We start from the raw sequence: 547,845 nt of genomic DNA on the forward strand, positions 1-547,845 counted from the left end.
ACCCCTATGTTTTTTTCTAAGAGTTTTATAAGTTTTGTTCTTATATTTAGGTCTTTGATCCATTTTGAGTTAGTTTATTATATAACATAAGGTAAGGGTCCAATTTCATTCTTTTGCATATGGCTATCCTGTTCTTAGCACTGTTTGTTTTTTTAAATTTGAAGATCTCATTGACTTTGTTAAGAGATTCATGAATCAGGCAGCCTCCCATTTAGCAAGTAGAGGGGAATTCCTCATCACTATTTGTTGAAAAAACTATTTTTCCCCCCTGCCACTGTCTTGGTACCTTTATTTAAAATCAGCTAATCACAGATGTATGGGTTTATTTCTAGACTCTCGGCTTTATTTTGTTAATCTCTACATCTATTCTTGTGCCAGTACCACAGTCATGATTACTGTCGCTTTGGATTAAGTTTTGAAATCAAGGATTCTAAATCCTCCTACTTCGTTCTTTTTATTCAGAATAATTTTGGCTATTTTGAGGTCCTTAAACTTTCAAATGAATTTTAGAATCAAGTTGTTAATTTCTTCAAAGAAGTCAGCTAAGATTTGAATAGGGATTGTGTTGAATCCCATAGATCAGTTTGTGGAATATGGCCGTCTTAACAATGTTAAGACTTCTAACCCATGACACGGAATGTTTTTCCATTTATTTGATACCCTTTATTTATTTTTAACAATGTTTCATAGTTCTCAGAGTACAAGTTAAGTTTTGCATTTCTTTTATTAAATTTATTTAAAAATTTTTAATATTTTTTCATGTATTTCTATTCATACATTTTATTAAATTCTTTTTAGTTATTGTGAATTAAATTATTTTTTTAATTGTATTTTCAAATTGTTCATTGCAAGTGAACTAAAATAGAATTGACTTTTGTGTATTTCATTATATTGTATCCTGAAACCTTTGTATCCTGAACTCATTTATTAGTTTTAATAGTTTTGTTTGTGTGTGTAGTTTACTTAGGATTTCCTACACTTAAGTGTACATTACCTGTGGATAGAGATAGCTTTACTTCTTCTTTTCTAATCTATATTTCTTTAGTTCTTTTTCTTGCCTAATTACCCTAGCTAGAATCTCTAGTACAAATGTGTTTGTTTTTTTTTTAAGATTTTATTTATTTATTCATGAAATACAGAGGAGAGAGGCAGAGACACAGCCAGAGGGAGAAGCAGGCTCCATGCAGAGAGCCCAACGTGGGTCTCTATCCCGGGACTCCAGGATCACATAGTGGGCTGAAGGCAGGTGCCAAACTGCTGAGCCACCCAAGGATCCCCTCTAGTACAAATGTTGAACAGAAATGCCAAGAGTAGTTTTTGTTTTGTTTTGTTCCTGATCTAAAGCATCCAGTCTTACACCCTCAAGTATAATGTTAGCTATGAGATTTTTTGTTGTTGTTGATGTCTCTAGGTTGTTGAATGTTTTTAACATGGAAAAGTGTAGGATTGTGCTAAATGCTTTTCTCCATCTATTGAGATGACTATGTGATTTTGATTTTTTTTCTATTGATAGGATGTTCTACATTAATTCATTTTCAGGTGTTAAACTGACCTTTTATCCCTGGAATAAATCTCACTTGGTTATGATGTATAATTCTTTTGATACATTGCTGGATACACTATATACTTTTAAATAGATTTTATCCACCGAGTGAGTAAAAAAGTCCATTTGGCAATTTGCTGTCTCAAAGGATAGATGCTTTATACATATTTGTAGCCAAATTAAATGTGTTTTGTAATTGGGTCTTGAGTCAAGCAAGTAACTCATGTGTCATGTCTGATATCTTGAACACATTCATTAGAATTCCATATAGATAGCATCAAACTCCAGTAGGCTGGAAAAGCCAACTCAAAAAGTTAGAAGGGGAGCAAAGTAAGCATTGCCATTATTGGAGAGAAAATTTTCCTTCTACCCTTCTAGGTTCTTTGATTAGCCCTTATGTTGATTATCAAATTAACATAAACAGATAACAGTAGAAAGACAAATTTAATTATGTTCATACAGGCATCCCATAAGAAGAATATAAGATCCAAGGATAAACCAGACAATTGAGGCTTATATGCTATCTTGAGCTAAGAAATCGGATAGGGACTTCAAAGGGGAGGAGGGTGATTCACAGGACCATATGAAGAGCAGATGTTTGGTAATTAGATGTTTGTCCTGACATACAGATAGGTCATTTAGATTAAAAAAAAAAAAAAGTTATCTCTTGGTAATAGCTCTCTTTCTGGGCCAGGCCCCCTATCTAGATTCTTTTAAGCAGTTTAAGAGAGAATTAGAAGTTTGTCTTGAGTCTGCTGGGTCTTGATTCCTTCCAGCTCAAAACAGTCCACAAGCCAAAGTGGCACATTTTGAGAAAACTTATTCTAAACCCCTTTGTCATGTTCAGAAAACACAGCCCGTTTAATGTGAACTGGATTGATGAAAGGGAGACAGAAAAACATGAAACAAATGTTAAGGAAGTACACAATAGACGCCCTTCCCCGAGTTCCCATGTTGTCTCTACAGGCCTTAGGCATAACACTTATCATACCTCACTGCTAATTTACTTGCCAGTCTCTATCATCAGGATGTCTGATTATCAAAAATGCTTGGCATACAGAAAGGGTGCAATAATTGCTTGTTGAACAAATGAATAATAAGTTGGCTAATCCATTTGGTGGGCAAAAGTTAGAGGCAGCATAGCTCTGACCAAGTAAAGCAAAGCAGCTCTCAGAGAAAGAGGCAAAGATTTTCACAAAATATATTTTTATGGATAGTAGCTCCTGTGATCAAATAATAGATTTTGATGTGTTTGGCTTTAGCAGAAGTGTGACTTACCCCTTCTGTCAAATTTCGTAGCACAAACAATGCCAAAGTCCAAAGTGCTATGCTCACCTGCTTTTCCCCTTTCATTTCTAGAAAAAAAAACATTAATGAACTCCCATCTCCCCCTCAAAAAGCAGTTTTTCCAAGATTAAAACATATACATGCAGATCAAGGTTAAAGAAAGGATGTTAATACCTTCAATTAGTTAACTAGATTTTCCTAATTCTAAGACAACTTCAATTATAGCAGATTTCCCAGAATTAAAAAAATCTAGGTAAATATAAAAATTGATTGCACATTGGATCCTAATTTTGAGAACATTAAAATATGCATCTTAAAAACCAAGAAATATAGTCTGTTTTTACTTTTCAGTTCATGGCATCCCATTAGAAAATCAAAGCAATTAAAATGTGTTTAATATATATTTTTCGCTATGTCATATATAGATGACAATGAGGTACTTTAATGATAATACTGATGACCATAGTACTCTTTAAATCTCACTTGGATACTTCCCCAACAGGGCTTAACTTGTGGGTAAATAGATGTCTGATTATATCTATGCAAACTCATACCATTTATTCTTGTCCTTCAGATAATAAGAGCTTCTCAGCTCTGGGTGGTTTCAAAGGAAAGCCTTTGGTCTTTTAAACACAACAACCAGCAGACAGAAATTAGAACAACAGCATTGACATTCCTGGGGGAAAGTCTCAGGAAAAAATAGCATATGGCTTCCATGTGGTTTTTCCTGGCTAGAGTTCTTGGTTCTCGGTTCTTGTGGTTTCACAGTTGATGATTTCTCTTATTTAGGAAAATCAGTAGATGGGGAAAATGTTTATCTTGTAAGTATATTGCTCAGTTTAGGGAACAGACTCCCTCCGGCCTGGCAATACTAGGTAAGATATTTTCAATTCATCCAATGACTTAATAGCTTAAAACGTAAGGTAGGAGACCCTGTGGGTTTAAGGTATCTGAAAGTCCAGTGAAATTTTCAGAAGTCTCCACTCTTATCCCCACACATTGGATGCAAGTGATGTTCTAGTTAATCTTCTTTAAGATCTTATTCACTTAATGGAAATGCTTAGCTGCATAATTGCTTTGAGCCTATTGCTATTCGAAATGGAAAATATAATAATCTAATGGTATTGTCTCTATAAGCGAATGAGAATTTCAGGAGTGGCTGTTGGTGCCACCCATGTGATCCAGAGAGGTTAATGCAGTTAAAGTTATTTCACAGTCCATTAAGGAGCTTACGGTGACCTCACGACCTTTGCGCCAACAACACGGAATCCATTATCATCACAATGGAGGAGCTGTGGGTTCGGCTGACTTGACAATGGGCCCGGGAAATCCCAAGTTAGTACTTAGTTTAAAAAAATGCACTTTTCTTTCTGCTTCTTGGGTATGGCTATTAATATGCCCTCCTATAATTTGTAACATTAACATTGCTGAAGGTACAGAAAAGGACATTGAAATGAAGATGTCAAAACTGCTGACTTAGTTCAGTGCATGATAATATTGGCTATGCATTGAAGTAGTAGATATCTAACAGGAAAATCAAGATGAAGAAAGTCAAGGAACTCCGTTAAATTAATGATAAATTATCACAGGTTGTGAAATTCACTTAGGCAAATAATAGCGTTTCTCTACTTTCAATGTTACGTTATGCAATTTAATATATGATTTAAAGAGAAACAAATGCTTTAACTTATGAATGAGAATGTCATGAGTATAATTAATTAAAACTACATTAAAATGTTTTCTCCATCAAAGTCCACATTTCGGAGACATGGGACTCACCGCATATTCTCAGGAACATCTCACTATAACAAATAATGCCATGCGATGGACATCAAACGTTTATCTTTCTTCTATATGCAATTTGGAAAAGACATCCCTGTCACTCACATTTAAAAACAGATGTAAGGCATGGGGTTAAAAAATAAAGATTTTTATCAAAATACTGGTTAATATGAAAGTGTTAATTAACATTTGTGTCCTCTAAAATGAGCTTGACTGCACAACAGTCTCCTTTGGAGAAATAATAAGCATGGAATTTAAAATTAGATTTTGCAGTACTTTGTATTAATACAAAAGAAATGCTAGATCAAATAATCCCCATGCCCAAAAAAATTAAACAAGATTGTTTATAGATATAAAGGTTAAATTGTAAACATAGGCTATAAAAGCATCATTTTTATTCCCAGAACTCAGAGGAAGCATTTTAAAATAATTTAAGGAAAGCATTGAAAGGTATTTAAAGAATCCTGCAGTACATTTCAAAGATAGTTATTGCAGATGGTAGTTAACATATCTTACCTCATTTAAACACAATAAGGTTTCAGCACTTATTACAGCTCCAAATGCCTGTAATATAATCACACTAAAACGAAAGCCGAACTCTCGAGTTAATTTTCAGGAACACATCATCATGATGTCTTTTTATGGTTTGCTATCTGAGAAAATAATTGAAAAAAAAAAAAAAAGTATCACCTACCTCTGATGATTCAAAAGAAAATAACATGATCAAACAGTATTTCCTAAACATAGCTCTACTTGAAACCTATCTTATTTAATTATTAAAAGAACATGTTAAATTTAGTGTTTGAAACTGGCGTTAAAAATCTGCTTCGGAATATTCAGAACTAGAAGAAAAGTATCTGACAGTAATAGGTTTATGTCAACTTTGAATAAATGTAACTCAAAAATAATGCCATAGTAAGTATTTAATCATTGATTATTAAAGAAGTTTTACAGAAGCTGCTGTCACTAGGCATTAAAGCTACAGGGATGCTATTCTTACAAAAGGATTTAACAGTATTCAGCCTTTGAGTTTTTATGTTATTTTTTAAATTCGTGAATATCAAAACCAAATAGGACCTTGTTTTAAAAAGTCATTGAATTTAATTCTGTAACTCATTATATAATTTACAAAGCAAAAATGGCTAGATAATACACTTTAATCATCTGCTCTAATTTAATAACCGGAAATGTTTTGCAAGATGTTTGCAGTCATTGGAAGATGCAGTTTTACTCATGAAGTTCTAAGAGCTATGTTTTTATTTATTTATTTTTTCCTCAGCAAATATTTGTTTCAATGATTAATTTCATTTTCATGGTAATACATCTCCTGGTAAGCATGTTATTCCTTAAATGAGCCAGGACTCCAGACAAGAAGAGCACAGGATGAAAAATGGGCAAATAGAAAAGCAATCGCAATAAATGGATTAAGAGGAGTATATATTTTAAAGCGAAGAGATAATACAAAGCAATCGCAGGTCAGAATTTTACATGAACAAACCACGTCGAATTTCGACACAGTCCTAAGATAGGATATGTGATTCCCCACAGTTTGCAAAGTACAGTATTAGACAATCACTTTAGATACCTTAAGACATACAATGTACCTGACCAAAAATTGATGTAGTCATCAGAGTTAACTTTCTCATAGTGTTATTGATTATTATTATTAGTAGTAGTAGTAGTATTATTAAATGGTCTCGGCAGAAATTGAAGAAGCACTGCTGTTCTCTTGAACTTTTCTTAGAGTAATACAGGTTCTGATGCTTCTTTTCCCAGCTTTGTTTGAAAGGAGGCCCCTCCATCAGGAAATCTGTCCCCCTTGGAGGGAAGAATTAATCCTGGAAAAGAAGAAGGGAAAAAAAAAAATCTCAAAACTCTGTCAAAATAGAACACAAGGCTCTGGGGGCAGGGATGTGAGGCAGGAGCTTATTTGCTATGGAAAGATGCCTCTATTTGACTCGAGAGGAAGTTATCGCTCAGAGAGGCTGGCATAGAGCGTGAACGTGTAAATGCTGCTCCAAAGTGAGTCTCAGACTTCAAGAGCCAAAAATAAACCGGTTCTTGGCTGAAAGACATAAGTGCAATTGTGAAATTGATACTCCTCCTTGGCCGGGTCCCAGACAATATGTTGCCTTTCGGGGGCTGATCAGCGTGATTGATGTGACCTGTGAAATCCAGGGGGGCGCTCCCCCTTCATCAGACCCTCCAGAGAAGCAGCTGCGACTAACAAGTGCTTCAAGCATCCTCCGTCCAGGTCCCCCTAGAAACCTGACAGCCCAGAAGGAGAAAAAGGTGGCGAAACAGCCACCAAGCAAACTCCACCCTGGAAAAGGACAGAAAAGAGAGAAAAAGACGAGCTATGGATTGGGACATAAGATGGCAGCAACTGAACAGTGTATTGCCTTTCAAAGAGAAATTCAGACTTCACTTTGAATGTCAAAACAAACTTGCTGAAGGCAGGCTGCTAAGTTGGTTCTTTTTTTTTTCTTTTCCCCTAAAAATAGGGACTTTTCTGTTTCTCTCTAATGGGGATGATCCATGGCTCAGAGACTGCATCCCTGTTTTTCCATCTTCCTCTCCAGTTTCCATGTTTGCATCCTCTATCAGAGAGTTGTGATCATCTGCCCCCCAAATAACATGTGAAGATAAAGTCAGAGGGAGAAAAATGATTTAAATTCTTCCAGGGAGCCAACATTAAGCTCGCACACTCCCTGTGGGTGTCGGGGTGGTGGATTCTAATGCCAGCCCCCTGATTCCTAATCATTAGCTTAGTTAGCACTTGTCCTGACTCTTCTCCACTGCTACCAGGGAAGGAAGAGGGCTACTGCCTTGGAGGTTTTGCATTTCCTAAGGCAAATGTTTCTAAACCTGTGACAGATTGGCACTGCTCCTTTTTTTTTTTTTTTTTCTACAGCCATCATAATGACTCAGATTGATTTTAGCTTAAAAGATCAACACCGGGGTATAATTCACTTTTTCAGGGTTTCTTTTAATGTGGAAAGTCTTCCAAATTGGTTAACCTTACCACACACTCTCCTGCATTGTTGTCCTATTTGCACATAATATCCTGGTGCCAGATTGTCAGCTAATTATGTCACAAGCAATCAGCTAACAAAGCATAGCCATTCTCGCCTAGAGAATGAGCCTTGTTTCAAAGCTACTCCAAGGGAAAGAAAAGAAAAAAGATAAACCTCTTTCATTAAGAAATCTGGAGTGAGGGTTTTATTTAACTCTACTCGTTTCAGCACTGCTGTTGTAGGGATGTTGTATGGCGAGTTATTTCTCAATTTTTTTTTTTATTTATTTATTTATAATAGTCACAGAGAGAGAGAGAGAGAGGCAGAGACACAGGCAGAGGGAGAAGCGGGCTCCATGCACCAGCAGCCCGACGTGGGATTCGATCCGGGGTCTCCAGAGAGAGAGAGAGAGAGGCAGAGACACAGGCAGAGGGAGAAGCGGGCTCCATGCACCAGCAGCCCGACGTGGGATTCGATCCGGGGTCTCCAGGATCGCGCCCTGGGCCAAAGGCAGGCGCCAAACCGCTGCGCCACCCAGGGATCCCTGGCGAGTTATTTCTTAAGCAGCTGCAAGTGCCCTGGAGCCTCATGGAGCCTGTGATGCATCTCTACATACCTGGGAAGACATACGAGTATTTGGGAAACCTCTGTGATGTCAGTCCGCAAAATGAAAACTAGTAAGTTATCTTCCTCCGAAAGACCTGCTTTTGGCTTAGTCTCGTTGAATGATACCTCAGTTTTCTTCTGTAAAGATTAAATCTGGAGCAAGACTACAGCGACTTTTTTTTTTTAAATATTTATTTATTTATGATAGTCACAGAGAGAGAGAGAGGCAGAGACACAGGCGGAGGGAGAAGCAGGCTCCATGCACCGGGAGCCTGATATGGGATTCGATCCCGGGTCTCCAGGATCGCGCCCTGGGCCAAAGGCAGGCGCCAAACCGCTGCGCCACCCAGGGATCCCAACAGCGACTTTTTAATTCTCTATTTTATTGGAGATGAGACTTAGCAAAGACAAACAAACCAAGAGAAACCCTGTGACCACAGACGGTAGGAGCCTTTGGGATAGGAGAAGCATGGAGTTGTTTCCATCTGGAAACATCTGGATGTTGTCAGTGGTAGGTGCCTACCGGAGAGCCCTATGGGGTATTGGCACTCAAGAGAGACTAGTTTCCCCTTTCCTGTAGGCAAACTAAAATTAGCTCTCAGTTTTGGAGCACATGCACATTTGGTGGTAGAGAGCTAGCTAAGTGCTATGGCAATAAAGAGCCTGCTTGGATAAAAAAAAATGTGCTAAGAATAAATGAGTTACATTGGTTACCCTTCCTTTCATTCATCTATTAAGGCTTTCATGTTATTTATCACCTACTTAATATAATAATCATGATTTAATGATGACTATATCTTAAAATCCTACTGAGGAGCAAGAGCTAATACACAAGAAAAAGCTGCATGGAACATTACAACACACGATTAAGTGATACATTTTATGGCATAAATAATAAATGCAACAGGAATGCAGAAAATAGAAAACTTTGCTAATAGTCTCAGAGTTTGGGTTGTTTCTCCGAGTTGTGAAGGCAGGAAGAGCTTCTGGCTTCTTGGTTACTAGCAAACAGGAAAACAGTCTCGTAATGCTGATTATACTGACATTAGCTCTAACAATGAACATTTAAAATTCCAAATCCTGAAAAATTAGGATTAGGATCAAAACTAAAGTCTTAAATGGCTTGATCCCAGGGACTGAAGGTATTTTTCCTGCTCCTCCAATGGTGCCACTTATTAGAGGGTCTCCCCTTAAGCTATTCTCATGGATTTCTTTAATTATATGGACTTGGATAGAAATATTTGCAAGGTGAGTCCTTTAAAAACGGCAAACTGCTAAGAGTATTAGTGAGATCTCCATTGGAGAGAGAGAGAGAGAGAGAGAGAGAGAGAGAGAGAGAGATGTGTTTGGAGCATGCACAATGCTTTTTCAGTAAGATATTCTGGATTTTCTGGATTCTTGGATAAGCCAAGTGTAACCACAACACACACCTTTATCCAAAGAGTTGTTAATTTATAATAGATGCTTCTGGGAAAATAAAATATAGCTTAAGAAATGAGTAGATATGCAGGAATCTTGCAGAAAAGGATGTGAATTTCCTGTTTCACAAATTGGGTCTAATTTGGCTCTGTGGCATCTTTGAACTATCATATCTTGAAGGCGCAAATAGAAGAAACCAAAAACTAATTCGCTGACCCATGTAATACACTGACAATTATCAGAACTCAGTGTCAAGGGCTCTAACTGAATGGGATAACTAAAATTATAGATAATTCTTAGGAGAGTCACAGAAGCATAAAGGGGGTATTAAAATTAGACACATGGCAAAAACTTTAGAAATTTGGGTTTTCCAGCTTGGCGACATGAAAGCCAAGAAATTATTTGAGATTCATATTCTAGTATGTAAAAAGTTCTAAGAGGTTACAGATCAGGTTGTGATCATCAATATGATCAGGTTGTTCCAGTTTCCACCAAGATGGGAGAAAGAGGGGGCAAGCCAAAAGTGAATGGACACAATTACAAGTTAGAAATCCCAAAGACAGCTGGGTCAGGGAAAGATACTGAAATTTGTGCCTAGAAAAGGTCTGAAATTATTTTCTCCTGAAGATCTTGGAAAATAAAGTCAAAGGAAGAAATGACTAAAATGTCCCTTTCTGGGGGCACCTGGGTGGCTCAGTGGTTGAGCGTCTCCCTTTGGCGTGATCTGGGAGTCCTGGGATCTAGTCCCACATCCGGCTCCCCACAGGGAGCTTGCTTCTCCCTCTGCCTGTGTCTCTGCCTCTCTCTGTGTCTCTCATGAATAAATAAGTTAATACTTAAAATAAAAATAAAAATGTCCCTTTCTGGCTTTGAAAATAAGAATATTATGAAGTCAGTCTACATCCTTCCAGTGAAAGAACTTTTCCAGTTATCAACTGGAAAACGACAATTTGATTTTGTTAATTGAATAGTGAGTTCAGTTTAACATTTTCTGTTTATAAATTGCACCCTCTGTGATACATTTTCCTCAGAGCCCCCCACACCTGTCCCACCAATTAAAATACTTGACAGAGTCACAAAGACACTAGACAGGCTTCTTTGGCTTTTTAGGTCTGGGGTGGGGACAGAGGAGCCTTGGGCAGGTCATCGTCTTCATGAAGCTCTTAGGTTTGATATCTGGTAGGAAATTTAGAATTCGGAAGACATTAAAGTGGTGTAATTATTCCTATGTCAGCATCACTTTGGGGATTTTCTAGGCATTATAAAATTTTGTTCTTGCATTTGTTCTCTTTTGATAACAGAAAGGAGAGAAGCAAAGATTATCTAAAGTAGTGGTTTGTAACTGTATCCAGTTGGAGGCTGGAAACCTTTAATTAAAAAAAATTATCAAAGTTGTACAGTTTGCATATGGTAGCCTTTATCTTAGTGTCTCTTCATTTCGAAGTACTTGGATGTGGATCCAAGTACTCCAATCATGTGGAGAACAACACATGATTGCACATATACAATGCATACACTTTGAAATCAATTTTTTAGACTTTTAGTAATCACAGTATTTATACACACATGTTGAACAAGCGTTTACGTCTTCACCTTGGAGGCAATGGTTGGTGCTAATGGACTGGTGGAAACTCCCTGGGGTCCCACAAGGACTCCCTGTCCTTGGGTTAGGAATCCCTTCTAAAGAAAGTAACAATTGTCCTGTTAGGCATCTTTCCTTCCAGAATGCAACATCATCGTGAATGGATAAGGAAATCTGTTTTTAGGGTGAGCTCAAATTTGAAATACCTGTGATCAGAGATGACTCGGAGCACAGAGAAAATATGCTATAAACATTGACAAATGTCATTGTTGCTTAACTTCAATCCATGTTAACCATTTAGGGAACATGGATTTCTTTAGCCACTAAAGTTAGAGATGAAAGAAACCAGCCTCTGAAGTCACCTAATTTATGTTTTTTCATGACGTCTTTTTAAAAAAGAGCACCTTCTACATCAACATTTAAAACGTCTTCCTTCCTTCCTCCCCTGTCAGGCAGGTCTATTAGGATGTGAGTAAATTTAATAAACACACAACTGTACTAAGTATGCATCACCTGATTTGCATGTCTGTGCAGGTACAAGTGCAGTCACTGTGGGCAAACTGCCGTCTGCTCTGGGTTTGTGTGGATCTGTGAGTGAGGCCCTCGGAAAAGGCGTCTCTAGCAAAACTGCAAACTTAGGGCTGGAAGGGAGTTTCGGGAGCCATCCGGGCCATCCTCAGCCACACTACCTTTAGACCATCCCAGAGGGAAGCGTTAGTCTGCTGGTGAAAAATCACTAGACAAGATTAAACCTCTAAAGAGAGTTAGAAATGAATGACACGTGGATGGGGCGGGGGGGGGGGTATTCTCTTTCTGATAGGAGGGACCTGCACCACGATTTCATTCTGGAATACTCATTATCTTAAAAACTAGTTTGAAAGCCCTTTTGCAGCAGAATAAAATATCCAAATCAGTTAGCTGCTGTTTTTTCCTTTCAACTGCAATAAATATTTGCATTACATATATCATGCAAGCTAGGATACCAAACAGGACCTCAATATTAGAAAGAGTCAGCAGGCCTGGGGGTTGTACGTGATGTGGATCCTCTACATTATTTGCACTAGACCCACTGAGATCATATCAGCTTTGGGAAAAAAAAAGGGGGGGTGGCAACATCCTCTCAAAGTCAAATGTATAATTGAATTCTAAACTTTCTCTATTTCCATAGCTTGTGATAAGGTGAAATCTAACCAGAGAACTTTGTTTTCTTCATGTAAATGAATCGATGAATCACAACATGGGGAATTTTTGTGTCCTTCTGTTTTTTTTTTCAACCTATTTAGCTTCTTGTATAAGAAAAAGAAAATCCTAGCACTGGATCTGAGTCTGTGGGTGACGCCAGGAGCTATCTTCAAGCCTACGAGCAGTTTTGCAACGTCACTATACCGTAAAAGATTTAAGATAAACATTTCTAATGTGAATCAGTTCAGTAAACCACATATGTAAATACATTTGCAATGATCGTACATTAATAGGAATGTTCACAGTCCCGTTAATGTGCACTCATCGGAAATGCTTTCTCAGTGAATATCCCATTTAATAGAGTCTCAATAGAGCCACGCTCTGAAAGATTTTGCATTCTGATGTGAGGGGAGATCCTTCAGTGGGTGCTACACACGCTGTCTGAGGCACAGTAGCTGAACGTGGCATATGTTGCCAAATTTCTATTTGTCCTTCACATGAAGTCCATATTGACTGCTTCAAAAACTCTTTGTATGAGCTATTATTTTCAAATTGTTTCCCAACTTATACTGCAATTGAAATTTGGACAGCTTTTCAATTGCTCTCACATTCCAATTGATTACCAATAGAGTTTTTCAGAATTAAGAATATCAGTCTATTCTCTTCCCGGCATCGTGTTGACTCTGTGTGGCTTTCATTTAAATATTGTAGGACAGGGTGTGCCTGACTCTGTGTTAAGATAACGTACAAGGCGATCAATTAGATTTATTATCTCTTCTGTTGACTTGATGGTATGTATCACTGTGGAAAAAAAAAAAAAAAGCCAACAACCCCCAGACACAATGTTGCCCTGGCTTCAAGGTCTCCCAGGATTAGTAGTATCTGAGCTTAGTTTCTGCTGCATCAGACAGGTCTCAAGGTTTGCCATGTACACATTAGGATGAGGCAGTTGTAATGATCAAGTGACTAACATGTTTTCTGAATAAATGCATTCTAACACTGTTAGGTTATCAGATCAAATCAATAAATATTTATTGAGTGATTACTATGTATAAGGCACTATGCCAGGCCTTGGAGAATGGGACAGGGAGTGCATCTTGAGCCTCATCTTAAATTCTCAAACTCTCAAATGTGAAATCAATAGGAAAGAGGGAAAGAATCATTGGAGTCGTCCAAGGTGCTTTAAAAATCATTCTGTACCATGGTCAGTGGTCCTAGGATGGTTAATAGCAGCCACCATTTTCAGATAGGACGCTTCAAGGAGGGCTAGGTTAAATTTCTCTTCTCAAGGTCACACAGCAATAGGGATGCAAACTCCCAAATGCAACTGTAAACAATCATCTCCTGACTTTGTGTTAAACTCCCCTGGAACAGTCCTTGGTGTTGGGGGCTGGGAGGAAGCTTTACTTTGGCTTGGCCGAGATCATTAATTGGCATTTAGGACAAAATTAATTCACATGAATTTGCTGGCATTTATTTATTTTTTTAAAGATTTATTTATTTATTCATGACAGACACACACAGAGAGAGAGGCAGAGACACAGGCAGAGGGAGAAGCAGGCTCCATGCAGGGAGCCCGACGTGGGACTCGATCCTGGGTCTCCAGGATCACACCCTGGGCCCAAGGCAGCACTAAACTACTGGGCCACCGGGGCTGCCCTTTGCTGGTATTTAAATGAGCATAATACAACTGGGCTTCTATCAATACAGGATGCAAATGAGTCTAACCTCTCTGCTTTTTTATGACCAAACAGAAACAACATATTTCTATTTTTGATGACAAATGTTCCTCAACATTTTCTTGTGAAGATTTTCAAATATACAGAAAAATTGAAAGTATTTTACAGTGAACATTACCAAATGATAAAACTAAAGCAATCTAGTAGTGAGTTTGATGTTTTTTGTTCAAGGGGAAACAATCTCTAAATTGGGGGAGTGCAGTGGAACACTCTTCTCTGGGGACTTTGGGCAAGAGTGAGTGAGTTTTACAGACTGTTAGATGAGGCAATGCAGAAACAGGGCATGGTTGGCTAGGAAATTGGAGATTTCCTTATAAGGCCAGTGGGTCCTATTTTGTAGGGTAAGTTAAGCTAGCTAAAGCTAAGTGGAGGATTGCGATTGGCATATGTTAGGTTTCCATGACAAGCATTTCCTTTAAGCTTGGGCTGATTTAGGATTAGATTTGCTATGTGAGCCAGGCCATGGGGGTGGTCTCCCCTGGGTCGGTGCCTGTATATGAATCAACTTTATCAGCACCTGTACACTGATATGGCTACCACCTCCATATTATCATTTGTGTTTACTTTCCTTGCTTCGTGATATATCTGTATCTGTTCTCCTGTTCATCTGTCAATCCATTTTATTTATGAAGTGTAAAGTAAATTGCAAGTATAACCTTTTGGAAACTATTTTCACGATAGGGTGGAGAGGCTCGTAATAATAGCATGGGAAGAAGTAACTATAATTGGAATTCAAACAAATTTGTTCAAGATTCTTCAAAGTATTGACTAGCTCTCTATTGGTGTGGTTCTGCATTTATTAGTTGATCTGGCCCGGCAATAAGCACATGGCATGGAAAGGCAGACACAGTAACTCCATTTTATAAATTAGAAAACTGGCTTAGAGATAAAATGTCAGCTCAAAGTCACACAGGAGAGGGTATATCCAAGAACAAAAGACTTCTAGCTCCTGGCCCGGTGCTCTTCCTACTAGACCATGCCATCCATCCTCTTGTCAAGAACTTCAGGATATCTAGTGCTTAAAATATAAATACTTAAATAGCTGGGTATATGCCACAGCCTCCTATAATTTACAATTAACACCCATAATCTTTTTCCATTTGGTCTTTTTGTTAAACATGTCTCCAGACCTTTTGCTTAGAAGGAGCTTTAGGGCTAGGAAGTGTGACATGTGAGCTTCCCTGGTACTGGTGTCTTAGCCCTCCATGGCCAAATGCTTCTAGATATCCAATAACATCCTACAAGCCCTATTTGTGGTTTTCCAATGAAAATTTTACACGGAAAAAACGTGTTTATAATCCCATACATTCATCTTCACTTAACTCCATTTTGCCAATCCTATTTTTGAAACGGTTTTGTGTTTATATCAGAAAAATAACAATTCTTCTCATGAAAAACTTGAACAAAACACAGATGTTCAAAGAGCTTACTTTGGAATCCCACCTGCGGAAGAAAACTTTTCCATTTTGCAGTTTGATTTGTAATCTCTCAGTCTGAGATGATACTGCTTTGCAACTTGATTTTTTCACTTAATAGTGTATCTATTCTGTGGTTTGTAAAGGCTTCAGAGTCTCCCATTCATGATTTAGGGGTGGAAATATTTTTCCCTCCTTCCTTTCTAGGTTCTCTGGCTGGTTTAATGATTAAATTGACATAAGATAGATAAATGGGGAAAAACTGCGTACAGATGGGAGTCCCAGAGACCCGCGACCCAAAGACACGTCGATTGTAGCTTATATGGCATCCTGAGCTAAAGACAAGGGTCTTTAGGCTTCAAAGAGAAGGAAGACAACTCACAGGAAGAGGTGAAGAGCAGATATCTGGGAAACAAATGTTTGTCATGCCATGCAGGTAAGTCTTTCTGATATGAAACTTATCTTTCATTTTAGCTTGCTTGTCTTGAAATTATCCATATCCCCCAAATGGCGTCTTTGGGGTAACATATTTTGATTCTGCTCAATTATATCATGACCTACTTACTTTCTTATGATGGATATTTAGTCTGTTTTTTTCTATTATTATAAGCAATGCCACGTAGATGTTCTTGTCCTTACATTTTGGCTCTTACATGCTGTGTTTACAGAGGACAGATCCCTAAAAGTGTGTAGTGGAAGGAGTGAGGAAGACTAACAAAAAGCTCAAAATGGAGTCACTTGTGGTTAGACCCATGTCACCAAACTGAGGCTCCATTTAAGTTCTGGCTCTCCCAGAAATGGAATCCTCAACTGATTAATCAGGAATTATTTGACTTGCAGATTATCGGTAGGTAATCTGCCGAATAAACCTCTGCCATCACCTTTAAGGAAAGTAATCTTGTGATAACCTGTTTTTGTTTTGTTTTGTTTTGTTTTGCCTACTACCACTTCCTTGTTCCCGCTTCTTTCTGCCTGTAAAATCTCTTGCTTTATTTATTTATTTATTTATTTATTTATTTATTTATTTATTTATTTTTATTATTATTATTTTTTTAATCTCTTGCTTCAAATAGCTCTTTGGAGCTCCTTTCTCTCTGCTGGTTTGGATGCTGCTCTATTCATAAATCGCTGAATAAAGCTAATACAATCTTTAAAATATACCCAGTTGAATTTTGTTTTATAACAGGGAGATGGGGTGACTGAGGGAAGGGAGGAACCAAGGGAGATCAGGCAGGAACAGCCTTGCAAGTCAGTATGCTTCAGACAGGGTAAGTCAAATACACATATTAAAAACCTGTTTGGTCTTATTTTTATTCAAATAATTGAAATTTAAGGGGCACCTGGGTGGCTCACTCCGTTAAGTGTCTGCTTCGGCTCAGGTCATGATCTCAGGGTCTGGGGATCAAGCTGTGTATTAGGCTTCCTGCTCAGCAGGGAGTCTCCTTCTCCCTCTTTGTCTGTGTGCTCTCTCTCTCTCTCTCTCAAATAAATAAATAAAATATTTTAAAAAATAATTGAAATTCAAAAGATAGATAATTTTTGTCTCTTACTAAAGATGAAAAAATAGGGCAGCCTGGGTGGCTCAGTGGTTTAGCTCTGCCTTCAGCCCAGGCAGGATCATGGAGACCTGGGATTGAGTCCCATGTCAGGCTCCAGTCCCACATCGGACTCCCAGGATGGAGCCTGCTTCTCCCTCTGCCTGTGTCTCTGCCTCTCTCTTTCTCTCTCTCTCTCTCTTTCTCTGTGTCTCTCATGAATAAATAAATAAAATCTTAAAAAAAGAAAAAGAAAAAAAAAAAACAGTATCTACAATTAATAATGATGAGGGGGAAATAACCATTCTTATAGAGTTGTTTATCTTTCTAGAGGGCAATTGGGCAATATCTAGCAAAAAAATTCATGTATACAAATTTCAGACATTTCTCTTTTAGAAGTCAGTCCCATTACAGAAATTAGAGGCCAACCTAACCCCCTTTTCTACCTAACTCTGGTGTTTTTCTAATCCACACCTCCTAACTGACCTCTCAGCTTTCACCCTTACTTCCCTGCAATCTACACATTACATATTAGGTGGACTGATCTCTTAAAAACAAGTATCAGATCATATCATCCCCCTGCGTCTCACTTTCCAATGATTTTGCACAGCCTAACAAGCCCTGACTATAATTTAAAAAAATATTTTATTTTTATTTATTCACAAGAAACACAGAGACATAAGCAAAGGGAGAAGCAGGCTCTCTGCAAGGACCTAATGTGGGACTCAATCCTGGACCCAGGATCACATCCTGAGCTGAAGGTAGACACTCAACCTCTGAGCCACCCAGGCGCCCCACCCTGACTATAGCCGGCAGCTCACCTTCTTCCTTCCATTCTCCCTCGCCATATTGGCTTTCTTTATCCACCTCCATGCTCTCTCGCAATCCAGAATCTTCCTTTTCTCTCCTCCTAGAAGTTTCCTTCAGCATTTTCAGGCTGACTCCATCTTGTTATTCAAGTCTCAGCTTATTTATTCATTTATTTTCTGATGTACATATTGTCCATTTTATCCTTTGATATAAATGCTTCGTTCAGTGTAGTGAGAAGCCATTGGCTCAATAAATGTTAGCCAGTTGAAACCATAAACGTTAACTTTGCTCTTTGCTATTGAATTAGTTATTGTGTGTGTGTGTGGGGGGTGTTCTCTATATAATCACCAGGGTATGTGTCCTTTTGTCACATGTGTTGAAAACATTTTTAATTAAAAAAAAAAATTATTTATTTATTTATTTATTTATTTATTCATTTATTTATTTATTTAACAGAGAGAAAGAGAGCACAAGCAGGAGGAGCAGCAGGCAGAGGGAGAGGTAGACGCAGACTCCCCACTGAGCAGGGAGCACTACGTGGGGCTTGATCCCAGAACCTTGAGATCGTGACCTGAGCTGAAGGCAGATGCTTAACCTACTGAGCCCGGAAAATGTTCTTTTAAATTGTGGCTTCCTTTTCCACTTCTTTTATGGCCATTTTTTTCCCACACGGAAGTTTTAAATTTCTACATAATCAATCTCTCAGTTATTTATATCGTAGTCCCTTTCATTGATATGATAAGAAAGGCTTTCCCTGGGGCACCTGGGTGGCTCAGTTGGTTAAGTATCTAACTCTGGATCTCAGCTCAGGTCTTGACTTCAGGGTCATGAGTTCAAGCCCCACACATTGGGCTCCATACTGGGTCTGGAGGCTACATAAAAAAATAAAGAAAAAAGAAAAGCTTTCCATAACTGAGATTGTGAATTAGAAAAAAAAAAATCCTATTTTTTTTTTGCATTCCTATGGTTGAAGTGTTTACATCCCATTGTGAATGTTTTTTATATAGTATGAAAAAGAAAATTAAATTTATTTTTTCCCTTATGTCTATTAATTGATTTGATATTATCTTCTGAATAATCCATCCTCTACTCACTGATTTATAATGATTCATTTCTCATATAGGACATTCCCATAGACTCTGAGGCTTTATCTAGTTTAATTAATCTATTCTTACATAGTTCCAGAAACACTTATTCACTATAGCTTAAGCTATATTTTTATGTTTGATTGGATGACTACTTTCTTCTTATTCTTTTTTTAATTTAATTTTTTTAATTGGAGTTCAATTTGCCAAAATACAGCATATCATCCAGTGATTATCCTGTCAAGTGCTTCCCTCAGTGCCCGTCACCCAGCCCCCAACGCCCGCCCCCCCCCCCCCCCCCCCCCGCCCACGTCCCTTTCCACAACCCCTAGTTCATTCCCCAGAGTTAGGGGTCTCTCATGTTCTGTCTCCCTCACTGATATTTCCCACTCATTTTCTCTCCTTTCCCCTTTATTCCCTTTCACTATTTTTTATATTCCCCAAATGAATGAGAACATATAATGTTTGTCCTTCTCTGATTTGCTTTCTTTACTCAGCATAATACCCTCCAGTTCCATCCACGTCGAAGCAAATGGTGGGTATTTGTCGTTTCTAATGGCTAAGGAATATTCCATTGTATACATAGACCACAGCTTCTTTATCCATTCATCTTTTGATGGACACCGAGGCTCCTCCCACAGTTTGGCTATTGTGGACATTGCTACTAGAAACATCGGGGTGCAGGTGTCCCGGTATTTCATTGCATCTGTATCTTTGGGGTAAATCCCCAACAGTGCAATTGCTGGGTCGTAGGGCAGGTCTATTTTTAACTCTTTGAGGAACTTCCACTCAGTTTTCCAGAGTGGCTGCACCAGTTCACATTCCCACCAACAGTGCAAGAGGGTTCCCCTTTCTCCACATCCTCTCCAGCATTTGTTTCCTGTCTTGTTAATTTTCACCATTCTCACTGGTGTGACATGGTATCTCATTGTGGTTCTGGTTTGTATTTCCAAATCTTCTAGGGTATTTATCTATCTATATTTTTCTAGTTATACTTTTTTAAAAATTAAATTTGTTAATTTCCAAAAGAAAAAAAAACAACCTCATTGGGATTTTGGGAGGGAAGTGTATAAAATCTATATATTAATATGAAGAGAAATGGCATCTTGAGAAAATTGAGCCTCTCAATCCTGGAAACAAAAGCTGTCTCTGCATTTATTCCTATCCAATATTCTTCAATAAAATTGCATGATTTTCATTTCATTCAAGGTAAAAGTTCCTCAGCCTTTTATAAGTTGTGTTCCCCACCCAACCCTCCCCAGTGAACTCTGATTCCATTTCCTACAACCTTTCTCTCACCCATTCTATTTCAGCCCTCCTGGCCTTCTTGATGGTCTAGGGTCATGCCACACTCATCTTGGGGCCTCTTGCTTGTTATACCCTTTACACAGAAAGCTGTTACATTTCTAGGTAAGCCTCATGGCTCACTTCTCACCTTTTTTTGGTCTTTACTCAAATGTTTCTTGGTCTTTATTCAAATGTTACCAAAAAATATAGTGTCTTCCCACTTCTTTCCACATTTCCCATCCTCCTAATCTCATTAAAATTTCTCTGTAGTACTTATCTCTACCTCACATATTATATATCAGTTTGCCCATTAGTTTATTGACTTTCATCCCCAAGTAGAATGAATGGTCCAGGATGGCAGCATTATGTTCACTGTTCTGTTGCCAGAACCTATAATAACGCCTAGCACTTAGTATATTTGTATTGAATGTCAAATGAATTATATTCTTAATATAGCTGATAAATCTTGCTCATTTGATATTAATTTCTAGTATTTTAATTATTTTATTACTTTTTTCTGAGCCCAACATGGGGCTCAAACCCACGACCCAAAGGTTAAGAATACCCTGTTTTACCCACTAAGCTAGCCAGTTCCCCCTTTTATTCCATTGTTCTGTTAATACTTTTCTTTTTAATTTTGAGAGAGAGAGAGAGAGTAAGCAGGGGGAGGGGCAGAGAGAGAATCTTAAGAAGGCTCCATGCCTAGTGTAAAGCCCCATGTAGGGCTCAATTTCACAACTCCAAGATCATGACCCAAGAAGAAATCCAGAGTTAGATGTTCAGCCCACTGAGCAATCCAGGAGCCTCACTGTTATGTTTTTTGACTGGTCATTTGTGATTATAAAGAAAGGCTTAGTTTTTATAACTGTTTCTTATATCCAAATTTTATTCATCTTAATAGATTTTCAGCTGATTCTCTTGAAGTCTTATTAGATAGTAATATATCACTATCAAATAATGGCATTGCTTGTTATCCTTGCCCATATTTGTATATTGTATATCTTTCTCTGGCCTTATCACATCCTGAACACACAGAATAATGTGGAACACTAATGGAGATAGTATGTGGAATCAAGTCAACTTCAGCTAAGTTTAGAAACAAATGCTTCCCCACATTTCAGTGGCCTCCAAAAGCAAAGGCTTGTTTCTCCCTCATCTATCATTATCGGTCAACCCTACTTCTCTTCCATTTTGTCTTGCCTTTTCAGCCTAGGTTGTAGTTGTACTGCCTACCTGTGGTCTCATGGGAGATGGAAAGAACAGTGTAGCAGAACCATGAGATGCTCTCAAAGCTTCTGTTTAGGGATGTCCCCATTACTTTTGCTCACAGTAAATTGTTCAAAGCAAATTACATGGCAACTGCTACTATCAGTGAGATGGGAATATGTCATTCTTCTCTGAGAATGGCACTGGAAGTCACATGGCTAGTCTTGCCATTGAAGGAGTACTGTCTATAGTCCACCTGTAAAGAGAAGAGAAGATTTAGAACATTAATACAATCTCCAACATAAGCATTATTTTTTGTCCCTTACTATAATAGGAATGGGTCTAGTGAGTTCCTCTTACTTAAAAAGGTACACTCTAGGCTTCCCTGGGTGGCGCAGCGGTTTGGCGCCTGCCTTTGGCCCAGGGCGCGATCCTGGAGATCCGGGATCGAATCCCACGTTGGGCTCCCGGTGCTGCTTCTCCCTCTGCCTGTGTCTCTGCCTTTCTCTCACTGTGTGCCTATCATAAATTTAAAAAAAAACTACACTCTATGACATAATTCCTTATCGTGTTATGTCTTTATTATATGTCTATTCTCAAATTTACTAAGCCTTTGTATTAGGTCCGGCTGCAAGTTATCAGATGACTTTTGGCATATTTATGTACGATTATACCTTTAATAAATTAGTTATGCCTAAGAGGGCACTTATCTTGATGGGCACCAAGCAATGTATAGAATTGTTGAGTGATTATATTGTACACCTGAAAGGAATATAATGCTGTATGTTAATTATACTTCAATTTTAAAAATACACAACAAATTTGTTATGAACTAAATTAATGGACTGTTTGCTATTGACTCATCTTTGCATTCCTGAAGTAAACCTGCCTATTTAGGTAACTAAGTTGCTGATAGGTGGTTTTATATTCATATATTTATATTCAACACATATTTGTTGAATGGCTGCTTTGTATGAGGCATTATACACTGGGAACTAAAAAGATAACTGAATGAAGATCCACAGTGCCTGCTTTCCTAGAGTTTGCAGTCTGGTGGGGAACTACATTTTAAAGCTAATTATTTAATTACAATTGAAATAGAGCATAAAGTGCTAAAAGAAAATATACTTGGGAGGCCTGACAGCCTAAAGCAATCTTCTCTGTAGAAGTAATATTTAAATCAAAGAGCAAATATGCATAGGAGTTAACTAGGCAGAAATGATAGGGCATAATTAAGGAACTAGAACATTCCAAAGAGGTAGAGCAGCCACTGTGGGAAATAGTACAGATCTTCCTCAAAAAATTAAAAATAGAATTACCACATGATCCACAAATTCCACTTCTGGGTTTATAGCCAAAGGAAATAAAGTCACTACCTCAAAGGAGCATCTGCACTGCCTTGTTTATGACAGCATTTTATACAATAGCCAAGACATGAAAATTAACTTTGTCCATCAACAGATGAATGGATAAACAAAGTGTAGCTTATATGTCCAGTGGAATATTATTCAGGCCTAATAAAGAAAATCTACCATTTGTAACATGAATGAACCTTGCAGGCATTATGTTAAGTGAAATAAGTCAGATAAAGAAAGACTAATACTGCATGATCTCACATGTAAAAATCTAAAAAGAACAAACTCGTAGATACAGAGAACACAGACTAATGGTTGTATGGGTGGGGGATGGTGGGATGCGTGAAATGGGTGAAGTTGGTCAAAAGGTACCGACTTCCAGTTATAAGATTAAGGAATGGGTCTTGGAGGTGTAAGGTACAGCATGGTGACATTAGTTAATCAATCTGTACTGTATATTTTTTGAAAGTTAAGAGAGTAAATCCTAAAAGGTCTTCTCACAAGAAAACAAATCGTTACTTTGCGAGCTCACGGATGATAACCAAACTTAGGTAATCATTTTGCAATAATGTATATATGGATATAAAATCATTATATCATACACCTAAAACTAATGCAATGTTACATTTCAAGAAAACGAGAAAAAATTAAATTCATAAAATTTAAAAAATTTTAAAGGACTTTGGTTTTCATTTTCTCATTGGAAAGATCATACATGACAATGATGAAGGAAGATCAGATGGTTGATCAAGAAAGATGAAGAAGGCCTGGGACAAGCTTTGTAAACTGTAAGAGAGCAAGAAATATTTATGACTGAGACTAACTCATGGGCTTCGTTTTTGGTACAGTCTTGATCAGGTTTTGGTATCAGAATTATGTTGGGTACAAAAAAATAAATAAATTGAAAACTAGCTGCCTTTTTTCTGTGCTTGGGAATGAGGTAAGCAACACAGGGAATACTGTATTGTTGAAGATTTGACAACAATCAGTTGTAAAATGATCTGAGCTTTCTTTTTTGAAGTTAGCTACAAGTAGCATCATTTTCTTCTACAGTTATTTTTATCTCAAGTAATATTGGTTTTTGGACATTTTTTTGAAAATCATGCATTTCATTTCAGATTTATTATGTGAAACTGTATAGAGTAATTTCTCCATGTTACAACAATATTTTGAGAAATTTATTACACATTTCTCATATTTAATGTCATTTGTTATACTTGAGAATTTATTTGCTTTATATATATAAATAGATGTATGCATACATATATGAATATATGTATATTCTCTTTTTTCCTTGAAGGTGCTTGTTAGAGCTTTAACTTATTAGTTGTTTAAAAAATATTAGTTCTTATTTTTATATTAGTTCTTTTTATTACCGATCAATTTTACCGATTTTTTTTCATAATTATTTTGCCTTTTATTATTAGTTGCTTATTCCCACTTAATTTTAGTATATTTCATTGTGGTTTTTTCCAGGTAAATGAATGCTATTTAAATCATTATAATCTTTGTATTGAAATATTTAAAGCTAAGGATTCTCCTTAAAGTATCTTGGTCTCATCAATATACAGTATTCCTATTTTCACTGCTTTTTAGGTAAGCTATAAATTGAGTTGTAACTTCCTCCTATAAAAAATATCATTATTATTGTGCAGACATAGATAATAGTAGAGCAAGAGGATGGAGGCAAATTGAACAGGTGAGATCATTGCCATAGTCCAAGCCAGACAGGTAGCATTCAGGAAGACGGGGGAGACAGGGAAAGAACAATTTGGAGAGAGGCTCAGAAGGGTCACCAACTGTATCAAGTATTAATGACAACAAATTTTCATCCCTTGAAAGCAATCACCTTTTAGAACCTTTATTTGCTATGCTATAAAATATGGGCTGGCAAATCTAGTTGCCCATACAATATCCATTTTCCCTTATTTACGCTAACAGAATCCTGACTTTGTTTGGTATGCAATGTACCCAGAAAACACATTCCCATTTTCTCTTGCTGCTAAAAGTGGCCATGTCAAGCAGCTCTGACCAAAGAGATGTAAAGGAAAGTCTAGTGGGTATATCTAGGGAAGGTTGCGCTTTCTTAATTTAAGAGGAAAAACCTTTATGTCTTTTGGACATAAATGCCTTGGAAATAAATGTAATGTCTGGAGATGCAGCAGCCATCTTATCACCAGGAGGTCAGAAGTATAAAGGTGAATGGCTGTAACTTAAGGATGTCAGAGTAGAAAGACTGCCAAGTATCTGAACCTAAACAAATACCTACTAGCAGACTTCCTGTTATGTGAGATAATTAAGTTTCCATTTTTGCAACCCATGATTGGGGATTTATTTTACATGCTGCTGAATACTTTTTCAACAGATGTAATTTTTCTGCCAGTTTTATTAGTTTTCAATGAGCCCCCTCTATTTTATGAGACCTGCATTTGCCTGCTATGTTTTGCAACAACCCTCCATGTACCAGCACGCCTCCAAGATACAGCAGGTTCAGTTCCAGAACACTGCAATAAGGCAAATATCGAAAAAAATCAAGTCAAATGAATTTTTTGGTTTCCCAATGTATGTGTCATTTTTGCACTATGGTCTATTAAGTGCGCAATTTAACATCATCTCAAAAAACAATGTAATTAATGTAATTAAAAAATACTCTATTGATACAAAATGCTAATGGTCTTCTAGCCTTCACTGAGCTGCAATCACTGATCAGATTGCCATAACAAATACAGTGATAATGAAAAAGTTTCAAGTATTATGGAAATTGCCAAAATGTGACACAGAGACATGAAGTGAACAAATGATGCTGGAAAAATATTACTAAAAGATTTCCTTGATGCTGGGATTCCACAAACCTTAAATGTGTAAACAACACAAAATCTGAAAAGTGCAATAAAACAAAGTGCATCTATAAAGAATAAAACCCCTCCAAGTGTGTCAGATACTGCTCTATGTTCCACAGATGAGTGTGACATTCTCATAGCTTTTCTGAATGTTTTCTCTGCCTCCCAAGCCACATCTGTTTTACCAACTAAGTCCTGAGGTTCCTTTTCTTTTTCTTTATTTTTTTTTGAAGATTTTATTTATTTATTCATGAGAGACAGAGAGAGGCAGAGACATAGGCAGAGGGAGAATCAGGCTCCCTGCGGGTAGCCTGATGCAGGGCTTGATCCCAGGATCTTGGGATCATGACCTGAGCTGAAGGCAGACACCTAACCGACTGAGCCACCCGGGTCCCCCATGAAATTCCTTTTTTCTTTTGCTTTATTAATCACCGCATGCTTGGACCTGGATAATTGTTTCCCCACCAGTTCCCTCATTCCAGTCTTTCTGTTCTATAGGCTTCCCCATATTTCTGTCGCCCAAAGCTTTCCAATGCTATTGCGACTTGATGTTACTTGATTTCTCTGTATATGATGTAGCAAACATTACTCCAGACATGAGAAATAGGCAAATTCTTTAGCCTGGAAAACTCTGATCTCTCCAAAATCTTCCTAATCTCTTTCCACAGTCTTGATTTTCACACGAATGCTCATTCTAATCAAGCTGTTTTCCTCACCTAAATGTATCTATCAAATATACTTTTCTCTATATTAAACTCACTCTTATCCTCTTCTTTTCTTCTTTAAATCCTACTCATTTTCCAAGATTCAGCTCAAATCCCACCTCCTCTGTTAAAGCTTTCTTGTGCACCATGACCTGATCTCTTTCCTTTCTCTCAAATCCTAGTTCTTAGTATCCGTATTATTTTCATCTTCCATTACATCTGAGCACCTATAATGTGCCCCAGCTCCCTTATGCTAATCAACCATTCTCCAAACACACTTTATCTTTGCTCAGCCAGTTCTTGCAGCCTGACATGCCTTCTCCCCTCTTTCCCTACCAGCCATACTACTTATCATTCAAGACCCAGCTCAAAGCTTTCTTCCTTTTAGTCTTACTTTAAGAATCCCAGCTCTTGCTTTCTGCCCCTGGACGCCGCCGAGTAAGCATCGTTAAAGTCTCCCCTCCCGCCGCCGTCATGTCTAAGTCAGAGTCTCCCAAAGAGCCCGAGCAGCTGCGGCAGCTCTTCATCGGAGGTTTGAGCTTCGAAATGACCGATGAGAGTCTGAGGAGCCATTTTGAGCAATGGGGGACGCTTACGGACTGTGTGGTAATGAGAGACCCCAACACCAAGCGCTCCAGAGGCTTTGGGTTCCTCACGTAGGCCACCGTGGAGGAGGTGGATGCGGCCTTGAACGCTCGGCCACACAAGGTGGACAGAAGAGTCGTGGAACCAAAGAGGGCTGTCTCCCGAGAGGATTCTCAAAGACCCGGTGCCCACTTAAGTGTGAAAAAGATTTTTGTTGGTGGCATCAAAGAAGACCCTGAAGAACATCATCTAAGAGATTATTTTGAACAGTATGGGAAAATTGAAGTGATTGAGATCATGACTGACCGAGGCAGTGGCAAAAAGAGAGGTTTTGCTTTTGTGACCTTTGACGACCACGACTCTGTAGACAAGAGTGTCATTCAAAAATACCATCCTGTGAATGGCCTCAACTGTGAAGTAAGGAAAGCCCTATCAAAGCAAGAGATGGCTAGTGCTTCGTCCAGCCAAAGAGGTCGAAGTGGTTCTGGAAACTTTGGTGGTGGTCGTGGAGGTGGTTTTGGTGGGAATGACAACTTTGGTCGTGGAGGGAACTTCAGTGGCCGAGGTGGCTTCGGTGGCAGTCGAGGTGGTGGTGGATACGGTGGCAGTGGGGATGGCTATAACGGATTTGGTAACGACGGAAGCAACTTTGGAGGTGGCGGAAGCTATAACGATTTTGGCAATTACAACAATCAATCCTCAAATTTTGGACCCATGAAAGGAGGAAATTTTGGAGGCAGAAGCTCTGGCCCCTATGGTGGTGGAGGCCAATACTTTGCCAAACCACGAAACCAAGGTGGCTATGGCGGTTCCAGCAGCAGCAGCAGCTATGGCAGTGGCAGAAGGTTTTAATTACTGCCAGGAAACAAAGCTTAGCAGGAGAGGAGAGCCAGAGAAGTGACAGGGAAGCTACAGGTTACAACAGATTTGTGAACTCAGCCAAGCACAGTGGTGGCAGGGCCTAGCGGCTACAAAGAAGACATGTTTTAGACAATACTCATGTGTATGGGCAAAAAACTCGAGGACTGTATTTGTGACTAATTGTATAACAGGTTATTTTAGTTTCTGTTCTGTGGAAAGTGTAAAGCATTCCAACAAAGGGTTTTAATGTAGATTTTTTTTTTTGCACCCATGCTGTTGATTGCTAAATGTAATAGTCTGATCATGACGCTGAATAAATGTGTCTTTTTTTAAAAAAAAAAAAAAAAAAAAAAAAGAATCCCAGCTCTTCCCATGCAATTTTTCCATTCAACTACCTGTTTTGCTCTGTCTTATGTAAGTGCTATTTGTTTACATGATTTTTTTCCTTACAAAGACCCACAACTAGTAAGATGTAGTAGAGCAGATACCGTGTCCTCCGTTCATAATTCATCAAAGCACGGCTCTCTTTATAGAAGAAATTGTACCGACTGCCTCATCCAGACCTCCAGTTTATAAAGGAGGTAAGAGCCTTCAGACAGGTAGTAACTTGTTGAAAGTCACAGAGTTCAATTCCACATGAAAGCCCAATTCTGCATCAGTGCCCTGGATAAAACAATGAATGAGAGACAGTTCTATCCCATAAGAAACTAATAACATGGTGACGATGTGGCACATATTTAATTAACAAGTCACAGGTTGATTTTTTTTTGGAAAAAAATCTGAACAGTGTACTATATATTTTCTAAAGCTTCCAAAATATAACAGATTAGTTCTACTTGGAGAGACAAGGAGACTTTTTATTCTTATTTATTTATTTATGTATTTATTTATTTATTTATTTATTTAAAGGAGGGGAAATGTGGAACATTTTTTTTTTTTAATTAATGATCGTCACACACAGACAGAGAGAGAGAGAGAGAGAGACAGAGGGAGAAGCAGGCTCCATGCACCAGGAGCCCGACGTGGGATTCGATCCCGGGTCTCCAGGATCGCGCCCTGAGCCAAAGGCAGGCGCTAAACCACTGCGCCACCCAGGGATCCCAAGGGATACTTTTTAAATGTTAGCAAATAAACTGATTTCCTACTGGTTAAACTTTAAAAGAGATGACCCATAAAAAGGAGCCACCAAGTTCATCTGAATCAGATTATATTTGATTACATTATCGTAACTTTGCAAATTTCTCCACTGTTACATAAGCAAGTGGCACAAAATTAAACAGAGGAAGCAAATGCATTATATCTGTTTTAAATTAATGTGAATAGCATTTACCCATTCCTTGTTTGTTTTGAGAAATATGAAAATAATCCTCATCCTGCCTTGATACTCTTGTTTCAGTCCATCTACTCTTCATTTTACAAAGGAGACTATAATGGGAAATGAGAAAACATTTGCCTACGACCCCTTAATTGTTTGGTTCTGCTGGGTATTTTTTTTCTGGGATGGATTGGTGAGTTGTTAGTGCAGTGAAAATTATGATTAGGGAACATTTCTTTCTGGAGTCAGAATTTAGATAATGGGCTGTGTGTGTCACAATCACATTTTAGTTTAGTTTCCTGTCTTCACATTGCCTACTTAGAGACTCACTGTACCTACTTGCACAATTATTGATATAACTGTGGATAGAACTGTTTATCCTAAGTTTGTTATTGTTAGTAGAATAAAAAAATATTCTGATTTTCTTCCATAACTGTCACTGTAATTTTATACATCTCTGTTTAAGTACAAAGTATGGTCATTTACTAAAGGAAAAAGAATCATTGATAGACAAATTGAGCATTTCATGTGTTACTAATGACCAAATTCTGTTAGAGCTTAAAGAAGAGAGTTTGATACAGTTAAATATGACCTTGCATTTTCTGTCTGAGTGTGTTAAGTAGTGTTTTTCTGCACCAGCTTAAATATGGAACTACCCACAAGTTCTCTCCATTCACCAGGGTTCTAATTTTCATGGCTTCTGGGAGCCATTAAAATTGCTTATCACAATTTGGAAACAAGGCTATTATAAAAGACGAGAAACCTGATTTCTTTTACTCTAAACTTGGAGAACAAACTTTAAAAATATGCTGGATGCAGAAGAGGGGACAGATTTTATGTATTTATGTATTTATTATCTGAGAGAGAGAGAGAGCACAAGAGCAGGAGAGAGGGGCCGAGGGAGAGAATCTCAAGTAGACTCTGCACTGAGCAGGGAGCTAATGTGGGGCTCAGTCTCATGACTGAGATCATGACCTGACCCAAACTCAAGAGTGAGTGGCTCACCTGACTGAGCCACCCAGACACCCTGAGGGGACAGATTCTTTAAGTGCTCAGTAACTAATTTATGAGTCATCCTGGGTATTCATTCATTAAAACTTGAAATGAAACTGATTGATCAATAGTGACTGAAGTTGTTGATTTGAAAGCAAGAGTTCTCAGATCTGAAAACTCTGAACTGGGTTCAGATCAGTTCTGACCCTTGGTTAAAGGACTAGGGAATCATGCAAAGCCAATGCTAGAAATAGTTGTAAGAGGAAACCCACCGAGCTGTAACAGTACAGTAGCATAATTTTAGAATCAGTTTAAATGACAAATCAGAACAACTTGTCATGTTCTGAATTAAGCCACAAGTGAGCAAATGGAATCAGGGGGATAATGGAACTAGGATTTTATTTAATCATTTCAAATAAAGACTCGTTAGTTCCATTCTCTCTGTTCATTGTTTTGTTTTGACATTGGTTATCTTTGATTATCAGTGGATTGATGGTTTAAAATTGTACACAGATGACCCTTATTTGACCAACAGAGACCTGGCCAGCAAATGATCTATAGTTCCATTGCCTAGAGATCTCTGGCTGGACATTGTCCTTATACATGCAATTGACTGAAGAGCCAAAGGAACTGGAACCGCTTTCCACCTTACAGACCCAGGCACACACCAACCCAGAAGCTAGATTCTGGCCATATGTAAAGATTGAAACTTCAGCTTTCTATCCTTCTTGCCCTTTTTTACTTTGATACACAAAATACCTGCAATAATTTCTTTTGATATCTACGAGTGCTTATTGACTGTAATAAAGAGCCCCCTAGAGTGCTGAAGCCTGGATTCTTTTATTTAAGGATAAAGCAAACTTCTTTCTCTTTCCTAGGCATGTAAAGTAGGGTTAAACTGGCAAACGGGTTTAACATGTTAACCTGTCCTTGAGTAAATCTCTGATAACAAAGTTGTATTTTCTGTAGTTTTTTGTTTGTTTGTTTGACTCTCGGTGATCTCTCCTGCAATCTGTTTTGTCTGTAGCAGCTGACAGTGTCTCAGGGAACCTGACTTAGTTAGATTGATTGGAACCTCTAACTTAGCCATTTGCTTGCAGAAAGGCTACTTCCCCACCACCTCCTCCCTCCCTCTTTTTTCTTTCCACCCCCCCTAATGATGTTACATTTGTCCTGCAGATGATGTAGAGCACACTGCAGAGGATGAACGGCTGGGCCTGGATCGCTCCTTTCTTGGCAAGCGCTCACACTTCACACCAGCCCTCCTCGGCACCATTAATATTATATATAGATACCCTTGTCACAGATTTACATTCGGCGATCCGAAATCAGGACGGGAGGGTGAAGTGTGTGTGAGGAGGGGGTGGAGGAAAGCCAGCTGATTTATTGTGGGGAATGTTAGACAATAAAAAGGAGGTGATCAAATTTATATTAATGTCCTGACCTATATTCTTAAAACTGCTTTTTGCTCATTTCAGTGCTTAAGCATTTTGCTGCCCAAAGCTAGAGGGAAAAAGAAAGAGAGAAGAAAAAAAGAAGGAAGGAAAGAAAGAAGAAAGAAGAAAGAAAGAAAGAAAGAAAGAAAGAAAGAAAGAAAGAAAGAAAGAAGGAAGGAAGGAAGGAAGGAAGGAAGGAAGGAAGGAAGGAAGGAAGGAAGGAAAAAAGCTTTGGCACGATGTTGCCTTGTTATTTATTTATTCTCTTTATGTACTGGAAAATTGTTCAAGCTATCACCATGTGTGAGCTTCAGTAGAGAATATGGAAATAGATCATTTCTATAGATTGATAGGCTGCATGTATCTCCTTCCGCTGTGGAAGCAGACAGTAGATGTGGGTGTGTGAGACTTTGTATTTACCAGTCTGAACAGACAGGTAAGTTTTGTCTGTCCTGGCCTGATCTGGTTTATCCTAACCCAGAAAGACTTTATAGTAGACTAAAAGTGTATTACGTGTGGGTCCTAGTCTCAAGGTCAAAAGGAAGATTTACTGTCTAAGGTACAGAGATAACATTTGCATGATCCTCTAATTTTCAGGAATATTTTCTGAGATAGGTGACCATTTTTTTTTTCAAACAAAATTAGAAGCAATTTATATTTAGCTTCTTTTTATTTAAAATTTAGGTCATTAGCAAAGTACTAAAATTCTTCTCTGGGTTCTGTACATGTGTCTATAAATTTGTATTTTCATTCTGCCAAGTATTTGTCAATCCGTGAATGCAGAACTCTCATTTCCCGATTCAGTACCTACCACTCTGGGCTCTGACTGGAGGATGGCTTTAATTGCAGCTTCTGTGTTTTGTGAACAGCAAGGATTTCTGAATCCTTCAGGTTTTTATTTCTTATTTTTTAATTTAATTTTTTAAGATGTTAATTTATTTGACAGAGAGAGTGCATGAGAGACCACAAGCAGGGGGAGAGGTAGAGGGAGAAGGAGAAGCAGACTCCGTGGAGAGCAGGGAGCCCAATGCAGGATTCAATCCCAGCGCCGTGGGATCATGACCTGAGCCAAGGCAGATGCTTAACCTACTGAGCCACCTGGGTGCCCCAACTCCAGTTTTTGTTGTTCAGGATTCAGTAGTAAAACCAGTTGCCTACAGCAAAGAAAGTAGTGAGACTCCCTTTTTATTTTTTCAAGCTATTCTAAGAAATTTTATATGGCAGCTTTTTAAAGTAATTTTTGTATTTACCTCCTTTCCAAAAGGGCTACAGAATCAATATTGTCACAGCACAAATATGCATAGCAGAAGCATGTATTTGAGAATCATTGGTTGAGTTAAAAGGGGAGTATGAGGAGGTCAATACTAAGAGTTCTACCTATTTATAGCTCAAAATTATGTTTATTTTTGGAAAAGCTTGACGTTTGCTACATTGAATTCTGAAAAAAAATTTTTGTTGTAGTTTTAATCATTTGCATGTACTGAGGATCAACTGTGTGCAGACCACTGTGGTGGGTATTGGACTAAATGTTACCTTTGGAAGTTGGTTCTCCTCTTGATCTTGGCTTTTTGTGCTACATTATCTAAATGCTTCTGCATCTCTTCCCTCTTGCAAATCAAACAAAGCACAAATTGTAGGCATTCATGAAATCTATATTGAAAGTGCTATATCTGTGAGCCCTATTTTTGTACATGGGTATGATCAATTAAAATAGTAGATTACCACTAATCTTTCTAGAACTGGGATTATAATTTCACTATCCACAGCTGTCCAAAAATCTTCCTCATAGCCTGAGAGGTTCCTCTAAAGTTTGTGCCTCATCGTAATTATTTTACCCCTAAAAACTATGGGCCAGACCCATCTGTCCATAGTTTGATTTTTCCACAAAAATATGACTCTGTCCCATTATTTGAAAATGTGCTCTTGTGCTCTCTAACCTTTGCTAGTATGTTCTTCTTTTACAGAAGGGAGTGGTGCTCCACCAACACTCCCGAGACTCAAGTTGGTCTGGTATACCTGGGGCAGGTGGTGGCCACCATCAGGGAAATACCAGGTGGTTAAGGCAATTATATTCTTCTCAGTTTGCAATCAGCTTCCACAGACCTAAAAATGTTGAAGTCTTTTAGTTCGGCCCTTAGAGTCAACCAAGAGTCCTGGGTCCTCATGCTAGAGGGAACCGTATATCATAAACATGGAAACACAAGACCAGTTTTATTTTCCCAAGAAAGTTTTGAAGGATCTGTAACTGATTGAGCAAACAGGCATTCCAGATGAGGTACGCTCCTGAGAGTCTGGTACTACGTGCCCCAGGCTAGAGAGCAGATCCAAGAGCATGCAAGTGTGCGTGAAGGAGGAGAAGATCCAGCTCCTTCCCTGGCTCACGAGCTGAGTCTGCTTAAAGTTGGCTGCTCCAGTCTCCAAGGTGGCTGTCTCGGCAGATCAAGTTCTTGATTCTGCATTTGTTCCCTGCTTTGTGCCCAGGGGCTTGGTTTTGGGGCATTTAGAACTGCCTGAGGATCTTGAGAAAATTATAGGGAAGGGAACATATCCTTCATGACTTCCTGAGGAGCTTGACTTGGTCACTGTCCACTCTGGGTTTGGGCTGGTCCCTGTCCTGGTGCCCGGGTCTAGACCTTGCCCTAGCAGATCTGTGTTCGCACTCAAGCTAACAGCCAGCAGGATGGCTTTGCAGGAGCATCCCCTGGGAGTGCACCAGGGACCCCAGGGTGGGAAAATCCAGCTGGGGAAGGTGAACTGGGCCTCAGGGAGAGCTTGAGTTATAACTTTTAAATGTAAGACCTATGGGATATGAGCCTCCTTCTGTACTACTGTTCTGGGCCCCACAAATTTTAAAAGGTGGTGTTGGATGCCTTCTCTGCTTAGTGCCGATGCTGACTTTTCTGCCTTTGATGATAACTTTGCAATTTGACTCTGATTGTGATCTTGATTTCACTTTGCATTTGCATCCCTTCTCTTCTCCTCATGTATGACCTTCGTTTTTCAGACCCAAGGTCCTTTGCTTAATGGTTTAATATTGCTTATATTCTTCTCTTTGCCCTGGCCTAGGAATCACACCTAATGTACCCACTCAAAAAAGTTTAGCTGGAGGGACCTACCATCCCCTAACTGCAACTATCTTCACATTGATATTCTTTGCACTAAATGAGACAGAAAGGTGTATTAGGTGAGCATTCAGAAAGAAAAAAAAAAATAAAGAAGGAAAAGAAGAAAAAAAGGCATCACAACCAGGATGGTTTCTTCAACTATATGCTTTTGTTGTAACGGTTGGTGAGGTTAATAGCAGTTCATGAATCACTATTTGGGTCCCACAGTAGAACTTGGCTCGTGCCACCCTGACACTTACTTAGGAGTTGAGTGCTAAATGGCAGTGTAATATTAGGGGCACTATTCAATTTACATTAAGCTGTCCTCGTTTGGTGGCTGTTCAATGGGAGTTCCCTGAGCGATTATAAATGCAGGCAGCTAATGGTGCTGGCATCTTAGCCAACATTTTTGCTGTGGGAACAAAAGTTGCATCTACAAACTGTTCGCATAGACAGTAATCCACTTACCGTACAAAATCATTGCAAATTAAGTCAATAGGTTTCCAGACAAAATGAGTTAAGAGTCAGCATGGGGAACCACCACCACTTCCCCGTTTATCACTTTTTTTTCAATATGACAATCTCCTTCTTGAAGACTAGAGAGAAAATGTTAATCAAATTTCCTTAACTTTATATTTTAACAAACACTTGAACAAGTTTAACAACTCATAAAAGATGGTGGGAGCTTTGAGTCACAGACCGAGCTTTCTTTGAAACATCAAATTTCAAAGCACATGTTCGAGCTCATTGGAAGTGCAGCTTGCTAAGGAAACACAGACTGTGTCTCTTGCTGTTGCCCACCAAAAACAGACTTTTTCTAGAGCAATTGCTTTAGAACTAAAGGGAGAAGCTACTAGGTTAGGTTTTCTTCTGGGGGCGGGTGAGAGCTTATCTACAACTATTTATCAATTTTAGATGTGTGTTACCCATTTTCCACGTACCTAATATTCATTTAGGACAAGAGAATATGATTTTAGGAGAATACAGTGTTATAGACAGGTCATGAGTCCCTATTAACTCTGCTCCTAGAATTTCTAGATGTGTGAATTTGGGCATTCTCCCTACCTTCTCTAGATTATTAGTTTCCTCATTTCTAAATTAGAGATTCTAGACCTTTCTTCATAAGGATGATGAGGGGAATAAATGAATGAAATAATCTATGCAAGGTGACGACAGAGAACACAGAATGACAGTGAACTGAAAGTAGACAGGTATGAAGAAAGGCATTGAGTTTCAGGAGACTACAGATGTTCCTCTCCTTTCGTCTCTGCTACGTGAGACAGATTATAATCTATATCCCATTGCTGTGGCCTTTATCTTATTCAATTATGTTTATCAATAGGGCAACAGTTCGATATTATATGTAGCATCAAAACAGATCTTATGAACTTGCTGTCAGGAGTTTACCTTATGCTGAAACGAGTTAGTCTGGAGGAGTATTGCACATAAACGTTCTTTACAGACAAAAGGGAGGGCCTGGTCTGTGTTACTCACTCCTGAATGCTCAGCACACAGAACAGTGCCTGGCAAATGCTCAACAAATATTTGTTATGAGAATCAAAAAATGCATAGAGAACTTTGTGACTTGTAGTGAGGTTTAAAATGGCAGAACAAATTAGCAAAATTGGGATATTTCCATACTTGCATTATGTTCATCAGTTGGAACTGATGCTTTTTGGTATTTGTTAGAAAGTAACAGAAGGGTGGGTGCCTGAGTGGTGCAGTTGGTTAAACATCTGACTCTTGGTTTCAACTCAGGTCGTGATCTCAGGGTCTTGAGATTAAGTCTTGCATCAGGCTCTGCACTCATTGAGGAGTCTGCTTGAGATTCTCTCTCCCTCTCTGTCTTCCCCGCCCCGTTCATTCTCTCTCTCTTCCTCTCAAATAAATAAATAAATCTTTGAGAGGAAAAAATGAAAGTAACAGGAATACTTTATAACATATAAGTCATTCTAATGTGTAGATCTCACCTTTAAAATAGGAAAGAGGAAGAAAACCAACATTTCATAACAGGGTATGAATTCAGTTGTGCTTGGGATATGAAGTGATTATTGCTAATGCAATCAGAGATAAGTTAATTTCCTTCATGTTTTGTCCATAATTTTTATAAATGTCTTTTAATGTTTTATATTTTAATTTTGTTATGAAGTCAGTATATTCAGATTAGGGAATTAAACTGAATTAATTTCAATGCCCAAGATTCTTAATTGCCAATCACAGAAGTCTCCTCTTGCCCACTTTATAATTAGCCCTAATTATAGGTCTATAATATGTTTATTTAGTTATTCAAAGCATCTTGTACTTTGAAGTGCAAAACAATACAAGGAGCATTTAAACGTGCGACCAATAGGAAAAAAAACCCCACAAATATCGTGGTCACAAAATTACTCTTTGAATTAACTAGAACATAGTCTACCTACCTAAAGAAATGAATTTCTCAGGCTCCATGTACCTATTGATCTATCAATAAAGAAAGATAAGTGTTTAAGTCACAATATTATAATGTTGTATATACAAGAAAATTAGGAAATGATCCATCATCTTGCATTAGTGGCCATAACTACTTACTGAGCTATCATGAAATTGGAGAGCAACTTTCTCATGGTCTCTTTTTGGCATCCCAGAAGTTCATGGCCATGGTCAGGAAAAGAGAAAAGAATAATGAGAGGGATACCCATCAACTGACTGGCTCAGTTGATGGAGCATGCAACTCTTGATCTTATTTTTTTTTTTAATATTTTATTTATTTATTCATGAGAGAGACACACAGAGAGAGGCAAAGACACAGGCAGAGGGATAAGCAGGCCTCATGCAGGGAGCCTGAGGTAGCGCTCGATCCCGGGATCACACCCTGGGCCAAAGGCAGGTGCTAAACTGCTGAGCCACCCAGGGATCCCCGCAACTCTTGATCTTAGAGTTGTGAATTCAAACCCCATGTCCCATGTAGAGCTGACTTAAAAAAAAAAAAAAAAAGAACGCTGATAGATGGACAATGTGGGAAGGAGATAGAATAATTGATGGGATTCATAGGAGAGGGAAGGAGTCTTCACCGTATTACGAACATAGCTAAGTAGCTTATCTCAAACAACAAATAAAGGCATTTTATCCTCTAAAATGGAAAAAAAGAATGGAAGGAGACTTATAATGAGGGAGAGGGAAATTGGGATAATTATAAAGCAGCCTTATTCTCCTCACTCAGAAGTGTCAGTAAAGTTAATAATGTTTGTAGTAGTTTCTATGGAGCATGGATGAGGGGGTAGGAAATGGCACAAGCTGTTTACGGAGGAGTTGAAGAATTGTGAATTACTTTGTGGCTCCAGGTTCGGTGCATACAGTTAACTCCCCATGGACACAGCCCATGCAGCCATATACCTTACTTGTCTCTGTAATGGATCAGAATGAAAAGAGAAGAAAATGATGAGTTAGATAAATCCATGTTTAGGGACAGGACATATGTCCTAGCATCATAAGGCTGGACTAATCTAAAGGGCTAGTGATGAAAGGTTGAAATGGTGTCTAGCAGCCAAATGAGGGAAGAAAATAAAGGTAGAATGGGCTTGCTGAATCTGTGACTAAGGGAGGTTAAATGACTGGAGAACAAAGTTTATTCAATGGAAATATGGCAAGAAGCCTGGTAAAACAACCTGTTTTTGGCAAAAGAGATGAATTTCAGAATTTGTAATCCTGGAGGTTGGCAGCTCACATATGGTTGATCTAATTGTGGGAATGAAGATCTTACAGTTAATGCCCTTTCTCCACTGAAAGAAAAAGATGCCTGAGGGTGAGGGCTTGATGGTGGATGAGGTGGTGGTAGCTATTTTAGGCATCGATTTTTTTCGTTTTAGTTTATATCTTGCCATAAAGTGTATTTCTACAGAATAAATAGAACTACACTTATATTCGCCATTTATGCTAATGAATCACATACTATCATGTTACATGTTTTATGCAGATCATTTTTTTCCTTCTCTCATCCCAGGATAGTATGTTGGGATGTTGAGAATCATGTTGCACTGTGAGAGGGGCCCTGGTCTACCAACATGCTAACTATACCTCATCCAAGTAAAGTCATTGGGATGATTTTACTTTTAAAGAGTGGGATGATTCCACTCTTTTAAGTTCCTTGGGGCATCAGCTCTGTCACATTTATCTCTGTATTCCTGACACTTAACAGAGTCTCTGACACTTAGGAAATGTTTTATTAATATTTGATGAATAAAGGATCGAATGAATGAATGAACTAGTGAGAGCAAGAATAGAACAGAACAGAAAACTGTAAGTCAAATTTGGAAGAAGAGGGATGCCTGGGTGGCTCAGTGATTGAGCATTTGGAAGAAGAGGGATGCCTGGGTGGCTCAGTGATTGAGCAACCCCTTGGCTCAGGTTGTCATCCCGGGGTCCTGGGATCTAGTCCTGCATCGGGCTCTCCATGGGGAGCCTGCTTCAACCTCTGCCTACATCTCTGCCTCTCTCTGTGTGCCTCTCATGAATAAATAAATAAATCTTAAAAAAAAAGTTTAGAGGAAGAAATGAAGACAAAGTTCAGTGGACAACATGAGGATGGGAAATGGTGGTCTAATTAAATGGCATTAACTTCCCATGAGGGAGTGTTAGGGAATCATGGTTGTGGAGGGAGGGATAGGGAAAGAGAAGGGTTCAACCCCTTCCCATCAGCGCTGAGGAGGGGATGCAAACAGTAACTAGAAAAGGTGGTGAGGGAAGAGGTGTCATGAGGGAAAGCCGTAAACAGTATGGAGGTCCTTCAAGGAGAAATGATTCACAGTAACACTGTGCACCTATTAAAAGAATGTGACATTTTCCTTGGTGCTTGGCAAGGCATATATTTTAAAGTTTGCTTGAGTGTGGCTTTGATCTTTCAGGAAGTCTGAGGGAAGATTAACGCTTATTTACCAAATATTTCTTATAGAATTAATTTTTCAATCGTGTTCTTTATGTTGCTACAGTCTGCATAACATGATTTAAAATTCTGGTCTCATGTGGCTAGTTTCAAAGTACAGTTTTGATTAATCAGAGAATTGGTTTAATCATTTGTTGGAAGGAATAATAAATTACTGCAGCTGAAGACTCGACTCTGTCTCTCGAACTAGCTCTAGGTGGGCCTGCTTCTAAACATTTACCAGAGAGTACCGTGTTATCATGTTCAAACAGGACAATGATGTGTAAGCTCTGAAATGAAAAATCAAACAATGGCATGGAGACGAGAAGCAGGAAAACACGGGAATTACATTAGGTCGTTATTGTTTTGCCTGATGAAGGAAGAAGGAAATGCAAAGTTGTGGCAAAATGCCAGAGTCCTGGTTCATGTGTGGGCAAGACTCCATATAGGTTATGAGACTAAGATCTCATAAAGTTCAAACATGAGTTGTAGCAAGTTCATAAATCACTGGCCTGTGATTCTTCACACTCTGAGCTTTTTTCTTGTAAATACCCACTCTGCAAGACAGAGGCTGTTCTCCCATTCCGACCATATCCATAACGCGGTAGGTTATCAGGTGTTTATGGCAGTCTAATGCCAGCCACTATAAAAAAGAGTAGAGATGTGTCATATAGCATCAAACAAGTTAAATAGCAGAGCTGAAGTGTTACCTCATAAAATATTCATAAAGCCGGGTTCATTTGTTCCAACTAACGAAGCTGCCACATAAAACCCATCACAGTTGCTGACGTGCCTCTCAAATTCTGGGAATTCAGGAAGGAACTCAGAATTCCTGAGCAAGCGTGATAAGTAATTTTGATTTTTGAAGGGAGGTTTTGCCCAAATAAATTTCAACTGTCAGATCCTGGTGACTTGCAGCAAAAATGAATACCAAACTGATGTTATAGATCATAGACCTTTTTACAAAGAATTTTGTTTCCTGTGATGGGTCAAATTTGTAGAGAGGAAGGACAGGAAATCAATGCTTGGAGTACGAAATGCAATAAAAGTGGGCTTTGTCCTAAGCACGTTGTTTCCTTCCATTTTATCTGTGATCAATAGACTTTGTTTCTTTCTATTTCATCACTGAAACAATAGACCTTCCTCTCATTGCCCGTGTTCCCAGAAATGTCCTCCCCTGAAGTTGTCACCAACATTCCAGAAGAAGCTCTGGCTATGTCTTTCTAGTCTCACCGAGTATAGCCCAAGCCTGTGGTTCTGACCTAGGAAAGGGGGCAATCCCACCCCAGGGGTATTTTGGATGTCACATGATGGGGGTGCCATTGGTATTCAGTTAATCAGTTCCAAGAGTTTAGTTGTGGTGAAGTAACTGTCTGCATGTTTGATTTCCTGCATAAATCCTGGAAGGTATGGACCTTAGATTATTCACCTTTGCTCCTCTGCACCTAGCACAACAAATGTTTGTTGAATGAATGAGAAAGTGAGTAAGTGGGAAAAACGAGGGGTGTGTGTAATTATAGAAAGTGTTTGATGAAACGAATGGTGTTTTCTTCCTTAATTTACTCTATTTTGTTAAATAAAAGATTTAAGGGACAATTATGAATTTAAGATTTAGAGGAATCACAAACCTGTGAATGGATAAGGAATTATTTTGTTTTGTTTTGGAAAAAAAAATCCTTTCAGATTTATTTGCTTAGAGAACGATTGCATTTTTGACAGTTTTTGTGACTGATGAAAATGGCCAAGGAAATAATTGCTTTACAAAAACCAAAGGACTCCCTCTCTCTCTCTCCAACCCTCCCCCCCTTTTTTTTAAAGAAAATCTATTTTCTTAAATGATGAATATCAGGATTTGCTCCCATGACTGGAGACAGAAACATGTCCAGAATCTTGAAAACGACTTAAAAGAAAACCTTTCTGGAAGCCTCTTTCTCTCAGAGTGTTGTAATTTCCTTTAGAAACTCCAGCTGTTCCACAGCACGCAGTTAAATTAAGTGTAAGTGCTGTTAAATAGGAGGTAACCATTAGAATATTTAAAAAATATGACTAGCATCCAATGTTTTAATCAAATAATTTGCTAATCACTCAGTATGGTGTAGTCTCCTGACTAGTCCTTCCCTTAACTCAGTCCTCCCTGCTGCCTGAGACCTGGGCTCCTGCTCCTCCTGCTCCTCCTCCTCCTCCTCCTCCTTCCTTGGCAGCTGACTAGGCCCTTATCTCTCTTTGGAATGTTCCTCAGAGCCCATTAAGGAGCGCTTTAATCCAAGAGGATCTAGATGATCAAGAAAAATTAAGCTCCTAATAACAGCAAAATTGTAAGAAATTTGGACAAAATGACTCTCTGCATCACAGATTTTGTTTACTAGTGGGTAATTAATTCTCCACATATGTTGGGAACATCTGTCGCCGTGACCTGCCATCGGATCTGCGAAGCGACTGCTGTGCGGTGTCCCCACAGGTCATTAGCAGCGCTCTGAAAGGAAGTGCCTTCCCCCTGCCCTCAGCCCCGGCAACTTTCTCCTCAGCAGGGAGGCTCCCGTGTAGGGTCCTGGGAGGGAGGTGTCCCTCTGTCACCAGTGGGCATCTCTGGCCCACCTCCTGTTGTCCCCCCACACACACACACCCACACCAGGCCCAAAGCTAGAGGAAGGGCCACCACCTGGGGGTGGGGGGTGAGAAGCTGGAGGGCCCCTGACTGGAAGAAGCTTCTGGGCTGTCTCGCTCTGCTCCACTGAGGGGACCAGGGACCTCTTCAGGCCTCACTGAATGGGATCCAACAGAAATCTGGAGGTTTCTGACCTGTGACTGCCCAACACAATCAGTGAGCAACTGGCCTCAGGCTGTGGGATATCATTGCCAAGAGGCCTTGTCTTAACAGAAACCAAAGATGGCAAAGCAACTCTGGGAAGGGGCTTTGGCAGGTACCGTGAAATGCTGTTCCTTGGTTGGCACTTGGGCCCCTCAGAGCAAAGGGGAGGGAGACTTGTGGAAAGGAAAGATCATTCTCCCGTCACCCCGTGCTTCTGACAAGAGGCCGGTTCTCCTCCTGGCAGCGTTGGGGCCTCCAAGGAGCCTGGAGAACCAGAGATGAGAAACGACAGCTAGAGGGAAAGGCTTAGAGTGAGGGGGGCAGACGAGAAGGGACTCTGTTGACCAGTGGCTGTGGGGGTAGGGAATTTGCACACCCCGCGTGCTCCCTCAGCGTCCTGACACAATTGCTCATTTTCTCCTTGTCTGTGGCCCCAGGTACACTTGTTAAATACTGGAGATTCGCCTTCCTCATCTTAGTACGTCCAGCACCTTACTATGTCCCCTGCTCAAAACTGGGTGATAAATAAGTAGATGGAGGCCCTAGTGACTCCTCACTATGATCCCACCACATGGACATTATTATCTTGATTCTTCTAATAAGGAGACTGAGGCTCAGAATGCCCAAGCCGAGCCACTGTTTCAACCCAGTAGTGTCTGCTGTTGTTTCCATGCTTTTCTCCACCACAGCCTTGTCCCAGTAAGGCTGGCCCAGTAAGGTTCTCCAAGAGACGAGAAAACTTTGCAACTTCTAGTTCAATTATTGAGTTACCCTGATTTTTTATTTTATTTTATTTTTTTTAAGAAAAGCACGTACTAAGCCTTTAAAGCACAGATCTTCACTCCTCGGTTTCATTCCTGATCCTGCAGAAGTACTTAACCTCTTTTGAGCCAGTTTCCTCATCTTGTAAAATGAGGACACTAAGTTTCTGGTTGCTAGGATTGTTTTGCAGATCATATAAACGGGGCATGAGGAGCACTGAATTCAACGGTTCAATTAGAGGTGCAAGAGAAAAGCTCATTGCTTTCTGTGTTGCTTTTTCAAATCACGCTAAACACACATCTTACACAACTGGCATTTGTCACTTGTGTATAATTTTGGTTCTTGTTCATAACTAAGACCCCCTCCCCTTTTAGATACTAGAATTGCACTTCGTGCCTTTATAAATATGCAAGTAGTTCTTTCTAAGTGCTTAATAGCTGCCTTCTTTTTTTCACAGAATGCTCTCCAGGACGGCAGTGCCAATTTCATACACTCAAGTGCACATGGAATGTGGCTGAATTATGAAAGGTCTTATTAGGCTATTGAGTGAATCAGAAATAAGTAAATAACTGCTCAGTAAATTCTTAAACTGAATCATCAAACTCCCTCCTCAAATAGTTTCTTAGAGAGCAGCCTATGAAAGATCTGGCCAGTACCTGAGCCAACTTAGTTTCCTAGCCACATTTCAAGCTAAGTATCTGTTTCCAAATGGATACTTTCTGAGCAGGAACAGAATATGAACTTGGGGGGACAATTTTTGTCTACTTGTGTAGAAACTGGACAGGAGAAATTTTGCACAGTAGAAGAATAATGAGCTTTGGAAATATGGAAAGCAATGGGGTCCTCCACTCATATGGGGCCCCTCTGTTTCCTCTGTCTCACTTTTGATGGGCAAAGTCCAAAGATTCCATGGCTGTTCTTCGCTCCCCATGGTGAGTCTTGGATGAGGAGGGTAAGACAAATGGATTACGATGGCCAGTACGACGTACTGGGTAAGAACCACGTTCAGAAGAGGTTGTGGACGCATTGAAGCAGTTCTGTTAGTTAAGGGAGCATAAACAATACTTACAGGCTGAGAGGAGGGTTCCAGTAGAAAGGAATGATTGAACAGGAAGCAAAAAAGAGTGTAACTGAAGGGCGTCAACCCAAGACAAGGAAGGGCCAGCTTCACATGTGCTGTGATAAACACATCCAGAGCAAGACAATGTTTTTGTGACCAAAATATTAGGATAAGGGGCATTGTCAATTTATTCACCGAGGTTAGCATCTTGACTCTCCTCAAAATACATCTAGAATATAAGATTAAAGGGATTCTTACTTTTCATAATCCAGCCATTCTCCAGTGCTTATTTTATTCTAGTGTCTGTAATTAATATCCAAATGCCTTGATGGATGTATGAGGATTGTTTTAATTTAGTCTTTTGTAATCATTCAGCCCATTTTATTCTTCTAATTATGAAGGGCAGGATTAAGTGGAAAATCCTCTCCTTCTATCAGGATTAAACCGGAACTAAACAAAAACACAAGGACCACAGGATTCAGTAAGAGGAAGCTATTTTCTGCAAACTGGTGACTTTTGTAATGCGAGCCAAGCTGTGGCATGAGACAAGCAGTACTGGTGAATGCATCTGGGTCAAACAGGGGGAGGGCAGAGGCTTCCTAATAAAAGAATATTCTCTTTTTAATAAAACAAAAATAGGAAAAATGAGTGTTTCGCTTATGGGTATTCACTGGTGGGGGGTACTGAAAAGGAAGGAAGCTCCTCTGTCCCCTCACTCCAGAGCAGTCACCTTCTCCTCCTCCACATCCTGCTGGGGCCAAGCGTCAGTCTCTAACCAGCAAACCTTGTGGCACTCCAGTTTGTAGATGAGGGCAGAGCTTCATCTGCTGTGTAGACATGGAGTTCAAGGATGCTTAATGGTGAGAGATGGGAGAGGGGAAGATGGAGGGATTGAGAAGAGGAGCCTGGAAACAGCTCCTGGGAACCCAAGTCCTGACTACCAGAGCCTTGCTGAGTTCAGTAGGAAGTCCCCAACCTCTGCTTCATCCAGACTGAGCCCTATCCTAGCCATCTTCCATCAAGGAACTTTGGAAGAAGTCTCCAGTAAAAAGATGTGTTAGAGTAAAAGAACATGATTTTTATTAAAGCACACTTTTTTTTTCCAAATTAACCAAAACATAGGATTACGTCTACCTTTGTAGAAATGGTCTGCAAGTAGTTGTCAGATATTATTTTCATGTGAATAAATATTGGAGGTATGTCTCCTTAAAAAGAAAAAAAAAAGACCCAAGAGGAAACAATATGATAGACTGTATAGCGGTAGTGGTTCATGGTGAACTTGTCATGTCCCAACCTAATTTTCTAAACTTTTACACAAAAATCTGCTCCACTAATATTCTTGCCCATTCTAATTCACATTGATTCTTTTCTTCTAATTGCTCATCCTCAACTCTGCTGTTTGTCTCTTAGTCTTCATCCAATCAAAAATCCCTATTAGCTCTATTTCCAAACTATATCCAAAGTCTTACCACCACCTCTACACTACTTCTTTGGCTCAAGCACCAGGTGATCTCTGGCCAGGTGTTTGCAATAGCCTTCCAACTGATCAAGCTGCCAGCGCGCTCCCATTACAACAGTCTTTTATCAAACCGACAGACAGAGTTATCCTTTCAGTATGTGAATCAAAAGATGTCCTCTGTGAAAACTCCCCAGTAGCTCCCATTTCACCCATCATAAAGCTCGGGTCCTCCAATGGCCTCTAAGACCTGACCCCCGCAGGACACCTGCTACCTTTCTAGACGCGTCTCTGTGGTTCTCTCGATTGCTCACTTCACTCTGGCCGAAGGGACCCCTCACTCTTCCTTTGGCTCCTTCACTCAAATTCTGTCCAGGTGTAGACTTTAGCAAGCCTACTCTGACTGCCCTGTTTCATGTAACACACCACCCTTAGCCTGAAACCTGGCATTAGCAGTTCCCTTTATCCTGCTCCAAACTTCTTCCCAAGTCACTTAGACATGGAATAGGAGGGGCTACTTCAGAGGGTTGTGTGAGAATTAGAGGAATTAATACATGTAACATACTTGGAATTTACCCTGCATAGTATGTGCATTAAAAAATATTTGTAAAATGTATGTTTGGGTACACGATAGAATCAGTCTTTTTTTTTCTTTTTAAGATTTCTTTATTAGAAGAGAGAAAGAAAGAGAGACTTTAAGCAGGAGGGGCAGAGGGACAGGGAAAGAGAGAGAATCTCAAGCAGACTTCTCACTGAGTGAAGAGCCTGATTCAGGGCTCAGTCTCAAGACCCTGAGATCATGACCTGAGCCAAAACCAAGAGTCTGATTCAACCAACTGCACCTCCCAGGTGCCCTGAGAATCAGCCTTTTAAAAATAATTTTGTGGGTATTGTTTATGTTCTATGTGAAACACATTATTTAATCTTCACCTCAAGTGGTATGAGGTGGCCTCATTTAATGGATGAAGAAACCTAGACTCAGAGATACTGATGTAGCTGAGGTTACAGAGTTGGGATAAGTTAGGATAAGCCCACGGGACTCTAAAGCTGAGCCTCATGATAAGACGTGGACCCTTCTCCTCCACCATACCCACAGACACATTTTACCCTCCCAAAGAAACTTTATTCACCAAGGGGTGTTGCAGATGCTTCCATGTTCCTAGGGCCATCTCAGTGTTTACAATCACAAATGTGTCCTCACCTCTCTTCAAGATAATTCTCATTGTCTCCTCCCAGATCCTCTGCTGTCCCACTGTGAAATACTGGATGTACTTGGAGCTCCATCCTTGGACTCTTCCTCTTCTCACTCTAGTCTTCTCTCCAGACCCATTAATCCAATTGCATGATTTCCACTACCTGTGGCCAACAAGTGCGGTATTGATGTCTCCAGTCTACACTGCTTTCTTGAGACGGAGACCAACACACCCTCACCATTTAACCGCCTCCTCACAAATCCACAAATAGATCCCATTGGCTCCTCACAGGCATCATGGCCAAAATGGAGGTTATAATCTTTCCCTCTAAATTCACTCCTCTTTATCAATGTCATAGTAAATCACATAATTTTCTCTCCATCCCTGTAGGTCCCAGTAAGTGTGAACAATCCCTTTCACACATCAGAAAGCCAAAGGTTATTTCAATTCTTCTCTCTCCCTCATATTCAGCTACTCACCATGTCCAGTCCTAACTGACTCTCAAGTTTCTCTTTTTATTTCTATCCTCATGCTCACCATATTTGTTCAAGTCTTCATAATCTCACTCCCAGGTTCTTGCAGTGACTTCCTACATAATTTTTCTACTTGCCGAACTTATCCCACTTCCAATCCATCTTTTACACTTTAACCATGGTGATTGCAAATGTGATCATGCTACTTTTCTGCTTAAAACCCAAAGGCTTCCCATTGGCCTAGTAATAAAGTCGATGTGATGGCTTTTGTTGTTTCAAATCAGGAGTTTGAACTCAGTCTCCAGTCATCTAGGTGTTATTGTGAAAGGATTTTTCAGATGTAATTAAAGTTCCTAATAAATTAAATTTAAATCAACCAAAAGATTGTCCTGGGTGGGCCCAGCCTAATCAGATGATGCTCTTAAAAGCAAGTTTAAAGAGATTCCAAACAGCTCATCCCTGTGGGGTTCCAGCTACTCATGATCTTCTCTTCCTGACTGCTTGCTTTCTAGACCTTAAACTTACTCAGCCATTCCTCACAGTTGTGTAAGTAATCAAACAATGTGTGTGGTTATGTATGTGTATATGTACATATGTGTATGTGTACATACATGCAAGCATGCCTATATGTGCATACACACGCACACAGTTCTCCTCTGATTGAATCCTGACTGATACAATCCTTAAACTATCCTATCAGATATAGCACTATTAAGCCCTACTTCACTACTCAAATCATCTCTCCCTTCCTGTATCACTTAGCTGCAAACAACTGAAAATCAAAATAACATTAGCCTGAAGACAGGGCTTATTTTTTCCACAAGCAAAAAATCTGCACCAGTTGTCAAAGAAGTCCAAGTTTGAGAAAACTAGACCACAATGCTTCAGGGGCCCCTGCCATACTTTCTCATTTGCCTTTTTTTTTTTTTGTCTCATGCTTATCACCCCATTGCGGCAAAATGGTTGTTGTACCTGGGGCGTCAAGTCAATGTACCAGAGAGGCAGGAAAGAGAGGTTAACTGAAAACAAAACAAAACAAAACAAAACAGAACAAAGGGAAAAGGTTGGAAGGACAGAAAAAGCTTTCTCATTTCAAGGTTTTATTTTTTCATTAAGGAAGGGAAATCCTCAGGGATTTCTCTTCCTGTCTCTGCAGCTAGAACCATGCTGCATGGCAACCCCAGCTGGAAAGAGGCCTGAGAGAAGTTTTTAATGGTTATTTATATGGTAGAGGCAGGCAAGATGAAGAGGTTAGAGATTGTAGGTGGGTCGGCCAACTAATAGTATTTGCCAAATGTCCTCTCCCCTTTTTTCAGCTCGTTTTTCAATCTCAACATAAATATAATCTCAAGGAAGCCCTCTCTCAACCACTGGACCATTCTGAGTCTGCTAAAAACTCTTTTCTATTAAGATGCTTACCACACCAAAGCCAATCTTCCTTGGTAGACTATAGGCTGTCCAGCAGGGCTGAGACCCTATCTCTAATATCCTTCTTCTTCTTTTTTTTTTTTTTAACATTTTATTTATTTATTTGAGAGAGAAAGCACAAGTGGAATGAGGGGCAGAGGGAGAAGTAGATGCCCCACTGGACAGGGTGCCTGATACGGGGCTTGATCCCAGAACCCTAAGATCATGACCTGAGCCAAAGGCAGACGCTTAACCAACTGAGTCACCCAAGAGGCCCACTCAGGAATTCTTAAGAAGTCAGAATTCCTCATGCCCTCACACTAGACACATATTGGTGAGATTTCAGTCATATATATAGCTAGATGTATACAGCTATCATTTGATGCATTGAAATGCCTGAGAAATAATTTTGTTTGAATTTTTGCATAGATGCAAAAAATTCAGATGAATAGAACATAAGTTCCGTGAGAACAGGGGCTTTGTTGTTGGTGGTGGTAGTGGTGATGGTGGTGGTGGTGGTGGTGGTGGTGGTGCTGGTGGTACTGGTGGTGGTGGTGGTGGTGGTACTGTGTGTTACACAATGTAGAATCACTAGGCTATGGAATATCCCATTTTATGTCTCAAATTTGTATAGCCTATGTGACATTCTCCAGGGAGCCATGCTTCATTATGATTAGGCTATATTTTGGCTTGTTTACCACAAACAGTCCTAAATTGAGGACATCATGTACACAGCATTCCATATAAAAGGACTGTACTTCTAAAAAATATCATTTTTCTATTTAATCCAGAGTTTCAGCTACGAGTCTCTAGTGGCAAGAAGAATAGATGGGCTCATTTCCCTGGTTTCCCTAGGAGTGAGATCCTTGCCACTACTTTCTAGTAATTCAGAGATAAAGGGACCACAGTCACTCTATCATGTCCAAAAACAGAAGTTGAGCTCTGCCCGTATTTGTGTAGGTATGTAGTGCTGGTATTATTAGAATAAAATCATTTATGTTTTATAATATCTCCTTTAAAACTATTTAAGCTGGTTTCCATAGGAAACTATATAACTATCTTCACGCTGATGTCTTTATTGTTTTGGTTGTTTGAGGCTTATTTAACATCAGGTGTCTCAGGAAATATCCTGAAGTCTTTCCATATACATTATAGTTTGTAGCCTTCATTTTTGAAAGTAAATTTAGCTGGATATAAAATTCTTGGCTTACATATTTTGCTTTGAGTAACTTAAATATTATACTATTGTCCACTAGAATAAAGCTTTCATGTGGAGAGACTTAGTAACAAAACTATATCCATTTCCTCTTGGTCTTTTGTTTGCATGGAAAAAGTTTGCTTTTTTAATTAATTTAATGTTCAGTAATTTTATTACAATATCTCAGTGTTGGTCATTCTGGTTCCGTTTTCCTAAGTTTAGTGTCCCCTTTCAATATCCATATTAAGCCTTTCAAGAAAGTTTCCTTGAGATAATATTTCTAACATTGATCCTGTTCCATTGATATGGTTTTCTTCTTCTGGAATTCCTATGATATATATTTTGGAACAGCACTGTTTATGTTCCATAGCTATCACCCTCTTTTCAAATCATTTTGCTTAAAAAATATTTTTTGTAGAATTTTATTCTTTCTCATTTTCTATTTTTCTCAAGGTATTGTCTGTCGCATTTATTTGCTCTTGTATTCCTTCTAATCTTTATATTGAAATGATCATTTCTTTTATTTCTAAAATTTTCTGAGTTATCATCTTCCTTTCTGAACTAAATTCTCATTAGAAACCGAATAGGGGCCCCTGGTGGTTCAGACCAGCTCTTGGTTTCTGCTCAGGTCATGATCTCAGGGTCGTGAGATTGACCCTCTGTTGGGCTCTGTATTCAGTGAAAAGTTTACTTGGGACTCTCTCGCTCTTAAATAAATAAATAAATACATACATACATACATACATACATACATACATACATACATAAAATAAGATCTTTAAAATAAAAAGAAACCAAATGAGCCAGCACTTTGATTTGGGACTTCCAGGTCTCCAGAACAATGAGAAATAAGTGTGTGTCGGGTGGTACTTTGTTACAGTGGCCCAGGAGGACCAATATGGAGCTCTTGGTCCTTTTCACTCTCTTCTGTCTTCATTTGGCACTCTCCTGCAATCTCATAGCTTTCAGTACTATGTAAATGCTGATGCCTCCCAAATTTGCATCTAGTCCAGATATACCTTCAAATTCAAGGCTTGAGCATCCAGTGGCCTAATCAACAATCTTCTTTTGAATGTCTAACTTGAGTCTTTGGATCTCAAACTTCTGTTCTAAACTAAACCTTTGAGAGTTTCTCTTGCCCACAGACAAAATTTCCCATCTCAATTTATGGCAGTTTCATAATACTAGTACTCAGGCCAAACTCCTGAGATCATCATTGATTTCTTTCTTTGTTCATCCCATCTAACCTCTGAGAAAATCCTATTGGCTCTATCCTCAAAATGTATTTAGAATCTGACCACTTCTCACCGGCTCCGCCACTAAAATCCACTAAAATAAGATCCACCACTAAAATAAGATCAAGTTAACTTCTTGTTTCTGTCCATTACTGTCACAACCTCCTAACTGGTCCTACTTCCTCCATTGCTCCCCTACATATTAACCAGAGTAATTCTTTCAAAATTTAAGTCTGATCATATTCTTCGAAATAGAGTAAAATCCATAGTTCTTACTCAATGGTCTATAGGTCTTATATGATCCAGGCTTCCATGGTCTCTGACATTAACCCCTACTTCTGTCCTCTTTGCTCACTCTGTTCTAGCCACACTGGCCTTACTGCTGTTCCTCCATCATGCCAGGTATGCTCCCACCCTGGATATATTTCCTCTCCTGGAATGCTCTTTGCTCAGTTGTATGCTTAACTAATATCCTTATATCCTTTAAGCATTTGTCCAAATGTCACCCTGAAAAGCCTTCCTGCACATCATATTTAATACTTGTTGCACTAACCAGATCTGCTTAATCTATCTATATCTATCTATATCTATCTATATCTATATCTATATCTATCTATATCTATATCTTATACTTATTTTTTTATTGCCTGTATCTCCCTGCCATAATGTAAACTACATGAGAATAGGGATCTTTATCTATTTTGTTAAGTGACATATTCTAAATACATAAAACACACTAGCACATAGTAGGTACACAATAAAGATCTCTAAATAAAGGAATGAATTTTCTCCACTTGTTTTGTCCCTGCGTTGCCTTCTATTTTCTTGACTTTTTTTTCCTTTCTCTTCCTTATTCTGTTTTTTCACTTAGTGATCTCTAGGCTTCGTGCTCACTGTTTCTGATGTCTTCTCAAACTTGGACCTTTCCCCCCACTTCTCTTTACTTTCCATCATTTTGTCTCCTATGCATGCTTTCTTCTCTTAGGGAACTCTTTAGTAGGACATCTGATGAACTTATCATTCTTCCCTTAATTTCTTGGGGATTTTCTTCCAACAACCACAGACATAGATAGATATTTCATTATCTTTTGGAAACACACATATAATGTTGCTTTGGAACACCATGCAAGGAATTTATCTGTAACTGGGACTTGGTCTCTAAATTAATAACTTATCTCACATATTGTGCTTGTGGTCATTTACCATTAATGCTAAAAACATAGGTTATCACCTCTCTGTGCCTTAGTGGAAAGAACACTTGATATTTTTAAGACATGGGCTTTCCCAGAGGCTCTGCTGCTAATAAACCCTAGGATATTTAGCAAGTCATTGACTTGTTTTCATTCCTGCTTTCACTGCAAAATAAGGGCAGCATAGAGGAAAACAGTGAGCCATATACCACTCCCTATGTTGTAGCTGCTATACATTTTATCTTTATTACTCTTGATTTCTCTTTATTACACCACTGATACAGAAATGAGTTAACCCATTGAAGCCCCATATCCTGAGGAGATTGGGGTGCTCCCCACTTCATCTTCCATTATGCCACTTTGTGGAAGGTTTTAAAAATTCTGAACCATAAAGGGAATGTAGTGTAGTTGAGTGAAATTATGTTCCCCGCATTGGTTATGTTGAGACTTTAAAAAATTTCATACAAAATACAAAAATTTTTCCAAAAAAAATTTCTCCCCAACTTTTTGTCTTTGCCCCTGCTTTTTGAGCACTATGCCAAGCTTGTTTGTTTGAGGGGTTATTTAGACACTATGACGTGGGCATCACTCCAGAGAGACTTACAATGGGAAGTAACTTGATCAGAGCTGGTGGGGGTCTCTGGCCTTTCTAATACCAAAATCCAGGAGTCTGTACTACTGTATACCACCTGAGCAAGACATGAGGTAGCAGACATGACTGTGGAATGTACCTAGTCTTAACTATCTTCATTTGAATATTTATGAAAGTTGACAGCATCAATTACTTATCTTTTCACTCTTGGATTAGAGTTCACAGTTGGAAATAAGCAGGCATGATCAGCAATAACTACATATAGTATTTGATCAATTCTAAAATTTCTTTCATATCTCAACATCTCTGAAATCAAGGTATATCTTGTTAATAGCGTGTTATAGCTAATGAAATTCAATAATGTTTTGGGGTATTTCTTATGCATCAGACACCATTCTAATTGTTTTGTTTAGCACTCCCACTTTATAATACTCCCATGAACCCCACATGATAGTGATACTATTCACCTCATTTTGCAGGTGAATAAGCTGAGGCATTGAAAGGTGAAATAATATGCTCAAAGCCATGTATCTAATACATGGGAGAAATGAGACTTGAACCTTGAGGATTTGGCTCCAGAACTTATATTCTTAACCCCAAAAAGATTCACTGCCCCCCATTGCTCCTGGGAAGGGGGTACACTGGCTGATGCATGGCTAACAAGAGGTGAATTTTCAAAGGTTTAATGAAGGTTGACATGTGGGCATAATCCTTCCCTTGTTCTCATGTCTTCCTTTCAAGTTTCTAACACTTTTTGTTTGTTTGTTTTATTTTTCTCATCTAGGATGTTGGGTCAATTTCACTGTGTCAAACACTATGCGAAATAGGAAAAGAGAGGAGCAGATGTCAGAATGTAGTCCTGGAAAAGTTCTGACGTTTTGCTGCCTGAAGGCAACTTGGTAACTTAGCAGTTGATATCTGGGCTGTGCTACAAGTCTGACTTCTGGAATTCTTTCCCTTCCCATGTTTTTTGCTCCTGAATTCAGTAGAAATTTTGGCTCTAAATTCTGTGCTGAAGCCAAGGAAGAAGAACTGAATGAAAGAAGGAGAGAATTGTTTCAATCATCCAGCTATCCCTTCCAAACTCTGGTGAGAGTGAGAATTATTCGAAACAAAAACAAACCCCGAAGCCTATACAGATGTAGTTCTTATGATAAATCACTTTTTAATCAGTCATAATTTTGCATTAAGTGCTGAATAAATGCCCTTTGTTTCATACTTAAACTGTCAGTGACTAACATTGGGAGGGCAGACTAGTGCCTATCATTAGAGCAGAGAAAAATCAATACCATTTTTAATTAAAGGCAGGCACAGCCGAGCTTTGAGACAAGCAAATCTCCTTGTCGGTTCATCTCCCCTTTAAACTCTCTTAGAAGTTCAGTTCAGAAGTTAAGAGCCAGCCAAATGCAGGAACAGAGTGACACACATGCTTTGGGAGGGGGTGAGGAGCAGGGAGGGGAATGAGATGGGGTTGGGGGGATGCAAACTAACAAAGAAGACAGAGGGAGACATTAGGAAAAGCACACTTTTCATTCAGCCAGTCCCTAAGGGACCATCTTAAGGAATGATAATAGGTAGATACAGCCTTGTGCTACGGAAATGATCTTTCCACTTGCAGATGAAAAGATAACCTAAGGAGAGTCAAGCAGATATCCTTGCCAGTCATATTTTATTATGGTTTAGACGTCAGCACGTGGTATTGTTTAAATGCTTCTTTTCATATCTATTTTGCAACTTTGGATATTCTCCCTTTGTAGAGCAACAGTCCAGCAAGACAGGACTCACAGGTTGTATAGCCCAATGACAGAAGTGACATTCTATCACTTTTGCTGTATTCTGTTTGGTAGAAGCAAGTCCCCAAGGCCAGCCTACACTCAAGGGGAGGGGATCCCACAAGGTTGTGAATAAAAGGAGAGGGGTCATTGAGGACCCTCCTTGAAAGTTGCCTTCATAACAAGAGGCTTATTATCTCTTTGGACAAAGAATACAAATAAATTGGGGCAATATGAGAAACAGAAAAGGGAAACTTTCATCAAATCCCCAAATATGATATGGTCAATGGGTATAGGGTGAGTCAGGAAAGATAAACATAACACAGGAAGAATGTAATTAATGAAGATCGATGGCGCTTTCGTGAATGTACAAGGACAGAAAGACTCGTTTCCTTCTAGCCATGTCAGAATAATTATGAAAGGCCCTCAGGGGCTTCTAACCAGTTTTCAGAGTTTTTGCAGGCTGCCCATCCTTCTGGTTACTGCTGTTTTCTCCCTAGCATGAGAACTCCAGCTAAGTCTGGTTTTGTCTATTAAGATCTCCACCATTTTACATAATTAAAAAAAAATACATCTCAAACTGGCTCAAGAATAAAAAAGGATCCAGTAGTAGTTCACCTAAAGCAGAAGTCCAGAGATAAGTAAACCTCTGACTCAATGTGATTAAGAAACCAGCTCCATTTTCTGGTCATGACAACTACACCTTATTCTAAATCCTACTGGTTATTCTAAATCTTCACTGTATCTCACATGGGCTTATGAATCTTTTAATCAAATTGTTAATATAAACTGGAGTCTCATAAAAATATTTGTCCCAGGTCATGCACACTCTAGGGACACCCTGTATGTCAAACTGGCTAGCTAGGTAGATGTCATAGCATATGTATTATACAGAATTTCTGAAGTCTGATCACTCAAATCACGGAGGGTATGTAAGGTCAGAATACATATGAATAACCATGTATATATGTATTCGTGAAACAATTTGTCCTATAAGAAACAAAATTGTCATACTCTGTGCATGACTCATGCATGATCCAACCAAAGAGTTAAAAAAAAAAAAAGATTGTATTTATTTGAGAGACAGACGAACAGTATGAGTGGAGGAGGAGCAGAGAGACAAGCAGACTTCCTGTTGCAGGGCTCGATCCCAGGACCCTGAGATTATGATCCAAACTGAATAGACACTTAAACAACTGAGCCACCCAGGCCCCCTGAGAATTCTTTTCTTTAAAAAAAGATTTTATTTATTTATTATTTATTTATTTATTTATTTATTTATTTATTGAAAGAGCTTGAGTAAGGGGGGCAGGGAAGGGGAGGAGCAGAGCAGGAAAGAATCTCAAGTAGACTCAACTGAGCATGGAGCCTGAAGCCTGGCTTGACCTTATGACCATAAGATCATGACCTGAGCCAAAACTAAGAGTCAGACACTTCACTGACTGAGTTACCCAGGTGCTCCCCAACCAAATAATTCTTCATGATACTGTGCCGCTCATTGATGGCTCCCCGGTTTATAATCCCCATTACCTATAAAATCATCAAAACTTTTTGGTGGCCTCCATAGTCTTTCCAACGAGCTCTAATGGCCCATTCTTGCCATTAGAACCTCCACACTTTCGAAATCATAATACTCATTGTTTCTCATGTTATCCTTTTCCACACTTCCATGGCATTCTTTTCCTGAGTTCCCAATTTCCTACCCTATTCAAATCCTACACTCTTCCAAGACCTGGCTCAAGTTCATCTTTTTCTGTAAAACTTTGCTTTAAAAAGTTACAGTCATTTGAAGTAGATTTTCTGCTTATACTAGTTATTTGGAGATTAACTACACAAATGCTGCAATTTCTGTTTTGTCTTTAACTTTTTTTATGTTATGCTCTATTCTCTTTTGTATTGCCCTTAGCAGCTGTGCAAAATTGATTGTTAATATGTATCTATTGATTGATAGATGCATTCCATTGCATGGAATTCCAGAAAGGCCTTTGACCCAAGAGGTTATTAGATCAACTACAATTATCTTCAGAGAGTTGGGTGAAGGGGTTGGGGATAGAGTGTTTATGTGCATGTGAGAGACAAAAGAGGGTGAGAGAGAAATCCAGATGACCACTGGATAGTATTATATGCCAATTATTGGTTTGTGTGGAGTGTTTAATTAATAATTACACAGTGAAATGAGACCTACTTCTCAGCAAAAAACAGAAAACAAAACTTCCTAGCGGATTTCTTACAACCTTTCTTCTGCAATTATACAATCAACAATAAGGTAGTTTTAGATGATGTCAATAGTAACTATTCACTAATTTTTTTAAATATTAAAATTAGATTCTGTAAGTTCAGTTTGGCAATACTCTGATGGTTTGATTTTCTGATGAGCACCAACCCTACTTGAAAGGAATTTATTATAGAGGTCTCTGGAATATTTCCCACTTGATTGAAAGTTCTCTCAGAGCAGAGTCATGTTATTCACTTTTAAAAATAGACTTTATTTTTTTAGAATAGTTTTAGATTTACAGAAAAATTGAGGAGATCGTGCCAGAAAGTGCACATCTACCCAAACACACAGCTTCTCCCTTTATTAATATATTACATTAGAATGGCTGATTTGTCACAAATAATGGACTAATATTTACATTATTATTAACTGAAATCCACACTTGATACAGGTTTCCTTAGTTTTAACTAATGTTTTCTTTTTTCTCTTCCAGACTCCTTCCTAGAATACCGTATTTCATTTAGTCCTCATGTGTCCTTAGGTTCCTTTTGGCTGTGACAGTTTCTCAGAGTGTCTTTGTTTTTGCCTTTGTTTTGGTTGACCTTTGTTGACAGTTTTGAGGAGTACGGGCCAGGTATCTCACAGGATGCCCATCAACTGGAATTTGTCTGAAGTTTCTCTCATGGTTCAACAGGGGCTATGGATTTTTAGGAGGATGGTCACAGAGGTAAAGTGCCATTTCCATCACATTGTATCAAGGGTACATACTGTCAACATGACATCACTCTTAATGTTGACCTAGATCAACTAGCTGAGGGAGTGTTTGTCAGGTTTTTCCATCATGAAATTAGTCTCCTTTTCCCCTACTTTCCTTACTGTCCTCTTTGGAAGTCACTCTATGCAGCCTATACCTAAAAAAGTGGGGAGTTTATGCTCCACTTCCTTGAGGACAGAGTATCAGCATAAACTATTTGGAATTCTGCTACAGAGGATATTTGTCACTTCTCCCCCATTTATTAATTAATATCAATGTGGACTCATGGATATCTAGATATTTATTTTATACGCTGGGTTCCAACGGTGCTTTATTTTGTTCTTCAATTTGTGGCAATTCTGACTACTGGGATCTCTCTCAGTTGGCTCCTGTACCCCCTTGATACACCCATTATTTTGATATTGTCTGAGCATTTCCTTACTTTCAGGTGCATGTCATTCCCTTCTGTCCACCTCCAACTCTTAGTGCCTCGATTAACTATTTTGTTAAGTTGATGTAGTATGTACTGAATTATGGTGAAGCTCATTTTGCTGCCATACTTATCCACAGTTAAATTTGCCAAAGCAGCAATGCCTCTGGTTGCAGTTTCTCTCTTATAAGGATACACACCCACCTTCTTTTGACCAAAGTTTACATTTCCTTCTTGAACATTTCTCCCACTATATTTCAGTTATCGGCAAGAAATCTAGAGACATCTCAGCAATGGCTTTGTGTATTTACTTAAATTATTCTAAGGGCCTTCTGAAACCTAAAGAGTGGAAGAGCAAAATCCTCAAAGCCCAAATGGCTCAATAGCCAAGTTAGAGGTAGGAGCTTTGTTTCCTGGCTTCTCCCTTTAGGCCTCTCTGCTCCAGCTCCCATGGCCAACGTAAAACCAGACGCTGACCTGGGAGTTGGAAAAGCAAAGAACAAGGCCCAGCATGAGTGTGGGGAGATGTACTCCATTTATGTCTTGGGTCAACACAATTTCCTCCTGCCTCCTCCCCGCAGTTCTCTTCTGCCTCTGGTCTTGCTTCAGACAATGAATTTCCAGGGAGTATTTTGCCTTTTGATCTCCTCACTGATCTAATGCAATTGTCCACTGGCAGAAGCGCTGTGAGGTGCAGAATAAAGTAATGAAGCTAATTTGATTTGCACTCCACCCCCACCCTTAAGATCTACATGTCTTTATTGTATTAGGTTCCTAATGAGATTCTCTGTCTGCACTCTGGAGGACGGTGGCTGTGGGAGGGGATCATCTCAGGAGATTTTCCCCCATTTACATCCCATCTTTAATGGATATGGACCTGCCTGCCCTTGAGTCATAAGATGACCATATTTTCCTTCCTGGGCTCTCTTGGGCAGGAAGTGGGAAAGCTATAACCGCTACAGAAGAAGGCAGGCCCTCTTTCCAATTCCTGAGGCTGGGGGGCCGGGGTGGGGGTGATGTCGGTAAAAACCAATAGTAAGGGTTAGTGCTGGGCTGAGTACTTCATGGAAAGTGCTCTAACCAAATTCCCAGCCTCAAATCAGGTGTCAGAAAGAGCTTTGCTCCTGCGTGGGATTGCACTCTTTACTATTTTTGCCATCAGTATTATAAATGGTGAGCAACAGAAATACCATTTCAAAGGGCCTTCCCCAGGACACCAGATTTCCTGAACCATTCCTGTGGCACTTGAGGTGGTTCTGTGGAGTCCAGATTAAGGCCTGGCCAGAGTCTGGAGCCAGGAGGGAGACCGTCCCAGGACCATTGGAGGGAAGTGAAGTTTATATTGGAAGAAGTTTATATTGGAAGTTTATATTGGAGAACCACATCTGGAGAACATGAAGCCGTCACTTCCAAAACAGTGCTCCTTGACTCCCTCTACCCTCCCCCCACCCACAATGAGCTTTAAACCATTTCATAAATGAGACATTTAAACCACTTCATCAATGTCTGTTTAACTAGCTCCTCTCTACACCCTCCAGGATTCTAGCCCTGCCACTGACATCACCCTTTTCCTATTTTCCAGATCCCAAACACTTGATTGCCTTGTCTGAAATTGCAACGTACACCAGGAGTGTGTATGTAACGTGATGTAATTTTGCTTGGTTTAGCCCAAAAGCTGCTTTTGAGCCGGTTGGCAACCTTGCTGGAAACTCCGATATAATTAATGTAATGCACTTATTTCTACAGTACAGTGAATTATTTTAAGACAGAGCGTGAAGGTGGGAGGACAAACGCTGGTAATTCACAATTCACAAGTTTGGTGCTCAAACATAAAAGGCTTTGTGACTGTTTAGGAAAAAATGAAAAAAAAAAAAAAAGAAAGAAAGAGAAGGAGAGAAAGCCAAGTGCTACCCAAAGCATCATTTCATAAAAGCAAACATTGCTTGGTTTGTTTTAGGCCTCACTCAGATCCCTGAAATCATAGTAGGGAAGGAAAGGAGAGTGATTGGCATCATGACGACTTTTCTAGGGGGAAAAGGGTAGTTTATATCTAATCTAAGGTCTTTAAGAGGAATCTATCAGCTTTGGTTTGGCTCTCAGTGGACAGGTGTCTGTATCATAGAAGCACCATACATAATTCACCACCAGAGAGCCCCAGAACTTAGCAAGAAGGCTAAATTACCTGTCACTTCCAGAAAAGGTGTTCCCTTCAGGTCAAGGTTGAAGGCTCTGGTAAACCCGAGCGTGAGGAAGAGCACTTCAGTCCGTATTTAAATGTCAGCACTGCTCCTTACTCAGCTGTTGGAAGCACAGGCTGGCTATTTACCCTCACATTTGCCTACCACTTTTGCAGGGTCAATTAACACCCTCTCATTCTGAAATCAGATTGGAAAGACCGAGGGGAGGTCACTTGTTTTAATGATCAGAGACCACTCTGTTTATGTCAAATCAACAGATGCCAAGAATCTTCCACTCTTCGTGGAGGGTGTGGGCTAGGGGTCTTGTCAGAGGTGTGAGCCATCACAGCTTAGTCTGAATACAAAAACACCTCATTATTACCTGGGGATAGAACACGGAGCCTAGTCCCAGGCAGACTCTGACTTCGGAACACAGTTCATGAAAGGCAGGTGCCATCTGGCTGTCATTAAGCTGCTGATTGTGACTTTTCTCTTGATTGACTAGTGATGGATTGACAGGTGATGTGGAGCCTGTTGGAGCGCGTGGTGGGGAGATGGGGAGAGCTGTGTTTCACCTCTGTGGGTTTGGGGAACCTGTTTGAGGCTTCACGTGTGGATTTCCCTTCAGATTTATCACCTATATTTCAGGAACTTTGTTTCTGAAGCAGTGCGACACCAAACAAAAACAACATAAAACAAACCCACCACACAAATGGGGGGCCGGGGCAAGGGATGCTTATACCTTTTAGAAAATATTTTCTTGGCTTAATTCTGAGGGCAGTGGGAGAAGGCTAATTGTATGTTTTAGTATTTTTAACTCTTCTATTGCTTTCCAATTTCATCACATTATATTTCATTATATCACAGCTTCATTATATTAGAATTTGTAGTTTGAAGTAAAGAATTGAGTTTTATAAGTTCTTCATTTATAATAAAATGAAGAGGGTGGATGCTTGAGTTCTGAGATACAGAAGAATGTTTCCGTATGTTAAAATGCTTTTATCTAATGTGTTAATCAAAGTAATAAAATCAAAATTAAGGACCATTTCTGCAATGTCTGAGAAGTTTATTGCATTTGGTAATGCAGAGGTCTCGTGTTTGGTCACAAAGATTTGTAAAAGCAAGACGCACAACGCAGGGCAACTGGGTGTCAGAATTGTCAAACGTTGCTTGATAAACATTTGATTGGTTAATCCATTGAGAACTATTGGCTCCCAACTTGGAAAAACCTTGAGTGTTTGAATTCAGATGATCTTTTACCAGAGGAAGCTTTCTCAGGTATATCTCAGTAAAAGATAATGCTTTCAAATTATGTAAAAAAAAAAAAAGTATCATTTTGATTTGGAAAGCTCAGGAGAAGCAGAAATAAAAATCATTAATTCAATAAAGAACAATTTCCACGTTTTTCATTATTTTTTATTGAGGTAAAATCTGGATGTAACATTATATTAGTTTCAGGTGTCCAGAATGATTTAATATTTGTATACACTACAAAGCGATCACCCTAGGAAGTCTAGTTATTATTCATCACCAGACAATTGCCCCTCTTCACTCATTTCACCCACAGCTCAACCCCCTCCCCTTTGATAACCACCACTCTGTTCTCTGTATCTATGGGTTTCTGATTTTTTTTTTGATAGGTCCTGGTCATCCAGGGTGTGCCAAGACCTGACAGTGTCCCAAAGGGAGTGATTTTGATAGCATCTAGTTTCAGGCTGGTTGGAAGCAAGGTCATCAGGAAGCAACTTTTGGGGTGTGCAAATAGATACAGTCCTGTGGGACCACAGTTGTAGACGCTGTTCATTCCCAGACCAGGATATCTGGAGGTGTCCCCTGGGTGACAGTTGCAAAAATCAGGGGTTCAGACGGGTGTATATGCTCCTTTCCAGGAGGTATCAGCAAACTGTGGTGAGGCCAAGCGAAGGTTCACAGATGGTGACTCCTCGCCTGTGCTCCCTGAGAGCAGCTCTGTAGCTCCCACATGTGTGGTGAAGCTGAAGCCTGTCCCTCGGGTTGAAGCTGTAGGACAGGGAGGTGGGCCTTTCTCACAGGCAGAGGGGGGCGTCTTTCAGTGGGTGGTCTATGCAGTGTGCTGGCTATGGTAGCCTATCAATGTCCTTTTTCCCCCCTAGGACTGTACACCCAAACTCAACAAGTGGCAGTGTCTTAAGGTTAATTGAAACATGAACTTTCAATGAAACATGAACAAACTTAGTTTGTTATATTATAATCCAGTGGTCTGTCTTGCGCTTAAAAAAAAAAAAAACCCTGAAGTATAAATGACAATGTCATACTAGCTTTAGGTGTACAACAGTGATGTGACAATTCCATGCATTCCTCAGTACTCACGGAGATAAGTCACCACCTGTCACCATACACCGTTATCACAATATTATGGACTATATTCCCCATGCTGTACTTTTCATCTCTGCGACTTAATGTATTTTATAACCGGAAGTTTGTACCTCTTGATCCTCTTCACCTGTTTCACTCATTATCCCCACCCACCCACCTCCCTTTTGGGAACTGCCACCTTGTTCTTTGTTCTAAGCCTGGCTTTTGTTTGTTTTGCTTCTTAGATTCCATATGTAGGTGAGATCACATGGTATTTGTCTTTCTCTGCTGGACTATCTTTCTGATTGTTGTAGTGTCATGTCTACAAACCCAAGTCCCTCTGACCACCAAGGGCAGGCAACCAAAGGATATCCCCTGTGTGGACTGCACTCACCTGCCCACTTGAGCAAGGTTGTGTCCCTATCATGGCTTCTCTGCTAGCAAGGGAGAGAGAGAGTGCAAAAATGGTGCTCACCAGACCCTCCATCCCCGGAAAGTCCCAACTAGTCACCACTCCTCCAACAGATGCTTGAAAATTAGCAAATGAATTTCCTTCATGTATAATCTCATCACTTCTTGAACTGCTACCTCTGTACTGGGTCCTGGGACAAGTGAGTCTACATGCAACCCCCTCAAAAGGGGAATCTCAGATTCCTCACAGCCCTCAGGTCCCCTGAATGTAAGCCCAATTAGTTTCCAAAGCTTGGTATTTGGGAGGCCACATTGCTCTGGGACAGGTCTCAAGGGTTGAGTTGCTTGATGACACAAACCCCTCACTTCTTAGGGAGAGGCTCTGAATCTGTGACATCCTTCCCTATTATATGGGGGTGGGGGGTGGGGTTTTGATGAGACTGTTTCTGCTTCTCCTACAGTCTAGATATGGCTCTTTATCTCTCTTATAGAAGCTGCTATCTTTTTAATTTTTTTTTCCCAGTGAGAATTATTCTGTATTTAGCTGTGGATTTGGTGTGTCTGTGGGAGTAGTAAGTTCAGTGTCTCCACTGCCACCGCCTTGGACAGCCTTCTTCCATGTTTTTGATGGTAGAAATGTACATTCTTTTCAGAATATTATTTTGGAATAATATAAATAAAACTAATGAGTTTTTAAAACTAGCTTTGATAAGCATCTAATTTACAAAAATGAATTAAATAGGAAAAGTTCTTGTTAACTACTGAGAAGTATAAGCTAATTTTTCTGTTTTACATGTATTATTTGTGTAAATGTATCTTTATACATAGTTGCACACTGTGAATTTGGTTTATATGCATATTTCAGGCTCTCTCTGTAGTTTTACTTCTAAATAATTCCATACATAACCAAATGAAAATGATTTTAATTAAAAATTGTCTGAAATAAAAAATTCCTTCCATATATATATATATATATATATATATATATATATATATCATAGACACAGCAGATTCCTAAGGTGACCTCACAATAAAAGCCATTGCTGTGTAAATACCCTTCACACAGTTAATAGATGGTATATTATATGCATAGCAGGGATCATAACAAAGGGAAATTCTCGGGCAGCAGGATATGAAAGGAGAAGAAGCTTCCATTGCTATTATTTCAAGGCTGATTTCTCATTTTCCAGTTAAATGCTTCAAAAAGCTCACTCCATGCTTCTTCTTGAGATTTCCAAGGGGGTGGGGAGGATGTAGTGTATGGAAGCTTAGAAACTGTTTTCTGTTTTGCAAGAGTGCGAGCATTCGGACACAGCCATGGGGAAATTACTTGAATAGATCCCATGACTTTAAATACCATCTATGTACTGTCAACACTCAAATTTATATCTCCTCCTTGGATGTGGCCCCTGAACTCTAGACTCATATATCAAACTACCTATCAGATATCCCCACTCAGAAGTCCACATTTCAAATGTAACAAATTAAAAACTAAGCTTGTATTTTGACTCATAATTTTCTCTTCCAAACCTATTCTTTTTTTCCATTATAGTTAACAGAAATCCATCTTCCCAAATAATCAACCCAAAACCCTTGAGTCATCCTTGGCTTCTCTTTCTCTCACATTCTACATCCGTTCTGTGATGAAATCCCTTTACTTCCAGAAATATCTAGGTTACAACCAGTCTTCACCAGCTCGGCCACCACCGTCCTGGTCCAAACTACCCTCATCTCTTTGTGGATTGTACTTGTCTCCTGATTGGTTTCCCTCTTTGATTTTCCCCCCATCTGAACTATACACTCTACTTTCCCACAGCAGCCAGACTGATTCTTCTTAAATGGAAGTAAGATCATACTGCTTTGCTTGAAAGCCTCCACTAACACTTCTCACACAGGGTAAAGCCAAGCTCTCTTATTCGTGTGTAATGCTCACAGACCCATTGCCACTGCTCCTCTGACTTCATTTCCCACTGCTCTCCCTTCAGGCCCCCAGGTCGGCCATATCTCCTCTTGTTCTTGGATTGCACCAAGCTCACTTCTCCCTCAGGACTTTAGGGCCTTTTAGGGGTCTCTCCCAGATAGCACAGGACTCATTCTCTCATCTTCTTGAAGACTTTGCTCAAATGTTACCTTTTAGAAATGCCCTCCTCCCTATCGTCTTCTCTGTTTCAATTTTCTCTACAGCACTTTCCATGAACTAATAAAATTTAACTCTATTTTGCTTTCTGCTTCCCACCACTAGAACATGAGCTTCCTGAGTGCAAGGGTTTTCTTTGGTCACTGCTCTATCCCCAGGACTTACCAGTGCTTGGAATAGAGTAGTACTCAATAAATAATTATTAAATGAATAAATACAATTCCTTAAGCAAGGGTAAATTTGAGAACTGCTCATTTCTATGGTCTATAGACTCTTTTGAATATATTTTTTAAATTCATATATATTTTTAAGATTTTTTTATTTATTCATGACACACACACACACACACACACACACAGAGGCATAGAGACATAGGCAGAGGGAGAAGCAGGCTCCATGCAGGGAGTCTGATGTGGGACTCGATCCCAGGTCTCCAGGATCAGGCCCTGAGCTGAAGACAGCGCTAAACCGCAGAGCCACCCAGGCTGCCCAAAATTTTATATTTTAATGTACAAAAAGTGAACTTTAGTCTTTTTGGTGTGCAGTTTTATGCACTTGGCAAATGCATGTAGTGGTGTAGCCCCCACAACAAACAAAATATAGAATAATAACATCATTCCTAAAAAGAAAGAAAGACAGAAAGAAAGAAGAAAGAAAGAAAGAAAGAAAGAAAGAAAGAAAGAAAGAAAGAAAGAAAACCCATGCTTCAAATATTGTCCTCATCTTTAATGCCTGACAACCACTGATCTGTCCTTTATTCTACAGTTTTGTCTTTTCCAGAATGTTATACAGATGCAACCACCCTGCATGTGGTATTTTAGATCTGACTTCTTTCTCTTAGATAATGCATTTGAGTTTTACCCATGCCGTTGTGTTTATTAATTGCCTGTTCTGTTTTGTTGGGGATGTTTTATTTATAGTATTCTGTTATATGGATATAGTAGTTTGAATTTTATGTATTTCCAGGGGACTATGAATAAAGGGAATATCCAGCTATAAATCACAAAACCAAGTTTCTGAAATACATTGACTTTGTAGGGATTATAGAACTAAATTTAGTTGTTTGTTTTCAAACCAACTATGGGAAAAGACCTGAAGAATATACATCAAAAAATACTAATGGTGATATTGTCTTTGGGAGTAACTTCTTTTCTTTTTTTCTATTTTTACTTATCTACTTTTTCATAAAGTACACATATCATTTCTATAAGTAGAAAAACTTTATTCTGAAAAAGATGATGCATTGATTGAGCTGTTAAGATATCCAGGGGATATCATTTGAAGAAATGAAAATACACGTTATTTCCTTTTGATTTAAGTGGTATCAAAAAGACTTATCTACGCTTCTATTGAGGAATGAGAAAAAACGGGTTCAACAAAAAGTTCAGTTAACTCAAAGGAGGAAAATATATGCTAATTTTAAGATGATAATTTATTGTTTTTTAGTAACAATGTATACCTGCAGTCAAGAAGGCTGCTGCTTCTTTAAGGAGTGAGGGTCTCCAAACAGTTTATGAAGTAATAGATCATATATAAGTAGGTTGTTTGCTCTCGGTACAGATGCCATCATTACTAACTACTTTCAGGCTCTTTGAGAGCTAAATAATTCCGTAATGCATCATTGAACATTTAGTTGCTTCATAGCAGATGGTTTCAGGGGTCCATCTGCTCACAGCAATGTTTTCAACAAGCCCCCTTCACCTTCACCAAAAGGTTCGGAAACATTAGAATATTCATTCTCCACTACAGGTGTGTTTCTTGGCTCCCCTATATTGAGGAGAGGGACTACTGTGTCTTCTTTTTTCCAGAAAGAAGATACCGGCCTGTGTAAATCTAAGAAGACTTACTGTGAGTGTCAGGGGAACAAGCGAAAGGGTATCTTGATTTAAAGAACTTGTAAAGTCACTTAAGTTACTGCGTACGTGTATGCGTGTGTGTGTGTGTGTGCGTGTGTGAAAGAGAAGTGGTTGCTTTCCTGGGCTGACTATGTTGAAAATGAGATATTATGCAGTCAACCTGTTCTGTTACTCCCACCCCTAATACGTGCAGGAGCAGTGTCAGCTTCTTTAGGGTTTGTTGGGACAAAGAATGCATTCTCTCTGCCTTTGAGGCCATGGGCAAGTCCCTCAGGCAAGGTCAGAATGAACACATGAAATACATGAAGCAGCTCCAGCTAAAACCATATGGATAAGAGTAAATGGAATATCCTATCTGAATGCTGAGGAGATCCAGGGGCAAATGTTATGGGGACACAGCTAGTTTTATTCCAGAAATCCCCAATGCCCCATTACCTATGTGATCACTGAAATTTGCAGTCAGACTGCTGTGGAGACAGAATGGTGGCATGCAATGAATAAGACATGTGCAGCAGCTGCTCCCCAAATATGTAGAATTTTCTTTTCCAAGTTGGAAAATAATAAGGAAAGACAAAGTTGGTGATGAGGAAGCACAGAGCATTAAGTAGAGGACTTTCAAGAGACTACGAGAAACTACCAGTCAATTCCTTTGGACTGAGCCAATGGACACCCCCAGCCCCAATACACCCAACACGTGACTTCAACGCTGTGAACTATGTAAATATTTTTCAGGGGTTGTGTAATCAGAGTGATGTCACTTTGTCACCAATTTGTCAGCAAAGGGAACAGGGAAGAGCCGGCTATTTCAGAGAACCGTGTACATGGTGATTAGTGCTCCTCCCTGCAGCCACAGAGGAACATTCAGACAGGAGAGGACTCTGTTTTGTGTTCAAGTGGTTGTATTTTAATTTGTCTTTCTAAAAGGAACAAATGGATTCAGATCGGGATATTAAAGAAAATCACTGAAGCTTTCCGAGTCGTATTTCAGAGAGCTGCTTGAAGGCAATTTAATTATCTATTATCCACTTTATTTAAGACAGAAATATTAGCAAAAAGAATCTTTGGCTTACTGAGATGAATGGCACTTGCTCTGTGCAACTGTCACCGGTGATGGCTCTAGGCTTATATTACTCCATTCATTTTTAACAGGCATTTATTAAGTACCTACTCGGTGCCCAGAATTGGACAAGGTTTACAACAGAGACCCTCTTTCCGACCTTCAGGATCTTCCTAGTTTGTAAGCTAAAACTCTGTTGCTAAAAGGTTTGTGTCAAAGGTGAATGATTTATTACTAGCCATGAGTGTGAAGGAGTGGCCCGTGTTAGAAACCAGAGAGCACACGTTCCTGATATGCCATCAATGTCATCTTGATTATCCTGTCAAGAATATCCACTGACATTGACTTTACCATCACTCCTACTTTTGCTGCAAGAGCAGAAAAACTACAGATATGTTTTCTGCATCTGCGAAAGCTTTAGAATTCAGCTAATTTAATCCAGTGTTCTCTTTTAGGTATTAATTGAATGCTCAAGCATGCTTGGCACTACAGCTCTATGTGGAACCCAAATTAAGAAAAGGGCTTGTCCCATGCCCTCAGATAGTTTAAAATCTAACCAGGGAAAGATAGTAAACCTGAATCTGTAAGAAATTAAGTGTAGGAAGAATTCAGGTACATTGTTGAGGCCCAAGGGCGTTCTAGGCAGAGGAAAGGGGAACACAGAGGGGGGCAGATCAGAAAGGCAGGCATCTTCTTATGCCCTCCCGGGCCCTGTCCAACATGTGGCTTCTGTGCAGAAGAGAAGGGGAGACAAAGAGGCTTGGGTTCACTTTAAGGAACTTTGGATTGATTTTTTTAAAAGGTGGAAGTAGTTGTATGTCAACGTGTTTGGACAAAGGAACAGCCCGAGTGAACACACAGAGCTAGGAATAAAAAGGGTGGAAAGAAGGAATAGTTGGGGGTTACCTTGCTGAGGCAAAATGGTCATAGTTTGAAGTAGCAAGAGACGAGGGTAGGAAACCTGAGAGTAGTTGGTCGGAGGTCGGGTGCTGTGTCCAGGGAAGCTGAACTGTACTGGGCCCATAGGGTACACAACTCGACAGAGCACAGGTGAACACAGTACAGCAAACTGTCTGCTATAACCCAAAGTGGCTGAGACCTGGCTCTATTCAGGGAGCACCCAGCACCAGAGGTCCTGGTTCTGATGAGTGTTCGTTACACAGTCTGATAGCTTAAAAGAAGAGTCCCAACCAGTAAGGGTCTGACATTATACATCAGAAAATAGGCCTGGTTTCAGAAGATACACATATAATTTCAAACTCAGAAGGAGAAAAATCACTTATTAGAAAGCATTTTTAAGAAAAGAGTCATCAAAATGAACAGAGGATTCTCAGAGCCGAGAGGTCCTTGAATTTTTCAAATCAGAAAATTAATATACCAGCAGATTAATTTAATTCTCTCAAAAGGTTTGAATTTTGTAAAATAAGTTATGATTAGAAGAAGCATTACTTCCTGAGACTGGATTTAGATATGCTCAAACTTTTATCCAGTGAGTTTAAGGGATACGGTGAAATTGTGTGACCTCGGAAAACTGTATTTTAATTAACCTGAGGTTGTTCTATCCATCTACTTATCTACCTATTACCTATGGCTCTGCAGGTTGGCAGGTTTGAGGCATGACAGGAAACAATGAAGAAGCAGTAATTTCAATGTTTTTTTTGAAACAGCCTAGCCCTGTTTTCAAATGAAACCTTATTTGACCCCAGTATATGAAACCAGTAAAATAGGAGCTACTTTTACTGATGCAGAGTGGAGAGTAGAGCCCCCAAAGCCTTCCCTTCATTCTCAGCCCCCATATCTTTCCAGAAACTCTAGTGCCATCCAGTAAGCTTTCTGCTTGGCATCCAAGCTGACTGCCTGAAGTGCTCACCTTCAATCAATGTCTCGGATACCCGGAACAACACGGGGTAGATGATGGTCATATTTGGATATTGACCAACTTCTATTTTTCTACGTAATCATACTTGTATTTTCTCTTTATTCACCTCTGTAATAAATGATCATATCTTGCAGCATCTTTAATAACATTCTGTCATAGACCATCATGGGCATACGGCCTATTTCCATGGTACTCAAAAGGTATGTCAAAAGTGACTTAATCTTCAGTACTCTAAAATTAATATGTTTTTATGACATTTGTGTGTAATGACTCGGACTTTGTATCTTTAGGCTAATAAGAAACATAACAAAAATGATTTTTCTTTTAATTTTAAGTAGAGAGAGAAGCCATTTAATTAAAGGCCATTGTCTATAAATCTTAGTGCAAGTCTGTTTGTTCATTTCCTAGATCTGCTATAAGAAAATACCCACAAACTGGGTGGCATACACTACAGAAATTTTAACACAGTTCTGGAGGCTAGAAGTTTGAGGTCAAGGTGTCAGCAGGGTTGGTTTCCGAGGGCTGTGAGGAAGAATCGGTTCCTTGCCCTTCTCTTAGCTGCCACTGGTTTGCTGGAAGTCACTTTGGAGCTCCTTGGCTCGCTGAAGCATCCTCCTAATCTCTGCTTTCATCTTCACATGACATTTCCCTCTGTGCATGTGTGTCTGCGTGTTCAAGTTTTTCCCTATATAAGGTTACGGGTGATATAGGATTAGAACTCACCCTGTTGACCTCATCATAACTTGATTTCCTGTGCAATGACCCTCTTTCCAAATAAGGTCACATTCACAGATCCTGAGGGTGAAGACTTCAACATCTTTTGGGTGGATGTGATTCAGTCCCTAAGAACAAGTCCTATTTTACTGCTGTCCCGTATGTGGACCGCTGCATGTGTACCTTTATCTGACTATGCAAGGTCAAAGGCAGGTATGCAGAGTGACATCTGGTGTTACTTCCAAGTTCCTGATTCAACAACAAATAGAGATACACCTGTGTCGTTAAACAGGGAAGCGGCCTTTAGAAATATATTTAAGGAGAGTTACAATTGCCCAGAAAGCAAGCTAATATTAGTGATCCAGTAAAAGCAGACAAAATTATCATCTGGGACTTTTTTGATGTCCGCAGAGAATCCACTTGATCTCATGGGCCATTGGCACCTACAATTAAGGTATGGCACCAGGGTTATATATTCAAGGTCTCTATCTTTTTAAATGGAAAACTTAATTAATTGGTAATGCTAGGGGTTCAGAAACAGAAAACTGTTGAAGTTTCATCTTCCAAATGCCACAGAGAGGTTGATGCCCACTCCCGTTGGCAAAATTTGCATTCCTCTCTGGGTGCTTCCCTGTCTTGGATCTCTTGAATCCTGAGACATGGCTGGGTGTCAGACCCTGGGGGTACAGTGATGCAAAAGATAAAAGAAAGTCTCACACAAAGGACAGACAAGGTAAGTCAATGATTAAGACAAAGTGTTTGAGTTTCGTTATAGACTCACACTCTATACACCAAGGAATTATGGAATCATGGCTTATCCACTGGGTACTTATGAGCATGACATCATGCTAGGTACTCTGAGGTAATAGATAGAAGAATGACTTGTGCTAGATTCAAGACATGCATATGAACACATGAGGCAGCAATACCAGTGGATACGAAAGTCAAAAGGCCGGACTTCAAATCTTGACATCATCATTGAATAATCAGATCAACATGAGCAAGTTATTTAATATCCCTGAGACTCAGATCATTCTCATTTGTAAAATGGGTGTTGTCCTGCTTTCTGCGTATGACTGTGAGGATAACAGCCTACCTAAGTGCCTACCCAGGAGCTCACTAGATTCCAGGGAACGGAAAGTGTTTTAAATGTTTTTATTTTTATTTTTTTTTATTTATGATAGTCACACAGAGAGAGAGAGAGAGACAGGCAGAGACACAGGCAGAGGGAGAAGCAGGCTCCATGCACCGGTAGCCCGACGTGGGATTCGATCCCGGGTCTCCAGGATCGCGCCCTGGGCCAAAGGCAGGCGCCAAACCGCTGCGCCACCCAAGGATCCCCGGAAAGTGTTTTAGAATGCTTAACTGGGGCGATGAGACAAGTCCACATGGAGAGATCATGACCAGCAGGAGGAAGTGTGTGTTTGAATATATAATGAGTGATCTTACTTGCTATAGGGATCGGGGCAGGAAGATCACCACTAGGGCTTTGCTGATTAGTGGTGGCCACTAATGGTGGTCTGGAGAGCTGGCTAGTGAGAGAGAACATGAGGACAGCAGTGCTTCTTTATCTAAAACATTTAATTTGCAATGATGCCCCCCAACACTTACTAGGGTGGCTAAGAGCAAGTTATGAAACACTTGTAGAAATGAGTCTTAAAAGGGGCGCCTGGGTGGCACCATCGGTTAAGCATCTGCCTCAGGCTCAGGTCATGATGCAGGGGTCCTGGGATCGAGCCCCACATTGGGCTCCCTGCTCAGCGGAGAGCCTGCTTCTCCCTCTCCCTCTGACATTTCCCCTGCTTGTGCTCTCCTTCTCTCTCAAATAAAAAATAAATAAATAAATATTTTTAAAATGTTTTAAAAAAATGAGAAATGAGTCCTAAAAGATGAGGTTTTAAAATTCTTACCCAAAAGGCAGGCTATATATTACCATATAGAACTATAGTTATTTGTCACGAAATGAAGCAAAGAGGGACCCTTGGAACCAAATTGAACTTGGTGCCATGAAAAATTTACCTTTCAGCCAACCCAAAATACAAGCATGTGTGAATTAATCACGATTTCAAAACAATCTAGCTTTAGTTTTGATAAACATAAGGTTTCCTCAAACTCATGTCTCAATTAACAATGCAAATCTGTATTTCAAAAGTTATAAGACAAGTCATATGCAAATTACATTGCTATTTTATGTGATTCCAAACCAGGATCAAGTTTTCACCCTGCAATTTTACTAACCCCCAGTGAAGAGGTTCAGCTCCTCTCTTGTGCCTGGGATATGCCCATTGAAACACGGCACAAAACCTCCAGCAGCCTGAAAGGAAATGAGTCATTTGTTGTCCTGGTAAATCTGAGGACTACATGTGGATAGCTGCTGATCTGGTTCAAGATATTCCTGTTTCCAAAATATGAGCAAAGGGAATGTGAAGTAGCATGGGCATTTCTGTTACCACTGGTACCAGGGGTATCAGGGTATACTGGTTTAATCCACTTCTGTGGCCCTGTGTGTCTCATGGCTTTTGTGTGGCTCCCCATCCAAACACAAAGCCAAATCAATAGTTTCAAAAAATAGCCAGCTAATAAATAAACTTATTGAAGTGTCTCAGATAATTATCACACCTCTTTTTTGATTGTGGTGTTGGTAGGGGGAGTGGAGGTGATTTTTACAACATAGTTTGGTGATAACATAAGAAAAAGAAAATCGGGGATTGAAGATAACGGCCTTTTACCGGTTGTTGCAAACACCCATGTCTGTTAAAACCACCACTTCATCCTCTCTTACCAATGGAGGCACAGGCTATGAGGACTCGCTCTTAAAATCGGGCTCAGAGAACTCTTCTGTGGATACTTTTACTCAGGCTTTACATAAGGAGACCTAATTGCATTTATGCTTCGTTGATAATTTTGTAATTCTTTGGAAATAAATTGACTGCAAATTTGGAGGTTATTAGTGAAAAAGAAATATGCCCTCTAAATAAATTAAAAAAAAAATCACCACGAACAAATGGCTGACCTACATTCACAAAAATCACTAAATTACAGGGATTAGATCGGAAGCAATTTAAATATTTTGTTACAGTAGGAAATGGCAAAAAAAAAAAAAAAACAAAAAAAACATAGGAAATGGCATTTCTTCCCATGTTTAGTTCGTGCTACTACCGGCTCATTTTAGCTTTGGGCTGTCTTTACGGTCTAAAATTAGCAGCGGTTTGTTGCCTTAGAATAAGACACTAAAAGGATATGCACAGCTGAATTAAAACAACACTTTCTGCATTCAAAACAAAGTTGCAATCGGGCAGATGTGTACATCCCGAACCGTGGAAGCCCATTGCCTCCCAGACTCATGCTGACAGAGGTGACCGCTGCTTCTGGTTTGGGATCTTTTATTTGGGCAAGTAGAGTCACCTGGTTTCGACAATTAAGGTCCAGGTCACTCCCTAAGTTCTTTCAGAGGCCTGGTAAAATGAACCTAGCTGGGGACCCTGAAGTAGGATTGAATCTCACAAAACCTTCCCCCTTGTCCCTTGTCCCTGTTCCGTTTCATTTATAGGTAGTGAATGTCCAACAAGCTCTGACTGGTGCCGCTTCCCTTCTTAACATCCCCAGTCTCTAGACATTAGTTCAGATGGAATCAGAGTCATTTACTTTTCAGGCTGCAGTGCCCCTGGTGTCGGACCAGCTGGAGAGGGTGACACGGCTGAGGAGCCTGCTAATCTCAATGGCCCTTGGGTCTTTCCTCTAAAAGGCACAGCAAGCAAACATGCCAAGTGCTATATATAAGAAGGTGGGATGTCATTGCCGCGGAAAAGCACTCATGGTGGTGTGTGTCCACCACTGCGATTTTGAATCGCGTACAGCTTGGAAAAGCACCAGTGGCAAGAACATTTGCCACTCCGAATCACGGTCCCCCTCTGGACGGTGCTACGGGGGAGGGGCTAATAAAGATTTTAATTCTTCTCTGCAAATGCGTGCAGACAGAGGTCTAAGTTGGAACAATGCAAAGTGTATCATCTTAATTATTGTCTAACTGTACAGACAGGCAAGTTCAGGACCAGGAAAAAGTCACTTTGGGGATGACTGAGAAGCAGCTCTTTCTCCAAAAACCGGAATAAAAATGAATGGTTTCCTTTATGATAAATACAATCCTTGGATAGGCGAGGTAAATAGAAACCCTGTAACTGATACGACAAAGCCAAATGTGCTCTGAAAGAAATCTCTGAATGCCACTGATCTTCACAAGCGTCATCTCTCATTTTTTAAATGATTATTTCTGTGAAATTAGGCAATTTTCATTGCAAAAGGCATGAACAAGAATAGCTATGTTCTTAAATATTAACTGAGTAGCTGTTGTGGTAGTTATAATTATTCTACAAGGTATACCGAATCTTGTTCCAAATGTATCAAAAAACAGATGAATTCTGATGTCTTCACCAAATAAAGCATGCAAATATCTTAGTGAAGAACAGTGTCACTGTCTTTCTACAAGTCCCTTGTAATAAAATGGATTTTCATCTCCACAGCATCTATTGTACCAAAAAAGTATAAGTTGCTCTATTTTTGCCTCCCTTATATATTCATGAATTATCAAAACCAAATTATTTTAAAAGAGTTTAAAATAAAAATATCACGGTTCATAAGGATCATAACTGTAGAATAACCTCTCAAGGTAATATTTGCTTTATAAAGTATTTACTTTTTAATAATCTCATAAAAGTATTAACAAGAAAGAAATTGGGAAGATACTGATTGGTTCGTGTTTTTAATCATTCTAAGTTAAAAATGAAATTGTTTTCTTGGAAAATTAGATGATGAGACCCAGAATTTTTACTATCTTGACAAGAAATGCATATTAAAATTTATCTTTACTATAGCTAGTTGAAATTTCTTATTATTGTTTTACAATAAATTATTATTTGTACTAATTAAACATAATACTAGGACTGTATGAACAACCGCACAAAACCATTTCCTTTTTAACTGGCACTGACATAATTTTGATTTTAATAACATTTGAAAAATATTTTGTAATTGTTCTTCTTTGTACTCATGTATACAGAGTGGAACTTCTAAAGAGAAGACAACTAAACTCTTTTTTTTTTTTTTAAAGATTTATTTATTTATGATAGACATAGAGAGAGGCAGAGACACAGGAAGAGGGAGAAGCAGGCCCATGCCGGGAGCCCGATATGGGACTCGACCCCAGGACTCCAGGACTCCAGGACTCCAGGACCGTGCCCTGGGCCAAAGGCAGACGCCAAACCGCTGAGCCACCCAGGGATCCCCTAAACTCTTAAGCCACTTCAATGACTCAAAAAGACAAAGATCTCTTAAGGTTTCAAACACTAAAATGATTTGGAGATTCTTATACTCTTGAATAAGTGCATTTTAAAGTTTAGAATCTTTGAGGTAGTAAAAAAAAAAAATGATTTATTGCCAAGACACAAATTCTGGAAGCCAAATATGGGGGGCGGCAGAGGGAGCTGTTGAGAACTGAGGGAGCTCTGTTTTTATTTCTTTCTATTACTTGTGAAATGCTGTTCACCTTTGGTAGCCAACACTCCAGGTCTTAAATAGTTTGGCCCAACAGCATTTGAAACCCTATAACCTCAATTTTTCAATGGTGTGCTTCTCTGGCCTAGTTGGGCTGTGACATTATTTCCTCTGCCTTCCGAGTTAAGAAAATTACTTTTAGCAGGTCATAGCGAAGACAGGATTATTATATAATTGGAAGAAGCATGTTCCATTTTTCAGGAACCAGACAGTATTATCGGGGTGCGCGCGCCTGTGTTTTCCTTCTTCTCCCACCATTTATACAAGTGCCCTGTGTTCCTTTTGGATAAAGACAAGACTTCTCAGCACCCATTTCGCCTCCAATTTAATGAAGTTGTTAAAGTAGCAAGACTGACAGGTTAATTATCCTTTATAAAAGGGGGACAAATTGAACTGTGTCTTTCCATCATTTTTTGATATATCAAGAAGCTCCGAGGTGCCCAGATGCGGCTCTGGTGAATAGAACAGCTAATCCACTCTGCAATTCTTTGCTGACCCTGCTCTCCCCACCGGGGCCTCACTATATTGCAGTTGGTTTTGTTTCACATTCAACAGATTCCACTTTATTATAAATTCAGAAGGATTTTTTTCTTCTTCTCTCCATATGTTGGCTGACAGCTCCCCTGAAATAACTGATGGCTAAATTTAAACTCTGATGAAAATTAACCCAAGTGTTAAATGCAAACAGGAGCTGCTTGGAAGAGAAAAGAGTTATCATGGTAGATGCCAAACAGTGGAAAATGTGTGTAAATTAATGGAGCCTCGCTGGTGACAAGCCGTCAGGCAGTTTGATGGCTCTTGCTAGCGCTTTAGTCCCACTGAAGTTGGCCAGAGGGCAGCATGGACAAGTCCTGCTTTTCAAAAAGACCGCGGGAAGCTTGACAGTAACGCTAACTAGATCATCGAAAGTTCATGGTCAAATAAGAGATTTTTTTTTTTTCTGCAAAGCTTTGCACTAAACAGAGTTTGCAGACAGGAGAGCCATGAATGAGATATCAAATTGCAAGTGCAGCAAAATGATCTAAAGAGGAGAAGGCACCAGTGCGAAATGGTTTAAGAAAACAAACGGACAAATTTGCCACTGACTTCAGAGTTAAGGTGGAGAAATTGGTTAAAAATAATCAGCATTTGACTTGCACCATTTGCTACTTACAGAGCAATGCTTCACATACTCTAAGCATTGTTCCCAGAAACCCCATTTGTATTCCTCACCTTTTTGGATTAAAATATGTAATTTTCGTGCAGTTCACGGAAAGGGAAAGGAAATAGAATCAACCATAACTGTCTTGTACTGTGACGCATGTGTGGCATTCATAGCAGTCTGAGCAAAAAGTGCAGCCAGTGATCTACGTTTCTCCAGCAATCAGGCAGTATTTTGCTTCTCGAAATTTAGAATTAATTTAATTCTAATTCACGGTAATGATGTCCTATTACAGCTTAGTATTAGCAGGATATGACGGATAGGTCGCTGAATCACGGCGAGCGAAATCTGCTTTCAATCCTGTGACCTTGAACAAATGCATGGGCCTCAGTTTGCTCATTGGTAAAATGGGAGTAAATCCCACGTGGGTCCAGTGGGATTCTGAAGGTGAAAACTGACCTTTCATCAAATGAGCTAAAGGAAACTCCCATCAGGCCAAGCCAGCCTCCTGGACACCAGACAGGGATCCTGAGCACGAGACAGTAGAGAGAGCATGAGAGGGAGAGGTAGTGAAGAGTCTAGGCTCTCTTGCTGACAGGCTGCATGCCCTTGGTCCTCAGCAAACAGGGGTGTCCATCTCCCTTCTAGCTTGTCGGGTGCACCCGGTGCAATAACGCACATGAAACGCCTTCTTTGTCAATTGCTACCTTCTATCCAGCTGTGCGTGTTGCTCTTCCTCCCTTCACCTGTCTAAACCTGCCCATCAAATGAGGGTAGACCTGAGAGCCCGCCTCCCTGCCTTCCCAGTGCCCCCATCCTCTTTCATTGATGTCCTTGTCTTCAGTGGGGCTCAGCAGCCTGGGGACAGCAATAGAAGATTAAGAAGACTGAGGTTTCAAGGGGTCCACACATCAGAAAGACAATGAGATGGTACAAATTTGAGTCCCCCAAGCTGGTAGGTGACAAGGCATGTAGTTTTTCCTATCACTAAGTTCAGTTGGTATCTTGAGCCCTCTTGCTTTCTCATGGCTAGAAACTTCAGGGTAAACTCAAATTGGCTCACGTATCAGCCTTTTTTTTTATGCAAATAGAAGCAAGTTCTGTTCTTTTGTGTTTTTTTTTGGGGGGGGGGATCATCCTATCTCCTGCTCCTGGGGTTTTCGAAGTATCAGGGCAGCCCTCCAGGGGAGGGGGTAATCCGACCAACAGTTGGGGTCTCCAGTCCAATGTTGTACTACACGGACATGTCAGTCTTCCCAATCGCTTATCTTTTTTTTTTTTTCTTTTAAGACTGTAATGTTTAGAGCCGTCTCAGGTCACAGCAACAAGAAGGGGAAGGTACAGAGATTTCCCATAAACTCCCTGCATAGCCATAACAACATCCCCACCGGCGTGGCACATTTGTTCCAGCTGATGAACCAACGCTGGCATATCATAATCACCCCAAGTCCACAGTCTATAGTACAGTTCACCCTTGGTCTTGAACATTCTGCGGCTGTGGACACATATAGAATGATATTTCCCCATCATTATGATACTCTAAGGAGTATTTTCACTGCCCTAAAAATCCTCTGGGCTCCACCCCGTCATCTCCCTTGACCGTCTCTGGTTTTCTGCTGTGTTATCTCCACGTGGCTTCTCTTGAGAGATAACGGCTGATTTCCACCTGCTGGCCTAGGCGGTTTCCCCCTGTTCAGCTTCTCTTCACACCGGTTGCAAACGTCCGCGGGCATCCACAGCTGGTAAAACTAACGTTCTCAGCTCCCTCTAGGGCTGCTAGAGACACAAGGAATTTAACTGTTCTTTTTGCTAATCTGTGGCTCCGGGAGACTCCCTCTTGGGCACCTTCACCCCAGTAACCTATCAGCTGTTAGGATTTTGCCATAGACTATTCTGGTTGCAGAGCACCTATAAAAGGCTCACTCCCTCTCAAGGCTATAGATGGAAGCTGGGCATCTACCCTGTGCTCTCAGATCCCCGAATACCTGACACAATAGATTATCACCCCTACCTCGCTGAGGACACACCCACATTTCATTCCTCTCATTTCCCATCTTCCTTCTCTCTTCTCTCCAGTTGGAATGTTTCTTCCCTTGGGGGGGGGGGGTGGTCAGCAAGAAAAGACAGATTCTAATAAATCATCCCATATCTTTTCCAAGTCTTTCTCATCTGCTATCTGGATTCTTTGAACCAAAAAAGATGGGAGTGGGATGTTTTCATCCATGACATCTTCATCATGCCATGGTTGACTACCTGTCTAGCTGCTTAAATTCAGGAATTTGACAGATGAGCAGAACCACTATGGGCTGAAGTTTCTGTGCATGCCCGAGACAGGGGAGCAAGGCCATAGGTGAGATGAAGGAAACTAAGAACTTGGTTGGAGAGAGAAAAGGGAGTGAAGACAGATTGAGAGAAGATTGGGTCATCAAGATTTGGAGCTCTCCTTAAGAGTAACCAAGTAGACCAGTAGACCAAGCAGAGAGAAAGACAGCTGGAGGATTGAAAGTTTTGTCAAGGGAGTGGAAGATTTTAGCTAATATTCTAAGATGGAATTACCCTGAGTATTTAGGCGACAAAGGTTCCTGAAGATGAGGGAAGATAAGGTCCTGGGGTTGAGGAGGCCAATAAATATGGGTGGGAAAGTTAGAAACTTGGTAGTCCTCTAGCTTTGGAGTGGATCTGATTTATCTCTGAATTCCTATGGCACCAATTCACGCATAACTTTTAAAACTTGTTATTTCTTATGTAGTGTCATTTTATGTGAGTTAGAGTCTAGCTCCTTGGGGTCAGGAACTGGGCCTCTTCCTGTCCTCCAGAGAACAATATAAGATGCACACACGTACACATGTGTATATGTCTAATTTGTTGGGGAGTGGGGACCATGAATGCCACATTCCAAATTGCAACAGGCAACTCTGCATTTGGATAATCCACTGCTTCGAAATATCCATTTTTGTCCCATATAACAAATATGGATGTTTCCCTCCATACCACTATTCTGATTTTGCTTTCTAAAATGCCTCATCTCCCAATACAGCTAAAATGTACTCCTAGGACCGTTTTGGTTTAACCAAATCATAACCGGGCAAAGGAGTAGGTCGCTTGCAAATCACGTAGTGGGATTTTTGAACTTGAGAGAAGGATTTTGAATTAATGGGTTTATAGGTCCACTTCTCAGTTCAAATAAAATGAAAAAAAAATTGAGTTTATTAAAGAAAAAAACCCCACCACCAGTCATCCAGTGTTGTACTTGTCAGCAGATACTACGGAGAGGCTCTTTCTACAAAGCGAGTTCTCCCTAAAACTATTTTTATGTGTCCGAAAAGTTTGTCATCTTCTATGGTCCCCTGTGATCCCCACACACGTGCGCAGGACCTGATCGCTTACCACCCGCAGTGAGCGAGTTAGAAAGCGGTTCCTTTTTCACACGTGTGACTCGGGCTCGGGCGGCCTAGTACCTCGGCTGCTGTGAGAACGAGGGCGTCCCCTCCTGCAGCAGAGGCCCGGAGCCTCAGGTGGGAAGGGCTCCCCTCCCCCCTCCTCCCCTCCCCCCCTCCTCCCCTCCCCCCTCCCCCTCCTCCCCCCTCCCCCTCCTCCCCTCCCCCCTCCCTCCCGGGGCCCCGCCTCCCGGGGTAGGAGCCCCGCACCCCATGCCCCATGCCCCATGCACCGCGCGCTCCCGAGGCGGGCAGGGGGGGTGGGGGGTGGGGGTGCGGCGCGGGGGGCGGTGCAGCCCCAACGAGCTTCACGTTTTAGTATTATTTTCCATTTTTAAATTTTTCTGGCGAGCCTTGCGGCAGCGCGGCGCCGTCCGGCCAGGAGCCAGGGAAGCGCCGTCCCCGGCGGGAGCGACGCGAAGCCGCGGACACCCCCGGAGCGTCTGCGGCCTCCGAGCACCGTCGCGCGTCACAGCTGCGCTCCGGGGGCCTCTCGCCGGCCGCGGGGGGCGGGAGCTGGGGGGGCGCAGGGGAGCGGGGGGCGCGCGAGGTGGGGGGCGCTGGGGGGCGGGGAGCGCGCGAGGAGGGGGCACGTGGGGGGGAGGGGGGCCTGAGGGGCGGGGAGGTGGGGCAGGGGAGCGAGGGGGGCGGCGGGGGGGGAAGGGGAGCTGGCCTGCGGGACCCGGCGCGCGGGGGGGGGGGCGGTGGGGCGGGGAACGCGCAGGGCAGCGGGGGGCGCGCAAGGGGGGCGCAGGGGAGCGGCGGGTCTGCAGGTGGGGGCGCGCGGGGCGGGGCGCAGGGGAGCGGGGGGCGCGCGGGGGCGGCGGGGCTGCAGGTGGGGGCGCGCGGGGCGGGGCGCAGGGGAGCGGGGGGCGCGCGGGGGCGGCGGGACTGCAGGTGGGGGCGCTGGGGGAGGGTGCGGCGGGCTTACGGGGGGCGCGGAGGCGGCGGGGGCGGCGGGGGCGGGGGGTGCGCGCGGGGCCGGCGGGGCCGTTGGCTGCCTCCCCTCGCTCGCCCCGGGCCCGTGCCGCCCCCGCCCCCGCCCGAAGGGGCGCCCCCGGGGAGTGTGGCGGGCGGTGGCGGGCGGCCTTCTATTTTTAAAAGCCCCGGTTCTCTGGGGACTGCGGAACGGGAACCTTTTAAGGAGACTCGTGCGTCACCCACGCCTTTTCGTGGAGATGTTTCTCTTTGTTGTTTGCTCTTGAAGGAAGCGCCTCTCTTTGGCTCGGTCCTCAGGCTCGGCGCTCCCCTCCTTCCTTCCCGGGACCCTACAAATGTCCTTCGTGTGTTGGTTGCCTACAATAGAAATGTGTGGTCCTGTCTTCGTTGCAGGGGCTCGTGTCCCCCCCGTACCTTGAGGCCATCAAACGTAGGCCCCTAAGGGTGGGCTCTCCTGGGACCCCTGGGGGCTCGGAGGTTGAGCTCTGCCTTTGGCTCAGGTGGGGGTCCCGGGTCCCCGGGGTGCTGAGCTCCCCACGGGGAGCCTGCTTCTCCCTCTGCCTGTGTCTCTGCCTCTCTCTGTGTCTCCTGAATAAATGAATAAAATCTCTAAAAAAAAACAAAAACAAAAACAGAGTGAGCTCTCCTGTCTTCCGGGGGAGTCAGCCGCTGACAGGGGTCCCCACCCCCTTCTGAGGAGGCCTGGGAGTCAGTCTTGCGCTTTAGAGGCTCACCCGGGCCCCTAACCTTGGCTGGTGAAAGGGGCCTAACCTATGGTCCTAACCTACGGAGTGACGGAGTGATGGCAGATGCTGACCCCTTTTCTGCCTCAAGCCTGGGGGCATTTTCTGAGGACTCTGAATCATGTAAACATTCTTGTGCATTTCCTCTTGCACACTTACGTGCTCACACTGGTGCATGCATGCACACACACACACGCCATCCGAGGCTGCAAATAAGAAGAGATGGGACCCCTCTTATTTCCAACCAGTCCCACTATTGTTCTTAGAGGGTCCATCCCATTCAGAGAACTTAATAAAACTACAGAAATAAGCTGTGATGTGGTCACACAGTGGCATACTGTGCAACCACTTAAAAAGATGTTATTAGGTTTGTATTTATTCACATGAAAAAAAATGATATATTGGTAACTGATTAAAAGAAGTGTCAACCAGTGTGCACTCTGATTTATTTTTGTAGCAGAAACAGTTTTAGAAGGCCATATATATATTTACATTTGTGTAGCCAAAGAAATCTGGAAGGAGAGGCACCAAGATAGCAGCAGTGATCTCTCCGGGTGGTAGGAGGCAGTGAAGGCGGGTAACCTTGTGGCAGGAGCATTAAGTGGTTCATTTGCTGGTGACACATGTTTCTTCTCCTGGATTCAGGTTGGGCTGACTTTCCTCCTCACCTCAGCCGGGGAAGTGGACACAGGACCTTGGCATTACCAGAGCATCCAGACGATTTCAAAGTTAATACAAAAGACCCACAATGGGCTATTCAGAGACTTTTTCTGTATTTGGGGGAGACTTTTGGGAGAACAAGCTCTATTTCCACTGGGATTGCTTCCCCAGTGATGCCCTCATCTGAGGCCCCCCAGCAGCCACGTTGGCTCCATCAGGAAGGGAGCTGGTTAAGGATACAAAACAGGGCCCTGATGCAGAGGAGGTGGCCTCTGGATACTGTCCTACACAAAGCCAAGACTTAACACCTGATCTTTTCAGTTACACAAATTAAAATATTTCCTTTTTATGTAAGCCAGATTGATTTGAGTTCCATAGATGACTTGTTACATGTAATATATCACTTTATTTGCTGACTTTTTTGTGGTATGTGCTACGTGGAAAGCCAGTAATATATACGTACATAGCTAAGCTATTCAAAAGGGTGTATAAAATATTATTTACTGAAGGTTCTACTATGTACCAGGCAATGCATATAACTAACCCTCACAATAACGCTTTAAAGTGAATATTATTATCCCCATCCCGTAGATAAGGAAATGAAGACTGAGAAGTTACACAATCCAGCCAAAAAAAAAAAAAAAAAAAAAAAATTCAGCCAAGGTGCTAAGTAGTGGAACTCGCATGCAAGTTAAGATATACACGATTCTAAAGCCTTTAACTATTGTTCGTTATTGCATTCCATCAATCGAAAGGGAAAAAAAAAGCTTAAATCTCCTATTTCAAAGCAAACATTTTATTTTTGTGGCAGTCATAATACATGTGTACATCTATCTCTACCTACATAATATTTAAATGATTGAATGTGTGTGTTTGTGGTGTGTGTGTGTAGAGTGTGTGTGTGGTGTGTGGGTGCGTGTTTTTAGAAGTGCACTGATGACTTCTCCAAACCTTCCATGCTATGTTTCCGCAGAAAATTCCTGTCAATTTTATATCAACACGTGATATCCAGTGCCTTTCACTCCTATAAATATTCCATCCACTCTCTTTGGTTATTTGAATCCTGGCCCTACATTCCAATCGCCAAGGCTGTCCTCTTGTCCTGCAATGTTTATGTATTCCACCTCCTTTCCCCTCAATAGTGTCGCAGGACAACCAACTGTCTGGTCATTGCAGTTACCTGGTCATTTTTATAGTCTGCCCATGTATCCCATATGCGTGTGGTGCTCCGTGAGATCGTGTCTAGTTCAGTTTAGATAGTGCCCAGCGGGTGACAATGTGTCGCTGGTGCCCACTGGTGTTCCAAGCTTTACAGAACACTCCTCACACACACCCGGGGTCCTGTGATTCCCCTCACCAGCCATGCCACAGCATCTTCTTTACTTTAGAATGCCCCTTCTCCACTCATGGATCCAAATTATCCCTGTGTCTTTCAAATTCTGGCTCTCCTTGCATCATTCCCGAACATTCCCAAGCTGAGTGGAGCACTTTATCTGCTTAGGTCTTCCAGGATCGGCCCCTGCCTCCATTGTCCCAAGCCTCAAGGCCCACCTCTGTCCTCACTAGTTGCTCCCTCCTTGTGGCCTTCATCACAATCACACGAAAGGGCGCAGTATTCTGCGTAACACCGGTGTCCTTTGGACAGGTCCTCCCTGCTCTTGGGAAGAATGTTTTCCCCTTTCCTTGGTCTAAGACCTATTTTCCTTCAAGGTTGACTCAAGCATCATTCCACTGGGAAGCCACTCCTGGCTCCTGCCCTCTCTGCCCGGCCCCACAGCAGCTTGCAGGCTCTCCCTCATGGTGTCCGTGGAGGCCAAAGCACTCAGTTCTTCTCTGTCCCTCCTTAGACTGCGTGCCTGCTGAGGACCCCGATCATAGGTTCAGATCTTGAGCTTTCCTATTTGCATCTCTTGGGGTAGCACAGCGCCTCTCACGTCACTGAGTGCTAGCTTCCTTGCCGGCTTGCAGCACTGTGGGTCCAGCGTCAGCTCTGTGGGTGAGAATGCTATCCTGTTCATCATTGTACCCTATGCCTGGCATGGTCCCTGCACATCGTAGATTCCCAATAGATGTATGTTAAATGTGCTCTTAAAGGACAGATTTTCAAATAGAAGAATTTGTTTTATTTTTGAGTACACCTTTATTTTCTCCATTACTGTGAGCTTTTTTTTTTTTTAAGATTTTATTTATTTATTCATGACAGACACACACAGAGAGAGAGAGAGAGAGAGAGGCAGAGACACAGACAGAGGGAGAAGCAGACTCCATGCAGGGAGCCCGACGTGGGACTCGATCCCGAGCCTCCAGGATCACACCCTGGGCTGAAGGCTGTACTAAACCGCTGGGCCACTGGAGCTGCCCCATTACCGTGAGCTTTTTAAAAAGATTTTATTTATTTATTTGAGGGAGACAGAACAAGCAGGGGGAGCAGCAGAGGGAGAGGAGAAGCAGGCTCCCTGCTGAGCAGAGAGCCCGACATGGGGCTGGATCCTAGGACCCTGGGATCTGATCTGAGTTGAAGGCAGACACTTAACTGACTCAGCCACCCAGGTGCTCCTGTAAGCTTTTTTTTTTTTTTTTTTTTTAAAGATTTTACTTATTTGAGAGAGAGAGTGTGTGTGCATGAGAGTGGAGGTAGGGGGAGGAGAAGCAGAGGGAGAGAGAGAATCCCAAGCAGACGCCGAGCTGAGCACAGAGCTGGATGCAGGGCTCGATCCCACGACCCCGGGATCATGACCTGAGCCAAAATCTAGAGTCAAACGCTTCAACAACTGAGCCACCAGGTGCCCCACTGCAAATTTTTTGCAGAAGAGTGTGATTTCTGTGTCTGAAAAGTTTCGTAGACATGACAGTGCCTGGCACAATGTCATGTACCCAGTTGGTAGTCAACATACAATGACTGGAAAAAACGACCTGAGTTCAAGTCCTGGCTGTGCTGGTTTCTCAGGGTATGACTGCTGGTTGAGGAAGTCACGTGTGTGCAGTCTTCTGACCCCCATACAGTTCCACAAGAATGTGCCTTCTTGCCAGAGACAGGGTCCTCACAGCCTATGGTGGGCCTGTCTCCTTGGCAGTGGCTTTCCCCGCCCTGAACCGAACGCATGTTCTCTGTTCTGCTCAGGTCTGTGTGTCACAGGGTGTCTGGTCCACTCTACTGCTCCATCTGTTCTTCATGGGGAGGGAACCAGGTCCTTTGCCTGCGGCATGGGAAGGGTGCCCCATGCCAGCTGCGTGGGGAGACCCCAGGGCCATGGGGACCAACACTTCCCATTGGAGCTGATCTTGCTCTGCCTCTTTTCTGTGTGAATAAACTGTTCTTCTATCCGGTGCCTGTGTGAGTTGTGTCTTTCGGAAGGGACCCTGACACCTGAAAATCCTGCAGTGGGGTCATGTGTTGGGCCTGCTGCTCCTGGTGACAGGCATTGTTATGCTCTTTGCCATCTTCCATGCAGTGGACTCCTCCTTTGGAGGAGGTACCAGGTGTCACTTACTTGACAGGGGCCTTTGCTAAGTTGTGTGCATGTCCCTATCCTCAGTTACTTCATCTTTAAAATGGGAACATTATCCTTACTTCATGTATGATATTAATTATAAGAGTAGGGATCTCTGGGTGGCTCAGTGGTTTAGTGCCTGCCTTTGGCCCAGGGCCTGATCCTGGAGACCCGCGATCGAGTCCCACGTCGGGCTCCCTGCATGGAGCCTCCTTCTCCCTCTGCCTGTGTCTCTGCCTTTCTCTCTGTGTGACTATCATGAATAAATAAAACCTTTAAAAAATTATGAGTAATAATAATAGCTAACACTTTTAAATGTTTTATATGCTGCTATTCCATTTTGCAGATTAGAACACCAAGGCACAGAGAAGTTAGATGAGTTGCCAAGGTCATTAGCAAGGAGGTGAGATAAAGCATGGGCCTGGCATGTAGTTAATGCTCAGTGGTGCTCAATGCAGTGAGTTAGTGGCAGTTATTGGTGTCATTATGATTGTTGTTATTGTTACAATGGGCCTGGGAAAACAATAATACATCGATAGCCTCACTACTGCACACTCCTAACTGGAAGTCTGCATCGCTGTGGGCTGGACACAGAGTACAGCCTTACGGTGAGAGTGTGCAGGGGGCTCCAGGTTACAGGGGGGATGGTCGTGGTACCCCCTACAGGCCTGGGTAGGTGGGTAGATATAATTTAGCTGTAACTGTGCACCCCTAAGAGCTCCTCCATAGATCTCCACGAGGGCCCTCTGGGACTTTCTATCATGCAGGGGTTTCTAGCCCTGGGCCCTGTCAGTGACAGCAGAGAGCCCACCCTATGATGCCATCACTGGGACCCCGAGTGCTGACTTCTCGCGGCTCTTTCAGATGCTCCGTTGGGTGCAAGGAATGAGGAGAGTGGATCAGATCTTAGAATGTGTCATTTTTTAGGGCTGCCATAACACAGTGCTACAGACTGTGGCTCAGACAACAGACATCTACTGTCTCACAGCTCTGGGTGAGAGAAGTGTGACATCGCCGTGTCAGCAGGTGCTCCTTTGAAGCCACCAGGGAATGCTCTGGTGGCTCCCCAGCTGGTGGTAGCGCAATGCCATTTTTGACAGGACGTTTCCCTGTGCCACTTGTGTCTGTGTCTGAATTTCCTCGTTTCCTAAGGACATTTCTGAAGATGGCTGTCATATTGGGTTACGGGTCCCCTCTACTCCAGTGGGAACTCCTTTTAACCAATGACATCTGGGCAGCCCGGGTGGCTCAGCGGGTTAGCGCCACCTTCAGCCCAGGGCGTGATCCTGGAGTCCCGGGATCGAGTTCCGCATCGGGCTCCCTGCATGGAGCCTGCTTCTCCCTCTGCCTGTCTCTGCCTCTCTTTCTCTCTCTCTCTCTCTGTGTCTCTCATGAATAAATAAATTAAAAAATAAATAAGAAACAAATAAATGTTTAAAATAACCAATGACATCTGTAATGACCCTGCTTCCCAACAAGGCCATGTCCTGAGGTCCTGGGGGTTAGGAGTTCAACATGTGACTTGGGGACACAGTTCACGACAGCCTCAGATGGGGCAGGTGCAGAGCCACTGCTCAGCCCGGGTTCCAGGCCAGCCTGGAGCACAGCAGCAGCACAGTGGCTGGAGGCCTCCTGAGTGGCGGGCCCAGAGTGGGGGGGCCTCCTTCTGCAGGGCCTTGGGCATGAGGCTTGAGTCCCCCTAAGCCAACTGCTATCTTCTCCCCGTGGACAGCGGCACGAGAGAGAAAGCCCAGCAATGGGTAAAGGTCGGGACCCCCCAGGGAGGCAGTGGGGGGAAAAGAGAAGGAGTAAGTGACCCAGCTGCCGAGCATCCACTGAACGAGCTGGCCCTGCAGGCGGCCCCGTAAACCAGCGCTGGAAAAGTGAATGGAATGAGAACGAGGACCCGCTAACGTGTCGTTAGCTCGCTGGTACAATGCAGGGTGACATTTGCTTTAAAAATCATGTGGAAGCGGTTAGCAGATGCTAGTACGGCATCCACAGAGCTTCGCTGCAGCTGTTTGCCCTGCGAGGGGGGCACGTGGCCACTGAGCCGAGCTCAGGAGTGGGGTCCCAGGTGTGCCCCCCCAAGCAGCAGGCCTGGGGGGAGCCCCTGCAGCCCCCGGGCCCCTCCACCCCACCTCTCTGAGCCTCCCTGCCCCCTCACCCCCACCCTGCAAAGAGGAGATCATGATGATGCCATGCACCTGTAGGCCACAGCCCAAAAAGAGGTTGGGAAAGGGCAAAGAGTTTAAAGGTTAAAAAAAAAACAAAAAACAAAACAAAACAAAACAACAACAACAACAACAATAACAACAAAAACAGGTATATAAGCTAAGAGAATTGAAAATGAAAGCTCTGTTTTTTTTTTTTCCCATGCCTCATGACCCTGAGCCCAAACATCTGTTGTGTCTCAGTCTTCCCTTCCTCCTGAATATTATCAGATTTAATAGAGATCAAAACCTTTCATTTGTTCCATGGGGGATGATTTTGGAGACAGGGCAGTGTGTGTCCAGAGACATCAGGAAGGTGTGTGCTTTACATGGGCCAGAGGCGGATTGACAAATGGGGTAGCGTGTACATGGTTTCCACCCCAGACAGGATGGTGCTGGCCAGGCCAGGTCAGTTTCTCGAAGACCAGGGGCCATTGAAAGCATATTTGGTAGATGGGAAGAACCAAGGTCATTTTAGGCTTTTGCCACAGGGACCCTACTATTTGTGTCCTGTGGGTCAGGGATTGGGAACCGGGAAGGCCTATCTCACTTGGCTATTTATAGGGTGAGATACGATCATGCCAACCCAGTGCAGGACAAACTAACCAATATGATGGGAAGAGGAGGAAGTTTGCTGGGCCCTATGATGTGTGGCGGGAGGAGGAGACAGGAGAGGCTGGCTCAGGACGAGGGGCCTCAGGAACCCCAGCTGAGCCACTAAGGACCAGCACTGGGCCTTTTACATCTTAGAACACTTTTGCATTGTTCCCGGCCTTTAAAACAACCCGATTTTATGGAGGTACTGCCAGTACAAAGCAAGATAAACAAAGCAGGAGTGTTCTGAAATGTGAAGGGCCCCGTGCAATCCTAGGGAATGATGATGGGTCCCCAGCAAGCCCTGTCCAGGCTTCTGTCCTCCGTGGGATGATTCGAAGGCCGTGATTAAATCTATGCATCCAGCTCCTCCTCCCTTCCTCTCTCTCTCTCTCTTTCTCTCTCCCTCAACTTTCTCCAACCATGTTTAGCTGCATTCACTATTTCCAGGACTTCAGGTGCCCATCCTGGGGTAAATTGGACCACAGGAATCCCATATCTGTTCCTCAGACCAATATGTCATTTAAACTCCCCAGAAAGCCTGAGGGGCCTCTGAGATAGTTTCTGGTGGTGGAGACTGTGGGGTGCTCGAGGGTAGCCTCCCTCAACACAAAGCATCCCGTCAGTGAACCAAACGCTCAAGGACACCCCAATCCCAGACCCATCCCAGCTGGATCTGGCTGAGGGCCTCCCTCTCACATGCCCATCTTTTTCTCTTTTCTGTCTGATAGGGGAACATCTTTGAAATCCTGACCCCCTGCTCTGAGTTTGTTCTTTGTTTTCATTATTGTCTCCTCCCCTTGCTTCTTCCTTGGGTCCAGCTCTTGGTTGAAATCTTAGGAGAAAACAGAATGAGCAACAATGGGGTTTTCTGGCCCAGAATAGATGAAGACCTAAAGAAGTGTGAGTGTCCCGGTGTGGGTGGAACCTGCCTTCTGCTTTGCATCTTTGAGGAAAAGAGGCAGGAATGGAACAGGTCCTATTGCACCTGAGTGTCTACAGGTGGGGTGGGCCCGAGACCACAGGCGGGGTGGGCCCGAGACCGCACGTGGGCTTGCCCCGGCCTGGCCCAGCCCTGGTGCACTGGGCAGCTCTGCATCCTAGAAGGACCTGGAAGGCAGTAAGAAGGAGGGATGTAGCAGCCAGCTAAGGCCTCCTCGGTAGCAATCTGTATGGGCCGATGTTCCAGGGCTGAGGGGGCCGATGGGTATCTTAGCGGAGAGCAACTTGGACAGATGACACACAGACGTCCTGCCCCACCCCCACCCCCGGAACTTTGTAAGTCCCCGTGCATTGCAGGGAACTCTAGAGGGAGGCGGGATGCTGAATGCGATGGTTTCTATCTCTGGAGCAGGATAAGATCAGAAAGCAAAATCACCTTCAGTTATAGCAGGATCAAGTCGGACGTCTTGCACGCTTGGGTTTGCAGACAGAGACTCACTCGGGGGGAAGGAAATGAGTTCTCACACTCCCCCCCCCCTTTCTGTCTCGATGTTTATCTCCTTTAGGGGCACAACAGATGTTGAGTGCACAGACACGGGAGATGAGCCGTAGGCGGGCTGGGTGGGCCAGAGCCCCTCCGGCTGCCTCCAGGGCTCCCTTAGCCCCTAAGGAAGGGGCGCTGTTGAAGGCTCCTGGGCGCCCCGTGTGCCCCATCTACCTGCCCAGGCAGCTGACACCCCACCTTGCCCCAGCTCGCGGCCAGCCGGCCGGCCTCCCCCCGCCCCAGCCATCTGTTCCTGCGGCTCACGGCCTCTGCGCTCGCCCCGCCGGGCCCTGCGAGCAGGAGGGTGGGGGCGCCTCTGATGAGGTGGGCCTCGGCCCCTCCATCACTCTCTGCCTGAGGAAAGCACCAGCTGTCTGGCTTCATTTGCATTTTTCTCTCCCAAATAATGAAATTAGCCATGAGTTTCCTGAGGTGATGCAAGACACAAATTTAGGCTAGATGTGTCAGGGCGTGATGGAGAGGGAAGGAGAAGGTCAGGGAAGCATTGTGATAACAAATTTGCTGCACCGAAATGGAAGGAAAAAGTGATGACAAATTCTACCAGGGATGTGTTCTTTGGGCTCCGAGGAAAATGTACCTTTTGAGCTCAGAGGAAAGTTAGATGAAGCCTCTAAAAGGTAATGTCTCCCCCCACCCCCCACCCCTACCCCAGGGTATAGTCACGAACATTTGATGGGCAAACAGAAAAAGATGCCAGCTGAGAATGAGGCAATTCTCAATTACTGGACATTTCCATGGCCACGTACAGGATTGTCTTAGGATGATAACATTTGCAGAGGCGCCCAGGCCAGGAAGCCAGATCCTGCTGCCAAATACCAGGGAGGTGCAGAAACCCTCTCTCTCTTTTTTTTTTTTTTTACCTATACCATCATTTGAACCCTTCTGATGACAAAGTAGGCCTCATTTGTCATGAAGGTTTGGTTACTGCTCCTCTGAAAATTTCCTACGTTTGTCATCCCTGTTCCATAATTTAAATTAATTGGTTAAGATCCTGAGGCACATATACACAAAGTCGTGGTTATACATCCACGTGTAATCTGAGGGAAGTTCTCCTGTGAGGACCTTTTAAGACACTATCAGTAAGTTTTCAGAGTTCTTCAAATGACCCTGTTCAGAGGCAGAGGAAATTGGACCATATGAACTCCTCTGACAGGTAGAGAAAGGATGCAATACCTCACCCAGGTTAGATGCTGTTACTCCTTTCACGTGGAATGAAATTTCAATCTTTCCCCAAATCTAAAAGTCTCTACATCCGGCCCCTGATACCTTTCTAATGTCCTCCTCCACCATTTCTTATTTGTTCGTTCATTCATTCATTTTCATCCAACAGTTATTTTTGAGAGCCGTCTATGTTTTTGGGCACCATCCTAGGTACACAGGATGCATCGATGAACAAGATAAAGATTTCTACACTAACGGTGCTTACATTCCAGTGCACAGGGAGGGACCAGACAAGAGTCATTATGCACAATAAGAAATTCAATTTCATAGAATGTTAGAAGATGATGATTGCTATGGATGGAAGTGAGCAGAGTAAGCGAGAGAGGAAGTGTGGCTTGTATGTGTGTGTGGGGGGTGTTATCCAAAATATTTGAGGAGGCAACTTTTTAAAAAAATTTTTATTGAATCCAAGTTAGTTAACATATGGTGTATTATTAGCTTCAGAGGTAGAGTTTAGTGATCCATCAGTTGCATACAACACCCGGTGCTCATTCCATCAAGTGCCCATCACCCAGTGACTCCATCCCCCCACCCACCTCCCAACCGGCAACGGTCAGTTTGTTTCCTAGAGTTAACAGTCTCTTATGGCTTGCCTCCCTCTCTGTTTTCATCTTATTTTATTTTGCAAGAAGGCAACTTCTGAGCAAAGCCTAGAAGTAGCGAGCTGTGGGGACAGCAGAAGGAAGAGTGGTCCAGGCGAAGGAAGCAGCCAGTGCAAGAGGCCGGAAGCAGCACCGGGCCTGACATTAGTTAGAGGAGGTGGGTGGAGGCCAGTGAGGCCAGAGCAGACAGAGAAAGGGGAGACATAGGAGGAAATGAAAGCCAAGAGGCTGTGGGGGCCAGCGTCGTAGGGTGCGGCGTGCTGTGCACGTCGGGGCACGTGAGGACATTGAGGACATTACTCCAGCCTTGGCTTCCATCTACACATTGTTTCTCTGTGTCCTTCTCTCCTGTCCTGAGGTCACTGGTCATTGGATTTAGGGCCTCACCTGATGCTGCACGATCTCATCTCCACCCTTCACTATACACCTACAAAGACCCTACCTCCAAATAAGGTCACATCCTGAGGTTCTGGGTGGACACGAACTTAGGGGGGCACAATTCAACCTGCCACATACAGAACAACAGGGCTTCACACAGGATGGGTGAGAGGCATGAGAGAGAGAGAGCAAAGAGGTTTCCAGGTTTCAGCAGAAAGGACTAGAAGAGGAGAGTTGGCCTTTACTGGGAGGGAATGACTGTGGGAGGAGCCATGGAGGCTGCGCACAGAGTTTCACCTGGGTCACCTTGAGCTTGAGATGTGCTTAGACATCCAAGTAGAGGTGTCAGGTCGGCAAGTGGATGTGCAAGTCTTGATGTCATCACAGACTTACCATTTTTATGTGGAATAGCATGTTTTTAGATTCTTTATATTTTGGAAAACCAAAAGTAAGAGAGGTCTTGAGAATGCCCTATGAGTCAGGCCAGCCTCTGCCATTTTTACAAGCAGGCAAGGTTCCCTGAGAACCTCAGGTCCTTTGTCCCTGGCCACTTTCATTTTCTGCCATTCACTTGCAACTTCAGCCAAGTTATTCGCCTTAGACTTAGTGTTCTCATCCATAAAATGGGATGAAAATCATACCTACCCGAGAAGAGTGTTATAAGATTTATATTAGATACGATAATATATGTAAAGTGCTTGTGGGCAGCAAATAAAAGGGGATTACACTTTGGGACAGGAGGAAAATGTGGGCTTTTGCAGACCCCTATAACTATTACAGGGAAGTATCTGGACATTTTTCCTAGAACTCATCCTGTATCGTGCACCTGTCTTGATTTCCAAGCGGAAATAGAATAAATTGCTTGGGAAGACAGAGAGGAGACGAATACACAGGAGCCCTGCATAGGGGAGGTCCTAACAGACGGCATGCCCAAGTAAGGATATTTATGAAGAGGCCAATCACTAATCACAAATGTATGGTGGGTTTGGGGAAACCCTGGAGATACCGAGAATCAGGGGTTAGCTGTAGCACAACTGTCAGCACCTCTAGGCACAAAAGAATGAGGAGAGGAAGAGATTACTAGAAGGGTTGTATAGACTTGGCCTCTTTGAGAAGAGCAGTTCCTTTTATTGAGGCCACTCATGGGTGGTCAGGAAAATTCATACCATGGCCCCATTCTGCTCCTTCCCTCACTTTGTGCTGGGACACTGCGTTGAGATAAATCAACCAAATGCAGGAGGGCCCTGGAGCCCTGGCCGCAGTCCTTAGAGGTCAGAGTTGGGGGACAGGAAGCAGGGTGGACATGGGGCCACCAACACAGGCTCTGCTTGTCACCCTTAACCCAGCCTTCTGGGGCTCCCGAGTCCCCCATCTGCCCTTCAAGCCTGGGAATTGTCTGGTCTAGTCTTTGTGCTCCTGCAAAGTGTGACCTGGGCATTTCTTTCCGAGAATATTAACTTTCGAAAAGGAGAGGAAAGGACTGAGCATTTGTTCCTGTAGAAGCAGGTTGCCCCCACCCCAGCCCCGTCTGTCTCCAGACTGGTCTATGCTGCCGCTCACAGTGTGAAGGCCTCCTGGGGCAGTGCCAGCTTTGTTCTTTCACGTTACTTTTCTTGAAAGTTTTCCTTTTGATGGGTTTTACAAATCATTTCCCAAATGTGCACGTATCACCAACGGCTTGAGATGAGGGGGGTATGAACCGAAAAGTGGAAAGAGTCCCTCCTTCACGCCCCTCTGCTCCATGACCCCCCCCCCCCCTCACTCACACATACACTGAATCCTGGGTGGACTCTGCTTCTGTCATTTCTGGGTTGACTTTCATCATAATCTGCCCCCGTGCATCCTCAGAATCTGAGTGTCTTGATAGTTGTATTCACTTTATACTCTTGGTCTCTTCAAATGGGGACGGGGTGAGGAGCAAGGTATGGGTCTGAGTGAGAACACACTCAAGAAATAAAACATGGTGGGGCAAATAGAATCTGTCTCGCTGATACCAGGCTCTGGAACCTTCCTGTCTAACCCCAGGCTTCACTTCCATCACTTAAGGTTCTAAATAGTCTTTCTTCTTCTGGGCCTGTCTTCTGGCAGCCTCTATACCGCCACCAGACCAATCTCTCCGAAATGAAAATGTGACCATGTCATTTAAATCATGTGACCTGATTTAAATATTTTAATGGTCCCCCTCATTGCCATACAGCAGAATCCAAACTCTTTGGCCGAAGTCCCCTCACCCACCGCCCTCCTCAGGAAACACACTGACCCTTAACTCCCTCAACCAGTTAGAACTCTTCCTGATTCAAAACAGAAGCAAAACAAAAGTTGAAAATCCCTTGGCAGGTTTCTGGGAGAACGTGATTGAGGGCTCAAATAGTGGCACCAGGAATTAGTTTCTCCCCACCCATATTTCAGCTCCCATTTCTCTGGGCTGGCTGCTCTTGGAGCTGGGTTCTCCTGTCCTGATAGTAAGAAGGCAAATGGCCGCACCTGCCTCATGCTATTGCAACTTCAAGAGCAAGGAAAGAATAACAACCTCTGTCTCTTGGTATCCTGTGACACCTTATTGGTTCTGATGGGGCACATGCCCATCCCTGAGCCAATCACATGGTGACCAAGTGCTCTGATTTGTCTAGGACTTGAGTCCTATGCAATCTTGGAGCTGGTGGTGAAGCAGTTTCTCCAGAACCACGTAGATTGAGAGGAAAATGGTACAAATGGATCCCCACATGAAAATCAAGGGCTATGATTCCCAAAATGGTGAGTAAATGCAAGATGACAAAAAAGAAACCAAAGTCCACATTCCCACCTCTCTGTCTGCAACTCGTGCTTTGTCTTTCCTCACGACCTGTTAGCACTACAGCCAAACCACACTGCCTGTAGTGCTTCAAACAAACCTGCCTGTTTCATACTCATGAGTTCCATGTACCCTTCCATCCTCCTTAACTTCCTCCTGTCCATTCGTTCAACATCTTTCATGTTTTCAGAATTCACTTTTAAAACCCATCTCCACCATTTTTCCCAACTTGCTGTCCCTGATAGGACTTTCTCTTTTGAATAACCTATGACCCATTTCCCATTATGCATGTAAGTCGGCCACAATAGCAGTAGTACCTCATCATGTTAGGGTTATACAGGTCATTAAACTTCATCTAGACTCCAAGGGTTTTGAGTTCAGGAATCATAACCTCCTCATCTTTGTATTTCTTGCACCTAATCATGCCTGAAAATGATTAGTAGATGTTCATTGACAGTGAATAAACAGATTGAAGTATGGGATACATAGGAAGATGGCACCAACTCACTGTTTTAGGTATTCTTTAGAAGTAGAATCCCCAGGTTTAAGAAAAAGCACAGGTAGTAGTGGATGGTAACTTATTAGCAGAAATACTTCATTTATATAAAAAAAAATCATTCATCCATATGATGCCTTTATTCTCTCAATATCCTGAAGATATTGAATATATGGATCATACAGGATGTGTATTATATAGGATATCTGTAAGGAGCTGTCAATCATCTGGTAGTATCATAGAGGGAAAGTAAATATTTCACTGGTGTGGTACCTCAGCTAAATACAACGTTGAGACTAGTTCCACCATCACAATCTTTGTCATTATTATTATCAAAATTAAGCGTGTAAATATGCAACCTTGTTTGATCCTTTTAGGTGAAAACCACAGTATGATAGAGCCTTTCAGAATCTTCTTGAGTAGAGTCTTAATAACTAGCTTCAAAAGGTAACTTTCTTTCTAAAATAGTCCTCTTTTTCATCATCCTCTTAATTTCAATTATATGAAAAAGCAAGTACGTGAGTGCCCTTGGTTCAGTTCCTCAACCTCTCTGAGCCATGGTCTCCCCACTCCATCTGTAAAGTAGCGGTGATGATACTGACCTGTCTGGTTGGGAATGAGACATCTCTGTGGAGCAGTGGCAACAGCACCCAAGCGAAGGACAGTCTAGGTTTGGGTGACATCATGATTTAACAACTGAATCCTCCTGTCTGTAGGACACAGCAGCACAACTCAACAGTGAAAACCTGACCTTTAAAATTATAGCTTCTGGGCATATGAAGTCCCCTAAAGGAAATAACTTGGCAGATATTATTTAGATAAAAATATAAAATAAATGATATCGCAAAAATATGATACACTCAACAGCACCTGCTTGGGGGAATTCATGAGCCCAAATGCTGAACTAGGAATAGCACAGATTTGGGTGCTTCTGGACATTTCTAACATGCTAATTAGATTTCTGTTCAAAGTTGCAAATTTTTCCATGTGACAGCATGGGAAAATTTTGCTTTAGATCCAATGTTTTTCTTCTAATCATTTTGAAATAAGAATTAAAAATAATGTTACTGATAATGTTCTATTCGATTGTAACAAACTAATTGCTTCCAAGTTTCCTTCCTAGAACTCCCTTATTTAACTGGACTCGTCAAATCCTTTATCCAGCACAAGTGCTAGATGTCATCATCAAACATGTAGTTGCCCGGGATGCACCTGGGAGGACACAAATGCGTCCACCAGGGAGTGAGGCCCTTCCCTGGGCTTCTTTGCCTCTCTCTCCTCTGCTCCTGCCTCATTGTCATCACCGGAATAGACGATTTCTTCTTGACAGCTCTTCATGTCAGTCAAAAGTCTAGGTCAGACACTTATCAATTGACCCAGTGTTAAAGGTAGACACTCATTTCAGCATCTGTCAATAGCCTCTTTTGATCCATTTAGACCAGAGCCTGCATCCCTGTAGTGATTTATACTGACGCGTGCATGGACTTTTAAAGACAGGGAAACATTTCTAGAACTCTAGAAGTCAGCTGGCACGAGGATTGCAGCTCTGTTCTTTGCTTTCAAACAAAGAACCCCGGAGAGAAGATTATACCTGGGGAATAATAATACCTAAGACCTTCAAATATCCTGACTATAGCTTGGACCCTGAAGCTGGGCACTCTCCAGGACCTGAGGATGGAAGCCCAGCGTTGATTCTTCAAATCCCCTGGAACCTGTGTTCTCACCCTCATCAGACCGGGAAGTTTTTCCACCAAGTTAGCTGAGTTAATTCCTGAGCCACCACACAGTGGAGCCGCATTTCTGGGGCGGGGGGGGGGGGCAGAGGCCTGAACTAGCCTATATACTCCCCTTGGATAAGTGCCCCAAAATACAGGTCATGGGACCAGTGCTCAGTGTCCCTCTGGACTCGTCTATCCTGATCTTCCCTTGATTTGGCAAAACACCAGGGGAGCCTTCCTGCTTGAGCTCAGGTGTCTTTTCCCCTCGCCACCCCCCTGGTTCCTAACAGGGATAATGCACATTTCACTTGCCCAGGTGTTTGTCACAAAGCTGCCAATCCCTCCCTACTTATGAGACAGGAAAAGAAATGTGAACATGTAAGAAATTCAGAGGGGCCGAGAAAATTTTCCTGACACGCTCCTGCTGTGACACCCCGGCAGTTGAAGAAGGCCTGTCATTGGGCTGTCAACCTTTAACCTGCCCCAGACGTATTTTGAAATGATGTGAAAAGAATTGCTGTGCTGTACCACTGGCTCCTTCCAGCTCTGCGTGTCTGTCCTTGATGTCAGTCAGAAGTAGTTAACTGGCACCCATGGTGCCTTAAAAAAAAAAAAAAAAACCCTCCACAAAATATCAGTAATGACTTTAGTTAGGAAGACTAGCTCTTGTCAAGGAATGACTTTTTGACATAAGGTATTGTTTACCTAGGCAACGTTCTCTTACTTGCATTTTAATGAGCCTAATTAATAATAAGTTAGGAATCCTCGGCTATTTCTTCACAGCTGGACCATATGCACTAATTACTCTGAGTGTGGAAACCTAAAATAATCCATTTGGTCAGAAGAAATTGTTTAAATATACAGAAAACCTTGACATATATATATATATGTTATATATATATATATATATATTATATATATTTCATCCCCTTACTGATGTCACCTATGATATCAAAGCAATTTGCTAATCATTCAGGCAGACATCACCTTAAAAAATGTAGGTTTTGTTTCTGCTGTGTTGGTGGAAGTTTTCATTGGTGGAAGTTTCAGGAGTCTGCGTGGGGAATTGACGGGTAGATTTGCTTGGCACGTCCTGCCTGCACTTCCCACGTGTAACAAACCAGAATAGTTCTCAAATGCAAGAATCAACATCAGTAGTAGTGAAAGGTGATCTATGAATGGAAATACTTCCCTTATAAAAAAATAAAGAACCTCCAGAGAGCCATTTTGGAGTTTATGAGTGTCTTTCATGTATTAGATAAAGCATATTTTTATTGGCTTCCTGGATATGAAGTTTCCCCACTTAGCTTTTGCACGTCCCTCCACAGAATCTTAGGAAGTAAATATCTGGAATCGGGGCAGGGCAACAACTCCAGAGAAGGCAAAATGCCAGGTCACTAGATAGATTTCCCAATAACGACAGGACATCACTGCTCCCCACCTCCCCACCTGACTTGCAAAAGTACAAGGTACCCCAAGGGCCACCTTCCTTGGGAAAGTGGAAGGAACCCTATGTCGTCTCAGAGAGCTCAGTCCAACTGGCCACCAGACACAGAGCTATTGAAACTTTAGTGTGATTTTTTTTTTGACTCTTTGAGGCGCAGGTTTTGGGGCTGTCACAGGAATCCTATGAGCTAAAGTGCAGCTGCTCAGGAAAGGATAATCTGTGATATATCATTGATTACTTGAGCACAGAGTCAGTTACTGATTTTTTTTTTTCCAAAAAATCATGCAATTTAGCTTTTCAGCTGCCGAAAGCTCCTGGAGGAAGTGTCATGAGGAATGCTTCGAGAAGCTCCAAATCCCTACCCAGACTCATCCAGAAGTCAAACTGACGACTCGAGTGCAAAGACCTCTGAGTACATTTGGTGGAGGAGAGTGCTCGTGGCATCAGGGCTGTATTAGGAGGCTTGGTTCTCTTGGAGTGACTTTTGGACTTCACCAGGTCCCCATCCACCCATGTTTTAACAAGACATAGTTCAAAACAGTCAGACACGATTCGAGCTAATTGGTGGATTCAGCAAGAAACCTGGGAAAAGGTCATGCTGAGGTTGGAAGGCATCAGGCTGGCAGGGTTAGCAGATGCTCTCCAGAAAGGGCCTTGGAGTGGAGGAGCACCCTGCCAGGCACCATATGCGTGACGGACATGACGGTGCGCACAGGATGCCTGAGCGAAGGTGACAGACTGGCTCTCATTTGCACAGAAAGAAACTTCCCTCGGAGTAGACACAAGTGAAATAATGTCCACAAATTGGGCACATTTTCAGGCTGCTGGCCGCTTGGCAGAGTTTTCCCTGCTCCAACCTCCTCCCCCCAGGAGCACAGAAAGCCTCCACCATTTACCATGACAGGACACCTGTCCCAGTTGTCCCCCAAGGCTCGCGAAGACAGCAGAGGAGGAACTGCAGGATGCAGACACGATCGCCGGGCGTGTTTGGAGAGCACCCCGCCAGCACACCCGCACATGCTCTCCCCGAAGCCTCACGACACCCTGGGTGACGCAGGGATGCGGCTCGGGGACAGTGGAGCCACCACTCAAGCTCACGGCCCCCTGACTCCACAGCCAGCGCTGGCTTCACTCCGCCTTCCAGGGTTTAAGCCAGAGACACTCAGGACAATAGCATCACAGAATGTCATCCTGAAAACTGTTGTCCCTTTCCAATGGGACAGGTGTTTCTGAGGACTCCTGGTCCCCCCCAAACACACACAGAGCTTCCCTTTTCTTGCCTCGGCTGGAAATGTCTTTCCATTCCCATCCCTCTCACCAAACCTTTATTTTGAAAACCTAGTGTTGGGGGGATCCCTGGGTGGCTCAGCGGTTTAGGAGTCACGGGATCAAGTCCCACGTCAGGCTCCCGGCATGGAGACTGCTTCTCCCTCCTCCTGTGTCTCTGCCTCTCTCTCTCTCTGTCTATGATAAATAAATAAATAAATAAATAAATAAATAAATAAATAAATAAATCTTAAAAAAAAAAAAAAAACACCCTACTGTTGGAGACTCCCACTGAATTGTCTTTTGCACAAATGAGAAGATGCTAAAAGTGTGTTCTCTGTCCTGCAGACACATGTTGGTTGAGTGCAGGCAGGTGACGGGGGCGGGGGGGGGGGCAGCTTGCTGGGTGTGACTTCCAAGCAGAGACAGTCCTTGTCTTATCCTCCCCACCTGCAGGCATCTCTGTGACTATAGATGACGGGGGTGGTGGAGAGTTCTCAGGGGCACCCTCTCTGGCCCTGGGGGCTCACTGGCACTGTCATGACCAACCAGGCTTGTGTGGGAAGTTAGCCATCGGTCAATTAGCATCAGTGATGCATCTGTCACCTCACCAATGACTGGGCATCAGAACACCCAGCGAGTCACCATCTCCAGTGCTTAGCATTGACCTGAATCATCGAAGCTGATGGAGCTTTGATGGAGGCCCACGGATTGCCACCCACCCATGGCCCAGGGTGATCCCAAGGCCCCTAACTGATTCTGCACGAGTAGAACGTGCTCACTCTATTAATCGTGCTCCCTTGTGTACTTGGCAGGACAACAGAACAGTTAGGAACGAATGGGTGGGCCGGATATTATTGGCTAAGACCAAAGGTTGGCAGTCAGAGCCCCGGCATCCCCTGGTGCTGCCCCCCACCCCCCTTCCACCTGCCCCCCAGCCCCAGCTTCTCACCCAGTTGTCCCCTGCCTGTGGGCTCAGTGTGAGATAGTGGCCCCAGCGCAAGGGCTCACTTTCCAGTCCTGGGACCGTCACATGCAGGGAGAGAGGGCTTCATCTGGGATTAAGCCCAATCTGGAATTGATCTTTGTCTGAGCTGGGGGTCTTGAGACTGGATTGACATCCAGGCTGGAATTCTCATTCTCATTCTGGATCCTCATCCTAGGGTCAGCCTGTGCCAGAATTATCCTCCAGAATGCAAATGAGGAGACTACGGCTCTGTGCATGCTTAGAGAATTTTCTGGCCCCCAGATAGATCCTGGGCTCCTCCTCCCCATACCTTTACCCCAGCCACTCCTTTCTCTGGAAATTTCCACTTGCCCCATTTTATCATTGAAATCTGCTCATGGAGGCTCTTCTTTAATCCTATCTCATATCCAGATTCCTTCCTGGTCCCTTGGTTACAAATGTAAGTGTAACCCTTCTTGAATAATGTCCCTTTATTTCTGTCTCTATTATGGTGCATTTCCTATTGGATTAGCTCGCTGTTTCTGTCATAACAAATGATCACATTTTTAATGGCTTAAAACAACACACATTTATCATGATGTCACAGTTCTGTAGGTCGGATGCCTGCACACAGTGTGGCTCATTTGGATTCTTTGCTTATGGTCTCACTGGGTGAAAGCTGAGGTGTCTGCTAGCACTGCAGTGCCACCTGGGGCTCAGATCCTCTTCCAAGCTCATTGGGTACTGGTAGCACTCATGTCCTTCTCAGTCTCCGTGTGTCCCCCATCTAGGATGGGAAAAGCCCAGTCTTAGGGGCTCCCATAATGACACCTGGCCAGGATAATCCAGGATCATCTCCCTTTCTTAAGGTCCCTGATAGTAACACCAGTGGCAACCGCCCAGTTCCTTTTCTCATGCAACACAATATATTCATGGGCATAACACCAGGGGGTGAAGGTCACAGGGACCAAAATTCCATCTATCACCCGATTGAGCAGCCCCCTGCGATGGTGCTAGCTCGAAGTTAATGGTGAATTGTGTGGACAGGCTTTGATTCCCTGCCTAATTTGGCTGTCCTGGGAAAGATCACTCAGATTATGAAGGGACCTCAAAGGTCCCCCAAGATCTAGGTGTGATCCCAGAAGATTCTAGGATTTCCTAAGTGCGAACTAAATGAATGCTCTCACAGAGGCAGATAAGGTCTGGACTTGGGTCCAGTTCAACTTCTAAGTCGCCACAAGCGTCTGAGTTTGGCAATTCTAGAGATCATACACCTTGGCGAAAGTGTCTGAAAAAGCTAGAAGCACCACATGAATAGAGGAATCATTTCCTATTGCTGCCATAACACGGGACTACAGACTTGGTGGTTTCACCCTATCTCACGGTTCTCAAAGTCAGAAGCCCAAAATGGGTCTCACTGGGCTAAAACCAAGGGGTTAGCAGGGCTGCATCCTTTTCTGGAAGCTCCAGGGGAGAATCTGTTTCCTCGAGCCTTAAGGTGTCCTCATCCCTTAGCCACAACTCCCTTCCTTCGCCCAAACAGCAGTGGAAGGTAGGGTCTCATTGTTCACATCACATTGCTCTGACACTGACTCCTCTCTCTCCAGTTGCCATTTGTAAGGACCCTGGTGCCAACATTCCCCGAGGCTCCCCTCCCACCCCAGATAATCCAGATAAGCTAGGGCTATCTCTGACTTTTAAGGTTAGTTGGTTAGAAACCTCAGTTCCATTGGCAACTTCAATTTCCCTTTGCCATGTAATGTAATATAGGCACGGGTTTGGGGACCAGGACATGGACAGCTTTCAAGGGCCATTGCAGCCACTGCAATGGCTCCGACAGCCAATCACCACTCACCCCCTGTAAAGGACTGCTTGGCCATCTGCCTGGTGTTACGGGCTGGCACTGCTTCTACAAGATATTAGAAGCTACTGCTAGTTCCTGTTGGGCGGCTGCAATTCCAGCCCCCTCTCTCATGGGCCAGCCAAAGGGAGAGGAGCTTGGCTTGTTTTCCACCCCAAGAGTCATAGGTCTGTATTTGTTTGTTTCAACTTTGAGGATCTTTCCAGAACCTCCATGGTCTCTGAACCTCCAAGTCTCTCCTAGGCTGTAGTGCCAAATGGGTTCTTATCCTCCAGTCTTTTCTCTGGGAGTCCATTTCAGACCATATTTTGCTATCCTGGGCCCCTCTCCACAACCCCTCCACCCCAGGTAGTTCATAGAAGTAACCAGTTGACGTAGGTTCTAGCTAACATCTTTTCTTTACCAAACTACACAGTGCAAGTCCTTTGGCTTCAGTTATGCGCTCACTACATTTATTGAGAGTCTGTTAGGTCTGACGCTACCATTCATCGTCAACGGTCACCAGCCAGATCCTCGTTGGTCTAGCCCTTAAAACACACAGTCGATTCTCATTATTTGCAGGAGTCGTGTTCTATAAAGTGGCCGAGAACCCCGAAGTAGTGAATTGGAGCCTCTGCTTCTAGGGGAAACACACGGTGAGGTTCCTGTAAGCCTCTGGTCACAACATTTTCATCAACTGATTAGCACTAATCTTGTTTTATGTGTGTTCTGTTTAAAGCCACCTTATTTAATATTGTTGATTCATTAGCATTGAACTCATGGCCAATGGCACTGTAACTCATGCCTCAACGGAGTTGATCTAACACATGTAGTTTTTCCTGTAAGGCACAGCACAGCCTTCTGGGCCTTAGGAACACCAGACAGCAGTACAGCATAACACTTGGGATCCACTTCAAGCAGGAAAATCACCAGCAAAAAGCACAAGATTGTGAAAAAGATGCCATTAAATAGTCCATGAAAAGCACACTTGTTTACAGTATGTGGAGCTGAAACAAGAAAGCAGAGCATCACTTTGTCCAACCCCAAGTGACTCAAGTTTTTCACCACTCTGCACATGTCCTCAGATGATCACACAAGCACAAGAATTGAGGGTTACAAATATATTTTAGCAAGTCGGTAAATTCGCAGATACAGAATCCACATATAATGAGAGATGACTGTACTTCATATAAAAAAATCATGCCTGAAAAATCAATTAAGAGGCAATGTTGTTTACAGGCCTTCCAAAAAGTATCATTTGTGTTTATGAAAGAGCTAACCTTCTGAGGCAAGGAGATATGCTAGAGATTTGGGTCCCCCAGTACTCACTGGGATATCTGAAGGCTATTGATTGCTTGCCTAAGTTGTATCATTTCTCTTGGCTCCTTAGACAAATTAAGCTGTTTGGCCATCCTATCTACCCTCAATTATGCATCTTACCTTCTCAGTCTTTTAGCCTCTCCCAATGCACAGAGGTCCCCAAGCTCTTTCCAGTGTGGGCCTCGTGCCTCCAGGCCCCATGGTCCTGGCCTGCCTCGAACTCACAGAACTTCCTCAGCAGATGAGCCAAGGCAAACTCACTTCCAGAGGTTGACAGGTACAGAGGGGAGCGAATACACTTAGCCTATCTTGGTTTGTGCTTTTTAAGTAGGACATTCTATTATTCTTTTTCTGCATCTAGGAAATGGGGACAATGGTAACTGCCTGCCCTCTTCATGGGGCTTCTCTTACTAGGCTGGAATAAGATAGTGTGTTGGAGGAATCTAGAAACTGTATATAAATATTAGGATGATTATAGTTTCTTTGGGTCCTTTGCTTCCTTTTCTTTTTCTTCTTCTCTCTGTCTCTGAAGTTTTTCACCCTTAAGAAAACAGCCAAAACTCAACCTTATGACATATGCATGTGTGTGTGTGTGTGAATGGTTTTTGCAAAACTGAAGTGAATATAAACCTTTTGACTAAGCCAGAGGTTTGGGGATTTTTCCCTTTTATCACACCCATAAATAACAAATATTATCTAGGTCTTGACTCTTTTCCCTTATTTGTCAAACAAGTTCTAAGGTCTCATAAGTTAAGAGCAGTGCTCTTTTGGCAGCAGCATCATAAAACAATAATTCAAATGAAACATTTGTCACCAATAAGCACGTATGAAACTCTCACAGTGTGCAAGAGCCAGGCCTTGCACTGCAGCAGATAGAGAGGAAATATGACCTTTAACTTTGATGACAACATGTAAATAAAATATCTTGAGAAAGCTTGCAAACACTTCTTAATTGCCAGCTAATTTTCTTTTCTTTTTAAGATTTTATTTATTTATTCATGAGAGACACACAGAGAGAGGCAGAGACATAGGCAGAGGGAGAAGCAGGTTCCCTGCCGGGAGCTCGATGTGGGACTCGATCCTGGCACCCCCGGATCACACTCTGAGCCGAAGACAGACGCTCAACCACTGAGCCACCCAGGTGCCCCTTCCCTCAGTGGGTTTTGTGAGGATTAAATACAATTTTGTAAGTGAGACCGCCAAGCATGGTGACTAGCACACAGATGACCGAATATATGGTAGGTTCCCTGCCCACCTGTGAGCCCACACACGGAACTCTTCAGGGTGGCTTTTTTCACATGGTCATATTCACTCCCCATACATTTTATGTAACATGCCCTCTACTAAATATTGGGGGAAATGATAAAATAATATCTACTTTCTGTCCTAAAGGAGCTGGAAATCTAGTGAATTTAATCAAAGGACAGGTCACATTCATTGCAAATTGAATAAAACTTCGAAGAGGAAAATTCTTTAAAAAATCAATTCAGAATCCCTTATTTCAATCTTTTCTCTGAAATTAGTAGATGAAGATGGCAAGAGTCGTGCAGTACATTTATTTGTTTTCCCACAGAGATCTTTTTTTGAAAAATCTACTGAGTTCTGCCAGAAGAAACTCATGACATGTTGTAAGTTTAATTATGTTCAATTCATTAACACAATTAGAGCTGTGAACAAATTTATTGACACAGCCAGAATCACTTAGTAACAGGCAGTAAGTCATAGATTAAAAAAAAAAAAACTCATTCTTGTAGGCCTCTAAACTCTGGGAATGAGAAATGGGAAATTCATCTTTAGTTCCTTGGAACAGTTCTAAGAGACTTGACCAGAGGTTGCCACTAATAATTCACTGCAAGAATCGTTCATATTTTAAGAATGGTTCTTATGTCCCTTGGAACATAAATTGAATCTCCTTGAAATACTACTTTTCATTTTAACATAATCAGTGATCCAAACAGAGAGATTTTGATGAATATGGATTTCATTTTAGCTTAGCTGAATCTGGGGAAGGAGGCTTGCTCTTGCTCTCCCAGTGAAGGCCAAAGGGGTACTGTAGATTGAGAAGAACCAATGATCGAGTGCCTCTCCATCTGAAGTAATCCTCTCCAGCAAGATCTCTATCCTTCCTTCTCGGTTGATTTGTACAAACAAGTGGTGAAGAACCTTGATGCACATATATGAAGCAAAGTTCACAAAGAAAGATTTTACAATCTAGGGGTCGTTTTAAGAATATTCCTTTGAAAGAGAGTCAATCTGTCAATATCTAGGCAAAGAATTTTTAGAAGCCTCGATAAAGTACTAAACTTGGTTGCTATTGCTGACTAATAAAAACAAATTGAAGAAAGCCTTTTAAAAAAATGCACCACATGCAATTAGTAGAGCTTTATAGTCAGAATTGTCTACTTCCCTGAACAATCCTTAGTTGATGTAACACTGTTGGCAACTTGACCCTCAAAGCTTCTCCCAAGAAGTTTTGATAATCTCTCTCTCTCTCTCTCTCTCTCTCTCTCTCTCACACACACACACACACCCCCTTTACCTGGCTCCACTTACACTTTTTAGCTGGGGGCTTATTTGTGATGCTAAGTGAATGGATCTGCAGGTCCTTTAGCAGACTGCCTGGATTTGACTTCCACACTCTGCCAATTTAGTAGTCAACCAGACTGGCCTTCGGCACATTCTCAGTGTACTGAGAATGTACAGAAAGTACTTTCTGTACTTTAGTGTCTGTATCTATAAAAATGGCCATGATGACTGTATCTCTCACAAATACCTGTTTTAAGTTTAAATGAGATGTCTGGAAAAAAGTCTTAGAATAGCAGCTATCACCTCATAAACACTCACAAAATGGCAGCAATTATCATCACATGCAGCCAATCATCAACTCCACCCCTTTGAGCTGCCACTTTCCCAGATCCTGGAACCCAGTGATCTAACCATGAATCTGGGATTCTTGTGTTACTGCCCAGGAGTTCTTTGCTAGTCACCAGATGGATTCTTTTCATATACAACTAACTTATCATCTTTGCAAAACAGGAAAGGTTTCATTGGAAAATAAGTCTGCATTTTATTCCTCTTCTAATGCAGGTTTTAAAATTTTCAGCTGATGTGCAGTGCAGTTTAGTAAAGAGATGGGAAGTAGAATTACGGATGGAAAGTTAGACATGGGGCTTTACACATCTGGAGAGTCATGAGCTGGAAAATGCACTAACTACTTAGTGATGGGAAACCATGTTCGTAGTGGAATCTGATTTAGAAAAAAACCACAAAAGATACCATACACGGCCAGACAGCAAGTTGTTAGGTTTCAAGTTTATATAATGTATTTTTGAGGTTCACAAATTTGTAGGAAGGGGATGTTTTCTGAGACAAATATCACCTGGCATCCTCCATGCTAGGTACTATGTGGTACCCCGCCGAAGTTGAATGTTGAATGGTAAAGATGAGTAAAGTAAGTAGTCCAGGAGCAGATAGGTGCCATCATATTAGAGGAAATTCAACAGAGATCAATAAAAATGATTAAGGGACTCAGAGAATTGATTTTTGAGAAAAGATTAAGAAAAAATAAATGTGCAATTTGACACAGCCAAGGAGGAATATGATAACTGGGTGGTCAATGAGGTGTACAAGACACTGCCAAGAAGACATTCTCTAGGAATGTGGAGATAAAGTTCCTACAGTCTCTGAAATTTGGTGGCGGGGTATAGAAGTAGAAAAGATGACCATGCATGTCTTTTTTCTTCACCATTGTGGCTTAGTAATTTCTTATTTTGTTTTATTTTATTTATTTATTTGGGAGACACAGAGGAGTAGAGGGAAAGAAACAAGAAGACTCTGCTGAGTGGGAGCGCAAAGCGGGGCTCAATCCCACAACTCCAAGATCATGACCTGAGCTGAAATCAAGAGCCAGACACTCAACCAACTGAGCCACCCAGGTGCCCCAAGGTTTTAGTAACTCTTCTGGGAACAAGAATACACATGGTGCCAGAGTTATACGTTCAACTGAGCTCTTATTTTCAGGTTGTTGTCCAAATGATCTCAGACCACATGATTAAAATTAAGGAATGATAAATAACTTTAGCCACAACCTGATATATCTCTGCCCTTCAGTAAATACATACATAGGTATATGCATAAACACATCTGTATATAAATATATACACACAAAACAGATGGGGACATGGCATAGGACATATGGATATATGTAAATATGTCAATTGAAATGTCTGTATTTAGTGATGTACCATCATTAAATGTACCATCCAAATTGAGTTAGATGATGATGGAGCCCCTTAGTGAATTACCTCTGTCCTTTGTTCTGGCAGTTTCCAGAAATGCCTCCTATGCCAAGTATGAATCATCTTTTTCTGGCACTGGAAAAGCTATTTTCAGCAGAGCCACATTGCAGGGTCATTATTCTTAAGGCTGCATTATAGGGTATCAGAGGAAATGACATAATCCAACTCAATTCACAAAGAGTGGCAAGTGGAGGAAGCTTAAGGCTACATCATGCCACCTATATATTCTCCCCCAAAAGTCACAAAACTTCTTATAATACAGTCCCTGGGGGAGAAAGATTTATCTCTCTCAGGATAAATGAGGGGGAAATGGCCTGAGATACGCCCTGCTGGTATAAAACTTCCTTCATCTATTTACTGCAATAATGAATGTATATAATAATATACATCAAATAACATAACATGCTTTTATTTATATCATAAAAATACATAGTCAATGTTTGAATGCCATTTTTCACACTTTCTACAGCGCATGAGATCTTTAATAACCATCATCATAATAAAATGCAGAGGGGATAAAAGGACTGTGAAAAAGCATCAGGGAGAAATGTTGACCTATGTAGTTTTGACAATAGAGCTTCAGTCATTGGAAGGTCTGACTTAGATTTACACAGAATGCAGGGGGTTAGTGTGCCACCTTTTCACTGCTCAAGGACTGAAGAAAATTTGATTTTCCTCCCAAGTGAACTGTGCGTTGGAACACACAAAACAGTCTTCCTAAGAGGCTTTTAGCATGGCTATTCCTCGAAGAGGGCTTCTCACCACTCAGCATGGATGAAGATTGGACTAAGCGGTCATGTATGTGGTCATTGGTGCTGGTGCCCAATGTGTCAAAGCCGATATTTAACCCTGGACATTACTTTGTCATTTTTTTTTTTTTGTTGTTTTTTTGCAGATTTTCCATCACTTTTTTTTTTTTTTTTGCTGTTTCTATAAGTGGTGTTATCACTGAATTGTTCTGCCCTGAAAAGATCTAAACATTATGGTTTGTAATTAAATAGCAGCAAAGCAAAACAAATGCAGCCACTGAGATCTAAGGTACCTCGAACTCCATAAGATAAGCACGGTAATTATTCTGCGTATAAACAGTACTTGGGAGGCAGGCAGGTCAAAGACAGCCAAGCCAAAGCAGGACTGCTGAATTTTGAGTTTCAGAGTTCGTTTCCAGCTTCTGAAGCACCCTTGGTTTTGTTGACCTTCATTATTTCTATTTTTTGGAACCATACCGATGCTCAAGAGGCTGGGAAGAATTACCTGTGGCTTGTACAGTTGTGAAAGTTTTAATTATATTTACATTCTCATATGTCATTTCTTCCCATTCTCCATGAATTTTTTTAAATAACATCTTATACAATTTGTTTACTATGTATGTATGTTTTCATTTTTTTATTATCTTGGAACACTTTTCAGATTGTCAGAACAGTCACCAAGATAGTGCAGAAAATTCCTGGATCACCCAGCTTTGTCTAATGTAATATTTGACATAATTGCACTGCACTTGCTAAAACTAAGACATTAACACTGACACAACGCCACTAAGCTACAAACCATTCGAATTCCCCAGTTTTTCTATGAAGGTCCTTTTTCTTTTCTTTTTTTTTTTTACTCCCAGACTTGAAGGTCCTTTTTCTATGCCAAGATCCAATTCAGGATCCCACACTGCATCATGTCTCCGTTGTTTTCCTCTAATCTGTGATTGTTTCTTCGCCCTTTTCCATCCCTTTGACATCTTAGAAGGCTGCTGGTCGGAAGCTTTACAGAACACCTCTCCATTTTATTTTATAATGGGCTCATAAGTTTTGGGGAAAAATAATAGAGATGTAAAGTACACATCGTATCAGAGAGCACATGAAATCAATATAATTTATTCCAAGTGATGTTAATCTTGATTATCTGGTTATAGTGGTGCCTGCCAGCTTTCTCCACTATAAAGTTACTAGTTTCCCTTTGCATATTCTATCCTTTGGAAGTGAGTCATTAAGTCCGGCTGACACAGGGTAAGGGAATTAAGCTTCATCTCCTAGAGGAGGAAATATCTATTTCCTATATTATTCCAGATTCTTCTATAACAAAAATTGTTTGTTCTTCTCCATTTACATATTTATGTCGTATCTATGCATTATTTTTTGGATTATAGTCCATTACTGTCATTATTACTTGGTCCCTCCAATCATCCTAGTTGGGGCACCTCGGGATTCTTTCAGAGGTTGATCCCTATATTCTTTTGCCATGATCTCCCCTTGGTTTTTTCCAGCACTCCCTTTGCTTTTGTCACTACAACACTACAGTTCTACAGGATGCTCTTGTATTTCTTTGGCTCAAGCATAGAACCATCCATTTTTCCAAGGATACCTTGTTCCTGTTGTTCGAGAATGTTTAAAAACCAAGCCCTGGGCACTGGGAGTGCTCAGGGCTACCAACGTATCTTTGCTTCTAGGCCATCTCAGGAGAAGGGCTAAAATGGTCTATGTATAAACACCTAGCTCAATTTCTGTATTTATCTATGTATATATATGTTAACATAAATCATACCTGTATCTCCACCTCTAAGCCACCACACAGGTGTTATTCTAAGCTTTCCCCCACTTGTGCCTGCTTATTTGTAACTTGTTTCTTTAACATCGAAAAAGCTGGCTTCCATCATTTCCAATTTATTTAAACAGCTTGAGTATACATGTAGATTAATTCCAGATTGATAAAAGCATGCCCCTATGAGAAAAAAAAAAATTATCACCCAGAGTCACTTTGTTTATTCACAGTTTTCCTTCTTTATGTTTACAGTGTGCAGTCAAAACACCATTTTTCCAAAGTTAATTATATTGACTCCTTTTCCCCAATCCTTTTATTGTGCCATATTATTATAATGAAATCAAGTACAATCTTCATTCTATTGTAGGATCTCCAACATTTTAGTTGATTTTTTTTTAACTCATACACAGGTTACTCTTTTTTACATACAGTTCTGCGGGTTTTAATAAATTCATAGTTATATAACCACCTACACAGCACAAGAGAGCACAAAAGAGTTCTATCACCGTAAGATTCCCCTGTGTGACTGCTTTATATTTAATCTCTCTTCTTCCTCCATTTCCCAGAAACCACTGATTTGCTCCCATCCCTACAATTTTCCCTTTTCTCTAATGTCACATAAATAGAACCAATTACCCACTCTATACCATTTTGGTTCTACTTTCTTTCACTCAGCAAAATGCATTTAAGAGTCTTCCACATTGTTGCATGAATTAGGTAACTAATCTTTTTTATTGCTGAGTAGTACTCCGTTATACGGATGTGCTATCCATTCACTTGTTAAAAGACATCTTGGTTATTTTCCAATTTTGGTGATTAGGAATCAAATTACAGGAAGCATTCACATACAGGTTTTGGTGTAGACACGTTTTCCACTCATTTGGGTGGATATACTTACTTGGAGATAAATTCAATTCACTTGGGAATGGGATCGTTGGGTCATATGTTAAGTACATATTTATATAAGAAGCTGCCAAACTGACTTCCAGAGCAGCAGTACCATTTTGCATTCCCAGAAGCAAGGAATGAGAGTTTCTGTTGATCTTCATTCTTGTCAGCATTTGGTATTGTCACTTTCTATGATCCTAATGTTTCTAAGAGGTATGTCGTAGTATTCCACTGTGGTTTTAGTTTGCATTTATCTAATGACAAATGATGTTGAGCATCATTTCATTTGCCAGCTTTATTATTTTCACTTGCCATCACTGTATCTTCTTTGGGGCAGTGTCTGGGTTTTGCCAAAGTTTAAGTTATATTGTTTTCTTATAAAATTAATTTCAATAAATATTTCCCTATTGGGACACCAGGGTGGCTCAGTTGGTTAAGCGTCTGCCTTTGGTTTGGGTCACGGTCTCGGGGTCTTGGGATGGAGCCCTGTGTCCGGCTCCCTGCTCATTGAGGAGTCTGCTTCTCCTGATGCCCCTCCCCCTGTTGGTGCTCTCTCTCCCTCTCCCTCTATCTATCTCTCTGAAGTAAATGAATATATAAATAAACTCTTTTAAAAAAACATTTCTTCATCAATATGACTTTTTATATAAATAATTTTTTTTTTTGCAAATCTTTTTCACCAGTGGGGAAGATATTCCAGTCAATTCTCATTGTTTATGGTAGTTATGTTCCAAAAAGTCATCACAGATGCTGAATGAGCAAATACTGAACCACTGCTCCCAGGGGGCAATCTGTACATATACATATATACCTCACATAGTTTATAATCTTAAATACTAAAAACAACTCATTCTGCTAGATTTTATTTTATTTTACACAAGAAAAAAGGAAGTTCCCAAACCTTAAGTATTTGATGGAAGGGTTGCACTGACAAGTACCAGAGCTGCACTTCCAACTCTCTGGGCCAACTGGTCACAGAGTGAGGCCTCCTTGCACCGCACCACCCTCTCCAGTCAGACCTGCCTCTCTCAACTCTGCATGGGAGCTGAGCCAAGGGGGAACTTCACCTTGCTCTACCTTGGCTGGGAAGGGCAACCTGCATGTTTCACCACTCCAAGCATGTCCACAAATGAGACTGAGAGAGCTGGGAGCACTGATTTGGGGGTTACAGATAGATTTTAGCAGTAGGTGAATTCACAAATACAGAATCCATGAATAATGAAGATGGACTCTACTTGGGAAGTTTCTGGAAACCAACTCAGGCACAAGATGCTATAAAGTAGTTTTGATGTAGAGCCTTATCTTGAAGAAGGTGTCTACATAAGGGCAAAAGTGTTAAACAAATATCTCTGCCAATCCCATTCTTGTCCATCTACTCTGCCTCATGGGATTCCACATACTTTGCATTAAAAATTTTTTTTCTAAATAATGAAAACTATAGTTCACTCTATTGCATGCAATTGAGGACCTAATATGTTAAAGCACTGTATATCTCACAAGCATGTGGTTCAACGCCTCAAAGTTCACATATTTGAAGGGTAAAGACACTCAGGGTGTCACCCACTACCTGCCTCTGTAGTCACGGTCTCATGTTAAAGAACTGCTCCAGCTGTCAGACGTTACCCCCCTGGCTTCTGGAGCCAGGATGCCCTGCGTCTTTTCTTTTTCCTACAGCAGAAGTACATCTATTAGTGGTGGAGTGACTGGGGATGACTGGAATGCACAGAAGCTGATTGATGGAGCATGGTGCATCTCTTAATTAAGCAGAAGCTACTAATAAAAATGAACTTACTGGATGATTTGTGGGGTCCTGGCCACACAGCCATATGTGCTTCACAGCAGTAGGAAACAGGAGTGGCACCCAGCTAGTACCAGCTTATAATGGAGATTATATTTTGTTGTAAAATAAATAAAGGGGGAAAATCTTTGTGCCCCCTCTTGGCTTTGCAGAATGAAAATGGAGAGGACCTGACATAACAAGGTGTTTGTATTATTTCTTAACCTCTTGCTTAGCTTCTCTGGTATTTGTGCCTTACTTCTGCCTTCCCCGACCAGAAAGCATGGGACTGGACCAGAAAGCATGGGGCTGGCCACAAAAGGAGTTATGCTTAGCTTCCCCAAGGCCCTTGAGTGGGGCCGCACGGAGGGAGTGAGCTGTGCACGGAGAGCGAGGGCCTGGGTGGCCAGGAAGAGGGTGAACCGGTGAGTATGCACTTACTTTGCTGCCTTTTGAGGAGTTTCAACTAATATATTCCATGGAAAGAACATTCTGTTTGTCCCAAGACAATTGTTATTCCAGAGAAACTCTACAATGTGGTCAGATTACATCAGCCTTCTCTTCTTCAAGGAGCTCCTTCAACCTCGCTTCCTCTATGACACCATCATAATTAAGTGCCTGCCTGACAGGGACACTCGTTCCTTTGGCTAACACCCTGGCTGACACTAACACACAGTGCTAATGGCTGGTGTGCTGCCCTCCATCCCTAGCTGTTCGTACTTTTGCTGTTGTATTTGTGGAGCAGAGAAGCTCAGTGCCATTCTGGAATTGTCATCTCCATTGGAAGGACTTAGATGGTAGGCTCTGGGCAGCCAAATTCTCAGGCAGACCTTCCTTGACTGCCCTACATCACAGTCTAGCCCTTCCCCTGTACCTCTACTATTGAGCACCCCCTCCCACACTGTTCATTTTACTTATTCCTTGTGGTCTCTCTCCCACTAAAATGTGAGTTCTGTGAAATCAGGAGTTTGGGTTTACTTTCATCTGTACCATATCCCCAGCTTGAAGAACAATGCCCAGCATAGTAGACTCAATAAATACCTCTTGAATGTAAAAAAAAAAAAAAAAAAAAAAAAGATATTTCCTAAAGTAATTTTTCGAAGGCAGAGGATATGGGTAGTTTCACACTATACAAGCTTTCACAATAAATGGTCCTTTAGTAAATGTCTCCAATGATAAACAGGAGGATTTGACTTTCATTTGTGGTGGTTGCCAAATATTTAGAGCAATAGACTTGCTGGTACTGCTCATGTCAGGAAGAACAGACTTTTTTTGGTGTTTTTTTCCCATCCAGATCCTTTCACAGTGAAATCTTGTGCAAAGCCCTCTTCTGACTCTCAGGTAAAAAGGTACAAGAGAATCAAAGCCCATCAATTTTTTATCCCAATTTTAAGTTCAGGCTACATTTGACTGCTCAAAGCTCAAAATGGTTGGTTTTTGGAAGAAGTCATGAACCCAAGTTAATGTCAACATTGTTTGGAATAAAGCTTGCTTTCCCTCCTTCCTCTCTCCTTTTCTTCCTTCCCTCCCTTCCTCCCTTCCTCCCTTCCTTCCTTCATCTCCTTCTCTCTCTCCCTCACCTTTCTGTTCTTCTTTTTTTCCCCTGTATATTGGTGATTAACATATAATATATATTCATAAACCGTGATGCGATGGTAGATCTGATCTGACATGACCTCCAAAGAGCAGCAGGACATGTGTGGGTTGAAGAATGATGGCTAGCCATAAATGTGCTATCTATCTCCATTGGGGCTAGAAGTCCTGTTCTATAGGCCATTTTCTTTTCAAAGGTCACATTTCTTTTAGTGCACCTCTAGTGAAGTTTCCGGTATTTCTGATTTTTTTGGACTACACTTTTATTATTAATTTTTTTGCAAAGGGATTATACAACAAATGTTTCTTCAGTGTTTATTATATAGAGAGCACTATGTTAGTTGCTAGAAGCAGAGTAACATATGATCCCACCCTCTTGACCAAAAATCAAGTCTTGAATTTTATTTGAGGCCCGGCAAATATTAAAGGGGGATACTTACACTAGTAACATACTTAGCTTTGAGGGGCTTGTAGTCTTGGTAGGAGGCTTAGAGTCACATTTAGAGTGAGAAAACAACAAGAACAATACAAATTGCTGTAGTTGGGAGGGCTACTATTTGAAGTTCAGGATTTAGAGAAGCACTCTGCATGCAGGGAACTTCAGGAGATTTCAAAAAATATGAAATATGGTCTATGGGTATTTACTACTTTATACTCTAAAAAATAAGATGACCTAAATAGCCAAATGATTTTTTTTGCATAATTTGCTCTGTAATGCGATGAACAGAAGACATGAATAGACATTTTTCCAAAGAAGACATACAGATGGTCAACAGACACATGAAATGATGTTCAACATCAGTCACGATCGGGGAAATACAAATCAAAACTACAATGAGATATCACCTTGCACCAGTCAGAATGACTAAAATCAGCAGCACAGGAAACAATGGGGAACAAAGGGGAACCTTATTACAATTCTCAAGCTACTTTTAACCCATTTTCTCACACTTAACTTGAACTTCTTAAAAGAAGAGAGAGAAGAAAGGAAAGGGAAAATAACGAGTACTACTTCTAAACATGGAAGGTCAATATATCTAGATTAAATGAGGTACTGAGGCCAAGTAAAGAGAGCTAGAAAATAAACAAGGATGGAGGAAAGATACCAGGACCAAAATGTTAAAACAAAATTTCTACTAGCTGTGTGCGTGCACTTCTAGTTACTCAGGCCAACTCAGACTCTAGGTTCATAGGTAGTGTTTACTGCTTTTCATTTTAACCTTTTTATTTTTTCTTCATTATTATTGAAGTGTGATTGACGTACAGGATCATATTAGTTTCAGGTGTACAGCATAGTGACTTGACATTTGTATACGTTACATATTGATCACCCCAATAAGTCCTGTTACTGTCATCATAAAAAGCTAATACAGTATTATTTATGGCATTTTTCATGCTGTACATCACATCCCCATGATTTACTTATTTTATAACTAGAAGTTTGTACCTCTTGATCCCCTTCACCCATTTTACCCACTGCCCTCCTTTACCCCCCAAACCTCTTCCCTCTGACAATCACCACTCTGTTACCTCTGTATCTATGAGTCTGGGCTTTATTTTGTTTTGTTCATTTGTTTGCTTTGTTTTTTAGATTCCACTTTTAAGTGAAATGATACAGCATTTGTTTTTCTCTGTCTGACTTACTACATTAGCATAATACCCTGAGGACCATCCATGTTGTTGCAAGTAGCAAGATTTTATTCTTTTTTTATGGCTGAGTAGTATCTAGACTGCAAAGAACATAGGGGTGCATCTATCTTTTTCAAATTAGTGTTTTTGTCTTCTTCAGGCACCCAGAAGTAGAAAGGCAGGTAGTTCTATTTTTAATTTTTTGAGGAACCTCCATATGATTTTCCATAGTAGTTGCACCAATTTACATTCCTACCAATAGTGTGTGCTTCCTTTTCTCCACATCCTCACCAATACCTGTCATTTCCAGTAGTTTTGATGATAGCCATTTTGACAGGTGGGAGGTCATATTTCGTTGTGGTTTTGACATGCATTTCCCTGATGATTAATGAGGTCAAGTATCTTTTCATGTGTCTGTTGGCCATCTGGACATCTTTAGAAAAATGTCTGTAAACATTCTCTTCCTGTTTTTTATCCAGATTCTTTTGTTTTGGGGTTTATTTTGTTTTGTTTTTGGTTACTGAGTTGTACGACTCCTTTATATACTTTGGCTATCACCCTTATCGGATACAGGATTTGCCAACATCATCTTCCATTCAGGGGGCTGTCTTATCATTTTGTTGAGTTTCCTTTGCTGTGCAGAAGCTTTTTGGTTTGAGGTGGCCCCATTTGTCTATTTTTACTTGTGATGTCTTTGCCTTTGGAGTCAAATCCAAAAAATATTGCCTAAGACTGATGTCAAGGAGTTACTGCCTTGTTTTCTTCTAGGAATTTTATTGTTTCAGGTCTTACATTCAAGTCTTTAATCCATTTTGAGTTAATAATTGTATATGGTAAAAGACAGTGCTCCAGTTTCATTATTTCGCATGGAGCTGCCCAGTTTTCTTAACACCTTTTATCGAAGAGACTGTCCCGTCTCCATTGTATATTCTTGCTTCCTTTGTTGATTATCTTTTTTTAAAGATTTTATTTATTTATTCATGAGTGACAGAGAGAGAGAGAAAGAGAGAGAGAGAGAGAGAGAGAGAGAGAGAGAGGCAGAGACATAGGCAGAAGGAGAAGCAGGCTCCATGCAGGGAGGAGCCTCCATCCTGGAGGAATGGATGGAGGATGGAGGATGCATCCTAGGTCTCCAGGATCACGCCCCGGGCTGCAGGCGGTGCTAAACTGCTGCACCACGGGGGCTGCCCTGTTGTAGGTTATTTGAACTTATATGCATGGGCTCATTTCTGGGCTCTCTATTCTGTTCCATTGATATACATGTCTGCTTTTAACCCCATACCATACTGTTTTAATTACTATAATTTGTAGTATAGTTTGAAATCAGATCCTGGCATCTCTGGTTTTGTTCTTCTCAAGATTGCCTAGGCTATTTAGGGTTTTTGTAGTTCCTTAGAATTGTTTGTTCTAGTTCTGTGGAAAATGCAACTGGGATTTTGATAGGGAATGCATTGAATCTGTAAATTAATTTGGGTAGTATCCCCATTTTAACAATGTATATATATATATATTTTAAAGATTTTTATTTACTCATGAGAGACACAGGGAGAGAGAGATCCAGAGACACAGGCAGAGGGAGGAGGCTCCATTCAGGGAGCCCGACATGGGACTTGATCCTGGGTCTCCAGGATCACGCCCTGGACTGAAGGTGGCGCTAAACCGCTGAGCCACCGGGCTGCCCCCATTTTAACAATATTAATTCTTCCAATCCATGAGCACCAGATATCTTTCCATTTATTTGTGTCTTCTTCGATTTCTTTTGTCAGTGTCTGATAGTTTTCAGTATACAGGTCTTGGTTAAACCCTTGGTTACACCCTCTTGGTTGGTATTTTATTCTTTTTGATGCAATTGTAAATGGTCTTTTTTTTCTTGATTTCTCTTTCTGATAGTTTGTTATTAGTGTATAGAAATGCCACATGTTTTTGCATATTTATTTTGCATCTTACAACTTCATTGAATTCATTTATTAGTTCTTTTTTTTTAATTTTTATTTACTTAGTCACACAGAGAGAGAGAGAGAGGCAGAGACAAAGGCAGAGGGAGAAGAAGGCTCCATGCACCGGGAGCCTGACGTGGGACTCGATCCCGGGTCCCCAGGATCGCGCCCTGGGCCAAAGGCAGGCGCCAAACCGCTGCGGCACCCAGGGATCCCTCATTTATTAGTTCTAACAGTGTTTTTGGTTTAATGTTTCCCATATATAGATCAAGTCATCTTCAAATAATGACAGTTTTACTTTGTCCTAATTTGGATGCTTTTTATTTAATTTTTGTCCTTGTCTAACTTCTATGGCTAGGATTTCCAATACTATTTTGAATAAAAATGGTGAGAGTGGACATCCTTGTCTTGTTCCTAATCTTAGAAGAAAAGTTTCAGCTTTTCACCATTGAGTATGGTATATAATACATGGCCTTTATTATGTTGAGGTATGTTCCTCAATATCTACTTTGGTGGAATTTTTTTAAAAATCATAAATACCTGTTATATCTTGTCAAATGCTTTTTCTGCATTTATCCAGATGATTGCATGATTTTTATCTTTCATTTTGTTAATGTGGCATATCATATTGATTGATTTGCAGATGGTGAACCATCCTTGCATCCTAGAATAAATCTTACTTGATCATGGTATAAGACCCTTTTAATGTATTGTTGAATTTGGTTTTGTTGAGGATTTTTTAATCTATATTTATCAGGGATATTGGTCTGTAATTTTTTTCTTTCTTTCTTTCTTTCTTTCTTTCTTTCTTTCTTTCTTTCTTTCTTCTTTCTTTCTTTCTTTCTTTCTTTCTTTCTTTCTTTCTTTCTTTCTTTCTTTCTTTCTTCTTTCTTTCTTTCTTTCCTTTCTTCTTTCTTTCTCCTTTTCCTTCCTTCCTTTCTTCCTTTCTTCCTACCTTCCTTCCTTCCTTCTTCTCTCTTCTCCCCTCTCCCATTCTGTGTGTGTGTGTGTGTGTGTGTGTGTGTGTGTGTGTTACCTATGTCTGGTTTTAGTATCTGGGTAATCCTGGTCTTGTAGAGTAAGTTTGTTAGTGTACCCTCCTATTCAATTTTTTTGGAAGAGTTTGAGAAGGACAGGTATTAAATCTTTGAATATTTGATAGAATTCAGTGGAGCCATCTAGTTCTGAACTTTTGCTTATTAGGAGATTTTTGATTACTGATTCAACCTCCTTACTAGTTCCTTCTATTCTGATTTTTGTTCATCTTTTTCAAAGAACTAGCTCTTAGTTTTAACCCTTTTCCTTATTTTTCAACTGATTGTATTGTTAGTTTCTGGAAGGCAGGGACCCTAATAGACTAACTTATTTCTAGTATGATGAATAAGTGTGACTCTTCTCACAACTGGGGACATTCTCTTAAATACAAAGTTGATATTAAAATATGTCACTGGAATATGAAAATAGGGAACTTCTCAAGGTGAAACAGGCTCTAATCTTCATTAGAAACTGGAAAAGTGGGGCTCTGGCCACTGCAGTGGACCAGGGATGTCTATTACTGCAGGGACCACTTGAGCTCTGATTCTAGAAACTCTCCAAGTGTCTTTCTGTCCTTGATGTGGTTTCTCAAGTATATATGCCATCTATTCATCTGCACGGCAGGGAGATTTCTCTGTATAGGTTAGGAACTTGACTTTTTGCAACAATTCTATCATATATGAGTCTGGGAAACATTAATTCTCTATTCCAAGGCTAATTAACTCCTGGATAAGCAAAGCATCAAGTGTCCCAACTTCCTAGAGGGCAAGTCATGGTGCATTGTGAAAAGATCATGGTCCTTGGAGTCAGATCTACCTAGATTTGAGTTCTGGTTCTATTTCTAATTAGGTATGGCATCTTGAACAAACTGTTTACTTTTATCTGCAAAAGTGATTATTATGAAAATTGAAAGTAAAAGGTACAAAAAGCATACATCTAAAAGCCTATGCTATTGTAGATAATAAAGGGCAGTTTCCTTATCTCAACAAATCCAGGAAACAAGCAAGTCTTTTCTGTAAAGGGCTGGATAGTAAATATTTAGGCTTTGTGGAAAATACAGTCTCTGTCATAAGTACTGGTCTCTGCAACTGTCCTGCAAAAGCAGCTTTAGACAATACGTAACTGAAAAAGCTTGACTCATAAAACCTAATTTACAAAAATAGGCAGCTTGCCAGGTTGGCAAGCAGCACTTCTCAAACTTGAATTCCCTCAAACTTGAAGGGATCTTGTGAAAATGCAGATTCTATCCTGTAGGTGTAACCGGGGCCTGATTTTGCATCTCTAACAGGCTTCCAGGTACAATACAGAGAACACATAAGGTAAAGGTAACTTAGGAAATTTTTATGATCATCGGACCATTATATTTATTTCATTTATCTACTTCGGTAGGGTGCTAAGTCCTTTTGGACTCCTATAACAAAATACCATATACTGGGTGGTTTAAACAACAAAAACATTACTTTCTCATGGTTCTGGAGGCTGGGAGGTCCATGAACAAGGCAGTGGGAAATTCAGTGTCTGATGAGGGCCTTGGTCCTGGTTCATAGAAAACTATCTTCTGGCTGTGTCCTCATGTGGCTGAAGGAATGAAGGAGCACTCTGGGATTCCTTCTAGAAGGGTATTAATCCTCCAAAGGCACCACATCCAAATACCATCCCATGGGGAATATGTTTCAAATATGAATCTGGGGGGACACATTGTCTGTAGCAGTTGTCAACTTCTCAAAATCTTCAACTAGCTCATATTAATATACTTTTACCATTTCTAACTCCATGCATCCTTGATGATCTGATTTGAGTCTTGAACTTCAGTTTTAGTAAGTTGTTTTGTTTTTTATTTTTTAAGTTTTAGTGAGTTTTAATGCTAATTTTACTTAGACTAAGAGCAATTCTTCCCTGGTTAGAGTCTGTGTCATTCTCTCATTTTTATAATAAATGAGCTCTTAACTGATTGGGATTGGTCTAGAATTACACAAACTGGCCATTACATCTCTCTTTCCATGGTGATGTTTAATGATATACTCTCTCAGTCTACTCTGGAGTAATGACTTCCTATGATGGCCTTCTATACCATTTGTAAAGATGCCATTTTATAAAACCAGTGAAGGAAATACCAATTGGCTGGAAGCAGATGGCAGGTAGTAGATGCTAATTGGCCTTGCCTAATGCTGAGTCAAATTTAGCTGCTCAACTAGGGACTGATTGTCTTGCTCTTTGAGTAGAAAATCTTTCTCTAAGGGCATGGCAGTGATGGCTTTCAAACTCATTTTGGCTTCCTGTGGGCAGAAGCTTGCTCCTGCAGAGAGCTGGAATACCAGCTCAAAACATGACTATGTCCTAGCATTCATCCCAAATAACTTTAGTATAATACACTAAAATCCACCCTCAATCTGAAACTTAACTGAAGTGTGCAATTAAAATGTTCTGTCTACTAAAACATTCTAGTTTGCTTTTGCAGCCTAATCTGCTGAGTTTATTTTGGTTGTGGCTTATCTTCTGATTTTAGGAGTATTACAACAAAAACCCAGCATCTTTGTGAGTTCATATCTAAACTCGAACTATCCAGAAAAATAAAGGAGTACACTTTCTGTTTTTTTCTAGGCTTGGAGACTCCCTAAACCTTAGTAACATTTTCGTTTCTTATGTTCACAGTTAGCAAATTGTCCTTAAATTGAACCTAAATTCTTCTTGCTGCAAAATAAACCCATCTTCCTTAAAAAAAAAAAAAATTAAACAGCTGCTAAACACTACTTATCCAACAGCAATTAGCCTGAACTAATCTTCAAAGTCTCTTGAGAGGCACTCATTTTCCAGAGATTTGGGTGGATATTCTAAGCAGGGTGGAAGGGCCATAAGGGAGTGTGGCAAGAACACCACCACTTGTCTTTACCAGCTGAATGTAAAGATAAAGAGAACTATTGTCTAATTGTAAGAAATATATAAAAATTATCCTTGCTTTGTACACTGATGCTTTTTAAACTGTTGAATTAGAATGGTCCTTAAATCTTACTCTACTTCTGTGCTGCTTAACTAGAAATTTAAATCAGTGTAGCATTTGAGAGCTAGGAATCATCTTTGTTTGTCTTGCCTTCACCTTAGTCTATAGATGAAAACAACTAGGCACAGACAGAGGTCAAATGATCAACAATGAAGGATTACCTCAGCATTGTCCACACTCTGCGCACCTCAAAGAAATGTGGGGGCCTTGCCAGACTCCTGAGGGGTAACATGTAAGTCCTTGGACTATCCTTCCCGATAAGCCTGGGCCATAGCAGAACCTTTGTTAACAATGTGATTCATGGTCGGGCATTTGGCCCATGTGCTCTCAGGTTACCCCTGAAGGGGCTGGACACTAACTTCAGCCACAAAGGTGGTCAGCCACGTCTGTGAGATTAACCCCCCAGGAAAGACCTTGAACTCCAAGACTCAGTGAGCTTCCTTGGTTGGTAATACTCCATGAGTGTTGTCACACATTGTTGCTGGGAAAAAGAAGCGCTGACAGCACTAAGAGAAGACATTGAGAAGCTTACACCCGCTTTCTTGGACCCTGACCTATGTTCCTTTCCTGTGGCTAACTTGAATCTGCATCCTTTTGCTGTAGTAATGGTAATCATGAGTTTAACAGCTTTGCTGAGTTCTGTGAATCCTTCTAGCAAGTCACTGAACCCAAGGGTGGTCTCGGGGATCCCTGAACACAAGTGATTTTTCCAAGTTCATAGTTATTTGTGGCAGAACTAGAACCAACCAACCATTCTCACTCATTGTTACAACTCCACCCAACCAATTAGTTACTCATTAATGCATTTGTCCCTGTGGGCAACCATGAAATACTTAAAGGGAGTCTATCATGACCAGGAACTATGAAAACAATGGCAACCGTGATGAGCTTTCTTCCATAAGGAGTTACCAAGTCTACTGTGATCTTCATATTCTCACATGATTTTGATCCTGAAATACCAGTTTTAGTTAGTTCTTCAAGAATTTGTTGTGTCTCTTCTTTGGTTTACCATTGTGAATCTCTTTAAAAAAATCTATCATACTTTTCTTGTATTATTTTTTAAAAGATTTTATTTAATTATTTGAGAGAGAAAGAGAAAGAGCAGAGAGAGAGAGAGAGAGAGAGACAGAGAGCACATGAGCTGGGAGAGGAGGAAGAGGGGCAGAGGGAGAGGGCAAAGCAGACTCCCCACTGAGCAGGAAACCCACTGCAAGACTTAATCCTAGGACCATGGGATCATGACCTGAGCTGAAGGCAGATGCTTAACCAACTGAGCCACCCAAGTGCCCCAGTTTCTTCTGTATTATAACAGTTGTACTGGCTGATTTTAAGTGCTGTACAGATGGGAAAATCTGTCATGCATGTTTGCAATCACCTATTTCCCCACAAGGACTCATGGAAAACTATGCTCCATATACATTTGTATAATAAATTAACGTATGAATAAGTAGCTGATGAATGGATGAATGTTTGGTAGCATAGAAAAGTGCCATCAAGTTCAAATGGTCTCCAAAGTCTCTGTGGACTAAACACAGGGGATAAACTCAATGAATAAAACAAAGGTCTCCAGGGATTTAACAATGAAGATAGCAAACACCTAAACATGCAAAACATTTTCATTAATGAAATATATTTTCACACATTGTACTTCCCCAAATACAATTAATGGAACAGGTTTAAAAAAAACTATAATCTGTACCTTCCAAAATGAAAGTACCTGAAAAGTCCTCAGCTCCACTGAAGCTCTCTGTAAACCTATCTCAATCCACATCCACCTTTGTAGGCAAGAAAAGTTAAAGAGAGCAGAGTCTGATTTCTGAGACTCATGATCACTCCAGCAAATCAGTCAGGACAAGAACAATATCATACTGTCTGGCCTACTTTGTCTAGCACCAGAAGCGTTGGTTATATTTAGCCAGGAGAAGAAAGCTCAGAATGGTAAAGATAAAGGCTCATTCAGGGACAATTTCAACAAGGAGAAGGGGGAGAAGCACGTTTGTGTTAAGAGACAGGAATGTGAAGAGCTGGGTGGATTTAGCGGCATGTTACAAATAAAAAAGTTTTAGCTATTGGCCATAAAAATGTAAACATTCTCAAATGATTGGGGTTGATGGTAGAGATAGAAATTGCCAAGCAGTCAGCCTAGTACAAATATCAAGGAGAATTCCTTAACAGATAAAAGACACCAGGCCAAGTATAGGGGTTGCATTAAAGGATGATATTAATTCATTGCCTCTCAGCTCCAACTCCATCTTCATTGCCTGTGAATATGAATTTTCCCCGTCAACTGGCATGTTAGAAGTTGTCAGTAGAGGGCACTAGAGAGACATCAGGATGACTGGCCATCCCTCCTGGTTCTAGAGTGCTCAACTGGCAGGCTTCTGCAGACTGTGCTGCCTTTCCAGCATGGCTTGGCTTCTCCAGTACCAGACTCCTGTGACCCTCTAGCACCAAGCTTCCACAGCACATGTGACTTCTTCAGTGCCAGGCTCCTACAGTGTGGCCTGCTTCTCCAGCATCTGGTTCCTGCAGGATGGGCAGCTTCTCCAGTACCCATGTCCTGCAATGTGTGTAGCTTTTTGAGTGCCCAGCTCTTGCAATACAGTTTCTCCAGTGCATGACTCTTGCAGTGTCTGGAAGCCAGTAGTAGCACTCTCAGCCAGCCACTTCCACCAGGAGCCCCCCCACCCCCACCCCGGGCAGTTGTGTAGTACAGTGGCTCCAGAGAGACACCTCTTCTGAAGAGTTTTTCCTAGCACCAGCAAGGGTAGATTTATAGCAAGTTCTACTAGTGCAACACCAGAGTGATCTCTCTCCCACTCACTGAAGCATAGCCAAGCCCTTTACCAGTCTCAGCACACAGAAGCTCTTCCTCAGATGTTCTATATCAGCATGAAGGCTGGTGGCTTCTCCTTTCTGCTGCTTCAATTTTTAAAATATATATTTTATTTATTTGAGAGAGAGAGTGAGAGAGAAGGAGGAGGAGCAGAGGAAGAGGAACAAGCAGACTCCACACTGAGCTGAGCCCGATTTGGGGCTCAAAACGGAGCTTGATCCCATGATCCTAAGATCATGACCTGAGCCCATATCAAGAGTCACTCAACTGACTCAGCCACGTAGGCACCCCTGCTACTCCTTGCTACTCCTATATTTTTTAGGGTTCTCTATACTTCTTATCAGCCAATCCCTTGGCACTCCAACCTTATGCTAGAATTACTAATTTTTTATATTAAACTTCTCTTGTTCAAATTATTGTATCGCAATTGGACCCTGCCTGGTATATTCTGGTTTCTGTGAGTCATTACAAAGTAATTTATATCTGTGGGATTAGCGTTTGCATAATTGCTTTTTTTCCCCTATAAAACAAAGCAGCCATGTAATCTGTAATTTATTTTCCCTTTCTAAACCTGCTATTAAAAATGCTGCTCTCAATAATAGGTCCGATTTATTGACATATTACTATAGAGCTCTATTCAGAAAGCTCCTTCAGATCCATCGCTTTCACAAAACACAACACCGAAGCCAGAATGACTTCACTGTTCAAGCCTCTTTGGAGAGCATTATATCAGACAGCATATAGAGCTCTGGGAAAGTGATCTCATTTCCTCCTCCCTTCTCCTTTTAATCACTCATCTCACTAAAAAAAGTCTAAAGGAACGTTCCATTGTCCTTTTCCATCTTCTGTTTCTGTGGGGATGCTGTCCTGGGCTTTTCTCAGCAAATATAGAGTAAAATATAGATGTCCAAATTTAACTTCTGTAAAGCTAAACATGACAGAGAGATTAAGACATCTGAAAAATCTTCAAATTTCCTTGACATCAGTAATAAAGATATGAAGAAGCAGGAATGGCAGATGTAATATGGTCACATCCCTGAAAGCATCCTATTCATGGGTTTACAAGACTTCATACCTTCAAGACCTACAAAACAGACTTAAATGTATTTATAACCCCAGAAGGGAGAAATCAATGGTTTCTTCTAGACCCTGGGTTAATCTGGAATCCTAAATGGGTTTATACTTTGTTAATTTACGAACTGCTATGTGAATAGATAATCTCATTCAGTCAGATATTAGTTTAACTATCCAAAGCCCTTTTTAGTGATCTGTGAGGAAAAATAATGTCAGTTTTTGGAGATATTTCATTAATTTACTACTCTAAATATTCTTTTTACATGGTTATGTAATAATGGTTAATGGTTATGTAATAATTGTGCTATTTAAGAAATCATAGAGTATTACATATTTAAATGTTTAAAATTCCAGAAATAAGTTAAAATCTATGTATATTGCCATGTAAGACATGAGAATGAATTTTTGAAGTCAATTTCTTTACTGTTGGAGAGACCAATAGAATAGCTTGCTTCCTTTCTCTCAATAATCTGGATCAATGCCAGCTTAGGTTGATAGTATTCCTGGTACATAACCATGATTTGACTGCATCTGTAATAATCAATACAGACTTAGTCAGCATACCTTGAGGGAAACACATGATATTGGTCCCTATTGCTGTGTAACAAATTATCACAAATGTAGGGGCTTAAAACAACACCTACTTGTTAACTTGAGATTCTGTAGGTAGAAGTCTGGAGTAGAATGCCTGGGTTCACTCAGGGAATCACAAAGTTGAAATCAGGTGTTAGCTGGGCTTTTTCTTCTGGAGTCTCTGGAAGAACAATCTGTTTCCGAGCTCATTCATATTGTTGGCAGGGCTTTGTTCTTTGACGTTATAGGAAAGGGGCCTTACATTCCTTGCTGGCTCTAATCTTGGGCCTCTCTCAGATCCCAGAAGCCACCCACATTCCTTGCCGCATGATTCCCTCCATCTTCAAGCCAGAGACAGTGCATCTAATTCTTCTCACGTTTCAAATCTGAGGTGGGCACTTGACGGGATGAGCACTGGGTGTTATTCTATATGTTGGCAAATTGAACACCAATAAAAAACAAATTTATTAAAAAAAATCTGATTTAGTTCTTTCTTGGCCAGAGAAAGCTCTGTTTTAAAAGGTTCATATGATTTGGTCAGGCCAACCAGGAGAATCTCCCTACCATGCCATGTAACATTAACACTCATAAACCATTCATTCATAAAACCACCCAATTCACACTCCTGGGAATCATGCAAGGTGTGGATAAGGGGAGCAGTAAATGTGGGGGGCTACCTCAAAATTATGCCCACCACACATCTCAGACAGAAAAGAATTAGACAAAGTTAATGATTTAGAGTTGCCCCTGTATGAACTGAAGTTAAAAAAAGGTCAGTGGAGAGATACAAGTGAATTAAAAATAAGTAAAGGCCTGGATGTAGTAGATCAGGATTGTTAACAAAGTGCTAGAATAAAACCAGACGGTACATCCTGGAACAGAAAAGAAGAAAAAAAAAGTATACAATACATTTATATAAAGAAAAGAAAAATGGAAAATTCAATAAAGCAAAAGGTGATAGACATTGGAAACAAAAGGATCAATTTAAGTAAATAAAACATTTGAGTTCCTACTAGATGTCAGAAGTGAAAGCCTACAGTAGAGTAACGATAGTTAATATGTTAAGACATTAGTTAAGATAGATTAAGATAACAATATTAGCACTTAATTATTAATATTAGCACTTAATATTATCTAGCACTTAATATTAGTGCTAGAACATCTGGACACTATTCTAAGTGATTTATACATATTTCTTCACTCAATATTCAAAACATACTTGGAGACTATTATCATTCTTATTTTGTGTTTGTGGACAGTGAAGCAGAGAGAGGTTAACTTGTCCAACATCACCTTATAAATGGCAGAGTCAAGAGTGAACCCAGGGAAATTAGGCTCCAGTGCCTAGTATATCTTTATGTTTAAGGAAGGGAAGGAGGAAAGCAGGATGGGAGAATTGCAAAGACAAAGCTGGAGGAACAGAGGTCTAAGGGCAAAAGCAAAGCCTACCTTTTTCCTATTATTCATAACAAAAAAGTTAGTGACATGATGACCAAGTGCCCTCTCCTCCTGGTAGTTCCTGCATGGACACCCCAAGCTTTTGCCTCTTGCCCCCATGTTCTAACTGACCTTTCTGCAGATACATTAATACCTGCGATCTCATAGTAGAGCAGAGTTCCTGGAGTAGGAATCACCCACCTCTTCCATATTCATTCACTCATTTATTTATTCAACAAATACTTATGAGTGCCTCCTAGGTGTCAGATATTGTCTGGGGTGCCGAGATTCAATTAGTGACAATACAGACAGATCCCAGGTTTAGGAAGCACACTCTTGGGGGTGGGCGCAGGATGGGGGGCAGATTTTCAAGTGAACAAATGCACATCAGGAAGTAATAGGGGCTATGAAGAAAATAAAACAAGGCTGAAGTACTAGTGATCAGAGACGTAGAGATGTTATGTTGATTGGGGAAGGGAGGTCTCTCTGATAAAACAGTATTTAAAGTGTGACATGAATAACGAAGACGGAGCCAGCCTTAGCTTTGTTTATTTATGTCCTGTTCTACATTGGTTTTACAGCTTTATGTGTAGGGACAATGTATTTCCTTTCCGATTCTTGTAGGGAGCACCCCGCTAAATTTGTAACACCAAACACATCATTAATTTTTTATTTTAATGAATTTTGGACGGTAGAATGGTAGAAGTTAGGAATTTGATTGATAGCCCAACTTTCTCTCCCCATATAAAAATTGGCCTGAGACTAATATGTTATTATTTTTGTTGGACTTATCTGTAGTCAGTTCTAGGTGTCTGAGGATGAATGCAAGTCATCGGCAAGCAATGCCTATCCATCCAGCCACTGTAAAATATATTCTCGGTTCGGTTTTATTATTCAGAGAGTATGAGATACAAGTATGTTGCTTATTTTCAGAATGAATTCACTGCTTCGGTTCTTCCACATTGTTGCCTTTAATTAGATTTTCCAATCAATCATCTCTGGGTATTGTTCCATGTCCAGAAGTCCATATTAATAAAACGTCTGCTTACTTATAAGAATTTGGTGAAAAGTTTAATTCCAGGATGTTAATCCATCTGGCCTTGCCAACTGCCGAACTGCAGAAGGGTAAGTTGGTGGTAGAGGGAACACCATCTGTTTCTGAGAATTTAGTTGATTTCTGCATGAGGAGCAGGAAGTCAACTGCAAGACTGAAGAGCTGAGATGGAGAAGAGAAAAGTGAAGAGTTTGTTGGGCCTTTGTTTCATCCAATGAGCACAATTTTCACAAGATGGATCAACGTTAAAACCAATGAGCACAAGATTTATGTTATTCAGCTATTTACTTGGAAGAAATCATGTCCATGTATTTGTCCTTTGTCCTTCCCCTTTGGTAGGAACCAATTGTGAAAAGGAACTGTATTCTTTCTGCCTAAACATATATTTCTTCAAATGAAGTAACCTGTTTATTTATTAGTGTTGAATCAAGCAGACAACTTGAGTCAAATGTCTAGGCTGATTAGCCTAGTTGACCATGGGATTTTATCAATGATCCCTATATCCTAAACTTTACTTTTATATAGTCAAGTTAGTGTTATGCAGGAACAGACTTTATTCTATAACCAGAACTCCATCTTTATCCTTGGCTAAGTAGCTGAAAGAGGCCATCAAGAGAGAGAAATGATGCAATCCATCACATTTATTCAACAAAAGTACTTCTAAGTTCATGTCCTAGTGATGGTAACCTGGTTGAATTGTGACCATGAAGAGCAGCATGTTACAAAAACAAATGAGAATGGTTTGGTTTTTGTATAAAATTGGGAGCAATTGAAGGAATCAGTGATAAGGAAAAATCAGTTCAAATTTTCCCTTTGACATGATCTTTATAGGCAGCATTAGCAGCTCAGGACCACTGCCTCTCTTTTTTTTTTAATTTTAATTTTTTAAAGATTTATTTATTTATTCATGAGGAAGAGAGAGAGAGAGAGAGGCAGAGACACAGGCAGAGGGAGAAGCAGGCTCCATGTAGGGAGTCCGATGTGAGACTTGATCCTGGGTCTCCAGGATCATGCCCTGGGCCGAAGGCAGGCGCCAAACAGCTGAGCCACCCAGGGATCCCCACCACTGCCTTTCTTAACTCTCTTTTCCACAAGCTTCTGTGACAGTCATAAAGATTTCTACTCTTACTCCAATTCTTTTTTTTTTTTTTTTCTTTTCATTATTTTCTCCTATGCTCAACTCCCAGGATTTGTTCACTTTTGACCACTTCAGTGACCTAATCCCCTGTCATTGACTCAGAAATAACCTATATCCTGATTGATGCCTCAATTTATATTTTGGTCCTGATTTCTCACCAGAACCACAACATCACATTTCATTTTCACTTAAATATCATACAATCACTTCAAAGTAAATATATCTCAGACTGAATCATCTTCCCTCCAAAACCAGGCCCTTTTCTAAGATTTACATGGTGTCAACATTCTCTAAAGTCAACAGGATGCTTCATCATCGGGGGACTTACCCATTTCATCACCAAGGCCTACTTTTTTTCCATCCAACCATCTCCCTAGATTCCATTTTATTTAAGATTTTATTTTTTTATGAGAGAGAGAGAGAGAGAGAGAGAGAGAGAGAAAGCACAAGTAGGGGGAGGGGTAGAGAAAGAGGGAGCAAACTCCCCACTGAGCAGGGATTCCCACAGGAGTCTGGATCCCAGAATCCTGGTACCACAAGGCCAAAGACAGACACTTAGCCAACTGAGCCACCCAGGCCTCCCATCTCTGGAGCCATTTTAAAGATACTTTCACCAAAGGATTGATTTAAGTAATAGCTGTTCCATTTTTTTTTTAAAGCAAAGATATTTGGGCCATCATTCTAAGTAAGTAAACTGATATTACATAGAACTCCAGCCACAAGCAGAGATATTTGATTTCTATCCAGTCTGTGCCACCGGCATGTATAGAATATATAGGTCAAGTGGGGAGATATTAAGTGTTCTGTTACTTTCTTAAGGACATTTGACTGTTAAAAAAGTAATCAAACCTAATGAGTATACTTACCTCACTCAGATAGTTACTCTCTTTGAATGCCTAACTTCTTCACAAAAACTTGCACCCAGAGGAAGAGCCACAAAATTGTATTAATGATCATTCATCCACAAATTTCGATGGTTTCCTGGTCCTGACAGATGGAGAAATATGTACTCTAGGTGGCCTCTCTGAAGTTTGGCAGTAGATATGCATGATCTCATGCAACAAAGATAGAACATTCTCCAGTTCTTTTGGCAGAAGATGATGAGGAGTATAAAAGAAGATTAAGTTTCTAAGCAATATTTTCTTCTAAAAATCTTCTATAAGTATTTTATAAAGAAATAGAACTCCTAAATGAAACCTGCCATGAAGTTAAGGTATAGATTGCTATCAAAGAAGGATATTCTAGATTCTAAGCGTTTGACACAGCTTTGAAATCTGTGAACTTGAATAACAATGGATAAAAGCTAATTAATCATTCCTTAAACTAAGCCAAACCAAAGTTCTGATATAATGTTTACAGATATCACTCAGTCATTCACTTTCATTGTCTGGTTCTTTTAATAACTTAGCACTGAGAATCTTGCCAAATATGGGTATTTTGACCCCAACGATCTGTTCAGAAACAGTTCTTTTTAATGGAAGCTGCATTATCAAGGGCACAGTTGACATTCTATATAATTCCTTAATTCAATTTGAAATAGAGTGACATCAACCTTGGACCAGTACCCAAACTACAGCATGTTGAAATTATTAAAGAGCTTTAATCCATTTTCCATGTCCATCTTCCCTGAACTTTATCATATTGAAACCAAAATACCAAGGTTAGTAAATAGGTTTCAACTTACAATTCAAATGGAATAGTGACTGCTTGGAGAGCTATGTGGAAAGGGATCTTAGGCTCAGGTCAGTAGACATGAGGATTGTGATTAGCATTGTCTGCCATGGAGAGGTAGTAGTAGTAGAAACAGCTAGAAGACAAAATTCTGGAACCTAAGGGTGTTTAACGCAGAGAAAAGAAATCTCAGGTGAGCGATGGTATTTTCCTCAAATGCTTGAAGGACAGCTATACGAAAGACAGAATCAACTTTTTCTAACATGAAATTAGTATTGGTAAGCAAAATCACAAACTCCATGTAACAAAGAACTTTTAAATAATTAGAGAAGTCCAAAATGGAACCCATACTAGGATATCATAGAAAGGATCCCAGCAAGTATGGAGAATTAGAGTTAATTATTTCTTAGGGATCTTACCACATGCCATCAAGTCTCAACAATGATAAATATTACTTTTTAGAGGAGGGTTACCTGTACTGGGATAAAAACAAACAAAGGAAAATGTCCAACTAGTTCAGACCAAATATTTAGTACTGCCACTGAATTTCGTCCTAATCTGAAGCAATGTCTGTACCGTGCCATAGTACTTTGAAAGCTATTTTATTCTTGAAATTTAAAAAATGCATTTGAAATTGGACATCATCTTTTAAAACCTCAGAATTCAGGATTCTGATGTGTCAGTGTGGCTACACCTGAACTAACAGTCCTTGCCAAAATGAAACTTATCAAAAGCATTCGTGCCATATATTGGAAACCAATTGGTTGCCCTGGAAGGTTAGGTATATGATTCGTTATTGTCCCGTCAGCAATCAGCATCTTTGCCATAGACTGAAGGAGATAGAGAGAAAATCACACAAGACAGAGATGAAAGCTGTGTAGTCAGAAGAAAAAAGCCTTCTTGATTATGCTGTGGACTTTCTGAAGTCTTTAATTCTCCCTCTAGCCCATCTTCAAACTGGCATGTGGGACGTACTGTAGATGGATGGTGATGCTCATCAGGAGAAGCACACACATATATCTTGTGGGTTGATTTTTTTATTTGCCAGCTCAAGAGGAGCAGGGAGATTTATTTGGAAGGATGGTAATGAAGGTGGGGAGGCACTAGTTAGACTGCAGTTTCTGTTCCCAATATGTTATTCTCACTTTTTTCTCTTCTTGATGCTGGGTTGCTCTCTTTATTTCCACTTATTTTTCTTTAAAGGAGGGATGTTTTGGTGTACCAAGCCAGCGGCTTGAGAGAGGAGGGTGGTAAGGATGTGGGAACACAGGATCTCTATGTGTTATTTTCGCTGAGATATTTCAAATGTTTTAATTACATTCTACATTTTTATTCCACACACATTTACTTATACACAATTACATACTATTTGAAATAGTTGTTTTCTTTAACCCCAAATGAGATTTCATGTTCCCTTCCTCACTATCTTTCTTTTTGCTCTGCCTTACAAGAATGAAATAATTCACTATAACAAAAAAAAATCACTTTCTTCCTTCATAACAATGGCACAAGAAAATGGGCCGACTTTGCTTATAATATACAGCAGAAGAAATCACCACCACCGCACTAATCTGTGCCAAAGAATAGAAATATTCATGAAAAGGAAGGAGTAAATTGATAATAGTCTTGGTATCTAGAATGCTGTTTCCTATCAAGGAGACAAAGACATGGCCTTTGGAGGTCTGTTAACAACTATCACCAGGGCATCATTCTAATGCAACAACTAACCACCTGAGTTGAAGAGTCCTACTAGACTTGAATCCAATACTAATTTTTCTCTTTATATCAACAGTTTAATTATTCATCCTGTCTTAATTTTTTCATCTGAATATGGGTTATAATAAGTCTTAACCTCACATGGCTTTGGAAATATTAATCAGAATAATGATGAACTACACCACGCACACAGTGTTTAATTATTGAACTTACTGAACTTCAATGTAAATATTGGGTAAAGGGGCCAGATGGATAAGTATATCCAAGTGCTTTCTGAATGCCTAAAATCAATTGTAGATGGTCAAAATTTAGTAGAGCAGATTCTTGATTATATAGGTGGTTGTTATTCACTTTCTGATTTACCCTTAAGGTTTATATCTCTCTGTCAAGGCTTGTCTTCTATTTTTCCTATTTATGCAATAGAATGTTATAAAAATACAGGATCAGGGATTTTGGAATATAAAATGTTCTTATTTGTTACATGTGTTTGCAAGATTTGACTTACAAAAGCTGAAATAAAAATTTAATTATCTATGGGGTTTCACATCATGAAATTACTTTTAGTATTTTGTGTGTGTATGAAATTTAAGAGTTTTAATATTGTGGTATAAGAAGTTTCATGTCAAGAAACTGGTATGTATTATTTTCTTTTTGGGGAAATTAAAATTTTGAATGCATCTCTGAAAATAATGTTATTTATCATGGTCAAGTGTCCAGAGTGGTCCAGAAAAACCTATCCAAATCATATCCTACTTTTTCTAGAATAGGCATAAAATTTTAGAAATAAATTACCACATATCACAGTATTTCTTAAAACATGAGTTTGGAGACTCAATATGGGGAAATAGAAACTGATTTCCCAGCTGCCCTACTCCCATTTTCATTCTAAACAGGGGGTGGTGGCCACGATGGCCTTTAGTTGGGCTATGGCAAGAGGAGATTTAAGATAGGAAGGCAGTTAGTGAGAGAGGAGGAAGATAGGGATGACAAGAAAATATAGGTGTGGAAAACTGTGGCTGTATGTCTTTGTTTCAAGCTGTCACCCCCTTTTTTTCCGTTATCCTGAGAGTACTCTGGCAATAAAAATAATAACAATGATCACTTATTGAGAGCCTGCTAAATTAAAGGCACAGTCTTCAGTGATGTTAACATGCAGTCAATCCTCTTAATAACCCTCAGAGGAAAGTATTATCATTCTAATTCTTATAGATGAGAAAATTGAGGCTCAGGAAGGTTTAAGAAATGTTGCCAGGCCCGTGCACACAGTAAGAGACAGAACCACCTGAACTGGCCACTTCCGTTGCCAAGACTACCAACCAAGGGCAAAGTCCAGCTCTGGTTGTGCTTTGCATAGTTTTCACAATATTTCTATAACTGAAATCTTTGCCAACACCTAAAAATGGAGAATTTTATGTAAATATTTCCAGCTTCTCTTAAAAGTACCTAGTTTGAAGTCACTAGGCCTGCCTTCTCTTAGGCAAAACCAGATGGAGCTGAGGAGTGGCTGTCATCCTCAGAGAGAATGGGTGCCCTCCAGGGCTTTTGTTTTTGTTTGTCCTCTATCCCCTTATACTCTTACTGGTCTGACTTGAAATGAAGTAAAATCTACATACAGGAAGGTGCACAATTCATTAAAAAAAAATACAGCTCACTGAATTCTCACAAATAAAACAAGTCTATCTATAACCTAAATCAAGAAGTAGAACACGACCAGCACTACATGCACAGAAGGCTCCTTGAGTTCCTTACTGTCAGTATGGCTTCATCCCCAAACACCAGAGATTGTCTATTTTTCCCACTTTAAGGGAATGCACTGATATATTTCAATGTATGTTGTATGTCTGATGGCTTGTAAACAACATATTTATGAAGCTCTTCTATGTTATTGAGAGGAGGAGGAGAGTTAATTTTCGTTGTAGTCTATGCACCATGAATCGATTATACCACAATTTATTATCATTTCTTCTACTGGCAGCCATTTGGGTTTTTTCCAATTTTTCACGGCTGTTAAAAATGGTGCTCCCATTAACGTTCTTGTATTTTTTTTTTATTTAATTAGCATATACACACATCTATTAGACATAGGAGAAGAATAACTGGGTTACAGGATATATACATGTTAAGTTTTTGTGTCTATAGCCAGAAAGTTTTTCCACCATAATATAACAAGTTATGTTTCTACCAATTTACTGGATGAAATTACAGTAGTGCCATATTTTGCTGCCACTCTTTTAAAAATTTTACCTATCATAATGAGAATGTACAAGTATCTCACTGCATTTAAAAAAAAACAGTATAATTCAGGGATTTAGGTATATTTACTGAGCTGTTCATCCATCAACATAACCTAACTATAGAAAATTCCATCACTTGCCCATTCTGGACCTTTCATAAAAATAGAACCAATACCATATGTGGCCTTTGTGACTGGCTTATTTCACTAAGCATAATGTTTTTTAGTTTTAGCCATGTTGTGGCATGTATCAGTGCATCATTCCTTTTCATTGCCAATTATATTCCATTGTATGGATATATCACATTTTGTTTATCCACTCATCAGCAGATGGGCACTTCGGTTATTTCTGCTTTATTGCTCTGAGAAAGAGGGCTATGGATATTTCATACATTTTTGTTGGTGAACATATGTACACATTTCTTTTAGGTATATATCTAGGAGAGGAACTTCTAGGTCACAGAATATGTATATGTGAAGTTCTAATGGCTATATACAAACAGTTTAATGAAGATTCTATAAACTTATATTCCTACCAATTTATTGGATGATTTTAGTTACACAAAATTTTGGTATTGCTGTTTTTTTTTTTTTTTTTAAAGATAAAAGCCTTTGTTTTAAAGAGTAGTTTTAGGTTCATAGCAAAATTGAGAGGAAGGTACATAAATATCCCCTATATCCCTTGCCTTCATACATGTGCAGCCTCCCCCATTATCAGCATCCCTCAGGAATGTGGCACATTTGTTACAATTGATGAACTACTTTGACACATCATAATCACCCAAAGTCCTTGCTACTATATGTCTTAACTCTTGTCTCCTCCAAGAAATTATTCTTAATTATTCCTGCCCCATGTTAATCATACTTTCTCATATTTTAGGCATGCATCAAATTAAAAAAAATATATATACTAAATAATTTTTTTTTTTTTTTTTACTTTTAGTCACTCCTAAGATTCTTCATGTCAACTGAATGTAACTCTTTGAGGGAAGCAGTTTCACCTTCTGTACACTAAAAAATTTCTGTACTCATATGACTTTTAATAAAGTAACACTCAAAAATAAAAGGTGCTATAGTAGAACCTTTATGTTTATTGCATAAGTATCCAGGTTTCAAAAGAATGAGTAAACTGTTTAGGGCCTAATAATGATCTTGTCCTATGTATTCCCTTCTTCCTGTCGGTGATGTTAGTAGTTTATAATAGGAAGTATGTATGAAGGATGATATTTTTTAAAATTATTTTTATCTATCTTTCATCCAATTGGATTATTTTCACATTGAGAGGCATGAAAATTAATTTTTGTCAGGTAGTTGTAGTTTGGAATTAAATATAAATGCTTTAGATATATTAAGTAGCACAGACTATGTTCAAGCTGGAAAATAGGCTAACTATGGAACAATGAAAGCCTAGGAAATAATCATTATTACATTTCATAATAAGAGCTTGGGTTTCACTTGCTGTTTGTAAGGTCTGACGATCTCCATATAAGGCAGCAAATTAACTTCTCAATATTAAACACACACTGTATGCTTCCCTTCTATTTGCCTCAGTGATTAATTCCAAACAGTGTGCACAGTTTTATCATTTCTTTTTTTTTTTTTTAAGATTTTTAATTTATTTATTTCTGAGAGACACACAGAGAGAGGCAGAGACATAGGTAGAGGGAGAAGCAGGCTCCCTGCAGGGAGCCTGATGCAGGATTCCATCCCAGGACCTCAGTGATCATGACCTGAGCCAAAGGCAGATGCTCAACCACTGAGCCATCCAAGTGCCCTTTGTCATTTCTTAATATCAGGATTTCTTAATGTACAGACACCTGACTTTGTGGCAAGGACTGCTTAATGCCACAGTGTGCTAATGAGCTGCATTTCACAATCATAAATATGAGTCTGAGAACTATACACTAAACTCAATGTACTGATAAATGACTGTATCTGCTGGTATCAGCAGCAAGGTGATTTCCTCATCAATGAGCGAAAGTGTTTAGACATGGAAGAGTACTTAGCAACACCCTACTATGCCCTGTGAGGGAGCCTGCTGGGGACGCTGAGTTCCAAAAGGAGTAATCCAAGCATAAGCCACAGGCCAAGTTGGGATTTCATTCCATTCTCGCAGGAAAACATTTTGAATTATAAAATGAGAGACCAGATAAGTGTTTTGGCATTGTGCACTTTTTGTAGGCTACAACAAATAATCAGTTACATTATCAGTCCAAATTAATGCCATTTCTCTCATTAGAATCTTTCATCAGCAGTGATAAATGAAAGAAGAGTTCATTTACTGCAGAAGAGTTAGAAAGTTTATCATTAAAGCTGTAACACAGATGTGATGAGTTGTGGTTTTAGAGGAGCTTAAAGAGAGATGCTAATTAGAATTTAATTCATGGAATACAGACCAACTCAAACGATGTTCATTCGCTCATTCATTTTTAAACAAAATTTTATTCTGATGCCTTTTAAAAAATATTATTTAAGTATTCTCTTTACCAACATGGGGCTCGAACTCACCACCTGGAGGTCAAGAGCCACATGCTCTTCTGACTGAGGCCAGCAGATGCCCATATGCTATAGTTTTTTATAAACCAGAATTGGACCAAATGAGCTCTACTGGCTTAGCAATTCGGCTGCTTTTAGGTATCACTTTTAGACAAGTTCCACCTATAATTTGGTGATTTTATTAATATCTCACTTTGTTCCTAAAACGTTTTGAGCTATTTGATGATGGGAAAAAAAGTAAACTGGAAGAGAACATGAGGGCAAAGAGAAACAAATTGTGATTGAAGCTAAAATTAGTGCCTAAATGGACATTGTGTGGATGTGAGAGATAGGCTATAAATGTGAGGGACCAGAACATACAATCAGTAAGAAAGATTCATGATTTCTCTCAGATAAAAGTGCAATCTTGACTTTACAACTATAATACTATATTGTATAAATAAGGATAATTAAGGATAATTACTAATTTACAGATATGAAAGATTATTTCCCAGAAGGAACAGTTTACCCAAGCAGCAATCATAACTGGACCTAGGATCAACCAACTTAGTGTATATCCAAACGTGTATGCAAAATCATATACAATGTAACTACAAATGAGTTTAAAAATAACATTCCACAAAGTATGCATTCAAATGAGCAATGGTGTATCATTATAGGCATTATTTTAGGAAGCTCTTTGCTATTTTAGAGCTTCTATTCCTTGAAAGATTTTTGGAACTTCCTTAACAACATCTATCCAACAGATATTTTACTCCGTGCCAGGTGCTCTACGAGATGTTAGAGGGCATTTATCATGGAGAGACAGTTATTTGCCCTCAAAGAAATTAGAGATGGGTGGGGGGAGGAGAGAAAGACATTTACCTGATTAACTATAAGAAAGTTGATTAGTATTTTGATTTCAGAAGAACTGGAGATCCAACTCTGAATGTTCTCTAGATATATTCCTTCAAACATCCACAGTGCTCTTAACATTTTTAATGGAGGTGAATGAACATTTACTCAGAACGGAGTTCGGTAAATATGATAGGCAATCAAGTTATTACTTAGTTTTTGTCAGACACTATGTCTCACTAACTTTCTTGAGTTGGCTCATATTGGGAATGTAGGAAGGAGATTTTAAAGAAGTTGATGGAGCTAAGCAGTTTTCTAGATGAAACAGATTGCTTTCCTCAATTATATTCTCTAGTAAGATTCCATAACTCAGTCTTGATCTCTACTTAACACAAAGGCATTTCTGGACTCCTCTGGAAACCTCTGTAGTTATCAGGAGCTTGAGTGTGTGTGTTTGCTGAGAGGTGATGGTGAAGAATCAACATTACAAAGATTGGCTAAGGGCTCCTGAAGCATTCAAGAGCTTGACTATCAGTGAAGAAGATAAAACCGACATTTTGAACAATGAAATACTTAGCAGTTCTCAAACATCTGTTGAGACCTAGAATTATTTTTCTTGGGTGTACTGATACAACTTTGAAGATGAATAGGAAAAAGAGGAAGAGGAGGAGGGAGGGGATGAAGAGGAATGGGAAGGGGGAGGAAAGAGAGAGAAGTCAGATGCCCTCACAATTACTTTTGTTTCCAAATTTCCAGGAACAGGTAACTTTGGAGCACTGAGACTTTGTAATACCTTATAAACCAATGATGAAGGTTATTTGAAAGGAATGAGTTCCAAAACATTGTGAGCATTGGCAGCAGCATTAGAATAAGATTCTAGTCTCCTAAGATTAATATAGAAAACCAGGAATCATCGATTCCATTACTATAAAGTAATATATCCTATTTAAAAAAGATAATAATAATCAAAGAAGAGAGAAAGAAGCTTCGTGAGTTAGGAACCATCATAACAAGAGACCAGGTTATACACTCCCCCTCCCAGTAATGTCATTTTTATTTTTATTTTCATTAATTGTTTCCAGGGTAAATGGAGTTTGATAGTTGGATTATCCGTTCTGTTATCTGGGATAGACTCCATGCATGTTTCAAAGAACTCTGCTCTGTTCTGAATCTAGCTACTACTATTCAACTTTTTACACTTTACAACATAGAATAATTCTTTATCATCTTCCATTATTTTGTATAATACCTGATAACATATTTTCCTATTCTAGTTCTATTCCCCATCCTCAAATGTCAGCAAATTTCTCCTTGCAATGAATGTTATCTTATTAAGAAAAGCATTTGCTTTTATTACTTATTTGAATGTTCTGCAAACTCAGACTTACTATAACTCCCACCATATTCACCAAATTTGGCACTAAATGAATGTTAACTGTTTTTTAAAAAGTAACATTGAAGATGTTTTAAAAGTGAACCTATTTCCTATAAAACTTCACAAATCATAATTCATTGCATAATGCCTTATTACATTAAAGTTTTAAAATTCTAACTTAGACTATCATATGGACAAAGGCAAAGTTATGGACGGAATCATAAGACTTGCCATGGTAGCTTTGAAGTGGGCAATGTTCAGACTCTTTTCAACATCTTTAGAGTTTGTGTTGAAGTCAGAATCAACAAATATTCCCCAGCACCTACAAAATACCTCATAGACTGCTAATTGCTATGAAAGATTCAATGGGTTAGAAGACATAATCTAAAATTCCACAATTTAATCGGTCAGACATTTGCTTTTCATTCAGAAATTACTTACTAAGTGAACACAATGTACTAGGTACAACTCTAATGGCCAGACTACCTTTTCCTCTCTTTGCAGCAAGACCTGCGAATGTCTTCTCTATTTGAGGGAGCCCATGTTTCTGGTCCCACACTCACAGGTGTATGTCTGTATGCTGCAGGTTCATGTCCTGAGGGGGTTCTAATTGGTCCCTATTTTCCTTAGGCAAGAGCTCTCCCACCAAACCACTTCATGCCATTCATACTTCCAACCATTCATCATTCACACTTACCTGTTGGCTGCCCTTAACTTGAGTACCCAACACTGGTCTCATTGGTTGTGACTAGGTAGATGGGGTCAGAATATGGCCACTTCAGTGGAACCATTTATGGCACTTTTGGTCACCAGGGGCTGTGGTCATGACAGACATTCTCAGAAGTAAAAGACTCACTATCCACATACTGTGTGCACATAGATCCACACTGTAATTAGTTTATGAGCGGTTGGATGCAAAATATTACAGTTTATTGAATCACTGTAAGAAGTATGGTTTAAGTGTATTTTCCGTAGAGTACTCATTTTAATTTTACTTTTAGACTATAGAATTTTTGAATGAACCAAAGATGCTTCCTATTTCTCCTATGGACAAATGAGAGAGAAAGAAGGGGTGGGAGGAAGAGAGAGAGAGAGAGAGAGAGGAAAACACACACACACACTTCAGAGGTTAAGAGACTTGTGCTACAGAAGTAGAATCCAGGATTTCAGGCAGTGAGGGTCTTCTATTCCACACTCACACTTTAAACTCATTTTTACATTTGGTCTTATTTTCTAAAAACAAAGAGTACAATGAAAGAAGAAAAGAACCCAGTAACACGAGTTCTCAAAATCTCTATTTAAATCTTCCTCCCTTAGAGTTAGCTCAGTTAAAAGTCTGGGAGGCTATGCCGTGATTTGACTCATGTCTAGCTCTGCTGGAATCATCTGATTCTCTAATCTCTGTCTACACTACTGTAGATACTGGCAACCAATGCTGATTGTGCATACCAATCTATCTAAATACAGAATGCTCAGCCCACTTGCCTCAGTCATGGAGAAACACAGCAGAATGTTTTCCTAGAGGCAAGTGGGTTGTTCTATCATCTTTATTCAAAGGACCATCAGGCCAAAAAAAAGATACTAAAGGAATATTGGGTTTTGTTTCATTTTGTTTTTTTGCCAATTCATTATGACTAAATTGGAAAGGGTTATAAATTCACATGGTGTCAAGCTGAATGACAAGACTTAATCATTCCTCTTGTCAAATTAAAAAATTACCCTCCAACAGGCATATATATAGCTTATATGCCTGATTATTACTTTCTCCTCATACACCTTCATTTTCCTTACACAGTTGCTAAAATCTTATTTCTTCTGGAAAAAAACAATAGAATTTTTTTGGCTGTTCCTTAATTCAGGTGATAACCAAACTTATTTTCCATTTTAACTTTTTTTCTCAGCTATGTAAGTCATTTATATGCCAAATTCCTATAAGGGGGGGGGGGAATACATTGGTTTTCATGCATAATTTAATTAAAACGTAACTCATCTGGTCTCAAAATTGAACCACATTTTAGCGGAAAGAACCTAGACCAAGGCCCATTACAAAGAAGAATGTGAAAAGCTTGAGGAGCACATAATGCAAGAAAACTCACATTGATGCCAGACCAATGATTTCACCTCATTTTGTTATGATTTCTTCACTTAAATCCTTAAAGAGAGTCTTCTGCCTGGAACGATGAATGTAGCTAAAAAGACGGCCAAGCAATCCATACTCTTGATGCAATATAGTATAATCTGATTTCAACCAACCTGCTTTAGGAAACTATCAAAGGTCACAAAAATGACCAGTTACAAAGAAAAATTAAGGAAATGAAAAGGAGTCACATTCTAGTCAGAGAGTAGATTTTAAAATATGTGTGTGTTTAAAATCTAATTCACTCTCAGCAGTTTCAGTGGCGGAAATCTTAGTGTATTAATCAAAATGGGTAGTGTAGGCTCTGTTTATCCGAAATGCAGACACTCTAAGGAAAGAAAGATTAATCTGGTGAAGGCATTGCTATGCTAATCGGACTGATGGGAAAACGCAGTGCGAGTGTAAGAGGCAATGTAGGATGAATTAGAGTGAAGTGATGAACTATCTTGAAGCTGAAGCAATCAAATAGATAGCTCAAAAAATTACTATGGCATCTTTATTCAACACTTTGGTGTAAGTGTCCCCGTCTTGGCCTTCTTTACAAAGAATAGAAGCACTCTGCTGTATTTGGTGAAATTAAATCTTAATAGGAGAGCCTCAGCTAAGGCGGCTACCCTTTACTTACCAAAATTAAACACTAGACATTAATTTCCTTTCCAAGAAGAGGAGAGGACATTTTGAGAATATTTTCAATTTACAAAATAGTTAAAACTCCAAGAGAAGCGTTAGCAAAATTTTTTATAAATTTCTATCACATATTTCTGTCACATATCTGTGCATTGTGCACTCTTTTTAATTAAAAGTAATGTGAAACATGTTACTCATCCTTGTCTTCTTTATAAATAATTTAGCAAGTAATTATTTTGTCTTCAGAAAAAAGAGATAATTGTCTCTAAATTATTATGATTGAATAAAATAAAGTCAAGATGTTTTTGTAATTGGCAGAGAAGAGCAACTAGTCCCTACTGGAGTATTTTAACACTTTGCTTTTGTCTGATTAGATAAAAATTTTATAAAATGAGACTATAAAAGAAGTATCACCCAAAAAGGCAATCATCATCTCACTATCTAGAGATAACCATCATTAACATTTTGCCTGAAGAATGTATATATATATACCTGCAATATACAAATAAATGCATGCAAGTGTGTTTTTATGCATACATATATATTATATATGTATGTGTACACACACACATTCACACACTTTTTTACAAAAGATTTAATTTATTCATTTGAGAGAGAAAGAACGCACAAGTGGAGGGGAGAGGCAGAGGGAGAAGCAGGCTTCCTGCTGAGCAGAGAGCCCTGATGCAATGAGGGGCTGGATCCCAGGACCCTGGGATCATGACCTGAGCCAAAGGCAGATGCTTAACCATCTGAGCCACCCAGACACCCCCTCCACACACACACACACTTTTTTTTTTTTTTTTTAAGGAATCAGACTACACCAGTTCTTTTGAATCTAACCTTTTCTTAGAAATACAGGCATTTTTTTTTTTTCAAATTCAGGGTAAAGATCTATGTTAACATTTTTAATGTCTTCATGGTGTTGTATTTATGTCTTATTTAGTTAACTTAGCATATGCTGAGTATTCATGTTGTTTTCAAGCTCTCACCATTATGAATAGTCTGTATCTTTGAACTAACATCTGAAGTCAGACACAAATATGAAAAATGTTATTTCCTCTATTGTGAGTCACAAATACTAGGGAAATGCCCCGATATGTAATGGTACTTTATAAATCTTTGAAATAGCATTTCTACTTGACACTATGTTTTTCTATTCACTTGAAGTATTTCGTATTTCCCTTCCTATATTCCTTTGGAGTAGTTAAGAGGTAGATACTACTATTTATATTTAACATACTAATTTCTGAGTTGAAGCATCTAAAGCTGTAAGTGGGGGAGAAGTGACACTAACACTAAATCTACAGAACAGAAGTTGCCTGAATCTATGCTGTGCTCCTTCCAACAGATAGGTGCTTTCCTTTGCTTCTTGAGGTTGGCACGTTACCTGGGGAATTCCACTCAGCATGATTTCTTATTCCTGCCTCATTCCTTCAACTAGAGTGAGCTTTGCTGTCTTCATCTGGAACCTCCTTCACATTTGGCTGAAAGTGCCAGAAGACCTATTAGTCTTAATTTGATTTTAATCAGTTCCTATTCTAAAGCTCCTCAGCAATTAAATGGTTTTCACTGAGAGCTTATTTTGTGATCTTGAAGTTTATGTGGGTATCTCTGTCCTTCTCTATACTGTAAACTTCGATAATCAGAGATCCTAGACACTATTTATTTGGAATCCCCTAGAGACAACTTGTACTTCAAGTAACATACATACTGACTAAAATATTTTAAACTATTTTAGCTTTTGGACACTATCAATATTTTTTCATTGCATTGTGTAAAACTATTTATTTATTGTATTAGTTAATTTAAAGACGACTTCAGATTTTTGTCAATTCTATTTCTTAATGCATTTTTTAAAAAAGATTTTATTTATTTATTCATGAGAGACACAGAGAGAGAAGCAGAGACATAGGCAGAGGGAGAAACAGGATCCCTGCGGGGAACCAGATGCAGGACTCCACCCCAGGGACCAGGATCACAACCTGAGCCAAAGGCAGATACTCAACCACTAAGTCACCAGGTACCCCTCTATTTCTTAATGTATTTTGAGTCTGTTTTGGAGGAGAGATTTGAAAAATAAAATCCATGATTTTTGAATGTTAAAAACCATTAAATTAGAATGAAAAATGGGAGTTTTATTATATATAAATATTATATCATGGTTTTAAAAATGCTTGAAAGTTAAAGTCAATCTCACTTGATTTTTTAAATGTTTTTATTTTTATTTATTTTATTTTTTTATTTTTTTATTTTTTTTAAATGTTTTTAATATACTTTCTGAAGTGCTTCTTAGCAAAATGCATACCTTTATATAATTTGTCCAGCTTTTGAATATGATTTTCCATATTTTGAGAAGAGATCAAATGATGGCAGTACAGTTTGGAAATCCTGGGAAGAAAACGATCAAAGATTACTACAGAGATCTTAATGACTTTGTATTATTACTATTATTTGATTATAATTTATATTATATTAAATTCTAGATAGATATTTACCTGTACTTCAAGTTTCCCATTATATCCTCAAATAAGACAAAATTAGCAGTTAATTTTTATCAGTTGAAAGCCAGAAGTACCGAGCTTTCTTTAAACATAGCTTGCCATAGCTATGGGTGATACTATTAAAAACCTTTGAGCAATGCAAAAGCCAGATGCAGTCACCTGTCATAAAGGAACTCACCATCTAAATTTTTTACCTTGACCTATAATCCTATAGTTGTGCTTTTGGGTCCTTTTCTGATGTGACCTATTTTCCTCTACATTTCCCTTCATTTAATCTTTTTTAGCAACACTTCTGTTTACTGAACACATTTTCTCATAGTCTTTATACTTACAGATGCCTCCACTTAGCTTTATCTCCAGTTATTTCCTTGACTCATTCCCTCCTTTTATCCCATCTCTGTTCAAAGAGGCCCTTTCAGACTACCTGCATATATAAAATAGCACTCCTGAAACTTTCTATCACCTCAACTGACCTCTATTTCTTAATTACCACTCCTTGATATCACATATTTATTTATTTTGTGTCCCACGTGGGATTATAAGTTTCAAGGGAGTAGATACTTTGTTTTGTAAAAAATAAATATTTTTTGACTGAATGAATGAAACTGGAAAGGTGATATACCCAAATACTTGTAAATAGAGGGCAGACTGTGGTAAGTACCACAGCACTGATTCAAAAGAAGGCTATAGGAGTTTAGAGAGAAACAATCATTCTTTTACTCAGTAACCAGAGAAGCAACATTTGATTGAGGATAGAAATGAATGCTCTTCATGACTGTTACAAAGGCAAATAAATTAATGATGTAAAGCATTAAATAAGCGGTGAATATTGTTAATAAATGGCCAGACCATATAAAAGCATGTCTTTCCTTGTAAAGGAGGCCAATCCTTAACGGAGATGATTTGTGACAGTTTTTTGTTTTTGTTTTTTTGTTTGTTCACTTAAGAAAACCTTGGAAAGAAGGATCTCCACCAATCAGCCCACCTCATTAGAGAAGTTCATACATTACAAACACGCAAAACATAAATGTACTGAAGAACATGCAAGTGTGTCTGTTACCAGGGATCTGGCTCTTTACTCTGATACAGCAGAGCTCTTATAAATATCTGCTTTTAAGACGAATGCCCCAGGGAGAACTCCACATCTGTTGCTCTGTGTTAGTGAAACAAAAGTGGCTAAGCCCAAGTGACATGAAGGACAGTTACCCTGTAACAGATGCTGCTTTCAAGTAGGCAAAGAATGTAAGTGGCAAAAATGCTTCGATAAAAAATTAATTAATTTGAATAAAATTCTTCCTCTTGGATACCATAAATGCAATAGAACTTCATATAATGAGGTATTATTTGTCTGTGGTGCTGAACATCCATACTCTTGCCTTATTTTTAGTTCAAATTGTGATTCTGGAGGTACTCAGGAATTGATATAGTATTTATGAGAGTTGACCTTGACATGGCAGGGGCACTTTGCAATAGTTAATAATTCAAATTACTCAAATTTGAATGTATGAAATTTAGGCATACTTGTGAAACATGGTAGTGATTTTTTATGTAGGCACTTGATAAACTCAGAATTTAGAACTGTGAATAGTTTGTTTTATAAATACAAACAATTTAATTTCTGAAAAAGTAAATTAAAAGGTGAATTTTATTTAAACTATCTTAGTTTAAACTTTTGATATTTATACTTATTCCTCATTTTGATATAATAGGTAATTCTGAGTATTTAAAATAACTCATTTTTAAAACATGTAAATAAGTTTAGATTTTTGTTTTTTACATTTACTTTAATGTGCACTTGCTAAAAATGTATTCAAATTGCATATGTTTTAAATTTATTTATATTTTCCTTCAAAATCCAGTTTATATTGTTACTGTTAATGTAATAATAATTAAATCAAAAATCTTGATTCTAAAAATATAATTAAATAAAAATTTAAAAAAGAAAAATATAATTCATGATCCTGCTGAAATAAATGCAAGAAAGTAAATTATATGGAATATATAATTATGCATTACTTATGCATGTCTTTATTTTATTACTCACCCAAATATCATAGACTCACCAATAGATAACTTGGTCATGGGAACAATTATTAAATTCTGTTGTCTCTAATACCTTGCCAACTTTTGGTCTTAATTTCATAGTTCTTGATATTGTTATAATAAAAGTATTTTTATTATGGTAGGGTGACAGGACATATTTAACAGTTAAGTTGATTTGCAACTTTTTTTTTAAGATTTTATTTATTTATTTATGAGAGGCACACAGAGAGAGGCAGAGACATAGGCAGAGGGAGAAGCAGGCTCCCTGTGGGGAGTTTGATGTGGGACTCAATTCCAGGACTCCGGGATCATGCCCTGGGCCAAAGGTAGACACTCAACCACTGAGCCACTCAGGTGCTCTGATTTGTAATTTTTCAATCCATCATATGACATGTGGCTTCCATTGCTCTGACCTTGTGCTCTCTAACTGTTAGAGGTGGGCCTGCTCTTCATGTGCTTGGAGACATATTCAACTGACCCCCCCTAGGTTCTTCTTTAGACACAGAGTGCTTTTCTTTCAAAGGTCTCACTTTCCAACCTTTCCAAATCATCTTTGCATCTGTCTTGTAAACCACTTTCATATTCTGAAGAGCTGTCCAGAAGCATTTGATCAAACTGACGAAAGTGGAAATGGCAAACAGTGTGGAGGTTCCTCAAGAAGTTAAAAATTGAGCTACCCTATGATGTAGCAATTGCATTACTGCAAGATACAGATCTAGTGAAATGCTGGGACACCTGCGCCCCAATGTTCATAGCAGTAATGTCCATAATAGCCAAATTGTGGAAGGAGCCAATCTGTCCTTCAACAGATGAATGGATAAAGACGATGTGGTCTATATATACAATGGAATATTACTCAGCCATCAGAAAGGATAAATATCTACTATTTACTTCAACATGGATGGAGCTGGAGGGTATTATGCTAAGTGAAATAAGTCAACCAGAGAAAGACAATTATCATATGGTTTCGCTCACATGTGGAATATAAGAAATAGTGAAAGAGACCATAAGGGAAGGGGGGGAAACCGAGCAGGGAAAAATTAGAGAGGATGACAAACCATGAAAGACTCCAAACTCCGGGAAACAAACAGTTGCAGAAGCTGGGAGGAGGTGGTGAGCGGGTGACGGGCATTAAGGAGGCACATGATGAGATGAACACTGGGTGTTATACTATATGTTGGCAAATTGAATTTAAAAATTTAAAAAAATAAAGAAATTTTAAAAATTAAAAACAAATAAAAGTAAAGGGAGGGAGAAGATATACCACGCTAACATTAATTAAAATAAGGTTGGAGTAACTATATTAATGTCAGACAAAACAGACTTCAGAGAAAAGAAATCATCAGGGATAAAGATGGGTATTTCACAATAAAGGGGTCAGTTCTCAAAGAAGACATAACCATCTTTAATGTGTGTGTAGCTCCAAAGCACCCAAATACATGAAGCCAAACTGATAGAACTGCAATGAGAAACAGTGGCTGTAGGAGTTAGAGATCTCAACACCTCTTTCTAAGTAACTGACAGATCCGGCAGGCAGGAAATCGGTAAGTACACAATTGAAAAGAACAGCTGTCAATTAACCCTAACTGACATTTATAGACCACAATAGCCCAAACATTCTTCTCAAGCTCACACGAAACATTCACCAAGACAGACCACATTCAGGGCCATAAAATATACCTCAATAAATTCAAAAGAACAAATGTCATACAAACATATACTCATATCACAATGGAATTAAATTAGAAATCAGTAACAGAAAGATAGCTGAAAAATCCCCAAGTATTTGGAGGTTAAACAAAATACCTCTAAACACAGGTGGGGTCAAAGAAGAAGCATCAAGAGAAATAAAAAAGTACTTCAAACTAGATGAAAATTAAAATACAACTTACCAAATTGTGGGATGCAACAAAAGGAGTGCAGAGAGGGAAACTGATAGCATTGAATGCATAGGGCAGAAATGAAGAAATATCTAAAACCACTAATTTAAGTTTCCACTTTAGGAAACTGGAGAAAGAAAAAATTATATCAAGTGAGAAGAAAATAAAATCAGAGCAGAAATCAGTGAAATTGAATACAAGAAATGGATAGAGATAAATCAGCAAAACCAAAAGCCAGTTTTTTTTTAAAGATCAGTAAAATTGATAAATAACTAACAAGGCTAAGAAAAAAGAAAGAAGATGCAAATTACTAATATCAGAGTTGAAAGACATTAAAAGGATGATAAAGGAACATGATGAACAATTCCGTAATCACAAATTTGATAACTTAGGTGAAATGGACCAATTCCTTGAAAGACACAATCCACTAAAACTCACACAAGGAGAAACAGAAAATCTGAATAGGCCTATCTATTTAAAAAATTGAACCAATAATTGATAATCTTCCGAAACAGACCCAGATGATTTCATTGATGAATTCCACCAGATAAAAAAGAAATGATACCAATTCTGTTTAAATTATTCCAGAAAATAATAGCACATGAAGCACTTCCTAATTCATTCTGCTTCACCATCTATAAAATGGAGATACTGGCCTCGCAGGGTCGTTGTGAGGATTACCCAGATAAAACATCTGGCACTTAGCACTAATATTTTCCTTCCCTTTTTCTTCAGTGGCAAAAGTCTATTCATATTCCACCTATCATATTCTTTAAAAATCAAATTAAATAAATTCCATTGGCACCTATGAGAGACTAATTATGGAGCAATAATGCAGTGAAGTGGGACTCAAAGGATTTTGATCCTATCCCCCAACAGTAAAAATATTTTGAGCACATGGATAATATTGTGATGGTAAAACGTCATGTTAAACAGGTAAACAAATGAGGTAAAACTAAATATAAATAGAGTATATATAAATATAAATATAAATATAAATAGAGTTTATATATAAAGTATTTATATATAAATAAATATATATATATAAATAATATATATATTATATATATAAATAAAGTATTTATATATAAAGTATAAAACGTCATGTTAAACAGGTAAACAAATGAGGTAAAACTAAATATAAATAGAGTTTATATATATATATATAAATATAAATACAGTTTATATATAAAGTATTTACATATTATCAATATATTAAATCATGTATATAATTCATATATAAATACATAAAATTAATCTATAAAATATGTTATATATTTATTAATATATATAGCTATTAAAATATTTATATAAAATATTTATATTTATAGGATATAAATTTCTAACATGTTCTTCCCTCATTCCTGTGGATCGTCTTGTGTACGTAATTTTGGACTCCGCTAATACAATGAAGCGTGATTTGATCCTGTGTTAGTCTCACCTGTGCCTTCCACTAACATCTGAGCATCTACAGTGTACAAATACTATGCTAGTCAGCTTCCAACTAATGGGAACCAAATCTCAGTGTGTCTTCCCAGGAGACCTCACAGGCTACTAGGCATTTACAGTTATGTAGATAAATAGGCATTGACTCTTCGGGTCTCTCTATCCCCTAAAGAAATTTTTAATAAACTCTTTATCACTCTTATTAATTTAAAACTCCAAATTCTTAGTTGGCCTCAAAGTCTTCTTAACCAGTAACTGTTATCTCTGGTATAGGAAAAGAGGAATATGCCACTAAGACAGCTTTGGTTTTGGACAAAATCCGGCACTGGTTCTCATTGGTTTAAAATTTGCCGTTGATACATAAAACAGGCCACCCTTCCATGGGAAGCTCTTTATGAGTTCAAGAAAACCACCTGCACAACCCTCACACAGTGTCACTTTTTAGATAGAGGGTGGGGGATTGCTTTTCTGAAAAATAACCTCATCAAGAAAAACACTGGGGACAGTAATTCTAAATCCTGCCATAGCCTCTGCTTGCCAAAGCAGACAGCTTTTGCTATTAGGATGCCCAGCCAAACACAAATAATCCACTGCTAAAATGAGTTCCTTGGGACAATTTAGGAGTCTTTGGAAGTGAACGGTTCTTTGAGCTGGAATGCAGCCCAGGTCCATTTTCAAACCCAAGTCAAAATGACAAAGAGCAAATTTCCTGGGCCACTCACCCCCTAAGTGTAAGATTACTTTAGGTTGGCAGCTGGGCTGTTTATCTAGTTATTTAAGGTTTTTCACCAGATACCCACAACTGAATACTTCAACAACCGGTTTCAGTTTTGGTAAGCAGGACAGTGCCGATACACCCCAGCAAACACAACCTCGGAGACTGGAAGGACAGACAGAAATCAAAGGTGATGCATATACTGTTCAGCTTAACATATTTTTAAAAAATATTCAGCTCTGAAGCATTGTGAAGATTTTTCTCTTAGAGCTAAAAAAAAAAAAAAAAAAGAAAAAGAGGATGATGATAACTTTTAGCTGAATACTAAATACTATTTTAACTGAAAATACTTCCCGAAGAGACCACAGTTAAGTCTAGTTTGCACTTGGGATTTTCTATAGTCTTCAAACAAGAGTTCATAGGCAGGTTTAAAAGATAGCCTGGCATTATTCCTGCACAACCAAACTCTGTTCTCCTACATGTGAAAGATGCTGTGATGGCATGAGCATTTCTACAGTTTTGACAAAAAAGAGAATATGGTTACAGGTTGTGGGAATTACTGTCTTCTCCCTGGTTACTCTGTGTTTTCAGGAAAATATCCTAAAGCTTTCTCTATTATGTGTTCTCAATCCCATAGCTTTAGGATTTATCATGTTATTCCTTCAATGAAACCATTTGTCTACGTTCCCAAAGAAACCATTTTTAGCTGATCCTGAGTTCACGGTGCATCGTCAGTCTGAACGTGGAAAGGAAACCAAGTTCATATGTATAGTACATTATGCTAGTGTGTCACTGATGGTGTTCACAACAGTGGTTTGAAAATTTACTTATGACTTCTGTTCTGAGGCAGTACTGCTTTGGAGCCAAGCTGCCTGGATTTGAAATCCAGCTGTATTCTTAAGAGCTCTGTGATCCTGGACAACTGATTTAACCTCTGCAATTCTTGTTTCCTCATTTGAAAGAGATGAAATAACAAAAATAATAACACTCTACTCATAGAGCCATTACAATGATTGCAAAAGTCCATATGTATAAAGCACTTAAAACAGTGCCTGCATATAGCAAGGACTTTATAAGTGTTAGCTATTTTCAAACTAAGAAATTCTCAGATATTTTTCTTGGGATGGGAGGAGGGATTGGATGGAGGGAATAGTTGTGGATGAATAATCCTAAATAGTTGCTTATTCAAAGGTCATTTATATTTGACTTTGGTGTACACATTGCTTTTATTTCAATGAGGGTACATTTGAAATTTAATATTATATATTTGAGTTTCTATTGACTCTTCCCATTTTCATAGATCTTTCTTCTTCTTAACAGTTTTATCTGTCGTAGTTTTAATAGTTTTATCTGTTTTCTTTTATTTAGTTCATGGTCCTCCTCCATCTTTATAGCCTTGGTTATAAATGCACAGGTGGGAAATGGCAGGTCAGACACGTAAAGTGAAGGATAAATAATGGAATTTCTTGTTTGACCAGTTCACTGTATTATGGTATATATGTATTATGGCCATAATAAAAGAGATACAGGATACAAAGATTTATCAGATGGAATAGATCTAGATATAGAAATATATTTGTACACATAAAATGTACACATATTATTATATGTGTACGTATAGTAATGTGTACATATTATCTGTTTAATTTCAAATAAAAACAGTAAAAATGTCATCTATATAAAAGTCACTGAAATGGAACATCCAACTAGATACAGTGCTGTAATTAGAATGATCTGTAGCCTTTTAGTTGGTTTGGTAACAAAGCTAATGATACCAGGATAAGAGGTTCCAAGAACATTATTTTCATATACAAAGACAGTCCATTTTAAATAAAGGGAATGCTATATGAAACTAGCACTAAAGGGAAAGTTGGGGCTTGCACCTGGTTAGTATACTGGAAAATGTGCTGCCAAAGTATACTGGAAAATGTGCTGCCAAAGATGCTATTGGAATGGCTTAAGGAAAACCACTTACAGGGGCACCTGGGGGATGCAGCTGGCTGAGGGTCCAACTCTTAGTTCCAGCTCAGGTGGTCATCTCATGGTTGTGAGATTGAGCCCTGTGCAGGCTCTGTGCTCTGCATGGAATGTTTCTGGGATTCTCTTTTCTTTCCCTCTGCTTTCCCTACTGCACAGTCTCTCTCAAATAAATAAATACAACTTAAAAAAAAAAAAGAGTGGGGAATAACAACTGAAACCAGGATTGTGACATTCCTAAATACTGCATGTTTCTTACTACGAAAGAAACTGAATGCCCTTACATAGTCTGGTAAAGACAATTTTTAAGAGGGGAAATAACTGCTAAGACTGGTCACACTGTGTTCAAGTTGTGTTCCCAAGGTTGAGCACAGTGTATGGTAGGGATGTGGTAAATATTTGGCTGAAAGAGTGACTGAATGATAATAAACAGACATGGCCTTGGGTAAACCACAAATCTGCTTAAAGTTTGAGCCTTCTGGAATAGCACTTCCTTATCCTCTCATTCAACCTTGTGACTCTAAAAGCCAAGAAGAGATGGAAACTGTGTGTATCCTGTTCTCCATCATCAAGAGGGTCCTCCTAAAGTCCACTCCACACTCTGGAACGTTCCTTTTTCCAGATAGTAGATGCTATACCCAGGCCTCTCAGTATCTTCAGTAATCTGGGTCTAAACATATTTGGAGAAGAGACAGAGAAACAGGAAGGCAAAGAGAAGGAGAGAAAATGAGAAAGAGAGAGAGAGAGAAGAGAAGAGAAGAGAGAGAAGAGAAGAGAAGAGAAAGAAGAGAAGAGAAGAGAAGAGAGAGAAGAGAAGAGAAGAGAAGAGAAGAGAAGAGAAGAGAAGAGAAGAGAAGAGAAGAGAAGAGAAGAGAAAATAAAGCAGAGAAAAAGTGAGTAGTAGACATTCATCTATGAGCTCTATGGTAAATGAACAGGAGGGGGGCACCTGAGTAGCTGAGTGTTTGAATGTCTGCCTTTGGCTCAGGTCATGATCCTGGGGTCCTGGGATCGAGTCCCACATTGGGCTCCCCACAGGGAGCCTGCTTCTCCCTCTGCCTATGTCTCTGCCTCTCTCTGTGACTCTCATGAATAAACAAACAAACAAACAAACGGACTTTAAACAGGAGCGTGTATTTGTCTTGTATTACCATTGCCAACACGATTACAGTGCCTGACCCAGCAGGACTCAATAAATTGTGGTTAAACGGAAATATAGGACTTCTCGTTGTGATACTGTTTTGCAAAGGTGATACTGCCCAGATTCACTAATACCCTATAGCAATGTGTTCAAGGATGACAGCTTTATAAAAACACTAACCATTGATCCTCACCATTCAGATTCCTTAGTTGTAAATTTACTAAAATTCATCTGTAACCCCCAAATCAATACTCATGGTGCTTTCACACTCATTCACAGATCTAAGCAGAGTGGCAGAGTTGAGTCCCTGGATGCACACATCCCAGCTGAGGTCTGCTTTCTCATTTCAGCTCTCACACTATAAACAAGTATCCCCTTTGTTCTAATTTTACTGCCACTTCTTTTATCTTTCTTTGCTTGCTGTTGGTGACTTTACTGTTTAAAATGCCCAGTGCTGCACTGCTGTCTAGTGTTCCTAAGTGCAAAAAGGCTACTATATTCCTTGTGGGCAAAAGATGTTTGTCAGATAATCTGCATTTGGACAGGAGTTATAGTGCTATTAGCCAGGAGTCAGATGTTAATGAAACAATATATATTAAATAAGTTTAAACAGGGTTTGCTGAGTGGCTCAGTCCCTTAAAGGCCTCCCTTCACCTCAGGTCATGATTCCAGAGGCCCAGGATTGAGCTCCACATCAGGCTCCCCATTCTCTCTGACCTTCTCCCCTCTCATACTCTCACTCTCTCTCTCAAATAAATAAAATCTTTAAAATAAATAAATAATAAGTTTAAACAGAAACACACATAAAACAATGTCATTAGTTGACAAAAATGTTGACCACAGGCTCTCAGTAATCTAACCCTGTATTCTCCTTAGGAGCAATGGTTCGGTATTCACTGGCTGTGGGAATTACTGTCTTCTCCCTGGTTACTCTGTGTTTTCAGGAAAATATCCTAAAGCTTTCTCTATTATGTGTTCTCAATCCCATAGCTTTAGGATTTATCATGTTACTCCTTCAATGAAACCATTTGTCTACGTTCCCAAAGAAACCATTTTTAGCTGATCCTGAGTTCACGGTGCATCGTCAGTCTGAACGTGGAAAGGAAACCAAGTTCATATGTATAGTACATTATGCTTAGTGTGTCACTGATGGTGTTCACAACAGTGGTTTGAAAATTTACTTATGACTTCTGTTCTGAGGCAGTACTGCTTTGGAGCCAAGCTGCTCACACTGACCTTATAGATCATGACCACCTCAAATAAAAGAATCCGCTGTATGCCTGTTGCACAGTCAAGCTATATCATGATGCACTCATTGTTGTGTGGACTTCTACATTCTTCAGAATACTAGAGATGCCATGCCTCCTAGGGCACAAGTTATGTTGAATGAACAAATGAATGAATGAGAACACAAAAATATGAGCTAAGGGATTCATAGTATTGCTTACTATTCTTTACAGAGTGGGTTGTAAATAACTTTCTATGAACACTAACTACATATCAGTTATATCCTGACATTCTAGTTTTATGAGAAGGTTTTCATTTCAGTATGATTTCTCTGAGATTAAAAATAAAGTACAAGGGCAGCCCAGGTGGCCCAGCGGTTTAGCGCTGCCTTCAGCCCCGGGCGTGATCCTGGAGACCTGGGATCGAGTCCCACGTCGGGCTCCCTACATGGAGCCTGCTTCTCCCTCTGCCTGTGTCTCTGCCTCTCTTTCTCTCTCTCTCGCTCTCTGTGTGTGTGTGTGTGTGTGTGTCTCTCGTTAATAAATAAATAAAATCTTAAAAAAAATAAAGTACAAATGAAGCTTCTAATGAGCAGAATTCTCTTAACTTTCTACTAAACCTAGATCTTCATATGATCATCAAGAGTTATCATCTTTAATTTCTTTCTGCTCTTTTTTAAATAATCAGTTTCATTCATTTATTCCCTCATTCTTTAAAAAAAAAAAAAAAGTTATATGACTACTTAGGCCAAGCACGGCTCTAGACTGTGAGGATACAGCAATGAAGAAGGCAAAAATGCCTGTCTTCATGAAACTTAAATTTCTAGTAACTACAGAGAGACTGTAAGCAAATAAATCAGTCAGATAATAAGTGGTATGAAGGAAAACGAAACAGGGCAGCGAGAAGGGCCGATGGAATGAAAGGCCTTGCAATTTCATATCATGTGGTCATGACAACATTAGTGTCATTTCAAGTAACCAAAATCCACTAAGCTACTAAAATGATTGATTTATCTGCTGCTAGATTTTGGAGGGCAAAATTTTCTGACATCTGAAACCCGTTTCTTTATTTGGCTTTAGCAATGCAGAATGTATGTAAGCATCAAGCAAATTTTTGTGATGCGATTTATTACTATTTCTTGCCTAGCTAGAATGGAGGCCTTGCTAACATATCTTGTTCATTGCCTTTTCTCTATATGCAGTGAGAAAGGGGTCCCGTGGCCTTGTGTATATGAGCAGAGCTCCATTCATCACTTCTTCAATGGGCACTGCCATGGCTTAATGCTATCCTCACGCAACACACATTGATATTTTTCCGGCTCCTCAGGAAGAGCAGTGCAACAGTTCAGCCAGTGAATGGACCCTAGCCCATAACTTCCAATTCCCACTGGTGCATTTACATCCCTTAAGTAGCACTGCCCAAGAGAGACATTCAGAGAAATAAAGGGGACTATTAATAATAGTTACTTCTTCCTTTCATTCAACCACAAATGGTGTCTAATGTCAAAAAGTAATTAGCCAGAAAAATATTCACATAGAAATAATACTTGATGCATTATCTGGGTAAGTGGCAGCTGGAGAACTTTTTTTATAACAATAACTGATTTTGGTCAATGTTAGGTTTTGTTTTCTTTTGTTTTTCTTTTCCACTGTGGGCTCCAATGAGAAAAAGTGATCCTCCTACAGAAGTAATAGATGCATTTTTCTTCCACTTTCCTTGAAATTGTTCACATCTGAGTTTGTGTGATGGGATTTATTATTATTTCTTGGTTAGCTGGAGGGGAGGCCTCTGCATAACATATCTTGTTCATTTTCTAATTACCTCCTGAAAATGCAAACACCCCTGAAACAATAAACTGGCTAATTTAAAAGGCGTAGCTAACTAAAATGAAGGGCAATTTCCTACTTATTTTAATGGCTTTAAAAGTACAAATCTTACCCTTGGAATCAACTAGTCATTGGATTTTAAAATAAAAGTAATATTGTCTTGCCTTCATAAAAGCCTATCTATCTCCTCCTGTATACCACTTTCATCAAACAATGTTTTTTACTTGTTGGTTTACTCTTTTACTGTGAGAATGTCTGTGATAATGTGTGGTATAAAAATCAAGAAATTAGTCTCACAGCAGGGAGTCTGCTAACAACATTTTAATCTTATCCTTCAAGCAGTGGCAGAAAACATATTAATTGCAGTTTAATTTGTGCAACAAATATTTCATTTTAATTATGCTTAATTTTTGTCAAGTTATAAAAATGTCAATAGTTCTGACATCATTTTTTTCTTACAAGTTTTTTTTAAATGAAAGAATTAAAATCAAGTGCTGCTTCTGAAAGAAATTATGAAAGATTTCTAATTACTGCTTATGTTTTTGAAAAATTGCTAATCTAGAAGCCCCAAAATAACATCTGGGAACATGTGAACTTGAAGCTTTATTACTCAATGTTTATAATTCTTAATAATATACACGCATCATTAATATAATGGAATTCTCACAGGAAGGTTTTTTTTTTTTTGTAATTATAGGCTATATCAATAACTGTCATTGAATAGTGCATTTTCTCTATAAAAACATTTTTGTTAATTCCTCTCAGGGAAACTAAGACAAGAATAAGTGAAGCTGATTGCAGTTGATATACTGCACTGAAGAAAAGAATATTTACCATTAACAGAAGTAGAAAGGAAAATGTCAAATCACCAAAGTTGAACAGCATTAATTATATTCAGAAAATATTTACTAAGCTCTCACTAGGTGCATATACTACCCAAACATGAAGTCCCATGCAAAAAGGCTACCTCCTCCTGGAAATCCTTCTCTCTCCAGATGTAAGTTAGATCTCCCTGCATGCCTGTGGTGCATAATTATACCCTTCTCACTCTCACTGCCCTGGTCATGTTTTCTGGTTGGTATCACAATAATTCCCACACGTGTTTCATGTCCCACACTAGATGATAAGGTTCCTGGGGGTAGGATCCAGACTTTTTATCTTCATATCCTCCATCGATTACATTCAAATATACTTTAAATGGAAACCTACTGGTATGAATAAAATGTTCTGGGTGTTATATTTTGGGAAATAACACTATCATTACAAAAGCCTTTCTATAAAACTTTGTATATACCTGTACTTCAAAATTACTCATTTAGAAGACTTCCAGTTTAAAGATGGCAGAGCGATAAATTTCTTGCCCGGTCTTATTCCTCTTAGAAATCTGACCTCAAACCTGGAGAATTTCTAAACATCTACAAAACTAAATCTTTAATGAAACTGGGAGATGGCAGTGACCCCAAGTTATAATTTATATTGAGAAACAGATGAAGAGTGGTACCAGCCCTAAAGGGAACAGACAACAGAGATACCTTTGTGTCTGGAAATGGGAATACCAATGAAATTCCATCCTATTCTTCCTTCCAAACCCACAACTCTCAGGCATGGGAATCTTCAGCTATCTCAGAAGACAAAAGTAAGGCACAGGGTTTGGCTGAAAGTCTCTGTAAGGAACACTTCTAAGCTCCCTCCCCAAATATTCCCCAGGAATGTCCCTCCTTTTCTCCCTCAGGTTTAGAAGGTCTGTTTTCTGAGGGGAAATAAAACAAAAACAAAAAACTGGAGACATTAGGCATAGTTAGAGGGTGAGGGTTATGGCACTAATTATGGTAAAGTCTTCACACTGAATAGTGAGAACACCACATACTACATCCCAGCCCCATTCCCAACTCCCAGAACACTAGCACACTTGGCAAATTAGGGAATTTTGTTGAGAAATTGAATGCCTATGAGTAGTGCCCCTCCATAGAAAGTCTCCTTTGAGGTGAAAGCTATCAAATAAGCCTTACTCAGGCACATAGAGTTCAACTGGCATTTTAGTATCTCATTTTTACATATAATGAACAGCCAAAGATTAACAAATGTTTGAGAAACATCCAACCTAAAAGGCAGAGATAGCTATAAATAAGCAAAAAAAAAAAAAAAAAAAAAAATTAGATGACTTTGAAACAATGCAAGAAGCAGAACAAAATATTATTAAAATCTAAAATATTCTAAGAGAAATTAAAATATATATTGCATCCATTAAGCAAGTATAGGCTCCTATTAAAAAAATAAAAGAAAGAGATTTACTGAATTAATAATACAGAAGCAGAAAAGAAGTCTGATAGAAAAACTGGAATTTAACATCAACAAATGTTCCCAGGAAGTAAAACAAAGGGACAATGAAATGGAAATAGGAGAAAGAAATTTTTTTTAAAAACAACAACAACTTGATGATCAATGTAGAGAATTTGATCCCTTACTATAGGAACTCTAGTAAAAAGAATCTCAGAAAGCAAGTAGGAAAGAATTAGGAAAGAATGCAAGAAAATTACCCTGAACAAAGTGACATGTACCAGTGGCTTAAAAAAGAGTAGAGATAATTTTCAACTTAAAATTCTATATCTAATCAGTGTCAATTACATGTGGGACGGAATTTTCAGAAATAACAATTATACTGAAAGTCTGTTAAGAGTACAGGGAAACTTGACGAGAAGTGTGAAGAAAATCAAGCAAACGAGGATAATGCAATTATTAATTCCAGGGAATATAGAAAGCTATACAAGAAAGAAAAATCATCATTGGACACTTCTTGGCTTAGTAAGAAACAATATTTCCATAGTTTAAAAAATACAGAAAGTCAATATTTTTTACTCAGAATTATTTCAAGAACACATAGAGAGGATGGTATAAAAGAGATAAATTCATATCTTCCGTAGCTGAAAGTTAATAGCTAACATCTAAAAGTGATAAACTAAGAGACAGCACATTGTTTTAGGTAGAAGATAAAATAATTGAAAGTGATGGTTTCTGGGAAGGAAGACTGGACATGAAGGGTGGAGGAGGAATGGGTCAGGAGTATGCCTCTTCACATGCTAAGTCTTGAACATATTTACTTTACTTTTACTATTTTTATGTTTTATTTGATGTAAACAAAGTAAATAATTTTAGTGCACCAAAGAGTTTACTGTTCTTAGAATTAAATTTCCTTTCTCTATTTGGATAATTACTTACCAACTACATTCTTCTCAGTAATTGATGTCCTACTTTTTAAATCATTTATATAAGATACATTTATGCTAACTACCTAAATGTATGGTTTTCCATATGCTATTTTTTAAGGCCATATTTTCCTTTCTGACCATTTTAACAATGCTTCCCATAAGCAAGTCTATATAATATTAAGATACAGATAAGATAGTCAGAAGGAATTAATGTATTTTATAATGCCAACTCCATTTATAAACTTTTGGAAAATTATATACACATTTACTAGTCTATGTACAATAATTAATGTCTATATTTAAACCAAAATTATTAAAGATGATGTTCTATTTTCTGAACTAGTGTCCTTTTCTCCAACTAAATCAAATTAAGAAAGCAATGTGAATTTCCTCATAAGCTATTTCATACTTGGATGCCCTTGAACTTTACTGAGTCTGAACTAAAAACATGTGTAGGTAAAATACTTTGATATTCAAAATACTAAGGAATATTTATTTGCTGTTGCCATTCAAAGCACAATTCATTGCAGAACATTTATATATAACTTGTAATGTATTTAAGCTTTATAAATAAAAGACTGTCAAAATTAAGAACTTATGATACATATAAAAAGTTAATCTTAATATTCAATACATTATTTCATTATTATTTTTGAGCAATACAAAAATTATTTAAACATGGAGAGGATATAAAAAGGAAAAATTTAAATAATTATAGCTTCTTGAAACTCTGGTTGGCATGGTCACACAACATAAGAGAAAAATTCTTTTGGGTAAAGTTGAATACAACTATGTATGTAGTGTATTGACATATCTCTTTGGTTCTGCAAATAAGAACTTACCAGAAAGAAAGTAAAACATAAGTTATGTCTCACTGTGGCCAATATACAATAACATGCTAATTAGTTGACAGCTTCTTAAAAATTGTTTTGAAAATAAACCACTACTAGAAGTTATATTCTTAGTAAATAAATTATATGAAGTTGATATTTACAAACAAGAAATTCTGAACTGTTAGGTCGGTTAACCACTCATATAATTTGCTTAAATTATTATTCTACTTAATAAGACCCTTTTTATAAGAAGCATAAAGTAGATTCAATATAAGAAAAAATAAAACAAGTAGCAAGCATACATAACATTAAGTTCTAAGTAGTCCAGATTTGGCACTGATGTGAACAGGCCAAATAGTTTACTGGGGTATTATGATATCTTGTAGCCACAAGCAACTTGAAGGATAACGTGAATTATTTGTAGAAAACACCTCTCAAGTAAACTTGATAGGTTAAAAGTGTCCCAAACAAATCAAAATCTTTCAGAGATAATTCATAGGGTCTTTTTTAACAAATAAGAATACTCTACAGAATATTCTACACTTTATTAAGTAACATTTTGACAGGTATATATTCACTTTACTTATGAAAAGAAAGGAAAAGTATAAGAATTGTTTCATGTTGAAAAGCTACATTAAAATTCTAACATGAACATAATATAAATATGGTAGACTGAAATAATTATGAATTTAGATTTTATGCAAACATTATTTAGCAATGTAGTTGAGGATATTAATGCATAACACTTGTATATATTTCTTATGTGGACAGATGTTTAGCTAATATAGATCATGATATAGGTGTTAGTCATCATTAATGATATTTCTAGAAACTCATTAGTTTCCAAGAGCCTGGAAACTAATGGTAGAGTATTTCAATTGGTTTTGTCTGCTCTACAACTATGGTTAGAGACTATCCAAATTTTTAGAACAGTTAATGTGATTTAATGGATATTAACTTCATGATGTCCCATAAAGTTCTTATCTATCATGGGGGTTAGTTAATTGGTCTACAGGAGGAATTTCCTCTCCATGAAATATTATATTTAGAGTCCTAGGAAAAATGTTGTCCATCTCTGTCATCAATAACACAAAAAGGAATTGGCTCAGGATGTGGGGGGAAAATATCAAACAACTAGTAATGTCTATGTCTCCACAAATGGAGCTGAAAAAGTCATCAAAGAATTATCTCCAACAAACAATATGGTTCTCAGACAGTTATACCAGCAAGTTTTTTGACACTTTCAAATAACAGATCTAATTCTCAGTATAAGTAAATTGTTCTGGGTCTTTTCCTTGCTTATGTCCTAATCACAAGTTTTAAAGCTGGGTTTCTTTAGGGGCATTTTTTTTTTCAAAAATTTTTTTCTATCTCTCCAAGATATTTTTAGGATAATGAGTGGAAAACATAAACTTACAGCACTGTAGAAACCATGTGTGGGCTGGGCTTTACACAGGTTCTACAGAGACTGACTATATATAAGGCCCCTGAGCCATGTACAGAAGAGTTGCATATAAGAGGCAGGACCAAGTTAGAAGTATAAATTTTCATCTCTTCCACCAATTAGTAGTGCTGGAAGACTATGAAATAAGGGCAAGTGAATTGGGTTGCCTTCCAACTGGAGGCTGGAACGAGGTCTTGATCTAAAGAGATAAAAGACCCAAATCCATGGGCTCTCTGTGTTAGTAAACCAGTGATAGTGTCTAGTGGTCTTCAGATAGGAAAAGGATAAGAGGAAAAAAATGATAAGGGCCCATGGAAGAAAAATCAATTCACATGTTAAAGACTTGGTTGAAAGCAGACATCTGAAAGTCATCATTTCCAGGAACCTGAAGAAAATTTAAGTGTTTGAGAATATTTGCCAACTTCAATCAGCTTCTAAAACTATGGATTCTATAAAACAGAGCCCATAAAAACAAGGTCAGAGATATTCAGTGAAATAAGCAAAGATCATAATAGCAGAACTAAAATTCACTATGGAGGCAACAATTGACTATTTCAAAGTTGAATGGATGGTAAGGGTTATATTTGAGGATAAAGAAAATAATTCAAAAAATCAGCAACCCCCCAACACACATACAAAATCAAGTCAGCTGAAATATTTCTTTCAGAATAGCAACTTGATAGAAAGTCACAAAGTAGTAGCTATAAAGTTAAGAGGAAAATGTTTTGAGCCCAGTACTTTATACATATTCCAGTTATCAGTTACATATGAGAGCAGCAGAAAAGTACTCTTAGGTATTGTATTAATTGGGATTAGAATCAACCCCAACTGATAGAAAGCCCAAATTAATGGCAATTTAAGAGAAAAGTGTCTATTTCTCTTTTACACAAAAGTCCATGGTTGGTGTGATACTGTAGAGGATAAGGGACCCAGGATTTTTCATATTATTGCTCTACTTTTTTGTGGCCTGTACTGATTCAAGGATTACAATGATTGAAGATGTCAATCAATCTCTAGCTATCAAATCCCCTGTTCTAGACATCCAGAAGGAAGAAATGAGGAGAATGACATTCATTTTTCTTTAAAAAGATGATGGGAGCCTGCCTACTATGGAGCTCTTGAGTTCCCATGCATCTTGCTGAATGTGTCAAAGTCACAAAGTTTTGATCATTCTTTCACTTGGAATAAGGGTCACTTCTTGCTTGGTACTGTTTATGCAACTGGCAACTAAGTCCTACAAAGCAGCTGGTCTCCCACTGGACAGAGCCGGCGTTCTTATTTCTTCCTATAAAAGTAATGGATTTCCTATATTCGGGGTTATCCTCTTAAGGTACATTTGCACACGCAGGCCAGGGAATACCTGGCTTTCTGTATCCCATTATGACATTTGACATTGCTTAGGGAACTTAGTACAACTAAACTCCTACTGTTTTTACTCTGCGGAATAGTCTCTGACATAGGAGGCTTATGACTCTTATCAGCACCTATGGCACTGTGTCAGACTGTTACTAGCTTGTACAGTTCTTTTAGTGAGAGTACTGCTTTTAACCGTGCTGTACACCATAAGACTTATTTATGTAGGGAAAATTCTGACAAATAATTCTTGGGAGTTGAACCCACAGTTTTGCTTACATTCCACTTTACAGCATACAGGATTATACTAGCTTTAAAAGGTGGCTGATAAATCAGGTTTTATTTCAGGAAGCCAGGTACCCAGGTTCCACTAGTACAGAAATCAGAGGTTTTGTTAGTATAGAACAAGGATTAGTAAACTATGGCCCACAGGTCCAAGCCATCCGACTGCCTAATTTTTAAATAATGTTTCACTGGAACACAGTCATGCCGATCCTTTTATGTTTTGTCTATGATTGCTTTGGTGCTATAATGGCTGACTTGAGTAGGGTAATATAGGCCACGTCACAATCAAAGCCTAAAATATTTACTATCTGGCCCTTTAAGAGAGAGTTTGCTGACCCATGGTATAGAAGGGGAAGCCTTATGTAAAGGGACAACAAACTCTTTGTTATAGATATTTAAGGCTTCAGAGAATATACTGTCCATGCCCTCCTTTAAATAAAGCCTTATTTTTTTTAAGTCATACAGCAAAGAAGTGATTCATTTTAGTATCTCAGGAGAAGGATCAGTAATATTAACATGATCTCAAACAAAAAACATAAATGTAGGAGATTGGAACATTTTAACAAATTTCAAGAGATCGGTAAATTTTGTACCCCAAAACTGCAGAAAATATATTCATTTTTAATGTATTTGGAATATTTACCAAAATGACCAGATCCTGGGCCATAAATCAACTCTGAACAAATTTCAGGACATTAAAATCACAGTGTTTGTTCTTAGACCACAGAAGAATTAAACTAGTAAATTAATAAAAATATAACTTGGAAATCTCTAAATAATAGAAAATCCAATAATGTACTTCTAACCAAAACATGATTTAAAATGGAAAACATTTTAAGATTTATGGTGAAGCCTTGTGAAATGTCACTAAACCCATGTTTTGAAATTTATAGCCTTATAAGCACATACTAGACACATAGACTGAAAATGAATTATTTAATTATCTATCTCAAGAAGTAACAAAAAAGAAAAGCAAATTAAACCCAAAAAAGGTGAAGGAAGAAAAAAGTAAAGAGCATATATTAATAAATAGAAAATAACCACTCAACTGAGAATTGTATGAATAGACTGATGATATTGAGTCCTTAGCAAGATAATAAAACATTTATCAATATCATGAATGAAACAGGGGACATCACTATATATGCCACAGGCATTAAGTATATAATAAAGGAGATCATGAACAGCCTTTGTCAGGAAACATGAAAATTTAGATTAACAGGTCAAACTGAAAAAACACAACTTAACCCATTAGACATAATAAGAAATACAAATGCGAATTGTCCTATATAAATTATAAGCATTGAATAAATAAAAACCTACCCAGAAAGAACACCCCCAAATCCAGTGGGTTCACTAGTAAATACTCCCAAATATTTAAGGAAGAAATAACACAATTTTATACAAATTCTTTAAGGAATAGATATAGAGGGAACACTACCCAAATATGTTTATGAGGCCAGCATAATTCTGACACTGAAAACTGACAAAGTCTTTATAAGAAGGAGTAGAGACAAATCTATTTCACAAACTTAAGTATTAGTAAATTGAATGCAGTAACACATAAAAATGATAACATCTTAAGATCAAGTTGAGTTTATGCCAGAAATAAAAGATCAGGTTAACATTAAAAAAAAAAAATCAAACAATGTAAATGACTGCAATAATAGAATAAAGAAATCATATGATCATCTTATAGATGTAGAAGACACCTATGATAAAGCTTAATATCTATTACGATTTTCAAGATAGTCACCTCCTAAAACAGAAACAAAAGGTCTTTTAATATGATAAAGTATGATAAAGCATCATGATTATTGAAAAAAACAGTACAAGTATTCACTTGACATCAGAAATGATTAAGAAGAAATAAAATTTATTTTACAAGAAACATGTTTACATGTGGAAAAAATCTACAGATAAGTTATTACTATTCATCAACTTAGCAAAATCATTGGATATAAAGTCAGAATTGGGAAAAGTAGTTTGAAAAGAATATATAAAGAAAAAAAAAAGACCCCACAGAAGTCCCCAGCCCCTTCCAAAACATGAGTGTACAGCAAGAAGGCACCAGCTATGAACCAGGCAAATGGCCCTCACCAGAAGGCAACCATACTGGAGCCTTGATTTTAGACTTGTAGCATCCAGAACTGTGAGAAATAAATGTCTATTGTTTAAAAGTAAAAAAAGAACAAAACAACAAACAACGTAAAGTATGATATCTTTTACGTATATTTTAACTATAAATTATATCATGTACCCACCACTGAGCTTTAACCAATATATTTTGCTGTATTTGATGTACCTATGTACTGTATGTATATATATAGATACATGTAAAATTTTCATAACTAAGAATTTTGTATGATCCTTTGTGAGAAAATAAATATCAAAATATATCAAATGTAGTCAAAGCTCTTCTCAGAGTATAGTGTCATGGTTAATAGCTCAGACTTTGGCAATCATTAGCATTACTTATTCTTAATTTGTAATCTACTGAGAAGAAGTAATAGTGATAGAAATATCTAGGTTAGTTCCAGAGATTAAAAGTGATAATACACCCAAAGCTCTTCCTTAATGCATGTCTATTTACTATGGCAATTTTATCAATAAAAAGGGAAGAATTGAAACATGGAGAACCTTTGCTGCTCATACAGCCAAGCTTCAAAGGAAACAGCAATTAGAGACAACATCCAAAAGTGGTTTCTTTTCTTTCTTTCTTCTTGTTTGCCATTTTATAGGACATAACCCTTGCAAGTAGAATTTCATATGTCTTTCATTGAATTGTCCTACCAATCAAGGCAGTACCTCACATCTAGTGGGCACTAAATAGTTACTAGTGATGAATCAACATTAAAAATGAGATTTAGTTGTTAGTAGAAATTGTAGACATGCCTGTAAAATGACTCACTCTCCCTTTTGTAGAGAAGATAAAAACCTTTAAGTAGTTGAACTCCAGGTTTATGCAGAGTGATTTAAGTGGGAATATATAGATCTTCGGTCTTAATGCTTTAAAATGTTTGGCTCAAAGCAAAATGTAGACATTTTATAAAATGGCATTGTATGATAAAGGGAGAGCTATCCTTCCTTAACAATAAGCTACCACCTATGTATTAATTTCACAGAAACTCTTCCTGGGATTTTAGTCACCTAACTACCAACTATGATTCTCCTATATATTATACATACATTTGAAAAAAATGATATACATGGATATGCTTTATTGCTACCTTTAGCAGGATTGAAACAGTATATCAAATTTTATTTTGGTGGTCTTTTATTAGCTTTCTACCACTTGATCAGCTGATATCACTAATAATAAATTTTTTTTTATAAACTGAGTTTGCAAGTCCTGTCCCGAGACTGTAATATTTCAAAAAACAGTCTAAGCTTTAGGGAAAAAACCAATTACAGAAACAGCATTAAAAATGCCAAGCACCGGGCAGAAGCAATTCTGGATCAGTTTAAAAAAGTGATTGATGAAACTCTAATCCAAGCTGAAGGAACAGTTTCACGACAAGCTGTGACCATTCCACACACTTCATTAGCTGCCATAATTAGCCTGGTGTTTCAATTTGTTAGAACTGGTGGGGACAATTTTCCTCAGAATGCAAACATCAAAAAACAGGGTCCCTCAGACTTCAGAAGAGGCTGATGAGAGGCTTTTCTAGTCTCTGTTAACTAAAAGATTAATTATTGCTGATGGGAGCCTGTGCTGTGATTGTCACTCTGTCTATGTGCATTACTTTTAGCATTAGAAGAAAGACATGGTTGACACTGCACTACTCAATCAAGCAGCTTCACATTAGTGCACAAAGTCGGTTTTAATATCCAGGCTATTTTTGATTGATTTTTCTTCCTGTTTTCTGGGACCAAGCCTCACACCTATTTATTTATATCAGAATTTTAAAACGGTCTCTAACATATTGAGAAGTTTGCTTAATGCATTTCGCCTCAAGTTGTAGCTCCCCCCTTTAAAGATCAGCAAATGAGTGATTTCATATATTTTTATGACTGTATAGTAGCAACTTTCAAGTATGCTTATAAATCTTCTATGATATAAAAGTTTAAGTCAACCTATAAAGCTATTTAACTATATTTACAAAGATAGCACTATAATCTTATCCCTAGATTAAGGAAATATACTCTGATTTCCCACAATGTAAATTCATGAAATCTAATCAAAAGGGATGGTAGGAAGGAAAATCCTCTGTAGTTTCCTTAGAACAAAAGGGATTTCTTTTAGTCCTTTGGCCACTAGCAGAGCTGATCCAAAAATGATGGTATAATACTTATAGATAATGTTACTAAAAATTTCACCAAAGCCTTAATTTTTAATTCATTCCCCTGGAGTTGTTGTTATTTAATTATTTGAGTTAGGAGAGTTATTTTTAAACCAAAAATGTCCACTTTACATACCTTTTTAAAAAAAACTTATTTCTATGACCAACAATAAATGGAAAGGAATAGTTTAATGAGGTATTAGGGAAGCAGCAAACATAATCAAAGAAACCAGTGGTATTTTCAAATCCACTACATTGTAGTGAGAAAGTTTTAAAATAAAAAATGCAACAACGTCAGAGAAAAATGGTTATCTGAAAATCCAGAGGGAAATTTTCCATGGGTTCAATTAAGATCAAGTCTTTGTTATCCCAAACAGTTGGGCAAATATGTAGTATGGAGCAGTACTAACAGAAATATAACGTGAACCAAATAAGTAATGCAAATTTTTTAGTAGCCATATTAGAAATGGTAACAAGGAATAGGTCAAATTAATCGTATGGTAATAAGATATTTTTACCTGATATGTCTAAAAACATTGTCAACGTAGCATGTCATTAACCTGAAAACATGAATATGTTACTTATCTGTTTTTTATACTACACCTTTGAAATCCAGCGCATATTCTGAATGTAATAGTACATCTCAGTTCAGACTAGCCACATTAGAAGAGCTCAATAGCTACAGAGGTATCACACCAAACAACACAAATTTAGAAAATGTAGAACTTCTTTCCCAAAGACTAGTTTTTCTGATACTTAGTAAACAGAACAATTCTGGGGTTCTATGGAGTTACATACACAAACATATGCAATAGCAGTTAAATCACCTTTTTACAATGATGAGTAAAAGCCCTCTGTCTTAATAAATGGACACTGATGAAATCCAAATAGATTATGAGAATCATAACAATCAGTTAAGATCATGTAAGACAAGAAATCAACAGGCCATGCATACCACTGACACTGGATATAGCTACACACAAGGCCAGAAAGAGAGTGCCCATTCCTTGGGCAGGAATGAATGGTTAAAGTGAAATCCACATTGTATTCAGAGCTAGTATGCTTTGGTATAGTCCTATCTGTCATTAACCTTTGGTATAGTCCTATCTGTCATTAATGATAGTAACATTTACCATTACTATCAATAAATAGCTGCAAACCCAAGCATCATTTCCATCATTCCTCACAATCCAGCAGTTAAATAGTTACCATATATCCCAGCAAGGAGCTCTGGGATTATTGTCTATTCTGATTGTTTAGTATTTGTGAAGCATGGTTAGTAAATAATATTATCATGCCTATAGTATATACATAATTAGCTGGCCATATTACCACAGTTATCTGGTAAATGTGTGGCTAAATTAGCCACATTGTTGTTTTTTTTTTTGATCTTTTCATCAAATTGCTTTTTCCTAAAATCTCAGGAAACATGTTCAGAATCAAGATTTCTAAATTTAGAAGCTCTAAGCAGCCATACAAAGGCATATAGATACTAATCTCAATGGAGAATGCTAAGCCATTTGCTATTCAAAAGACATTATATAGATTATTTCTGTTTGGGTAGTGCAGTATGGGGAAGATTTTACTTCCACAATTATACATCTCTACTATTTATCCTTGATTTAATTTTTAAGCAGTGGGGGATATACCCAAAGTAACTTTTATAGTTCATACATAATGTTCAAAGTTGTGTTGAATCATTCATCTTAATGTTACACACAAAGTGCATCTTGAGATATATTATAAAATAGCACACAATTTGAAAAACTTCTTCAGTAGTGAAGATTTGCAATTAAAAAAATGAAGTAAATAGAGCTGGAGCACTTTTGCCCTTTATGAAAATACTTCATAGAATGTGGCTTTTTTTGTCATAATAAGTGGGTTGATTTGAAAGGGTTAGAAATAAACCAAACTATGATTTGCCCTATTCCAAAGACTTTGTGTCTGAAAACCTCTCATAATGCGAATGGAAGAAGACACATATCACAGGGAAGAAATCATGAGGCATAAGAAATAAATGTTGAAGTTGATTTGTAACTTAGAACAAATGAATACTATAGAAGAAATACTTTATTTTCTCCCAAATAGTTGATATGTTCTAACAGGTCATAGGGTAAATGATAGAACCAACACTTTGCTTCAGCATCTGAGAGTAACCAACTTATGGATTTGGTCTGGTATATTTCTACTAACATCGTGATAGAAAAAAAATCATATTTTGTGAGTCCCTATTGGAAACTACATAGATTCTTACTGTCTCCAAAATGACTAATAGTTCTATTGTTGAGCATAACTGCGGTTGGAAGGAAACTCTTCAAATTTAATGACTAGGTATAGTATCTGCAATCTTTGTGAAACCATCTGGTTATACGGTTTGATGAAAAACCAGTTCCACATACCATCTTGATCAACTCTTTCTACATCAGCATGAATTACTGCCAAAGATACTGCCCCCAAATTCTGAATCCTGAATATTCTGAATCCAGAATATATATTTCTGTAGTCAACTTTAGAGCCACAGACCTTACAGGGAATTTTTATAAGAAGATAGCAGAATATGAGATGAAAGTCTTGAAGATATGGATTCAACTTTAAGTAGAGGTTTAAAAAGACTTGTAAGAAATAGGAAGTTATGGTCAGAACATATGATAAAGAATTGGATCATTTAGATAATTTTATTCTTCTTCTTCAATGCACTACAGCCATATTATACATGGGGCTGAAAAGTCATGAATTCTTTGGAGAAAGTTTTCACTCTGTAAAATAAGACTAGAGGAAGATAATTATGCCAACTCGCTAATTCTGGAGGAAATGCTTCTGCAAGCTGAAGTGGAAAATGATAATTTGTTTATTTCTGTAGGCAGAAATCTCTGAACACCTAGGAATATCACAAATGTCTGTTTGAATTCGCTTCTGCTTCAATGTCCCTAACATAGACACATGGATTCATAACTTTCAGTTGTCACAGACTCCATAATAATACCAACTCCCAAACACATAACCTTAAAGCTTTGTGGACAAAAGAAATGAAATGATAGTTCCATCTCGAGATTTCTTGAAAAATTATTTTATCCCTTTACTAAACCTTAAAGGGAGTTACTGGAGTTCTGATTCCATTTGACACTACATACCTAGGTAAGTTATTATTTTTAGCATTTGTTGTCATTAGAACAATTAAAATCAAATTAATGCCAAAGAGAAGTGCACTGCCATATTAAAAGGCTACCTCAACCTTTCAACTTTATTTTAATTCTTTTAAAGGTTTTATTTATTTATTCATGAGAGACACAGAGAGAGAGGCAGAGACATAGGCAGAGGGAGAAGCAGGCTCCCTGCAATGAGCCTAATGCAGAACCCAATCCCAGGACCTGGGATCACGACCTGAGCCGAAGGCAGATGCTCAACCAGAGCCACTCAGGTGCCCCCTCAACTTTTTATTCAAGTGAAACCATGGTAGTGTTTTCATTAAAATTTACTTCTATACAATTTCATTTCTTTACTTGCAAAATTTGGATTAATTTCCACACGTTTATAAAGAGACATTTGAGAGTAATAATTGTAAACAAATACTAAAAAAAAACTACTGTTTTTTTTTTTATTTGTTTGGTGAAGGAAATTAGTTTCCAATAACATTAATTTGATGGCATACACATTTTGTATGCTTTTGTGTATTCATACTTTGGTTTTAGACAGAAGGCCCACAGCTTCAATCATGTATCTAAACAGTCAGATATCAAAAAAAAAATCAAACTATTAATGTAAAGTCTTAACATTATTTCTGAAGAAAATAGCCATCTCCTGATTTAAACTGAAAACCCACTTTGCCTGCTTTTAAATCAAACTTCCTACTTAAAATAAGTAGAAGAAATGAGGTAGTTAAAATGATTTCCTACAAAGAGAAATATGGTTAAGTGGAAGGAAGCTAGTGACTTGAGCTATATTAGTGATCTAGTGAGTCTACATATGTGGACAGCTCTCATGTACTGAAGTCCAAATCCACCACCAGGTAATACATACTTGTAATGGAAGTATACTTAATAATTATACTCCCAATGAGAAAATAGTCATAGCATAGAATATCACTTTTATATATGTTTCAATATGAGAAAGTTGGTTCTTCAGTTACTTCTCCTTTCCTCTATACCCAGTGATGTCTTTCCTGTACATGGATGTGTGTTCATGGCTGTACAGGAAAGGATTTGTGAGCTTAGTGGGGCAAAGACAGACGAACTCTGAGTATATGGAGCAACATACTTCAGGCAACATGCTCTGGAGATAATAAGCTTTTTGACTATGATATTTAAAAAGAAAACCAAGAAGACATACAAATGGCCAACAGACACAGGAAGAGATGCTCAACATCACTCATCATCAGGGAAATGCAAACCAAAACCACAATGAGATACATCACCTTATACTTGTCAGAATAGCTAGAAACAAAAAGATAAGAAAAAACAAGTGTTGGCAAGGTTGTGGAGAAAAAGGGACCCTCATGCACTGCTGATGGGAATGCAAATTGGTGCAGTCACCTGTGGAAAATAGTACGGAGATTACTCAAAAAATTAAAAACAGAATTACCATACGATCCAGTAATAATTCCACTACTGGGTATTTACCCAAAGAAAACATAACACTAATTCAAGAAGATATGCAACTCTATGTTCATTGTAGCATTATTTACAATAATCAAGATATGGAAGCAACCCAAGTGTCCCTGCACATATACACAATGGAATATTAGTCATGAGAAAGGAAAAGAGATCTTGCCACTTGTAACAACATGGATGGACCTGGAGGGTATAATAGTAAGTGAAATAAATTAGACAGAGACAAATACCATATCATTTTATAGGTGGAATTTAAGAAGCAAAACAAATGAACAAAGAGGAAAAGGATACAAATCAAAAACGGACTGCTTAAATACAGAGAATAAACCTCTGGTTGCCAGAGGGGGAGGGGCTGAGGGGATGGGTGAAATAGATAAAGGGGATTAAGAGTACACTTATTCTGATGAGCAATGAGTAATGTGCAGAACTGTTGTGTCATTATATTGTACACCTGAAACTAATGTAACACTATGTGCTAATTATACTTCAATAAAAAATCAATTAAAAATAAAACTAAGGGGGATCCTTGGGTTGCTCAGTGGTTTGGCACCTGCCTTTGGCCCAGGGCATGATCCTGGAATCCCAGGATGGAGTCCCACATCCGGCTCCCAGCATGAAGCCTGCTTCTCCCTCTGTCTGTGTCTTTGCCTTTCTCTCCCTCCCTCTCTGTGTCTCTCATGAATAAATGAATAGATTGAAAGAATGAATGAATAGAATGAAAGATTTTATTCATTTATTCATGAGAGACACACAGAGAGAGGCAGAGACACAGGCAGAGGGAGAAGCAGGCTCCATGCAGGGAGCCCAACGCAGGACTTGATCCCAGGTCTCCAGGATCACACCCTGGGCTGAAGGCAGGTGCCAAACCGCTGAGCCACCCAGGTGTCCCAATGAATAAATAAATAAAATCTTTAAAAAATAAAAAAAAAAAACTAAGTACACTGTTATTGACTATGAGGTCATGATGTATAACAACAATAATAATGATTATTTATACTAAAATTTTATAACATTAAAAAAATACCCTACGTTGCTTTAGAATAGTAGAATTTACTGAGGTTGTACTATAAGTCATATTGTACTTCACAGGGGAAAGAAATTTTCTCGAAAGTGAACTTTATTTTTATGTGACCATGTTATCAAAAATCAACCTTAAAACTACCATTGACTATTTTAATGCTACTAAGCCATAACTTTATACTAATATGGCAACTACATTCTGAGTTGAATTTCTTCATAGAATACCAAACACTTAACATTTGATACCTGAAAATCTCCCAATCTGACAGATTCATACAACTTGAGATCCTTTTTTATTGTAAGCATTTATGTCTATTACAGATAAGTAAGATGAGAGTTAAAAGTTAAAGCAAGGAAATTTTATCAGTAATATTTTGGGGTAAAAAAGAAAAAGTATATATGTTACCTGTGAGCATATCTAATAGGCTATTCTGTCATCTTTTTTTCTGATACATTTTTAGAATTTTCACTGTACCTTGATATTTAGGTAATGCTAGTCATAAATATGAAGAAATACTTAAAAAACAAAACACACACTTTACATATAGTATTTTATAACTCCCCAATTAATGCTATTAGAATTAGAAAGTATATTAATACTTGCAAATTAGATTGCTTCCATCCTTTGGACATTATTTATGTATATTACATGTCAAAACTAAAATGACAGATGATTTCTGAATTCAATTAGAAAAACAATATGCATGTTTCAAAAATCATAGAGATAAAATAAGCAAAGCTTCAGATTAAACAGGATGGTTTTAAATTCCATGTATTTCTTTTAAAAATAGTATTTTGAAGAAAATACTTTAGCTTTTTTTAATGGTTTATAGGTGCTAGCAATATAAGAATTTCTACTGAAATGCTGACAAATAAAGTGGAAGTAATTTTCTTAATGTAAGCATGACATAAAAGTGAAGGAAAAAAAGTATATGGCAAATGCTATTTGCCCTTCATTATTGCTACAATAAATATCATCCTGTTATATGGCACCAGGCTGGTAACCTGCAAAGAATTTTGGACAGACATGCCAGTCTTCTAATGACAAATAATTAGATGCATTAACAAAAAATACTCTGAAAAAATGTATAATAAAATACAGGATAAATGCACAGAAATGATATCTTATTTATGATGAGAAGATTTAATTTTGGACTAGAATGTGGTTTTTACATTAAGTTTAATTTTTAAACTACTACACTTGACAGTCATACATTACTTAATTTGGGAGAGGGGTGCAGTTAGGAAAAATCTTCTGAAGGAAGTAGATGGAGGACACTAGTATATTTCCCTAGGATTTGGCACAACTGAAGGTGTGGGTGGAAGAGATTCAGAAGACACCAGAGGTCAGGGAGTACATGGAGTATTCTGCTTGGGCATACGTGTGAGCTGTCTCTGGGATAAGCAAAGACAAAAGACAACAGTTGAAGGAGTAACACAGCAACTTTTTCTCTAATGCTGCTTACAGGCAAGTTACATGATTAAATTAAGAAGGTAAGGAAAGCGAGACATTTATAATACAACAGACAAATGACAGTGCATTGCTAGTTAGACAGCATAATAAGTACCATCTAATTTTCTCTTTGAAATCCATTTATTCTTCAAAGCCTTAGATCATCATCAAGGGACCACATTTTCCAACTGAGGAATTACAAAGGAATAAAATTAGATTTTACTAAATATTCCAATTGTGAGCAAAACCTTTGTAAATAGCTCTTGGAATAGATTTAATAAGAAAGTAAGGTCAACATTTGTATCTTTCTAGCCAACAGCGTGAAATATTTTCACTGTTTTTGTACCTGAATATTATTTAATCAATACCCTTAAAGTTAGTTGCTATCCAGACTATCAAGTTATCACTTTTTAGTTATCTGATCTTTCACTTTTGTTAACCTTTGAGCATGCTAGCAGATTTAAGTTTTTCCCTAAGAGTTGATATCCTTATAACAGCCACCTAAAAAATAGCTTGTAGATTTAACCTAGAGTTAATGACCCTATTTTCAATATGCCACTAGTATAATCCCACTAGTATAAAGTTACTAACTGTAGAATTCTCAAAATCAGTCGGATAGTATGGCTTCCAGTATCATTTAAAATACGAATATTTAGTTAAATAACTCAATAATATTTTGGGAGAAAATATATCCGATTTAGGCATAATCTGGAAAATACTGAGTTAAGTATGTTAAAAAATTGACAATAATTTTCACAATTTCTTTAAATGAATTCTCAAGTAGGAAGCCCAGTTTATGACACATAGGTGGAGTTCTGAGCTTGTCTGTACATTACATAAAGTGATATGAAACAATAAGGTAACATAAAATCAAAAGAAGTGTTTGACTTGTCCTTTATTTTTATGGTCTGTATTACTGCTGGTTCCTTTTCTTTTTTGTAAGAGTTAGAAATGATATTAAGTATCAACTTGGAAATTTACCAAAAATTATTTTTAAAGTACTTCTTTTTAAATTCTGATATAAAAACCAACTGAAGATACATAAGGATAGGAAATGTTATCTATAAATGAAAATTCAGCTTGATAGCAAGCTTTCACATACCTGTCTTAGGAGTAGCACAAGTTAGATGTCTAATATATTTACATTGCAGTACTTAGTTTTTGTAATAGTAAAAAATGAAATACATATAGTATGGAAAATAAACTTATGTTAATACAGGCAAATTAATCTTTTAATCATCTAGGACTCAATGTATTAATGTTATTTTATTATTACTTTCTAAATAGCTTTAATAATGTTAACACATGAAAATGGGGCTAATGATGGAGAAATTTTAAATGACATAGAGAGCATTAGAGACTTAGGATATCATTACAACATTAGTGATCAAAAGATACTAATAGAAAAATAGAATAGGAAAAGAAACAAAAATAGAATAGGAAAAGATAACAAAATGTGTATATATACACAACAATAACTAAAAGGTATGGTGTTTACCATGTTGGGGAGTCCAAATGACTTATACAATTCACTAATTCTGTCATAAAAGCAAACTGTAAGGTAAAATATTTTCCCTTTCCACAGATGAGAAAACTGAGACACAAAGAATTCAAATAACTTGCTTAAAATTATGCACTAAGGTAGTAATTTGAAACAAGAGATTCTGAGTCCAGGAAGTAATCAATAGGATTGGTATCACAGAAGAGGAAGAGATATATTTCTCTTTCTCTCAATCTCGCTCTTTTTCTATGCAGGTCCAGAGAAGAGGCTACATGAGGACATGGCAGCAAGAAGACAGTTGTCTATAAGCTAGAGTCCTCACCAGAAACCAGCCCAGATAGCACCTTGATCTTGGCTCTTCCAGCTTCCAGAACTGTGAGAAAAAGTATCTGCTGTTTAAGCCACCCCGTTTGTGGTACTTTATGGCAACCTGAATAAACTAATACAGTAACAAAAACATATATGGACAACAAAAATGACTATACAACAAGAGCAAGTTAGGAAATGAATGAGAAAAGAATTTTTTCACAATAACAACAAAACATAATTAGTTTAGGAATAAACCTAGTAACTAATGTGAAGAATCTATGTGAAAAGAACTATAATTTTTATTGAGAGACATAGCATGCTCTTAGAGAAGAAAGCACAACTTCATTAAAATCAAGAAAATGTGAATTAAAACTGCGATGTTACACCTATCTGATACTGGCAAAAAAATGTTACAGTTAACAATAATACATTTTGGCAGGAATACTGAATATCCCTGCTGTACATTAAATCTGTAAAATATTTGGAAAAGTATGTTTTTATGAACAACTTTAAGTATGCACATATCCTACAATCAGTAATTCCTTTCTCTCATATAGGAATCAGGAGATATATAAAAGAACCAATGTAACATTCAGATCAGCATAGTTTATTAGAGCAAAACGGTGAAAAAAATCCCACATTCATCTCCAGTAAAATGGATAAATTGTGGCAAATTCATGTGTGAAATACTTTATATCAGTGAAAATAAAATGCAGCTACACATGGTATCTTGCATAGCAAGTCGTTAAAAAAAACACACGGTTAATTTACACACTTATAAAAAGACATTTATGTAAAGTGCCCAATTATGCGAAACTAACTATTGCTTAGGAATATAAATATATGTAATAAAAGTATAGATAAAAGCAAAGACATTATTAAAAATTCAGGATAGTAGATAACTCTAGTTAGCAACAGAAAGGATAGAATCATTGAGAGTGCTACATAAGACTTCAAAATAATAGGAATATTTTTTCTCTAAGTTAGGTGGAGAATTCATTGTACTGTTATATTTATAAATAATATTCTGATATTCTGTATATCCTTGACACATACTTAAGATAAATTTTTTAAAATATACGATATATAAATCTGTAGGTGTGGTGCATACAATATAATTGTATGAGTTAATATAAGATGATAAAAAATCTACAAAAATATCAAAGTAAATAAAATAGAGACTAAATGAAGTGAAGAATGAAAATAGAATCACTAACCATAAGAAACAACAAAATAAGTGGTATTAAGGAATCTCAGGAGCTATTTGTAAACAAAAAAAAATGTAAAACTGAATCATCCTTACACAAGAATAAATTTCAAATCATTTTATAGTTATTAATGATAGCAAAAGAAATAAGTGATCATATAATATTTAGAAAAACTTTACAAGCATATCTTAGGGAATAAAGATTTCCCTCTAAAATAACTGCACAAAATTAATAGACAATCTGTTACCTAGCAAAAATTATTCCAACATTTGAGATAAGAAAGAGTCAGTACTTTAATTTCTGGCAATACAGCAAACTAGAAATTCAAGAAGCATTCTCTCACTTAAAATTTCTGGATAAAAGATTTTGAGATCTTTTCAACGCACAGATGACCTGGAAAAAAATAAGGGGATTCTTTGGAAGAGGACAGAATTGACCACAAAAAAAAAAAAAAAAAAAAAAGCAAATTCACTGAGGACTACAGTCAGTGTTTGTCCCAAGATATGCATTTATTTATAGTCTTAGTGTCTGGAGATAACAGTCAAAAAATTGGTAACTGGGCTACAGCAGAGTGTGGGAGTTATACTGGAGACCTCTGTATGAAACTAGCACTTCTGAAAAATAACATTCTTAGTAGGCGAACTAGAAAAAGACCTTACAAGGGAGACTTTGACACATGTCGCTGTCTCATTCTTGGCTCTGGGTTGAGTGGAGAAAAAAATCAAAAAGTATTTCCTGAGAGTGCCTAACAATGAACTTGTACTCATAGAGGTTTGTATAGCAAAACAAAATTTAGTTTGTCCATTAAACTCTTGGCAGAAATAAACAAAACCTCTTCTGAAGAAATGCACCTTAAATCAGGGATCAAAGAATTCTCCTACATAAAATTCCAGAGAACAAAAACTCACAAGCTAAAGACTTAAAACAATAAACAATGTTAAACAAAAATTTAAATATAGTGAAAAAGAAATCCGTAAATGAAAAAAAATCCATCATGAATTAGAGTTGACTGAATTTGAACTTCAGAATTAGATAATGGAAAAAACCTTTGGGCTGATTGATAGATACCAAAGAATTATTTTTTAAAAGAGAATTAAAAGAATGAAAAATGAACAAGACAGTATCAGAACTGACCAGGCTTACTTGAAAAAGAATCAAGTAGAACCTCTCTTTATATATATATATATTATATATATAATATATATACATTTATATATATACAATATATATATTTATACTATATATATGTGTGTGTGTATATATATATATATATATATATATATATATATATATATATACACATGAGAATAGAAATCCCATGGATTAACAGGGCACATACAACTGAAAAGAGACATAAAAAATAGTTTTGATAAAACTGGCTTGTCGCTCAGTAGGCCACCTACTTGAGGTTCTTTCTCTCCCTTTCCCTCTCTCTGCCCCCTCCTCCACCTCCTTGCATGCAAATATCTGTCTGTGCTTTCTCTATCTCAAATAAATAAATCTTTATAGGGAAATAGAAATTCACATAAATTGCCAGTTGGACATGTAAATTAGTTTACTCTTTCTGTTAGACATTTAGGAAGATGAATCAAAAGTCTTAAAAACATGCATACTTTTTAAACCCAAGAGGCACAACTGACATTTTAGGCAAATAATTCTTTGTGGGAGCTGTTTTATGCATTATAGGAAATTTAGCAATCCATAGCCTCGAGGTGGGTGCCTCTAGATGCCTGTCGCACCCACCTCCACCCACTTCTACCCAGTTGTGGTAGATGAAAACGTGTTTATACACTGCCCAAATTGCAAAATCACCTCTGGTAGAGAACAACTGCTTTAAACACATTTGTAGGCAAAGACTGGGCTACAGGAGTGCTGGTCCTCAACATTGCTTTCAAATATGAAAATTCAAAAAGATTAATTTAGAAGACAAATTAATATAAAATCATAGGAAATTGGTTAAATAATAATATCCATACAGCACAGTAAAATTTATTCATGCTAGACTTCTTCCATTTTCTTTAAAAAAGATACTTCACTATATATCTCCCTATAGCCATTGCCCTATCAATCTCTCTTCTCCCTTTCTAGCCAAATTTATTCAAATTACTATCTACACTTGATCGATCTTTCCCTTCCCCTCACTTCCACTGCCCCCCCCCCACCATTTTTTTTATTCCCTCTTCAAGCTACTCCATCCAGGCTTAGTTCCCCATATTGTCATTGAATCAGCTCTTGCTAAGTAACCAATGACTGATTCTGCTAAATCTAGGGGGCTTTCTCGGTCCTTATCTTCTTTAACTTCACAGCATCATTTGTGATCGAGTCCTGCATCAGGCTCCCTGCATGGAGACTGCTCCTCCCTCTGCCTGTGTCTCTGCCTCTCTTTCTCTCTGTGTCTCTCATGAATAAATAAAATAAAAAAAAGACTAAGAAATAACCTAAGTGTCCACTGATGGATGAATGGATAAAGAAAATGTGATAATGTGATACACACACACACACACACTCATACAATGTTATTCAGCAATAAGAAAGGAAATTCTGCTATTTGAGACAATAGGAATGAACTCTGAGGGCAATATACTAAGTGAAATAAGTGAAAACAAATATTATACGACTTCACTTATATGAAATATAAACTAGTTGAATTCACAGAAACAGAGTAGATTAGTGAACAGGGACTAGAGGTGGGGGATGAAGAGATATTGGTCAAAGGGAAAAAATTTTCAGTTATAAGATGAAAAATTTCCAGAGAACTAACAGTAGGAGAGTGTATTTATATATAATATATAATATATAATATATAATATATAATATATAATATATTGTGTGTATATATATATATATATATATATATATATAAAATTTATTTCTTCATGAAGGACACAGAGAGAGAAAGGCAGAGACGTAGGCAGAGGAAAAAACAGGCTCCAGGCAGGAAGCCTGATGTGGGACTCGATCCTGAGCCAAGGGCAGGTGCTCAACTACTGAGCCACCCAGGCATTCCAAAAGAGTGTATTTTAAATGTTCTCACCACACACATACACACAGATAGGTAATTATAAGCAGACAGATGTATTTGGTAATCATTTAATAAGGTATATGTATATCAAATCATTATGTTGTACACCTCAAACTAAAACAATATTATAGATCAATTATATATCTATAAACCTGGAAAAACTCAAAATGTTAGAAAACAAATGTGCTAGCCCTCTATATCAGTCCCTCTTCTCCAGAGAGAGAACTAATGATAGATAGATAGATAGATAGATAGATAGATAGATAGATAGATAGATGAATGATAGAGTTTTTTAAGGAATTGGCCTATGCAATTATAGAGACAGGCAAGTCCAAAATCTGCAGGGTAACCTGGCAGACTAAATATTTAGGCAGGAGTTAATACAGTCTTAAGGGAGGATTTATTTTTCAGGAAACCTCAATTTTTGCTCATAAAGCTTTCAACTGACTGAAGCCTACATTATTGAGGGTAATCTCCTTTGCTTACAGTCAACTTTATTGTAGATGTTAACCACAGCATCACCTATATTACTGTTTGATTAAATAATGGTACTATTGTCTAATCAAACTGACTTATAAAATCAATCATCACCGCCTTGACGCAGAAATTTCACCTTTGGGATGCCTGGGGTGGCTCAACCAGTTGAGCATCTGACTCTTGATTCTGGCTCAGGTCATAATCTCAGGGTCCTGGCCCATATAGGGCTCCATGCTCAGTGAGGAGTCTGCTTAAGATTCTCTCTCTCCTTCTCCTTCTGCTCCACACATGGACTCTCTCTCTCTCCAAAATAAATAAATAAATCTTAAAATAATTTTCACTTTTGGGAATTCATTAGGGCAAAGATGTAGGTGTAAGAATGTTCTTTGTGGTACAAATGCTCAAATATTATTGTTTAATGTGGTTTGATAGGGACCCACCTAGAAGGACATGCAAATATTCCTCTGATTTCTCTATGCCAAACCTGCAGACATAGCCAGAATGACACTTGAATAAACACTGTTAATGCTAACTCTCATGTTCATATAATGCTTCAGACATGTCCACGATTCCCTAAGATCAAAGTCAGCCTCTTTCTAAGGTATCGGAAACATTCACTAGCTTTAATTCTAGTCATTTTGAGGCTCTTGATTCTTGTTAACCTTCTCTTTTGCCAGGTTACATAAAGACATCACCAGGAAGTCACAGAAAGAAATTGAAGCTATGATCCTATACCTAGAGATGAGGGTAAAAGGTCTAGAAGCCTGCGATTTTCAATATTATGTTAACCCAGTTTCCAACAAAAACAATAACAAAACTAATTGAGGCATTTAAAGTTTTTTTTTTAATTAAAGAGTTTAATTGCAGTGAAGTACAGATAACATATTCCAAGATTTCTTCAGATGAAGAGTTTAATTCTTGTTATACTAGATTAGTAATTACGCAGAAAAGACTGGCATATGTTGAATTGTTAGAAACAAACTAAAAGAGGAACTATTATTAAAGTTCAAGAATCACACTAGGGCCAAAAACTTTCAATAGGAGAATTTTATAGACAAGCTATAAAACCCCTGGCTCTCAAACAAAGATTCTGTCCTTTACTACACTGTACAGCTGCACATCTAGGGCATGCACCTTATCTGGGGTAATGTAAATCTTAAACAAATCTCAGAAGGAAATGTTTGCCATAGTCTCTTTAGAGCTCTACAGTTATTAATAATCTGATGGAGAGATCTCTCAATCTCAGCCTTTACTGCAGTTATAAAATAAAAGTTTTTTTTAAAAAAAGGCTTACCAGGCTTTATGAAAATGTGTTCCATTATGTTTGTTCATCACTCAAATGTAATATTTTAGACTCAAATGCAAATGAAGCCCTTAGGTTAATAATCATAGACTAATATGGTCAGAACTAATCTACTGAAAATCTTGGATACATCACTGTGCATATTATTTTCATTCACAAGTTAATTCAAATCAGGAATCTTTTGTAAAAGTATAACTAAAAATTATGATATAATAAATCCATAAGAAAGAAGGTGGTGGTTAAAAAGCAGAGGTAGTGTAAATATATATATCTTAACATTATTCTATAGGGTAACTATTACTTTGATAAATAATATTTGGTTCCAATAATATTGGGTTTCATTTTTCTAAAATGCATAACAGAGTATAAATACTTGCATATGCAAATGCATCTATAGATCTATAATAAAAATTATTTAAACTTATTATTTTTCCTGAAGCCCAGTGACCTCAAGAAGATTGATACAAGGGTAATCATAGAAAAGAAAAAATTGAAGATTTTCAGTCGCCGGTGTATTGTGAGAGAGAAAGAGAAAAAAAAAAAAAACCCAACACTTAAAATGAATACTTGATTATTGAAGGCCATCCTCATAAGCAAAATATTTTCCCTCAATTACACCTAATTATTTAATTGTTTACATTTACTAATGAAACGAAACAACACAAAACAAACAACTGTAAGGGGCTGTTTTTCAGCAAGTGCATAATCATCAATCAACATGTACAGAAAGATTCTTAAAATTATATGAAGCCGGTCTGTTTAAATAGAAAGGCATATTTTATCCCAATCAATGCATAAAAGTAAAATTATCCATAACTGAGGCATGTTTCTCTGCTGTACAGTTCAGCTGTAATGATCCCCACACACTGCACTTGCACATCAATTATGATAATCATAATCACGGTCGTTAAGCTGAATGTTCATTATTATCAGGATGCTGGTGACAGCAGATTCAATCACCGGGTGCCATGGGCAAGCAGTCCCAGTCCCACCCAAGCTTCTGCAGACAGCGATGTGCCACATTAAATCTATGATGTGTTCCACATCCCACTCCATTCCAAAAGCCATAGACGGTAAAGGTCAACTTTATGTTCTGTGCAATATGCTTAGGTTCTCTAAATTAATTCTTTGGAGTACTAGATATTTTTATGCTTTGTAGCTTATGAAATCCTGTTTAGGACTAAAATGCATGTGAAAATAACAAAAAAGGGCTGCCCTACTGTTGTAATTCACTTACAATAAGACATATGAAGAAAGGCTCTATCCACATGAACCATCTTAAAAGTCTCTTCCTGAATTCTGCTAACGTGGGAAAACATGAAATAGTTCCATTAAAATCAGTCATCTAAAATGCATATGAGAACTCATTCCAATTCAGATAAAGGCCTTAGACTATTATTTCTGCTTCAGTAAATATGAACATATGTGAATGTTTTGACAACGAAAAGAATGTTTTTAGTATACTGAGTTTGTATTGTCCAACTTGTTTAAATCTACCCAAATAGATTAAATTAATAGTGACTGACTGGTGTATACTCCTTATTGAAATTCACTTCTATTTTAAATATTGATATCAGCACAATAAAGAATTTATAAATACACATTATCTACCTGAACTGATAAAGTTTTACCAGTTAAGGTACAGGCCCAGAATCTAAAAACTTGGGGCATTTTACAAACAGATTAAAGAAATGTGAGTAAGGAAGGGAAGGAGAAATAAGATGAAAATGGACAGGGAGGAAAACCATAAGAGACTCTTAACTCTAGGAAACAAACTGAGGGTTGCTGGAGAGGAGATGGGTGGGGGCATGGGGTAACTGGGTGATGGGCATTAAGGAGGGCACTTGATGTAATGAGCACTGATAAATCACTAAATTCTACACCAGAAACTAATAATAGTACAGGTTATGTTACCTACATTGAATTTAAATAAAGTTTTTTTAAAAAAATATTCAACTTAAGTTATCATCACTAATTACATAAAAAAGAAATGTAAGTTATATATGTTTTATTACACTTTTTATTACTGATTTCTATGCTTTTAAGAAAAATGATATGTTGTTTTTCATTACTAATTTTCATAGCATGAAGAAAAAATTACTGTTTGCTCTCCCTTTGTTGACTTTCTGATGTCTTTGTATAGTGTTCTTTGGATCAATAGCATTAAAAATAAAACAAAAATATTAAATAATATTTGATATTTAATTTACTGTGAATGTGGTTAGAGAAAGAGTATTTAACCTTTGATTTTCTCTCAACTGATACCCTTTAACACTGTATAACAAATGACCTGAAAATTATAACCTCTGTGTTTATAGATGATAGAAGAAAAGGAAATTCTCCACATAGATAATCTTAAAACATGATGGGAAAGGTGGACAACAGGAACCAACTATATTTAATTGAGCTTTTTCTTGGCTGAAATCAATTTATTGCTTTCAATAAATGTTATGTATATTTAAATGTTTGTAAACAGCCCATCTTCCCCCAGAGGAGGCATAAAACAAGGTCAGCCTTTCCTTCTTCAATATTTTGACCTTAATAACTCTAGCCTCCCTAAAACTGTTCTTACTAATAATGAATAAATTGTGGCCTCCAACCTTGTAATCAAGAAACTAAGTCTTATAAATATAAAAAGAAGCCTGCTTTTAGCAATTTATTGAACCCAATTCTCACCCAAATCACTTAACATCAAATCAAAATATAAATTATGTCTAATAGTTGTAAGATTTAACATATAAATAATAAAATGGCTACCTCTACATTGTGTGGATTACAGTAGCCACACAGAAGGATGATTTGTTGACTTAATATGGTTATTTGAAGAGATCAGAAAGTACGAAGAAATAATGAATGGAGAGAAGCAGGGAAGAAGGAATTTCCATTTGCATTTAGTATTTTTCTACATGCTTTTATGTAGGGTTTAGTGGATTAATGATTTATCAGGATTTAAAGAATCCCTATACTCTTCTCTCTTATTTTTCAGGGTCTACAAGAACAACTATTTATGGGTAACTAAATATATATACTTTCTAAAAGTATGTGGAGGCACATGATGATTTCTCAAAAGAATGAAATAAACAATTTTTCTCTTTAGTGAGTATCCCACAGTCTCTATATTTCCATGAAGTTGCTTACTTCCCTAAGATAGATGTATATTCCAAAATATGTCAGAGTATATGAGGTGAATATGTCATATAAAACCAGAAAGTACTGTATTATTTTAGGAAAGAAACATTTGCATGAGGATCTTATTTACTCTGAAGTAGCTTAATGTCCTATGGTAAGTCATTTATATTTAAAGAAATGAATACTTCCTTGAATTAAATAAAATAGTGAGAGGGCAAAAAATTTTTTATGTCAAATAGCAAATGAGATGTGGATCATGTTATGCACATTAAAAATATGAAATTAAATAGTCTGAAAATGTATTTAGCCTATCTTCTGAATTGTTGCATATTAGGTAAAAACAAATGCCAAGAATAACATCATCACCAGTATTTTGGTTTGCCAATCAGTACACTCACTAAACATATTCCTTATGATGTGGAATTATTATTTAGTATTTTAGATAGTTTTTTTAAGAAAGAGGACCTTGCAGGTGGAAAAGAAAATTAGGCACTTTCTAAAGTATCCTTGTTACTCCCCGTGACTTATCCTTGGTAATCCCATATTTACAATGTCCTAAAAAAAGACTTTATCTTAGAGTTTGGTAAAATAAAGAAAGAACTCATTTTTCTTAAGGGTCTAACATGTGTCTTCCTCTTGAGTAATGAGGATATGTCTGCAACTTGTGTTTCCTCTTCATCTTTGCCATACACAAGCTGAAATTCCTGTCTCTTCCCACTGCAGTAATGGTTTCCTTTATTTTGTGAGCATAGGCACTGTTCTTATCTAAGATCATTTCCTCTATTTTTATTTCTAAAATATAACCTTTATTGTATTTGATTTTAGTAAGGTGTCTTAAATTCTTCTGGAAGGAGGCTGTGTATAAATGAGTAAATCCTCACGGACAGATTATTAATAGAACCAATGTGTCTGATATACTCTATGAAACTCAGTGGCTTTAATTACCTTTTAGAAAGCCACTTACAACTTCATTTTATCTATGTAATTCTTTTTTTTTTTAGGATTTTATTTATTCATTCATGAGACACACACACACACACAGAGGGAGAGACACAGGCAGAGGGAGAAGCAGGCTTCCATGCCCAGAGCCCGATGAGGCACTGGATCCCAGGACCCCAGGACCACAACCTGAGCCGAAAGAAGACACAAGCCCTGAGACACCCAGGCGTCCCTCTATGTAATTATTTTTATAAATAAGTTACAGTTTCTGTTAGATAATAGGCTATACACATGGTAAGAACTTTCCTTTTACCTCCTATTGTGTAAGACATCTTGGTGTTTTCCCTAATCAGAAAATTTTATCTAAATACTAACAAATACAACTCTAGAATCAGTTAATGAATATTTGTTTTTTTCTTTTCTATATCAAATATATACATATCACATATATCTCTATGTATTCCTATCTACCTACCTACTTATTTATTTATCTATCCATCCACATACACACAGAGATTGAGAGAAAGTAATCAAGCACTGATTTCTATGTCTGAAAGGTTGACTATTCTGTGACCATAGATTCAAGTTTTGATCCTGATTGGCTTTGGCAAAGCCATGATGCATGCCACAGAACATAGAGCAGCTGAGCCATTACATACAAAAACATGTAACACTAAAAAACAAAAATATAAATCTCTTACTGCCACAGATCAGCAGTGCCATCTTTACATAAAATAGCTATAAATAATTTTATAACCATGAAGGTATTAACTGTAATGAGAATATTCATATTTATTATAATCGTGCATATTTTAGCCTTTAAAAAGGAACATCAACTTTTTAATGTTGCATTATCTTACCTTGTCACAGATCCATTTTCTAGGATTTTCATCTCTAAAATGTTGACTTCCATAAGAGTTGGGGCCATACTTGCTTGATGAATGCATTAATGGGATGTACTTTTTATTTTTATGATGGGACGAAAATGGCAAAAACCTAAAGGAACATTTAAGTGATGTTAATTTTATTTATGCAGACATTTTATTAAAAACATTAGAATTTAGAGAAATAGTAAAGCATAGTGAAAATTAAAACATAGCTTGGAATCACAAGACCTGGATTCCACTTCAACCTGACACTATCTCTGTTATTTTTATGAATCTTCATTTCTTATTCAGCAAATGGAGATACCTTTTACATAGAATATTTATAAGTTTAAAATATTTTGGAAATATGGAAAATTTTAAAGAATAAATTTATTAATTAATGAAGCCAAATATTGCAAAATTTATTGTGTAAATAAAAATGTTCTTAATTTTAAAATGGTACCCAAAAATGAAAAGGAGGCCCGTGTAGGAAATTTTAATTGAAATGGGCTTTCTTCAAATATTTTTTTTCTTTTTTTATTAAGGTATTATGGACATACAAGATTATATTAGTTATGTTAGTTTCAGGTGTATGACATAATTTAGTATTTGTATATATTATGAAATGATTATTGCAAGTCTATTTCACATCCATCACCATACATAGCTACCTTTTTTTCTTGTGATGAGGAGTTTTTAAGATTTATTTTCTTAGCAACTTAGAAATATGCAATACAGTATTATAAATTATAGTCTCCATGCTGTACATTAGTCCTAATAACTCACTTATTTTACAACTGGAATTTTGTACCTTTTGACTCCCTTCACCCATTTCACCCACCCACTAGTCCACATCTCCAGCAACCACCAATCTGTTCTCTGTATCTACCAACATTTTGTTTTAAAGATTCCACATATAAGTCAGATCTTATGGTATTTGTCTTTCTCTGTCTGACTTTATTTCATTTAGCATAATACCTCCAAGGTCAATCCATGCTGTTGCAAATGGCAAGATCTCATTTTTGTTTATGGCTGAATTATATTCCACTGTATATAACACATTTCCTTTATCTATTCATCTACTGATGGACATGTAGTTTGCTTCCATATCTTGGCTGTTGTAAATAATGTTGCAATGAACATGGGGGTGCATATATTTTTCTAAGTTAGTGTTTTTGTTTCTTCAAATAAATATATATAAGAGGAACTGCTGGATCATATGGTAGTTCTAGTTTTAATTTTTTGAGGAACCTCCATAATGTTTTCCACAGTGGCCGCACCAATCTACATTCCCACCAACAGTGCACAAAGGTCTCCTTTTGTCCATATCCTTGCCAACATTTGTTATTTCTTTCTGATACCAGCTATTCTGACAGGTGTAAGGTGATGCCTCATTGTGGTTTTAATTTGCATTTCCCTGATGATTAGTGATGTTGAAACATCTATTCATATACCTGTTGGCCTTTTCTTTTTTGTCTTTTTTTAAATGTCTATTTAATTCCTCTGTTCATTTTAAAATTAAGCTTTTTTGTTATTGAATTGTATGAGTGCTTTACATACTTTAAATATTAACCCCTTATCAAATATATGATTTGCAAATATTGTCTCCCATTCAGTACGTTGATTTTTCATTTTGTTGATGGTTCCTCTTGCTGTGCAGCTTTTCATTTTGATGTGGTCCCACTTGTTTATTTTTGCTTTTCTTGCTTTTGCTTCTGGTGTCAAATCCAAAAAAATAATCACTAAGTTAATGACAAGGAGCTTACCGCCTATGATTTTCTTCTAAGAGCTTTATGGTTTCAGGTCTTACATTCAAGTCTTTAATCATTTTGAGTTACTTTTGTGTATGTGATAAGATAGTGGTTCAGTTTCATTCTTTAATCCAAATAGTGAAGGCATTTTTGGTAGGGGTTATAAATAACGGGGCTTTTGAGCTAACCAGACCAATATTCTCATCTCAGCTTTGCCCTTGCTACCACTGTTCCCTAACGGAAGTTACTTGACCTCTATGAGATTTTACTTCCATATGGGGTGGTTGTAAAGAATGGATAATTTAGTATATGTAAAGCTTAACATGGAGGCTAAAAGAGCAAGTGCCCAATAAATAATGGGGGAGCTAAAAGTAAAAGTAAATGTAAAAGTAGCTTGTTGTCATGCTCATCATTATCATTTTCATCAGAATTATTATTTTAATGTGTTATCCTGATCAACATAAAGGATCAAAATTTTGAAACTCATGGAACATCTAAGATTGTAATACAATTTTTGTGTAAATAAAGTTTGTTTATTTATTCATTCATTCATTCATTCATTCATGGGACACACAGAGAGGGAGAGGCAGAGACATAGGCAGAGGGAGAAGCAAGCTCCATGCAGGAAGCCCGATGTCGGACTTGATCCTGGGACTCAAGGATCACGTCTGGGCCCAAGGCAAGTGCTTAACCACTGAGCCACACAGGCATCCTGAGATATATGGTTTTTTAAATCAATGTTTATTCACTGAACTTTTCTTTCGCTCTTATCTATGTGAGCTTAAATACTTTGTTCAGATGAATGAATCTTCTCAAAAGATACTAGGAATGCCCAGAAAACAACTTTGAATATCAACATTTGAAGAATTATTAATTAAAAGTTGATCAGTCACAAAGCCACTCTCGCATACAAATACATTCCAGTTTGATTTCTAGAGTTCTCCTTTAATATAAATCTAAAAATGGATTATTAGTTGGGAAAAGTACCAATATGAAAGAAAGACACATATCCCAAAATATAAGATAATCTGGAGGAAAGATATTTAATGAAGGAAATAGGAGTAAATATCAAAAAAATTTTAATTAATATAATCAAAGAGGCTATGGCACCAATGAAGTTGGAGCTAGATGCGTTTTAAATAAAAGAAACTAGAGAAAAAGATCTGGGCAATAATATGTATATATATTATATGTAGTGAAATTAAATATTCTGCTGAGAATAATATTCTGAAATTCAGGCTCTGAAAAAACAAAGTTGAGGTTCAAAAGATATATTGATCCATAAGCATATGTCAATATTTTCTCAGATATTATCTCACCTAATTAAGACAAGGAAGGGTTTTTTTTATATCTCACTTCAGCTGAAAATTTGATTCTTTTCCATTATACTCAAAAATTTGTTTGAAAAATAATAAAGGAAAGTAGCATTATTTTAATTTTATACTTCATGATTCCTTTTTCATGTTTTTTCCTTTCAATGTTTATTAATAAATCCCTTAATATTTTTCCTAAGAAAACATTCTCTAATACTATTTAAAATATAAAAACAAATAAACAGAACAGAGAGCTTTGAATTACACAAAATTACAAAAGTATGTATTATTATACATGCTCTTGGGAAAAGAGCTCTCATATAAGACAGATTATGGCCCTTCCAGTGCTAATTTGCACATGGGATGGACATCACACACACAAAAATTAATGTGGCCCCAATGTCCCTGAGTATACAAAGGGGGTACTGAGAGCCGGCTGCTACACTTACAGTTTTTATCACTTCTGAATTGCATTTTAATAGTACATTTTTCTTTTGTGTCTGAACAAAATTTGCTTTCTCAAGGGAATGGATGGCTGAGAAGACAAGGCTGAAAGACTAAGTATTTTCCTGTCCATGAGTTAATTTTACTTTCATTCAGCCATAATCTTTCACTGAAGTAACATGTATGTGTATTCTTAAGTATATGCACATATGTACATATATAGGAATATATATTTAAAATAATTAGATGTCTTATAACTAATTTCAAATATTAATTTCAAGTTAGGAAGAAATTACTTAATTCTCAAACAGGATATGCTCTATAAAAATATAAATAGATGAACACCCTAAAAAATCAATTTAGTTTGTAATCAAACTTTTAGATAAATACCAATTACTTTCTAAAATGGTATCTTTTACCAGTTTTAAATACATATTCAGATTTACCTCATACTTGTAGTGATTTATTTTCAATTAGCCTGATGCCACATTAATGAAGATATGGGTTAGCCTATTATTTTATGATCTCACCAAAGATTCAGATCTGAAAGAAACTCTAAAATATAATGTAGAGATACAGTGATCACATCATTACCTGAATGTGTGGGCAGTTAGGGAAGAACTGCTAGAGGTCTCAGAAAGAAAAATTAAATTCAATTAGCTTCAGGGAAAATGGGTCCACTGCAAATACTGTCTTTCTACTTTGAGTATTAATATACTTAATATTATTTTCCAAATAAGAGGACTAATGAATTATACTTTTTTCTCCTATAACTCCTTTATATTCCTTCCTATTTTTAAAGATTTTATTTATTTATTTATTCATTTGAGAGAGAGAGAGAGTACGAGCAGAGGAGCAGGGCAGGGGGAGAAACAGACTCCCTGCTGAGCAAGGAGCCCAATGCAGTACTTGGTTTTAGGACCTTGGGATCCTGACCTGAGCTGAAAGCAAATGCTTACCTGACTGAGCTACCCAGGTGCCCCAATTTCCCCTTTTCTTATAGTCCAACTATTGCCACTCATTTTAGGTTTTCCTCCAACCCATTTATTTCACTAACAATTAACTGAAATCTACAAATTATCCTCTTGCCTACTGATCCAAGCCCAGCTGTCAGGCTTCTTAGAATGTACGTGATCTGTTCACTCTGCAAGCACCCCCTATCTGCCATTCTACTGATGCCATAGTCCTGTCTTTCTTTCTCCCCATCTTTCCATCCTTCTTCTGCCTTTGTTCATACTCCTTTCTTCCTGATATGCTGATCCATACCTGACTCATCTTTCAAAATCCAGGTAAACACCCAGTTTTCTTAGACAGCTTCATTATCCCACTCCAGTCCACAGTGATTTCTGTACTGTCTTAATAATATTCATTCATTAAAAAAATAATGAAATGCCCTTCTATACTGAGCCTTTTGAAAAATACTGAGATAGGATGATGGAAGATGCACTATATCTACAGAGAATTCACCTTCTAGTGCGGGGTGGGGGGGATGAGACAACACAGTACAAAGGATTAAATTTTGTGATAGATGTATGCACAAGAGGCTACTAAGACACAGAGGAAGGTTCATGTTTAGATACATGTATGTGTTCATCATATGCTTATATTTTAGGGAGTTATTGGCAAGGAGTTGGGAGATGGGACATATAAAAGTTATCTTTCAGACTGTGTAGGTAGAGCTGAAAAACAAGTAGTCAAGGTAAGAGCTGGTAAAGGCTATTTTAGACAAAAGAAATAATATATACAAAGATATAGAGGTGAGTTAGAGCATAAAAAAAAAAGAATGCTGAAGGAACTGGTAGGGTTTCAACACAGCTAGAAATTGGGTTCTTTATAAAGGAAACAAAGTAGATCGTGTAGAGTCCTATGGTGCAGATGACTCTATGGTAAATAAGGAGAATATGTATAGTTACATATTATAGATCTTTATACATTATAAAACATTTATCTTTATATTTACATTTACATAAATTTTGACTGCTCAGGAGGGTAGTTATGCAAGTTACAATGGATTCTAGCTAGGTATATCATCTAAAATGGACACAGTGATAACATTTATAGATACCAAGATACATGCCTACAGGTCTCAAACACCAAACATGCCCTAGATCAGCCCTCTCTCTGTTAAACAGCTCCTAGTAAAATATATGCATTAACCCCAAGGCTGGATAAAAGGACGCTTTATTCAGGATAATAGAACACTATTCCAAGTTAGGAATTTGGTTCTAGACCATAATACATTTTCCAGGGGGCTATGCAAAAGAATGCAAATAAGTTTTTTGCTTAGGCCAGAGGCAAGAGAAATAGTAAACCAGAGCAAGACAATATCTAACCTAGCTTTAACAAATGGGTCAGACCTCATTAGACATACATGGAAATTGAAGAAGAGCATGCAAGTCAGGGGCTCGTATGAGTAGATACTCAGAGGTAAGAACCTGGAACACACATGGGGTCTTAGAAGTGTGTAGCTAATTTGGTTGGAAAATGGAAAGAATGCTTTTCACAGGGTGCATTTTGGCTCCTATTGGAACAGGCTAAGCTTCAACAGTTTTATCTTACTTCACATCTGTAGGAAATACTGTACCGGTTACTTCATCCTTTCCTCACAAATACTAACACCAAAAGTAGACTCATCATTTGGGCTCTAAGCTGATCCTCTCCCTGAGAGGTAGACCTGACTTTGTCATTACAAATGCTAATAAATACTGGGGATCAAGGAAAGGTGGCCGATTACTGCATAGCTCTCTCTAAACTATGTTGCTAAATTGGATGCCTTGTGATCCTTTGCTACCAAGACATTTCTGACATTTCTACCTTTTACTAAAAAAATTTTTTTCTTATGAATTATAAAATTAACACAGGACTCTTACATAATAAGTGACTATCAATACATCCACTTCTTTTATGTAGGAAAAGGAAACAAAAAGACTTCCCCATCGTCTGATTGGTTATAATTTAGTCTTCAAAATTTTTTAAAACCTCCTATACTTTATAGATGAGAAAATGTAAAGTAATGAGACAATGGCATAAAAAATAAGGTATTATGAGTTTTACTGTCTTAATATTTGAGAAACTGAACTTCATATGTGCAAGCAGTAGTTTACCTCTAACTTTATTAAAAGTGTCTCTAAGATAATATTGTTTCTTGACCAGGCACTACTGATAGAATACAAATGACCAAAGAATTTTCAGAGGGATGCCTGGGTGGCTCAGCGGTTGAACATCTGCCTGTGGCTCAGGGTGTGATCCTGAGGTCCTGGGATCGAGTCCCACATCGGGCTCCCTGCATGGAGCCTGCTTCTCCCTCTGCCTATGTCTCTGCCTGTCTCTTGCTCTCTGTCTCTCATGAATAAATAAATAAAATATTTTTAAGAAAGAATCTCTCAGAAAATCAATAATCAGTTTTATCTTATATACAACTCAGACTGGGAATCATGCCAATTATTTTTTTCTTAATGCAATAATGGTTGCTATAAAGTTTTTTGTTTATTTGTTTGTTTTGTGTGGGTTTGTTTTTTGTAGCAGAAGTATAGAATATGCTCAAAAGACCATAAGCCGCATTACACAGATCTTAGTTTATGAGCAGCCCCTCCCAATCATTAACAACACTGGAAAGACAGACACTCCGTGATGGGGACACAGGAGTGAGTGCTAGATAGAATTCATCTCAGGATCTTTGCTTAAAAGTCTTGTATCTAAGATACTTCCCCCAAAAAGGAGCAAGGATATGGAGCTTTGTGATGTTTAAAATATTAAATTATTTAGTTGCTGGCAAAGCAAGTAAAATAGGAGGGAAAAAAAATCCACTAGGGACCAATTAAGGGAAGACATTTCCTTTAATTCCAGAGGGAATTGTCTCTAGTCTACAAAACTTAATTTGACAAGCAGACACCTCAGTGTAAAAGTTTGGAAAGAGATGATGAAAGAATTGAAAGATTAAACATGAATCAAGCAAATTGATTTAATCTAATAAACCAATCAACAAATAATTTTCATGTTATCTTAAAAGTACACCTGCTTGAAAATGATTCTGTTAGACTTTAGTATTATAATCATTATTATAACATAGAAAACAGTAAATTTAATGTTTTGAGGGCTGAGTTATAACCAGTTCATTTCTGGTCTCACTATCAGATGACTCAGTTCTCCTTAACCAATCAGAGCAATTAAAAAAAAAAAAAGATAAAGCCTTTGAAAAACCACGTAATTGGAAATATGCAAATTATTTTTGTCAATTATATTTTGAGATATGTTTTAGATTTGTAGTGTGTATACTTAATAATGAATATTGAATTAATATAATGAACAAATAATGAATGCATATCATTTTGCAATATTTGTGAAATCATTATGCTGTACATTTAAACTTATCCAGTGCTATTTGTCGATTATGTCTCAATACTGAATAATTTTAGTTCTACTAAAACACTAATCAGGTTAATTGACTAAGGTCTGATTCATAAAAAAGGGCCATAAAAAGCTGAATATTTTTCCTTTAAACACAGAATAATCTAAATTTTAGAATAAGTTTAGCAAGTATGTCTCTTTTTTACTATGTTCAAAATGAGAAATAAAGTATTTTCACTGTTGGTATGAAAAATACAAGTTTCCAGATAAACCTAATGTGTAACTTATTAACATCAATAGAAAGACCTTAAAACATAGACTATGTTTGTTTTAGGACTATTAAGATGTTTTAGTCTACTAGAATTTTGGCTGAAAAGATGTTAATGAAATGAGCAACAGACTGGGATAGGAATTAGATGGACTTCATTTATGAAGACAGCTTTCGTTGAGATTTTAATGTAACCAAAGCTCTAAGTGTTTAACACACAAAGTATTTTATACTTAGACTGGAATTCATAGCAGAAATTTAAAACTCCTGAACTATTTATAAGCAGTAATATCAATAGCACAGGTCTCTCCCCCAGGGTAGAGACAGAAATGAAATATTTAAGGAACGCAAATGGCAAGACTATCTGTTCAACTAGACAGTAAGCTTATATTGCTAGCTTCTAAATTTAAATGGGAAGACATATTTTGCCTGTATTCTTACATTTTTCTTAGGTTAAGAAAAATAGAATTCCTGGATTTATTATTATTATTATTATTATTATTATTATTATTATCATCATCACCATCATCATCATCAACACCAAGGCATGCTGACTCAGTAATTTCATTACAGCCATGCAACAAATTTCTGACATATGTTTTGTAGACTTAACTTTTCTCTAGTTAATTGTGAAAACCTTGAAAAAATTTAGTATCTCTGCTAAAAGATACTAAATTTAAATGTTCTAGCTAAGTAACAGTCACACAGGCTCTTCTTTTGGGCCATTTATATCAGATGCTTTAAACTAACAAAGATGCCAATATAACTAAAAAGGATGAGCTCAAGATATTTTAAGGACTCATATAATTGATATAAAGAACATATAATTATGCATGTTAACTATACTGGAATTAAAATGAAAAACTTAATTAAAAAAGAACATATAATTAAGAAGGAAAATAAGGCTGTGGAAAACAGTTGTACAAATTATTGTTAAGAAGGTCTAGGACAAAAATAAGCTGAAACTTAAAAAAATCATTAAGGAAAATCAAATATTCTTTGCTGAGTAATAATCCAGAGTAGCATATTCCAAATTATGGTCTATGGATGAGGAAATTTCATGGCCAACTGCATTATTAGATCTACAAAGCTGGGAGATCTCTGTCTATCTTGTTTATTGCTCTGTCTTTAGTGCCTAATATAGTGCCTGGCACATATTAGGCATGCAATAATATTTGTTGAATGAATTAGAGAATAAGTTTGCAAAACACTGTATATCATACATTCCTTCTTTGAAGTTCGCACTAAATAAAAGTATATTTAAGACTGAGAAGGCCTGTAAATGCCACACACACATACACAAAAACCAGTTTAACTGTTTTAAATATAACTTTTCCCAAATTTATTTGACAAAAAACTCATTAACATTTTCCAGAACAGTGTTTTAAAAGACACAGTTTGGGAAATGCTTTTGAAAGTCAGACAAAGGGGGGGCATCTGGGTGGCTCAGTGGCTGAGCATCTGCCTTTGGCTCAGGTCGTGATCCTGGGGTCCTGGGATCAAGTCCCACATCAGGTTTCCTGTGGGAAGCTTGTTTCTCCCTCTGGGTATGTCTCTGCCTCTCTCTGTGTGTCTCTCATGAATAAATAAATAAAATATTAAAAAAGAAAAAAAAAAGAAAGAAAGAGAGAAGTGTAGGCCATCCTATTCCCGGGATTAATAAGGTAATATTAATAAATATCAGAGAGATCGTAATTGAACTCATTTTCTTTTGCTTGATTTTTCTTTCATTGAGAATAATTTTGGTGATCAGATAGATTAGGACAAAACAAATGAGTCTTAGCTCAAGCTCAATCTAGATATGTTAAAAAAAAATTAACATTTTTTTATGTTAACCTACCATTTGTCGAGCATTGTGCCCAGTGTACTGCATAAGTCATGGGCTCTGTTCTTGAGGAGCTTACCATTCTAGAACAAAGGTCTCCAGTATTTATAACTAGAAGGGCCACACAGGTAACACTAATGAGTCAGATGTAAGAACAAAGAATGTAAACTTTAATTACTACCATCTCAGAGTGTGGACCCACAGTTTTCTATATCATCTGATTTTGAATATAAGCTGGAAAATATGGATTTTCAAAAGATTTAATTACCATTTTTATATTACTTTTCAACTAATTTAATTTTTACAAAATTGTAGGATCCAAATATAATGCACCTGGAGACTGTATGCAACTCAGAAGTTACTCTTTTGCAACCTCTGATTTAAAATCTACATGTGAGCATCTAGCACTTTCTTTCTTCTTCTTTTTTTTTTAAGATTTTATTTATTTATTCATGAATGACACAGAGGAGAGAGACAGGCAGAGACATAGGCAGAGGGAGAAGCAGGCTCCATGCAGGGAGCCTGATGTGGGACTTGATCCCAAGACTCCAGGATCACACCCTGGGCCAAAGGCAGGCACTAAACCACCAAGCCACCAAAGGATTCCCGAATCTAGCACTTTCAATGCAAGGTCTCTAAACAAAATATATTGTATCTCAAGTTACTGAGCAGACCTACGGATGAAATACAAATCACTATCAGTTATCCTTAAGAAATTGTGACTATACCAAAGATGTTCCAAAATGTCTTTAAAAGCAAAAGAATACAGATTCTACATTATATATGTTGCTTAATTTGATGCTAATTTTCAGCATAATTCTAAAGTGGAATATTAAAATAAAATTCTAGAAAAGTGGTGACACATATATATGGCAGGGACAAATATATGATATTGGCATCATTTTAATACTTTAAATGTCTATTTTCAAATTTCAAAATTAATTTTAAATTTTTAATTTCATATTAAAATTAAATGTAATTTCAATATATAAATTTAAATATCTGGATATTTTAACGTGTACACTATATGCATATATACACACACACACACATATATATATATAAACATAGAAAGAGATGTATATACATATAGGCATATATCACCATGAGTAAGAGTAAAATTTTAGACATATGCCTGAAGTTTGGCAAAGAATTTGACAAGTTCTTTTATGATATCCTGAAGAATATGGGAGAAATAAGAACAGGTTGATGTTAGAAGAGAGCAAAGGTATCAATGAATGACTTCCCAATGGCCAAATCCAATACATTTAGTTCTTACTTTACTTGACTGCTGCATCATGCTCTTTATCCAGTCCTTACAGTGAATTCTCTTTTCTTTACATCTGCAGTGTCTCCTAGTTCTCTTCCTTGCTTTCTCAATTTCTTGACTTGGAAGAAACTTTTGACTTTTAACTATTTCCCTTAGAGTGATGATTTCTAAATCTTATGGCTATATACAACATTTTTCTTTAACTCAAGACCATATTTTCAAATGCTTACTAGAAATATCTATCTAGGTGCACAATAGGCATCTGAAACAGAGCTACCCCCAAATTAAACCTATATCCAAAACCTCCATCCTATCAAACCTGTAATTCGTCTTATACAGACATCCTTCATTTTATTAAGCTTTGCTTTATTGATCTTTTCAGATATTACACTTTTTACAAATTAAAGGTTTGTGGCAACCTTGTTTTGAGCAAGTCTAACAATCGCCATTTTTTTAACAGCATTTGCTCATTTTGTATCTCTGTAACACTTAATTATCATAATACACCAAAGTTTTTCATTATTATATTTGTTACAGTGATCTGTGATCAGTGGTCTTTGATATAACTATTATAATTGCTTTGGGGCACCATGAACAATGCCCATATAAGACAGGAAACTCAATAAATGTTCCATGCATTATGACTGCTCTGCCGAGCTGGTGTTCCTTCCTCTCTCCCTCTCCTCAGGCCTCCCCTTCCCTAAGACACAAAATTATTGCAATTAGACCAATTAATGACCCTACAATGGCATCTAAATATTCAAGTGAAAGAGAGTTACACGTCTCTTACTTTAAACACAAGCTAGAAATGATAATGCTTAATGAGGAAGGTCAAAAAAAAAAAAAAAAAAAAAAAAGGTGTGTCAAAAGCTAGGCCTCTTGCTCCAAACAGACAGTTAAGTTCTGAAGGCAAAGGAAAAGTCCTTGAAGGAAATTAAAAGTGCTACTCCAGTGAACACACAAATGATAAAGAAATGAAACAGCCTTATTGCTGATAGGAAGAAAATTTGGGTGGTCTGGATAGAATATCAAACCAGCCACTGCACTCCCTTAACCCAAAGCCTAATCCAGAGCAAGGTCCTAACTCTATTTAATTCTGTGAAGGCAGAGTGAGGTGAGGAAGCTGCAGAAAAAGAGTTTGAATCTAACAATCTAACAGAGGTTTGTTAGTCAGATTATGGAAAGAAGCCATTTCCACAATATAAAGGTGTAAGATGTAGAAGCAAGTGCTAACATGGAAGCTACAGCAAGTTATCCAAAAGATCTAGATATGATAAGTAATGAAGATGGCTACACTAAAAAACAGGTTGTAAATGTAAATGAAATAGCCTTCTAATGAAAGAAGATGACATCTAAGACTTATAGTAGAGAGAAATTGATGCCTGGCTTCAAAGCTTCAAAGGACAGGTTTACTTTTTTTGTTCAGGGCTGACGCAACTGGTGACTTTAAATTGAAACCAGTGCTCATTTACCATTCCAAAAATCCCAGGGCCCTTAAGAATTATGCTAAATCTACTCTGTCTATATTCTGTAAATGAAAGAAAAAAACCTGAACAGCACATCTGTTCACAACATTAAGGCCAACGTTATGACCTACTGTTCAGAAAAAAAGATTCCTTTCAAAAAATGACCACTCCCTGACAATGTACCTGGTCACCCAAGAGTTCTGATGGAGATGTACAAGACTAATGTTTTCATGCCTGCTAACACAACATCCATTCTGCAGTCCATGGATCAATGAGTAATTTTGACTTTTAAGTGTTATTATTTAAGAAATATATTTTGTAAGGCTATAGCTGCCATAGATAGTGAGTCCTCTAACAGATGTGGGCAAAATAAACTGAAAAGCTTCTGGAAAGGATTCACATTCTAGATGCCATTAAGAACATTCATGATTCATGGGAAGAGGTCAAAATATCAACATTAATAGGAGTTTGGAAGAAGCTGATTCCAATCTTCATGGACGACTTTGAGGGACTCAAGATTTTAACAGAGATTTCAAAAGTACCTACCGATGTAGTAGAAATAGCAAGAAAGCTAGAATTACAAGTGGAATCTGAAGATGTGACTGAACTGTGCAATCTTGTGATCAAACTTGAGGAGTTGCTTCCTACAGATGAGCAAAAGAAAGTGGCTTCTTGATAATACAGGGATACTTTACTCCTGGTAAAGATGCTGTGAAGACTGTTGAAATGACAACAAAGGATTTAGAAACTTAGTTGATAAAGCAGTAGCAGAGTTTGAGAGGATTAACTCAATCTTGCAAGAAGTTCTACTGCAGGTAAAGTTCTATCAAACAGCATCATATGCTACAGAGAAATCGTTCCCAAAAGGCAGAGGTAATTGATATGGCGAATTTCATTCATCTTAAGAAACTGCCAGAGACACCCCAACCTTCGGTACCTGCCTGGATGAGTCAGCAGCCACTAACACTGAGGCAAAACCCTGTGTAGCCAGCAAAAAAGATTACATCCTGCTGAAAACTCAGATGATGGCTGGCATTTTTTACTAATAAAGTATTCTTATTTTTTATATTTTTTGTTAGAAAAGAATGCTTTATTAAATATCCTTATACGTTTATATTTTTAGAATCCTTAGAGTTTTTATTTGTTTGTCTCAAATTTTTTTCTAAATCCTACTTAGTTAAAATATAGTGTAATATTGGCTTTAGGAGTAGAATTTAGGGATTCATCACTTACATATAATAATAAAGTATTTTTAAATTAAAGTATGCACATTTTTAGACAAAATGCTGTTGCAACAGACTATTTACAGTATCAACATAACTTTCATATGCAATGGGCAACCAAAAAATTCATCTGACTTGCACATTATTGCAATACTTACGTTATTGCTTGTAATACTTCTGAGGTATGTCTGTATTTTTTTCTTAATCAAGTAAGGACATCACCATCTAGCCAGTCAACTCTGCCAGAAGCCATTAGGTCAAGGCACTAAAGGACTCCCTGCTTGGCACTCCTCAATCTGAAGAAATATTTATTTGTTCATGGCCCTATTCCCATAAAACACTGTATTTGATATAATGTAACACATCCTCCCCTAGATGACAACTATGGTTTATTTATATATTATATATGTTATGCTTTATGTTTCTATGGTAGCTTTATTTATGTTTTATTAATATGCTAGTTTAACATATCCATTATTTTAACATATATTTATTATTTACTGTGTTCTAATCCTACAACTTATGTGGGCTAGTCTGACTATATAAATTGAGCAAAACAGATTCCTTTTCAGTAATTTTAATTGAAAAATAGAATTAGCTGTGGGTTCTAGAGCTGGAATCAGGCCTGGAATGGTCGCAATAAGTGCAAGCTGAACATTTATGAAAAAAAAAAAAACTACCAGCAGATAAAGCTAGTCAGCAGAAAGAAGATAAAAGGCAGAAATGCAAAGAAAAGTAGACATGCTACTAGAGACAGAAACCATTCCCCTGGAGCCTCCAAGGTCTTTAGTCAGTTTCTTTTAGCTATATCTTTTCAAACACATCCTTAACTTTTTCAGTTATCTTGAAAGGATCTTTGTCCTTTGCAGCTAAGAAAAGCTCTAAGACAGTGATTTTAAATATATCTGTGCTCTTGTCCACACCATCCACACCCTATAAGGCTGTTCCCTAAGTTTAGTTTTTACTAGGTTTTTTAGGGTTTATAGGATTCTACCTATAAAGCTATCAACCTTTTTCTTCCCCTCTACTACCAACATCCTTGTTCTACTGCAAATCCTCTTTATCTCTGATTTGGATTATGGTAATAGTTCCCTACACATTCTTCATCACCACGGAGTCCTAGATCTTAACCATGGCCAGAGCTAGTAGAGTGATATTTTTAATCTATCTGACTCCTTTATTCCAGTGATTAAAACACTGTGCTTGTTTTGTACTGCCTTTTATATGACAAATTCCAAATACCTTATCATGGTTCACATGGCCCTTTATAATCTGGCTCCCCCTATACTTTCCACATTTCATTGGGTAGCAAAGCCATGAGCTGAGCTTCACCAGATACCTCAGAAGGTAAGCTGAAACTCTCATAAGTTATGCATTTTTTAACAAGAGATGGCTTTATCCAGGTAACCTCCTCTGGCCACTCTCCTTGTTCTGTCTGGCAAACTTCTGTTCAGGCTTCAGTTTCTTCTGACCTCAACACACTTTTAAACTCTAAATTGAAACAGGAAAATCTGGGATGTATAAACTAATACCATATATACCAATATAAGAATGTTGAGTATAGCACAAAATGAGTATACTTCTTTCAAAAAATAAATTCCATATACTTCATAAATTGACCTAAAGTCAATTAGCAAACTTTTACCTAGCATATGTTAAGGCATTGTAGTAGGAAGAGTGTATAGAATATGATAGTATCTAACTAAAAAGACTACAAGTGTCTTTCTGTGACTTGTTCAATTACATACACCAAAAGTGTATGTAGTATTCTCAGGATATCACCAAAAGTATTCCAAATTATCACCATTATGTTGATGTTATAAATCTTAAACTTCTTCAGCCTTAGATGTCTGTAGAAACAGAATCTAGTATTCTGTGGTCATTTATTTAAAAATATTTTTTTTTTCAGGGAAACAGTGAGCAAAACAAGAGCACAGTCCTCACTGTACAGCCAAAGTAATAAAGGACTCTTTTGTAGACAAATTCTAGAACTTCTTAATTATAAACAGGCTTATTATCTATATCTCCAGTGTTATAAAGTACCAGAACTTCATTAGAAAAATTAAGCTGGAAAAATGAAGGCAGCACTTTGTAAATTTCCACTGGAAATTAGCTGGGAGAGGCAGAGGAATACTGGATCAAAAGAGGGTAATCATGCTTAACTGTGCCCTAGAGCACCCGCATGTTTAATACGATTTGCACAGTAACTACCTCTCCTATTACTGCTTGTTTGGAGTATTCTATGTTAATGGGGTTAGCTAATTTAGTATTTTAACTTAAAAAGGCTCTGCTGATTAATAAATGTTGCACACTGTGCTAGTAATTAAAATAAATGGAAGAGTTACAAATAAAAGTTGAATTGTTAAGAAAACATTATCTGAAAATATATGATAATCCCTATTTATCATAATACAATAACAGTTCAGAAAATATGCAAATTATAAAGGTCTAAAGTGTGTGAAAATCCCAAAAGTCAAAAAAGTTTTGAGATGTGTTAAATTTCTCTATCACTATTCTTTCGTGATATATATATATATATATATATATATAATAGGATCTCATCTCTACATACATTTTTAAAATGCCCTTTTTAAAAACTATTAAGATCTAGTTTCTTAACCTTTCCCGTAACATTTTTCCAAAGGTAACTGACTATACAATGATATTGATACTTCATTAGAAACAATATTTAAAAGGTTTAAAGATGACTAATCTACTTACCTAGCCTTCCATCTAACCTAGGTTGCAAATTTGAGGGAATGAAGGCAGATACATAAGATTCGTTGTCACTAAAAGTTTTTCACCAAGTACCAGCAAATGGCAAAGCTCAAGAAATGGAGTCGCTTGTTCTACTTTGTAACTAAATCTGTATCCAACGTCTCTCATTTCACCTAATCTGAATAACAGAAGGAGACAGAACATGCCATCCCAAATAATGCTACTTTGGCAAAGGATTATTTTGAGCTAAAGGCACTTAAAAAGAATAAGTACAAGAAAAGTGATCTGAACTCCCCCTTTTTTTCCCCTAAAATCAGGCAATAACACACCCATATGACAGCTGACTTTCCTATACCAGGAGGAAAGAAACATTCTTATCATCAGAGACAAAGAGAATTTTGTACAAAAAGACCTTGTTAAATAGCTTTTATCTTCCTTTGGCCTCCTCACACATTTTATTTTTCTATAGTCGTTTCTCATTGTTCAAGCTAATGTATACGCACTTAAGACTTGCCACTTAGTGGGTGTTCACTGCTTTATGGGGCTCCTGTGTCACATAATAGCTTACATTTAATAAATATGTGTGTTTTTCCTGTTAATCTGTCTTACGTCAATTTACTTCTTAGGCCCAGCTGAAGACCCTAAGAGGGTAGAGGGAAAATTGTGTCTCCCCTACAACAACTATCAGAAAATTAACATCTTTCATTTTTCAGAAAGATGTAGAGGCAGCTATTGAGGTTCCTAAGAACCTGAGTTCTTATGAGAGCCACCCCTAGGTTCTTATGAATGCCTATACAAGTTTAAGATATAATATCCTATACTATGATTCAATCACAAACTTCTCTTCATAGGGAGGCTCAAGCCACATTCATATATTTTTTTAATACTCTAAGTGTCCATACCTTAAACCTATAGAAGAATCTTAAATTCTTTGGAATCCAAAAATTTCCCTCAAGTTTAGCTCAAATTTATAATTAAACACCAAAGTCTGATCTAGCAAGGTAGTATCTCAATTTGAAGAATGAGTTGTATCAGTTTTCTATTGCTGCTAATACCACCACCATAAACTTAGTGGCTTAAAGAATACAAATTTATTATCTTAAGGTTCTGGAGGTCAGAAGTCTGAAATGGGTCTCACTGGGCTAAAATTAGGGTGTTGGCAGGGCTGCATTGCTTCTGGAGATTCTGTGGGAGAATTCATTTCTTTACATCTCCCAGCTTCTGAAAGCTGATAGCATTCCTCAGTTGTGGCCCCTACTCTGTCTTCAAAGACAGCCAACCTTAGTTGTCTTTCCCAAGGTCACATCACTCCAACCTTCCATGTCTTCAATCTCTTTCTGCCTCCCTCTTCCACTTTTAAGGACCCTCAATGATTACATTGAGCCCGTCCAAATCATCTAGGATAATTTCCTCCATTTTTAAATTCTTAATCGTATCAGCAAAGTCCTCTTCATCATAGAAGGTAACAATATATTCACAGGTTCCTGAGATTAGGTTGTAGACTCTGGGGGGGGGGGGGGGGGGGGAGGAGCATGTTATTTTGCCTCCCAGAACACAGACGGGCACTGACTTCTACTGCAAGATCTTAAATCCATTTTATTTTGAATACAGTTCTAGTCTGCATAATTATATTCTCTGTATTTAGAATGTTTATATATATTTTAAAGATTTTATTTATTTATTGCATGAGAGACAGAGACAGAGAAAGGCAGAGACACAGGCAGAGGGAGAGGCAGGCTCCATGCAGGGAGCACCATGAGGACTCGATCCCAGGACCCCGGGATCATGCCCTGAGCCAAAGGCAGACGCTCAACTGCTGAGCCCCCCCAGGTGTCCCATATTTTTTGTTTTAAAAACAAAAACCTTAAATAATTCTTCATTATTTATAGATAAACCCTTCAATCCTCGGCCTTGAAGCCTTATCCGCTTTTTCTTTCTATTGCTTCCCACATGAAAATTAGTTTGGTCTTTTTCATTGTTTCTGTAAACTTTTATGGTTTTGTGAACTTTTTTCACTGTCGTTTTTTTTTTTTTTCTATACCATCAATCTGCTTCTCTCTTTATCAAATCTAAATCACTTTTCACAGAACCAATTCAGTTCCTTTTCTTTGAAGAACCACCTTCCCAGAGCAACAGAGATCACAGCAAATGCTACATAAAAAAATAATAAATAAATCATGACACTTACTGTCTTTAATATACACTTGATGATTTTCAAGTGCTTATCTATGCCAATTCTTACTCAGAACTTCATTAGGTTTTCTGGTTTGGTTTAAAGCTAGAAGCATAGAAGTTTATGAGAGCAGAGAGTTTGTCTCTTCTATTCACTACTACATTTCAAGAGCCCAGAACTATTCCAGACATGCAAGCATTTGTTGAATCAATAAGTGCCTCTCTATATTTTTCACAATATCTAGTTGAGAGTGATTTCTCACATAAAGGTTACTCAGCAATTATTTACTAATTGCTTATTTAATTTCTTGGTTTCATAAAGATATATGAATAAGGAAAATAATTTTAAGAAAAAGTGGAAACTGGAATGAGTTTCTTTAAGAAAAAGAACAAAGCTCTAGTAATCCATACTCAATGTATAAAATATGATCCCACTCTCTTGCTTATTTTAAAGAACATAAAGAATGTGACTTTATTTGGCAAGAGGACCGTTGCAGATGTAGTAAGATGAGGCCATACTGAAGTAAGATTGGGCTTCAACATAGATAGGACCCTCTGCATTAAAAAATTATGCATCTCTGTGGTAAAGGAATATTTTTTCCTAATTCCTATACAGAATTATTATCAGTAAAGTTATAGAACCTAAATTTCTAACACTTCTTTTGCCTCACAAGATACAATTATTCCATACAGTATATGAAAGCTAAAATGGGGACAGCCCGGTGGCTCAGCAGGTTAGTGCTGCCTCCAGTCCAGGGCGTGATCCTGGAGACCCGGGATGGAGTCCCATGTCGGGCTCCCTGCATGGAGCCTGCTTCTCCCTCTGCCTGTGTTTTTGCCTCTTTCTCTCTGTGTGTCTCTCATGAACAAATAAATAAAATCTTAAAAAAAAAAAAAAAAAACTAAAATGGTTTTAGAAGAATCTACAATATCACTGCTTCAATTCTCAAAAAAAAAAAAAGTAATTATCTATAGGCTAGTTGCTAAGACCCTTTGCTAAAAAAAAAAAAAGAAAAGAAAAGAAAAAAAAAGGTTGATTCAAACCTTTAAGTAATTTGAGTATTTGCAACTGCATTTGTTCCTGATTGGTTGATAATCCTGGAAGCACTTTTCAGTCTGAAAGCTTGAGGGTAAAGGGTTATCAGCGTGGTACCCACATAGATTGAATATATTTACAAGTATTCCATGGAAAGTACAAGTGGAACATCTTTCTTTAGGGACAATATTGATAATTCATCCTTCTAGGCTTATCAAGGAAAATACTGTGAAAGGATACTTCAGTATCTTTGATACACAGTGACTTCTGTAGAAATATCAATGTGGCCAATTATTTGAGGAATTAGCCTTATTATTTCATAAACCTTTGCATCACTGAAAACTCTTCAGATATTCATCACTAAATTGCATATTTTGCTTGACTAAATCTGAGCAGCATTAATCTTCTATAATCTCTTTCATAAAACAAATTTAGCTCCCCTAAACAAACTGGAAATAAACACTATTTGTTTTCTTATTCATCATACGTTGGGTTACTGTCAAGTACTGAAAGAAGCAATGGAATACTCTGTAGCTAATTATTTCACATCAAGTAATTGGTATAAAATAAAAAATTTATAAAAATTACTTGAGATGCATGCCAATTTTATCTGTCATCTGAGTTTGTGTGAAAATTTTTAGTTTTGAAAAGACTCTTCAGAAATGGATGATTAGGGGGATCCCTGGGTGGCTCAGTGGTTTAGCACCTGCCTTTGGCTCAGGGCGTGATCCTGGAGTACCGGGATGGAGTCCCACATGAGGCTCCCTGCATGTGTCTCTGCTTCTCTCTTTTTCTGTGTCTCTCATGAATAAATAAATAAAATCTTAAAAAAAATGGATTATTAAAATAAGGCACATTATATATCCTTCCTGATTAATAAAATGATCCAAAATACACTGTGTTGGATGAGAGGTAATTCTAGTTTCTTTACATAATAAAACATACTTTGCAATGTATTTTGGAATTATATTATGTAACACTTATACTATGATGGCTAGTATATATTATATTATGTAAAAATAATAGTTTATATGTTGGCTTATACAATAATTTATATTTTATATTATAATTCTCACATAATTATAATTTATATTAGAATAATATAATTATCTTATTATTTAGAATATATATAATATTAAAGAATTATTATAGGCACAATACAAAGATAATTACAGGATATGATAGGACAATAATAATAATTTTTAAAAAGCCATTCTAGATTTTAAATGGTCTATTTATAAATTACATACGACTATATTGATGACAAATGACTTAAGAGAAAGGAAGTAATTTGGAGAAAGATGTATGAATTGAGACCCAAATTAGTGAGGCTAATAAAATAATTTTAAATTGCATATGCTATTAGATCTTCCTTTTTCAGTCATCTTCCTCAGTAGTAAAGACACTAACCTCTAAAAAAAAAAAAAAAAAAAAAAGGGATCCCTGGGTGGCGCAGTGGTTTGGCGCCTGCCTTTGGCCCAGGGCGCGATCCTGGAGACCCAGGATCGAATCCCACGTCGGGCTCCCGGTGCATGGAGCCTGCTTCTCCCTCTGCCTGTGTCTCTGCCTCTCTCTCTCTCTCTGTGACTATCATAAAAAAAAAAAAAAAAAAAAAAAAAAAAAAGACACTAACCTCTTTCACTGCACCTGATTTATTAAATGTATATCAATGTTTCCAAATTAAATTTAGTCCACATTAAGGGAAATGGTTTTGTTCTGTTGGATCTTATTTTAGAAGTATCACAGGCTTTTACCAGATAATTAAGGTAATTATTTTCACAGATGCATCGATATAGTCACTTATGCCCTCAAAATGCCATTCTTTCTTTTCTTTTTCTTTGAGTAGTTATATATTTAACACACATATATATATACAGATTTATAAATGTTTATATATGCCTTTATATAATATGGACATACTACATTTACATATTACATAATATCATATCTTATATACTAATACAATATTTATCCAATATTAATTTTAAATTAAATATTAATTTTAAATTTAGTATTAATATTAAATTAAGTGAATATTATATTAATTGAATATTACTATTTAATTAATTTGAAACTAAATGTTTAATATATATTACATATGAATGTATATATAACATAAATGTACATCTACTTATACATATAAATGTGCATATATATTTATATATATTTATATATGTGCATAATATATATAAAATATATACATAAGTAAATGGCATATTTGCATATTGAAAAATGGTTGCTTTTGAATAGGTCAAGGGTGGCACTACCTTTTCTCACAAATAGAAGATTCTCTACAATATCAGTAAATACAAAATGTTAAGTCACTTATGGCACCAAACAGGCTACAGCTAATTTTTTTATGCTAAGAACTCACATATTGTCATTTACATTGTGCACCCATTCCTGTCTTCGGAGCTCCTCTCTGGCCACCTTTAACTCATCGATTGGTTCTGCCACTCGCAACGTTGGCTCCAAAGGCTTGTAGCGCTGTTCCAATACTTCAGTGATGTCACGGAATGGTCCCTGACAAGAAAGAATGAGGAAATCTTTAATTGTGGAAGACTTTTTTGTCATATTATTGATGACTAAGAGTGCTAAATATCTATAAAGTATACCATGTTTACCAAATTGCTTTTAAAGAACAAGCTGTTCTCTGAATTAGAAATTACATCAAATATCATCTTCAAGAAATGTTGCCACAGTGAAGTGATTACATTAAAATATTTTAAATTAGCCAGAATTTTGCCTACTTACATCAAAAGACTTTTCATGCTAAAACTGTTAAATTTATAGTTGTGTTGCTTTGTTTTCTAATTAAAAAAGAAACATGTTTCTTCTGATAACTGAAAAAAAATTCTCTCCCTTTTTTAGTAAATAAAAATATTAGAGGGCAGCCCCTCCGTGGTGCAGCAGTTTAGCGCGGCCTGCAGCCCAGGGCGTGATCCTGGAGATCCTGGATCGAGTCCCATGTCAGGCTCTCTGCATGTAGCCTGCTTCTTCCTCTGCCTGTGTCTCTGCCTCTCTCTCTCTCTCTCTCTCTCTCTCTCTCTCTCTCTGTGTCTCTATGAATAAATAAATAAAATCTTTAAAAAAAATAAAAATAAAAATATTAGAAAAGATTCTGAGCCTTGCTTTCAAAAAGACTTCCTATCAATTGAAATAGGATAGCAAGTGTTTTTTTCATTAAAATAAAGCTTTTAAGTGAATGCCGCACTTCGTATATAACTGGTGACCTTCCAAAACAGAGGACCATAATTTTAATTAATTTAAGTATTCCTTACTTAAAATTCTAAGTTCTATTACATAATAACTGATACAATAGCAACTATCTAATGACACAAATCCAAAGTCCATAAACTGCAACAGTGAAAAGTGCTTTATAACATATCATACCTTTAAATTAGTAGTTACTTATACTAATTACTGGAATCCACTGGTTGTGTAATTAGTATCATATTAAACACAATACAAATCAAAGGTGGCTCCAGATTTTGCTATGTCATTAATTACATACTGCTTTCTTTTTTTCACCACTACTGTTGTACAGGATAGAAGTGATGTAAGATGGACAAAGATTCCTAATCATATTCCTTATCCTTTAAGATCTCTTCTTTAAATAGGTTATCACTAACAAGACACAGCTGGAGTTACTGCAAGCACTGAGTGAAGACTGTAGGGCTAATAAAAAGAAATGATTCACGCCTCATTTATGTTCACTTATGTTTTACATTAATAGAAACCAATAATAGGAACCAGTTACCATAAAAGTCATGGACCGTAAATAACACAAATGGCAAATAAGTATCATCTAGTACTTTTCACAGCTGGACAGGAGGATTGCTATATTTGAAAGTAGTTAATGGATTTTTATTGGAACTTTACTTTTTAAAGATACAGTAACATGATTCCAAGTTCACTATTAAGAAATCGAATGGGGATATTTTTTTTTTACAGACTTTTAATGTTTTACTTTGAGAAATTCTATGGTTTAAAATTAATGCATAGTTGTGTTATCAGGGGGAAATTACTTCTTTAGACCTTTTATCCTTATACGTAAGATAGAATAATAACTATCTCACAAAAGTGCTCTTAAGATACATAAGACAATATAATAACACTTTTAGCATTGTACTGAGAACATACTAAACATTCACAAATGATACCCCTGGCTTTATTTTCGTTATTAGTTTCAAGAGAAGTTTGGAAAAGGTTTTGAACAATAGCAGCATCAAATACATGAGAAAATCCACAAGGCTAGGACTCTGAAGGGACCAACATTCACAAGACCATTCACTTGGTCTTTTAAGTGCCCAAGACCTACTTTCTTTGTTGGTGTATCAAAATAACACATATCCATTTGTAGACTTACCCCATTACTTGTTCTGGAACTTACTATTTCTGAAGAGACCAGGAAATGAAAAGGTGAAGCCCTATTCAAGCAGAAAAATTTAGAATAAAAATAGACCCAGTCTTCTTGGTGGATTCAGTATAATCTTTGTGACCCTAATTCTCTTATAATCACATCCATCTCTCTATATCTCTCAGTGTCCGGTCCATACATTTATATCTTAGGCACTTAGACAAGTGTCTTGCCTCTGAGCTCAAAAGAATTTCTCCCTAATTAGCAAATGACATTTCCTGTCAAGCTTCATCTATGCCAAAGTTTCTGTAAATTTGCATTTCTGTTGATAGGACTGCCTTTTAGATCTCACGTAATCACTTATACTGATCAACCTGGAGTGACATGGGGCTTTTGTGATTTTGGACACAGTTTCAAACTTCATTATCCGCTCAGTGTACTCATTTCCAGATATTAATCCCTATAGTGCCCAGACTCAACTTGAATCTATAAGTCTTCTTTGACACTTATCGTTTTCCAAAGTTTGACTTTGTGTCCAACCAAATCCCGATTACGAGAGTCAAATATATTTATGTTCTTCTATATTTTTTCAAAGATTTTATTTATTTATTCATGAGAGACACAGAGAGAAAGGCAGAGACATAGGCAGAGGGAGAAGCAGGCTCCCTGAGGGGAGCCCAATGAGGGACTCGATCCCAGGACCCCACAATCACAACCTGAGCCAAAGGCAGATGCTCAACTGCTGAGACACCCAGGTACCTCATTTGTTATTCTATATTTTTAATAACCATGTTACTTTATAGTCATCTTGCATTTTAAAATTTTTCTCAAAGCTTAAATAATAATGAAATTATGTTTTAAATTCCCAGGATTTTCTCATACATTTAAGAAATATACCTCCCAAGTACAGACAGACCATCACAGTATAAATATTACCATCTGGAGTATAGCATATATAACCTTAAATCTCCCTAATGATGTATGTACCTTTAATATTATCAAGTAATATAGAGGAAATATGGTTCAGTTCAATAAAACCACCACATTAAAAATCCCATTCTGTGAAAAAAAGAATGGAAAGAAGAAAAGAAAGACGGAAAGGAAGTGAGGCAAGAAACCAAAGGAAGCTGAGCGACAAGGTGGGATGAAATGATGGGCTGAGGAAGAATGGGAAGGAAGGGAAGAAAAAGAAGGAAAGAAAGAAAGAAAGAGAAGAGAAAATGGTGTGGAGTGGAGAGAGGAAGACCAGGGATAGGAATGAAGGAGACAGGGAATTCAGGAAAGAGAAAATGAATAAAGGGAAGAGAGAAAAAGGAAGAAAGAAGGGAGTAGAAAAGGAAAAGAAAATTAGCAAGGATCATTACATTGTGGTAGGCTAGACAAAGGCCATTTATGAGTGTGTATGTGTATGTATACACAGATGTATGTATATATATATGCAAATATGTGCGTATGTATACACATATACATATATAAATACTTCCATATACATGTATATTCTATATATATTAACATATATATCATTATATGAATATATGTATGTTTTCTTTGTGTCTTCATATATATACTATTGTGGTATAATAAGAAATACATATCTTATGGCTTTTGTCACTGATTTCTGGTATAGAGAGCTCCTAAAATGCTTGGAATTTCCTGAGTGATGGGATGCCTTTGTTATTGATAACAAGGTTACACCTGAAATTATGCTAATGAGGTGATTTAGGTTGGGCCCCTAGTAACCTCTTGATGAAACTGGTCACCAGAAAGACCAAAGAATTAGAAGGTTGACATTTCCAGTCCCACTTCTGATCTCCAGGGAAAGGTAATGGAGTTCAAGACTGAGCTTTATAAAACTCTTACACAAGGAGATTTGATGAGCCTCTCAACTAGTGCACACATCTATATGCTGGGAGAGTGGCGCAACCTAACTCCACAGGAAGAGAAGCCTGTGCACCTTGGACCCTTTCAGACTGCACTCTGTGTTCTTCTTCACCTTTATTTGCATCCCTTGTAATGAAGCAGTAAATGTAAATAAAATGTCTTCCCTACTTCTGTGAACCGTTCTAGCAAATTATCAAACCTTAGGATGGGGTCATGAGACTCCTCAATTTATAGCCAGTCGGTAAGAAGTACAGGAGACCCAGAAATTGCTACTGATGTGTGAAGTGAAAAACAGTTTTGTGGGGTTAAGCCCTTAAGCTACAAAGTCTGCATAAACTCCTAGTAGTTGGTGTTAGAACTGGCTTGAATTGTCGGACACCAAATGGTATTCAGAGAATCAGAGAATTAGTTGTTGGTGTTGGAAAACACCTCACATATATCTTTTTTCCCCACATATATTTATATATTTATTATATTTAATTACTATATTTATTATATAAATATTTATGCATACATCTTCCATGTAAATATATAACCATTTTTACATATATATTATATACATATGAAAATTTCCACTTATATTATTCACATATATCTTATATATAGTCATATGAGTATATTATTATCTTTCACATGCATTCTGTAAATACTGAATACATACATGTATAAATAGAATGCTATGGGAGGGAAGACAGGTAAAGTACTAAAAGAGTTGTATTGAGAAAAGTACATTAATAGAGATGAAGAGTGAATACGAACTAGTATAAAATAAACCATATTATAAAAGTATAAAAAAGCAAAGCAGTAAAGTTAGTATGAAATATCAGTGTTATAAAACACATAAAATCATATTAAATGTATACAGTTAACACTGAGATTATACAGTGTAGCAGTTTGGTTCCGAAGACTTCTAGAGTGTTTCCAACTCAGAAATATTTATATGCCTGTATCTTATCAATACCATATCATTTTTCCCATTTCCTAAGAAGTTGCATTCAGAAGTACTCTATGAATTCTATGTATTACAAAGAGCCATCTCATTGACCCTAGCATAAAATATGGATTATTAAATATTCAAATATACAATGATTAGCAATCATTGGACACTTAATACACAAGCAATGGAGATACTAGAATTATCTTCTTTATAGAATAGTAAATTGAATTGCTTATTCTGATGGTATCATGTAAAATCATTTTTTGCATCAACTGAAATAGCAATATGCATAATTCAAATGGTAAAAATTTAGTTACTATTTTAAGTGCCTTTATTAGAATATTGGCATAACCTACATTTTGAAAAGAATAGTGAAAACACTCTGTAGATATGTCCCAAAATAAACTGAAATTTTTCCAATTTTCTCTTTTTTGCCCCCTTGCTCAACTCTCCCCTCCCTAACACTTTATTTCAGAAAGAGGGAGGACTTTCAGCTTCTATGTTTTTTTGGATAGATTTTTTTTTTTTTACAGATCTATCTATAATAAGAGTATAAGCCATCAGTTAATAGTATTTAAAAAAAAATAGTATCAGTTATAAAGTTAGTAGCTTTAAGAGAGCAAAAAAAATGCACAAATAAAGGGAATAAAAGACCCACTTAGAGAAAGTGAATATATAACATTACAAATAATTACAGCAAGGTGGGAAATTACTTTATGGCATAGAGAGGTTGTCTTCTTGCAAGTTGATGAAATAGCTGGGGGTGTGAGAAGCCATCTCTAGGATGGCCTCCAATGATTCCACTTTCTGGGATTCAAGGCCTTGTGTGGACTGGACTTACTCACTTCTAAAAAATAAAATATGGTAGAAGTAATGGGAGGTCACATGTGACATACGGTCATAAAAAGGCTATGGCTTCTGTTTTGAGAACTCTCTCTCTGGTAGATCTCTCCCCTGAGGGAAGCCAGCGGCCAGTGGAGCAGCTCTATAGAGAGGCCAATGAGAGGAGGGGCTGAGGTATGAAAATAAGCAACCATATGAATGACCTCAGGAGAGGATCTTCTCTTCCTCTTGCTCTTCGCTACAGCTCAATTTTAACATGAAATCACAGCCTTGCCTGGCACCTTGACTGCAACTTCATGCCAGATCTTGAGTTAGAGGCACTTACCTAAGCTGTAACTACAGCACTGACCCACAGAAACTGTGAGATAAGAAACATGTGTTGGTTTAAGCCATCAAGTTTTGAAGTCATTTATTACATAATAAAAGATATACAGAGGAAAGCCTAGGGAACTACTAGGTGGGAGTTCTGAGAATCTGGCCATGTGAACCAAAATCAACCCAAATGTAGGTTCATGAGCCCTGGTGGCAGTTGTCTATTCCAGATTAAATATGGATGGGGATGATAGGACTGTTCCTCTTTGGGCTTTCAGGACAGTGACCATCATCACCCAACAAACACATCCGACTCCACCTTAGGAAGCCATTTGTCAATCTAGCTCTATAGCAATCTACAGGGAAGAGGGTTTTTTGGTTTTTTTTGTTTGTTTGTTTTGTCTCTGTCTGAGTTTTGCATTGTTTTGGATCCTCTATAATTCTCTCAACTTACACTTTTAAATTACACTTACAATTGTATATAAAATATGAGTCATCAGATGAGAAGTTAAAGTTGATAATACGTCATATTTTTCTAGCAACACGTTGTAACAAGTACCATTATAACAATGTTTTTAAAGAAAAAGGCTAGATCCTAGCCAAAAATCTTATGTGTTATTTGAAATAAAATTCAGTACCATAGAATTATTTGATTACTTCCTCCATATATATTTTAAAATACTTTGTATTTATTATTTACAATTCAATTCCATAAAAAAATTATTCTCTTTTCTTGTCACAAAGACGAAACAACAATAACTTTTTCTTTAAAAACAGCAAGAATATAATCAATGAGTACCTGACATCGTTTCCTATCAATGGGTGGGAGAATTTCCGAACGAGGAAAGGAACGGGCATTCGTACAAGCCAGCCAACTGCTAAGGCTGATGCAGCGCTTCTGCTTAACTTTGGGCCTGTGGCATGTTAAAGGCTTTGCTTTTTGTAACCTCAGCTCCCATGGATCAGGATCTTTTCTGAACGGCGAATTGTATACACCTGGAATCTAAAGAAAAAGAACATAATTTTTATCCTTAGCTTTCATATGAAATAAAAGGAAGAAGAAGTTGTATCATAAAAATTTTCATATGTTTAAGGAGTATTTTTAAGTAGAACTCTAGTTCTTACCTGGAGGCTGGCTAGATTCATCTAAGATTATAAAATACTCACTTTGTCTACACTCCAGACCAACAATTTCAGAATCATTCATAGTTAAAGACTAAAGGTGTTAAAAACCCACTGAGCTATAGCTTCTACCTGGCATATATGGCATATTATATATATCTATATTTAAGAAAAAATAACAGAAGGGCCTTAAGTCATTCTTTGCCTTCTACCCATTAACTATGTATATGTATATTTAATCACACCCGTAACTCACACATTCACTCACACAAACTCAAATATGTGATGCTTGAACCAGTTTCAGGCACAAAATATGCACTCAATAAATACTTGATTGTTTTAATGATTATGCATTTTATAGCAGCTATTTTAAGTTCTTTACTTTAAAATAATAATCAAACTGGTATTTTATATTAGGTGCTGTATTTCTGTAGCGTCATATTACCCTTAGTGTTCTGTCATTGATCTTGTCACACACTGTATCAAAGGTCAACTCTGTTAGCACAGCACCTGTTATGCAACAGAGGTTCAATAGATGTATGTATAACAAATGTTAAATTCAAGTTTAGCAGATACTCATTTTCTGAAAATTCAATGGTATTTAGACACAAATGGCATAGAACCATATTTTGAGACTCTTGATATTTACATATCCATTAGTCATAAGGAAAAATTTTAATTTTTTGCTTTTTAAAAAGATTTTAAAATGTATTTATTTGTGAGGGGGAGAAGGAGAAGGAGTAGCAGACTTCCCACTGAGCAGGGAGCTTAGGTGGGGCTCCATCCCAGGACCGTAGGATCATGACCTGAGTTAATAGCTGACCATTCACTGACTGAATACCCAGAGCCCCAGAGAAGTTATATTTTAAAGGATAGTATGACTTATTTGGTTTCTGTTTAGAAACTCTGTACTAATGTAAAGAATGTATCCATTAAACTCACATATTTTTTCTAAAATGTGACTTTCTCTTATTATATGCATAAATTTTTCTGGTCACTAGATTTATTGATAGAATCAGTAGTTCCAAAGTATTATGATTACTTAAGATTGTTGTCTTTGAATAACTACCTTAGAATATTTTATATTTCCAGCCTAATTTTTCAATTAAGTATTAACCTTTATCTAATACCAATGGAGGCTAGATACAGTGTCCTATCCCTAATGCTACAATAATAGCCTGGGAACAACTCTGTCACAAGCAGCTGAAGTACAGGGCCTCTGTTTTAGGTATTTTTGTATCTGCTTGGCCTTGTGAGAACTCAGCACAAAATAGACACTCAAAAACAATGTACTCAGAAGAAGGGCCTATGAAGCCTCTATTTTACTCTTGTTTTCCAAAGCCACATCAAGATCTCAGTAAAATGTTGGAGGTTTATTTCAAAATCTTACCAACTTCTTTCAAAGAATTATAGATTATACCCTTATTATCTTTCTTCTTATCTTTCTTAATGTATCAGTTTTGCTGTGCTTTCAAACACACTGTGATCTAGAACTAAATTATCAAAGACCCACTTGACTCACCTCCAACTCAACTGTTCCTGTGTTAAAGCTGAATTTTACTAGATTAAACAAAGCCAATGTAAATATACTTAGATATCTTAAAAAAAATTTGTGAACTAGGTTTTCTTTGGGTTATTTTTCCCTATATAATTTATACAAAAAAAAGATGCTGAAACATTACAGGCAATTGTATAAGCCATATTTAATGTCATGCTAACACTCTTTTACTATTATACTAAATATCAAATAAGGTAGATTCATAAACAGTTTATATGATGTTAATAAAAGACAGTATGGACGCATATATTTAAAATAGTTTTTAGTATAATTTTTTAGTGGATGATAATTTTTTTTTTTTTTTTTTAATTTTTTTTTAATTTTTATTTATTTATGATAGTCACAGAGAGATAGAGAGAGAGGCAGAGACACAGGCAGAGGGAGAAGCAGGCTCCATGCACCGGGAGCCCGACGTGGGATTCGATCCCGGGTCTCCAGGATCACGCCCTGGGCCAAAGGCAGGCGCCAAACCACTGCGCCACCCAGGGATCCCAGTGGATGATAATTTTTAAGACAATTTTTAGGGCAAATTTCTCTGATGAAAATCTATCAACTGTAATGAGAAGAAAACCAATAAGTATTACATCAAAAGACTATTTTGACATAAATAAAACAAAATCTCCATAGTCTATGAAAAAGATAAGAGAATGCCATTCTATTTAGTGATGATCTAGCTGACTTAAGTCTGCTAATAATTTCCACAATCTTGCAGATTAAAATAGTAAAATACATATAATTTAACTAGATTATAATTTATCAGTTAAAAATATCTATCTACTTGAATAAGTGCTACCAGCCATTAACTTTACCCCATTAGAAATCTTCTTTGGTCTCCTTCCACATTTGCATGCACATGTATACATAGGCTAGATGGGAAATGCAAATAGATCAGTAGACATGATAGCTTTCTTAAATTATATTTTGCAACCTATATGGAGACCTCCTCATGTGTATTCTCTTTGCAATTTAAATCAAATATAGGTAGAAAATATATTTTAATTGAATTTAAAATGTATCATTTAAAATCTTCAAGGTGTCGGTTATTTTAGAAATTAATTTAATACATTTGCTAACTTAGCGTCAATGAAAACAGTCCAGCCCTCCCTCCATCCCTACCGCAAGCAAATACCCTACTTATTTATATTGATATAGAATGCATTTACTATTGCTTCTTTAAGTAAATAAAACCACCTTAACTTACTATTGTCTCAATCGCTACATTTCATAATTTGTAAGCCACTTGTGAATAATGGTTTGTTGTCGATTTTTAAAAATATTACTATGAGTCACAAAAGACAAAGTTAATCCTAAGGGACCATGACATATTTTTCAGTTTTCACATTTTTCACAACTTAGAAGGGCTACTGCCAAGCTAGCTTTTGGGACTTCATTTTCTGCAATAATTTTCTAGAGTGACCAACACTATGGGGAAATCTGTGCTAACTGTTTAAAAAAAAAAAAAGCCTACAACTGAGTTATTTGCAGTACTGTCATGCTAACATTCAACTCAATAAGACCCAAGAAATCTCGGGAGAGGACTCTGCTAATAGCTTCTTACTGACCTCCTTGCATCAGGCTGGGTTGCTGACTGGTGGCCCAGTGGTGAATACGGCAAATGAGGTGTGAAAGCACTGATTTTTTTTAAAGGCTATGATTCTGACTCGTCAAAAGGAGAAAAAAAAAGGCAATGAGTTATATAATAGATATATATTTTTCTTGAATTCCCCCCTTCAGACCTTCCATCATGGGAACTTAAGCATGACCTGGAATATTAATTATGTCAGGTTGAGCAACGAGCAAATGTACCATTTGTTACCCAGTCACCCTTAGCATTACATTAATATTTTGAACCATTCCATATTTCTAACAATCTATCAGTTGCTCTTTTCTTCTCAGGTTTTATTCTTTACACTTAAAAGTATTGTAGGGGAAAGTATTTTACAAACGCAATTGGTTTCAAAACAAATGGATGGTGGATCTGGAGCATCTACTGTTTTATTTCAGGGAGAATGTTTTTATGATTGTTTTTCAGGGCGAATTTTCACTCAGACACAGACCTTCATTTTGTAACTGCCTGGGGGAAGCTATATTCTAATTCTCCCCTCTTCTCTTTGTTATTGAGGCTTACTTTTAAAACAAGTTGCCATAAAATAGAAATAATTTAAAACATGATTTTGTACACCTGTAATTCCCAAAGGACAATGGTTAGTCTTTCAATTTCATATTTTACCATATGAGAAATAATAATCTCTCATAATTTGAAAGTAATGGCTCACTCAGGAATGAAGAACTAGAAAGTACATGGGATAGGTGGGAGAGTTCAAGTTTTACCTTTGCAAACGACAATAACACAGCAAACAGGAGTTGCTGATTGCCACACAAAGGAACAAAATCTGAAAGTATTTTCTTGCACCAGGATTCAGAATTTGTGAATACTGGGAGAGATACACAGCTTTAAGGAATGGAGAGTGCTGATTAAAGTATGTTCAGGATCTAAGCTCTAATCAAAATTATTTTTAAAATTAGACACTAAGCCAGAACAGAAGAGCAGTAAAGAACTCTACTAACGAGGAAAGTCAAAGTGGGCCAGAGAACTGTGAATGAAGTATTTGTGAGGGTAGGTTCTGCTGAATCAACACTGACCAACACACTTCATCATAATTATCAGGACATACTAGTGCCAGGGGATTTATAAAAATCCCACTCAGCAAATAATTGCCCTGCTGTTAGGAGATAGTCAGAGTGTTAACACACTGTCACAGTCCAGTGTTTAGTAAGATATTCTACATTCAATTACTCTTGCTGAGAACTAAAAGGAAACATGGCCATTTCTCACTACAGCAGTTATGCTTCCACATGCATTTCAGACAACAGTCATGTTAACCCTCAGATATAGTACCCCAGAAGGAATAAGAATTTCATGCAAACATTTGGGATTCACAAGGAAACTATTTGGTATAAAACTTATCTATATAAAGCAAGATTTAAAAAGGAAAAAAAAAAAAACTATTACCAACTACACATGCTTTTCTGTTACCTCAGTTAAGAAGTTGAATTTTTTAAATGTTTTGAGTCAAAGTATAGAGTGGGGTCATGTTAAATGGAGATCTCAGAGGCAGCTGGCTTCTTTAGTTTAACAAATGATTTTTACAATCATTTTGATATCCCAGTCATTATTATCATATCTTAAAATATTTTCATTAAATATGGTTTAAAACATTTAATGAAATATGATTTAAAACAATGAAATTTAAATAAAATACTATCATCTATATAGTAATTCAATTCAATTAATCATAGTAATTCAATTCAAGCATCTACTAACTTAGAAACACTTTACTGGATCTAAGGTGGGTACAGACAAATAAAAAGTGATCACTTCTACCAAGCCATTCTCAGTGGTTGGGGAGGGGAGGTTAGGAGAGTGATTTTGTGACTGACAATAACATAACAAGCCTGCAGGAAATAACCACTAATTATTATTATAAAGGAGGTTTACACCAGAGGCTGCAGTAAAGGTATATACATCTTTTAAAAACTCTGTGGAAAAAGTATCTGACTTTCTTCTGAAGGTAGCTATAGAATTTTGGCAATAAAAAGAGAAGAAAGGCATTCCAGGCTAGGGGAAGGGTAAAGATAAAGACAAATATATTTGTAGGAAAACACAGGGCAGTTGTTCAGTGAATATTACATTGGTCAGTTTAAACATGAGGCTATTGTCAGAGATGAGCTTATAAAGATAAATTGGGGCCAAACTCTAGAAGGATGCAAATTATACTTTAATCTGCATAAAATAGGAATCTATTGATTTTCATATTCTGCTTTAGAAGGTAAACTCAGGAAGAAGTCTGAAGCAGGCCCTACTCGGGCACAAAGCCTACAGAAACAACTCCATGAAAACACAGGTGAAAAACACAATTCAAAGAGACAGAACAAACATCAGAACCAGACTCAGATATGGCAGGCACATTGCAATTATCAGAACAGAAATTTAAAACAACTATGACTAATATATTAACAGATCTAGTGGATAAAGTAGACAGCAGGCAAGAACAGGTAGGCAATGAAAACAGAGACATGGAATTTTTTTTTTTGAGACATGGAATTTCTAGGAAATAAAAAGAAATGTGAGGGAATCAAAAACATGATAATAGAAATAAAGATTGCTTTTGATGGATTTATTTGTAGACAGGATGTGGCTGATTAAAGAACCTCTGAATGTTCTTTAGAGAACAGAAACTTCCAAAATGGAAAGGCAAAGAAAAAAACATCCGATAAAAATAGAATAGGGGTGCCTGGGTGGTACAGTCGGTTAAACACCCAAATCTAGGTTTTGGCTCAGGTCTTGATCTCACAGTGTGGGATTGAGCCCCAAGTTAGGCTCTGCACTCAGCATGTAGTCTGCTTGAAATTCTGTCTTCCTCTCCCTTTGCCCCTTCCATTCTAGTTCTCTCTCTCTCTCTCTCTCTTTTTTTTTTCTCTAAGATTTCATTTCTTTATTCATGAGAGGCAGAGAGAGAGAGAGAAGCAGAAACACAGGCAGAGGAAGAAGCAGGCTCCATGCAGGGAGCCTGATGTGGGACTTGATTCCAGGATCCCGGGATCAAGCCCTGGGCTGAAGGCAGGCGCTAAACTGCTGAGCCACCCGGGCTGCGCTCTATCTCTCTTTCTCAAATAAAAATACATAAATGTTAAAAATATATAACAGAATACCCAAGAAAGACAGGACAACTACAAAAGGTATATATATTCATAATGGGAACACCCAGAAGAAGGAAGAGAGAAAGGAACAGAAGACATTTTTGAAGTAATAATGACTGAAGATTTCTCCCAAATTAATATCAGACACCAAACCATATATCCAGGAAGCCCAGAGAACACCAGGTAAAATAAATACCAAAAAACACACAAACATATACAGAGGCATATCATATTCAAACGTTAAAGAATCAAAGATAAAAAAATCCTGTGAGAGGCTGAGGTGACAAACACCTTACCTTTAGAGGAGCGAAGATAAGAATTTCATCTAACTCTTCCTCAGAAACCATGCAAGCAAGACAAGACGCTCAGAGTGAACCCTAATGTAAACTACAAACTTTGTGTAATAATGATATATGGGTGTAAAAAATATATGGCAACATCCTTACCAAATTTGTTATGAACCCAAAATTGCTCAAATTTTTAAAAGCCTATAAAAATAGTTAAGCACTTGCTTAGTATATAACACAACAATTCCATTCCTGGGAATCTATACCAGAGAGGTGAAAAAACATGGAACAGTGCATATCTCAATACCTGGCTCAGAATAGACAATCAATCTATGCTTTTGTGAATAAGTGATATAGACCCAAAGTCTGTAAAGGAGGTGAAGACTGCTTACTGAAAGGTAAGAAGAAAGAACAGTGGAAAAAGAAGAATGACATGGACAGGGAGGATTCTATAGAAACAGAATCTGAAGAACACAGAGAATGTGGACTTACAAAAAAATTTGGGCTTAAAAAAAAAAAAAAAACCTTGGGCTTAGAACCCCAGCAGAGAAGGTAGAAAGAGGAGCAGTTACGCAGGAATATTACTACCTGTTTTGGTGTTAGAATTGAGCTTCCCAAAATTCCAGGTTGAAAGGTCCAGTGTATAGTTGTAATATAGTAGGTCTGGAACTTGGGAAAGCGGTCACAGTTAACGACTGGAGTGTTTTCTGAATAAAAATAGCAGAAGGTCTGAAAATGGATGGGGTCACGGAAGGATAGCATGTAGGGAATTCAGGGGAACAGTCTTAGGAGTGTGTACATATAAAAAAATAAGTGGGAGAAGAGAAGCCCATGAAGGACACTCAAAAGAGCAAACAGTGAGGGAGGAGAGGCAGCACACAAGGGAGAAGATGGTTTCATGAGAGAGGTCAGCAGTGTCAGAAGCTCAGGAAAGGTGGAACAGCATGAGGACAAAGAATGCACAACTGGCATGGTAATTAGAAGGTGACAGGTGACCTCCACAGAAGCAAATTGTGTTCTTGTGGCACAAATCACATCATAATTCACTGAATGTGAGGAAAGAAAAAGAAGTGGAGACTGATTCGAGTCTTCTAAAATATAGCAATATTATGATGAGTCAGAGAATCTTGGGACCCAAAGAACATTTCTCCCCCTCAGTCAAGGTTTCCCTTTAACTATATTGTATTTTGAAAGAGTATCTGAGAGAAGATTCCACGTAAAAGACTTTTTGGGAAATCTTCCCCACTAAACCTTTCCTATATCTTTTTCTCTGTAAATGTCAAGTCACTATTCTTCTGATCCCTACAAGGACTGGATGAAAGTTGCTTATGTTCTTAGGAAATCTTTCTAGGCCTGTTCCTTTCCCTAACACTTAGCAACCCCTCTACCACTCCCCCCAATACAGCTTGATTTACCTACCCCCCTCCTCTATCTGCTACCTTGGCACTCTCTCCAGATTTGGCCTGGATTCCTGATTTTCCATTTGAGTTATATTGTTGACAGCTTATAAACAATTATTACTTTATAAATGAGCATTGATACGTATATATACCCATACTGAGAACAGACCATTCTGTGGGGTTAGGATGGTTGGTATTTGGACAATATGAATGAAGAGAGGGATGTTATCTGGTGTGTATGGTGAGTGAAGGTGTTCCCAGAAAACAGGAAGATGTTCAAAGGAACAAAAACCTTAAAGAACTTTGATATTAAAGAACTATAAATAGTCCTATATAATATCACAGTAAAGACACACACTGAACAGTATTGAATAAATATTGAAGAAGACTGAGAAGAAATGACCAAATAATAGAAGAAAAGGCTGACCATTGTGTCACCAAGGCCAAAGGAAGTTCCAACACCACAGGTGTGATGAGCAATGTGCAAATCTCCCAGAGTCCTGTGGATTTATAGTTAGGAGATTCCTGGGGGACCTTAGCAAGAGTTATTCTGAATAGAGCAGTGAGAGTGGACACCCAGTTAGTTTCACAGTGATTTGACAACTCCCTATTGCGATGCCTCTAACACACAATTTCTACACATTCTGGCTTATTATACATACTAATGAAGTCTGAATGATCTAAGAAAATAGTAAGGAATGTTTTTATGACCATCACCCACCCCAAATCTTCCATTATTTACCACTCCCCTCCCCCACTGGAAACCTACTATTTTCTCTTGCTCAGTTCTTCCACAGATGATTTAATTTGAAAATGATTTCATGGTTTGGGGTTCAAAGATGACTCTCAAGACAATTAATTGTTCAAAGAAAAACACTTAGCATCTCAGAAACAGGCAACAGAATTGAAAATTTTCTTTTGTTAAAGAAAATGTACCAACAGAATGGAGCACTTGTCAAACTTTATTCCCAATGTTATCCAGGGCCCTGCAAGAAACTGATTTCCCAAGAGTCTTTGAAGAAAGATTTCTTAAGCAAACAGGAGGAAGCCATTTTAAGTTTTATCAAAGTATAGGATTGACTGCCTCATGGGGAAATGCTCTGCTGCTTTAATCTGGTTGGCTGCAATCTTGTGACCAGATCTCAAAGACCACCCCGTTTTTAGACTACTGTGCTTTCACACAGTCTTGTTCTGTAGACCTGTGGCTTCCTGTATGAAAATTATTAATTAGTACCTATTAGGTACAGATTATACCTGCCACTTGGTGATAATTGAGCAGAGTCTTTAGTATTTTTGTACTTTTTGGTGTTATCCTTCAATAAAAATTTTATTTTATCTTATTTAGGTTATCTTTTGCCTTCTTAATTTTATTTTTACCTCCTTGGTGGTAGGGAGCCCAGAAAATTTCACTGTTTCACAACCCTATTATCTTTTATCTCAACTCAAATGTAAGCCACTCTGGTGGTAACACAATTTGGCCACAAACATAATTAGAGGGAATGTAATTTAATTGAAGAAAGTTGACCAACATAATATTTTGATAAAAAAAACTGATCTGATCTAAAATGAGTAATAGTCTTGTCTCTGGCTTTTTCAGTATACTACTGGGTTATTTCACAAGTTTTAGAGATTTTAAGACTTTATTTATTTACGAGAGAGAGAGAGAGAGAGAGAGAGAGAGAGAGAGGCTGAGGGAGAAGCAGGCTCCATGCAGGGAGCCTGATGTGGGACTCGATCCCAGGTCTCCAGGATCATGCCCGGGATCAAAGGCGGCGCCATACCACTGAGCCATCTGGGCTGCCCTTTTTCACAAGTTTTATGTGAGCTTTTTTTTTTTTTCCATTTCATTCCTCATTTCAAAAATATGAGAAAATAATCCCTCTCTTGTACTTTTTAATCCATTAATTCACTTTCAGTCCAATATATATTGTGCAAATGAAAATAAAGAATCGACACAGCAACTTAAATTTCTTTACCAATAAGAGATAATTGGATTAAAGAACTATTTATCTATTTGCTTTTTTTGTCAAATTGCTCATGACCAAATAATTGTCTGCCAAATTAATCCCAGCTTTCCTTTATATTGTCTATATAAAGACAATGTCTATACCCATCCTCAACTACACTGCTCCTTTCCCTCAATACTTCTGATCCCTGGCCCATAATCCTTTCAACCTTGCCCTGTGAAACGTTCCTACCATCTAAGCTAAACAACTTTTCTTTGCCCAAAAACTTTTCAATAAATATATTCTCTACCTTATTTATTTACTTACTTATTTTATATAACTGAAGCTTCCTTCACCTCTAGAACCACTTCCCTTGCAGATTTACTGAACAAAGCGTTTTAGTACTCCCTGTATCACAGTGACTAAAGAGGGATTTGCATTTTCTTAGTTACCAAATGTCATTCTCAAACCAGTACTCCTCGATCTTCTTGCAATCTAAATATGCAAACTTTGTTGCTCCTTGTGATTATCATACATACTCATATGATATGATCTGTATCATATCATACTCGCTGGTCATTTACCCATATTCATGATAGCCTTTGGCACTTAGTTCAGTCTTCCTTTCTACTATGTGCTCTAGGATAACATCTGGGCGATTTCATGTATAGGTAGGTAGCCCTTCTCTACAGTTTAGCCTCATAGTTCTTTAACTCCTTTAACTTCACTGACCCTCACCTTTACACATTACTAGTTAGAGCAAGAGAGAATGACAAAAACATTATATTCTTATAGATACCTCTTCATCTCAAATCACATAATTACAAAATGATGTGTATCCAATGTGTTGAATAGGATGTCTGTGGTTTCAGATTTTCAGCTGATACCTCAAAAATGAAAATGCTTTTTAAAAGATTGATGGATTTATTTGGGGTGGGGTGGGGGGAGGGGGGAGAGGGAGAGAGAGAGAAACAATCTCAAGCAGACTCCTCCCTGAGCATGGAGTCCCACTCAGGGCCCAATCTCATGATCCTAAGATCTTGACCTTAGACGAAATCAAGATCAGACATTCAAATGACTGAGCCACCCAGGTGCCTCAAGATGAAAATACTTAATAGGTAATATAAGTACTCACCCTTCTTCCTCTGTTCATGGCTCTTTTTCCAAGAAGACGAACACATTGCCTGAAAGCTATCCAGAAGTGCCCATGAGGGCTTGCTTGCCTTCCTGTGAGACGGCCCTGCATCTTAGACTTATGCTTCCCACCTCCTGATGCTTAAAGGAACTGATAAGCTAATTCACACAGAAAACATCAAAAGCTAATAATGCTGAATATATTATCTAGTAATTATCTTCAAATAAATAGAAATTTAAAGATATGATTTCAACCATTATCCAGGAAAATAATGTGGAGCTAGGACCTTTCTCAGCCCTCTTTAAGCCATACCTTAAAGAAACCAAAGCATGGTTTTGAAGATAGCCAGATCTTAGTTTGAATTTCATCTTCAAACTATCTAGTTATGTAATTTGTTTTAACCTGGGACATTAAAGAATTAAAAAAAACATGTTAGTTTCCCCTTTGCCTTTTCTTTGAATATAAGATTTCCCCTTTAAAAATCATACAGAATATATTTCACCAAATACAGGTGTCAGTTACTAAAAATTATTACATCTGTCAATATGATTGTTTTATTTATATTTTATATTTAATTCAGAGAAGAAATAGTGAATAATTGGGGCTGAAATACAAGCTGTTTTTCTTGTTCTGAATATGAAAGTACTATAAATCCTAAGTAGGACATGCATTAGAAATATGACTTTGATATTAGAAATTGGGATATTAAAGTGACACGGTTGCTCTCCTTTGTGAACTCACCTATGTTAAAGGGAAGTAGATATAATCATAATACCAATGGTAAAAAATTGTATAAAGAAATGGAGGAGGGATGTCTGGGTGGCTCAGTGGTTGAGTGTCTACCTTTGGCTCAGAGTGTGATCCTAAGGTCCTGGGATTGAGTCTTGAATTGGGTTACCTACAGGGAGCTTGCTTCTCCCTCTGCCTGCTTCTCACTCTGTGTCTCTCATGAATAAATAAATAAAATCTTAAAAAAGACATGGAGGAAAAAAAGCAACAACCATGCCTAGCAAGATCAGGGAAGGCTGAACCACAATTTTAGCATTCAGATAATTGTCAACAGAGAAGTTGATTTGGGCATGGATATATAAATATTTAGTTTTTTAAAGATTTTGTTTACTTATTCATGAGAGACAGAGACACACACACACGCACACACACACACACAGAGAGAGAGAGAGAGAGGCAGAGACACAGGCAGAGGGAGAAGCAGACTCCATGCAGGAAGCCCAACGTGGGACTCGATCCCGGGTCTCCAGGATTACACCCTAGGCTGAAGGCGGTGCTAAACCGCTGAGCCACCCAAGCTTCCCATAAATATTTATATATTTTACCATGGATAATATATATATTATATATTTTGCTATGGATAAACCAGGTAAAATAAACAATCATTATAATGATGTGAACTTAAGACTAATTCAAATGACCATAATTTAATGTATGCATATACAGCATAAGCATAAACAATAAATAAGAGTACAACAAAATTATATTATCTTAATGATTCACAATTTCAAAGATATATTAATACTGAAATTATACACAGATATATACATGTATTAATTTAAAAGAAGATGGAAAATAAAGCTGAATAAACTTAAGAGAAAAACTTGTAAATTCAACTCGTTAAAAGGACTAAAACATTTTACACTATATAAGCACTTTGAAAATGTAACTTTTGTCTAAACTAAGAACAATCTATCCTTTTGACAAGACTTTCCTTTTACTATTAGCAACAGCTACTGAGCCCTGCAGTTTATTTTAGGCCCAAGAGATATTAAGAGATTAACATTAAAGACAAATTCTGTCTCTATTCTCCTTTGTTCATAGCTTCCTTCCATTTTCTTATCTTTTATTTTACTGTCTTCTGTAATATTGTACAGGTAACATAACACATTCTTGGGTAAAATACCTCCAATTGTCAAAAGATATATAGCTAGAAATAGAAATATCAACTGACAAGACTATTTAGCAGAAAACCTGCCACTTTATACTAAAATATTTAAAGTCCTGTTTCTCACACCAAAATGAAACTTTTTTTTTTTTTTTTTTTTTTAAGTAGGCTCCATGCCTAGCATGGCTCCCAATGCAGGGCCCAAACTTACAATCCTGAGATCAAGACCTGAGCTGAGATCAAGAGTGAGACGATTAACCAACTGAGCGACCCCAGGTGCTCTGAAACTAATTTTTAATATATATTTTTAAATAAACAATTGCACTTCTTCTTTGCTTATGTTTCTTTTGTGACTGTAATACACATAAAAAATATTGTACAAACCTTCTATGTCTTTTAAAATATTTGCCTACCTTATACTGCATAAAATCTCAAGGTCATAGACAATTTCTATAGTGTTGGACTATATCATAATTTACACTCAAAAGTTAAGAAATACTCATGTCTTGGGCAGGCTGACATGAGTGGTTTAGTGGCTCAGCGGTTTAGTGCCGCCTTTGGCCCAGGGTGTGATCCTGGAGACCCGGGATCGAGTCCCATGTGGGGCTCCCTGCATGGAGCCTGCTTCTCCCTCTGCCTGTGTCTCTGCCTCTCTTTCTCTCTGTGTCTCTCATGAATAAATAAATAAAAATCTTAAAAAAAAAAAAGGAAATACTCATGTCCTTAGTAGTGACCTAAATGATCAAATAAGCTATGTTAGTCTATGTTTGAGTACCTTGATCACTGACTTAGTTAAGAGATCATTCCAAGATAACATTTGAAAGTATAAACTCTCTCCCTGTGTCCCTAGTTTTAATAAAAAGGAATAATGTTTTTGACTGTAGGGCACAAGGGCTGGGGAAGGAGATATAAAGAAGATTAGAGGAAGAAGAAGAAATAAAGAAAGAAGATAGATTAATCCAAAGATTGAGATTTTAAAATTTGGCTACCAGCTATTCAGTTGAAATAATTCTAACATTTTCCAATCCAAAAGAGTGAATTAAATATCAAGAACATGGAGTGAGCAGAGCTTATCTACATAAAGTTATTCTTCTGGACTTGCTGAAGAGCTAAGACAAACCATGAGCTGACCATCTCTACCTCTTCATTATTTATCCATTTATAACAGTATCTAATGTCTAACTGGTCTCATCCTAAAATATTTCGGAAGTGTCTTAAAATTAGAAAAGTAGTCATAATAATAGTAGGAATAGATCTTCAAATCTATGAAACTATGATAGTCCCAACTATTTCATCAGATCTATTTAGAGCAATGGTATAACTTCCTTGAATTTCTAAGTTTTAGATTTCATTGTATTATAATTAGGGATAGAAAAGAACCACCAGAAACTCAGTCTTCTCTAATCAATGAAGAAGTTGAAAAAATTGATTACAATTAACATACCAATAACATTAATTTTATAAATACCAATAGAAATAGCATATACCAGTTAACCGTCAATTACCTTGTATTAAGTGTCCACATACAATACAATTTAAAATATGGCAAGCTAGAGGTAAGTCAAGAAACATGGAACATTAAGGTAGAAAATGGAAACTACTTTCGTTATATTTTTTCTAATTGTTTTCCGACTTTTGAATTTTCTATAATATCTGTATTTGAAATTTCATACAAGCCTATATTTGTGTATTTGTATATATGTATATACACATATGCACAGATAACACATACATAAGTTATATATATAGGTTATTGTTTAATACCTGTGATACCTAATAAGAACTCTCTCCATCCCATACCTAACCAATTAAAATTTTACTGGATGGAAATAATAGACCCTGATTTTGATGTCCAAAAATAAAACAGAATAGAGAACTAAAGAAAATCAGGTGCCTGGGGCAGCCTGGGTGACTCAGTGGTTTGGCGCCTGCTTTCAGCCCAGGGTGTGATCCTGGAGACCCGGGATGGAGTCCCACATCGGGCTCCCTGCATGGAGCCTGCTTCTCCCTCTGCCGGGTCTCTGCCTCTCTCTCTCTCTCTCTCTGTGTCTCTTATGAATAAATAAAATTAAAAAAAAAAAAAAGAAAAAAGAAAATCAGGTGCCTCAATTTTATAGATAGGACTAAGTGTCAAAGGTCTGAATGTTAGATTTCATATCTGATATGCAGATGACTATTCATATAAAATTGAATTAATTTAAAATAAATTAAAAGTTAATAAAAGTTAAAACTTCTTTGAGCAATGTTAACACAATGTAAAAATATAGTATAACAAGAGGTGAAGTAACAGTGAAATTGATTCAACTTAATCTCCGGGGCCCTAAATTTCACAGGCTCTTTTCATAACACAAGGAGGGCCCCTGACAATGTGTTCACATGATTATGTTTTTCTGTAAAACTTGTGAAAGTAAGACATGAGTTAATTCCACTGCCTCTCATACTCTGACTTACCCTCTATCATACTTGGGTTGGTTGGCACAAGAGTGGCTATGGGCATTTTGGAGACCAAGCTAGGAAAAAGCTAAGGTGAGTATATATTTGATTTAGGTTTGATTGGATATATTTATAGACCTTTTTTCCAGTTACTTCCAAGTATACTTAAAATTGTTTAGTAATCACAATGTAGGAATAACTTTCAGTAATATTCCTGAACCCACTGGGTAGACCCACCAGGCATCACAAATAAAGGTGCAGGACAAGAGGCTGTCTTGTAATACAAACATCCTAAACTGTCTGGCCCAGAAGTATGTGGCTAGTGGAAGAGAAGTGGGGTTTTCTCAAATGGAGAATTTGATACTTTCTCATTTCCTATATAAAACAGAATACATTTCCTTTCAAAAACATACTCAATAATGCAACATAAGCAAAAAGAAATGCATCATTTAACTTTCTTATATTAATGAAAAATTTAGATCAATGTTACTACAAAAAGGAGTGAATAACTTTCTCTTTTCACTCTAGAAAATATAACAAAATTATTGTTGAAGAAAGAGGTGATCAAAGAGTATGAAACCAAAATATGATGAACAAATACTATAGAGGTATCAAGCAGTCAATAAAACTACTATTATATTTAGATTTTGAGTTGTGGTGTTCTCAAATGTTAAAATTTGAAACGTGCTTAAAATTTTTTGTTCATTAGAAAAAAATATTCATCTTCCTGTATTTTCAACTTTGTACAGTTTCCTCATGAAGGTAGATCCTCAAATTGTATAAGTGTCAGGCCCAAAAACACATGAATCTGCCCTGGTCACACGCACAGGAGAGGTTTACAGTGTGTTTAGCTAAAGACCAATTTTTAAAATAACATTTAAAATGTAGCATGCTGAATAAGAAAATATATATAAGAAAAGTAGCTAAGGCACTTTTCTACCTGAGTGGTCTCTCTGTAAATTAATTTTTATTTTATTTTTGCTTCCATCAGTACTTTTGCCTCCATTTCTTAGATGCACGGTGGATAAATGATGGCAAGAAGAAGAGTAGGGAAGGGACTTATTTGGGAACACAAGACTTTTTTTTTTTTAACCACTTCACTTTATCTCTTCAAAGAGTACTGACAATGGACAATAATTTTATCTCTTTCATATATTACAGGATAATAAAAACTATAATGTTAAAGAGGGAGGAAATAAAATGTAAAAGTTAATAGCTAATTCATTCGCCACACTAGTTTAGTCCTTGGCCTTTTCTGAACAGAGAATGCCAATAGTAACAAATTATGTGATGGTTTTGTGATGTGGACAGTTCACTTGGGACCAAGAGCCAATGACCAAACTTGAGGACCTGCCTCTTAAACTATGGATCCAAAGATCGTAGGTCAGATCTTTATTCACTACATAGCCTTCTGGAAAGAATAAATCTGCCAAGTGTCCAGAGGAAAAATGAGTACCAAACAATAGCATTTCGATCACCAGAAAGATAATTGCTACTTTAAAGAATATTGAGGGGATAAATGTAATAAAAGTGCTTTGAGCTATTCACAGAAAGGCACCACAGAAATCTACATTTTGTTTGTTCTCTCTTGCTTCATTCACTCTTTTATATGCAGGCCCTAGTTTTTCTATTTATCCACAAACTTATTCAAATCAATGTTCCTTTTAAGTACTAAAACATTTCAGAGAAAGGTAACTCACTGAATTGAAGGTTACTCAAGGAGCAGTACTTACTCGGAATGTTAGTGTTTTCAAGGATAACCATAAACTAGGATAAAGTCCCTTTCAGAGTTTATTTAGGTGAATCATGTGTAGCCCACCAGTGTAGACCACTGACTCAAATTTTCACTGTGCCTGCATTGTACTGAGGATGCCCAACAGCACAGAGTTTAAATCAACTAGTTATATAACCTTGAGCAAGTTGCTTCAACTTCCATACATGCTTTCTTTAATCTGTTAACAGAAAGAGCTAGAAAGGTAATCTCTAAAGATCCCATGCCTCTGTAGTATATTCCTATGAGGGGTCCTGTCCTCTGTTAGTGTGAGTTCCTATTTTTATATTTTTCTCCATAGCAACACACAAACTACTGGGAAGTTGGCAAAAACAAATATAACATCCTTCATGTAAGACTTATGATCTACTCCCACTCCCTACTTCTATAATTCTGTTTTACTTCTTTCCAACCTAAAGAAATGTGCCATAACCAGGGAGCAGATAATGTATGAATTAAGAATTCATTGTTAAGAATGCCGTGAGACGTAGGAAAGAAATAAGAGGAATCTAGAGTGACACAGTTAACTAGAAATACCTAATAGCAAGGATGCTAAGCAAATTGACAAAATTGCCAAGTTTTTCTTATATGTCTTTCTAATTTTCTTTATAGTGCCTTATAAGATCTACTTTTCTTCCCAGATATTCCATAGAGTCATAATATACCTTAGCATCTCTGGCTCCCTTCATTACCAATCTTATGCCCATTTTAGTCTTCATACTCCAGGCATTGCCTCAGGGCTCTCTCCCCTCCTCCTATAATAACATATTCACAGTTATTAATTTTCACAAAGCTATATTAATAAGAACACCTTAATAGTTGTCTCCTTTCTAAAAGTATTTTAAGTTAATAATGGAAAGAAATGTATCTTTAACAGTAAAATAATGACAAAATCAAAGTGTTATTGGAGCATATGTGAGATGTTGACTCTTTCTGGGGGGTGGGGAGGTAACAGAGAAGCTTCTGAGTTTCCAGAATATGACAAGCCACAAGAAGTCACCAATCTCATATAAAGAGACCCTTGTGATGAATGTTTCTAGGGTATAAAATCAGACTGCATCTGGATGCTCACCCCGAGGAAGGAAGGAAGATAAGGCTAGATAGGCAAGGTAGAGTTAGTCTGGAGGACTTCAAATGTGTATGCTGAAAACTTTGGATTTTATCCCATGAACAACAGAGAATCTTCAGAAGACTTACTATATTTATTAATTTACAATTTTTTCACCTTACCTGAAATTTGTCTTATAAACATGCTATCCACATCGATATGGTATCTGTATCAAGGGTATCAGTTATTTTTATTATGTTACTTTCTTTTTAAATTAAGCTACTTTCCTTCTGCATATACATGTTTTGATATAACCTTGAAAAGAAAGTTGCTGAAACCATTTATTTTTCTCAAAAAATACAATAATTAAAGATAACATTTTATCAATATTAATTGGAGTATGGGGTCTTTTTAAAGAATCTTAAATAGCTGAAAAGCATTACCTCAGTGTCCATATAAAAACTATCCATTAAAGAAAAAAAACATCAAAAACTTATTATATAAATAATGACATGAAAATTATTTCCACAAAATGTGTACAAATTTTAATTAAATTTATAATTTTTCATTTAGTTTTTAACTTGAATATGTGTGAATTATCAAAAGCCATTGTTATTAGATAAAATACACATACTTGTAATATACTTGGTTATGAATATATTTTGTATCTATATGTATCTACCCTTTTTTATTAATACATTGAAATAAAAAATAGGGTTATAATTTTCACTGATCAGGAAACAATGTATATAATTCTATATAATAAACTATATTTCTAAACATTATTTATGATGTGGATTTTGAATCTTACATTTGTACCTGTAACTCTGCTGTTCTCTAGGAGGATCTGTAAAAATTCTGGCAACATTTTAGAGGCAATGTCTTCTTTTTTTTTTTTTTTTTTTTTATTTATTTATTTTTTTTTTATTTTTTATTTTTTATTTTTTTTTTTTGAGGCAATGTCTTCTAATGAGTCCAACAATAGGCCTTTTGCATGTATCTACCAGTAGGTGGAGCAGACAACATAATTTATTACCCAAGAACAAGGACGGGAATGAAAGTCAGTTTATTTGAAATAAAACAAATCTGCAAATGAAATTTTCTTCAAAAGAAATATGTCCTATATGTGTTAGATTTAGTCTGACTGGTTACTGAATCAAAATAAATAACTTTATTAAATAATCAATCTTTGCAGAAAGATAAATTAAATTTACAAATGGAAGCAATGTTTGCATTTTACTTATTCAAATCAACTAAAATTAGCTTTCTTTTCATAAAACTTTTACAGGGACAAAGATTTTTTGATGTGTTCATTTAATAAGGGTGCTAAACCCAATCCTGTTTTACAGGTGATGGGGTGCATAACAAATAGTATTTTCTGGGAAATATAATTGACTAATCCTATTATGTCTGTAGCAACAAATTAACCTTATTACTACTAGTAAATGGTGATTGATTATTTATGCAAATAAGTTACCATGTTCAGCTTTCTGATTGAAATAAACATATACAAAAGGTGCTTTAATATGACTTGAACTTTTTAATTAATAAAACCCTGAGGGGTCTATTAATTCACTCATTGCAACATTAGTTATTTACTTGTGTAATATCTATTAATGCTAACATATTTGCTTGCATAAAGATGAGATACTTAATATCAGTAAAAATCAGGAATAGATTTTAGAACTATTTTAAGATATATATTAGATTTGTACTAACACTGACTTTGAAATTAGGTTATCAGTATGTCAGTATATCAGCATAATAGTGCTAAAATTATTAATACATTAAGTAACACATACCTTAATTTATTATCTATATATGAATTCACAATATAATTTTGGCTTAGAAAATTCCTTACCTTTTCTAAAGTATTCTTTGTCTGAATTAATGTTTTATTTCTACTCATATAGGTGAAGCTATATTAGATCTATGAAAATTTAATATGAAAATTAGTATTCTACAAACTATCATTATATATCACTATAAATCACTCCTAAATTATTGAAATCACCAATAAAATAGCTCTAAAAAGGCTATTAGCATTTTCTCTTTACATATGTCAGCAAAACTTTTCCTATCCTGATGTACTTCTTATAACAATTATTTACACTTGAATATTTACTCAGTAAATTTTCAAGCAACTGAACAAATTGAGAGTTAAAATTGACACAAGCCTTTAAAAACAATTCATATCTGGCTTTTATTTTGTTCTTAAATGTATATTTACTATAATTTGAAATCAAAACTCTTAAAACAAGCAATGAAATTAATCTGTAAACATCTCAGGAATGTTTTAAAATCTGCAACTTAATTTCTCCCCAATAGCCAAGTCATGCTGAGAAAATCGGTAATAATAATCAAATTGAAACATGTGTTTTTCATTTTCTGAGTCTTCCTTAGGTTAGGGAAAGTAAAGGTTTTGTGAAAATAAAATGATAAACGGAATCAGCTAAATCATAAAAATAAATGGCTGTTAATTTCAATCAAACTACCTATATAAATTGTAATTGAAAGGTGTCAAATTTCTCTCTAGTAAAAATATTTGATTGGCATAGACTGAAATCAGAGTGAATGCTTCTGGTGGTTAAGGATCTTATATATTCATTTATATGTCCTAGTCCTGTTTCAGTATCAGATAGATTGTCAGTACTCAAAAATATGTTATTGGAATAATTGATGAATTTTAAAATTAAGATTTATATTCAATTTATTTATTAATGTTATTGCATATCTTTGTTTAGGTTAAGGTGAATATTACATACTTTCGCATGGGGAAAATGGTTTATAATTGCTACTTGTAATATCAGTTTAATATTCGCCACTTTTTTTTTTTAATTTTTTATTTATTTATGATAGTCACAGAGAGAGAGAGAGAGGCAGAGACACCGGTGGAGGGAGAAGCAGGCTCCATGCACCGGGAGCCCGACGTGGGATTCGATCCCGGGTCTCCAGGATCGCGCCCTGGGCCAAAGGCAGGCGCCAAACCGCTGCGCCACCCAGGGATCCCAATATTCGCCACTTTTTATATCATAATGAAAAATACTGATTTAAAGCTAAGTGAAAAAAATCTGGTAGTTATAAGGAATAAAACATTTGAAATTTCTAGTATCATCCCATTAGTACAACTAATCCCCTGACGAAAGTCAACAAATGAGAGAGACTAAGATGATACCACTATTCTATTTCGTTACCAAAAAAAAAAAAAAAAAAAAAATTTGCTTTGGGAATAAAAGTGTCTGCATAGGTTCAAAGGGTTGTCATTTTATCTCCAGTTACTTGTGGTCAAATATGAAGATAACTATGACAAAACATACCTACTTGCCAGATCCAAATGAAAATCTCTAATATTTTAATAATATTCCTGTTCAAGGAAGAGGATTTAAAAACATCATTTCCCCTATGTTGCCCTCAGGTCTGTGAGACCTGATGTAAAATGGGGGAGGGGAATATTGGGAAAAGATAATTATAAATATTTCTAACTAATTTTGATTAATAATTAAAGGAAAGCAAAGAAAAGAAATGAGAAAATGAATGCTTCCAACAACTAAGAAAAACAGAAGAAAATGAAATTGTAGAATCTTTGTCTATCCGTGACAGGTTAAATTCTAATAATACGATTGTTATCATTTACTGAATGCTCTCTAAGGGCCAGGTAGTATTTTAAATGTATTACATTCAATCCTTGGAACATTCTTTCAAATTGTAGAGTGAAACAGACAATTCCAGGTAATCTCCTGATATTTTACCCTAAGTGGTCCAGAGAGCTTGGATGCCAACTTAGCTCAGTCTGATGTCAATGACCATACTCTTTCTGTTGTACCACAGTGCCGCAAAAACAACCGTTCTATTGGATGCCAAGGATTTCTGGAGACAAGGGATCACTAAACTAATGTTTATATGCATGGATATTAGCAGCAGTCTGCAAGGTATAAACAAGAAGGAAAATGGGCTAGGGCATTAACAGTTTGTTAGCACAAACATAACTAAAACACTGGTATTATTACAAATTCGTTAAGGTCCAGGAGTCAAGTTACATGGTCAAGTTTTTGGAAATTTGTTAAACCAGGTGTTTAAATTTAAAACTGAAATGAAATCAAAATAAAGAAATAATGCATATAAAGTATCTACGATACTCTGTGGCACATGGTGAGTATTCCATGGATATTTGCTATTGCATTATTTTTATTAGTAAAACAACTCTTTATAAACTTTCTAATGTGGAAAAAAAGAGAATGAACAAATGTTTTATTAAATCTGATTTCGCCATTTAAAAAATGATTTTTGCTATACAATACCTATCGTTAAGTATAAGCAGCAGAAGTTGACCTCAGATTAAGAAAGATTCAAAGCAAAAAAAGGGGTTCAGAGTTATCAAAATAAACAAGTCTACCCAGTAATTATTATCACATTTAGAGAATTCTCTAAATGTGATAAAGTATATATCAGGCATAAAGGCATAAAGGATATATTTATGCCTCCCTTATTTCATCTAAATTGAAATTACTAATAACTGAAGTTAAAAAAAAATTCTTAATTTGTGATTTTTACCTTTAAAAAAATGCAACCCACCAACTATACAGATACAATTTTCACATTGCTATGGATTTACAATCAAGGCTTAAAATACCTCGACTTTTTTTATTATTATTATCTTTACTCCCTAAGTATTTAGAATCTAAAGATCTCAGTTTGAGTACCAGACCTATTACTACTAGTTTTGTGTCTATATATATTACTCCCCTAATTTTCTCTGAGTTTCAGTTTTCTTACCTGTTAAATGGAGATAACAAATAGCTCTACAAATCTAAGTAAATATTAAGATAGCTATCATTATCAAGAGTATTGTTAATTATACAACCAAATAGAAGCTAGAAGTATAGGCCTCTGTTCCAAATGCACAAGGCCAGTCCAGTACTTAATATTTTTGAATCTGGATGCCTTTAAGCATGACATTCAGTCTCAGCTAACACCCTCCACCACCCTCCACAATGGACTGGACTTGCCTATGTCTGAGACATTTGAACTAGTGGCTCTGGCTGGAACTAGAAGACTGGATTTGAAAGTGGATGAAAAAGAACAGAAACTCACAAATTGCTAGTTTCCTGCCTGAAGCGCAATTAACCAAACTACCTCGACCCCCAAAGTCATATTTTTTTTGTTTGTTCGTATTTTTTTAAAGATTTTATTTATTCATGAGAGACAGAGAGAGAAAAAGAGAGAGAGAGGCAGAAACACAAGGAGAGGGAGAAGCAACTCCATACAGGGAGCCGGACGTGGGACTTGATCCCGGGTCTCCAGGATCACGCCCTGGGCCCAAGGCAGGCACTAAACCGCTGAGCCACCCAGGGATCCCCATGTTGTTTGGTTTTTTTTTAACCATATTTCTCTGGGAGTAGAATATTCTAAACACTGATGTACTTTTTTTTTTTTTTTTTAGCAACTATGACAAGATCCGAGGCCCTAAAATTTTACCATTTAGAAGAAAAGAATTCTAAAGACTCCAAATTCCACATTTGTATCTCAATATGAGGATGTAATCACTGAAGCAGTTTTGTTCAAAGCTTTACTGGAAAACGGGCATCGAAATTTAGAAAGGGTGCAGGAAAGGTTTTAATCTCAAATAAAACAGGAAAGTGACCTCGGTTTAGTAACTTCTGAGTTCTTGATCAATTTGCAAAGCAGTAAGCCACTCAGAATGGGTTTGAAAAGCGAGGTTGCGGCCTTCGTGTTGTGTTATCACAGAGGCAGATCACCCTGCTGACTTGCACCTTTCTGCCAGCGTCAAGGCGGCTGCCTCTATGAAGCTGCTGTCACAGACGAGTCATGGTGCCTGCATGCACCTACACACAAGCACGGAATTGAACTCGAAGTAGTGTCTTTGTGATATCTTTTCAACAAGTCATGTCCCATTCAGCCTGCTACTTTATCTTTGTCAGGCTAGGGGCCCAAGTGGTTTACGGGAGCTGTCAGGGGCAGGTAGACCAACCTGCTTCGTGCTGAGGAGGTAATGCATCTTTCGGGCTTGGTAATCTCTTTTCTTCTCCTCCCTTTCGAGGTCGGCCTTCTTCTCTTCTCTTTCTTTCATCTCTGCAAACTCCTCGAGTGCCTCCCTGCATCAAAACAATCCGCCGTTATTTATGATACTAAAAATCTGCTAACATTTTCACTCTTCCACTGATGATAATCAAGTAAGTTTTTGAGGGGCTACCATCATCCACATCCATCAAAATCAGCGGTGTAATCGATCTTACCTGCACATTCCACTGAATCTTTGCAATCTTTAAAAAGCATTTAAGTGATTTTTCGGTGGCTAAAGATTTTAAATAAAATATCTACCTATTCTAATTAATTCAACAGCTGAGGAAATATATCAAGTGCAAAGTAAGTGAACAACTCCATTACCATTTTCTTTGGTTGAAGATGAGCTATTTTGGGCATACCTAAATGTCCCAAGAAAATGGCTGAGCTACTAATTTCCTTTAAATTTTGATTTTGTATTAACAAATCTCTGATCATTTATTCTGTATACTAACTAATGGGCTAATTTTGAAAGTGGGATGGGTTTATATATATATATATATATATACATAATCAAAGAAGTATATATATGTATACTTAATGAAGTATATATAAACATATATATATATACACTTAATGAAGTATATATATAAGTACATATATATATTCTTAATGTAAGTTTATTTCAGTTAACACTTTAAAAAATACCAACATGATTACATATATTATCTTGCACTTGCAAGATTTTATTCAATTATATAGATAATTTTAAAGAAAGCTAAACTAGGTGAATAAGTTCCTGGCTTTCTAGGTGTGAATAAATTTCACTGAAGTCATGAAAATTGCATCATTTATGAGTGTGTATTTAAGACATTTAAACAAAAAATAAATTTTTAAAATACACTATGTGAAAAATGCCTGATAAATAGAAGAGATTATCAAATATAGAAAAAAATCTTTTATTTTTCACAGAACACAATTACTATTCATGTTAAAATAATGTTTTGAAATTATTATTCTTCTTTAATGATATATATGTAACCTAGTGTCCAGTTCTTTAAGTAAAATTTTAAGTCATCTGAGCATTTACCATAAAGATATCAAGGAAAAGGAGATGGAAAGATGCAAAAAAAAAAAAAAAAAAAAGAGAGATTCTCATTTCTACTTTCATGTCTAGAAATATTTTTGTTGTGATTTTCTGTTAAAGGCTACTAATACAATACTTCATACAAGGTTACTTATGAAACACACTGACGTTTAAAAATCACCATGCTATGCTATTGCAGCAGAGCAATTTTTTTCAACATAAGATTAAATTGCAAAATAAATGAATTACTTGGAGTGGCATGGCCCTCATTTTGCCACCCTTCTCTTGAAAATTGCTTATTAATATGAAAAAAGGAGTCAGAAAATAGCCTGTTTTACTTTATGCATAGTATTTTGGGGGCTTCTGCGCCCACAGAGCTGGGCTAGCTGCACGTTTAGATTGTGTTGGCAAGCTGGTACAATGACCTTTCTGACCTGCATCTCAAGGCTATTATTAATCGCTAAGTAACCTGGTAAAGCCAAACAAATTTGTTTCCATTGAAAGGATCTCTATCTGTGTCTGAGAATTTGTTCTGTACCAAACAAACCTCATTAACTGTGTCCATTTTTGACAAAGAACCAGGAGTTAGAAGGACTGGTGACCTTTCTTTGTCCTTAAGGTACAAATTTCAAGGCAGTTACATATGAATAAATGAGAATTTTTACCAGGAAAAATAACAATCACATGTTATACGAAAAAACTAAATATACTATTAATTTTCATCTTCCCTTTTAATCTTATGTACAAATATTTCTCCGATAATTCCTCTTATAAGTCTTTAAGATAATTTAAAAGAACCGATGAACTGCCTCTACAAGGATAATTACTCAGATATGCATGTATGCAATTTTATGTCATTCTAAAGATAAGCACAGTAATTTTCCAAGCAATCACAAAAATAAAAAAAAATCTACAAAGAAGTTTGTATCTATAAATGATTTAATGAATAAGAACAGATCTTACATAAGAAAAAAGTACCCAATATAATTAAACACACACATGCACAGGTAAGGTGCAAAGAAGTAATAGGACTTGGATGCAAAAATCAGAAGTGTAAATTATTTGATGTCGTAAAAACAGTCCATCTTCTGGATATGGAAATGTAAAATAAAAACAGTGTGTACCCAGGGAGCTTGACAAGGAAAGCTAAAACTGAGAGATATGTAAAAGAATGTCAGCTTCCGGTATGTGAATAAAGTGCACTATAAACCCAGAAGGAACTGAGAAGCCCTAAAAATAAATCCAAGAAATTTGACAAAACATTAGAAAAACGAATCTCAAAACATAAAAATAATTAATTTAATAAATTTATACAATTTTTGAAAAAAATCAATCTTATGTTCCTGATTTATTGCCATACTTGAGACTGTACAGATATATTGAACACCACAGTTATACTCATGTCAAATAGTCTTTGTTTAATGACCAAGTAGGAAGAGCTGAATAAATTGTTATCCTGATATACAAGTTTCTGTTACATCAATAGCAATGAAGATATGTCTCAGTGTAAAGGATGTAATAAAAAATTATGATCCCATTAAGGATTAAAGGGTGAAAACTATTCTAACTAGGTTTCTTTATAAAATTATAAAAATTATTGATTTTTTATGCAGGGATTTTTTTCTAATGCAGTGCTTTTAAAACACTTAAACTTTTTCTCAAATAATTCCAGGTTGTTTTTATAAATTTTTTTTCATTTCAGGCACATATATTGTCTTATTTCTATCCTTAAAAAACAATCCTGTGACATATATGGAAGAGATGCTACTAATTACACTATTTTACAAATATGGTAACACATAATGAGATGAAATGACGTACTCTGAATAACAAATCAGTTAATAATAGAAATGGAATTAGAATCCTTAGATTTACAGATTCTCTAATTGCAGGCTGTAGTCATCCTGATATAAGAAATACTATGCAGAAGAAATTTTTTATTGAATAACCACATACATTTTCTTTTATTTTATGGTCCTGTTTTCTATTGTATACCTAACGAAACTTGGGTAGGTCCTAAGACTTCCTGTATCAAGTTTCATATATATTAAATGTATTTGGTGAGATTAGTTTAAAAATAAAGGTAAAAATTACTGAAACTTTTATAAAGTCTTAAATATTTGAATATATTTACAATGATAAAATGTTTACATATTTTAATTATGATAGGAATAATAAAAATAATAATAGCCACAAGGAAGCAATACAGTGAATGGGTTCACAGCATAAACTCTGAAATGACACCTGATTATAAACTCTCTGCTGTGCTCTGCACTACTGTTTGATATCTGAGTCTCAACATCCTCATCTATAAAATGTAAATAGTATAGAGTTTTCTTCATCAAGCTATTGTGAGGAACAAATATATTAATCTACGTAAAGTATTCAGAGGGGGGCTGGCACACAGGAAGGCACTACATGGGTGTTTACTATATATTCAATTTTCACTCTAAGCTATGTTCTAGGCTACCTGCTTTATCAACTTAACTGGATACCAATCTTTTATACTGTCTCAAATTCCCTCAGTGATCTCTTCTTTTCTCTCTCCTGATCAGTGTGCAATTTTTAGGTAAAATCCATGAAGCAAACCATGGAATTTGGTTTTTCTAAGAGGCACAGAGGCATGGGGTAAACCTTGACTGGTGGGAAACAGGACATGGAAGAGAGCTATGCAAATAAATTTCCCTTTTCTCTGTCTTCTGTGCACTGCTGAGAGTTCTCCTAGCAAACCTGTGCATTAGCTAATGGATAATGCAGCACGTACCTGCTATACCTTGTTGAGTCACTATGGGACCCTAGACGAAGTGGTGGCCAGGGCTGCAGGAGCTCATGGTATCACATTCCTCCTTACAGGATCAATGCATGAGTACTGGGTAGTAGACAGTTTATAGCTGTATGCCACCGGAGAAAATCAGCTGCCCGGTCTCAGGTTTTGTCACTCTCTCCCTCCAGCCTGCATCCAGTGGCTGGTTATTGAGGGAATGCACAGACCCAGAGCCTTCCTCACTTTGGGTCCACTCTAAAGACCTATCCAGGGGTACCGGGGAGGCTCAGTGGTTGAGCGTCTGCCTTTGGTTCAGGCCGTGATCCCAGGGTCCTGGGATTGAGTCCTGCACTGGGCTCTCCACAGAGAGCCTGCTTCTTCCTCTGCCTGTGTCTCTGCCTCTGTGTCTCTCATGAATAAATAAATAAAATATTAAAAAAAAAAAAAGACCCATCCAAATCCTGAGCTTCCTGAGACATCTGATGTGGTTCAATTTCTCCGCCACTTTACAGGTGTTATTCCTCACACACTCCCCAATACAGTCCTGCACCAAATCATTGCACATAGAGTCTGCTTCAATCTCTGATGCTTCACTCCCTTTTTTTTTTTTCTTTATACTAATACTCAGGGCAGTGAGGATGAAATATTATCAGTTTAATAAAGTATCATCAGCTTAATAAATACAGTATTATCAGTTTAATCCTACACTTACATTTCATTTCCAAGAAGTTCCTGGTTAAAACATACACATTACCACTTTTAATCCTTTCACAATCCAGCGAGGCAAATATTATCACTCCCATTTTATAGATTAAGAAATGAAGAATCACAGAGGTTAAATTTCTGCCCAAACCCTCAAACTAGAAGGTGAGAGTTAGAACCTGAATATAGGTTTCACACCAAAATTCATGGCTTTATGCACAATGCTATACTCCTATCACACATTTTTGCCCAAATCCCATACAGCTGATTCTTGAACAACATAGGTCCTTTGTATGCAGATTTTTTAAATAAATACTTTTCCCTCCTTACAATTTTAATAACATTTTCTTTTTGGGGTGCATGGTGGCACAATCAGCTGAGCGTTCGATTCTTGATTTTGGCTCACATCTGATCTCAGGGGTCGTGGGATTGATTCCACATTCAGCTCCGAGCTCAGTGGGGAGTCTGCTTGGGTTTCTCTCTCCCTTTTCTTCTGTCCCTCCCCTCATACTCTCTCTGAAATAAATCTTTAAAAAAGTAACATTTTCTTTTCCCTACCTTACTTCATTATAAGAATACAGAATATATACACATACCATGCAAATATGCTTATTGGTAAGGCTTCCAGTCAACAGCTGGGTATTGGTAGTTAAGTTTAGGGGGAGTCATAACTTATATGTGTATTTTCAACTGCACAGGGGGTCAGTGCCCCTAACTCCCACATTATTCAAGAGTCAAGTATATTTTGCCATTCCGTTTGATTTTCTTACTCAGTTCAAAATACAGTACTTAAAAAAAAATCTTTATAGTTTTTATCTTCTTGTCTTTGTAAGTCCAGAACCCCAAAATAAAAATGTCCATCCTTTTCTCTAAAAAGGTTTCATAACTTCAACCATGATCAATCTCTAGCTGTTCCCACTCTCATAATCCTCTCTTTCATATATTTGTTATATTCTACAATATTATAGCTGCATGCATACATGACTTTCCTGTACTTCTCAACCAAGTGCTGAGGTCCTAAAGGTCAGAATTAAAGTTTATTCATTGATGTGTCCCTCCCAAAGTATTTGGTCTAATATCTGGTATAAATAGGTGCTACCATCATTTTGAACTATTTCTCAGCTGACTAGTAGTACATTTTATCATTTTTGATAGTTTAATTAGAAGAAGGAAGAAGCTACCTTGAGAAAGCCTCTCTTGGGAAGTATGGAAGAACCAGGATTCCGGCTCTTGGCCTATAAAGTGGTTTTTGGAGTGTGGTATCTAGAAAACAGCATCAGTTTCACTTGGGAAGTGTTGGAAATGCACGTTGTCAGGCTCCAGCCCAGACCAATTCGGAAATCCTAGGGGGAGGGACCCTGAGGCAATTTCTTGCCTGCTCAAGTTTGAGAAGTGCTAGCCTGCAGCAATGAAAATTATCAACTCTGTTGAGGAATTAAGATGATTCACTCCAACTCACTAGTACAACATCCTAAAGAGATGCATCATATTCAGTTAATAATTTTAATATGAGCATCACTATATAAGTTAAAGCACTGAGAAGTACTACAAAGGAGATATGATATGTACATTACAGTATTTTCATAGAAATCAAATTGTGACAGGAAAGTTAAAAAAAATATGGAGATTGTTTTAAAAGCACAAGTGCCCAAATTTTCAGAGGAACTGGTAATAATATATAATCTCTCAAATAAAAACACAATGCCATCATCTGTGCTGTCTTTAAGAAAAAATAATTCTAAGGAAATGGATTCAAGCAATTCTCCAGAGGCCTCACTCTGGTTTGATGGGAAATGAAGTCAGTGATGTGCAAGAAGCCTTTAAAAAAAAAAAAAAAAAAAAGCTGAAAAGCTTTACTTCCTGCTATGGTATATTATGACCTAAAAGTATTTTAGTTAAATTTATTGTATGTGATAAGCAAAACTATTAACGACAAATAAAGCCAATGATGTGTTTGGACTTTGTATATAATATTCATAACAATTCGGGGACTGATAAAACCTTCGAATAGAGTATCTGGAAGCCAGAAAAATATCCAAGACATTTGCATTAGAAATAAATGCTTCCCTTTAAGTCACTCAAACCATTTAAACCAGTTATTTTGTCTACCTGGTTACCCAGGGCCTGGAATTGTTGGACAAACCTTGCAAATTTCATTAGGGCAGCAGTTTATGACGGAAAAATACAGTTTAAAATTAAGGACTATGTAGCACACCGTTGTCAATATTCAAGCACTCAGGTTGCTCCTGAGCCTCATGCCTTACTCTGAAAACTGCAGGTGAGACTTTAACAGTCTGAAAACATTCAGAAGAGTCCTCTCAAAAAATATTTTTAGCTACTCTTGAAAATCCTTTGTTGCGGCATAGATTAACTTCTCTTCAAAAAGCCTAAGCTACTTTAAAAATTCATAGCATGAAGAACATGAACATTCACCTGTTTATTCAGTCAGGCAGGCCCAAATATGTTTAAGATCTGAAAAGAAATAAAGATGTGTAAAAGCCAATCCCTGCCTTCAAGCAGCTTTCATTTTTTAAAAAAATTTTTTTTTTTTTATTATTTATTTACGATAGTCACAGAGACAGAGAGAGAGAGAGGCAGAGACACAGGCAGAGGGAGAAGCAGGCTCCATGCACCGGGAGCCCGATGTGGGATTCGATCCCGGGTCTCCAGGATCACGCCCTGGGCCAAAGGCAGGCGCCGAACCGCTGTGCCACCCAGAGATCCCCTTCAAGCAGCTTTCATAATAAAACAACAGATAACCAACTAGACTACAGACAGAATATGAAGATATATAGAAGCAGTGCTTAAACTCAGAGACATTAGAAGAGGCTTGTTATAGGTGGCAGCACTGGTTGCTGAACCAAAAAGCTTGGAGAGAGGAGTACGGTAAGGAAATGAGCCTGGAGTATTCACAGGAAACTTCAGCTATCTTTGGTGGACCTGTTCCATCAACAGCAAAATGAAGGAAATGCACTTTAGGCTAGAAAAAGGGTTTCCTGACCTAGAGTAAATGGGCTCCCTAAGGGTAATGCTAGCAAATTTGTACTCTATAGACTAGATATTTTGTGAATGAAAAAAGTTAAAAAGAAGATAATGGTCAATGTTATAAAATTACAATACCATGACTTCACTCTGATCATAAAAAGGGATCATCCAATTGCTCCATTATTTCATTTGTCTACTTTGCATGATTTTAAAAAGCAATAAGACTCCATTCAAAGATCATTCATGAAAATCAATTTTTTTCTTCTTCTGGTTCCTTTGAATACACTTAGTTGAATAGAACTTTTTTGTGTACTATTCTTCCTAAAAATATGCACATATTTCACTGTAAAATTATTTTCTTTTCACTATTCTGGATAGTTTCTGTAAAAGGAAGTAAAATTTCATATAATATATATGATGCCAAATAATTGAGAGTGACATTGTGCTAAGTACAACAGTGGGTATAATGATAAAATATATTTACATAGTGTATTATTTTCAGGAGCTCTAAGTGCTTCACAGACATTAATTCAACTTCACAACATTCCACTGAGGTTGGTAAGGGGCAGGTATTATTAACAAGGTTCCTGTTCTTCACTGTGAAATGAAATGACTTTACAGATGGTGACTTTGAGACACAGCATGGGGGCTTCCTGCATAAAGGTAGATCAAGGCACATCATATTTTCTCTCCATTGTATATCTTCACAGTGATTCAGCTGTAGAGGATGAGGATCAAGCTAGCAACACTTTATTTGCGATGGAGTTTAGAGTTGAGGTAGCTAAATTTCTATTTCATATAAAAAGTTGCAAGCTCTTATTTACTTTGTGTTCACTCAAAAATCACACATTGCCACTCATTTAAAATGTGTTAACTTCATTTTAAAACAAAAATAATTGCTGCTGCTTTTGCATACAATCCATTTAACATTCAATCCAGGCACATCTCTAAATTAATCAGGATGCTATTGTAAAACAGTAATATACAATAGGATGATGTCAATATATTTTAAATTAGTACCACATGTAGTAGTATATCACATATCATTTCAGAAAATTATCTAATGGGTTTTAGAATACTATTTATTGGCCAATTGTCTTATAATCAGTCTAAGAAGTCAGAAGAAAATGCTGGGCAGGAGAGTATCCAGATTTATGGATCATCACAATACAAGTGTTAGCTAAAGTCCCAGAAGTGGAAAAGACTGTCCAGGACACAGACAGTGAAAAGGCAAATACATTAAAGAGAAAACATTAATATTTAAGATCAGGCAAATAAAGATGAGTACACAAATAAACAAAGAAGAAACCATTAGAAAAGTAGAAAGGAAACCAGGAGAAAGTGGTGTCACAAAATCTAAGTTGTGAAAGAGATTAGAGAAAAAGAATGATAATCAGTTGCCTTATGCTTTAAATAACCCGATAATATGAAGGCCCAATAGCCTACTGGATAGAATTATAAATAATTTTTTAGCAACAACTACATTTTCTCAATACATTTTCACAATAATTTAAACATATCCTCAAGTATTGACTGAAAAATTTTGTACACAAATATATCAAGTACCTGAATCTGATTTCCACTCTATACCTTCATTCTCAACCAACAATATTAACAATAACTTTACCAGTCTTAAAAAAAAAAAAAAAACAAAAAAAAAAACAAAAAAAAACTTTACCAGTCTTTATCCCAGAATTAAAAAGGAGAAAAAAGGAACTTTCCTCCAACCATCTCATATCAAAAGATCAGCTAAGTGAGACATAAGAACTTTCAATTCAACCATTCCTTAAAGTTGGACAACCACACGACTAAATTCACAAACTAACAATATTTTAGTTCCTTGCTTTCAAATGAGTAACAACTTAATGCTATACTCTGGCTTTTTTTTTCTTTTTTTTACTATCACCATAAAAAAGAGAGACTTGAAATTCAGACAGCTTTTTTTTTTCCTGTTTAAAATTAAAAGTTACTAAAGTCACTGTCACTGTCCATTACCTTACTAGTTATATCTTACTGAAAATTCGTATGCAAAATTTATTTTAGATCGGGGCTAGAAAAAGCTGTTTCTTGGCATATGCAGTAATCTTTTACATTTTCACAATGGAATATACTTAATTAACCACATTTCCTGATCAGTCACACCAATATAGTTATCATTCTGCATTTTCCTTTATTGTGGTCCTTCTTTCTTTTACGTAACTTTTTGTAAACTGCCTAAAATTCATTGTGTAAAGAATTAAATTTGAAAAAAATTTAAATACATACATATAAAAATTATATCCAATGTGATAAGATTTTTCCTTTTATTAATTCTATTTCAGGAATGAGGATTTTTTTTATACACTTGGCTTTGAAAATTTTTTGCAATAACAATATGTTAAAAGTAATACATTCCTGTTAAAAATACGTGGAAAGATTGTGTTCAAATGGTAGATATCATTCCATACTATAAAGTGATTGTATGGATTATGTCATTAATTACTAATTATGGATAAGTAACAGACTGTTTCTAAAGCCAAGAATATGAATTGTATTTTATATACTCTAGTGTGTTATTATCCAAATTCTACCAAGTTAATTGCTATACCTTCTGGATTTTTACATATAAAATGATTCTACAGCGAAAAAGTCATATGTACAACTAACATTTCAGATTAATTTGGTTCTTGAAAAGGAAAATGTTGTTTTCTTTACATCACAGGTTATTCTTTACTAAAGGAGCCCGTAATCTAGATACAATTAGATAAAGCCAAACCACTATCATTTAGTTGGCTGAGATCCGAATATTATACTTTTAAAATGAGGTTTATTGAAATGTTATCTTTAGGTAATCATATTTATTCTCCTTATTTACACAATATAAATGGTTCTCTACTTATGTCCTTGAAATAGTGAACAGGGACACCACAGTATGAAAAAGTGGCCTAGCTGTTGGAGTTCATAAATTTTGTTCAGCTTTGGATGAGTTCAAAGAATTGCCATGTAAGAAAAGCCTTACAGAGGGAATTTATCTGATTATGGCAGTAATAATTACCCAGCTGTTTATTGCAGATAGAGAAATAATTCATGTAGGCAATAGGCCGTGGTGGCAATGACACTCTGCATTTAGTAAATATGCAAACTGTTCACTTCTAATTAACCAAGCTAGAGGATGCCCTTATTAAATGTATAAACTAAAAGTGCCTTCCTGACAAGTGATGAATTGTTACATTGCACAAACTCTTGCCACAGAATTATTGGAGTGAACTTGGGGCTTAACTTCATTAAGAGATCTTGTGGGATAGTTAAATGAGGATGGACAGCATAACAAGGCTTACCTGACAGCCAATGATATGTTAGAGCTTAATGGAACTGCACCTTTTCTTCTGTCCTACTTAGTTCAGATTCACAATAGATAAATTGTGAAACTGTGAAGTTAATTTGAATTCAAATAATAAAAATAAGTGAAATAACATGACAAACCATTTATGGAGGCTACCTGACAGTTTACCTACCAAATGAATCTACCAAACAGCCAGTTTTTATGATTCAAATATCTCTCATATAATAAAAATAGAAAAATTAACCACTCTTTTCATTGACTTAAAATAGTATGTTTAGTAAAAATAAATGGTTTTATTGACTAGCTTTAAAATAAAGTATCTTTCAAAAAGTAAATGGATGGGCTTTATTAAAGAAAGTGAATACAATACAGAAATTACTCTTAATGTTGACTTTGAATGAGTTTCATTTAATTTTACCAAATAACTAATGATGCAGTAGTTCCTCGTCTATATTCTATGCTTAGCTTTATTTTAAGGTCACTATTCATTCTTTATCAAACATCTATACAAATATTTCCACGCCAGATAAGGATCCTATGAAAAATACCACTGAGAGGGAGGTCCTAGACATAATGAAACAAAACTAAAATGTTTCTATTTGAATTGTAGACTAATAATCCTGACCTCATAGGTTTGTTGTGTAAATTGAAGGAGATAATGAGAATAAAGGGCTTAGCACAATACTTGGTATACAATAAGTGCTCAATACATGTTAGTGATTGATAATGTGTTTGAATGGCAATATCTCCATCTGAATAAAAAAACTGATGCCTAGGGTTTTCAATGGTAAGTTCACATTGAGGTCTGCTAAGACTTTACACTTCCTCTTTCATCTACATCATACAGACTCAAAGATTATAAAATGTGTGAACTGACCTTTTACATAGTATCACAATCCTACTGTAAATGTTTGTTTAATTATAGACTTACTGTAAAACATGAAACAAATATATAAAGGAAGTATTATATATTATATATTTTAAAAGAATCAGATTTTACCACTATTGAAAAATCTAATTTGGTTCCTCTAAATTTATAATATTTAACTTAATTAACAAACATTTTATGTACTAAGAAAATGTGACCCCATCTTCAAATAATTTATGCATTCATACATTTACTCATAGAGAAATATTTTTTAGTGAGTACCCTTTGTCAAGAACAACAATAAGAGATAGGAAAATTTTCATTTGTATTATCAAGACAAAACTTCCATATCTTAATGAAAAAATACTATAACCAAGGGTCAAATAAAACTGCTTTAAATAAGAAAAGAGGCATGTTTATAAATAATCTCAAAAAAAAAAGTATTTATAAGTGTAAAACAACTTAGGTTCCACACCTTGAAGAGAGGGTAAGGTTTTAAAAAGTTAAGAAATGATACTTCATTTAGGTAAAGCATAAAATAATAGCGCTTATTAAAATAATTATGTATGGGCTTCTAGGAGGAGAGTGCATATGTTCTTTTGCCTACAATCTATTCCCAAAATCAACTAAATGAATATAAAGTAACAAAAATATAGGCAAAAACAAGGAACAGTCACAAACACCATCATAAACTCAAGAAAGTAAGTAGGAAAAAAAAAGTAAGTAGGAATGGAATGAATGAAGAATATTTATTTAAATTCATATTCAATCAAATTTAAACCACAAATACAGGGCATTTTCCTTAATCACAAAGTCAGGATGGTATGTGGGAAATAACTGAACAAGTTTAAAGAATCTAGTAAGAGCTCCAACCAAGAGGGATAAAGATAGGAATAACCAGATGCAGGACTAAAGGAAAGAAATTGCAGCCAAGTCATTTCTTTTTTTGTTAATCAGAGCTTCTGACTGAGTTGAGACCAGATGGCAAATCTGGGCTGGAGGAGAATGAGGAAAAGTAGCCTGAGAGCTGCTGAATAAAATAAACTCAGAGAAGAAAAAAGTCTATGAGCAATAGAACTTCACATTGATCTTGTTTCATGAAATCAATATCCACAATGACAGGAGGTCAATCAGAACTTGGGAAGAAGTGTCAAGAACACAGCTTCCCATTGCACCAGCTTACTCTCTACCCTTCATCAGATTGTTGAATGACTGAATGGGAAAACAAATCATCAATACCTAGCTGAGGCATTAAAAAAAGTATAAGAATTCTGAGACTTAAGTAGGAATTTCAGTAAAGTATAGAATTACTCTGTTCAAAACATAATTGTTTTCCTATATGTAAAAATAATAATAGGCTGGAAAGATGGTGGAATAAGAGGACCATAGGGCAGCCTGGGTGGCTCAGTGGTTTAGCGCTGCCTTCAGTCCAGGGCATGATCCTGGAGATCCGGGATTGAGTCCCATGTAAGACTCCCTGCATGGAGCCTCCTTCTCCCTCTGCATGTGTCTCTGCCTCTCTCTGTGTGTGTCTCTCATGAATAAATAAATAAAATCTTAAAAAAATAAATACGAGGACCATAAGCTCACATTGTCCCACAGATATGGATAGGTAACATTCATATCAGAGTAAATAACCCAGAAGATGACCTGAAGGCTGGCAAAACATATTCTACAACTAAAGATAGAGAAGAGGCCATATCAAAGAGGGTAGAAAGAACAGAAATGCAGTGGGAAGCTGAACTAAGTCACTGTGGGAAGGAGGAAGCCACAAGCCTAAAAAGGGGAGAGAAACACACTATCGTGATGGGGAGCCTACATGAAGAAGACAATTCCCATAAAAATTGGCTTTGAAAGCAAGAGGGGTCAAATTTTGTGAGTTCTTATAATTATTGGGACTTAAAGCCTGGAATATTAAAAATCAGCAGGCTGGGTTCTGGAAGAGCTGGATGCCATTGGGAGCTTAGTCTCCAGCCTTAATGAGATAGCACAACACACAGCCCCCTGTTCAGCCTAGAATCAGCAGTTTGAAAAACACCTGGGGCATACAGGAAGGAGAATTATTTACTCAAAGTCTATCTGGGAAAAGGCAAGGCTCCCAGGGGAACTCCGCCATGAACAAAGGAGCTTGCAGGCACCATTTCTCTCTCCCATCACCCACCATAAACACAAGGCCACCTGCCTGAACAAGCACAGCAAATATATTCACTATCTAACTTGCTTATACCAAGTCCCACAACCCTGGGCTTCAGGAACCCATCCCTTCCAGAAAGGCCTTCCTCAGCCCCAGTGCTGCAGGTCTCCTCTCCCGGAAGACCACCACAGACTTTGCCAACACCATATCTCCTGATCCATATGCTTTGCAGGACTTTGGTCCTGGTGAGTCCAGCAGCAGGCCCCACAGACTAATGCACCTTGTTAAACTTGTGAATTCTACCCACATGCACTTTGCAGAGCCATCCAAGTCCCAGTCAGGTGGCAGCTGCAATGGCAGGTCTCACTTTGCAAGTGGACCAGTGGGCACCTTGTTAAAGCTACACATCCTACCCAGGCTGGAAATCAAACACTGTCTACTACAGGCAGACAGCACCACTGCAGACTACTGAACTGAAGGAAAAGCAGACAGGACACAGCAGCAGGACACAGGACACACACAACATACATAGGAGACACCTCAAAGTACCAGATTTTGGTGAACACGAGATACTGCACTGCAGGACACTAGAGGACCTCTTATTCAGGCTATTACTTTCAAGAGTAGGAGATATAGCTGACTTTCTAAGTAGACAGAGAGTCAGACAAAATGAGAAGATAGAGGAATATGTCCCAAATGAAAGAACAGGACAAAATCACAGGAAGAGACCTAACTGAAACAGATATATGTAATTTGCCTGATAGAGATTTTAAGTAATGGTCACAAAGACAGTCACTGGACTTGAAAAAAGAAAGGACGACATAAGTGAGACCCTTAACAAAAGGTAAATAAGAACCAATCAGAGATGTAGAACACAATAAATGAAATTAAAATGCAGCAGATGGAATAAATAGCAGGCTAGAGAAGCAGAGAATGAATTAGTGACCTGGAGGTCAGCATTATGGAAAGTAATCAAGCTGAGGTGAGAGAGAAACAAATTATGCAAAATAAGAATAGACTTTGGGAGCTCAGTGACTCTATTAAGCGTAATAATATTTTCATTATAGAGCTCTCAGAAGAAGCAAAAGGGGGCAAAACATTTATTTGAAGAAATAATAGCTGAAAACATCCCTAAATTAGGGAAGGAAACAGATATCCAGATCCAGGAGTCACTGAGATCTCCCAACAAAATCAGCCTAATAAGAAGGTCCACAGCAAGACACATAATTACTAAAATAAAAAATTAGTGATATAGAAATAAATTTAAAAGCATTAAGAGAAAAGAAGACAGTTATATACAAGGGAAACCCCATAAGGCTATCAGAGGTTTTTCAGCAGAAACTTTGAAGGCCAGAAGAGAGTGGCATGACCTATTCAAAGTGCTGAAAAGAAAAAAAAAATCTATAGCCAAGAATACTATGTCCATCAAGGCTATCATTCAGATTAAAAAGAGAAATAAAGAGTTTCCCAAACAAACAAAAGATAAAGCAGTTCATGACCACTAAACCAGCCCTATACAGATGTTAAAGGATTCTGAGTGGAAAGGAATTGCCATAAGTAAGAGTAAGAAGAGTAGGAAGTATAAAAGCAGCAAAAGTAAGTATATTTATAAAAATAAGTCCAGAAACTAAAAAATAAAGGGAGGTTAAGTATGATACCATATACCTACAAAATGTTGGGGAGATGAGAAAAGGATGGGTTCAAACTTAAGCAACCATCAACTTACTATAGACAGCAATATGCAGAAGATATTATATACAAACTTAATGGTAATCAAAAATCAATAATAGATATGCAAACAACAAAAAGAAAACCAAGTATATCACTAAAGCCAGAAAACCATGAAAGAAGAGCAAGAAAAGAAAGGATCAGAGAGGAACTGCAAGAATAAGCACAAAATAAGAAATAAAATAGAGAAAAACACATGCCTATCATAATTATGCTTAATGTAAATGGACCAAAAACTCAAATCAAAAGACATGGGTAATGGAATGGATTTAACAACAACAAAGAAAAAGACGCACCTGTATGCTGCACAAAAGACACTCATTTCAGACCTAATGACACATGCAGATCAAAAGTGAGGAGATAGAGAAACACTTACCATGCAAATGGATGTTGAAGGAAAGCCTGGGTAGCAATATTTATATTGGACAAAATAGACTTTAAAATAAAGACTATAGTAAGACATAAAGAATGACACTATATAATAACAAAGTGGACGTTCTAGCAAAAAGATATAATAGTTATAAATATTTAGGCACTGAACATATGCACGCCCAAATACTTAAAACAGTTAATGACAAACATAAGGGAACTAATCCATAGTAATAAAACAAGAGTAGGGGACTTTAACACTCCACTTACATTGATGGACAGATTATCCAAACAGAAAATCAACAAGGAAACAGCTGCTTCAAATGATACGCTGTTCCAGGTGGACTTAACAGATATATTCAGAACTTTCCATCCCAATACAGCAGAATACAGGTTCTTTTCAAGTGCACACAGAACATTCTTCAGAACAGGTCACATATCAGGCCACAAAACAAATTTCAACAAATTCAAAAACATTGAAGTCATACCATGCATCATTTCTGATTAAAACACTGTGAAACTAGAAATCGGCCATAAGAAAAAGTCTGGAAAGAGCAAACAGATATGGAGCTTAAATAACATGCTACTAATCAATGAGTGGGTCATCCAAGAAATCAAAGAATAAAAAATTACATGGAGAAAAAATGAAAACACAATGGTCTAAAATACAGAGGATGCAGTAAAAGCAGTTCTAAGAGGGAAGTTTATAACAATAGAGGTCTACTTCAAGAAGTGAAAAATCTCAAATAAGCAAACTAACCTTATACATAAAAAAACCTCAAAATGGATTCAAGACCGAAACATGAGACCTGAAACCATAAAAATCCTACAAGGGAGCACAGGCAGTAATTTCTCTGACATCGGCCATAGCAACATATTTCTAGATATGTTTCCTGAGGCAAGGGAAATAAAAATAAATTATTGGGACTACATCAAAATAAAAGCTTCTGCACAATAAAGGAAACAACCAACAAAAACTAGGAAGCAACCTACAGAATGGGAGAAGATATTACAAATATCTGATACAGGGTTAGTATCTAAAATATATAAAACTTACAAAATACCAAGAAAAAAGCCAAACAAACAACAATAATAACCTAATAAAAAGGGCAGAAGACATGAACAGCCATTTCTCCAATAAAGATATTCAGATGGCCAACAGGCACATGAGAAGATGCTCAACATCACTCATCATCAGAAAAATGCAAATCAAAACCCCAATGATATATCACCTTACACATGTCAGAATAGCTAAAATAAAAAACACAAGAAATAACAAGTGTTGACAAGGATGTGGAGAAAAAGGAACTCTTTTTTGCACTGCTGGTGGGAATGCAAACTGGCATAGCCACTGTGGGAGATGGTATGGAGGTTCCCCCCAAAATTAAAAATGGAATTACCTTATGATCCAGTAATTGCAGTACTAAGTATTTACCCAAAGAATACAAAAACACTAATTTTAAAGGATATATGATTCCTATGTTTAAAGCAGCATTATTTACAATAGCCAAATTATGGAAGCAGTCTAAGCATCCATCAACAGATAAGTGAATAAAAAAGATGTCACACACACACACACACACACACACACACATACACACACACTGAAATATTATTCAGCCACAGAAAAGAATGAAATCTTGCCATTTGCAATGACATGGATAGAATTAGAGACCATTACACTAAGTGAAGTAAGCCAGTCAGAGAAAGACAAATTACCATATGATTTCACTCCGATGTAGAATTTGAGAAATAAAACAAAGGAACAAAGGGGGAAAAAGAGAGATAAACCCAAAAAGCAGGCCTTCTATTAAGAAAATAATAAAACTTTACTAATGAACATTTAAAAAACAGCCACATAAATTAAGAGATATATACTGAATTCCTTGACGGAATAACTTGAATTATGAACGTATAATTTTTGCCTTTTCTAGTCTACAATTTTAATTTAAATTGATTTAAATTTACAATTTGATATTTTTTGAAACATACCAAAATGCTTTATAATTTAGGTGGATGAAAATTAAGCAAAAGTAGCCATAGCATCTTCTGAAAAACAAAAGTAATTTATAGGTACTTGAGCCATGTAATGCTATCCAGGATGATAAAGAAAGAGAGAAATCAGACGGCATCGATAGTCAAGAGATATATCTGAGCATGTGTGAGAACTTAGTAGGTGATGATGATATCTTTCTGTGTTAGAGATAACTGAATTATTTAATAAATACTATTGCAATAACTTGTTACCCATTTAAAAATCTTAAAATGAATTTTAAATTTATTCCTTATATTAAATAGATTCCATTGGATTCAATACCAAAAATTACAAAAGAAACCCTACAATATCAAAAGAAATATGCGTGACTATTTTTAAAGTCATGCAAAGAAGAAATTAAAAAAAAGAAATTATTGATGCCCTCAAAGCAAAAGCAGCATTGATTGTAGACTTATGTCTCTGGATTCTCATCTTCTTTTATATTTTGGCTAGTAAATTATTTAGTATGTTGATAGTTCTTCGATGCTTAGATGTCACTCTGACGATGGTGGTTCCGAACTAACTTAATCATTATCAGACAAGAAAGTATCTTGATTCTGAAATTTGTCTTGGGCTTACATACCTACTAAGGCCTCGTGGTTATCTCCAGCTAAGGCCCTAAACTTCATAGTCACTGCTAATAAACACATCACTTTGAGGTACAGAACCAGTTGGGTTTTACAATACCATAAAGTTCCTAATTGTAAGACTCTCAAAAAACACACACTATACACAGAGAGCCGTTCTCTTAGCAAAGCAGTACTACCTTCCATCTCTGCTTGCAGATTAGCTATGTCCAGTCCACGTTCATCTATTCCTCACAGAAACTGGCTGGAAGTGGCAAGGAGGGGATGCCTGGGTGGCTCAGTGGTTGAGCATCTGCTTTCTGCTCAGGGTGTGATCCTGGAGTTGCGGGACTGAGTCCCACATTGGACTCCCTGAGGGGAGCCTGCTTCTCCCTCTGCCTATGTCTCTGCCTCTCTCTGTGTCTCTCAGGAATAAACACATAAAATCTTAAAAAAAAAAAAGGCAAGTAGGAAGCAGCATACACCAATATTGTGAAATCTACATACAATTTCAATTAATGCTCAGTAAAGCCTCAATTGTTAACAATTTATATCATGTGGTAAAACAGATGGGATCTGAAAAAATACCTAACACCACATAATAATGTTTTTTTAATCTGACATGAAACTGCCTCCAATAGTCAAAAATTCCTGTTCAGTTTTACTACTTTTAATACTTTATTTCAGTGTATTTCAGTGGGCATAACCAAGTCACATGGTACCTCCACTGCAAAGAAGCCTAAAAAAGTAAGTTTTTCGTTTTCTAGCCCCAGAAGCTGAGAAGGAAGGCAATTCATTTATAAGTGGCTTGTAATGGTGAGCCTACTGATGGTATATGCCATGGTTGAAATATGACTGATACAGGGATGCCTGGGTGGCTCAGTGGTTGAGCCTCTGCCTTTGGCTCAGGGCATGGTTCCAGTCTGAGGATCGAGTCCCGCATCAGGCTCCCTGTGAGAAGCCTGCTTCTCCCTCTGCCCATGTCTCTGCCTCTCTCTGTGTCTCTCATGAATAAATAAATAAAATCTTTTTTAAAAAAGAAATATGATTGATACAATTTGCAATAATTCATAAGTATAAAGAGGCTGTTTTGATTTCTAAAAAAAATCACTGAGTTCAAATCTCCAGATCTACTACTTCTTAGTTGTGTGACTCAAGTTACTTAAACCTTCAGGTTTAGTTTTTCATCTTTAAAATATGATAATATATATCCCCAAAGGAGTTTTGTGTGGATAGATAACATAGAAAACACCATGCCCACAACAGATGCTTGGTAAATACAATTTACTGTGATTAGTCTATTTATCAAGTTCTTCATTGCTTACAATGTTTAATTTGTCCATATAAATTAAACTTTTAGCTTGATAATTATGACATTTACAATTACGACAAACCAGACTGATCTTTCTCTTACTGTTATTTACCAAAAACACATAGACATGCTATACCAACAGGCTGAAATTTTTGATGAGTTTGAAATTAAATATTTTTTATGTTTTATATGATTTAAGCAACTACTTAGTTATGATGCTTTTGTGTACATTGTGCATATGTCAAAAGAGGAAGTTATTATCAAGCATGTTCCCAATATTTATATACTAGATATATTCCAGATCTTATTGTTTACATTAGTATTTTCCCTTATTAGCCCTGACTTTAAGAATGAAGTTAGAGTTCTGAAGAATCCATCAGTGACAGCACAAGGAAGGTGAAACCAACACCACTCTAGTAGTTTCTGCTTTGATTTTGAGGGCTGCATATCTTACCAGTCTGAGAAGACATGCTAATTTCCTTCATGTTTATATTTCTTTGTTAATTAAAGCACAATTGGAAATGTGCTTCCTAGATAGTTTAATGTGTTAAGTCTTCAACTCAGAGAACTAAAAATGTATTTAGTACTGTGTTTCCCTGATACGCAATGTTAAGTGATCTCAATGTTCTTCAGTTTGTCATTAGCCTAATGCCTTTGTTGACTCTGTATGATTTTATACCAGAGAAAGATTACTTAAAGGCTATAATGGTGGTCATACTGAGGGCCCCAGATAACCATTATAAGAATGAGAGATTATGTTCAAGTCTTTTGAATTGAGTTTCCTAGAAACTAGATGAATATTCATAAAAATCACTCAACATTTTTTTTGCTTTATCCTTGAAAACAAATGCAAATTAGCAGACTACAAAGACAGCATTTAACACAAATATTGATATAAATATTTTGAAACAGCAAGCTGCTAACTGTGAGTTCTGGATGGTGACCATCTTCATTGGGAACAAACACTGATAGTTTAACAGGAAATACAAGAGAGAAAGGAACTGTGAACTTTAGAAACTAAGAATTTCTCATAGTTCAACTGGAAGTTGTTCACAAATAAATAAGAGCAATAGGCAAAAAAGAGAAAGTCAGTTTTTAATATGCCAAATTGTGGGTATGGATCAATGGATTCCAGAATAACCAACAAAACCAGGCACACAGCCCATGTTCAATATGGCAGAGCTGCACAGGGATCTTGACAGAACTGGAGGCTGTTCTCCTACACGTGTTATTTTATCAGCACTATTCAGATTATGAAAAGTCAAAACAAGCATTTTAATAGCCATTACTTCTCTGATTTGGTATTTTGGCAAGCATGTTGATGAATCTAAAAACTCATATTAAAATTAGACTAATGGTCCTACTAATGATAAATCCATTAGTCATTCTCCAAAATTATGAAAGACTAATATTGTATTTAAGGAGGTATTGCCACCTGTGACAACGTTTTTCTATCTATGGGAATGTAAGGGAGCCTTTATCTTTCAGGAGTATATATTTCAATAATATATTTAGTATTAAAAACATTTTTAAAATTTCATAATAGACATAGAGAATTTTTAACTTTGTAATTTGTACCATATACTTTACCATGAATCCCTTATGCCATAGATTAGTCTCATTTAAATTCTCCTAGCACTTTTATGGAATTCAAAGTGCTTTGAGTTCTGAGGTAAATAAATATATAGATTTGTGTCTTTTAAACATATTATCATGTTAAACAAGTGATCTCAGATGTATTTTTTTAAAGATTTTATTTATTTATTCATGAGAGAAAGAGAGAGAGAGACAGAGACAGAGACAGAGACACAGGCAGAGGGAGAAGCAGGCTCCATGTAGGGAGCCTGACATGGGACTCGATTCCGAGTCTCCAGGATCACGCCCTGGGCTGAAGGCGGCACTAAACTGCTGAGCCACCGGGGCTGCCCATGATCTCAGATTTAAAGGGAAATTGGAAATCATCTAGTTTGCCATCAAATTCAGAAATCCTTTCTACACAAGTCCAGGCATTGTAGATGAATCCTTCTTTCAGACATTTTATATCTCACAAGTCAGCCTATTACTGGAAATATGTTTTCATATTGAACTAAAACTTACCACTTTCCCTAATTTTTTCCCTTTTTATAAATGTAGTACATGGTGGTTCATTGAAATTTGAAGACAGATGGCATGCCTTGCTTTAGGCTCTGTCTTCCAATCTTGACCAACTCTTCATGATTTCTTCACATCCAGCATTTCTGCTGGATGCGGATTTTTTTTTTTTTGTCAATGTTCACCACAAATAGTGACATCTAGAATTTATGCATCAAATGTAATCCAACTGAGGAACTTTCACTTCCTAAGGTCTTTCTATTATTTCATTAGTTCTGCATACACAAAAAGTAAGATACTAGAAAAGGCACTATTCTTGATGTCATTTAAGATATAGAATCCCAGCTCAGTTCTACTATATGATGTAGCACTTTAACCAAAAGCTATACATCTACAAGAGCCACACCCTTTTGTTTCTTCAGCACACACCTGCAGGGAATGCCAGCATTCAGGTTTCAATCTCTTAGGTGAGGGATCAAGGTTGTGCTCTCTGAAGAAACAGGACTTAGATTATAGTAACTTGTGGGTGTGAGGCACAAGAAATGTTCTCTTACCCTTTACCCAGTGGCAGCAAAAGCATCTACTCCTTCAGTAGAGCAACAGAAGTTTCTTTGGAGAAACTAAATAGCCTAAAAGAAAGACCTTTACATACTGGCACTCGGGCATCCTCTAGCAAAAGAAGTCAGCTCCCCGATTAATCACGAAACCTACTAGTCAACAAAATCTGTTTATGTATGTACACATTGAAATTGGTGCTTCAGGGGATCCCTGGGTGGCTCAGTGTTTTAGTGCCTGCCTTTGGCCCGGGACGTGATTCTGGAGTCCCAGGATCGAGTCCCACATTAGGTTCCCTGCATGGAGCCTGCTTCTCCCGCTGCCTGTCTCTGCCTGTGTCTCTCTCTCTCTCTCATGAATAAATAAATAAAATCTTTAAAAAAAGAAGAAATTGGTGCTTCGATTTTTCACACTCATGTATAAATGAACACACACACTAGTTGTGTGAGGATAGGTTCTAGTATAAAAGGGAAATGAGGGACACCTGGATGGCTCAGTGGTTGAGCATCTGCCTTCGGCTCAGGGTGTGATCCTGGAGTCCGGGGCTCTCGTCCCACATCAGGCTCCCTGCATGGGGCCTGCTTCTTCCTCTGCTTGTGTCTGCCTCTCTCTCTCTCCGGGTGTGTCTTTCATAAATAAATAAATAAATAAATAAATAAATAAATAAATAAATAAATAAATAAATAAATAAATACAATATTTTAAAAATGGAAAATGAAAAAGGTTAATCTGAAGAAAAACAAAAAACATCTTTGAGGAATCTCAGAACTGAATGAATAAAACTTAAACTCTAAATTTCTGCTATTACCTATGCTGATTATTTTTCATTTGCCACACCCCATTTCATTTTATGCACTTCTGTGCCCTGCATTGTGACCAAAAAGACTAAACCCTACAAATTGTAACATTTTGGTGAGTTTTCAGCTAGACTTAATCTAACAGAAGACTGAAGTTCAGGAGGAAGAAATTTGAGGTATTTTTTTTACCTCATTTCCCTCTCCCTTTTAGTGCCACACACCTCTGACAATAGCTGCATTTCTCTACAAGTATAGGTCAATGGCCGGGGTAGAGGTTGTAAATTTCTCCTTGGCTCTTACTATAACCATTAGTGCAATTTCTTCACTGTAACTCTTTGACCCTGGCAGTAGCAACATCTCACTGTTGCCTGTCTCTGAATGCCAAAACATCCCTTGTTGCACCCTTAACCCTGCACATACCTCTGAATCATCCTTTAACTCCCTTTATTTGAAAAATAAATCCTGAAATGAATTCTGTTTCCTATAAAGATCCTAACTGTTCTAGTACTTCTAGAGAAATATGAGATACTTTATTAATAAAATAAGAATGGGATGATATGAGAGAAGAAATGATCCAAATAGTTTAAATATTTAATGCAAGTTAAAAATTATTGTTAAAGTCAAAATTTTAGTAGGGTCGGAAGGAAGTCTTTTAAAAATATAGAATGAAAGGACAAAGTCCCAAGGTGAAGGGAGCGGGGGCAGAAAGGTTTGAGACACTTAGCACATTACTTCTGTAGGTCCAATATCCAACTAATAACCACAAGAAAAAAGAATTAGAAGAAAACAGGAGTGAAGAAATTATCTCATAAATAATATAAGAAAATATATTAGAACTAAAGGATCCATTGATTCTTCAGAACAAAATACTCATAAAAGTAGTAATTCTGAGAAATTTCAAAAGTTCCAGGGGAAAAATTCAAAGCAATCTGTAATGTCCATAAAACTGTACCACTGAATCCACCAACATGATCAGATCAATGTCACACCTCCCTGAGCCAGTGATTGAGAATGGGGATTGGAGGTACTTATTACTGGCAAGACAGCAGACCCCTCCAAAGGATAACTGGCTTGAGATCAGCCATCAGCCTTTCTTAAAAATGCAGTCCCAATCTTTTCTCAGTCTTCCTTCTTTCTCTTTTTCTTTTCATAGGTGTCAGGCTTACATTGTGGACTAAAGGTTTTCCCCATTTTTTCCGCTTTTACCCCCCCCCTCCCATTTAAACTTCTTGTACATCTAATTCCATCTTAGTATTTGCTTCCTGGTGGACTTGAACTAACATATGCTGAAAAAAATAGATCATTTTCAAAGGAAAGAGAAATAGATATCTTCAAAACTCTGAGGACAAATGATCTGCAACCTAGGATGTTTTATCCAGTCAAAGCTACCAATCAAGTTTAAGGATAGAATAAGACATATTTAAAGAAGTAAAGACTCCCAAAATTTCCTTCCATGCCCATTATTATAGCAGTTGCTCCAGAAAAATGAGAAAATAAATCATAAAAAGACAACACAGATCTACAAAACAGTGAGTTCGCCCTAAGAGGAGGCAAGTTAAGAGATCTGCATCATGTCTAAAGCAAATGTAGTCTGTTTGGAGCAGGATGATAGGAGGAAAAGGGAGCTTACTAGATTTCCTGGTAATATAGAATACCTGGAAAACAATCAATGGCAGATATAATTTGCATATAGGGCAGGAAGGAAAAAATAAGGAAAATAGACATTTATTTTAAAAATGGAATAAGGTAAATATATCCATCCTTTAGTAATTGCCTTTGTAAGGAACTCTGCTTCTATAATCATGATAATGTAAACACTGATACTAATTTCTCTGAAAATAGATGGAAGTGGAGATGGGAAAACTGTTAAGTTAAACCCTCATCTACCATATTATGTGAAAGTAATTAAAAGATCTGAAGATGTAAAATCAGACAGTATCAGATAAGCATATAGTTTAGAAACATTTGGTGTAAAAAAAAATAGCTAAAAGAAAAAAAAATGGTCACCACTAGGAACATAGTAAGGATATGACAAAGCAATTCTTTCATCTATTATAAACATTTAGTAATAGGTGTAATATATAATAATATGTACATATTATGTCAACATATGTTCCTTTTCATTTTTTAAAATGTTTTCTTTATTTATGAAAGAGAGAGAGACCAGGGGAAGAACAGGGGGAGAAGAACAAGCAGACTTTGCTGAGTGTGGACCCCAACACCAGGTCGATCTCAGGGTCATGAGATTGAGCCCCACATTGGGTTCATGCTGGGCCTGAAGTCTGCTTAGGATTCCTTCTCTCCCTCTCCCACTGCTCCTCCCACTGCAATATATATATATTTATCATATATATAATTTATATATATAAATTTATCATATATATATAGATATATATATCTATATATATATCATACAGATATATATAATTTATCATATATGGCATATTAAAATAAATAAAGACGTAAAATAATTCCAATTTTTTTAAAAAAGATATTTATGTATTCATTATTATATTTTTCCAACTTTTTACTGGGCTCCATTCTTTGCTTTTCCTTCCAGTGCTCTGAACGAAAATTTTTAGCCATGGTTTAATGTCATAAAAATACTGATGATTTAGACTGTACTCAGCAATTAATGTTTCTATAAATTCTTTTAAAATACACAAGCTAATTCATGAAATTTTATGTTTGTTTACTTTGAATTAAATACAGCCTCACATAAAATGAATGTTATTTTTATAACATCATAGGGAGGTATGTTTATAAATATTAGCTCTTTTTTTCTTGTCCTTGATAATAATAGCTGTTACTGGTTGAGAGTCAATTATATGCCCAGTGCTTGATGTACTGCGTGCCTCACAAGCATTCTGCAAAATAAATACTGCTGCTCCAATGTGCAGAGGAAAAAAACCTAATTTCTATAAGATTAAGTAACTTGTTCAAGTTTACACAACTAGAAAGTGACATAAGCATGACTAGTCCACATCAATCTGATTCCAAAGTCAATGTTTCTAGCTATTTATGACTTAAACTTGTTAGCTTCAAGCTTTCATGAGGTATTCAAGAGAAATAGAAACCTAGGTCCATGCAAAAACTTGTATATAAATGTTCATAACATCATTATTCATAATAGTCCAAAAGTAGAAACCCCTCAAATGTATATCAAATGATAAATGGATAAATAATATGTGGTTTTCCATAGAATGAAATATTAATTAGAAAGAAAAAGGAATGAAGTACTGTTATATACTACACAATCAATGAACCTTGAAAACACCAGGCTTAACGTCAGTTGCAAAACACCACATTTGTAGGATTCATCTTATATGAAATGTGCACAATAGGTAAGTCTATAGAGATAAAAAATAGATAAGTGGTTGCCAATGGCTGATCAGGGTTGGGAAGAATGAGGGTGGGTCATTGCTAAAGGACATAGGATTTCTTTTTAAGATAATACAAATGTTTTAAATTGATTGTGGTGATGGTTACACAACTTTGTGAATATACTAACCACAATAGAGTAGTGCACTTTAAATGGATGAACCATATGGTATATGAATTATATCTCAATAAAGCTGTTACAAGAAAAACAAAACAAATATATCCTTTAAAAAAACTCTAGTGATACACGAAAAGATAGGTAAAGAATATTATCCATAAAAATCTTTCTAGTCAAATCATGTTATACAAAACCAACATGCTGAAAAACTTGGATTCACTTTGATGAATGACAAACTTATATTCAAAACAGCAAAAAAAAAACAGCACTAATGTTATAAGGTATTAACAATCAAAAACTATACTGAAGCATTAAATTTGAGGGAATATATTACTTCTAGCTTAAATTTCTGTCAAAAAAGGCCATTTTCTGCACTTCAAGCTAATAATGTTTTATTAATGCTAGCAATCTGTAACTCTCTAGCTAATTTTTAATTTCATTATGTAATTTTCTTATTCATAACCTGGGGCAGTTTTTGCATATCAGGCTACATATTATAAAGCAACATGTCTACCAAGTGCAAACAGCCTCAAATTAATCAATTCCATTTATCTTTGTGATAGGTCCACATTTGGTTACAAAAATATATTCTTGTATACTTATACATATTTTTCACTATTAACTATGTAATAAATAAACTATTTCTATTAATAAAAGAGCATATAAATTAAAGTTAAGCCTAATGTTGTCTGGTATCCTACATAATTCAAATCAAATATATTCTGATGTAGAATATATCTTACTACTTTTTGTTCTGTAAATTATTTTACCCCGTTCAAAGATGAAAGAATGCACTGGACCTTTTATTTTCTCTTTGAAATCCAGAAACTACACATTTTAATCCTTGCTGGTATAAATAATCAGGATACATCAAAACTACTTTGATACAATATTAAAGTCTGAAATATAATCTTGAAAAGACATCACCTAAAAATTCTGCCATAAGTCAATGTACAGTACAATGTACAGTAACATTTTTCCAAGGCAAAATGCTGAAAATCAACATGTTTATTGAACAAATTCTATACGCAAGTCATAGAGTATGGAAAGTATCCTGTAAGACGGCTTCCAATAACTCCCACTATGGTATTCATCCTTTGCATAATCCCCTCTCGAAGTGTGGGATGGATTCAGTCTCTTGCTTCAAAAGAACAGAATACAGCAAAAAGTGATGAAATGTCACTTCTGACATTAGTTTATCAAAAGAATGTGGTTTCCATCCTCATGTTTTTTTCTGTCCCTCTTGTTCTCTTGCTAATTTCCACCAGAGAGCTGCCCTACAGGAAAGCCTACTTGGCAAGAAACCAAGGGACTTAAGAGCAACAGCCAGAATAATGGAGGCTGGCATGAATGAGGATCTTCCCCCCAGTTGAGCTTTCATATGAGACTACAGCTCTGGCTGACAGGCTGACTGCAACCTCATGAGAGACCTTAGTCTAGGCATGGAATCTCTCCCAGATTCCTGGCTTACAAAGTGATGAGCTACTATGTGTGTATTGTTTTAAGCTGCTTCAAGTGTAATTTGTTATGTGAGAAAAGATAACTAGAATCCTGATTCCAATGATCTTCAATGAAAAATAGAATAAAGAAATGTGAAGAAATAAACTATACAAATATTCTTCTATGAGAAGGAAAACACTATCTCAGTAAAATTAATGACCCCAATGATGCTTTTAATACTCACCAGACTATTTAAATATGAAATATACAATCAAACATGCATGCCATAACACAAAGGTAATCATGCCACTCCTCTTAAAAGGAAAATCTGGGGATCCCTGGGTGGCTCAGTGGTTTAGTGCCTGCCTTCAGCTCAGGGAGTGATCCTGGAGTCCTGGAGTCGAATCCTGCATCGGGCTCCCTGCATGGAGCCTGCTTCTCCCTCTGCCTGTGTCTCTGCCTTTCTCTCTCTCTCTCTCTCTGTGTCTCTCATGAATAAATAAGTAAAATCTTAAAAAAAAAGGAAGTCTACTCCAATGTTCTTAGAATAGCATCTAAACTCTTTAATACGCTCTAAAATGCCCTGTTTTGATATGGTTCCTGCTAAACTGTCTGGATCTATCTCTAACGGAACCTTCTATCATCTTCCATGCATCAACCTCAGTGAGATTTCCTGTGTTAACGTTCTAATTTCTGCACAATCTTTGGGGCTCAGTTTCACAGCCTCAGAGAAATGTCCCTAACTCCCAGGCTCCCACTCCTACTCTGATCAATACCAATCACTTTTGCCTAAGATATTCCTCTTCTGTGCTTCTTCTATGGTACCCTGTAGCATATTTTCATTACATTTGTAAAACTTTATGTAACAGAAAGAAAACAAATGGTGACTTATATTAGGAAGTTAATTTTATTTTTCCAATTTTGAGGTGGTGGAGTAAATATATCCCCACCCCTTCCTCTCTTAAACTGCCATAAAATAAGAAAGGTCATAAGAAAATAAAAGGAAACTCTATCATCAGTAAAATTAGAAACCCTTAAGAGTAATATATATGAAGAAGGGATAGCAAGAGTAGTGAAAGTTCAAGCAGGATTAGAGATGTCACAGAGACAAGATACCTGAAGATGCAGATTTTAGAGAGAGACTGCCAGGTGCAAAATTAGGTGGCATTCTTGGGGGAGAAAAAATAGCAATGTCCTCCTTGCTCAGAATAATATTGTAGAGCAAAACTCGACTGTGGCAGATTTCCTGAACTACGCCACAGAATGGCAGGGGACATAGGACTAAATGAAGAAATGTACAGGAATGCTAGCTTTGCATAGATCTCTAAGAAATAGGAGAGTGTAAAGCAATAAGCAGTCCTAGAACTGCCAACTACTATCAAGACAAACAACAAAAGCTAAACCAGTTCACATACATAGAGATATATTACGTTATCTGTAGGGCTATACTCAGAGCCGAGGGGACTTCCTAACACCCCAGAGTATTCCTTTTGCCCTTCCTCAACAATCTTTTTACAATGCCTGATTTCAAACTCCTAGAAATTTCTTCAAAGAGGAGTCTTTTTGCATGCTAATAAGATGACTGTGCATGCTAATGAGCATGGGGGATGGCTACCAGGAGACCCAATCATGTGATTAGAAGGTTGGAAATTTTAGCTCCACCCCTCTACCTCCAACATCCGCCAGAATGGAGAGGGGCTGGAAATTGAGTTAATCACTAATGTGGTCAAATATTTAATCAATCATACCCACCTAAGGAAGGCTCCATAAAAGTCTCTTAACTTAGAGAATTCAGAAATTTTTCTGGATTGCTAAGCTTGAGGATGGACTGCCTGCACCATCTTTTGCACTATGCATCTCTTCCACCTGGCTGTTTCTGAGTTGTATCATTTTGTAATAAGCCAGTAATCTAGTAAATAAACTGTCTTTCTGAATTCTTGAGCAGTTCCAGTAAACGACCTCCTGGTTTACTGGTAGGAATCTCTGATTTGTAGCCAAGTTGAACAGAAGTTGTGGGTAAAATGGTGACATGTCACTTGGGATTGATATCTTCAGTTTGGACAGGGGTGGGAAGGAAGACAGTCTTGTGGGACTGAGCCCTTAACCTGTAGGAAATGATGCTATCACCAGATAAGTAGTTTTAGAATTGAGTTAAATTGCAGGACACCTAGTTGATGTCTGAGATTTCTTGGCTTGGAAACCCACACATTTGGTGACCAGAAGTATTGAGTAGACAGAAAACAGAGCAGTATTTTTCCTTTCTGATTATCATGCCATATAATCTATTCAGTTCATCTAATAAATACAGCAAAAAATTGATAACAACCTGTAAATTACAACACAAGAAAGAAAACTATAACTAATCATGTATATAAAAGTGGATGTAAATATCCTATATAAAATACTGATATAATTTACTAATAAATTAAAAGAATAATAATGGCTCAGTTAGAGATATTCCTAACACAGAATGATGATTTTAATATTAGTCTATATCTTCTACTCCTCCAGGTTCAACAGACAGCTCAATCTTCTTGTGCAGTGCCAGCTATGTCCTCGAGACACAATGGTGAAGGTCAGAGTAAACAGATTTGGTCATATTGGGTGCCTGGTCACCAAGGCTGCTTTTAACTGTGGCACAGTGTATATTGTTGCTATCAATGATCTCTTCATTGACATCAATTACACGGTCTACCAGTTCCATGGCAAATTCAATGGCACAGTCAAGGCTGAGAATGGGAAACTTCTTAGAAATGGAAAAAAGCCCCTCTCTATCTTCCAGGAGAGAGATCCTGCCAACATCAAATGGGGTGATGTTGGTGCTGAATACATTGTGGGGTCCACTGATGTCTTCACCACTATGGAGAAGGCTAGGGCTTAAAGGGTAGAGCAAAAAAGGCTCATCTTTTCTGCTGATGCCTCCATGTTTGTGATTGGTATGAACCATGAGAAATATGACAACTCCCTCATGATTGTCAGCAATGCCTCCTGCACCACCAATTGCAGGCCAAGGTCAACCACAGCATTGTGAAACTCAGGACCATAGCTATACCATCACTGCCACTCAGAAGACCATGGATGGCCCCTCTGGAAAACTGTGGTGTGATAGCCAAGGAGCTGCCCCTATAAGCTTCACCAAGCCTGTGGGTAAGAGAATTCCTGAACTAAATGGGAAACTCACTGGCATGGCCTTCTGCATCCCCACCTACAAGTGTCAGTCATGATTTAACCTGCTGCCTGGTGAGTACAAATACAAAGATATCAAGATGGTGGTAAAAGAGGCATCTGAGTGCACCCACAAGGGCATCCTGGGCTAAAATGAAGACCTGGTTGCAAAGGGGGAGCTTTGAGAACCCCACCTTGTCATGTAAATTACATCAGTATGGTACACAGTGCCTGTATATCTATTTAATATATCTATTAATAAAAATACATTCTATAACATGTCAATAGGTCAAAAAGGAAAAACGTCATATATAATTACTTTAGGAGATAATGGAAAACAATTTGCTGCATTCAGGTTCCAATTTGGCTTAAAAAGTCTAAGAAGGGGGGCCTGGGTGCACAGTCCATTCCGCTGTGGTTGAACCAACTCTTGGTTTCAGCACAGGTCTGATCTCTGGGTCATGAGATGGAAACCAGCATCGGGCTCCATCAGTGCAGAGTCAGCTTGAGTTTTTTTCTCTCTCTTCTTCTGCCCCTCCACCTCATACTCTCTCTCTCAACAAAATAAATAAATAAATAAATAAATAAATAAATAAATAAATAAATAAATAAATAAATAAATATTTTATTTTAAAAAAACCTCTAAGAAAGGTAGAAAAAAAGAGTTAGTCTGTGATCTGATAAAGAATATCAGGCGAAAGCAAATTGTCAGCATTACTACTCTGGATTGCCTAGTAACTAGAGATACACACAGTAAAACCAGAAGAAAAACAAGGGTGAATAGAAATACCTGTCCAGAAGAAGATACAGGCCTTTTCAAAGCCAGCCTTTCACATATTTGTCTCGAGAACCTTCTCCTATTGGGTGATGGGACTAGGCTGAAGCAAGAGAGTCCACCCCAGCGTACCAGTTAAGGATGACTTCCTGGAGTCATAGAAGGGCAGGGTTGGCCCCTACAATTCCCTGCCAGTAAGCACATCTTCAACTTTTGTGCCTCAGTTATCTACATTAGTCCTAGCCCTGTGCAAACTCCCTCCCTTGCATATGCTGCTAGCTCTTTCTTCCAGACAGGGTCACATCTGCCATTTGTAGACAGCCAGCCCATCTCTAGGACCTAGGATTTCTTAAGGAAGAAATTAAATAGCAGTCCCCTGGGGACTTATCCAACTTCTCCAGTGGACCAAATCCTATTGCAACCCTCCTAGATCTTTATTGCTGTTTCCATAGAAATCAACATCAACAAATACCTGAAATTAATCTTCAAAGACCAGATCCTCTTATGCACACAGCATATGTGAGAAATTTAAAAGAAAAATCAGTTTTCAGATATTTCTTATAATATATATAACTTTAGGGTCTCAGGCAAAATCTCATTTTAACAATTCATTGTGCAATTGTTCTCTCTAGTTTAAAGAACTTTAGAATAAAATATGTGAAAAATTAAAACTACATAAATCGTAACTGTTATTAGTTACTATTTCCTTTTTATCTAAACATATTATAAGGCTATGGTCACTTATATTTATTAGAGTGGGGCATACTACAGGAGGGAAAAAAACTATATTTGAATTGATATGAAAACTTAATACGCCTGCACGTATTAAGGGATGCCTGGGTGGTTCAGCGTTTGAGCATCTACCTTTGGCTCAGGGTGTGATCCCGGTCCAGGGATTAAATCCTGCATTGGGCTTCCCAAGAGGAACCTGCTTCTCCCTCTATGTCTCTGCCTCTCTCTTTGTGTCTCTCATGAATAAATAAATATAATATTAAAAAAAATCCTTAGAGTTCTCAGAGCTCATTAAAAAAAAAAAAAAACTTAATACATAGCTCTTTGGTAAAGTTGACTGAATTAGTGTTACAATAACTTTGCCTAAATCTACAAAAGACATCATCCTATGATCTAAATCCAGGTGTGTTCTATGTGTTCAAAGAAGCAAAAGTTGATAGTAAGCAGTCCATTTTAATTATGTTCCATGATATTTTCTCCTTTAAGAGAAAGTTCTTTTTTTTTTTTTTTTAAAGTTTTATTTATTTTTATTTATGATAGATACAGAGAGAGAGAGAGAGAGAGAGGCAGAGACACAGGCAGAGGGAGAAGCAGGCTCCATGCACCGGGAGCCTGACGTGGGATTCGATCCCGGGTCTCCAGGATCACGCCCTGGGCCAAAGACAGGCGCTAAACCGCTGCGCCACCCAGGGATCCCTCCTTTAAGAGAAAGTTCTTAATACTGATTGTATTTCTCAAAATACATCTGAGGCTTATCATACTTAAATCTATATCTATGGAATCATTTCATGATAAATCCATCTCAAAATGAGATAATTCTACTGAAACTATTTTGCATAAAATCAGATAGGCCTACTGAACACATAATTAATTTATAGTCAAGAGTACAATATACTTAAAAATAAAACAAGAATAATTTTTAAGGTGAATAGAATCATATGTCTATCTTATCAATTTCTACCTATAGTAATACTGAGTCCTTGAAAATATTCCTAAATATGGAATTGATCAACATCTATTAAGTAACCTTTTTGAAAGTGTTACAAGCGAAATACTCACCTAATTGCATCATTGGTCTCTGAAACAGCTCTCAGGTACTCCTTCAAATAAAAATAGTTGAAGCAGTACTTCCGAATCTTATAGCCTCGCCATCGCCTCTGAATCTATTGAAGCAAATAAAAATATATGCCAGTAAGCATTTTTAGTGAAAACATAAACAGTTCTTTAAAATTAAGGTAATGATGAATGATAACTCACATCAAATAAAGTCTTAAGCTTTCCCACCAATATCACAGTATATATATATATATATACATATATATATATATACACACACACACACAGCTATAAATGTAGAGTATACTCAGATTTATTACAAACTATCATAAAGATAAAATATACTTAGAGGTTATTATATTTTTAAAAATTATAATTTTTCACAAACACTAAATGTGAAATTACCTACTGAACAATTAAAAATCTGCTTTATCAATCTCTACCACTTTCACTTCCTGACCAAACGGATTTTTTAGTTTTCATAAACCATTGGCTTTAAGATTGTATTTGGTCTGATTAAAATCAGTTTTCAAATGGGCTTTTAAATTTTGGTGGTTTCAAAATCTTTAAACAAATGTTGTCTTAAATCTTCATCATGACATTTTCATACTTTTTTAACAGTAACAATAGGTAACATTTATTGTTTTTATTATGTGTGAGGCACTATTCGAAGAGTTTTACTTATATTTATGCATTTAATCTTTAGAATGCTTCTATGAGAAGTATTCTTATCTATAGACAAAAAACTGCTAAAAAGAGAAGTTATAAAATTTCCTCATAATTATATAGCCATTGGTGATGGATCCAGGAATTACATTAGGACTTCAGAACCCATTATCTAAACCATTAAAATATAGAATTGGGGGGATCCCTGGGTGGCGCAGCGGTTTGGTGCCTGCCTTTGGCCCAGGGCGCGATCCTGGAGACCCGGGATCGAATCCCACGTCGGGCTCCCGGTGCATGGAGCCTGCTTCTCCCTCTGCCTGTGTCTCTGTCTTTCTCTCTCTCTCTCTCTCTGTGACTATCATAAATAAATAAAAAATAAAAACAAAAAATAAAAATAAATAAAAATAAATATAGAATTGGGACTAGTGAAATGACACCTTCAATGAACGAACATTTCTGTTCAAAGAGCCTACTTTTTTTTTAGAATGGGGTGGAGTATGGGAGGAAGGCCTCAGAGAACAAACCTAAGTGAGCTACTTCTGCTTTATTATGCTCTAGTAATCATGAGAATCAATCTCTTTGTGTTTTATCTTTGTTAATATAATCTCTATTAGAAAAACTCAAAACAAAAACAAAATAATGCCTAGATCTTATTTTTGTGGAAAACAAAAAAACCACAACTTCTTTAAAGGAGTAGAGGAGAAGAAACAAAATGGGAAAATATTAACTGTACATAAAGACTTAGCTTCAATCTCTAGAATTTATGGCAGTTTATATTATTTTTGAATTATTCACATATTATGATTGATTCTCTTTATGGATATGAAGTCCCTCCAGTGTTTTGCACAGTTAGCTAAGCTAGGAACACACACATACTCTAAACTTTCTTTTTTTCAGTAGGAAAGGGTGATTAATATAGACATTCTATGCTTGTCTATTGAGTTTTATCCCAAAACCCTATGCTTTTTAAACTAAATATGTTGAGCCTAAAATTTTTTATAACTTGAATGATTGATCTATAAGAATAAACAGGAAAAATGTTTTAATTGTATTGTGTATTTTTCTGTTTCAAAATATGACCATTTAAAAGGTATTTTACAATCCGAGATACAGAATGTGAAAATCCTGAAGAACTGCTCTGGTCAACCTCCTAGTATAAGAATGACTAAAATAATTGAAGATATGCAAAATAGCTTGTAAGAACAATTGAATCAGAGAGAATAAGTCTAAAAAGTAACACCAAGTAGAAAAGCAAGCTAGTGTAACAATGTTATAAAATGTCTTTCCAAATATTTTTCACATGATCTTAGAAATTCATTAAATAAGAAAAGTTAATTTTTCTAAAGTTATATACTCATTTTAGAAACTATTTCCCTCCAATCTGGCCAAAATTGTATTACAGCTGACAAAGAAAGATGAGGAATTGATACAAATCACTTTCCTAATGAAAAATAATAATCAGTTGGAATATGTATATGTATATAAATCATACATGCAAATAAATGAATATTTTCCTGGCTCATGGAATTTAATCATTACAGTATCATTTTGAGGTAGAGATTATTATTAGCCTCATTTGATAGAAGAGCACATTGATACTTAGAGAGGTTAAATAATTTGCCTTCAGTCATAGAGCTGGTGGGATGACTTCAAATATTACACCATACTTTCACTGCATGTGACGGTCAAACAATAAAAGAAAAGAACACTTTCAGACAAAAGTACTGACAGAAAAATCCATCATCAGCAATAAAAGTGACTCAGGAAGAATGGAAAAATGTTAGGATATCAAATAGTGTTAAAGTAGGAACTACTTATAACATGAAAATATCATTAAATTTTAAATAAAATAAAATTAAATGTTCCAGAGAACATAAAAGATCCATGCTGGAGTACTAGAAGGTAAAAGGAAAGATGTTGATTTACATTAGGTCACACTAGGGTGGTTGGTATGCCCATTCTGAGAAAAGAAGACTGAAAGGACAAAAGTAAAACTGAATCCATGCCAAGAGGAAGGATACCTTAAAAAGCCAGTGGCATGGGTCTCCTCTCACTTCAAACCAGGCAAATACTAAAAACAGCACTAACCTTTTCCAGAGAGTCTAAAATTGGTCTATTCTCAGGGGATCTTCTAATATCCAAACTCCCTAGACATCTACCCAAACACAGGCTGAAATGCCCTTCCAAGACAAATCCTTTTATTCAGAATTGAGAATTAAAGCATATATACTAAGCAAGTGACAGTTAAAGTAATAAGTTAAAGTTTATCCACATTAATAATACTGATTGATAATCAAGCAATCTTTATTTGTTTTTATTTATTGAGAGAGAGAGAGAGAGAGAGAGAGAGAGAGAGAGAAAAGGAAGAGACACAGGCAGAGGGAGAAGCAGGCTCCATGCAGGGAGCCTGATGTGGGACTTGATCCCGGGTCTCCAGGATCGCACCCTGGGCTGCACGCAGCACTAAACCACTGCACCACCGGGGCTGCCCTCAATCAATCTTTAAATGGCTTTCATAGAGGTGGGTGGTAAAAGTAGAAGGAAACTGATTGCTTGACCAGGTAAAGATGCTGTCATCCAGTTGAAGTAAAGGATCTAAGATTTACTGAGTTCATGAATGCGCCAGGTATTATGTTAACTGCTTTAATTCTCAGGATAACCTTGTACATGAGGCATGATCTCCATGTTAAAAATGAAGAAACTGAGATAAGTAATTTGATCAAGTTCACATAACCGGTAAAAGAATAAATGGCAAAGTTAGGATACAAACTCATCTCTGTCTTATTCAAAAGCCCAGACTCTTTCCACTAAAACATCTTATGAACATAACACATAAAAACAAAAAGTATGTGTATCTGTTCTTTCATTTAAAAGATATCATTTTCTTATATTATAAGATCAGCTTAACCAATCCCTAATTAAGATAGAGTACAGTGGACAGTCTACTATACTTTCCCTTACAAGAACAAATGACATCTTCAATTTTGCCTAAATTTCCTGTTGGCATCCCAGTACTACTAGATCAACTTTTAATTATTTAAAAAAAAAAGTTCTTTCAAGAGGCAAGATGACTTTTCATAACATTTCTTCTTAATTTCAAGGTGAATGGGTTATGACTTCAAAAAAAAAAAAAAAAAAACAACTAGCATTCATGTCCTTCAAAGTAATTAGCAACTTTCAGAAGTGATTGGTATAAAACAATTATTGTCATTGATCAGCTCTGAATAGATAATTTCAAACAAAGTCATTGTGTGCTCAGCAGATTACAGCTTGTTAACGGGCAAGTTCTAAATGACCTCTTAAGCTAGTCAAATCAATGATGCATATTCCTCATTAAGTAACATCAAAATGTAAGTGGTCTTATAAATAATGTTTATTTTAAGCACTAAAACAAATGGCAAAACCTTGATATATACCAAAAGCCATCTGCTCATAGAAAAGATTTTCCCTCCATTATTTACTTTTATTCCTCAAAATTCATAGTAACATTAATGTTATCAAAAGAGAAAAAAATTGTCTTCTCACCTAAAATTTAAATGAAGACACGGAAAACAAAATTTCTATTACTGACGATAATCTACATAGTATCAATTCTCTGCATGTATTTGAGAGCATACTAGTAGAATTCTTACTCATTACTATACTCTTAATCATTAGAAAGCTCAACATTCTAAATTATACAGTAAGCACAGAAAAGTAAGTTTACTAAATTTTCAAAGGTGTTTAAAAAACGGTAGTATTCAAATTTCATACTAGATGTCACTGCATTATCATGTCAAAAACATACATTTATGAATGGAAATCTTAGCTAGATATTTTTAACTAATAGAAGAAGATTCTGGATAATCATTCCAAAGGCAGTTTCTTCTCTTCAATATTGTTTCCCCACTCAGTACCTGACTTGACACTCCCTTTCACTACATATTTACTTAATCATTTCACAATGTTATTGGTACTAGAAGTGGTAGGAGGGGAGAAGAGATATTCTTTGCATGGTAATAGAACATTTAAATATCCATCCATCATTAGGCAAAAGCTTGGGGTGGTCTATACAGTCCTTTTCCTCTTATTCCTTGGGCTGACACTTTGGGATAGCTTTCTCTGAGTGAATAGGACTGTGTCTTAATTTGTATTTCTAGAGCCTAGCATCATATCTAGTATATAAGAGACTTTCAATATTATTTCCTCAATTATTTCTTTAACTATTTCTTGAATTATTCCTGATAAATTCCTATTTAAGTCTATTCATCTAATCATGGAGTCATTATTCTAAGTGTACCTACTTCATAGTATTACAAATATGAAAACCAGATTATAAATAGAAGACTGAAATGGACCTTTATATATCTGACACATATTCAACTATTTTTTAATTAAAGCCACCATATAATAATTTCTTATATTTTTAAATTTTAGACAAAAGTGGGAAACAAAAGAAAATGGTTATTTGATGTTTCAAGGTACATTAGTGTTTATAAATTAAAATTTGTATTCATAGATCCAGACCTCTAAGAAGAGTCAATAAAGTTATGGTTATTTGCAAATTGATTGTTTCTAAGTGATCTTTAATCTAGTGATCCTCTTGTTATTATAGTCTTTATTTTTCTTAGAGTGAAGATTTCTATCTGAACTAAAATGTTTTGCGACACTAATTTCAAGACAAATCAGTTAAAATAACTGAAACAATAGGGGATCACCCAAAATGCTCTAGGTTCCAGAAGAATATCATTACACAAGTATATATGACTGATCAGTAATATGTACAAGGTTTCCAAGGTAAAAAAAAAATTATCTTGAAATAATCAATTATATCTATAGCTTTTTAAAAACTCTGTAAGCTTTAAATTATTTCCAGTTTTCATTTCTTAGAGGTTTTGAAATAAGAAAAAGTCTAATGAAACATACGTTTTAAGAGATCTCTCAGACACTACACATTAGCACTTCCTTAAATTTGCATTAACATGATATTGTGCCAGTTGTCCTAGGACAGACAAGCAAAGGAGGCCTCATGATGTAGAAGATAATCCAATGGAGGCTTTTCAAAGACTATAAGGAGCATATAATTTGCAGAGAGTTTACTTTTGTTAACTTCCAAACTCTGTAACAGATTATATATCCTCATTATGTTTAGTTTACTGAAGACCAGTATACTATAAGTGTTAATGTATAGAGAGATTAGTAGTTGAAAATCAGTCCTCAGGTGATGATGGAGGTCAAATCTTGATGCTAGCAAAAGCAACATGTAAAGGCCACAGCCTTCTTTTACAAGGATAGTTTGTCATCTTAGCTATCCAATTCTGCCTGCAAAGGGAAGTATGTGACACTCAACTTGGTTTCCTACTGTCACTAAGTTTGGAATTCCCTAGTAAAATGTACTAGCAGCAAGATGCTCTGAATTTTGAGGACCAAGAATTCAGTGTACCAAGAAAACCACAGCATAATAAAATTTCCACTGAAAATTTACCCTCAGTCCAGGGTTTACATATTTGTTTTCATCTAGATCCTGAGAGAAGGAGAAGACTGGCAGTCAAAGCAAGAGTACAAGTGGTCAGAAGTAACAGAACGGTGGGTTCCAACCCACAAGGATTCAATTTCTAACACTATCACTTACTAGCTGTGTGACCTTGGGCAAGATACCTTTCTGTGATTCTATTTCCTCATCTTTCTATTTGGAATCATAATGATACCTATCTCTGAGAGTTAGTTGTGAGGATTACAGAGAGGAGTTAAAATATTTAAAATACTTAGACTGGTGCCTGAAGGGTAGTAGCTGCTGTGCAATTGTTAACTCTTACTATTATTTACTAATGGTTCTGACTTACCAAGATTTGGGAATATGTGGTATTGCAATCTTTTTCCTCCCTGGCCTCAGAAACATATAGCTCCCATTGGCCATCAGTTTGACCAAGGTGTGCTCAGATATCTGTCAGCAATATATATATATTGCTATATATATATACACACTAGTATAATAAGTATGAAAATCTGGAAACATTCTATTGGGGACATAGGAGCTTCCAAGACAAAGGTGAGGCTGGATATACATTCAGTCTCTTGGGGGGGGGGGATCTTCCCCCCTACAAACGGAAGAAGTATATGATATATACTATTCCACAGAAGAGGCTTCATCTTGGATGGGGTCAGCCAGTAACCAAAAGTCATAAGCTAGAGAAAATACTAAATGTTGAGTATCATGGATCAAGGTACTGGGGAAAAGGAACAAGTAATAGACCCTCGAATAGATGAAACAATACCACTAAACTATACTCTTTCTTTGCCACCTGGGGATGTTTTTTTAGTGGGTTTTCTATACATACAGTAATTTTGCCTTGATCTTTATAGTACTGTTATTAGGAAGCTGAGTTGCTAAGCCCAGTGTTTGATGGACCTGAGGTGACACCCAAGTGCTTAATTAGATGCTCACTGGCATCAGAAATGGAGGGTCAGTTCTATGCCAGGCTGTAAAAGGATAGACAATTGTATAAGTGGAATGTGGAGAGAAATGAGTTTAGCAACTGAATCAGTGCATGACATTTGTATAAGATACTAACAGCTGTTCAAAAAGAAAGAACTAAAAAAAAAAAAAAGTTGGGGTCCAAATTTAGACAAGATCCACAATGGAACAGTTAAAATGCTGGAGGAAAAGCAGAATCCTAATCTGGAGTAAAGTTGAATTAAAGACCAAAAAGGCAATAAAGTGTCACACACAGAAACAGGAGGAATAGGGCCCCAGGAGCTAAGATAAAAATTTATTGAGCAATTTATTGCTGTATTAATTGACTGTCACTGGCCTAGCAGCATTATCAGTAACGGGAATTTTGAAAAGGCATACTGTGGTTTCTGACAGCAGCTTATATCATAGCAAACCTCCTTCAAACCTTTCCATGTTATGATATTTTAGCGAGGTCCCAAAGTTCATGAGATCTTCCATTCACATGAGAATTGCACTAACCAAATAGTACCTTACCACGTCCAGTTTATCTATACGACATTAACCTCATCAGATTCTCAAAAAAGTCTGAAAGGTGCCCCAGCAAAGGCTTAAATCATTTCTAACAAAGACACTGAGAGACTTAAAAAGCATTTAAAACAAATGACTTTTTTTTTTTTTTTATTCCTTGTTTAGAAAAGAATGGCCCAACGTTCACTGATTTATTCAGGGAAATTTATTTAACTACATAGTATAAGCCAAGAACTGTAGATACAAAGATTAAGAGGATAGGATCTGGGCCCCAAGGGACTTACAGTGTGTGTGTGGGGGGGTAGATACAGGCATGTAAATTAGTAAGGATAATAAAATGTTACAGGTTCTATAACAGAAGTATGTCGATGGTAAAATAGGACATAAAAAGAGAGAGTGATCAATTCTACATAGGTAGAGGGATCGTAAAGTCTTTAGAGAGAAGGTGACCCTTTAAAAAATAAACGCAGCAAATCAGGATATGAATACCTATTACATTAAAAAATCATATATGTATAATTTATTCTTTATTATAAAAAAGTGACATCTATATAGGAATGGATAGGCTAAAAATATATTTTTTAAATCCCTCTCTTCAGGAATGCTCCACTACCCTCCTTAACAATTGATGAGAATTTGTTGTGCTACGAGTCAATAGTAAAACATAATCTGTAATCAGCTCAGTATATAAGGCAAATTAAGACAAAAGTTTTTATTTTCTATTGTATGTGAAAATCTTATTCAAGATTTGAGTGCAGATATATGTTTGAATATTATTGGCCATATTAATTTCTGGTAGTTACCTATCACTCTTAGAAATTCTTCCTCCTGGACACGCACAGCCACCCATATTTAAAGTATTTAAGGGATAATTATTTTGAACAAGGTTACTCGGTAACTGATGGAACTAAAAAGACAGAGGTGTAGACATTAGAGGTAAAACTTCAGCTAGTGGTATCTCGCCAGGATTGTAATCTTCAAATGTGCACAACATGAAGGTAAATGGACCACACACTGGTCTCTTCAGCCACTCACTACTGCAGAAAGCAAAATCTTCAGAGTACCATCTTGCAAAAATGCACTCCTCACAAACAAATTCAGTTCTGGTCACTGTGATCAACCAATGCTAAAATTTAATCTTTGTTAGGTAATCATTTTGGCCTCCATGCAAGTAAGCCTCATTCCTAATGTTAGGAACATGAATTAAGTACCTAGTCTATTACCAAGTCAACTCATCCAAGCCTCTCAAGGCAGACTCTGAGCATCTTCATTAGAGAAGTGTTTTTATTACAAATTTCTCATGGTAGTGTTCACATCCTCCACATAGCCTCACAGAAAGTCCTGTGCAGCTTCATGGATCAGTTCAAGACTTCTGCCTCACTTTAATGGTCACTGCATCCCCACCTCTACTCTTCTCTCCTGGAATGTATCAAATAAAAATCCAGATATAGCAAGAGAGACTTTACTTGAAAGAACTATTGTAAGGGAGAGGGAGTGAGTGACCATCACAATAGATGAAGTGGACTATGGCAGCAGGAAGAGCACTTTGACCATAAGATCTATTTTATTAGGAAGATGTAAACAAGGCTAGAAAGAATCTGATATGGGGAAGTGGGATGAAAGGATAGCGTAATTGTATAGTAGATCAAACAATGTTTTAACAGGAAGCCAGCCTATTCTTAGGGGATGGCAGGATTATATGCTGGCTAAAGTTCAAAGACCCAGGGGAAGGAGAGAACTTTAACCAGTTTGGTTAATAAACATGTTTTTCCAATTGATTGATGGGGACAAGCAGCTGAGCTAATCATTTGTGAGGTAAAGAACAGAAATTTGCGAAGGGGGGTGCTGTCCCTGGTCTGACATAGGTAAAGAAGGGACATATCTGTGCCTTTAATCCAAGTCCTATGTTGAAGGACAATTTTTTTTTTTTTCAGTAGGCCCTTTCAGAACCCAAAAGGTAGGGAGATATTTTTTTTTTGGGGGGGGCGGGATTTTTTTAATTTGTTGTTTTCCACGGTCACAGGACTCAGGTAAAGCTTAACATTGTTCACTAACATTAATCAAAGACAAGTTGATGGTCAGTGATGTTAGTAGGAAATGCAGCTGTTAGTATGATGTTGGTGTAAGTCAAAAACTCTGCCCTACAAGTAGCTTATATTGATGTGGGTTTCTTAGATATGCCTCATCGAGGTAAACAGAATCATGATTCAAGCCAGGTCAGAACTCAAGACGAAGATTGGGGGCTAACTAGCAAACAATAGAATGCATTTTTTTCTAAACCAGTCTTCTGTGTCTCTATCTCCCCTGGTGATCTATGCAGACATCTAAGTCTTAGGACATCAAGTGCTTCACATTCAGTCATCTACTGCTTTTTACTTTGCAGACATACCTGACACAAAGTAAGCAGAAAAGAAAAAATCTAACAGTGATGAAGGCTCAGAAGTTAAGCCTTTGTAAGAACTATACAGAGAATCAAAATCTCCTAAATTCCCAGATTTAAGCATTCCCATTGAAAAAAGAAAACCAAATTGTTTTCCTATACTACAATATTTTTTAACAAGAATAAAGAGCCCATTGCAACTATAGTATCTGCTTCTGGCTGAGGAAAAGAAGTAAGGAGATCTATTTCTCCCTCTTGCTTTTTTCCCTAAACCACAGAAGAGTAGAAAGGTGGGCAGAATGGCACCTGGGTGGCTCAGTCAGGGAAGCATATGCCCTTGGCTCAGGTCATGCTCTCCAGGGTCTGGGATGGAGCCCCAGTAGAGCTCCCTGTTCACTGGGGAGTCTGCTTCTCAGTCCCTCTGCCCCTCTCATGCTCTATCTTCCTCTCTCTCAAATAAATAAATAAAATCTGAAAGAAAAAAGAAAAGAGAAAGAAAGAAAGAAAGAAAGAAAGAAAGAAAGAAAGAAAGAGAAAGAAAGAAGAAAGAAAGAAAGAAAGAAAGAAAGAAAGAAAAAAGAAAGAAAGAAAGAAAAAAAGAAAGAAAGAAAGAAAGAAAGAAAGAAAGAAAGAAAGAAAGACCGACCATCCCTTGGGATAGGGACTCCGTACACACCCATAACTGTGAAAAGCACCCTTCCCAAAGCAATATAAATAATCAAAATAATGTGATTTACCTGCCATAGTTCAGTACAGGACTTTCAGAAGGTATTTTACTACCTTGCTTCACCCAAAATAAAATCTATTATTAGTGGAAGTAAGAACTAATAGATGAATGAAAGAGAATAGAAGGCAACATAAGTTTTAAGAGCATTAATGAAATTTGCCAAAGTAATTTCTCCATTTATGATAGCTCTACAATTAAGCTATTATCATACTGTCTGAGACAAGATAAATAATACTCTTATTGTGCCCATTCCCAAAATCAGTGCAGAAACCAACCAGCCCCATAATCACTAGACTCAGCTTTCCATTAGGAAAATAACACATAAAAATGAATATAGAGATGATAGAAATTAAACTTCTAAGGTGGAAACTGCCTTTATTACTGCTAAATCATATGAATAATTTCTAATTGATTTGTATTGGGCTGGCATCTTATATTCCAGAACCATGTTCATCTATTTATCACAATATTCTATATGACATATGGAAACTAATACATTGCTTCATTAATATTTACAGTCTTTGTCTAGTTATGGCTCAGAGATATTTAACATTCTAAAACATAAGCACTGATAATTACATGTTTTACATTTTACTCTAATTTTTAATACTGCCAAGATTATTTAGTATAACTAACTTTTTAAGTATGTACTCTTTTCTCTCTAACCATTAGCATATCAATCAAATTTGCATTATTCTGGCTTGCTCATTTTATTAAAAGCGAATTCAGGGCACAATTGACTTTTCATTTGTTTAACAAGTGAAGAAATATTTACCCTGACAGCCATTGCGTTGTAGAGATTCATCTTCATAGCACAAGATGCTAACTGTGAATCAGAAAAAAAAAAAAGATGGCATATAGTTCAGTTACACAAAGACAGTGCAGCCTATTTTTACATATAAAAGATAAGAATCTTTATACATAATACATAATAAGAGTTCTAGGCTTAGAAAAATGAAATCAAACTTTGTATTGAAGAGATAGGCTTCCTAATACATAATGCAGGCTTAACCAGAAAAATCTATGGTAGTCAAACTAGGAGCTAATGGAGATATATGATCATAAAATGCTCTCCGCTGAGTTTGATAATCAATGGTGCTCTACTGAGAATAGAATAACAAAGCAGAAATATTCACAAGTGCTGGTGACACGTAGTATTGTATGATTTATTCACTGGGGTTCTTTTAGCCAAAACTCACAGAAACATAAAAGGAATTCATATTTCAAGACGTCTGGTTTAATGAAAAATTCAAAGAAATGCTGTCTTCAGTCGAAATCGTTCAAGGATATGGATGCAGTGATGGAGCAAAATTGTGCCTTCCAACCATCTGTACAAAATGTTATGTACTTAGCTGCCTCCTGAGTAATCCTTGGGAATTTTGTTTCATTTAATATTCATTTTAACACCATAAAATCATAAATACAATGATATCATGTTACAGCAAATCCCCTGATATAGTGAAGACTTCCTAGGGTCTTAGTTTCTTTCTAGTATAGACACATTTGTCTATTAACATACAAATCTCTGTTACACTACATAATCACTTAGCAACATAGCTTATTTCAAGGAAAATATTGCTTTAAATGAAGTTTCTACATCTGTTATATCTTTTAATTAAAAACATAAAATTAACATAATCCACGACAGTACAATAAAGAGTAAATGCAATGAAATATACATTTTAATACAAAATATGACTTTATCCATTTTTACTCAATTGAAATTTGCTCTACTAATATAACTTGAGTTTAGGTAATAGGTGCTATGTTTCAGGCAAAAATCAGAAGTAAGTGCCTTAACCTTTTACATAGGGGTTTTCTTCCCTGCAACAAGCAGAAATTCATATAAAAGGGCTTCACTGTAATTAGGATTGTTTGAATTGCCTGGTCTGATCCAAAGCAAATTGTCTGTAGAGAGCAGCAGGGCTGGATTATTTATCAACAGTCTGAGCAATTAAGAAACAGTTGGCTGCAATATGTTATTTACAAATGAACACAATGATGTTACTTCATTCTAAATTCTTTCTTCGTCATAGCAAGCAAGGCATAATTCTTGGCATTTGAGGTGAATTTAAAAGATTTACTTTAATACCGTACTTCTTCAAGTCATATTGACACAGATACAACAATTAAATGGCTTTATACAGGAGAAACATATTAAAAATTACCTATCTAAAAAGTTTGGGATCTGAAAGAGGCAGTGTTTCTTATCTTTATTATGTTGCTATTCAGTAAGCAGCACCAAGTGTGAGCTTTCAAGCCACAGATCTGAGTACAGGTCCTGATGTTGCTTTTACCAGCTGTGTGGCTTGGAACAAATTACTTAACACCTGCCAGTCTTGACTTCCATGCTCACAAAATGGAACAGTACATACTTCATGGAGTTTAGGTGAAGATTAAAATGAGATAAAATATTTAAGATGCTTGGGACACAGTTGATGATGATTATAAAAGGACTGTTATACATTTTGTAGCTAAAAGTATGTAATTTAATAGTAAAATTCCAAAATGTAAGAGGTTAAAATTCATTCTGAAGATGGAGAAGAGAGAGATCTAGCTTTTAAGTGAACGGATTCTGAGTTTTACAGCTAAAAGGTAGAATAGCACTTTGATTCCAGTGTATCATTCTCAAGTGAACCACTATTTGATATTGAATTTGTTTTGGAAAGAAACAAAAATATACTTATGTGAAAAATATTGCATGATCCCACTTACACGAGGTATCTTAAATAGTCCAATTCACAGTGATAGAAAGCATAGCAGTTACCAGGGACTAGAGGAAAGAGGGAACTTTTGTTAAATGGGTAGAGTTTCCATTTGAGATGGAGGAGAAATTTTGGAGATAGGTAGTGTTGATAGTTGCATAAAAATGTAAATGTACCTAGCACCACTGAATAATCCTACAATTAAAAATTGTTAATATGGTATATTTTATGCTATGTGCATTTTATGATTTTAAAAACACTAAAAAAATCATTTGTGAATATGAATTGTTCATTTCCATAAGCTATTTTTGAGACACATCTAGACACTTTAAAATCTTACAAAATTTCTTCAGCTAAGTCTTTTTATTCCCATTCTAAGTAATGATGCTTTATTAATGTGTCTTTTTGCTTACATGAAGAGTTAATATAAATCATATAAAAGCTCTTGTTCTTAAAATTATTGGCTAGAATTCTGTCCCCAAAATGTGTTTTTTTTTCTATTCCATGGAGTTGGATAAACAAAGCATATCCTAGCTACTAAATATTAATAGTATATCCAACAATGACAAGCTATTGTAATTTCTCAACAGACAAAATTCTTTTTTTTTTTAATTTTTTTTTTAACAGACAAAATTCTTAAAATTTTTCTATTTATTCATTTCCCATTTTATCATAAAATACTAAGTTTACTAAGACTAAAAATCTGGACTGAAATTCAAGCATAAATGATGAGTTTCACTGTAATGAAAATATGATTGTCAATTATAGATGTTTCCCCAAATGTTTGTTGAATAAATAAAGAAAGGGAAAGAGAGAGGGAGGGGAGAAGAAAGAGAGAAAGAAGAATAAACAGAATTGATATGTCACACTTACAATAGATAGGGCAGGAAGAAATTCTGGCGTGAAAAACAGCGTTTGAACACTAAATCAACCGTTTGTTAGCTGTATAGCTTTTGCCACAGCAACTGCCTGTATTTTTACAAGGCTTCTGAAATGTTTCTTGGAGGATGTATTTCTTTTAAAAACATAATTTTTTGGGTGGTTTGTATACATGTGAATCTTTTAGGCAGGGCTGCTATTCAGTGGGATTGACCATGATTACTGATAGAGGCATGTTTCATATTTTGAGTTTATTTGTTTCTTTCTTTTTTTCTTCCTATCAGGTGAGTTATAATGGGATGGTAGTTGGGGATAAATGAGAACCACTCTCTTAGAGGTCAAGTGATATTCAAAGCTTACCACAATCAGATCCCAATTTTCCTCCCAATTATCTCTCACCGCTCCATTCCTTTAAAGCTCAATCTGATCAAATTACTATTTTTATTCTTCACCTCCATGTCCATATTACTCCCCTTACTGGAAATGTTTTACCATTCTTTTCCATCTCTCCAAACCTTATCTTTCCTGTTTTTCTTGCAAGCACTTATAGGAGAAACTATCTTTTCTCTCCTACTCCAAGTACCATCAACCAGAAGAAACTGGCATTCTTCTAGTTCCAAAGCATACTTTCAAACCATTTCAAACCAGTAAGAAGTATTCCTTTGGAAAGGGCAACAACAACAACAAACCATAAGAAGAAACCTTACTCTTGAACCTCCAGCTTTCCACATTTAAGACTCTCTATCTCTTTTGGTTTGTCATACTTCAGGTGTTCGATCCCTGACTTGCTCCAATCATATGCTATAAAGATTTTGACATCAAGCTAATGGTCTTCATCACAACTCCTGCCATTATCTTGCAACCTTTCAAATTCATGTAGACGATATATTTAATCACTAAATCCCACAGCTGCTGCTTTTCTCAGTCCCAAAGACCTATATATAGCCTTCCATTACCATAGCCATGTTCTAGACCTTATGAACTAGAAATATTTCTCCTCTTAAGTCTAAACTTGTAATGCAAATTCCTCTCCTAAACCCTGATGGTTTAACTTCTCTTGAAAGTTGTTCTATCTGATTGAGACAGATTTAATACAGATATTTCTTATTCCCCATTTTTAAGTTCCCTCTTCACATATTTTTATATACAATGGCTACATGGTATTTTGCTACATGAATGCACCATAAATGATTTAATATTTCCTTTATTATTGATTGTTTAGGTTGAAAACAAAAAAAGATGAGTTTCAAGGAGGAAATTGCCAATTATTTTCAAAAGCACACTTTAAAAAAACTTTTCATTAAATGCTTTATTTTAAATTTGGCATAGTTAACATACAGTGTTCTATCAATTTCAAGGTACAATATAGTGATTTAACAATTCTACACCACACTAAGGGTACTCTTGAATCCCCATCACCTATTTCCCCCTACCCACCTCCTCTCTGGTAACCATCAGTTTGTTCTCTATAGTTAAGTCTGCTGTTTGGTTTTTCTCTATCTCTTTCTCTTTCTTCCTTTGCTCCTCAAAAAGCAGAACACTTAAAGCAACATATATTCATAATAATTTTGAGTAACACATCTATCTATATAAACTCGACCAAATCAGCTGGCTTTATTTGTTAGATTGGGCAGTACAAAGAAAATATTTGCATTAAAGTGATGACAGTGGAACCTTCAGAAGCCATGCACATATGGATAACAGATCTGATGAGCATGAGCCTTTGTTATTTTCCACATCAGTGCTATCCTCATTTCATAATTTTGAGTATAATCATTAAAATGATTTATTATCAAATAATTGTGAGTATTTTGTGCATATGCTTTGCCTTGTTTGTTGGCAACTGATACGAATCTGTTCATTATCAACAGCTGATTTTTAAAAGACCCTTTTTTTCCCACACACACAAAATTAAAAGCCAATTTTATTATTTCTTACAGTTATTAATAATGTAATCTTTAAAAGCAGGAGAATCAAATCTAAATTCATTTCATAAGTATTATGAACATATATTAATAATTTTAAATTAATACTAGCATGTCAGAATCTTTAGTATCTAGCCTTTAGTATTTAACTAAACTGTAAGACTCTAAAGGGAAAAAATACATTTCAATTTTCTGCTCTGATGCTAAAGGGTGATAAATGTTGCCTTATTAACTTATAACTGATTTAGAAGTCCTGTAAAGAAATTTATAAGAAGACTTGGGCATTTTCTCAACTACTGAAGAGATAATTTTATTTACCTAATTTAGAGTAATAAAAATGTCTATAGAAGTAACCATATCAATCTTATTGGTTTTAAAGTTAGTAACCAATATTTTATATATTTTTACTGTACATTAAAAAACCCTGCTGGTATTTATCATAACAAGATATAATGAAATTTTATAGACGGCATCCTTTGTTCTACTTAAAGTGAATAAAATTTCTATTGTTACTCTTTCAAATATTAATCTAATACAAAAACTTCTTAAGAAGTAATAAAATGATAAGCATTATATAAATATTGTGAGCTTTGATTTTCAGCAATATAGACTATTCAGAATCTGAAGAATAATCATTTTTTTTTAAATAAGTGTCTTAGTAAATGAAATAGTTCTACCATAGACTATTCACATTCAAGGAAAAAGCTTTAATTAAATTCTGTTAATGTGGTTGCCATACAAATGTTATTCACTGAATGATCTCCATTTGAAAACAAGACATTGAGCTGTTTAGGAGTATAATTATATAATAATACATATGTACACATATATGTTTTAATAATAATACATATAGAATGAATCATGTATATTAGGGTAGTGTTTATACTTTACTGCTCTCAGAGTCTTGTGATTAAAAAAGCAGTGTATTTGATATTAAACAGAAAGTAAATTACATAATGATAAAATATAAGAAAAGAAAAGGAAATTTAAAAGGATAACAAGATGCATACAGCTATCCTGTTATAGGTTATAGTGATGAATTCACTTAGATAACACTCAAAATGCTAGTGCTCAAAATGACATGAGTAAAAAAATATTTCAGTATTTTTCAGGTACTGTCACCTAGGAATGACTATTTTCACCTCACCATTTATAAAATAAAGCAGAGAGCAGTACAGACAAGCCACATAAAACACAATACAGTTGAAAACAAAAAGGTCCAGGGCTGTCTGGGTGGCGTAGTTGGTGTCTGACTCTTGGTTTTGCCTTTTTTTTTTTTGACTCTTGGTTTTGGCTCAGGCTGTTATCTCAGGGTCCTAGAATCAAATCGAGCCCTACTTTGGGCTCCACACTGAGTGTGGAATCTGCTGAAATTTGTCTCTCCCTCACCTTCTGCCCCTCCCCACGTCTCACTCTCCTCTCCCAGCCCCCCTGCCTCTCTAAAATAAATGAATAAATGTTAAAATAACAACAAGAAATCTCCCAAAACAGTAGGCCCATTTGAGTATACAGTAGGAAGAGCAAGTTGTGGTAAAGTTAGAGCAAAGAGCTTGGCAGGTATGAAACGCATGTGCACTAAGCACACATATCAGATAACCAACAATTTTCACTAACAGGAAAAAAGTTTCAAGGTTGTGAATCAACAACCCTAAATTAATTAATTAATTAATTATTCGTAAGATGGACAAATTTGGGTTATGTTGCCAGATACAGCAGCCTAGAAGTCAGCAGAAAGGCCAGAAATGGAGGTTGAGAATAAAAAGAAGCAAAAACAATAGTCATCAAGGAAGCAAGAGTCAATTCACAAAAGAAAACTGGAAATGATTGATTATTGTGAGTTAATGAAGGCACTGTAGTGGAGAACCCATGATCCTTTAGGACTGGATAATCCAGTTGGTGTCACTATTAAAATATTTAAAACCTGGATAGAAATAATTTAGTTAATAGAATTTTGTGAGGCTATCTAAAACTACTGAACCTATCTAAGGAGATCCTAGGATCTGTCTTTTCACAGTTCACTTTCTGTGTGACCTTTGCCACATCTGAGACTGTTGAAGATGCAAATTTGGTAGCAGTTCTTTCCTTTAGTTACTGTGATATTGTATATCTGCTTTTCTAGCTATCATCTGCCTAAAATTCCCTTTCCTCTGCCTAAATTCTACCTATTGTGTTCCACAAGCTTCAATTCTTGGACCTCTGCTCTACTCTTGAGATAGATATATATTATATATATATATATTTTTCCATCAGGTAGGAAATCCTGTCATCTTGCAATGATGTTTCTGAAATCTTTGTCTCCAGCTGACTCTCAATCTAAACTTCCATTCAATAGTTCACTTTAATAAGCATTTGTGGAGTGTTAATTATTATATGCCAGACACTCTGAAGAGACTCTGCAAAATCGCCTTACAAGATGTCACCACATGGAGGTGTCCTAACATCATCACAAACTCAAAAAGCTCAAAACATCTTCTTTTTGTAAGCTTCACTGAATGCCCCATTCGGAACGTTTCTCATAAACATGCATGCTTTTGTTATTATTATAACCATTAATCAGGTTTGCTGAGCTAAAAATGCAGTTATCTTAGTAGCTTACAAAATAAAAAGTTTCTCACTCACATGTGTAAGCTAGGGTTCCCTGTAGCTATCTATGCTCTCCATCTCTTCATCTTAACCCCAAGGATGAAGGAACAACAGCCCAAGACTAAGGTGTGCCATTCTTATGCCAGGAGGAAAGAGAAAGAAACTTCTAAACCTTCATCTTGAGTGTCACATATGTCCCATCTGTTCACAACACATGGCTTAGCCCAAATCAATAAGATGAGAAAAAATCATTTTTTTATGAAGAAGGGCATAGTGAATATTTTTGGCACATATTGATACAATCACCAGCTATGTTGACCATAGCAAAAGTCTTCCAACATATATCCCTGTGAATCATGTAATTTATTAGCAAAAATTTCTGCAGGCTATCTATGTGACATTTAATATGATATATTTGAGATATAGTAAATTGAACAGTCACTGCCATTCAGGAGCTCCCAGTCAAATAAGAAATGTAGATAAACAAATGTATCACAGTGGTACAAAGGCCTACATGAACAAAGCTAGTGAAGCATACCTGACATCTGCAGTCTCCCCCCATTCTACACTCAGCTTCAGATCAGGTAAGGTTGATGTTTAAGTCTAGGATAACAAGTAGGATTTGGACCAATGGGAGTCAGGTCACAGTGAAGGAGGAAGGGCATTCCAGGTAAGGTAAAGGGCATTTGCAAAAATCCTGTAGGACACTGCATATTTTGGCAATGGCAAATGATTTCACGTGTCCAAAGTATATTTTATACAGGTGTAGCAAGAAGTCAGGTTAGATAAGAAGCAATCAAGAGACTATGAAAAATCCTGACATGTCATGTAAAAGTGTATGTTTTATATTGCACACTATGGCAAGTACCATAGGCATAGGAGTAAAATGATGATGTTTAGACTGAAGTCAAGAGACTTTCATGAGGGGAAATGGAAAGTGTTTGATGGCTGATAGCAGATAAAGAGTAGGGAGAAGGAGATAGTAGAGAGTCTAGGATGACTGGATTCCTGGTTGAATGGTTGTACCATTTATATGAATAAAGGAATATATAAGAAGGAACAGGTTTGGGGTACCTAAAAGACACGCAGGGAAGATTTTTAATAAATAGTTAGCATGTTGTTCTATATGGATTAGGAGCTAAGAACTTAAGGCGAATCACTGAATCTTCCTGAGACCTCATTTCTCTCTCTACAAAATTAAAATAATATGTACACTTTCTACTTGACAGATTATTGCTAGAAAATATGAAATAATGGATATAAAAAGTTTTTAAACAAGAAATTCCTTTTAAAATGTAGGAAACTATAAAGATCACATTCAACTCCTGACCATCTGCTACTCCTCAAATTCTCTGTGCCATCCAGATCAACATTTGTCCTGTCTCCCATCACACTATGCTCATTCCCAATTTCAAAACCTCATTCATGCTGCTCCTAATTGTAATGTCCTTCCCTCTCCCCAGTCTTTCACCTACTGATCCTCTGAGTGTCAGTTCTTCTCTCTCTCTCTTTTTTTTTTTTTTTTTTGATCTTTGGAGATAACACTAACTCCCCATCTAAGCACTTATTATCTGTCCATGTGTTTGGTGGGAGAGTCCCTTCTAATTTGACTTTCCTTTTTTAATTAATTTATTTAACAGATAATACATTTATACTGTTTAAAATTCAAAAGCTATAAAAGAGTTTATAATTAAAAAGTCTCTTTTTATTTTTTAATTTTTAAAAGATTTTATTTATTCATGAGAGAGAGAGAGAGAGAGGTAAAGACAGAAGCAGGTTCTCTGAGGGGAGCCTGATGCAGGACTGGATCCCCAGGACCCCGGGATCATGACCTGAGCCAAAGGCAGACGCTCAACCACTGAGCCATCCAGGTGACCCAAAAAAGTCTCTTTTTTAAAAAAGATTTTACTTATTTATTTGAGAGGAGTGCCTAATGGGGGGTGGAGGGGTGCAGATGGAAAAGGAGAAACAGACTTTGCTGCGCAGGGAGCCTGATGTGGAGTTCCATCCAGGACCCTGTGATCATGACTTGAGCTGAAGGCAGACAACCAACTGACTGAGCCACCAAGGAACTAAAAAAGTCTCTTATGCTTATTCCTCAAGTACCTAGTTTTCTTCTCCTATAGGCAATTAATATCATCAGTTTTCTGTGATCCTTTCCCAGATGAGCAAATTAAATCACTGGCTTTCAAATTATGCTGTGTCAGCTCAAGTGACAATAGAGGCCGCAGAGAAAGTCCAAGTAGTTGAGTTTCTTCAACTTACAAAACAGCTGCAATGCTTACACCTATTTCATACATAGGGCTAAAAACTTTGCTAAAATTTTAGTGAAGGAAGAGTTCTGCTACTGAACTTTTAAAATTGCTAACTTGTATCACTCATTTTATAACTTAATCATGTACTATATGGCATTATTATTATTCTACAGAGCTGTCAGGCCAAAAAATTATGCAGAATAAATTTGGGAAATGATGATTTAAACATAGTTACTACAGACTATGTGTGGGACAGTGTGTACTACTGTGTGTGACAGGATAATTAATGTAGACTTAAAAATATCTTTAACTCATGTCCCACCCTTCAATCCAAGAAAGTAGTAGGTCCTTTCATGTGTTCTTGCTTCAAATGGCTTACATGTGACTGTTCACCCATACTACGCTTTGTTTTTCTAAAACCTGAGCTTGAAGAAATTATCTTGAAATGGAAGAAGGAAAGTTAAGAGGGGAGCTGTGGGCAGAGAAAGAGAAATAAAGTAGCAAAGATTCCACATGTTTGGGGAAGAGCTGGGCATTAGCATTTTAAAATAAGGAAATACCACATTTGGCTTCTATTGCTTCTAAGAGGTGGCTAAACTCTAGGAATAAACTTGGTGGCAGCTGTGGAGGAAACAGGACTCAAAGCATTAGGGATATCGGGATATTGACTCTAACAAAAAATTCCCTTTACGTGGCCCACTAGCCACAGAGTTCTCAAAGTATGGACCTTGAGAGATCAAATACATGGGCTAGGACAGTGGACCTTCTCTGAATTAAGGCTCCACAAAGATGGGGATCTCTGGTATGTCAGCACTACTTAAGCTGAATTCATAGACCTCTGTATAACCCAAAGGAGGGAAATCTTCTGAACTGAACTTCAACTGCCTACCAGCTCAGGAAATAAGGGTTTTGGAACCATATCAAACTGAGTTTGAACTTTTCTTCACATATCACTAACAGTATATCCTTGGGGAAGTAACCACAGCTGACACTAAAATTCTTCATCTATAAAATGATGAAAATATTCAAGGACTGGTTTGATACTTCAGTTGGTATATACATTAAATATGTAAAATGTTGGGACGACTGGTGGCTCAGTGGTTGAGCCTTTGACTGAGGGCGTGATCCTGGGTCCTGGGATTGAGCCTCCCATCAGGCTCCCCCCAGGTAGCCTGCTTCTCCCTCTGCCTATGTCTCTGTCTCTCTCTTTCTGTGTCTCTCATGAATAAATAAAACCTTTCAAAAAATATGTAAAATGTTTACTACAACATTTTAATCATAATAGTCAATCAGTAACAGCTATTTTAATTTCATTCAATAATTACTTATTAAGGTCCAATTATGTTATTTGAGATCCTTATGTGAGATCCTGTGTACATAATAGCAAAAACTTAAAAACTGTCAAGAACCTATCTAAATAAGGAAAATCTCCATCTTTTTTCCCGCATGATTCCAAAAATAATCAGACCCAAAATTGGAGAATAACTTAGTGATTATGATGAGTGATATTCTTTTTGATCAAATTTAGTTAGAACACCAAAGTAACAAATTTCCTAGAATGGATCATTATATAATTTTTTTTAAAATTTTTTATTTATTTATGATAGTCAGAGAGAGAGAGAGAGAGGGAGAGACACAGGCGGAGGGAGAAGCAGGCTCCATGCACCGGGAGCCTGATGTGGGACTCGATCCCGGGTCTCCAGGATCGCGCCCTGGGCCAAAGGCAGGCGCCAAACCGCTGCGCCACCCAGGGATCCCCATTTTATAAATTTTTAAGAACATTTTTTCCAGTAACTTCAGCATCATTAGAGTAAATATAGATTCCCAACTTGAATACTTTGACAATAATCACTGAAATGTTTATACTCTCTCATATTTGATCAAAAAGAAGTCTCAATCATTCATAACCTTTTGACTAGTGGCTTGTGAGTAGAAACTACAGCAATGGAGGTTAAGTCAGTAATACTCATGAAATGTCACTTGCATACACACACTTTATTATCTTGTCTATACAGTGATATAGATCCCCAACCACGAATGGATAATGGGGCCAAAGATAACTCGGTACTCCATAAAACAAAACAAAACAAAACAAAACAAAACAAAACAAAACAAAAAAACTTAAATTTTTGATCATTCCATTTTAAGTAATTTGATTATATTGAAAGTTGGTTTGAAGGAGCTTCTGCTGGCCGAGTTAATTTGAACACCAAACCAATTAGTGATACTAGTTTATTATTGAATAAAACAGGAATCCATGAGTTCATACTGATGTAAATAATTTTTAAAAATAGGACAAAAAAAGCTTTTTATTATACTAATATGCTAACAAGTAAATGTAGAAGAAATGACAGAGTTAGAAAATTGCTATTTGACAAATACAATAGATTCTGGCCAAAGCCATCATTGAATGCTAAACCTACTATAACAAAACTTGATGAGAAAGATTTATCTTCTTGTATATACATATATATACATATATTCATATATACATACATATATACAGTCTTGAAATAATCCCCTCATGGGGTTCAGTTGGCTAGGCATCTGACTCTTGGTTTTGGATCAGGTCATGATCTCAGGGTCATGAAACTGAGCCCCGTGTCAGGCTTCGGGCTCAATGCAGAGTCTATTAGAGATTCTCTCCCTCTTCTTCCCCCCACTCATGTTCTCTCTCTAATGAGTAAATAAATAAAATCTTGAAAAAAAGTATCTCCTCATAAGATAAAATAAATCTGCAGTGTGAGTGACACCATTTTAATTATCCAAGTTAACACCCGCTGTCATAGGACAAGCTGACATCATGTTCCTAAGTGATGTATCAAGATGTATTTCTGAAAAAAATGCATAACCTCAATCTAACAACAAAGAAACATAATTAAACCAAAATTAAGAAATAATTCAAAAAATAGTTTACACTGTTCAAAAATATCAAGGTCATAAAAAGTAAACACAGACTAAGCATATTCAAGGTGACTAAAGAAACATAACAATTAAGTACAATGTAAAATCAGGGTGTGTACCTTGGAAAAGATGTTTTTATAATAAATGACAGTATTGGGACAATGTGAATAGAAATGTGAATAGAGTCTACAGATTATAGTATTAAACAGAAACTATTTAACTGATACTGATCATTTTAATATGGTTATGGTAGAAACCACCCACTGAAAACTTAGAGGTAAAGAACATCACTTCTGCAACCTTATCTTAAATGATTGTAAATAACGATATATGAGGAAGAACAAAAACAAAATATACCAAGAAAGAAAGAGAGAAAATGATGAAGCAAATTTCTTCACTCAAGTGAAAAATATATGGGATTTCTTTGTACAATATTTTACCACTTTTCTGTGCATCTGAAATTATTTCAAAATTTAAATATTACTTTTTAAGTAGCCTGAAATGTCAATGATGTAAGAGATTAGTGTTCTAGACAGGAAATCGATGCTAACAACTAATGAGATTAATGAGAAGCACTTTAAAGTTATTGCAGACATGACAGTGGGCTTACTTAGCTACTTGAAATAAAAGAATAAACTTGCCTTTTGGTGGATTTTAAAAACATATATGTCAAGTGACATATATTAATTAGGAACATATAGTATTAGTATAAGAAAGTACATGAACTTGAGAGAATCATGTTATGCAGAGACATGTAAATACAACTTTAGGAAGTTATAGCATATTGTATAATTCAAATGCTAGCATACATAAGTTTTATATTTACCTTCACAACTACTTGATACTGTTGTCTGCCTAAGTAACTTCTCCACCATTTTTGAATAGTAGTTGCTACTCTGTGTAAATGCCTAGGTGAAAAAAAAAATGTATTAGTATGCTTTCTTTGAACCAGATTATTGCTTAAGTTTCTTCTTAGACTGTATCTTTCTACAATACAAAAACTCAAAATCAAATCCAAATTTTTGTATACTTTTAAAGGGCAGAGCTATCATTCTACAATAGAAATAATCATTTCTAGAAGTAGCAAAAGGGGCAGAGATACTCAGTGTTCATTTGGGGCTTATGACTAAACATCTTTACATTTCAAATACTCTTCAATACTAATTCTTGGAAATAGCTCTGAATGTTAAGATTATAAAACAAGTCAAAGGAACACACTGAGAAATAAGCCAGGCACTACTGATGTGAGTCACTGTAAGTACTTAGAAATACTTATTGAGGTCAAGAAACACCACCTTTTCCACTTATATTTCCCAGTCTATCCAAGCTAATGACATGTTAATCAGCTAAATTTAAAAAAAAAAAAAATATATATATATATATATATGCTCTCTTTGCCACCATGTTCCTCATTTGTATAGGGGCCAATAGAGAAACTGCATCTTCGCACTTGAATCTGGAAGTCCTACGACCTAACAAAAGGAACTATAGAGTATAATCCCCAGTTCACCATCTGAATGATTATGTACTAGGCATTTTCTTCCTCTACCTTATCCAGCACAATGCTCAGAATTGTGAGAGACTGAAGGAAAATTTAAGCACTGAAGAAAAAGCAAGAACAATTAAGATAAAGAGATCAGTTTTAGTCCCTTGGTAACCAAGATGGCAGCATCCTGGTATCACCTGCTCTATCAACATGTTGTAGAAGATTGCAATAACTTCCTTTTTGGTTTGTTTTGTTTTTTCCTTTCTTATCAGTGATTTCACCACTAAACATAAAGTCTAGTCATTTGTCACAACCTATGGAATTTGAAAAAAAGAATCTCATCAAGTGTATTTATGATATTGAGTATTTTTTTAAACTTGGAGATATGGTTGATATAATTTAGTTTTTTGATATGTAAGAAAAGACCAAAAGAGTTATTTCTTTAAAAAGGACATCATATAATTTATCAACTTCATTATAAGTAAAATAAAAGATTATTTGCAATGAGCACCTACATAAATAAATTACATTTTCTAAAGAGTATATTTTTATGATATATCTGACGTTTCCATGACAAAATCATATACCTGATATATGCCCGAACTTGACATCCTCGAAACCAGCTCTGGATCTTAACTGCTGCATCATACTCCTTTTTCCTAAATAAATCTACAACACTAAAAAGAAATTTTTTAAAGCATTTCATTAGTTGACTAATGTAATTCTAAAGCAAATCAACCTGTTAAACTTAACCTTTAATTTCTTCCAAAACGATAATATATTTCAAATGCCATTTTAAATAAAATTAAAATAGTAAATAAAGTATTTCAGAAATCATAAGGTATATTCTTAAAATTAACCTTTCTCTGAGAGGTCATGTGCTTTCAACAGCTTTTTTTTTTTTTTTTTTTTTTTTTTTTTTTTTTTAATTTTTAGAATCACCTAATTTGAAACTAATTAATTTACCAGTGATTTTTGTAAGAAAATAATGTGTATTTTTTCATTACTTTAAAAATGTGATTACTTGAATTTCCTATTTGAATGACACTACACATATCATGCAAGATTAAAATGCTTGCATATTTCCCTCAATGCATCAGTTAAATGAACTGCCTCTAAGTAAAATGAATCCATCACAGAATGCCTATTCTAGATAGAATTCTCAGAATTTAAGTTAAAACAGGGGCAAGGCCAAAGGGCTTATAAAAAAAGACAAGAAGTTCAGTTGTTAGATTTTACTGACAGCAAAAAAAAAAAAAAAAAAAGGTTTAGTCAAGACAGATTTCTATCTTAATTTTACCAGTCATTACAACTCTCCCTCTCCATCCCTAGTAGATACAGTGATACTGTTTAAGGCATACTGTGCACCACAAAGTAATTTCTTTCCTAGAATGCTGGTTGGCACCTAATTAGCATTTTATGGTTGCTGAATGAATAAAGAGTGGCTAGTCATTTATTTCTTCATTTTTTTTTTAATTCCTCAAAATAGGGATCCCTGGGTGGCGCAGCGGTTTAGCGCCTGCCTTTGGCCCAGGGCATGATCCTGGAGACCCAGGATCGAATCCCATGTCGGGCTCCGGGTGCATGGAGCCTGCTTCTCCCTCTGCCTGTGTCTCTGCCTCTCTCTCTCTCTCTCTCTCTCTCTCTCTCTCTCTGTGGCTATCATAAATAAATAAAAAATTTAAAAAAAAGAGTAAAAAAAAATTCCTCAAAATAGTGTTTCCTTGAACAGGTTATTTTTTCATTGTCATATGCTAGATTAAACATATAGATTTCATTACATTTATATTTAGAACAAAAACAGAAGGGAGAAAAAAACCTTCCAACAATAAAATTCTTAGACAATACTATGGAGTTGGCTAAGAGAAAGAAAATAAGATGAGCAGTTAAGCTGTTGATGGCAAATAGCTGAGAAACAAGTGGATGGTTTATAGTTCTAAATAAGCAAGGAAGAAAGTTACCTAGAAAGCCTGACTCTAAAGGACTTGCAAAAGCAAAAAGAAAAACAAAAATCATGCATCAGTCAGTGACCCAGATGTGAAAAAGAATAGTGGAGAGAATTCACACAAATCAGTAAGGTTAAGAGGACACTCAAGACAATCAGGAATAAAAGAAAGTTCGATTATCATTGTATATTTGTACTACATGTTCAGAATTATAGCAGAGACATATATAAATTGTATTCTCAGTTCCAATGATTGTGCTCCACATGGTAGAAAGAACGGCTTGAAGTCCTTCACCCTGAGCCTCCCCTGATGCCCCAGACCACTTTAGGCCTTTCCATTGTATAACCTCATAGCTCTTCACAATATTTAACAAAGTCCTGCAAAATGATTGTTTGATGACGTCTTTCTTTCTTTTTTTAAGATTTTATTTATTTGAGACACACAGAAAGAGAGAGACAGAGACAGAGACACAGGCAGAAGGAGAAGCAGGCTCCACACAGGGTGTCCGATGCGGGACTCGATCTCAGGTCTCCAGGATCAGGCCCTGGGCTAAAGGCGGCGCTAAACCGCTGAGCCACCCGGACTGCCCTGATGACGTTTTTCAACTATACTTTAAAATCCGCAAATCAGTAATATTACCCATTCTGTCCCACATGCATTCCCAGGGGCTCCAGAAGTAACCCCCCCCCTTTTTTTTCTTTTTTAACCATTAACAAAAACTGTTTTTCCTAACAGTTTTTGTCTTACCAAACCTGCTTTCTCTTGGGGAATGGCATGCATATTACAGACATGTAATCCCTATGAAAACTAACACTCGCAAGCTTCCCTCACTACACCTACTCACAACGTTAAAATCTTATCCCCATTTGACAGAGGAATATACTAAGGGAGACAGAGGTGTAGGGATATGTCCAAGGTCACATCTTAATAAATGTCACAGCTGAAATTTGATTCTAGATAGTCTGGCTCCGAAAGTTGGATTTTTACCCATCACTGCACCTAAAGGAGAAGACTAGAAAGATTAAAAAGAGGAGATGAAAGGGAAGTAAAAGGAGGAGGGGGAGAAAAAAAGGGGAGAAGGGTAAAAAGAAGAGTGCATGTAAGCCATTTTCAAATATAATATTAAAATCTTGTGGCATAAAAGAGCACTCATCTCCTTAAATAAGAAAATCTCCTAAATAAGAAAAGCTGAGACTACGATGTGAAAAGATATCAAAATCAAAAGATAGCAAAAACAAAAAACAAAAATTTTGGGTATACCAGGTATTGGTAATAATGTAGTGCAATAGAAACTCATAATATTGCTGGTAGGAGATAATTCAGCCTTTAAATACATACAGAAAATTTTCATTGATATAAATGAAAAAATTAACAAGATTTTAGGATTTAAATAAGGAAAGAAAAAAAGAAGGCCCAATTATAAAAGATAGTATTTTGCAGTGTGATAGAAGTTAATGGTAAGGCACCAGGAAGAATGGAGTAGTTCCAAATGGTGTAAAGAAGTTATGAAGACAAGGTCAATGTTTCCAGGAGTTGCAGGGTTAGAGGGACTCTTTCATTTTTCTTTTAAAATCTTATCCTAGGGATCCCTGGGTGGCGCAGCGGTTTGGCGCCTGCCTTTGGCCCGGGGCGCGATCCTGGAGACCCGGGATCGAATCCCACGTCAGGCTCCCGGTGCATGGAGCCTGCTTCTCCCTCTGCCTGTGTCTCTGCCTCTCTCTCTCTCTCTCTGTGACTATCATAAATAAATAAAAATTAAAAAAAAATAAAATAAAATCTTATCCTAGCCAATAAGAAGATATGATGGTGCAAGATATAAAATGTCATTATGGCAAAAATAGAAAAGATACAGTAACAAAATGTCCAGTAAAGCAGGCAATTCACAGATTATAGTGCTTGGAAGGAATGAATAATTTTATTTAATAAGGCTGATGTGAAGTGAAATCCATAAGAATGAGATAAAACAGTTTCTTATGGGTATTTAACCCTTTTTTTTCCATGAACATATGATCATATATGTTTTCTTTCATTTTAATATAATCTATTTAAATTACTGAAAACGCTGGTCTTTCCTACCCCATCAACAATCAAGTGACTACCTTTCAAAACAGGGAGAAGGGCACCTAGGTGGATCAATCGGTTAAGCATCTGCCTTGGGCTCAGGTCATGATCCCAGGGACCTGGGATCGAGCCCTGCATTAGGCTCACTGCTCAGTGGGGAGTCTGCTTCTCCCTCTACCCTTCCCCCTGCTCATACTCTCTCTCTCTCTCTCTCTCTCTAATAAATAAAGTTTCAGAAAAAGGGAGAAAAAATATTTGAATAAGATATGCAGATACACCTAATACTTTTAAACTGATGTATAGCTTGAACCTACACTTTACTTATTATTGTCATTAGAAATGCAGAATAAGCAATCAAATTATCTGTTTTGACTTTGTTTTCTAATCTCTCCTGATAATAACGCTAACATGTAATACAGTCAAAAAGAAGATTAAATGATCTTTTATTGGAGTTATGAACACCAATGTATATAAATATAAACACAGATACATCATACTAATAAGAACTACACATCTTAATTAAAGGGAAATATTTTTGGAATAACTAGTAGTTAACTTACTTCTAAGTTTTAATTTATATGCTGTAATTCCACTTCCATACACATTTCTCTGTTGCCCTTTTTTTAACTGCTGAAAAATGAAATTTACAGATACTTGGGTTACCACTGGGATGCTGAATACTCATACAATATGTCATGAACTGCTAGACTTTTTATGTTTAAAATGAAAAATGTGGGTAACACTTTATTTTAATGGTATATTAATTAGTTCCAAATTACAATGAAATCCTATAGCAGTGAATAAAATATGACATCTACATGAATTTGAAATAAATTTATTATGATCAGTATTATCACAATGAATACTAAATGAATTAATAATGATGAAAGACCAAAAGTATTACCAGGAATGTAATAAAACACTGAAAAAAGCTGGAAGTTTCCAGTCACTTCATCATCAACTAGAAATAAGTACTATAACCCTAGATAACACTATAGTCATGTGTATCATTAGTGGCTGGAAATTAATTGTCAATAAATAGCAAATGAAAAAAAATGTGTAGTTAAATATCTTTCCACTAATGTGCAAAAAATACATTTTACACATCAACATACTGTGTTTAGTCTGACCTATGTGTGTACTAGCTATTGAATAAAAAGTAGATCAAAAACCCAATCATCTCTTTCTCATTATCATATGACTTTTAACTATTGTAGATACTAGGAATAAAATTACAATATTAGCTGCCCTGTATTACAAAATACATCAATGTATAAAATAATTTTTGCATATCACTTCACTATTAGGTCTTAAGGATGTCATGCTTCTTAAAGGCAGAAACTCTGTTTAATCTATACTTTGTGTTTTAATTATCACTCATGTGCCTAATAAGAGGTCAATAACGACTTGTTGAAAAATAGAACTACATTTCAAATCTAGAAGCCACGTTTTGCTTTCATTAATAGTCCTCATTATTATTATTATTTCACAGCTCAATGAATAATGAGTTATAAATACATATGTATTAGGTCACAAAGTAGGACTTAACATGCAGATTTACAATGTATTTACAAAATGTTTTATAATTTATTTTTCTGCATCTTCCTTCTACCTTCTCTTCCTTTCCTGAACAACTAAGTCCTAAAGAAATTGGCAGTGGGCAAGGAAACCAGGATCCTGTACTTGAGGGGATGGGAATGTTGGGGGATGGGCAGCCACAGTGGCTCAGCGAAGCCTGTGTAGGTCAAGATGGGATCACCCGTAGGGGCGCTCTGGGGTAGGTTGTCACAATCTAAGGACAGTGTTGCCATGAAGAGAAGGCCTAACTCTGCGTGTCAAGGAAAGGTGAGGAAAGGTTCCACAAGGACGGGCAGCAAAACAGGGAATAAGAACCCACAAATGATGGAAAGAGTAACCAAGTTGGTGAACAGGTGATAATTTAGCATGGAGAGGTAGGGCCCACACTGCATGAAAAGGATAACCATAAAAAGATGAGCCTCGAACATTTTGTGTGGGTGTCAGAAAGCAAGAAAATATTACAATGATCAGGACACAAAGAAAAGTTTCTAGTGGCTTCCATTGGACAAATCTAGAACAATGCTAGCATGAACATAAGTAAAAGAAGTAATGTTAACCCACTGAATAGGAACCTATGAGTCCATAATAGTATGCATAAATTCAAAGTTTTATGAGGAACAGAATACATACACAAATTACAAAGGGGAAAAAAAAAGAGAACATTACAGTAGAGAAACCTAGCAGAAATGATCTTAGTCACTGATCTAAATGAATATGATTGGTAATGGGACAAATCAAAAGTATACATTATCTGGTAGGATGCAATAAAAGAATTACAGGATCACTTCTGTAATACTGCTGCAAAGATACATAACCTGAATTTAATCAAGAAGAAAAAAAATCAAACCCAAATCAAGTGAAATCTTACAAAATAACTGATTTGTGATCTTCAAAAGTAACAAGGTTATGAAAATCAAAGAAAGACTGAGAAAATGTTCCATATTAAAGATAACTAGAGAGATAAGATACATCGGATAAAGAACATTAATGAAGCAATTGGCAAAGCTTGAATGAAGTCTGAAGATTAGATGGCAAAAATGTATCAATGTTAATTTCTTGATTTTGATGGTAGAATTGTGGTTATACAATGTCCTTAAGTGAAAATAGTTTGGGAGGGCAATAGTCCAACAGGTTGCAACTTATCCTCATATGATTTGTAGGGGGGAAAAACCCTCTGTACTTTATTGCAGCTTTAGTAAGTTTCAGATTATTTCAGTATTTTAATTTTTAAGATTTTATTTATTTATTCATGAGAGACAGAGAGAGAGAGAGAGAGAGGCAGAGACATAGGCAGAGGGAGAAGCAGGCACCCCATAAGGAGCCCAATGCGGAACTCAATTCCGCTCAACTGCCGAGCCATCCAGGCATCCTTATTTCAGTATTTTTAAATATACATGTGTAAATATATAAGTGTATGCAGTATATGCACACAAAAGAATGGCATCCCAAAACTATTTTATTCAAATACTTTTAAGAGTTTAAAATAATTTTGATATTTAAAGTAGACTTAAGATAGGAAAATTAACATCCATAAGGACATTTTTAATGATAAAGAGATTGATTTATTAAGAAAATATAATAACCCTAAATGCGTATGCACTTAATAATAGTGCTTCAAAATATGTAAAGCAAAACCTGACAAAACTAAAAGAAGAACAAATTCATAACAGTTGGATATTTCAACATGCCTCTCTGAATAATTGATAGGACAACTAACTGTACAAGAAATCAATAATAATATAGAAAACCTGAACACTTATCAATTTGATCTAATTAACTTCTATAGATCACTACCCAACAATATGTATTTGGAAGGTCTTCAAATTCACTGATGTTTTATTTGCAGGATTTTAATCTGATATTAAGTACATCTGATTTTTTTGTTTGCTTGTTTCAGACCATCTGTTATTTTTATCTCTAAAAGTTTCATCTGCTTCTTTTTATTTCCATTTAACTCCGCATTATGCTTATATTTTCCTTTAAGTCCTTAAACATGTTTTGAAAGCTATTTAAAACTCCTTATAGGCTAATTCTATAACTTTTGTATTAGTTGATTTTTTTCCTCCAGGTTATAAGTCACAGTTTACTACATTTTTCTCTTACTACTAATTTAGGAATAGATGCTGAACAATATGAATGCTATGCTATTGAGTTTGAATTTTGTTCAGAAATTACTGCCAGTCATAAAGCTAGAGTAATTGTCTAGATAATCTCACTTGTCTCCTTTCTCTAAGAGATCATAATCCTACATTGTCTGTTGTATCAAATGCCTAAGAATGATTTTCCACACATTCTGTTCAGTTTTCTAATTTCTCATGGAGGCAAGCCAAGTTTTGTACCAGTTACATCTTCATGGCCACTTATTTTATCTTTAATTTTATGTTTCCAAAATAAAATTTTTGTCCTAGAACATTTTGTCCTATTTATTCACTATTTTATAAACAATAAATGAATAATGCTTAACATATAATTTTAAGCCATACAGAAAATTAAGATACTATTTCAACCTTCTTTATCCTCCAATTCTCAAAATCTACTCTGTTAACAGTTTGTTATATATGATTTCAGATACTGTCTTTCTCTGAATGTATACATAAAAATTTCATACTTCATGTATTATATATTTTCCATGACCTTTTTTATAACCTTAATTTGTCTCAGGGATTTTTTACATCATTATGTATAAAATTTTTCATTTTTAAATTGCTACTTAATATTCCATTATGCATATATGCCTTAATTTATTAAGCATAGATTAGTTACAAATATATACAAGTTACTTTCGGGTTTTTTTTTTCCTATTAGAAATAATGCTTTAATGAATGCCTTTATACATAATCCTGTACATAAAATAATTTTGTGCACCAATTGTGTATACAAAATATTCTACAAGATATCTACAAGGTCAAAAGATAAAGTGACATGCATTTGATGCTATTATAAACTGAAATGTTTTTGTAGTTTTAAATTACAATTGCTCATTGCTATTACATAAAAAGACAATTGATTTTTGTGTATTGGGTATTGTGTCCTACAGCTTTGCTAAATTCACTTATTTCTAGATCTTTTTGGTAAGTAGCTTAGTTTTCTATATACACAATCATATTGTTGGTGAATAAAGCCAATTTTACTTCTTTTTACAACTTAAACTTTCACAATATTTAAAGCCAGTAAAGAACGTGTGGAATGTTCAATTAAGGGTTTGAGACAATGTCTACACTGAGGGGTAAGCCTTTCTCTCATACGATATATGCACAGAAACACAATTCAAGAGTGAAGAAAAATGTAATAAAACTTTTAAAATAGGGCAGCCTGGGTGGCTCAGCAGCTTAGCACCGCCTTCAGCCCAGGGTGTGATCCTGGAGACCTGGGATGGAGTCCCAGGTCGGGCTCCCTGCAGGAAGCCTGCTTCTCCCTCTGCTCCTGTGTCTCTGTCTCTCTCTCTGTCTCTCTCTGTGTGTCTCTCATGAATAAATAAATAAAATCTTAAAAAAAAAGAGGCCTCATCACTTAAAAAAAAAAGACTTCTAAAATATTGTTAGTAAATACATAGAATTTTCCTATAACCATGGGTTGAGGAAGATCATTCTGCGAGAGGTAAAATTCTCAAAGCCAAAAAATAGACAACTTTGGCTACATAAAACTTTAAAAATTGAAAGTTACTATGGTAAGCAGCACTATAAACTTTAAACATATGGCATTGTCTTTGGGACTGGGTGATAGAGGAGAGACTGTGGGGAATTCTAAGGTCACTAACGACACTGGCTTCTAGAGTATTATCACATTGGCTGGAAGAGTGGGGAGGAAAGTGATATTACACGTTGGATAAAGAATGAGCTGCCTTATATGTTAGTGAGACAATTAGCAAGACTGTTGCCTATAACTACTTGGGAGGTGGAAAATGTACTAATGAATTTTTGAACTTGTACAAGGAGATGTCTCAGAAGTAAACTGCAAGCGCCTATTAGATTCTTTTAATTGCATAGAATTAGGATATCTCATAAATTTCAGTAACAGTGTGCATCTAGATTTAACTATAAATACTACAAGATAATTGTTCATTATTGTTTCTATTATTTTTTTTTGCTCCTCTTCCCCTATCTTGAGATCTTCGTTCCAAATTAATTCTCACCTGATTTCAGAGAGTGCCTTCTTGAGTACATTTCCTCAATAGAGTATATGATGACATAACTCTGAGTCTTTATACAACTGAAATGTCATTCTTTCATTAAAAAAAAATGAGTAAGAACTTTGCTCAGTCTAAGTTTTCAGATATTGCCTTGAATAACCAGTAATTATTGTCCTTTTATCTTCTAGGTCCCTTGTGTTGCATATGAGTTATTCAATGCTTCTCTCTACCTTGGCAAATAACTTTTTTTCTTTTCTGTCTTAGATTAGGAGCTTGGAAAAATTTTTCTGTATCCTCGAAATCTTGCCAGAAAATATATAAGAAGTAGGGCTTAAAATAACATCTTGTCTGGTACTCAGAGTCCTTTCCATTCAAAGCCATATTTTTTCTTCAGTTTAGGAATGTTTTCTTCAGTTATTTCTTTATTATTTATTTTCTCAATCCCACTCCCAAATTCTTCAATGACTATCGTTCACATATTAAATCCCCGGATATGTACTCTATATTGCTTTCCTAAAACATTTACATTTAGTAGTGACTATTCTATTTTTAAATTCATTTATTATATTTTTTAACTGAAAATATTTATTTTTCAAAAATTGGTTACAGGGCATTTAGGTGGGTCAGTGGTTGAGCATCTGCCTTTGGATCAGGTCGTGGTCCCGGGGTCCTGGGATCAAGTCCCACATCAGGCTCCTCACAAGGAGCCTGCTTCTCTCTCTGCCTGTGTCTCTGCTTCTCTCTGTGCATCTCTCATGAAAAAATAAATAAAATATATTTTTTTTAAAAATTGGTTACAGTAACTCTTTACCCTCTTATTTCTGTAAAACTTCTCTCTACATTTTTATTAAAGTTTGCACATGTGTAAACCATTAATTCTAACTTGACAGTAGCCACCTGTTCTGGTTTCTTGGCTTAATCTCCTTCCATAAAACTAACATTACTTTGAGTGGCTTGTAAATTTTCTCTATATGAATCTCATTTTCCTTCCCTCATGCAAAGAGGGAATAAATATATATAATTTGTAAGGATGTTTGAGAGTTAAATGATAGACCCATAAATAGTTCCTCTTCTACAGTCTCCCATTTTTTCCTGCAAAATGGGCCTTCACAGGAACTCATGAGAAATACAGATTTTCTTGCCATAACTGAGACCCACTGAAACAGAATCTGTATTTATAACAACATCTTGAAGTGATTCTAATGTACATTACAGTTTACAAAGAGCTGATCCAGACAATAACACATAGGAAATGACAATGATTTCATAAAGAAACTGCCTGTTGACTTTTTTCATATTAGTATTTTGTATGATTTTTGACCACAAAGTTATCAATACGGTTTTGGTATTATTGTTTTAACTAGGCAAACTTTGTAATTTTGACTCTTTCATGATCTTTAGAGACTTCCTTTTATATTGAAAATATTAATACTGATAATAAAAGAAATGGAAGGAATGCCAGCCTATTCTCATCATGGTCTTTTCATAGGTCTAGTCTTTGCTCCAAGTAACCTCCAATTTTGGGGAAATGTACCCATTGTCAAAAGCCAGGAGATGGGAACAAAAATTGATACTGTAATGTGTAGGAAAAAAAAAATTATGTCTATTTGCATTTCTATGGCAGTTCACCAGCCTTTTCTACAACAGGGTTCTTGAGCTCTAAAAAATAGAGATTAAAACATTAACTTGTAACATTGTGAAAACCAAATGGGGTATTTATGTTCCTAATACAAATCCTAGCATATAATCACTGCTTAAGAAATGTTATTTGTTTCACTTCCTGTTCATCCTTATTCTATTGTAATTACTTTTTAAATGCATGTATTCCGTATTAGGCCATGAACATAAGGAGGGATGCAGCTTACTTCTTTATATAGGTATGTCTTGAACATAGGACGTGTTCTCCCAATAAATGCTCGATAAATGGGTAATAGTGTATTTATCTGTAATTATAGTCATACACAGATAATAATTTCAATATCTAGCAATTTTAGTACATTTACTTAAACCAGGGCTAATGACTGATTCAAAGACTCATTCATGGGAGCTACCAGACAAAAAATTATTATGCATCTATCATGTATGAGGAACTATGATAGATGCTAGAGACCTAAATGACAAGCAAAAAAACCAGATTCTCCCTACTTCTAGTTTAAGAGGCACCATCGTTATCTCCAAGCAGAATGTAAAACTGAATGTGGTAAGTACTGTAAGAGGCACGCATGCTAGAAGAATGTAGTAGGGAAGATGAATGTTAGACTAAGAACAGCTCAGCACAATCCTGTCTTATTGAGATATCTTCCCTTGGCCGGCCATCTCACCATAGTCCACCGTTGTCTAATTCACTCTTTTGCAGGTTCTCTTCTGTTGGAAAATCCCCCGAGGCCTTGCTTCCAGAAAGCCATGGTCAAAATAAAACTCTTCCACAGGGAGAAGTTTGGGTGTAGCGGGGTGGATAAGGCGACTAGAGTCTGTGTTACTCCTCTTCTAGGGGGTAACATGTGGATGCTGATTATCTTGCCCAAACAGTTGAAGATACTGTCACTTTGGAAGACTAATGAGTCATAGAACAGTTGAGTTCAATGGTATTGGTGAAACAATGGGGGCTCAAATCCCCAGGGAGGTGGGAGACACACACACACACACACACACACACACACACACACACTAAGCTCCTCCACCTACAGAACCTGGGGGGAACCCCAGTCAGGCTATTAAAACTTCCAACAGGGGAGACATTGGTTTCCTCAAACTGGAGTGATGAAGTCACAGAAAATGTACGATTTTACCTAGAGGGGGCTGTTTCTTAAATCATCTCCACCGATAACTATGTCTCCTCCTCACCCTACACTCTCATCTATGACTCCTCCCTACCCACGTAGGGTAACCCTACTTTTTAAAAATATTTTATTTATTTATTCATGACAGACACAAAGAGAGAGTCAGAGACACAGGCAGAGGGAAGGAGAAGCAGGCTCCTTGATCGGGGGACACTGGGGTCAAGCCCTGAGCCAAAGACAGGGGCTCAACCGCTGAGCCACGCCCAGGGATCCCTACTTATTTCTCTACTTGTTTGCTTATACTTTACACAACCTCCAACCTCCTTTTGTTGTATTAAACTTTTTCATTCCTGAGAGACAGGGCAGAGGCAGAGGGAGATGCAGGCTCCACGCAGGGAGCCAGATGCAGGACTCGATCCCAGGACACCGGGGTCACGCCCCGGGCCCTAGGCAGGTGCCCAATCGCTGAGCCACCCCCAGGGATCCCTACTTATTTCTTTACTTGTTTGTTTATACTTTACACAACCGCTTTTTGTTATACTAAACTTTTTTTTTAAGATTTTATTTATTTATTCATGAGAGACACAGGCCGAGGCAGAGGCAGATGCAGGCTTCATGCAGGCAGCCCGGTGCGGGACTCGATCCAGGTCTCCAGGATCACACCCCGGGGCCAAAGGCAGGTGCTCAACCGCTGAGCCACCCGGGCATCCCCGGTAACCCTACTTTTAAACTTGCAATTATGTTGGAGTCCCACAAGCGCAGGGGAGAAGCGGGGGGGGGGGGGGGGGGGGGGGGCGGGGGGGGTGTTTCCTGATTCCGGAACTTTGTTCTCCCGCTGAGGAACCCCTGGCTGGGGCGCAGACAGCCCTCCACGCTGTACCCCGCCGACGCCTTACCTGTTCCTGAAGTAGTACTGCTGCGCTAAGAACGTAGCCCGCGCTTGCAGCCGAGCCAGCGTGGCCATGGCCGCGGGGGCGAGCGGCCGGGCCGGCTGTTGCTCTCCGTCTCCATGGCAACCGGACTGAACCACAAAGCTCGTCCCGGGGGGGTGGTGTTCAACTTCTCGCTTTCGCCACTTTTATTCCCCACCCCGTTTCAAGCGTGCAGGATACGAGGGCGAAAACTAAGAACATTTCTGCGTAGCGGAAATCTCTCTGTTTTCTGTGAGTTAAAGCGGGGGGACGACAGGGAGGCAGGCGCGGGGCGGAGGGGGGGGGCAGGTAATGGTCGCGCCGGACTTCCGGTTTCCGCCTCCCGTCGGCTTCCGGAAGCTCCGCTCAAAATGCTGAAGTGCTGCTGGAAGGGGCTGGTGCAGTGGTAGTTGGGGTCTGTTCTCGGGCCTGAGCCTCGAGGCCGGGCTCCTGGGTGTCGTTAATGTTCGGGGCCGCCGGGCGCCAGCCGATCGGAGCTCCAGCCGCCGGGAACAGCTGGTGAGGCTGGCGGCCCCGGGGATGGGGGATGAGGGAAGGGAGTGATGGCCCGAGGCCGCTGGACCTGGAGTGGAAGGGGGAGGGATTGTGATGCGTGGATCGCAGCACCCTTACTTGGGCCTTGCTCCCACTCGTGTCCGGGATGGAAGGCGTTGGGGTGTGTGCTAACGACTAGCGAAGGAGTTCGGGCTTGCTGATTGCCTCCTACCCCCTACGGTGTTGGGGGAAGCAAAGGTCTCCGTGCCCTCCGTGCCCTCACTTCTTCGCTGATTGGGCGACGAGGCTAGAGGGACAGAAGAATTTCTCTTACTCTAGGCCTTCATGCCTCACTTCCCTTTTTTTCGGTTTACTAGATTATGCCAGGTGTCTTGGAAGATCTGATCCCAGAAATCTAAAGTTTTGGAAGTTAAATGGAAGAGGCCTCATCACCCACCCTCTTTTATTTATTTATTTATTTTTTTAATTTTTGGAGTGGGAGTGGGCCTACCCGTTTCTGCCCCTCGAACGTCTGTTTGCTCCATTCTGTTTCAAAAGAGACGTGTCTTGAGTCTTCCCCCCAAGAACGTATAAATGCCAGGATTCGGTTTGGGGTTTGGCTACGGCCGCAAGGACCGCACGCAGGGCGGGTGCCGCTTTGAGATAATTGATTGGACTTTTCGGAGCGCCTGCACAGGTTAATGAGCGGCTTTGTCTTCAGGACAGGCCTGGGATAGGAGACTGTCAGGGGTTGCAGGATACCCAAGCCAGAAGCTGGGTTTTTGGAATTCTGTTTGAAAACTCTGTGATGCCAGGCCTGTTTTTTCCCCCTACCCCGAGCATGCACGGGACAGGCAGTGAAACAAGCAGGCAGATTTCCCGCTGACGGTTTCAAACGCGAAGGCATGAAAAAAAACAACAACAACAACAAAAAAAAAACAGGTGAACTGTGGCTGAAGGATGTATGTCCGTCCATTCTTAGGTTGTGCAGTGAATGAGACCAGGAGGGATTCCAGTAGTCTGGGATCTCAAAGGTTTTCTTTGCATCACCTAGCACTGAAAGTTAAAAGAGGGACGCCGGGTGGCTCAGCAGTTGAGCGCCTGCCTTCTGCCCAGGGCGTGACCCCGGGGTCCTGGAATCGAGTCCTGCATCCAGCTCCCTGCATGGAGCCTCCTTCTCCCTCTGCCTGTGTCTCTGCCTCTCTCTCTCTCTCTCTCTGTGTCTCTCATGAATAAATAGACAATTTTTTTTAAAAAAAGTTAAAAGAATATCACATGTTGTGAATGAGATTAGATCATTCTGTACTTCACTTTATAATGAGGATCCTTTTGGTCGTACTTTTAAATTCTCTCATTTTCCAGCGAGAAAGCAGGGAGCACTTTTTTTTTTTTTTTTTTGAACCAGCCATATTTTTTTTAATGGTGTCGTATGTCGTTAGCATCACATAACATCCTTCTTATGTTTTTAGTGTTTTTAGTTTTGACGATTGTATATACTGCGTAATCACCAAACAAAACGTGATCTGGGACATTTCCATGACCCCAGAATTTCCTCTCCAGTAATCTAGTGGGTACTTTTCTTCATGTTTCACCATTCGATCAATGCCTTGTTAAGGGAGCCAAAGTGTGCTCATGGTCTGCTCTTGCTGTAGTGATATTGATTTGTAGGATAGATGACTAGTTAATTAAAAACTATGAGTTCCTTTCCCTTTCACCTCCTACCCAAAGCCTAGTTAGGTACCTCCCTATGATACAGAGAAACCATCCTTCACTTACCGTAAAGTACTTCTCCTATTTTCAATTATCGGCATAGAATTCATTCTTTCCTATGGCATCAGAGCCTAACATAGTGCCTAGAACTTAGTCAGTGTTTCTGAATGAAAGTTTAAAAATCATGCCTGATTTGCCAGAATAAACACTTTCCAGAAAAGTGGAACCTTGATTTTCTAGTTTATCTGCACAACCATCCCATTATTGGCTTATTTCTCAATGGAATTTTCTTTCTCCTTCATTGATCAGACATTTATCTTACTGTGAGTGTTATGTTTTATCCTAGTTATGAAATCTCAGTGCCACTAGGGATGATAGATACTACTACTGAGTCATCACTCCGTGCCAGGTTTTATGTACCCATATCTCACGTAAATCTTTTGAGACAGGTGCTGTCGGTTTTTGCATTTATAAATGGTGGAACAGGAACAAATATAGTTTAAATAACTAGTCCAAAAACCTTATTTGCAGCATGATTACAGTATATCTAAAAGCAATTCTTAACCCTCCTGGTATATGTCCTATTTGTCTGAATATGATTCAATATCAAGGGAATATCTAAACTTGAAAGAACATGCCCAGATTTGTTAACCGACCTAGAATTCCTGTTATATTTACCTCTCATCTTGACTTCAGTTTTTTCTCCAATGTCGAGGTTAAATTTTCACAGTTTTAGGCACAAAATGCGTAAATAGTAAATGATTTACCTCTCTTTTAACAATTTGCTGAAAAGTAGAACTGATATTTTATTTTGTAATTTATTTCTCCTGAAGACAAGTTTTATATAATTAAATAATAAAAATCCTCTGGTTTTGTGTGTCTCAGGAAATGAATTTATTTTTGGGCAAGTTCTCATAAGTGGTTCATATTATATTTTTATCAAATACAGCTGAGAATGTCCATCTCTTTTTCCTGCCTCATCATTCACATACAACTTTGAAATTAGGGGCCAAAAAGCATAAGTATTTTGGTACTTAGAATGTAAACCTGTCTTTTAAAATTTGATCCAGTTAATGGATAAAGCATTTATAATTTAGATACAGTTATTTTTACTTTATTAGTGATTTATATTTAAAGTCAATTTCTGATTTGTTTTTAAGATTTTAAAAGTGGAACTAAACAAATTTTACAATTAAGTCCTTGATAATGAAAATACTGAATTACTGATATATTGAACTAAACTATTTAAATTTATGTGGTTCACTTTAAAAAAAAAAAAAAGCCCTTAAAAATAAACTATATTGATTCTGAATCTTTTTTCTTCTTTCTGTAGTTTCATTCCTACTTAAGTATTTGGATTTTTTTCAGGTCTTAAAAGTGCATAGTGGAAAAGTGCATCATTTAAATTACTGCCTTTTCTTTCTTTCTTTTTTTTTTTTTTTTTTTGTCTTTTATCTTGAGGTCAATTCCATACTGTCAGGTATGTTTGAATCAGGTTTCTGTTTCAACAATGAGGAATCAAAGCAGTAGCCACTGTAATTTTGACCAAATAACTCATTAATATTAGTATAGCTTCTTAGCATTTTTCTGTACAGCAAGCTGGAAACCTTTACATGATCTTTAATAACTTGTCCTTTACCACATTTACTTAGCTAAAAAAAAAAACGAAGTGTGTCTGGCTTGTTAATGTGGCAGAAAATTTGAAATCTGGATTGTCTAAATTTTTAGTGAAGTTGTATTTTTCCTATTCATTCATTCATTGGTTTGTCCAACAGATCTTTTTTTTTTTTTTTTACATCTGTTTTGTGTCAAGTGTTATGCTGGATACTTGTAATTAATATTTAGTTGTCTTCATTCTTATTCTAAGGATTCAGAATATATTACATATTCAATAAATACCATGTGTGAGCAATGAATGAAACTCATCTTGTACATATTAGAAGCACGCCCACAGATGCTCTAATATATGTGTGTTGACAAGAATTGGAAATTCTTTTTTAGACTCTAAATTATTTGTGTTTGTTTTAGACTTTGACTTTATTTCATTTAGGCCACCTTCTATTCAATAGTTTACATTTCAAAAGTGATTGAAGTATAAGAAATTTTGAATGATTCTTGAAGTCATTAAATGAAGTCAAAATCAGAAGAATGTTCTTCAAATTTAAATTATAAATGAGCTTGATTTATTAAATCACTTTTTCGAAAGTAGAATTAGACTTTTTTCTAAAGCCATGTATGTTTTTTTTGTTTTGTTTTTGTTTGTTTGTTTTTTTACCCCCAAAGTGCTAGAGTGCTAGAGTAAGGAAGAAGAAAGCTTTCTGGGTTTACCTGTGGTAACAAAAGTGACAAAATAGCAGGTACCATCAGCACCTCCAGTTGAGTGCAAGTCAGTTAAGCATTATGGGAAATGAGTTTTTCTGTTTGGTAGAGAACTTGAAACTCTTAACTTGGAAGCTTGATTTTCTGTAGTTTATTTTTTCCTTTATTTGTGTGTTACTAAGGTAGACTAAGATACACCGCATTAATTTTGTGTTTTTTAGTTTTTTTTTTCTTAAGATCCATGAAAACCTTTAAGGAGTACATGAATTTTTTGAAATCACATACAAGATTTTTGCAAATCTCTGTTATTCCCCCTCTCCCTGTGATTCAGAGTGGTTCAAAAACACACAAAGGATCAGGTCTGTGCCTTTATTATGATATCCTCAGAACTCATAATGTGGTTCTACCTTAAAAGCAAAATGATTTGATATTTCATTGACCACTCTATTTGTATATTGAGGTTGTTTAAAGATGAAATAACTGCTCTCACATTTAAGTAACCACTCTCATCCCACAGAATCCCGTCAAGGTAGAAAGTATACCATTTTTTTATGATAAATAAACAGAATCAGAAGATAAGTAATTTGTTCAAGGTCCTCTAGCTAATGAATATAGTCAAATTTAGCTTCCAGATTCATAGATTTGACTTTAAAGCTCGTGTTCTCTACAGGTTCTTCCCAGCCTTTTCCCTCATCTAGAGAATTCTGTACCATATGCATTGCCTAGTGTTAATGTAAAAGTTGTAATTAGCTTTTACATGTTTCATAATAAGTTCCTCCCTGCTACCTCTTTCAAAAAGAGAGATAATGTTACTTCTGATGAATGGTTTAAATAGGTCAAGGAATTTCTAAACTAGCTTAAATGTTAACATTTAATGTTAGAGTTATTGTTTTTCCTAAGATTACCTTCCCTAAGATATATAAAAGGAAATAATTCTATTCATCATTTAATAGGTTACTAGGCTGAGATAAAGACTTATTTGACAAATATATTACCATTAAAGAAGGAAATTTATAAATTCCTATAAGCAGCAGAAATTTTAATCAAACTTAAAATAATCCTTACAGACCATATTTTGATTAATTAGTCATGAAATTTAGCCCTTGATGGGGCATCTTTCAGGCTTACTTTTTGCATGTTTAATCACCCATTGTCGTGGTCTACACTGTTATGTGTTAATTTTGATTTTACTTTATGACCAAACAACCCTTTCTGTCTTAAGCAAAAGCTAACATGAATATTGAGATATGTAATTCTGAGACTATTTTCTTAAGTTTGTGATTAGTCATAGCATATATTCATCAGCATAGCTCTTGACTCGGTACTCTTTGTACATTGGTTTTGTACACGTTGAGTTTTTAATCATATAGAAACTAACACATAAATGACTATATCCTTAAATTTTTAAGAGCCAATTAAGCAGTTGTATTTGGCAGCATTTGACTTCATTTTAGCACTCCACTGCTGGAGTTCCTTAACTTTGTAGAAGAGTGAATTCATGTTTTACAGAGATGAAGATGAAAATTTTACTGTGTACTAAGTGATAAGGAGTCTTTGATTTCTTTTTCCTTTTCTAGGTATCTGACAGCTGTAGTCAGTTACCTTTTATTTATCAGAAAGATTTTTGTTTGTTTACTAATGAACTTGTTGGGTTTATTCAGTAGACACACATGCCTATCATCTTACTATGTAATTATTTTTATCAGTATCTAGGCAAGGAGATTATGCTATATTTTATCCTCCTACGAATAGTGGTTATTGCTAAGAGAGTCTTTAAAAAGTAATAGTTGTTGACAGTTGTTAGTTATTAGGGGGATCAGTTTGGGGGGTGGGGTTCCTTGGGCTTCATCTCCTGCTGTGCCTGCCTATACCTTGTTGACCGCTGTTTGAGAGCCCTTGGTTTATCAGTCAACTGCCAGTCCTTTGGGAACATAGGAACAGTAAGTTTGGACTAAGGCAGCTGCCTGCATCTTCTCTCTTGAACCAGAAACATTTGAAAGAAAACCCTAAACTCAGTGCCAGTTTTTCTACACTCATTGACCATCCTCACTCTCAAACATGCATCTTTAAGAAAGGCCTTTGTCTGAATTAATTAGAGCTCTGTGTTAAGACAGCCGGAGAGAGCAATTGGCTCATTTTGTTGAAAGTTTAATATCGCCCAGAGGAGGACAAAGAAACTTAACATTTGGCAAAAAATTCCTACCCAAAACTGACATATCAAGTTTTGGGTTGATCAATAGCAAGTAATACCTACACAAAACCAAAATGCCTGTCTACTCAGGTCATTTCCTTTTATGAAATCCAACTTTATATGGATAGTGGGACTATAATTTTATTCTGTTCATTTGGAGTATTTTAAGAAAACTATTAGGTACAGGGTATCTGAGACATTGTGCTCAATGCAAACTATTCTCAAAAGGTATCATTTCCATTGAATTCCAAATAAAGAGAAATGGTTTTATAAATGTGACTGTTGTTCTAATTAGCTAAGTGGTAATTCACTGAATTTTACCGTAATTTAAACTTTACAACAATAATGCTTAATAAACACAGGTTTTGGTACAAGAAAGTTAGGAATTTCCAGGTTTCCTCTTCAATAGGAAAAGTCTTATTTAATAAACTATCTTGAAGATAAAGTGTCTCCATACAGTGGTCTTCAGTGTAAACGCCAAGAAAATAAATGAGCTATTGGTCATGTGGTGATCTCTTATAACGACTTTATTTCTGTGAGGGCATTTGATGGCAGTTTTCCCTGAGAGATACAAGTGAAGCAGCTTGACTGACTAATATTACTGGCTTATTAACAGGGTTTTGGCTTGCAGTAGTCTGGTTAGTTGAAACTGAAGGGGAAAAAATTGATGAACTCTGAATGGCACTTATGTTAAATGTATTTTTTTTCTGCATTATTATTGGGTTTTTAGGAAGTCTTTTTTTTTTTTTTTTTTTTTGAGAGGGAGGGGAGAGGTAGAAGAAGAGGACAGAGAATCTCAAACAGGCTCTCTGTGCCCACTGTGGAGCCAGACGTGGGCCTGAATATCACAACCATGAGATCATGACCTGAGCCGAAATCAAGGGTCAGATGTTTAACCAGCTAAGCCACCTAGGCACCCCAAAAACTCTCTTAAAGTAATTGTATTCGTTGATATTCATATCTGATTCCTACTTGAGTGACCTCATGGCATCAATTGGGTTCTTCTGGTTAAAATTTTTTAAGTTCTCAAGAAAATATAAAATCATGGTGACAATTTTAATGATGGTAAAAGAAGTTTTGCACTCATTCTTAGTAATATTATCAGTTCTATTTTCTTAAGCTCTGTCTGTTACAGCAGTTCTTTTTAGATGAAATTATTTGAAGACACATTTCAGTTGGTTGAACCTGATTGCTAACCTTTACCTAATTTTAGGAACACCACATTTTCTTTTTAAAGTAAAGCACTGGATTATGACTTCCAAAGTAACCTGCAGATTTAGTTGGAGGTTGTATTCATGCATTGAGTTAATTTTATATTAATTATTAGACCTAGTCACCTACCCATTGGTAAGAAAACGGAATCTTCAAAAAGTAAGTTACTTGAGAACCAGGTGATACTCAGTCTTCTTTTAGACAGGGATCTTTATTATAAGACATGTTAAACTGGCTTCCAGTGAATTATATCTTACTATATTATATTCAGAGATAATAGGTCTTTCAGACTACATTTCTTCCAAAGAAATAGTATTAAAGGAAATGAACAAAATGAACAAATGATGTAATAAAAGAAAAACAAAAAGGCAATTATAACAGAGGTAATGGTGAAAACACCCATTTGGATTATCTAGTCAGGATTATAGCCTTTCTTTTGGCTACAATTCTATGTGACATATTTCTCATAATCATATGCAATGTTCTGAAACCTTAGTTACATATAGGATCCTTTTAGTGGTTCTCCAGAGTTTATATAAAACATATATATTTAAAGAGGTGTGTTCATGTAAGCTTTTATTCATTCAGAATGCCGAAGGAGATCTGGAAAATTCAAACTCATTAAACTAAAGAGTATGTCCATTTAGTGAATTGCTCACAGTGTACGTTTTACTGACGGCTACAGCATTGGTCCTTCGGATTCATCACACCTTCACCACTTTTTCTGCCCTGTGTCGTGTGTTGATTCAGGTCTCCCTTTTTTCGTTTTTCTGTTAAAAAGAATATGATGCCAAACTTGAGTCATTTGGCTTTACATAGATGTATATTAAATCTGTCTGAACAATTAAAATAGTACCGCCTGGGACACCTGGGTGGCTCAGCAGTTGAGTGTCTGCCTTTGGCTCAGAGCATGATCTTGGAGTCCCGGGATCCAGTCCCTCATCGGGCTTCCTGCATGGAGCCTGCTTCTCCCTCTGCCTGTGTCTCTGCCTCTCTCTCTCTCTGTGTTTCTCATGAATGAGTAAATAAAATCTTTAAAAAATAAAATAAAATAGTACCACCTGCTGTTACATCACTCATCAACAAAAATGCAAACTGGTTATTGGAATTATGTAGTACTAGGATGCTCTTCTCGGCTATAGATTTCAGGATCTAGAATCAGATTGCTGGAATTTGAAACCTGTTTATACCATTTCCTAGGTGTGTCATTTTGGGCCGATTGCCCTTATTGTCTCTGTCTCTGTGTATCTCATATACCACCTTATACGCTTATTATGTGAGAATGAAATGACCTAATGCATATGAAACACTTTAAAATGGGCCTAGCACATAGTAAGTACTTGTGTTAGAAGCTGTATGTGTACATCATCTAATAAGTAGTAAATCTGGTTTAATTACAATGTATGTTTGTTTTCAGGTTGTTAAAATGAAAAGACAAAGTTAAAAGTTATTATTGGGAACTTGCAAATGCCTGAAATTATAGACTGTAGAGACTATATAAACCAGGGGTCAGCAAACTATGGCCAGCCATCATTTGGTTTTGTAAATAAAATTTTATTAGAACATAGCCATATCCATTCATTTATGTCTTGCCTAGGGCTGTTTTCACCTTACAGTGGCTAAAGTTGAGTGGTTATGACAGAGACCTAATGGACTGCAAAGCCTAAAATGTTTACTATCTGGTCCTTTACAGAAAAGTGTGCCTACCCCTGCCTCTGTAGTTCGGAATATTTTGATCCCTAGGTGCTTCTAGAACTCAGAAATGATGAATCACAATTTTTATAACGAAGATACATATTTGAATTACCTATAAGGTTTAAAATTAAAATCAGAATTTTGGATTCTCCATCACCAACTGATTTAGACTCTTTGGGAGTTGGGTTTGGAAAAGGCCAGTATGATTTATAAAAGTTCCTAAGGAATGCTTAATGTTTATCCTAACTGACAAGTGGATAATTTTCTCACTGGTAACATAATTCAGAGGTTTTTATTTGTTTCTTTAAAAAGAAAAAAAAAGCCAAGAAACTGTCTCAGAAGGAATTGTAAGAAAAATGAAGGGCCATTTTAGACCTGTGAGGCTCCAGTGTGAATAAGAACATAGTTTCTGCTTGACTGAGTTATGAAATTAGTGTGGCCTAAATATATGCCTAGTATCTGGTTAAGCTCTTTAAAAAAAAAAAAAAAAAACATATATTACAAATCTTGAAAGTACCTGTCAGTCTTTCCATCTCCCTTGCCTATTGTGGTAGTGACTGGGTAGAGCATGTGGTGAGTAAAGAATTATACAGCTTCCTTCTTCACTTAGAAGTCAGTTAGGAGGAGGGGATGGTTGGAAGAAGGATTGAGAAAGTCTTCTCTATATCTGTTCTAGGAGAACTGTAGAGCAAGAGCAGGAGTAGACTAATGAAAAGTGACTTAAGCAGAAACAACTTTCCCATAATTACATGGTAAAAATATGAAATTACTGGGATATTTCATTGCTAATATAGTTACTGTACCTTGAAGTAATTCCTATGTTTAATAAAAACTTATACAAGAAAAAGAACTTAAAAATGAGTCAGGATATTTGATACTATAATATCTTGAATAGAAAAATCACTTTTAAACATGCTTTATAATAACTTAATTTTAGACTTAGAGTGAATTATCTGCTGTAATAAACTGGGTTTATACAGTTATTTTCTTTAATTTTTTTTCTTTCTTTAAAATGTAGGCATTTCAGTCGAACCATGGAAGAACTGGTTCATGATCTTGTCTCCGCGTTGGAAGAGAGCTCAGAGCAAGCTCGAGGTGGATTTGCTGAAACAGGCGATCATTCTCGAAGTATGTCTTGTCCTCTGAAACGCCAAGCAAGGAAAAGGAGAGGGAGAAAACGAAGGTCGTATAATGTTCATCACCCATGGGAGCCTGGCCACTGCTTAAGTGAAGGCTCTGATTCTAGTTTAGAAGAACCAAGCAAGGACTATAGAGAGAATCACAATAATAATAAAAAAGATCATAGTGACTCTGATGACCAAATGTTAGTGGCTAAACGCAGGCCATCATCAAACTTAAATAATAATGTACGAGGAAAAAGACCTCTATGGCACGAATCAGATTTTGCCGTGGACAACCTTGGGAACAGAACTCTGCGCAGAAGGAGAAAGGTCAAACGCATGGCAGTGGACCTCCCACAGGACATCTGTAACAAACGGACAATGACCCAGCCCCTTGAAGGTTGTAGAGACCAGGACATGGACAATGACAGATCTTACCAATATCAAGAGTTTACCAAGAACAAAGTCAAAAAAAGGAAATTGAAAATAATTAGACAAGGGCCAAAAATCCAAGATGAAGGAGTAGTTTTAGAAAGTGAGGAAGTAAGCCAGACCAGTAAGGACAAAATGGACTATGAAGAGCAAAAAGTCTCAGATGAACTCATGAGTGAAAGGTGACTTTTATATTCTCTAAGTATAAAAATATGTCTCCATTGTTTGTGCTTGAATGTGTTTTGTATTTTAATTAATTCTATTTTAACATAATTATAAATTATAATAATAAAATATAACAATAGTGATATTACTGTTTTAACCATGGTTATATTTCCTTATAATTTACAATGTTTAGCACAAAACAAAATTGCTTCTTTGATTTACACAACATCTTTTGATTGTGTTATAAAGACTTAATTTTCAGCTATAAAGAGAAAAGGAAATAGTTTTTCAGTGGGAAAGAATGTGCTTTTGAATAACGGCACATTTGTAACTCTTGGAATTGGATTTATAATTATTTATTTGTTTAATTATAGAGCTTTAGCCTTTGGTGCTTTTTAGGGTCACAATTCATCAGTTTATATTGATACTTGAGAATCAAAAGTTCATACCATTTCAACATGTATGGCTTGGTATTTTAAGAAGTCTCTAGATTGCTGAGAAATCTGATCATTTATGAATTGTAAACCTAATTTATAGTCTAGAAACACTTGATCTTGTCATTAGACAAATGAGAAAAACAATGATCCCTTGGCAGCTAGTCTAATCTATCTATTCTAGAAAGCAGGCATACCACAATGATAATTATTAAGTACAATTTTAACAGCGTCAGAGGTAAGTGATCATTTTTCTTTTACACAGAACTAATGCTACTGCAAGAAATGAGAAAATGTTGACTTTGTTTATCCTTATAGGCATGTTCTTAAAACCAAACACAGAACTATGATCCAGAAAAAAAAAAAATCCTTGCTGACAAAGAGTATTTGATTTTGATTTGTAAGATTGGCATTATTTTAATCATGTAGGTTATGAACCATGGATTTTATATGTATATATTTAATAATATATATACTTATATCTATATACATACATATATATTTGCTTATAGATATGATTAGATACATGAATAGGACCTGATAAAAGTTTATAGGATGGGCTCTTTATATCAGTGATGGTTTGCTATTTATGTAATTTTTTGGAAGAAGTAAAAATTGCTCAAAATAAAATGTTTCAGGAAAGCTTTGAAAATTTTATGATATCTGCATTTCTTCCAAAAAAGTTGGCATTTTTATACCAGAATGAAAATTACTTGTATGGTAATTGGGCCATTATAACTGGGGACCACCTAGCTTGACTTGAAAGTGATTATTTTGCTCAGTCACTGGGAGGGAGAGTATGTGGCAATGGAGATAGTATTCATTTCTGGATTATTTACAGATTACTTGCCTTTTGGATTGATCCTCCAAGCCTTTCTTTTATTGATATCTGCCTTGTATTGACAGACATCTACCCTGGAAGAAAAATGAGATGAAACTCTCATTTCTCTTCATTGTAAAAAATATCTGAGTATCTATTAGATATGATCAGGCTACCCAGCAGTCAACAGCCCAGGTACAAATTTTCAAAGAGGATGTTTTCACTCCAGAATATTTTTTTTAATATTTTTCTTTTATTAGTCTTTTTTTTTAAGATTTATTTATTTTAAAGAGAGTGCACTTTTTTGCGGGGTGGGGGGGGGAAGGGTTGCATGACAGAAGGACAGAGAGAGAGAGAATCACAAGCCAACCCCATGCTGAACGTGGAGCCCGAAGCAGGTCTCAATCTCACCACCCTGAGCTCATGACCTGAACCTTTGAAACCAAGAGTCAGACACTAAACAGACCGCACCACCTAGGTGCCCCTTCTTTTTTTTTTAAACTTAGCTATGTAACTATTTTTATTGTTACCTAAGACTTAGATGCATGTTTCCTCTGTGGGATGATTACTAAAGACGGACCCTGTTTCCTACAGCCCGGTTGTTTAGAATAGCAGATAAGCAAACGATGAAAATGAAGTATGCTGGGCAGAAAGTACTGGTAAAGGAGAATTTCTTAAAGGAGCTGAGGTTTAAGTATTGTTCAGATGTTGAAGGGAGATGGCATTCCTGGGTAGAGGAACAGCTTATGCAAAGGTGTGGATTGTGAAGCAAAGTGAACATATCTGGGAAAATTGCATATAATTGATTATTACTAGAACAAAGTGGCGTTGAGCCTATGGCAGTGTGTCTTGAAGATCTTGTGTGCTATGGTAGTTTGGATTTCATCATATAAATAAAGGGAAGCCAGTGAAGACTTTTTAATAGTGAAGAAACTCAATTAGATTTACATTTTCTAGAGTTACTTTTATAGCACAATAATGTTGTGTTTTGTTTTTTGTTTTTTTTTTTTTTTTTTTTGGTTTTGACTGACCTCCAATTCATCCTTAAGGGAGGGGCAAATTGTGGCAGTGATAGTAGAGGGGAAAACAATAGAAGAGCCATTTTAAGAGTTGGAATCAATGGAGAGTTGACTGTATTTGGGAGGATGAATGAGAAATAGGACTCTCAGTGTGTTGGTGTCAAGAATAAAAAATATAGGAAATGAACAGATTGGGGCAGAGGATTGGGATTAGTGTACAAACATTAATTTGACAACCATTGTGGAATATATTCTCCAAATACTGTGCTATAAAAGTCATGCTAAAAAAAAAAAAAAAAGTGGGAACACTTGTCCTTGGAGATAAGCCATAATGGCTGTCAGATGCCAAAAATGAAAAGACTTGCTTCCATATATAAGTTCTTGTTCTGATTTATTGAACATGCTAACAACTACATGATGTACTTGGAGCAACTAGCTAGATGTCAATGAGGTGAAATATAAATAAGGAGACATGTTGTTTAAAACACATGTGAAAAGATGCCAAATGAAGATAAGGATCATTAGGGACTAAGCTGCTCTTGGAAGGGGAAGTTTGATTTCCTTCTCTCTTTAAAAAGAATAAATAAGATAAAGACAGAGAGGAAAGCAAACCATGAGACTCTTAAATATAGGAGGGTTGCAAACTGAGGGTTGCTGGAGGTGAAATGGGTAGGGGGCTGGGGTAATTGGGTGATGGACATTAAGGAGGGCACTTGATGCGATGAGCACTGGGTGTTATATGCAACTGATGAATCACTAAATTCTAACCCTAAAACTAAGAATATGCTATATGTTAACTAACTTAAATTTAAATAAAATCTTAAGGAAAAAAAAAAGTACGCAGGCAGAGAGAGGAAAGAGAAAATTGGGATACCACTTGGAGAAAGAACATAAGCCAGAAATAGAGATGGGAAGAATTTAGGTAGGTCTCATCCATACAGAGCCTTGAAATCTATATTTAATCCAACAAGTTTGGGGAAGTAATTTTAGATTTTTAATAGAAAATGCTTTATTATTTTATTTATTTTATATATGTATATATGCATAGATATACACATGTATGTTTTATAAACTTTTTCTTTTAGAACACTTGGATTTATAGAAAATTGTAAAGATAGTACAGAGATTTTCTGTATATCCTATTCCCATATATCTGTACCCAGTTTCCCCTATTATTAATATCATACATTACTGTGATGTACTAGTCTGAATGAATAACCCAATGTTGACACGTTATTAACAAAAGTCAGTACTTGTTTAAAATTTCCTTGTTTTTTTTTTTTTTTTTTTTAATGTTCTTTTTCTGTTCCAGGATCCCATCCAGGATATCATAATATTTTTGGCCAGCAAATTATATTTATAAAAGATGAGCTTGGCTGTATGTAGAATATTAAAAGAAGTGAATCTGAACTCAGAAATTAGAAGACCATTGTATCCCGCCCCCCTCCAAAAAAAAAAAAAAAAAGAGCACATAGTTTCACAGTTTCACAATCCTTTATCTGTAAATCTGAATTCTGAAAGCTGTGAAAAGCTAATTCATTGGTGGCCAGACCTAGCTTGACCTGGATTTACTGTGGATATTCATTCATTTATTTGAAAAACCATATTAATAGGTTTGATACTGGCACACTACCCTAGACCCCTTTTAGGCATTTTAGAACATATCTTTCCAGACTTTGAAAAATTGTGAATTTCAAATACATTTTGCCTCAAGGATTTCAGAAAAAGAATTGTGACTCAGGGTATGTAGGATAAGGCCCTGTGTTAGGGTTGTGTTGATGCAGGCAGATAGGAAAGCACTAATCAGTCACTGAAGAGAAAAAAAGTCAATAGTAGTTTACCCAGCTAGATAGCAAAAAAAATGAAGTTTCCGAAGTGTTTTTAATACTTAGACATCTCTGTGCCTAAGAGAACGTGCATGTTTGTAAATCAGCAGTTATGAGTGTGATTGTCTAAGAAAGTATTCCTTTCTTTCATTAACACTTGTGCAGTATAGGGAGCTTCATACATTCTCCTAATATGAAGAAAATTAAAGAAAATGGTACTTAGAGTTCTTTGGGAAAATGAACCACTTAATAAATCCTTATGCTTATTATTTTTAAAAAATCAAATAATTGAAATGATATCCTATATTCAGATAACAGGGATTTAGATCTCATCTATACTTTTAATCCTAAACTCTCAATTTAAATCTTTTAAAGCAGATTATTAAAAAAAAAAAAAACAGATCAGTTTCGTTTAGTATGTCAGGTTACAGGGCTGTACATGTTAATGGGAAAGTATGACAAAATTCACCTGGGGCAATTTTCTGATTGGTTAAAATTAAGAATTACAGGAAGAAAAGAGTATATGAGAATTTTTAAAGAACATTATCAATTTTGTCTAGAGGCCAAACCTCTTGTTACATGATCTTGTTTTTTCATCTTTTAACTAACTAGATTAAGTATTGCTTCTCTTAGAACTAGTACTGACAGTTTATGTCAGTTGAATATCTACTGTTTAATTTGTATATGAAATTTGACTTTGTATCATACTCGAACTTCTTTGGAAGTATGGAGAACCTGATATTTTTTAGACCTCCTCCTTAATATTGGCAGTATTCCATATTTTGCTCGGTGATTACTCAGAGAGATTTTAACGTTGATTTAATGGATTGTTACCATTGTAAACTTTTTTCTTCCTTGCCAAGTAATAGAGTTGTTATGAATTCTTAAGTAATGTCTTTTTCCAGAATATTTGTAAATGTGGTCATGAGAAGTAATTTCATCCTGGGTCCTTGCATTTCATGTGCTGAAGAAAGGCTGAGCCTGCCTTTGATTGAGACTTTGCCCATTTTATTGAGCAGTGGTGTTCCGCACTCAGGCTGAATTGCATGACATAAGAAAGGAGCAGTGAGCATTCAATGAAAGCAGATAATAAAATGCATCAATTGTGTCAGCACCTCGTCGCAGTCACATCTGGCTTACTGTCAGGGTCCCATTAGATTCCTGTGGTTTTATGTGCCAAAAATAATATGCTCTGTAGTTAATGGAACCAGAATATTTGCAGTTTGATTAAAAAAAAAATCATCTTATTTTCTTTCTGATCTTTATCAGGCTTAAGTTTCATCTCTGAACTGCCATGTCTCTTTAAAATTTTACGACTGAGAGATCAATTGTTCTTTTGATCTGTTTTTTTTTTTTTGTTTTTTTTTGTTTTGTTTTGTTTTTTTGTTTTTTTGTTTTTTTTTCCTTTTCCTTTATTGCAGTGATTCCAGCAGTCTCAGCAGCACTGATGCTGGCTTATTTACGAATGATGAGGGAAGACAAGGTACTGAAATGCTATTTCTTTTATTCCTTTGGAAAAACGTCTTCATTTTAAAGTTGTGCTTTTTACTAGTTATTTCCTAGGTTCAGGACTGCAATCCATTTAACTTACACACCTACTCAGTGGACTGGGGTTTGGTTATTTTCTATACTGTGCAGGGTACCCTGTCTTCATGACCTAAAGTAATTGATTATCTCCAAAAGCTAGTATGTGGAGCTAATAATATTAAGGAAGGATCATCTTCCTTAAGAAAGCTTTACGTACAACAGTCTTTTCAATTTTGTCTCAGCAAGTTCACAAGACACCGGTTCTCAGTCTCCACCTGATTCCACATGTGTTTAATACTGTGTAAGCATTAATAAAGGTGGATTTGCAAGTCATTTGTCATTTTTATTCAGCCGTGACATTTATTCATCCTCCTATCCAGTTCGTAAGTAATTAGACACTTTTCATGAGTTCAATATTGTAAACTGTTAAACAGTCATGTCTTGCCACTTAGATCTTTTTACATCTTTGAAGTTCCCCGAAGCTTTTCACACTTTCCCGTGACATTATTTTGAAGCTACCTATTTGGGAAGAATATAGGAAAAAACTTGAGTAGAGAGGCAGGAGACATACCTGCAAATGTTATCTGCCTTTCTTGAGAATCTTTAGAGGAAAGCAGTAAGTTCTAAGGGGAAAAAAGAAACCAAAACTTTGTTTTAAATTATAAATAGTCTAAAAAAATTATAGTCTAATGATAGGAAAAAAAGAAGGAAATAGTAGCTACCTATGCGTTTTTCTCTTAGTCTGTTCATCCTCCTGGCGGTAGGAATAAAATAAATGATCTATCATTGTTGCTTACTTATAAAGCCATATATATTCCAGGTAAATAGGTGCATACTGTTTTAAAGACCATAGACTTTTTAAAGTTAAGAGACTGCTGAAATATTTAGAACCCTGAGGCTCAGAGTGAGCTTTGATACCTTGATAATATACTGAAATTCTCATTTAAATACACGTGTCTACTCAAAGTTATTAGAAATGCTGTACTTGGTAATGAAATGAAATGAAAAAAAAACTTCTGAAAAATAACTTTTAGACAAATCTGTCCCTCTTTGAAAAGCTCTGAAAGGTATAGAATAATATGCTACCATTTATTATGAGCTTATTATATTTTACATTTCTAAGTGCATTTTTGTAATTCAATTTACTTTACGCTTTTCTCCAGGAGAGTCTTTTTTGGGGGCGTTTGGTGAAACCTAGGCTCAGAGAGTCGAGATACCTTCCCCAGTGTTGCAGAACACTGCAATTCTAATTGGTCTGACTTCAGAGCTCAAGTTTGTAATCTGTAGCTATGTGATTTCCCTATTAAGAACAAAGTTGTATATCACATAAAAAAAATAATAACCTCATTTCTCCATAATAACATTGTCTCCACTGGAATTAACATCTAGGATAATTAGCTTCAAGTGACTCCTTTTCTTTTCTTGTACCTGTACCTGTTCTGGAAAATTTTAATATAATTCTCAGTAAAAGAAGTAATACTTATGTGCTTTGAAATGTGGTCATTTTTAAAAATTAATTTTTATTAAATCCTCAATTGAAATAAACTGGTGGCTTTGGTTTTCCAAATGCTTTAACTTTTCACTCATAATTTGAAGTATGGCTGTTTCCTGTAAAGTCATTTTTGGTTGAAGCTTTGTTTTTTTTCTAGTGTGCTTTTAAAAATATTTGTAGTAAGATATTTTAGAAGTCAGAAATCTCTTTCGGTAAAGGGAAAGACTTTATGGTAGTTGTGATGACCCTCTTAAAAACCAGAATTAGTAGTTTTTCAAAGAATCATGGAGACTTTAATGAATCAAGGATCATACTCAAAATGTGTTTGTCACTTATTTTTAAAAGCCATCTGTCTTCTGTATTTTTGCCTCCTTATTCCTATTGTGAAAACAAAAATCTGTTGATTCATATTTTTGATATTAAAAACAAAATACTGTCCACTCACCAGTACATTTTGAACTGAATTTTAAATGGATCATTTCTCCATGGTTACACTCATGGATGTTCCCAAAAGTCAGACTTACTATGGATTGTGTTCTGTTTTAAAAATATCTTGCATGTTGTATTCCAGTGTAGTTTCTTTGTAAATTCTGTGGTATTGTCACTTTTCATTTAAAATCAAGTTTTTCACAACTATTTCTTAATGAACTTAATCAGATTAATTTCATTTAGTCACATCTGTCCATGATTGTTTCCCCTTTTACACTCCATACAAATCATGAAATTAAGCTAATTATATGCCATTATCAGCTGCAGAGAACAGGTTCTACAGTTTTATACTTTTAATTCTCCATAGGAGATTAAGGCTTGTTTTTCTTTAATTTGGAAAGGGTAGTAACTTAACTGGATTTCTCTACAATTTTTGCCCTAGAATTAGCCACATTTATTTTTCTTCACATTTTTTAATTGGTTCTAAAACAGAAAAGCTTGTGTTTTTGTTGTGGTGGCAGTTCTTGTTGTAGTGTTAAAAAACATTTTAGTGAAGTCATGATGTAGAATAAGTTTTCTGTATAGATTATATAAATGATTACCAGATAAAATACAGGATCCCCAGTTAAATGTGACTTTTAATTAAATGACAAATACTTCCTTTAGTATAAGTATGTCCATGTAGTATCTAGACATACTAAAAATTTTGTGTGGATACTATTTATTGATATTAAAATTTGTTTCTCTGAAATTCAAATTTATTTGTTCTCTTGTATTTTTTAACTCTAAATCTGATAACTGTGTATTTGGACAATAAAACTGAATCTTTGGGGGATTTCTTGTATTTACACAGGTGATGATGAGCAGAGTGACTGGTTTTACGAGAAGGAATCAGGGGGAGCCTGTGGCATCACTGGAGTTGTGCCCTGGTGGGAAAAGGAAGATCCTACCGAGCTAGACAAAAATTTACCAGATCCTGTCTTTGAAAGTATCTTAACTGGTTCTTTCCCTCTTATGTCGCATCCAGGAAGAAGAGGTCAGTAGCACCTGCTGACTGCTGAATATGGTGGGCTTATGGTGACTCTAGGAATAATCATTAAAGAGGATAGGCTGAAATGGCAATGAAAGCGTCTAAATATAAGATGCTGTAAAGAAACATGTTGAACAGTAATTCAGCTACTACATTTATCATGCATTCTAATTATTGGAGAAGTTGACTTGCCTTCTTGCTAAGACCATTATGACAATGTTGAAATGTTAGAAAGATAAATCAGGAGGAAAGAAAAGCCCTGAATAATATCCTAATTCTTAAATAATCAGTAGTTGTGTACTAAGCTCATTAGAACCCTAATAGGCATTGCTTCAGATAGTTTCAAGATGTTTCCTACCTCCTACTCATTCTGAATTGTTTCGAAAGGAACAATGATCATAGAATCTCCTAAATTGAAGACTTTGATTTTCCAGGTTTTCAAGCTAGACTCAGTCGCCTGCATGGAATGCCTTCTAAGACCATTAAAAAATCAGGAGGGACCACAACTTCAATGGTAGGCATGCTTTTTTGTTTAATTGTCATGTTTGGAAATGTATCCATTTCTATGGAATAAAAAGCCACATCCTCATCTTTTATTCATATTCTAATGTTATACTTAAAAATAATCCATTTTTTTGTAGGCTACAAACTGGACCAGTGAGATTCCCCTATAAACCAAATCTTCTAATGCTAATAAATTAGTTACGTTTTGAACATCTGGGGAATGACATTCGAGGGAACCTGGCTCCTGTCCTCTTCCCCTGGAGGAATATCATTGAAGTGAGAGCCTCTTTGATGAAAAGATGGGGCTGTTTTTGCTGGAGGACTGGTATTCTTCCTTTAGTCAGAAGTGAACCTGGTTGGGGAGGCTTTCTAGGGATCTAGGTTGGCCCAGGGTGGGTAGAACTACTGTAAATTTTCTATATTTTTCTCTTTTATGATTTTTTTTACATTGAATCCATTTATGTATTACTTGCTTTGCCAAAATGCTAACAAAAGCTAGAAAAATGGAAAACTTCCAGATCTCACATAAGTATTCCTTAATGTTTATATTGTGATTGGTTAAGAACTAATTTTTACATATTTGACTGTTGTAAATAAACATGATGCATTGACATTTATGGCTCATTTTTAGAGAAGTCTTATATAACCAGCATTATTTAAAGTATTTGCATTTTACTCAGGGTATTTTAACAAGGGCTAAGATGAGTAGTAGGTAAGGTTGATAATCTTTACTAGGATTTCTGTTTTGTTCAGTTTGCTTTCTACTTGAATAATCTGCTCTGTATTACAAACCCATTGTATTTTATAGTATAGTGTTCATTGTACTACAAAAAAAAAAATAATCCTAGTTTTAAGCTAACCATAGTGGTAACTAGTCTGTGCTAGTAGAATCATTTACTATTACTTTATAAATTATCTGCTTTGTCTGATACCTGAAACCACTCAAAATTATCATTTTGGCTTAGAGTTTATGGAAATCATGTGAAAGCTGGTATTTCAACTAATACTGTATGCCTCTGAATCCTATTGTCATGTTTAAAAGTGAGCGCTGCTTACACACCTTTGGCAGACCATATGTGTCGCCATGAGTGTCAGAAATACTTGCATGAGCTCATTTTCATAAACAGCGGGGAAAATGTAACATTTCTATTGATGCTATAATTTAGACAGTATACAACGTTCAGGCCATTTGAATTCTTCAAAATGGTATATTAAAATGACTAATATTTTTATTAAATTCCAATAATTGATGAAAACTGTGATTTAATACATGTATTTTTATACTGTTGTATGGATTAATTGTTAATTCAGCATTTAATGGCTAACATAAATATTATGATTGGAAAAGAAACTTAAAGTTGACATTTCTTTTACCCAAAGGTATTACAGTCTGAAAGATTTCAGAAAAATGTGTTACGGAGAGTATATGACATCTTTTAGATTGCTTGTCTAAACTGGAGAGATTAAATATGATAAAGTGCAACTTTGAGTATCTTTACCTTTGCATATTTAAAGTGATATTTTAGAGGTACAATAATGTGGTGTTTGGTCATTGTAAGTAAGCTTATTTGTGCTATGTCCTTTGGAGTAAAAATTCATGATTTTTTTATCTGAATTACATAAATGCTTTTATTTTATTTTGTATAATGACTGTCTTTTAGATCTGAATAAGTCACTTTAAAACCTTGGCCTATGAACTTTGCCTTACCAATCATGAATCTAGATGAATGCTATCTAGTTCTTGGTTCAGTTTTACCTATTTTTATTTTTGGTTCACTGCTTGCTTGAGCATAGCTGGGATTTGTAGCCCATTTTCTAGGCTTATTGCAATCTCACTGTGGTATTTTATAGAAGCTATTACATCTGATAGGCTAGCTTCATGGTATTGATGATACATGGCTTAACCATAGTAAAAGCTGCCTTCCCTCTCTAAATTGTAAAAAGGTGATTAAGTTTCACTTGATGGAGATATACTATATATGTGTGTTTATCATGGAACTAGTGCATTAGGCCATAAACTGTTTTCCTGGTCTACATTCTTTTGTATTCAAATTTTACTGAAGACAATGGGCTCCTTCAGGTTTTCTTTCTTTCCATCCTGAATTGTCCTTGTTTGGATTTTTAAGTACTGTAATTTTTTTTTTCAATAAAATATCTGACTTGGACAAGAAAGGTAAGAGTTCCAATTTGTGCTGATATTTTTAAATTCCTCTGCTAAGTTTTGTTGTTGTTGTTGCTGCTGCTGCTGCTGCTCATACTGTCCATATCGTATGTAACAACCTAGTCTTAAAAGTTATGTCACAAAACAGTCATATTTAAACAGTACCCATGACATAAGAATGAAATTTAATTCCTTAGACTTTCAAACCAGAAGTCTAGATTGCTTTTAAGAGAGATTAGTTTTCTGAGAAAAGTCAACACATAGCTAAAACCCATAAAATGGAATGGCAACAAAAGGTTTCTTTCTCTTATACAGATGAGTAGTGACTACACAGATATAATGATGACTTTGAAGGAAATGACAGGAGAATCTTTTACTGAAATATTAATGGATACATTCTTAGGGGAAAAGTTTTCAATTGGATTTCTCATCATTCATTGTACTTACGTTCTATAAAATTGCCCCTGGACACTAATAAGCAAGTACTGAACCATTGTTCCTAAGGGAAATACCAGGTTAGGTTCCTGTGAGCCTCTGGTCACAACATTTTTATCAGCCAATCAATACATAATTCATTGTTTTAGCTATCTTTGTGTCTAAAAACACTTTGATATATATTGTTAATTCATTGACATTAAACTCTTGACCAACATCACTATAACCCATGCCCAAGCAAGGCTGCTCTAACACAAGTATTTCTCCATAAGGCACATCATGGCCCTCTTTATACTTAGGAACCCTTGTCAACACATCAGCACTCTACTGGGGTTCATTTAAAACAATGAATTGCTGACGAAAAACACAAAACTGAAAAATGTGGCACTGAATAAATCACAAAAAGGACACTTGTTTACAGTATTAGAGGTGAAACAGGAATGCATACTGTTTTCTTATGTGACCTCTGTTGAGAATGCACACATGCACTAGGTGACAAATTTTTCACTGCTCCTGAATGACCATAAAAGTGCTACGAGAACTGATTTGACAATGTGGTGCCTGGCTCGCTCAGTCATTGGGGCCTGCAACTCTTAATCTCAGGGTGTAAGTTCAAGCCCCATGTTGGGTGGAGAGATGACTTAAAAATAAAATTGAAAAAAATGATTTGGGGGTTACAAATAAATGTTAGTGAGTAGACAAATTTACAGATGTGGAACCCACAAATAGTAATGAGAATCGACTCTTTATTTTTGTTGAGGAAAAAGTGGTATTACAGAAAAGTTAGGTTTTGAAGTCTGAACTTGGTGAATCCCTGCTCTGGTTCTTTTTTTTTTTTACTTTTAAATTATAAATTGAACTTTACCTTCTCTTTCTGTTTAATCGATACAGTATTTAATTTGCAGAAGTGTTATCAGGATTAAATGAGATTATATATACGTCATAGGCTGGGAACCATTTTGGTCACACAGTATATATTAAATAAAATAGTTACCATTATTATAGATACCAAACACAGAATCTCATGATTTAGAAAACATTTGTATTATTGTTCAAAATACAGAATCTTTTAAACTTTTCATATTTTATATATGATATACCTTTATATTTAATATTTAAAGTGCTTTTTATTGTAACCTTTTATGTTTCTTTTATACTTCATTTATATATGAGCCACATTTTATCTCTAATATGGCCTGTGAAGAATAATTTTGAATGAATTTTAGATTGACAACCACTGCATTAAACCTCAAACCCTGATTGCAGATTAAAAAACTATTTAAATACCTCTCCCTAACCTTGAGTCATTAGGCCATTCATTTGCAGAAAGACCTGTACTGTTTAGGAGGTTTTGATCCAGAGTTACCTGATTTTTAAAAATTATTTTGCCCATTACATGAGTGGTGAATGCAGTCACAGTTCTGAGAATTTAATATTGAAAGGAATTAACTATTGCTGTACTTCTGTTAGAATAAAACACTGGCTTATTAGAGGCCAGCTGACCCAGCCCCTAATATTGACCTTTTTTAGTAGAATTAAGCAAGTGATAATTAATTCTGAGGAATATTCTGGGACCATTATCCAGGAGATATAGGGTGAACCTCCCGTATTTCCAGAATTTTTTCATCAAGTACAATTCAGAGTGAATAATCCTCAGAATAGATCCATCAGAGAATCTGTTTTGGCATATAGTACTTAATAAAGTGAATCCGATTACCATGACTTAAGCATAGCATTTCAGTTAGCCAAGATAGCCTGCCCTTGAGCATCCTAATTAATCAGTGTTTTCTATAGGCGAGAGATTTTTGAAAAAAAAAGTTTTTAAACTGATGATCTTAGAACAGGTATTAATTTTTCTAAGCTAGCATTCAAATTGAGTGGTCTGTTAAAGATCAGGAAATAAATGACTCCATTTAAAATATAGTACCTGGAATCCAAAGTAAATATTACATGAGGAATTGTACTTAAAGGTTGTAGGGTTCTATTTAAAAATCGTATCATCATTTCAGTCCAGTTTTTTATATAGATGAAATGAGAACAAGTATAGTGGTAATGGTGATGGTTATTCTGTCAAAGAAAACAAATCTGATTTAAGGGACTGTTTATTCATACATGTTTCTCAAGTTAAATATCCAAAAAAAAAATGTGAACATCAACCCTTTAAATTGTCATGCTGTACAAGTAAGCATACTGTTATAGCCAACAACAAAATAGCCCTCCAAATAATTTATATCTGTTTAGAATCCTGAGTCATTCCGTTGTGTAAGAGAAGGGGATATTGTATATATTTTCTCTTTCTATGAAGTATATCATGAAAGACCAGACCAGATTTCCTGAGTGGCATATCGATAATGATACTATAATGATTTACTCTGTATGTCTTGCTCAACCTTTGTTTTATTGTTTCTTAGGATACTAGACTGGGAATATGTAGTCTGATTTACAACCTTTTACAACAGAAGGGGCCATTCTAAATGGATTTGGTTTAAATAAGGGAACTACATAAACTTTTCTCTTAGACTAGTCTAAGAAATTTTGTAATAGAAAACAAATCTAAAATGATTTTGAAAAATACACACGGTGTGTGTCCTCAGCTGTAATCTGACCATGTGCTAATTAATTATCTAATATTTTTCAGTGCAATTTGATACGTAAGTGCTTCATTATAATCTTTGTGAACTGGTATTTGTTTGTATCCTTAATGCATTTTTGGATACTTTGCAGAATCCAAGAAGAATTGATATTTAGAATCCTCTTATATTCTAAATATATATTATATCACATATATTCTAATTTATTACTATGTATGTTAACAATATAGTTTTTATTTTATCTCAAAGTCAGCTTGAGATCCAGATTTCATGCTGGAAATTAATACTTTTTTCTTAGAATTTGTTTTGAGATAAAGTATATTTTGTATCATACAGAAGTACTGCTTAGTAGAATTGTAATAAATATTTCTTCTACAAAAGACATTTTAATAGTGTCTCTTGTTTGATTTAAAATTCTCTTATTTTGATGTCATTATTCACTTTATACTTTATATATAAATTTAATATCTGTAATTGATATTTGAACATTTGAATCTAATAGTTTTTCATTTCTGGCCCACTGAAAGTAGTATCAGTATTAATATTGATATTTAGTCTTATTGCATTACACTTTATTAAAAGTGGAATATATACATATTTAACAGTACAGAATATATTATAATGTATTCATTTATTCATTCAACAAGTATTTGAATACTTATTCTGTTCTCCATTTTTAGCTTTTAAAATCCTTTAGGAAAAAATGCATAAACATGTTCAATCTTAGTATTTTAATACTACGAGATTTGACCGCTTATACTTTTTATCTATTTAAAATATTTGTCCTTGCTTTTCTGGTTACTTACCACTAGAATTGGCCTAGTTTCATATATTGTCAATTGGGTTTGTGATGCTTCAGAAATCTGGAACCTACCTAGCAAGGAGAATGTTAGTAATGACTCACCGTGATGCTTACTATATGCCAGATGCTTTTCTAAGTTATATATATATTTTTTAACTCATTTAATCCTATTAACATTTACAACTTAAACATTTTCAAATTTGTTTTTCCTTTGCTACGACAAAATTAATGAAATCTGGAAGTTTCTTCACTCTGTTGTCATGTTGCTAATAAATATAAATAAATTCTCTTTATAAAATAGTCTTCATTCCTGGTTACCAAATGCTATTGGAAGTGTGAGTTATTTTGAAAACTGCAGCATTCTTTGCTATTTTGAAGAATGAGCACAATCAAGTTGTGTGCCGTAATAAAAATGATAATTAAAATGTTTTACTGCTTCATTCGGAATAATCACTGGAACCAAGTCCTCCATTCCAATCCTTTTCTTTGTTTCTCAGGTGTTATATAGTGCCTAGTTCTTGATCTTTAACATCATCCAGTTCTGGTCTGTTTTCTTGCCTTGTTTTCTACTGTTTTCTCTGCTTACTTTTCATGGTCCTTCATTATCTCTCCAAGCCTGTATAGTGTACTGGAGAGCTGTCACATATGTGCTTCATCCATGATGATACTCTCAATATCTCCCTTGCTCTGCTCCTTTTTTTTCCTACTCCTTTTCAATGAAACTTCCTCATACAGGAGGAAGATTGGTTAGCTGGGACTTCAGGTGTGAGTTAGGTACTAACTCACTGGGGATGGAATTGGCAGACAGAAGGGCATGGATGGGCAAGGCATATATATAAAACAGCATGGAATATCAGGAAACTGAATCCAGTATTGCTGAAGTGTATATAAGGTATACATTTGTGTGGAGAAGTATATGGTAGACAGGGTTTGGTTGGCGAGGTAGGCAGGAATTAGATCGTTTCAGACTCTTTGGTCCAAGGGAATGGATACAAACTGATGTAATCTCTGGGGGGTGCGGGATGGTTAAGGTAATCAGATTTGTTTCGAGAGATTACATGGACAGCAGTATAGAGGGTATATTGGGTGGTTATAGTTCTATATCAGGGATCCAAGCTATGTCCCTGTCCCCCCAGTAGATGGGATCCACAGTAAATCGAACCCCTGTATTTTATTGGACTCAACAATCTGGTTGACTTTTAAATAGTATCTACTCAAAAAATATTTAATGAGTCTCTACTGTGTTCTAGATACTGTTCTAGGCCCTGGGGGTTAACGTAATGAGCAAGGCAGACAAGGTTCCAGGAGCTTATGTTTTAATGAGTAAAAATAAACTTGGTTGGGGGAGGAGGTGAGTAAGTAAACAGAATGGCCATGGAGAAGATTCAACAGGGTAATGTGACATGATTACAGAACATGAAGTTGATTAGAGGTATATGATTTGTTGGTTGGAATAATTTTCAGCCTTGGCTAATCTAGTGGTTTCCTCTCATCACTCTTATAACAACCTGGGAAAAGAAACAAGGGTGTGCATCATTCTAACCCATTTATTCACGAAGTTAGCATAGGTCCTAGACTTTCCCCCTGTTTTCTGACCAGGCTGATCATGATTTTTAAATGTCACTGTAGGGTATGCCTGCACATAGAAGAATGTCATTTTTGTTTATAAAGAACAAAATTACTATTGATGCTTTAAAATTTTTTTCATTAAAAGAAAGTTTGCAGGTGCCATGCATTTATATAGTGTTTGGTTTTCTTCTTTGGATTTAATCATAATGTCTGCTTTGAAATTTAATATTGTAGTGTAGTAGTTCTGCCTCTCTGGCAACTTAAATATTGTGCAGGGCAAATAGTCTCTATTACATTTTCAAAAATGCATGAACTGCCATGCTTTCATTTAATTTTTTTTTTTCATTTTGGTATCTGTCCATAAGTTCTTAGGTTATCACACTGTTGGTAAAGAAATGGCTTGTTTAAAGATTGGAAAGGGGATTTGAGTCTCCTTAAAAAACATTTGAGGTTTTTAGAAAATGTAAGGATTATATTTATCATTTTAAAATTACTCTCTTTATCCTGAGAAACCTTTGAAATATGTTCTAAAATGTTCTTTTTTTAGAAATTAAGACTGATGTTTGGTAACCATTGGATTCCACAGATGAAGACTCAATACCCTTCTTCCTTGTTGCTCTTTAAAACGGTGGTGACATTGCCAGAGTCCCCATTAGTTTTTCTTTCTTCCTTTCTTTCTTTCTTCCTCTCTTTCTTTCTTTCTTTCCTTCTTTCCTTCTTCCCTTCTTTCCTTCTTAATCAAAATCAGAGAAACAGAAATGTTGCAAACATTTCACTTTCTTCAAAGCTTCAACTTTGGTTTTCTGCCTTTTATGTTGCTGATAGAATTATTCTGATGGTCTATAAAACTCAGTTTTCTAATTTGCCTTCAGATATGTCTGATATCTAATATCAGAAAAGTTCAAAATCAATGATGGGTAGAACACTTCCAAATAATATTTAACAAGCGCTTTCTATATTGAAGTCACCTGCAGATCCTCCAGCTGAAGGTCAATTTGAACAACTGAGAATTCACAAAGAAGCCATATAAATAAAAGGGGTTCCCTGTGCTATAGTTAGAAAATGCCAACCAGATATTTGTTGCCTGTCATCCAGGCGACGGGATTCTGACAAACCAGAGATATATTCCAACAGGTATTTTATAAGTATTTTAAGCCAGTTAAACCTGTAAAATTTTTGTTGTTAAATGACAGCTGTCTAAAACATTGACCAGTGCTTCCTGAGGGAAAAAGTAGAAGTTTCATAATCTCTTTGGATACAAAAGAAGTGGTGACGTTAGCCATTCCTAATACAGCATCTTTGTCTTAGAACTTCATATTTAAATCTGATCATTGGTTATAGACAGCTCACCATTATAGTGTTCCAGGAGAATGCAGGTCTGAACTTACAGGTGCATTATATTTAGGTTGCAGTATAATTGTAGTAATATTTAATAGCATGCACTTGGGTCTTTTTGAGGTCTTTCAGATTTGTATAGATTTTGAAGTATGTAGTCTGGAAATACTTCTTTAGAATCTACAGTCTTTAAAAAGTAAACAATTATTACTTAGGTTTCCTCCCCTTCCGTTTCATTTTCATGTATTTTTCATAGACTCCTCTCATTTTTTATCCACAGAAACATTTTATAAGAGTATTTTATATCATTTGTTGGATGAGTATATGTTAGATCTGACCCAGAAACTTGGTGTCTTGCCTATGTGTTTTCAGCCACAGATTTCTTGGTTCAGTTGTACACACATATCGTGAAGGCTTCTGATATCTTTATTGTGGGAAGGGCCAGGAATACAAAATGAGTAAGACACACCTTTGTCCTCAGTACCTTTCAGTTTGGTTAACAAAAATTAACTGAGAAAGAGACAGAGAGAAGGGAGACCTAACATTTGTGAAGGGAAGCACTGATCCTAAGTGGTTTTTCATTCTTCAATTTAAACTTAAATTTATGGGTTCTCTTTAATCCTTGACTCTCTCTACATCTAGAGATGTCTGAATCTCACCTTTTTATCTGTCTTGTTAAACCTTCTTTCCGGTTTCATCTATCAGTGCCTTAGGGTAGTTACTTATAACCTTACATTTTGATAACACGGTAGTCATGTCCCTGGTCTGTCTTCCGGTTTCCTCCCTCAGATCCATATCCCATGTAACTCCAAGTAAACATTTTTAAAACATGATGATGCCTGACCAATAAATAAATAAATAAATAAATAAATAAATAAATAAATAGTTTTCACTGCCTTCATCATAAAAATCTAGGTTTGTTCCTTTCTAAATTTACTGCTCACCTAGGAAGTCTCACCCACTTCACTCCTTCCCAGATGGTTATATATTCTCAACACCCCCACGCCTCCTTCCGCTTTCTCCTGTTCAGCCACATTCATGCATTCTATACCTTTACTCACAGCAGCACATCCCTCTCTTTACTCTTAGATTCATGCACCTTAAGGAACAGATCAAATTATTTGCCTTTTCTTCAAAACCTCCTCCAGCTCTTCACCTTTGAGAGATTGTTCCATCTTCTGAAATGGCATTTTCCCTCCTGTCCCTGTTTTATTCTTCTGCTTATGTTTGTATTATTATATCCACAGGTGCATATAGCACCCCTGTGACAGGAATCCAGCTCAGGCACAGATGTGCTCTATAATTTTGAGAGTGTTGCTGGCGATTATTGGTTATCACCCCTCTGTGGTTATTTATTCATCAGAGACAGAGACACAGAGGGAGAAGCAGGCTCCATGCAAGGAGCCCGATGTGGGACTCGATCCCAGGACTCCAGGATCACACCCTGGGCCGAAGGCAGGTGCTAAACCACTGAGCCACCCAGGCATTCCCCCACCCCTTTGTTTTTTAGGGGGGTTTCCACCTCTTGGTTACATAGCCAGCTTACCCTTAAGTAACATCCTTTCCTCCCAATATTAGTGTCAAAATTCTTCATTGTTTTTAATTTGTCCTTTTATGTATTTCCTGATGCAATGGCAGATAGAATTTCATTTCACAAAGCACTAAAAACAACAATAACAACAACAAATTATTGGATGCCTAGTATGCAGATGCAGGGCTTAATGTACCTTTTGGTTGGAAAATCCTTAAATGTTGCTATTCAGTAGGGATTTCCCTTGGAAATAATCTCCTACTAAGTACTCTCCTGCCTCAAGGCTGGTGAGTGGGACAGTGTTGAATCCACTAGCCAACATTCTACTTGCAAAGCAGAGGACAGGGAGCATTCAGTGTGCTGACTTCCACTGAATTCCTCTGACCTAGTAAAGGTATATTATGTCACCCATCAGTATGCCCCTTTCTGGTTTAACTTATTTATTTATTTATTTAGGTTTTTAAAAATCTGTTTTATCTAGTTAATTAACATATAATGTATTATTGGTTTCAGAGGTAGAGTTCAGTGATTTTCATTAGTTGCATATAATACCCAGTACTCATTATAGTTTAACATTTTTATATAAATGTTGAGCTTCTGCTGTGGTATAGGGTAGCAGTGGTAACATGATAAGACTGACTGAGGATTGGAATCGGGATCAACTTTTTCTTTTTTTAATAAATTCCCTATTTCGGAGTTACCTGGCACCTCCAATTTCTGAACCTTCCTGGAATCTGCTGCTTTAGTCAGCTTGCTTTTTGTTGCCACCCTCTCTCCCCATTTTTTGAGTTCCTATTATCTGCCAGGTGGTATTCTAATCTCTTTATGTATGTTCATTCATGTAATGTTCAAAAAAAGCCTACCGAGGTAAATATTATTCTCCACTGTATCTTATAAACCAGGAAACATGGACAAATGGTTTAAATGACTTGTTTAAGGGTCATGACTTGTAACTGGTAGTGTCAGGATACAGACTCTCTAGCCCCATGGCCAGCTTCCCAAGGACTTAACCATCAGGCTATACAGCCTCTCCTTGAAGGGTAAAAAATATATTTACACTTAATTTTTAATGTCTCATTGAAGGGTAAAAACAATATATTTACACTTAAATTTTTAATGTCTCAAAAAAATGTCTAGGCCTAATGGCCTAGAAATAATCCACTTCAGTCAGGTAGTTTGGTCAATTTAATGAATATATTGGGCAGATCATTCTGAGTTTGGTTGATGAAGTTAAATCTGTTGAATTGGATAGGTTTTACTTTTCAGTGTAAGAGTTTTCACCACATAAATAGGCTGTTCATTCCTCCCGTCAACTCTTCTACTTCCAACTCACATGTTTTCTCTCCTGTCCTCTGATGTAACACGTGGATTTCACTTATTAGGTTTTTGCCAACACTAACATTTCTATTAGAAGCTAAATTTTCTGTTACCTGTCAGTTAGGCTTTTTTCCTATCTGTAAAGGTCAGTGCAGCAATAAATATTTAAATAGCATTGGGTATTTTTGTAAAGAGCACCTTTACAGTCTCCATCCGTCCGGTGATAGACGTGTTATGGTAATTCCCATTTTATGGATTCACAGATTTTCAAAGCATTAGCTTCATTAAGAAGGATCAGAGCTAGGTCTGAATTCCAATCCTTTTAGAGATGAAAATTTCCAGAAGTTATACTCTTTTCTGTATTTTTAGCTGGAGCTATAGTGATTGTCTTTTGAAAATACCAGGAGGCTTGAAACTTAAATTTATTGTCAACTTGTAAAAGTTGTCATCTTCAAAATATGATTGCATTCTCATTTCAAGGAAAGATTGAATCTTTGTCATTGAATTGTCATTGAAATGGCATTTTGTCATTGAATCTTTAGTTCACCCTTTTAAATTGTTGCTGATTGCATTGAAATAAATAATTTAATTCATGCTGCAAATTTGGCATTTGCCTTTTTCATATTTATTAATGTCACAACTTTTCCCTAACCTACTTCCCCGTTTAGCTTCATAAAATACTGATATGCCCAGCCTTTGGAGTTGGCCGTTTATAGGAAATATCAATTAATCTAACTCTTCCTGGATCAAACAAAATCTTAGAGTCATCCTGTTTCCTCAGCAACTTAATGCATGTAATTGTGTATGTTACAAACACATTGCCAACACATTATTGTATGTATTGTGTCTAATGTTTGCAATTGAAATGCCTTTATTTCCATTGGAATGATCCTTAAGGTTCTGGCTGTCTAGCTGACTGGATCAGTTCTCTATTTCTCCCGACATTTAACTCCCAGCTCCACGGTGTAGCACTGTGAAGGGCATGGAGGGCACAGCGGACACTATGTATGAAAAGGGGCTTTTACACAAACATGCACACACATATTTTAAATTATATCTTATTGCTGGTCAGTAATCCAAGATTTCATTTAGACACTAGAAGGACAGACACTGTTTTCCCAACAGTCATAATCATAAACTTTGTTAAAAGTGAATGAAGATATGAATATGTATGAAGAAATTAGATGTTCTCACCATGAATGTATGGCATCAACATGTCTTGAGTGAATTACAGACTTTACTCATTTCTGGGCCATTTGTTTTATATATAGATTAAATATAGATAATTACTTGTTTGACAGGTTACTTTATTACTTTGATAGATCTTACAGTACCACATGCAGTTATAGTGTGATTATTGTAATAATTTGGATTCCCTAATAGCCAAAATTAACATTTCATATGAATTAAAGTTTTAAAATAGGAATTTGATTTTGTGTAAAGTCAGTTTCACTTCTGGTGATTATTTTGATTTAGTAACAGACTTTTAATTGAGGTTTTTAATTATTTTTAAGCTCACATGTTAAATACAAAAATGTTCGATACTACTCAAAATTGTGGTTAGAATATTAACTTCCATAGGTTAATCAGTTCATTTATGTCTTTGTGCCTCACTTTTTTTTTTTAACCACATTTATTTTGGGGGAGTAAATGTCCATCATGTGATAGTTGTACTAAACTTAAAATTCATTTTTACTCTTATGAGCACTTAGCCAAATACCTAGCACATCTTAATGTGTTCAGTAATTGTATAGAATATAGATTCTGAATACCTTGTCTTGTAAGAAGGTATTCAGAATAGAATCTGAATACCTTGTCTTGTAAGAGTGTGTGTTTTAGATAGATCTTAAATGACCAAGCTGTTTCAGAATTACTTTACACACCGACATTAAGATTTGTTACCTGCGGGAACAAAATCAAAAGCATCTAATCTAGTTATCATGTTTTAATTCATATCTTTTATTTTATTTTGTTTTGTGTTTCAATAAGGATTCCACATTTCTGGTTCAAAAATGTCTCTCCCTGCTCTTTCAGGTTAAGGCAGTTCTTTAGAAAGCAGATCTATTCTGGCTATGTAATGCATTTTATTTAATTTTATAGTTTTTATGATCTCATATATTAGAGATTGCCAAAAATATAGAAAAATTTTAGAGAACATTTTTGGACTTGATGGATTACCACTCTTGAAAGGGAAACAAAACACTAAATATTTCTAATCCCGCATTATTTACCGCATGGGTGGTTAAATGCTACTTTAAGCCTCATAAAATTAAAAGGGAGAAATCTGCCAACTGTAGCAGGAATTGGATTTAGGAAGAGTGGTACAGAGCCAAAATATTGCTACAGAATTAAATGTCAAAAATCTTCTTTAATAGTAGATATATAGTTCACAGTGCCTGGTTATGATTAATACATTTAATCTAAATCACTGAAAGTTGCACTCTCCTTTTCCATAAAATACAATAGGACACAAATCAGTTTTACTGTAGATGGATAACAATTGGAAAATAATGCATCTTCCCGCCCAATAAATTGTCAGTTATACCTTTTAACTAAAATCAATTCATCTTTCCAAAATTTATTGCAATTTCTAATAATAAATCTCCTCAAATGTTTATTCATTTGGTTTTTGATACATTTGTGCCACTTTTGCTATGGTCTAATGTTTTCTCTTTTGATTCATTGTAAATTAGAAAATCTATTTTGAGTCAGTTTTCTAGTTAAGAAGTTAAAATCTATAACCTAGCACCTTTTTCACTCTCCTTTGTACATATTAATACCCTTGAACTTGAACTTAAATGCAATCCAGTAAATTCTTTTTCAGAAGGAGATTAAAAGACTTTTCAATGTAACTTCTTGAGTAAGGGCCAGATTCATAAAACAAGCACTTAGGCGGTTGTTAGATGATCGTTGCCATAGATCCATTTGGGAATCAAAAAGAGGAGAAAGAAATACATGGGGTTGTATCATCATTTCATGTAAGTATTTAGTACAAAAAAAAAAGGAAATGCCCATTTGAATTAGGATCAGATAGTGATCATATTGAGTGTCTGCTTTTATTTCCTTTTGATTGCAGTTACCCAGAAGTGTCATTGAAAGGAAGCACAGTAACCAGCTATGTTCAGTTTGTTTCTTACACAGAGGTCTTCCCCTTATTAATCTCCAGATACACTGTTTAATTTCTGTGTATACGTTTCAGATTATTCTTTTTTAATATATCCTGAGTATGCAGTCACATTGGTTTTTCACATACACTATGTTTTGGAATGGAATCATTGTTATGGTTTTAATTTAATACATAATAAATGAGTATCTGTCATTCTTTATGCACTTAAGATTATCATTAGACTTAAAATAAATCCTTGAAATACTGTATGGTAAACACTGACTCCTGTCATTTTAATTTTATACCTTCCTATACATATTCCACAGTAAAATTCAGAGTGGTACCCTTTTTTTTTTTCCATCTCCACCTTCACTGTGCTATTACAAAAAATTTAAAAATGAAAGTAAGAATTTGTTTACTTGCCCACAAAGTACGTAAAAATGTGTTTGCAATTAACATGTTCTGAGGCTTGGTGGTTAAGTCTATCTTTCTTATATTTTATCAAATAAAATTCTGAAATAGAATTTTGGAATGGATCCTATTAGAAATGAAAGTGACATTAATTTGAATTAAACCTGTAACTCCCTAGCAGATTTGTGTCATTGCTAATATATAAGATGCCATATGATGAAATTAGCAGTTAAAAAGGTGATTTTTGTAGCCAGAATAGCTAAAATAGAATTCATTGATTGGGCTAACTATACAGTGAAGAAAACAGATGCTTTCTAAGGCGCAAAGATCAGACATGAATTAGAGGTCTTGCTATTCATCTAAAAATAGAGCTTTTTTTAAAGCTGTGAACTTAATAACTTTTTTGATATATGACTTCTTTAATCCAGAATGTAATATTCATTTGGATTTACCAAATTAATCTCTTTTAACAAATGGCAAGTTTTCGTAATCTTAACTAGCTGTAAAAACTTTAAACATAATCTCCAACTTACATGGACTTCCTAACTTGATTTCCCGATCACATTAAATATGAAAGTAAGTTAAATCATCTTCTATTAAATAAAAAATGACAAACGGAAATGCCGTGGCCTTCCTTTGAAACTCCATTAACAAATATGAGTGTTACTTCTCTGGTGGTTTTCTAAACATTGGCTCATGATACAGAGTCAATTTATTGCTGAAGTTTCTGTGTTACTGTCAGTTAGGAAGACTTCAACAACAGCTGTAGTATCACAGTTGTCACCTTGGCATGGTATTCAGTTTTGTGAAGGACAGCAGATTTGTTCTGCCCACCTTTCAAGAGAGAACGTTAAGGTTCTGGGAAGACATGGAAGTGATGTGAATAGGAAGACGCAGAGCCAAGGCCAACCTGCTGATTCCTGGTCCCATAGACTGTCCGATGTGCCCACCTGCCTTTCTGTCCTTCTGCTTGAATGTGAATCCATCCTATAGGCTGAAATTCTGTTAATATTTTCAGCCATCATTTTAGGAACTGCCAAGTAAGTTTTTACTGTTTTCAAGCAAAATAAACGTTTTGAAGGAGGTCAACAAGTAACCTACATACTTTGCCCCCTATTTTCTCCTTCAGTCTTTTGGCCACTGACTCAGACAAACTCTTTTTTTTAGTCTTTTATTCTCTGCTTTCTTTCACACCATCATCAACTCTTCCTCAAATCCTAATGTGGTCCATCTGACCCATTTGACTTCTGAATCTTCCAGTGCCACCCCTTGGTTTACCAGATAGAATGTAAATTCCTCTTCTTCCTGTCTGGGTCTTTGCCATTAGGGCTTCAACTTCCCTTTCCATCTCTGCGTCCCTATTCTCCCTGGTTGATGCATCCTGAATGTGTCTGGGGGCTTCCAGCTTCTGTCACTTTGTTCCAACTATTTTTACATTTGAAACATCACACTTCATGTCAGTCTGTGGAAATCTTGCCCATTCATCAAAATACATTTCAGTTAAAACCTTATCTGAAAACCTCCCTGCCAGAAAGGCATCTCTCCTGTCATTCAGAGGCCTCACTCCCATCACCTCATTACTCACAGGACCATGTGGTAGTCACTTCTGGTAGAGTGCAAGCAAAACAGCGTGGAGCCAGAAATCGGAATAACTTCTCCAAGATCCATGATTTACTGGCTGCATAACCTTGGAGAAATCAGTTTTTGAGCTTTAGTTTCCTCATCCCTAAAATAGGGATAATAAAAGATAAGGTGAAATAAGGTATGTAATAGGACTTTGTGAACTGTAAAGAAACTATTATTACTCATTTATTTTCGGAGTCCAAAGCTCAAATGCCTTCAGGGTCCAGGCAGATAATACATATGTATGTACATACATCCACACACATATAATATGAAGTAGCTTTGTGTTGGGGATGTACCTGCACACTAGCAAGGGCATTCCTAGGTAAAGTTCTTCAAATTCAAAACATTTTAAGATACTCTGATAGGGGGGAAAAGAAAAAGGAAGATAAAGGAAAACAACAAAAACCAGTTTACTGGCCAAATACTGCTGCCCCTTTGTGTACATACATCCCTTTCCACAGCTGAGTAAAGCAGTATTGCATCCCACAGAGCCTTTCATGAGGCAGATACTTAATGAACTTTTGGGGAGGGTTGGTGGGCGAATAGACGACTTAAATGGAGGGGGTAAGTGGAGTTACAACATATAATGTGGGAAATGAGATATTTGCATTCTAATCTGTTTTCCTGATCAAGCAAGAGGTATAAAGACATTATATGAATCGTGGTTTTTCTTTTGGTCCTCTAGTAAAAACTTCCAGTGCATGTGCTTAAGTCTTCTTCAAGTAGTGTTGATCACAGAAGCACTATTATAGCTAATTGAGAAGCCAGACATTTTACTGTAAGGATGTTATTTTCTCTGTCCTCTGTGTCAGTGGGCTCTGGCAGACTGAATAGAGCTGTGTGAGTCTAGTGCCTTTTCCATTCAATTGCTTTTCCCTCTGATCCTTGACCATTGGCTGAAGAAAAGCCTAGTACTTGAGGCTTAATGATTTTTTTCCTGAGATATGAGAAGTAGGTGCTGTTTATTTTCTCATCTTTAGAGAGTTAAACGTATCTTATCCAATGTGTTAGAAGCCACTTTTAAAACTTAGATTTAGGTACAATTAATTCTTAATGTCTTTCAAAGGAAGTATTATAGGCTTAGTTCAATGCTAAAATAAAAACCAAAGGCCCAGGGTCTCTAAAGTGCCTGTACCTTTTTATTTTTCTCAAATTTACCAATGAAATGACCCATCTCTGCAGTTGAAGTCTGGAAAGCTGGTGCTGTATGACCTTGATAAAAGGAAAATTATATTACAGTATGGTGACTGAAATCATTGTGCTGTTTTGCAAAACTAAGTCATCAGACATAAGTTTAGCTGTAGTAGTATTAACGTATTAAGAGAAACTTGACTGCATTAGGTTAATTGACTACAAATAAATGAAAGCTCTGTTAATTTGACTTTTATGATCTGAGTGGTTAAAATGCTTACATCAAGAAAGAGAAGTAATATCTTTTGACATTATTTAACTGCCCTAGAATGTCTAATAAAGAAAGGATGCTGCTTCTCTAAGGAATAATTGAGACATAAAAACCATTGCCTAGCAAGTTGTCTGGCATAAACTAATTTTTTAAAAATTTCCCTTAAAGTTATTTCCATATTTTCTTAGACTCTCTTTTAGAGTGTTTGTTCACTTATAAAGTAATTAATTGATTCTGGTCTAGGTTTTTCACTTGCCTAAATAGTTTTCCTGTTTATAAATATAGACCTCTACAGCTATATACAAATTTAAAACCACTTGGTTTACCATATTATACACAGGTTATATTTTTAAGTTGGGGGACCTGTAGAGCATATAGAACAAGTGGATGTCTTTCAATCATCCAGTTTATTTCCATTTAGGAAATATTTATTTAAACATTAATTAGCAAATAGAGTGGCACAGATGCTCTAGACAAAAGGAAAAGCATGAGCAATGGTGCATGGCATGAAGCAGCATGGCATTTGCTAGCAGCCACAGGCAATCAGGCCTTCAGGAGTGGGACTTGTAGAAAGGGAGGTGCATGGGATAAACAGAAGAGGCAGGAAGAGCGGCTCTTGCCCACTGGGAGATTGTACAATTCAGTGAAGGCAGTCAGACCGTCGGGAAGATTTCTAACAACATGACATGTGGGTTCACATTCTTTCATACATAAGAAAAAAAAATACAGGACCAAACAACTTTTGCTTCTCAGATTTTGAAATAATTGGTCCTACCTGGAAGCTTTCCTTTTTACTTCTTCCTGATATAGTGCCCTGTTCATAGTCACCTAAGTTTTCCTCCTTCCTCAGAAGTGTCTTAGAAACATCCTTTTAAGTTGTTCTTAAGGACAACTGAGTTCTCAGTCTGACTCATGTAAATATGGCTTTGCATAACTATTGCTAGTCACATACTTGATTATATTTATTTCAGTTGTGTTCACAACATACACTATTGGTTTTAATGTTCATATGGAGTATTTGTTTAACTTGATATCTCCATCGAATTATTCCCCCTGAGGGAGTAGGTTTCCTCTTCTGACATCAGCTGACATTAGTTTATGACTGTCACCTGTCTTGCAGTCCAGTATTTTAGGAAGTTCCAATCTATTTTAGTTGCTATGTACAGTGCTCTGTATGAATGGTGGTACTGAATAAAGATAAAGAACAACATAGAAGATATTACTAAGTTAAAGATTTGCAATCTATTTCATTTTGTTTTTACTCTTCATTCTGAAGGACATTTAATTATTTGTTTGGTTTGGTTTTTTGTTTGTTTGTTTTTTCTTTGTTTTTGAGAATATCACACTGGATGATGTCTTATGGTTCAGTTAAGCTTGAATAGGTTAAGTGCTTCATTAAAAAACAATAAAAACAATAACAACCTTTAGGCTTTTTAATGATGAAGTCATCCTAATGGTCATAATAATAATGTTTGAAAACACAACTGTATACTAAAAAAAACAAACAAAAAAACTCCCTCCCATTGAAATAGCTTCCCAGTAGGTAGATCAGTATTCTTGGTTATATTCTGAGACACTGTCATTGGACCCAACACAGTTCATGTATCAGAATTAAGTCACTGCCCTCAGTAGTTCTTTGCAATTGAGTGTCTGGCTGGGCTACTGAGAAGATTCTAAGTTAAGCAGAGACTATAACTCTCTTCTTCATTGACTTATCTTTTCCATCCTCTTCAAATTCCTTTAAGACTCCTATCATCCTCTTCCTAGGTCACTGCTGACATCCTGGACAATGATTCTTCCAAGCCTTTCTCATCTTTTTCTTTCTTGGCTACTCTTAACTATTTGTCATTTTAGCTCCATCCTGTTACCACTCCTGCCCTGGTTTTTCGTGATCATACCATCCCTGTTTTCTCCTTCCTTTGCAACCACTCCTCTGTCTCTGACCTGTTTTCCTGGCTCTCTTTTCCCCCCGTATATTGGATATTGTCATTCTCATGTTTGTTTGGTGTTTGTTTTTATTCTTTGTCAGATCTTTTCTATCTGTGCTTTTTGTTATTCTAACAGCTTTCAATTCTTACCTCTGTGCAGAAGGCAATGATGCCTTTTTATATTGTGCCATGTGCCCTCTAGCCCAGTAACTCTAGGTATTTTTTTCCATTCCAGTCTACCTGAGAGATAATAACACATTACCTCACTATGATGATTCACTAGGTAGAAGTTCTTAACCATGGGTGGGCATCATAATTCAGTCCCACCACCTACCTCCACATTGGGAACAGCATGTATAGTTTGGAAATCCTATCAAGGTAGTTATGACCCATGACCTGTGGTCATGTCCCTTTTCCTCATCCTGATCTCTGCCTTTCTTCCAGCATTTAAGAATCACCCTTCTACCCCCAGAAAACTTCACCTCTTTTATAGTCATCTCCATCAGGTTATCACTATGGTGACTTGACCTGATAGCCATTATTTATTCTTGTCTCTTCTAAAGCATGCCCAAACCTTTAAGTGAAGATTAGTTTATATAAGTAGTACTTATGTTGATCACATTTTAAATGAAAATCATCATTGAGGTGAAGAACAAGAAAGCATTGAGATTTACTATGTACCAGGTACTCTGGTAAAGTCTGGAAGCCCAAAATAACAAATGATACACATCTCTAATCTTAGTGAGTCTACAGTTATTAGTATGTATAGACCAACGCCCAGCTAAGAAAAGTTGTGATTGCCGTAACAGACATATAAGCCATTTGCACTATTGAGAACAGAATAAATAGAGTGATCACTTCTACTAAGGGGCAATGCAAAAAGAGTATCTGAGCTCTGCCTTTGACTGACGAAGTCTTCCCACAAAATAAGAAAGTAATATAATACAGTAGGAAGACCAGGCAATTGGAATTAGAAGGGACTCGATTTGAGTCGCCACCCTTTCAAAGTCTTAGGCAAAATTACTTAGATCTCTTATCTCTCCCATCTCTTAATTACTTGCCCTCATATGACCTCTCTTTTCTTTATAGCATTCACCATAATCTGAAATTATCCTTTTTTTTTTTTCCTTGTCTGGTGTCTCCAACTACTAGAATATAAGCTTCCAGGGTCAAGGACTCTTCTCTCTTGTTCACCATTCTCCTCAGTGTCTAGAAGAGAGCTTGACACATCAGGGGAACTCAATATTCAGTGAGAATATTGAATGAATAAACATGGATTTTTGTGAAGATTAGCATAGGTTTGTTTGTAGGTATTACTTTTGTGAACAAACAGGTCATCTGATTCTAACTCGAGTGCTTAAATTCAGTGTAACTGAAGATAAACAGTTGTAAAAATGCATGGTTAATTTAACATCTAGTTGAGTACATGGGTGTGTTAAATTTCAGGTTCATGTGTAATAATGTCGAATTTCTGACGGTTCAATACAGAGACCTTAGAACACTAATTCTGATCATCCTTCAAACATCCCTTTGCTTTCTAATCTTACTAGTTTTATAAACCTATGAATTAGACATTAGTATTAATATACAGTGTTTATTTTAGATCTACAAGATTTACCAGATTCTTTCTTACTATTTCAACTAACATTTCATATTTTTCCTTATAGGATCCCTGTTCTTTGTTTTGTTGTTGTTGTTGTTGTTGATCACTTTTCTTTGAATACGTTCTTAGAAGGTATTTTAGTGAAGTTCTAAAACTGATAAATTTGTTCTTTTTTATCTGAAACCGGATTCCTTTCATGCTTGGTTGTGAAAAATACTTTTTCTGCATATGTAATTCTGGGTTCAACAATTTCTCTCAACACTTGGTGAATACCCTGTTACTGTCTTCTGGCATTCATCATTGCTGTTGAGAAATCTATTGTCAGATTAGTTCTCCCGCCCACTATCCACCTTCACCCCTTCACCCCCACTGATTTTTTTGTTTGTTTGTTTTTGATATTCTGTAGTTTCGCAACATGATGAATTGATGTAAATTTATTTACCCTGGTTTTTTGTTCTTTCCTTTGTCTGCTGATAGCTGTCTTTAACCAGCTGTAAAAGAAAAAAAAAAAAATCAGCCCTTATCTAAATATTGTCTTTTGTTTATTATGAGTCTCCTATTTTTCTAGGATTCCAGACAGACAGATGTTGCAACTTTCTCATTTTATTCTCAGTGTGTCTTAACCCTTTTTCGGGGGTTTCTATTTCTTTGTCTTTCTGTGCCGGCTTGTAGGTAATTTCTTCAACTTTGTCGTCGTTATCTAGCTCTCTTTTTATCTGTGCCTAATCTGCTATTTAATTCACCTTATGCTATTAAATGGGTGTAATCTAATACTAATTATTCATGAGATGCTAGTAGTCTTTAATTCAGTCATATTTTACTGCATTTTACCCAAGAGGTTTATAGACACAAGATATTCTAATTTTTAATGCTTTTATAACATGCTCAACCATATTTGATATCTTTACAAAGAATGGTGTGTTTCTGTACTTTTATTTCTGTTCTTTTATTTCTATAAACTCTGCAATATCAGGAGCTCCTATTAGTCACATTTAAGTATATATTTTATACTCAAATGTTAGTTGAGAATAAGACACTAAGTAACTGAATTGATTATATTTATAAAACTAGTTATCTGTTTACTGACTTGTTGGCTAGTTATACTGTGGAATGCTTAAGTACCTGTCACCTTGTGGTCTTTGATAACACACGATTCAATCCATTCTCTTATATTGATTGTCACAATATTTTGATATTAAGCATTTATTTTTGAGCTTTACAATATTTTTTTTACCACCTTTAATACTAAGTATTAAAGTTTTTAGTATTAGTAAAATTGTGGTGTTGCCTTCTCCATTCTTCGTTTTTTGGGGCTTATTGCCTGGATATTTTCCTCCTCTTAGAGCTTTTCATAACATGTTATTAATTGAGAAACTGTAAACAGAGTTATCATGTCCAGGGAACGCTCTTACATGGAATCATTCTTTATATTCACTGTCAGCCATTTTAACATTTTGGTGTTATAATGGCTTAATGAAAATATTTATGGAACTACTTTATAAAAATACTTGGTACAAAAGTGAAAATACTATAGAATTGTCAGTTCTTATTTGTAATATTAGGTAGTATCAAGCACTATACCAGTAACTTTCAATTTTGTCTTTTCTGTGGCCTTCAAAGAAAAAAAGCAGTGGGTAAGTGGAACAGGAAACTGGGTAACAAAGAAGAACCAGAATATAAAAGGAAAGAAGTAGGGGCAAATGATGAACAGCTGACCACCTCGAATAATGATACCCAATCTGGTTACCATTTGTTTGTGTCTGTGTTTTAAATTTACCTCATGTGACCTTGACTCATTACTTCCTGATTCCCACCTGCTATTTTCTGATAGAATTGAAAATGATCAAAGAATGTGGAAAAGGAAATGTGACCTTAAACTGAAAAAATACTATGCTTTTAACAGTTAAAACCATTCCTCTGCAAAGCATTCCAGAACTAGATGTGCACATGTACTCACCTGTGTGCAGATAACACCCAGTCGAGAGAGACATAGTCTCCCCCAACGGCCCAGTGAGAAAGGAGGAGAGCCGGAAGGTCTGATCTCTGGCCCTGTCTTGCTAGTGGCATCAGGTATTGGAAGGAGCATTGAATTTAGGAGTCAGCTTGAGACGGATATAATGTTTTAATCCTGCAGCTGGTTAACTACATGAATTTGTGTAAGTCCTTAACTTCCTTTACCTTCAGCTTCCGCTCTTGCCTTTTGTTTTACAACTTGTCATTCATTTATTGAGGGCCTTTTAGAGATTAATAGTTATTTCTAGTTGCTTATCTGTGAAATGCAGATTTTGAGATTAGGGGTTTCTAGGATGCTCTCTAACCTTGTTTGACCTGGAGACCAGTAAAGCCCAGTAAAAGGTAAGGACAAGAGAAACAGACTGGGAGGGTACAAACCCTTTTTTGCAAGCCTAGAGCAGGAATTTTAAAGTTAGCCTCCAGACCAGCCTTGGAAAATGGTGGGGGGTGGGTCTCGTTAAAAGGTAAATTGTGATTCTGTAAGTCTTACATGGGGCTTGAGATTTTGCATTTCTGACCAACTCCTGGGTAATGCTGTTGCTGGTCTTAGCAGACCGCTCTTAACTAGCAAAGCTTGAGAAAGTGGTGGGGAAAGAGAAAGACTTTCAAGGAGAAGGATGGTGAGAGTTCAAGGAGAGAGATTGCTGAAGGCAAAGTTACGCAGTAATTATAAAGAGAGGTTATAGGCAGAATGTGAGAAGCAGATCTCTGCTGTGATCTTGGATAATTGGGAAAAGTTGGCTATGATGTATATACTTTAGTAAATATATGCACCTCCTAACCTTTTTTATGTGATATAGATTTTTTTAGAAGTATAACATTTCCCTCTTAGCTTTCAAATTTGTCATTTGAAAGGTTAATTTACTAGTGATTAGAGTTACGAGTATTAGTTTTTCATCTTTTTATAATACCTAGTAGACAGTATGTGGGAGACAGAGAAGTGGGAATATTCCTGATTTGTTTAAATGCAAGATCATTTTTTTTATGTTGTGATTTACCAAATTAAACTTGTGCACATTAGTTTATTTAAGGAGATAAAGTTAAACTATATTCTTATGCTTGTCTGTAGAAGTCTTGCTTTCTTATGTAATACCTTCCTAGGTGGAACACAATTATTTCTGGTTTTGTACCTTGAAAATGCACGTATGTATAGTAAAATTATTTTAGCAAAAATGATAATGTAATATTTTGTACTTAAAGTCTACAGTGTATCATATACATTTAATACATCTTAATTTAATAGACATATATGTGATGGCTACCATATTGGATAGGACAGTTAAAGCTTTTCACTATATAGAAAACCACCGAGATTAGGAAGTACCTTCATTTCTCTTATTTTTCTCATTTCATTTGGGAAGATTGCAATAGCTTGTCAGTTGTACATAAAAATAGGACTTTATATAAACAGCAGATAGGTGGTGCCCTGGTTGCAGACTTTGATGGATTCTCAATGAAATTCAGCTTATCTGGGTTCTTATAAATATATTTCAGTAAATTTTGTAAAGATTACCTTACATGTGTCATAAAAAGTAGAAATTTTAATGGTAAAAATTTAGTGTTTGGCATTCACCTTTAGATGTTGGTGAGCCCAACTACTATGTCTCAACATTCAAACTCTTGATGATTTTTATGTGCTAAGTGCATAGATTTACTGCTGCAGTCTGAACATTTTTAAATTAAAATATATCTTTCATTCTGAATGTATTGATTTACACATCTCTGTGTCAATATTAAGTCAAGCGAATTTTCCAATAAGTTGAAAAGATCTGGCAGGGCAAGTTAAATTTATTAGATTTGCTAGAGGGTTTTTGTTTTTTTTTTCTTGTCTGTGTTTAGGTAGCTCTCTGCTTTTTCTATTCTCTATTATAATTTTGTTTTTAAGATAGTACTAAAATTTTAATAACATGCTGTCCTGCCTCTTAGTACTTTTAGGGAATTTTATTATCTTGAATGAATTGCCACTGGAAGCCATGACATTCCTTATTGCATCCCTGGCATTCTTTGCTACTGCTTTTTTAAAACAATGTGTTTTTAGTCTTCTCATATTATTGAAAAATATATTACTGCTTGAATTTTAGTTGAATCACAAAATTAAGCACTTTTCCTTTATGTACTTTTTTTTGTAAATTTTAAGTTTAAAATTAAAGTTAAAATCAGACTATGAGGCAAAGCTACCTCAGTTCATTGGAAATAAGAAATGTCTCAGGAGGATTTAAAAATTTGAGGCAGGGATCCCTGGGTGGCACAGCAGTTTAGCACCTGCCTTTGGCCCAGGGCGCGATCCTGGAAACCCGGGATCGAGTCCTGCGTCGGGCTCCCGGTGCATGTAGCCTGCTTCTCCCTCTGCCTATGTCTCTGCCTCTCTCTCTCTCTCTCTGTGTGACTATCATAAATAAATTTAAAAAATAAATAAAAAATAAATAAAAAATAAAAAAAAATAAAAATTTGAGGCATAATTCACCATAGTTTCTAAGTGTGCATATGAATAAAGCATTTATTTTTTCTATTTTAAGTGAAAGCATTGTTTATATCTTTTGGCTAATTCAAAATATCAGTTCTTTCATACTTAGAATAGAGGAGAGGATCACTCACTGACACATTTAAGAAAATAGACCCCAGTAGTATCAAGTGACATCTTCATTAGATTATAATTTTACTTAAATATTACTCTAAGTTAAAAAAAAAAAATATTACTCTAAGTTCATTGATATATTTATTAATATTATAAATTTACTTAAAGATTTCAGTCTGGCATAAATCTTATCTCTTATCTCTTATTCCATCTAAAGTTCACTTTAAAAGACAAAGGCTGTAATGAATATACTTAATATCAAAATCTGTGAATTGTATGACAATGGGAAGGTGCTAGTCTTATGTAGTCAGTAATAAAATACAGTGTGTAAATGGGTAAAAACTTTGATGTAGGAAGAAAATGGCAAAAAAATGGTACCAGGAACTTTAACCATGATTGAGTGAAATAATCAAACTGGAGAAAATGTTTCTATTTAAAACACCAAAACTATTCTTTGTGTCATAATGGTATTATTTGCAGTTTAGTTTTGTAATCCTTCTCCCACCATTATATCAAATCTGCTGGATGCTTTGTAATTTTTCCCCCAAGGCAGAATGGAGGTTGTAATGTAAAGTAAAACCAGGTTTTATATAATACTTTGGCATTGAAAACTGATACTTTTATGGGTTCCTTGACTTTGACCACTTAGCACGTCAGGAATTCCAAATGACCATGTGTAACAAAACTGGATTTTATCTGTAGACAAAATAACTGGCTGATTTCAGTAGAAATATAGCACTAACATTTTATGATAGCAAAAGCTAACAATAACAGAATACTATGCTAAGCACACTCATTTAATTCTCCCAATAACCATATGTCACGGGTGTTCTCTCTCAGTTTTACAGATTGGGAAATTAAGACATAGGGTAAGTAATTTCCTCAAGGTCACAGAGCTATAGCAAATGACAGAGTCCAGACCTGAGACTAGGTCTTTATAAAGTCCGAGGATCGTGCTCTTAAATATTACACTATCCTGCCTCTTCATGCAATAGAACTATTGTTGTGTTATACTCACTTGACTTGTATCATCCTTACATTTTAAGAAATGATACAGTTTTCAGAATGCAGTTGGAGAATTTTCTGCTTTGAAATGTTAACGAATTTTTAAAAACCCTTTATTTAATCTCTCCAGTGGTCCTTTATTCATTGGCAGGTACAGATTTTATGATCTTTTCTGCTGAGAATATCCTTGTATAAAATAGTACCTTATATGAGAATATTTTTTATTATCTGGTTACCAAATATTTTCCACATTCCTGTATTAGAATTGTAAAATACTTTGTGCAGTAGAAACAAAACAGTGCAAAAAAACTAAATTATGATCACCACTGCTTGCGATATATTCAGTCATCTGCTTAATCCTCATCCCCTTCGCATTGTCAATACCCATCTAATTCCACTTTAACAACAGTAATTGGCTGATGGAGTAGAAGATATAGATTTGTTTTCTTGATGACTCCTTGACTTTTTTTCCTCTGGTAATACTAATAGAATTCCAAATCCGTACTGGTGTGATCATGTCATGAGTAGGTCAACAGTCATGTCAAGGTCCTATTGGAAACCTCATAGCCAACATCTTAATTTAGACTTAGCTATCTTTTTCACTTGTATGTGCAATTGTAAGCAATTTTTTCAACTCTCCACTCTCCATTATAACAGAATTCATTTAGTTCAAAGGGGGATAGCCCTGCATGTGAATTATGTAGCTGGCTGCAATTGAGTAAATAGAATATATAAACATCTGGGAACCTCATTTGCATGGGTATATACATGTGTTTCTTTTTTAAAGTTACACAGGTTGAACAAAAATAGGAAAACTCTTACCCATTTTTTTTTGTAAGCAACATTTTATAGTGTATAAATTGTGGTAATGAAGTATGATTTAGCAGTATTAAGTTCTAGAAAAGTATACTTTCTCTTTAAATAGATTATTGAATTACTACCAGCCAGTTTGTCCTCACTGTTCCAAGTTTATTTCATTATATGTAACTGGAACAATAGTATTCATAATAAGAAAATGCATTGTTAAATTATTAAACTATTTTGATTGGGGGGGATAGGAAATATGTAATCCAAGCTAAAACATTCCAAATATGAAGTATAATGTAAAAAGTATGATATCTTTGTGTGTATATATTTATCTGTGTATATGTATATGCCTTATAAATATTTCCATTTTCTCATAACATTAATAACATATTCCTGTCAACCATACTATTTTCTGTATATAAAAAGACCCACTGTCACTGAGTTTTGAATAGTAATAAATGAGAATCTGAAGCTTATTAGGTTTGGATTTTTAAAAATTGGAACTTCAAAAAGACATGAACTAAAAATAGGAATGCTGAGTTAAAAGATAGAAGCTGTTAGCTTTTAAGACATAAAAATGGATTTCTGTAGAGACTTAAAGTGAAGATGATCTGATTATTCAAAAAGTCTTTAAAATTTTACATTTTTACATTCAAATATTATTTTATTACAATTTAGAGCAGATCTTTACACTGATTTTTGTTTGTTTGTTTGTTATCCTCTGAGCTTAGAGATTGTACACATTCAGGAGCGAGGCTTTATTATCAATCATACTAATAGGTTTCTGGTACTTCCATTTATTTGTTTAGAAGGCCAAAGCAATCAAATTGGAAGCACATAAAGAATCAGTAACCTTTTTCTCATGTCATGATGCATTGATCTTTTATATCAGTTATATTTTAAATCTAAGCCACCTGGAATTTTGACCAATAAATCCAAATTTTATTTTGGTTAAGTAGCTTACCTAGTTTTTCTTGCTGGTATTTGATTATTTTTTAAAACAAAGTTGGTACAGAGCAAGATGATTGGTTTCCTTTTAAGGTAATGATTGAATATGCTAATTTATTGTAGGACTTTAATGATAGTCTCATGGTTGAACCATGTTGTTAAGATAATTAACAGTTAAAACCTTTTCCAGAGATGGGAAAAACAAACAAAAAACCCAGCACTTTGTGATGGAAAGAACAGTAGACCCTGGGTTAGATTGGAGGTCTAATCGCAGTTTTACAAAAATCTACCACCGTGACTTCAGGCAAGATTTGAAGCGATTTATGTCTTTGTTTCCTCATTTGTAGGAACCAAGAAGCCTCAAGGCTTCTTTTATGATTTTTTTTTAACCTGCAAATGGTATGACTCTTGAGTGCAAATGTCACCATAGGCCCAAATCACTCCCCAGACCTAGAAAAAAAACATTTAAGTATCAAACTCCCAAACCCATGTGTGGATTTATTAAGAATTAAAGGGGAGAAACATTTCAAGTATGAGCATATGAGTTTCAATGGTATATTTTCTTTATCACTGAATCTGATCTTGAATTTTGCTTTACTTTGTAGTTTTCTAGATAAACATGCTCTTTGCAGCCAGAAAGACTCAGACCCAAATCCTGCTTGGGTCGGCCATTATTGACCGAGTGATTTTGGACAATTTACTTACCCTCTCTATACCTCAGTTTCTACTTTTCAAATGGGAATTGTAATGTTTACTTGAAAAGGTGTATGAGAGAAGAGAGGTTGAATGGATATTATGGATGTTCCTTGCACCAAGACCTGCCCCTCACAGGTGCTCAGAACTGTTTCCCCCCTTCTCTCTCTTGAGGCCTATGATTCTCCACTTATCATTCTATCTTGCTTTGATAAATTACAGGGCAACTATCCACAAGCAGATTAAACATCCAGAAACTAATTGCAGTCACTGAATGTCATTCTGCATCACAAGCATCAATAGGTGGGCACTTCCTGGACCTACACTTGTCTTGGAGCTCTGCGGGACTCCCAGTCATGTATGTCAGCTCCAAGCCCTCTCTGGGGCAGTTATGGGTTTCCTGGTATCCATCTAAATTCCCATGGCAGCTGCAGAGGCACTTCATCTGGGTTGGGGCTTTCACAAATGTGAACCATTGAGAAAATAAGACTATTTTAACTTGAATATAGAAAAATGTTTAAAAAGCATACTTTGTTCTACTACCCTTCAAAAGACTTTTCCTTGGCCACGCTGTCTTATTTGTCCATTTCCTCAGCATATAAGAAACCCTCTAATCTAAGAAATAATATTTCAGTGTTACGTACTTCTAAACATAATCGGTATTTGTCTTAATATCCAAGCAGTGGTTCTTATCCTGTATCCATCACAAGACTGCATGTTTCTTTTCTTTTTAAAAATGATATCCTCATATCATCTTTGCAAAAGGCAAATCATTCTCATGTTCTCTGCAAAATAATTAAGTAAACATATTTAGCTAAGTCATTAATTGGGCTTTACCTATAACTTGTTCTGTGAGCATTTTAGAATCAGGCCGTTAACATTATTTGAACATATTTCTGTAATATAATTAACAGGCAAGATAGGTTGATTCTGAAAAGGACATCTACAGTTTTGACACTGAGAATTAATTATAAGAGAGAAGACAGATTTGTGCTCTGGCCAGAATTAACTAGCAGTTCAAAACATAAGCAGTCACCTTGGGCTCTTATAACAAAAATGACACTCCTCTTAATACCTAGCTTGTAAAGTTTGTTTAGACAACTCATCTGCTTGTCAGCTCTGTCTTTTTCTGTGTAATTAAATTTAGAAAATAGTACTTGATTTTCTTCGACCACTCCAAAGTTCATGTTTGTTGAATTAAAAAAAAAAAAAATCACATTTTATGTGTGTTTGTGTTTAAATGGTTCAGATACTTATCAGAGGTCATTCATTCTAGGAGGAAGGGGATGACATTCAACTTAACATTTCTTCCCAATTTTAAAGAATATCTCTTTAATTAAAGAGCTGAAAACTGTATTAGTTGTTGGCAAGGAATGGCTTACATAAAATGCTGGCATGGTATTTTGCTGATTTTTTTTTCCAAGTAACCACAATTATTTTAATGCTTTTAATGCAACTTTTCTCATTTTACAACAACAAAGACTCTCTTCAAATATCTTACATTGGTTAGTCCAAGAAACACTGTGATAGTGGGGTTAATTTTAAGTGCACAAAGAGCTATTGGAGGGTACAGAGAGGGCATCTGTTGGATAAGCTTTCAATATGATGAGAATGATAACAGATCTGCCACTTGTGCAAAAGACAAGTAATCTTTTACAGTATTTGACTTTAAAAAGTGTCATTTTATTTGTTTAAAAAGCATATTTTAGTTGAGTGGGTTATGAACTTTAGTGTCAAGCTGCCTTTCTTCTTGAACTTCTGATGCTTTGGGCCTCGGGATATCTGAATTTTGTTTTATTATATCTTAAGTAAGTACAAAATTGCCTTTGAAATTTATTTTTTTATAAAGATACTTAAATGTTCCATTTGCCAAGATTTCTTTTTTACCTTTTCACTGTTACCCTTCCAATCCCTAAAAAAAGTAGCTTTTCCCTCCTATATGTGTTGTCCTGTCTGCACCCACTAGTTTAGGAAGTCCTGTACCGGTTTCAACAACTGGCCCCATCTCAGATGAGTTAAATTGGAACCTCTTGGGAATGGAACCCAGACATTAGTATTTTTAAGAAGCATTGAATGATCTTAATGTGTAGCAAGCAGGCAAGAACTACAGAAGGAAGAATGAGGAAGACCTGTGATTATTTGCTTTGGATCTGTGGGCAAGTTATTATAGTGCTTATTAAGGTTCTGTTTTTTCACTGGGAGAGTTGTGCAGGTGAAGGGATATAGGACACTTGGTGTAATGGTTACTCCGCATAATGTAGATGCCCATGAAGTCTGGAAACCCAGATAACATATTTTTGAAGATTGAAGTTGTTGATAACATCATATATATGTATTAGCCTTTGTGTCCAGATTTTGTGGAAACTGTGCATGATCATATAAGGTTTTAAGTTTTTGGTTTTGTTTCCATTTCTTCCTCATAGTGACCTGATATCCGGCTTCACAGTGTAATTGGTTCTAGTTCTCCCTCTGGAATTATGCAGAATAAATTGGATTCCTCGTTTTCAAAAGATGTAAATTTAGGTGTATGTGGCTCTAGTAGCTCTCTGTTATGTCTCCAGGCCTCAGGTTTTTTTTTTTTTTTTTTTTTTCATTTGTAAGATAGAAAGATATTAGGAAAGGAATTAAGAGTTCCATGGGATGCTATCACAAATACTTGGGGTAGTTTTGTATCTTCTCCATTTCATACTGGATCACTTCATTTCTTTCCAGTTATTTTTCACATTTTCCCAAACCCACCCACCCTTCTGATTTTTCTCTTTTAAATGTGCTTATTTGTTAATATCTTTCAAATATGGTACCTGGAAGTAAAATACCACTGGATTCATGGTTACTTTTACTCTGGATGCATGAGTTACTTCATGCTTCATTTGAGGGCACCTGGGTGGCTCAGTCAGTTACGTGTCTGCCTTTGGCTCAGATTGTGATCCCCAGGTCCTGGAATCAAACCCCACATCAGTCTCCTTGCTTAGTAGGGAGTCTGCTTCTCCCTCTCCCTCTGCCTCTCCCCGCCCCACTTATGGGCTCCCTTTCTCCTTCTCTCTCTCTCAAGTAAATGAATAAAATCTTTATTATTTTTTTTTTAAAAAAAGGAAAAGAATGCTTCATTTAGGGGTAGAGGTGGAGATGAGATTCGTCACATCACATTTGGGCTAGCATTTCATTGAGCACGTCTCATGATTTGAACTAAAACCCCTAATTTATACAAACTTTTGTTGAGGTACAAGTCTTCCATTTTCTCTAAAGCAGTCTGTCTATCTGTCTGTCTTACTCTGTTAGGTAATTACACAGCCTAATGTCTCTATTACTTTTCTTGTTTTTAGTTAAAGGCCAAATTTTAAATTGTCAAGGTTTTCTTCCAAATCTGATTCTATCACTTAATGTGGTCTTGCATTGTGAAGTTTGAGAGCATACTTTTTCTTTTTTGCATTCCAGTACTTTGGTAATAATGATGTTGAATAACTGAAGGGGCCAAGAATGCCTGCCACTGGAGGCTTCTTTGCAGGTTATTCCAATCTGTTAATCCATTCTCTTTATATCAAGCTGCTTTCCTCTCTGTAATTCCACCTGACTGAACTCTTAGCCAGCCACAGATGACTCTCATTATTGCAAATATTACTATTAAAGACTTCTTAGATACCCTTTTGAAGTTCTAATATGCCACATTCCTGCCATCTTCCTTTCATGATACTGTCCCTCCCTGCCTGTAAAATCAAATGTCATTCCCTTGGCAGAATTTATTCTTAGTGAACCTCTGCTGGCTCCTACTGATTATTGTCTCCTCTTCTAAGCCCTCATAAACTCTTCGTTTGATGCCATGATGCAGACTTTGACCTTCACTTGTCATCACTGTGCTGGTTTTAATAGTTTATAGATCCTTGGACATTTTTACTGATATAAAAATGCAATTCCAGGATTATGCTAATAATATCTTAGAATATGTGTATGAACCTAGAGATTTAAGTTCATTTAAAAACAGTAAATATTCTCTCTTCCCTGTCTTGGGCTACAGTATTTGTAGAAGGATTCAGAGTGGAGTGGCGTTTGAGCCAAGGAAGGATCAAGAACATGGCTTTCAAGTACCTGTTCTGAGTTGTGTTTGTTATCTCCTGTATTGTCCAAAATACCTTTCAAAGTAATGATTGTTATCCTTTTGTTTACTAATGAGAGTGAGACCTTTATGTTTTTCGGAGGATTCAAATGGACTCTTTCAGTCCTCCAGGCATTATGATGAGTTTATGCTGGTGTTTTATGTTCATCCTTGGTTTCATTCCGGATAGTATACATATTTTTTTAACGTCTGGGCTCATTTATCTATTATCTTAAGTTTTGCACACACATGATTACTTCCTCAGAAGTTACTTCAATAAAATTACTTTGTTGATGACTATAGATATTCTTAAATATTCAGAGTCAAAAAACTTATATCAGCTTATCAGTAGTGTCTAAATAAATGTTTTATCAGTTACTTCTCAACATTATACATGGACACTATGTATACATGATCATAAATAAAGTGAATTAGATATAAGAGAATATCATTTGAACCGAAGCAACTAAGGTAAGGTGCTTTTCCCCCATAAATCACAATTGCATTGTTTTAGTGGCTTATGCTTTATCATAGATGATTTTAAAAAAAAGTTATAAAGTTCTGTGTTAATGATAATGCTGATTATAAATTGGAAGAGAGTCCCGTACTCTTACACAAAAGCTAGATATAGTTAAGAGCCGTATTTACTGAGTGATGTTTAGATTTTATAGCTCTACAGTGAGTGACAAACCTTGTAATATTTAACCATTTCCCTAAAAATAACTATGTTATTATGAGTCTAAAAGTAATCCTCCAACCACATTTCCCATTGAAACAATTGCTTTAATTACATTAAAAATTGGGAAGTTTCTTAGCAGTAAAACTCTTGCAATAATTAAACAGCCTATTTCATATTTTAACTGTGTGCCTTACCTTAAATGAAAATATGGCATAGCAACGTTTTACTTGCCTACTTTAATTGAATACTTTAAAATAATTCATACTCAGCCTTTAGGTACTAATTTAAATACCACTTTTGGATTCATGCCTTTCTTGATCTTTTCCAAAGTGATCAATCTGATTAAATGAGTAATGAAAGAATGCAAACAAAAGAACAAATATTTTCCCATATATTTTATTAATAATTGTATTGATGAGTTAATTTTCCATATGCTGAATGTGATATCCATTCATATCCTTTGCCCAGTATTGATTTGTGTTCACTGTATATAACAAACATGGTAATTTCTTCTCTATCATATTTGTGCATAATTTACTACTTCAGTACATGAAATAGAGGCCTGTAGTGGTAACACATAGTCAGTTTCAGAATTCCTGATACAAGACATTAAACAGGTTACCCTCGTCATAGCAGTTGGATAAATGTGTACTTGGTAGGGGCAAGGGAACACATAAAGAAATTCTAACTTTATATTACTTTTATTTTGTATCTTTTCTCTGTACCTGAATTGCTTGAGCCAAGGTTGGATGACTGCTAGTCAAATGACTAAAGTAAGTTCCTGTATGGAGAAGTAAACCACTAAAGAATGCATTTCTAAGAACAGGCATAAAGCATTGCTTCTTACATCTTCTGTTTCACTTAGCATCACTTGGACCTGAGAATTAAAACCAGTTAAACCACAGAGAAGAGCATGGACCTTATTTTTGATATATCCTGTTTATAAGTTAAATTTCAAGACTTCAATCTATTCCTTAGGGCAGTTAGTTCCCTGAGACTGTAGAAGTATTGAATTATCTTGTGGTTAAAGAAAAAAAAACAGAAAACTAACATATTGTGGGTAATTCTTGCTAGCTCACAATGTTAAAGTAACCATTTTATGGTGAAACTTTGCTTGAAGTGCATGCATATGTATCTTTTTGTTCCTCATTCTTTGAGAATATAATACAGTTTTCAGTAGATATTTTTGCCAATTGCTATTGTTGTGATAAACAAAATAAAACTCCTGGAAAGTGTTTTTCTTCTCACAAGTTTCCTTAAATTTCATGCAGTAGAGGGACCGTTTGTTTTTGAAAATTGAAATCCCCTTCTTTGGAATCTTTGTATATTCACTTATAAAGTTAAATCTTCATTTTTTTCCCCTACTAACATACACTAGCTATAAATAAATGCATTTGCCTTTATAATTTGAATGTTTGAAGCTCAACACCATATTGTGTGGGTTTAAGTTTTATTGACTAAAGCGATTCTAGGAACTTGGGGTTCTTAGGACTTTTATTTAGGGCTTCTTGTATTGTCAGTAGCAGGTAATTCAGGGTATAAAATCTCAAATGATAAATCAGTAGCCAAACTAGCATGACCTTTTGGAGTTGAACATGAAATTGCGTGCTGAGTCTATTCAGGACGATACAGGATCCCACTCGGTTCTGCTTTCTGTACCCATGACCCTTTAACATTCTGCTGCTGCTTTTAAACTCTCCTCAGTCATGCTTACTTTTAAGGACATATAGTGGCTTTTAAATTCAAACCAAGGAAAACTTGTAATGCAAAATGTGGAAAGGAAAATAAATGAGATCACAGAGTCATCTGGTTAGGTGAGTACATTAAAAACTTAACATGTATAGCCAGCACATTTTTAAAAATATGTCTCTCTTAAAATGTCTTTTTGGAAATACATTAATAACCTAATACATGATTGTACCCACATTAGGACTTCACTAACATTTCTTTCTTGATTTTTCTTTGTGAAAAAGAGAAAACTGCTATGAAATCAATTGTAGGCTTAGGGAATTTCATGCCCTTGGCTGTTCAACACAGATACACTGACTGTATGATTTGGCCATAAACCAGAGAAAGTTGTAGCTGAAATGGAAAAACAGGACATTCTATCACATTTTGAATATGCTTTCAAAGAGTTGCTGGAAGGTGAGCATTGACTCAGTGATGTAATATGTGGAGTCAAACTGAGTATTTGCTGTGCTAGAGAAAACTAATGGAAACATTCACTTGGGGTAAGACAAATGGTATTAAATGAGAAAACACACCATGAATTGCAAATGGAGCTGAGTTAATTTGTTGCTACAGTAGTGTTGCCCTACTGTTAAATGAAGGCTGTGTAATTATCTTGCTGGCAGAGATAATGTCAAAACCTCATTTCTCCTTACATGCCTCGTTTTTACATGAGGGCTAATTGAGCTGCAAGGTGACAACTGATTATATATGGCTATCATCGGGTCCTCTTGCTCAATTTGCAAATAATGTTACCCTTTTTTTAAGTGAGGATTTTTATCAGACTTCAAGTAAGGTATTAAAGAAACTTTTGGAACTGTTTGAGTAATTTGCAACATTCTTTTCGATCTGTAAATTATTCTGGAACAAATTATCCTTTTTACGTCTCTCAAACTTTCTCTCCATGTTTCTGATGTGCTTTTACACTGTAGTTGAAGGAGAGAGCAATAGTTTCCTGTTTATTTTGCAGAACATTATAGTTAGGTTCAGTCAAAATGTATTTGTCTCCTATTTCTTTCATTTCTGGTACTGTAGGATTTTTTAGGTATGGGAAATAAAATGGCAGGAGTTCACATGATGGGGTGGGGGGGAGTGCTTTGTTTAGCAAAGTCAACTGAATTAAAATATCATATTTCTTTCTTTTGGATTTCTAGGACTCTACTCATTAGCCTGCAAGTCTTTTCTTCTATCTTGGTAGCTCTTCGTAGAAAGGAAGATGTTTATTAAGACTAGTCTCCTTAATTGTGGCTCAGTCCACGAGGAGGCAGCATCTTATACAGTAAAAATTTCTATTTTTGAAAAATCTGAAGTGTTGAACAGGGTGGCTCGTTTTTACGATGGTTGATGTTCCTGAATGTACTAAATGGAATTTGTTATCTCAAGGAAAAACACAACAGTGGCTGTAGAACTGTAGTTCAAGTAAATGGACAAATTGTTGCTCTGCTGGGGAATCTCCTTGCTTAATGTAATATTCTGAAAAGGAATTCAAGCTGAGATTAGCAAGCAAGTGCAGCAGGAAGGGGGGTTTTCCTTCCTTGTGGGGTAGCTTTAGTTCGAAAATAAAGATTGGACGAGTGGGGACTTTTTGGAATCTCCAGAGCAGACTGGAGCTCAACAGAAACCCCGTGGCAACTTAGCAGCTTGACCAGGGTCACTGTCAATAGCAGCAACAACCAAAGCTAATAATATAACAGAAGCTGTACATTGCCAGATATTTTATATTGCTTTTAGAGTTTAAAAGTTTACTACTAGAAAATAATAGGAGGACTAGCTGACCTTCACTGTTTTCTTATGTGCTAAGTATCTCAGTTGATCTCTACAGTAACCATATGAGATAGACAGTATCACCCATTTTTAGCAGGTGAAGAAAGTGAAGTACAGAAAAGTGAAGTGACTTATTCAGAGTCACACTGCTAATAAGTGACTCATGTGAGACTGTGTGGTTGGGACGTGCATGTCTGTCTCTGGTTCATTAATGAGCAAATGGAAACTCGGCGAGTTGATCGGCTTGTTTCAGATGAGACAGTTAAATGCACAACTGTGATTCACATAGCAATTTTCCGACTCTGAGTTTGTGGCTATTGTGCTGTGTTTGATATTCAGGCCTTCATGTCTTCTTGATCAGTATTTTCTGTCCCAGTAGTTTTCCAGCCTGTTCTGTGGAGCCCTTGATTGCTCTGGGAAGGTTCCAGGAAGTGGTTAAGAGGATAAGAATTCAGCCTGCCTTCAGTCATAGTAACTCATTGACCCTTAGAGTTCTGAGCAAGAGTTTATTAGGAAAATTTCCACTGCCTAGAAAGTCATAAAATAATATGTTCTAGGGACGCCTGGGTGTCTCGGTGGTTGAGCATCTTTGGTTTGGGTCGTGATCACAGGGTCCTGGGATCGAGTCCCACCTTGGGGTCCTTGTGGGGAGCCCGCTTCTCCCTCTGCCTGTGTCTCTGCCTCTCTCTCTCTGTGTCTCATAAATAGATAAATAAAATCTTTTAAAAAAAAATGTTCTACTCCATGTAATTAAACGAGAGAGACAGAAAGACAGAGACAGAGAGGAGCATCCTTGAGTGCCACTTTTTGGTGGTATTTCCAAACAATTTGTCTCCTTCCTAAACACTAGGGCACTTCTCAGGTCATTTGGGATCGATGGGACTTGAGCCTGACTCGTGGGGCACAAGTCTGGCTGCTGTTCTCCTGTACCCATGTCACCTGGTGATAAACAGGAAAGTGAGGGCCAGGACTCAGCATGCCTGATCAGAGAGGTATGTTCTTCCTTGAAATCCCCATACAAGTGCTTTGAGAAACACAAACCAGAACCAGTCCTTAGGGAAGGGAATTTTCTGTCTCTAAAGACTGGCATTACCCAGGAAAGGTCCTCTGAGTCCATCAGAAGCAAAGCCAAAGCTAGCCATCCCCTGCAGAGGAGCGGAGTCTTTGACCTGTGTACCTTGTTCAGCTCTGTTTGATCTCCTGCACTGGTCAGGGTGTAGGAACTAGGGGACGATCCAGCCAATGGGTACATAGTCCATCGGTGTACCACTCAGACTTTCAGGAAGCTTCTAGATAACCAGTTATCTCAGAAGAACTCCTCTAGCAGAAGAGGAAATAAATATACCAATGTGTGAAGATCAAATTTGGAAGGTGAACTTGCCACAGATTTTGAAAAGAGGAATGGGATTCTTTTATGCACGTAAAAAAAAAAGAAAAAGAAAAAAAGGTGCTTCAGCCAAATATGGTGGGCTTGCATGAAATGCTTGAAGTAGACACACACATACCATTTTGACAAATGTCATCATAAATCTTCTCGCTGCTTGAAGTGCTACATATTTTTCAGGTTTTTGCTCTCCAAATTTAATTTTATCCCAGTGACTGCTGTGCATATGTTTTCAGATAAACCTTTTCTTCGGTTCTAATGACATCAGAGCTCCTCCTGTCAGCAAAGCATTGGTGTTTGTGATTATTTTATTAAGTTTTGTAGCAGATGCAGTTATTTACTCCCATGTTGGGTTGTAATTTTAGATGTCTGCTTTGATTCTGCCTACAAGGGAAAAAAATCAAGTGTATCACAGAAATGACTTTGAAAACTGGAGCATTCCAAAAAGGTGTAAATAATGCACAAATGGTATCTTTTTTTTTTCAAAAGTGAATTGAATTGCATTACCAAAACTTTCTTTTCTTTTTTTAAAGACTTTATTTATTTATTTATTTATTTATTTGACACAGAGAAAGAGAGCATGAGCAGGAGGAGGGGTAGAGAGAGAGGCAGAAGCAGGCTCCCCACTGAGCAGAGAGCCTGACATGGGGCTCGACCCCTGGACCCTGAGATCATGACCTGAGCCAAAAGCAGATACTTAACCAACTGAGCCACCCAGAAGCCCCAAAATTTTCTTTTCTTTTTGTATTTTTTATTCAGATATAATTGACCTATTATGTTGTATTAGTTTTAGGTGGACAATGCAATGATTCGCTGTATGTATATATTGTAAAGTGATTGCCACAGTAGTTAACTTCATCACCACACATAGCTGCACATCTAAAACTTTCTTTTCAAACTTCTGGTATTCCCTTGTCTTTTGAAATGAAGTTTCAACTGAGCTTTTTGTCCTCCTATCTGTCAAATAACCCATACCACACTCTATGTCAAGTGTAAGGTCTTAAAAGGGAGCTGCCATATATGGGAAGAAAGTGTAACATGAAACTTTAACTGCCCCTCCTCTCATAGGAAACCAGACAGTCATGGTTGTCAGAACTGGGTGGGATGTGACTGGCCTTTGGCGGGAAGAAGCTAGGGAGAAAGCTATCCATCCTATAACACACAAGATTCTCTCCAACCAAAGAATCATCCATCCCCAAATGACAATAGTGCGAGGATTGAGAAACTCTTCCCTAAGGAAGGCAATATAAAAGCCACAGTCATAATTGCTGGGTCATTATAGTCAAAATATTTGAGTTTTATTTCACTTTTTTAAAGAGTTTATTTATTTATTCATGGGAGACACAGAGAGAGACAGACATAGGCAGAGGGAGAAGCAGTCTCCATGCAGGAAGCCTGATGTGGGACTCGATCCCAATCGGGATCATGCCCTGAGCCAAAGACAGACACTCAACCGCTGAGCCACCCAGGCGTCCTGAGTTTCATTTCTTCATTTAATGTTTTATTTTTATCAAATAAATCATCCCATCTTGATTAAAGAAAATCAGCTTAAGGATATGTGCATGTGAAGGGCTCCTGGATGGCTCAATTGGTTAAACATCCAACTCTTGATCTTGGCTCAAGTCATGTTCTCATGGATGATGAGATGGAGCCCAAGCTCTGCCACTGAGCGGGCAGTCTGCTTGGAATTCTCTCTCTCTCTCCCTCTGCCTCTCCCTTTCCACCCCCCTCCCCAAAATAAATAAATCTTAAAAAAAAAAAACAAAAGAATGTATGTGTGCATGTTAGAGATGAGATTAAGATAGGACATTCCTTCATTATGCTTGGAAAATTTTGAAGAAATTGAAAAATAGGGGGATTTCATTCAGCACTTATTAAACCCCACTATATGCATGACACTGATGATTAAAGAGGGGGGAAAATACTTCTAAGGAATTTGCTGTTAAAAGATGAAGCAGGTCATGGAGGAAAGTTCAGTACTATTTGCTGAGTGTTCTGCTAGTGGTAAAGACAGACTCCTGTGGGGTGTGGGAAAGGATGCATGATGTACACTCACCATGTGGGTTCAGGGCAAACTTTGCAGTAGAAGGTCCCTGAGCTGAGCCTTGAAAGACAAGTAAGGTAACCAGGAACATGAGGTTGGGAGGAAGAGAAAAAGGTTTACCAGGCACAGAATACCCAGACAAGGGACAGGATGGGGTGTAGACCTCTCCCCCATTCCTGGAATTTGTGTCTCCGGCTTACTGAGTCTCTTTTGCATGGCACCGCTCACGTTTGGGCACTTGCCGGCTGACGGGTTTCTCCCTTCTGCCAAACCGAGTCTCCAGGTCTCCTGAACTACTAGGTTGTACTTGCTCACTCTGTCGGGCTCCCTCCCACTTTCACTCACACTCAGGCTTGGGCTCTCCTGCATCCACTTCCCCTCTTGCTGTCAGTTTTTTTACCTTTTTTTTTTTTTCCTATTTTTTCATCCATTCTCTATGTTTGTAATGTGACAGATAAGACAAAGCTAAGGACAGAGAGAGAGCATAAAGTGGTTAAGAGTGAGAAATAGGACTCAGGGAGGCACTGGCCAGCTCTCAATGGCCTATTAGAAAAAGGACTTTGATTTTTCATGTCCTAGGTACAGAGGCCCTAGACAGAAGGATCTATAGTCAAAATATTTCCAGAATCATATCATTTCTCAACACCTTGCAAGGGATTTTTATGAAGGAGGTGATATGTTTACAATGTAGAATGATAACTCATGGCCCGTGGCATGGTGCAGTAGTTGAGAGGTGTACTTTAGCATTAGCTGATCTAGTATGAATTCTAATTGCTGGGTCATTATAAGGGTATAAGGATAAGTACTCTAGACATGTTACTTAACCTCTTCGTGCCTCAGTGTTCTCAGCTCAAAATGATCACATCATTTTATAGAATTTTATTGTACCTTTTAAGAAGATTAGGTCCAGGGATCCCTGGGTGGCGCAGCGGTTTGGCGCCTGCCTTTGGCCCAGGGCGCGATCCTGGAGACCCGGGATCGAATCCCATGTCAGGCTCCCGGTGCATGGAGCCTGCTTCTCCCTCTGCCTGTGTCTCTGCCTCTCTCTCTCTCTCTCTCTCTCTGTGACTTCATAAATAAATAAAATAAAAAATAAATTAAAACAAAAACAAAACAAAACAAAAAAAAAAAGATTAGGTCCAGTTTTTAACTAATTGCTCAATTGCTTGGGTAAAGTAATATGATTGGGTACATTACTGTTACAGTGTAGAGTAGTATAGCTAGTTGATGGTACAGAGGGAGACATTGGCTTGAGAGAGATTTAGTGGATTTGGTGAACAGGACTTGATTCCCTCAAAGTATAATTGGATGAAGTGAAAGGAAGGAGGAGTCAGGGTGACTTCTGGGCTTTTGCCTGGGTGTCGATTGACTATAGTCTTTTGTTTTGTTTTCTTTTAATAACAATCCACAACTTCTTTGAGTTTTAGTGAGGTGGAACATGGAATCTCTAAACAGGGAAGATATCAGAGTTGAATTTTAAAAAAATAGATGCTCAAGGGTAATTGGGTGGCAAGAGGGCTGGTGAACTTGTTAGGTTGGTCCTTAGATACATTTTAAGTCAGTTGGATACATTTAGTTGGCATTTGGGCTCCAGAGTGCATTTAAGTACAACAGGAGATAATAAAATTTGTACATTTGATGTTTGATTCCATTATAATGTTCTATGTTATCATAGACTAAACCCTATTAGTAAAGATACCTGACTTTACTAGTATTCAGTGTTAAAAATATATATAATTTATTTAGTACTTACTGTATGTCAAACATGGCTAAGTACTTAAATATGTTAATTCCAAAAAAAAATTTTAAATAAATATGTTACTTCCTGTATACAGAAACCCTTTTAAGATAGTGGTCATCAATACTGTACAAATGACTGTAGCCTCAGAAGGTAGATGACTTGCTCAAGGTTCTATACATAGTCTTAATATAATCCTGTTTCTAATCATTTTCGTGTGTGTGATTCCAAAGCCTATGTTTTCCACAATTTAAAGCTATTGTATATCATTAGTATCGTTTTATGTTTGAGATTGATGAGGTAACATGAAAATGTTCTGAAAAAGTCAGTGGGTTAGAAAATCATTAGTTTGAGAATCATAACATGTAGATTGTGATTCAGAGGCATTTTACATATTAACTTGTATCTGCAGCTTATTAACTTGTTAAATGATAATAAAGTTTGGCTCCTGCTTATTTTACTGTATGAATATCATGTACTGAAAATGTTTAGGAATTCAAAATAGTATCTTATGAATGGTGCATTAATGGACAGGTGGGAGCTGATACAGGAGTAAACAAATGAAACAGAACAAGGGGTTCAAAAACACCCCCACACACAATTAGTATTGTTTGACATATGACAAAGGTGATGTTATAGATCAGTGGGAAAAGGATGGACTTTTTAACCAGTGATTTAATTTTTAAATAAGAGACAATTATTTATATGGAGGAAGATGGAATTAGAATCCCTACCTCACAGCACATATAAAAATTGATTCCAGGTAGACTAAGCACATAAATGGAAAGGCAGAGCAACTTTTAGAGCAATTATTAAAAAAACAATTCTAAGGCCTCAAAGCAGAAGAATTTCTTAAACAAGACAAAAATCTGTAAACTGTAAAGGAAGACACTGATAAATTTACATTAAATTAACAGCTTGAAAAATAAAATAAAATAAAATAAATTAACAGCTTGACATTTGTAAAAGAGAGTGAAAGCACACACACGTGCATGCACTTGCACACCCTATGCCACAGACTGGGAGGAGCTTTTAGCTGTCAAAGTTTAGAATCTAAAATATATAAAGAATATAAATTAGTAATTGAAAAATAAACACCTGATAGAAACATGGACAAACGAAAACAACAGGCACTTCACCAAAGAAGAACCCAATTACCTTTAAACATGCAGTGTGTTCAACTTTACTAGAAATTAGGGAAATGTAATTGAAATCACAATGAAATATGATTTCTTCCTCATCAGATCAGGAAAACTTAAAAATAGACAATCCAAATTGCTAGCAAGGTAAGGATTAATGGGATCCCTGAAAGACTGCTTCTGAATGTGCACTGGTATAACTATTTTGGAAGGGTGAAAGCCAATAAAGAGCGTATACCTTATAAATTTGCAATCTCCTGGGAGTTCTATACCCTACAGACACTTGCACTTTTGTGCTAGGAGTCATGTACAAAAATATTCATAGTAGCAACCTTTGTAAGAGTGAAAGATTGGACCAAAGGGAAAAAAAAGAAAAACACACACAAAGATGTATTGGCAGGAGAGTGTGTAAATTGTGACATACTCATTGAGTGTAATACTGTATCAATAGTAAAAATAAACAGAGTAAAAAATAAATGAACACAGCTGCATGCATCAACATTAATACATCTCAAATTGTTCAGAAGAGAAAAGCAAGTTGCAGAGTAATACATATGATATGATTCCATTTTGAGATTGGAAAAATCTAAGCTATATTGTGTAGGGATACTAAGCCAGCACTAAGAGTAATGAATAAAGAAGAATGATTTTATCACAATTCAGGGTAGACTCAAGGGGAGAAGGGGGAAGATATAAATGGGATAAGGTGGATGGGCCATCTAGAATTGGTTCACATTCCAGTGCTTGGCCTGGGATGTGTTTCGTTAATGTTCATGTGTTTTCATGCAGTCTTTCTTAACTACGTAAGTTATATTTCAGTTTTTATTGTAAAGACATTATATGTTATTATCTTTTCTATATTTTTGTTTCTGTACCATTAGCTGTTTAAATCCATGTTCCAGAAAAAAGATAAACTTTCTGGGAGAAAATATAAACACGTAAATCCATCATTGCATAATCCCAAAAATCTTTTCAGTATTCTGAAAGAAGGGGCAGTTCTAGTGATTTTAAAATTGAATTATTTGTGTTCTGTGGTTGAGTGAGATGAGAGTGGGTCTGTAACCAAAGATATCCTGGGATACAGGATGCCAGGAGCTTGGGGAAGATGTTCTTTCCAATGATCCTGCTCTGACTACAGTATTCCTAGGACAAACTCTCCTGAAGGGACTTTCTTAACCTGCCTGTTCTACAATCGTCCTGGGAGATGAAATTCTCTGTAGAACTAGAGAATAGACCTAGAAGTTTAAGGCTGACCCAATTTCCTGCATGTTGCTAGAGTTAGGGGTACCTCAATGATATCAAGGGGAGCCCTGGTTCTGCAGACCACTTGGTTCTATTGACCCAATCTGAACAGATTACTTCTGCTCTACCTCAAGTTCATGAATTCTCTTCTGTCCTCTCTATTCGAGTCCAGCCAGTGAGTTAGAACTTGGTAAAGTCCAATAGTTCTCCAACTGAAATGCACATCTTCTATTTCGAGATTTTCTATCTTCCATAAAAAAAAAAAAAGAAAAAAAAAAAGAAAAAAAAAAAAGAAGAAAAAAAAAAAGGGATCCCTGGGTGGCGCAGCGGTTTGGCGCCTGCCTTTGGCCCGGGGCGCGATCCTGGAGACCCGGGATCGAATCCCACGTCGGGCTCCCGGTGCATGGGGCCTGCTTCTCCCTCTGCCTGTGTCTCTGCCTCTCTCTCTCTCTCTCTCTCTCTCTGTGTGTGTGACTATCATAAATTAAAAAAAAAAAAAATTAATCTCCACAGCCCAGATTGCTGTAGGATAGTAGTTGTGAAAGAAGTGTATAAACTGTAAGATGAAGTACAGGTGTTAGTTAAAGATATATGTGTGAGGGGCACCTGGGTGGCTCAGTGGTTGAGCATCTACCTTTGGCTCAAGTTGTGATCCCAGGGTCCTGGGGATCGAGTCCCACATTGGGCTGCTGCTTCTCTCTCTGCCTGTGTCTCTGCCTCTCCCTCTGTGTGTCTCTCAAAAATAAATAAATATTTTTTAAAAAAGAATATATGTATGAGGTCAGAATTCCAGTCACACTTTCCTGTTGCTGAGTGTCCCCTAGCAACACCTCACTCAAAGAGGAGTGTTGTTTGTGGGAGCTGATTTGAAAATTGTGACTATTTTTTTGAGCCCTAAAGAGTCCCTCAGTGGGGAGAGGAATAGACTTCCTTAATTTGTTCTTCCATAAATCCTCAGTCTTGTAGAGACAGCTGAGTTTGTGAATTTGTCCTCCCAAGTTGGCAGGCGCTCTCCCCATCAGCCTTCACTGGCACGTAGTTGGTTGGTGGTTCCCTACTGCACTGGTCAGCAAATGGGGGGGAGCTGAGGAGAAGGGCTTTCAGCCTGCAGTTCTCTGCAGCCTTCCAGCAAACGGTAACCCACTGGGCTGTTAATTTATGCTAGTTATGTTCTTGTTATGTTTTTGAAGACAAGATTGGATTGGATTGGATTGGATTGGATTGGATTGGATTGGATTATCAGGGGCATTTCCATTTCTTACCTCATGGTGCTTCTGAGGAAAGCACAGGTGAGGTTCAAAATGGGACCAAGTCTTGGTTGGCAAAAATACCTCCTAATATCCCAACCTCCGTACCCTCACGTACAAGCAGGAACCAAGAGGGAAGTATATCCTGCCTAGCTGGCTCTCCTGTCAGCATAGTGGAAAGCTACAATAATGTATGGAGGAGGCCACTTGTAAAAGAATTTGCAGATAGAAACTTTCCATTTAGAACTTTGATTCCTCTCTAACCTTACAAAATGAAATCATTGAATATCATTAGACTCTGAGGAATAAAATAAGATATAGGCAATCTTTATAAATAGTTGGGATTTTATATTACATTGCGATGCTAGCTTACCTTTTTTCCACATTACTTACCACACTGATTTTTTAAAAAGAGTACCTGGAACAAAAAAATACCTATCTCAGTAAATCTTGGTTTTAGAAAGTCATTAATGGTAAGGATGTAGAAACCAAGCAAAGGCATAATACAAAGCAGGAGAAGATTGAGGCATCATAAATTTTCAAGCCATCTGTACCCTAAGTACACTGATGAGTGAATCATACATTTTAGATGAATGGAAATCAGATAAGCTCCTACTCTTTGTAGCTGGTCATAAAACCTTGAATGCTCAATAGTACAGGTGAAAGCTCTCCAAAATTTATCCATGAATTTGGAAGAAAAATAAAAATAGGCCTTTTTAAAATATAAAATGAGTAAGTGGCTTAGTTTAAAAAAATTTTAAATGGTTATTTTTATGATTGACTTTTTTTATTCTGAGTCAACTCCTTTAACTTACCGGCATAGTAATAATTCAAATCCTAAATGTCTGAAAAAATTTTTTTTTTAATTTTGAGTAGAAACAAAACGACATCTTTACATTTGATTTTAGCTATGCGAGCAGCTCTACCAAAGTACTGTGTGTTTATATATATAGGATTTATGTTCCACCTGCTTCCAAAACAGATTTACAGTTGACTAGTTTGACATCTGAAGATTAGAAGATTCTATCAGATTAAATATAAGAAATGTGCCTTGTTAATGGGTTTGTATATTCCTGAATCAAACACATAGTAACTATAGCATTTACAATAATAACAATAATGCTCAGTTTGTAGCAGCTATAATAGTTTCATTATTTCCTTCCTGTAGCTGTAACCTTTTAGTATTTGCCATAGAGCACACTGTACTATAGATACAATTTAATCAATTGCCAGGCAATGTAGCATTATTAATGTGATCTCAAGAGATGCTCAAGTGAAAATAGGGCCTGAGTATTTTATACTAGAGGCTTCTGTGACTTTTGGGGCTCATCGAAGACTGGGCTGCCCTAGCTAGTGACCTCATAATTTCCAGAAGCAGGTGGAGGTGGCAATTATAGCTTCGGCCACTATCTTGAACTTTCTGTAGTAGGTGATGAATTGCAAATGGCTAGACCCTGTGCACAACAATAAACTCAAATAAATCTTCAATGTGTAATAATGACAAGACTGGAAGACTGGCAGCTATAACAAGGCTTCTGTTGTCACCCACTTTACTGTAGCCTTGATATTCATCATTATCAGCTGGAGCTAGCTCAAGAGCTGGACAAGAAGGTCCGAAGAAGGATGAGTTGTTTGCGCTGAAGCGTCCAGTTGGTCCCATCTGGACGAGAGTAAATGGGATTTTTTTTGCCTGTTCACTAGGCCAGAGCTGTCCATCATTTTAGGCAGGTATCTGATCACTTCATGCTGTGGGACAATATGGCTTTACACTGCTTGGCTCTCTCTTGGTAGTGCAATATAACATTTTTACCCTGTATGAAAGCTTTTGGTTACTTTTCAGTTACGTAAAAATGCCATTCTATTTCACAAAACTGAGCTAAGGATATTTTCCATCATTGATGAATGACTTCTCAAATGAGAACTAATTTTAATACACCCCAAATCAGAGTTGAAATCTGTGTCCTGAATCATATGAAGTTATTGTATTCAGTAATAGCAACGTATATTTTCTTCAGCATCGTATAACTCATTACTTTTAATTTTTAAAACAGTGATGCGGACCATGCAAAATTACTGGAGCTTTATAATTATTGTAAACTATTACTTAATATTCCTAAATACTCTACTCTTGTTGATACATACAGTATCCTTAATAATAATGATGTTCTGTGGCATTTCTGTCAAGATAAGTATTCTAATGACAGACTACCATTTTATTTAAAATAAAACCATGTTCACTGATCCTTCAACATTTTAAGTCTGTGATAAGATTGATCAATAGAATATTCTTGGACTGATTGTTATCCCTTTAGAAGAATATCAAGTTTTTAAACATCTAGTTTGTTGAGAATTCATTCATGAAGACTATATGATTACATGTTTTGCATGTTGTCTATATTATGATTATGATGTTCTTAAATTTAAAATTTGAAAATTTAGTAAGCAATAGGTGATTGATTTCCCTATTAACCACAGCCATCTTTAATAAAGATTATAAGCATCCTCTTAGTGTGTTTTTTTATTACCTTTTTTCCTGTTTACTTTCCACCTTTTATGGGAGAAGATCATATAATTGTTTCTTAACATTTTAGATTTAATATTGGTCTTTAAGAAAAATGAACTCAATAATAGACAGTGGAACCCTTTGAGCATTTTTGCTTTTGATTTATATTATCCCTGTTATCACTTAAATATGTATTTTTAGATAAACCAGTAACTGTATAATTCAAATTTACTTTTAATTCCTAAGATGATTAAAAAATAAGACTTCTGAGTTTTCCATTTCTCCAAAATGCAGGGTCACTTTTAGGGTTCAGACCCACTGACAAGCCATCATTCATTTTTTGTCTTTCCTTCATAATAAATCTTTAAGCCTTGAGGCATCAGACTCATGCAGATATCTTTGCATTTTAGTTTCTTGACGGAATAACAACTTCCAGTTTTAAAGCTAAAGCATATTATATTTCATCTCGCGGACCTCGCTTCACCCAGTAGTGGCCACATGAAAGTATATGTCAAGAACACTGTTTTCTCATATTGGAATTTAAGCAATTTGTTTTCAGACTGTGGGCAGTTTCAGCCTATTTTTGGAACCCCTTTGTGGCCTGACCATTCGTTCTCACATAATTTATGGTGGCACTGTAACATATGGACTTTTCATCACTGTCTAGCAAAAATTCTCTATTGTGCATAGACTCTTCTCTGTTGCCTTTCCTTTGGCTCCTTTCAATGTCTTTACTGCCTCTGGAACAGGTAAACCAGCCTGGACTTGTATTCCACCACATACAGCTTCGACTAGATCAGTCACTAAATTAAATGATATGAATACACTTTGAATAGTATATGTATGGCTATGGATATGTCCTGTGACACTGTGTAAGAATCTAAAGAATAATAATTTACTGAAGTGTCTCCTAAATATGTAAAGGCTGGACTTGAGTTCAGTTTATTTCTGTAACTTAAAAAAAAAAGAAGAAGACGAAGAAGAAGAAGAAGAAGAAGGAAGAACAAAAGTACGTGTAGTTTTATTCCTACCCATCAGGTTGGGCTCTTGGTATGTTGGTCAGTATTTTCTTCAGGTACTTCACATCTAGACATACGATTTCTAGTTATGTTAGAATTAATTATGATTGAAGAATTTATCTTAATTTCTTTATATTGTTTTTGGTGGGTAGTGTTGAGAAATATTACCAGTGAGATCTAAGACTATGGTAATTGAAAACTAAGTAAGTTCAGAAATGGGTGATATTACATACTTGTAGTTATTCTGTAATCTTCAAGCCTGCTATTTTACTTATTAGCCACTTTGCCGTCTCTGTAAATTTTGTAACTCCTCTAGCGAAATTTTGTATTTCCCTTTGTAAGGTTGGCTAATAATAGTATTTCTCTCATTGCATTTTACTGTTTAACATGATTCCTGGCACCACACTTTTAATAAAAAAAATATACATTATCCTTCAAGTACAACACAGAATTACATTTGTGTTCCTGTTTCCCAGATTATGGTTTGGAGAGCTAACCCAGTTGGCCAAGGGAACTGTTTGGCACCATTTCCAGGTTAAAATAGGAAGGATGGGATCCCTGGGTGGCGCAGGGTTTGGCGCCTGCCTTTGACCCAGGGCACGATCCTGGAGACCCGGGATCGAATCCCATGTCGGGCTCCCGGTGCATGGAGCCTGCTTCTCCCTCTGCCTATGTCTCTGCCTTTCTCTCTCTCTCTCTGTGACTATCATAAATAAATAAAAATTTTAAAAAAAGGAAGGATTAGGAGTCTTGATTCTTTGAATGCATTAACCTCGAGCAGCAGTACTCAAACTTAACTGAATCACCTGCCAAGCTTGTGGAACCACAGGTTGTTGGGCTCCACCCCCAGAGTTTGTCAAGTCAGTAGATCAGGGTTAGGGCCTGAGAATTGCATTTCTAACAAGTTCCCAAGTGATGCTAATGCTTCCACGAACCCTGATCCAGAGAGACCCTTTCCTTAACACATAATAAGAGTGAAATGAACTAATGTATAAGCCCTGCATTTGCTCTTTGGCGATGCTGACACCCAGGCAGAATGCCCACACAGGCTACAAAGAGCGGTCTTTGTTTGCTGACATACCAGATCTGTATTCTGCCTGGCCCAGGCTTTTCTCTGTTTTATTAAGGAGTTAATCAAAAAAAATTCTTGTTTTATTTTCTTAAGAAGTTGGGGGTTCTGGACTGATTTTGATTAAAATAAAATAATTTCAAATTATGAATCTTTTCAGATTCATAACATGAAAGTGTGTGAAAATGTATCTGTCCATGTAAGCAAAAATTCTCCATAACATCTCTGATTGTATGCTATGTAATTACACTTACTAATCATGTAATTGCATATCTTAATTATCACATGTCTTACTTGCCTTTCTACATGTATTTAAATAATTGTCTTAATATAATATATAATTGCAAAAGCAACAGTTCAGTATCACAGACATTTTCTTGCTCATCCTGAAATATTTGTTCGGTTAAGATTATATAAAACAGACAGACCTTTGTCCCTTAAAGTAAAAAATGGTTTTAAAATCACATTTTATTTTCTTTTTAAAAGACTTTATTTACTCATTCGAGAGAGAGAGCACGGACTGTGGGCGAGAGGCAGAGGGAGAGGAAGAAATGAGAAGCAGACTCACATTTGAACAAAGAGCATGACTGGGGGCTCTATCCCAGGGCCCCGGTATCATGACCTGAGCTGAAGGCAGATGCTTAACCATCTGAGCCACCCAGGTGCTCCTAAAATCACATTTTAAAAATAACAGTATTTCCAGGACAAAGTAAGCTACAGTGTTTTTTGAAGTAAATTTTACTGAATTTCCATTTCTAAAGCAAGTTACTGAACACACTATTTATCAGTAGATTTTACTTACATACTTATTTAAAATAAACTCTACATCCAAAGTGGGGCCTGAACTCACAACCCAAAGATCAAGAGTCCCATGCTCTAGCAACAGAGCCAGCCAGACGTCCCTCAGTAGATTTTTGTTACCTCATTTTTTAAACCAAGAAGATAATAAGAAAATACGACTTTTCCTTGTGGACAAGTATCCATCCCTAAAAATAATTACAGTGAATGAGGATAACATAAAAGTTTGTATTTAAGACTCTCTTCAGAATGTTCTCATATTAGCATTATTTTTTAAAGATTTTATTTATTTATTCATGAGAGACAGAGAGAGAGAGAAAGAGAGAGAGACAGGCAGAGGGAGAAGCAGGCTCCATGCAGGGAGCCCAATGAGGGACCAATCCTGGGACTCCAGGATCATGCCCTGAGCCAAAGGCAGATGCTCAACCGCTGAGCCACCCAGGTGTCCCCTTTCTCATATTATTATAGTTGGTTTTCCTTCTTGAGAATGACAACTTTGAGGGCTACAAGTGTCTTCTTTGATGACTACTATGTCCCTCAGGTCAAATCAGTGCCCAGCACTGAGCAGGTATCAATAAATGTTTGGTGAATAAGTGGATAATCGGAGTTATTATTGGTGTTGGTGTTGTTACCTCATTAAGCATCTACTGTCTGGTAGGTTCTTTGCTGAGTGTTTGCATATGTCTTCAATTTTCATCACAACCTGCAGAAATAGATCTTATTAACCACTGCTGAGTCTGAGGCTTAGAGAAATTAGAAACCCATCCCATATCACAGTTGACAAATGGTGGACACTTTTCTCTGTGCTGTAGAACCGAGGCTCTTGCCACCAAGCCGTGCTGTCTCAGTCTCATATTCTGGGGGTAGAATAGAAACATCGATAGTGTTCAGGGAGAGACAAATGGAACACTTATGAGATTGACATTTAGGAAGATAGGAAACAAACTGGGGAATAGACAGTTGCTCCTTGCGGAGCTCTTCCATTAAAGAACTCATCAGAAGGGAATGCAGTTTGATTTTGTTTGCACATAACTTAAAGCAATTGGCATCCAACTGTAGCATGATTTTTACGCCCAACTAACCCGTGAACCTAGATGAAGTGAAAGTTTTCAGTCATGAAACTGTTGGGTTTTTTTCTAACTTGCATGCACTTGCACAGAGCAAGTTAGCTCTTAGATTCACTTGCTGATTAAGAAATTTTCCTATTTTTTGTGTACATGCCTTACCTTAATGATTTATGTCAATTGACTCTTGGTTTATCTCATGCAGAGCACTATCTGAGTATATTTATCTTGCCAAGGAATAGGAGTGACCAGTACATGCTTGCAAATCAAGATGAATAAACAAATTGGTGAATGAATGACAAGAGGCCATAAGCATTTTGTTATTTCTGTCCAAACAGTCTTGTAGGAGCTGTAATTCAGTTGGACTAGAGCCATTCATTTGTACTGTGAGGTCAAAGATGGAAAAGGAAGATATCAAATCAAATAAACTTTTCTCATGGAATACTAATCTTCCTATGCACAGTAGCAGGAATATCTTAAATGCTTCTGGAATATTTTCATCCCAATGCAACATTTACCATCTTTATTTCCCAAATGTTGGATATAACTGACAGTCCTGAAATACATATTCTAATATTGGGGCAAGATATATGGGAGGAAAAACCTATGATCTGGAGGGAAATATATAATTAAGTTGCAAAAATTGTAAAATATTTATCTGAGTTATCAGTTATCAGTTGGTCATTCATTGGGATTAATTAAAACATATCACACATGGTGCCTAGCTCATAGTAGGTGCTCTATAAATGATGCTGTAATTGAACTGAGAGACTTGTTGCCTTCAATCAGGGCTATCTAAATAGACCTGGAGAGACTAAGCCAAAATTTTAATATTTTGAAAAGAAGATGTTTAGATGCTATTAGACAAAGGTATAGAAGGAGAAAAAGAACAGGCAATTGTATGCAAAGGCAGATGCTTATTTGAGCTTAGCAGTTAAACGTCCTCACATGTTAATCATTCTTAAGAGTTATTTTTTGTTTGTTTGTTTGTTTTTAAAGAAAATGGAACATTATCTCCAAGCTGAACTCTCTCAGTCAGGGTAAAAAAAAAAAAAAATCCATAAAAGATGTATTAAACGAGTAAGTTCTTGAATCCATTCTATGAAGCCTGTAAATATTCAAAGTATTCTTTTTACAATTGTTTTTTTTTTTTTTTTTTTGGATAGATAGAGAAGCAGGTGTCTCTTAGTATTTGCAGCACATGTAATCATTCACTATTCTTTGTGATGTAAAAACTCACCTGTAGGAGAATCTTTTATAGCACAAGTAAGAACAGAAGATTTGGCATAGATTCAGACCCACCATTCATTCCACCCATTTGTCCAACTCTTCAACCAGAGGAAATTATTAAAGTGCCATTGTTGGCTCTGTAAAATAACAAATGTCTGTTAACACTTATCCATGTGCTCAGCATATATATATATATATATATATATATATATATATATATATATACACATACATATATATATATATTGCAATCTAGCTGTATGTGAAATAATTTTCACAGTTTATAATACCTCTTATGTACTTTGTCCACTTCATCTATAGGTCAGAATGGCTCAAATTCGCAGTTGGCCTTATGATTCTCGGCTGGTTTTTATAACTAATTGTGCTCAGTGCCATGGACAACTTGGAGAAAACTAGTGCATAGTCTGCTGCCACGAAGCCTATAATCGAGAGTAGTGAGGTCTTTAGACAACTGGCTATTAAGTCAAATTACTGTTTGTTAAGTGTTTAGACATTCAATGAAGGACAGATCAGTTCTGATTGGGGAAATTCTGGCTTTCTTAAGAAAGCTCTTGTCCTTGGTTTTCCCTTCCTGCAGCAAGAGCAGAGAAACGATGCATCTTTAGGCTCTCAGTCGATGCTGCTGCCAGATGCCTTCTGTGACCAGGACAGCAACGGCCATGAGCTCTCACCCACTGGCCAGTCCTCTTCCCAGAGCCTCCCACTGGCCCCTCCCTGGCACTCTGGTCCATTGGTGGAACTGCTGTGAAGGAACAAAGCTTTCACTCTTGCCCTCCATGCACATTTCTCAATTGGAGGGTCACCTGGAATCCCTGGCTGCCAGGCCACCTCAGTCAGATTTAATGTTTTCAGTCACCTGTGAGAGAGCAGAGATGGCATGAGCCAGCAGTTCTTCCAGGAACTTGGGCTTTGAAGGGAGAGAAGGAAAGGAAAACTGGCACTGTTCAGAGTTTGGGTTATTTTTAATAATGGGAGACCTGGGGTATGTTTAAATGCTGATTGGGAAGGCTCCCGGAGTTCCGGAGAGGTTGAGAACACCCAAAGGAGATGGGCTGATAGACCATGAGTTTTCTCATTCGATGGAAGATGACAGGAGCCAGAGCATAGAGGGAGAGATTGGCCTTAAGCAGGGGGGAAGACATTTCTTCCATCATATTAGGAAGATCAGAAGGGGTGGGCCGGTGGGTTAAAGTGAAGTATACAAATTTCAGGGCAGGAGGTGAGAACGTGTTTGGATTTCTGCTTTATTTGCAACATACGAGCTAGATTCATTCCCTAAGATGGGGTGTGGGGTAAAGGAACCAGTCAAAAGCTTTGAGGAAACTTGAGAACGTTTTAAATGTCTCATGTGAAGGATGGAAGAGAGCGAATTCAAGAGAGTTGGGATAGCCCACCTGAGTGTACATTTTTGGAGTTCCACTCATCGCAGTTGTATGGTTTTCTTACAAGAGCTGTTAACAACCTGGGTACAGAAGGGCAGATAATGTACGGGGGTGTGGCAAAGTCTTGGTTTGCTCAACACTAGGGCTTAATTAGGCTGGTGTTTGGAAAGGTGAGTCGACAAAGGGAATTGAATTTTTTTTTTTTCCCAAAAGAATGGGACAGGATAGAATTTTCATCAGAGTGAGATGTCATGTGACTTCAAATTCAATTGCATTTTCATTAAATGAGACACACCTAGAGCCCATGAGAAGCTAGTCACAGAAGCATTCAAGGTACTCCTAGCCCTTCCACTTTTTCTAGGCAAAAGAGTTGTGATTGCAGTTTCCTATCTCAGTCCAGGTGTCTAATGTAAGAGCAGCCAGAGTCCAGTTTGTCAGAACTTTACAAAGATAGCAACTCAAGTATAACTATACCTGCACAAGATAAATAAGAAATAGTAACATCCTAAGTATGAACTTCCAGCCCATTTACGTTACAGAACCAATACAATCTTAACCATCTGAAGCTAAGAGAATCATCCTTGATATGTATTTTTTTTTCTGTAGTTATAATTGTAGCTCTCCTTCACTTCTTTGTCCTGCTCTTGTCTCATGAAACTGGACCCAATTGGCCATTTCCTCATTTCAGTTTATTTAATACTCTTACAGATAATGTTGAGCTGTCTGTTGGGCATGTCTGCGTTTCAGGCTTTGCTGTTACAGCTCACAGTGTGCCAAGTAGTGGAGGAAACACCTGATGAAGACATCTCAGTCAACTTCACACTATCCCTGTCACTCAGGTTAAGGGGCAATTTCCATCACAAGTTGGGAAGCCGAGGCAGAGAAGGGCTTGAAAACCTTCACATGATCATACTTTTCAATGATGTAGCCTCTGAGACAAATTTAAAACTGACTCTGGGGCTGACACCAGTAGCTTGCTACACTCTGGACTGAATTCTGACCAGTTTTCTCTGACCAGCTATTTCTTGGTTCGTAAGGTATCTCCCTCTCCTTCACGATACTGTGCAGATAGGAAAGAAGGTCAAGGGAACTGATGGTTGTGCAGGAAGCAGAACGGTGCTTGGCTCTCGGCAGGTGCTCTGCAATCTGAGTTCCCTTTTCCGGCCCCAAATGCCACCTGCATTTTTTTAAGCTCAGGAGTGGTATCACACCATTGGTGAACTATTGCTGGCTGCCTCTCCTCCCAAAGCTGTTCTGCCCTGTGCTGCCAGTGAGGAAGTAGAAGAAAAACTTGCAGGTTCAGGAAAAGTGCAAGAGCTCGCCGAAGGAAAAAAGCATGTTGGCAAATTTGGGGGAGATTGCTCAACCACAGGCACTATTAGAAATTTCCAGTTGAGGACATTCGTGTTAACCCTTACAATTTTTCTGGTTGCAAGAAACAAAAATCCAACTCAGCCTGCCTTATGCAACTTAAAGAGAGATATTTCTTGTTCAGAGAACTATAGCACCGAACCACAGGCTCAAATGTTGGCAATGGGACTAAATCTTGCTCCTTTTATCTCTTGACTCTGCTTTCCCTTGGGTTAACTTTGTTCTCAGGCAGGCTTTCCAGCTTATAGAAGCAAAATGGCTGTGAGCTCTTGAAGCTTATATCTTACCTCTATAATCCTCACCCCTACTCTCCCTCCACCCAGAATAAAGGAGAATCTTCTCTTGCAATAGTTCCAGAAATATCCTAGAGTTGGTTCTTAATGACTTTAACTACACCACATCCACATCCCTGAACCAGCTACAATGAACATGGGATGGCATGCTGTGAATGCTCAGGCCTGGGCCAGGAAACTGGAGACCTTCCAGAAAAGGGTATTTGCAAATCAGAGTGCTATCATAAGAACGATAGATGATTTCACCCAATAGGTGTGCACCACAGTCAGCCTAAAACCAGCAAGTACTCCTTAAAAACTAAAACTTATAATGTAAAATCAAGACCTTCTTGACCTCAGGATATATAGCCCACCTTAGAAATAATTTTACCAAAAAGAGAGTTTTTACCACTTTTGAGTGTCAGTGATAGAATTGGACCACAGGACATGCTATTAAGAAAATAGGAGGTTTGAAAAAAAAAAAAAAAGAAAAGAAAATAGGAGGTTTGGTCTTCATAGAGGAAATGCCTCCTCCTTCTGCCCAGATGGAATACCTAAAATATAACTTAGGAGAGAAGCTTTAACACTTTATTCTAATTAAACTTGAGTGTTCTCAGCTTGTGCTGCATTGTTTACGTGGAAGGTTTGTGCCGTGAACTTGCAGATCAGATTATTATGTGATACAATGAACTACTCAGCCCATTTTCTTGCATAGTGCTGTTTGCATGGATTAAGAAAAAGAATGTTTTCTCTGTGTATGTTTAACTATTTGCAATTTCTAGGCTACTTACGAGGTTCAACAAAGTGTGGAAGCTTAAATTTTATGATTCTGTTTTCTCTTTTTCTTAATATAGGCTACATCGTAGAAACTTTCTGGAAAAAAAAATTCGAATGATCTCTTTCCTCAGATCAAGGACTTTTTGTATTGTCAGGCTTTGAGAGACTCGACTTGTCAGACCCCTAGTGACTCACAAGATTGTACTTTTTAACTGCTGTGACAGGACATCTGTACACCGAAAATTTGAAACTGCAGGAGAAGAAAACAAGAGCATTGCTGATTTGCTTTAGAAAGCACAGGAGCCCCGTTATTTATTGTTGCTAAATTTTCTTGAGTTCAGAGGAGTCAGGGATTTACAAGGCAGCATAGCCTTATTGGGGAAATTAAGTCACAGTTCAGAAGAAATTGACAGGATTCTCACCGTGAGTTATGTTTTTCTCTTCCTTGTCTTCAAAGATCAAACCTTAGAATGATATAAGCTATGTCAATATGGTAGTGTTGCGCGAGGAGTTAATCTGTAAGGAATCTGAATCAGACTTGCCTGTCAAGGAAAGAACTCATTGTATGAGCCATAGGTGATGTATTTATCCCAGATTTCTTCTAAAATGTCAGGCTCTGTGACCAAACCCTGTGCAGTTTTTGGATCCAATTGGAATCATAACTGCCAAGCCCCAGGTACACGGGATATTTCTGTCTTTTAAATACTAGTATTCTCATTGAGTTTCCAGAAAACCAAATTATAGTAAATCTTGGTGGGAGGCCCGACTTCAGCCTCATTGCTAGAACCAACACCAAGGCTAGATTTAGGGCGGTTACCCCTGGAATAGGCCTGGGGAGAGAAGATGTGAAAGCACAGATATCCGATGACACTTAGGGACTTTGTTTTTTCTATTCACTTCCAGTGACACAGCCCTCGCACACAACCTCGAAGTCTGTAGACACTAGATCCCTCGCTGCTAGAAATCAGAATTTTTTTTTCATAGTACTAATTTCATCAAAGTCTTACCTTGAATGTTAAGTCAAATAAAGTCCTTGTTGAAACCCATTTACCGCCAGAACGGTTCAAAGTATTCTCATGAACTAGAATCAGAATTGATCAAAGAGTAGCACTTTGTGCAAGCACTGTGCATTTTAGTGTAATAAAGTTCACAAAATGGTTTTACAGTTTAGAGAGAAGTCATCACTGCTGTATTGCTCTAAAAAGGCAGTGGGGTGGATTCTATGTTTTTTTTAAAAAATTAACAGGCTATTACTCATCACTACTGTCAATATAAAAATTAATGTTATTCCACCCATAATAATTTAGTGTGTTGCCGAAAAATCAGGGACTGGTGCTAAGACATGCAGAGAAAGGGAACAGCCTGACACTGTAGTACCCAATAGCACCCAGCAGCTAGCTGCAGGGTGGCCCTCAGCTGCCTGTCTGTTTTTCCTTCACTTTTCTTTCTGTCCTTCCTTCTGTTCCTCCTTCTCTTCTCCTTTCCTTCCTTCCTTCCTTAACTCTCAATTTAAAGAGCATGCAACCCCTTTGTGATTGTACCATAATCAATTGCGCTTTCCTTATCAGTCGTGAAATTGAAGTATACACTTTAATTAAATAGCTTAACCTCCTGAAACTTTTTAATGTAAAAAAGAAAGAAAGAAAAAAAAAAACTCCCAAGAAATGTAATCCTCATTTAGGTATTGAAAATTTTTAGTTTGAATCTGATATACTAATTTTTGCCCCAAGCAATTTTATCTTTAACTTATGAACTCGAAACTAGGGGATTATAACAAAAGTAATGACTATTTCAAAAATACAGTTGGCATGGATGTGTGTGCATTAAGTTTCTATATAAATACATATATAAATAAATTGTAGAAACAATCAAGAAACCAAGTCTTTCAGGGTTATCTATTGCCATTGTTTCCTATGCATTGAAGCTCTCACCATAGCCATTACTATAAAACGTTCCCTAAGTACATAAAGGCTCTGATCGTTAAGATTTTTATTGCCAGCCACACATACAGAGCTGCAAATTGCCTTGTTTCAGATTTATTATGTATTACTCCAGAAATTCTATAAAGATCAAAAGAACTGATTACAATGTTGACCTTTGCATTAACTCATCTGAATTTAAATTCAAGTGTTTGATTTGGGAAAATAAGTCCATTTATCATAGGTCTGCTACTGAGGGGATTGTGCAGCCCTGATTGGGAGTGCTGAGACCAAATTTATTTATTGAGCGTGGGCTTGAAAATTGTTTGTAGGACAAGAGGAACAAAAGTTTGACCTGCCATTGTATACTGCCAGGGGAACAATGTGGACATTGCCCTTTTCAAATTTCAAGTAATCTGTCCGTTTCAATCTTGGTGATAGAACTGCCAGATATTAAATTGAGCAAATATATACTGTTTTAAAAATATAAATCATGCTTTGATTTAAAAATTAATGATCCTTTTACTGAGAAAGTAATCATTTCTTCAACACTGAAGTTATATTTTGGAGGAATATTGAGATGCTTCTCCTTCTGCAATTAGCTTTCATATTATACTTGAACTCACATTGGTCAATGTTTTGTTTCCTGAATTACTGAGAAAAACCTGTTGGTAGTAATGTCTTCCTGTGTGGAATTACAGCTTTAGTTCAACTATTGAATAACTATTGAACAATTCAGTTTTCACCACAAAAAAATTCTAAATTTGAACCCATGCACTATACCGATATCTACCCCCCAAAAAAATGGGTATCTCATCCACATTGATAAACCGTATCTGCCTTGAGATGGGCAGAGAGTTCTAGAAAGTGATTTGATAAAGAAAGAGGTGATAGTCAGCAGAAGGCATCAGCATGAATCTTTCCCTAAATACCCAAGCTTTTTGATAGTGCATGCAGCATTCATAACAGTGTGAAATATTATGGCCCAACAATGTTAAGTATAGTTATGATGGACATAACTTGGCCCATAGTAACCTAAAAGAGCCTACTGCTAAAAAAAAAAAAAAAAAAAAAGCATACATTGTACGTTAGGATTTATGCCCATCTTAACGCTTAAAGTTCAGCTCTTCTGCTCTTCGTGGTGATTAACCCTCCAACACAAGTCACTGTCAGAATGGAGAGGCCAGGATATTACCCATTTGCTAAGTTTCAGTGGGCAGACTAGAAACAATTACAGTAGACCCTTGACATTTGCAAGAGATTTGTCCTGAGACATTCATGTACTGCAAATAAGAAAATGTAACATAGCATGTTATTTTCCCCATAAAATCCAGTAAAGTAAAACTAAGAAAATTAAGTGACCCTTCAGGCCATTAATGATTCTATCAGCGCAAGACCAAAGTATTTATAAAGCTATTAAAGTAAATTCTGTCGCCAAAATAAACTCCATGCCACATGACAATATTATTTTAGTAATATTAACCCCAAATTTACGGAATCTGCAGATCGTGAGCAGTATTGGTGTAATGACATTAGGGATAACATTGAGATATGTTGTCACGGCTTTGTTGTCGTGAACTCACTCCAAGCATTTGTTCTCCTTAGAAGTGCCACAAAATCAGATGCCTTTTGGGGGCCCTTGAATAAATTCTTTTGAGAGGGGGTGCCTGGCTGGCTCAGTCGGAAGAGCATGCAAAACTTGGTCTCAGGATCATGAGTTAAATCTCCACTTTGGATTGTAGAGGTTACTAAAAAAATAATAAACTTTTAAAATAATTAAATTCTTTTGTGAAACTTTAGTTCTTTTTTTTTTTAGTTCATTTTTTTTAAGGATGTAGACTTCCCAGTTATTGATACGTATATGAATCCATCTAAGACAGAGTCTGTTTTAAAACAAGAAAAAAGAATCCATCCATTTTGTGATGAAAGGTAAGGCGAAGGTGATAGTTTTATACTTATTTCTCTTTATACAGTCTGAAAATAAAAGGTTCTGGTCAGGAAGACCAGAAAGTCTATGTAATTAAAAATTTTACCTGAAAAAAAATAAATCTAAAAGGCCTTCACATATTATAATCTGATCATTGGGGTTTTTTTTTTAGTTTCTTGATTTTTTTTTTTAATTTTTGAAATTTAAAAAGATTCTTAGTTTCCAGTATCAAATTCTTGAGGGATGAAGTTACTATAATTGTGAAAATTTAAAATACTTGTAATTAAAATAAATAAAATAATAAAATAAAATACTTGTAATTATCCAAAGTATTGAATCAGTGGGAAAGCTGTATTTACCAAATCAATTGAAGGATTTCCCTTTTTCTTATATAATTTAAATGGGCATTGAAGTCCTAAGTGGTTTGATTATATTTTGAGGGGTTTGACTTTTCTGCTCCACTATCCTTATTATTTGAAGTAGTTTTATTTATTGTCGTGATGAGTCTTTCACTTCTTATATTTTAATATTTTGAATAGTGTCAAGATATTATAGAAATGGGGACGGGGGGAACACCTGTGAACAGGGCTTTGTAGAGAGTATTTGTGTTCAGTACAAAGCAAAATTTATATGTTCTTTGCCCATCTCAAACCTCTTAAGCTAATTAATTTCAATTTAGCAAATACATATTGAAAGCCTACTGTGTGCCACATGTTGTCTTAAGTAACCCCAGGTACAAAGATTAATTGAAATAGGCTCTACTGTCAAGGGATTTACTATCTAGCAGGGTAGACATGTACTTAATCTAATGCAGTAAGGTAAGTGCTTTATTAATGGAATGAACAAAGGGCTAAGGAAATTCAGAGAGAAGTAAGGAGTCAAAAAAGGACTCCTTTTCTTTGATTTCTAATCTTTATGAAAATGATCTGAGCACTCAACTTAAAATCACAGAATGGTTTTGATGTAAAAGACTTTAGAGAAAATATTGAATTTTCTTTAACAGATTAGAAAATTGAGGTCCAGGGACATGAAGTGACTTATCAAAGCTCATACATCTGGGTTGGGTTTTTTTCAGATTGTCATTGATTAAGGATTTAGCATACTCCTCGAGCTTACGATTTAGGCAAAACCTCCCTAATATCTAGAGGGCAATCAGTTAAGTTCAAAATTGTATAGTATTCTCCATACTGCCATATGAATTCACAGAAAGGATAGGAAATTGTAGGCTGATAGATAGAAATGGGGAATGCACTGTAGATGATGTCAGCGAGTTAGGGCTTCGGGGTAGCTGAGGCCTGGACAGATGGAGAGTGTAAGAGGTACAGTGCAAATAAAAGAAAAGTGAAGTAAGAGGTTGGAAGGAATTAGAATTTTAAGAGTGACAATCCTGGACATAAAAGTCTTGATAAAATATTTAGTTTGTTTGCCTGCTCTGTGCCAGAGTGATGTGCTTCCTCTTTTCCTGTATATTCTGTTTTTAATCCTTACAGAAAACCTGCAGCATCACCAATAGGTCCAATTGTAGATGAAACGAATTGAGGCAAAGAGAAATTAATTTATGTGGCTAGGTTATATAGTTAATATGCGGCAGAGCCAAGATTACTTCATCTGACTGCAAAGTACTCACTCTATTTTCTATTCCACGATGGAAGATAAAAACCAAATTTTTCCAAGATGACGTTCACGTTTTCTCCTTTTTGAAACTAGCAAAGTGCTGCCATTGACCAGTAGCCATAAGTGCATTCATACATACATTCGTTCATTCATTTACTCATTTTAAAAATTAAGAATTGAACTTTATGATGGGAAGTTAATTAGAGAGGAAATTTAATAATTTATTTGACTATCGTGAGCTTGAGCTTGAGGTGATTCTAGAATTTCAGAAAGAAACACCGAAAAGGGTTCCTGGAAGTGTGGGACTAGTTGTTGGAAGTATGGAACTTCAGAGGAGGAAAAGCTATATGTATGTGATCCATTAATAAGAAGGTGATAAAAAAAAAAAAAAAAAGAAGGTGATGATTGAAAAGTAGGAAAGTAATGCACTTTCCCAAAAAGCAAGTACTTAGATAAAGGAGTGAAAGGCAAAGGAAATAACCCTGGAAAACTGGAAGAGATAGTTTCAATTAGAAGAGATAAAGCAGTGTGTTGATATGATGGTTTTGTCATATATTTTGGCAAGATTTTCTTTATTTTTTGTCTTTTGTTTTATATGAATGCATCATGGTTCAGAACTACCATATTTTATGTATATTTTAATTATGCTTACTTTCCTCTGTAGTCCAGGAAGTTTTTCATACATGGTGATACACATGTGAGTTTAAAGTTTTGCTAGTTATGTAAGGATTCATAGTGAGTAAGCATACAAATAGCTTCTGTAGGAGTTGATTAAACCATGTATGCAAAGAAAGAATTTAAAAAAGGAGCATGTAAGCAAGATAGGGAAGAAAAAAGAAGAGGGGTAAAGTGATAAGAAAAAAAAAAGATTCTAAAACATCTTTGAAATCTGAAATCAATAGAGGTGTTGTGAATCTACTGCTAGAATTTGGGGTAGGTTGCTCATCCCTTTCTTGTTGGTTTTTAGTTCCAATTCCAAATATACTGAACACCCACAGAAAACTTGAGTCAGTTGTCCATTCATTCAGCGAATATTGTAGGTACTATTTAGATACAAAAAGGTGCGTCTTTGATTTTGACTTTATTTTATATATTAACCTAAAAAGAAAACAATAACTTCCTTGTTATTAAACCGAATAACAAGAACCCATACACTCAAACTGAGTAGGCAGGTGTGTGATATTGAGGTAACAACCGAATACAGAAGTTATTTTTTCATTCAGATTGATTTAGTGATTGGAACTAAAAACCAACAACAAAGGAATGAATAGCCTTACCAATTAGTCTGCACTGAAATGTCAAGCTTGTTGGTAAAGCAGATTGGGGCTATGAAATCTAGATGTACTACTACTAATAATAGCTAGCATTTTTTAGTCCTTCCTATGTGCTAGGCATTTTATCAGTATTTGACACGTACTAACTATTGTAACTCCCATAAGAGACCTAGGAGGCAGGTATTAGTATTATTCTCATTGTCTTTTTACACATAAGTCTACAAAAATAAAAAAAAAAAGTGAAAAAAAAAACTTGTATAGGTAGAAAGTGGCAAAGCATGAATTTGAACAAGAGTGTGACTTTAAAATCCACACTAAGCTCCAAATATCGATGCTAAGTTGAACCAAGTAGCTGAGCCAGGTGTCTGTAAAATGCTAAGCTGAATGCAGATAGTACTTTACAGGTCATTACAGTAAAAATTGTATGTACCCTAGCCAGCTGTGCGGTCATGTGACATCTGGTCACCCTAGAGATTTGGGAGAGAACCAAAAGTGTCTGGATTTAAAGAGGACAATTGATTGTTGCTTATTAGTCCAAGTGGTCATGGGTCCATAGGATACCACTCATGAGCTTTTATTATCTTTAGACATCCTGAATATTTTTGCACAGACAATGAATAGTTTGATAAACATAAGAAACAACGTAAAGTAGAATTTCATTTTGAGTATGAAATGTGGTCCTGTTTCATATTGGCCCATCAACAACCTGATCACTAATAAGAAGATGGGCACTTTTTGGTTATGAAGCTAGCACTTTACCCAGCTAATAATTTTAAATCACAGTCAAGGGTTCTGATTTGAGAATTAATAAATAAGAATTGCTGGAATATTTTAATGGTTGCTTCTATATCTTCAAAATGTGAGTGGTATGATTTTTTTTTTTTAATATAGGGTGAGGGCAATTAAGTGTGAGATCTGTAAGAATCTTTTTGGTAGGTCTTATTTTATATTCATTGAAATATTTCCATACATAATTAAATGAGCATGTTGAGTTTTCCCACTAATTGTATTTGTTCTTCCCATTGTCATTTACAAGAGATATGTATCTGTATCTATATTCAGTAACCAAGGGCTTATTGAAAACAGGCATACCTAGGATTCTGTTATTTGCATTTCAAAGCAATTAAAATACCAGCCATGGCCCTTGTTGAGATTTCAATGTAGATGTCAAAATAAAACATAAATACTTAAATCAACAAGTGAATATTGGTTCATTTCGTATCATGTGCCACACACTATGCAATGTAGGGAGAGACCATTGAGTAACACATGGTTCCTAGTCTCTGGATGCTTACAGTCTATAAGAGGGTTAGATACACAACAGCTAACTAAAATGCAATGTAATAAATAATATAAGTACAATGATTGGAGTATACAGATGTTGCTAAGGGCTCAGAGGATAATTATTATATCATTTTGGATACAGGTACATAGTTATGTTATAGGATTTAGGTAAGAATCAGTGAAAGGAACTAAAATATTATTTGGTGTACACAGTGACAGTTTTTTAATGAATTAAGATATTAATATGCGTCACCAAACAAACTCATTTGTTTGTTCCTTTGTACTGCTAAACAAGACAAGTTATGTGGAGTTATTCCCTTTAAGAAGAAATGAGATAGGATTCAATAAAAATTAGCTTTTCTTTTCTTCATAGATTTATTATCTTGGTTAGCACCTTTGATATCGTTTATTATCTCTGGGACTCCATATGCCTAAGACTGACACTCTAACACCAGCGCTTTTGGTATTATTCACCCATGAAGATTGACATTTGGATTTGCTGCCATACATATTTGCAGAATCTGTCAGTGTTTCCAGTTTTGCCTCTTCAATTTCCATGCAGTCTGAAACCTTTGTTCAAAAAGAAGTCACCCGGGATCCCTGGGTGGCGCAGCGGTTTGGCGCCTGCCTTTGGCCCAGGGCGCCATCCTGGAGACCCGGGATCGAATCCCATGTCGGGCTCCCGGTGCATGGAGCCTGCTTCTCCCTCTGCCTGTGTCTCTGCCTCTCTCTCTCTCACTGTGTGCCTATCATAAATAAATAAAACAAAAAAAGTTTTAAAAAAACAAAAAAAAACAAAAAAAAAGAAGTCACCCTTCTATTGATTGTCCTTCTTGCTACAGGTTTTTTTTTTTTTCCTGCACTTGGTTTCAAGTTCTGTATTTATGCTGTGGCAGCCAATTTTTGCATATTTTAAAAGCATTTCTTATGATCTCTCTGTTGGTATTTTTCCACTTTGTCTTACCATCTTCAGTAAAATCTAGAACAGTGGTCCTCAAACTTTTGAGAGAATCAGAATCACGTGGAGGGTTATTAAAACACAGATGGTGGGGCTTGACTCCCAGAGGTTCTAATTCAGTAGATTTGGGGAGAGGCCTGAAAATTTGCATTTCTAACATGATCTCAGGTAATGTTGGTGCTCTTGGCCTGGGGACCACAGTTGGACAACCATGGTGTATGGTGGTGGTTCTCAAAATGTGGTCTGAGGACTCCAGAGAATCCCCAAGTCTCATCAGGGTGTCCACAGGGTAAAACTGTTCTCATAATAGTACTAAGATATTTGTCTTTTTCACCTCGATTTTTCACAAGAACATGGTGGTATTTTGCAGTTTCCAAGAAGAGTATTGGATACTCTTGAGTTGAAAAATTAACAGTTTCAATTTCCAGTACAGCAAATGCCAACACATATAAACCATATAAACAAAAGCTCTTTGAAGTCCTCAGTTATTTTTGAGTATAAAGTTTGAGAACTGCTGGAATAAAGAGCACAACTTCTTTATTTTTTTTTTAAGATTTCATTTATTTTTGTGAGAAAGAGACAGAGAAGCACAAGTGGGAGGAGGGCCAGAGGGAGAGGGAGAAGCAGACTCCCCACTGAGCAGGGAGCGGATGCAGGGCTCGATCCCAGGACCCTGAGATCATGACCTGAGCCAAAGGCAGATGCTTAACCAACTGAGCCACCCAAGTACTCCAAAGAAAGCACACTTCTTAGAACTAAGATCACCCTGTGTGTTCTGGCTCCTTCGTGCTCTCTGACTTTACACCTGGCCAATCTTTCCTTGCCCACCCGACCTCCTTGCCACTCCTGGAACATGTAAACTTGTCCCTACTTCCACACCTTCCTATACTATTTCCTTGGCTAGGAGTGTCCCACTCCTCCTACCCTTAGCTTGGCTGCTCCATCCCATGCTTCCGGACTCAGCTGGGGTTCCACTTCCCCATCACCTTCTCCTGATTTATTTCCTTCATAGAATTTACCACAATCTATATCTATCTATATTTGTGTATATATGTTTGTTTTTAATTCAATGTGTCTCCCTAGACTGAAATGCAAATCTTATAAAAGCAGGATCCTGGTCAGTCTTTGTTCACCAGTCTGTCTCTTCATCTTCCTTTTCCCAGGACGCATAGTAAAGGCTCAATATTTTCTTGTTGAGTAAATGAACCAGACATTTCTGGACTAAAGTACTGTCTCCACTATTTGTTAAGTAGGTGGCCTCAGGTGGGTTGTTCTAATCTCTTCGAGCCTCATCTGCGAGATTGAGATAATAATTAAAATCTTGCAGGGTTGCAAGCAGTAGTAACACTGTGCATGTGTGCAGCTTCTGAGAGCCCGTGCCACCCAGAAAGTGCTCAATCAGTGTTTGGGAAAATCAATAATAATGGATACTGTTTAGCTAGTACATCCTGGGTTCATCCCAGAGGACAAAAGGAAAGAATAAAACAGTTATCTCTGCACTTGGCGTGGTTCCTGGTCCAGTGGAGTGTACTACGTGGCCTTTTGTTTGTATCCTCATTCCCACAGAGTTGGGTTGTCATGACATCATGTCAGTGTTTCACAGAAGATCTTATGGTTTCTGATTGCACAGTGGGGCTTAAGGTCCAAGGGGCTCATAGTTAACACCTATGGGACGATTCTAGAATAGGTGGTCTCTTAGTTATATGTCTCTAGTTATGTCAATGCTTAGATGCTACTCTTGCTTTATGGATAGCTCCTTCTAAAATGGATTTAAGAACATGTAGTATTCTGACATTTTCTCAGTATATGCTGATATTCAACAGGCTTCTTTCTGTCCAGGAATTCTCTTAATGGTACGCCAGAAAGGTTATTCACCAACTTTTTCTTCTTTTTTTCTTATAGTCTTTTTTTCCTTATTACATTTGGCCAGCTTATGTGAAACTGTTCAAGGAGTTCATTAAAGAGTTATTGCATCTCTTTCATTTTCTGTACTTTAAAAAATCGTGGGCTATTCTTTATGCAAAGCACTTAGTAAATTATATTCATTTACTCCATTTATTCTCTACATACTTCCTAGTAGGTTTTCTCTTTTGCATTATTTAATTTTGTGGAACTGGTGTTAGAATGGGTTTAACTTTACAGATAGCAGCCTGGCTTGTAAAATGACATAGCCAGATTTTTAAAGACTATAGGATTTAGTCTGCTTGTGAGTTATTTGAAATATATGCTGAGTTGCCTTATGGCTATCACAAAATGCTAATCAGCGGTGGCGAGCTATATTTGTGCTTTTGATGACTTCAACCCATGGTTCTGTGTAGGCCAGTGTACCAGGTTCTGTGGGTGATACAACAATAAATTAGACAAAAGCCACTGCTCTTGAGAAATGTGTATGTTTATAAAGGAGACAGACACATATTTGCAGTTTTAACATGAGGCAATTTGTTATGTGACATAAAATATGAGGAAATAAAAAAAATAAATAAATAAAATAAAAATAAAAAAAAAATAAAATAAAAAAATACGAGGAAATATATGAACTTAAAGTGGGAAGGGAGTCTACTGCTGTTGTGTGTGGTCAGAGAAGCCTTTAAGGTTTTTTCACTTTTGTGTAAAATCAGAGTGTGTGTGTCTGTGTGTGTGTGTGTGTGTGTGTTTGAAGTTGGTTGCAGGAAGAGATGCATTCCCTTTATTACTTCAATAGCATGTTTTCAAATGGTCTGCGAGTTCAGGTTTCTTTCAGGCTCTTAGAATTGGCCAAGAACAGCAAATCAGCTGTAAAACATTCAATTTAGAGACCATTATTATAGATAAGATACTTAACTCTATTTTATTTAAACTCATGACCTTTACACTAATTGAAAAGCATCAGAAAAGAACCAGCCTATGGAGTCATGAATAATGTCTTTGTGGAAGTTACTGAATGAAGTTTTGTGATTTAGACTGGCTATTGTGTAGTTGTTACTTAATTTGTATAGTAACTCCTCTTTGTAATAGGGTGTGTTTTATATGTTCAACATGTATCTGCATTTCTAACATGCTCATGAAAAACAGTTGCTTGTCTGATTTTTATCAACCCTAACCAAGAGTGTTTTAAGTATTTCACTGAAAAGAATGATGATATTTCCAATATTGAACACCTCCAATTGCATCATGACACTGCATACACACCCTGCTCATTCCCAACTCCCTCCAATCCTATGGAATCTCCTCAGTCAATGCCTACATCTACTATAGTACTTATTTGTGTCATCTTATTATTGTAGTTGTGTCTTGCATTAAATTTTGAGACAATTAATGCCAATAATAATAATAATAATAATATCAGAGGCAGACTCATGTATGTGCTGTTCAGATTGTCTCATTTACTTCTCCTAATAACTGTAAAAAATAGATACTGTTTCCATCCCCATTATGTAGATGTGGGAGTTGAGGCTATCTTAGAGCTGAAATGTGGAAGACTCAGGATTTGGACTCAGGCAGTCTGGACTGATAGCCCACATTTTGATCGCTCTATACTGTGTTCCTGGACTGGAGAAAAAGAAAGAGTGGATGAAATCCATAAATTCTAGTTCATTTTGTTAAACCTGATAGATTGCATATCTCATTGTGATCACTTCATTGGACAGCAAGAATTACTGCGAAGATTTCATATTGCTTTGTTTTCTAATTATAAAAGTATGTTTTGGTCACAATTGATTTTATAACTTTCACAAGTTATAGATAAACAAATCACAATTGATTTATAATTATAATCTATAATTTTATAGATTGAAAAATATACACATTATGTGGAATTTTGCTGTAAAACACTGAGAAAGCTTAAACTAGTAAATTATGTACGCTTTACTACTTACTTGTGGATCACATAGGAAGATTTTCATCTATTCTAATGTAAGGATAATTCTTCTATTTATGAATCATTTAAAGGGCTTTTGTCAGTTTATAATAGTGTCATAGGTCAAAAATTTAATACCTGGACAAAAGAAAGTGTAGCTTCTTAATTTAGGACATTTGATATTTCTCATGAGGTCCCACTTATTACTGGTAGGTGAAGGGACAGTGAGGGGAAAGAGTACATGGAGTGGGGAGCAGGGGTTGGGGAAAGTGATGTACATCTGCCAATTACTGTATCTCAGTATGAAGTATTTCTTTGGACAGCTTATCCTTTTTCTAACAAATGTTTGGTCTTGCAGTTCTTCACCTACCATCTACTTCTCTCCAAAATGGCAGTGGGGAGCTTAGGTGCCATGGAGGAGATAGAGAAGATTACCTTAGATTCTTGCACCCTCTTAGCATCTGTTCATTATTTTTCGGTCCTTGCTGATCTCTGGCTGGCTGGTCTAGTTCTGAACCCTGGTGCCTTATCCACTTACTGGAACCTGGTTCTCTTTGGTCTTTTGAGGTATCATGCTGGTACCCATTACTGTATCCCATGGATTCCAGTCATTTGTCCCTGATCCCCAGTCCCTCTGCTTCTTTGAGTCCCCACACTGGTTACAGAAATTCCTGGGCCACCTAGCCTGGGGGGACCAGTAGCATTCTCAGGCTATCTCTCTAGCCCCCTCCTTCCACAGATGCGGCATTTTTATTCCTGTGCCAGATTGGTCAGTGTACCAACTCAAATGTGGCCTCTCCCAGAGACTTGCCTCCTCATCAGCTGTGCCTTGGGGGGGGCTGACTTGCTTCAGTTTTCCCACATTGTCTGACCTTGCACCACACTTCACCTTGCCCCCGGACAAATGGGAGCAGTTAGAACATTGGTTTCTAACTTATTCCTCTTCCTTCAGCCTCAGCTCTTCTTTCATGTTGCACAGGAGTGAGAGGACAGGAAGTGCCACCGCCCAGCCATCATAGGCAAGAGGGGTCACCTCTCCATGCTGAAAGTAGTTAAAGGAAACTATATTTGCATCTCCCAGGCTCTTGATACAGAAATCCAAAAGCAGCAAATAAGGATTTAGTGAAGGCAAATATATAGTGATCTTAAAATAGGAAAATATTATCTCCTTTTTTGATTGTTTTTATTCATTTTTATTTGGGGCTCTTTTTTTCTACTGGAGTTGGACAGTATCAACTAGGTGGATAATCTAGCATAAGTTTGGAAGACTTGCATATAGGTTATTTTACACAATGAACCACATTGCTAGATTTCTGAAGCTTTATTACCTGCCCAGCTTTTTACCCCAACAGACTTCTAGTCTAGTCAGGCTTATTTCTTTGTTTCCAATCTATATACTCTTATGATCAATACCTTATATCTGTGTTTAGGGTATAATTACCCTCCATCCTTCAGCTTAAACCCTACCAGTCTCTAGCACTTAATAAGCCCCGTCTCCTCCCCAAATCCTATTTTCTGAGTTGGGCCTTAATGATCTCTCTTTTGTGAACTGCTGTTGCAGTTATGAACTCGGTGCACACATTTTAGCAGCTGTATAATCTGCATTGGTTTCATATTTTTTATGTTTGCAACATGTTAGCTAGCAGAGTCTGTCTTTTTTAAGATTTCATTTATTTGAGAGAGAGAGAGCAGAGTGTAGTGAGGGGCAGAGGGAGAGGGAGAAGCAAACTCCCTCATTGGGGAGCCCAATGTGGGGCTCGATCCCAAGACCCTGATATCATGATCTGAAGACAGACGCTCAACAGCCTGAGCCACCTCAGTACTCCTAGCAGGGTTTATATTATACAGTTCTTTAGAATCTTCTGTAGCACCTAGCACTATGCTGGGCATATAAATTAGATGTTCAGTATGTCTTCCCTTTCAGTGGATTCCTGACCCACTTAATGGCATATTTTTAGTTTTTTAAGAAAAAAAAGTAGAATTTAATGGCTCTAAAGGCATCATCGTTAATATTATTGTTCATTTGGGATTGAACTTGGTGCATGTAACTAGATGCCCAAACAATGGAGGCTTGCACAAGAAGGGATTTTGTTTTGGTTTTTTTTTTCCCTCATGTTATGAGAAGGTATTTGATGGCTTCATTACCTAGATAAAGGATGGCCAATGGAAACCTTTGATTCTTGTTTATCTTTCACTCCTACTCAAAAAAGATGGATGCTGTTGTCTACATCCCAGGCAACCAAATGTACAAAGAAGGGCACAAGGCTCATGCCAACTAAGTAAATCCTACTGAAAGAACTTTCCTTAGAAGCTCCTCCACCAGTGATTGCATGTATTTCTTTCTTATTGGCCAGAACTCACTTCACATAGCCACCACTGACTGGCTGATTGATTTTATTACGCCAACCAGAGTCAAGTTAGATATTAACTTCTTTTGATTTCAAGCAAATTTTACTGATAAGCATCCCCAAAATATGGAGAATTTTACTGTGTAATTTTTTTTTACTTGAAATATATGTTGGCCAAAGGATATTAAAAGTTAAAGTTACTATTTGAGATTTGTGTTGCAAATCAAGAAGAATAATATTATGTATTATACTAAGATTATATAGTTATTGATTAGCTAATATTTGATTTCTTTTTAATTAACTTATTCACTCACTTATACCTCAGGGAATAGTTTGCATAATTTATACCTAGGGGCTAGTTTGCATATGATTATACTTGCTGTCTCTTTCTCTCTCAAGTCAAGTTTGTTTTTTTTTTTTAAGTTATAGGAAGATTTTAGTGCAGTTTATAGTATGATCATCAGGTCTTGAAATACGTTACAGGTTATTGAGTGTTTGCCTGCATGTTTGCTTTAGGAGAACACCTTGTTGAATATAGTATCTTAAGTTTTATTTGCCAAATATAAACCATATTAAGATAATCAGTTTTAAAATGTGGAGACTATTAGCATTTTTATCATAAATTAGCATCAGTATATCCTTGAGATTCTTAGAAACAATCTTTTAAACATCAAAACCAGCTGTATTTTTTTCTCTATGTAAATTAAGATTGCATACAGCATCACTGTCAACTTACAGTGGAAAGAAATTGATGAGTTTATAAAAACATTTAGAAAAAGAAAAATACACAATTCAAAAAGGTATATGCACAGCTATCAATATTGTGATAAATTATCAAATAATACAGAAACAGGATAATTTTAACTACTGAAATGTTGACCAAGTGTTTAAAGTCTAGTTTAAGTAATTTATAACTAAGCACCTAAATGTTTTCTTAGTCTGCTTATATTTTAAAGTAATTTTTTAATGTACATGATAGAATTTCCATCCAAAAAGCCATCTTAATAATTTTTTACGTTGCCAGTTGTGTTTGCTGAATATCATAATTATCTTTACTGCTGTGTTACCCCCTGACTTCCTCTAACTACAAAAAAAATTAATTTCATATGAACCAAGCTTTTCAATATGTTGTAATTCTCACTAGGAATGAGAACTATTGAGTCTTCTTTTTGTTTTAGTTCTATCCTTCATATAATAGACTCTGTATAAGCTAAGCTCCAAAGAAGAAACACTGTCTAGCTTCTATTTTCTGTATATGTGATGCCTTTTTTTTTTTTTTAACTTCTGCAGAATAGTAGGAGACAAGAGGGGAGACTTCAAAGCACCCATTAGAATTTTTATTTATTGTCTGAAATTCCTTTAAACAGTTGAACATTACTTTTAAGAGCATTTTGAATGTCCAGACAGATAAAAGGATTTTTATAAACAAATTCCCTGGCAGGCGCTACATTACGTGCTATATATTTCAGGCTAATAATAAGGGCTTACTGTGGGTCAGTGTGTCATATCCCAGCGGTGTCTAGTGAGATGGAGGGTTATCTTATATGTCAGCTAGCTAACCCTGTGAACAATTTTGAGCAGGCAAGATAATGGGACTGAATTCTGAAATGAGGGTTGAAATACACTGAAATATTGTCACATGTGAGAACAATAACTTTTTAAAAATAAATGTTGTCACCTTTTGACATCATTAGGCATATTTGATAATAATTTTTAATGGGGTATATTTTAAGTGGATAGATAGGGTAGAGAGTATGAAGTGAATCATATATAATTGTAAATTTAAATAGATAAATAAAAAATCATAAATTCTGTCGTAATGGATTTTTATTACTAGAAAGCTACTGAGCAAAATTGGAAACAGTTTTTTTTCTTTTCTATTATGATCACTGAATTAACATTACTTGATACTACTAAGGTTCAACTTCTTGATTGGAATTTTAAGTTTTGAATCTAAAATTACTTGTACCCAAACATAGGTGCAATAATACAGAAATCTTGAAAATTGCTTCACTTACTACATTTCCAGGACAGTATCTTCATTAACTATTATATAAAATGTGTTAATGCTTTAAAAAAAAAATCTAATTCTCTAAAGGATTTTTTATTCAGTCTTTCTTTGTATTTCCCTGCAAAGTCAGTAACCAAACCTAAACATACACTAAATTTTGAGAAAAAGTTTGCTTGTGTATGCAGGTGTGTGTAATGAAACTCAAGAAAATAATTGTTATTAAATGTAGATATGATTGCTCAACATGAATTGAATAAAATAATCCACATACTATCAAGTCATATATTATAAAATTTTAGAAGATGTATAAAGATACTGAGTATAATCTAAGTGTGTTGAACTGGAATGAAATTATAAAGTTTTTTTAGACCATCTTATGTACATTTTGTTTATTATTTGGCCTTTACTTTTATAAAAAGCTGGTCTTAATTCACAGTGGATTTTGTATAAATATATGTGGGCATATCCTTATTTTTCTGAAGCCCATAACATTGCAAACATCATAAATGAATGATTTAGGAAGCCTTTGGTCAGCCAGCAGAGGCCACTCACAGCTTGCTACTAAACTGGACGGCAAAGTGAAACTCCTTTAATCACTATTGGCCGTCATTCCAAGCTGGTTAATTCTTAGTTTCTTACTCAAAAAAAAAAAAAAAATATTACCATGGAGCAGTATGAAAAAAAAGTTGTTGCTGTATTTGTTTTTTAATTATGTAGTGATTAATCTTTTCTATTAAAGCATTTAGATCATTCATTATTAGTGTATACCAGAAATGAGAATTTATGCACTTAATAATTAGAAGTATTATTATTCTAATAGGCCAATCATTCTAAATTCTTAATTATTAATGCTGACTTAATTTTAACTAGGGAAAGAAAAACTTTAAAGTAAGGTTTGAAATAATTACATTGCTTAGTTTTAAATTAAAAACCTAACAGTTGCCATTGTTGTCATATATATACATATATGTATGCATACATATTTCTAGTCCTTCATCAGTTTAGTATAATTCGCATTTTGACAATTCTTTTAAAGAACTGTATTTGCTGCTGTTCCTTGAACATTTGTCGAGCTTACTTGCAGATTATCCAAAGTCTGTCTTCATTCACTACTTCATGTGATCCTGGCAGCTGAAAGGTTGGCATCTTCCCTTTGACATGTACGGATTCCTGCTAGGAAGGCTAATCCGCAATTGAAAGGCAAGCCTTGTGCTCCTCTGTGCTTTATTTCCCCTGATTTTTTGATTCTTTGTAAAACCTTCTTGGTTTGAAGGTGTAATCTCACATTTACATTGATACCTGCTTTTGAAGGAAAAAAAATAGTCTGTGTTCTCTAATTTTCCAAGTTCTTTCACATATTGTCATCCGGCTCTGGTATAGTTTTTAAATTTTTTACTCTCTTGGTTGTGATGCCTGGTATAGTAGGGCTATTTCTTATTCCTGTTAATCAATTTAAGAGAGCTAAGAGCTCTATTTGGACCACTGTGCTTTCCTTGCCTATTATCTAAAATAGCCCCATAGGTTACCCTGAAGTTACGTGTGAGGACCAGAGTATCATCCAGGCTGACGGTTTTCCAAGAGTAGATTCTAGATTCAGGCAAGCATCTCCTGCAGCAAATCCTCAAATAGAGAAAACACTTATTCTGGTGTATTGTCTCCTTTGTGTAGTCCTGTAGGGAAAGAAGTAGTAGGTTGTGAATAGGACAATTTAGGTTCAGAGCTAGCTCTCTTTAGTCTTTGTGATCCGGTGTGTGTGTCTCATCTGAAATTTGAGAATAATGATGCTTACTCACTCTATCCACCTTGCCTGTGAAGACATCTTACAAGCAGGCAAGAGTTATAAAGTTTAGGAGAGTCATTAGCATAAATAATAGTAATAATATTTCTACCAACTATATTAACTCTTGATGTGTCACAGTGGCCATTATCACACTTTCTTTGATCATTTATTCATGTTTACAGCCTTCCAAGAAGGATTAAAAATCACTAAAAATATAATGGAATGATACCTTGAGAACCAGGTAAAATCATCAGATTCATGCATGGGGTTATATCCACTACAATATCATCCAGCTAACATGAAGGCTATGAATAGTAGATGACACATTGATCCTAATAAGAGGTTTTCCCCCTTAATAATCTTCCAGTGTGAGATCTGTTGATTAAGAGTAAGATTGTTTGTGAATGTTGGTAAATTTTAAAATGAAAAGCGGTACATCTTTCTGTAATGTTATTACATTTGGTAAGATTCTAAAGGCATTTTCTTATTTGGAGAATCAAGTAAAAGTGTATAAATTACTTGATTTAGTCATTTAGTACAACTCAGGTAACTCCATTGTCCTCAGAAATGGATCATCTTCCCTCCTGAGTCTTCCTTCTGAGAGGGCATTGTCTGAAGCTAAAAATCCTGATAGGTAAAAGATGTATAGTGACCTCTCCCTCCTATCCAACACATTCCCAAGCACACATCAGGCATTCTTCATGTACCTATATTTTTTAGTTTCTTGTAGCCAGTAAAGAGGATTGGGGTGGTCTGCTGTATAAATACACATTTTACTTTAATATAAATCTAAACAAATGAAGGTAAAAGATGAATTAGCACATGAATCATTTGCTGATTTTTTTCTCTATTCTTAAAAAACTAACAAACAAAACAAAACACCTTGGAATGAAAGGCTCCTTAAACTAAGGACTTTATCATGACATCAAAAAGATGACTCAGTGGGACAGTATATCGAAGTTAAGCCAACAGAATGGGAACTATGTACCACTAATATAGTAAACATAAGCCTAATTTTACATACATAGTAGGTAAATATTTGTTGAACTGTATCAAGTAGAGCAGTTTTGGGTTTCAAACATAGAAAATAGTCAGTTACAACCTGAGAAGGATCACACTGGAAAGTAAGGATCAGATTAGAGAGGGCTTTCAATGCATTTCTCATTAGTTTTAATTTTACTTTCAGCATAGAGCTATGGATGGCTCTGGAAATGAGAAAACTGACATGTGAAAAGCAGCGATTTAGAAAGTTGAATTTGGCAAGTTGGTAAGATGGATTGGAGCAGGGAGAGATAATTGCATACAACTCCCTTCTCACAGGTGATTTTTTTTCCCCTTATTCCTCTTAAATCAGATAACTACTTTGTTTCCCTTTAATCTTATAAATGATATCCATTTATGCTACCTGAATTGTCATTTTTGTATTGCTTTAAAAGTAATTCTAAAGTAATTTTTATTTTTTTGTACATTGTTTTAAAAGTAATTCTAGTGTTATCTTCTTGAATGTTTTCTTTCCCCAAATAGATTGTGCCTTTTGTGAATTGTGACCACTCTGTAATATATATCAGAATAGATGACACAATGAAATATTTTATTCATTCTCCACCTATCTTGTAAGAGAACTTTTTAGAACACCGATATAAAACTCATTTGAAATACTTTTGGAGAATCTTTTTGTTTATTTTTCTGTATGGGGTTAAAAGATGAACATTTTATACATGCATTTTAACAGCTATTAATTAGGATCAGTTACTGCAAAACTTTTAGGGTATTATTTTCTTATGGTTGTTTTTTAATGAAGATAAATGTGTAGACGAGCAACTATAATAAATTCCCTCCCATGTCTTTGCTCCCCTTCCCTTACTTCCTACCCCCAGGGTTTCAAGTCCTATTTTTAAGCCTGGTTTCATTGAGTTGTTTTCCTTAATATCTGTCACATATATTTGACTGACACATTTGTTGAATGTACCTGGGGGCCTGCATGCAGAGCCTGCTAAACTTTAAGGGCTTGTTTTTTATTTCAGAGAAGTTGAGTCAAATTAATACTGGTCCTTAGAGAAGCAGAAAACTTCCGGGTGTTGACACACTGGCGAGGAGGCTCATGCAATGTCTCCCTGTAGCCTGGAGGCCGGGTGGATTTGATTGACCAGTCCTCACAAAATTGAAAGGCCTTCTTTCGAATGGCAGCCTGCCACCCTAAGTATTTGTCAGTGTGGGCACTGAAGCAGAATAGCATTTGGAAAGCAAATAAAATGTAATTGTAAATAAGAGCAAAGTTGAAGGAGAATGACTATATTAGAGGGAGAGAAGAAGGAGGAATGGCTCCGTGTGCTTATGTGGGGACATAGCACTTCATTCATTTACAAAAGGACTCTTAATCCTTGAAAATATGAGTAGGATATCCTCCATACTGAACCAGCTTTGCATTAATCCTGTAAGACCGTTGTGTCTCACATATGCTTACCTGATTTGGGAAGTAATTTTTTCAGTTATGTAATTGTAGAAGAATGGGATGGGTTGTGTGTTCTGTTTATCTTTTGAGGAAAGTTATGAAATTGGTATCAATAAATCAGTGATAGGATAAGAAATTGTTTTAATGTATTTAATGAAATGGAGAGAATAGATATGTTGTCATTGATGTCGTTTAGCTAAATGTCCCATATATTCTTTTTTTTTTTTTAATTGTGGGCTAAATTTATTGGGCCCTTTCAATTTCTTTTTTAAGATTTTATTTATTTATTATTTTTTTTTAAATTTTTTTTTTTTTTATTATTTATTTATGATAGTCACACACAGAGAGAGAGAGAGAGGCAGAGACACAGGCAGAGGGAGAAGCAGGCTCCATGCACCGGGAGCCCGATGTGGGATTCGATCCCGGGTCTCCAGGATCGCGCCCTGGGCCAAAGGCACGCGCTGAACCGCTGCGCCACCCAGGGATCCCAAGATTTTATTTATTTATTCATAGAGACACAGAGAGAGAGGGAGAGAGGCAGAGACACAGGCAGAGGGAGAAGCAGACTCCATGCAGAGAGCCTGACATGGGACTCGATCCAGGGTCTCCAGGATCACCCCCCGGGCTGCAGGCAGCGCTAAACTGCTGCACCACCAGGGCTGCCCTGTCCCATATATTCTTAATGGCCTACTGAATTTCCACAGTGGTACTTACTTGTACAGCTCTTACTCAGTGTTCACTATCACATTCCTGTTTTCTGAGGTTGGTCACTTGATTGTAAATAACAATAGCAAAAACTAAGACCTTTTAACTTTATATTTTGTTTCACAATCCACAAAGGCCAGAAGTTAGCAAATGCTTTGTTCTGTAGAGACCATCCGTTCCTTTTCTAGGTTGGGTTATCTCTTTTTTAATTTACTAACTTGAGTAACAAACATAGGTAATGAGAAGAACTATACCTACTGTAGTTAGGACTGTAGTCTCTATTGATGTAGTGACATTTAAAAATGAATTATAAGAATTCTGGGCATATAGTGTGATGTCTAAGACTGTCATCAGCAAATATTGGCTAATTACATAAATGTCTCCAGAGTCTTAACAACAGAATACCTGTTCCCTATCTAATCTTGTGGAATAAAATCTGCTTTTTCTAACAAACTTTACTGTGTGAATATTTTATTGGATATTTTAAAGAGATGTTTTTTGTTTTGTTTGTTTTTTTGTTTTTTTTTAAGAGATGTTTTTAAATGTGATCTTTCTTTCTAAAACATTTCTGGTATAACTGGAAGCCACTATTTTTCAGAAAATAAAATAATCACCCTACTTGTTAACTAGAAATTATAACTTTGATGTGATGTTTAAAATCGTTTCATTTATTTTTATGAAGATTATTATCTAACCCTAAATTATAAATTTTTATAACAGTGTTTCTTGATATTTTATAATACTTGAATCATTGCCTAATAATCCATGCTTCCACGTTTAAAACACACTGTAACTTCAATATAATAGTGCTTTCCATGGGCTGAATTCTGTATTAAGATTTTATTCTCAGATTTTCAGTATGGGGTTTTTCTAGTCACAAAGTTGCAAAAGGTTCCCAGAGTAAAAACATTTTACTCCTGAGGCAGAGACCAGTGACATGAACCCTGAGAAGATCATCATGCATGGACCTCAGTGTTGCATAATTTCATTTACAAAAATTCTAAATAATGACTGTTGGCATACCTTCGAAAGTAAAACAAAATTTGACTTGAAATAACAGTAAAGGGCATTCACCCCTCTTTTTTTTTTTAAAAAAAGGGCCACATACTATGTAAATTTGTAAAGTTGTTTAAATTTCTACCTTTCATACTGTAAATCTTTTGTGAGTTATCTGCAGCAATTGAATTGAGCTTACAGTTTATACATATATGATTTCTGAGAAATACGTAGTATGATTATTTCTGACTAGATTGAAAGCTTACATTTGTATTGTGGGATAAATTAGTTAGAAATTCTGTTTTATTGTATTCAGTTGCATTGTTTTCATCAGGCAATTTATCACATGGGTGTATGTGAAATTTCTTCATTTATTAAATTTCAGATTATGTATTTCAAGCCAGAGCAAGACTTAAACATTTTTCCATAAGTATAGCTTCAGGTAAACAAGCAATTTTAGCCCTGAAAATAGCTTCTGCTTCTGTCAACACGTTGTTTATTCTTTCTCTGAGATAAAAAGTTCAGTTTTCTGATATTTGTACCAAGATAAAGTCAGTAAACAAGATTAATATAGTGTGGAAAAGGTTGTCAGCAGCCCTGGCAAAGGAAATAAGTTGCCTGTACATAGAACATACTGTAAACTGAATAAAAGTGTCAGGTCCACCATGAGATAATGTGATCATGAACCTCTAACAAAGCATGACATAGGCACAGTCGGCTTTTCTCATAGCCACAGTGTAGAAAATGGATTACTGTATTCCTGGGATACCCACCGGAATAGCATGAAAACCTCATTTTGAGATGAATGCAGGATGTAGTCCTGGAGTTGGGCCACATGTTTACCTGTGGTGCCCAAACCATAGGGTTATTAATGTCATCATCTGTGCACATTTGCAATATTTGCATTTCTTGGAATTTCAGAGTGTGTGCTGGCATCTTTGTTACCCAAGTGATAAAAGAATAAATAATTTTTTGCAGATGTTAGGTGTTTTTACATAGGCATTTTTCTGCCTCCTCGTGCCTTTTTATTGATTGTATACTTTAAGTGGCACTTTATAATTGTGGAGGGGTTTTATTATTATTATTATTATTATTATTATGTAACTTATGACCCTTTGTTGTAAGATATACCTTGTTGACTGGGATTGTAGATTCATTCTTGCGTGGTGCTGCTTATGTTCCCTTTTGAGAACTCTCCATAAAATCAAAGTTTTGAGTGCTTTTTTAATGAGAGTAGCCCACATTATGAAAAACATGTTGAGGCTTTAGTTCCTTATTGATTTTAATTTTATTTAGAAACAGAGGAATAAAATATTCTTCTTTTAGTTCTTACATGTTGTTCTATATAAATACACAGATTATTCCTGACTTCATGGGGAAACTATGAAAAGGACTCGTGACTACTTCCTTGACTTGAGTTTTTGTATGCATTTAAGAAGTGCACATTATAAAACATGTTTGTATGTAGGAATTAACTTTGGTTAATTGGTTTTTGGAAATATTGCTTGCTCAACACTAATTGAGCCTCTTTTTTTCACATATGATTAAATATATGCACAATTGAGCCGACAAGAGTCGGTGATCTAGTTCTTAAGAAACTTTTTTTATTATTACTATTATTATGAAGGTACTTTTAAAATAATCTTAAAATTCTAGCAGAGGAACCACACTAAAGCTAAACAAGAGGCCGTTCTTACATGCAATGCTGTTTAGCTTTTGAGAATTAATATTTTATTCTCTATTTTAGATGGGAAGCCCTTGAATGGAAATGTGTTTACAATCATTTTTGTTTTTGTTTTTAGAAACTCATCTGTGACATTTTTGTTTCAACTCTCATTTCAGGTGAGCACCCCTGGCCCTGTCAGTAACAAGAGGATGGTTCACTTTTCCCCAGATTCTCATCACCATGAGTGAGTATGCACTGATTTGTATAATCTTGTTGGGATGGCCTACATCCTTCTTGTGGAAAATTGACAGCAATTGCTAGTAAAGTAGTTTCATTTTGTACTTCTCTTGAGAAAAAGTAAATACCTTATCCCATTGACTGTTGTGCAGGACCCATTTCAACCTGTGGCACGAATGTCAATAAAGATTTTTTAATACGGTCATTCTTTTGTTTGTGACAGAATTTGAATTTCTACATTTTCATTATATTAAGTAGCATCAGGCTCTCCTCCTCCTCATCCTTCCTCTCTTCCTTCCTCCTCACTCTTTCTAAAGCACTAAAATGCAGAAGAAGTGACTATTTAACTCAATACTTCTCTTCTCTCTGCTTCTGCCCAGCGTGAGCTGTGAAGGGACCAGGATGTATTTTCATTTATCAATGTAAAGGAGAGTCTAATTTACTAGGAGTAATTCCAAAATTAAGCGACTGAGCTTAATTTTGGTGAATTATTGGGTGAATTCTAGGTGCTAATTCTATTTGTCTTTATTGGAAGAATTTGAAAAGTTATATATTTTGAGTCAATACCATGTCTCCTGTGAAATTGGTTGAACTTGAAAAAAGGCTGTAAAAATGTGGAAAGACATGAATTAATGATTGAATGAATTTTCCTCTAGCGAGCAATCCTATTAGGATCCATTAGATCCTGGATTGTAAATCCATTCCTTAACCAATGTAAAACAAATTATTTTTCATCTATAGCTTATTTTATATAGATTATTAACAGAATTTATATAATATAAAATATTATTCATAGATTATTTTCCACAGTATTTATTTTATAGATTATAATGTCATAATATTCCCTTTTAATAGTCTATTTCATTCCTTTTTATTATCCTATAAGACTTTTTCTCTATTGTTTCTCAGACAAAAAGCAAAAAAGAGTGAAGCTTTTATTACTCAGACTGACAACCAAAAGACTTGTATATTTTCTTCTTAATGTTTTGTTTTGACACGAATCAAGAATTCTAGCAAGTAGACGTAGAGACGTTTTTAAACCAAAAATCTCATTTGATAATGATTGTAAACACTCTGAGGGCAGACAGATCTGTAGTCCTCCTATGCTAAGAGTGCCCCCTCGACAGCGAGTAGTTATTGAGTGAATGAAAACATGAAACTGTGAATTTAAAATGGAACAAATTGGATAATGTCAACTGAATATTACTTCTCAAATTAGCAAGTATGACCACCATTGTATTCTCCTGACATCCCTTCCATACATCTCCCCAGTGGTTGTTAGTCAATTAAATAAGATGTTCTAGGGTGGGAACTCAGATGTCACTATTTTTAGAGTTTCCTAGGTTACCCCAATGTGTTTGATTACCATTCTATCCACACTAGGCAATAAAATAGAGTCACTTTACTACCTTACACCCTACATGCCGCTGGTTCAGTCCAGTCTCTTCCTCATCTTTTCTACTTCCTGCTCTATTATTTGAAATAAGCTCTGTTATCTGTTACATTACTATAGGATCCTAGTGAATCTTTCTGTCTCTGTTTTCTCACTATTTGAGTACATACTACTTACTTCTACTACTTATGTTCAGTTCCAATTCTTTTATTTCCCTATGTATAAGCCCCAGTGCTGCCTCTTAACAGTGGAGAAACCTCGTTAGCATATTATTAAACACTCTCCACAATCTGGCTCCCGTTACGTTTCCACCTTATCATTCTCTCTCCCTTATAGATAATGGTCCAGCTCTCTGGTCTGCCTCTTTTCCCTGAATATGATCTCTACTTCACTGTCCTCATTGGCTTGGGATTTTGTTCTTGCAAATATTTGGAATAATATCTATTCAGGTCCTTTGCTCATCTTTTGACTGGATTATTAGATCTTTGCTATTGAGTTGTACAAGTATCCTGTATCTTCTGGATATTAGCCTCTTATCAGATATGTGGTTTGCAAATATTTTCTTACATTCCATAGGTTGCTTTTTTTTTTTTAAGATTTTATTTATTTATGCATAAGAGACAAAGAGAGAGAGAGAGAGAGAGAGAGAGAGAGAGGCGCAGAGACACAAGCAGAGGGAGAAGCAGGCTCCATGCAGGGAGCCCGACATAGGACTGGATCCTGGGTCCCCAGGATCAGGCCCTTGGCTGAAGGCCACGCTAAACCGCTGAGCCACCTGGGCTGCCCCCTGGGTGCTGCTTTTTTATCTTGTCAATGGTTTCTTTTGCTGTGCAGAAACATTTTAGTTAAATGTAGTCCCACCTGTTTATTTTTGCTTTTGTTGCCTGTGCTTTGGTGTCAAATCCAAAAAAACATCATTGCCAGGATCAATGTCAAGGAGCTTACTTCCTATGTTTTCTTCTAGGAGTCTTAGGTTTCAAATCTTGTGTTCAACTCTAATCCATTTTAGGTTGATATTTGTGTATTGTATATGATAGGGCTCCAGTTTAATTCTTTTGCAAGTTGGCTGTTTAGTTTTCCCAAACCACTTATTGAACAAACTGTCCTTCCCCAGTGTATATGCTTGACACCTTTGTCAAAATAATTGACTATATATGCATGGGTTTATTTCTGGGCTCTCTGTTCTGTTCCATTGATTTTTGTGTCTGTTTTTAGCCAGTTACATACTGTTTCGATGACTATGGCTTTGTAATGTTCTTTGAAACCCAAAAGTGTAATGCCTCCAGATTTATTCCCTATCAAGACTACTTTGGTTATTTGGGGTCTTTTGTGGCTCATACAAATTTTAGCATTATTCTGTTTATGTGAAAACTGCTATTGGAATTTTTGTGATTGCGTTGAGTCTGTGGATCAATTTGGGTAGTATGGGCATGGTAGCAATATTAATTTTTCCAGTCCATGAACATATAAAATATTTCCATTTATTTGTGTCTTCTTCCATTTCCTTCTTTAATATTTTATAGTTTTCAGTGTAGACGTCTTATTTTACCACCTTCATTAAATTTATTTCTAAATATTTTGTTCTTTTTGATGCTATTACATATGAAATTATTCTTATAATTTTTCTTTTAGTAGTTTGTTGTAGAAAAAAATGATGTATGAATCTTGATTTTGTATTCTGCAACTTTGCTGATTTTGTTTATTAGTTCTAACATTTTTTTGGTAGAGTTTTTAGGGTTTTCTATTTATATATCAAACAGATATGATTTTACTTTTTCCTTTCTGATTTGTCATATATATTGCCTTTGCTATGCTAAGGTACATTCCTTCTATAACCAATTTGTTGAGAGATTTTATGAAAGGATATTGAATTTTGTCAGATGCTTTTTTCTGCATCCATTGAGATAATCATATGGTATTTATCCTTTTTGTTAATATAATATATCACACTTATTGATTTGTAGATGTTAAAAACCATCCTTGCACCCCTGGAATAAATTCCACTTAATCATTATGTATGATCCTTTTAATGATTTTGGTTTGCTGATATTTTTTGTTGAAGATTTTTGCATCTATATTCATCAGGGATATTGGCCTATAATTTTTTTTGTAGAGTCTTTACTTGGCTTTTATATAATATAATGCTGATCTCACAATGCTACTGTGTGGAAGTATTCCCTCCTTTTTTGTTTTTTGGAAGATTTGAGAAGCATATTGTATTAATCCTTTTTTATTTTCAACTTAAAAAATTGTATCTGCTTAGAGGCATTAGAATGTCAACAAAACAAGGTGCAGGTTTTTTTTTTCTTTTTGCAACTACAGAATTGTATTGAGTTAAAAGAACAATTATTTTCTATTAGCTGCTTCAGAGACAAGAGAAGTTGTGAACAGTACCATTCCTGTTGTACCTAACAGTTCCTAAGTACCGTATAACTATGTACCTATGGTTCCTGACAGTACCATATAACTAATTCATGGAGTGCACCATGAGAACCTGCTCTAGGGAAACCTGGGTAGCTCAGAGGTTGAACATCTGCCTTTGGCTCAGGTCCTGATCCCAGGGTCCTGGGACTGAGTTCTGCACCAGGCTTCCTATGCCTCTCCCTCTGCCTATGCCTCTGTGTCTCTCATGAATAAATAAATAAAATGAAAAAAAAAAAAAAAAAAGAACCTGCTCTAAATTTCCGTGCCAATTTACAACCCCCATACTGTACTAGGCAAGGTTAGTGGCTACTGAAAATACCACCAGGACAAGGCTATCTAAAGACACATTTGTTAGTGTGTTAACTATACAACAACAACAACAAAAAGACACTGTACAACTTAAAACCATGACTTACTTACACAGGCTTACATTTTTTATCTTTAAAAGAAATGAGTTGTGTATATGGGGTTTAAATGCTTTATAAACAAGAAAAAAAGAAAAAAACCTGTGCTAGAACCAACTTATTCATCATTATCATCTTCCTCTTCATCCTCTTCATCTTCCTCCTCTTCATCTTTTTCTTCTTTATTTTTCAGCCTTGATGACTCCCTTTTTTAGTTCATCAGGCTCTCCTGTAGCTTGGTATGCAGCAGTCTCCTTTTTATACCTTTCTTCAGCTTAGCAGCTTTCTTCATAAAGCTGCTTGTCATCTGCGGCAGAGTGATTGCACATCTTTCCCCATTTCTTCACAACATCACCAATGGATAGGCTGGGATGCTGATTTGGGTGTGATACTCAGAGCAAAATAAGAAAAAAGCCAGAAGACTCCTCTTGGGGGCATTTGTGATCCTTGAATTTCTCTTGGTTTCCCCTGTAGGAGAGATACCAGTTTTCATTTTTCTTTCCTCATGGGCCTTATCCACCTTTACCATGTCTTCAGTTTTTTTTCTTTTCTTTCTTCTTTCTCTTTTTTTTAAAGATTTTATTTATTGTAGAGAGAGAGAGAGAAAGAGAGTGCATGTACAAGTAGGAGGAGGTATGCGGGGGGGAAGAATCTCAAGCAGACTCTACACTGAGTGCAGAGCCTGATTTGGGGCTCAATCTCTTGACATTGAGATCATGACCTGAGCTGAAACCAAGAGTAGGACACTTAACTGAGTCACCAGGGTGCCCCAATTTTTTTTTCTTTTCCTCTCTGAGCACTTCTTAGAACTCTGAGAAGTTAACTGAAGCATCTGGATGCTTCTTCTTGTGCTTCTCCTGGAAAGTTTGCAGCAGGAATGGATATGATGAAATCTTGCCCCTTAGCTTCATGCGGTCTTCTTCCCCCATGTTTACTTATTCTTCTTCAGTGAGGCACAGAGTCACCCACTGCCTGTCTGGCTCTCTCTCAATCACCCCGAGCTGTCTTTGTGGAGCTCGGTGTACTACAATGACTGCCTATGAATTCTTCTTTAAATGTTTGGTAGAATTCAGAGATCCCTGGGTGGCTCAGTGATTTAGCGCTGCCTTCAGCTCAGGGCATGATCCTGGAGTCCCGGGATCAAGTGCCGCATCAGGCTCCCTACATGGAGCCTGCTTCCCCCTCTGCCTGTGTCTCTGCCTCTCTCCCTCTCTGTCTCTCATGAATAAATAAATAAAATGTTTTAAAAAAATGTTTGGTAGAATTCACCAGTAAGGTCATATGGTTCTGGACTTTTCTTTGTTGGGAGATTTTTGATTACTGCTTCGATCTCCTTAACAGAAATTGGTCTGTTCAGATTTTCTACTTATTATTAGAAATTGGTAAACTGTATTTCTAGGAATTTATCCATCTCTCTATCATCTAATATAATGACCTGTAATTTTTCACAGTCATTTCTTATGATCCTTAGTATTTCTGTATTATCAGTTGTAATGACTTCTCATTTCTAATTTTATTTGAGGTTTCTCTTTTTTTTTTTTTATCTACCTAAAGCTTTGTCTATTCTATCTTTACAAAATCTAGCTTTAGTTTCATTTATCAGTTATATTGTCTTTTCTCTCTGTTTCATTCATTTCCACTCTAATCTTTGGTATTTCCTTCTTTTTGCCAGCTTTGGGCTTAGTTTCTTTTCTTATTTAGAGTTCCTTGGGGGTGTAAGGTTGTTTATTTGGGGTCTTTTTTCCCCCAATATAGGCTTTTATCACTGTAAACTTTCCTCTTAGAACTGCTTTTGCTCTGATAGATGCTGGTGTGCCCATTAAGAACCGCTTCTTTGCTCTCGATTGTCCTATGGGTCTCATGGATACAGATCCCATTGGCCCTCAGAGCTAGATGTTTTGGGGCCCTATTCCATGGTGGGAGTCTTAAAAGTTGGGACACTAGATGTGCGTTCTAAACCCTTTGCTCCTCAGGGAGAGGTTGGGAATTTGGAGTTTCCTCCTGAGTGTATGGCTTAGTGCCAGGGATGGGATTTAGGGTAAGAGCATGTCTCAGCCTTCGTACCCACCTCAGTGTGGGTTTTTTCTCATCTGCCTGACATGTAGGAGTCACTCAACTAGTTTCTGGATTTCTCTCAGAGAAAATTGTTCCATGTGTAGTTGTGCAGTTGGTGTGTCCGTGGAAAGAGGAAGTTCAGTAGCCTCCTCTGTCACCATCTTCCTCCCTAGCAGCCCCTTTCTGATTAGTGAACATCAGCAGGAGTTTAAAGTCACAGACTAATGTCACAAGTGGCCAGGTTCTTTACTTAGGCATTAGGGTTCCTTCAAAAATGTAGTAGGTTTCTGTTGTGTTTACCGTTGCAATTCCTTGCCTGGAAATGCTACAGGCCTTGATGTTTCTCCTACATCCTGACTTAGCTTTTAGCTTAAAGACTTCTCCTTGAGACCATGTGAAAAAAATGACCTCCAGAGGGTAGGTACAGGTCTTTAAGAAACCTCTAGTCAGAGTTCACTGCGACAGAGAAATCCTACAGAGAGGCACTCTGAGGAAGACCTAGACCAGAGCCCTGGTCATGGTAATCATATCCCTGTTCAGTCTAGCTTCCATGCCACTACCTGCTTCTATATAAGGGTTCCAAACCTGATTTTCCCACCTGCAGTGGAAAAAGTTAAACTTGAATTGTAATCTATAGACCGAAAGTGCCTCTTTTAGCCAATCTGTGTTTTCATCCTTTTCCCTAGGCCTGCCTCCTTACCTAGGTAGAGTAAAGGAAGAAGGTGCCTTGGTGGCCTCATTCTACAAGTTTCTTTTTGGAAGATACCATAGGAACAGCATTATGGGTATTTTGTTTTACACAAATAAACAAGTGCATGCTTTGCACTACACACACATAACACACACATGTAGCCCCAGTTGGGTTACCTGTTAGTTCTCTTCTAGGGACTAGCCTCTTTCTCTAGTCAGTTTAAAAACACACAGTTTAAAAACACATTTTGCTTCAGTTTGGCTCTTCCGTTTTCCTGGGGAGGAAACCCAATATCTGAAATTTTCCTAACATGGAAAATTTGGAAAACATGAAAAATTTCCTTTAACAGAAGAAGGTATATAGTCGGTATTCAAGGTAAGTCTAGACATGGTTTTAGATACATACTTTCCCAAATTTCTTGCCCAGGTAATTAATACATACTTTCATTCAACCTGCTTCCTGTTATAAAGTCAGATAGGTAAAACCGACTCTTACTGCCACATTCAGTGTCTCATAATAGAAAAAACAAGGCATTCATAGCCTCAGGATATGCAAATAGTTTCCAAGGGAACCCTGGTCACCAAGAGTTTTAAGGGAGTCAGTTTCCAGATTCTGTTGCATATATGTTTTCCAAAATCAATAGCCCTGGTTATTTTGCCGATTCATATTTTTCACAATTGCCTTTCTTCCACTTTGGTAAAAAAAAAAAAAGGACAATCTCTCCTCCCCGCTCCCCCTCCCCACTGCCCCTAGTCCTGCTCTTATTTTGGCACATTGCTTCACAATATAAAATCATTTTAGGTTCCAAATAGAGGGACATTCCAGATATTATGTTGATATTGATGTTAACAGATTGAATCTTATGACCAAATCACAAAGCCCTTTGCAAATTATGTAGTTTCTAGTTCTTTGTTTTCAGCAGCTGGTAGATTGGTAAAAATACTCCATAATCTAAAAATCATTGTGTGATTTTTGGCATAAATCTCTGAAGGAGTTTGATAATCTAATGACTACTCTAACCAAATTTCTTTTTGTTTCCACACACCAATTTATGTGAACAAGGTTTCCAAGCACTGAAAAAAATAAAATCTAAAAAGTATGAATAGAATTGGTGCTAAAGGGTAATATGCATCAATGGCTACAACAATTAGTTTTAGGGAAAGGTTGTTTATGGTGCCATTCCTAATAAAATGTTATTATTTTATGTTTAGAACTATCAAAATATGTTTATGCTAGTTTCATTAATTAAATACTAATGATAATTTTTCAGACCTTAAAAACTGTTATCAAGTAACAGTAGTTATCAATGTTGACTGACCAGTAAATTCATCAGAATACTTTATTAATTCTAGTCTTTTGATCATAGAAGCTTAAGAAAATTAAACAGATAGATAGATAAGACACATGTTGTGCAGAGGAATATGGCAAGGTTACTAATAAAAGGCTTTCAAACATAAAAAAATATTACATTAGGTTAAACTTCTATGAAACAGTAATATTGGAAATTCAAAGAGTTCAAAGAGAAAAATAAGCCAGGTAAATATTCAGCTGTTAAAGAAATGCTTTCTTCATTGTGTTTGTTTTGGTTTGTTTTTAAATGCATTGATGGTAGATATCAAGTCAGTGATGATAATTTGGATTCCAATGTGTATATTTAAGAGAGTGGTATAATGATTTTATTCTAAAATAGTAATACATACAACTTATAGAAAACTAATATTTTGTAAATATTTAAATTATTATGGTGAAAAGTTTTAGATTTCTCCCTAAAATATGTGAGAAGAATATATTCATAACTGCATCAGATAATTATCATTTCTGCAAAAATAATTGAAGACCAGTGCTGTATAGACTGCTTTCAGGAAGAAGTAATGGAATATTCTACAAATAAATGGTATAATGTTCTACAAATTGCAGTTTGGTTTACTGACATTACCAGAAGTGTGAAACTATAGGCAGTTCCAGGGCCATCGAGAGGGCAGTACAGTGTCTGCCACAACAGCCTTTAAGGAATCCTTAGTGTTTTCCACAGAAGTGCCACCAGCCATTCCCTGTATGTTCTGTATTCTCCCTTTGGGTTTTTATTTCTACTTGATTATATTATTTATCACATTGTTCTCTAGAATATTGGTACTATATACACGCTTCATTCACCTTAATATGGATCATGAGTTTGCCAAGGTTGGAGACTTTGTCTTGTTCTTTAAGTTTCTTACAATACACAGCACAATACCTTATGCATCAAATCCTAGGCTCTGGGGTCAAGGTTATCCAGTTCCACTACTGGCTTGTGATAGAAAGACACATCCCCTTCCTGACACTTGCATAAAAACACAGGGAGATCACAGACTAACCATGCTTTTGTGTAATCTCAACTGCAGTTTACCTCAAAACTGTATTGACAAACTTGAAAGAATGGCTAGAAATGGTCATTAAATTACAACATTAAGCAACTCCTAATTGGGAGTAAGCAACAAGTACTACTTTCATTCAGTTAAACTGATTCTTCTAAGTCAGTATGTGTTTTGCTTTAGAATTAGAAGGTCACCTCAAAAACAGTCTGATACCACAGTACTTAATTTTACCACAGAGAATTTCAGGCCTCAGAGCAGATTCTAATGAGAGAGGGGAAAAGTATTTTACAGGTTCCAACACAATAATGTTTAGGAATTTCAGTTTTGAAACCATGATTGTTTTAATAAAATAATACTTAACATTGTACCGGTCATATATTTATCTTTTGTATGATTGTATATGATCATATATATGTTGCATATATAGTCCAGTTGTTAATATATGCTAGGTCTCTTTTAATAGAAAATATTTAGCCCAGGTAAGTGAAATATTCATTAAAATGATTATAGAAGGTACACAAAAAGTGACAAGAACCTCAATTCAACTAAAGCAGAGAAATCTGTATCTAATTTCTGAGAAGAAATAACAATGTTAAGTTTTGAAATTCACATTTAATTACTCTGTTGACTTTCTGAAAATTAAATATTAAAATGCAGAAAATAAAATTAACATATAACTACGTATTCTTTAAAAATATGGAAGGCTTCATCTTTGCAGTTATTTTCTATTCACTCTACCTCCCTTTCTGTACTAACCCTAAATGGTTCCAGGATTTTTTCCTTTCTCCTAATCCCTTATGAGATGAACTCTCTAAATTGAGTCAATATGATATATTAACTGACTTTTTAAAATGATATTTATATTTACTTTTATTTCATTTTAAAGTATAGGACATTTACCTGAACCATTATATGTAAATCAAAACTAATTTTAAATGCAAGTGAGTAACTACCTATAATCCTATGATGAATTCCTTTTTAAAGCAAATATTTACACTTTATTTTATCTTTTGTATAAATATCGAGTTTGCTGAAAGCAAGATTTGCCTAGATTAAAGGTTCGTTCATTGGGAATACTTTCATACTTTGAAATTTAGCATCTATTGCTTTATAGTAAAAGTGGCTTTAACTTCCGATTGAGATAAATAAAATATACTAGATCAATTCCTCCTCTGATTTACTGTGATTCCCTTGGGAAGTCATTTTAGCTTAATGTGTCTTAATTTTTAGCTATGGAATGAGGATAAGAATAGTTCTTCTTTATGTTAAGACATTTTTACAAGTTACTTATACAAAATACAGAAAAATTATTAAACTAGGTATAAAACATTTTAGGATGATGATGGTCCTGATGATAATGCTTTATTTGGACAACATGTATTTTTCAGAGTAATTTCATATGCACCACTCTCTTCAGTGTTTTTGCTGCCTCTCTGAAACAGTTATAACATCCCTTTTTAGAGACATTTGACTTTTGGAAAGTCACAAACCCAAATTAACTCAACCAAAAGTTAATTAAAAACAACAACAACAACAACAACAACCATGTACTCAGCACCTATTGTGTATGATAAATGTTAAAACTGTTGGGGGACCCTGTAAATATTATGCATGAACACTGGTGTATCCACTGACATTTAGGAATAAATAGGTAGTTTTTACAAAAATTCACAGAATAAAAGTTCACATGTTACTCTATTCCACCGTGTACTATAGGAGAAGAAAATTACTTATTTCAAACACCTATTCTTTGCCAGGTTCTTACTTTTGTTTAAGCTTCCCAATACTGTAAGAGAAGAGAGGTAGGATTAATTATATTGTATAGATGAAGAAGAAGCCAAATGTAATGGGAAAACTCAGATTTGTCCCTCCTCCTTTTTCCTCTCCTGTGTGTCTTTAACACTCGTACAGAACACTTTATTTCTGACACTGGCTTTTCCTCATGACAAGAGAGGACACCAGCTGGCTGTCCTGCTTCCACTCAGTTTTGACACTAGTACCCAGACATAGCATCAGATTGCACAAGTTAAGAGTTGAGTCCTGCAAGACTGTCCTGCCCCCTAGCCCTCCACATGTCCAGATGCCCTGGGAAGCCCAGGCGTTACTTGTGCTTCTGACCCACTAGATACAAACTGGAGGTTCCAACAGCTGCTTCCAACTCACAACACCAATTGCAAGTCCACGTGGTTACTTGTATTTCTGACTGACTTGCTATAAATCAGTGGTCCCCACAACACCCTCCTTGGGTGTATTTAATTTGCTTACAGAATTCAGAGAAATGTTTTACTTACCAGGTTACCAGTTTATTATAAAAGAATATACCTCAGGAACAGCCAGGTGGAAGAGATGCATAAGACCAGGTATGGGAGAAGGGGTTGTGGGCTTTCAAGTCCTCTCCAGGTACGCCACTGTCCCCACATCTTCATCTGTTCCCCTATCTGGAAACTTTTTGAACTTTGCCGTTTGGGATTTTTATGGAGGCTGTATGACAAAGGCCTGATTGATTAAATCATTGGCGCTGGGGATTGATTCAGCCTCCAGCCCTCTACCCTCCATAGCTGTCAAAGATTAGGACTGAAAAATCCAACCCCCTAATCACAAAGTTGGTGCCCCTGGCAACTAGCTCACATCCTTAAGTAGTGTCCAAAAGCCACTTCATTAACATAACAAACAATAACATAACATAACAATTTGTGACTCTCAACAGTTAGGAAATTCCAAGGGTCTTGGGAGCCGAGAACCAGGAACCATGGAAGAGGATGAGATACATTTTGATCATCTGAATAACCAAATACATATTTTTCCTATAAATCGCAGTATTGCACCAGCATTCAGAAAATAAAAGTAATTCGTCTCAGTTCACCTAACTAGTAAGTGCCAGAGCCTGCATTCAAACTTAGATCTTTCTGATTCTAAAACCCATGATTTAGAATCCACACCAGGCTTTACTTCCAGGGTTTACATTTGCAGTTTAGTACATGAAGTGAAAGCTCTCTTGAGCATAATTTGAGCATGGTTTTAGAATTGACTTTTTGTTTTGTAGAAGAAGTATCTTTACATCCTGGTCATCTGGTCCACAGAACATGAGAACCCAAAAGAATCTTAAAGACCACCTAAGCCAGTGCTGTTATTCTTCTCATTTCATAGGATAATATGGTGCCTCCAGTTGTTAAACCTCTGCCATATATCTCAAGTCATCCATTTATCCATCCATTCAGAAAATATCTGTGAGGTCCTACTGTGTGCTAGGTGCTAGATCTACTATAATGAACAAGACAGATAGCATCACTGTTCTCATGGCACAGCCTACTGGGGAAAATGACATTCATCAGTAAGCACGCACATAAATGTGTACTTACATACACACAAATGCATTATTATACAGTGAGCTAAAAGTACTCTAAAAGAGAACTTTTTTTTAATAAAGATTTATTTATTTATTTATTTATTTGACAGAAAGAGAGAGCATGAGTGGAAGGGGCAGAGGGAAAGGGAGAGAATCTCAAGCAGAGAAGGAAGGAGTATTCAGTGAGATAGGAGCAAAGTAGGCAAGGACTGCCTGGTGGGCCATTTAGGGATTTTTTTTTTTCTCCTAAAAGCTGTGGAAAGCCACTTCAGACTTCAGTTTGTTTTTGTTTATTTTTTGTTTGCTTGAGGCAAGGGTGTGAATAATGAAATACTCAAAAATTTAACTTTGAAGCATCACTCTAGCTCTGCAGTATGATAAATGGATTAAAGCTAGTAGGTACAGGAAAGGTTGTAACTTGCTGATGATTTGAATATGAAAGAAAAAGGTGTCCAAGGGATCCCTAGGTGGTGCAGCGGTTTGGCGCCTGCCTTTGGCCCGGGGCGCGATCCTGGAGACCCGGGATCCAGTCCCACGTCGGGCTCCCGGTGCATGGAGCCTGCTTCTCCCTCTGCCTGTGTCTCTGCCTCTCTCTCTCTCTCTCTCTCTCTCTCTCTCTCTCTCTCTGACTATCATAAATAACTAAAAAAAAAAAAAAAGAAAAGAAAAGAAAAAGGTGTCCAAGCTGAATTTAGTTGTCCACTGGAAGATTGGTGCTGCCGTTTACTGGGCTAGTGCACTAGCTAGATGAAGACTTAGTTTGTAACAAAAAGAATATTTGAGGTTTTTATGTATTTATTTCAAAAATATAATAAGCCCAAGGGCACCTGTGTGGCTCAGTCAGTTAAGTGTCCAACTTTGGATCTCAACTCAGGTCATGATCTCAGGGTCATGAAATTGAGCCCCACATTGGGCCTCACTCTGAGCATGGAGCCTGGTTAAGATTCTCTCCCTCCCTGTCCATCTGCCCTTCCCTACCCCCACTCCCACGTACACATGCATGTGTGCACATGCACACCCTGTCTCTCTCTCTAAAAAAGAAATTATATATATATATGCATATATATATGTAGTAAGCCCATGACATGTTAATATAAATAGCATATTTTAATGAAAATTACTGATCTTTTTAGCCCAAAAAATTAGTGAGAATGTGCCATTGTTTGCACAAATCACTTTAATGTCTGGCCTAATAGATGACAGCTTAGATTCATTGCTGCTTTCGCTTTCAACCTGGGATGAGATGCTATTTTGGTTGAAGCATATGAAGAGAATCCAGCCTCACACAGATAAGTAGTTGGAAAAGGAAGAAGTTCTTTGATAGCCTTTCCATTTCAGATGATTATGGATATTCTCTGATACTACACTAAAATACAGAGTGGTTGTTTCTCAAAAGTTAATTTTAATGTGTAATCTGAAAACATATCAATGATTTTTTTGTTGTTGTTCTATTAAATCTTTTGTTCTGTCTTGAACTCTGAATGGATCACTTACACATCAGGATTTAGTACATCATACATTGGTCACATAAAGGCACAATCCATTGCAGGGGGGAAATATAGTAGTCAAATTATCGAGGTAACTGCAGCAAATAATTTGTTTCTAGTTGGTAATTAATCCAGATGTCATTAACAGATACCAAAAGTGTCTATTCCACATCAAGGTAGAATGTGACCTGCCAAGGAGCATCACTGTCTATAAGCTTGAAAAGTGTTCCAGTAAGAGCATAGATAAATCCTATTAATGTAGAGCCTGTTTATTCCCAGGTGTTAGAACACAGAGGCTAGAGATTACATAGAAGTCTTAGGAAATCTGCCCTTTTAATGTAAGTGTCTTGTCCTTCTGCAGTATAATATGGTGAATGCATACCGCAGGCAAATAGCCTAACGTCTACACCTCATTTCTGCACCTGAACACGAGAATAGCCTTGTAAGGTTTTCATGAGAATAGAAAATCATACATGTCATGTGTCAAAAGAGTGCTTGGTAAATAGAAGTACTCAATATTATTGTTCTTGACGAAACAAATAGCATTAATAATAATAGTGGTATCGTTCTCTGTAGGCTTTTAGTGCTTTATTCGCCACAGTGTTTCTCTCGAGTTCATATTCCTTGATGTTTATGAGTAGTTTGGGTCCAGAAGACTGCCAAAGGGCTGGGCACACAGCTAATCACAACTCCCATTGAAAAGGTATCTGCAGATAGGTCCCTACTGGGGATCCAAGGAGCAGCCAAAGCAACGTGGGTGGGCCATGCAGGGCAAGGGAACGTGTCAACTGGGCAGCAACTCGTATATTTTGAACATTGTCAAACTTGTCGTCAGCCAGACCCCAAGTTGTCATCATAATGAAAGGAACAGGTTCAAGCAAGGTACCATCAGCTGATGCTCCAGAATTCACATCAGGGGCTTTGTGTGATTATTCTGGAGGGCATAGCCAAAGGATATACTATTCTGGTATTTTTAATGTTTTTTAAAACTCCAGCAATCCAAAGGTCATAATTTGTTGTAACGATGCTATAATTAAGTTGTGGTAAATGATAGCATTTGAAGATTTTGTAACCAGAATTGATTCATAAAATGAATACAGTCCCAGCAGTTTGTGTTAACATAATTAAATGGAAATGTAATTCTAACTGAGTTTGCTTATTAAATTGAAAATTACTGGGTTATGAGCACTCTTACAATTCTGTCAAAATTGGTGTAAGTCTAGAATTACATGAAATATCCATTAAAATAAGGCATATTTAAGGCTGTGTTGCTGGTGGCAAGTACATTTCTTAAAGCACATGCAGGCAGATAGTGTGAAAGCGTGTGCTTTTCGTTAGGCTCATGCTAACTCGTTTTCTCTTTCCTCTGCAGCCATTGGTTTAGCCCTGGTGCTAGGACAGAGCATGGCCAGGTAAGGAACATTCTAATCCAAAAGGAAGTTGCTTAGTCTCTTTCAAATATTTAACTATCTTCCTTCAAGGTAGAAGATTAGCTTTATGTGAAAAGATATAAATCCCAGCTTATTTAAAAAGAAGATTTTCCAGTACTTCACACACTGATGAAACGAATCATCCTCGGTGACCGTCAGAATGCTCCCTTACCACCACCCTCCTCAGTCACTTTCTGCCACGGAAAGACTCTGGGATTCACTTGTTCATGGGACTTCATCATTTACCTTTGTTTTTCACAAAGTTAAAGTATCAAGATGGTACATATGCTGAAAAAAAATGCATTTGTATTAGACATGAAGATCAGCCAGCAAGAGAATATTGTTATTTTTTTAAGTTTAGAAGATGGTAGTAGTTTCTTACAAGTTTATGTTATATTTTTCCATGAGGTTTTTGGTTTGTTGTTTTTTTTTTTCTTTTTTTTATTGCTCAGTATAGTATACATGGCAGCATGATGGTTAGTCGCCTTAACAAGAACTGGACATTCATTTCAGTGAACTTGACATATAAAAAAAGTTCTTTCTTTCTTTTTCCTTTGAATGTATTAGTTGTCTGTCTGCACCATGCTATGGTAATTTAGGGCTTAAACTTTTGATAGATTTAAAGCATATGCATTTTAGACTTGGCATCCTTGTTGATTTTTTTCATTATGAACTATAAAAGTCATTTTTTAAGTGGGTCAAAAATACAATATGTCAGAAATACCTTTAAATACATGAAAATGAAAGCTCACATCCACAGGGATCATTTTCTGAGAAGGGCAGGTAGATAGGTAGGTAGGGAAAAAAGGGGTTGTACTTGGTAATTGGTAACATTAATATATTCATGATATTTTATTTCTTAAGCCGAGCCACAGTTGGTTGTATATACCATCATTCCTTTTACTTATAAAAGGAAGGTGCTAAACACTTCATTATAAACTATAGTAATTTCTTAACACTCATGAGCCTAGGCAAAGAAAAATATCATGTACATTCAGTTTTAATGGTATTTTGCAAACTTACCCTTTTCCATAAGAGTGATTATCTTTAAAGATACCTCATACATTAATAATGTAATATGGACCACTATTTCTAAAGATTTGGAAAGTAACCAGACTAAGTTTCATCTGTGGTATGTTTATCTTATTATTCAGAATGTAAGAATCAGACTTTCTGCTTTCCCAAAAGGTTCATGTCTATGTGTAACGCTTACAAGAAGATCCTGCTTCTGGGTAATGTCATATCAGGATATAGATTATCCCAAAATACTATTTTTTAAAGCTCTATTTCTACCCTTTAGAAATACTAAAGTAATGTTATGTTATAAAGTTGTGTTTTAGATCACAGTATAACTGGATGCTTCCAGCCAAGCTGTCTTCCTGCAGTTAAAAATCAACTAATGCTAGTATCATATAGAGAAGAAAGTTGACCAATTCTTTTTTGTTTTTTAATTTTTAAGATCATTTTGACCAATTTTTGAATTGGCTGTTATTTAAACTTTGACACATGATTCCAGATTTCTGTCTCAAATGTAGATCATTAATTGATGAGTACAGTTGATTCTTGTTGTGGGCAGTAGCTATGTTCTTTCTCTAAAGTCCATGTGAACAGTAAAGTAGCAAATGCTGAGACACTGCTCCTCAGGAAATATAAAGTTAGGTTCTTGAGAGGTCACCGCGTTTTCATTTACTGATCATTCAATACATATTCTTGTTTGATGTATGTTTATGTTTAATGATACCTTAATATATATTACTGATTCTTAATTCCTGAAGGAAGCTTACTTAATGCCCATATTTCCGCTGGAAGGTCCCTGACAGCCTTGCACTTAGGAACACTTGACAGCACTTCAGGCTATTACTTGGGGACCATTTTAAATGATAAGAATCAAAAACAAGAACACAAAAATGGGAAAAACGCAGCACTATACAGCCTGCAAAAAAAAAAAAAAAAAAAAAAAAAAAAGGATACTTGTTTACACCATGAGAGCCAAAACAAGCAAAGCATGGACTTCCCAGGCCTCAGCTGAGAACTTGTGAAACAGCAGACCCAAATTTTTACCACCCTGCACATGTCGATGAAGGACTGCAAAAGTGTCAGAAGTATTGATCCTGGCATTACAAATAAATTTTAACAGATAGGCAAATTTGTAAATATGGAACGAATACTGAGGAATGTCTGTTCCTCTGTGTACATGTTCAAACCACACATACAGACCACTTATATTTTGAGGGAGAAAAATTTAATTCCACTCAAATCTAACTCTAGCACAGTAAACCTTGCTGAATAGATCTCAGTGCAAGTGATGAAATGCAAAATGGTGAAGAAGTGTAAAATCCTTCACTATGTTGTTGAATGAATGACTGTTAGCATGCATGATCACCTTTCATTTTTCCCATACCCACCTAGCAACATAAAGAAACGGTGACCTTAACCCCACTTTTTTTCTTGGAAAGCCCATGCCTTTCTACCTCCCCTGTCTTAGAGTTCCTCTTTCTGTTCTTTAGTGCTAAATCCCATATCCACGGACACCAGGGGTATTTCTCACTCTTGTACTACATATTCAGTAAATAATTGTTATCCATCAGCCTCTATCCATAAGGTACTCTCTAGCTTTACAGAAGAAAGTATTTAGGAAAACCACATGGTGGTGGTTGTCATCTGGGGCAGGAAGGCAATAATGATAGTAGGTTATGAAATGTTTGAGAAAACCACAGAGAGGGCAGTTACAAAGGCCTCAAAAGAGAAATAAAGCCAGTTCAGAAGTGGAAGGAAGAAGAAAGCTATACGAAGATTTTTTTTTTTTTCTGGTCTTACTGAATTCTAATTTTTCCTCTTTGAACATCAAATGGTTTGACATTTTGACCAAATTTATAAGTATCTTAAGGTGTCATAGATCACAGTTTAGATAGTACTGAGTTTTCCTTTCAGGGTGAGGACAATGAGAGCCCATGTGTGAGGAGACCTGAAACTCTTTTGTAGGCATTTGAGAAATTTCTGAGAAGTGGCCACTGACAGAAACAGTCCTAAGTGAACACCTCTGAATATCAGGTGGTAAAGACAGGATTACTGTGGAAGAATTCTTCTCTTGGCTTCTTCCCTTGTGTTATGGATTCGAAACATTTACTAATCTTGTAAAAATATTATGAAGAGCTGTAGAAATTCCCAGCTCCCTTTTCAATAGTAAGAACCATTATCCACAAGGAACACTTCTCTTCCTGATTTAACTCCGTAGATTTAAAAATTGTGAACCATTTGTAAACCTCACATTGCGCTAGGTTTTGTGTTTATGAAGTTTAATGTAATTCTTATGTGAGTCATTTTTTAATATACATCTGCAGGTCACTAATCAGGGAATTGTGTCTCCATCTGGCCTAAGTCCAGCAATCTGAAAGTTGGAAGGTAAGAAGCACTTCGCACCATATTCAGAAGTTCTGTTATTAATCAGAATTGACATGGTTGAGTCAGAATCCTGAAAGTTGACCTCACTTGTGACACGGATAGTAGGCCAAGGAATGAGACGAATTATCAGTAAGAAGAGTGAGGAATTTCTCAAAACCTGATAAGCTACTCTTGCTTCTTAGAGCAGAGCTCAAGAACCCTTGTGTCTTTGACCATGAACTCATGACCTGATTCGGCCCCCTACCCCACCCCAACCCTGCCGTCCTTTTTATTGTCCTTTGGGCCATAGCAGAAATGTGTTGAGAATCTTTCAAATACAAATATATGTTTTCTATTCTAATAACATTCTGGATTAATTTTTTTTCATCTTTGCCCCTTACAAGGCCTAGCCTCCCATGTTAACGTACTGGATTCATGACCTTAGATCTGAGTTTGTATTCTTTTTAATCTGGGTTTGATTTTTGATTTGCAAAGGTGCACCTAGATTTATACTTTTATTGATAAAGTGAGAAAATTTATGATGGCTTTTTAATATAAAAGCATTGCATTTCATCATTCAGGTATTTGTCTCCTTTTATACATAAAGTCCATCAAAACTGTAAATTTGAGGAAGAGAAGAAATTCTCATATGAATCTCATAGAAGGAGCTCTAACAAAGTTCAGAGAAGCTGCTGTCTCATTTAAGTTGATCCAAATGGTGGCCTCTCTGAGAACTATTCAGATCTCTAAGTAGGTAGAGCCTAATATTTATTTTGGTAATTATAGTTGCATTTTCAAAACTAAACTATAGAATTCTTATCTCATAAAGTTGTGTTTGGGATTTTGAGTTCTTTGCTGTAACTGTCTTAACAAACTGCAGAAACAGCGTTCACGTATCTGTCTTTTATCTTAAAATTAGAAAAGTTAGTTAACCACTACTATTAATTTCAGGTGGACGTAGAGATTTTATCATCTCACCTCTGGCTATCTGTGTCACAAATGTTGGTTTGTATATATTTTTTTAAAAGGCACTAGACTTAGAAATGCCAAAGTAATTAATTATTTTTATTTTCAGAAACAATTTCGTTTTCATGGTACGAAGTGTTTCTAAATTGAAACACTTTCAGATTAATGGACTTAAGATAAATGGTTGCCATTTTCTATATGTAGTAATAATGAGATAGAGCTTCAGCTACCTATCAGATACTAAATCTCACTCCCTATTTCTTTATCACATTTATTCAATCATTCATTCATTCAACAAATAGTTATTGAGCACTAAAACTGTATCAGACATTGTGCTGGACCTTGGAGCAAGTAGAATGAATAATTGAAGCAAAGGGCCAAAGGTGAGCAAGAATGTGGTACACACCCCAAACTAAAAAGTTCAATATGGTGGGGATATGTAATTTAGAAAGAAGGGCATTAGTGACCATTACCAGAGGGAGGGGTGGGTGTAAGGATGGTGAAATAGGCGCAGAGGAATAACAGTGGAATTATCACGATGAGCACTAAGTAATGTATAGAATTGCCTAATCACTATTTTATACACCTGAAACTAATATAGCTTGCATGTTAACTTTACTGGGATTAAAGTTTTTGAAAAAGAAGAAGAGGAAGTAGGAAAGTTAGTTAGGTTGGGGATAGGAGGAAGCATAATAAATTAAGAGTTTAGAAATGTAATCAAATTATGAAGGGCCATGAAAGCCTTGTACAAGATTTGAGGGTTTCTCTGCAGAGAGTAATGGAACCAGATCTAATTTTAGAATTACTGGCGGCAGTGTGGAGAATAGACTGGGTAGGAGTGAGTCTGGAGGCAGGGAGGCCATTGCAAGTAAGAGCAAATGATGGTGTCGACCAGGATGGATTGTAGTAGTGGGGAAAGAACGAAGTAGCTATGCAGGAGAAATTAAGGTACACTTACTTAATTAAGACAGTCCTGGAAAAATACAGGACCTAACCACATCCTTGATGATCTAATTAAGTTCTATTCTCCCTCAAAGATGACCAAATGACACTAATAATTGATTCCAAATAATGTCATTAAATACTTTAAAGCAGTTTTTTATCAAAAGGTATTGTTACTGGTAAGACAATACCCACTGACAACCAGGTTCATTAACTATTATCATAATTGTAGTATTTGAACCATTTTGCTCTCCACTCCTTATGTTTTGGTGTTAGTGCTAAGCATTTTCTATGATTTATCTTGTTTAACACTCACAACAACCCTACCAGTGGATAATATTATCTCCATTTTACAGATGGACATGTGGGTTAAATACTTTGCCTAAGACTATCCAGTTTGTGAATGGCAAATCTGTTATTAAAACCTAGTAACTTGGGCAGCCCCGGTGGTGCAGCGGTTTAGAGCTGCCTTCAGCCCAGGGTGTGATCCTGGAGACCCGGGATCAAGTCCCACATCAGGCTCCCTGCATGGAGCCTGCTTCTCCCTCTGCCTGTGTCTCTGCCCCCCCCCCCCCCCCGTGTCTTTCATGAATAAATGAGTAAAATCTTAAAAAAAAAAAAAAAACCTAGTAACTTGTCAGTTCCTGGCACAGCTGGGGTTAGAACCTACATCTATCCTGCATTATTACTTTTAAGATTTCTATTTTTTTTAAAGTTAATTTCTAAAAACTGTGCAACTTCTTTTTGGCCCAGTCTTGTGTATAATTATATTTCTGCATAAATAAGATAAGCTACAGTTTGAGCGAACACATAGTTTAGAGTATTGACTACTCGGGGTTTTTTTCTTTCCAATTAGTTAGGGTAAAGCAAGTGTGAAAGCAAGTGGATGGTGAGGCATTTTGAGGAAGTGATCAAATATATATACATACTTTCTAATTATATATTTCCAAGCCAATAATTTCATTGAAAACGAATGTTTTAAGTGTGTTCCCTTACCATGTTAGGCCAGAAGATACAGAGAAAATATTAGATCTTTTATGTCAGCATAAATGACAGTCTCAGAAAATTCACAGCTGAATGCAATGGTAGAGGCCATTGACAAGAGAGGTTATATTACTTACCCAAGACTACTCCAGAGAACTAGGATCATAAGTGAGTTCTACACCTTCCAGCTCTGGGCTGTATTTTAAGTGACTATAAGAGCAGTTTCACTGTCAGGACAGCGCTGGATTGCCAACGCTTAAAAACAGTTTTAGTAGCAGTGGCATCTCCAGCAAGAGTAGTGGTCTTTGTTTTGAGACAAACCAGTAGGGGGAAAAAAAGTGAACAGAAGTGCACAAATGGTGTCCCTTTGAGTGAGAAGAACACACTCTTCTACTTACAAAATAATGTAATGAAAATATTTTTGTTTCTACAACTTTGTCTTAACACTTTGTATAGCATCAGCTTCTGAGAGATAACCGAGCTGAAAGAGGACACAAGAAAAACTGTTCTGTGAAAACAGCCAGCAGGTAAGCAATTCAAAACCACTTTTAATTCTGCTCATTAAGTCATTGCCTTTTCTTTCCCCCACACCAGTATGAATGGATGAGTTAGAGTTGAGTTGCCTTTGAAGTTGCCTTCTGAAGAGCCAGTTTGAAATATTTTACACATCGTTTATTAGAATCTGTTTCAGGATTACTAGTAATGAGAAATACCATTTTATTTCCATTTTGAAGAAGCTGGTGAAAAATAAAGAATGAATTTTAAAAAGAAAATTTCTGTTTCTCATAACAAATGAATACTAGATCAAGATTTAGAATAATCATTTTAGCTTTTAATTTAAAAAAGTAGAATTAATCTTTCTTCCCCAAACTTAGATGGTACTTAGACCTTATGAGAGAGCAACATGTATATTTATTCTAATAAGATAGAAATTAATCTTTAGAAAATATACTCTTCTTAAGACGCGCTTCTAGGTTCTTACTCATTTTATATTGCCAGAAATGTTATTTTTTTTCCTTTAACAGAAAGAATTTGCCTTAGTTGTTTTAGACATATATTTTCAAATGTTGCATGTGGTGTTTCTGAAGACTTGACTTTTATTTAGATGAAAATGGCCATCACAATATTGATCAGAATGACCACCCTGAGATTTATACTTACTCAATTTTTAACAAGACAACTGACCTCAGACCCTCAGACCACTGCATCCCATTGCTTCCCATTGCTACTGTACCAGTCGCTGTGTTTAACCTTCCCAAGCAAGCAGTATTGCTTTAAGGTACAATGTTGGACAACTTAACCTCAACTGAGAATCCACTCGATAGCTGAAGAACCTAATGTAAATCCTATCTATGCAGCCTAGTTTAGACAATAAAAAGCTGTCACACATATAAGTCGACCCTCAATGATAGTCAACATAAAACCAATATATTTACTCCTAAGAATGGCAGCTTCTAAAATTAGAGCAATCATCTGTACAAAATGTGTACAGATTATAAATATGGATGAAGGGCACCTGGGTGGCTCAGTCGGTTAAGTGTCTGCCTTTGGCTCAGGTCATGATCCCAGGGTCCTGGGATCAAGTCCCATGTTGGGCTCTGTGTTCCACAGGGAGCCTGCTTCTCCCTCTGCTTCTGCCTCTCTCTATCTCTCTCTCTCTTTCATGAATAAAATAAAAATAAAATATTTGAAAATAATTATGGAGGAAATATTTATAGAAATAAAATGAACAAGCAACAGATTGCTATTGGAATTAATCAGGCAAAATTGAATAAAAATCATATAATTGTTTAAAATGAGAAATATGGGCAGCCCCGGTGGCCCAGTGGTTTGGCACCTGCCTTCGGCCCAGGGCGTGATCCTGGAGACCCGGGATTGAGTCCCACATCGGGCTTTCTGCATGGAGCCTGCTTTTCCCTCTGCTTGTGTCTCTGCATCTCTCTCTCTCTCTCTTTCTCTCTCTCTCTGTCTTTCTCATGAATAAATAAATAAAATCTTTAGAAAATAAATAAAATGAGAAATATGATTGTTAAGAGATAATTCATGAAATGAAGATATATCAAAAAAGTAGACCAGAATATAGCATAAAAATACAAGGAGATGGAAAAATGTCTAAGATATATTTAATCAGAGTCTTTGATAAGGGATATAGAAGGGCTAAAAAAAAAATATATTTAATGAGTGTTGGTTACACATTCCCAAAGCTGATTAAAGTTATAAATTCATAGATACACATACAGAAAGCACAGTGAATACTAAGTAGAATAAATAAAAAGAAATCCACACCTAGTAGTATAGTGTAGTACACCAAAAACAAGAGAAGATCTCAAAAGAATACAGAAAGAAAGGACAAACTGTCTGCAAAGGCATGATAGCTATATATCAAATTTCTCCATGGCAACAAGGAAACCAGAACACAGTAGACTCATCTCCAGATTTCTAGGTGAACATACATTGACAACCTAGAACTGGGCATCTAGAAAAATATCTTTCCTGTATGAAGGTGAACTAAACACATTTTCAGATTTTCAAAAACTAAGAACATTTACTATCAACAAATGTTGATTAGAACAATATTTAAAGGATGGGTTTCCAAAAACTGATCTCCCAAGAAAAATCTGAGATTCAAGAATCAATGCAGAGCAAATAAACTGATTAAGATCTGGGTAAATATCAACAACCATTGTTTATATGAAGTGATAATTGTGATTCATAGGACTTTTCAAAAGACAATCTAAAAGAGTGGACAACAATAGCAGGTTAAATTGGCAGGAAGCAGAAGAGTTGTGTAGCCATAGGATGAGGGCCAGGGAAGAGCTGGAGGCAGGGGTTCCCAAGGGACATAAAGAAACTATTGGGGTAATTGCTATCTTCATTATCTTGAGTGTGATGATGGTTTCACATGTATATATGTCAAAACTTATCAAATTAACTGTGCATTTAACTGTGCATTTTGCTTATGTCAGCTACACCTCAATAAAGATCTTCTTAAATTTTTTTAAATAAAATCCTCCTTGGATTTCCATATCATTACAAGTAAAAGCCAAAGTCTTTATGTTGGCCTGCAAGGCCATCTGTGATCTGGCCCAGACCTTTTTGCTTCCTCCTTGATATCTTCTCCCACTTTCTCATTCACCCACTCCGGCACAGTGGCCTCTGTCCTATTCCCCCAGCACACTGACCCCACTCACATCTCAGGGCCTTTGCACGGGCTGTTCCCTCTGCCTGCAACTATCTTTATGGCTTGCTCCCCATTTCCTTCAAGTCTCTGCTCAATGTAAAAAAGTGCTCACTCTCCACCCAAACCATCAGACTCTACTTGATCTGTCTTCCTGATTGGCCCTCTTACCCCCTCCCTTTAAGCTTCATGAGAGGAGGGTCTTTGCTTTACTCACTGGTATATCCCCAGTACCAAAAACAACACCTGATACATGGGCAAGAAGTATTCATTACATAAAGTATTTGTAGAATGCACTCAAAATTGCTTCTGGGTCAGTAAAGTGCTCTGATTGAGTCCTTGTGGGGGTTTCTTCAGTTAGAATGCCTGACTCTACTCCCCATTTCACCACTTAGAGCTGGGTGATCTTGGGCAAAATACTTAACTTCTCTGTCCCTCAGTTTACTTATCTATGAAATAGGGAAAATGGCCATACCTACTTCATAACACTGTTGTCAGATGTAGATGAATTAGTGCCTATAAATTCCTATAAAGCATTTAAAATGGAGGAGCTCAAATTCTGAATCAAGTATGTTATTTCAGGTATGGTATTGTTAGTCCCACGTGTGTGTTTTCTAAGCATTTTTCAATTTTATTTTTTTATCATTTTTTCTTGTACCTAGTTTAGAATGTTATATCATTCTGTAAGACTTATGACAAAGTACAACAGGCCTCAGTCCTATCCTTCCCCATTCCCCAATTTCACCAGCCAGAGGAAACTACTTTCAACCATTTTATCCATTTCTTCTAGTATCAACCTAAATTACATGCTTATATCACTCTTTCTTGAAGTTCTTAGTTTGGTGTTACTATTGACTTCCTGCTGTGTGTCCTACACACACACACACACACACACACACACACACACACACACACATCCTATATCTGCATTTCTCTCTTTCTCTCTAGTAGCTATATCATAATCGTCAGACCAAATCAATATTCATTGTTTGCATTAATGTGATTATGTATGTAAATATTATTCATAGATGTATCACTTTCCCGTTGTCATGGAGATAACTGTCTTGTTTTTCATTTGCTTTGTTTTCTGTGTGCCTCACCCCCGTTCATCAACCACCTCTACGCAGAAGTGTAGTTCCTCTCAATTCTTTCTTTGGGTGGCATCCCTCTTGGAGCTGTCCGCCCCTCAGATCCATTCTCAACTGTTTGCCGTCTGGACCTGCGACACAGCTGATGTCCTGTGATCTCTCTCTTGATTTTCTTCCTGGGGATGTCCTTCATCTCTCCTACATGGGATTTCCTATTTTCTGGATCCCACACCATTATTTTTCCTAAGCTTTCTGAGAAAGAGAACAGTTGCACTTTGCATGTCTGAAAATCTGTTTATTCTAGTCTTACACTGATTGCTTCAGCTGGGGATGGAATTCTGGTTTGGGAGCCATTTTGCCTCAGGATCTTGAAAGCATTACTCCCAGGCCTGGAGTTCTCTGTGATGTCCATTTCCTCTGCTCTCTTAGGATTGGGATGTTTGGAGTGCCTTCCAGTGATCCTCCAATTTTTCTTAATGTCTCTTTTATATATTGTTGTCTTCAAAGATTTCTGGGCAATGTAATCAATGTGATGCCCCAAACCTTTCATCGATCAAAAAATACTCTTACACTTTTCATTTCCAAGAGCTCGCCTTGTGTCTTTGAACATTCCTTTCGTATATCCTCTGTGTCTTGTTTTGTGGATGTAGTTTATTTTCTTGTGTCTCTAAGGGTAACATTTGTGTTAGGCACAGGGCAATCCGTGAAGGAGAAATAAGCACAAGGAGAGAAAGACTTACTCGCCTTTAATTTTTGTTTTAAGTTTTATTAAGTGCAAGACAAAAATTCTTCACCCTCCTTATTTACATGTATTTTTTTCCATGTTGCTTTCTTGAAAGCCATTTTCTTTCTAATATTTGTAATATTGCCTTGACTTTTCTTACCCCTTTTGGATGAGTGACTGCACTTCCCTTTCTCAACTTGTAGAAAATATAAAGGTTAGAGAAGAGAACTGTAATGCCTTAAATCAATACATTTTGGGATCATTTATTCCCAAACCATACCAGGCAGGTAAGAAAAGATAAATGCACAAGTGGTCTGCCATTAATGACTCAGAGTCAAGACTCCGACCTGCATGGCCACAGCGTGCTCTTCAGGTAGGCATCCCCGACCCCCCACCCCCCACCCCCTCAGAGCTCTGCCTGGATACAGGTGGCCCAGTCGTGGCTCTAGCCTGTGGAGGGTAGTACCTCTCACCCTCAGATCTGCAGAGGGATTTTCAGGACCTGCGAAGATGGGTTTCTTATTTACCAAGGCCACTAACAATAATCCAGCTGGGTGGTTTTCTAGATATCCAATTTAGGGCATTTCTCTCTCCTGCCCACATTCACTTCCACATTCATCTAGGCTCTTTCCATTAATGGACGATGGTGAGTGCAGGGGAATTGTGTCTTTTTCAACTCTGAGACTGTTTTATGTCTAACAGTACGGAAGAGGTGACAACCTATGAGTCTCCTTTAAACAAACAGCCTACTTTGATCATTTCAGCCTGTTCTCCCGGGAAGCTCTATCTCATCAACATCGGACTCTGGTTTTCATAGAATCCTGTGCTTCCTCCTCCAAAAGGACAGTGTTCCTTTGGATTTCTTACCTGGCTTCTCACTCCTTGCACATCGCCCTGTGCTCCAGGAGCCAACAATAGTGCCCGCATCACACGCCATCCCATCATATCCAGACAGTTGTTAATGAAATATAAATGTGTTTTATTTGTTCTTATGTTTGTTGTAAACATAATTAGCATTCTCCTTCTTCTCAGACATGATACTTAATGGGTCCTGTAATCAAACTTCCGACTGATTCTTAACATAGATGTAATGTAAACTCATTTAAACAAATTCTAATTATAAACAGAGGCACAACGTCATCCCATTGATTCAAATGATAGTCTTACCCATCTTCCTTTTAGTTTGTTGCTTCATTTTTATTCGCCGGCGGGGAGCCCTTTATCATACAGTAAATGGGCCAGAGACTGAGTGGAGTGAAAAATTTTCATCATAACCGTATCCTCTTATGTTCACTTGATGTGTTCGCCCAAGATTTTGCACTGCCAGTGCACGAAGTTGCGTGTCTCCTGTCTTGCATTCACCTGTACTGATTATTCCCATCTGATTCTTCCGTTTGACTAGTCTGAGGTTCGATTTGCCAGTCATTCTTCCATTTCTTCAGAGTTTTCTATCATTTGCTTAAATGGCATTTTGTCTTAGGAATATTGTATATTGTTTCTCATCTAATATTGAATGAGTGTCTCAGTTTGTTCATGCTGTTCTCAAATTTTATATACCTTAAAACCTTTGAAAACATAAATGAAGCTTAAGGAAATGAAGCTTAAGGAAACACAAAATTCTTTCAAAAAACAAATGTGTGAAAGTGCAAATAATTGTATAAAAACCACTGCTTATTACCTGTCACTGTCAATATTTAATAATTAACAGACATAGTTTTTGAGTGGCCATTGCATGCAAGAGATTATTAGCCAAAATGAAATACCTACACACACATTCACACTCACTAACACACTCAGCTAACCATTGGGGCAACGCATCCAAGTGTTTTATAGAAAACCTGACATCTAGATTTATTTCTTCAACCTTTATCTTTCTCCTAAATTCCATATTTGAATCCAGACCTTCCCCTTTTTATTTCAGTAGTCAAATACAATTGTATACTTCTCAGAGTTAGAAAGTTCTTTTTCTTTGCCTTCACCTCATTCAAAACTCCAATTAGATAATTTCATATTATGTCTTGTGTCATAACCTTTGGTTAGTACCAGAAAGTTCAATATAGCCTACTAAATTGAAAGTCAGTAAAACATGCATTAAGTGATGCCTAATACTAAGTCATGAACCATTCTTGAAAATGTCTTGCTTTTTTAAATACTTCTTTATGTTTATGATTGTCATAATTATTCTAAAAATGCATACAAAAGGATGGTTTGACAAAAATTGGAAGCAATTTTATTGGATTGTTTAGATCATGTTATGCCTTTCCTTTCAGGTCTGGTATCTTGTGTGTGTGTGTGTGTGTGTGTGTGTGTGTTCCTTTACTTACATGATTTTTGTCACTTACTCTTATGAGGCACAAAGGCTAAATCATCTAACTAATATATAATTTGAAATTAAGCAAGAACATTTCTATTGTTGATATTATCAAATTTTACTTAGTATCTTAAAATATCTTTTAAAAACTGTGTTAATTCACTTTTACTTAGTTTTTAGTAACATTGCATTTCTCATTTACTCAGCATCAAATAATTTGATAATCCCTGGATAATATGTGTTCTATTTCTTAATTTAGTGATTAATACCGAGGAGGAAGAAATGAACCTTTATTTTCCTGTCATCTTGCCTGATTAGCAAAGAGTCTCCTAAAATGAAAAAATGACAATAGATTCCATAAGAGAATCAAAACAGAATCCCATCACATTCACACACACACACATTTATGTCAGCCTTTTTCTTTCTTTTTTTTTTTTTTAAATGATGTTATTTATTCATTCATGAGAGACAGAGAGACAGAGAGAGAGAGAGAGAGAGGCAGAGACACAGGCAGAGGAAGAAGCAGGCTCCATGCAGGGAGCCCAATGCGGGACTCCATCCCAGGTCTCCAGGATCAGGCCCTGGGCTGAAGGCAGCGCTAAACTGCTGAGCCACCCAGGCTGCCCCAAAGTCAGCTTTTTTTCCATCAGGTCTTCTAACCTTGAAAATAGAACATATTCTTTTTTATATAATGATACAGATCACTATGTTGTGTTGCAGCTGTAACAAAGAATTATGGCTGTTCTTTATTTGATCTCCTAAAGATCCAAAGATGTTCAAGGATTGGGTTTGCTTAGTCTTCCCCATAGTGTCATCTGTTATTGGAGAAGGAGATCTAATTTGCAGTGGATACAAAACTATTTGTCATTTTGCAGGTTTGCCAAAAATAAATGAAACTATTAATTACTACATTTTTGAGCAGCTGTTAATAAATTGGGACAGAATAACTGTTCATTAGAGTACTGGTTAATGACATGGACTAGATCTGTTCAGTGTTGCTTTTCACAGAAATGTATCAACAAAATTAAACGTATTAACAAAAGTGATGCTTCATGTTAATTTTTAAGATGAGAAGTTACTTACCCTATGTTAACAAATTTGGGATTTTAAAACAAATCCTCTTCTGTCATATTAAACTAATGACCCAACACCATATTTTAAAGCAACCTAGATCACATAACATTTCATGTTTTATATACTTTATGTTTATATGTCCAAAATAATGACTTGAAACTGCTCTCAAATACTAATGTTAAAAGTAAAAGGTCTAGTGCTTTGTTTTTACTTTCTAAATCTAAAATTAGCATTAAATTTCATTGTTTCAAAAAAAGTTTACCCAATCCTCCAGATAGAAAAGAGTCTTTTAGATTTTTTAATCCATTCATATGTATGCATGAATGAACACATAGAATATATTTACATATTCCCTTTAATAAAAATGTATGCATCCCATATTTGCTTAATTGGAATATATTTAATTGAATATGTGTTCTATTTTTTAAAATTTTTGAATAGCTTCTAGGTGTGGATATTTATAGTAGAATAATTAGAAAAATATCCCATATACAGCATAAAGTGATTTCTAAGGAATTAATCTGTTTTATACTATATGGTCAAATCATTGTATAAAAAAAAAAAAGGCACTATTCTCAAATTGCCAGTTTTCATGCCTCCTGTCCCTTTGGCATCTAGAAATTCTGACCTTCCTTGCCAAAATTTTAAATTGATGATTACAGAGACTTATTCAAATTGTGGCTATACTAAATAAAATTACTTAATCAGCCAATTAGAATTTTGAGAGATTGCTTTTCAGTGTATTATGAGTAACCTACACAGACCAAAAAAAAAAGGGATTTGCCATTTGGAAATAGGTAATGTTTCCAGTGTGTGGTAAATTAAAAAAGCAATCAAGTGGGATCCCTGGGTGGCGCAGTGGTTTGGTGCCTGCCTTTGGCCCAGGGCGCGATCCTGGAGACCCGGGATCGAATCCCACGTCGGGCTCCCGGTGCATGGAGCCTGCTTCTCCCTCTGCCTATGTCTCTGCCTCTCTCTCTCTTTCTCTGTGTGACTATCATAAATAAATAAAAATTAAAAAAAAAAAAAAAAAAAAGCAATCAAGTACTTCCTGGTGAAATATTCAGGACGATGTCCCCTCTTTTGTAAAATCTGGTAGATAGATTAGATATTTTCAAATAACTAAAAGTATGCACAGCCTCTCACCTCTGAACAGCAGTTGAATTTGGCCACAGTCTCTAATAATGGAGAGTAACACATGAAAGCCTTTTCAGTAAATGTGTCTTGTGGAGTCCATGTCCTTCAGACAGGTGTCTGTTTCACAGTTGGCACTTTCCAAATTGGTCCTGTGATTAAATGAGCATGGACACAAAACTAACCTTTAACTCCCAGAGATGGTTCCCCTAGGAAATGATGGTGGTCCACCTGCAGGGCCATCTATTAACAACAGCTGTATCTCCACTGCTGCCCAGGTTATAACTTCGTTATGGGTACGTTTGGGGATCTGATCATCCAATGTGTATATGTGCCAGAACACTCCCCAAAACAATAAGCCTAATTCCTAATTTATTAGTAAAAAACACTCCCCAAAACAATAAGCCTAATTCCTAATTTATTAGTAAAAGAGGTGCTGTGCAAGTTAATATTTTAAACCAGGAATATAATAAACAACAATTACTACTTGATAATTTGTACCTTACAGCCTGGAGAATAAATTCATAAATTCATCTGCCACATTGACAACACTTTGAATTTAAAAGTACTATTTTATGTCTATAGAAAAGAAATTATACCAACTCTTGAATTTTGACTACTATAGGCAGGGATTGTCCTGCAGTCCAAAACAGATACTCCATATATAAGTGATTAGAATGTTTTATGTAATATTTTATAAAAATATTCAAATATTAAACACTTAACTATTCCTTGTTGTAGTTGACTTTAATTAACTTTCCATTAGAAGGCAATTATTTTTTAAAGATAAATCAGAAAATAATGTCTCAGAGTTAGAACTATGTTTGTAAAAGAATCCACTTCTTGGGATCCCTGGGTGGCGCAGTGGTTTGGCACTTGCCTTTGGCCCGGGGCGCGATCCTGGAGACCCGGGATCGAATCCCACATCGGGCTCCCGGTGCATGGAGCCTGCTTCTCCCTCTGCCTGTGTCTCTGCCTCTCTCTCTCTCTCTCTCTCTGTGACTATCATAAATAAATAAAAATTAAAAAAAAAAAAAAAAAAAAAAAAAAGAATCCACTTCTTTATAATCAGTACTTTTCCTCATCCTTTCTCTTCAGAAATATTTTTCATCAGTCTGTACTGATTTGTTTGTATACCAAGATATTGTTGGGAATTTACGTTGTTTATTTCATATACTTCTGATCAATTCCAACTCATGCCCAATTATATTACACTAAATTAACATAATTCAACAGATGTTGATATTTAAATGTTTTCTGGCATTCAAATCTTGGACAGCTGTCTTTGAGCTTGGGGAAAAGGCAAACATTTAGAGTTAAATGCTGAACATATGCTTAAATTACTAATTAGAAAGATGGAATAAAAACTATGCATTATCCTTTCTAAGGACAATAAACCTCAGATAGGGATTTCTGTAATCTTTTTATATCAAGTTACAGTCCAGAGGCGTACTCAGACTAGAAGACATCAGACTTCATGGATAACTTAATTTAATTTCAAGTTTGATCACTTAAAAATTATGGAGAGTGTCACTAAGATTTGAAAACCTAGAATGACTTCATACTGGCAGTTTTAAGAGTTGAAAAGATGCTTTTCACTTACAATGTCAGGGTTGTAAAAGCAGTTTTTAACAATACTTAATTATGGAAAATCTATCATATGCAAAGATACGGAGAAAAATATAAAGTTAATGTGTCTCTCAAGTGGCTTGGGTAATTATCAGTGTATGGCCAACCTGGTTTCATCTATATCCCTACCTATCCCTTCCTCCAGCCCTGAAGCCCATCCAGTATATCACTTCAACTGAAATGTCATCAGTATGTTTCTCTAACAAATAATAGCCTCTTTTAAAGGAAAAGAAGCCACACTACCATCATCACAATCTATTAAAACAAAAACTTCTTATTATATATTAATACATGCAGTTGATATTCACATTTCCCCAATTATTTTGTAATGTTTTGTTTTATTTTATACATTGTTTGGATTTGGATCCAAATGAGGTCTATCTCTTATAATTGGTTGATACACATCTCTTTAAAGTTCCCTTTGATTTATAAATATCCCCTCCTGCCAGCCTTTGTTTTTTTTCCTTGAAAGTTTTCAACGGCAGAAATCAGATTGTTTGTTCTATAAAGTTTGTCACCTCTGAGGAATGCTGCTGATATTATCTACATTGTGTCATTGCCCATATTCCTTCTGTCCCTTGTGTTTCCTGTAATTGGTATTTAAATCTAGAGAATTGATTAGATTCAGGTTGTTTTGTTTTGTTTTGGCCAAGGCTGTATCTTGTACTTCTCTAGTTTCTGTGTCTCTTTCTATGATTGATTAGCCATGATGATCCCAAATTCATTCATTAAGGGTTACCAAATGGTGATATGTTAATTCTATCATTTCACTTTTGCTTACTGGTTGGATTACTTCTGTTAAAAATTTCCCCCTCTTCAACTGCTTGATTACTTTGAAGGCACAGATCATGTAGGAAACACAAGATAAATACTTGATCTCTTCCCTCAGTTATCAGTTTTCAGAATTAATTGGTTCCTTACATTTTCCAAAGGTGACCAGTGAAACTTGATTCTATTTTGTTTTTAACTCATTTATTTTAAACACATTTGATGTGTTTCAGTTTATTATTTATTATCCTAATTGATGTTGAAATTGGCCCATTTCTGGGCAATGGAAGATCATTTATATTGGTTCCTCAGTCTGTTTCTACTAGTCTTTGCTTTTCTTCCTAGCCATCTGGTATGTTTACATTTTCAAGGCTACCTTGGACCTTTCCTGGCCTAGACCAAGAATCAGCCATTTCTTTAAGAAGGGAAATAGTTTTAGAAAGTATAATCTGGATGGTAGTGATGTCATTATTTCTAGCCCTTTTTAATGAAATGAGTTAGGATCTTTTTTTTTTTTTTTTTTTTTTTTTTTTTTTTTTTTTTTTTAACATACTGGCTTATACTCATAGTCCTGGCTCAAATAAAAGCCTTCAGTGCCTTTGTACTTTCCATCATAGATTATAGTCTTTTTTCCAACATTGAAAATATTACTTCTCAGTGACACCCTAATTTACAGTTGACCCTTGAACAATATGGGGATGTGAGGGGCACCAACCCCCCTGTGCAGTCAGATTTTCTTTGATAACTTTTCACCCCCTAAAACCAACTAATAGCCTACTGGTGACCAGAAGTCTTACTGATAACATAGTCGATTAACATATTCTTTGTGTACTATATGTATTAAATACTGTATTCTTACAATAATGTAAGCTAAAGAAAAAAATGTTATTAAGAAAATCAGAAGGAAAGGGCACCTGGGTGGCTCAGTTGGTTGTGTCTGACTCTTGGTTTTGACTCAGATCATGATCTCAGAGTCATGATCTCAGGGGTTGTGAGATCCAGCCTCAAGTAGGGTTCCATGCTCAGTGCCAAGTCTGCTTGAGATTCTTTCCTCCTCCTTCTTCCTCTTCCTCTATCCATCCTCCTGCTCATGCTCTCCCTGTCTCTTAAATAAATAAAAATCATTTTAAAATTCATAAGGAAGAGGGTTCCCTGGGTGGCTCAATCAGTTAAGTGTCTGTCTTCAGCTCAGGTCATGATCTCAGGGTCCTGGGATAGAGCCCTGTATCAGCATCAGGCTCCATGCTCAGCGGGGAGCCTGCATCTCCCTCTGTCCCTCTGCCTGCTACTCCCCCTGATTGTACTCTATTTCTCTGTCAAATAAATAAATAAAATCTTTTTAAAAAATAAAGTCACTTGAAATAATTTCTAAATATAGATATACCAATGTATTATTACGTTCTTTAGTTTCATTCTAATATTCAGGAGCTGCTCTTTTAAAGTTTAATTTTGTTATATAATGACATAAAAATCATTACAGGTTCCGTAATCAAATATCCACCAAAAAATCCACCAAACAAGTCTAGCCTCTACACTGTCCCCTCAACAGGGGGTAGGTAGCTGTTCTGTTTTGTTCTATTTATGGTTTATCCTTCCATTGGCCTTTTCGCCTTTTCTTTTTTTTTTTTTTTTCTATCTTTAGGATAAGCAGATATGTCTGTCTTTCTATTTTTCCTTTCCCTTGCTCTTACTTGCACTCTGGCATAACATTTGATATTTCAGAAGACTTTTTATTTTTTCTAATAAGTACCTTAACACGAATACTTTGGACAGTAGAGGCTATTTGGTGTTGGTTCCCTACTGTGACCTGTACTTAAGTTAGCTAATAACCTCTTCTGCCCTTCTCATTCTTATCCTAAAGTATTGGATATGAAGTAAATGATACTCTGCTAATAGCTATCAGCCAGTCAGCAAACTCATTCTATTTTCCTGTATACTTTTCTTTTTAAAAAAAAAAAAGATTTTATTTATTTATTCATGAGAGACAGAGAGAGAGAGAGAGAGAGAGAGAGAGGCAGAGACACAGGCAGAGGGAGAAGCAGGCTCCATGCAGGGAGCCCGATGCGGGACTCCAGGATTACACCTTGGGCCGAAGGCAGACGCTCAACCATGGAGCCACCCAGGCGTCCCTCCTATATACTTTTCATTTCTTTCCCTTTTTTGGCAGGTTTACTCCGTGTACGTTGACTGAAGCATATAACCATTCAATCCTGTGCTGTCTTCTTAGTTTTAATTTTCATTTCAGTTCTAGTCCAGTTCATTTTGTATAAATTCTGCAAATAAATATCGTGTTAACGATCCCCATTAGATCTGATGTCAGTGCTTCTCTAGTTCTTCGTGTTTTCTTCTGGAAGGGCTCATGGGAACAGTGTTCCTTGAGTTCCTGCATGTTATTAAGGGCTTTTCCATGACCTGTACATGTAAAGGTCTCTTTGGCCAGATTTACAATCCATGGTTCATATCTTCTTTCCTTAATAAGTAGTTTGCTCCATTGTCTGTATAAAACATTGTTTTCAATGTCTGATAGAGTCTGCTTTTTTTCATGTTTAAGTGACTTGGTTTTGGCTGGGTGTTCAATGATATATTCCTTTTCTTTAAAGCCCAAGAGTTTGACTAGACTGTATTTTGGTATTAGTCATTCTAGGTGTTTTTTCCCAAGAATGAGGTATAGTAGTTGTTATTATTCTTGAAATAAATTTTAAGAATTCCTCCAGTTATACTTTTTCATATTCATTTTGTTTCATTGTTTTGATTTTGATTCAGAAATTTCTCTTACACATATATTGGATCTCCTTTGCCTATCTTTCGTAGCTATCGCTTATCTAATCCTTTTTCTCCATCTTATTTTTAATGTTATATATGTTGCATCCTATTTTTCATTAACTTTTCCTATTCTCTTTTATCCTATTTATTCATTCTTATATTCTAGTCTAGTTTCATTTCTGAAATGATTTTTTTTTTTTACTTTTACTTCTAATTATTTCCTGGATGCTGTCATCACTCTTGGCTAGTTGTTATCGTCAGGGGTTTTGGGCTATGCTACATGTTATTATATAGATTCAAAAACAACAGTGCCACTGCTACCATACTCCCAGAATATTCTGATTATGATTTTTTTCTTAGAATTACAGGATTCCAGGGATCCCTGGGTGGCGCAGCAGTTTGGCGCCTGCCTTTGGCCCAGGGCGCGATCCTGGAGACCCGGGATCGAATCCCACATCAGGCTCCCAGTGCATGGAGCCTGCTTCTCCCTCCGCCTGTGTCTCTGCCTCTCTTCTCTCTGTGACTATCATAAATAAATAAAAAAAAAATTTAAAAAAAAAAAAAAAAAAAAGAATTACAGGATTCCAGAACTTCTTCAATTTTTTAACATCCTTATTTATAAGTGGGGAAAAAAGTAACTGGAGTAATAGAGGTCAGGGCTGCCATTCCTCTACTGATCCATCTAGTATGTCATGATTTTCTAGTGTTTTGGCATAGTATTGTCTATGTTTTTAGGTTTTTTCTAATGAGGCACCATGCACTACTTCCACACACCTTTAAAGACTTTTTGCACCAAGTGTATAAAAGGCACTTGTCTAGGTAATACATTTGGAACCCACATACTGTGTACAGTCCTTGCTTTCCAGGATCTTATATCCTAGTCAGGAAAACCTGGGCACCCTCCATTATTCTTTTTAGTCTCTCTCTCTGGTCCCCTTCATTCATTCTCCATAACATGGCCAGAAAGACATTTGGAAAACCCAAATCTGTTTGTGTTTTCTAAAAAATTCTTAATGGCCCCTTGTGCACTGTTCATAGGTTGTAAATTATTGCAGTGAACATAGAAAACAGTATGGAAGATCCTCAAAAAATTAAAAACAGAACTACCATATGATCCTGCAATTTCACTTCTGGGAATATATCCAAAAGAAAGAAAAACATTAACTCAAAAAGATATCTGTCCCCCATATATGAATTTTTTTACAGTGGCCAAGACATGGAAACATCCTATGTGTCCATCAGTGATGAATGGATCAAGAAATTGTGTGTGTATATATATATATATATATATATATATATATATATATATATACACACACACACACACACACACAATGGATTATTTAGCCATAGGGTGAGGAGAAAAGAGCAAATCCTGCTACTATTTGAGGCAACATGGATGGACCTTAAAGGTATTATACTAATTGAAATAAGTCAGAGAGAGATAATACTTCATAGTCTTACTTAAATGTGAAATTTAAAAAGAGAAAAAAAAAAACTCATAGAAAAAGATATCACATAGTTAACCAAAGGCAGAGAGTAGGGAGGGGGAGTTGGAAGAAGGTGATGGAAAGATAACAAACTTCCAGTTGTAAGATAAGTAAGTACCAGGGAATATACAACATCACGACCACAGCTAACACAGCTATATGATTATAGGGAAGTGGTTTTTCCTTTTTTCTTTGTTTCTTTTTATTGTAACTATATGAAAAGATGAATGTTAGCTGAACCTACTGTAATCACTTCAGAATATATGTAAATCAAACCATTATTCTGTACACCTTAAACTAATATCGTTATATATGTCAGTTATTTCTCAATAAAACTAAACACACACACACACACACACACACACACACACACACACATACAAACAAATAGATGGAAAGACAAACACACAAATTCATAATGGCTTCCCATTGCCTTTAGGATCAAGTCCTAAATGTGACTTGCAAGGCCTATCTTGATCTAGCTGCTTTATGATTCCAGCCTCATCTCCAAATATTCCCTACTTTGAACACTATATACCAGTAGCAATGAACTTGTTTTAGTTCCTCAAATAAACTCCACCCTCTCTGTAGTCGAATTTAAGATTCATAAAAAGGATATAAAGTCCTGTGAGAAATCAACTTGACAACCTATGATTTGATATACTGTGTTCTGTTGTATTACATAAATGACACATCTGTATGTTTGTTTATAGAATATATTTAGACCTCATTAGCTAATGATGAATCTATTATATTCCCCATTCGCAGCGTAACAACAAAATACGTTCTGGTCCACAGAGTTTCTCTACTTTTTTGGGGTTATGATTGGGGGGGGCGGAGGGGGATGGAGGAGGTGACAGAATCAGTACAATATTAAGTTTACCATACACAAATTCCCTTTGTCTGTGAGAAATTATAGTTAAAACTTACTGAGAGCATGCTGCGAGCCACACATTCAACCCTCACGTCAGTTCTTGGAGATTCCATTATTATCTCCATTTCTCAGATGGGAAAGGCAAGGTGTAAAAATTAAGTAGCTTGCCCACTTTTGCCCAGGTTGTTAAATGGGGAAGCACCAATAAAACTTCATCTCTTTTGGCTCCGAAATCCACACGCTTAACCACTGTGCTGTATTGCCTCTCAAAATAAATGGATATGTAGGTAAGAAGGACCAAAGACAGAGAATTCAAAGTATATTAGAGGCGCCTGGGTGGCTCACTAGGTTAAGCATCTGCCTTCAGCTCAGGTCATGATCCCAGCATCCTGGGATCCAGACCCAAGTCTGGCTCCCTGCTCAGTGGGAAGTCTGCTTCTCCTTCTGCCCCTCCCCCCTGCTCATGTTCTCTCTTTCTCGCTCAAATAAATAAATAAGATCTTTAAAATAAATAAATAAAGTATACTACCTAAAATTGAAGGAAAAAATTTCCCATTGTTTTTATAGTTAAATACCAAAATAACTAAGATTCCCCCAAGTGTTAACAATGCATTTTATCTCATTTAATTTCCAAGATTACCCTGTGAAGTAGATACTGTTATTATTCCCATTTTGCATGTGAGGAAACAGAGAAAGGGGTCCAGTAACTTTCCCAGGTCAAATGCTGGATACCTTACATGGTCATAATCTTTTTCCCTGAGTCTTAATAACGTACTTGACCATGTTTTTAAATCTACTATCTTGTTTCTAAGCAAAACTGTTGATTCTTCTAAAATAGTACTTTTAGACATTTTAGATTATTTGTACATTATTTAGGAAAGAAAGTGGCAACATTTGAAAACATTACTAAAATGATTATTGTCTATTTGACATTCAGTTTCAGAATTTTAAAAAATATAGAGCCCTGCTTGTTTTTCTAAAGAAATGCATTATGTAAATGAGAAGAGGAAAGACTTCATTTATTTGAAGTTAATATTTGTTAGTATATTTCTCCATATACATTTAAAGACAATGGACCTTTCAAATATAAAGAGTAGTAGACTTGAATTACCAGAATGAGAAGGAATGTCTGGTCAGAGATCTCGATGGCATAACTAATCCTAAATATAAGCTAATGCATTCCAACTTTGTAAATATTACAATTGAATTGAATTACAGGATTCCTGGAATATTCTTTCTCTTGATTATTGAACATTAGTGTTCAGATAGTCAGCACAAGCCCTCTGGTACCTTTCATAGCTATTACAGCATATTTCACAGTCTAGTAAACATTTGCTAACAAGTGTGTAAAAGTTTTATGTACATTTTGTTCATTTGTCTGCCAAAAACTACCGTGGAAGAGAAGGAACTGAAAGCATTCTTTTCATAAAGTTACACTTAGCAACTTAGCAAAATGCAAAATTATGTAAAAAGGGAGACACTTTTGCATCAGATGCCTGCCTATACTTTAAAAGCTGACTTACATGTACAAGTTTGATTTTGCACATATTTATATCTTAAAGCCCAAGATAGAGGTTGAATAAGTTTTGTGATTTTTCTATTCCCATCAGTAAGCATTTATTTATTACAGAAATCAAAACCTCAATAAAGATATTGATTATCATAAAAACAAGTTACTATCAAAACTCTGGCATGCCTTGTTAAATTTTATTCAATAATGATTTAATAAGTGCCTGTTGTTACCAAGGCTTATAAGTGCTGAGGGAAATTTACTTAAAAAAATAAATCAAATGTGTGCCCCACTGTATTCAAGGAATATACAATCTGAGTAGAATATTGGTTCACGTAGATATATAGCTGTAGCAAAAATCATTGTTTTCTCCTAGGAGTGAGAGATTATTCTGGCAATTGCACTTGGATAAGGCTGCATAAAGAGGTGACATTTCAGCTGAGTCATAGATTCCCAATTGAATTCCACCAATAAACAATGATTTAACCTAAATTCAGATAAGTTTTTATTTAATGGTAATGCTAAACATTCCACGTATTCCATAGTAGAAATAGTTCCTTACATGTTTCAGAAGTTTAAGACATTCTGGCCTACTATTAAAATATCTGATCTTTATTATCTCCTCAATATGGAGGTAAAAGTGGCAACCTTTGCTCTTTGGTGGTCATACTCTACAAAAATCCATTACAGCATGTAGAATTATGATATCACTGTAACTCCCCTCTCAACAAGTCATCATGGGACACTTTACAGAACATCAAAGCTGAGCTCTGAACCTGTATTTGCCAACTCGACCATACAAGTAAATTGTCAACTCTACTGAATGAGCAATGCCTCTCAACTTCCAAAGCTGCCTTGGAAATGGATCTACATGTGACTCGATCTCTGCTTTAGGGCAATAACTTTTTGACTATAGCTGCAAAACAATCGAAAACTATGTCTACAAAAAATTATGGACAAGCTTTTTTTCCACTGAATTCAACTATCGATTTAGTTAATAAGCTGATTAATTCAGCCAAATAGGCCACTTTACTCTTTTTTTCCCAAAGAATTTAAATTAATTGTGAATGGAAAAATTCATTGAATTTATTGAGATTTGATATGTGCAAGGAGGTGCCCTCTCCTCCCACATCTCTATATGTTCTAGCTCCTGTCTTACACAGTTGCTTACAGAGCCCCAAAGATGGCATATGGTATATGCATTTCAAGACAGTTGTGCCTCTTTAGATGTCTTCTTTCACCTAGGGGCCTAGAGTGCCTCGCACTCTGGTTTGGAATTCCCTTTGAATATTGAGTTGAAATCATTTTCCTACATGATCGGTAGACTTTAACCCCTAGAAAATGAAAGCCATATCTTTTTTATTTCTCAATCCTGTTTTATGGCATAGGGCATGGCATGCATTACATTTTCAGTAGACATTTATTAAATGGAGTATAATAAACTAAGTTGAATGAAGTAGTATGGTATAGGGGGGAAAATGATTCTTTTGAGGCATGCATTCCCTGGTTCAAATCCAATAACTTCATTTTCTGTTTATATGATCTTTGACAAGTAACAGTTTCTCTGGACCTCAGGTTCCTCAGAGCAATGGGTTTCTGTGAGAATTAAAGTATGTTAAAATATTTAGCATAATACCCCATATGTAGTTGACACTGAATAAGTTTGGATGTTCCTAATAATTCAGTAATAAATTGTAAGACATAAGAAACCAATACGTATTCAAAATCATTAAAAAAAAAATGTAACAAGTTTTCTGTGCTGCCCCTTTAACTGCTTCATTCCCTGGAGCTAATGAAAGAAAAACTCAGCACTTCTGTTCCAAAATATTCCCTAAAAAATGAACTTGTTAAAGCTTGATTTAGAGTCAGAAATAGCAAATAGGAGAATAAAGCAGAAAGTCAATTCAACAAACATATTCAAGTATTATATACTACACTGGATGAAGTGGATATGAAAATGAGTAATACATGGACTTCACTCAAAAAAGTAAGAAATATTATTAGGAATACCCCACAGTTTTATTAATGGATATTATAAATGCCAACCATAATATCTTAAGAAATACTGTATAGTGTCATGATCAGAGACATGACATGATCTGAATCTCTGATCTGAATTGATAGTTCCTCTTTATAAGGTGCAAGATGTCATCAGGATCAACCTCCAATTTTTTAAATGTAGACACATATCTTCTTGCATTTAATGGAGATATTCAAAAGGATCATGTTTATTTTGAGTAATTTTTAATCCCTCCTAAGAGTCAACACTAGTTTTTGTTATATCATTTTTAAAGGAAATTAGAATAAGTTTGTTGCTGAAACTCTGAACTAAATATCAATGATAAACAGATTCCAAGAATGCGTAGTTGTAGCTAGGAATTGAATAAATTAAATCAATATCAGTTTACTAAGTGCCTACTATTTCCTAGGTACTATGGTGAGAAGAATAAAAGAATACTCCAAGATGCCTCAAATTATCTTAGATTCTGCTTGGAGAGAAAATATCCAAATTTGAACTCAGACGAAACAAATTTTCCTCAGTTTCCCCAAAGAGGTGGTCTGCTACCATGACCCTATGGACTTATTATGTTGTATAGTAATTTCTCATTCCTATGTTTCCTGCATTAGGCTCTGAGCCCCTTGCTGGTAAGAGCCATCTTACTCTGTGTGGGTTGGTTTTTTTGTTTTGTTTTTTTTAGCATCTAGTAGAATACCTGATTCATAGTCAAGTTTTCTTAATTGTTAAATGAATGTTTTTGAGTAAATTTAAGTTACACTTCAAGAAAGTAGAAGTGTTATCTCCAAAAATGCATGATTAGTTGCCAAATGAAACGTTGAGGCAACAGTTTTTAAAGTAGCTTCATTTGTTTTAGTTCAGTAACTTGTTATTGTGCTTCTATTACATGACAGAAGCAAAACTAGGTTCTGCAAAATCACATGTGGTTCTTGGCCTCAAGTTGTTCCAGTGTTCTTAGCTGACAATCCTTTCTAATCTGAAAACAACTTGAGGCCAGACCATTTGATAAATGTAGCAACAGAGATAAGCATAGAGTGCTATGAAATGTAGAGAAAGAACTCTTGGAAGGAAAGTGAGGTTAGGAAAGTTTAAAAGTGGGAAAGAACATTTAGATTTGAGGGCAGTGAGAGAACTCTGAGGGGTGAAAGATCAGACTCTCAAAGATAGGTGGAATTAGGAAACATAGAAAGGAGGTTTTTTTCAAGTGAGTAGAATACATTTCTCCAGTGTTAGCACATATACATGGCCTTGGTGACGAGCAATTCCTTAAAAACATGCGTAGGACTTGGACAAATACGGGAAGCGTAATGTCAGCCCCACGGAAGCCAAGATGTAACAGCAGTTCTCCCAAATAGATGTTTTGAAACCTTACTGAAGAATTTGCTCTATGAAAAGTTTAACTTTCCTCTAGATGTGAGAATGTCTTCACTTACATACACTCAGAACGTTCTAAGGTTTAGCTCAGGATATCTACCTGAATTGCATAAGAAAGTCACCCCATCTTTTAGGAACCTTTTGTTTAGAATATTAAGGAGGTACAAAAAGAAGAAGCTTTTCCAAGAGCTGTTTAGGGATAAAAGTTGGCTTTATTAATACACACACAAGGAATGATAACATTAGGATAGCAGGCCCCCAGGGCTCTAGATAAAGCATGGAACACACCACTCGGAGAAAAGTAAGATTTCTTTGAAGTAGGAAATACCATGTGATGGCCAAGAGAAAATTTGAGGCAATGGGCCTCAGATTAGTAAGACTCTCCTGGGTTTTTATTGAATTTTTGAAATGAAAAATGAGGACTTATTCCTACAGGCTATGACACACTTAAAGCAAACAACCAAACAGTAGAGAAAAATATAACTTTTCTATTAACTACCCAAAAATACCTACTTGTTATTTAGAAATGATCCTTATTATATCCCTATTGTAGCATATTGAGAGTGTTTAGATATAATGAGTCTTTATCTGGTATCTGTTTAGTGACACTACACTAGCATTTCTCTGGCTGTATTACACCACAAAGGCCTACCATCAGTTCCCCTTAACTGTGTGATCCCGGGTAAATTATTGAACTTCCTGTGCCCTGGGCTGCTTATCTGTGAAGTGGGCATGACAGTAACAGTAAATGTAGTAGCTAGCAGTTACTGATGGCTTACTCTATGTAGGCACTGTGCCAGATGTTCTACACAAATGATTTCTAAATAAAATCCTCAAATAAATCTCTGAGGTAAGTCTTAGTCTAATCACAGTTCTTGAAGGTAAAAAAAAAAAAAAAATGGAAGCAAAGAGACTTTAAGTAACACACCAAAGATTGGTAAAATCCTCTTCCAACATTGACAAATATGGTGGTATTGGGAGGGGGAGGTTCCTGGACCACCTGCAGGTTCTCCCCCCCCCCCACCCCGCCCATCTCTCTGCCTCCTTCAGTACAGCCGATCCCCTAGGACTCTGCTCTGAGGAGCCAGAACAGCCCTTGACTGGCTGGGCAGTGCAGCTGGTCCCTGAGCTCCCCACTTGCCACCAACACTGGGTGCTACCAGAAGGGAAGTCATCCCTTTATCAGCACAGCCTCCCCCCCAACTCCCACAGCAGTCACCCGGTCCTGTAGCAGGGTAAAGCAGATTAGGAAGAAGTAAGTCTGGACCCAAACTCTTGCTGGGTGGAAGAGGCACTGACAGGGCAGATCCATGGGCTATGGAGAGGAACCACACGCTGGCAGAAGCAAGATCACTGTCAGGGGGGAAGCACCAGGACACAAGGGGTTGGAGGTTAATGGACACAGAGTCAAGAATGGTCCCTGCAAGTGGGCAGTGAGCAGAGTTGGGGGCCAGGAGCGCTGATGCTCGGACTAGGGTCTGCCCACAGCCCTAGAGATGACCTTGGTCACCAGGTTGCTCATTGGGTCCAGACTTTAGCATCTGGGAAGATCCAGGCATGACCCAAATCCAAAAGAACTAAGATTCTGGGAGGTTTAGGACTAGTAGGTAAGTCCAGAATAAAGCAAGGGCCCAGTTCCTGGGACTCAAGTACCAAGGGAGAACTTAAGTACTCAAGGTCCTGGGACTCAGTGCACTGCTTTAAAATTTCAAGTGCTCCCTGCTAAAATCAGGATGAGTCCAGGTGAAAGAAGGGAAATGAAGTCAAGGCAGAACGGGAAGTCAAATGACCAAAGCCACAGAGAGAGAAGGCACCAGAATCAAGGAGGAGGGTGCGGTCCAAAGCACTAAATGCAAAGTGTGCTTCATGCACAAAAAGAGGCTTAGAAAAAAACACCATTAAAAAAAATGGACTCAATGCAATCTTAGTAGTTAAAAAATCCTTATGCTAAATGGTAGTTGTTACTTAATCTGCATTTTGGTACAAAAGCAAAAGAGATACTGATGTTAACTCCTTCAGTTTAATATCTTGAGACATAGCGACATCAAATAAAGGGAGGAGAGGGTAATTTGAATCTAGAAGAGGAAGTTGGGGAGCTGGATTTTCCAGCCCCGGTACTTCTTTTTGCCACGAGATAACTCCTCCAGTGACACTGCAGACCTGCTTCATTTCTGTGCAGCTGATGCCCTGTCCAGGCTTATATTTTTCTAACTGACAGTGAGTGTTCTTGCCAAATGCCAGGGCCCATAGTCACATCTGTTTGTCTCTCCTCCGCAGCTTGTCTGCGGCTGCTTGGGAACACATTTTATCCAGGGGGCAGCTTTAACTAGGCCTAATTCTCTGAAAAGCCTCTGTCTGTAAATGCGTACAATAAAGAGACAAGTTCTTACTCTTTTCCCTTTAATATTATTGTGTTTGACACTGCCTGCTTCTGTCCCTGTCAGCCCCTGTCGAAAACCAAGTTTTGAGGCAAGGTGGTTTTCGCTAGGATGTTTTGTTTTGTTTTGTTTTTGCTTTTTTTTTTTTCTTTCTGTTTTTTTCCTCCAGATAAAATGTCCAGTTTCGTACCACCACACCGTTGAAAAGGATGAGGGCATAAAAACCAAGTGAAGTCTGTTCCACTTAAAGATATGTTTACCTTCAATAGTAAAGGTGTGAGTAGTTATACAGTGATAAGGTCTTGATTCGTCTCCCCTCCTCTCGACTGCAAGCAAATACTGTTAATGGAAACAAATACACTGTTGATAGGACATTGCATTAGCCTTCTTGAAAACATCACTGCAAAAAAAAAAAAAGCCACCTATCACCTTGAATAGTAATGCAAGTACTCTGCTTTGCAAAAATAAATGACTCATTGAGACTGAAGCAACAAGGCTGCCTTTGAGACACTCATTGATTTTAAATTAAAAAATAACTGCTATGTTTTACATTAGGAGTGACAAATAACAGAGTAGACCTTACTTGTGTTATTTGTGGCAACTTCATTGCACCTATTTGAAGGAACAGGGGGGTGGACCAGCCTGAAGGGGGTAATCTTACTGGTCAGTAATCCAGATCGTGGGATGTGCTGCAGCAGATAGTCAATTCCTGATAGAATTACTGAAATACAGCCAGCTGTTTTTCTTATGGCTCAGGTCTTGGGGTTCAATGTACTGACTTTATTAACTTGAACTTTATTCTCCTTGAATGTTTGTTTGTCTCTTTTCCTTTATGTAGCTCCTCTGGGGGCGGGGGAGGGGAGTTGAATGAAAATGTTATATTCCATTTCTTCCATAAAGACACCCAAAAGAGAATTTTCGGTCCAGTAGATGAGCATAGATGTTTAAAAGAGGGAGTTAGTTGTTCCTGGGGTTTGTTTCACCATGTTTGCCAAGAGGCCTTTCCTAATAAGTTTGAATAGCGTAAAAAAAAAATGATAAAGTTTTAACAGCAATATTGACTTGGAGAATGATTTTCAAGCAATGAGAAGACTGATTACGGGCCATTAGTGCAGGAAGAGTGGAGGTGGAAGCTAGCAGTGTTAATAGTCACAATGAGTACCTACCATGTGTCAGACCCTCAAGTATTTCTTCTAATTATTTCTAGAAATATATATATATATATATATATAAACTATATTTCTTAAGAAGGATGCTCCTGGCTACTATTTTTTTACCTTATTTTGAGCTACAAGTATATCTGAAGTAATAAAACCTGGCATAGTTTTGTTTGTTTGTTTGTTTTTTTGCTTAATAATCCAGAATCAGGACTTTCCATGGGCTGCCTACCCACCCCTGCCCACCTCCTCTCTCAGATAGACTAGCACTAAGAAGTTCCATGGCACAGCAGCTTCATGCTATTCTCCACCAAAACAGCCCCTCTCTCTACCAGCATCTGAGAATTCTAATCTATCCAACCTTCTTTCCTGCCAAATAATGTTTAATGACTCCACATCAGATATAAAATCCAGACACCTTCATGGGCATATGTGGCATTTATGGCCCATGATCCAGCCCCAGTGTTGTTCTTCCTTTAAATTATATAGTATCTTCTCAAAACAGTGCTCCCCAGACATCTTGAATTACTCTTAAATCTCTGGCCAGAGCAAATTCTTTATTGTTGAAGATACTTTCAGCAACAAGGACACCTGATTAGCTCAGTCAGAGCATGTGACTCTTGATCTCGAACATGAGTTTGATGCCCACGTTGGATATAGAGATTACTTAAAAATAAAATATTTTAAAAAATACTTCCAGTAACAAGTATAGAAAACCTAAGCAGTAATGGCTTAAATTAAGGATACTTATAATGTTTTAACAAGGGGATCAGAAGTAGATAGTCCATGGGTTGACTTTTACAGCTCAATAACAAAAGAGCTATGCCTCAGAATTCAGATTCCCACCTTATTCCCATTTTTAGAATGTTACCTTTCCCTCCTCCTCCACTCTTCCTGATATCCGAGCCTGAGCCTATCTGGTGTATGCTCTGCTAAAGGTCAGTGTTCCTGCAGTCTTTAGCTAGGGGGAGATTTCAAGGGGGCTCACAGATGGTAAAGATAATTTTGTACAAAAAAGTAAAATCATGACTCTTTCACGAATAAAAAATGAGGATGTGTTTGAGATATTTAACTCATGAGTTAGTGAGGGAAACAGGCAGATGTTATTTGTAGCAACATAAAAGGAGTTCAAAGGAGAAGTCAAACACAAGTTTATAAGGAATAAGGAATGTAGACATGAATGTGCAAATGAATGCAAGACTTTTCCACAGGAGGGAGGATTGCCCTTCCTCAGGACAATTCATTTGCATTTCTTTACACAGGAATTATTTCCCATTGCTTTCAGATATCTATAACTTAGAGTTGTAAACTAGCTCCCATAGAATCAGTCTGATGACAAGAAGAGTGTGCTCTCAAAGTATACTTTTCCACTAATGCAAAAATATTTCCCTATGAAAGAAAAAAAAATATTCAACACAACATGTTTAGAATTGTTATAAGGACCTAAATAATGTAGTCTCTACTAACAGCTAATAAAGTTGGTGTTGCCTGCCACTGCCACCACTGTCCCTAATTATTTCATGTACTCATGACTTCATCTCCCCATTCAGGCCGTAAACTCCTCCAATAATAGTAAGTGAACATTCCGTGTCCTTCGTGTCTTCCATTTCTTCTTCCCTGCTCTCCACATTGTCACCACCTCAGTGAGCTCTTATGCTAAATCAGTAGTAGATACTAATAAGTACTTGCTGAGTAAATGAATTCATTAATTTTGTATAAAAAGGATGTGTCTTCTCTGATATTACTGTTGTTTTTTTTAAATTTCTAAGAGTTTTAAAAAATAAATGTGATCTAACCATTCATTTTTCTTGGCCTTGGAGCCAAGACCACACCTCAGAAGCCAATAAAAATACTAGTTTTGCATGTCTCTTAACATTCTGACATATGGTATGTGTGCGTGTATTTCTGCAGTTGAATGAACTTTTTTTTAAAGATTTATTTATTCATTCATGAGAGACACAGAGAGAGAGGCAGAGACACAGGCAGAGGGAGAAGCAGGCTCCCTCCCTGCAGAGAGACCAATGTGGGGTTCTATCCCGGATCCCGGGATCACACCCTGAGCTGAAGGCAGATGCTCAACCTCTGAGCCACCCAGGCATCCCTGAATTAACTAATTTTTAAAATTATTTTAATAGGTGTAAGTATTCTACAACAGGGAAACATTATACACTCAATACAAAGGAAGAGAACGACACAAATGCTTATTTGCTATTACCTATGTTGATAGATTTCCATGATGTATTTATTTGATTGTGGATCACCCAGATAATTATCGTACTTTGTACTGTATAGGTTGAACTTACATGTAAAGTAATTTTACTCCCTCCAGTTCCAATTTTTCATTATATTTAAACACCTGAGAATATGTGTATAAATTTATATCTTGGTTTTTTACCTGAATTAATTTTTTCCTTTAAAATTTTTCTCTAATAATCTGGGTATGTCGGGGAGAAAATAATATTTCTCTGTCTTTCAAGATTCTTCTAGCTGGGCTAAGAATCAAACTGACATGGGACAGATTAACAGGGAGTAATCAAATTAAACTTTGTACATACACACAAACAGGAGATTCCAAAGACAATGAGGCAAAAGGAGGTGTTTATGTCATCCTGAACGAAAGAGAAGGGGAATAGGAGTCTGCGACTTAAAATGGAGGAATACAGTTCATAAGATGAAACGAGTCAAAATGTTTGGTGAACCAATGTTTGTTGGGCCATTCAGAAACAATGGGATGGAGAGAGGACCCTGATCTAACAGGCCTTGCTAGGTTAAATATAAAACTTCAGGATACTACCAGATATCTCTATGAATTACTAAAAGAACATGTGCTATAATAAACATGCATCATTTATTTCTGCTTCATGATCCCCAGACACTGTTCCAACCCTCCATCTGGGATTATGATCCAGGAAATGAACAGAGTCCTTCTACAGCCTGAAATGTTCGAAGACTTTTAAATCCTTTCCGTTTTTGTATTTTTTCTTGATTTCCAAATAGGCCATCTCTAATTCCTCCAAAACTTTTTAATTTAGGATCCATGATTAGGCAAGAGGATCCAATTCTAACTAGTTTCAAGACTATCAGAAGGTCTACTTCTCAGTTCTTATATATTATGTCTTTACAAATATAATCCAATATCAGGTTAGCCTATTTGGTAGCAGTAGACAGCATTAACATATTCAAATTATGTCTCCTCACCTAGCTAATAAACAATTAACTAAAGAATTCTAATCAGATGAATTATAAGAAAGAACATCACTATTTCCTTCTATCTGTTTAAAATGTTTTAAAAGAATTCACTGCCACATAATATCCTAAAAGAAATTGATCATACTTTTCCTGTAATAAATGTTGCTCTGACAGTAAAGCATTAGTAACCAATTGATAACCTAGCAACAATATTGTGATCTCTTTAGATAATTAATCTTAGCTATTTTCCTGTCAGAAGCAACAGTGCTTGATTTTATGTTGAGCTAGAAAGATTGCCAGTTTTGAAAATTAAAAAGCATTCCTTTTATATTATTCATTCCAGTAACAATTTATGATGGCGCATTTAGCTGCTGAACGCTTGTCAACAAACGTAATTATGTTTCGATATAAACAAGATTGGTGGTTTTACTATGCTGCTCCATCTTTGTTGAGAATGTTTTGATTTAGGTTCAGATTATACAAGCTGTGTATTTATGTGTCATTTTTTTCCTCCTTTGTTAATAGTTTTTTCTGATAATTACTTGTAGGCAAACAAGCATGCATTTAGGATCCTTATGCACAGGAGATATCAAACGGAGAAGAAAAGCAGCACCCTTGCCTGGACCTACTACTACAGGTAAAACAAAAATGGGTTGGGGCAGATCACAAATATAAAGTTCATAAATCGGGCAGCCTGGGTGGCTCAGCAGTTTAGCGCCGCCTTCAGCCCAGGGCCTGTGATCCTGGAGACCCAGAATTGAGTCCCACGTCGGGCTCCCTGCACAGGGCCTGCTTCTCCCTTTGCCTGTGTCTCTGCCTCTCTGTCTCTCTGTGTCTCTCATGAATGCATAAATAAAATCTTTAAAAAATAAAAAAATAAATAAAGTTCATAAATCCTCAAGAAGAAAATACAGATAATTCTAAATCATTTGCATGTAAGAAGAGGCACAGATACAAGCAACTATTAAATCATTTGCATTTGGTGACAGGTTGTGTTGCATGTTCCTTGTGTAGATTTTTCAGGCAGCCAATCAATAAAATACTTGCTACACACGTGCCCAAATGCAAGACTTTGTGTGAGGTATTAAAGGGTACAGAACTTCAAAGGCTGTATCTTTGGCCTCCAGAAATTTATAGACTGGTTGGGAAAACAAGGCATAAGTAGATGAAAAGGAAAATAACACCAGAAGAGATTAATAGTAAGAAATTCAAAAGTATAAGGAGCAGTCTCAAAACTCAAGGTCCCATATTATAGAAGATTCAAGGCTAGCCATGAATGCATCAGTCTGGTTTCTAGTCCAGCTCTGCAGCAATTCTAGATTTGTCTTTCCTTATTTAAACAGGGTTGCCTGGCTGGCTCTGTTAGTAGAGCTTGCAACTCTTGATCTGAGGGTCCTGAGTTCAAGCCCCATGTTGGGTGTGGAGCCTATTAAAAAAAAAAAAAAAAAGGAAAATCTGCATTAGAATAAAAAGTCTCATTATTTCCATCTCACAAATCACATCATTCTAATAGCAGGCCATTCTAATGAGTGTGGATTAGAGGAAACCACAAGTGCTGAGCAGAGAGAAGTCACTAGACCAGAGGGGACAGGAAACCTTCCTAGAAGAGCAAAGCCTCAAACTTGGAAGTGAAGGATGTGAATAATTTTAGTATGTATAACAAAATCTCATGCGAGAGCAATGGTAAGGAAAGGCAGAGATGAAAACCAGTGAAAGGAGGAAGCCAACTGGGCCTTATAAGGTAGACATCCACCTAGAAATGAAGTACAATTAACCATCATTGATTTGTGGTGTAGCTGAAATGTTTTCAGTTTAGATACTTGATCAGTTACAAGAAATACTAGCCTTGGCCTATTGCCTAGGATCCTTACCAATTCAGATTTATAAACTTTCTCTTAACTCCACTTGGGAAACCTTTTATAGGGAAAGTTATTTTTTCCATGATGAATTATAGAATATGAAAATAAGATTCATGTCAACCAGGAGAATAAACTGTGTGAGAAAGGGGAAAAAAATCTTGACATGGTGATTTTCAAAGAAATAAAAGATGTGAAGCTTTAATTCTCCATTTAGGGGACCTAAAAAATTGAATAACTTAAAATTGGAACCCTATATAAAGGGTGATGTTAGGAAATTATGTATGTAGTTATGAGTAAATATAATATTGATCTTCATCTTGTAGCTGTATTGAATTTTCAGAATTTGAAAATAAGAAACACCTGTGTATGGAATGTGTATTTATGTAGAATAATATTTACCACTTATTGGGTGCCTACTCTGTAACAGGAACTTTATTATTTCATTTTATCTTTGTAACAACTTTGTGAGCTAGGTGGTATGAGCATCACTTTATACCATAACATTAAGATGCAGAGAAGTGTTAGATTTTTCTTCATTCCCTAAGAAGCCATAATTATTGAATGGCAAAGAGAGGTTTCAGGCCTACGTCTACCCACATGACCCCTAAATCCCTATTCTTTCATGACAACATATGACCTTTTTGTAAGAATGTATTTGTAAAGACTGTTCTGTTGTGTATGTTTATTTGAACTTGCTATTATGTCTTAAGTTTCATAGAAGAGTTACTTAAATATTGCTATGTAGAGATACAGAACATTCATGAGAATACCTCTAATATATCTCTTTACGCAGGGATAGATAGCCACTTTTAGATCGAATACATGTCATAAGTTCCTCAATTCAAATCTTTCATAAGGCAGGTGTAGAATTCTTTAATATCCCCATTCCAGTTGAATGGTCTCCTGAATTCTCTTATCTTTCAATGATTCAAACATTAGTGGCAGAAATAGTACAAGAACAATCTTAGGGATGTGACTAAAGCACCTTAGTGCCAGCAATAAGGAAGAGAGAATATCAGGGTCAGATTCTAACACTCTGAACATATGTGAAGTGAGAAGGAAAATGCATAATGGTTGAGGAGAGGATAATATAATTATTTCTACAAGGTGATTTTGACGTTACAACTCAGTAGCATCAGAGGAAATCATTTATACGGAGTATGGGTCTAAACATTAAACTTTAGCCTAAAACATTCATAAGCCTATACCAGCATATTTCAGACATTATATTTCAAAACTGTTGTGATTCTCTTAAGATTCAGGATTTTGATTATATTACTAGATTTTTTTTTCCTTAAAGAATAAAATTCATAGAAATTTAATGCATTTTTGTAATTACTCACAGTAGTGGAGTAAGAGAATTATGTTACTCATTTCAAATGCGTTTTTTAAATCCATGCATAACTGTTCCTCTCAAAGAGGAAGAGAATGAGGTTATTTAAAAGTCCTCAGTTTTAAAAAGAATATCTTCTAATACTAATGAATCAACTCTAAGGTGAAGATTATTATCCAAATTCAAGTAAGAAATGCTTTTGCATAAATACACTTTGATAATGAGGTTATGAATCCTCGATCATCTTGTCTCTGAAAATTATAATTTTCAAATTCTGAAGTATATTCAGTCTCATAATAGTCAATTATATTTGTAAGCTTCCAGAGTTGAGTTAGCATGTAGAACTATTTCAAAATGAATATTCTTCCCATTTTATAGGCCCTTTCAGACCTCCCCCCAAAACACATCGAATTGAGATACATTTTAACACTTTCTGTTGCCTCTAGTCAACATTCAATCTAAGCTGGAAAAATGCAGGTAAAGATAACAGTCTCTCATCTGAAGTAGGGGATAAGAGTTAAAAGGCAGACAGCTTGAATATTATTTAATGATCCCCTCTGATTTATATGTGAAATATTGTGCAGTTAAACAGCACTTTTAGAAAATATTTACCAAAGCATTGTCAGAAGACTATAATTTGGCACTCTAACTTTATAATCCTGAACAGGGTTTATACAACAATTGAAGACTCCAAGAATAAACAGTTATGTATTATACATGTAATAAATACTTTTAAAAGTCACCGATGAAATTAATAACCCAAAATCTGATCTCTACCTGCTAGTGTGTTGAAAATTTTACTCACCCTGTTTTAGCAATAGCATTGAAGCATAATTTCATTCACTTTGTACAGCTATAGTCTAGCCAGCAGTGTTATCGGTTGAACATTTATTAATTGTGACAGGAACACCAAATTTATTTCAGTGCTTTAGCTTATTTACTGCTCTTTCACCTTTGTATTTTGTATCGACAAAGTAAAATGAATATTGATAAGGTTAGATATTGATTTTTAAATGTATGGCTTGTTCTCTGCCTCATTCAAAGTCACATACCAAAAGATAGTGGATGTCTCAGTAGCAAAGGATGTAGATTTACTATTATAAAATTGAGAACTGTTGAAGCAAGAAGGTTTGCCAGCAGAATGCATTTTATAGTTTGAAAAATGTCACCTGTAAAGGTGAAGAAAAGCAGTGAACAAAATAGGAAGAATATTATTAACACATTTTTAAAAGGCAGTCAGCAATGTTGCTTATGGTCTGTGTTTTTGGTAGAAGTCATAGCTTAGTAAGGATCTCATAGTGAAAAGATATAAGAGTGCTTTTGGAAATATTATGGCTACCACATTCGTTTAAAGGTTTAGTCCACTATGCATTACTAAATTCATTGTTATCCACAATTAGTATTTGCTGTTACTATTTTGCTTTCTATTGAACTGATAGCACAGGGAAAATATTCATCGAAAAGAGTCAACCTTTTTCCTATACATTTTATATTATGTAGAGATGCCTAGTGAAGTTTAATATCTTGGTATAGATATTGCTCCAGGCTATGTTTTCATGGACATGCAAGTTCTTTGCAAGAGGTTGCTTTACAGCCTTTTGTGACTTTTTGACTTCTTCCTCAGCATTCTACTGGTATTTCAATAATAAAATAATCTCGAAATATTTAAGGCAATAAAGGCAAGTTGCAAACCATAATAATGGGTAAAGATTTTTTAAAGATGTGCTTTTAATTAAAAGTCTTACTGATCATAATCAGGAAATGGTTAGTGTAACCAAGCTCCCTTCCTGCTGTATCTCTTCAGTTGTCCAAAATTTATTTTATCAATAATTGTATTTTTATTTTCTTTTACCACTGGATCTATGTGATCAATGTAGATTATCTTATCTCTTCCAGGATTTTAAAATGGGCAGACTTTTGGAGACATTGTTGGTTTTAATTTTGAAACCAAACATATCACCCTCATCCTCTTGATACATGCATCACCAAACTGCATTTCAGTTTGGTTTTTTAGGAGAGTCTTAACTCTCCACTACCATTGGTACAAGGTATACTTAAGGAGAGGGTAAACATCCATATTAGATAGAAAATAATCATGTTCCTGATAATATGAAAGACTAAATAATGAGAAAATTCTCAAACTACAGAATACCTGGACATACCTAACAAAGTGTAAAGCAATCTTTTTAGATGCATAGATGAGACTGAAGGAAATTCTTCCAGAACAGAAATGGTCCTATGGAGCCCCCATGCCCATGCCCAGTTTTGCCAATCTAGGAAACCCTGAGGTGGGTTTGTTAGTGCCCCGTAGGAAGGGAGCTAAGCTGAGGAGTTGGATGTAAGGATCGTATCAAGTCAGAACATCTGGAAAACTCTATCCTCAGAAGAAGGCAGGCTAGAAACAAAACTTACCCACAGGCATGGGAAAATAAGAACCTCATTTCTACCTGAGCTCCAAGTAGAAGACTCTGAAGATGTATAACCAAGAGCTTATCCTCACATGAGTTTCTACTTTAAAATTATACCAAGTCAACAAATTAACATAAAAACCGGATTTTGAAGCAAATACAAAGCTACTTTAGTGGTACATGCCTTAAACCCCAATGACTCTCTTAATTTCACAAATGAAAACCTACTGAAAGTGATGTCATAAACCAAAACTTAAAAAAATGGAAATTATAAACAGATTTAAAAACAGAAGGAAATAACTATAGAAAAAGGTAAGACAAGCACAGTAAAGAACCAAAGAGAAATTTGATATTCTTATTTATTATGAAAAAATCTTGAAAATTATAAATTCACTGGATGGATGACACATTCAATACAGCTAGCCATACAACAACAAAGCTAATGAATTTTAAGAGCAATCTGAAAAGATTGCCTAAAAGGAGCACTGAGATAAAAATATAGAAGATAGAATGGCTACAGGATTATGAGGGGGATGAAGTTCAACATACATCCAATAGGGCTTCCAGGAGGAGTAAAAAGAATAGGGAGGTCCATTATTTGAGGAGCATATTGACTGAATTAAGTGAAAATTATGGAATTTATACAACTGAAGGAAAATGTGAATCTTCATATTCAAAAAGTACAAGTCCTTATCAGGAAACGGTAAATATAAATTTAATTGTATCTAGACTCATTGTAATAAAACTTAAGAACACCAAAGAGAAAGAAAAGGACTTAGCAGCCAGGGAAAAAAGATGGAACCTACATCAGAATGAAATTACAGTGGTAGCAGACTTAAAAACATCAGTACAGTCCAGAAGATAAGAGTAATATTTTCAAAGTGTGGAGATAAAATAATAATCAACATAGAGTTTTATATCCAGTTAAACCACTTCCTAAGAGTGAGGATTAAATAGAGACAGTTTCAGGTAAATATCAGTTATTACTAAACTTAATATGTCAGGTAGAAGAAAACGGAATTCATAAAGAGAGAATCTAAAATCAAGATGGAGGGGCACCTGGGTGGCTCATCTGTTAAGCATCTGCCTTCAGCTCAGGTCATGATCTCAGGGTCCTGGGATGGAGGACAGGTTCTCTGCTCAGTGGAGAGTCTGCTTCTCCCTCTCCCTCACTCCCTTCCCTCCCCCTGCCTCCCTCCCCCTGCTCCCCCCTCTCCATACTCTCTCTCTTAAATAAATAAATATATTTTTTTAATAAGCTAGAAGTAAAACTCTGGACAACAATATGGACATGTGATGAAATAATAAGTCAGTTATGCATATTGATATTTAAAGGTAATCACTAAAACAATAAAAATCCAACATATAATTTTCAAGCTGATGTAAGCAAACAATAGGTGCCAGAAAGGAAGAGACAAAAATGTAGAGGAATGCAAGGCAAGTAGCATTAAATAAGACAGGAAAAATAGATCCAGATATACCGAGGATCACAATAAATGTAAATGGAGTAGATGCCTCAGTTAAATTCAAGGATTATTATAATAGACAAAAACAAACAAACAAACAAACCCCCATGAATTGTGTTTACAACAAGTACAACTAAAACTTAAATTGTAATTTAAATACCCACCAGATCAGCTGGATTTATAGCAAGCAAAATGAATCTTTAGGTATCACAAGAGAGTTGAACCACTCTCTTCAGACAGACTTGCTATGTGCTAGGTTAGACTAGTAATTTCCAGGGGTTTAAAATTTATGAACAGTAAAATCCAAGTCATTTGGGAGAATGTGGCAGAAGAAATGACATAAGAGAAAATATTGGTGATATAATATTTTAAGTCAGATGTTCAGTCAGTGAATGGAAAAAATTTGGACTCAAATGTAAGTCCACATTCTAATTGAGACACTTTCTAGCTAGTTGACTTGGGGCAGGTGTATTACCTCTTCAAACCTCAGTGCCATCTATAAAATGGAACCAATAATACCTATCTTTTAGATTGATAAGGAAGAGCAAAAGAAATGGTGAATATGGAAGCATCTGTAACCTGAAGAGCTGTAGCTATCATCATATTTTGTTATCCACCTATGTCAGTGTATGTTTGCTGTATATGCAAATTGAGAGAAATTATTACAATTCACCTATAACCCAGTTAATTTTTATTTTAGTTGTTTGAAGCATCATCATCACTAGAATTGTTTATTTGCCATTAATTCTCATGCAAAGTGTGTAGGTTTTTGGAGTAAACTTAACCAAATGAGAATCTTAGCTTACTCACTATGTAGTCATGGTCAAATGACATCATGTCTCCAAGCCCAACTAGAATTCCTTCCTAGCACAGTTGTTACGAGGAATGGATCTAATGAATGCCATATGTCTAACGAGTAAACGATGTGTGTGGTACATAGTAGGCAGGCCATACATGATCCTGATTATATTATTGTAAATAGACATAACTGTGTGCCTTCAAAAGCAATACAATTTTAAGATTTTTTAGTTTTTTTTTTTAACCATTCTTTGATTCGTAATGATTCCATAAGAAATATATTTCTATATAATCAAAATATCTATTAATAAAAACACTCCTGGGGCACCTGGTCGCTCAGTCAGTTGAGCGTCTGCCTTCAGCTGAGGTCATGACCCCAGGGTCCTGGAATTGAGCCCCACACTGAGGTCCCTGCTCAGCCAGAAGTCTGCTTCTCCCTCTCCTCCTACCCCTCCCCCTGCTCATACACTCCCTCACTCTCTTTCTTTCACTCTCTCAAATAAATAAATAAAATCTTTAGAAAAAAATATTTCCTTATCCAAACATGTCAATATAGATTACATCTTTCATTCATTACAAAGTTTTTCTCACCTTGAAAAAAAAAGAAAAAGAAAAAAACAGGAAATTAGTTCCACATTAAATTTTTATTATTTAAAAAGTATGTGCCTTGTATTCTAAGCCAGTAAGGGTTTGAACTGATTTGAGTTAGCAAAACTCACTTGAGACACGTCTACAGTATTGCAGAAAAGATGCAGAATGGCCTGAATCAGGCTTTTCTATATTAAGAATAAAACAAAACATCTGACAAAGTGTAGTAACACCTACCATTTTCTCACATCTCAAACTGTGCTAAATGCTGTTTCTTTCCTTAACAGTAATCAAAAAAATCATGTCCTTAAATTAGTTATTAAGAACAGAGAAAAAAAATAAGAACAGAGGGCCATATTATAACTCATAATTTTAATAACCACTAATAATAATAATAATAATATTAATAGCCCTGCCCCCCAGCTAGCTGGTAAAGAGGGAAAAGAGGATGGGAAGAAAGTGAGTGCATACCGCAAATGCGTTCTGAATACAGGGGAGGGACTGAAGCAGGGTGCACTAGCTGTTATGTAGGAAGCAGCATGTGTCACCTCCCCTTCCATTGGCTGTTTATCCAACATCAATACAACACTTTAGGAGCCAAATTACTAAACAAGCTGCCAATTAGGCTTGCAGTCAGCTGGACAGATTAGCAGCTAAGAGAGGCCGATACAAGATTTTCATCTCTTGAGCCAATTACGCCAGTGAATTACCATCCACAATACTCCCTGGAAGATTTTGAGTCACCTGTCACAGAAAGGAGAGATCCCACATCAAGGGCGCTGGGAATGGGGAGGATGCGGGCGGGCGAGCAGGCTAGGTATTGCTAAAATTGCCGGAGCAGGAGGAGAGCCTTCCAGGAAAGGACTTAAAAGATTTAGCACTGCCAGGAGCAAAAGGAAAGGAAATTATGGTTGTAGGAGGCTGTGTGGAGACTGAGTTGTTCCCCTCCTAAGTCTTAATCTCATAAAAAGGATGAGAGACCAACAGTAGATCTCACTCCAGAATCACTGTCCATGAAAAATGAACTAACTGTTAGCTTGTCTTTAAGGTTGCATAGAAAAGCTTTTATTATTATTATTATTATTCTTTCAGGAATCCATGGTTACATGTGGAAAGATTTAACATGTGAGAAGTTAGATGTTCTCCCATTTTTTATTGTTTTACTTCAAAGTACAAGATAATGCTTTATCTTATTTTATTTTCATTAAGAAGAGAGATGAAAGCAGCACCTAAAAAAGAGAGTGGGTTCTTTTCTACCCAGATAAAAAACAACAAGGATGGGAGGATTACAGTGGCCAATCTTGGGACCCCCGTGCTGGAAATTTTTACACCATTTTTACATGGTGATACTCATTCACCATTTGCTGTTCACTTTAGGACTGAGAAGTGACCACAATTTAGCAATTTTTGAAGGGGTGTATTCAACTGGCCTCATATTTTTTTCTTAAATATTAAACAACTACACCTGAACTTTAGCAAGCTCTTAAATCCAACATATGATAAAATATGATTAAAGAGATGTGTAGCCCAGAGCACCATTAGACCTCTGATGTGATTTGACCTTAGAGATGGAATTAAACTAATTTGTGGCAATTACTTAAAAATCAGGGATATGGGATAGGATTGCTAGTGCACTGTTCAACCTGACATACCTGACCAGCGGCTGTTCAGAAAACACTAGATATCCTGGAGGTCTGTTTTGGAAACGCATCTTTTGCCCTGGTCTAGCAGTAAATAATATTAGTTATGAATTCTTTTATACCTGTCATTGCCATTCAAGCCTTTTACAACCGAAAGTTTTTTCCAGTACACGTTAAGATACTTGTTTCAGTGAGCTAAGACCCCATTTGACAAGTCCCAGACTGCCTCATTATGTGGTCACCTGGTTCTCATCTATTCCCTGTTACTAATTCAGCAAATGGCAATAGTGCATTTCATTCTCAGTCCTACAATGTACTGAAGACTGAGGCTCTCACAATGTCCAATACACGGCTTTGGAAATCAGCTGATGATAGCAAATGAATGTCCATTATTAAAACGTATTTCTAGCACTTTGCACTTTCTTTCTTCTGCAAGTCAGAATCATGGGAAGCAGTCCACTTGCTCTCCCCCAGAATGCCAGATACAAAGCACCACATAAAATAAACTTGTTGGAAGAAAAACTTAGGAGAATATGATTTTCTTAACTTGAGAGAATCTTCACTTATGTCTGTACTAATATGGTTTGGGGGCTTGTTGTGTTTTTTTTGTCATTTTTTTAATTTCAGGATTTGTAGGGGAAAACGCTCAGCCAATCCTAGAAAACAACATTGGAAACCGAATGCTCCAGAATATGGGCTGGACACCTGGGTCAGGCCTTGGACGAGGTGGCAAGGGGATCGCTGAGCCAATTCAAGCTCTGCAGAGGCCGAAAGGATTAGGTCTCGGGTTCCCTCTTCCAAAAAGCACCCCTGCGACTGCCACTCCCAATTCAGGAAAATCCGCCTAAGAAGAAAAGCAAAGAAGAAACGGTTCATAATTTTTATTCACGATATATATCCCATTATTTTAAAATTTCAACATAGCTTCTGTTTTTGAAGCAAAAATCTACATTGCCTCCAACTTATCACTCTAGCGTCATAACTGCATACAGTCCTGCCACAGTGATAGAAATGGAGTTCCATTGCAATTCCTGGTGCTAAAGTGAAAACCTTTACCTTTTAAAATTTTGCAGCAATTTCCAGCTATTTCTAGGTATAAAGAAGAGCTCATTTCTCCTATTTATTTTGATCTCATAGGTCAATCATTTCTAGCTCGATTCATTCGTGTGTGTGTGTGTGTGTGTGTGTGTGCGTGCGCGTGTGCAATGCCCAAACAAATGTGAGCACACCCACAGGTTTCTCAAATGGGATAGGCCAGAAAGGATGGTGTTTCCAATCATCCCAAGAACTTGAGAGACTTATCATCACATCAGTGAAGTCCTAATCAAGTCTTTGTTTGAAAGGCTTGCCAATTTCACATTCCTCAAATTTGGCCTTTTTGTGAGGATATAATGGGGTGGTACCAATGAATCTATCCTTGGACAATGTAGTATAAATTCACAGTGGAAAAATAGCAATTAATGTTTCCCTCTGACGTTTTGACCAAAATAAACCTCATCATTGTTATCACCAGAGTGCCCACAACATGACTTCAATGCAGATTTTACAAATTTTACCTCATCTAGAACATAAAATAATGATTGAAAGAAAATGTATTTTTTAAATTCACCATGACTGAACTGTAAATTCTGTTGATCTAGACTGACTTCTACCTCTCTCTTCCCAAAGGTTGATATTTTTTTTAAGATCAGTGCAAAGGTGGTAAGCTAATTTTCAATTTTAACCATTGGGGTAGCCTATTAGGATTACCGGATCAATTAATTTGAAAATTTAAATGGCTCTCCCAAGAATTCAGAATTCTGGCAATGATCCAGCCCATTTACAAGGTGAACAAGAGAATGAATGGTAATGATTTGCCCTTTCTAACATCTAAGTAGTTACTTTAAAATCAAGCAAAACAAGTCATTTTTATTATGTGCCTCCTATTGTTATTTTTGAATCATCTGCTTCATAATGCCAGAGATTCTAAATTGCTCTTAGCTTGGAAGATGTTGATCTTCATTATTAAGGACTGATAATATATTTATAATGGCTTTTATTGGTTGAGTAAAGGTCAAAATAACACATGAGAATCACCTTTCTAATGGAGTTTTTAAAGACTTATTTTTTAAGAGCATTTTTAGGTTAATTTTGTGAAAAATTAAGAAGGTATAGAGATTTCTCACATACCCTCTGCCCCCACACATGTATTATCAGCATCCCCCACCAGAGTGGGACATTGGTTACAATTGACAAGACTACATTGACACATCCTAATCATCCAAAGTACACAGCTTACACTATAATTCACTCTGGTCTTGTACATTCTATAGGTTTGAATAAATGTAAGATGACATGGATCTGCCATTATATTATCACACAGAGCAGTTTCACTGCCCTGAAAATCCTCGATGCTCCATTCTAGTAGGTTTTAGAAAATTTTGCACATCCCCAAGAGTGTTTTTAAAGTGGGGAGAGGAGGTTTGTGCAGATAGTATAGACCTTTCCTAGGTGGTCCCCTAGCAGCCAGCTGGGGAGAAAGGGTCATCCTGCCATTTGAGAGCCTCTATGTTTGCGAATTGTACATGTTCCTTTTAAGAATTACCTTCTTTCCTAGGGATATTGTGGTAAGAGGACAGGTTAGTTAAGGGATTATAGACTACCAAGTGAATAGCTCTTTTGAGGCATTCTTATTAAATAGAATAACCCTGTTGTATCTTTTATGTTTGTCTCTTTGAAATCAGCCGTTTAAAAAAAATTTTAAAAAAATTTTGTTGTTAAATACTCATTCTAACTATGTAATGGGTAAAACCTGGAGGAGATCATCTATATACCAGGTAAAAACTTCTTTATGATAGTGTATAGTGCTCTAGGGTCTATTCAAAGTATTTTTTTTAATTAATTGCCTGAAAATCTTCTAAAACCCTAGAATTTTGAAAAGCAGAATTTGGAGCCACTGATAACACACAGTTACATTATTATGAGACTAGTCCCAAACTCCTAAAGACTTGGCTGTTCTTTTTCATTCTGCGATGTTCTAACCCTCATAGGAAGAGCAGAACATATACCCACTGGCATGGGGAAACTCCTTCATTAAATATCACAGTCTTTATGAGCATGGTGTATCGTTTCCCCTTTGGAAAGGCGGTAGTCACCTGAAGCAGCCCCTCTGAGATGCTCACTTGGCTTGGGTGTTGTTCTCAAACACTCCCTCCAAATTAGTTCATTTTCAGCAAACAGAAGAAAGGTCTAATTCTTGATGTCTAGAGTCCCTCTATGCAGCTCTCAGAGGACTTAAGATATTTTCTATGTTACAGAAGTATTTATACCAAATATATGAATCAATACTCAAAGTAGAGAAGTGACAACATCTTCCCCCCCACCCATCCCACACACACAAACATACATCAGAAGCACGTACATCCCTTCCCCATTCAGTCCTCAAGAAAAATCAGTGCAGACCTGATGTTCTGTTTGTACCCAAACGTAACTGGAGAAATAATTAAAATATTCCATTTTTAATGTAAATCAAATCTCTTTTTAAGATATTAAGCCCACTAATATGTGTTTCACATATTGTTAATTTTTACCTGTTACTATGCACACAGAACCCAAAGCATCCAAAGGAATTCATGATTTAGAATGCACATTCAGGTCTCCTTAGAAGGTGGTAAGATTTTTCTCTGCTCATATGTGAAGCCACTTGTCTATGCTACAGTATCTAAAGCCCAAAGTCAAATGAATCAGTCATGCCAAAAACTTTAGAGAATACATAGGTCTCTTCCTTTATAAATTGTCCATCCCTAGCTGTACCCCGAGAGGCTGAACATGGCTGACTACCTTAGCAGTTCCACTTTTTTTTCTTTGTATACATATTATACTTGATACTGATGAGACCGTGTGATCGGGTCATTTCCTTCCCACCTTCCCTCCTTCCTTCTCTCCTTCCTTCCCCCAAATATAATTTTTAAGGCTAGTTTCCCCTCAAATTTGTTTGCTTTCGTTTTTTCATTTTTCAGTTACATGGTACCCCTTTAAAAAAACATAACTAACTAAAATTTACCAATTAATTAGTCTCAATATTTAAATACATAGATTTATAACTCATTCTGTGGTTATCAAACAGAAGTTAAGACAGTCGGGTTACCCATATGCAGAATGTATACTTAGAGGTGTGTTTAGAGGGCACATATGTATGCAATAAACAAACATGATTGCAAAATATTGCATTTTATTAATGTTTATTTTAACATTGTGAATTGATATTCTTATAATTAATTGAACTGACAATTGCTTCTCTTCAACACATTTTCATTTTGCGCTAATATTTCATGAAAGAGAAAACCATTTCTTCCTGTATTTTGTCTTTCTAAACACAAAAAGTGATCTAAATTAGTATTGTAAAATGAAGTTGGTTAGCAAAGAGTATTTTGGATTTTTTTTAGGTTTTTTTTTTTTCCTTTTGGTAGAAAGCTATATTAATAGTACAATGAAGAATGAGAAAATAAAACAATGTTTAAAAATGTTATTTATAAGCAGTCATTGTCTTTGTGTGTTAAATGTTTACCTCTTGACCTTAAGGTAATAAAAGATAGAGTTGAAAGTACTTTTAAAAATATTTAATTACTACCCTTTGACAATTAAGATCTAACAATTAAATTCATTGTTTAATTTCTAAGCCCTGGAAAATTTCCGTATTTACAAAAAATTTTAGAGAAAAAAATTGGCAAACATATTTGACTGATGAAAAACATATTTATATTGGACTGATGAAAAACATATTTATTCCCAGCTGACTGTGACCTGTTCTACTACATTTTCATCATGTGTTTATTATCTCCGAAGTTGGGCAAAACTGGCTGATTCAAGGCCCTCCTACTCAAACGTTGTCTGATTCTCAAAGAGCAAGTACACATTCCTCTCTCTGGCCACTTGAAATGTCACTGAGAATCCTATACATTCCAGTCACTCCATTTCCCCCTGGAACATTGTACCTTCCACAAACGTGCTTGGATATTTTAAATACTCTGTGATACTAAAATGTTGAGTTTTGTTTGCTTGTAAGAAGCATCTCACTATGTTGATAAAATTTTATCTACTCTCCTGAAAGACTAGAGTTGTTAGAGTGAGTAGCTTTTTTTTTTTTTTAATCCAGTAGGTATTAAATACTCATTTATTTAACAGGCTTGCAGTAATATATACTCAACTGACAAGTGGACCATGAAGGCTCCTTCTGCTGGGTCCCTACTAAGCAAAGACTCATTACTTTACACACCTGACATTTTAAGTAGATCCAGATTTGTCTCTAGTGAGCCAGTGCCATTAACTGCCAGGAGTATGATCTACTATTGCCACTTTTAGTTTTATCTGTACATTAGAGTTGTCTTCTGTCTTTGAATTGTCAGACAGTTTAAATCATTCCCGGATTCACAGACCTCACTCCTTTTTCGTTATCAGAACGTCCTGTGTTTACCCCTTAATCTTTCAAGGAAGAAGTTGGGAAACAGTTGAAAGCGATTTTTGTGCTTGTTAAGTTTCTTGGGTTTGTTTGTTTGTTTTGTTTTGTTTTGTTTTTTGTGGTTTGCGTTTTCAAAATAAATCACTAGAATTTTGAATGTGTGTGTGATACTTGATTTTTCAGGTATAAGATGGTAGAGATAAGACTATTATGATAGTATCCCAAATAAAAAGACAGCGCCCCCAACAACTATTTTCTCCCTATTTTTCATCTTTTTTATTAAATTTCTAAGAAATGTTTATTCTTCCTGGAGGCAGCATTCTTTAGTAGAGGCAGAGAAGGTGAGAATCAGTCTGCTAACTCATCATGTACTTAAAATATGCTTCCTACAATAGCGATTTCTTACATCCCTTATTGAAGTGGCTTCTTCAAATGCTAGAATTTCATAATTATGGTAAGCAAATGAGTTTGGGGTGAGGATGGGAACTCGGGTCTGTCAGATGGCTGTGTGGTGAATCTGTCATTCTCAAGTTCTCTGTGGATGGCTGTAATTCATTATGGAAACAATAGGTCATCCACGGTGCATGCACCAAGTATGAAACTCACAAATAATTTTTTACGTGGCTGTGACGCACTTGGAAGCACACATTCAGGGTGTGAGATCTGAAGTGCTGCAAAACCACAGTATTTCGAGTACAACAGCTATCGTGTCCAGGCTCTCCGCAGTCAGTATAACAGGGTCCATAATTTGTAAGGCTTGGTTCTTGATCCTCGCACAACTTTCCATGCCTCTCCTGTTATGGCACCACTTCAGATTCCTTCCCACGCATCTGAGGCTACTGCACGTGTTTTAATCTTGCAGGACAGCCTTCCAAAATGAGGGAACAATCGCCATGCACACAGGAAACCAGCGTGCTTTGACTCCCATTCCATTGTATTTCTCCATCAGGTCCCTTAACAACTCAGCTAGAAACAAGCAGCAGATTTTTCCCCCCACTCAGTGAGTAATTGTCTGCGCTGCAGTGACAGATGTGCAATATAGCAGCTTCTTCAGGAAAAAATTAACAGTTTGTCCAGCATGTCAGCTCGCTCTTTTTAGTGCTTGGGAGGTCTTGGCCCCATTATGGATGATTTAGAAATTGAGGCAAGCAAAGACCAGCTGCCTGTGCTGAAAGCCTTCGCCAGTCTCCCTCATCTGCATTCCAAGACTCGCTCACATCCAGAAATTGGTGGAGCCCCTCTGGCCACAAGATGAGTATGGGCTGACAATGCCTTGATTTGTTGAGAGAGAGAATAAATGGGTTTTTCAGAAGATGAGGAAATATCACCATTACTGGCCAATTTGCAGCATTTTATCTGTTCTTCAAACATGTCACTTTTGTTATTGTTGCATGGTAATTACATAGTGAAACGGAAAGAAAACAAATTCTGGTTACGTATTCAGATGGATTGCAAAATCATATAATCCTGATAAATGCCCATTTATGATACACACGGATGAAAGGTTCATTTTAATTTTGAAGGGCTAGCTCAGCCATAAATGGGATATAGGATTAAATCCCAGAGAATCTTATTACATAAAAGCAAATAGTCTTTCCCTTTACTTCTTCAGATCCAGGAAATTTCAAGGAGGGACCGTAAAGCATTCCCGCAAACACGATTTTCCGGAGACAATACAAAAAAATGAATTCAGGATTGCACTCTGGAAAGAAAGAGAACTTTCAGTGAAACCAGAGAGTTCTCTCATCACGAGGATCATCAGGCAGTCAGTCCTGAAGGCTACTCAGAGATGCAAGTTGGGCCTCTGCTGAAATATTTCTAGCTCAGAGGAATGGCCTTGCATTTTGAAGCTCCGGTTCCTGCTCACTTCTGCAATCTTGCCAAACATTTGGATGCTAGAAATCAAATGCTTTTCTTATGTCCCTTTTCTAAGAGTATTTCTCCCCCATTCCCAGGACCCACTGTTGTAAATAAGCGTTGCTGGTGGAAGTCCAGCTGAACATGTAGATAATGAAAAGCAAGGAAATGTCAAGGAACAAGGGGACCAGCACCTTTAAGTAGGATCGCTACTTAAAGTGTTAGTGTGTAAAATTGTGAGTCTTTGCTTAGTGGGAACCCAGCAGAAATAGTGTTCATGGTCCACTTGTCAGATGAGTAGATACTACTGTAAACCTGTTAAAAGAGTATCTAATACCCATTGGCTCCAAGTATGCTGTGACAGGGAAAGAAGAGGCACCACCTTGGCCTGAGGGGAACATAAAATACCCTAGTACCACGTCTGGCACACAGAAGGTGCTTTAAATCTGGTATATTTTTCTGTTTCTGATGAAGGGATAAATTGACTTTTTTTTTTTTTTTTATGTACTCTTCTGGCTGGGGAGGGAAGGTTGGAGAGAGGTGTTAACACATTTTGACTTCACAGCAATTCCTCAATAAAGACGATGATACCCAACAGTCCTCCTAATTTCATAGCCATTGATGAACATGCCCTTAATAATAAACGTTTGCCATGACTCCAAGTATTAGGTTTTTAAAAATCCATTCAGGGTACTTGGGTGTCTCACTCAATTAAATAACAGACTCTTGATTTGGGCTCCAGTCATGATCTGAGGGTCATGAGATCGAGGCCCACATAGGGCTCCTTGCTGGGTGTGGAGTCTGTTTGAGATTCCCTCCCTGCCCTTCCCCCACCCTGCTCTTTCTCCCTCTCTCTCAAAAAAAAATAAATAAATAAAATAAAAATCCATTAGACTAAAACCTATAAATGATAAAAATACAGAATTCAATCACCTGCACTCAATCATTTCTTACTAGCTGACTGAAAATCATTTAGGGACTGCTGACCATGCCTACCAAGGCCTCTGGAATCTACCATGGCTCTCATTTATGGTACTCGTCCTACAGACCTGGGAGGCACAGAACCTATGCTCAGGACTCTAAGAAGAGCTAATGCTTTGACAAGTTCCTCAGGTTGCTTGCTTAAGATATTTAGTTGAAATTCTGTCTTTTCACAGAATCTTTTTGAGAATGCTTTCTAGAACAGGGCCTACTACACTAGGCCTTCCCTGAGAATCACCAGGGAGCACTTCAAACATTGAGGTTGTCCAATGGCACTCTCCAAAAGGCATCTGAGTTTGGGTGTGCAGTTGAGAAAGACTGTCCTGGAAGAACCAGAGTGGGTCATCCCCAAACCTTTGCTACATCAAAGCCCGTCTCCTACAATGGACCCTACTGGGTCATCTGCCCCACCTCTCACCTTCTGAGAACTCTCCTCAACACCACCAAAGGCATCCTTTCCCAAAGGCAATGCCTAGGAATTGAAAATTAGGAGATTTAATCCTTTCCCAAAGGCAATGCCTAGGAATTGAAAATTAGGAGATTTAATTCTGCCCTTGGTGTGAAAGATCTCTTGAATGGAGAAACAATGAACAGGGAAGCAGAGGGAGGCAATGTGTTAATGAGGGAAAGCAAGGAACAGAGGAGCAGAGGATGAATGAAGATGAAAACAAAAGCACCAGGTCTCTCCCACAGCCCTTGAGCCTGTTAGATATCCTCTTCAGAAAAGACTGGAAGTCTGTTACAGGGAGGGTGGGGAAAACAACACTTTCTGCAGGAGAATATGACATGCTTTCCACAGGACTGGCCTCTTACATTCTTGGGCAGTATACTTACTGTCCGGGCCTAGACATCTTATTAGCAAACAGATAAGTCAGAGGGTGAATCGTTCACATTACACAAAGATTTTTCATGTTGTGAAAGAGCACAGGGTCCCTTTAGGTAGCATTTTCTCAAGTGCTTATTTACAGATCATTAAATACTTAACAGAGGGAAAAAGTAAAAGCTAAAGTGCTTAAGCCAGTATTTATTAAATATCCATCATAGATTCAGATAAAGCAAATCTAAAATCATAATGACAGTTAATTGTCCAGTTTGGGGATTTTTATGTTAGCAGACAGGAGGCTAAAATAACAGCCTGTCCAGGTTAATACAGGACTCCTGAGCATTCTTCCGTGGTTATAATTATTTTCTGAGGGCTTAGCCTTGGTCCCATAAGACACCCCTTTATCTTACAATAAATGTCCTTTTTTTGTGCAAGTTAAGCTTTCTGTTATTTCCATAGAGTACTCATTTTCTGCTGGATGTTGGCTAATATATAAATGTATTATAAAACACCAGAAAGTACTACCATAACTTGACCAACTGAATTTTCTCTGATTGTGCAATCATCTAAGAATTTATAGTTTTAAAGGAACTATTACACCTTATAATGCTTTAATAAAGTTCCATCTTGTAGCAATGGAGTATTTTAAATGACTTGGCCTCATTTTCCTTTTCTTTTTTAAACTGAGTCCAACTCTATCAAATTCTAAGCCAGTGAGTGGAAGAGGACCTTCCTGTCTGTGGAAGAGGCCCATTACTGCAAAGGATTTTCAGAAGATTGAAGAAGAATTCTGAATATTAGTGACTTTATTTTTTAAATATGTTAATAGATATTGAACATATAACATTTTTCTCTGATCTGTTCTACAATTTTTATGTGTCACAGAGTAAGGAGAGCATGTTGAATCTGTAAAATATGATTAGAAGCCACTTCTGTGGCCTTTCCATCCCATCTTACAGCTACCTGGTAATCACACTCCCAGACTACTTAGTTCAGCTGGTTCCTTGAGGGGAAATGGCTGTCACTGCTAAGATGGTTTCCCTTGAAATCAGCAACTGCCCTGTTTCCCCATCCAGCTCATCACCTGTCTCCAGCCTATTAGACAGGAGGTCCAGGACCCACTCTATAGGGAGAAAGAAGAAAAGAGAAGAAAAGAGGAGAGGAGAGGAGAGGAGAGAAAAGAGAAGGAGAAGAGAGACAAAGAAAGAAAAGAAAGATGGGCAGAAAATAGAAAGCAACCCTCCAGCTCCCATGATTTGTTTTCCTTTCATGTCTGGGACCCCGGGGCAATGCTACAGCAGGACCACTGGACCAGAAGTTGGCAAAGCTGCATTAAAATTAGGTGCATCTCTTACCTGTTCAGACACTCACCGAAACTGTTCTGATTCTGTATCCAAATTTATAAAATAAATAGATTGGATAGTGAAGGGAATTGATATTTCTGAGTACATACTCTGTACTGGGGGTTTCATACATAATTTCCCTATGAACCTCACAAAAAGATATTGCTACTTCTCATTGGTCCTTCTCAGTTATAAAGATTAGACAACACTTAACTTCCATAAAGCAAACTAACTGGGGGGAAAAATGTTCTTAAGCTAGCAGAAAGTCCAAATGCTTAATATTTAAAGACATGCAATGTTACTGTTTATAGGTATATTACTAAGAAATTCACATCGAATAAAATTTTACTTAATATTCAAATCGGTGTTTGTGTGCAAATAGCATTTGTATGGTGGCAAGTTTTGACAATCGTATTTTCCCTAAGTACTTTATTTCCCTGTAGTGTGTTTTGGATGTTAATTGAATGGATAAAATTATCATTATGGTGAACAGGCATCCACTAGCCCAACCCAAGTCTCAATGACCACAAATTCAAAATTTGTGGGGTCCATATAACTAAGATTTGACAATATCCTTTAATATATATTTCATGATGTGCCAGGTTTCTGATCATACAGGATAACACTAACTTGACAATATGACCTTGGTCAGGATAGCCCATGATTTCCCAGAACAATGAAGAAGAAAGTGATGGAGTTGTTGTTTTTTTTTTTTCTTTTAAAGAACTAGGGTCCAGGGTAATGACCTTAACTCCATATAGAGTTTGAAGCATTGGAACAGGTTCAGAAAAAAATCAAGACAAATGACTAAAGGCTAAAGGGACTGACTTAAGAAAAATATAGTCAATGAATAATGTAGAGTTTGTTAAATAATGGCCACAGAGAGGGTTTAATAATCCCAAGAATATTTTAAAGACACAAACATCCAGAAGGAATAGAATTATTTCAGGAATTACCCTTTAGTTCTAAAATGAGAAAAGTGATTGGTTGGCTTAAGTTTTTTTTTTTTTTTAAATGATGTTTGAGTAAAAGGAAACAGAAACGTCTCTATTTTAATGAAAAATATTAAGGTAATCAAAGGAAGAACTATTATGAAATCTCATTCTGAATTAATTGAAGCCCTTTGTGAATCAGTGGAAGGCAATGATTCAGCCCTGCTCGGGGATGCCAGGTGGAAATGTTCTAACGTACCTGAGAATCTAATCTCCTGCCTCCACTACCAAACCACCTTGGCAGTTAGGTTGTTAAGCTAGGAAAAGTTTTTGGTGCATCTTCTCACTGGGCACAGGCACCGTGTCCATTCTCTTGCTGATGAATAGCACAGAGTTTTGCTGTGACCCTTTCTGGGTCTATTCTTTAATCTGACTTTTGCAGCTGTGAAAATAACCAAAGTACCTCACAGGTCATTAGGCTAGGTAAACTGCTCATTACAGAGTGAAATGAGACCAATGATAGTCGTATTCTGGCCAATGCAGACTGTGTCTACCTCCTACCATCTAATTAAATGACACTTGCTAAGTATTTATGGAGCATCTACCATATGCTTATCACTGAGCTGGTCACTGTGAGGATTTATAAGAATTTCACAGTGTACTCACTACCCACAAGAGACTTAGAATCTTTTTAGAGTCATCCCATATATATTCAGGGATGATATTTAAATCTTTTATACTGAGACTGGCACAGACACTGGCCAATGAGAGTGGATACCCATCTCATCTGAACGGATGCCTGCTATAAATAATCGATATGGTGTAAGTGTGTGTGTGTGTGTGTGTGTGTGTGTGTGTTGGTGAAGACCAGTCCTACTTAAATCTGATTTTTTTTTAAGTTGGAGGGGAAAAAACGATCAACTGTGTATATGCTGCCCCTGCCCATCCATGGTAGACAATACCGATTGGTAAATGTGCTCCTTACAATGAACCCGGGTGCAGTCCTTGACACTCAAAGGCAATCAAAGTTAACTCGTGTGACAAAATCCCTTGCTGACATCAAAAGTGTTGGTCACAGAAGGAGAATAATGTCAAGACACTTAAGCATACAAACCTCTAGTGAAACTTTCTTGATACTTTTCTGGAACTTCTTGTTTACCCTTCATCAAGTGACTGTCCCTTCTTACAGATGTACACATACTGGTTTTTCCCATCCCCTTTCCTCTCCTGCGCCCTTCCTCTTGTCTGGCTAAAAAGATTTCCCAGGAATCTCTGTACATTTAGAATCGGATTAAACCTCATCTCTTGCTACCAATCTTACCCTTATAAGCTTTATATACCTTTTTAAAGCACTGATTAACACAGAATAATATTTTTAACTTTCTTTGAGGCAGGGATTAGGATTAGTTTTTAATAGCTCTCTCATCATTTACTTTGTATCTGTCTTCTAGCCTTATTTTTATTTTAGGCTCCTTGGCCCAGAAAGCAGGTATTCACTTTTCGTGACACTGTACACAATGATAATTGACCCATAATTAAATTTAACTGACCAAATAAATAAATGAATGAGAAACAAAATTCTATAGGCCCAAAGGCCATATGCAAAAGCTAAGGATGCTTTAAATTGCCTCAAATTTTTGAGAATGCCAAAAGCAGAATAGATGTTTGCACAATTTTATTTAAGGTAAAATACCTTTTCAAGCAAATGCGGTGGGAAAGACTGTAAATATTCCACACAGGGCTGCCTCAGGCCGAGTCTCTTAACTAAGAGGGAAAGTTCAGAGAAATCTGTAAACAAAACGTCTGCCAGAGGTGACAAGAAAACATTAACTCCCATCCCCTCCAGTGAGTGTAATCTTTTAGTGAGGCCAGCTGGCATTTTACACAAGTTTACCTGGTGTCAAACCTGCTGGTAACTGTGTTGTTCGGATTTAGAAATAAAGGATTGACTCAGAGGTGTCTATAAAATCATTCTGCAGGATGATAAATCCCAACTTTAACACCAAAATGAGAGGTAAACCATTAGCTCTGGCTGCTGCTTGGACCTCGTGCTTAACTCAATCTTCAGGATGTCAGTGTGGTTGGGGTGAGGTCACTGGGCAGGCTCCGGGATGGGCTTAGCAAACACAGGGCTGCGCTTGCTCTCTGCTTGATGCAGCTAGCTGCCTGCCGAGGACACCCCCATCTCGGGCCTCGTGTGAATGAGTGGTCCATAAGTCCACAAAGTGGTTTTTGAAATCTGAATAAGAGCTCAGCTATCATCTCCAAAATTGTGGCTCATCAAGTAGAAATTATGAAGAGATCCTGTTTTTCACTTTGTTTTATTGGCAAGCATCCTTAGTGGAACTGACTCTTTCCATAATAAGCTGTCATCGGATACAATTGTTTTGGAATATGGTCTCCGTGTTTGATTGCAGGGTCTGCAGGCTTCAGACAGTAGGAATGCAATGCTTAAGCTTCTTCACTTATTGCCTGCTGGTGTACAAATATAGGATTTGGCAATTTAGCCTAAAGCCTTCGTCTCTCCTGCTATATACACCCACTCTGGGAGGTACTGAGAATGCAACTTTCCACAGGCTCCGAGACAAGAGGAGGCCCATAAAGCCGGAATCAGAGCCAAGGTGTGGGTCTGCCTCATGCATAATCAACCCACAGAATACAGTCTGATGGACCCCTTGCTACTGAACTTTGGCCTCCCCGCCACTGAAATAAAAATAAATAAATAACAGCCAAATCCTTATAAATGCTGAAAAGAAGCAGCTGGTAGCAAAAGAGCACTTTAATAATAGGAATAAAAACAAAGCCAAAGCTGGGAACAAAAAAGGCTTCTGTTTGGGGGGGGGGGGAGAATTTACGTAAAGAAAGGGATCAAAGCCACTTCTCTATCACGCAGGCCTGTCGAGGAGGAGAAAGAAAGAAACTTCAACATCAGAAACCATTCGGATGCTCCCCCCAAAAATGGAAAGCAATGTATTTTTTTTTAATCCCTATGTTAACATACTCCACCAGGATATGTTTAGGGTTATTTCCATTTCCTCCTTCGGTTTGAGGAATCACCATATAACAAAAATGATGATGAAACCACATTCTTCTTGTCGGCACACCCGTGCCAGTCCTGCCTGGCAGCTGAGTCTTCTTGAATTTTGTTCATGAAAATGCTCTGCTATTAACCGCTTTCCTGAATCCTTGGTAATTTAGCAATCCATCTATTTAGTGAGGCTAGCTAGGGCCACTTTTATGGAAAAACATTGATTACCCATGACAAGATCTGAATACATGTGCAATGTAAACAATGACTGGGAAAATTTGGTATATTTCTAAAACCGTGTGGGCAACATCGAGGGTTATCCAGCAGTGTAAAACCTGCCAGGATTTGGAAATTTTGAGAGAAGCCAGCTAACTCTGTGTTCTTTTTGCCCTCGCGTGATGTTCAACCCAACCATGAAAGATGAGGGTAAGATTTTGAGATGCAACGTGGTATTCCAGAAAAAGTGTCCGTTCACGGTCAGAGTCCTGGCCTCGGCACGCTGTGTGGGCCTGGGCGGTGTGAGTCTTTGGGAGCCCCTATGTGCCCCTTTTCCTGCTCTTGCTTTCTGTAAAGGCCCCTTTTAGGCAACCAACTCAAGGAAACCCCAGTAAGATAGAAGGGCCCAGAGTAGCCACCAGGATGACTATAAACAGGCCCATCAGGGGACCCACCCCAAAACATCCATAAGCCCTAGCTGACCAGTGGGCTACTTACCCCCAGGCACAGATACCCCAAAAAAGACCAAATCCAGATGTTTCCAGGCCTCCTCACATCCCCCCACTTTGCTACACCCCCACCACTGCCTGGGGCAGCCAGTCTCTCCAGTGCTGTGGCGCCCACTGCTCCCTGGCAGGTGCAGTCAATGTCCATCTCCTTTGTTCTGCCCCCAAGAATTTTTCCACCTCCTGACCCCTAGGCCTCCATCCTCTGGGGTCACCCTGCACTTCCTAAAACGGTTGTAGCAAACATCAAATGTAGTAACATCACGTAAAGACAATATGAAAATTGATATATGTAACTCCACACAGAAGCATTTGTGACGCATGTCCAAAGGTTTTATGTAAAGCTATCAATGTTCCAAAATGTAGAGATGATTAGAGCAGATCAAGTTCTTCCACTGAACTTTAAAGAAAATGAAGACTTCTGTACGCAGAGCTAGGAGTAGACATTGGAGGTGGAGGGCGCAGAGTGTAAATGGAAGTGGGAAAATAGATACATGCTTATTAAAATTTAGAAGGTTCTCTCATCAGTGGAGAGCATGGGACAGATAGTATTAAGAAAATTGTTGTTTTGGGTGTCTATGTTTTAAATGGCAAAATTCTCCATCCTTTCATTTCAAATGTTAGTTACAGCGATACTAACAACTCATATACCACATGTCACATCTAAATGGGTAAATATTTACAGCTCAATCTGTATTTCGGCTTTTTTTACACAATACTCCCCATAGTAGAACTGTTAACATCAACCATAAAAAATTCAAAATAGTTTCCCAATTTCCTTTGCTGTTCTTTGCTATAATGGCTGATTTTTTATGTTAATGTTTCTATTGTTTTAATATTCTTGCTTTTCTCATTCATATTCTAAGAGATTATTGTTAGTGCCAACTCATTTGATTTATCATTTAGAGAAAGCACTTGTTCAAAAAGTCAGCACTGGATATTAAATGATGATTGCCTGCAATGAATTCCTTCTCAACATCTGCAAAGACAATTTTGCTTTTTCTTCTCCCACTTAACTCTAAACGAGAGATCTTAAATATACTTCAATAGGCTTCATATCTGCTTACAGAACATCGCCCTAAAATCTAGGATGTTAAAAACAGTATCATTTCTAATGCTTAGTTTTCTTGGTTAACATAAAATGTGCTCATGTGTACCAGGGTAGCCTTGAAATGTGATACATACAATATTCCCTAAAATCCTAGTTAATACCATGCAATTAAAATAATTTTCTTCCTTTTCATATTATTTTTTTATATTTGTAGAGAGCTTTGTGATTTTTCCACTGTTCTTAATTCTAGAGAATATTTATTTCTTCTTGACAATTGAATCATGAAATAAAAGCAGGAGAGTGTGAAGTTGCTCTTTTAAAATGAACTTTTGGTGTGCCCCGGGTGTCACAATCCATTGAACATCCAACTTCATTTTGGCTCAGGTCATGATTTCAAGGTCATGAGATTGAGCCTTACATGGTCGTTGTTGGACTCCATGTTCAGAGGGAGTCTGCTTGAGACTCTCTTTCTCCCTCCCCACTCTCCCACCCCTCCCTAAAATAAATAAATCTCTTTTAAAAAAATAAATAAATAGAATGAATTTTCAAGTTCTTTAAGCCCTCATCCAAATGGAAATACTTATGTTAGAAATACTATATGACAGCTCCAACTGTATTTTTAATGTGTATATTGTAGAGTTAATTCCTAACAGTTGGCTGGGGCTTCCTAACATTGAGGCTATGGCAAATAGGATAATTCTAAATTAAAAATGACATCTCAAGAGAAAATGTAGTATACACAAAATACTATCTTATTTTGTCTTTAGAAGAGACATTACCGTGGCCAGCAAACAAGTCAAAATGTCATGTTCAGTGTTTCTTTATGTCACCTTCGTGATAATATCTGCTATTTTATTTGATGCTGACACTGTTGTTGGATGAACTGGGGAGACCCTAAGCCCTGGGGCCTTGACTCAGCCAGACTTGAAGGAGTTGCCAGAGGTTCTGGTCTTGTCATGAGAAAGAATTCAAGGATAGACATGCAGCCCAGTAGATAAGTAACAGAAGCAGCAAAGTGTATTAAAGCAAGAGGTACACTTTCAAGAGATGACAGCAGGCAAGAGAGAGAGAGAGGGAGAGGGAGAGGGCTTGAGCTGCATGCCTTGCAGGTGAGCTGTGTTCCTTGGGGGTTGGTTTCCATCTTTTATTGACAGTTGTTAACTAGAGGACAGAATAGTTATTACTTGGGGCTGTGCTGGTGCTCTGGAATATGCATATAACAGCTTCCTCTGGTTGATCCTTCCTTAGTTGTTATCTATCCTAAAGAAATTAACTCCTTGTCCCTTATAAGGAAGATATACACTATTTGCATTATGAGGCATATGTAAAGTGGCGGGGGTGGCATTCGGGTGGGGTGCAGATCCTAGCAAGAATAGAAGCAGGAAAGTGAGTAAAAGGATTTTTATGGGGTCCTTCAGGTTTCCCTATCTCTATAGCAGAGCATTGTCAGAGCATGTTCTATTTTTAGGAAGGATAAATTGTCTGGTAAGAGTGGAATGGAAAGATTTGGAGAGCAGTGGCATAAGATGGTGATGGAGGTCAAGCAAGGGACAGCAGGCAGAGAAAAACTATGGCTTCCATTCTAAGAAGACTAGATTTTATCCTCTTTTCTGTAAATAGTGGGAAGTGAGAGTCAATAAGGTTTCTCAAGCAGAGGGTGAAGGCTAATCATGATGATGATCAGGACTATGAGAATGAGTAACTCTTAGAAAACATATATTCTATTCAAGGCTTTATGCTCCATGCTGCATGCATTATAATATGATTCATCCTTATGATGACTCTCACAACAATGTTCTATGGTTAGTACTGCTGTATTTCTAGTTTAAAGATAGGAAAACTGAGGCATAGGAAATTGAAATAAATTGCCAACGGTCACTATAAATCATAGAGCTAGGGTTTAAAACCAACAGACTACTGCCCTCATTCCTCAGCACTAGACCATAATGCATCATCACACTCCTGTTTTAAAACAAACCTAGCAGGCCTCCTGGGTAGCTCAGTGGTTAAGTGTTGGCCTTTGGCTCAGATCATGATCCTGGGATCCTGGGATCAAGTCCCACACTGGGCTCCCTGCCGGGAGCTACTTCTCCTTCTGCCTATGTCTCTGCCGCTCTCTGTCTCTCATAAATAAATAAGTAATATATTTTAAAAAATAAATAATGAATATGTAAAATAAACCCAGCAGTAGTCTGGAGGATTGAGTGAGTGCAAAAGAGAATGAGCACATTTAAGAGACTATGCATTCATTGAGTAAATATATAAAGTACACACAGTCTGTGGGTCTTGAATTTAAATGCTGGGGATAACAGCAGTAGACAAAATAATGTCCTTCTTTTCCTGGAGCTATTATAGAATAGTCTAAAAATGGAAAGTGTCTAAATTAAGTTAGAGATAATGTTAGATCAAGAATAGGAAACCAAATCGAGAGGTATTTAGGACCATGAGTAGACAAGCCTTGGTGACATATGAAAAGTAAGCAGAGACTCTGTTGGAAATACAAGAAGGAATCTGAGTTTTCTAAGTTGGGCCATTGGTTGGGTAGCAATGCAAGATTCGTTTGAGAAAACAGAGAATTTCAGACATGTTGAAATGAAGGTAACTTTGGAACATCCAAATGGGAATATAGATCTAGGAAGCCTTTACAAATATTTTTGGGTAAGTAATTAAAAATGTTTTCATACCATTTTATACCCTCTCCTGCCAATATAAGTTCTAAGACTATCATGCACACATTAGCACTCAGTTAAATAACTGAACACATGCCTATTGAGTGTTTATTAAAGTCAAGAACAGGGCCAGTCACTGGAGCACCAGTGGTGAGCAGAATAGACCTTGTCGCTGGCTTTCAGTTTAAGACGAAGCACGTGCATCCTAAATTGCGTATAAGATAGGAGCTTCCTAAGATAAACAGAGTCCTGAGATCAAGATAGCCTCACTGGTAGTTGTGGAAATGCAAATCAAAACAAGGAGGTACCATTATTTATCCATCAGATAAATGAAGAACTAGTAATGCTCAGTGCTGGCAAATATCAGGGGAAACAGGCTTTCTCCCACACTGTAGGTGAAGAGCTATAACATTTTTGAAAATAATATGGCAATATCTTCTAAAATTCAAAATGGGCAAATTTCTCATCTGGGATACAAAAGCAATGGTACCCATTAATATAAGTACAAAGATGTATTGCAAAATTGTTTGTAATAGCATAAACTGGTTTCAAATTGAATACCCATCCGTTGGGTAGTCATTGTTGCTATCCACCAACAAACTATTAAATTAAATCATATATCATTTAATATTAAGTATCTCTTGAACATAATATAAAGGTGTATGTGGTTGGGTTTCAAAAGGCGTGCATGATATATTGAGTGATGGGGCCGTTACGCAGAATAGTATTCCTATTAGAAGCTTATTTTGGTTCTCTGAAGAAAGACTTTGTATATATATATTTTTGAATGAATGGAGGGGAAGATTTGAAAGGAGGCTGGTTCTTCCACTATCTCAGGTGGGCACAACTAGAAAAAGGATGAGACACTATTGACTTGTTTGCTTTTTTCATAAATGACTTCCTAGCTTTTGTAAGCTAAAACACATTTTTAAAAAAGAGATAAGAGAAAAGCCATCATAGTTTTTAAATGACAATTCATTGATGGCTCAAAGAAAAAAACCTGGAGGATTGAAATGGGCTCAAAGAACCTGTCCTAACATAATTAGCAAAAATGATCTTTGGTATATATATCTGGAGTCCTCATGAAAACATTTGTGTATTATACAATAAAAAAACAAAAAGTAAAAGGCAATCTGAGGCTTTTAATTTGTGCTGTTCCATATTATATTGTTTACGTTGTGCCTATCACAAATATCTCACAAATTTTTTTTTTAAAGAGCAGCAATTAACTAAATGGGATAATTTCATCATTTAAATATTCACCTCTACTGTTGACAGCTTTTTATTTTAATAGTATGTTCTCTTAATAGAAAAGGCACCACATCAGTGTGGAGAAAAAGCTCAGAAATACAGAAAAGCATAAAGAACACAAACATTTCCTGTATCCTGTTTTTTACATCCATTTCTTTGACAGTGTAGTCTATACCCAGCCAGTCATCCATCCATTTACCCATTATTTAATCCATTGTACCTAATTTTTTAAATAAAAAACTCACATATGGTTTTGTATGAGGCTTTTTTACTTCCCTCGAGAATATCAGGAATGTTTTCTTGTGTCTCCTACAATACTGTTTTTACTGGCCACAGAGCGTCCCTTTGAGTACGTGTATAATAACTTATTCAACGAGTTTTCTAGGACTAGATATTTGGGCTGGTAAGTTTTAGCAGAAACAAATATGCACAACACTTCAATCCAAATTTTCATGGCTACTTTCTAACATAGTCTTGTGATTACTTTTTCATTTTTTTAAGGTAGACATAAATTTTCTTAGTAGATTCAAGATTGGATTTGGTAAGGGTGCCCCGAACATAAAAGGTTGTTGGCAACTCCTGAGTCCTCCACCAGGCAAAACAAATGGATACAGATGGTATGTTGGGCCTGGGTCTCCAGGGACAGCAGAGGGCAAAGCGATCTGAACCATACCAAGACCTACACCACTACACTTTGACCTGGACCAAAGATGCCACAAGACCCCATAGCTCGTTCTTCATTTTGCAGTGGACTTGAATGAGACGATGATAATTATTGATCCAACAAACTATAATAGCTTTCCCCAAGTCCTTGGGGACTGTTGTGCAAATGTGTACTTAGGGACTCTTAAATACTGCTTATTAATGGCTTGACAGGCCTAACAGCTCCGAAGGAGCCATTAAAGACCATGGTGTAAATCCTTTTGAGTTCTTACTCCTTAGACTCAACCTGGGGAGATGGCCCCACGTGCCATGAATCAGGCTGCTCGGAGTAGCAAGTGATGCTCTAACTTCTGGTACATCCACAGTATCCAGAACAAATTGGTGATTTCCCCCAAAATTCATTGCTTCTTCCACTTTTCTCCCTTTAACATAAGATATTTAATTCATTCCCTTAGACTTTTAAAAATAGCGTGGATATTTCCTTAGGGACTTTACCTCTAATTTTCCTAAACTGTTTCTATAGATTTTAGAGCTATAGTGAAAAGTTTTAGTCTTGACAATGACTGGAATGAAGTTTGAAAAATGTATTTCTACCATTTTTTACCTTGTTAAATATTTCATTATTGGTTGTCAACCGTATCAACACAGCCCAACTAGCAGAAAAATCAAAACTTTTAACACTCATCATCAGTGCTGGAGGCTTTGTGAGCTAGACTATATCATCACTGACACATTTTCAACTTCTCCCCAGATAACACTGCAATGGTGAACCGTGGAGCAAACTTTCGCTTGGGCCCCACAGAGTGCTCCAGTCAAGCACGTATTTCTTTCATAACCAAGTTCGTCTGAGACACTTATGGTGGCCAAATTACAATGTTTTGCCAGTACGGATCTCATTTTAAGTTATCTTCTTTGTTTTACATTTCTAATCTGGAGGACTGAACTTCCAAGGCCTATGATATGTTGCCGGAGGAGCACACAAGGGTTTAAATTGCATCTTTTCAATGCGTTCTGGCACTGCAGCCCGAAGCCAATACTTGTTTTTTAACTGGCAACCTGCCTCCCACGAATGGAGGAAGCAGATTGCCTCTTTGCTGAATACTTAGACAAGGTACTGATATAACAACAGTGGACAAGCAGCTGGGAGCTGGGCTGTCAGCCTGTCACACACTGACAAATCTGTTGTTCATATTCAGGCAGGATGTGTGTGTTTGCTGGCCATCAGCATCATCCATCTAGCGCGGGCCATGCGGGCTAGCCTCTCCCCCACATGCCTATGGACCAAATGCTGTTATTACATCTTTCTGAAGGATCTCAACTAAACAACTCATTCGCTTTTTTATGATGGGGCCTGGCAAATGAGACAAGTAAGATAGCCTGCTCAATTTTTGTTTCTCGTTCTTCGTTCAACTCACCAAGACAGCCTGGATTGCCACTTCACGTCACATACATAAAATCATAATTCTAAATGGCTCCACACTGCTTTTCTGAAAATCCACATAGCAGAAGGAAGGGCAAATATAACAAATATTAAATTAAAGTGTTGCTGTTTGAGGGGAAAACAATCATTTGAACACAATGTGGGATGAGTTCTTTTGTTTTGTTTTTGTGTTTCTTTTTCTTTCTTTCTTTTTTCTTTTCTTTTCTTTTTTTTTTTCTTGTCTTTTATTTTTTAGGCAGTGCTGACTTTCAGAATGATCTCTAACATATTTCCCCTAGAGCCACAGAATTTGTAACAATCAGACTCTCACTCTCTCTGCAGATTCATTTCAGGCTGAATGTGAAACCCACCTAAGACTAAATTTACAATTCCCTGGCCAAACCATATCTATATTTATATGGGCTTTGTAAATCAATGAAATATATTTTTTTTAAATGTAGGCATTTGGGGGAATTTAAAAGTGATTGAAGCTATATTCCAGAGTTTCTGATATGATGCCATTTACCTTTTGTTGGTCCTTAACTAGAAAATTTAAAGACAAAATTCTGGCTATGGATTATTGATCTATATCAGTTAAACAATGTGTGTGTATGTATGGGTAGATAGATCGATAGATACATTTCTCATTTATCAGGTTTTTTTAGTTCCCATGGTCAGCCTAAGAGCTTTCTTCTGAGAAAGTATTTTGTGCAATATTTCAGATAATCTGATCCATAACATCCACAGAAATGTACAGTAACTCCAAAAGTTAGAACAACTTGTCAAGTGAAAGGCACAAATGATACTGAAATGCCATATTAACATTTTAGCATTTAAGAATTGTATATTCCTAATGTTAAAAGCAATACTCCACTGCAGTTTGCAATTTAATGTTAAAAGTTATTTAGGTTAAGTACACTTTTATCTTATCAGTAAGGAGTAGTTAAGACAATAATCATGTTTACTATTTACTGAATTCTCACGCTTTATTAGAATTTTCCTTTGCTGTGTTAATATTTGTTAGGAGAAAGAGATCTATTAATTTTGTAATTGGTAGAGGAGTAAAGGAAAACATCTCGCAATGCAAATGAAAAAGCCCCAAAGAATAGTTTTCTTTTGTTCACTATCTACAGTGCCTATTACAACTGCATAATTATTCTGACATAAACACAGAAATTAAGGAGTGATATTCACTACTGATTTTCCTAAATTTTTTTTTAAAAAGATTTTATTTATTTATTCACGAGAGACAGAGAGAGAGAGAGAGAGAGAGTCAGAGATGCAGGCAGAGGGAGAAGCAGGCTCCATGCAGGGAGCCCAACGTGGGACTCGATCCCGGGACCCCAGGATCACACCCTGGGCTGCAGGCGGCGCTAAACCGCTAAGCCACCTGGGTTGCCCCTAAAATTCTTTAAAAGACATGAACTTTCAAGGATGGCAAAGGAAGCAAATTATTGTGGTAAAACTTTTATTTAAAGGTAACAAATTAAAATTAATTATATATACATGTGAGGAAAAATATGTATCAAGTAATAGTCTACTATTTAGGAAATACAACTTCTGTTTTGAGAGTAGCATAATGTGAACATACTTTTAACTGGGGAAATATCTTTGATTCCTAGAAATATTATTATTCCCTCGACTTACCTTGGTTTAAAGTATAACATAGCTTTAAGCAAGTATTTTACTTTGTCACAATATGTTTCCCACATTTTTATGGTCCTGAATGAGAAGAAAAGTGAAAATATGCTGTTTGAATCAGTAGTGCAGAAAAAATGTGAAGGATTGGTTCATACTTTGGAAATGAATTTATCCTAATAGAAAATAAACCATAAATATTCAAGAGGGCCAAATAACTCATGTCAACTTTAATAATATCCACATTAACTCCTCTATATATTCTCAAGTTTTAGGATTGCGCCTATTTTTTAATACAATAATGATGTATTCCTCCTCCTTAGAAGATTTCTGGGTGCTCTTTATTCTGTCCTGAGACTCTAGTGATTTTTGATTGACAGAAAGATTACCTAATAAACCTTCACTACAAACTAATTAATCACTTTGAATACAACACTAAATTGGCAGGCATAAAAAAAGCAAATGAGATGGGTGTTGAAGACCATTTTCGAATGACCTTAGTGAAAAACTGAGTACGGATTTAATTTTTCTTTCCTACTCTTCTTCATGTTCATGGGAACCGGTTCAAATGTACCCTTTCATCCCTTTCTCCCTATGCTTGCCTCCCTATAATTGCCTCCCAAAAAACATTTAGTTTCCTTGAATGAAACCGTACCAAGAATCAACAAGTATTTGCTGAGCTCTGGGATAAGAGTACAATAGTGCTGCCAGTTACAGTTATAAAATGTCAAGTTTTCATGTGATATTCTGGACCTCTTCCCGCCAGGGGTAGGGAAGAGGTCCAGAATATTTGGCCTGTCTCAGCTTCTACAGCACTCTGTCCATATTACTATAACAGCGTAATGACTTTTTATATGTCTGGGCTCCTTACAGAAACATCTTTTATTCATTTCTGTATCCTCTGCACATGACATAATATCTGACACCCAATACTGGTGTAATAAATGCATGCTGTTGAGAACAAAAGATTGTGGTTTTCAGTTAGTTTTCCTATGAAACGACGATTTCTCTGCATTTTCATGCCCACTCAAAAAAGTCAAAAAGTCTATTATGTATTTTGGCTAGAAAGACAATCAGAATCAAGATCCCTTGTTCATTGTTTTCTGTTTGTTTTAAAGGAGAGAAAAAGAAAAATAAAGAAATATCTCGATCAGTCCTGACCACTAAGCCAACTTAATGTTACACATCTGATCCTGGAAGATTGAGACATGCTTGTTTTGTCACTTTCATTTGTGTCGGCTGATTTGGTGACAGAGGATCCTCTTGGGCTTTCCACCTCACTATATATGCATCACCACTAACATTTCCATTACTCTGGTCCCACCAATCTCTGGGATTAACAGCTCTGTTAAAGGGGAAAAGATTTTTTAGTATAAAGCAGAGGTTTCTTCAATCCATTCAAGGCATATATATCTCCCCCAGTCCCTGGTCCACTTTCCTTTGCTGTTTATCTCAAAAGGAACAGACACCGTCCTCCAGAAATCTACCTTATTTGCCACCATCTCCACTTCCAACTGACTCAGACACACAAAGAATGCCTCCATCTTTTGTGCTGTATACCTCATGTGATCAAAGTACTAAGACGGGGGTCCTGAGACCCTGCAGGAACAAGAACACGTTCTGATTCTCTCTCTGTTTCCACTTGCAACAAGTAGCCTCTTCTGGTTTATCTGCTATTCATCTTCTCACCTCAGGCCTAAAAATAAATAAGGACAAAAAATCAACACGGGACAGTCCAAAGAAGCACAGCCCTCCTAATTTATCACTTTGGAAGGGCTGTACCCACCCCCAGCTCTAGCCTGAGTTGGCCCCTCTGTCTCCCAGGGTTGCCTGCAGTAGCTTTTGTCTGCTGTTCTCGTTCATGGCTGGCTGCCTGTGCTGGATGAGTGGGTCCTGGGATCTGTCTGTTGAACTCCAAACACAGACATCCCTCCGACCAGACAAGCTGTGGCTTCCCGGGATACTAATGAGCCCCCAGCTATTTCCTGGATCTCTCCTTTCCATCTCCTCTCCCCCCACCCCACCCCACTTCTTCTCTGCCTCCGGCCTCCCTTCCTGCCCCCCACTCCCAGGCCAGCCCTGCCCCTTCAGCTCCCTCTCCCCTCTGCTTTTATCCTGGCAGCTCAGAGACAGAGAGGGAGAGAGGAATTATTTATTGTGCGTCTGTTTAAAATGAAAGGCTTTTACATTTTAATGAGCACTAAATAGGTGCGAGGAAATATTGTTCATTAGCTGTAATCTGCGGAATTGCTTGAGTGAACTTCCTTTGGAGGCTGCTTTAAACGGTTCACTCAAGTAAAGCAGTTTGTATGGTAATTAAGGGAGCATTTTTCTGTCAACATCTGTGCTGCTATTTATAACGGGAGGTAGCTCGCAGCCACACCGGAAGAGCAGCAAGGGGTAGGTGCTGGGAGATGCAGGTAGGGTGGGGCTGCTGCTTGGGTTGGTGGTGGCACAACTATTTCTTCTTGGCACCTTTACAACCATGACAAGCTCCTTTTTCTTGCTTTCCTTCCACTCATGTCTAATAATTCTTAAAAAAAAAAAAATCCTTCCCCACTCTTCCCAGCTAGAAGAATTATCTCTCTGACATCTCTTCATTAATCACATCCCTCACTTGGCAGCCCAGGCAGGGAGATTCAAGCTGCTTTGGAGGAGCAAGTGGTCTTCAGTTTTGTCACATGGTTTCTTTCTGTTTGTCACCCATTTTTCTCTTGAGTCCCCTTCCACACACTTGCAGTGGCCGCAAGAAACCAGGACCAGAACTTTGCAATTTGAGGCAGGCAGAGAGTGTTGGAAAATGAAGAACTAAATTGGATATTACCAAATGCCTGCACTTGGAGGGAACCAGTCATCTCTCTACAGCACATGATGTACAGCGTCCCAGCAACTACTCTGATTTGATGTTTCCCTTAAGTGCTTTGGAGGTCTGTTTGCCTTCTCCCTGGCTCTGCATACCCTCAGACTAGAGAGATCCAGGAGAGGGTGCCAGTCTGGTAAGTTCCAGGGACAGGAAAGTAGGGCAAAGGAGGTTTGTTAGGAGGGTGGCCTGGCTTTGCTGATGCCAAGACCAGGAAAAAGAGCAGGCCATCAACAGAGGCAGAAAGCCCGTGGAAGGGCAGGCCATGGGAGCTGGTGATCCTGCTGTCAGGGCTGGGGTTGGGCAACGCTCCAACATTTGAAGGGATTGCAGAACAGGTCAGAACCATACCTCTGGGTGAAGTGGGAATTGCTGAACATAAAGTTAAAGCAGAAAACTTTGTGTGGGAATAAGACAAAGATTCCATTCTTGGGTCCGATGAAGTATGAGGTCTGGGCAAGACCAGCAGCCATCCCAACTGGGTATGCTACCCTTGAACAAAGTGATAGGTCTTTTTAAATCTATGACTGCAGGCAGAATTTTTCCAAAAATCTCAAAAGGAACAGTTATTTTCCCTTGCTCTGAAGGTTATAGCAATTTTGGAACAAGGTATCAAGATGATCTCAACCACTGAAGAAGACCAGAGATCATTTACCAACTAGATTGTGATTCTTAAACACAAGGAAAATATTCTATTCAGCTCTCTATGTCTTCATTCCTCCCTCCCTCTTTCTTTTTCTCTTTCTTTCTAGTAGGTACTCAAAATAAATATCTTTTGAATGAAAGAATCTACAAGTGAAGATTCTGTTAATAATTGGAATGATATGATAATGGAAAAATGAAATAGAAAAATGAGAGTGATAATTGATCATTTTTCTTCTATTGGAGAACCTTTATTTAATTAGTGAATTAGGAAAGAACCAACAGCCTTAAAATTGAATGCTCTTGTTCATCCCATTCAAAATCCCATTTGGAAAATACACTGAGAAACTCATGTCAAGTGCTCATTGAATGGGATTGTATGGTGCACACAGAAGCTCTACCAACTTCTGACTCCTTTGTCATAACTCTGAATATCATGAACTCTCTCTCTTTATCAAATATCATCTTCACTGACAGAACATATAGTTAAGCACAGTATTTTATCCCTATGCTATTTTTGTCTTGACTGTATTTGTATTTGATTATTAATTGATGTTTGGATTCTGTATTTTGTCCCAAGGCAACTTCATTAAATGATTTTTAAAGCGTCAAATGAAGAGATAAAAAGTGTGGTACACTTCAGATAAAAATAATTTACACTTGGAGATAACATGAATAACCCAAATCCACAAGTGACCCCCAAATACTTGTCAATTTAAAATAACTGCCTTTCAGGACACGTGGATGGCTCTGTTGGTTCAGCTTCCAACTCCTGGTTTTGGTTCAAGTCATGATCTCAGGGTCCTGAGATTCAGTTTTCTTTCAGGCTCGTGCTCAGGGCAGAGTCTGCTTGTCCCCCCTTTCCACCACTGCCCATCCACCCCCCACCTGCATAAATAAACTCTTTAAAAATAAATAAAATAAATAAAATAAAATAAAATAAAATAAAATAATAAAATAACTGCCTTTCCATACTCTAACAATACAATTAGACTGGGGAAACCATCTCATCTGATCTTTTCCCTCATTATACAGTTCCTTCTCTAAGGGAAAGATTAGAGTAAGATATGGAAGAGGAGACAACATAGAAAGAGAAGAATGTTTAGATTTGGAGCTTGGAGAGACGTTCATATTAAAAATGAAAATCTAGGAGTCCTTGATCAACAGGTGCTAGTAGAAATCATGGGAGTGAAGGAGATTTCTCAGAAGCAGGAGAGACGATCTCCAAAATGGACCTTGAAGAGTGTTAACATTCAAGATTTGAGCAGACCAATAGCAGTGTGGTTGACATCATTCTGTGTCTTTCCACAGTACAAAAGTCATCTGCCTTTGACACACATGTGGAACTTGCTACTGGTTGAAAGCCAAATGTCTATGGTCATGATTTTTCCAGATTGATGGAAGTGAACACATCCAGAGGGTAGTCATTATTCATGCTCCTTCAGGTATCATTTTCTGCAAATTACCTACAATACTCATAGAAATTCTAAAAATATCAAATCTTCACATTTTTTCTTACAAATAAGATTGAAAGTTCCTTGAGGAGAGAAACCAGGTCCCATAATTCTTTCTGTTTTCAACTAGACAGAGGGCCTATATATAGGGAATGCAAAATAAATGTCTATTGATAATTTAAAAATGACTCTGTAGGTACTTATCATTAATAAGACATTTAATCTCTATATTCTTTTATCTGATCATTTGTGAATTTAACAAAGATTTGAGTGCCTACCATGTACTGCTACAGTCTTATGGATGCAGCTTCAAGTGTAAAAAGTGTCAGATATTTTCTTATTTTACATTTACATTTTATATTCACATTTTAGTTTATTATTAAGGCAAAGACAACCATTTAATGAGTTATAAGAATTTATTTTTAAAAATAAGTATGCTGATTTTTAATGAAACCAATCGGATATCATCTTTTAAGGTTTTCCTTTTCATGGTCGGCTTAATGTGGTTCTTTTCTGTCTTGTATTTTGCTCACTTGGGTAAGATAGAGTCAAATATTTTAAAATAATTTCTTCAAAACTGAGAGAGGGAGTTTCCCTTCATAGGCTTCATGTTCAATTTTATTAGTATTTATTAGGAAGGCAGTATATGATGTGTGCCATTAGATTATTTTAAGCTGAGCCCATTTTTATTACTGCATGTGAAAAAAAATAGATTTTGATCATGGAATTCAACATGTGTAATCAACAAATTGCATTGTTTTGCAAACTTCAGCTTCTCACTTAATTTAGGTGTCATTACAGGTATCATCACACTGAAATTCAGTATTAGGAGCCAACAGGGCATATTTTGGTGCTCCATTAACATTTGCCTTGGAATTAAAACTTGATGCGTTCAACCACCTGCTGCATATATTAATGGACCCCTAAAACATGCCCCAGAGTGACATGTTTTAGTACACACACACAGAATGGTTCTTTAACTTTCCACTTAATTTTAAACCGTTTTTCCCAAATATTTTCTATAAAGTGCTTTTCTCAGCCTAAAACACACTCTTTAAAAACTTCACAACTGGAGTATAAAAGACAATTAGAACAAATTTATTAGACCGTTTTTCTATATTGTTTGTAAAACATCTCAATGAATATGTAACTGGAGAAATAACAATCACCACTGGAAAGAAACCAGAGGAAACTTTTGCCTCAACCTGAGTTAGAGGAGATGACTTAAAACATATTTCAGAGTGTTGGCCAAGGTTTTATCTATGAGACACTGAGAAGAACAGAGGTGGGGGCTGAAAAGAGCTAAATCACTTTGCATAAGAAGTGGTAAATATGGTGAAAAAAAAATAGCAGAAGAGTCTGAGAAGGGATGGAGACAATGAGAAAATAGGAGCACAGGTGATGCCATTCATGCAATGTGACTGTGGGGCTGTCAATGGGAAGGGTTTGTTCTAGCCAAGTTCTAGTTGTTTGCTTCACTATGACAGAAATCCCTCCATACCTTCACATTTTGTTCAAGTCTGATATGTGCATGAATGCCTTGTGGGACTACTATGTTGAACTGAGAATGATTTCTTCCAGTCTTTTAATTTCTTCCATATTGGAGTTGATGATACCTGGGAGAGGGACAGTGCATGGAGGACAATTCAATTCACAAAACTGTAGTTAGAGCCCATGTTGATCAGTCTAACAAAGAGAACTTTCCAGGAGAACTCTGGTCTGAAGCACAGGCCCTGCAGTTACTAACTAGGTAACCTTCCAGGGATTATTTACCTATCTTACTTATTCTCTGTTTAGATCCATAGAAGATTCTAGCCAAGATGAATTACAGAATCTGTGATAGCCCCAATTTCCTCATTGGTAAAATGCCAAGAACAATTCCTGACAAAAGTATTGTTTTTAAAAGTGATTTTCAAACTTCCTTACCGTTTTCTCATTGATTCCCCCAAATGGAAGGCAGGACAGCCCTTCCTATATGAATCCAGGAACTTAGGATATTATTCATAAGAATTCCAATAATTGATTTTTGTTTTTGTTTTTAAGATTTTATTTATTCATACACAAGAGACACACAGAGAGAGAGAGGCAGAGACACAGGCAGGGGGAGAAGTAGGCTCTCTGGGGGGAGCCCAACATAGGACTCGATTCCAGGACCTGAGGACCATGACAGGAGCCAAAGGTAGACACTCAACCACTGAGCCATCTGGGCCCCACCCAAATAACTGATTTTGATTTAGACTGGAATATGGAAAATTTTCAAATGTGGGAACCTTTGGATATTATCCTATGGACATGACAGTTATTCTTAATCACCATTGCTTTTGTGATTTAATGTTTTTATGCATTATTTACTGAAAGTGGTTTCAGTTCATAAGCAGTATCGTGTAGTGGTTTGAGCTGTGTGAAGTTACTCATCCACTCTGGGCTTTAGTTTCCTCATAAGGTTGATATGAGGATTAAATAAATCATATCTACAAAGGACTTCGAATACACTCGTTAAATAGTAAATGTTCTGCTCACATTAGCTTTAGAGGATGTGATCTTTTTTAAAAAATTAATGGACTTTATTTTTTTAGAACAGGCTTAGGTTCACAGCAAAACTGAGTGGAAAATACAAGGAGTTTCCACATACACACCCTGCCCCCAAGCCTTTCCTACTATGAACATCTCATTCCTATCAGGGTGGCACATCTATAACAATGGATGGACCAACATCAATGTATCATTATCAACCAAAGTCAATAACCTACATCAGGGTTCACTCTTAGTGTTGTACATTCTATGGTTTTGACAAATGTATTCACCTCTATAGTATCATACAGAATAGCTTCCCTGCCCTAAAAATCTCCTATTCCCTACCTATTCATCCCTCCCTTGCCCAAACCTCTGGCACCCACTGATCTTTTTCCCATTTCTACAGTTTTCCCAACATTTCCCTTTCATTAAAAATAATAAATCATTACTACACCCTCATAGGAAGCAGGCACTTTATATAAATTATTTAAACATTGTATCTTGTATAAATTATTTTATTTAATCCTAATCACAGATTTACAATGTAGGGATTATTGTTCTCATTTTATAGATGACAAAATAAGGTTCAGAATTTAAATTCTTATACCTTCCAGATACTTTTAATGTATTAAAATTGTTGAATTAAAAATGGTTTGGATTTTGAATTACAAAATCATTTGATATATTGTACTAGCTACTCTAGAATATTTTATGTATCTTGCTTTCAATTTAAGAAGCCTATATATTCAGAGTATTCATAATAGATTAAGTTCTATACAGTATCTTTATAAACCAGCAACTATTGGTAAAATGTTGGTATTAGTTCAAGATTTCATAATGTGCTTACCTTCATATGCATATTAATTTATAAGTGAAGTAATTCTTTGTAGACATTTTGTCAGGTACATTCTAAGTTATGATATTGTATTGATAGAAACAAATGAATAAAACTTCTACCATATTTGTAGCTTAGTCTGAAATTTTTTTTGATAAAATATATTCATAGTATTCAGATATTCTTTTTTTTTTAAGATTTTATTTATTTATTCATGAGATACACAGAGAGACAGATTGAGAGAGAGAGAGGAGAGACAGAAAGAGGCAGAGACACAGGCAGAGGGAGAAGCGGGCTCTATGCAGGGAGCCTGACGTGGGACTAGATCCTGGGTCTCCAGGATCACGCCCTGGGCTGAAGGCAGCACTAAACCACTGAGCCACCTGGGCTGCCCAGTATTCAGATATACATGTATATGATGATAACCCTATATCAAATTCTTGGATGAATTCATTTTTCCTTTGCCTTATTTTAATCATTCTATTATTTATAAATTTTGATGTGTTATCAAGATCACAGACTTTGTTTCATACTTTGGTCACTAATTCCATCATTACTATATGCTCTAAGGTATGATAAATTATGAATGGATTACAAGTAAAAATACTTTGAGATAGAGTACAATTCAATATTTGACTTCCAAACTGTATGGTGAATAAGTGGACTCACTCATAGAGTCTGATAAGGACATACATCCAAAAAATTTATCAATGAATCTAGTGAGTAAGTTAAAATATTCAAATACATTTACTCAACCAACACACTGCTTAAAGTTATCACAGCTACCTGCTTTGGGGGCAAGTGAGTAAGAGTCAGATGTACTTTTGGAGTTTTCTCAAGTTTTAGATTTCTGCTGAATAGAAAATGAAGTATTTCTAATTCCTAACTCTCAGACTCAAAATGCACAAAAAAATCAAACACTGAGGGAAAATATTTTATAATGTTCTGTGCACAGCAAAGAATTAGAAATTATGAAGAATGTATAAGAAAAGCATTTGACTTTTGCCTACAAAAATTCTACAGTATACTGGAAAAGAGAGGGGGAATATATATATATATAAAAAGAGAGCGAGCCTATGGAGGAAAGATTATGGAGCAACATGTTTGCCCCTCTGTCCTTCCTCTCCATCAATTCATTCCTGCCCATCTTTCAACATTCTTCTCAACACTGAAGTCTGAAGATTTTATCAAAATCCCCACAATAATCTCTATTTTGGAATTCCTTAAGCACTTAGAGAAGGTCAACGCCGTATTACATTTTCGCTACTTATATTATTTTCTATGTGTTACATATAAATTTCATTAAAAAACAGAACAGGGGCACCTGGGTGGTTCAGTTGGTTAAGGGCAGTTCAGGTCATGATCCTGGAGTCCTGGGATTGAGCCCCACATCCGGCTCCCTGCTCAGTGAGTCTGCTTCTCCCTCTCCCTCTGCCCCTCCCCACCCCTCCTGTGTACTCTTTCTTTCTTAAATAAACGGACACATAAAATATTTTTTTTAATTGTTTTAAAATGTAGAACAAATTGCATGTCCTAAGGAATACACATGCTTCCTTTCCCCTGAAATCCTCTTCCATGTCACTTTCTCTGCCTACCGCATCTCTCTCCTTTGGCTGTCATTTCTCCATGGGAAACAGTTGTGCTAGATGCCTCTCCCATGTGCAATACAGTTATCTTGGAGTGCCTGGGTGGTGCAGATGGTTGAACATCCAACTCTTGGTTTTCCCTGGGCTTGTGGTCACCGGGTCGTGGTCTCAGGGTCATGGGATCAGCCCCTGTGGGACTCTGCACTCAGCATGGAATCTGCTTGGGAATATCCCTTCTTCTCCCTCTGCCCCTGCCACTCATGCTGTCTATCTCTCTTTCTCTAAAATAAATACATAAATCTTTTAAAAAAAATAATACAGTTATCTTTTACTGCACTGTACGAGATTGTCTTATCCAGTAAGACTTACATATTTGACTACTGGGACTCTGGCTTATTTTCTGATATATACCCAAGGGTTAGCAGAGTACTGAATACAAAATTGGTGTTCCATAAAGCAAATAGAATTTGTGGCAGCATTTTATTTATTAGAGATTGAGTTGAGTTGGTCATTGAAGAAATGACTGTCAGCTATTTTTGAGAAGTCTCAATTCCTTTCTTTTTTCATATACCTTATTGTTCTTTTATAAATCCTATTAACTCTGCCTTATATAGAGAATCTAGCCTTTTCTCACCATCCCCACTTATAAATACTCTCTTCTATTCAACAGATGTTTTGGCTAATGCTAATCGTTGAGGAAAATGGCAATGGGGACTCACTAGTGGGCAAAAAACATTTAACATGAAGGAAACTTCAAATCTGGCCAAAAGATCCACTACATATCTGTTTGTTGTCACCACTAACATTATAATAGTCTAAGGCTTGTGATTTATAAAGCCCTTTAGCATTCAAATTTCTGATTTGTATAGGATTCCTTCAGAGCAGGTATTCTTGTGCCAAAAGAGAGATATGCCCAGGATGACATAAGTAATTAAGTGGATAGAATTGGGACTAAAACCGAGGCCTCATGATTTTTAGTTCAATGCTGATTCCTCAGTGTTACAAATTTATATATTATGTTAGTATCACTAAAATGTTTTGTTACTTTATAATTTCATATTATTTTTTAAGTATGTAAATTAAAACTTAAGTTAGGTGTCCCAGGGGATTAGCTAAGCACTTTTACCCCCAGTAAATGCAGAGAAAAAACATGAAAAATACACATAGAAATAATATTAAAATATGCTTTATTAGAAAACAGTGGCTTCAAAAATAATCAAGTCTTCTCTCTGAAGTCTACTGAATATAACAAGAAAATTGCTTTCAAGGGTATGTGAAATGAGATTTCAGATTTAATTTTGTTGCTTGGGACTACCTATCTTCATACAGGTGTCTACTCCATGTCAGCATTTGATGTTGGCCATTGATTTTTAACCTCATTTAGCATAATATTATGAACAGTAATGTATATGAAGTATTAAGTATTAATAATTTATTGTTCTATTTGTATATAGGCAACTGATAATCTTTTTCAAATGGATTTTTTCTGTAACTCTAAAGAAACTACAAAAAAGTAATAAGTTGTCAGAGGGGTACAGCGCTGATGATAGCAATAAAAAGCCTACAATTCACAGAATCACTGATCATCAGGTTTGTGCAGAGCTCCTACAGCTGATGTGCCTTTTCAGGTCGTAGGTATTTGCCTTGGGGTGTGTGCTCCTTGAAGGGAGAATGTAATGCTTCATCCTCCTGGTCAGTGCTCATTTAGCTGTAAGGAACAGAAATTCACCTAAAGAAGCTCAAGGGCACAGCATGGGAGGAGGTAATTCCGGAGATGGAAGAGAACCCTACAGAAGCATATTTAACCGAGGAGAGGACATAGCCACACTTCATGGGACTGGAAAAATTGCTCCAGAGCTACTATATCCATCTTTACATGGATATAGTTACATGATTCATTATCTCTGCTTCTTTCTATTTATCTGTACTGTTATTTTCTCTACTGACTAATTTCTCCTACGGGGCTCTGGTTTCTGTTTATTTAACCTACCATGTTCTGGTTTGTTCTAGTGGTAACCTCAACTCAAAATGACATTTTGCTGTCAGTTTCTGTGTATCTTAATTGGAGAAAGGGAAGGAGGAGGGAGTGAAAAAGAAAACAACAAAATCCTCTTGGTTCTAGCCAAGCTAAGCTAAGCTATTAGTTCCCCTCAGAGTCCTGTATTTCCCTCCAGTCCTATCAGCTGAAACCAGAGGGATACATAAACAGGGCTGCCTAAGCCCAGCCAAGGGGTCTAGAGGCCAGGAAAGAATTTGAAAGTAGGAAGCAGCCGCTGAAGGCAGCGATAATCGTTTTTGCTATGTCTCTTTAGGTCACTTGGTAGACCTCCTTCTTCATGCATTATGGGTGACAAGTCTTGAAGAAGATGAAAAGGCAACAGGGAGAAATTTCTCTCTCCTTCTCTTTCTCTCTCTCACACACACAGACACACATGCCCGCCCCAAGATAATGGTTTTAAAATAACCTTCTGTCTCCTTTTTCTAACTATTTTCTACAGATTTCACCTTGCCTTAATAAATATCATTCCATATGCTTCTAGTTTTATGGTAATAATGAGGAAAGGGAAGGAGAAAAAGGAGATATGAAGTCAGATTATTATTACAGTTGAATGTTGGAAAACCAGCTGGCAAGTTAGAATTTACTGCTGTTCATTAATCAGGTACCGCTTAGATCTCAAATATAAGATTTCCTACATGCATATTCTTGTACAAGGTTAGGAGATGAGTATAATAAAGGTAAACATTCAATGATGATATAACGCCTTGCATTGTCTGGTAAATTACTTTGTGAATATGTTTTAAAACTTAAGAATTTTTTGTTTTGCTTCTTTCTGGATGGAGCTTTTATTATAATTTTTTGTGTATACCATTGAAAGGCAACCAAAAAAAGAAATAATATTTTGATATCATGGAAAGTTGATGCAAGGAAAGAGGTTTGAATTTGGAAAGCTAAAAATAAGAAATAGAAAGACAAAACCAAAGCTGTCATGGGAGTGTTTTGGGCCCAGAGTGGAAAGCCAATGATCAGAGCAGAATCGGAATCTGGATCTAGAATCTGGACACAGAGCACAGTTGGCCAAGTAGCAAGTCTAAGGGTCAGTACTTGGCAGGCAGGAGCTTGGCAGACATTTGCTGCTTGAAGATGGAATACCTTCTCAGATCTCCCACAAGCTATAGGTCTGGACTACAGGCAGCTATGTAGCAGACACCCAGAAATCTGGCCAAACAGACTGAATAAAGTGGGATTAGGGGACCCAAGCAAAGAGTCTGACCAGCAAGTAGAGGGCACTAGTGCAAAGCAAAGAATTTCTGACCAGAGGGTTTCTGAATAATGGCTGTAACTGCTCTTGGCATGGGGAATAAAGAAATCCAGAGAGGATGAGGATTCTTGGGGGTGGGAGAGGGAAGAAGAGATAAATCCAACACCTTTTTATTAGGAAAAACTTAATATCGCTTGTATCCTGGCATAGGTCTTGCAGAGATAGCTAAACTCATAATCTGCCTTCTGATCTCAACAGATTATTACATATGATACAAATCTAGAAATATTCAAGAAGCAACATACATTAGTAATACATTTTATATAATCGTAATCTTTGGCTGTAATATATTTATGGCATTGACTTAGCAAATATCTCGTTCATCTGAGAAAAGTACTGTAAAATCTTATTAAAATTAACATTAAAGTGAACATTCTAGAGCACAGCCTCTCTTCCTTTATATATTCAACGTTTGACTAACTTGTTAAAAATACTGCTCTCAACACTTTGCTAGTAATATGTATTTCCTGCCCTCAAAAAGATTAGAACTTAATAAATCCACCTGTTTGCTTAATATCAAATTATTAATACATATTTTTACCTGGTGGTGAAATTCAATGAAAATTTAGTACCTTAATTTTGGGGAAGAACATTCTCTGACAAAGAGAAATCTGTAATATTTACCAAGCCTGTAATATTTGCTGTAATCTAATATTTAGGATAGCATTTGCTAGAGCAGATAAATGCCCACATTTAAGAACATTTAAACATCATGTTCTATAATACTAAATATAAATAATTATATTACTAAAATATGTTGATATGAAATATATTGATATTAATATTTATTAACTTTAAAGTAATAAGTATTTAAATTTTACTATCAATTTTAAAGTAATGTCCTTGAAATGTTGATATTATTGGGTCTTTAACGAAAAGTCTGTCGGGGAAAAGGTTTTTTTGAAAAATATGTAACTACTTTATGATTATATAATGAAAGTATCTTCATTAACAAAAGCCATAAGCAACTTGCTTATTTTGTTTATGTATAGGACATTTGGATTTTAAACACTCAAAGCACCTTACTGGAGTGATAAAGTATCTTCATTTTACAGAAAATTGATTAGTTTCCTACCTGAAACTGCTTATAATCATATCTCACAATAGAATTTCATTTTGTGCAAAAAAAAGCACTAGAAAAGTGAATTTAGACGATTGAATTTAAAAAATAAGAATGCAGTATGGGGTTTCCTGAACTCTACATATGAAATATACTCTTTTTCAAGCAGCATGCTCCAAGCCAATGAGATTGTGATACAAAGCAGAGATGAAAGAAATGGAACCTAAAGGAAGCACAATCATCGTGCCAGTTATAAAGCTCTTTTCAAACACGGATGCGTCGAGAATTATACTGTTAGCATTAACTACTCTGCTAAATGTAATTTCAGAGCAGCTTGGCTATGCTGGGACCAATAATGTTTCAGCAGATGTTAACAGTGAGGGAATTTAAAGATTACAGAGTTTCATGGGTGTAGTAAAGCTGCAGTGGGAACAGAAATATTACCGTAGCTGTTATGTTCTGAGTGCATCGCATTTACTGACAAGTAATACATGAGTGATAGTGAGGACCAAGGGAATGGAACTTTATACTTACTGGTCAGCAGCATATAAATTCCATAAATTAAACAAAGTTTTATGTATTCTTCATTTCTTTTCAGACTGATCTTCCTCAGAGGGCCTTTGTTTCATGTTAATTCCATCATCAAAGCTTTGTTCAACCATACTGTTCTCTTTAGGAAATGTATATCTTCATTCAGGATTTGCTTCCATACATATATCCCCATTATTTTTAAATCTTGGAGTGATCTCCATATGGAACTTTCGGCAACCTCAACAGTTTTTATCATGGGCTCGCTCCGTCTCCCACTCCTTATATAAATCCCATCCTTGTCCATTTAAAAGAGACAATGTTCAGCTTATTTCTTCCCTTAATGCTCTAAAAGGAACAATCCTGTGATCTCTGAAGATGTGAATGGGTGAAAACTTGGCTAAAGGCATTATCTTTCCTTAAGCATAATCCGGGGGTAAGGTCAGTAAATCAGAGGGGAAAAGTTTGCTCTTTTTACCTGGAGAGAAGCGGAGAATGGGCATGATGGTTCATATATTCCTTGGTGCGACCTCCAGCTTTTTTAAATGACGCCAGGTAATCAGCCATTAGGCAATAAAAAGCTCTTGATGGGCTGAACATTTTAGATACTAATAGCCCCAGTGGATTTCAGAACAAAGCAAAAGTTAGATTGTGAGATTGCAAGAAGCAAGACTAAAGTTAGACTTTTGTAACAAACCAAGTAAAAAAAAAAAAACAAGTCAACAATAGTTTCTAAAAATTTAAACTGTACTGATGTTGAAAATTATGAGTTAAACTAATAGTGTTTGGTGACTTCTACTAGAGAAAAAATTAGCCATATACAAATCCATTTTTTTCTAGTCATCTGGACACAAAGAAATAACTTCAGAGATGTTGGACCTTCCTCCACCACATCGACCAGACACTGGAGTAAAATTTTGGGGTAATATGTCCCATATCTTGAAATGTGGATCTCCTTGCTTTACATCCTGAGGCCAGCCATGCCTAAAGGGAGCCCTCACATGGCACTTCTACCCTCGTCTTGCTCCTGCATTCATTTGGCTCATATGTGCACAACTTTCTTGTTACTAAATAACTAGATTGAGAACATGGATTATTTTATTTCTTGTTGTTCCATCTACTAGTGCTTTAACAGTGCTTTGTAATCGTAAGCAATAATAGAAAAATTAAAAAGAAATAATAGAAAGAGAGAGGAAGAAGACATTGCCAAAGATCTTAGCCCTAGCTAGCTAGAAACAAATTTCAGGAAATTAAGTTAAGAGTACTCTCCAGTTATATGCTACTGTGTAAACATGCTTTTCTAAATGTTCATACACAGTAGTCTATTGACATTTCTATTTAGCATAAATATTTCTTAATATTTAAGTAAACTTGCGAATTTAAGAGCTGGAAGGGACATTAATCGGTCGCCCGATCATTTAGTTTATCCTGTCTTTTGTCAGAAGGCTGAGAACTTTCTCCCAGAGATTCAAGAAAAGAAGAGTTCCTCAATACCCCTCCCCAGCAACCATCATTATCCTAGCCTCACATTGCTTATGGCCAATGGAAAATAGCACCGTGTTAGATGAGGAAACTTGGGGAACTCACGACTTTATGGTTTAAGGTTAAGTGTTAGGTTCCTTTTTCTTTGAAAAATTAGACAAATTGCTTTTCTAAGTCCACATTACCGGTGCCTTTTGTAAACTGTGAAGGGTCTGAGATTTTACCTATTTGTAAGCTAAGAAGCTAACCTGCTCATGTCTGCTGGCAGAAGACAAAAGACTGGGGGTCAGAGACAAGGGATCTATTACTTACGACAAAAGCAGCGAGAGTATCAGCACATGTCCCTTCCCCAAGACCCAATTCCTACAAGGCAGTATGAAGAGGGACAAGTAGTACCTGTGCATATAGTGGGTTATTTTATGGGAGAAGAATTCTAGAAGAATTCTGACCTTCAAAGCTGCTCTTTGCTCCTGACAGAGACCTTATTTCTCTATCCCAAGGCTGTCTGCTGTGCAGACACACCAGGAAAAGACAATCTGGGGCAAAAGCAGCAAGTGCCTCTACTTGCAGATGGACAGACATATGAAAGGCTCGTGGGAAATGTCTCCTCACGGTGATCATCCAGAAGGGTCAAGTTGTTGACCTTTTACCGGGAGAGCAGTTTAACTGAAGCATCACGTGCTGGGTTGCATGCAAGGTAAGATGGTGACAGAGCTCTCCGCCACTGAATCACTCCTAACATGGGCTCTTAAGACAGATCTCCTTTCAAACAAATCCTTAGTCCATCGCCAGATGTCTAAAGGGTAGAAGTTATGCACTATTGAAATATAAGTGGTGAAAGCAGTTTTAATTTTCTTGCTGGTGCTATTATCTTTTAAGTCCTAATAATCTCTCTCAGGCACAGGCCTTGAGCCTATAAATCTGTACAAGTTCAATTAGCAATGCAGTAGAACTTTTCCTCAACAGTGCAAGGCACTGATAAAAGCCAACAACACAATCCTAGCACGCTGCTTATTAAGAAGGGAGACACCCACACAACCCACGACAAACTGAAAGCCTTTTTATTTTGATGGTACTCTTTCACTGTCTATCATAAACTTAGCGAAGCAGGCTTTCTCTATCCTGCTCTCCTTTTATTGGATATAAATCACCCCTGACAGGAAGTTTTATGCCTAAATCCGTTTACTGTCCTTGTTGGTAGTCTTTAAATTAATATTTATAAGCCGAAAAGGCCTAAAAGGATGCAGCAGTAAAATAGCTAAATGCTTCAGTTGGGTTTGAACTGATTTCCATCCACCTCCTTGACCATTGACATTTTTTAATTACTCCTGACCCAGCAGCCATTGTCAGTTCCGTCCCTATGCCTACAAATCACTGGCTGTGGTGGGATGGTGGTGGACAAGACAGGAGTTCAGCAGGGTTTAGCTTCTGCGCTATGCGTGAATTTTGAAATGCGTTTGTAGGTGAGGAGAGAAATAGAAGAAAGAGAAACTTAGAAACCAGCAGTGGCTGAAAGAAAGCAATGGCATGGGACTTGTTCAAACAGGAATTGTGTCATGATGGATCTTTTTAAATCCCATGAAAATGCACGATATATCCTAAAAATTGCCTTTGAATGAAACATTAAGCTAAATTAATTGAATTTTCATGTACGATGTTAGCCTAACACCGCCGAGCAGACAATGTTGATTCCATGACTTCATTCTTCATTGCTGCCCTCTGATAGCAGCTTTTATTCTATTACCCTCATTGTGTTCACCCCTGTTTTGTTCAAGGGTCTACACTATTATTCCTTTGCCTAGCCATGTGGTGCAGGCAGGCTGGCCCCAGCCCCATAGGGGGGCTTTTTGAATGGTCCAAGTCAATCATGGTGAAGGCATGAGAATGTGACACATTTCTGGCCAATGTGACATGAGGGAAAGTAGCATAGGGAGTGCTTCCTTACTTTTAACAGACACGATAAAGAATGGCACTTCTTAGCTCCTTGTCACATTTAGAGCTAAGTGGCCTTCTTGTCACTCTGAAGAGAGCCAACTAGAGGTCTGATCCGACACATACAGGAGGAGGACTGATCCAGTGGAATCCCAGACAAGCAGAGCTGAAACCCTGACATACCACTCAGGGATATTGCCCTAACTATGGATTTCTTGTCCTAGGGTAATAAGTCCTTTATTGTTGAAGCTAATTAGAGCCATCGTTTTCTGGTACTTGCATCTGAAGTCATCTTTCTTTACCTCAAGATATATGGTATTGCCTAGGACACTAGGCCCTCAGAAGAAGTTCAGCATTTATAAAAACAGAGCATTAAAATAAGATAAGCATCTATATATTCAGTTCTCTGTGAGTCCTTACTTCTTCCTCCCCAAAATAAATATATCCTTCTATGTGTTGCATTTCTCTGGGAAGATTTGTATCTTAGGATTCTTCTTTTCCTCTGTAATCCCTTCCGCAGGATCACATCTGTTCTTGAATGTTGTCACATATGAGATTGCTTCCAAGTGTACCTGTTCAACTCTGAATCTTGCTACTGCAGTCCTCCTTCCCCAGCTGCTTGAAGGGTGTTTAATTTAGGCCTGAAAGATACCAAAGTATTATCTTTCTCCAAACAAATTCTACTTCTTTATTTTTTCCATCTCTGCTGAGGATAATGCTCATCCATTTCATATTCCCCCTGCAAGTTGTCCTTACTCTCTCCCATCCAGTTAGTGAATCTGACCAATTTTTCCTTCACGGTCCCTCCTCATATGTGTCGCCATAAAAGGAATCTGGCAATATCTTTCAATATAGGAATCAAGAACAGATGGATGCCTTACAGAGCAAGCAAGAGGCAAGGGGGCTGGGACCTAAGCCACGGAAGAGTTAGGTCTGTTCACCTTCACTCCATGGCCACCTTCAACTCATTGTACATTTTTTTTTTACTACCTATTCAAAGTTCAATGTCCCATTTGTCAGTCTGAAGTTGCATGCCATACCCTCTCGTCCCACTCCTACTATCCAGTGGGATCCAGAAAGAGAACCTGGCCCCTTTAGAGCTCATTGTGGGAGATAAAGTGATGGACACTCACCCAACAAAACCATATACAATAGAAGATTCCCTCAAAGGGGAGATCAAAATACTCATAGAAAGGAGTGAACTTATAAGGTTGGTTGCTCAATAGACAATAACCTAATGTCCACTAACATAAAATTTAACTTTCCCCCAATTTACCCAACACAGCTTTAATCCAGATCCCTGCCACATATGCAGTCCTTATTGTGGAGTCAGCCACATATTTGGTCTTTCTGCCTAATAGAACTGTCCACTCTCCACACCCATGTTAACCAACTTCAGCTCCTCTAGACTTAGTGGCCTCAAATATGGCCTCAGTTTGGAGATTTTCCTGCTCAAGGACCTCTCTTTCTAAACACAAACAGCTCATCACCACTTCTCAAGTCCCCTTTCTTATTTTATCTGCAACATGACCCTACAGCATTTCCCCACATTTCTTTATTGCTTCCATGTCTGTATTATTTAATCTCAGCTTATTTTGCTTATGTCTTCTCCTGCTCTTGTACTTCCTTTTTCTCTTAAGCCCATGCAAAAGTATTCCTTAATTAACCAACATCCAACCAACCAACCAACCAACCAATCCATCCACCCATAACTGCTTCCAAGATTGTGTCCTACCAAATTCCACCATCTTTGTTTCCTCCTCATATCCAATATCCCTTATATTTATATATGAAGTAGATTAGTGGGCAAAGCAACATTAATTAGACAGGAAACTGAGGGGGCAGGAATTATGTCCTACTTCTTGTTGGAGGTTAAGTAAACGAAAGGATCTGGCAGACAGAAAACATTCAATAAGTGTTTGCTATCACATTTATCTCCACTCCCCATGCCTGCCTCTCTGAGGCAACCATTTTCAATTCTCCTAAGTGTTTCTTCTCCCCCCACCTCTTCTTTTTCAATATTTCTAAATAATATGGTTTTCTTGGTTTTTCAGTTTTATGTATTTATGTCCTGCCATGGAAAGAATAAACTGACTTCTCTTAAACCTCATTTGCCCCTTAACTCTACATCTCTGCCAGGACTCCTGGGTAGTTCAGGGATTGAGCATCTGCCTTTGGCTCAGGACATGATCCCAGAGTTCCAGGATCAAGTCCCACACTGGGTCCCCAAAGGGAACCTGCTTCTCCCTCTGCCTATGTCTCTGCCTCTCTCTGTGTGTCTCTCATGAATAAATAAATAAAATATTAAAAAAAAACTCTACCTCTTTGCCAACCTAACACATCAACATACTAGCTCTCCTTGTATCTTACCAAAATAATTATACTATTGTTTTTGGCTGAGGCATTTTATAGCATTTACATTATTGGGTCTATGTTATATATATATTTTCCTTCACAATCTCTGTGCTATTAGCTCTCCAGGCTACTGCTCAGATGGTACTGACTGCAAACGGTCCTTTACCATCATCCTAAAAGTCTCTCTTGTTTTTCTGTTGGCTTGGATCCCTTGCCTTCTGGATTCCATGCCTTCCTTTTCCTTGGTTTAGTTTTTACAGAGCACATATTTTAATAGTTTCTTGAGAAAATGGTACATGGGAGGTAGACATTTTTTTCAGGCCCTGCATGTTTAATATATCTTTATTTGCCCTCACACTTGGTTGATAGTTTAGCTAGGAACAAAATTCCAGTCTGGAAATCATTACCTCTTAGAATTTTGAAGACATTCCTTCTCTGTTTTCTAGTTTCCAATTTGCTACTGAGAAGACTTGTGACATCCTGAATCTCAATCCTCTGTACTTCATCTGTATTACACTTTAGCTTGTTTGTTTTTCTGGAAGATTTGAAGATCTCTTTACCCAAGAGTACTGAAATATATGACGGCATGCCTTGGTGTGGATCATTTAAAAAACTAATTGTACTATGAATCAGCAGGACCATCAGAGCTCAAATTAAGTTCAGTACTCAGATCCTAAATGCGGCTGACTTGACCTATTAGCCGCATGTGATATAGTTGGTCACTATCCTTTCTTTACTTTGCTTCCAGGTTTCTTCCTCTGACCTCATTGGTTACTTCTTGAAAACTCATTTACTTGTTCTCCATTTCCTAGACCTGCTAAAATTGGTATATTCCAGAACTCAGTCTTTAGAGCTCTTTTCTGTCTTCATTAGCTCTGTTGGTGACTATCTACATGCCACCTATGTTTGTGTGCCACCTATAATCTTCAGATCAACAATTTGAACAGCTTCCTTGATATCTCTGCTTGCTTGGCTCAGAAAGACCTTAAGTAACAAGTATGCTCCTGTCTTAGGACATACTACCAACATAAGCTATCTGAAGGATCTGCTTTACTTTGTCTTATATCTATTCTATCAAATTTTTAAATTTCTCTGATATTTACAGGAGTTGTTTTTCTTTTCTTTTGATAACATCCTACTCGTGTGTGTGTGTGTGTGTGTGTGTGTGTGTGGTTTCAATATCTTCTCTTTCTGAGGATATGAACTACAGAATTTAAAGTGTTTTCATCTGTTTTATAGTTTCTATTCCTTGCATTACCTCTTTTCTCTCCACTTTCCTTGTTATTAGTCTCTGCCTTTCCCAGTAGAGACTTTCCCCATATGTCTGGTGATCCCTTAGCTGTCTGTTTATATTTCTGAATAAATCATTAGGAAGCTCACTGCAAGCCTCATGGGGCTTGTTGACTGGTAGGTCTTACAATACAGTGACCGAGTGGAGACTAGGCCATTTCACTGGGGGATCCTCAATTACAAAATCATTTTTTTCTTTTATTTTTGTCTTTCTCTTGAAATATTTATATTCCTCAGTCTTCCACCTGGTGGGTCTAAGTCTGCATTTTGGTTATTAAGAAGGGAGCTGGGGCCTATGTGTTTAGCACATTTTAATTTAATGGTATAATTTTATTTTATTTATTTTTAAAAATATTTTATTTATTTATTCATGAGAGACACAGAGAGAGAGGCAAATACATAGGCAGAGGGAGAAGCAGGCTCCATGCAAGGAGTCTAGAGTGGGACTCAATCCCAGAACTCCAGGATCACACCCTGAGCCAGAGGCCAGCGCTCAATTGCTGAGCCACCCAGGGGTCCCTAATGGTCTAATTTTAGTAAGGACTCCCATCCTTGCCTTGCAGACTGATGTTCCACAGAATGCAGTCTCTTGGGTAGGTATTCCAGAGAATGGCCCTTATGTCCTTTTCTGGAGTTAAGGAAGAGTTGCTGCCTGGATGGGGAAAGAGATCGGGGGTTCTAATTGTTCCTTAAGGAAATTTTTGACAAATCCTTTTCATCACACCCTCCTGGCCTTCCTGACCGTGAGATACTTTTTGCCTCTAATTCCTGAGACAAGATTCTCAGGTAAAATCAGCCTGTCTCTTAGCCACCATCATAGGGATGGACTCAAGTTTCAGCTTCCTGGGTCTGCTAAGTAAATGGCCACTTCTCTATCCATTGCTCTATCCAAATAGTATCAACTCCTGTTTCCTCCTAAAACTTCTCTCTTGCTTTCTTTGTCTTTGGAGATTTATGCCCTTTTTCTTTCTTCATTGTCACTTTAGCATAGTTTTAGAAGGAGGCTGAAATAAACAGGTGTGCTTATATAATAGATCTTCTTTTATTACATATTTGACTTGGAAAACATAGGAACTAAATCTGCTAAGTAATATGCATCATCCTTCTGGGTAATGCTGTTTTTTGTCAAATGCAAACTGTGATGTGAAATAATGAGATTGGCTTTCTGATGTGGCTCATAATCCACCTCCAAAGGCAATTTTAAAAAGTCAGTGTCAAAATGTTTTGAGCAATAGCTGTCTGCTTAGGATAAGTGACTAACTTCCAAGGGGACTACTTTGTAGGGGACAACAGTACTTTAGATATTTTAATTCTGGTTTTGTATAAAAGTTGATTTTTTACTTTTCTCAGATAATGCTTCAAAATTGCTTTTTGGCAGTTTCTCTTGGGCGGGTTTTGTCAGTGAAATAATTAACTCCCTCAGGGAGCTCTGACTCTCTGCAGTGGTCATTGGACCATCTCTACAAAAAAAAAATGGGAAATTCATAAAAATGCATGTTCCTGAGTCTCACCTCAGGCCAGTTGAACCTGAATGTCTGAGGGCTTGGGGTCTAGAATTAGATTTTTAGCAGGTATCTCAGGTGACCTTAAAGCACAGTAAATTCTGAGAACCACTGCTTTGACTTGTTGATTTGTAGTAACCCTCTCTTACATTTGTTGGGCCAGAAGCAAGAATATAGAAGCTCATATAGCATGCCTAAAAATTTGAAAATCAAGTAGTAAAAAAGATATAAATCAGCCTAAAATTATTAAAAATAATACCTTCTATTCTCTTTCACAAGTATCTCTTCATAGCAACGTGGAAGGAAAATTTTAAATGTAGCGTTCTCAGGTTTCTAAAAATTCGAGCCAAATCTTGGAAATATGGAAAAAGCTGGCCCTAGCCCTTGACCCCAGCCTGTGGGCTACCCACCTTCTCTCCCATATGGCTCAGAATTTTACAGTGAATGACCTCAGGAGAAAATGAAAGCACACCCCTATACCCGAGCTCCATGCACAACTCCTCCACAAACAGTATCTCTTAGGGGTAGAGGTGAATACATCAGTGGTACAATTTACACTCAGGAGATTGGACTCTGGGAAGAAGCCTGTGCAGGTTGATTCCATACGATTTGGGTGGCCAATTCTAGGGTCCTCAAAACCTGGAGCATGGTCTAGAGAGAAGAGCATGAACTCATGGTTGTCCCGCAGACTCCTCATCTAGTGTGGGGTGTGGACAGAGCAGGAGACTTTTAACTAAATCTAAGAGCGGTACTGTCCCTTCATGCCTCATGCAATGTATGATAGGACCAAGGATTATCTGGATGCAATAAAAATGTGATACAATCTTTGGATACTCTGTCATAACCTCCTCTCTAGCCCCCATTCCTTACTCCAAATTTCCCGTTATCTTAGTGAAGACAATTTGGAATGTTTTGTATTGTAAGTGGTTTTGAGAAATATATTCCATTTCTCTCTTGTATGAATCTATCTCCATTCCTATTCTTCCCTTCTTTTTTTCTTTTTTTTTCTTCCCTTATTTTAAGTGACACAGAACTTGTATTGGCTTACAATGTTCTCACTTCTGGTGCAAATCTAGGAATTATATTTTATTATCGTTTATATATTGTACTTAGCACAGCCAGAAATGCATCAAGTCCAAGGCCAGTCTTATAACACCCATTAGCATTAATATTAACATTGGATAAATAAGAGAGTCAGTAAATGAATGTCAGTGAGATATAAAATACATGATAGTGAAATAGTTCTTTCAGTCACCTTTTATAGACAGAAACTAGCCACCACAAAGATGTATAGGCCTAATAAATCAATGGAAAGGAATTCCAAAATGGATAAATCAATATTGAAGCAGTCAGAGAATCCTACAGGTATATGACAATGACCCACTGGGGTCTTCAAACCTCAGCCAGGAGGTTTCACCAAGATAGTCTGTAATGATAGATTGACTGAAATGATAAATACTTCTGTGGAGGAACCTTGTATTGTTTGCATTTTTCTCCACAGCACCCTTTATGCAATGGCAATATAAACTGACTTTTTAAATATTAAAGAACGGTTTCCTAAGAGGCTCCAGTTGTAAATCCATACACCTGGGGTGCATTGCCAAGGAATTAGGTCATTTGCATAAGTAGTTTCAGGTGTGACTAGTTTTCTACATAATTCGTCTGGTTACCCTTTGCATTTTACAGATGTGCAGTCATGCCCTGGATGTTGGTGGGAGTATATTAATTCTTTCTTTCTGCAATGTAATGTGGCAACATATGTAAAATTACTGATAGTCTTTCACTGGTTAATTTTACCTCTAGGAAGATAAGGTATAAAAGTCATGTGATAATGATAAAGATGTTCATTTTGTTGTTATTTATGATTTTAAAAATAGAAATACCCTCTTAAATGCCCATTGATAGGAGAGTGCTTAAATTAACAATGATATATTCATAAAAATATTAAAATGCATATACTAAGAAGATACTGTCAAATAAATTTAATAATATGAAAAACTGCTTATGATTTGAAATTGGATTAAAAACAGGCTACAAGATACAATATAATTACAATTTTGTTTTAAAATGATGAAAAATTAGGGTAACTGGGTGATGAGCATTAAAGAGGGCATGTGATATAATGGGCAGTAGGTGTTATATGCAACTAATGCATCACTGAACCCTATCTCTGAAACTAATAATATGCTATATGGTAGTTAATTGAATTTAAATAAAATTAAACTTAAAAAATGATGAAAAATTATTTAAAAATATATCAACTACAGTATTATCCCTGTGTTCTCTATTCATATTTTTCTATATTTTTCCAAGTTTTCTATAAGGATCTGCTTTATTTCTATAATCAGAAAAACTCATTTAAGTTCTTTGCCATTGATCTCTTAATTCCACTTCAGAAAATCTATCTTAAAGATAGACTCCAGGGATCCCTGGGTGGCGCAGTGGTTTAGCGCCTGCCTTTGGCCCAGGGCGCGATCCTGGAGACCCGGGATCGAATCCCACATCAGGCTCCCGGTGCATGGAGCCTGCTTCTCCCTCTGCCTGTGTCTCTGCCTCTCTCTCTCTCTCACTGTGTGCCTATCATAAATAAATAAAAATTAAAAAAAAAAAAAAATTAAAAAAAAAAAAAAAAAAAAGATAGACTCCAAAATATTTCTAAAAATCAGTATTTACAATGATTACTAATGCCAAAAAATAGAAATTTCTTGGGTCTGACACTAGGTTAAGTGAGAAATTACAATAGAGTTAAATCATAAAATATTAGGAAGACATTAAAATTATAATTTTGTGAACTTTTAACATTATGAACAACACATGTTAATGTTAAGTAAACAATTACTGAATAATATTGTATATATGATATAAATATGCATAACTATAATAACAAATGCTAACTCTGGTTTAACATTTGGATGTTTGGGTGATAATGTTTACGGTTTGGATGATAAGACTATTGGTGTACATTTACTCTTATTATTTTATTTTCCAAATACTCTATTGCAAATATATTTAAGATTTATAAGTGGATACTAATAAGTAAACTTTATATTATCATTTTAAGACCTTTCTGGGGCACCTGGGTTAAGCATCTGCCTTTAGCTCAGGTCACGATCCCAGGGTCCTGGGATCGAGTCCTGCATCATACTCCCCGCAGAGAGCCTGCTTCTGCCTCTGCCGATGTCTCTGCCTCTCTCTGCGTCTCTCATGAATAAATAAATAAAATCTTTAAAAAAAAAAGACCTTTCTTAGAGTATTAGTTCACTGTTTGGCATTGGCTTTCCTGCATAAATAACTCCCATAATGCACTCCTCAAGACTTGGGTTTCATTAAAATTGCTACAAAAACTAAAAGACACTTGTGATGCAGTCTGAGTGCAGAAAATCCAATGTTCTCTTTCCTCTTTATTCTACCGCATTTTTTAGTGATTTTTCTTTACTGAGCTTTCCAAAGAATTAATTTCTTTTTCTCAGGAAGAACGCTTTTTCTCACTAATACTTAACTTTCATAATATTTAACTAATTTATATATACAATATCAAGTACAACTTGTATAACATAGCTTTAGGAACAGACACAGCTGACTCTATAAACATTCTGCTCAGCTGGGAGGGTCACAGATGCTCAAGCATATCAGAGAGTAGTTCACACCTTCTAGATGACTGTGTATCGCAGGAAACAATCAGCATATTGACAGGGAAATAGGGATCACAAATTAATTTGGTCACTGAAGCGGTGGGCTTGTCAAATGGTTAGCCCCAGTGCTAGATGCTAGAGGTAGAAGGATGGATAAGACTTATATTATTTAGTTAGCATTATGGGTTGACATCTGGGACCACACTGAAGCAGCTTAGTTCACTCATTCCTATGATTGGGAAACATAGACTCGAGACTCCTATGAGAATATTTTTAAATTTAAGAATAAAATTGGAAACACATGAAAAGAAATTCATTTGAAATTCTTGTAAAGCAATTCTTTCCTTTTTATAACAGGGTAGTATTCTATTGTATAGATATACCACAGTTTGTTCATCCACTTACCAGAAGATGAACAGCTGTGTTGATTTTTGGCTGCTATATATAGAACTACTACAAACATTCACATACATGTTTTCATGTAGACTTATGTTTCTATTTCTTTTGATAAAATATCAAGTAGTGAACTTGCTGAATCTTATAACAAGCTTATGTTTAATTTTATATAAAACTGCCAAACTATTTTCTAATGCAGCCCTACCATTTGCATTTCCATCCACAATGGATGAGAATTCAAGTAGGTATACAGGATCACCAGCACTTGATATTGTCAGGTCTTTTAACAACTGTAATCATCTTAGTAGGCCTTATGGGGTTTTAATCTCCATTTCCCCAGTGACTAATGAGCATCTTTTCATCTAGGAAGCTGCATGATATAGTGTTGGTCTCTTTCTTAAGGAAGAAATAAATAGACTTATCTTTTCAAGGAGTAAATAACTCAGAAGATTTTGAATTTCTGAGCTCTTTGGAAAGTTGGGTATTCAAGCCAGTTAAGTATCGAATATAAGTTAAATACTTAGTACATAAAGGCAACAAGTAACAGAGTTGCTAATAGACTGGTTGAGAACTCCATAATTATTAAGAAATCTAGTTTTGCCCAGAGGAGCTTTAGGTATACATCTGAATACTAGACAAATAAATAATGCTAGTATTTTAACTGTTTTTTGATTTGAAAATGTAAATACTGGACATATTGAACATATTCTCTCTGTGAAAAAATCTAGAGATAGAGTTTATTTCTCTTGCATTCACCCTAGCAACACAAACCCTTCTGCAAGCTGTATCATTCTAGATTATCCAATGCATTTTTGAATGTTTGTATGTGTGCTTTATTATTTAGAATACACGCACTTTGAAATTTTGTTACAGGACACCTGAGTGGCTCTGTCAGTCAAGCTCCAACTCTTGGTTTCAGCTTGGGTCACGATCTCAGGGTTGTAAGATTGGGCCCCACTTTGGGCTCCATGCTGGAGATGGAGCCAGCTTGAGATTCTCTCTCCCTCCCACTGTTTGCGTGCTCCCTCTCTCTCGAATAAGTAAATAAAATCTTTAAAAAATAAACTTCTTTTTACATAAATATATACATTTGTACAAACACACACATTAGCCTGTTTATTTCTTTTAACATCAATAGTATTGAACTGGTGCATTGTTACTCAACACGCTTTTACTGTTAACAATGTACTGTGTACACATTTCTGTCACTACACAGATTTCTCTCATTCTTTTTAACTGTATATAGTTTATTATAGTGCAGAAAGTATTCTAGTTTTTGTGGCTAGTTTTATTTGAAACACTAGTATATGAATATGATACAAGATATGATATGAAAATTCAGATAGAACTAAAATGTCTGATGGAAATGAAGTCTTCCTCTAGCTGCAAACTCCTGATTGCTTTATAGACTTTCATATCAGTTCTCTGTGTAGACTTTCAAAGGCATTCTATGAATATATAATAAAAAATGTATATGCATACACATAAACACCTATTTACACATAAGTGGATGTGATATGCTTTTTATATAGTTTTATATTTGTGGTATACTTCCTTTTGTGTTAAAGATATGTGTATATGGGTGTGTAGTATGTAGGTATATAAAATATAACATACAATATAGATTATTGTATAAAAATTATATATATTTTTGAAAACTGAAAGTGAACACTACACCCCCTGAATTTTGTTTCTTTCATTAATGAAAAATGCTTCCTTGTTAGCACACAGGGATACAGCTCATTCTTTTATATAACTACATTATATTTTCATATGGATATACAAATTTATTCTACTCTGGGAAGTGAATGGACATACATGGTGTTTCTGGTCTCCTATAATAAGTAACATTTCAATGGATCTTCTTGAAATTACAATGTTGCATATATAAATAAAAACCCCTAGAGGGGCCACAATTTACGCATCCATTCTTTTACTGACATTTAGTAAATTCTAGAAAAAAATAGAGTTGGAATTGTGGAAAGTGTATTAAAACTTAATTTTAAAATATATTTTTAATTTGTCCTCCAAAAAAGCTCTATTGCTCCCACCAAATGAAAGTGAAAAGATGTACCCATACATTTACCACTGTGTAAACTTTTAGACAATTTGATGAGTGGACAAAATGGTATTTAATGATTACTTTCATTTTAATTTCCCTGCCTCCTGGTGAGGTTGAACATATATGTTCCTGTGGTTGTGTTGTTTGGAATTTCCTTTTCTGTATGTTATCTGTTAGGGTTAGCGTTGGACTCAGTTTTATTGAGTTATTTGTTTTTTATTGCTTCATAAAAATTATTTACATATCTTGGATATTATTACTCTTTATTCTATATACATTATAAATATGCTTGTCCAGCTTCAGGCTTTTTGTGACGCAGAAGTCTTAAATCTTGATTTAGTCAAGTTTACCCCTTTTTTCCTCCTTTAATGCTCCTATTTTTTGTTTTGTTTAAGAATATCTTCTGTAAAAAAAAAAAAAAATCTCCTGTAGATTCCCCTCCTATAGTTACTTCTTACTTCTAATTTTTATTTTTAACCTTTAGCTCCTTAATCCATATGTAATTTATTTTTGTGAATCGTGTGAGATAGTGATCTCTTTATTTTTAAAATAGGCAATCAATCTTCCAACACAATTTGCTGAGACATTCTTGCAACATTGACCCAAAAAGCTACCATAATCATGTAAGAAATTCCCATGCATACATGAGTCTGCTTCTAAGTTTGCTCTGCTATTTGATTGATCTGTTTTTTACTCTACCAATACCATGGTGTTTTCATTACTAAGTTTTTAAAATATATTCTGATGGGTGTGACTAGGTGGCGGGCACTGAGGTGGGCACTTGACAGGATGAGCACTGGGTGTTATTCTGTATGTTGGTAAATTGAACACCAATAAAAAATAAATTTATAAAAAAAAATATTCTGAGATCCAGTAGAAGAGGCTCCTACCCTTACTTCTGAAGTATTTTGCTTCAAAAAACTATTCTTTGTTTTCCTTTTGCATTTTCATTTTTTCATATGGGTTATAGATTTGACTTACCAAATATTTTACAAACTATTGATATATTAATTGAAATAGCCTTAAACTTAAGGAATCATTTGGAGAGTACTATCAGGATATAACGAATAAATTATTCCATATAATCATAATTTTTAAGAGTATGGGTGAAGAACTTCCATACTAGTTAAAGAAAATGTGTCAGTAGGTTTATATTTGTATTCTTTCATTTTGTGCTCCACCTTTCAATAAACTTTCCAACTCAGTTACATAGCTTCTTACCCATAATATCCACTATGTAGGATTCAATCATACTGAAACTTTGTTTTCAATTAGAAATCAGTCTAGGAAAATAGGCATTTTTAGCTAAGGGAAGGCCAAATCCGCTTCAAAACTATCTACTTTTTCTTGTCCCCATGCTTAATGAAATACTTGCAATATCAGTTCACTGAATGTTAACCTCATAAACATATTTTTTTACCACCTTTGTATGAGAAAAATATATTAATCTAGACTTCACTTACTTTAGGATTTTGTGGCAATTCAACTTTAGCTGGACTGATGATTCACTTCTGCCTTACTTAAAAAAGAAAGGTTTACTTAGGAAATTAATAGTGTAAATAGGCAATGAGCATGTTTAAGCCACTTTGAACACTGTTTTTAAGGGCTTTAGCAAATTAATTTTATGCAAATGGTGTTGCTAATGCTAGTCCTGCTAATCTGTTCATTAAAGCCAGAGGGAGCAAACTTTATTTTGGCAATTAGTTGAAGTTACTATATGTATTAAAAAGCACTAAACTGCATTTCATTTAAAGCGTACTATAAATTTAGACTTTTCACTAATCCACACTTTTCCCCATCACAATCTAGTGTGAAATAATGAGCTTAGACTTTTGTCTTTGGTAGCTGGGAGTAGGGAGGAGTGCATTACTCAGAACTACTAATACCAAGTATCACAAGTTCTTTGACTTCAGGGCAGTGGAGGGGTGGGGGTGGAGGGAATGTACTTGGTCAGCTCATACCTGTAATTGAGAGACTCACCTGACTGGGAGGAGCACGACTGTCCCTCCGAGTTGAGAGAAGCTGGAAGACCGCCCTCGTCTGTCTTTCAAAGACAGAGAAGAAATGCCATTGCTTAACAGGACAATGATGTGCCCTGATCCATTATCAAATGTCAGGCTGCTGTTGCGTTCAACGGCTTTCCCTGCTCCAGAAACGCCATGTCGTCTGATAGTGTTTGCAACGAGAGACATAGCAGGTGGCAACTATCGATGTGACCTTTCAGGTTATCTACAGGACACTGAGTGCATTTAAAGGGATAAAGTTGACATTTGTGGTTATGATCATTCATATTCTCGTCATCTGTCCATTGATCTAAGACACTGGTCACATCAATGTCTAGAAGCCCAGTGACAAATGTGACATATGACTGATAGGCAAAAGCTCAAGTGAATTTTGCCATTTATTATTATAATTATTGTTGAGTCAATTTTCTCTCCCCAATTATGGGGGCGTAGGGTAGTGAGCTGTCAAAAGTAAAGATATGGCTTCCTAATGTCATAGCAAGCTGTAGGAAATACTTTGGTGAATAAAAAGGTTGTCTTTCAGCACCCATATCTGCTGCTTTCTCTACTATTTCCTCCATGAATAACTTTTTTAAATGATTAAAACTATGATCTTTTTCCTAGGGGAGTCACATTGTACCAGATGCTTTATACGGTTCATTTCTTTTTTCCTCGAGTGTATTCATTACCTATTTTTTATTGAGGTATAATTGACATGTAACATTATATTAGTTTCAGGTGCACAACATAATGATTCAATATTTGTATATATTGCAAAATCATCTTCACACTAGTCCAGTTAACATCCATCACTATATATAGTTACACATTTTTTCTTTTAATGAGAAACTTCAAGATTCCCTCTCTTAGCCACTTTCAAATATGCAATGTAGTATAATTAACTATAGTCACAATGCTATGGATTATAGCCTCAGGATTTATTCATTTTACAGCTGGAAATTTGTACCTTTTATCTCCCTTTACCCATTTTTCCCACCTCCACTCCCTGAATAAACATTTTTCAAAGAAGACATACAGATGGGTAGTAGGGAAAGAGAGAGAATTTTAAGCAGGTTCCATGCCCAGTGTGGAGCCCAAGGTGTGGCTCGATTCCAGGATCCTGAGATCATGACCTGAGCTGAAATGAAGAATCGGACACTTAACTAACTGATCCACCCAGGCTACCCTCTTTTTTGTTGTTGTTGTTACTTTCCACATGTAAGTGAAAAATCAGAATATTTATCTTTTTCTGTCTGACATTTCACCTAGCATAACATCTGTAGGTCTGTCTATGTTGCTGCAAATGGCAAGATTTCATTCTTTTTTATGGCTGAATAATATTCATCTGTGTGTGTGTGTGTGTGTGTGTGTTACATTTTCTTTTCCATTCATTGATCAATGGACATTTTAGTTGTTTCCATGTCTTGGCTATTGTAAATACTGGTGCAATGAACATGGGTGGGGGTGAATATATTTTTTTCAAATTAGTGTTTTCATTTTCTTTGGATAAATTCCCAGATGTGGAATTGCTAGATTATATGGTAGTTCTATTTATAACTTTTCGAGGAAGCTCTATACTGCTTTCCAGAGTGGCTGCACCAACTCACATTCACACCAACAATGCACAAGCGCTCCCTTTTCTCCACATCTTGGCCAACACTTGTTACCTCTTGTCTTTTTGATGATAAGTATTCTGGGTATGAAGTACTACCTTGTTATGGTTTTGACTTGCATTTCCTTGATCATTAGTGATGTTGAGCATCTTTTTATGTACCTATTGTCCATCTGCATGTCTTCTTCGAAAACATGTTTATTCAGATCCTCTGCTCAATTGTTTTTTATCCGGTTGGCTTTATGCTGCCAAGTTTTGTGAATTCTTACATACTTTGGTTATGAACCCCTTATCAGATATATGATTCACAGATATTTTCTCCCATTTGATAGGTTTGCCTTTTTATTTTGTTGATGATTTTCTTTTCTGTGCAGAGGTTTTTAGTTTGGTGTAGTCCCATTTGTTTATTTCTGCTTTTGTTGCCTTTGCTTTTGGTGTCAGAGCCAAAAAAAAAAAAAAAACCCACTTCGTTATCTATTGCTGTGTAACAAATCATCCCCCGTTTACCAGATTTAAGCAAACATGTATTCTTAACCACTTTCTGTGGTCAGTAATCCTGATGAAGTTTACTCCATACCTTAGCTCAGGATTTCTTAAAAGTTTGCAATCAAGATGTTGGCAAAGCGTCTCACATGGCTGTACTCAAGGTGACAACTGGGGGCAGCTCGGCTTCCAAGTCCACTCACATGGCTGTTGGCAGACCTCAGATTCTTCCTGGCTTTGGTAGAGACGTCAGTTCTCCACATGGGCCTCTCCATAGGGCAGCTCACAACACGACACCTGGCTTCTCTGAGAATGAGTGAGTTAGCAAAAGGATGAGTCAGTGCTTGAGATGGATGTCATAGTCTTTGTAACTTAGTCTCAGAAGTGGCATCCAATAACTTTTATTAAAAGTGAGTCACTAGATCCAGCCCACACTCAAGGGGTATTCAACTTTTGTTGAGGTAAAGATCAGGACCATCTTGAAGGATGGTGTCTACTACATTAGGGTAAATGGATGAAATAGGTATCACATGCCTTATGTGTTTCAGAGACAAGGCAAGGAAGATTTACAGAGTTACACATAGTAACTATTAACATAAAATATTAACTATGTTAATATTTTAGAACAGATTTGATTCAGATCATTCTACTGTTTTCCACACTTTAATCACTACATAGTACTGCCTCTCCAGATTAGGGGCACATTATTCACCCTCAGGTGTGCCAGAAAATAAGTTCTACTGTCGCAGGAAAAGGTAAAATAAACACATTCAGGCAATTAAGGCTTACTCCCAAAAGCAAAGCACCAAAGTTGATTTTGTTTTGTTCTGTTTTGAAAAAACCTTCAGGGTCTGACATACTGGCTTTGTTCAACTAGTGGCATCATTACTAATTAGCTTTGTATTAGCTTAATATTTGTGATCTTCATTTTATTTTCTTACTTTCAAACTGGAATAAAATCACTTATTTCATAGAATTCATTTAGGATCAAAAAAGATATGTGTAAAGATTCCGAACCTATTCTCTCTCTCTCTTTCTCTCTCTCTCTCTCTCTCTCTCTCTCTCTCTCCACACACACACACACACACACACACTCACAAATTTATAATTCATGCTCAATTAGTTTCTTTTCTCCTCATACCCCACCCAATTGTGGAAATTCAGCAGACAGAAACATGAGTATTTTCTTTAAGCAAAGTAGCTTTTCTTAAGCTCTCAAAATCACTGAGATAGCTTGCCTATGCTTATGATTGAATATTTAAATATATTACATTCTTCTTTGGTGAGAACTTTAAACTTTCTTTAGCCAAAGCCTATACTCACAGTGAGAGACATATGCTCTGATGCCAGGCCAGGAGAGAGTTGGAGACTGCTCAGATCAGCTGGGTCATATAAAAAGTTGGTGCCTATAAGAGGAGAAAGGTGCTTTAGATGGAAAGTAATCTTAATTTTAGTTTTGTTTTTGTCTCCCTCTCTCCCACGTATATTTCTATGTTGAATACCATGGATTGAATATGACTGCAGTTAAGAGAAAAACACGTGTCCTACCCTCCCTTTTCCCCTATCTACCCCATATACCCCATAATACGTTTCCCATATCTACCCCAGGCTACTCTTATCCTGAATTCAGTTCTTCTGATCCTGATTGAATCCATAAAATTCTGTTCTTTGTGGTATAGTTTTTCTATCCCCAGTGTCATAAATCATTTGAAAGGCCAGACTCACAAAATACCAAAAGGTATGAAAGTGAATTGATATACAGGGCAAATTATGTCTCCTCTTTGTATTTACTTTTTATAAGACAAATGCACAAACATTTCTTGAAGCTATTTTGTTAACAGAAAAATCTCAACCAAACTTTTGATAAAATGTATTTTGTTCTGCAGCTTATCTAAAAATGAGAATGTTGTTGGCATTGGATATTTTTACACCCCCAAAGGGTTAAGAGATTAGCTGCAATGTATCCTTGGACACCTTATGATCATTGATTTTTTTTCTTAAGTTCATTTTCTTTTTCTTTTCTTTTTTTAAAGATATTTTATTTATTTATTCATGGGAGACACACAGAGAGAAAGAGTCAGAGACACAGGCAGAGGAAGAAGCAGGCTCCATGCAGGGAGCCCAACGTGGGACTCGATCCTGGGTCTCCAGGACCATGCCCTGAGATGAAGGTGACACTAAACCGCTGAGCCACCTGGGCTGCCCCTTAAATTGATTTTTCAAGAGCAATGGTGATCAGCCCTATTGCCCCCCACAAAGGTATGGACAAAAGACACTTTGTGCATTTTTAAGTGGAACTTGAGTACTAACTCATGTCTTCTTCAAACTGGCATGAGCACACGCAAATTAAATCAGATTAACTGACAATTATAAAACAACTACCACGTGAAAAGCACTGAGCTAAATATTCTCCTTTCTACTATTGAATACTCATATCAACCATATGAATTATTATTATCATTTTTTAAATTCAGAGGGTAAGCTTAAGAAGATTAAATGATTTTCCCAAGGTTATATAGATAGTATTTCACAGAGTCACGATTAGAACTTATATCTTTTGACTCCAGTAAAAAGCTTTCTCGGGTCTATGTCAAACATGGATAGAAAGTCTGGCCACATTTTTTTAAGTTTGTTATTAATTAGATAGTATAAATATGTTTCTGATGACATTGGTTCTTCATTCATATTCCAAGAAAGTACTTTCAAGGGCCTTATTGTTTTGCAGGAGAGCAATAGGAACTTCTATTTTAAATTTCAAATCCTCTGCCAATTTCCTTACCCAAATTGCCTGCCATTAGAACCACAAGATTAGCATTCAAGGATGAGGTGTTCTTTAGGATTGAAACCAGTCATGGCTAGGAAAAAGAAAACATAGTCAACTCTTGACTAAGATAATAGGGGACAGGAATTGTGTGCCTAACTGAGGCCTGTAATGAATTCTTAGTTTTTAATTTCAATGATTAGTTTCAAATTTTTTTCTCAAAAAATCACTTTTAATTTTTACTGAGTTACACTCAGGAAAAGCAAAATTAAATATTATGTTAGAATTAAGTTCAGCTATGGTAAAGTATACTCCCCAAATTATGAGTGAAATTGTTACTTTTTCTGACATATGCAATCTGGAGATGGCCAGTCCAGGAGTGACATGGCACTTGCAGTCATCAGGACCCTGTCTTCTTTTAGAAGCAGTATTGCAATATCCATAGGGTGTGGCCATTGTGCTCCCATCAGAGATGGCTACGGGCAACAGCCATCACAGACACACCTCATGCAGCAGGATGGAAGACAGAACTTCCCTGTCATTTTAAAGAAACTTCCCAGAAGTCTCACATGGCACTGCCCCTTATATCAAGGTGAACAGCATTAATCTTATGAGAAGCTGGGAAATGTAGTTTTAAGTGAAGATGTCAATGTGTCTGACTGAAAATAAAGGTTCTATTAATTTGAGAGAGAAGTTGAGGATATATTGTTGGTGACAACAAGGTATATCTACTTCAGAAATTGAGCTACTATCAATTTTTAGGGGTGCATAACAAAAATAATGTCTGATGAAGTAATCAAAAAGTGGCAATCAGAAGAAGACACAAAGCCAATGTGTGTATCACTTCCTGGGTGACCAAAAGTGGAACGTAAACTCTCCATATTTAATACCTTTCATATTGGAAATTGTGGAGACAATGTTTTACACAGAATATGGTAATGTATGGCCAGATTTATGATCCACTAGACTTTGACTGTGGCAAGAGATGTTTGCCTAAGACAGGGATCATTTCCCTGATGAAAAACTTAAAAGTTTATCCAGAAACATCTTCGCTTTCAGTACTAACCTATATGGTCTGTGTATACATTAATTTATTGAAGCTAGGTTTTGAAGCTACTCAATCTTCAAACTATCTCTTGGTGTTATGAAAATTTATTACTCACTATATAAATTAGCACTTGCTGTAGTTGTCTAAAATTTATCTCTGTCAAGTTTCAAGAGCCTCTCCTTTGATCTACCTCGTGTTCTAAGCTGAGGTGAATAAAATTTGGCTCATTCTAGTTAATTTGTGAGGAAGAAGCCATGTAGTGGCTCTGCCCCACCCTAATAACCTACCTATTCCTAGTGATCCTGGCATTCTCGTTCCAAAAGGAAAGAGAGTTAAGTCCCTATTTTTTTCCCTATTTTTTTTAAACGCCCCTGACAACAACATCAATCTTGCCTACTTTTTCACCAATGTTTCTTTCCTGCCTTTGACATTTTTTCCTGACAATGCCCTATCTTACTACAGAAATAGGGGTAACAGCATAATCAATTGAGTACACACATTTAAGACTTAACATTTATTAATTTTATTGTCTTGGCTCAATAGTAACTATGTGACATTTCATCTCCCTGGGCTTCAGTTAACTCAATTGTAAAATGAGTGAGCCTGGGCTGGATGGTCTCTAAGATCCCTTCCAGCCCAGGAAAAGTCAATGGTCCTGGGATTCTACCAGCATCAGAGCTGATCAAAATGTTACAGGAAATCCCATTCTTCTAACCACACAGTAGTGAATAGGTAAGTCTGTTCCTAACAATGACACAAAGGCTCCACCTGCCCTCTGCTGTTAATGACAACTCAGTTGTCTAGTCACTTTGCTGTCCTATACGTTCTACAGTCTTACACTACTCCAGAGTGAAAAGAAAGAACTCCAGGAGTTGATGTACATCTAGTCAAATCTCAATTAGTTACACTGGGGGGTAAAATGGCATGGATAAATACAGATCACAATTAATTAAAAATCATTCATTTAGTTTTGGCACTATTGCACATTTTGTGGAGAGCTGATTTCTGCATAATTGTATGTTCATCTTTTGAAAAAAATATGCATTTTTTATATTCCAATGATTCACATTGCATCTAGGAAAGAAATCAACTAGAGGAAACAAGCCAAGAAATGGTGGCAGGTAATCCACATATAGATAATTGAGAATGTAATTTTATCTACTATCTTTTACCTGAAAGAACTTGAAGCAGTTTACAAAACTACACATGACACCATGTAATTGAGAATTCATCATATCCTGTTCAATCAAATCCTCTTGCTAGGGCAACTTACACTTTCAATTAGATGCATTTGTCTTTGGGAAGTTTGCAACCAGTCAAGATAGATTCTTAGTATGTGTAAAACTTTTACAAATAAGGATAATAACAGCTCCCCTGCTGTATCAATAAATCACCACGGTTCCGATGTAAGAGACTGACAGCAGCTGTCAGAACACAGTTTCTTTGAAATGCTTTATAAATACCATCTAAAGAGCCAGATTGTTCTTTAACAGCCTTGTTATCCTAATGAAATCACTCTGCTTCCTCCTCTTTGCTCCAGACACCACCAAGGTTGGGCAAAGGAAACCCCATCTCCCCAAATGCCTCTAAACACCAAGTTTGGATGACAGATTAATGATTGGATCTGCCTCCCCATTAATTTATTTGCAGGAGACACCTGTGCCAATAACCTCGTTAGGGTTTGGAGCTTGTCCCTAGAAAGGCATGCCTTCCCTCTCACTGAATCCGCTTCCCATAATTCTTAATTACTTTCTATTGCCTGGTGGGGAAAAGCACATGACATGGAAAATTTTATAGGGTCTAATCATTAACCAACTCTGTTCTTGTGCGGAGTTAGAGTGTCAAAGGAAATGGTCTGTCTCAATCCCTCTGGCTACTTTCAAAATCATTGGCCAAATGAATTTTCCACATACATTTTCTGCTAGAGAGCCATTCCCTCAAAGATAACAGCAAATGCTTTCAGAGCACTTACTTTGTGTCAGGTATTGCTCTAGCCCTTTATGTAGACTTCATTTAATCCCTCAGCAACTCCATTAGTGAAATAATGTTGTTATTCTATTTTTACAGAAAACTGAGGCACAGAGAAGAGTCACCTGCCCAGGTGGTGGCACCATGATGCAAAGCTAGGTTGTCTGACGACAGGGATCTTGCTTTACTAACTAGGCTCTTTTCCCTTAGGAAAGAGACTTCATGAAAGAGAAAACAACTTTTGAGCTCAACCTTCTTTGTTTTTGAGCATTTATCCAGAGGAGAAGAAGAGAGTTCTGAGACATTCCTTCAGTATCACAAAACCAAATTGGTCTGCAGAAGCATTCCAATCTCATTCTAGCTGCTGGAGGCCCTGTGTATTTACCTCTTGCCCTCCAGTCCTGAGATTGTCAACCTGGGCTGCACACTGAAATCACCTGGGGAGTTTTAAAGAATCCTGATGCTGGGAACCCTGGGTGGCTTAGCGGTTTGGTGCCTGCTTTTGGCCCAGGGCATGATCCTGGAGTCCCATGATAAGTCCCATATCGGGCTTCCTGGATAGAGCCTACCTCTCCTCTGTCTGTCTCTACCTCTCTCTCTCTCTCTCTCTCTCTCTCTCTCTCTCTCTCTCTCTCTATGTCTATCATGAATAAATAAATAAAATCTTAAAAAAAAAAAGAATTCTGATGCTGAGCCCACCCTTCCTCTCTCCCCCAGGTGACATCGTATGAGGCAATGATAATGCTATGAAGAAAACTAAAGACGGGAATGAGAATAGGTGTTGCTGGAGATGGTATTAATTGGAGAGAGCATTACTTCTGAGGAGGTACTTGGGCAGAACCTTGATTGAAATGAAGAAGCAAACCTTGCTGGCATCCAGGAGAGTGTTTGGGCAGGAGGTACCTCAAATACAAAGGCCCTGAGAGGAAATGATGCATGCTTACTGTGAAGAACAGCAAGAAGCTCAGGGAGACTGGTAGCAGATGAGCTTGAAGAGGTGCCCCGGCACCAGATGGCATGAGGCCTTACAGATCATGGTGAGCAGCCTGGATTTTATTTCTGAATGTATATAAAAACATTTGGAGTTTGTTGAGCAGAAGAGTGGCATGATCTTATTTATATTTTAAAAGGATAGCTCTTGGCCGTATGTGGAAAATGAACTGGAAGGAGCAAGTTTAGAAGATTGGGACTGGTTGGGAGGGGTATGTAGTCATCCACCTTGACTAGTTGCAAACTTCCCAAAGACAAATGCATCTAATTAAATGTGTAAGTTGCCCTAGCACGAGGATTTGATTTAACATAATATAATGAATTCTCAATTACATGGTGTCATGTGTAGTTTTGTAGAGACTGTTGTCTTGGGTTGTGGGATGGTGGTGGAGATTGGAGAAGAAACACAGGACTCGTTGATAGACTGGATAGGGGGTAAGAGGGAAATGAGGAGGTCAAGGATGACTCAGGTTTTTGCCTAGAAAATGAAATACTAATATTTACGAGGTTTAAAAAAGAAGACTAGAGAGTAGAACAATTGTGAGGTAGGAAATCTACAAAATTGGAATCAAAAATTGAGTTTAAGACATAGTAAGTCTGATTTTTCTTTTAGACAGTGGAGAGCTTACTAATCAAGTCTGGAGCTTGTGAAAGAAGTCAAGCATGGAAATATAAATCTGGAATTCATCAGCATACAAATAAGTGATTTTTTAATGTTTTATAAGCTTCCTAAATCATATTTTTAAAAATATATTTACTGTTGAACTGTTTTGCTAATGTATAATTCTAGGTGCCCTAATCGAACTGAAAGGTGACCAAAAACATGAATCATTTGCAGGCACCTGGATTCTCCTTGTCCCATCCCAACTTTGAAGTAAAGATATTTATTTCCCATTCAACTTCCAACCCACTTTTTCTATTTAAACATCAAATTCTTTTCCCTTACCTCCCCTTATTTTTACTAGACCATCCTTCCTCCTCACAAGCCAAATAATTTCAGAAGGGGATTTTCTTTTACAAAGACACTGAAATCCTTCAGTGTGAGTTGAGCTATGAACGCCTAGGGATTGGGGTGGTTCGGTGAACTAATAACTGCCTTCTCACCTCTGGGATCCACGTTCTAATATAGCCTTTGATTAAAGTGGCTCTAAATCATCCTGATTATCATTGCCCTTATTATAAAGCGGGCACCACTCTAATTTGGGTCGAGATACTTTAAGAAGTTTTTTATCATTCATGTAACTGCCTGCCCATGAAACTCTCATTAGATTTGCTCCCTTACATCTTCTACATTTGAGCACATATGTGTGAATAGCCTGATGAAAAATAGAGATTTGGCATTCACTTGTATAATGTAAGGCCTGCAGGTGGAAATTTACCTGCTTCTTAAAATGTTCAAGGACCAGCTCTGCTTCATTACTTTGGCTTCCTCTCCTTCATATTTCTCTCTCTCTCTCTCTGCATTAGGAATATTAAACTCATCTATGTTTGTTTGTTCATTTTTCAAGGAACACTGTTTTATTATCTTAAATTTACATTTTTGTAACAGTTGTTTCTGAGTGGAAAGGATTTATTTATTTTTTAACCGAAAGCACCTAGCTTTTCTATGAGATGTGGACTGCATTGTAGGGTTCATAATGTTTAACCACTGCAATTCATACTTAAAATTACATACCAGAGTTCTGTGCTAAATATCTTCTTCACAGTTTGTAAAACAGCATTAGTGATAAACAATTAATCAACTTAGCATTCTAGTCTGGACCTTCATTTTTCCATTTAATTGTTTAAATGACTCTAGGTTTTACTGCTAAAAAGGGAGCTCAAGAAAAAGAAACTGACAACTATCCATAATTCCAATTTGCTTCTGGAGTATTTTCATATTTGACCCAAACATCGATGTGAAGCAAATATGTTGATGACAGATGAAAGATTAAAAGTAATCCTAACTGAAATTAAAACTTATAGGTATAAAGATAAAGTCTCATATTGAGATTCAAAGATCAAAGGCATAAAATGCAACAACAAGTGGATCTTGGCTTAA

At 36.9% G+C, this 547,845-nt stretch overlaps 2 protein-coding genes and 2 pseudogenes across 5 annotated transcripts; 2 read left to right on the plus strand and 2 right to left on the minus strand.

Annotated features, from left to right (window-relative positions):
* Window positions 1–26,868: 26,868 nt before the first annotated feature.
* On the plus strand, window positions 26,869–27,831 carry LOC121472172 (annotated as a pseudogene).
* An 83,135-nt stretch (window positions 27,832–110,966) lies between these two features.
* SPATA17 (spermatogenesis associated 17) lies at window positions 110,967–317,315 on the minus strand. 3 transcript variants are annotated; one of them, XM_041773453.1, is made up of 11 exons: window positions 317,207–317,315; window positions 304,404–304,493; window positions 303,157–303,238; window positions 289,855–289,905; window positions 278,349–278,452; window positions 244,332–244,455; window positions 219,844–220,047; window positions 213,086–213,234; window positions 190,873–191,008; window positions 147,190–147,272; window positions 110,967–112,003 (listed from the first exon to the last, which is right to left on the minus strand). In XM_041773453.1, the coding sequence occupies exons 1-10, from the start codon at window positions 317,272–317,274 to the stop codon at window positions 147,192–147,194; spliced, it is 1,089 nt and encodes a 362-aa protein (XP_041629387.1). In that variant the 5' UTR covers window positions 317,275–317,315; the 3' UTR covers window positions 110,967–112,003; window positions 147,190–147,191. The 3 variants fall into 3 exon arrangements, with proteins under 3 accessions (XP_041629387.1, XP_041629385.1, XP_041629386.1); XM_041773451.1 differs by lacking the exon at window positions 110,967–112,003 and adding an exon at window positions 129,820–130,816; XM_041773452.1 differs by lacking the exon at window positions 110,967–112,003 and having other exon boundaries at window positions 147,080–147,272.
* Window positions 317,316–317,581: 266 nt separating this feature from the next.
* GPATCH2 (G-patch domain containing 2) lies at window positions 317,582–485,875 on the plus strand. 2 transcript variants are annotated; one of them, XM_041774135.1, is made up of 10 exons: window positions 317,582–317,740; window positions 327,862–328,578; window positions 334,082–334,143; window positions 336,962–337,144; window positions 337,573–337,652; window positions 421,007–421,074; window positions 436,594–436,633; window positions 443,381–443,451; window positions 472,131–472,219; window positions 482,302–485,875. In XM_041774135.1, the coding sequence occupies exons 1-10, from the start codon at window positions 317,685–317,687 to the stop codon at window positions 482,520–482,522; spliced, it is 1,587 nt and encodes a 528-aa protein (XP_041630069.1). In that variant the 5' UTR covers window positions 317,582–317,684; the 3' UTR covers window positions 482,523–485,875. The 2 variants fall into 2 exon arrangements, with proteins under 2 accessions (XP_041630069.1, XP_041630070.1); XM_041774136.1 differs by lacking the exons at window positions 421,007–421,074; window positions 436,594–436,633; window positions 443,381–443,451; window positions 472,131–472,219; window positions 482,302–485,875 and adding an exon at window positions 337,780–343,113.
* On the minus strand, window positions 425,249–426,217 carry LOC121501759 (annotated as a pseudogene).
* Window positions 485,876–547,845: the final 61,970 nt, after the last annotated feature.

The sequence above is a fragment of the Vulpes lagopus genome, chromosome 11, assembly GCF_018345385.1.
Source record: "Vulpes lagopus strain Blue_001 chromosome 11, ASM1834538v1, whole genome shotgun sequence".
NCBI lineage: Eukaryota > Metazoa > Chordata > Mammalia > Carnivora > Canidae > Vulpes > Vulpes lagopus.

Excerpts from the sequence above, each read along its gene's own strand:
- SPATA17 (XM_041773453.1), bottom strand. The coding sequence starts at position 317,274 with ATGGCCACGCTGGCTCGGCTGCAAGCGCGGGCTACGTTCTTAGCGCAG. Across the intron at positions 244,456-278,348 it reads GAGACCAATGATGCAATTAG|GGAGGCACTCGAGGAGTTTG; the intron begins GTGAGTATTTCG and ends GTTTTGATGCAG. Across the intron at positions 213,235-219,843 it reads TTGATAGGAAACGATGTCAG|GGACCATTCCGTGACATCAC; the intron begins GTACTCATTGAT and ends CTTTCTTGTCAG.
- GPATCH2 (XM_041774135.1), top strand. The coding sequence starts at position 317,685 with ATGTTCGGGGCCGCCGGGCGCCAGCCGATCGGAGCTCCAGCCGCCGGG. Across the intron at positions 334,144-336,961 it reads GAATGATGAGGGAAGACAAG|GTGATGATGAGCAGAGTGAC; the intron begins GTACTGAAATGC and ends GTATTTACACAG. Across the intron at positions 443,452-472,130 it reads TCTGTGAAAACAGCCAGCAG|GCAAACAAGCATGCATTTAG; the intron begins GTAAGCAATTCA and ends AATTACTTGTAG.